At 38.4% G+C, this 503,979-nt stretch overlaps 2 protein-coding genes across 6 annotated transcripts; one reads left to right on the top strand and one right to left on the bottom strand.

The window, feature by feature from the left end:
• Window positions 1-53,119: 53,119 nt before the first annotated feature.
• Window positions 53,120-79,964, bottom strand: USP38 (ubiquitin specific peptidase 38). Of its 2 annotated transcripts, XM_061994374.1 has the most exons (10): window positions 79,204-79,964; window positions 78,236-78,371; window positions 71,230-71,359; window positions 70,908-71,009; window positions 68,636-68,794; window positions 67,381-67,574; window positions 66,743-66,836; window positions 65,411-65,517; window positions 62,994-64,329; window positions 53,120-54,742 (listed from the first exon to the last, which is right to left on the bottom strand). In XM_061994374.1, exons 1-10 carry the CDS (start codon window positions 79,886-79,888, stop codon window positions 54,581-54,583), a joined length of 3,105 nt encoding a protein of 1,034 aa, XP_061850358.1. In that variant the 5' UTR covers window positions 79,889-79,964; the 3' UTR covers window positions 53,120-54,580. The 2 variants fall into 2 exon arrangements, with proteins under 2 accessions (XP_061850358.1, XP_061850359.1); XM_061994375.1 differs by lacking the exons at window positions 78,236-78,371; window positions 79,204-79,964 and adding an exon at window positions 75,328-75,579.
• Window positions 79,965-155,734: 75,770 nt separating this feature from the next.
• Window positions 155,735-500,232, top strand: INPP4B (inositol polyphosphate-4-phosphatase type II B). 4 transcript variants are annotated; one of them, XM_061992341.1, is made up of 26 exons: window positions 155,735-155,821; window positions 204,670-204,728; window positions 270,679-270,763; window positions 281,570-281,794; window positions 283,476-283,520; window positions 307,546-307,664; window positions 309,418-309,534; window positions 355,576-355,626; window positions 358,827-358,906; window positions 369,979-370,090; window positions 372,504-372,576; window positions 379,847-379,994; window positions 390,880-391,010; window positions 397,176-397,280; window positions 408,228-408,336; window positions 418,792-418,969; window positions 426,752-426,964; window positions 432,428-432,572; window positions 444,066-444,238; window positions 445,260-445,383; window positions 446,406-446,523; window positions 451,060-451,200; window positions 453,907-454,004; window positions 458,422-458,534; window positions 466,267-466,421; window positions 491,070-491,126. In XM_061992341.1, exons 2-26 carry the CDS (start codon window positions 204,717-204,719, stop codon window positions 491,071-491,073), a joined length of 2,874 nt encoding a protein of 957 aa, XP_061848325.1. In that variant the 5' UTR covers window positions 155,735-155,821; window positions 204,670-204,716; the 3' UTR covers window positions 491,074-491,126. The 4 variants fall into 4 exon arrangements, with proteins under 4 accessions (XP_061848325.1, XP_061848324.1, XP_061848323.1 ...); XM_061992340.1 differs by lacking the exon at window positions 491,070-491,126 and adding an exon at window positions 472,079-472,157; XM_061992339.1 differs by lacking the exons at window positions 355,576-355,626; window positions 491,070-491,126 and adding an exon at window positions 495,021-500,232.
• Window positions 500,233-503,979: the final 3,747 nt, after the last annotated feature.

The raw sequence follows: 503,979 nt of genomic DNA, 5'->3' as shown, positions 1-503,979 counted from the left end.
AGGATGGGACTGGGAAGCGGGTGGCGATTTGAATAACAAATGTTAAAATAATTTGATGATTCTTTGAAACTCAACGCAAAATCGTTAATTAGAGATTGAGGCGGGCACGACCACCACAAAACAATCAAAGAAAAGTCCTACAATACTGCGTTAAAAGCAGTAACTCGGCAAAAGTAAACGCCTGTTAGCGAGTCTGAAACTGGCTTAGCAAAAAAAACCAAAAAAAAAAGTTAAAAAGTTGAAGTCTGGGGTGACAAAGGCGAAATCCCGTCTGCGGTCCTTCCCAGGGCCGGTCGCCGGGCCAGAGAGTGACAGCGCTTCCGCAGTAAGAGGCTGCAATGAGAGGCCGGCCCGTGACAACCGGGGTGGATTCGTTAGGCTGGAAGTGCCGGAAGGATTTTAAATCTCCCCTGGAACAACTAGCGCCCCGGACCGCGGGTGCACCCCTCGCTACAGATGCCCTCTCTCACAGACCCGAGCCTGTCCGCTTCACAACACCGCTCCCTACCGAAAACCCACAAAAATAGTGATCCAGTTTTGACTGCTTGTGCCTCCTTTGTGACCTGCCGCATAGGTGTATTCGCATTTTTAAGCGACGTGTCTTTAGCTGCGAGGCCGGGCCCAGCTGCGCTTCCCGGGGAAAGAGCGGTACCCTCGGTGCCGGGGCGGGTAGCGGGGCGGGCGCAGCCGGCACTGCCGCCGCTGGCGGCGCCTCCCGGGGCCGAGGCGAGCGCCGCCTCCGCTCGTGCTGCAGGGAGGCGGCGGGAATCGCCCTCAGCCGCCACACCGCCGCTGGCACCCGGTAACGCACGTAGCGGAGGTGCTCTCTCAAACCCACTCCCGGCTGAGGGCTGGGCCGTGAGGGCTTTCTGGTCTGTCTCCGCGCTGATAATACTCCCCAAATAAACAAGTAATTAAAAAAAGGAAGCGTAATAGGCAGGGCAAACCTAAGCACTATTCAATCAAAAGGGAAAGACCAAACTCATTCAACATCTCTGGTGGTGGTGTTGTCTCTTCCACTCTGACAGAAACGATCTCAAAATACATACATGGATATATATATGCACACACACAGATTACTGAAAGCTTGTGGCATGGGACGGCTGTGGTGGTTGTTACACCGGTGCTCTTCCACTGCAGAGAAATAGTCCCCCTAGTGCGCCCTTGTTGAAGGGAGGACGGCTGTGTTGCAATTCATCGAGGTATAGCGCATTAAAAAGTTACAAAATAAAACAGCTACTGTAGCCTTTTAACAGGGAAATTTGCAGAACTGACAGGAAAAAATAAAGGTGAAAGCCTAGAGGCATTAAAATCGGTGCATCAACAGTAAATATTGGCCTTTACCAAAATTTAAATGCACTAGTGTCCGAACTGTCCTCACGTACATTTCTGCACATCACCATTTCAGCTGCCTCAGTGGAGCTATTAAAAGAGTCAAAAAGTGACTTGATGCATGGAGTTGGTAAGTGTTAACTCAAACTGTGCTGTCACCTTTAAATTTCAAGCTGGGTTTCAGTATAGGTCTTTTGTTTAAACCCTTAATGACATTGTTTAAGAATCTCAACATTGGAGATAATCCAAGTGTCAGATAAGAACACAATTTTTTCCAATTTCCTTTAGAAACCTGGATACAATTTAGTGTCATCAGAGCAGGAACATGTAGAATCAATGTGAACCTACTAAAAATGCCGTTGGCATTAGGGTGTTGTAGCAGGATCCAGTGGTTCATAATATCTTGAGGGCTAATCAAAGCAAGACTTTTTTTGAGTCAATGGAGGCACCAACCAACCAAATTATCTGGCCCAAAGATATAAAATTGTCCCTGAGGTCAAATCTCAAAACATTACTTTGTATTTTAAAACATGCTGAGAACACTGTTAGCCTGAAGCCCACCATTTGTTTTCATAGATTTGTCGTATATTCATTTGTCAATCCCTTTTCTTGAGAATAGCTATCCAGAGACAAATCCTATATGCAGGTTTCATCCCTGCTGTATAAATGGTAGGTTAGGGGGAAGGAGTTAATGTCAAGAATACTGATAAATAATAAGTAATAAACCTGCCTTTTACCGCACACCTTGTTGTTGAGCCAAATCGCAAGCCCCAACACTGGACATTAAGATTTATTGGATTGTTGAAATGAAGAAAACATAATACAGCAAAGAAAGATATCCAAATGACTACTGAAGAAGTTGTCTAAAGGAATGCTCCCTTTCTAGTCATGGATTTCCTATTCTGCTCTCAACCATTTGAGTTACCTATTCACGGTTCCACCAGTGCTTTCACAAATCATCTTGAGAGAGGGCTCACGTAGCTGTACCTCTCTTCCCAAGTAAGTGAACAGCTAGTGCTTGTGCTTGGAAGTGCCAATACCGGCCGTGGTAGTCCCTGCTTGTGGGACTGCTGTAATCTTACATCAGGACATGACAATTCTCTCCCCTCATTTTGTCCCCCGCACGTTATTTCTGTGCAAATGTGCTGTTACTCAGGAAGCCCAGAGGATAAAGGTTCTTTGAGTTCTACTAATTGCACTATGGAGGTCTTTTGTGTTTCTGTACAAGGCCAATCCCAGAGAAGAAAGAATTTTCCTTGCCTTGCCCCAGTTGTATCGGCAAAGGCCTAAAAAGCTGCAGAAGTCCCATTGTGCTCACTAGAATCAATCCGACTCTTTTGCTTTGCAAATGGGTCAGTTTTCATGAGGAATTGCCACCTTATTTTTCAAATGAGGTTCCCTTGCTTTAGACCTTCTTTTTGCTATTTTTACTAGCAGCAAGGAAACAGCCATTTGGGGTTTTTTTGGGGCAGCTGGGTTAATAAGGGTTTTTCTCCCCGATTTTTAAACAGTAGCTTGCAATTGGCAGCTGCTCATAGCCAAGAAGAGGATGTGCACAGCAGAGCAGCTAGAGATGGGAGCTCAGGAGGGATCTATCCTCACTGCCTACAATGCCAAAAGCACTTCAGACCCAGCTACTGGACCGTTGCCATTTCTGCGTTCTGCATAACCATTGGCATCCAGAACAGTACCCTTTTGTGATAAGATACCATGACCAACCATGTTGTACACAAAACATTGAATAAAATGCACTTTTAAAATGCTATCAAGGTGGCAGCGTGCTCTGCTATGTGATGTATGCATGCACGGTCACAGTGCATGTGCCACCTTCCAGCTCACTGCACTGGAGTTCAGGCTCCTCTGACAGTGATCTCGTTTCAGTTACCTCCTCCCTTCCATGAGCACATGCATGATGCTGTGATTCCTCCATTGACTTTGGTTTGTGTTCTTTCATGAGTGCATTCTAAAGTGTTTTAAATGGGTTCTCCAAAATTTTGGAGTAGACTATTTATATATCTTGCCAGATAAAGTAGGTCATGTGGAAATCCATTTGCCTCTGGTTTGCCTGCCAAGCCGCCTTGACAAAGAAAACAGGAGCTGATAGAAGAGGAGATTAAAGTCATATGGGTTTGTTTTTAAAAATAGAAATGACACTAATTTCTCATGCAAATAGCTGAGAAATTCTGGACTTGCATAATAAGACAGTGCTCTCTACAGCTCCCGAATTTGTGTTAGGCTTCTAGGATGAAAACCCATACAGTCCTCTGCAGCTTCGCCTTGCAATCACTGTCATCTGTGGCTTATGATAGTGATCCCTAAACTCTCCTCAGCCCTTTACTTTGAAAAGAAAATTTATATGTCATTATGACCCAAGAAACTTAACAATGTAATTTTAAAAAAAGTTAAAAATATTTTAGTAAAAGAAGATAACCCAAAACATCTTTAGGTATTTACTTGGGGGTTTTTTTGCCTTTTGATTTCAAAGTTATTCACAGATCTAGCTGTAAATCTAGAGAATCTACAGAATTGTTTTGTTCACTTTGTGGATGACATTATCTACTGTTTCATTCAGATTGTAGCTATTTAGATGATTTGGCAAATACTCTGTCCTCGTGAGACCATGTCTGGAATATTGTGTCCAGTTCTGGGCCCCTCAGTTCAAGAAGGACAGGGAGCTGCTGGAGAGAGTTTAGCGCAGGGCCACCAAGATGATTAAGAGAGTGGAGCATCTCCCTTCTGATGAAAGGCTGAGGGAGCTGGGGCTCTTCAGCTTGGAAGAGGAAATTGAGGGGTGACCTCATTAATGTTTACAAATACATAAAGGGCAATTTTGTTAAGAGGATCATATAATCATAGAATCAGAGATTGGTAGGGGTTTGCAGGGACCTTTAGAGATCATTTAGTCCAACCTCCCTGCAGAAGCAGGTCCACCTAGATCAGGTCAGACAGGAACGTGTCCAGGCAGGTTTGGAAGACCTCCAGAGAATTAGACTCCCCACTTCCTGGACAGCCTGTGCCACTGCTCCCCCACCTTCACAGCAAAATAGTTTTTTCCTTATATTTAAATGGAACTTTTTGTGTTCCAACTTCATCCCATTACCCCTTGTCTTGTCACTAGATACAATAGAAAAAAAAGGATGCCCCAGCCTCCTGACATCCACCGTTTATATACTTATTAATGAGAGCTCCCTTCAGTCTCCTCTTCTCTAGACTAAACAGCCCCAATCCTGCAGCCTTTCCTCACAAGGAAGGTCTTCCAGTCCTCTTATCATCTTGGTGGGCCTGTGCTGGACTTTCTCCAGAAGTTCCCTGTCCCTCTTGAGCTGAGGAGTCCAGAACTGGACACAGGACTCCAGATGAGGCCTCACCAGGGCAGAGTAGAGGGCGAGGATGGAGCCAGACTGTTCTCAGTGGTGTCCACTGATAGGACAAGGGGCAACGGGTACAAGCTGGAACATAAGAGGTTCCAAAGAAACGTAAGAAAAAACTTCACTGTGAGGGTGAGGGAGCACTGGAATAGGCTGCTCAAGTGGGTTGTTGAGTCTCCTCTGGAGACGTTCAAAACCCATCTGGATGAGTTCCTGTGTGACCTAATCTAGGTGGTCCTGCCCTGGCAGGGGGGTTGGACTAGATGATCTTTCAAGGTCCCTTCCAACCCTTAAGGTTCTGTGATTCTGTTATTCTGTAATACAAACCAGACATAATTAAATGAGATGACCGTATGTCTACACACTTTCAGATTGTTTACCGAGTGAAACCCTTGTGTCTTTTCTATTATTCCTTTTAATATTGATGTAGGCAAATAAAGACAAGGATATACTGGGGAATGCCTATAAAAAAAGAAAAAGGACGTGTTTTCAGTTGTGCATTGGTGTAGTACACCGAGATTTCCTTTGTGATTTATGAAAACTCTCCTTTCCACTTCTGGAGTGGAAAATCACTGGTAAATGTTTGTCCTCTTGTTTTTTTTGCCAGGGGATCAGTTGATTGCTTTTCTTTATGCAAGGGAATTTCCCTTTTTTTTCCTAGACTAGGCAAGGAAGAAGGAGCAGGCTGACTGGCCATTCATGCAGAAACTTCCTCAGCTCTATGCTGTTCAAAAATTAATTAGTAAGGTTTTCCCTGCATAAGGACAACACCTTTGCACCTGTCCTTGTCTACTGAAAATGTATGGACTTTTTCTATCACAGGAGTAATTTTAGAAGTTCAGCACAATAGAAACTTAATAGTTCAGATGTGTTTGGATTGGTCCTGTAATAGAAATAAGAATCACTGTAGAGATGACCATGTTTTCAGGAGAAAAAAAAATGCATGGTTGTGTAAGAGACCAATATTCCAGTGCTATTCATAGTCAAGAAGGCATCATCCAAGCTGTTTGCCTGAGCAGCATTTGCCCTCCAAAAACAGAAGGTGGAAGATGTATTGAACACCTCTAAAAAGACAAATTTACTGCAGTGTAGAACAGTGAGAGGCAAGTGAAGGCTCTGAGGCGGCAAATATGGGGACATTGCAGGCTGTTACAGCATAAAAAAAAAGCAAACTTGTATCAGAGAATATTTTGGTTAGAGAGCCCTTTCATAAAAGACAGCAATTTCAATAACTGATATTGCAATGCAAGTATAGTAATAACTTATGTCAACTAGATATTCTGCTTTTCTTTGCCGTTCTTTCTTCAAATCTCCATGCTTAAGCCATTCCTTGCAATCAATATTTTGGAAATAAAGCAGGGTAATCAAAAGATTACCTAGAAGTGTATGAAGAAAGAAGGAAAAATATCTGAATGCCAGGCAGGGTTAAGTGTGTTTAGCTGAAGCTCTTCTCTTTAACAGATTAATCCAAGAACTAGGCTGTAGTGTTCCCAAATTTATATTATTAAAATAATTTAAACCAAAAATTAGAGTCACCATATGGCTTGGAATATTTTTGATACTCAGCGGGAACATACAGTCAAACCCAGGGAAATTAGGCAGAAAAAAGATGCTTTTGAGATGAGGTTTATCTAACGAATGCACAAATGGTTCTGAACATTGCAAAAAAAAGGAGCTACAATCACAAGACTGAGATGATGGCAAGAATGTGCCTTTTCTAACATGTTCCCAGACCACATTACGACTGAAACTCACATCATTTGGTACCTGGTACTTTGCAGAGAAATTAGCATCGCGACAGATTACCTTCTCTGCATCAGAAATGCTTAGCCTTCCTTCTAAGCAGTTGCTTTTTAGACAGACATATTTACTTATCTTTTATCTTACTGGAAGAATAAGAAATGCAAGCCTTTCACAAAAAAAAATGCTTTCTACTGGGGTGAGGGCGGTTTCAGGGATAGTCTTGGCACTTGCCTGCAGCCTCAGCCAAAGGGAAATCCTACTACATTAAGCCAACTAGCTGTGCAAGTCATCTAAGCTGGGATTCATCTCACCATAGTCACCTACACTGTGCTGATTTGCGTATGCACTATTCATCTACGCCTTCTTTCTAGTCTGTGGCAAGATATAGGCAACTAGGACATATTGCATCTCTTCTAAAGACAGATGTCTAAATTGATTAGGTGAATTGTGTTCTCAAAGTGCATGTTTATTTCCATGGACAATAAAAAGGAGTCTAGACAACTAGCTGAGAGATACACAGCCATGCTCTTGACATGTCAAGTTAGGCAAGATGAAACCTTATCATGTGAGTGAGAAAAGCAGCCATATTCTTGTTTAAGGCTAGTCCTGGATGGGGATTTCGTTTGCTTATTCATTTCAGTTGAGTGTTTTTGCGAATTTTGAAAATCCTCAGTCTATATCAGTAGCAGAGATAGGAGGCATAATGAATTTACAAATTGGATTGAAAGATGTTAGAGCCAAAACACTTTGCCTTGAAGACAGGACAGTCTTGTCCAGGCAGAGTACACAGGGTAGACGTAGTCTTTCTGTAGTTATTTATGCAACCATTAGTGCTTTGGCTTGAGACTTCCAGAGCCTGAAGCTAAGGAGATTTAAATGTGTTTCTACCATCATTATTATTATCTCTATTATAATATCTGAGATCACTATAGCGTTTCAAATCCCCAAAATACAAAGCAGGTGTACTTATGTACAAAGATGTACTTATTCTCTGCCTTTCCAAACAGGGGAACGGGGATATTTTTATTTGCAAGATTTTAATTTTATTTTAAGAGTTTTCCCACTGGTCTCTAGCTCAATCAGATGAATTCTTTTCATAGATTTGAACTCTTTCAGGGTCAATCTGATTTTTTTCTGGCAAGAATTAATATCTCAACAGGAGTGCACCATAGTCTCAGCTACATGACTTCTTCAGCTAAGTGAATGAACCTGAGCTTCAAATCCATCTTTCAAATGTTTCTGTACTCCTCAAACCAGAAAGGAAAAATAAGATTGGAGCTGACAGGTTAGAGAATATCTGGTGCCACTGTCAGGGCAAGAGAAATGCCTGATCTTGAGTGGAGAGAAAAGTTTGAGATAGATATGGGGTCAATCCTGACAATGCCGGAAAATTCAGATAAAATCTGAAGCACTCAGTAGAAGTCACTAAGAGAAAAACTCTCTCCTTTTTCTCCTTGCCACAAAATTATATCGCTTTGACATTTTTTCAGTGGAGCTGGAGTGTTAAGAGGCTTTGTCCCTTCTGCAGCTCCTCAGTTGTGTAGCAGAAATGCCATACTCCCCTTGCTTCTTCCAGGCACAAATGAATATTTTAATTAAAAAGAGAATGAAATCATGGAAAAAAATATTTCTGAATTACAGGGAAAATGGTAAAATCTTTTACTTGTATTTAAAACTATAAAATAAAGTTTCCTTAAAATTGCCATGTATTTCTCCACTTGCCACTGTCTCCTTGAGGGTAACAACATCCCAGTTCACTGCTTGGGCCATCACTTTGTCCACAAGGTCATCCAAGACGCTAACTAAAGAAAACTTGCTTACTTGCTTAGCCAAGTAACTCTAATATTTCTATTGGAATAATCACCATGAACAATAAACTAGCAAGCCACAGGTTGTAAAAAAAATTGAATTAAACTATTCACAGGAAACTTATGGTGAGTTGAAAGGGCTAAAATAAATATTTTCTGGGTGTTGATTAGTCTACTGCTAGTGGGGACTACTATGTCATATTTTAAAAAATCTAATATCATCATTTTTTCTCTAGATTGTAAGTCTTTTGCTTATCTGTAAGCTGGCCATGTTTTCTATCAGCTTTCATGGAGAGAGCTCTTTGTGGCTTTTGAAATGTAAGACTTTAGTAATGGAGTTAGTATTTCACGAATGGAATATTTAGTTTTATAGATTTTTATGACACAGCTATTATAGCATAATCTTGAATCATTTGCTTCATTCGCTGCCTGTTGAAATCTGTTCCTGAACAGTAACTGTTGCAGTCAGGCAAGCCAGCAGGGAGAGGCATTTCTGCCATTCAGTATCTGTTACAGAAACACCAGAGGAAAAAGGCACGCCACTGAGGTTCATCCTAGAACTGTTGGTGTAAACCTCAGATACCATTAAAGTCTTTCATCACATGTACTGAATATTTCGTACAGTGTTCCTCTGGTTGTTTGGGTGGGGTTTTTTTTGCCTGAGGGAAAAAAATAATAACAAATAATAATTAAAAAAATCATTTTAGAGTTTGGATGTTAAAAAAGCAAAAAATCCACCCAATGATAATCATTTTGCTATGTAGAGATTAGCAGGGTTTTTTAAAGCGTAGCATGGACCAGAATTATCTTTAAAAATGGTAATGTTCTTCTTTTTTTTTTTTTTTGAACACTATTTCTTCCCAACATTTCCTCTAAGTATTCCTGTTCCTCTGGAAGTTGGATATGTTGGCAATGTTTCCTTCAGAAGTGGAAGAAATCGGTAATCCCAACAAAATCTTCACGGAAAACAGAGAAAAGGATGCAAATGGAAAAACATGGGGTAAACTTGTGGCTAACTCACCTCCTCAGGGGGAACTGTGGCACTGCTGTGACCTGATCAAAACGGTGCAAACCAACAGCTCAAGACTTGCCCGGAGTTAGCTGGTGTTTTTTTCACCAGACTTGCAGCGAGTCAAGCCTTCCCTGGGCAGTTTCTGCACTGCCAGCAGAGCCTGAAAGCAAATAAAGGTGGACAACATGGCCAGATGTTATTGGATTACTTTTTTGGTTTAATAGCGATGTTTCCTCCAATGCACTGCCACTCAACACTTTAAGCAGGAAAGAAGGAAGAAATAGCTATTTTTGATACATCAGCTCCCCAAAAGGGAGAAGCTTACCCGTGAAGGCAAACATTCCACCCACAGTCCCATAAGCAATATGTTTTACCAAACATAGAGGTTTAAGACCAGCATTGCACTTTACCCAGTGAGTAACCTCACAGACAGTGTGTCTGTCTGGCAAAAGCACTGACTTATTTTTTCTTCAAAAGTGCGTTGCTGAAGAAAGCTCACTGTTACCCCTGACACTTCTTAATATTTCCAATGTTTTAAGTTCCTAATTTGCTTCTTAATATTTCTAATGTGGGGAAAATAAAGGCAGCACAAGGATTTTAAGTAATGTATACAAACTCCTCACAAGTAAGGGCAAAAATTACTTAGACTGTCTTCATCCAGGAGCAACAACCTCCTGTTTTGCAGGAGAGGTAGGCTGCATGCCCAGAACCAGGATGGGTGGCTGAGAAGGCTCAATGTGAAGTTCCAGGAGGCTGGAAAACAATTGCTGTGGATGGGAAGGAACTCTGTCTCTCTCTCCCCGCCCTGGCTAAGACCTTTTCCCATCTCACTGGAGGGACTGAAAGGTAGAGGCTGAGGGAAACAAAACGTCAATTCACTGATCACCTTGTCCACAAACTTGAGGTCATCTGGCACAGTCAGAAGTTACTTACTTGATTACCCACACAATTCCAGCACTGAGTGTTAGAAAAGATGCATGACAGGGTGATCATGACCCCGTCGAGGGACTGTGTCTTGCCAAGTGTGAAATGACTGCAGCACTTCATCTCACTCCCCTCTGGAGAGGAAGAGAGACGTTTCACTCTCTTGCTATGAGAGAGGGGTGTTGTGAACTGTAAGAGGACAGCAGGAGGGTGCAGGGACCAGGAATGTAGAGAGACTGGAACCAGGTATACAAAGGTCGAGTGTGGTGACCCATCTATTGTCATCCTGTTGTCTCAAGCAACTGCACTCTCTGAAAGGTGTCTTGCCCCTCATTTTTTAACCTGTTAAGAGCCCTTCCATGAGAATGACGTATCTGTTATGTCATATCTGACATATACATAATATTGCAGTAATCTAGGATGTAATACCACAGTCACATAGCAGGAACATCTGAGTTTGCAATACTAAATTCTATGCTAATCCTTGGCTTCCTATAGACAGCAAATTAGAAATAATTAACTATTGTGACCAAAAAGGCAGGAGGTCAGAGACTTCTTTCCACGAATGGCTTAGGTAGAAGAGAGAGGACAGGTAACACAAAATAAGCCTGCAATCTTTCAAATTTTTGAACAGCTACAGACTCCAGAACAATGCAATTCTCCTTTTTTTTTTTTTTTTCTTAATTTTTAGCAGTGGGTCCACAGTACCAAGACTGTCCCAGGAAATGAGCAGTATTGGAAAGTCTTTCCCAACACTCACAGTGTCCCTTCCTGGCGTGCTATGGGGATGAAGGTGCCTTGTCAGGTCCAATGGTACCTTCTCTCTTTTCCTTGCCCAGTTGTTGGTGAGTTTACAGTAGTAAAAAATAAGGTGCTCAATTCCATTTGAGAAGTGCTCAACACACCTAACTGAGCAAAGCCAAATAGAGTAGTAGTGATAATGAGCTAAAGTCTAATTTGTTACACGCATGTGCAGGCTTGATAAAGAGCTATCTATGACCTAAGCAAAGGTTAAAAGTGACTTGAAATCATTTCACATGATAAGGGGAGAAGTATCATAACCTCAACTGTATTTTATGACCTTGATCACTTTTATGTCGCTCAGTAATTATACATCTCTGTAGAAGAATCAGCATAATTTGCACCACCACATTTCTTCAATAAAGGTTTCACTTGTAAGGAGAGGTTTTCCTGTTCTGGGTATAAAGTCAATCTCTCTCAGTGTAACACAAAATTTTGGTTCAATAGAGCACAATCTTCCCTTGGAAAATAGTCTAGCTTCTACACTAAAATTTTCTGGCTGAAAACTGAAAAGCATACAAGCAGTGTGTATTTCATACTTTCTCACTAATGTATAATTATAGGCTCCCATAAAACAGGTTTATGAAATGTGAACTGTTCCTGACTATTAATGTCAAAGTTGTTGCAATAGCTTATTTCCATTAGTTGCAACACCCTGTAATCTTAAGAACAGAGCAACTTAAATATCTAATAAAAACAGAGCATGTAAGCATGGAAAAATCTGATTTAAGAGTCTCCTGATATTAATGGGCAACAGTGATTTTGCTTTAATTTTATTCTATAGCAATGTAGATACACTAATTACAATACTGCATTGCATGCAAGTAAGGAAGGTGTACTTATTATAAGGCAAGTGGATGATGTTATTAGTCAAGCAGAGAAAAAGACAGGGTAAAAATGAGAAATTAAAAAGATGGAGCAATGTAAATAGAGCTGTAAGTTGAAGGAGAGTACAATGCCTGTTTTGCCCTTGGGTTTTTTTATCTTAGACTGTAAATTTTTGGAGGCGGGAAATATCCTTCTGCCCTGTGTTGAGGTCTAACTCCAGGGGTTCACAGGCATTAAAGCCAGTTTCATTCCTCCCAGGGAAACAGGAGGGGTGTTAGGATAAAAAGCTATGGGATGGAATCCTGAGGACTCGTACTTGCTACAGCTCCTGGCAGATGCAGGGCTGAGAACTGTGTTGGAGGCATTGCTGCTTCGATCCTTTTCTGGCTCACAGCAGGAATTTAGTGAGGCAGCAGTGCTCATTATGGTGTTACAGAGATGTGGTAGAGAGAAAATATGCTGTAAGACCATGTCTGGTTTGCATCCAGATCAGCCTCTTGCCATAAACAACTGCCAAGTTTTCCCATGCCTGCTCTCACACAGTCTGTGTTTGTCCAGTTCAGTAGAGAGTCGATCCCTGTTGCTACAAGCATACAAACAACAATCAATAACAATGTGGCCTCTGATTATGAAATGCTTAAAATAGCAATGTTTTGGGAAAAACCTCAGCCAACGTGTAAAAATAAGACCTAGTACTACAGGTCAGCTTTGTTGCCTTTGTTGTTGAATCTTGCATTTGACCTTTCTAAACCTAATGAAAGATTTACTCTAGCATACAGATACATGCTGCTCTGTTTCGCTTCTCCAGATGGGCAGACTTTGACTGGTATAAGGCAAGCTATTTTGGGGGAAGAAGGCTGTGCCTTGCAGGACTGGGGCATTGAATATGTGCATAACAAACAGCATGCACCCAGGCCCAGTCCTACCAGTGACAGAGGCCAACTTGTGCCAGCTTCCTATTTGCATAGGCAATCAAAAGAGATGTGCTTGCAAATATGCATATTTATTCTACTTAAAACACTGTGTTAGGCATCTTTCTTATGAGAAAAGGCTGCGGTATCTGGAGAAGAGGAGATTGAGGGGGAACCTCATGAATACTTACAAGTATTTGAAAGGTGTATGCCAAAGGGATAGGGCAACACTTTTTTCTGTGGTGTCCAGTGATAGGACTAGGGGTAATGGGAATGAACTGGAACACAAAAGGTTCCAGTTAGGGAAAAACTTCTTTCCTGTGATGGCGAGGGAGCCCTGGCACGGGCTGCCCAGGGAGGGTGTGGAGTCTCCTTCTCTGGAGGTTTTCAAAACATGCCTGGATGCATTCGTGAGTGTCCTCCTGATCTAGGTTGACCTGCTTCTGCAGGGGGGTTGGACTAGATGATCTCTAGAAGTCACTTCAAACCCCTACCACTCTGTGATTCTATGAAAATCCCAAATGCAAGTGGACGTTATGATTCTGAAGTTAAAATACTGAAAGTTCATGTGCAACTACAAGTCTGCTCTTAGAGGACCATACATCTGTACTGCTGTTTCCACAAAGCTGCTGCCAAAATCTCAGTATAAAAGCCAGAAATGCCCTGCAAGTTGCTGAAGCTAGTTGAAATAAAAGTAGTTTTGTGCTATACTAAACAGAGGGAGGAAAGTGTGTGATGTGTCCTTCAAAGCTGCATAAAAAGAAAGTGTAAATTTAAATGAGACCATATCATGGTGCAAAGTTAACATTTGGTCTAAACAAGCTGTAACTCAAGGCTTAAAAAATGCAGTTTCCTAAGTTTGTCTGAGGGAAAACAGCAAAACGAGAAACATGCTGTGCTTGCTGTTTCCAAGTCAAAGTGCCTAGACAGCACCAGAGATGGGGAAGTGAAATTGATAGATCAGACATTAAAAATATGATACAATGTGATTGAAAGGTCTCAGATCACAGTCTTGCACCTAGATTCCTAGTTGCTGCTTGGTGTACCTGAGTCTATTTTGAGGATTTAAATACCCTGTGTGGTGGCACAGGCCTCATCCTGGTGCTTTTTATGGGGATGCATTTCATCCAAGTTGCATAACTATCAACAGCTGCAGTCCATAATAAATGTCATATATGACAGTTGTTAAGTGGACCTTTCTCACTTGCCACAAGGTAACTGGCATGGAAAGTGGAAAGCACAGTAACCAGGAAGAACTGAGTAACCAAGTAATGCTTCAGTCACTGTAGATATCTTTTCTATGTGAGGTGAAAATGTTTTTCACTTCGAGGCAGTATATGTACGCTGACAGGAATTTGGTTTAAACAGGAGATGCCGTTGGTAAGAGGCCACAGACACAAACACAGGCTCGCACCACGTTGTGATCTAGCTTTTTGGAATTTGTGACCTTCAGCTCCAGAAACATGGGCTTGGTAAGATAAGAAGAGCAGCTCTCCTAGCTCACCCATAGATAGGGAACTGATAAACACTAAGTAGTTTGGCATGCCTTTCTGCAGATTGCAGGGCTATGCACACATACGACATAATTACAGCAAAACTTCTCGCACTGTTTTCATAACCCATCATTGACCAAGGCATACCTCCCACATCAGAAATGCCTGCGTGCCATAGGAATCAGCAACATAACTTTGGCAAAACAGCACACTTTAGAGAATCAGCAGCTCTCTAAAAGATCCAGAAAAGCAAATATCACTTTGATTTGTAAGTCATTGCAACTGCATGAACACCACTGATATGCTTGTGTGAGTGTATCCATAACTATATTCTTGTAATATTCCAGGGCATTACAGAGGGAGCTTTGCCCTGCATAATCTCCTGGGCTTAAAAGCATTTTGAACATTTGCAGATGAGTCTAGAAGACTGAAATAATCAATACTCTTTATTTATGTTTTTCTCATATACGGAAACAATTAATAAAGGTTTGCAAAACCTTTGCAGGCATGTTGTTGCAAACATCAAGACATGCTACTGCTGATGTAGCAGTGCAACTTGTGGAAGAGGAGGTATATACCCCTGTAATGAGGTTTACTCAGTGGTGGGGAATATACCTTAGGGTAATCAAAATTGTGAGCATGCATAATACCAAATGATAGTGAAACAATGAAGTGCTAGTGCTAACAGTACTAGTAACTAGTAACAGTAACTAGTGCAGTGTGTTAATACTAATAGAAGTAGCTTTATGCATTGTTCTGCATTGCTTTATCTCATTTCTAGATCCTTCTGGGCAGAAGTAAGGCAGTGATAACCACATAGCCTCTCTGCTCGTGCAGGCAAAATAGAGGTCATGCTGCTTTTGCATCTGAATTTCAGGACTCCTCCTTCTGTTGTTCTGAATGCCTTGCATGCTGGGATCTACTGCGGCATATAGGACCTAGGAGGCGTGCTGGTGAAAGCAGAGGCTGGCCTGCAACACAGAGCTGTCATCTCCAGGGCAGCTTTATGCCACACCTTTCATTAAAAGGTGAAGTTTCTCAGGATGGATCCATCAAACTGAATGAGAACAGGAAACAAAGGCAGACAGTCTGTAACATAGCCTTTGAATCCCACTGATCCCATGTGATCCTAGGTGTACCATGAGCCTTGATAATAGCTTTTGATCTAGTATCATGACAGACTCAGATACCTGTTATCACTAATCTTCCCAAACTGTAAGTCAAGTCTGAAGTGCTCCAAGATTCTCTCATTAGATATAATGTTTCTCCAAAGCTAGCAGTAAGCTGTATCACATGCCATGTAATAAGTCAGCCTGCCACGTTGTGCTGTAAAGAGCTTATGGACTGAGTATCATACCAACTTCAAGTTGCATCAGCTCTTCTTTTTCTTTCCAAGAAGGAGTATCTTTGCTTTAGGTGAACAAATTATATATTGGCAGAGTGGATGATAAAACTCTCTAGCTCATTCCATGTAAAAAAATCAAAATTATATCAGACTCCGTTTCACCATCAGAAGGCTTAAAAATGGCACAGACTTTGGTGTGCACGTTGGCAATGAATTTACAGACAGTGCAAATCCCTGGTGCAGGCTCAAATTTGAGGAAAATGCCAGACGAGAAACATCTTTTTGAGGAATCAGACATCTCTAGGAAGCTGCAAATCTCTTCTCTGAGCTCTGAAGTGAACAAAACTTGCCACAGATGTTGAAAGATCCAGAGGCCAAAATTTCCAGAGAGAAAGGAGGAGTTGGTTCCACCTTCCCTTAGCTCAAGCTACTCCTCCCACTTGCAATGGGGAAACAGCAGGGCTAGGAATAGCCATCTTCACTAGCTTCCACTAAAGGAGCTCCCTCCATTCGCAGGCAAAATTTTACCTAGCGTTACACCTATGCAGTGGCAGTGAAGTCAAACTGGACTCCCTACATACACTCACTATTTAGACCACTGTGATTCTTTGCCATTTGAACTGCAGGTAGCTCAGTGATGCCCTAGGTAGGGATGTGAAAAAGCTTCTAAGGAACAGGAATAATAAGGACAGCAATAACATCTGCTGAGTTAAAGTACCATTTGGTTCTTGCTGTGCAAATTACAAATATTTCATCTTTTATCACCACCACGTTTAGCAGCACACCATAGATCAAGATCCAAATTGCACTTGCCAGACATGTCCTCTCTTGATATTCACACAAGTTTTAACACTGAGACTGGTGAGGCCTCAGTAACAGAATGACAGTAATAAGAACAACATTGTATAATTGTATTTGCCTTGCTCACAACATGCAGGTTGCCTGCATGCAGTGATTTCCATCATCCAGCTCCTATTGTACAGTTTGTTCACATCCTAAATCTGACTGAGGACAAGACTATGTTGTACACTCAGGGCTGGACAGGAGAAATGTCATGCTCTAACTGATCCCATCAGGGAGAATAGAGCAAGGGGACATACCTGTTAGTGCATCTGCCTTGAACACAGATAAAGCACCAAATGCTAGGCCCACAAGATGGATACATTGCTCCCTGCCAAGACAGATTGGCTCTTTTTTCTCATTCAAGTCATCAGTTCTTTTATGTGAAAGAAATCAGGACTGGGCTTTTTGGAATTGACTTAAAATAGCAAAAATCCAACCTAATATGAATTTTCCAGTGATAATCACTTCACATCACTAATGAATAAGCACTTCTATACCATTTTGGAGAGCTGCCACCATTAGGAAGTCTGCTTTCTTCAGAAGGAAGACTATTCACTAGGAAAGGAAAGGTCAAAGGCAATTATTTTGTCTAAGTGATCATGACCATTTCTTTTGACAAGCACTGTAACAATTTCTGGCATGGTCCTTGAACTGAATGAAAACTAATCTTGAATAACCTTATCATTGAATGTTTGGAGTGTAATTTTCTATCTTCAGTTTTTATTTTAGACCAGTATTGGAAATGAAGAAACAATGCTGTCTTTTTTCTTCCTGAAATGCATTAACCAGTATCTCAGGGCCTCGCAGTTCCTTTATTCTTCTGTTACCATCTGGAGAAAGCTTTGGAAGAGCTCATTTACTAGAAGCAGAGAGTCTTTTTCAGGTCCTTCTAACAAAAGAAATTCCTGCTTAGTACAACAGTAACAGTAGCAAAGTAATTAGTAAGTGTTCCTGATGAAAGAGCATTTGAAACTATCTCAGACCATCTGTACTAGAGACTTTACCAGCAGCAACACATTTAGGAATTTTCTTAATTATATGTGTTTAAAACACACAAATGAAGAAGCAGCAATCCCTTCTGAAGCCCTGCCTGAAGTTTCTCTGTTATTAACATTACCTGCTTCTCACTTTAAAAAATTGCCTAGTGATAACGCTTGTATGAGCTTTTTAGGTATATTCTCCCCATGTAAATTTGCTGTAATGCAATGGACTGTCTCCCCATTTAACCTGGGGAAAGGAGCCAGTCTATCTCCTGCCTCCAAGCTAACTTGAAGTCTGTCTGCATTTATGCAGAGCAGTCCCAGGCTTGCTCCGTGCATTGCTGTGCTCTTGCATGTCCCAGTGAGAAAAAAACCCAACAGTGTAGATCACAGAGAAACAGACTCTGTTGAGCCTTTGACTCTTCTGTGCATGAGTGTAAGTGATGGCAGCAACAAGTAGTATTGTTGCAAAATAAATCTCTGCAGAAAATGCTGTAGTAATAATAATACTAATTATAATAACAAGAACAGCACTAACAATAGTAGCATTTCAAACAACCCAAGATTCTGCGGAGTGAGTGTAAAACTGTCAGCTGCAGTTTTCTTTTCCCAAAGTTTTTCCATTTCTATCGTCAGCTGTTTATCCGTGAACACTTTGCTGTCAGAAGCCATGGGAGGAAGGTAATGTTGTATCACTTCTATATTAGATGAAACCCAGAGCAGCAGCTTGCAACAATATGTCACGCAAGACATCTCCTTTGGGCTTTGATAAACTTTTCGACTCTTGTTTCGTGATAAAAGATGGGAAGAGGCATGCAGATTCTGCTGTAGGAAGAGTTGCAAAGCAACCAACTACTTTGCCATTTGCTTCCCACTCCTATCCTTCTGCTCAGCATCCCTGATCCCCGCAGAGTGTACCTAACAACAATGGTAACAATAAAAACAACAATAAATAGAAACTCCTTTGCAAACAACCCAGTGAAATGATAAAAAGTGAGCCAAAGCTTTATAGGACAGAAAAAAACCACAAGGACAGAATAAAAAGCAGACGGGAATGTGGTTAAAAAGGAGAGGAATATGGTTTTGATATGGGAAGGCAGCCTCGCTAAATTTTTGATCAATCATATCTGCATTTTCAACAGAAACCAGAGTTAGGGTGTGAACCCTGAATCAATATGTTCATATGAAAACCTATTTTGCTTAGGTAGTTCCCAAAGATTAAATATGCTGACCACTGATAATCCTTTACAGTTGCTTCTGCACCTCTAATGTTACTGCCTGAAAAAAAAAAAATGTTTGTAGCAATGTGTTTGATAGTTTTAGTTTCCATTAAGGAAACAATAAATTATGTCACAGGTTTCTGAATTCATGTGCATGGGGAAGGAATGACTTTTTTGGGACAGAATTATTTTCTGTTCCTTTCCCAGCACATACAAATCTGGCCAGTTCCAGTAATGAGCGTGGAGCTGAAAAACAGTGTTTGTTGCCTAATTTCATACTTCTGTGTTCTTACACAGTCCATGCTTCCAGAGACATGTCAACATGGGGACATCTGAGAGCCCCAGCTTCCACTCTTCTCTAAAAAGGCCTAAGATTTCCTGGTTGCAGACAAACATTTGGAAAAATGAATTCTATGTCCCATATGGATCTGCAATTTATCGTTCAATCAATCAGTCTCAGGATTTTGGAGTACTTCAAGTTAGAAAGACTGTTTTCCCACAAGTTCCTTTGCCTCCTTGACATTTTATTCCCTTCTGTGTGAGCCATGCAAGGGGAAAGGCTTGTAACTTGGACTCCTTCCTCCCCATTGCCCTCACACACATAATGACCAGGGTCAAGTTGGCTCCAAATGCAGAACCAATCATGGTAACAATTTACTGAAAAACATGGTGAAATAAGATCCTTAAAGCTGTCAGTCCTTGGTGTTCGGAATTAATTAAAATACATGTTAGTTTATGCAATAGCATTCCTTAAAAATACAAAAATAATAGGAGAAAGCTTCCCATCATCCAAAGATACTTTACGGAATTCAGTTCCAGGCACCAGTACATTCAAGATTATACTGGGTTTTGGCCCAAGGTTACATGGACTCATGGACTCTTGAGTTAATCTACTGGCTGGATTAAAGTCTTGTTTTTTAAATCTGAGATTAAAACAGACAAAGAAAAATCCAAGAAGAAATTGAGCAAAACATGACAGGGAGGTGAAATCTTGTTTTCCACATATAGGGCCAAATGTGAAGTCAGTGGAGTAATTTTGAATGTACAGCAGTGGAGCTGCAGGCAAGATTTGGCCCTTGAAGCTGTGGATTACTGGGTCTGGAAGAGAACACCGGTCACTCCTTTGCAGTTTGGCTCTGACAAAACATGACTTCTGGATGTAGTTCCAACAAGACAGGAATTATTTCAAACAATAATCGTTTTGTTTGTGTAGCATAGGATTTCACTCAGTTCTAAATACATATTTTAAATTAAATTTCCCTTGAAAAACAATAAAGGAACAAAGTGATTCATTAAACTTGGGGTACTCTTGGTGAAATCTAGAACTTAGGGTGGGGTCTATTGGAAGCCCAAACCACTGCTTAGTTTTTGCCATGACCACAAGAATAGGATGTTCAATTTTAAGCAGAGAATAAGTTGCTCTCATGGTTTCCTTTGCCTTTCCTGTAACAAGACAAAAAAGTCACAGGCAGCAATGGCACAGGGCTGGTTTCTTTTTTTTTTTTCTCTCTCTCTCCACTCAGTGAGGACAGGCAAACCATGGCTTTCAAAACACTTCATCTGTGGACCACACACAGCCTGAGGTTAACGCTATTACTGCTCCTTTGTCAGGCTGTTTTTGTCTTCTCTGCCAAACGAATTGCTTGTTTCTTTATTAAATAGGATTCTTTTCCAGTAGCTCTCTCCCTTAACCTCAAAATAAACCCCTTCCCTCAAAGAAAAGTCCAGCTGTGTACTCTTGTCCTCTTGGTGAAATGGCATGAGATAACATTTCACCAAGAGGAGTGTTCCCCAAACCCCTTCCAGAAAAGGCAAAGCAAACAAAAACTAGACATATTTTTCCTTTCATTTTGGGACTTAAAAGTAGATGTATGGTAATCAGGTTGAACTCTGGTTACTTCAACTTCTTTAACTCATTTCAGAGACAACTTCAGAAGTAAAGCACAGAAAGTAAATCTCAATATTTTTTACAAAACAATAGTTTCCTCTTAAATTCATTCCTATCTCTGAGATAGAAGAAACTTTATCTAGAAAGCCTTTCTGCTTTCTGGGATTGTTTTCAAGGAATGAGCAGGATGGTTATCTAAAAGAAAGATTTCTGCCTATGTGTCCACAGCAGCCATCACTTACTGTATCTTTGGTCATTGTCAGTATTTCAAAGACTTCAGAAAGTTCCCTAAAATATCTACAGGACTATAATTATCTTCCATTGTTCAGTTTTCAATTAACTTCTCTTATACTGACTCACCTCCTTTCCTAGAGCTATGAAAAGAAGTTCTGGGTCCAGGGATCCCACTTTCTCTTTCTATTATCTGTACAGTAAATTTCCTTCTGATGTAGTCTTTTTGTTACCCTTTCATTTGTCTTCGTCTTTTCTCTCACCAGTTTTGTTTTCCTAATTGCACATTGATTCCTCACTTGTTTGTCTGCCTCGCTACGTATATGGTTTCTTCTGCTGTTTGCCCCCACGATCAGCCACTGCCCAACTCTATGCTTCCACATCACATAGCATTCCTGGCTGTGCTGTGCCATCTGCTTAAGGGGTCCTGATTGCTTTCACGCTGGGAGCAGAGGACTCTCCAGAATGGTGTGGTATGGCTCGATGTGAACCCCAGGGATATTGGACACCAGGCATCAAACTTTTTTCTGTCCCTCTGCTAGCTGCTCTGCTTAGAAGGACTGGGCTAATAAATGCAAAAGTCATGATCTAATCAGATCAAGATCTGATTTATTCTTTCATTGACTGGCAGGTGACAGTTTAATCTTTCCTTTCAGGCTCACTCAAGGCAGTGGAAAATATTTTTGTTTCTTCCATCTGGGGTTTGTACTATACGAAAAAGATAATTTCCTATTTTTCAGAGGGTTTGCCATCTGGAAGTGTGTTGTATTTCCAAGAAGGGCTATTTTTGCAGGGTTTTTTGCTCTAGGAAGGACAGTCATCAAGCCAAACTAGCTTGCAAACTCTCTGATCAAATCCAAACTAAGTAAATTTCTTTACTTAGTCTGGTTAATTATGCTGTACTTCGAAGCCTGCTCTCTTCTGGGAAGAGAGGAAGTGAGGGCAGCCATGAACTGCTGGCTCAACAGCCAGAGGAAAGGCTACTCCCACTTGTACACCCTCTTCTTATTCCTCTACCACTTCTTGCGCTGTCTGTGTTTCTCAAAGAATGGGAGCATTTCTTGGCTATGCTAATTTGGGGAGCAGAGGGAGAGAGAGCTCCTCACTCCACAGGATGGAGATGGGCAATTTAGCACCTCTGCCCTTGAATCCCAGCACAGAGGGCTTCTGAGGCTGACTCACAAGGGAATGGTAGGGGAAGTTCACATTTCTGCTTCTCCTCTGAAGCAATCAGACGCACACAGGGCCTATAGAGACAGAGAAATGTTTCTTGTCACACCTTAAACTTGGATCACTCAATACTTTCTACTAGAAATCCCATGAAATAAGCCAGAGAGACAGATTTCTGATGACTTCAAATAATAGTCATAATTTCAAACATATTTGATGCTTATTTCAAACATATATATGAAGTACACTTCAGATTAAATCTATGTTTAAATAGCAAACCTCAGTATGGTGCATGTGCAATAAAGCCGTTAGAAACTGGCATCTGTGTTTTGCTCTGCTATGTGGCAGCACACTATGTAAAAAAAATCTCCTTTTTTTTTCAGAGAAAAAGTGAACAGGAAAATGTGGTTTTGTACTGTTAAAGTTTCCCAAGAGAGTGGCCAAGTCAGCTGGCTATCACATTGAGAGGATGAGACTATCTCAAGTAGCATCAAGCAGAAAAGCACCCAAATAATTGTCCCTTCTCTCCATTGACAGGAGTACATGTTGCTGAAAGAAAGGTGGCTTACACAGTGATATCCACATACAGTTTTGGGTTGTTTCCACTGGGAAAAAATAAACAGAAGCAAACTCCCAAGAGCATAATAATCTCTGTGCATCGCTGGGTGACAAGACTGTGGAAGGCACATGGCAAGGCTACTGGCTGTGTTAAGAAAGTGCTGAACCAAACAGGCAGGGAGGGAAGATGTAGTGACAGCTGCACCAAAATATGGACTGTTCTGAGCTTGTGCAAACACTTTTAATGTTAATTAACATGTTAATTAATGTTAACTAATTAACAACAAAAAAGGAAGTTTCTTTATGAAGGAAGCTTGTATTCATAGATGTTAGCTCGATAGATGTAGCAGAGTTATATCAAATAGTGGGAGTTTCTTCTTCTCAGTTAGTACATACACAGAGGACCACCACAAGAACAGGGAAAAAAACCCAAGAGGTTGTTTTTATCACACCCAAGTGGAAATCACAGTATGTTTGTTCCAATAAGAACATGGTTGGTGTTAAAATCCCGTTAAAGATTTGGACATTCCGCAGAGGTATATTATTTTGACCACCTCAGCAGAACTGTTTGTAGTATAGAAAGTCAGAAGAGAAAGTATGGATCTGGAGACCAGACACCTGTTTCTTGCAGTAGGAAGGAAGTCCACGGGTTGGGAGCTTGCCCTTAGCACTGCCTGATGCAGACTACATGCTTCCAGTCTTGTGGATAGCTTGTAACTGCTCAGTCCCAGGCAGGAGTGCAGCTGGACCCAGCCTGGTGAGCCACCAAGCTGATGGGAGGAAGTGGTATCTTCTCTTCTGAATAGGAAGCCTTGGAAAGCACCAGGCAGAGTGGATATACCAGAAAGCTTGCTGTGAGAAGCAATCAACAAACAAAATATTGGTCTCTCCAGGTGCTGTGTAGGTGTCTGGGAATTGGCTAACAGACTGGATGGAAGGAATCACCCTCTCTGAGGAGATACAAGCAGAGGAGCTGTAGTAACTGTATGATTTCCTTGATGCTACATGCAAATAATTTCTGTTCAGCAGAGCGAACTGCACCCAGGATACAGTGAAGTGAGCAACAGAACCCAAGTTATCATCCCTAGGTGTGACCAACTGCCTGCTATGAAATCACAAACGTGTCACCAAAAAGGGCAGGGAGCGCTTTTGAGGGGAAGTTTCCCTAACAGGTCTGAAGTCAGCTGTATTCAGGACTGTCCCTAGAAATGCTGGCAAGCACAATCTCTAAGTGTCTCACTGAGCACATAACAAGCCTCCACTATCAGCAGCTGACAAGGGGGCAAGTGATGCAATTAAAACAGCTTGGTATTCTTTTTGTTGGCCGCTGGCACAATGCAACTAATACTTGAGTCAATAAAATCAGAGAGCAAGGAGCCGTCACCAAATGTGGTTAAAACAAGACTCAAAAGAAGTATTCTAAATAAAAGTAGAAGGCAAGGAAAAAGTCACTATGGACAGCAGATTCAGCTAGCTTGGAATCATGTATGGCCAGCCAAGGAGGACGTTCCAAAGAAATTGAGGAAAAAGAGTACAGCATATGCAGCTTACAAAAATTAAACTAAATTAAAAAATTAAACTAAAAACATGACATCTCAAAATGTCTGACAAAAGGCTTGCTCTTCCCACAGAGCCTTTGGAATGTGAATTACACAAAGTTAATGTTGTTGAAAGGAAGAAAATTGGATCATGTGAAATGTGGAGCTGGCAAATATCCTTGTATGCCTCCTGGTTAGAAAGAAAGAAAAGCGCTAATGTTAGCAACACCACTAGGAAAAGGTTTCCAGACCCCAGCAACCATGACCATGTGCTTCAGTTGTGTCAGGCATAGCAGTGGAAATAACTATAAAAAGCCTATTGTAGCAAGGGGGGAGAGGACAATCAGTAGAGAAGTGAAGGCAATTAATTTGACAAGAAGTCACATAGCAAAGTACCACCAAAAGAGCATAAAGAAAGTCTGGGGGACACAAAAGGAAAAACAATCCCTTATGAAAAATATATTTGCATGCGAACATAGAGAATACAATCAATTTCCAATTATTAGAAAGGAAGGTGGTATATTGCCAAAGTATTTTACACCAGGCTTCTGAGTGATTAGCTTTGTAGCATTTTGTGTAACAGTTTTTCTGCAGCCTCGTAACTGCTGGCAATCTCAAAAAGTACAGAGCTGTGTAAGGGAACTGAATACATGTATGCAAGTATGTCAATTCTTAGTGAATAAAAGTTCTTGGCAACCATCAAGTAAAGGGAAATGTACTGGCTCTAAATATTGATGAGGCTAGCATTTTTTTTTAGTTTCTCACTTCTCAGAGATCTTTTCCAAGCAGCGGAACGCAGCTTAAAATGCAGTGTTGCATTCAAAGTCTATCTAGTCCAGGAAAACAAGTTATGTTATTAGACATATTAGCAAACATTGTATTAACTAATTTTAAAATATTTTTTCTCTTCCTGGATGAATGAGAGAAAAAAACCCCAACCCTAAGAATAGCTGACATGTTTTTGAAAGCCCTGACTGTAAGGGGAGATGAATTTCACCTTAAAATGCATTAAACCAGGTGCTGATGCATTAAAAAATATTTTTCTTTCTGTCTCCAGAAAAAGTTGTCAAAGCTGCCAATGTTTCATTAGCATGGAATTACAATTCTTGTGACAATAGTGTGAGACAAATCCCAAAATGCAGACATTTCTGTATCCCATGGAGATTTTAATCAGAAAGAGAGAACAGATAATCCAGGACACAAGGAAAGATTAATTTGGAAAATTCTACGTTTGTTTGTGTTTCTCTCTCCTCTGTTTCTTTGGCTTGATGGTGGCCTGCAGTTCTCTCAACCCCTATCTCCTAGTGATCCTAATGCATTCGTGATTGATGACTCCTGTACTGGCACGAAATAAACCTCAAAGGACTTTCAGCTTGCACCTTGTAGAACTGGCTTTGTCACTATGAAAAGACAAACTTATTGGCAGGCAAAATCCTAAGTTAAATTAAACCTAATGCTTGTGATTAAGAACTCTTGATACAACTTTTGCAGTGCAGAAGTATAATCAGCCACATCTGGAAGGTGCTTCAGTTTATTCAGGAGGAGACACTGGAATGCGAATCCCGGCTAGGTTGGGCCATCATAAACTTGAAGAATGTAGGTCAGGCACATTGCAAATCTGTTAACATGTCTTTTTTTTTTTTTCTTTTTCAGAAACAAGATGAGAGCATTTGAGTAATAAAATCTAAACAAATCCTTAGAATCAATTATTGATATTAAAACCATGGTTGAATTTGACTGAAAGATCCAAGTCCATCATTTACAGTAAATGGTGTTTTATTTACACAGTTAGGTGTTGATCAGCAGCTTCTTCTTGCCCTTAATCCTTTCCCTTCTGCACTGCATATCATTAGAAATTATCTTCTACAAAAATCTGCTGTTGTCTCTGAGCAGAGAAATGATGGCCAATGGTGATTGCCCATACTGTGACAGTATCGAGAAAAGGAGATTCTTAGCTAGAAACTCATAATGGTGTTTCCATAGCCAACTGCTATTTTTCATGAGTTTGTCTTGGTGCTTTCATGAGCAGGACCCTCCTCTCTGGCCCTTCCCAGAGTCAGGCACACTTTCTGCAGATGTGAAATTCAAGTTCTTACCTGCCTGGAGCACAGTTGATAATTTTCCTCCCAGATCTCATCTCTGGAGTTGTTAGGCAGGTGGAAATGGACCATTTAGATGTCTTTTGATAATCACATCACAATTATATCATTCTAGCCTGTTTTCTGCTTTCGGTTGATATGCCAAGGAGTAAGGAAGCCACAGTTCCCTATAGACCCATGAGACAGACAGATATTTCACTGATCCTTCCATTCACAGTTTGTAACAGTGGTGCTTAGGTCTCTTATTCTAACCTCATCAAGATTGGACATTGTATTGGAGAGTATTACTTCTTTCAGAGTAGAAATCCCAAGAATGACAAGATTGGTTCTTGTCCACCATCTAAGAGTGGTGTAACAACAGCCACTGACACATGTCAGTGCTCCAGAACATTTACTTGAAGATTTGTGGGCAGATTTGGGATACTAATCACCAGAGCATTGTGCAGATTCCAAGAACCAGTTTCTCCTAAAACATCAACCACTAACATCAAGTCTTCTGAACCAAGAGTTTATATACCTGCAAATTTCTACAGGCTCCAGAATCACAGGAATGATAGGTGTGCAAGCCTGATTTCTTGGGTTCCTCATAGAAAGCTTGACTTTCTTTTCTGTACAGATAATGAGGTGTAATTTTAGTTCAGTGATAATTTTGTGTGCTGTTGGCTTTTGTCCTGAATTTTTCCATTTCCCCAGATGGTAAACATTGCAGTAGTAATTATAGTAGTAGAGTGGATATTACTGTTGTCTGCAAAGTGTTTAAGTACTGAAAAATATACCTGAGACATTAGGAAGCAAACGAGGGTGTAGGCTATTTTAAAAGGCAGTTATCCAGTTCCAGGTGGTTGGAGGGAAAGATCAGAGCATTCATTCATGATGTGGGTGGTCTGGACTGAGAGCTGAACTCTGTGCAAGGGAGTGGACTGCACAGCAGGAGAAAAAAAAGGTTGAATTTATTACTTTTTTACTTTATTCTGTTAAGTAAAAGTTATTCATGGAATATCCATAAAGGCAAATTTGTTGATAGAGCTGGCAAAACTTAGGTTTTAATTTACCAAAGATATTTAAGAAGACCTTGAGAGAAAAAAAGAAAAGATGGAAATTAATTCTCAAATTAGAAGTGGTTGTGGGGTAAGTGCTCAGCTCTAAAACAACTCTGAATTTTGGAAAATCTGGATTCAAATCTCTTGAGCCATGGCAAGCTCTATTTCTCTTTAAAAATCTTTTTTTCATATTCCCAGGGGTCTCCCTGTGCTTATTTAATTTAAAGACTGTAAAGGCTTTTTTAGGAGGGGCAGGATAGATGTCTGGTGATGGCATAACAGGACCCCCATCATAAAGGAGGGTTTGGAAGTACTACAGTGGTGTAAATTAACAAAATCAACTTTCTGGCCAGTAGGTATGGATTCCAGTCTATTACTCATAGCCAAAATATTCCATAATCATATTACCAGTTTTACAAGTAAAGCTTTTTCAACCACATTTTAATGTGGGAGGCATTTGTCAAAGAGAAGAGTTGCTTTTTTTTTTTTTTTAATTTGAGTTTAAAAAAATAGTACTTCTGCACTCCATGGAATATTAACAACTGAGTTTGCAATGGGCTGAAGATGAGAACAGGTGCACGACTTCCGTAGCACTGCTGGGAAACACTGGACCAAAGCCTTGATCAAGATGACTGAAAAAAGATCTATTATTAGTGGCACCATGTATGACAGCATGGAGGTTGGCCCATTACACTTTTCAAAGTCACTAAAGACAGAAAATAGAGAAAATGGAGGAAAAATTATTCTAGAGCCACTCTATTGGAGCAAGTGAATAAGGATGCAACTTTACTATTCACTTTGCATGAAATATACCCTGTTGAAGTCAGCTATAATTGGTCTAAAATGTTGAACCTGCTTGAGGCAAGTTTAAGGTTAGAATTTTGGTTAGAAAAATAGAAATTGGTGTCTCCTAAATTCCTGGAAAAACAGTATATTTGATTGCATCCTGTTTAGCTCTTATGAGCTATTCCCAAACAAAATAATTGTAGAGGTACCAGAAAGGAGAGATGTCAAAACCCATGGCCGTGGAGCTGGGCAACCTGCCCTAGTTCAGCCTGCTTTGAACAGAGAGTTGGAGAAAACCATCTCCAGAAGTGACTTCCAGTCTCAACAGTTCTGTGATCCTGAGACTGGATCCTGTCCTGTTTTAAACAGGATCTGGAGAATGCTGCTTCCTGGGACTCTTGAGTGGTTTAGAACTGCACTCAGCTTGGAGTTTAATTCCTTTATCCTTTTGCTGTGGGTTAATCTCAGAAGACAGCTGAGTCTTACACAGCCCCTCACTCACCCTTCCCCAAGTGGGACAGAGGGAAAGAATGGGAAGGGCAAAAGTGAGAAAACTCATGGGTTGAAGTAAAAGACAGCTCAATAGGTAAGGCAATAGCTGTGTGTGCAAGCAAAGCAAAACAAGGAATTCATTCACCCCTTCCCAAGGGCAGGCAGGTGTTCAGCCACCTTCAGAAAAACAGGGCTCCATCATATCTAACAGTTACTTAGGAAGACAAACACCTTATCTCCCAAGTTCCCCATTCCTCCTCCTTTTCCTCAGTTTTATTTTTATTGCTGAGCACAACATCATGTGTCTCAACTATGTCCCCTCCCAGTTCCCAGCACACTCCCAGCCTGCTCTCTGCTGGGGCAATATGGAAAGCAAAAAGCATCAATTCTCTGGCAGCACTGCTCAACAACAGCTAAAACGTGGGCATTTTATCAACACTGTTTTTGTCAGAAAACCTAAACATAGCACCATAAAAGCTACCACAAAGAAAATTAACTCTATCCCAGCCCAAACCAGTACACTAGTTCATTACCATAGTGCTCATTTTCCTCAACTATCTCTTATGGTCACTTCACATTTAGTCAGCAAAACCATTATTTTATAGCTGTTCCAGCATTTTTACTTAATTTAACTAGCTATTCCAACAAGCTTGTTCCATATTTTTTAAAAAAGATAATTTGTTTCAGTACTTTGGATGTATTCAGCAACCCTGTAGTTGTAAAAGCCTTTGCCAAAAGAAACCCCGTAGCTGACTGGCGTCACACGTAACTGCTCCAACAAGAGGAACTCTCGGCTACTGGCTCATTTCCATTCTCCTTTGCATCCCTTATAAATCAGGAGTCAGTTATTTCAGATTCAAAGGGCGTAAGCAGCAAATGAAACTCGAGTTTAGGCTTCCCTACTTTGCACTGGTATCAGACCGTTGTGCTGTGGGCAGCCATGAGCTAACAGATGTCCCAAAGCCACATCACCTGCAAGTTTAAAGCTGTTGCAACTTACAAACTCATAGCAGTCACCTGGAGGGATGAGATCTGTGCCACACATTTTTTTTCCCTCATATGCTAACTAGAAGCAGTCTCTTTTTAAAGAAAGAAAAGACATTCAGTGGAAAACAGAGAAGACATTTAGGATAGACTGAGGAGGAAAACCAAATATTAACACAAGAGATTACTAGCTATCTCATGTAGCAGTGAAAGGTTGTTGAATGGCTGAAGGCAATCAGAACACCCTGAAGGGAAAAATCTAGTGATTACCAGCCTCCTTATGTGTCTTATTGCCTGCTGTATGATGTCCTGAATGCATTAGATATTACAGGATCATTTATCACAAATGTGCTTTAATGGAACCAAAGGTCAGGGGAATATTAATGCTGGGGAAAAAGAAATGGCCTAAGTGTGTATGGAAGAGGGGAGATGGTTATTTCTATTTTAGCTTAACTTAAAAGATTTCTGTGTATTTATGTATGCAAAGCTTTTCCCTAATAGCAACTGAAAGGCCACAAAAGCAAGGAATTCCTGGGTTTATAAGCATACAGATGACAGTGGTTATAAAGCTCTATTAAAAAAATCCTAGAGATATGAATAAAACATTTTAAATGGTTTTAAAACAACAAAACCAAAAGACATTCTAAAGTGCATAATGCATCTCTGATGTGAGAATGCTGTAATAAATAGCCACAAAGAAGGGGACAAACACAAAATAGGAGTTTTATCCCAAGCTCTTTCCTCTTGCTCTGCCAATTTAATTCATATTTTTAATACATCTTTCTGCCAATCTTGAGAAAACTGTACATAGAAGAGTTAGCAAAAGACTTTCTTGCAATTGAGACCTTATGAGGTGTTATAGAAAAGAAATGTGGTAAAGAATTCAGAGATCACTAAGGTCTCCAGCTGAGTCACTGAAGAAACTGTAAGCCAATACTATGGGAACTAGTAAGTCCAATCAGAGTCTGTATGCACATTTCTAACTTGCTCTGCACACAAAAGCAGCTGAAAAAATTTCCATATTTATGAAATCTGAATTCACTTGAGAATATTTTAATAACAATAATAGCTTGATTAAGATCTAAGTGAAAATACAAAGCTCTAAAATGAGTTATTTTAATAGCACGTAATTTTCTCTTTTGAAGCTTTACCTAGAAAGGAGTTAATCCTCATGGACTAAAGAACACAATGATCATAGGAAAGACCTTTTGAATGGTTATTCATTTCTGTAATGTTAATGACACACAAGAAATTGTGTAGACCCCACTCACACAATTAAGATGGCACAATCAAGCTCTCTTAAAACCAGGTATTGCCAAAACTTAGATTGCCTATACAATTGCTGTTCAGTCACCCTTCCACATGAGCTTTGTGATAACATTATTTGTTTTATGGGTAAAAACCACTTTCTTTTTTTGCACTAGGGCCTGCCTTTAAGTTCTGAGTTGATTATTGAAAAAGCTGTAAGACATTTAGTCTTCACAACTCAGACAGTGACCTACTTCTAGCTGAAGCCTACACAGAATCTTTAATTTCTGCACGTGAAGGGAAGCTGCAGGAATGAGAATGCTGAGATCATTTCACTGAAGAAGGTACTGTCGTGAACATAACAGAAGAGAATTAAATTTGGGACACTCACAACAACCTCAGGAGTTGTGTGTTCAAGCATTTCAGTACTTCCTAAATAACATTCACATCATTAGATGAAATATATTTCCTGCTTTGGTATTTTTTTTTTATGTCTTGAAGATCCAGTAATAAGCCACCATCAAGAACAAGTCTGAACTCTGATATGCACCACTGCCATATAATGGAACAAGTATCATTAATAACTAAAGATTCATGGTCAGGGTTATTCTTTAACCAACATACATCGACATGCTGTGTTAATGATGAAATAGAAGAAATGAGGGAGCAAATTATTTTACCTCATTTGGCCTCATGTGCCCGTCTGCTTCAGAAAGTGATGCTTGCAAAAGGCTGTTCATAAGTACCTGTGGTGGGAGTTTACATTTCTATAGATTTACATCATTGTATTTCAGGCAGTGACTTGTGCAGGATATTATCACTGATGTCACATCAGCTCATATTTATATGGGTTTATTTCTTTGCCATCTCAGAAGTAAATTATCTCATTACAGACTAATTTAGTAAGATTACTATTATGTTAGCTGCCCGAGCTTTTCCATTCTAAGACCCTTTTTCTCACTGTCTGTAATTTTGCAGTTTTAACACCTGAACCTGATTTCTTTCATCCCAGAAGACTTCGTCAATCCTTTTTTTTTTTTTTTAATAAAATTTTAAGTAAAAAATCAAACTAATTTTAAAGAATGCAGCTGAAGAGAGAGATGCTGGTTTCCTGATGTTAGGTCTTCCATGTGAAAACTCTAGCCTCCATGTACCTTTGAGCAGGGACTACGAATTCAGGGTCTGGGGGGAATTAAGCGACTGCCCTTTGAAAAATCAAAGGGCATTTAGTAATGTGGCCCATGTCTGGAAAAAATGCAGTTTGTACATGTTCAGTACTAGTTGCTAGTACTTCAGAATATAACTCTTCAGAGATGCTGTCTGCAACAAGCACACTAGACTGCATAAGGCTGTTCTACAGTAGGAAGGTTTATAACCTACTACTACTACTAATTGCTCCTGCGGATCAAGTTGCAGGTCTGTGTAGCAGATTTAAAGTTTTCAACCTGCTGATAAATCCTGTTATTGTCAGTACAATGACACTGTTGAATTTTCCTTGTTTGCATCTTTCATAAGCTTATGAAATTTGACATAAAAATTCTCCTTAAAAAACCCACACATCAAACAAACCAGTATAAAAAACAATGCAAAGTGAGTATTATCCCCATTATATAGATTTGCATCTGAGATATGTGAAATTTCAAACTAAATGTATCCATTGTTTGGTCTCCAGTCAAGCAGTAAAATTTGCTTTTATTTAGTTTTTTCTTTCTGAACACATGGGTTGACACAGATGTAGCTGCATGTTCTGAGACTCCTGCAAATATATTTCAGGTCTCAAGAGTCAGGCACTCAAAAAACAGGGAATGTACAAGATAAAATCTACCTGTAAAAAACATGGAGAACAAGAAAGTGATCGCACACAGACCATATCTGAACTTATGTTACACAAGGGAGTACAGCTGAGAAAGAGATTTCCTGACAGAAGACTGACTCACAATAATGTCCTTTTAACACAGGATTTCTATAAAGTTAATCTCCAAAAATTAATCTTTGTAAGATGTAAATAAACATGTTCATTTCCTCAAAAGTATTTGGTTAGATCTGTTTCAATATCAGCTTAGTCTTTCTGTGGCTTTTTGTTATTGTTTGTTTATATAAAAAGTAGTATGAAATTATTAGCACATCTCATCTTGAAAAAGTATGACTGTTTGCATGATAATTATGGTAAATATTTGTACAGTAAAGATGTTACATAGATACAAAGATAATAAAGACTTCATTATAAGATTAAACCTTCTGTTGATGTACTATATAACAATGAATACCTTCTATTTCAGGAAAATTGAAGTCTAGTAAGAATCCTTACACTGCAAACTTGGACACTGTAAAAAAAGTTGACAACTACAAGATGTAATGTTAGTCACAGTATTAAAAAAATAAATGAAGGAAATAAAATACCAAATATTTTCTTTAAAACAGTTGAGCCATTATAAAAAACACACAGAACCACCTGTAGTTAAACACAACATCCTCTTAGCATTGCTGTGCTTACAGCTCTTTCAAATAGCATATATGATTTATACTTTTATCAGGAGTGCTTGGACCCTTTCTCCTAATGAACAGTTGTGTTGTAGTTGGGAAACAAAGCAAGACTAAGTTAAACATACTCTGGCTGCCTTAACTCAGACTTTCCCTCTATTTATGAATTTATATTAAATCCCTATGGTTAATTTAACACTGTTTTTGGTGCTATTTTGTCATTAATCGTATTATCATCCAAAAAAACTGTCTGCAGATGATTGCTTTGAGGATTGGCAAACACATTTGTACAGCTTGAAACAATTTATTGAAAATATGTTGCTTACATAAAAGAACACGCTGTCTTTAAAAGCTGTAAGAAATGCTCATTTTTTGAATTTCCATTCTATTTATAGACTCAACAGGAGAAATATAATTTGAAGTTCACCTACGGGTTGCATATGTTTCCGTGATCACTTTATTTTAGACTTGAGAGAAGGAGCCTTCACTATCTAGCTGTGACTTTGCAATGGGCTCTTCAGAGGTGGCATATTGCCCCACACAGGCCAAGGTAACATGGCTTTTCAAAGATTTGGTCCTTTCCCCAAAGGAGAAACCTCTAACCAGTCATGTTGTCAGCTAATGAACATGGGTTTAATGAGAAGTATTTTAGTTTCAATTCAATGGAACAATCATTTCCTGACAAACCTATTTTTGTGGGCACAGTAAATACTGATTTACTAAGGCCTTTCCTTACTCGTTTCCCATGTTTGCCATAATACTTCAGTCGTTTATACATTCAGCTAACTCCCTAGGGTAAACAATGATCTTTGCTACTTTTATAGCTAGTCAAACCGAGATACAACTAGAGCTATACAGAGGGTATCTAGAACAGCAAAAGTATGAACCTTCCCCAGTGTTGAGTGCCAGTTCAAACAAGATGAGGTTTCCTCTTCCACATGTACAACATAAGCTCCATGCATCAGATCTAGTCGCTGACAATTATTAGCAGGCAAGCCCCAGGCTTCGCCCCACCAGCAGCATGCTGGATGTCCATCTACCCTCTCTGCAGAGATTTCCTCCCTTTCTGCTTTCCCAGTCTTCTGCTGATCAAGTGCCTTATCATCTGCGTTTCTTAAGAACACAGAAGCTCAGAGCTTTTCATCACAGATAGTTTCTTATACTTTCATTAACTTGGGAAGGCAAGGAGAGGAATAAAGGGAAACTGTGGAGTTCGAAATGTCTGCAAGTACCATAAAATATCAAAGCTTTTAACAAAAGTTCAGCCCTCAGAGCATCTTCCAGAAAGACAAAACAAATATATTGACTTTCAAAGGCAAAATTTTGCTACAACACTTTTAGATCAAGATTTTAAAAAGCCCATAATCTCAGCTTCTGTAACTTTATTTAGCTGTTTAATATCCAGTTCTGACTGTATATCTGTCTGCACTTACATTTCATTTAGGAACAAATGTAAATCTTATCTCTATCCTGAAGAAAAGGAGCTGCCCTGCTCAGAAACTCATCTAGAATCCCACATTTCTAGCTTGTTTCCCCATGTGGTCACGTGTTGCAAGATCACAAAGGCTGGACCCAAAAGCCCGTCTGTCCAACTTGGCTCTCATTTTTATCTTTTTTTACATATCCAATTTTGAGTGAGGAGAGTGACACATGTGCTTAGGCATTCAGAACAGCTTCGTTTTAAAATTTAATATAGCTGCCTTGAAAAAAATTGAACTTCGGAAACACGCTAGATAGAAAGATTCCCTCGACCACAACTATGCATAACTTATAATCACAGCCAGACTTCAAAGATCCTGCCTTCACACCCACACTGAGGTCTTTTTTATTGCAATACTTTTCTAAATAACTAATTGCCTGCTAAGCATTAAATAAGCAATTTACACTTTCCCCTTTATTCTTCATGGGGCAGTTGACATGACACAGACTACAACCACCAGCTTAATCAACCACAACACAATTTTGGTTAAGTCACTCCATCCCAGTTTCCTGGGGATATGAGGTGGGTATAACGACTTCTGTTTCATTGTGTTGCAAAGGTTAGTTGAGTAACTCTTACTGTGTCCTCCTGCCAAGTAGCCATTCCTTGCTTAGATTGATCACAGAGAGTTTAGTAATGGTTTTGTCAGTGTTCTGACTCCAGAAAGCTGAGATTTTGTACAGAAACCATACGACCACTGGCAAAAACTCTGCAGTTTGACTTTCATGTTGGCTTATGTGTTGCTTTTGTCTCTCCAGTAAAAACACTAACACCTGTACTTTTGTTTGGCCATCTGCCTTAAAATAAAAATCAGCCTTTTGGAGGTGTACTTGTACTTTGCTGGAGTTTCCTTACCTCCCATTCTGAGCAGCACATTTCTTCAGAGAGCTGTTGCCAAGGGAGGATGCGGCGCTGTCCCAGCCACCTCCTGTCACCGCAATCGGACACAACACCGAGTTAAATGCTCTGGGCGTGCAGCTCATGACACAGACGGAACCAGGCAAGTAAAAGATTTCAGAAATGACAACACTGAGTTTGTATTTCTGGCATTCCCCTCACCCATCAGTCTCTTGTATTGAACTTCTTACTAAAAAAAGAATCAAAAAGCTATTATAGGAACCTAAGAAAACATTCAGTTCTTCAGTTCTTTGTTAAGTTACTAATCTAAAGATAGTAAGAGAAACATTATAACAACAAGATCATCAATAAGTGAATGTTTACCAGCACTCTCAGCAGATCATGCTTATCTTGAGATAATCCAAGAGTATTTTCTTACATGTTGAAGCTACTTTTAAAGATCAGAGGTCAGGTTTTCACAAACTATAAGATGTTATGTAAAGATCAACGGCCTGATTTTTATTTAGACACTACTGGCTTTGCAATTTATTTTTGTTTGGCAATATGTAAACTAGCCACATAGACACAATGGATCAAAATTACTACCAGATAAGTACAGAGTTTACTTTCTAATCACCTCTTTAAATCATCAATATTCACTGACATATAATTAGATTAATGCAGCCACTAAAAATACTTTAGCTAGGTTATTCTTTAGGGTCAAACCTGGAAACTTACGGTAGCTGTTTGAGTTTCTGTGAGCTTTAGACTTTCCCGGAAAGCTACCATCCTGTCCCTCCTTCCACCAGCTGTAGATTCTGATCTCTTCTGCCAGTGGTCTAAATTAGACGAAATGAGTACTTGTATTCTCTTCACATTCCCAGTTTCTGTTTTCATGGTTACAGTAGCTGAAAACTCCTATGTGAAGCCTGTCTGTTGGTAGAACTGCTCAAAATAAGCAGAGCCAGTTATGTCCTGCTGACCAAAAGTTTATCTGCATTAAGCACTTCCCCCAATTTATTTTATAGTGTTTTAAAATAAGCATACTTTACAAGTTCTATAAATCTATTTTATTTTCTTAAGACATTATGGGTTTATTGTTTATTTTTAATTCTTCCTGACTTCCATATGTATATCTAGGGGTGTGCAATTATCACGGGCAACTTGCCTAGTGTTATGCAAGGTGATTTGTGATTCTGCTCCAGCAGTTTCATCCATTTACCTATCTTCTCTCTCAATAGTTAATTCCTTCCTTGCCCTATCTGATCTGTGTCAAGTTGTCTTTCTCCATTCCCTGGGAGCTCATGTTACCTCAATCCCCATGCTGAGTTTACAATACAAGAATTCATCACTCTTAGTTTTATTCCCCTCGTACTCACAGTTGTCTTGTTTAGACTCCATAGTTTGTATCCATTTTATGCATATAAATGTTATGTATTATACTGGAGATGGTTATTCTCACCTTTCCCCAACAACGTCCAACAGAAGAAAATGACAAGTCCAGAAAGATACACTCAGCACATGACGTCTAAAAATGCTGTTAGACACTCAGATAGGGGTAAGGGGGCACACGTAGAATAAAAACCTCCTACACTGAAGGGCCTACCAGTCCTCTTAGTAGATCCCAGGAAGGAACAAAACCAAAATGTCTAAGTGTTTTCAGGCTGAACGTTGTGAAGCATTTCACTCTAACCATACCAAGCAGTAGAATTATTTCTACTACCAAGCAAGCTGACAGGCAGGCATAATGAAGGAAACACTTCAGGCTGAAATGCTCAAGTATTTTTGCTGAACAACAAGTACTGCCTAGAGGACACTGTCCTCACTAGCAACTCTGGCTTGGTTTTGGTTGCCGCATAAAGAATCCCCTAGGGCTCAGTATGGTTTCAGGAACTTGCATGATATACAAATGTTCAGGCTCCTTCCCTGAAACCACGTCACCAGGCACTAGAGATGAGCAGCCCAAAAATAATATTTTGGAAAAAGCACTGCCAATCCCACCCTTCATATGAACAGTTTTCTCCTTGGCTTGCCTTGAGGTATTAAAAAATTGCAATATGAACTCTTAAGGCAATCTTTCCCTCAACTTAGTATTTCAACTTAGTATTGTTAGATTGTATTTTTACTCATCTTAGTCTTCTGTGACAACCTCTGTCACTTATCAGGCAGAGTTTTGGTTTCAATTAGTCTATTTAGTCTTCTTATTCCCAGGCTCTAGGTTTTTCCAAACCTGCAGTTTCTTCTCACACCCATTCAGAACAGTTTATTTCATCTACTCACTTTTATCTCCCCAAAATGTATGTTTGACAAAAAATATTTCCTTTCCCCATGTGAGTCATTTATTACTGGGTGCTTCCTCTTTGGTCTGATGTTTCCATAAGGCACAGTCCAGAAAAGAAAGGCTGCTTCCTGCTTCCAGCAAAAAAACCCAAAGTGACAAAACAAAACCCAAAGCCACCATTTGTCCTCCCTCTCCTCATGCCCTGCCACCCACCAGACCATCAAGGCCATTTTCCATTTGTCTGATGACAACTATGAAAAACAACTCCTCATGCATTTGGTTGCAGACATCACTTGTACTCCTACTCCAGAGGCAAATCCTGCACTAGGTTGCTACTAGGTTTGTAGCAACTGCTGCACACTCCTAGAGGAAAGAGAGTATGTTCATTCCTAGAGGAAATAACCTCTCCTCAAGAGAGGTTCTTCTCCTCTACTCTGCCCTGGTGAGGCCTCATCTGGAGTACTGTGTCCAGTTCTGGGCTCCTCAGCTCAAGAGGGACAGAGAACTTGATCTAGGTGAACCTGCTTCTGCAGGGGTGTTGGACTAGATGATCTCTAAAGGTCCCTTCCAACCCTTACCATTCTACGATTCCATGAAAGCTGGGAGACTGAGAATACTAGCTGAGGCTGCCTAATGCTTTTTTGCAAAGGAGGAACAATCATTCTCTCTATCCTCTTAACAGAGCATGCTCTGAGAAACACATCAAATGTTAGATTCGACTGGGTAGGTGATAGTACCTCAGATCAAAAATCAAGGCTGCAGCTCTGCAGCTTCAGGTAGACAAATTGGAATAGGTTTGTGCAGGAAGGATTGTGGTGTTACCTGTGAGTAGGTGAGTAAAACTAACCCTTAGCTCCAGTAGTTGTGAGTGGGAAGAGGACAGTCAAACTTACAGCACTGGGAGGACCAAATGCAAAGCAACATAATTGAATAATATGAGAGAGACAAGTTTCCTTCTTTCTATTGCATAATTCCCTTACTCTAAAAAAATATATAGAAGAACCTTAATCCACCATCACTTGGAACTGAGAGACCTAAGCAATCCAGGATGTCAAGCTTCTCTAGAGCATCTCAGCCTGCACACATGCAGTCTTTCAATGCTATATGAGCATCACAGACTCAAGTCCTTTCAAATTAATACCATTGGCAAGTACAAATCTGCTATAGCAATCCTAAAAAAAACCCAAAAAAATCATAACCAAAATACAGCAAGAGAAGGGAGAAAGAGCTTTATTACATGTGAACAGAGATCAAAACAATTTTCTATGCCCACAGGCGTTTGAGAAAAAATACTACAAAACATAACTTTCGATGCGATGTAATTGATGAATGATTTATGGGCTATTTGTGTAGAAGTACTAAGCGTGATAAACTCTCATCTTGATAAATCAGCTCAAATTCCACTAGTGCCATTAATAAATCAAGAACAGGTCAGCTCTATTCTTAATGTTATTATTATGGTGCCTTCTGTCTGCTAATGCAAGTTTTAACATCATCTTCACATGTTAGTGTGAGAAAGATACATATATCTCCTTAGTTAGATATTAGGATTTTGCATCCTTCATTCAACAGGCAGAGCATCTCCCCACTCTCCTCCTTGCACTCCTTTAGCTTTCTGAAGGGGACATTCATAATACGTGGAAAGACAAGTAGGTAACACTATAACAGAACTGAGCCAAGATAACATGCCAGCTCTTCCAGAAATTGAAGGCTTTCCCTCTCCCTGCCATCTGCAATATCTTCTTCTCAAGCCATTTCCTTCACTCCCCAGTAGTGCAGGTCATCCCCTCCCTTGTGCTGACACCAGCACTAGTCCAATTGCAGTCTAGGTTGATGCAATTTACTATCCCAGCAGAACTGAAAAAACCCCAACAAGAAACAACAACAAAACACCCCAACATGCCATCCCACATTGCTTTGAAGGCATGCCAGAATATCTGTGGGAACATTCAGCAGAACAGAAAAGCATTTAAGTGCTTTAAATTGATTTAAATGCAGTCACAAACACCCAAGCCAGCCCAAGGAAAGAGGAAAGGGGAGAATAGGATGGTATCTCTCCCTGCTGATAGCTACCAGTTTCTTATTTGATTCATTTGTCTATGAAACTTCATCTTAAGATTGAAGGATGCATTTGTGGGCTTAAGAATCATTCAAACTATCTATCGGTCTGATTTCTAATTTGAGTTAGTTCCCACACACAAATAATTCTCTGTTTGTCTTTGCTGTGCTGGTCAATGCTTATCTGCAGAAAGAGTTGGGCGTCATACTATGTTTAAGACCCATTACACATCTTAAAAACATTAAAACTTCTACTTGTAATAAGAAGCATAGAATCATATCATAGACTCATAGAATGGTACAGGTTGGAAGGGACCTTTAGAGATCATCTAGTCCAACCCCGTTGCAGAAGCAGGTTCACACGTCCAGGCGGGTCTTGAAGACCTCCAAGGAAAGAGACTCCATAACCCCTCTGGGCAGCCTGTGCCAGGGCTCCCTCACCCTCACGGTGAAATAGTTTTTCTTATGTTTAAGTGGAACTTTTTGTGTTCCAGCATCTTATGATGATACAAGAAGATTTTTTTTTCATAATGTGTTGCTGAGCTTACATGTTCACCTCCCTCCTTACAGTTTTTTTCTAAGGATAAATGACAGAAAGAGACAGTACAGATAAAGATTGGGAAGAAATAGCTTCTATGGACACTTGGAAGAGAAGGACAATTGTGGAATATACCAAAAGATACACTGTGGAATTTAGAAATCTTAATACAAGTACTGGCATGCTAGTCTGAGTGGCTTTTTCTGTTTAAAAACCCCAACACAGTAGTTTCAACAACTAGAAAAAAAATTCAACAAGGTTATGAACTACTATTTAGCACTAATTTTGCTAATGACGTGATTTTACACCCAGGAAACAAAGAGCTGAAATCCATGTACAAAGCTCAGTGCCATACACATGGTCCCTGCTCTGTGGAGTTTACAAAGAGCTTGTGAAGCACTCACCCCAAAATCAAACAAGTTTCTATATAAACTGCATATTTCAGCCCCAAACTTTAAAGTACTTATTAAACTAAACATTCACCAACTTCTTATCTCTGCATTAATCAGATATTAAGTAGACTCAGGAATAAGATGATGTGGTATGAAGCTTTATTCCCATGTCTTTAATCTTCCCAGAGAATTCACAAATGGTTGAGGCATGACCAAGATTTGCAGGTGTTTATAGGCTTAGATTCTTACTTGGCAGTTACCGCCATAGCCTCCTAGCACCTTGCAAGAGCTAAAAACAACACCATCAATCACCTCTCCTTCCTTCCTTCCAGTAGGTAGGCGTTAATTACCTGACTTGGATGATTGGGCTGGAGGGGAGGGAAACAGAAGCAGGGCAACTGAGGAAAGCTCACTAGAGGAGTTGTTGAATGCTTCATGCCAAATATTCAGAGCCTATGGTCATTCTTGTACCTCTTCTGACAAGCTCCAAAGGCAAGGCCCACCTCACACAAATTCTGGAAAAATATATGCTAATCTTTTATATTTAATGCACAGGTCTGTGGCCACAGTGGAACACACCTGCGGCAGAAAGCCATATGTGCCAAAGGACAAACATCTCGGACTGACAGGGCTACTCCTGAAGAGGGCTTGGAGCAGCGAGATGGCCAACATATAAGGAAGATGAGTTCAGCAGCACATAGGACATCCGTGAGATGATCTTAGAGTGACCTGCAGTGTAGTAGGCAATCTGCAGCAGGTTTGGACCAGATGGGGCTTTTCAGGGTGTGATCTTGGATCTTGCTAATGGAAATAATCACGCCTGGCTGTCTCAAGTGCATGGATCACTATGGAGGAGAGGATGAGATGCAAGCTCCTAACCAGAAGCAGATGGAAACATCTATTATTGTGGCTCTTTTGCACTCACACAGCGATGGGGGTCTAGAGGGTCTAAATGCCGGAGGCTGACAACATCTCTCTGCAATGAGGGATGTTACAGAGCAGGCAAGTTCTCTCCTTTTCCAGCCAGAAATTGAACACAGCTTTTGTGCACTGCTGTTATATCAGGAGTTCCCAGATAAACAGCAATAGTATTTACAGTTTTTGTCATATATTAATGCTTCCTTGGGAAGCGACACAAGGGAAAAAAAAAGGCCATTAACTTATTCTATTGTCATTGCTTTACTTCTTCACTATTGTTGCTCATAAAATCTTACTCCATGTTTTGTGTCAAAATCCTCTACAGCTTCATCTTGTAACTTTATATATGAGCTGGATATTTTAGTAATTATCTCTGTCAGCCTTCCTCCCTCATCTACTGTTCCTCCCTAAGAGAGATTCAAAACAGAAAAGATCCTATTTTATATCTGAACATGGGCTAAAACGCTCACCAACTGTTTTTCAGTAAAGAACAAAGATAAAACCATTAGATTACTTTATCAATAGGCTACACATTCTTCAATGACTTCAGAAATCACTTAATACTCCTTTACTCAATTATAAAGAGTGTTAATCTCTTTCATCCTTGCAAAGATTTCTGTTATTATTCAATGGAAGCTATCAGTAAAAACAATGCAATGGGAAAATACCAGGCTCAGTAGGAGCTGGCGAGCACTAGACATAACTGTGGGAGTGACTCCCACAGTGGGTTCTGGCTAAGATATGCCAGTTACATGTTCTTATTTTATCTTTATTGTAAACTGGGTTTTTGACAAACACTCTCTCCACCATACAAAGTTATTGAACTAATGAAGCACTCAAGGTATTTAGCATATGAAAAGAGAAAAAAAAAAGATTAGCAAGGGAGCTTTTTTTACCCTGTACTTTTAAAGCTACCCTGTACTTTTAAAAGTATTTGGGTTCTTTAGACCTATGCCTCTCCTGGGAAATGGGAATTCGAATGCTTTATATGTATAAAAGTGCTTGAGTGGTGACCTCACTTGAGGAAGAGGTGATGATCTAGACAAGAGCACCACGTCAGCAGCTGAACTGGAAGCCCAGCATACCCACATGGCCCCCACTCTCAGCTGTGCCCCTGCTCACCCCCCCTCCCTAGCCACTTGCATAGCAGCAGCGTTGGCTTGGTCAGCTCATTCACAACAGCAGAAGTAATAAATTCTTGTTTAGTTTATAGCTGCATTTTTAAAATCCAGCACAATGTTTCTGACTCATCAGAAACTGTAATTGCTATAAGTATCCCAAGTGAACAGAATCACACCTGAGACCGATCTGGCCTCACTTTTTCACTTGCCATAGTAGAGATGGATTGCAATGAACAAGTTTAGCTCCCTAACATCTGTTCAGCAAATGCTCACATAAATCACAATGCAGTATATAGCGTATTTGCCACACCCTGAATAGCAATAGTCATGCAAGATGAAGAGCAGAGTGAAATCCTGGACTTGCTGAACTCCATGGCAAGACTCCCATTAATTTCAAGCAGGCCAGTATTTTAATGCAGATTGTTACCAGATGGTAGATTTTAGGACTGATTGACAAATGCAACAAAAATCAAGAATCAACTGATGTGATAGCTGCATTAGTTACATTGATATTATCAAAAACAACACACAAAATTCAGGTATCTCCCAACAACTATGATCACCCTCTTCACCCATTTTCTCTTCGAAAAACTTGAAATTCTTCTAACCAATAAACCTTCTCATGCAAACAGGATTTTCCGTACCAACATGACTTTTAAACATAGGAAGACAATGCTCTTTAATGATCTCACATAGTTATTTTGATGCTGAAATATATATATATATATATATATTTATATATATATATTATATATACATATAAACATTTTTGATAAATACTATCTCACCTATGCTGAGATCTTTTTACCCCACAAGGTGAATAGAATATTTTCTACCTGAAGTAGCAAGAATAAAAACTGGGAGTTGTTTCCCAGATGATACAGCAGTCTGCTACACAAAATTTAAATAAAAACATCAGCTAGCACAATATGCCTAGAGGTAATACTACAAGTTCATGCTTACCTTCGTAGTGTGGCTGCTTCTTTTTTTAAGTCCTTACAAATAATGTAATAAAGATATTGCCTCCAGACAGTTATTCTTAAATTCATCAGAGACTGAGATGAATTACTGTAACTCACGCTCCTCTCAGTGTGATTGTTTCAGTTTGCCTGTGTATTTCAGAAGATTAATTTACACCGGTCATATTATTAAAATTCTTCTATAACCCTAAGGGAGAATTAAAACACCTTTTTCTCCTATAGGCAGCATCTTTACACACCAGAAATAAGGTTAACAGTTCACTGAGCTATTAAAAGTAAATGCGGTTGGACTGCTGGTCAGAATGCTGAAAGATGTTTTACCCAGCACACACATTTGAGATACTCTCTCAAGGTTTTGAAACATTTTTATGGGTCTGTTAATATTTTCTCATTGGCTCCATCTAATTTTTTCACAAAGTGAGTAAAGAGACTGTTGTTTTTAAACTGCTGGCCAGAAACACCATTGGACATCTCAAAGACAAGTTAGGCTTTCTCACTCATGTGACATCACCTATGAGGACTCCAGAACTTCAGCTTCACTAAATTTCATGGTGTCCAGCTTAGCTGTCTTGGCTCTGAAGCAAAGTCAGACACTAAAAGATTTTTAATAAAAATGCTTCTTTAGCCATTGCTGATATTTTGCCAACATACAAGAGGCAAGAACCACCTTGACCATTGACTTCCTTGAAGATTTTGAGATAGCTGTAACAGCAGCAGTCAGCCATTTATCCTGATGCTCCTGGGATGCAGATCAACTCCCATATTAAAGGCCTTTGCTCAGCTATTCAATGCAAAGGCAAGACCGAGTATTGCTGTTACTCCAAACTCAGTTTAACATTAGTTTACCATCTCTTGCAGTCTCCTTTGCATTCTTCCCCCCTCAAAACTATTACCAGAACTTCAGGCATGCACAGGTTTAGAGAAAAATGTACAGTCCCAACCCCGGCCAGGTGCTCCATGCTAATTTGATGGGAATGTCAACTAAATGATAGCAGTGTAATCAGTGCTCTCTACTGGATAAACACATAATTACTCCAAAATTAATAGAGCACATATATGAGACCTCAGTAACAAAGTACTTAAGTTATAATCCTTGCCCTATTTTTTTAAAAAGCTTATGATACTCAAAGCAAATTAAAACCTTACATTGAGATGCAACAAAGGACATACAGAAGTCCTTGAAAACAAAACACAGCTCTGCAATTCTGATATCTGAAGTAGCTCAATTACAGAAAAACCAAGCAAAACTGTACAAGAATATTTAAGCCAGGGTAGTTTTAATCAGAAATATTCCTTCCCATTCTTCACATACTATATCCATATACACAGATTAATTTAGAGCTAACAACTGTGAAAACTCAGTTTCAGGAATTCCCCTGCCCTCAAAATATAGTAATGCATTTGGAAGTCACAAAACAGTTTTCTCCATGACTTTTTCATACCCTGCAAATACAGGGCAAGCTTCTACTTGGCAGTCAGGCCTTAGTCATTGAGTTCACTGTGACTTTCAGCTGAAGAAAGCCAAATCAACATGTGTTACCCTCACCATCATCATCAGTGCCTGTGGCTCCAACTAAATTAAGACATCCATTGTTTGCCATTCCCTCCAGTCAATGCCAAATCACGAAACCCCATGATGAGTAGAATGTTTGTACCTACCTTGCAGTTCAGCATAATTCAGAGCCAAACATAAAATACCTAATTTGGCATCGAAGTGTTGATGGTGCAAGCACCTGCAACCACAAGCCTTTGCATAAAAACAAATGGTGATTGGCCTTTGTGAGAACCTCTTAATAACGCAATTCCCTACAAATATCTGAAGCACACCTACCACTACACTACTTCCTTCTGCCAGTAGGCAGATAGTTGTCGTAGCAGGAGTTCTTAAAAGGTTGAAGAAATACATAACTGTTTTTACTACAGCTACTACTTGCCAGAATTTTTACATGCAAAACAGAAGCTTTACAGAAAGTCATGTCAGGTTATGTAGGTGCAATAGTTGCTTTTAAGTTTTTTAATTGCCTTTTTGTTAGCCTCTGCTTGATATATTTAGGAAGTAAGTTTATCACAATAGCATTTAACAGATAACCAAAAAAGAAACGCTATTATGTACAGCCCTGTACAAGCATGCATGCAGTGCAGAAGATACAATCTGTGTCCTGGAGAGATCAGCATCAGAGTCAACAAGGCAGCTGAAAGAGACATGAGGAAGGGGGCATTGGATGTGAAGAGAAAAAACACTGATGAAGCCATAGCAAGAAACATTCCAGAAATACCATGATAGTTTATTCCACTGGATTTGTTCAGGGGAGCTAAAAGAATGCCAGATGGACAGGTCAGAACTGATGGAAACCACTACCAAACAGAGCTGCTGAGAAAGCTATCCAAATGACAATTTTCCCTGCTTAGTGATACTGCAGTTCCTCTTAACCATTAAGCCTCCAGCTGCAACCCTAAGTTTTTGATGAAGGCACTTAAAAGCATAAGTGGAATAAAAGGAATAATCTTGCTGAGCCCCAGTGATCTGAAGCAGAACATCTAACCTAAAAAATTGCTGATATTAAGGAGGTTTCAGGAATGAGCCATCTAAAACCTAAAATAAAATACCTATCACATCAAATTGGACCAATTCTTATTATATAAATACACCTATCCCTTCTCATGTAATAAAGTGTGCATTATCCTTCAACAAAGTGGGAAAAATATTCAGGCAGGAAAGCCATTTGGAAAAAAATTAAATAGTAATTTCCCAAGAAGGTAAAGTAAAAAAACCCAAAACCCCAAATATTAACTTTTGTCAAAAAAAACATGCTTGAATACAATGCAGATGGAGAGAAGGTTGGGCATTATTAGTATAGCTCAAATAACAATGAAAACAAAGATGTCACAATTACCTTGACCAAATGTTTGCTATACTTTTTCCCACATGGTTTTTCTTTATGTATACATGACATGTAAGGTTGGTAAGGTTTTGCTTAAATGTCTTGCCTTTGGTCTCAAATAGAATAGCAAATCCACAGTTTTGAATACCCACACACTCTGAAGCTCTTGCTCACCTTTCCAGCTTCTCCATCCCCTTTTCAAAAATCTTCTGGTTATTTTTCTTTCATCAAATCCTTTCCAAAGCTCAGCATTCATGCCCATTCCCAGAAGGTGAGCTGGGAAATATGAAAGAGCTGCTACTCTACAGTTCGCCCCAACTTCTCCTACTCAGCACATGCTTAGCATCAAAGTAAAAAGATGGAGATGAGCTGACTTTGAATTTAAAAGCAGCCTTGTTAAATCAGTAGTTAACACGCTTACTCAAAGTGTCTCCAGCTTAGGGCTTATGCTACACATTCACAACTGGAGAAGAAATACTGACCATAACGCACTCCATGTTAGGCTTGCTCTCAGGAAAAGAAGATGTTTCAGAATGAAATACTCTTTTCCTCCATACACGCAATGGAAGGAAATATTCTTCATCTATGACTAGACTTAACTCTGTGGTCTATGAACAGAGAGTGCGTTTCAGGCCTAGTGTACTAAAAAACATGCCCTGTGAAAGCATGGGAGCAGCAGTGCTCTTGCAGGATGCCATGCCAGATCACACTGACACTACTTATGACGCCACGTCAGGGACTGATCTGTCTTCCACAGAAAGAACCACTTTTAGGAAATAAACTACTTAAGGCCTGCTTGCTTTCTATTCTACATCCTCAGGTTCATATTGCTCATTATACTCACACATGTCCTCATTTACATCAATCCCTAAATGCAAAATACAGTAGATAAACCCGAGTGATGAAATCCTCCACCTGGTTGCTTGTTTACACTGCAGCCAATTTCCTTCCCCAATAAATTCTGTGTAGCTGCCATTTTAATGGTCTCACCAGTAGGAAACACCTCTCTTGCAGTCCCATGATTCTGAAGCACACCAGAGAACTAGTAGTTCTTACTGGAGTCAAACCAGTTAAAAAAAAAAATAACTTATTAGATCCTTTCTTGTGTTTAAGCTTGATTTGTCCTTTGCCTTGTCAGTTAGCAGGTTCCAGTTAAAGCAAAACTGAAACAGCTCAGGTCAAGAATAATTCTTCAATTAGCCTGAACAGGTATAAGATGAAGGGGAGGTTCCCACGATTTTATCCTCACAGTCAGTACCAAGCTTAATCCCAAGACCACATAAAGGCAGCTGTTTCTAATGCCAGAGGGAGGTGTGGGCAGCCAACTAGAGGAGATTCAACTTCAAACTATGAATTCTAAGGGCAACTCAAACCTTTCCTTTCCCTCTCACACAATTCACCACCCAGGAGTAATTTACAGACTATTAACTGGCCTGTTAATTGCTTCAGTTTCCTAGGTGTTCTTGTAGTCAAGAAAAACAACCAAACCAAAAGACCTCTTTTCAACTTGTAGTCTGGGGAAACTTGAGGAGAAATACACAACTGTTGAAAACAGCCTTTGAGTATCTAGTCTTTATTTACAGGCAGCCTGAACGTTTGTGTGCTCTAACTTCTATGTTCATTGGGAACTGTTGTATTTTAACCAACAATAATACCCTTTACTAATTCAACAAGTTGAAGGTCATTTCATCTTCTCTGAAGATCTACAAGTAACAGTAATTTAGAAGACAACTCAAATGAAACCTGTCATATCACTGCCTGCACTGAGTTCTCCAGACCTGGTTGGCCCATAAGGAGTTCTCTGTTCTGACTTACTTTCCATGTTTTTGTGCGAGATCTTTTAAGCTGAGACTTACAGGTATAATTTACAATTCAAGAAAAACCCTGCAACTGTTACATTTTACTGGAACAAGTTAAACTCAAACACATAAAAGACTTAGGTACTTTCAGACATCTTGTGAGGAATTTAAAGAGATATATATTTTGATTTCTTTATGCAGCCCAACACGTACAGTAAAACGTTCATTTACCCCATCCATTTTTAAAAACTGACACAAAATACTATTAAACATTCATGCCAGTTTACAACAAGGGTTAAGAACAACTCTAATTGAGTAGAACAAACACCATGAAAGAAAGACATATCAAGAAAATGAAATAACTTTCTTTTAAAGAACTGAGCACTAAATATTGTCATTCTTTAGAGAATACTTGAGAAAGGGTGAGTCAGTTGAAAACCAGTACTAACCTTTAAAGTCAAGTACTAACATATTCCTGCATTTGGCAAGGGATATGCCCTCCCCTCAGAACTGGAATGGCTTTGCATCTCTGCAAACCACTTAAGGCTGACACCTCTTCTTTTTTTTTGGTCATTTAATGCACACTGTAAGAAAACAAATCATGAAACAGTTGACAGCCCTTGCATCAAATTTTGTAAGAACTCAGAATAAATACAGGCCCAAAACATGCAGCATAAAGTAACAACAGTCTATATTCACTGAGTAAGAAAAACCATTATTATTAAGAGATCAAATTTGATACCTGTTCCCATCAAATTTTAACTTTTTTCAAGACTAGAGCCCAGAGAAGGGGGTCTCCCAAGCTGAGGTGTGTGCACCTCAGACAGGGTGTAAAACAATCCGTTTGGGTGCAAGAAGAACGGGGTTTTTTGTACCATTAATAAAAATTTTTACAATAATTTTAAAATAGTGTTTTTTTAATCTTTATCTCATACTTTAAAATTTATGCTCTCATGTATGTACATATTGACAACAGTACATATATAATTAATAAATATTAGATGCACACTTAAATGTTGACTGATAAGCGTGTGCAATCAAAAAACCTTGGAGATCGCTGGCCTTGAGGGTGCTGTGTGATACTACAGCTGCTGGCTCAATCACATATGCTGTTGCTGAATTAATTTTTCCATGTCAAACTCAAATACTGCCCTCAGAAGCATATTTTCAATATGACTGCTGAGAGTTCTTCCCCTCTCCCCCCCCCCCCCCCGAAGTGTGCTGATATAATGGAAATTTTAGAATGGTTAGGCTCAGATGGCATCATTGTTGACAGAGGGTCCTTCGGTGGAATTATACTGAAAATACAACTTTATAGCAGATGCATGTGAAATGATAATTAAAATATATGCAAATTCTCCATCAGATTAGAGCCATCCTTTCCATTTTGCAGTTTGGTAGTCTCATTTTAGTCATGCAACAGCACTTCTTTACCATCCCCTTGCTCTCCTCCCCACACATCCACTCCATGTTCAACCACCCAGCCTCTGTGTGCTGCTTGCCAGAACTGCCTGTCTCTGTCAGTGCTGCCAGGGGTCCCCAAGTTACATGCTCTGGGCCTGGAGGTATCACAGAGGAGGCTGGGGACTGCGCCTCACTAAAGCTAGCACCTGAACAGTCAGGCTCACTGTTACACCTCAGACTCCGTTTGCGGCTTTTGCTGCATTCACACATGCTCTGGCCACCCAGAGATGCAGATGAAGGTCCCAAATGGCCATCCAAGCAAGGCACAGTTCACAGGTGGCAGCTGTTCTTCCTAGTTACTGTCTGAGGAAACTAGACAACAAGTAGCCCAGCATTTTGGTGCATGTGGCAGAAACGTGGCACTGGCAGGTTGTGTATTTTGACATGTCTGTGCCAACACTTCTACAACAGCTTCCTAAAAATGTCACCTGCGCTGAAAAAAAAGGAACAAGAAATGTATCCTGGATTCATACACCTGCCTAGAATCCAGCAGACTTAGAAAAAATATTACTTGTGTTTGAAATAAGAAAGCAGCATATTGTATTTACAAATATTCACCTCTGCTTCACAATGGATAGGTTTTTTTGTTTGTTTTCCTTTGGATCTGGATACTTTTCACCCAAACAAAAGCAAGACTCATAGTGAATGGAGGGGAGATGTGTGTGCATTTCAAAAACCAAAAAGCATGTGTGGTAAGCCAATGCTGCACTACACATCCCAGCTGGCATACTGATCACAGTCAGAGCTCAACTCACATGCCAAGTCTCTTGAACCCACTTGCTCTAACAGGGATATCTGCTAGTTCTAAAGTCCAGACAGAACACAACGTTGTACAAAAGCCAGTGTCACACAATTTATAGTTCTCAACTATTACACATTTGACCTGACAACTATGTGATTTAAGAGCGTATTACTCATTACTATCATTTCAGATTAAAGCAGGCCTATGATGACTTGCTATAGTGAACATGAAAGCTTTTAAGATGATCCATTTTGATTTAGATCACAAATCATTTGCATACTCACTGAAAAAGTCCAAGAATTTACATTTGATTACAACACATGGAGGATATCAAGCACTACAACCCATTATACTCCACAGCAGGTTAACCAGGGAATCAAGCTTGTGTTAGAAACTGAGCACATTTCTTTACATCACAAGTCTTCCTAGCTTTTGCTTTTCATCACCTCCCCCAAATCAGAGACCAACACTACCCAACACTGATCAGTCAACTTGTTTTGTTGTTATGTGATTATTTAGTATTATCTTGATTTATACTTCAATCTTCGAGCCTTAAAAACAAAACCAGCAATACATCAAGATGGGGAACTCGACAGAAAAGTAAAACTCTAAGAAGGGACTAAAAGTGACCTTTGGTTCATCAAACCAAGCTGCCAACTATTCAGACAGCACTTTGTATACAGGTCTCTGCTTGGAAGGCTGTTCCAGAATTACTTCTAGTAATTAGTAACTTCTTTTTTAATCTAAATATTATTTAGAGAAAGTTTATACCCACTTTCTTTTGTTCTAACACTTCTTTAGTGCACAGTGCTTCTGCACTTCATCTGCAGAAAAACAAGTAATATTCCAACCTCATAAATAACCTTACTGCCACAGATATATATAAAAAAAAAAAAGCTTATCCATGAAATCAGTTTCCAGAGCATACAGAAGATAATTTACCTTTGCAGAGTAGGGAACGAGGGGGGAAAAAAAAGGGAGGAAAAGAAGCAAGTCAGAAGGTGTGCTTAAAGTTATCCAGATAAGCCTTTTCTCTCCTCATCCTGGATAAACAGACTCGTAATCGCTTGTTACAGGGTGACACTTACTGCAATCCACTGTGATGCTACACATGAAAAAAACTGTACAAAGTTAATTGTATGGAGGAAAGTTAATACAACTCCACTGATCATTAAAACAAAGACCAAAACATAATGTCTGTTAAAAGGAAATAAAAGACATACAATCCTTGAGTTTGATACAATACTGTATCTTTCATGAAAGGAAACAATAAAAAACCCTAAGCTTCAGAAATAGTATTATGTATTTTGTATCTTTCTACTGATTCAGCTTAAGATAGATAACAAATTAAGAATGTAACCGAAAAGGTCAATAAACAAACTATCCAGCATTCATTCACAGGCCACAAACGAAATATCTTATGTACATTATTCTCTCATGTTATATCCAGAAAATAGGAGCATGCAACACCATTACCATAAACAATCATAAAAAGGTGTACATTTTAGAGTGTGAAATACTTCTCCACTTTCACTAGTTTCACTGGAACCTTCCAAGTTAAGTATGAATCAGTCCACAATGGTTGTCAGGTCAGCAAGCAGACTTGCAAACAGCTATTCTCAACTTTAAAACCTATTTCTAACACCCAAAGTAACTGCATCGACAGAAGTCAACAAGGGAAAAGAAAGAAGTTACTTTCAGTTTGAAACATACAATCATTTCATAACTAAGGAGACCCCATCCTATTGGCATTACTCTTGTAAAAAAAATCGCCATATTTAACACTTAATTTAGAACAGCCAAACAAGGATGTAGAAAGTCTTCTAAGAAGTGAAGCAAAAATAGCAACAATAGGTATACAAAGCTCATATTGCACATTATTTTTAGGTAGGCTACATAAGTTGTATTTTTAGTTTGAGAGCATAAAACCAAGACTGATCTTTGCAAAATTATGATTTCATATAGAGTAAAAACCACCTGTCCCTACTTCAACTTATTAGTGTTTTAAAATGAAGAGTAAGAGAGACAGCTTTCTAGTGTGTCCTCGTAATTTTGGAGAGAAAAAACAAATTAACCTGTCATATAAAAAATTTTAAAACCAGAGCTAACTGGCAGAAAAGCTTAAAAGGAAATAAAAAGAAAACCCTCTCAAGGTTATAGAAGTTACAGAATTTAAAAGCAAAATGAGCTTTCACGAAAACTGTTTCCAAGCACAACAAAATGAGAATGTTCCTCACACTTGTCTCATAACATTCCACATTTCCACATCTGAGCCCCTGGTTCAAAGACCTATGAATGCTATAGAAATAAAAACATAGGTTAAAGCTTAGGTACAACAAATGGTCAAAACAAAGCTTCATAACTCTTAAAAAAAAGGGAAGTGAGTTGCTCTAACTTTGTTGAGCAGTAACATAGGAACCAATAACAGAGCAAATAGCATAGTTTTAGTGACAATATAAAAATAGCTTGCAAGCTAAGTTAACTTTCAGACTAAACTCCATATATTTGATATCATATTAACCAGGTTTAATTTTTTTCAACTTAATTTAAAAGGCATTTTTAAAGAAAGTGGTTTATTTTGTACAGTTAAGCTAACAACTGCCAAGTCTGCATGCTTTTTAAGGATGCACTTTGTCACTTAGTAGAATATAAAAACACAGTAAAACAGTGCAGAATTTTGTAAAAATACTTTAAATAAATTTACACTTCACTATAAGATTAATCAAGTTAAAAATTAATCACCAGTTTCAACAGTATAACTCCCTTACTTCCACTATCCTCATTGCACATAAAATCCCAAGTTGCTACTTCCACCTAGACTTTTTAAAAAGAGTGGATCCTCAACTTCTGCTGGTGTTAATGAGCCAGCAGACGCTGCTCCACAGATAGCATCATTTTAGTCTTCTGCAGACAGTTAAAATCCGAACTCATCAGAAATTTTTCACCATAGGCAAAAACCTCAAAGGACTCTTAGAAGCATATATCCTCAGCAAGGATACATACATGGAGCCTCTCTGTTACTTTACAAACATAGCTCAGTATTTATGACCAGATTTTCTTAGCAACGCAGAGATCACTAGGTATGTATCTTTTTAAGACAAAATAAATCATGAGCAACACACTTGTGGCATTTCGCACTACCAGATTTTTACTTCTGGAAGCCTAATAGCTTTCTAGAAACATACTGATTTCTAATAGTGATTGAAACTACCACACTTTCCCCCTTTTCTGCAGCCTCAGAAGGTTTAAGTTACAGCACTGCAAGGCACATACAGAATCTCTTCCTTTCCAACACACAGCAGATATATTCCCTGAAATAATTTTTAAACTCTCAAAACAATAAGAAATGCTACAAAGTTAACAATTCCTATTGAAAAACATTATTCCTACAGAACATGCATTTTTTGTTGAAAACAACTTAGGAAATACTTATAAATTACTTTTTCTTCTTTACATTTACACGGGAAATATATGGAACAATTTTTCGTCTGGAAAGTACTGTATGATGTCACATTTAAGTTATTGCCTTCATTATAAATTGCATCATCTCGAAATCCATAAAGGTACTGGATTTGAAAATAAGGTGAAAGTGAAAGACCATGTACGCAGTTTATCTCATCTGAAAGGATTTCCACATAAAACAATATAGTCAGAATAAAAAATGACCTTTCTTCATTCAGTGGATGAGGACAATAGAAACTGATGGAAGTGCGTCTGTTGGGTTTAATGCAGTGTTATCAGCAACTACTTAAAGATTTCCATTTTCTGTCTCTTGGGCAAGCATATCTTAATATAAAAGCAACTGAACTTTTAAGAGGTAGTTTTTTTTCATTATGCACTTATTTATTTCAAATAAAACATAAGTCTCAAAACTTAGTACAATATTCAACAAAGTTCAATATTTTAGATGTCCTCAGCTGTACTGTGCTGTTTCGGAACCAGTGCATTCCAGGTTGTCTTCATAGTCAAAAGACTAATCTACCAACAGTACTGAACCCACCCCCTCCTCCTCCACCTGTGGGTCCACAGCTTCCTGGGGGGTCATTGTCATCAAATCCATTGGGTCGGAAAGAGCACGAGGCTGAGGCAGCTTGAAGTGCTTGTGTTCGAGCACTAAGCTCTTGCTCCTGAAATGAAAGAAAAAAGACAACTTGAAAAACAGTCACACCACATAACTTCAAATCCTTGAAGCAGCTTATTTCTACTACATTTTGAAACAGTTTTTAAAGTAACATCTCCAACTTCTGGCTCCTAAGTCAGAATGGCTTGTTGAATTTGAATCTCTACAGCCAATCTGAGATGTACAATTTCCTTAACACTGGTGTATGTGAAACATAAGTAAATCCATTTAAGTTTATGCTAAAATAATACTTCATAGCAACATGGGATGTTACTAAACAATTAGACTGCTGATCAAAAGCTAACAAAAACGTTACTTTTTGATCTATGTTCCACATGAATTTTCATCCTAGCAATTTTAAGATGCCCCTTGTTCTTGGTTGCCAAATAGAAATATAAGACCATTAACACAATTTTAAAGATTTAAAAGACACTTTTTTTATTCTATTCAATCAACTTCAGAGTAAAAACGTACTCAGATAAAAGCAAAAAAGATGGACAAGCTATTTAGTTTCCATTCAGCGCAGCTTTTTAACTTTCATGTGCTATTGTTATGCTAACTGTGTTTTAACATTAGTAAGCTTCAGGTACTCTCAAGCACTCCATAAAGTCAGAGTTGCTGCTGGAAAAAGTACCTGCACAAGTAGCAGGAACAACAAAGCATAGCCTCCTGACAGTTGCTTTTTCAGCAGAATGCCCCTGTGGCTTCTTAAACATCTAAGAAGAGGATAAGAACAGGCTTTCCCCTCATTAGAGATATCACACACTGTTTTGTCTCTGGCCAACTTCTAAACCTTGTAGCAATTTCTTGAGTATCCCTTACTCAAATTGGCCAAGAGCTTCAAAATTTGAGACATGAAAAGTAGGTACTGGGCTCTAGAAGACTGTCAGCAAAGAGACAGCTGACCTCTACATGCTTTCTTTTTTCAGGAACCAAAAGTATTCAGGTACTAAGGCTCATGCCATAGCCTCCTTCACATGACACTCTCTCACTACATAATTCCCTAGAGGCAATAGGAGGGAATTTTAACAGGGTTTTAGTAATTACATGGGTCACCTTGAATCATTCCCTTTCTTCTCCAACTCCTGGTGGAAGCAAGTAACAGAGCCAAGAACCTGAAAGACTGTTTCTATTATACTACCAGGAAAGTACTAAACTTAGTTTGTCCATGTACTTTCACAGATGCTAAAAATAGTACCTGTGGGTTTAAATTACTCTGCCCTCTTAGAAAAACACAGTCTAACTCTGAAACTTTTTTATGCTGCTAAGGACTGAAATGCATACTCATTTCCAAAATTATATACAAGATATTTGTGGGACATTGTCCACACACAGTTATCCGGGCCATACTCCTGAAAACCAGAATTATACTATCTCGAGCAATAACTAAATACTTATGTATCTGCTAACTATAAGACAGATAAAAAACTAAGCAAATTTAATTGGAAAAGAATATTAAAAACTTGCTTGCAGTACAAGAAATCAATAGAAAACTTTGGTTAAAACAACAGGCCTTGTATAAATAGACTGTTTAGTTGAAAACCTACACTGAACACTCCTTAGCTTAGAATAGAATTTCTTAACACCAAACAGTGCAAGATTTGCTACACTGTATCTGGGATGTTTTTTCTGGTACTTTTCCTAAAGTATTTCAGAAAAATATTTGGTTTAATCATAGAATGGTAGGGGTTGGAAGGGACCTTCAGAGATAATCTAGTCCAACCCCCCTGCAGAAGCAGGTCCACCTGCACAGGAAAGCGTCCAGGAGGGTCTTGAAGATCTCCAAGGAAGGAGACTCCACATCCTCCTGGGGCAGCCTGTGCCTGTGCTCCCTCAGCCTCACAGTAAAATAGTTTTTTTCTTATGTTTAAATGGAACTTTTTGTGTTCCAGCTTCATCTCATTACCCCTTGTCCTGTCACTGGATACAATTTAGAAAACAAACAAAAAAAAGATGCCCCAACCTCCTGACAGCCACCATTTATATCCTTATAAATGAGATGTCCTCTCAGTCTCCTCTTCTCCAGACTAAACAGCCCCAGTTCCCGCAGCCTTTCCTCATAAGGAAGATGCTCCAGTCCCCTGATCATCTTGGTGGCCCTGTGCTGGACTCTCTCCAGAAATTCTCTGTCCCTCTTGAGCTGGGGAGCTCAGAACTGGACACAGGACTCCAGATGAGGCCTCATCAGGGCAGAGTAGAGGGGGAGAAGGACCTACCTTGACCTGCTGGCCACATTCTTTTTGACGCATCCCAGGATGCCATTGGCCTTCTTGGCCATGAGGGTACATTGCTGGCTCATGGTTAACTTATTATCAACCGCAACTCCCAGGTCTCTCTCTGCAGAGCTGCTCTCCAGCAGGTCAATTCCCAGCCTGTACTGGTGCTTGGGGTTGTTCCACCCCAGGTGCAGGGCTCTGTACTTGCCCTTGTTGAACCTCATGAGGTTCCTCTCTGCCCAACTTTCAAGCCCATCGAGATCCCACTGAATGGCAGCACAGACTTCTGGGGAATCAGCCAGTCCTCCCAGTTTGGTGTCATCAGGGAACTTGCTGAGGGTACACTCTGTCCCCTCATCCAGGTCGTCCATGAAGATGTTGAACAAGACTGGCCCCAGAATCGATCCCTGTGGAACTCCCCTGGCCATAGGCCTCCAACTCGATTCTGTGCCATTGATCACCACCCTCTGGGCTCTGTCATTCAGCCAGCTCTCGATCCACCTCACTGTCCACTCATCCAGCCCACACTGTGTGAGCTTTCTGATGAGGATGTTATGGGAGATGGTGTCAAAAGCCTTGCTGAAGTCAAGGTAGATGACATCCACTGCTCTCCCCTCATCTAGCCAGTCGGTTATGTACTCATAGAAGGCTATCACGTTGGTCCAAGAGGATTTCCCCTTGGTGAAGCCATGTTAGCTCCCCCTAATTAAAAAAAAACTCAAACACTGTAAATGTTCTGAGAAACAGCGTGACAAACCAAAGACCATGTAGACGGGCAGGTAAGGGATCTGCAACAGATAAACTTCTTATGCTGTGACAAGCATTGTGCCATGACAAGTATTTTCATTACTGACAAAGCAGTGAGAGGAGATGACAAATCTGATAATCTGTGGTAGGAAACAGTTTGTTGGCGAGACTGTTAAGGAGTTATTTCTTGGCTATGCAGGGTGGGTGCTATGTAGCAGAACAAGCTGAAGTGAAAAAGTAAGTTTGCAAGTGACCAGAAATGATAAGACTACTAATAGGCACAAGAAGTAAATGAAATGATTCTGGAAAATGGAGAGGTGATCTGGTCACTGGTCCTAGCTTGGAGACAGTGAAATGGGGGCTCAGGTCCTGGCATTGCTGCAGATCAGATCATCTACTCATCCAAGCCACACTGCCTGAGCTTTCCAATGAGGATGTAATGGGAGACAGTGTCAAAAGCCTTGCTGAAGTCAACGCAGCACAGTATCAAACCAAAACCAGGGTTTTCCTTATTCCCCTTTCCCCTTTTGTCCCTCCAGTGACCTGGCAAATTTATACACCTTAAATCCCAATAGTTGAGTTTCACCTAACAAACTGTATTACAAAACAAATTAAGCATCAAGCATAGCTGTGTGGGTTATGCTTAAAGACATAGACAAGAACACTAGCATCTTACAGCTAAGAACATTTTTTTTGGGCAGATTTAGCTAAAAGACAATTTATTTTAGTCTGCCTTACTACAGTTACTAGATAGCATGAGGTTTTGGCATAGCTACGCACCTATAGCTATGCATTCCTTGATGCATGTCTTCTAGTACATACCTATCACAGTACCATTTATAACCTGTGTTGTATGGTTGTTCTACTGTGACTAGGCTTCCTCACTGAGATGGGACACGTTGAAAGGAACAGTGCTACTACCAACAGCAACACCACAGTGCAAGGGCACATGACTTATGTGCAAGGGTTGACTCTCAGCTCTGGAGATGCACACATTATGCAGTACAGAATATGAATGTGCTGCAAGCACAACTTTTGGCAGTCACTTAGAAATACTGTTCAGAAGCAGTCATAAGGCACTGAGAACAGGACAAACCTCACTTATGATCTTGGCTTCATTGCTATCCTATAAAAAACCTCTCTCTATAATGAATGGAAGATGTCTATATATGCACATATACAAGAGCAATACGGAACAGTGATCAAATTATAAATTATTAAAAAGTTTCTTGACAGAGTATTAGCATTAAACACTCATATCATGTCTTCAATACTAAAAGTGAAATCATTTAGCAGTTAGGCTTTATTCCTGTTCAGCAGTTTATGTTAAATGAGTGCATTTCTTTCCTCTCTCAAGGCATATATTGACTTGATTAATATTAATCTACACTAAATTGTTCTAGTATAGCTTACAGCACTGGCACTTTTGCAATAAATATCCTTGTTTCTAAAACAATGTTGAATGTTTTCAGGCTGATTATTTTTATGGCAACACATCCTAACTCAGTTCAATAAAACTTGGTAGTCTATACAGTTCTCTAGTCTGTGAATAATGAACAGCATCCCCCTGATTATGTTTATCCCAACAAATACTACACTGGATAAATAAAACTTGATAGTCAATACAGTTCTCTTCACTAAGAATAAGGCACAGCGTTCCCCTTCTACCTTTCTACTTGTTCATAGACAGGATTTTTAATATGATTTAATTGGAGCAGTAGCTACCCATACTGCAAATTTTGTTATTGTAAGTAAAAAATGTTTAATTTACCATGTGGTAAACTGGTATGCAATAATAAAACCAAAGAGTAAGCTAGAGATATTTTTTTAACATTTCCTCTAAAAAGTAGAGGGTTTCTCAAGACATAAAAGTATATTTTCAACTTAGCAGGAAAACACAAGTTTAGAATGCTGAACAACAAAAGTCAATACCAATGAATTAAAAATTGAAAAGTGAGTAAAGGATAATAAATCACAAAAATAAACTCCAATCAATTAAGACTCAAATAAAAATTATATACTTGGAAAGTACTGTTTTTAATTTTAATGAGACTATGTTACTTTTCTTGTTTCTCCAGTTGTAAAAGAAAGGTTTTCAAGAAACTGCTAACTTGGCTTTCACTTGTAAGCTGTAAGAGAAAGTGATAGCACACTTTATGTAACTTCAGCTATACATTCTGTAGAAAAATCTTAGTCTGAAAGATTATTAAAAAACAATTTTTGTGTATATGTACATACCAAGTGAATTGAACTGTTACAAAACCACATTGATTTTTCACTGGTTCTAGGCATATAGCAGTATTCAAAAAGTTTAAACTAACTAACTTCTTAGCACATTCCATAAATTACATTAAAATGGTCTCAAAACTGCTAATTCAGAGAAATGTCTAAAAGAATAACTGAATTATTTAACAAACTATTTTTTCACCATCTTGATAAAACTGCTTGTTCCTTATGGCTAAAGTATGTCTTCAGATTTGAAACAAGGCTCTGTTACACATTATAAGGTAATCACCTATCCTGGTGATAAATGTTAAAGACGTGACTGCAAGCATTGGATTCAACATGAAAATACACAAATACTAGGTTTTGCTGTTCCTCCTTCAAATGTTGTTTTATATATATATCTATATATATAAAGGTTTCAGTATCACTGTAAGAGTTCTACTACTTCAGGCTGTGTTCTTAAAATACAGTCTGTGCTCACAGGCCCTTGTCCTACCGGGGACTTCAGTCCCTCTGACACCTGCTGGAAAAGTAGCATGGTGAGCTGTAGGCAACCCAAGAGACTCCTGCAATGCATCACGGATAACTTCTGAAGCCATGCCGTAGACAGCTATGCCAGAGGGAACACGATCCTGGGCCTGATGGTCACCAACGCAAGTGAGTCAACGGGTGACACCAAGACTGGAGGCAGCCTGGGCTGCAGTGATCAAGCACTGGTGGAGTTTGCAGGCCTGAGGGATATGGGTCAGGCAAAGAGACAAGTCAGGACCTCAAATTTTAGGAAAGCCAAGTTCCAGCTCTTCAAGGAGTTAGTCAATAGGGCTCCCAAGGGAACTGTCCTCAGGGAAAGGGAGCAGAAGACAGCTAGCAGATCTTAAAGGGCACCTTCCATAGAGCACAAGAGTTCTCAGTCCCCAGGTGTAAGAAATCAGGATCAGAAGACAAGAGACCAGTGAGACTCCCTGGTCACACTAAAGGGCAAGAAGGAAATGCATAGGCAGTGTAAGCAGGGATCATAGAGGGATGCTTGGTCATGAAGGCCAAGGTGAATCTGGAGCTCAATTAGACAAGGGATGTAAAGAATAATAAATAAGCAGGGCTTCTACAGGTATGTCAGCCAGAAAAGGAAAGTCCAAGTAAGTGGACACCCTTAATGAATAAGACTGGCAAACTGGTAAACAACGGACAAGAAAGGTGAGGTGGCTCAACCATTTGCCACAGTCTTTACTGGCAATTTCTCTTCCCACACCTCATGAGTAGACGAACCTCAAGACTGGGACACAGACGCTCAGCAAGTTTGCAGATGACACCAAGCTGAGTGTGGTGTGGTTGAAGAACTGGATGACACCCAGACAGACCCGAAAAATGCTTGAAAACTGAGCCAATGGGAATCTCAGGAGATTTAACAAGGCCAAGTGCCAGGGCAACTCCCAGTACCAATTCTGTCTGGAGAATGAAGAGACTGAGAGCAGTCCCATTGAGAAGGATTTGGAGGTACAGATAGATGAAAAGCTGGAAATGATGCAGCAAAGTATGCTTGCTGCCCAGAAACCCAACTATATCCTAGGCTGTGTCAAAAGAAACATGGCCAGCAGGTCACAGCAGGTGACTCTCCCCCTCTGCAGTACTGGATCCAGCTCTGGAGCCCTCAAGCACAGGAAAGACACAGACATGGAGGAGTGGGTCCAGAAGAGAGCCACAAAAATGATCAGAGCGACAGAACACCTCTCTCCCGTGAGGAAAGGCTGAGACAGTTGAGGTTGTTCAACTTGGAGAAGAGAGGGCTTCAGAGAGATCTCACTGCAGCATTTCAGCACTCAGAAAGGGCTTACAGGAAAGACAGGGGCCAAACTTTTAAGTAGGACCTGTTACAATAGGACAAGAAGTAATTGTTTTATACGAAAAGAGGGTAGATTTAGGCTAGATATAGGGAATATGTTTATGCTGAAGGTGGTGAAACGCTGGAACATATGGCTCACAGAGGCTGTGGTAGTGTTTCCCATCTCTGGAAACATTCAAGGCCAAGCTGGACTGGTGTCTGAGCAGCCTGATCTAGTCGAAGATGTCTGTGCTCATTGTGGAAGTGTTGGACTAGATCTTCAAAGGTCCCTTCCAACCCAAACTACTCTGTGATCTGAGATTGCTGCTGAAGAAACCATATTTTGTGCTACCTTGTGTAGCCAAGAGGAGAGGTGGCATATAACCAAAGATGGTTAGGACACAAATGCTCTAATCACACAGTCTGAAAACAGAATTGCTATTTAAACTTTCAGTTCTCTTGTTCATGTTTGTGAAACATGTGCAGCAATTTTAATAGATTTTCCACAGTGAGATTTAGCTGTTCTAATTTGAATTTACCATTTTTCTAATTTGAGTAGGCTTAGAACTCTTACACGAACAACTTAACCCAAAGAGCACACAGTAAATGAAACACACTTTTACCGTTACACTGTCCAAATACAGCAGCAACGCTCAAACCAAACCATACTGACATGTGGAGGATAGTGTTTCTTTATAACAGCAACCAAAAACAGACATCCTCAGAGCACAGGGAATGTGTGACTGGCAGTGATGGTCTCACAGAGGGAGGCAGAATGAGCAGTGAAGGGAAAGTAGGCTCTAGCCGCCAGTATCTGGTCTTCATTTTAGTGGTTCTAGCATTTGGATTAGTACACTTGTATAAATAAAACATCACTCCAAATGTAAATGCACTAATAAGCACACTGCTAAGAAGATTTTAAGCATACTTTAGCTACTTTTGTAATTTATGACAAGCAATGAAAATTAGAACTGTCTGAAAAGTCTCTCCTGCTTAATTACAAGTGGTTAAAAGATCTTTGTGAGCATCTCCACTAAAAATCTAAACTAATGTGAATTTAATCCATTTCCCCTGGCGCATCCCATCTATTGGTGACAATTGTACTATGACACCTGGCTAGTAACATCAAGGTGGAAGTGAGATTGGTGATTTAATATATCAAAATATTTAAAAGCTAGCTTTTTCTTTCTTTTAGACTGTTCCTTGTGAGTTTTAGGGAGGTCACTCTTCATATACAATCTCTGTCTTACCTGCAAGTACAGCTTGTTATCTTTCGTAATTGCATCCATGAGGTCTTTTTGTAGGGGTGGGTCTCCATTTAACCAGAGTCCATTTGCCGAACTGGTGTTGAAGCCACAGGTACTGTTTTGTTTTTTGTAAAACAGAACATAAGCAGTGTCCTTTGGAAATCTACTGGTAATTTTCTGGACTGACTGAAATGAGGTAAATGTCACTCTACTGTCATTGAACAGAAACCATTCTCGTGGCATCTCTGTGTTCAGCTCATTTTCTATGACAGTACAAGGACTCTCCTCTGTCAACAATTTATCCTGAGGAGAAACTAAAGAAAGAGCTGTAGACTGGTGGCACAGATCTGAAGGTCCTGATCCAGTAACATTTCTAGCATATGAATAATAATGTCCACTTTCAGAGGATACACCAGAATGCACCACCACAGAGCTTAACACATAGGGCATCAGCTGCGGGCAGGTCACTTCATCAGCACTTGAGGGCTTCAGTTTTTTAGCAAGATTTTCTCCAATATCTGAAATCTCAACACCAACAGACCAACCTCCTGAAACCACAGCTAAAGAGGATTTTGCGCTTCTGACTGGCAGTTCCAAAACAAGTGGCAGAGACACATTGTCCAAGATTTTGCGCCTTATATGACACTTTGGATCATACGAAAATCTCAAAAGAGTGAGAATGAGGTATTCAGGTTCCTCAATGATTTGCATAGTTTTCTCAGCATTTTGCAGAGAGGCACACTTCTCACAATAATACTTATTATCTCCACTGAGGATTTCAGGTGCCAGGAAATAATTCAATAAGTCTGTAACTGACAGGGTGTTCTGAGACACATCCCCATTATCTTGAACTTTGTTGAGTTCAGAATTTGTGGTGTTCTCAGAGTTTGGCTCAGTAGAACAATCTTTTATGGTTCCTTCATTCATTATTGTGTCACATCCACCATTTACTTCAAAGTGATTGAGAGGCGTTTCTCCAGCAGGACTAGTTCCTAAAGTATTAGTCTGCAACACGTAGTCACCTTTCACTTCAGAACGTTCCATACATTTTGAGCCGATGTTCTCCAAGGAAGTTGGAGGACAGAAAGCCAGAGAAAGATCTGTGAAAGCTTCTTCCTTTTGAGACATACTTTTGCAGTTCAAACAGCATATAGTTGTCTTCAATTTTCCTCCAAACATTTTCTCTATCAGAGTTCTTTCTTCACTTCCCATACAAGGTGCTTCAGCGAACACTTGTGCTTTATGGACAGCTTCTTGTGTCTGGGACTCTTCATTTAAAATGCCTGCAGAAATTTTTGCTGAAGACAATGTTTTCAAGGTCTTCTCTTCTTCATGCAGTCTGAAGACAAAGAAAAAACAAATCCAAGTAGTTGTGCTATTTTCAAACAATTACTGATGCACCATTTCAGGTTGTTTTTCCAGTTATGCTAAAAAATTTGGATGGTTGAGTGACTAGAAGCATCTCACGTTACAGAAAGTTAATGGTTATTTTTATATAAGCTGAGCCATACAGGCCAGTACTACCCAAAACAGTATATAAAAAAAAGCACAAAGATAATTAATGCAGGTTTCATTACCTATAACAGTACACAGTGGAAATACTAAGTAATAATACTGTATTAAGATAATACACTATCTTAATAAATTAGTTCTCCAGCTGACTGGTTCTGTATGTCAGATTTCGTAAGAGAACAAGCAGCTATTTATCTTGTGCCAGACTATTTCCAAAGAAAAGGTCAGAATTTTGTAGCCAAGAAAGTTAAAAAACTACAATAAGAAAAGCCACACCAAAAAAGAAACGTAAGACAAGGGAAAAGGAAAAAAAAAAGAAAAAAACCCCAGCGGTTTAACTACTGAAATAAACTTCTCTAAAAGTGGAATGTGACATAAAGCAATATTGCTTAAGCCACATCTCAATAAGTCAAAAACTGAAGAGGGCTACTAATAAATTTAGTTATTTATTATCTGTGCCACAGTTCATTTGCGTGTTTATTAAACTGGTTATAAATGCATGTATTTATGACCTTCGTGACTTACCTAACTTGTTCAAAGACATATAGCTGTCTCCACCAACATGCAATCCCAGATTAAACTGCTTTCAGCAACTATGTTTATCTTCCCATGGGACCAGGACCCTCATGTAACACCCAAGTTCAGATTTGTAAAAATCGAACATGGCTACCACTACAATTTGTTTTAAATGATGCAGATACCAAGCAGTATTCAAACTTTACCACAGATTAAACACAGGAAGAAAAGTGTTTCACGGGCCACACAGAAAACCAGAGACAGGCAGGAATGAGGTCTAAAATTCCTGCTCCCCACTAACATAGTGGAACTATTATATGACTGCTCCTAAGAATTCAACGTTATGAGGTAAGACTGCAGACTCATTCCCATTAATGGCACAATAACTGTACCTGTCTAGCAGGAATCTGAGATATTCTGAGCAATCCTGCTGTGAACGAGGGGTGAACCACGGTGGTCTGGAAGCCTCAAAGAAAATTCTAGGAGCATATGCCTCCCTCTGTTCATGTAACAGAAGGACAGACAAGGTTACATAAGAACGACATAGAAAACCAATCACATTATTTTGATACTGACAATTGAACTTTGGACTACATTACTCTAGAAAAACTCTATGAAACATACAATAGAAGCATTTAAACCACTCAGTCATAGGAAGAGGGAACCATTTATCTTGTAGTAATCCTCAAATATGAAGATAATAGTAGTGGATCCTGCACAAAAATATTGAATGTCTAGTGAGTGTAAACCAGATGTTATGTGTAATAGCAGTTACTGCTCTTGCTGGCAAGCTGAAAAGTGTTTTCATTCTTCATAAGAACACCAGTATGTATCAATTTCATTAAGGTAATTCAGCTCCATCTCTTTCACAACAAGTTTTTTTGTTATTAATCAAAAAGTACAAAAGTGTCTTATGACTTTCTAGCACTAGCAGAACATTCTGAACAGTTAATTAAGTTCACTTCAGATTTTGAATTAGAGTAAAATTAGCTATAAAAAAAAACTCTGCAGAAAAATCACAGTTTATCCTAGAAAGTTACATAAAGTCTGCTTGTAAATCAGGTCAAGTACTACTTCGATTTTTTTCAGTTCAGCTTCTCAAAGAAAACATATTACTAACCATTTATAAAAACAACACAAAGTCAAGATATTCTACTTATGAAATACAGATTTCTCTATGTCATAGAATCGCAGAATGTTAGGGTTGGAAGGGACCTTTAGAGATCATCTAGTCCAATCCCCATGCAGCAGCAGGTTCACCTAGATCAGGTTGCATAGGAACACATCCAGGTGGGTCTTGAAGATCTCCAAGGATGGAGACTCCACGACCCCTCTGGGCAGCCTGTGCCACTGCTCTGTCATCCTCACAGTGAAATAGTTTTTTCTTATGTTTAAGTGGAACTTTTTGTGTTCCAGCTTCATCCCATTACCCCTTGCCCTGTTGCTAGCTACTATAGAAAAAAAGGGATGCCCCAGCCTCCTGACACCCACCCTTTAGTTATTTATAAATGTTAATAAGATCTCTCCTCAATGTCCTCTTGTCTATCCCCTCAATCTCCTCAATGTCCATCCACACCATCTGAAAATATGGAGGCAGACTCATTCTCCTACAAATCTATCATACTTTTAATATACTCAAAACAATTCCCATAGCATCATGTTTGCTCCTGAATTCTTTTATACAGATCCAGGCTTAAAAAACAGCAGATGAAAAACTGACATACCTGGGTATGGGCCAAAAATGCAAAAAGATGCTGTAATTTTCTCATTAGTGAATTACATCCATTTAGATTCAAAGATAAAACACGTCTTCTGAAACTGAAAAAGAAAAAAAAAATTAGTTTCCTTGCTAGATACTAACAACACAATTACTTCATTTTGAAAGAAAGCAGAACACATAACAACCCCCTTGAGTACTTGGATTCTCCTCCTCTGGTGCAGGTAACTACGTTAGGAACTAATACTGCAGAAAAACTATTTCTTTGAACGTTTACTTGTGTAAGAAAGGGCTACAGACAGATTAAGAAGAAATATCAGTAGCTTCCAGATTATTATGAAAGCATTACCATGAACTTCTACAACACTGAAAGGAGCAAAGACAGTGAGGAAAAGGGGATTTGGCTTTTGACACCAAACAGGACAGATTAGGATTTTTAACGGCTAGAATACCAGTTTCACAGAGCTGGATTTCAACAAAGCAATCAGTAACTGAGTGCAAAGAAACTCATGCAGCTCTAGCAAGCTGAGAGGGTTTCTCTGCACTCATCTTTGTGAACTGAGAGACTCCAAGACAAGTAAATATTCTGTGAAAAGAAAGAATAACTGCAATTAGCAACCAAAAGAGCTGTTAAAAAGGACTTACTCTGTAGCCATAAAAAGTGCCTGAATAACACTGTTCATGTAGCAAGTATTTCCTAGATTAATTAAACCTGTCTTCCCAGTTTCAGATTTTCCAGAAATTCTAGATAAACAAGATAGCAACGAATTGGACTGAGAAGTCCAGGCACTCTGACTGAGAATCATTTTAATCTTCTCTTCGGTGGGTTTGGGCATATCCTGCAAGAGAAACATTTAACAAACTTAGAAGGTTTTGCTGTGTAGTTTTATAATAGGTCCTCCATTTTGCAGTCATATCTTCACTTGCTCCCTTATTCTCCTTCCGGGCTGTGCTATCCCCGATATAGTCTAGAATATAACCGCCTCAAGCACTCTTCTTTAAAGCTTCTTTTATTTTACTCTCAAACTGCAGGAATAAGGGACTGGTGGTCACCTTTGACCTGCAGATTCACAGAATCCTTTTTGTGAGAATGTGTAGACCCACAACGCATTCTCTCTTCTGCTACAAATACATTCTTATTCTGTCTAATCAAAATATAAGAATGAAAGAATAAAGCCCAGAATAGTTGGAATTAAATTGATAGAGGCTTTTGAAGGTATCAAAGCCTTTAATCACAGTATTACTGCTACATAATCAGGCAGTAATATCTGAGTACGTTTTAACGTTTGGGGTTGGTTTTTTTCTTATTTATTTTGGGGTGTTGGTTATTTTTAAAGGTTTTTATTTTCTCTTTTAGGTGCATCATGCACTTAAATATTTAACTAGAAAAGACAAATTTCGCTTTGAAAGAGCATAAACCAGCATCCTTTGGGAGGCATACAATAGTGACTGCAGTATTAAAATGTAGTGCTTAATTAATCATGTTTTGGAGCTAGCTAAAGATTAAATCACCATGTCAAATACTACTTGGAACATACTTCAACACTATCAGTGCTCTACGTGTCAGTTTGAAGAGTTAGTTTCCGGTTTGGGTTGAAATGAAATGTCTAGAACACACCTCAAGAACACATATTAATAGTTAAATGAGGCTTAAGAAATTAGATTGTACTCTTAATAAAGGATCTCATTTTAGGCTTCTCTGAAGAGCCTTCTATAATCACATGGGCCACTCAGGACACTTTATACCAACATATTTAAAAAAAGAGAACTGACGTGAGATTATGTGGTTAGCTGTTTCTCCTAGCCAATTTGTAAAGAATCTACAACTATGGAATTACAGGTTTCATAGTTGAGAAAACAAAACAAAAACATTCCATGCTCTGAAGAATTCCTAATATACCTTCACAGCTTCCAGAATGGGTTCATACAGCTCTGGAAATCCTGAATAATGATACATCATACAGTGTATCAACTCCGTCAACTGCATCAAAAAGGCTGTACTGGAAGGTAAGCCATCTCTTCTGAAGAAGTGGACCAAACTGACCACATGTGGGACAATCTGAATAGGGAAAAAAAACCCAAATCCCCCCAACAAGAGTGTTAATTAAGTTTTTGGAGTTTTTCTGTTCTACAAACAACTTGACACATGCCAAATGACAGGGGACCTTAGTTTCTCAACCAGTTCTCGCTTGAGAATAGGACTCTATGAACATGCATTATTCTTGACTTGTGACAATCTTCCAACAGTACAACTAATTATTCAGTGCTCTCTTTAGCTCACATATCAAGTTTAGGAGCTTCAGAAACTTATAAAATGTTTTTTAACATTTTAAGGGGCCAAATGTCCAAAAGTACTCACTACGGACATGAATAGCAAACATTTTGCTTTTGAAACACCACTAGCAGTGCAGCATCGTGTTCTAATTTAATGGATATGGTTTTTTAAACAAACCTGTCGATTTCCCTTAAACAGAATCTAATGCTTGGGACCTGAAGTCCATGAATATACTCATGCTATTTCAGTTTACAAGATGGAAACTGTCTCACAGCTCCATCTAGTGAGGGAGTTAGGCTCAATAAACGAAGACAATCATACTCCAAGTGCTAAAACAAGAGCTTCTCAAAGCATAATTAACATTTTTACATCTCTGAGAAATAAACTCTAATCTTTTGGTAAACAAGATACCCACAAAATCACAACAACTAAGTGTTCAATGTACTACAGAGACAATAGTGAAAGTTGCAGTGAAGTTTCCTTCTTTCATTTTACCAATGTTGGTACACAATAATAACAAAGTAACTACTGAGCTCCAAGGATGAGATTTGTATGAAGTGGCTCCGAGGAGTTTGCACAGAAAAAGCACATGAGAAGGACAGAAAAAGTATAGGTTGTCAGTTCTTTTAAATTGAAAGCCAAAACTCTTATTTAGAGTACGACGCACAATACTGAAAGTTACACTTTGAATACATACAGAAGTATGACTCCTGGTTTGTGGTCACATTAAAATTGTATAAATAGGCAGATCTTAAGAATTCTATAGAACACACCACGGTAAGTTCTAGATCATAAGTGCAAGACAGTGTTTTTCTTCTACAAAAAAACCTAAGTCATTTATGCTCACACTTTTCAAGCATAGGGAATGGGAATGTAACTTAAATATAATTTATCTTGCAGTGCATCTATCAAATGTGTATTTAACTATTATACTTTTTTATAATAAGTGATCTGAAAGTAAGTTAGTTATTTAAGTGCAGGGAAATATTATAGGATACTAAATGACAGCAGCAGCTCAAAAAATGGTAGTGAAGAAGGTTGTTTAAAACGGAAAGAAAATGGTTACTCTAAGTCCTGAAGACAAGACATTTATGTAGTACTGCATGTAGCCTACGGTAGAAATTTTCCTTGTTAAAGCACACACCTATTTCTAGAATAAGTTGTCTCACATTTTACATTTTTCTTAGAAATGTTTTATCTCTCTCAGGAACCAAAAGAAAAGCAAGATAACATCTTGAGCATATTCCAAGGCTACTTGGCTCTTATTTGTGACTCAAGTTTCTATCTTAAGCCAAGATTATGGCAGTGGAAGGAGAAGAGAGAAACTTCAGACCTGTATCAGTAAAAAAAAAAAAGTGTGACAGGCATAAGGCAATTACTCTGATGCTAATCAAAGAGTTTGCGATCCCTTCCTGCCTAAGAGACTTGGAGGTGCCTTAGAGAAACAGGGTGTCAAGTCGTTACTAGGGTGAAGTCTGAAAGGCCTATATTTCACTCAAACTTTAAGCTAAACACTGCATATGAGAACGGGGAAAGCACCATACATACTCTTGCTGTACTAACATGAACAGGCATCATCATACCACTTCAACTGGTAAATTGTATTTTGAAGAGGGGCTATTAAAACCAGTGTTCTTCAGTGTGTCCAAATGTATATCAAAACAGAGCAGAAAGACAAACATACCAGCAATAAGAACATTCATTTCTAGTCACAGATTAAGAGGTTAAACCTGGAATTTCAAAGGTCTAGAGCTCTGTGAACCAGAAATCTGATTGTGGAACCTTGAAACAAAGAAGAAATCCGAGCACATCAATTCTGTAACTATTTATACCCACAATAGAAATCACATATTAATGACATTTCAAATATCTGAAAATCATTTATTTTGTCACTTACCAAATGAAAAGCTTCCGGAGAATGCTGAAAACTAAGTAACATGTGGGAAAGGACAGCAAGGGCACCAGGCCTCACTAGAGGAAACCAAAGTCGATTAAAGACCTGAAAAAAACCCACATTTATTTCAGTAGATCTAGAAAGTGAAATTTCAGAAAACATGTCAACAGATGTCCAAACTCATAACCATAGCTACAGATACATTTACATCATCTTTGCAGAATAAGGTAGTATCGGTTGCAATACAAATGATGCTATGAAATTGCAGAGCTGTCACAAATCCCTTTCTCTATCCTTCACTTTTGTATGTACTTTTCCAACATACCAATTCAATCTTAAGCAGAGTGACATCAATGAGGATGGTAAATTTCTGGACTGCAGCCAGTCCTTTCAGCAGTGCAATCACCCATGTCTCCACATGCTGAGCCAAAGGCCAGGACAACCAGTCAATCATTCTGAAAGATTAAAAAACAACCCAAACACAACAATACATCACTAATTTTCATCTCAACAATGAAATTCTATATATTATCCAGGTAGTTACACACTTACACAGTCTCACAGGAAGTAATGAAGGAATGTCAGTCATGTAATAATTTTTAATTCCCTAAGTAATTTAAATAGTTCATTATTAATTATAGACTTCATAAAATCATATAATGGTAGGGTTGGAAGGGATCTCCAGAGATCATCTAGTCTGATTCCCTTGCAGAAGCAGGTCCACCTAGATCAGGTCACATGGGAACATGCCCAGGCGGGTCTTGAAGACCTCCAAGCATGGAGACTCCACAACCTCTCTGGGCAGCCTGTGCCAGGGCTTCCTCACCCACACAGTAAAATTAAATGGAACTTTTTGTGTTCCAGCTTCATCCCATTACCCCTTGTCCTGTTGCTAGACACAATATAAAAAAGGGATGTCCCAACCTCCTGACACCCATCATTTAGATATTTGTAAGTATTAAGATTCCCCCTCAGTCTCCTCTTTTTCTAGCCTAAACAGTCCCAGTTCACACATTAATTATCCCCCCCCAAATACATAAGCATATACAATTACATACTGTGTATATTTTTGTTGCTTGCTATTTAAGAATATGGATCCAGCTTTTATACACCTTAAGCTAACCTTTCTATTTTCTTGCAAAACCTTACTACTAAAGGTGAAGACATGCCTGCACCTGGAAACCTCCCCTCCTAATACCTTTTATTAGTTGGGTTTGGTCTGGTTTGGGCTAAGTTAAAATTTTAATAGGAAGTATTTTAAATTTAGAACTACGTTCCTGGAAGCCAACTCAAATACTCTTCAGTTAAAAAGGTAACATTTAGTAATTCAAAATACACTCCTGTATGTGATGTAAGGATCTTATAATAGCTATCAGCAGCCTGGTGCCTACATGTATCTGAAAAGGAAGAACTTCACTACAGCTAAGGAAAAAGTGAAGGGACTTACCTAGAAAATATAATGAAATATCAACAATGGAAAAGGGTATTCTAAATTAACAGAGAATTTACACTGATACTTAAAGCAGACGGGGAGATTAGTCAATCCAATTCTAAGACACAGACAATATCGAAAGGCAGTACCAGCTAAATCATGACATTTAGGCTTTGATCTTACGAGATTTTACTTGACAATGTTTTGGATTTTCATTAACGGTCCACAAGATCCCCTTCTTCAAACCACATGAGGCACCACTAAGTGTAAGGAAAAAATTTTGACCACGAGGGCAGTCTGACATTGAAACAAATACAGGTGAAGCACCTCCATTCTTCCAGAAAGCTCTTAACTTGACTGGACAAGGTTTTGAGCAACAATGTGTGACTTGGAAGCTGGTCCTGCTTCCACCAGGACTGGATGAGGTACCTTCCAAAAGTGCCACCCAATCTATGTAACTAAGCTATGATTCTATTCTAGAATTTAATGAAAACAGGATGTTAGATGGGTATTTATTTTATTCTTTTCTGAAACAGTTCCTCATAAAGATTAATTATTTTAAGAGGTTAAATTCTAATACAGAACTGAATAGGTACAAGTAACCAGTGTAATACAGTCACTATCACTGAACAGGCATAGTTAATGACTGTCAGTCTGAACAAAGCTATCAGCCCCTGTGTTCTTCCTGGAGACTGTAAGAGCTTCAAACAGTCTGAAATGAGTGTTTCAGTCCTCAGATACTCAACTAAAAAGGAAAATGTAGTCTTTTGCAATACCAGACATGCATTCTGGGAATTTGGTATTACCACAACCAACCACAAATTTACATAAAGTTTATAAATTGGATCTGAAAAAATGTATAGTACACATTCTAATATTTATGTACCTTAGAATTATGCACCATCTGCATATATAATGTTGAGAGGCTTCTCTAAAATAAGGAATAACTTTTAAAATAAGGACTGACTTTTTAACCATCAAGTACAGATCTTAAGGGGTTTCTTTTATATTACTACCAAAAAAACTTGAGGAAAAAAACATGGCAACATCACAATCATTCCTCTGAATTGACACAAAGCTCCAACATGTTTATTCTGAGCATCCTTTCCATATACTTCCTCAAATGGGGAAATCAAAGAAACTAGTCCAAACCTGGTTTTACCTGAAAAAAATCCCACACATAAAAAACCTAAAAAAACCACCTTAAACTACAATGGGCCCCAGACCTCACAGTCCCATTGCCTTCAAACCCATTCCCTATAGCAATATGTAGACCCGCTGTTCTTCAGCAGTGACACAACTACCTGCAACAGATAATTTATGATAATATATTTTGATTTCTTAACTTTTTAGACAAATATTCTGTAGAGCCCTACACTGGCACTACTGTTAAAAAAATATCTGATTACCATCTTCATATTATGTGCACTTTCAAGCACATTGACTCTCAAATTCCAAGTGGAAAACATGGCTTTTGAGTGGGAGCTGGGGCTCCATGTTCATTCCATTGCTCTAGTTATAGGACAGGCCATTCTGTGTCACCCCTGTCAGTATAACTACTAAACCATTCAACATCATTACTAATAGGACAATCGCTATCCTTTCACTACGATTAACCTTCTAAAGGGAAGCTTCATTCTTTGTGTAATGATACAGACAGAATTCCCATCCCTTAAAATCTATTTCTGCTCTTAGAAGTGGAGTCAACGCTCATAAGAGCAGAAACAAGCCAGAAAAGGAAACAAATAAATTTGAAGACATGCATGAGAACACCCTAAAACGCATAAAATCTGAGACTTGGCAGGTGAAAAGTAGGACACTTTGGTCAGTAAATCCTCTCTGCATTGCATTTACTTGGCTTCTGCTTTGTTGCAATCAATGACTGCAATGTTATTACACAGGGAGGTATACTAATATGAGATATGATGATTGTGAATAAAACCACAGAGGACCTTTTCATGTTTGATCAGATTAAGAGAACCTCTAAGGCCTCAAGAAGATCTTCTGCCTCCTACTATGCTAAAATTAGGTCTGCTATCCATATATCTGCCTAACAAGGACAGTATTTCAGATATCTCTGGATAGAAAAAAAAAATAAAAAATTATCTGTGCAACCTCATATAGTAACTTTTTTCACAAAAATATCGTCTTAGCTGCATCAGACTGAATCTGGCAGCTCCAGTAAAAATCCCCTCAGATTAAAACAAAAACAACATCAAAACAAAATGAGCAACAACAGAAGATTTTTAGACTATGAGGCATCTCCTCCCAAAACTTTAACCCATCACAGTATTTTACACTTTTAGCAACAAGCCCAAGGACCTGATCATGTCTGGAGTTTCTTTTTAGCAAAATTTTCAGTTTCTCTCAACAAACTTAATTGTATTAAAGTGCGAACAAACATTACACTTGTCAGGATATTGAGTATAGGTAGTCAAGTTATTTTGAGATCCCTTGACTTGAGATCTTCAAGTGGTCATGTATCTCAAAAGAGACTGAGTAATTTTGTGCTTTTCCTCACGCTTCAAGTAAAGCTTCATGAGACAGGTGAGCCAATTAAAACTGCACTATGACACCAAAAAGCAAGCACTCTTTCTTATATGAACCTGTGCCTAACACCTCCCCTCACTGAAAAAAATAAATTTACTAGTCTTCTAATAACAGTTTATTTACTAATCTGTGCTCCACTTTAGACAGACTCTGTAGTGTCATTAAAGTTACTCTTAGGAAGTGAGTAACAAGGTCTCTAATTTACAGCTAACAAAGCTCTATTGACTCTCGTCAGGAAGTCTTGCTGTGCCTGGAGTTCTGCATCTCCTGGGAACAATGCAAGCCTGATGACAACATGGTCACTTGGCACTCCAGACATTCCATCTGCATCATCTTATTGACAACTATACCTCTAAGCCAGAAGAGAGCAATTACAGCCAAGAGTTACCAGAGGTACAAAAATAAACTAGATGAGAGTATCTACAAACAAAAACAAGGTACCTGTCATGGTTTGACATGACAGCTTTTTCTGGTAAGGCAGAAGGGGCTCCTGTAAGTAGTTGTTTGAAACTCTCCCCAGCTGAGCCAGACCCACTGCTGGGGCTGAGCCAATTAGACACCTCCATGATCACTTTTTAAGAAGAGGCTGGAAGAGGAGGCTTCTTCCTCCTTCTTCTTCCCGTTTCTTCCTTCTTCTGCCTCCTTCTTCTCTGGCTGGTGGTGGTGCAATGAGTAGGAACAGTAAGATACAACCATGCGGACTCCAAGGTCAGTGATGAAAGAGAGGTGTGCTGGAGCAGAGACTCCCCTGCATTCTACAGAGAGGAATGGTGAAGCTGAGATTTATTTTAATTTCTTTAAAGACCTCGCATCAGTGGTAGAGATTCATTTTGATAATGATTCTGTATCAGGGGCAGAGACTCATGTTACTAAAGCTGACCCCGGACCAGGGGCAGTGATTCACTTCATTAGAGGCCCCAAGCCAGGGACAGTGACTATGGCCTGAAGAGGCCATGTCCTGAGGAAGGGACCCAGTTTCCACAGCTGTAACTGTGGGAAGGAACCCATGACAAAGAAGCTCATTAAACTTATGCCCAGAAGAGGCCTCGTCCCGAGAGAGGGACCCTGTAACTGCAGAAACTGCAACCGTGGCGAAGAGTCCATGCCAGAGATTCACCAAGGACTGCATCCCATGTGAGGGACCCTGTATTGGCAGAAGCCACAGCTGTTGGGAGTAACCCACACCAGAGACAGTTGTTAAATACTGTGTCCCGGGGGAGGCACCCCGTATCGCAGCAGGGAACGAATGCCAGGAGCCATCCTCATCTGAGCAGAGAGAAGTGGCAGATCCCATCTATGAGAGACTGACCACATCCTCCAATTCCTGCTCCTCTGAGCCACTGAGAGGGGAGGAGGTAAAGATATCAGGAGCACTGAGCTGGGCCCGGGAAGAAAAGAGGGATGGGGGAGGGAGACTTAAGTGTTGGTTGTAATTTTCTCATCATCCTATTCCCTTTTTGCTTTTATTCCATTCTGTTTCTTGTAGAATAAACTTTTGTACTTTCTTCTCTAAGTCGAGTACTGGAGTCTGTTTTGCCCAGAACCGTAACTGTCAGCAAGCCCTCTGTGCTCTTGCTTTAATACACAACAATCTTGCTTATCTTTTTACTCCCATTTCACTGGGGTCTTAACAAGGGTGGAGGTGAATGGGGGGCACAGAGTAAGACACTGTCGTGGTGCTGCTGTGCTAGCTGGGCCAAAGCATGACAGTACCTAAAAAGTTAGTCTCATGGAACATAACTAGAGGTTCTTAAAATCAAGTATTTCTTCAAAGAACATACAAGACAGGTAAGGTGGCACTGCTCTTTCAAAAATAAGAGGAAAAAATTCACCACATAGCTAGTATTAAAAGCACTTATTTGATAATAATGGAAATGCAGCACTGCATTACTTCCCAAAGCAGAAGCATACATAGAAGCCATTCTAAAGCTACAATGATGCAATCATATTGTGCTGAAGCAGGTAACACAACATAAATGTTAGAAATACATTAACATCAAAAATAACCAGGAGCACATTACTGGCAAATTATCCACATACAGAAATCCTTACGCACTAGTCAGCTTTGAATTTTAGATTGGGCATACTGCTTTGACAAAATCTGTTCAGTCAAGTGGATTCTTTTAAAGTCCCTAAGCAATGTGTCTTACGAAAAATTACAACAGTAATGCTGCTTCTTCTCATCAACTATGTTTTCAAATGAAACACGGCTCCTCAATTGAATGAAAACACAAGGAATGTTTTTGGTGTGAAAAAAACTCAGTATTTCACTAGGATATGCAACTACTACACTACACTCAAATGAAGGCAGTTAAAAAAAATAACACAGCAAATATTAAATTCTTATAGTTGAAAGCCTTCTAAAAAAGTTTTGGGTTTTTTAACAATACAATTTTTTTAACAGTCTCCTGTTTAGCTCCTTCACTCACTTTTTCTACCCTTCAGTAACTCAATAACAGCTTTTTCCATACGCTTTGAAAAACAATTCCAAGAACTTCAAGGTCCTCATCTTTCTCCCACTGTCGTCTTCTGCATCATTACTTGTCACGTATCTGAAAATATTAACTGAAGCCGTCATCTGCATCACAGTGTTAACAGCACTACCCATCTCAGTGTTTACTCATGTTTAAATTAGTGACAAGAAGCACAAAATGAAATTGGTTTTACACCATTTCTTTTCTTCTATGATTCAAAGAGCACCCTACAAGCCTCTGGAGGCTTGAGTGAAGATGGAAATAGAGGCTCCTCCCTGTAAATCCTACTAAAAAGTTATAAAGGTAACTAAGCAAAAAAAAATCCCTCAAAACTAAGCAGTAAAGCTCATTTCTAATCGTCTCCTCCCTCCAGAGGAGACAATGGGTGAGATAGTTACGTGAGAACCACTCTGCTCCTTGAAAAAGTAGAAAGATTGATTTTCACAAAACAAGGCCTTGTTTCTCCACTTGACTGTAAACCTGTGAAGTTTCCTATTTATGCCATCTCTCATAAGGTTAAACATAAAGACTTAAACATAAGATGTTACCTAAAAGGAACACAGCTGACTTCCCCTATTTAACCCTCTTCTTCACCCACACTAGCAAAGCATGAAAAAGAAACTATATTAGCAATGAAAGTAACAATCTCCAACTGAAATCATGCCAGCAACATCCATATTTTATATATGACCTTAACGTGTTAAACAGCATAACTTATAACACCACTTAAAAGAGGGTTGGGTAGTGTATGATACTTCTGGTTGTTGGTTTGTTGTCCGTTTGTTTTTTTTTTTTAATGGCACCTAAGTGACAGGTAACTTCAAAACAAGGCAGTAAGAAGAGACTTTTCACCGCTTTACAATGAAATACAATACCTGCACAGAGCTTGAGTCATACTTGCATCTTTCACATTTGGATCTGTAGTAAGGCTCCTGATGAGTACTGTAATCATCTGCAACGGTATGTGCTGCACAAGGCTTGCCAGTGCAACAGAAGGTTCAAACGAAGTATCTGTAATAGTTGAACACGAAATAAGATAAGAAAGTAAAAAGAAAAAGCCACAGGAAAAAAAATATGCTTTATCTTCTCTTCTACAACTTCACCATAGTTGTAAAGTCCTGAGACAATACATCTACCCTACATCTAACACTATCATCACCAAAACAAAACTCAAAAACTTCAGTGGACTAAGGACAACGAATAGTGCTGAATTACAAACTCCATTTGCTCATCTCCTATTCACCCAGTAAAGCAACAACCTGCCAAATTCCTCCTCCATCCTCAATGGAAAAGAAAAGCGGTTCTTTTTCCAAAAAAAAAGTACCATACATTTTGAAATCATGTTAGTGATACAACACAGCTGCTATTAGTCATTTCCTATTGCAACAAATGTCTGCTAACCACACTAGTTACAGAAAAACACAAAGTTAAAATGTTAAGTTTCCCAGGTGCCTGAACAGCAGAGGCACTTTCCAATGTGAGCATTCTAAGGTAAAAAAAAGGACCTATTTACAATCACATCTACATTATTCAGCCACTAAATCCTTCCTACACCACCTAAGTTTTACACATTACTTGTGTACATCCCCATTGTGTGGGGTACATAGTTCCAAGACCTCAGGTATCCTTTTGGAAGGAGTAATAGCGAGGTGGGGGGAGCAGCAAGAAACTGCATTTTAGCACCCAGGCAAGGAAGTACCGGCTCCTGGGCAATGTCTGCAAAACGACTCAAGCTAGCGGTAGGACTTTGCCTTTCTGTGGCCAATCCAACTGCTCCCCTCCAGTATTCTCGTTAATCTACATTCTTCCTGCCCAACCGCCCCCAGCCCTCAGCCGCGCTCACCGGCGGCGGAGATGATGGCGAAGAGCTCCTGCAGGGAGGGCAGCAGCGTGTCGGGCTCAGCCTTCCAGACGCTGCGCAGGAGCCCGCTGACCTGCGTCACCTGCGAGACGTAGAGGCGCAGCTCGGCCTCCCGGCTGCCCTGGCTCTGGAAGTGGGCGATGCTGCGGACCAGCTGCTGGCAGAAGGCAAGTGAGAGCTTCCTGCCGCGGGGCAAGCACTGCGGGAAGTCGCTCAGCAGCTGGCAGAGGCGGGCGCAGAGCGGCGGCGCGGGCCGCTCGCACACCAGCCGCAGCGCTTCCACCTGCAGCAGCTCGAAGAGCTCCAGCACTGAGGGGCAGCTCATAATAAGGCGCAGCCCGGACTGGATGTAGTCGAGGATGGCGGGGTCGCGGTTGCTCAGCTCGCCGTAGCCGCGCTGCAGAAGGCCGAGGACGAGCCCGCGGTTGAAGAAGGCCTCGAACTCGGCGCGGTGGTAGCGGCCGTAGGCCTCCAGCACCTGCCGCCCCACCTGCCGCTGGAAGGGGTCAGGGCCCTGCAGCACCAGTCGGGTGCTGAGGGCGAACATGGCGCGGCACTGCGCCTGGCTCAGTGGCGTCTCCGCCGACTCCACCACGCGCCGCACGATCACCCGCTTCAGCGGCAGCGGGTGAGACGAGCTCACCAGCCCTTCCAGGATCTTGTCCATGGCGGCCGCTCCGGACGCATCAGCCAAGTGGCGGCGGCGGCGGGCCGGCCCAGGCCTCGGCGGAGGCGGCCGCCGCCGCCGCCTCCCCACGGCCCTCCCCCCACCCCGCCGCGCTATGCCGCCCCGGCGGCGGGGGCCGCCGCTCTTGCGTCCCTCCTTCCCGCCCACCCGCCCCTCACCTCGGCGGCGGCGGCCCCGCTTCCCCACCCCCGGCTAAGGCAGCGCCGCAGGCACAGCAGCAACCGCCGAGCGCTCCCGCGCCGACCCGGAAGAGGAGCGGCGCAAACAGGAAGTCGGGGCGCTGGGGCAGGCGGCGGCCGCGCGTGCGCCTGGCGGCAGAGGCAGAGCCACCCTGTGGCAGCGGCCCGCCCGCTGCGCCGCCGGCCCGTGGGGGCGAAGGAGGGGCGGCCGCGGCGGGGAAGGCGGCCGGTCGCAGCACTTCCCTCAGCGGGGAAGGGTTCAAGGAGCCGCACGGTTTAAAGACAGCGTGCGCTGTTCAGGTTTTAGCCCCTGCACGTGTGGTCGCAGCGGCCTCCTGCTGCTCAGCCTGCAGTCGCGGGCGTACCCCCGCTTGTGGGGGTTCTGGTCTGGTGTGTGTGGTGAGGCCGGACCGGTCCTGCTTTCAGTCTACGTGCATAGCCCGTCTTCTGCAACTAGCGTTTACTGCTTCGTTTGGCACTAATTCTCGCCTGTAAGTGCCCTTGTAACCAGCAGCACTTACGCAGAAAAGGCTTTGCTGATTAACAGCGGTTTAACAAAGTACAGTCAAGAGTGTTCCCATCCTTATTTAAGCCTGCTTGTCCCTCCTTTGGACTCAGTTTGGATCCAGTTTCCGACACTCAAATGTTAACTTTGCATTGTCATACCAGAAGATGTTTCCAGTGTGAGAGAAAAAAAAATATTTCTGCAATTTCCAAGGACTGAGTATCTCTTGAGAACTTAGGTAACACAAAAGGTCCCAGAGTGGAATTAAAACCATCATCGTCAGTAAACAAACTAGAAAGCAAACTCCACTTCCGTAGTCAAAATCCTTTAGGCCAGCTCACTGGTCACGTAAGCTGGATGTGCTGGCAAAGTCCTATCTTTGGTTCTCTGTTTCTCAATACAAACACCTTCATTCTATGTGGTTGACTAATACCTGTAATTCATGTTCAGGAATGTATGGAGAATGGGCCTCATTAATCCCTGGGAATATTTGATGTGTAACAGAAGCGGAATCTGAGCTGGAGTTTGGGATACCAGTGGGTACTGTTAAGGCTAACAAAAAAGACCCACAATCCCTACAAGGACAGCTGTAAGATAATACATCTGTTGAAAAGAAAAAGAGGTTCAGAGTCACCTTGAAAATTGAGGCCACTGTTTATAAAATATTTCAAATGCTCAGATAACTTTGTTCTTCCATGATGCAGTTTTCAGTTTGCTCCTCACAGATGTAAAGTCTAGTTCTAGAAATCTCTGTGCACAAAATAAACTGCAATTGCTGAGTCATTATGTTCCTGTGTAAATTGTATTGACAAAGGGCTTTTCTGAGACCTTTACAAAGGTCATAGACTATTGCCACCAATATCGTAATTACCTGAATTATCTTTGTAAAGTGTACTGTATTGAAATGATACCTAAAAGAACTTTTTTTTTTTTTTTTTAAAAGGACTTTGTCGTTAGTATCCATTAAAAAATTAACCTCGAAGAAGATGCTAGATTATGTAGCTTGTATACCTGTGGAGTTAAACACTGCCTTTTGTGAGCTGTACTGGGAGTGTTTTAGTTTTCTCAAGTTCACTAATACAAACTCTCTGTTTTTTGTTTTTTGTTTTTTTTTCCCTAGCACTGTTCATGGCATATTCTGAAGCGTGGAGGGCAGAGAAGTCCACTCAGCAGCCCAACCAGAGTTCTGAAAGTAAGAGGGAGGACTGAAAACAAGATGCCAGAGGCATGGATATGGAAATGGGTAAAGTGAGACCTTATCTGGAGAAGGGATCATGTAGAGAATGGATAGAGGACGAAAGTTTGGAGGTTTCAGAAGATGCAAAGTTCCTCAGATATGGGAGGGTGTATGAGAAAGAGAAAAAAGAGGAGAAATGGAGAAAAGCAGGTGGTATGGCAGGGTCACGAGGCATATGACAGAGTAGGAAAAACAGGGATGATGAGAGGAGCAGTTACCATGAGTAGCTGAGAAGCAAATGTGAAAGAGCTGGAATGGTCATTTGAAGACCTTCAGACATAGAACTTGCAGGCCTGTGAAGATACAGGTAATTCAGAAAGCCTGATCGGCTGCAGATTAGCAGTATCAGGGGCTCCTGTGAGCTAGGAGTTCAAAGGCCTAAGCAGGTTTTCAGTGCTTTGTCCTTTGTTTACCTAGCATTGTGGATGGGAGGGGAAGCAGTGCCTGTTTAAGTACAGTCTTCCCAACAGTCTGGGATCATTCTGCCTAGCAGCCTGGTCACAGCAGTTGCTGCATAGATGAGCTAATTTCTCAGAAAAAGCCAGAAGTCTCAAAACTTGTAGTCCTGAGAGAAACTAAAAGTGATAGTTGGAGTTTTATAGCTGTAAGGAAGGGTAAGGTACTTCTGTCATAGGAGCTTGGAAAGAGTATTCTTAATTGCATCCAGCATGTCTACTCCTTATTTAATGAACTTAGTTCAAGTAATAGAACCAAGTAATGAAAACCAAGTGGTTAAGAGTTAACGATGATTAGTTTGGTCATTGATTATACTTATGACCTCAGACCTAAGAATAACCTGAGATGTGGGGATGATCTTAATTGCAACCTTACTCTTAGATATGCATTTATCAATATGTATTTATGAGCTAAATTCTGAAACACAGTTCCTCTGTTTTTCAGTGAAATATAACTCCTATCTGCAGGGGGGTTGGACTAGATGATCTCTAAAGGTCCCTTCCAACCTCTACCATTCTATGATTCTATGATTCTATATAAATGTATTACTAAGTTATGACAAAATGAAAAATAAGTGAATTCTTCAGTGAGTAAAATAAATCTTAAAATATTGTCTCTGAAAAAGTAAGAAAAAAACCTAGTCATGTTTCATCAGAAACAAATGTTCTGGGTAAATCTGAACAATAATTACTCTTACTGTGAAACAGCACAAATAGCAGCAGCCGGTTAACCATGGTGACACCTCCTTAACAGCTCAAAAATCTTAAAGATTAAGGCAGAAAGGTAACATTTTACTAAGAACCCTGAATTAGAGGTAAGCTTGTCAGCATATAGACATTTTGTACCATATGCATGAGATGGCTGTTTTCTAGCAGAACATTTTATAGGTAAGAGGGGGCATCGTAAGGGCTGGTGAGGTTCTAGATGCAACATCTACCTATTCCTTGTGCTGCCCACATAAACAAGTCGAACATGCTGGACTTCCTGCTGATATACAGAGATACCGACATTGTGTGTAAAGTGCATTCAGTCTCCCTGAGATGTTGGATATGCATATTATTTGCAGTAGGTCCAGGGCATCTGACTTGGAGTGTCATGTGGCTTGGCTGTGTGGTTGCATGGCTGCTAAATCTAGTGCAAGACAGGCAACAGGAGCTGGGGGGAGATGACGAGCAGGGCTCACTTTTCAGTCACAGCTCACTCCTGGATCAGTTTCACCATAACATGAAACTGCACCATGAGTCAGGAGCTTCTGAGTGCTAATCATGGCTCCAATATCAACTCCACTGTTAGCTGCAAGCACTTATTTAACTGCAGGGTCAGTATCCATCAAGTATAAATAGTAGTAGCTAGATGCTTGAGAGCACTGTAAGGTTCAATTAGATAATGTTTACCAAGTATTAATTAAGTACTTTAATATTTGAAGTGTTGATTAAAAATGCCTGAATGTTGAGTCATCATGTTCTAGTTGTGTACTGTCACATGTCCCAAAGGTTTATTCATCTGATAAACAACAGGGCATAGGTTTATTTATCCGAAAATCAAGACAGCACAGCATGTGGCCCTGGTGTCTTACTGAAACCTGTTATCACAATCCAATTATTTATTTTTGAGAAGAGAAGCTTTGATTTGGAAGAGCTGTTTTGTCTCCTGCGGGTACAATCTGTCATGATTCCGTTTTGCATATATAAGATAGATATATATTTGTTGCGTCAAGGAGCAATTCAATGAATGTGAGTTTATTACTAATTCTGTATTAGTTTTCCTTTGTTTTAAGAGGAAGATGTTGCAGAGATTGCACGTGATATTCAGAAGACATGTAGTAATCACCTTGAAAACAAGGGGTGTCTATAGCTTCAGCCAAGTAACTGACTATTAAAAACTGTCATTAAAGGCTGCAGTCCAGCAATGGTGAGAGATCTAGGTAGCTCCCCAGCATCCATGTGGCAATAATCTGCCTGGATATTAAAAGACATAAAGTGTAGACTGTGGGGCCAGACAGCTGAGGTCTTAAAAGGCAGTGAGATAAACTGATGGATTGTATCTGCCACTGGAAATTTCCAGGAATAAGAAACATCTCTGTAGTTCGACTTGGTTCAGATTTGCTTTGACTGAAATACCATGTTTAGACTCAGTCTTCTTTGCTAGATACATCTGCCTTCTTTACTGTCTCAGTGAGGGGTTCAGCTGGTTCCCTACGAGTGTATTTTGTATAGTGTCCTTTTACTCAAAAGGATAACTGTAAAATCTTTGTACAATATCTTTCTCTCAAATCTCTGTTACATGAATAAATGAAATGGCTTGTTACTAATTATACTATGCACACTGATGTCTGTCTCATTGCACACTAAAAAAAATGAATGTACTCGGTATAGTGAAGCAACGGTGATTAGGTTGATATCTGGGCAATTGGAAACTTAGTTGTGCATTAGACTCTTCTGGGTTGTTCTCAGTTACGTCTTTGTGAAATTTAGAATGACATCAGTGAAGTTCTGAAGGAGGTTAGGAAGATTTAAGGTACCTAGACATTGACAGCAGCTACCCAGAGGCAGTATATATGCAAACAGCTTCTATTTCACCAGTAAGATGTGCATAGGTTTTTAAAGCCTTGAGTCTAAAATATGAACTTTTAGGGCCTTCATTCTCTTCCTTTTCTTTCACTGCACAAAATGTTCACAGTAAATGTCCCAGATTTTAAAGTCAACATAAACTGCATTACGTTTAGGATTTGTAAGGCTAGATATTTAAAAATGGAGAATCAGACTAAGTTATGCCAAACTGCCTTGAATTTGTTTAATCCTTTATCTATTTTGCCTGTGCAAATGCCTATTTTGCATGCATACATTTGCAAAACAAATGCAACTTGAGTGTGTTCATATGAAAATGTGGCATTATGTAGGAATTTATGTGCAATGATACATATTACTTTTGTGAAAAAAAAAATCAATGGTTTTCTGCTCTTAAAACAAGAAAAACTGTGCCTATATGAAGAGCTTCCTTTGATAAATGATACATTTGATAAAATTCAGATACCTGCTGAGGAAATAGACTGTTTATAGAAATAGTGTTATACATCAGCCCAGATATCTGACAGAAAGTAATAAAACTAGATTGCCTGCAAGGTCATCTGTGACTCAGAAGTTAGACAGAATATGGTCTATGGAAGTCAGCTGTAAGGCTATGGCAGAGAACAATGGATACTCCATTGAATCTGCCCCCAAAGATGTGTCAAATATCACACCTTTCTCTAGAAACAAAAGATTCAGTAGGTGAAGAAAATGTGAAGCATTGTACTTCACCTCATATTATGCAGGACTGGCTTAACAGACTTTTCACTGTGATATTTCTGAAATGTTAGTGAAATGTTCAGTAGTTGCACATGCATCCTAACAGACATATATCCTAATTTGTAAAAATATGACACCGTACCTCATGTGGAAAAGCAGCATGTTTAGCTTAAGTTAGACTGCTGTTTCTTTTATTAGTTTTTAATGAGACGAGAGGCAGAACCAATACTGAAATCCTTACAGCCATTGGCTGACACTTAGAATGTCTGCTGCTTAATGAAGGAGTAAATTGTATCATAAATCTCTTATTGCCTCTTCTTCATATAAGGAGTGCAAATCACCTTTCAAACTTATGGTTTCTGCTGTCTCCTTCATATATTATCCATGTGTATTTTAAAGGATACCATAAAAGAATGTAATTTGTCCAAGACCAAATGTCAACGATGTTCATGCTATCAGATCTTCTGGATATATATTTTATGGATGACATTTGAAGGAATAACGGAGGACTAAATGCACATTATCATTAAAAACAAATTGAAAAATATGTGGGGAATCCAGAAAAAAAAAGTAGGAAATTAAGTTTCACAGAACAAAATGTTTATCCCTGAGAGATACAACCATGGCTTGATTGGTATGTACCTTCCAAGAGGTGCTTCACCTTATTAGAGCTTGGTGATTAGCCAGTATCAAAAGATGTATACATCCTGCAATGAATCAGGTTTTTTTTAGTACCTTTTCGAGTTGTTACCTTACATTTATAGTGCTTTTTTCACTAACCCAGCATTTTGTCTTGTATGAAATCCTTTGCCCAGAGCTAGCAAAGCAAAATATTTCCATACATGACTGATAATGTGGCACAGAAGAAGTCTCATTGTTTGCAGTGGGAGTACTGTAATGCTCAACTGGTCATCGTTGCCTGGGACGTTTCTGCTCTACTGACACGTGTAGACTCCTCCCAAAGGAAGTAATTCACTGTGTCTTGCATCTTGGTTTTTGTCTTCTTTTGCTTTTGCATTTTTTGTTACAGCATGTAAGATCTGTGCATCATTTTTAAACTCTGAGGTCTTCTTGCTTCTCTTAATTGTTTGGAAGGGTTTGTTTTTGGGGTTTTGGTTTTGTTGTGGTTTGTGGTTTTTTTTGGTTTTTTTTTTTTTTAATAGCATACATACAGTCTAAATTTTCTTTTACTTCCATAGTGCTGTCATTACTTCTGGTCAGGCTTCATAAATTTTATGGATTTCAAGGACTGTATGACTTCCTTTGTTCTGATTATTTTGCCTAAGATTAAGCATTGGTTTTCACAGGGTCTGATGATTTTGTCCCAGGTCATAACCATGATTTTTCTTTCTCTACTTAAGCCATCCAAAATCCAAGATGAGTTCATCAGTTGTAAATCAGTCAGATTTCTCTTAGAATTTCTGTTTTGGTCTCTGCTTAAAAACATGCTGCTTGCACCTTAGGGCAAACTTCAAATGTCTACAGTTTCACTATTAGCTTCCTTCTGACTCTTGACTCTTTCCCGGCAGCTAGTTGCTTACAGTTATTAAGCAAGTCATTGTTTAATTTATTTATGTTTCATTTTTAAGAGTTTCAGTGCTGCTGAGTCCCAACTCAATATTTCCTTGGTTATGCTCACAATACTCTAAATTATTCAGTAAACATTCTGTGTCAAAAATGGCTGATGGAGGTCCCTTTCATCCTCAGTTGTCATTCTGACTGCACCTAACCTACATTGCATGGTGGAAATACCCAGCATAATCTCAGCCTGAGCAGGTATGTCTGTACTATGCCTCCAATAATAAACACTGAAAGCTTTACCTTCTTAAGGGCACAGCTGGGTTGGTGCTGTTTCTAACAACTGGAGTTCAGTTGCCACCAGTTTAAGTGTGTCTGCACTATGCTTTGTTGTCAGATCGATGAGTTCTTCATTGCCCAAAGAAAGGCTGTTTGATCAGGTCAGATCAGCTTTCAGAGCCCACCTGCAGTGCTGAAGCACTACATCTCTGAAATCTCTACCTCCTGTCAAATACAAGTGAAGTCAGCCCTTTGATGCTAATGATGAGCAAGAGGAGGGCAGGCACAAGGAAGTGACCGCATCTGCCTTGTTTTCTCGCAACAGTAAGCAAAGACTTTCAGCTCAAGGAATCCTGAAACACTACAGAGATCATACACATGGTCTACACTAAGTTCAGCCATCAATGTACGGTGGAAGGAGGAACACAGGAGCTCTGGACAGTAACAATGCATAGAAAATAAAGAGTATTTTATGCAAATATAAAAGCATGCTTAATGAAACAGAAGTCAGATGCAGAACCACTAACACAGATCCTCCAAAATGAAGGGACAAAATTAGAATTGCATTATTTTGGTCTTGTACAGGCATCTTTAAAGATTTCATACTCAAGTGAGCAAATCACAAGGAGTAATTTAGCCCTAAGACACAGTGTAGTCACACTAGTAATCAGAATGTACAATTAGTTTCTATCTTCTGCCAGAAATCTCAGTGCAGTTAGTGATTTTTTTGGGAAGAGTTTGCACAGCTGCTATTTCATTTACCTATTAGGTTGTGGGGATTTTTGTTTTTTTAATTCAGCCCCAATATTCAAATCCCTGGAAGACTTCTTACCAACAAAGTAATATATTTATTCTGATTATTTTGGTTTGGAATCTGTGATAATCTTCCAAAATAAGCCAGCCCATCCATATTTTGACATTTTATGTGGTGTTGCATGAACTAATTCAAATCTGTAACAACAAAAGTAATTGTAAACAGTTTTTGGTTTGAATAGCTGAGTTCTTCAGTAAAAATTTGGAACACTAAGAATATTTTCTGTACCTCAAGCTTACTGAAGATCCATGAAAAAAGGAATTGTGGGGTACAGAAAAACAAGGCAGGATTGGATGTGTACTCTGAAATGTGAAATAGTGTAAACACATTTTTATTTGAATTCCATTTTAAATTTCAGCACAGATGGAGCCTGTGATAATTCAATAGTGGTGGTATTTTATCTTCATCTTAAACCAGGATCTGACATGTTCTTCGCTTACAGTAGCTGTTATTGAGAGCTTAGGTTAATGTGTAAAATAATTGGTTCTCTGAACAGTTGGGCACAGTCTCAATCAGTTCCAGTTTTGGTATCAGATTTCTTTTAATCAGAGGGAAATGTATTCTTTTTCTGATGCTCTCTATGCATTGAAATTGGTTGGAAAGAAAGTGCTTTGAACAGCACAGTGTAGAAGCAAATGTTCAGTGTTATAAATAACGTATGATTAGACAAATATACTAAGCTTGTAGAGCTTATTTATGTTGAATCTTGTGTCAGGGTGTACTATGGACTTTTCTGCCCTGACTTCAATTATCTCATTCATCTGAAAGAGGATCGATTTAAAGTAAAAGTTCATTCTATGCAAAGCATAAATACATCTAGAAAAATAAATATTTTTCTTCAGTGAAAACTAAATTCTCCAGTATCTACAGTATGAAAAAACAAAACTTCAATACTGGTGTCTCAAAACATTTTAAAAGAACGAGGCAGATCCAGCCCCATCTTTTTAAACTTTACATGGTATATACCAACAGCTTGATATAGAACTTAAACAAATGAAAAGAAGATGAATACTTTTTTTTCCTATAGGTATTACCTGTGTTTGAATATCTTCTTTTTTCTAGAGTGATTTAAAGGCAGTGAGAGAATCAGAGAAGGTTTATAGTGTCATTAACTACTGTTGGAAAATTTGGATAACAGAGAGGAAAATTACTTGTTATTTAAGTGACTATAAATTGCTTTTAGTTTCTTAATGCTCATTTAGCTTAATGTAAATCAGATGCCTTAGAAACACATGGAACTTTTTTTTTTCCTTATGAAAAGAGTTGTCATTTCAGTTTTTCACAGAGATCTGGCTTGGTCCCGTGGGTTGGATTTGAAGCTACCTGCTACCCTCGTCATCCCTTCAGGCCGGTCACCTTCGAGTCCAGCCACTCACCACAGAACTTCAATTCTGACAAGGATTTTTATCTCATGTTGTTTCTTACACTACATATTGTCAGAGAAACAGCTCCCTACCTCATGCTTGCTTTCTGATTTTGCTAAGGGTACTTACCTGCTGTGCATGTGTACTACTAGCTCTGGACAAGTATCTCCCTCTTAGAGTAGATGAAGTCAAGTTGGAAGGGATTGCCAAAAAACTTCTGCCTCTGAGGAAAATGTCTGATTGCATAGGACACTCAGATTCTTGTTTCCTATCAATATTAGACAGGTCACCTTCAAAACTGAGCCATGCCAATGGACATCCTCTTGACCTGCAACTCACTGTGATAAAGAGATGGTAAAGGCAGGTGTCACACCTGTGCTCAAGCAGTGCTGCCGAACCAGACATCCTTGCCTGAATGTGTTCTCTTGGGTACTTGTAAGTCTTACTTTAAAGCATTACTCCAAACATACTTTAAAGTAAAAAGCCTTTAATGCTTGGCCATTTAAAGTTTGTCTTTCCTACCGTCTCGTACGACCCTTGCAAAGATTACTTATGGGCCCCAACATGCTTGCAAAATAGACATAGCTGTAGACAGTTTAAATGATTCATCAAAGGCCGCAAAATGACTTTACAGCCCCTGGGACTCTCAGAGAATTACACTTGACATTATCTGGTAAAGCAATTTGATTTTTTTCTATATTGTAATTTATCTGTATTTTAAGAGCGGATCCAGAGGACAAGAAATTACACCCTGCACTTTCAAAGTGCTTTATGAGTATCAGCCTTACTAAGAGCCAATAGGGTGCACATTCTAAAATTCCTTTGGTGCTTTTGAAAATGTAAACACCTCAACACTTCTTCTGATAACGCTCATCTCACATACCCTCCTAAGTGTCTGTAAAACTACCTCATTCTCTTTTCGTGACACTCTGTCAAACTACCTTTTGTTATGATGCCTAAAGAAGAAAACTAGCTTGATAGAGCAAACAACCTTGGCTTTCTTTTTTCCTCCTATCTCTCTGGAGCCTCCTGGGTGGGGGTGGATGGGGAGCACCAAGTGAGAGACTGTCATGGTGCTTCATTGCTTTCTGTGATCTTTCCTTATTTTACTGGCCCTGATTGCCCTGACATTATCTCCATGCTCCATCTATTTGCTATCTCTTCTCTTTAAATATAAGAAAAAACTATTTCACTGTGAGGGTGACGGAGCAGTGGCACAGGCTGCCCAGAAGGGTTGTGGAGTCTTCTTCCTTGGAGGTCTTCAAGGCCCGCCTGGACATGTTTCTATGTGACCTGATCTAGATTGACCTGCTTCTGCAGGGGGTTGGACTAGATGATCTCTGGAGGTCCCTTCCAACCCTACCATTCTATGATTCTGTGGTTCTCTTGGATCATAGTTACACTGACAGTGATCAAGAATGGGGATTGGATTAGATAATCTCTATAGGTCCCTTCCAACCCCTCCCATTCTATGATTCTAAGAATTGGACTATTCTTTTCATTTTGTACTTTTACAGCATGTACTAGGGCATAGTTTGCTTCACAGCTAACATTTCGAGCAATGAAAACCTAATAATGCACCAATTGTATACAGCAGAGAAAAAGTAAGTGAATATTACATGAACATCTGGCAACACATCTGTAGGAAACTGTACCCACACAGGGACTGTTTGCCACTACTGTGCAAGAAGAGCTTCAGAATGTGATGATCACCAAACTCTTGTTCATAGTTTTGCAGGCTTATATCCTGACAGTACAATTCCAGAGGACATGCCATGAAAAGCCGTTTCATTGCAGTGTGTATTGGGTTTGCATGGCAAGGTTTTGGTAGTGGGAGTCCTGCAGAAGCATTCTTCTATGAGAAGCTGCCAGAAGCTTCCCCAATATCTGATAGAGCCAATGCCAGCTGCTCCAACACAGACCTGCTGCAGTGGTGGTAGTGCCTCTGTGTTAACATATTTAAGCAGGAAAAAAACCCCTGCTACAGCAACTTCATCTGGGGAGAGGAGTGGAAATATGTGAGAGCAACAACTCTGCAGACACCAACATCAGTGAAGAAGGTGAGGGAAGGAGGTGCTCCAGGGGCTGGAGCAGAGATTTCCCTGCAGCCTGTGGTGCAGCCCATGGTGAGGCAAAGGCCCTGCCCCTTCAGCTTGTGGAGATTCATGCTGGAGCAGCTGGATGCCCAAAGGAGGCTGTGACCCCCTGTGATACCCGTGCTGGAGCAGACTTCTGGAGGGACCTGTGGACCTGTGGAGAGAGAGGAGCCCAGGCTGGGGCATGCTTGCTGTCAAGACTTGTGACCCTGTGGGGAACGAAGCTGGAGCAGTCTGTTCCTGAAGGACTGCACCTTGTGGAAGGGACCTATACTGGAGCAACTCCTGAAAAACAGCAGCCTGTGGGAAGAACTCGCATTGGAGAAGTTCATAGAGGACTCTCCCATGGGAGGGACCCCATGCTGGAGTAGGGGAAGAATGTGATGATTCCCCTGAGGAGGAAAGAGCAGCACAGACAACGTGTGGTGAACTGACCACAGCCCCCATTCTCCATCCCCCTGCATTGCTGATGGGAGAAGAGAAAGAGAAAATCAGGGGTAAAGTTAAGCCTAAGAACAAGCAAAGGGTGACAGGAAGCTCTTTTTAAGATTTGGTTTCATTTCTCATTATTGTACTCTGATTTGATTGATAATAAGTTAAACTAATTTCTTCAATTCATGCCTGTTTTGCCCATGACAGTAATTGCTGAGTGATCTCCCGGTCCGTGTCTATGAGCTTTTCATTATATTTTTCTCTCCCCTGTCAAGCTGAGGAGGAGGAGTGATAGAGCAGTTTTGCTGGGCATGTGATGTCGAGCCAGGCCAACCCACCACACAGTGGAATAGTGTAGCATTGGAAGTAAATATAAATAGGTATGTAAATAGGATCTGGAAAGAATGAAATGGAACTGATTTTTGCATCATTTGGATAGTTAAAATAGGAAAAAGATAAACATTACAGTGCCAGCACACTGTACCCTTGCTAGCACAATAGAATTAATCAGGATTCCAGTTTAATGGGATATTGTAGAACGTGAGAATATTTTGAAGTGCTAATGAAAAAGAAGTGTTGGGAGCAGTAGAAAATGGTAATTGGTAGATAGTGACACATCTAAGGAATAGTGACAGTCTTATATGAAAAAGCGTCGTAAAAATGTTGATTATCTGAACTGGGACAGAAAAGATTTACAGAAAGAAGGGCTTCAAAAGAAGAGCAGCCTTACTTCTGTCCTTGCAAAGTGTTGGTAAGTATTAATTAAAACTGAGACAGCACAAAGCTTAAGGCATGTGTAATAGCACAACTGCTTTTATGTGCAGCATAATTGCTCTCATGCCCATACATCTCTGAATGGCATTGACCAACACAAGTTGATGGGCATGATATTGCAGAACATTTGGAAGTATTACTAATTGCAGAGCACTTTGCATTGTACCTCAGAGGTCTCACGGGTAAAGTGTTGGCATCCCAGCTGTTGGTTTACATTGTTTTCTCGGCATGCTGGGTGACGTCGGGCAGGAGCTCACTAGAAATATATGATCAATTCTTATCTTGTGTAACCACTAACAGAATATTTAAACCCTCTAAAACTTACTTTTTCACAGGAAACTGAGAATTATGTAGTCTGATGCTTCTAGCATGGCTTTGTATACCACGTTTTTCTAGATAATGAGACAGTCCTACTGGCAGGAGCTTGCAGTAGCTAACACAACTGGATCCCAGTCTGAGGTGATTGGGTACAATAACAGGTCTCAAACTGCCTGTTGCAACCTGCCCACTGCTCTGAGTGGCTGCTGTGCCTTTCCCAGTTTCAACTGTATTAAATTAATGCGTTTCTTAAGTGAGCTCTATAATCCCACTTCTGGATCTGGAGCACAGCGATAAGCTGCTTTCTCACCAGGCCCCAAACAAGTATGCCAATAACTGTGAAACCATCTTTACCTTTTGAGTAAGACAGAAAGAATACATCGTTCCTACCTTTAGATGCAAACTAAGGAAGCAGCAAGTGATAAACCTGAGCTTTTATCTACTTGTATTTAGTAAGGTTTGACTTGTTCACACTAATCACTGGCAAAATTCCTACCATCTCAATGAAGCAGAATTAGATCCACCTTTTCCTTTGATGTCCACAGGCTTCTCCATTAGTGTGAAAAATTTTTAGTTCTGCAGATTGTGTCTGCACCTTTGCTATGAATTCTATGCCCCTAACAACTCTCAGCTAAGTAGGAGTTCCATTTAATCTCAAAATAATCTGCTATCAATTCAGCAAACTCCATGCAGTGAAAACTTTTGCTTTCATTTTTATTTTTAAACTTTTTTATTAGGTTTTTATTTTACCTGACTTATTTATGATACTGAAAATACTTCTTAGAAATACTTTTAATGTAAAATGAAGATTTTTACATTCAGAACTCTCTAGTGCTGTTGTCCAAATACCTTATTTTGCTTGTCATTAACATAATGAATCTCTTAAAACTGAAATAAATTACCAGATTAATCCTAACCATTATTCTCTGATTTGTCATCTAAAGCTAGACCCCATTTAACGGTAATGCTACGTAAAATGTGACGTGCTGGGAATATATAACATATTTCTGAAAGGCACGATAATAATCAGATTTGTCTAGACATGTAAACCACGTTTTTGATGCTGAGAATTCCTCCAGTTAATTTCACAAGTTTTTGAGACTCATAATAATTTAAATCAATGTAGTGTGAGAATTAGAAATTGTAATAGGCATAACGGTTTTAGCAGAAAAGCCACTGCCATTTAAAAATAATGTCATATCGCCATGGGTTGTAAATAAATATTAGTGTGTTATTTACAGCATTTAATGTGTTAATTAAGCTTTTAGGTTAATGCAGGTACTTGTCTGTCTGAGAAGGAATAAAATTAGACATTAGCTAATGAAGTGTATCAACTTGTTACTTAATGACATACTTTTTTTTTCCTGATATCTGTACAGCTGCGAGGTTTTTCAGTTTGTGATGCTTCTCTCATTCTGATGCTACAAGTGCTTACACACAATCCCTCCCCAGTGTGGCTGAGGTCAGGGTATCTATGATATTCTGTCTCAGTTTTTTTCAGGAAGATAACGTTGTCCAAAACGTGCTGTTTTTGACATGGGTGCAGTAAGCTTGGTCACATGTTTTAAAGTTGCAAAATGAGAGGTACCATGATGCTGGTTTTTAAGACAGTCAGCCGCATAGCCAGTCCTACAGTCAGACATATACATGTTGCTGACATTTCAAAGCTATGGAAAACCCACTATTTTAATTTGGTTCCCCTTGCTTTCCCCCAAAGTCTGGTTTACAAGCAGCTGGCAGAAACACACCTCTGCTGATGAATGTGCTCATCTGAAGCACTGATGACATTTCATTTGTCAAACTGAGCCTTTTCTCATCCCAGTTTGTCTGGAGTGAGGATTCACCATACCTCATTTCCCCAAGAGAGGTTTGTCTTTCTCTCCTTCTTCCCCTCTGCAGACTGTCCACAGACAGTATAACAAAATGTGAGCTGGCACAGGAGACCTGGATGTGCCACGACTGTGAGGAGCTGAGGGCAGTCTGTTTCCACTTTTGTCTATCTCAGTCAGCTTGTCTGTCTCCTGTCAGCCTCCACAGGAGCAGTGGCAGACTGAGAAAGATGGGGTGTTTCACAGAAAGGTCAGCCCCATCAACACCTCAACTGTGCTTGTCTTCAGACCCCCACAGCTGCCCTGCTCCCAGCTGGGTTAGTGGGATGGGCCCTGGCTGATAAATCTTGCCCTGATGGAACTCGTGAGTAGCCCACATTGCTCCCAGCTCCCATTCCTAAGGGAGCACACAGCCCTTGCTACACTCACAAGGAGCCACCTGGAAAATAAAGGCTTGGAAATCACAGTGATGTTTAAAAAACAAATATCCATCACTGAAAGATATACTCATGTCTTTTTTTTAATCCCAGGAGAAACTCAAAACAACCTGCTTACTCAGCCTGACTGTTAATATAACTGATGCACCTTGACATGTTTTGGTGCGTGAAATCCAGTTCTAGCTGGGAACTGTCTGACTTCCCTGAGTAAAACAAGCTCATCATGAAAGTGTGGTGAAAAATTGGGAGCAAAAAGTGTGACCTAGAAGCCACAGGAGAGATAATATTGGAATTAATGGGGGGAAGCTCCAAATGGTTTAATCTACTCTGAGTGACCACTGGAGGGGTTTTCCAGGAGACTCATCTACTTGACAGGGTCCAGGAGACCTCTGTAGGGGTCTAAATATCAGCCTGTCAAGCCAAAGTGCATGACCAGGAAAGACAAAACAGGAAGGTGAAGGAGATAAAGAAGTTTCTGTTGTGTTTCCCCAGTTAAAAAATAAACTGTACAAAGGGGATGATTATTTCCTTGTAGAAGGGTAAAATATCGCCGTAAGATAAAGGAGGAGAGAATCTTTTAGGTAAGACTTTGTTTCCTAAAGAACAGACGAAAATCCTAAAAAAAAAAAAGGAAAATATCATCCAAGACTTTAACAGTCTGAACTTGAGCTTCTAGAGTGCATTGTGGGATAAATGAGTCCCTAAGACTCTGTGGATGGTCTCTGAGTATTTGTGAGACAGTTTGTTCTCTGCAAAGATGGAGAAATGAGGGAGTGTCCTCGCAGCATCTGGAGTTTCCCAGCATAGGGTCTAGCTGTACCTCTCTGCTGAGGGAAGTTGGTAAAAGAACCATCATAGTCAAAGCTAAAGCACACAACGTCTTCTCCCTCCACTTCAGTGTCTATGTATAGGTGTTCATGTTTTTGCACCTGGGGAAAACTGTAAACTTTCACTTCTCAGCAGTCTATCTTCAGCAGTACCTTGGTTTGTTCATCTACCTGGCTGCTTGCTTGTAGGGTGCTGCCATCTCCTTGGATTAATGTTTCAGCACAGAAGGTTCGAAGATACAGGCGTTTTTATTGTGAAGTTATCATCTGCCAGCTTGAATGTATGGTGCCAAAATAGCAGTTCCCCATATCAGACACCATATGTGAGCCTTATTCTGAGAGTGGGGGTTAGAGAAGGATGCAGACAGGTTTCCCTCAGTTGACAGGAGAACCCGGGAGTTTGCAGTAGCTCCACAGGGAAGCTGAATATCATTCCCTGGGGAATACTGCTGAACCTTAGCATTGTCATCAAAATCACAGAAAATTGTTCCTCCTCTCTTGAAATTAGTCTGAAATGTGGGATATAGCAGACCACTGAAAAAGTTTTCCTTATTTCTGTATGAGGTACTGAGCTTTGATATTCTCCACATTTGCTGGAAGCAGAACCACCTCTGTAGTGTAAAAAGAAATTAGGTTCCTTTTCCTTCCATTAAATTGTTATAATGCCTTACTCTGGTGTTCATATAGGAATATATTAGTAATGGAAAGTATAATTATAAAATCTCTCGAGTTGGTGCACGAATAAAGCTGTCAAATAAGACAAAGTGCTAATAAAATCTTACATAACTTAGGGAATATTACCGTAATAACACTGAATGAAGACTGAGTAATACATAACAAAAATACAGTAATACAATTAAAATAATATAACTATAATTAAGTGTTATTTAATTAAAACCCTTTCCCTTAAAGTCATTTGATTATGCTGCCATTCCACTAGGAATCAAATTCATCCCTGGTGTGACTTTGAGAGAGTGCTAACAGATGGATTTTTGCCTGTGATTAGGGCTACTCAGAAGTTTAAGTCACGTTGCTTCTGAAGAAGTTCTGAGCACCCTCTTTTATTCAGTTGTGTAAACCCAAGCTGCAGGTTTTCAGGCTTCTTAGTATCATGTCTCCGATTCTTGTGCTCCTGTCGTTGAATGTCTTCTAATGGTACAGAAATCTTTGCTTAAACCCAGGCAGAGTCATCCCGTTATCTGGGGAATACTCATATCAGTAGATGGGGCTGTATGTACATCCACATTTGCACAAGCATTACATTGGTACAGATCAGGGGGAGTGCATTTGTAGAAAATCTCCTGCCAGCTGTCCCTGCAAGCTGTACTTCGGTCTACACCACAGAGTGGAGAGGAGAGCAGTCTTGTGTGATCCTGAAGGGACAGGACCTTTCTCTTGGCAATGCAGAACATTAGATGAAGGAGCCACTTGCAAGAAAGACTGTTTGCTGAGTGGGCTTGAGATGAAACTGAGGAGAGGTGGATCAGAAATAAATAAGCCTTTCTTTGTTTAAATATCACCTTTGTCTCCCACTAATCAGCTTGTCAACTATTTCATAACTATGAAATTTAGCATTTTCAGTGCTGCCCCAGGATGTTATTAGCTACAATCAGAGATCTGCATGTGCAGATTACTTTTTTATTAGGTTTATTTTCTGTCTTCTCACTCAAATAAACAAACCATCACTTGCACTTACTGAATTCATTTTATGTTTGTTTTGGCTACTTGGTAATTTATTCTGTATGACTGCTGGTCTTTGAAGAGAATGACTATCTGAGTTCATTAGTCAATGAGTAGACTACCTGGAGCTATCTCCCCTAGCTTGTAAATGTCTTGCTAGCACGAAAACTTTATTTCTATCAGTTTTACTAGTCCTTTTCACAATTTTCAGTTCTGTTAGGCCACGCTGAGGTTTTTGGTTTTTTTTCATACAAGTGTATCTCCAGCTCCACAGAAACTGCCTTATGGTATTGAGACCTGGTATTATTTTTATTGCTTTAGTGGCTCTCAAAAGGTACGGTGACCCACACAGCAAGCAGTGGACTTACACAGTACATCCTATAACCGCCCTTGTTTTTATTCTGATCTCTCAGCAGAACATGTAGAAGCATAGTATTTCATTTGCCTCCTTCTTTATTGCGTATATGTACTGGACAGATGGATGTTTCAATGATTCTTCCACTGTAGCTGCAAAATCTTCCCCTGTTCACTTTGCTGGATGATTGCTCCATTTAGCACATTCTTGAGCATGATTTTTCACTTCCAGGCTAATTATTTTACAAGATGCAATGGCTAATCTAAACTGTTACATTGAACTTTCAATACCTATTTTTTTTCCCTTACAGAACCAGCAACCCAAACATTCAGTACAAAAAAAAAAATAATGTAGAGGACAACTCTCATTCGTCTATCATTCATACCACTTCATCTGTCATTCATGCTGCTGTGTAAACCAGGTGACAAATGTCAGAGATCAGTGAAGTAACATACCACATGTTCCATGTTTTCTTGAGTTTTTCCCGTCTCCTTCACTTCACTATCTAAGTGCTTCTTTGCCACACTAACATTTGAAATGTACGCTTACTCACTTTTAACTATAATCTCAGTTATACAAAATACTGTTTCAGCAACATGTTCTTTTAAAAACAGCCATTTCTTTTTGTTGCCATTCCATATTCTCCCTTGGGCTATATGAGCTTTATGCAGAAAATAACCTAGCAACTCTCGACTCTTTTCTCCTGGTTTTCTGAGAGAGGCATTAGCTTCTTTCAAGAACTTCTTTCCAGGGACTTCAGACTGATTAAGATAACTGATTAAGATATATTAATCTTCTCTTTGCTAAAACATGCAGAATAAATGATGTAGATCTCACTATTAGGAATGAAAACTTTTTTCCCTGCCAACCTGGCGTGTGTCTTGCAGAAAGCTGATCAAAATCACCAGTATGCAATCATGCAAAGCTTCTGGTGACTTAAAGCCCTTAAGATAATGTACTTGAAAAACATATTTTGGTTCTGTTTTGTACCCAGTGTTTGGCACAATCCTTATTTAAGGGAGCCAAAATAGTGTGTGGACTCAAGGAAGGCACAAGTTACAACAAGGGAAGTTCCAGATAGACTCAAGGAAAAAGATGAGGTTGGGCAATGACTGAATCAGGCTTCCCAGGAAGGCTGTAAAATCTCTAACAACACTGTGGAGAGTAGACGTGGCTCTTGGTCTAATTTTGAAGCTGGATCTGATTTTTAAGTTCATATTGCTTATTGCAGCGGACCAAATGACCTCCAGAGGTCCCTTCTAACCTACATCATTCCGATCCTGTGGTTATAAAACATCTGATCAGTTGGGATGAGAAGGCAGAAATTGGGTGAGTGAAGGCGAAAAGACAGTGCTAGTTTTGCTGTAAACATTTTTCTTATGTTTTTATTTGTTGTGGGCTATTACAGAAGGCCTGGGAAAATGATGCTATGTCCAGGTGACTGAGATACACAGTGTTTGTAGTAGTACAATGACAGCACATTTTTAATAAAAAGGTTTTGTTTAAGTATTTGCTCTTCTTAGCATGTTTTTTTCTTGAATCTCTTTGAATTTAACACCATTAAGAGCTAGATCTGTAGTCTTGAAATGTATCAGGAACATGCATAAAGATAGATAATTTAGAGTCTATCTTCTGAAGAGAGTTATCTGTAAAACAACGTGAACTGTGCTGGTTACAAGATCTGCTTTTGGCATAGTTGATTTTTTTCCTCTGGAAGGAAAACTAGATGGAGTTGTCAGTATCTTTGGTAGCTGGCTTATCCTTGACATTTTATATTAATTTCTATTGATTTTTACATCTGTCTATTGAAACAGTATTTTGTAACTGAATCTGCAAATAGTTTCAGACTTAAAACTCTTAACTTTTGGGATGGAATAATGCTTTAAGTGGAAAGTTGCAACTCAGAGCAGAAGAGAAAGTCAGAAAGTACTGTGGGGATTGTGCTGATTTCTTATGTTTGATCGTCTTATTTGTTTATGAGTCTTTGAAAACAGTACTTAAAATCCTTGGGCAAAGATGGTAGGATGGTGGTCAGTGATCTAAATATAGTGATGAGAACATGCGCAGATTTAGCAGTGACACTGGTGATTCATGATTTATCTGATTCTTCCACTTCAAAAAATATTGTCTTGCATCTCTGCATGGCGTCATCATACATCTCTCCAAGATCTACTGCATTAAAAAATCAGCAGAGCATAAAGTTGTTCCATTTTCAACATAATAGGAATACATTTTTTTCTAGATTTCATATTTTTAGGAACTCTGAGATCTCTGGCTTATATTGTTCATTTTAACATTTCATTTTCCTTTCTCCAACACTCTTATACGGAACTAAGAGGCTATTTGAAAAGACCTGTAGTAGTAAAAATTGAAATTGCTTATGCTCCAATCAGTATTTTTCCTCAGAGATGCTGTGCAAACATAGCAGCGCATTACAGCCTTTCCTATACACATAGAGAATATATTGTCATTCAGCGATCAGCATAAGGGAAACTCACTAAAGTGACATTTCAGTGTAAGTGTATGATTTATTAAAACATTTGAAATGTTCTGCTAAATTACTTTCCTCTTTCCCTTGTGCCTTCACTATGTCATTCATGTATATTTCCTTTCTTTCTTATATGAAAACTTTCTGTGCCATACAAACTATGAAAGCATTGCCATCAATGCAGTTACTCTTTCTCTGATCTTGAATGAGGGATGAAGGCAGCAAAAGCAATGGAAAATAACTACTGAGAAGTAATTTTAATCTACTTAATTGAAGACGGCCAAATAACAGTTACTAAATAGAAACCCTAGTGTAGTATTTCCAGCAGATATTTACATTTATGGTCCTGTGACTGTGTTTATGGTTTAGGGGTTAAACCAATAAATACCACCATCTCTGTAGAGACAGTGAAACTGAGCTGTCCTTTTAATTCCTTGGGGTGATACTGTTACAGGCAGAAGAGTTTCTGAAAGGAAGATGGATGCTCATCGAGACCTCTGTGCCATTGATTTTCCTGTGGGAGGTCAAGGATGCACCAGAGCAATACTCCCCAGCCAGGACTTCCAGCTGGGCTGAGCTGGACTGGACAAACAACAGAGGAAAGGCCCTGAGTGTCATATAGAAACATTTATTTTGATTTTGTGCAGGAACTGAGGCTCCATTTTTATTTGAGTAAGGGTATTGATGACCATCTCATATCAACTCAAAAATGAGTCAAGAGCAGCCCTAATTATTAAGTTTTCGAAGCTGAGTTGTTGGCTTTGATCTTCCTAAGATCAGATACTGACATTTATGGTCAAAACTTAACCCTGGTCCCATCAAAGACATTGAGAGTTCTTTGGAGTATAGGAGGACACAGATTTTACACATAATGACAAATATTTTCTCTCACCTGACAAACTAGCTGATAGGAGAATAAATGGATTGGAGCCTAGAAGCAGGAAGATTGACTGTAGATCTGTAACTTCTTTCTCTCCGAGGCTGTTAATTAAAGGAATTTTGGAGGCTAAGAAGCTGTTAAGTGAAGAGCTGCTACAGCTACTCAACTCCAGAATTTCCTCTTGCTAAAGAGGTCTCTCTCCTCTCTCCCTGATGAAGACCCTGAAGTCCTCTACTGTAATTCTTAGCTTATTCAGTGAAGTTCTTACATAGCTTTTTTAGAAGCTACTAAAATTCTTGTGTATATAGTGCTGGGGCCTTAGTTCCTATCTTTGCATCTACAGGAGCAGCTGTGTTTAAATATCAGCTATGCCTGACACCCAGGAAAATAATACATCAAATCAAAGGTAAATAAGCATGCTTTCATCCTGATTCTTTGTGGAGAAGTAGCAAAGCTACTCATCTCATTAACAAAGTCTCTACTGCATATATCTCTGCTTGATAGCAAATGATAGCCCAAGAGGTAAAGTCCCTAAGGAGTGATGCTCCTGCACTGCTGAGCAGCCTACACGACTGCTGACATGCACTGGGAGCGCCAGGCTCTTGGGCGCTTACAGTCTTTAGTAAGTTTTGCATTTAACAATATGTCAGACTTCTGTCCTTGGATTCCAGAGCATGTGCTCTTACCTGCTACAGCTCCAGAGACTGACATGAAGAAAACTCTTTTTTATCGCTAAAATTCAGCAGATGTAACTCTGATCCCACTTCAGGAATGGATTTGTTGCTGAAATAAGAACTATTTCTGTAGTCACGTTTTCAGAGAACTGAGCAATTGTTTATCACTGGCAAAGTAGACATATTTTTATAGTGGGAAAGAACTCATGTTTCTGTGGTTCTTGGTGATAACAACCCAAAGATACTGGGTTTTGTAAATTTGGTATAAGAAATGAATATCCTTTAGCATATCCCTGCAAGTGAGTGCTGAATGAAATAAAAAGGTAACACGTGCATTTTTATAAATACATGGATTAGTTGGTATGGTATCTTCCTTTAAAAGGAAATCAGATCAGATGCTGCTTATGTCATCATCTGTTTCTAAGATGCAAATGACATATTATTTAAAGCTCAATAGGAAAAAGTGCAGCACACCTGTTTCACCCAATTCAGTTAGCTTTCTATGAAATGTAGCTTGGTCTTAAAACCCCATGTACAGGTCATAGTGCATAAGAGGAAGATAACCTAGCTGCAGTTTCATAATCCTGTCCAAAGGGTCTGTAATTCAGGTGGCAGGAGAGAAGGGGAGATAGAGGAGGAGAAACATATTTCATTTATAAACTAAATATATTTCATAAAAATGTTTTTGAGACAATAAACTGGCTTCCTATTGAAATCAGCTGGAGCTGAACACGTCTTAGAGGCTCTTGTGGATAATTACCAAGTTGAACCTGTCTTGAGGGCCTCCTTTACACCACAGGATAGCTAGATGCTGATGTACTTCACTTTCAGTGTATCATTTCAAAGGGTTCCTACTAACTTGGGCCTTGAGGTGATGCTCTATAACAGCAAGGTTCCCAGATGACAGAACACAAGATAGGGATGGGAAGCTGTACAGAAAGAAAATTATTTTTTTTTTTTTTTTTAAACATAAGATTCTGTTGGTTTTGGTTGGTTTTTTTCCCCGTAAAAAAGCCCTCTTATTTATCAAATCGAGATACAATGTACCTCATTAGAATCATAGAATCATAGAATCATAGAATGGTAGGGGTTGGAAGGGACCTTTAGAGATTATCTAGTCCAACCCCCCTGCAGAAGCAGGTTCACCTAGATCAGGTCGCATAGCAAGGTGTCCAGGTGGGTCTTGAAGACCTCCAAGGAAGGAGACTCCACAACCCCTCTGGGCAGCCTGTGCCACTGCTCCCTCACCCTCACAGTGAAATAGTTTTTCTTATATTTAAGTGGAACTTTTTGTATTCCAGCTTCATTCTATTACCCCTTGTGCTGTTGTAGCTACTATAGAAAAAAGGGATGTCCCAACCGTTACAATTGGAAAGTACCTTACTCACAGTAAACTCTTCTCTGACAGGAAAATTCAGACCTTACATGAGAAGCCTCCAAGCCATTATTACCTGGCCCAGTGGCAAAGTTGTGGTTACTTTTTGTTCTGGTACTATAAATATCTGGCAGAGTTAAGTCAGAATCCTGTAACAGTTTGATATTACCATATGATGTTGATAAATTGCTTAGTGACAAATAACATACAGATGGAACAAATAATCTGCAATGCCTCTTTTTTATCACCACAATCATTTTTGTGTGATGTGGTTAGGTTTTTGTATATGACGGCTCATTTTTATGACCTTCTGGGTTTTTTTAATTTGGTGCCAACTTATTTTTTCCTCATCTTGCACGATCAAACATTGTATTAGTATTATATAAACATTTTAAATGATAGGCATTTGGATGATTTTACTACAAAAGTTATGTGCAGAATCCCTTGTTCTTTCCATTTGCATGTCTGATGAAAATCTATAGTAGAAGAATGATTTACTAAATGCATCTGAGGATTATAAAATGCTTATTAGTCAATGTCTCGTGTTGCTGTTTTACCAGAAAAATGTGAAATACAACAATTTGGTATAAGGAAATGTATTGAAATTTCCTTAAATCATATGGAACATAGCTACACTAATCGTAACAGATTATAGAATAGATGGGTGAAATAAGCAGCGTTTATCTGCCGGCAGGCGCAAGTCAATTAATCAAGAAAGTACATTTGCATGTTTCTATTTCTGCTATCCAGAAGTGAAAACCCCAGAAGGAAAAAAGCATATCTAATAGGAAAATGCTTCTTTTTATAGGCATTTTATTTTCCCTTTCAGAAAACTCTGTAATCCTCTTCAGTGGTGTGTGTAGGTGTTTACAAATACTCTGAAGGAGCACCTCCTGGAAGAGCTTTTGGCAGCTGGCAATTGGCTCCACTGCACACAGCAATGTTATCAGTGCTGTAGGTTTAACTACAGTACTTCATGCTTTCAGAGAGCAATATTCAAACGACTTGTCAGGATAAACTTTGTATTATGCATTAGCTGTTAGGAAAACTGCTACTGGAGCAAGAATGCAGTCTCCTTACAAACATCCCTTTCACCTTTTCTCGGCCTTCTCAGAAGGATGGAAACAGAAATATTTACGCTTTCCCCCATAGATTTCAAGGGGTAAGAGACTGCAGTGAAGACTCACTTTTTCTTTCTGTCCTTATGTTTTTGCGTGTAGTGCAACAGTGATTCTAAAAATAAAAGTTTTAAGAGGTAGTCTGTAAACTTTCAAGTATTATTGGATAAAACTTATTATTAGTTTTTAGACTCTACCAGTAATTCTTAGTTGATGACCCATACAGTCTATCTTCTCTCCAGTTGCCTACAGATATATTTTCCTGCTTCCTATTTAGACAGCTAGAATCTTCCCAAGTACTTCCCTAGCAACCCTCCTTCGCATAACTGGCTGCTGCTACTGTGACCACCTTTGTGTGATGACTGTAGGATTGCAGCACAGGCATTACAGATATGTGCCCACAGCCCCATTTTTTGGAGTTGCAGAGGGAGATGAAGTTGCCAACGTGCGCTTAGGAAATGGATAAACATAATCTTTGTGAATACAAAGAGTATCTCCAATGACACAACTCAAGTGTGACTTGTGAAAACAGTGATCTTCTGAGGAGGTGGAAAGATGACTTCAGGTGGTACAGATTGTCTTTATCATCAAAACTGGCTTCCTCTACCATAGTAAATGGTAGGAACAGGTATGAGTAATGTCCATAATGTGGGAATGTGCAGGGAAAAACACTTTACAGATTCCATCCAGGGCCCAAAAGAACATCGTTTTTGCTCTGGAAACACTTTAAATACAACATGGCTATGTTCTGAGAGAGACTTGCAGACTGCTGAGGCAGAATTGGTGAACTGAGGGCTGGTAATGGAAGAAATGGCTGGAATAATATGAAACCCTGAAGTACAGTAACAGGATGTATTTTCTAATGTAAAAATTTTATGGAGGCTGTTCTTTGGAGTAGGATAAAATCCCAACTGAATTGCAATTGGCAGTTTGTTATAGCTGCTCATCCTGAATTTCTCGTAAACTGAGACAGGGTTGTTTTGGTTGAGGGTAAACAGTCCCCCAAAGGGAAAAATAGTACTAATGCACTCCTAGTTCTAAATCAGAAAGAATTGCCCGTTGTCCTTCTTTAACTGGAATTTTATTCTAATGTAATTCAATTCTTCTGACTTTCACCATTTTTCTCTGGATAATTTTGAAGCAGCACGTGTACTTAAAGCTAATAAAAACTGTTTTATTGAAATGAAACAAATTTCTGTCTGATAGTTCTTCTCTCCTTTCCATTATATCTTTCACTTCGAATAAAATTTATTTTAAAGTGAGAAGAATTCTTTTGGAAAACACTTAAATGTCTTGTTGAACAGCTGCAGAATGAAGTGTCTTGGGTTTTGCTCTTGTTTGAAATATCTTTGCATAAATTAACAGGGCAGAAACAGTTCGGGTTTATCAACCTTTGGGCTGTGACCTTGTGTTACAAAAATTTTGATTAATTGAAAAAAATTGCAATAATGTGCATTTTTCTCTCAGCTTAGGATGAAACCAGTTCATTTTCTGGTCACCATCACATACTCTCACTTAAGGAAGAACAAGTATGGAAATGAGTAGGCACAAGAGCTACTGAGATTCTCTGAGATACTTCTTTGAATTTATTTCCTTTTCTACAGTTTACAGTTCTGGTTGCATTTGGGTTTGTTGTGATTTGGAAAAAAAGGACATTCTTGATCATGGCAACTCGCTATTTTACACCAGCAGCGGCAAAACATCACCTATCCCAAAATTAGACCAAAGCCCACAGATGATATTAATCCTTGTCCTCTTTTGCTTGTCTGCTGCTCTGTGCAGTCCCACCAGCCTGGCCCTTGAGGATTATTGCAATTTTGCCAGTCTTTCCAAATTCAGACTGAATCGGTTGCAGCCTCCCATGACGGGTTTACTACCGGGATTTTTCTGGGGGCTCTGCACGCTCATGCTTGGCATAGCACAAACACACAGCAAGAGTTTGTGCCTGACCTAAAAAAATATCTCAAAGCTATGCAGGCAAATATATGAAGCAGAAGCTGGAGCTGAGACTAATTAATCTAGTGCGGTGACTCCAAACATCAATTAGCTGGGAATAAATCTTAATCCCTGCTTGAGCCAGGCAGGATTTCATTTGGTATCAAGAGGTGACAGGCTGTATCGTTCATTTGCCACACTTTGTGTGCAGGGAAGAAGCTTATTATATTAAGTCCTAATCCCTCTGAATTTTGCACAGACCCAGTCACCTTGTTTCTGGGAATACAAGTGAAGCTGCCTAGGACAAAGGGTGCTCCATGTAATTTCTTCATTTTTGTCAGGTGCCACCCTTGGCAGTAGCACCAGTCTGTATGCCAGTTTGTATACTGGTTTCAGGGGGTCAGCCTTCCACCACTGGAGTGCATGCTGCAGCCTGAAAGGCACAGTACCAGTGAAGCACGGAGGCTACCACAGCTCATCCTTGCAGCGATGGATGCTTTTAGTCAAGTAACAAATGTACAGCAAGAAAAGATATATTCACACAAATTTTGAAATCATATTCAGTATAATAGGAAGCAAATTATTCCAGAAGCATCTGATTTGACTTCTTAGTGTGTTCAAGAACCCTTACTGGCCTGTCAATCCTAGTTTCAGTGCTGTCCAAATCACTTCTAGATTTTCTTTTTCTGCAGAAATGAGAAATAATAGTTACTGTACAGTTGAATATAACGTCTTGGGTTGTGAAGGGCAGAAAAATATTAACCACAGTTGGCAGAACAGCTGGGACTTGAACAATTAGCCTCTAGCCACATAGATAAAGCTCTTTTCCTCAAAGCTGTAAGACATTTTGAGGGGGATTAGTTCCTCATTCTCATTTTGCTTTGCAAAAATTGTGTGAAAGTTGCAAGATTATATATAGTGACAAAACAGCCTATAGCAGTGACCAGAATTATATTACCTGTGATTAATAAAAAATGACAACACTGCCTGTACGTGGCCTATTTCAGCATGAAAAATCCAAAAGTTGCAAACAGAGTCTAATCTCCATCCCACTGACATCTATGCTGAAGGAGTCATTGCTTTAGCTACTGTAAGAAAAGGCTGCTTGCAGAACTAGGTACAAGCTACAGGTGTGGCACAATTAATCTTCTGTCATATTGTAGCCACTACCTGTTTGAAACACTGTAAAATCCAGCAGTTCATGGTCTTACTGCATCATGATGCAAGACAGAGGTGAAGAGTGTCACAGCCACTTCTGCTGTGGCAGAGTAGGCCCACTGGCTACAGTCCCTTCAGTGAACCTGTTTTAGGTTTCTTACACTTAATAGAATCTCTGACAAATAATGAATAGTAGTTGGTTCAAGACCTAGAGACAGATCTTTTCTCTTCCTCTGGTTACTATCTGACCCATCAGGGCCAGAGGATCCTGCTGTGAGTACAATTTGTGGGGCATGGGTCCAAACAAGTGGCTTTGAGGAACTTCCTTATCAGTACCTGTATGCTGAGGCAGTCACAAAGAGGTGGACTAGGGTGAAAGTAAAGCCCTTGTGTGTGGCTCTGCAGGGTTTCTGAGGTGTGCAGCAATCTGCAGGTCATATGGGATGATCTTTTGGAAGATGGAATAGTTGATTTTCCCTCCGTTATTCGAGGTTTAATTTTTGACCTCCAAAATGTCCTAGATTCTATAGGTCAAAAAACTAAAAGCTATAAAAAACCCAGTAATTATCCATACAAATTTCTGCATCTTTTGTTTTGCTGGGTCCTCTCAAGCAAGTATATCATGGCCTCATGTCTCTTAGTTTCTTTTGAAATGAAGCACCTCAACAACTTGATGCCCTTTTCTCACAGCACTGAGGAAGTGATTCATTACTGACAGAGAGAGAACATTGTGCAGTTGGTATCTGTTGTGACTTGATTTCTCTGTGTTGTTTCACTTTTTTTTTTCTAAATAAGAAAAATTCCTGTGAAGTGAGGGTGGTGTCAGTTTTGTGATCAGATGTAGCTTGCAGCAAAATAAACATGGAACTGGTAAGGAAGACCTTATATTTAGTCTCTGAAGCTTTTTTGTTCAGTATAAGATCAAGCTCATTCTGGAGAAACATGTCAAGAATTCTAGTGGGGCTGGCAGACATCTAACATAGCCAGAGAACCAGGAGGTTTAAAAAAAGGATTAAAAATTAAAAAGAGGGGGAAATTACCCTAAAAACACGTTTAGAAATCTATCAGTTTACTGTTTGAATGTGAGGACAATCATCTGGATCATATCTTCTGAGCTGGGCAGTACACACAATGCAGAAAGTTGTAGGTGTAAAATAGTCTTTCCTGTTACTGTTTAGAGCTCCAGCACTATGAACCCACCCCTCTCCCTTCCCTTGTGTTTTCCAGTCCTACTGGTAAAGTGATGTGGTACTTAGCAGACACTTATATGCTAGACTGGAAAACCAAACATATAGCTGAAAGAACAAGCCTGAACAGATACCAGTGATAATACCAAATTCTGAATCACTTCCCGAAACTTCTTTTTCTTTTGAGGTGTCTCATTGCTTCTGAAATTGGAAGTGGAATCTAAGTTATTACAGAGGTTACTGTAATCAGGAAGTGTAAATTTAAAAAGAGCCCTGTAAACACTGACAGGATTATGTAAAATGTGGTTTTCATTCCCCATTCCACCTTTGTCTGATTCAGAATGGGGTTGTTTTTTTTCTTTGGTATTCAAGGTTTTAAGGTTTGTGGACTAACCAGTACAAAAAGTACAAGGGCAGGGGAAACACTGATTTTGAAGCTGTTGGCTTCTTATTCAGTAGGCAGACAGCCAGGATCAAAAATTCTGTGAGTTTGGAGAGCTAAATGGATGAAGATTGGAGATACAGCACCATCTTCACCTGATTGACAGAGATTCTGGTGAAAAGTTGACCTCAGTTATCAGCCTAAATCAAATTAGTAGCTTCAGAACCTCTTTCCTGTTCTAATTATATCACAAAGAGCACCACCATGACTCTTGCCAGTTACTACTCTTCTCACTGTGCAAAGGTGGAGAGTAAAATGACAGAACAGTGTGACCTTTTGGGTGGCAATGGCTCGGCTGGGAGCATTGGCTGAATTGTTGCTGGCATTTACTTCTTTTTTAAATGTAGAAGTATGTGTGATCTGCTTTACCTGCTGATATAAAGGCTTTCCATGAGCAAAGTGGGTAAAGATCATATGAGAGTTTGGCTTGGCACTTTCAGAGGATGCCTCTGACATTTGAAACTGGATGATGCACTTCAGAAGGGTTGTTTATAAGCTGGTCGTAATATAGCTCATATCGTCTCAGGTCAGGCTTTCCTTGCCCAACTTGTAGCATTTTATCCATTTATAATCTGACAACTTTGATAAACCTATAAAGGTATGCTAATATTTGTGAATAAGCATATAATGAGAAACTTAAGTATTATCTTTATCTTATTAATTTTTGAGATGAGCTCATAAAATCAAACTTGCTTCTAGGGTCTGCTGGAAAAACAGTCTCATGTCAGGCATTTCCTGATGCAGCGGGTGCTCTGGGGTACATCCTCCTTTTCACAGCAGCAAACTAAAATATTTCAGGTGTTAGTAATTTCTTATAGAAGAGCCAAAGCAACTGGTCTTCCCCAGCTAACTCCTAGGTCAAATTTGAGCCCTCTCTCCTCCACTGGCTTGTCCCCGTACTCTCTAGCACCAGGGTGCAGAATGTACCTATACCCCTGCCTTCACAGCTCATCAGTTCTGGCTGACCCTGACAATACTGTGAGGGTGGCCCTGACTTTTTAATTAAACAGAGAAGATAAGCAAGAGGGGCAAAAAGGTGATCAGTTTAGGGTTGTTTTATTGAAATAAAGCTGTGAAGTTATTGTATTTGCCTGCTAGATCCCACACAATGGGCATGAGTGGCTCCAAGAGATTTCTCTGTGATGTAGGACAGGTATAGTAGCTTCACTGCCACTTCTAGGTGTCCAGGAATGCAGCTAGGTGTATGATGGCACAGCTAAGTCTACCAGGGTGTGCCTGTTCTTGTTCCTGAAATGCTCTTGGTTGCAATTATGCTAGGACAATTTAAAAACTACTCAAAGAGATGATTCGCAAATGTGTGACGGGTGGCCTAAGAAGAAAGAATGAAACAGTAGGAAATTACACGTTCAGGCACTGAAAATTGGGACCATAGTGCCTGACAACATCAATAGGCAATATTAGTATATATAGTATAATATAGTATATATTTCCATGCTTTTTTTTTTTTCAGATTCATAAACATTGTATTCAGTTCTTCACCAAAGTTAATGAAAGATGCTGGTAGCGGGCATCGAGACTGAAATCCTTTATCTATGGAACGTATTCAGCAGATGCACTGACAATATTCACTTCCTCTGGACAGTCCTTTCAAAGTGCCTTTGTACTCAGTCACCATCTCTGAGACATTAAAGGGCAGTTCAGTCACAATGTTTATTGAATCCTTGCCCTTTCTACTTAAATCGCCTTCAGGGAAACCAACTAATTTGAACTTTTTGGGATATAAACAGTAAGAACTAGTTTTTGAGCATTTTTTTTCCCTCCAAAAATTCTAAGTATGATTTATAATATGTGTTTTTATTTTTCTTAGAACTCTCTCTACTACACTAATTTCCACATTATGATGAAGCATAGATTGTCATGACCAAATACTCTCTGCTAGTTTATAGAGGTGTTTTTATAAGGAATAGCTCCTAAGCAGGCCATGGGTCTGCCTCCCTTGCACATAGGCAAGAAATGAGGAGCTTCTGCCTACTTCCAACCTTGCACCAAGCATCCTCAAGCATGGGATGATGCAGAGTAGAGCTCCATCACTCTAACATGCTGACTCATTTAGCTCTGCTTGGTTGAAACATTAGTCAGTAGCATTTACTTCCTCTATGAAGCATAAAAATCTGGTTTTTATAGCTCACGGGCAACAATATTTCTCCTGCAACTGGTAGTGTACCTAGAACATAATAATATTCTTAGCAGTTAATTTTAGGAAGGAGAATAAATAGTAGGCTACCAAGATTATCTGTGTATTTAGCATCTTGGTCCACTTCAGTTTGGTTCTCAAGTGTCCATTCTGTGGCAATGGCAGATAAATGCTTTTTTTTCCTCTCTGTTAAATGGCAAGACTTTCATTTGAACCTCTTGCTGCTCTTAAGAAAGTGACTGTAGAGAAAAATTGCTCGTAATTCGGGGAGGGCTAACCTATTTCTGGCCAGATTTCACTTTCTGTGGTGAGCTTATATGTTTTACATAGTTAACATGAGGCCGAGCAACCATTAAGCAGAGGGACCTTTTTCATATTAATTACTGAAATCGTCTTGTGCAGAGCACATTGTAGGAGGAGATATGTGCCAAGTAGCAGGTTTCTATCCCCAAAATTTTAGAGAACATGGAAAAATAAATACAAACACAGAATGATGAGGGCTTGTATTATCTGAAATCTTAAGAGAGATCTTATGGAAATGAAATCTGTTTCATTCACTGTAGTCTGTATGAAGAAACTCGTGAAAGATCTAGGTCACCATTGCTCTACTCTTTTTATTGATACTGGAAAGAGAATATTAAAAGACACCATTCAGATTAATAGCTTTTGGTATTTGCTCTGCACCAGTTAACATTAGTACAAAGAGATATATTGCTTGTTTGTTTTCTGGAAGTGGCAGAGACTGTGGCATTTTGTCTGCTTCCTCTTTGCTGTTGCTTTCCTTTTTTTTCACAGCCACAGTTTAATACAGATTTGACTCCCCCTCAGTGTTGAACCCTACGCCAGCCTAACCAAAAGGAAACTAGTTCAGAAAACCATCAAAACAAAGACACCACTGAGACAGCAGCCTTGGGAGGACCAGCAACTACTGCCACAAGGAACTCTGTGTTGTCCCACAGACCAGCCACCTAGCCTGGGCCTGCACAATAACATAGAACTGTGGCTTCCAAGGTGGAGCTGGAATGCATCTCATCAGCTGGAAACAAGTAGGCAGGCTGGGACTGGCCTAAACATATGGGAGAAATTTACCCCAAATCCTCCTTATTCTATTTTTGGAGAGCTCCATTTGGGCTGATGGAGCTCCATTAAGGAAGTGGTTTCCCATCCCACCCTGAACACCACGTAAGTCACCTGAAACTTCAGATTTTCCCATTTCTTGGAAGCCTGCTGCTCAGAGAGTGTCCTTCATGCTTCCTCCTCTAATTGCCAGGAAAGGATTCTGCCCAGCTGCTTTCCCTGAGGTCCCTCCAGCATCCCTGCAAGCTTTGCCTTGAGGTCCGGGCTTACGACCTGCAGGAAGATGGATATAAGGCAGACTGTTCTTCACCCAGAGCTGTCCTTAAACATCCAGTGCTCAGACTGTTATGCCAGATAGATTTTTTTCCTTCTTTTTCTCTACATTGTAGTATTACATGGATTTTTTAAAAGGAGGAAAAAGCTTTCTCTTGCTGCTTTGTGGCAATTTAATCTCCTCTTACATATTCTAACACCAGTAGTTCCTGATCGAGGAGTTCAGACCTTGTGTTTTGTTTTCAGTATTCAGGAATCTGCTTTACAAGATCAAAATAGTCTATCATCAGTATGCTCTCAGCTTTTAGCTCTTATCTTGTTAAGAGCTGGTTTGTTGTTTACAGGTAGAGATGTAACTTTCAGGGTGGCTAAGGGATTCTGGTCCTACATCCAATTTTTACCTATATTTACAAATGCCTGATATTTCTTTCCTCTAATATCTAATTGCTCTCCCTAGTTTGTACTGTCATTAGTTTCCCATGCCTTTTACCTGGTGCTACTGTGAACTCCCTGCAGCAGTGATTTGGGAACTCACCTACCACTTTAAGTTTTGTAGATGAAATTGAAGATACGTCCCTATCTTCAAGGCCTGGGGATTGCCATGCTTTCAGTTGCCTGAGAGAGGAGCAAGTATTGACAACCGTCCAAAACACAAGTGCCCCAGAAACTGCTGGAAGACACAAAATTTAGACTCTCAAATACTATGGGAGTAATATTTTTGGTGCCAGACAGATGAGCTGATAAGAGGAGAGCTGAATGGGTTTTGACCTCTGATTTGTCAGGTTTTGTCCTTCACTTAAGATCTCCACAGAAGGCCATATTTCCAAAACAAAGTCATTGATAGGGAGATAAGACAGATGGAAATAAAAACAAAGAAAAAAAAAGGATTACAAGGAAAATCAATAAATAGATAAAATAATGATCTTTTCCCTTTGAACCTTCCACCAAATCCTTTGATCTCTTTTCGGAGTTGTAGTCTCTCTGCTGAGGAAGGTGAAGCAATGTGGCTTACAAATCTTTGCAGAGGTATCTGTTGTTTGATTTGTTTATACCAGAGAGTCAAATACATTCTCTCTTTTTGCTCCATCAGTATGCTAGACCTGAAAAGGGGACAGACTAGCAGTTGTTATGATAATACACTTGATTACTATGTGAAACCAAAGCTCAGAATCAAGTGCATCCTATCATTTTGACAGTTGGCCCAGCTACTATAATGAAATCCTTTTCCTGCTCCATGGCATGATGCTAAAAATTATTGTCAATTTCTTAGATTTTAGCTCAGGATTATGTTTTCATTCCTATTTGTGTGATAGCTGTTGAACAACGTTATAGGATTTTACAAGGATCAAATCCTCCACATATGTAGCTCCACTGAGCTGGATTTCAGCTCAGTAATAAAGGAGTAAATGCAGATGAAAGGCAATGGAATAAGTCCAGAAATATGATGGTTTAACCAGGTCACTAACAGTGTTATGACTATATCTTACGGAAAAAAAGAAAAAAAAAAATACAAGCAGATATTTGCTTAAACTCTCCTGGGAGGGTCTGGAAGAAATTTTGTTCAGGTTATCAGATGTGATGGTTCAGGAGGAAGAAAAAAATGGAAGCATAGGTTTTGAACCAACAGTTGTTAAGGGAGCAAAATTTCAGACAGGGAGTTTGGTGAGAAGTGAAAGATTTCAGTACTATACATAGATCTGTTGTCAGAATGCTAATCAAGTAATTGCACAGGGAAACAGGGTGACTGCTATGAGCAAATTCACAAATTGTTTAGGAGAAACAGTACACTTAATAGGTAGGAAATGCTGACTTTAAAGCTCTGTTTTTTACTAGGCATTTGAAGTTAGCTTACAACCTGGCCTAGCATTTAGATCACAACACAGTAGCCTGAGAAACTGCTGCCTGGGAAGACAGCCAAGAGCTAAGAAAATTAGTGAAGGGAGAAAACACGTTCTGTAAATGTTGAACTTCAAAGAAGGTGTGCTCTAGCCTGATATTTTTACAATTTCCTTGGGACTGATATTCCTATCCTTAAAGCAGTACACTTTTATGTGAACAACAGTTACTTCTTTTTGATGAGAAGTGAAAGGTTTTGGATCTCACTTTATTTCCTTCTGTGTGCACTCCTCCTCTCCCCATCCCAGTAACAGGTCATACCAACTGTTCTACAGCAGTCTAAGACTACTGAACTCAAGTGACAAGTCCTTCCTTCTATTTTGTCACTGACTGTGACTTTAAAAAGGGAAGTGTAGACTGGATCTTCTGCAGTGCTGTTTATGACTAAGCTATTTTCTAATTGTAGAGAATACTGTACAACTAGCTTGGTAATAAACAGAACCATAGTCCACTAAATACCGTAACATTAAAAAAATCTAGAAGGTTTTAGTTCTGCACCTTATTAGCTTGCCAAGATGAATAGTTATATGCATTTTTCAGATACCAACACATACCATTATGAGAGTAGAGCTTGAATATAAAAAATTATCTTCAACTATATTGCATAAAAATTACTCAGAAGGGTGTAGTGTCCTCTGAAGATGCAACACATGGAGCTTATGTGGATGGCTACAGGAGAATTCCTCTTCAGATTGCAACCATATTTTTAGAACGGAGTTACAAGATGAAACATAGGGCTGTTAAGTAAGAACGTTTGCATTGCTTAGTATCCTGTAATAAAATAGGGGAAATAAACTGGAATAACATGGCTGATCTAATTTGAACTTACTGCCCAGAGATGTTCATGGAACTTTCCCATAATGCAAATAAAATAACGCTACAAATCAAGGGTTATAAAGGGTAAATAAAAGGAGCCTATGTCACACAGTGGTGTTTTGTGAAGTGTATGATCTCCAAGCTCATTCTTAATATTACCTCAGTTGAATTAACTGTAAGTCTCTCTAAAGCAGTGTACCATAAAATTTGGGTTTATTTTCCTAAAATTGTGGTATTTATGCATTAAATTTGACCACATCCCAAAACTGAGGCCAATGAAGTAGTTCTAGGGGATTAGGAAACTAAGATCTTTTAAAGCTAAAGGAAGATGTGTGCAAAATGCCTGAAATTTCAGAATGTAAACCGAAAGTGATAACTCTTGCAAACTTACCAGAACAGGCAAATTGCTCTACCACTGGCACTGAACAGTTCTGCTAGCATGACCAGTGATGAGTAAACCTTTTTGAAATTGAAAATAAAAAAACACTATTCCCATTCCTGCATGGGTCTCAAGAAGTTGAACACATTAAATGCTTAAGCACAGCAGAAAGTTATCTTTTCTTAAATGATAAATTGCTTTGCAGCAGAGAAACCTCACATGAAGTGATTTCATCCTCCTATTTCCTATAAAATATATGATTGGTTTTATGATCATTTTACTTTATGTTACTACTTTCATATGGATTCTTGTAATAAATTTTCAGCATTATTTTTACCAGTAGAGTAATGAAAAATAGTAAAAGAGTTATATGGTTGCTGAAATTATTTATGTTTGCATATGTGAATGTATTATGTATTATCTCATTATATGTTTTAGTTTCTTATTTGTGTTTTTTGCAGATGCTATAAGATGCCTCAGAGGGGTGAAGCCACACACCGAGGAGGAGGCTGAAAAGGTGAGGCAGATGTCATCCCTGATGGTGTTTAAAACTCTCCTGCTGCAAGGCAGTGAAGTGTTTTTCTTGTTTTTCAGGGGCCGTGAGGACAGCCTCTGCAGCATTCGAGGTGAGCCAGGCTGGTAGCGAGGAGGGTGTCGGGGGCAATGCATTTGGAGAAGCTCCACGATTATTTTCTGTCTTTGAATCTCAGGTGCCTAAGGGACGACAGCAGCAGCGTTGAACTCTGGAATGAACAGGTGAGTGGAACCTCTCAGGCTATCGGGGGTGGCTGTCAGAGCAGAGGTTGACATCTGTCACTCCAATGCTCACCACTTGCATCATTTGTAGGATTTCTTTTTATCTCTTTGCAGATGCCCAAGAGAAGCGTGGCGCCTGCAGGTGGACCCCGGTTTTAGTGGAGATGGGCTTCAGACTATACGAGAGTTAAGTTGAGGGACGGGATCAGGGAGGGGGAGGCGAGGGGCAGACAGCGTAGGGCATCGTAAGGTGGGGGTTCTATGGGAGCAGAGGAGAGAGGCTCTTTGAGAACCATCTGCTTTGGGAAAGGGAAGGCTTAGGGTGAGCTTTTAGGAGACAGTTAACATAGGCTGGGCAGGGTGGCTGCAGCTTCTGTGTGTGTGTTGTCCTGTAGTCTGTTTTCTGTGTCTTGGAACTTCCTCAGGTCCTGAAATCCTGTTTGTGCTCAAGGAGCACGGCACGCGACTCAGGCGTCATCCCTACGGTCTCATATTGCAGTCCTCACCACTCTGGTGGCAATCGGCCGCCGCTTTTCTGGCATCGGAAACTGTGGATTGGTTTCACATCTTGAAGTTTTCTATTGGTCCTGTTCCAAGACATCAGCCACTGCGCTCTCGAGTCATCCTTTTCCAGGCAGAGTCTAGTTCCCTTCATCTGTGACTTTCTCAGCCTTGAAGCCAGACTTCTTATGCATCCATTATCTGTCTGGACAGGAACTTCTCATCCCGGACTGTTACCTTTGCCCCTGTGTGGGGCTGCCCCAGAGTCCCCTGGCTTCAGCATCACAGCCCCACGGGCCTTTTTGCTCAATGGCGTTTCCGGTCCGGCGTTCTCTTGCTGGGACTTGCCTCCTATTGTATGTCAGCGTCCACGTTCCCCGTGGTGTCGGTCTCAGCACATGGGTGTCGGGCTCAGAGCTGCTCTGCCTGGGGGATGTGACGCCCAGCATTAGGGATTTGCTGCAACGACAGGCTGGAGTTGAATTCTGAACAACTTTGTAGAGTGTTGAGCTCTGGAACTGTTTGTCTGTGGTTGTGCCTCTGGGTGATTTGTTTTTCTCTCTGTCTTCACAGACACAGAGGAGACAAGCTGTGCCCCAGAAAGCAACCCGGGGATGGACCGGATTGCTGAGAGATTAGCGATGATGTGGAGGGAGAGGGAAGAGTGCGATGAGTAGATGTACCGCTACATGATGCTGTGTTTTGCGTTCTGTTTTGAAGGTTCGAAGGCATGATGGAGCCAGGTCATCGGCACTGGAGAGGATTCAGCCAGGTGAGCAGAGACCAGGGGCTAAAGCAGCTGTTTTCAGGGGTCATGGGTGATGAATTTACCAGATTCCCTTGTTTGTGTCTCACAGGAGGAACTTCAGCCTGATACAGCAGGACCACATCAGCCAGGTGGAGGGCTAGAGGCCAAGGTAAAGGAGCCAGAGATGGGGATCCCTGTGGGTTTGTGGTGCCTAAGGGATGACAACAGCTGGATGACAAGGACTCCAGAAGGAGCAGGGTGAGCGAAACACCTCTGCCTTTGGAGGGGGTGGTTGTCACAGTGGTGGTCAATGTAGGCTGATGCGATGCTCACCATTTGTCCCATTCGTGGGGTTTCTTTTGATCAGGTTGCCGACACCCAAGAGTAACGTGGCACCCAAAGAAAGGCCTCAGTTAGCGATGTAATTGCCACAGAGACAGACTTAAGAGCATCATGCAAGTTAAATTGAGCAAAAGGATCGGGGAGGGGCAAGGAGGAGGAGATGACGTTGAGAATTGCAGGATGGGGTTTTAAGGGTAGCAGTGGAGAGAGGTTGTTTGGAAACTCTCTCCTTTAGGCAAGGAAAGAGTTAGGGTTAGGTTTTAAGAGGCAGCCAGGATGTACCAGGCAGGGCAGTTCCAGCTTCTGTGTGGAGTGTCGTGTTGTCTGTCCTTTCCATCTCAGGATGTCCTTGAATCTCGAAGTCTTCTTTGCACATGAGGACCATGACACGTGACTCGGGCACCTTCCCCGAGGTCTCGAAGAACAAATGTCATGATTCCGTGTCGGTCAGGCACCTCTTTTCTTGCATAAGAAATGTAAGCTGTGGATCGGCTTCACATCTTGAAGTTCTCTGTCAGTCGTTTCCTTCGGTATGGTGTTCCAGGCTGCGTCAGCAGCTCCTCTCAGTAGGTATCCCTGTTCTGAGATTCAGTCTCACTCCCTTCATCACTGCATTCTCTGGGACTCGCAGTCAGGCTTCTTGCGCATCCATCATCCCGGTCTCGACAGTAACTTCTCATCCCGGGCTGTTCCCTTTGCCCCTTTGTGTGCTTGCCGTGGAGCCTCGCTTCTTTGTCACAGCCCTATAGGTTTTTACTTTAGGGAATCTCCAGTCCAGGCATTGTGTCGCCGAGTCTTCTCACTTCTGTGTTGTGTTGTCCATGTTCTGTGCGGTGTCGGTGTTTATATGTGTGTGTTTGCCTTAGAACCGCTCTGCCTGGGGGTGTAGAGTCAAGGACAGATTGAAGAGCACTGAGTGTATGTCAGTTTGCTTTTGGCTCCTGAGGAGCTGGGGCTTTGGCTCCTGAGGAGCTGGGGCTTTGTACAGCAAGTGAGCTTTTTGGGGTTTTGCTTAGTGACTGGGCTTTGCATCTGGGTGACTTGTTTTGTTCTGTTTCCAGAGACAGAGACTGAAGCTGTGCTCCAAATAACGACACAAGGGGCAAGCAGAGCGCCTTGGTGCTGCCGTTGTGTGGACACAGCGTGGGAGCAGCGCATTGCAGCAGCACCCGACACAACTCTTGGAATCGGACCTGTGGCTCTTCAAGTTAAGTACTGGGATAATGCCATGACGGGGCCGGGAGGAGCGGACAAGGTTAGGAGTTACAGGGAGGGGTTTTGTGTAGTGCCTGGGCTTTGGGGTTTTGGCTTTTAGAGATTTTGTGTAGTGACTGGGGCTTTGGCTTTGGGTAGTGCTGTGGGGCTTTGGGTAGTGCTGTGGGGCTGGGGTTAGGGTTAGGGATTCCCGGGGAGAGCGCTTATGTCAAGTTTCTCAGAATCAAAGCAAAGCCAAGGGTTACGGGGGTTGATGTGAAGCAGTGTGTCAGTTATTACTTTGAAGCCTGATGCTTTGGCCTCAGACAGAGCTGTGTAGCATCAAGGCTGTGGGAGAAGGTTATTAGGGTTAGGATTAGGGTCAGGGTTAGGGTCATTAGGATTAGGGTTAGGGTCATAAGGGTTAGGGTTTAGAGTTACGTTTAGGGTTAGTGTTAGGGTTAGGGTTAGTCCATTAGGGTTAGGGTTAGGGTTAGGGTTAGGGTTAGGGTTAGGGTTAGTGGTTAGGATTAGAGTTATATGGTTACTGAAATTATTTATGTTTGCATATGTGAATGTATTTTATATTTTGCCACTCAAAATCTTTATTATTACTTTAGATAGAAAATGGATGAAGCATTAAATAGAAGCCCTGTTTGAATGCCTTTCTCACTTTTTAAACAGTCCTGACCATAAAAATGACCAATAAAGGACATGTAGAGAAACACTTTCTCCAATTAAATAAAGAACAAACCCAACCAACAAACAATTATAATAAAATGTTTTTATTGTTAAGAAATTACTATAATAATTAAATTTCTATATAATTACCCATAGCAAAGTTGTAGAGTCTGCTTCTCTGTAGGTTTTCGAAACCCATCTGGACACGTTCCCGTGTGACCTGATCTAGGTGGACCTGCTTGAGCAGGGGGGTTGGACTAGATGACCTCTAGAGGTCCCTTCTAAACTCTACCATTCTAGGATTCTCTGATTGTAACAATGACATACAAAAGTGAATGTAGAAAACTAGGCAGCACTGTTTTTTTTTCTGACTTAGCATCATTCTTACTGTCCACAGGATGCAGGACTAGTTTTAAATAGAAAACAGAAACAGTTCTGCTCATATCTAGTGCCAGTGAGGTTCTCCTGGTGTGCAGCACAGCCCCGTCCCACTTTTGCTGCCTTCAGTACAGATATTGTGCTGTAGGTAAGTTACAGTACCTTTATGCCTACTGAAGGCTGCCTGTGGTGAGATTCTTCTCTAGAGAAGCTGGTTTGTGTTTTCAGTGTCTGTTCTTTGCGGAAGCCCAAAGCAGATGAAGAAGGCCAGAGTTTTGATTATAGTTTTAAACACTTCAAGAAGAGATGCACGAAGTTCCTGCTATGATATACAGGAGGGATCCCAGATTCAATTCCCCAGATGTTTTGACAGATGTAATAGATTACAATTACAGCCTGGTTCTTTTACATATGTGTGACTTCAGGAGGCAGAGACAAAGAAACAGCTTTCCTCATGTGTGAAACATGCTGCTTGGTGAGGCAGGCACATTCCCCAGGGCTTCTCTGCTGCCTGCGGTGGGCTCTGACCCCTGCCTTGACCACACACATCCAAAGAACCACCTGGTTTTGCAAGTGCTGCTAGAAACAAACCCCAGTACTGACCTCCCACCTAAGATTTTATTCTTATCGGTTGTTGCATGAACCGAACTGCTAGGAAAAAGTGCAAGCCTGGGCTAAGTAGGCTGGCTACATATGCCCAGTGGTGTCATTTTAGTGAAAATAGCTTTGGAAGAGAAACCTCTCTACTCTGTCTCACATTCCCTAGCAATTTCTGTGGCCAGCATCCTTTGATCTACCCTTGAGGCAAACAGTTTTATGTTGTAGCATGATGTCTGCAAGCAAGAAGTGTTACTGCAAAAGGGATATTCCATTACGTAGTAGAAGAGATCATTCTTTTTTTTATTATTATTTCTTATTTCCAACAGTGGAAAATATCTACCACAAATCTTAACATCTTGCTAACCATAATATCCATTTTCACTTTTTTTGTCCAACTTGCCATGCATATTTAACACATTATCAGCCACATTTGACATGACAATCTTCTTCAGATATGTCTTTCTTTCCTACAATGGAAGGGGTTTGGTGCCTTCAGATGTTCAGAGGTTTTGTCCTTCACAAAAGACATCTAAGAATTCACAGCTTCAAGTAATGACATGAGTCTACAGTAAGAGTCTACTAGATATTTAGATGTGTGCCCTTTTCCTTCAATCAGGTTTTTAAACATTAAAATAAATGATGCATTACTACTGTGTGGTCTCGTAATTTAATTATTTTTCAATATGATGTACATTTTCCAGTCTCTGGGATATTCATTTTAGCTTGCAGAGCCCAGAAAATGATCTGTTTCATGCTCAGGTAATCACTTTTGTAGTAGAGGTGAATCTAAATAAAGACATATCTGAATCACACACACTTATGCTCTCTTCTTGCATACTGGTCAAATTTGATTGCATTTAAGTTTAGTTGGTGATGACTATTGTCAGAACAGACAAAACAAACCCTGTGGCTCCTGACTTGCTAGAAAATAGCATTTAGCACTGCTGTGCTGTGCTGGCTGGAAGAACTTGTACTCTCTTACAATAATTGAACTCCAGTAAGTGGAAAGCTACTTGCCATAGAGAAGTGTTGAAACCATCCTTCGAGGTGGTCACCATCATTCCTTGGTCCTTTGCACCTCAAAATCTCAATCCTGAAAGTACACATTTTCTTTTCTTATAAACTGAACCTAGTGCAAGAAAAGCATCTGATTGGCAAGTATGCCAGCTGTGCAGGCATCTGGCACTAACATACATGTCAGAACTTGTTAAAGAGTTTGCCTTCTTAATACAGAAAGAAAATCCCTTAAGGAAAACATCTTAGTTTTACCTGTGTTTTAAATTACCATTGAGGACAGTCCTATTGTCTTTTCCTTCTTTGATGAAGAGAAACTCATATTTAATTCCTGCTTAATTTGATGGGCATTTGATCTATTTAATCAGTGTGAATAAGGAAGGAAAGATTTGGTTCAATGACTTTAAAGGATAAAAGACTCCTAAAATCTGTAACCAATTTTAGAAACCATTTCTGTGTAGATCTCAGAATAGACCAACAAGTATGACATTTTGTTTCAACTGTTGGATACCAGTGGGTTTTCTCTACTTTGTGAAAGTAAGGGTAGAGCAACTGAAGTAAAACGGTGCAAAGAAGCAGTGCTATTCTTTGTAGCCCCAATATGACTATTACATTAGCAAACTTTCCAATTCACCTATGATGCACAGCTTGATGATACAGTAATCACTCAAAGTTGTTGCAGCTGTCTCGGAGGAATCTAAAGTGTCTGAAGTGTGAGATGCATTATCACAGAGTCTACTTTCTACCATGCCAGATACCATTGTAAGTTCATTCTCTGTCTGCATTAATGGCAGGTCTAACTGAAATGCATACTCAGGCTGAATGGTCTCTAGAAAATCTGACAATAAGTGAAGACAGCTTGCATGATGTGGGGTGCAAATGCACATGTTGTAGCTTCTTTAGTTTAGAAATATCTCAGGCAGGAATCAACATACAAGTGAGGAAGAAGGTAGGTTTCAGACAAGATGAATAATCTTGTTGCTCTGGTTCATCTGCCTATACCCCAACCCAAAATCACTCACACTTGGCCGCCAATCTTGCTTCTGTTTTTAAAAGATTTGGATGCATCATTAAACAATCCTCATGTGTGAGCTACCATTTTTGTACTCCAGACACTGCAGCAAACATGGGTAAACCCTCGTATTTGTGTCTTAAATCCTAAGTTGCTCTTAAAGGAAGCATGTCAAGTAACAAATGATGCACAGCAAAAGAAAATGTGATGTTCCTCTTTGGCGTTGCTGCCAGCTGGTGTGATGGCAAGGTATCCGCCTCAGACAGAGCAGAAGCAGTGTACTGTTGCTCTGTGCCCCACCTCCTCCCCCATCCACCAAATGCCAATGTTGTAGGTGCCTGGAAGATCTCGGGCAGTAACAGGAGAGATGGAGAGTACAGAAGAGGTGGGCACAGGGTGGAGTGAAAGGAGATGCTTGTGTTAGCAGATAAAAGAGCATGGTGCAAGCAATAAAGCTGGAATAAAGCATCATCCATACTGAGTATGCAGTGATCTTGTCCCCTCAGTGGTCGATGGGCTGAGTGATCCATACAGGCGGCCTGGTGATGTTGCCAGTATCGGCAACATGACGCCAGGGACATGTTTATTCCCAAAAGAAAATGATCTAGCTTCTTAATTTTAGCTGAGAAGAAGACTCTAGTGCCTTTGAGTGAAACAAACAAAACACTTCTAGACCAGGTAGACTCCGATCTGGAATGTACATCGTAAATAAAGAAATAAGCTGATTTTTTTTCCCCCCCTAAAGTCCTTGTTGGTGTAACAGTATACCAGACCTGTTCTCCTTAAATTTTTGTTTAATACTTACCTTCTCTCTAAACCATTTGAGTAAAGTCAGAAAAATCTGAAATATTTTGGGGTTTTTTTTGGTTTTTTTGGGGGGCTTGGTTTGCTGTGGGGTTTTTTTGGCAGGGAAGCAGGTTATTATCATGTTAAAATTTACTGTTTCTCTGCTATTTGATAATCAGTCCTTGAGTCATCAGATCTGCCCAGGAAAAATCTTCCAATATTTTAAACCTAACATAGCAAATATATCAGAAGTAACAGCCATCCTAAGTGGAAATCACCTTTTGATTAATTATTTTACTAGAAGTCAGATTATGTCATCTTCTTAGTAAGAAATTTGAGGAGTATTATTCTCAGACCAATAAGTTACATATTGAATAATATTTATAAAGAATTTTACTTTATTCCTTTTTTGAAACTAAAATGTACTGTGCAGAAGTACAAGGAACATATTTTTTTATAGATCTAGCCTTATGTAGTGTTTTTGGATTTAAGAACCTAGAAACTGCAGAATACTAAGAGCCCGGTTCTGTCTGATGCAATTCAACTGAAATAACCAGAATTGCATTGGAGATTAATGTGAAGCTGGTTTTGATGAGTTCTTTTTATGGTAAAAGGTAACCTATTTGGATATTTTAAAAAATATTGAAGTTATTACAGAACATCTACTAAAGATTTTTTTTCTCTTTTAAAAAATAAATGATTTTCAGAAATCTTACAAACACTGTTGTTTTCTTACTAACATGTAAAGCATGCAAGGAAGTCGTATACACTGTGAATCTGCATTGGGTGAATTTTGGACCTTAAAGTCAGAACTTTAAAAAACTAATTTAGTTGAGGATTTCTATGATGCTAAAGACATGAGCCTTGAAGACTTAAAGCTAAAATAGCACTGTGGTTGTCTGTTCTTAATTCTCATTAAAAAGACTGGCAAATTTAAATCACTTTTTACCTTCTTGAAATTCACCTTCTTTTTGCCAAAGAAGCTGCCAGGAGAAACTAAGCAAGAAACTTAGGAGAAACTAAGCTGCCCAGAGGGGTTGTGGAGTCTCCTTCCTTGGAGGTCTTCAAGACCCACCTGGACATGTTCCTATGTGACCTGATCTAGGTGACCCTGCTTCTGCAGGGAGGTTGGACCAGATGATCTCTAAAGGTCCCTTCCAACCCTACCATTCTATGATTCTATGAAGTGTCTTGCAATGTACTGAGTAGTTTAATGTCCATCAGGTTTTCTCAAGACGGAATTATTCCTTTAATTCACTGTAGAGTTCTACAAGCAGCTAAGAGGTAAACCTTTTGGAGTTCGAAGTCAAAGATCAATGACAGATACTACAGAGAATGGAGGCACTTCTGTTAAGAATGAAAAAAAATAGTTTGCCTTTTCTGCTTTGAATATGATGACATAGTAGAAAGGGCTATAAACTAAAAGTTATTTTGGTAAATATGGACATCATAGGAACATGGATAAGATATTGAGACCATTGCAGTTCTGATCAGTGTCTGCTCCTTTAATTCTCATGTAATAGTTTGTCATTTATTTGTAAGGAAACACCTAGATCTAACAAAGAGGACAAATCTCATGAGAGAGCTATTTGGTTACATAAATGTAGAGTATATTTGTAGAATAAAACTACCCTCTATTAAACAATTTTACAGTTTTTGACTCTGCTCTGGAAACCCTTATGGGGCACAGAGGGAGAAGATGAAGTAGGAGTCAAGATGAGACAATGTGTAATGGGAAGAAGCTGGTACACAAGAAATTCCATTTAAATATAAGGAAAAACTGTTTTACTGTGAGGGTAACAGAGCCCTGGCACAGGGTGCCCAGGGAGGGTGTGGAGTCTCCTCTGGAGGTCTTCAAAACCTTCCTGGACACATTCCTGTGTGACCTGATCTATGTGGACCTGCTTCTGCAGGGGGATTGGACTAGATGATCTCCAAAGGTCCCTTCCAACCCCTACCATTCTGTGATTCTCTTATGCTATGACTTCTCTAAGAACAGAAACTATTGAAGTCTATGTTTCAGTTATAATCAGTGGATTTTAGCATGGACTTTAGAAGGTGTAAATTTAGTTGGATGTTTTCCCCACTGTAGTGTTATTCAAAAATGTCTCTTTAGCCCCCGTTCCCCGCATAGATTCTTCATTGTCCAATAATGTGTGAGAGCATGTTGCTGCCTTTCCCTCAGTGCAACAGTAGGTTTTCTTGAGTAGGGTTTCCTTTTTACTTGCCTGTTTGTATCGACAAAACTTGTAGAAACTAAATGATTTTGGGGATTCCTTATTCACATTAGATTAAATGTGGCCAGGATGTTAAAACAGTATTGAAGGAATGAAATAAAAGTACATGCATAAGTACATATTGCATAGCTTGAAGGACAGTTTCCACATAAACCAAACTAATATACAAAAAAAATGTAACGAAAAGATAGGTTTCGGCCTGTGGGTTGGGTGCAAGGGAGCTTAAAAGGAAGCAAGAAAAGATAGCGTCCATAGTTAATGCACCATAGCATATCTGCACAGACTACAGCCTAAACCTGGTACATGCGTCAAGATCTTGTGACAGAAGCCTCAGCTTTATGAAGATTGCAAAGAATTATGCACATTGAGAAATCCTGATTGCTCAGGTGCCTAAATTAGGGACATAGCTAAAATTCAGCAGTTACAATAGTTCCTTCTTCTGGCTCAGGTGCCTAAATTCACTTCCCTCAAACTTTGCACACAGCAAGGGATCTAGGGCTTCATAGAGGCAGGATCCAACAAATAAGAATCAGGATGTGGCTGGGGCATGAGCAACTGTGGGAGGCACATCCAAGTCCTTAGGTTAGACTTAGTTTTGCAGCATATTTTCTCTGTAAAACTGGAGCAATCACAAAAGGAACAACATACATCACAGTGGGATACAAAACCTGTTGCAGGTTTTTCTTATTATGTAAAATGAAAGTTGCCTGTCTATTGTTAAGTTGAGCTTTAACTGCTGTTGACTTATTGAAAAGTTTCTTAGTCTGACTTTGAAAGAGACCTTCAACTTCCTTTTTTATTTTAAAGCAATACACTTTTTGGAGACAGATATTTTACACTCTGAGTTAACGATGATTCATTCAGTTTGCATTTCTAGAGCATTTTGTGCAAAATTATCACCAAGGTAATTAAATGTTTCTTATCGGGCAATAACAAAACACAATAACCTCTGGCAATTATGAAGGCCTTAGAATCTGAGATTGAATATAAAGAGTAACACTTTTTCTTGAAATACGCTTTTACTTTGGTGTCCTGTTTTAGTAATTACCTTTTGGCTAAATCTCCTTAAATTGTACCAGCAATTTTGTCAATATTTTTAGGTTGAGTTCCTTTACCATAAATTTAATATTTAATATTACAACTTCACCAATTTTGGATTGTTTTCTTTTATATTTTATTGCATACCTTAGAGAGATTTCTGTGACTGGTTTGATAGATCTGCTTTGAAAGATCAATGATTCTTTTACGATTCTGCAGAAAGCACAATGCTGCATGTTTGTGTTTTGCAAAGTAACTTTATTGACTTAAATAATGAATCATCTTAACAAGCACTACATACAAATAATTTCAAAGCATTATATTTTCAGAAAATGTAATTCTAAATAATTTTATGTATAGATACAATATTTTACATATATTATATACCACATAGACTGTATTTATATATTATAGAGTGTATATGCTGTACTATACTACAACATACTAAAAGATCTGTTATAGATAATATGCTCTGTTATATATAATATGTACTATATATGATGTGTGTGTATATATACTATAGAACTAGTTAACTGAAGCATCTGCAATTAAAAGTTATTATATATTTTAGTATCTATATTAATTTGAATTAGAATAGATTTTTTTCTTGTTGAAGGGAGCATAAGCAGACAAACATGCTTTGTTAAGGTGCTTCCTAATTTTTTAGCAAAAATTTAGTAAATGTAGTAAAATGGAAAAAATTGAGAGTGCATTGAATACTCAGGTAATCTATTTCCTTGAGAGCAACCAGAATTTCTGTGAAAGATTGGGTACAATAAGGGATTATGCAATATTTTGCTGGTTCCACCTGACAGACTTGCTTCTGAACTACAGTGAAAGCGAGTACCTACTGGTGTGCTCAATCTGATTTAGTCCACTACTGACTCATTTAGACTCTGCCAAGATCTAAAAAGTCTGTCTTTTTAATTGAATGTCTACTGATGGCAATTTGTTCAATCTTTTTTTATATGACAGAATCATATTTGACAAGAATGAGGTCACGGAACATCTTCCCTAAACAACAGGATGGTTCTGTTGCTCCCGGCAATAGGAGGTGGTGGCGTATCTCAGCACCACAGATACCTGCAGTGCCTCTCAGGAAAGACCCTGAGATTTTTCTCTCTTTAGACAGTCCCAGTGCCCTCCTCACATATGCTGCGGAGCAATTAGCTATTTGCTGTCTATAGCAATTAGCTATTTGTAGCTATCAATCTCCTTCTGCACTGGTCTTTCTGCCACAGGTGGAATTTGAACCATTTAATGTTGCAGGTCCTCCTGGTAAAGGTGCAACTGTAAGTGAAGTTGTTGGGGTTCGGATCTGATTGCACTCTGAATCAGAAACTGGTTCAGACTCATTCTCATTTTGAGACAAAAAAAAGATGGCCCAGAGCATTCATTCAGCACCCTTATCAGAGACTCTCTAACAGTTTCTGCCATCTCCAAATAGGGAATAAATCTAATCCTATTGCTCTAGCACTGCTGTATCAACATCTGATCCTCTACTGGAAAAAACTGAAGCCTGTGGAGCTATGACACTTTACATTAGCAGGGAATCTTCACTTTTTTTCCCTTCAGCTACAAGAAAAGATGTGGAAAGCCCCATAGGGACAAAGGGAGCAAAGCAATTCATTTGCACGGCTTAGCATATGGTTGAGAGAAGGGCTGCTGGGGAGGCTGGAGAGGTACTGATTTCACAGACCTTGCTCAACTCGCTCTGGATGCCAACAGTTAATGAAGGGATACATTGGACTAATCCAGATTACTGTTTTGGTTTGGGTATGTTTTCCCTTGAAATGGGTATTTTCCTCCAGTCAAGGGTCCTGCCTCCCAAGAGGGTCATAGATGTAGGAGACTACCTCTCATGTGGGCTGCTCCCTCCCAGCAGACCCTGCTCCTGGGCCTTGTCATGTTTTGGCCCAGCTAGCACATAAGCGCCACGACAGTCTTTCACTCTATGCCCCCCATTCACCCCCACCCTCATTAGGATGGCAGAGACCCCAGTGAAATAGGAGGAAAAAGATAACCAAGGTTGTTTTGGATTAAGACAAGAGCAGGGAGGGCTCTCTGCCAATTACAGTTCCGGGCAAAACAGACTCCAGCACTAGACTCAAGAGAGGAAAGTAGGGAAGTTTATTCTACTACCTACAAGAAACAGAACAGAACAAAAGCAAAAAGAGAGGAAGATGATTGAGAAACAGCCAGCACTTAAAGATCGCCCTCCCCCATCCCTCCTTTTTTCCTGGGCCCAGCTTACTGCTCTCAATATCTCTACCTCCTCCCACCTCAAATGGCTTAGGGGAGTAGGGAATGGGGGATGTGGTCAGTCTCTCACAGATGGGCTCTGCCGCTTCTCCCTTCTCAGAGGAGGACGACTCCTGGCATTCTTCCCCTGTTCCGATACAGGGTCCTTCCCACAGGACACAGTTCTTAACGAACTTCTCTGGTGTGGGTTCTTCCCAGCAACTGCGGCTTCTGCTGATACAGTGTCTCTCACACGGGACACAGTCCTTAGTGAATATCTCTGGTGTGAGCTCTTCGCCATGGTTACAGCTTCTGCAGATACAGGGTCCCTCCCTCAGGACATGGCCTCTTCTGGGCATAATTTTAATGAGTTTCTTTGGTATGGGTTCTTCCCCACAGCTACAGCTCCTGTGAATAGGGGGTCCCTCACACGGGACACGGCCTCTGGCCAAAGTCACTGCCCCTAGCATGGGGTCTTTATTGAAGACAATCACTGCCCCTGATGCAGGGTCTTTAACAAAGTCAGTCACTGCCCCTGATTTGCAGTCTTTAGCAAAATCAGTTACCACTCCTGATGTGGGGCCTTTAATGAAATGCAAACAAATCTGTGCTTCACCAGTCCTCTCCACAGCATTCAAGGGAGTCTCTGCTCCAGCACATCTCCTCTTCCATCACTGACCTTGGAGTCCACATGGTCTCTTCTCTCTCTCTTTCCACTCCTTGCACCACCACCAGCTGGAAAAGAAGAGGGGGCAGCAGAAGGAAAAAAAACAGGAAGAAGCCTCCTCTTCCGGCTTCTTCTTAAAAAGTGATCATGGAGACGTCTAATAGGCTCAGCCCCAGAAGTGGGTCTGGCTCAGAGCTGGGGAGAATTTCAAGCAACTTCTTACAGGAGCTATCTTTACACTCCCTTCCTCCTTACCACAAACGGCTGTCATGTCAAACCAGCCTGCAGCACCACAGTGCAAATACTGGTGGATCCAGGAGAAATCCCCCATTACAGTCCCTCTCAAGCATGAACTACCACTCTTACTCTTAAAAGTCAGCATGACTCCCATGATTTATTCATTCCAAGATGTATTCATCCATCCATTATTTATTTGTGTTTGTTTTACTACTATCATTACAATTTCATAAACAGTGGCACAGCGAGAGAGATGGGAAGTTAAAGACAGAGGCAGCTGCTGGACAAAGGCCCTGGACTGGCTTCTCCTGAGTTACTGACTGCTTCCAGGTACAGCATAGAACAAACAAAACTTCTATTCTCTCTGTTCCCTTCACTAGATTGGTGAAGATCCTTCATTCCACCCAAAATCCTCTCCATAGTTGTGTATATTCTGTTAATGTGATAAGGCCACTGTGGAATGGTGCTCTGTGTGGAAGCCAAGAAGAAGGCAGTGGTGGATAGGAATAGGGTATTGATGCCTTAAGTCTACCATTTTACCTCCTTAGTGTGTTCTGCCAGTGCAGGTTTCTATGAGCAGGAGGACTGGACTGGTTTAAGGTCTATTTGTACAATGAATAGATTTAGATCTCCTATTTCCAGTTGTAATCTGGTGTGGAGTTTAAAAGGGAAATGGGAAATTGAGTTTAAAGCAGTTGGAGGCAAATCCTGTGCAGAACATCAACTTCCGAGTGTCCTTCCTTGCTGGCTTGACTAGCTGAACTGTGAGGAGATGCTTTGGAATGATTGTCTTCCCATGGCTTGGCCATGGCAGCTGACTGTTCCCATGTACTCCTTGCTAATCAACTACAAAGTAATAAGTGTTGGCTTAAACCACTTTCATGATTATGGTGTGGAGAGAGAAGTTCAAATATCAGGTACATTAAGGTACAAGATAGAAGGCACTGGGTTTCCCATTAGGGAAGCAGAGCTGTTCTGTAGCACAGGGCTTTTTGCAACATGTTATTGACTTTATAAAAGCCACAGTAGCTTTGTTCTGAGTACTGCCCTCCAGACCTCCTCCTTTCAAACAATATACAGCTCTATTGTAAATCAATGTCCAAAACCACTGCAGCAATGCTACTTTAATCTGGAGGACCATTTTGTAAAAAGGCGACATTTCTTAAAAAAAAAACAAGAGCAGGTACAGAATTTCCTAAGGAGTCATTTTGAGCCATTTCAATCAGCTAGATTATTCACTTCATAGTACAGAAATACAGATTTGTTATTCAATTTTTAAAAAGAAAAGAAAAAGATTGCTACTTTACTCCTGTATAGAAGGAAAAGGAAATTCCCTTGGAATTAGATGGGGGCATGTAAAACTTTTATGTAAATCATGAGAAGAGGTTAAGTAGTTGTAAAAAAGCCTTTAGCCCTGGAAAACGTGAAAAGTGGACTGCTTCAGATTATGTGTGTTCTAGATTTTTGAAAGGACAGCTTATCTGTAGCTTTATTTAAAACAACTATGGGTTTTGAAAGACAAGAATGCAAAAAAATGAAATCAGGGTCTCAGAGATGAAAATTTAATCAGGATATAAAAGCCTTAAACAATACACGGAAATGTCATGGATATTTGAACATTTTTATGTGCAATACATGGTACATAAGGTTGTTTCTTACAACACAAAAATATTATATTCTGTTTTGAGGGTTTTTTCTGAGCATAAGAATGACCATAAGTTAGCACCCTCTGTTCTCTCCTCGATGTAGGAAGTGTGTTTTGCTGATTGTCTTTACAAGGCATGAATAAATACATAGGCTCTAGATCCAGCAGATGTGGGGCATGGCCTGTGTCTTTATATGTATAAACAACCAAGAAAATAAGGTTTTAGACACTGTTCTTTTACTTGGGCATCCTTACCAGTAGCTTTGGCAGCACTGGTCATCTTATTTCCCTATTATTTTAAAACAAAAATACTAGCAGTATCTCTTAGGTTGAGATAAAAGCTATGCCCAAGGATATACCATGAGATAGCAGGACTAGTAAGTTAAAGTAGTTTCTTTTTTTTTTTCTGTACTCAGAGGATGCAGAGGAAATGTACACATTTGCCATTTGGTTTAGAAATGCTGTCCCTAAATAACGTTCTCTCTCTAGGTTATTATGCATATATTGGAAGTCTATGGTATTTGTTAAGCACCTGCACTACATAATTCTTCGTTAAAACAGTGTAAATTTGAGTCAGTTTCACTCATACATACATCATAACACAGAATGTAGAGTGACTTAAAATATTTATAGTATTGTGCTTTATGACATCTTCATGCAATCACTGCATTACCTTTCATTTAGCTCTTATCTTGCCCTTAGGGAAATCTCTTTTGCCCAAGAATGCACCCTCTCTGTAACAAATAGGATCACAAAACCTCAGGAAAACTTGAACAGTAGTAATATTTATAGAAGGACAAAGTATCTGTCAGCTCACTATTATCAAGAACATTGACCTGGAGAAGCATTTTTGCACATGACTAAAACAGTTCTTAAGCATTTGGACTCTGCGTTTTGTAGCAAAACTTTCAAGCAAAAAATGAACAGAACATTTGTTATGTAGTGCAGTCCATTGTTGAAACTGTTTGTCAATCAAAGGTGTATGATGTGTCCTTAACAATATCTCAAGGCACCTGAACTCCTGTGGTTTCAATCCCCAATAGGAGATCTCTGATAATCTCCCATGTGGAAAGACTCAAGCAGTTAAGGGAATTCAGACTGTTTGTAATTCTTCACTAACCTCAGAAGGTGAATGGTAGTTTCCAATGGTCTAGGAAAAATAAAGCAAAATCAGCTCTCAGGAATAAGTCTTTCTGATAGACTCACAGTTAAAAATGAGGGGGGCTTTGTCCAAAATTGAAGTTCAACAGAAACTCCAAGCCATATGATTTGAAAGCAAAGCAAAGGTGAAAGAATAGTCTTTTGATCAAGACACTGACCTGACAGCAAGCACAGCTTCATGTCTTTGCTCTGCTACAGACTTCCTGCCTTTACACTTGCTGTCTCTGTGCTGTGTTTTGTTGTCTGCGTACTGAAACTGACAGCAACTAAACTGCATGTTGCTTGGGATGGGGCTATCTTTATCTTCCGCAAAGAAGTGCCTAGTTCAGTGAAAACTTGACCTTGTGGTATCATGCCACAGTGATAATGCTGCACAGGTTGGCAGAAGCACATCTCAAGCAGAATGTTTCTGTATTCAGCATATCTTTGCAACGGTGAACCATAGGTTCACTGGACAATACAACTGTTCAGAACTTTTTCAGACAAAGATTTTTCCATTGGAAAAAGACGACTGAAGTGAATTAAGACATTTCAGGAGACGGTATCAACCTCATCACATTCTTTAAGGTACTTTACGAAAACATTTGCTGTGGAAGGGACAAAAGTGTTTCCTTCGAATTGACTATTTATTCTTTTGCACCCTTGAAAGGCATGAGCCTTATCAGCTCTAAGTATTTCATAATATATTGGTTCATGAAAAATGGGGAGCTTTTTGACATTTTGTCTTGACTTGTGATTAAAACAAATGTAAAAAATCTTTGAATTTCCTCTCCAACATATGCCCTATTTTTCAACCAGCGCTACTGCACAGTGTCCACCGAGATCACCATTTTAATAAAAATGCCTTCAAAGCATTAATTCCACTGTTATTAATTCAAAAAAACCTCTCAGAAGTTCAGTATTCATAAAAGAAAAATCTTCTTTGGCTCACCAATATATAAATGTAATCCTTCTAATACGGCAGCACTGAATAATAAGGAGCCAAAAGCTACAGATCTAATTACTGGGCATCACTGGCTCAGGAGTCATAAAAACCTTGACTCTAAATAAACAACCCAGACTTCTATTATTAAAGTATAACAATTACTTCTTGTAGCAAACAAACCCTGTATCTTCTTATGATAAAGAAATACATCTTTATGAAAAGATTAAACCATGTGATTATGTAACAGTCTGTTTGTGGCCTAAATATGTCCAACCAGAACCAGCCCCGCTATCACTAATCTTTACACTGAATTCTAATCAGGGTATGATAATGAGAAAAGAAGAGAGCTGTCTCTCAATGCAATTTGAGAGACAGGGCTTGCTGACTTTGCTCCAGGGAAAGCAAATTTCAGAAGTTTTATGCCCAGCTTCACCACTGTCTGTGTAAGAAAAATATGTGTAGGGTGGCATTTTCAAAAGTTCTCGTCAGCTGACAGACTTCAGTAGACTCAGCAGACAGCTCCTTTAGTAGGAACTGAGTTAGGTCACTGAATATAACTTTATGAAGTCCGTCACTCCTCTGCTCTCTGTGGGCCAAATCACTCCTTCCCATTGCAAAATGAAAAAGAAACTATTACATGAAGGAATTCTCTAAATCATAACCTTGATTTTTTTTTGGTCATGTTCCAAGTTGTAACATGCAAGATAAGAGTTTGTGTCATTACCCTAAGAAGCAAATGGCTTAAGTTGTGTTTTCATGCAAGACTAGTGGTGAAGACTGGGAGTACAGTGGGAGAACAGACAAAAAGGGGAGCATATTGGAGGCTTTGCATCACCTGGGTGATCCTTCTTCAAGTGTCTGGCACCACAGCTGGCCTTGGAGCCCTCATAAGAAAGGGAATTTCTAGTCTCCAAGGAGTATCACAGGAAAGGGAAAGGGTGTTTGATCTTCCTAGTTTTTCTGGTCCTTCCTGTTTCTGGGCAGCTTCCTTTTTCTAAATGCATTCCTGGAGTTTCACAAAGCTTATCATTGATACATAAGAAGTCAGCAAGATAACCGTGGGAAGAGTTTACCTTGAGGTGGTGCCTACGAGCAATAGCTTTCAGTGTCTGCACAGTTACTCATATTTTTTTGAGGGCCAGATGGAATCCACCCAAGGGTGTTGAGGGAGCTGGCAGAAGTGCTCGCCAAGCCACTCTCCATCAGCTACCAGCAATCTTGGCTCACCAAGGAGGTCCCAGAGGACCAAACGATGGCAAATGTGACACCCATGTGCAAGAAGGGCCATAAGGAAGATCCTGAGAACTACAGGGCTGTCAGCTTGACCTTGATGCCAGGAAAGGTTATGGAACAGATTATCCTGAGCACCATCCTGAGGCACGTACAGGATAATCAAGGGTTCGGGCCCAGCCAACATGACTTCATGAAGGACAAGTGCTATTTTACCATTCCGATTTCCTTCTATGACAAGATGACCTGCTTAGTGGATGAGGGAAAGGCTGTGGATGTGATCTTCCTAGACTTTAGCAAGGCATTTGACGCAGACTCCCAGAGCTTCCTTGTGGAGAAACTGGCTGCCTGTGGCTGGATGGACCTACTCTGAGATGGTTGGAAAACTGCCTGCATGGCCAGGCACAGAATCGTAGTGAACGGAGTTCAATCCAGTTGGCAGTCAGTCACCAGTGGTATTTCCCAGGGCTTGGTGCTGGGGCCTTTTTTGTTTAACATCTTTATCAATGACCTTGATGTGGAGATTGCGTGCACTCTCAGTAAATTTGCTGAGGACACCAAGCTGGGCAGGTGTGCAGACCTACTTGAGGGCAGGAAGGCTCTTCAGAGAGACCTGGACAGGCTGGATAGATGGGCTAAGGCCAGTTGCATCAGGTTCAACGAAGCCAAGTGCAGAGTCCTGCACTTGGGCCACAACAGCCCTAGGCAAAGGTACAGGCTTGGGGTAGAGTGGTTTGAGAGCTGTCCTGCAGAAAACGACCTGAGGCTATTAATCGACAGGTGGCTGAACATGAGCCAGCAGCGTGTCCAGGTGGCCAAGAAGGCCAATGGCATCCTGGCTTCTATCAGAAATAGTGTGACCAGCAGGCCCAAGGAAGTGATTATCTACTTATTTGTGGCACTGGTGAGGCCACACCTCGAATACTGTGTCCAGTTCTGGGCCCCTCACTGCAACAAGGACATTAAAGTGCTGGAGTGTGTCCAGAGACAGGCAACAAAGCCGGTGAAGGGCCTGGAGATCAAGTCTTTTGAGGAGTGGCTGAGTGAACTGGGGTTATTTAGCCTGGAGGAGGCTGAGAGGAGATATGATCACTCTGTACAACTACCTGAAAGGGAGATGTAGTGAGGTGGGAGTCAGTGTCTTCACTCCAGTAGCGAATGATAGAACATAAGGAAATGGGCTCAAGTTGCACAAGGGGATGTTTAGACTGGATATCAGGAAGAACTTTTTCACTGAGAGGATTCTTAAGCACTGGAACAGGCTGCCCAGGGAGGTGGTGGACTCCTCATCTCTAGAGATATTCAAAAAATGCATAGATCAGGTGCTGAGGGATGTGGTTAGTTTAGTGATGGGCCTGGCAGTGTGAGGTTAGTGGTTGGTCTTGATGATCTTTTCCAGCCGTAATGATTCTGCAATTCTGTGATGGGCATGAGTAGTTTTGATGTAAATCCTTAGATTTCTGTCATGTGAATTCAAATGAATACTCTTTATCCATTTTTTAAAGAGGAAACTGGTTTCCTGATCGTGGAGGTATCTGTCACTGAGAGATTAAAAAGACTGGAAATAAACCTTCTAAAAATGAGTAGTCATTTCCAGGCTCTGTTTGGTTTGGGAATTTACAAACATTAGGTCCTTTCAGGCACAGAAGAAATATCTGTTGTAATACAACCCGAGGCACATTAGAATCAGAATACTGCAGACATGAGAAGAACAGAGAGTCAGGCTTGCAGCACATGCTGATTTAAGCTGTATAGCAGAAAACAGTGGAATAGTTATAGATGTGGTGAGACTGGCTATGTTTTATCTACGGGAGATAAAACATCAAGAGTGAATAAGTTAAGTAGTTGTTAAATTAAGGCTGCTTTCCATTCAGATTGAATGTATCCACTAGTAGTTGCACAAAGTGAAAAAAATTATAATCTGGGAAAAAAACATATAAAGAGTACTCACTCTTTGTGTTAATATGAGGCAAGAAATAATTTGGCCCTTGTTGGATGAAATAAAGTGGCTAAAATCACCTTTACTTCAAAGTTGCTGATTTTAGCCCAATGTGAAGAGTAGACAACTGCTAGGACAGAATTTTCAAAATGCCTTAATCCTGTAGGTGCATCTGAATAACCTACCATTACAGGAGAAGTGGCTTACAAAAGAAATAGGCAATAAAAGACTAGTCATCCAAATATAGCCATTCCATTGTACTTGTAATGGGAAAAATTAAAACCTTCCAGATTAGATTTGAGAAACTAGTGGAGAAACAGTGAGAGAATAAGTGAGAAATAAGAGAAATGGTGGAGAAATATAGTACCCTGGTGAGAAGGTGAATCCCTCTTATGAGGAGAAGCCATGTCTCATAACCCTCTTCAAGTTGTCTGAATATTCAATTTAGGGTGATTGAGTTGATGTAGTCCACCTGGATTTACTGAAGATTTTGGGTTAGGTATAAAGTCTCTTAATGAAACCTTGTAACAGTGGCATATGGGAAAAGATCTTTGTGTGGATTAAAAAAAATGTTAAACAATCATTATTAGAGGATAGGAGTAAATGAATAATTGGCAGTAAAAAGAGACAGTGGAGAGTTCTAAAGGATCAATGCCAGGATCTATGCCGTGCAATATATTAATCTGGGAAAGGTGATGCTCAGTAAGACGAAAATCTTTGCTGATAATAGAAACTTGTGAGGGAGAGTAAAAAAGTCCAGTTAAGAAATACTGTCAAAAGATTCTATGATCTTTAAAATAACAAAATGGTGAACAAAATGCAGCATAACTTGAGTGCAAAAGGGAGACACATGCCCTGCACCCCCCCTACCCCCCATTTACACAAACTCTGCATTTATCATGACACTAAAGAATGAGATCTAGCGTTTGTAATAGTTCATGAAAATATTTGGGCCGTACCCAACTACAATCAAAAGAAATTGTGAGGCAAAGAACAGAGGACACAACAGAGAACTGGTTCCCATCTTTAAGTACCACACACTGTTCTGGTTCCTGTATTTCAAAAGATGTAGGAGAACTGGAAAGGTTCTGAAAAGGGCAACAGACTCATCAAAGTTATTGGAACTACTGCAGTTGAAGGCAGGATTAAATAGATGGGAATCCTTCAGACTGAAGAAAGAGATGCCTGAGGGATGTAAACCAATGACTGACGTGACAGAGTGGATAGTAATTGATTGTTCACAGTTTCTTCCGCTACAAGAACAAAAAGACATCAAATTGAGCTAACAGAAGCTAAATTCAAAACAAAGGAGATGATTTTCATGCAAGCGGTAACAGACTTGAGGAACTTTGCACCATGAGATGTTGTAAATACTTATGGTTTACAGGCATGTGGGTGAAGATGGAATGAATTTTGGTAAGGGAAATAGGTAATAAACTAAAGCATAACCCTAGATCAGATTTTAAAAGTCAATCTGCAGAGGGATGCTCAGTGCCCAGAAATCAGCTCTGATTGAGGAGTTCCCTGAGCTGCAATACATTGAAGGGTGGGAGAGACTCAGTGGGAGACTGCATACGTTCATCCTGTTCCTCAGGCATCTGCATTTGACCATTGGTGGAAAAAGAATACTAGGTTAACTGAATTTTTTCTCCAATCCTACATGGTTTGCTTATTTTCTGCTGTAACATTATATCAGTAACAGGGCAAAGCAATTTCTAGTTGCAGGCCATGCTACGTTTGAAGTTTCAAGACAAACCTATAGTGAACACAATATCAATCTCAAAGTCTTTGTGAAGCTCCTCTGGCTAAAATACATCCAGAGCAGTTCACAGGGAAATCTTTGTCTTGCAAACAAAGCAAATAAACCCTGGTATCTCATTTTGTGCCCTGGAGAGTTGTCTGACAGACTAATATTGAAGTAAAATGCTTAGCTGCAGTTTGCTAAACATACAAAGTTTCTGCATACTTTGATCCCAGATGAGTATAATAGATAGAGATAATACAGTAAAGACTGTGCTATAATCTAAATCTGTTGCCTATGTCTTGGTAACAGGTCTGAATATCCCAAGTTATAGATTTGTAGCAATGCTGCGCATGCAATAAAATTGTAACAGCTAACATTTAGGTCTGGATTGTTGTTTACTTTGAAGCTGCTTTATACATCACTTGTAGTACAACAGGGGAAATAAAGTGAGTGTAAGTTACCCTTTTACATCTGTGTAAGTCTTTTTTATGCCACCAGAGTGATGTAAAATGGTCTTAGAATAGTGAGCAGCAGGCTGTTCCAGTTTAAATCTGATGTTTGAGAGAAGTAGACCCTGCTCATTTTATTTCAGATTGGAAAAAAGTGTGAGGGAAGTGGTAGGAGAATAAACTTGCCACTGATGCAGCCCATAAATGTTTGCTGCAGAGCTACTTCCTTGATTTTAGGTGACAAAGAAGAACAAGTTGAAACAAATGACACAGAAAAATGTTCTTTAGATTTGAGCTGTTTCTACAATAATTTGTTGTCCATCAGACTCATGAGGCTTAACTAATACTTTGTGAACGATATCAACTAGGATATCCTTTTTCTTCAAATATATTTTCCAGTTGATTAGCCTGTAACTAAAATGTCTCTTGGGTACACTACACATTCAAGAAGCCCTAATAAACTTACTAACCAGCTATCCATTGCCACTGCCACACTGCTTTCACTTTTGTAATTTAAGCGGGGTTATTCTTGTCACTATAATTCTTATATAAAAAGGGCTGATTATTCACCACCAGCTCTATATTTGACTTCACTCTTCCTGAAGTAAACTTTAAAATTAGTGTGGTACTACATGTATCAGCTGAATTCTGCAGTTAAAGCCAGGACTCCCCTTTTACTGACTGCACCAAACCAGCATCACAGAGGTAACCAGTAGAGTTGCTTTTTACAGATTTTTGTCTGATTTTAATTTTTAGATACATGTTGTTAAAAGATACCTATTAGCTGAGGAACAGCTAATAAAATCATCATTCAGCTATAAAACATCTTTTTTATTATGTCATAGATGTCCAATACTGCTTCTTGTGGGTTTGTGGGAAAGCAAATAACAAGAACTCACCTCTAACTGCAGTAGACTATCGACATAAAAATCAAGCCCTTTGTTAGCAGTTCTTCATCCTAGCATGATGTGCAACAATAGGCAAAGCTTTTAGCCTGCAGAGACTAAAGGGAAAGTAATTCTAATATATTAGACATAGGCATTTTTGTTATCATTTGCAAGCATGCTGGATTATTCATGAAAGCCCCACTTACAGATATAAACAGGCATTTGCCATTTATTCCTTAGTGTAATTTAACTCAACACATCTCTCTTTATGTTAACCTTGAGGAAGGTACTTTGATCTTAATTGAGTTTTTATTAACATGTTACTAAAACTGTATCCATTTGCACCTACCCATCTAGCAGTGGGTTGCAGAGCCATCCATCAGGGACAATATTTATGCCTATGTTATGGGAAATGAGGAGTCTGGATTTAGCTGGAAGAGTGTTGGGAGGACAGGGAATAGTGAGACTGTGACACTCAGCTTGCAAACATTGCTCCAAACTAAAGACCTTGAACTAGCTAAAAAAAGAGTGTTTTATAGGAAAGGAAATGTTACTATCAGACACTGTTCCTTCCCAGGCTTCTCCTTCCACAGCGCTCCTCTCCCTTCTTCTTTGGAACTCCTCGGGAAGTCACAGCACAGAGCTGTCCTGCCACTGTTGCTTCTGGCCATTGCTCCTTTGTACAGTGCCACTGATCCTCTGCACATCCAGGGGAGGATGTGCAAGATGAGACACGGCAAAGGATGGCAAAATTTTCCCTTCCATGCTATGATCTCATCGCCAGACAAAAAGTTGAACAGACTGGTCTTTATGTAGTCATTTATGTGGTCAAGTTAAAACATACTGTTATGTCTTTATATGAAGAACAAATAAATGGAATACTTCATAATGTAACCTATTTTATTTGAACAGGAGCAGGAGGGAACAGATATGTCAAAGGAAAATTACTTGACTAGCTTTTATGCTAAAGAGGCAAAAATACATTTAGGTATGGCTACCTCTTCAAATCATGATCAGTGAGGTAGGTGTAAAATGTTGTCTACACTTAAAATCTGGTGTGTGGTTGTAAGACAGGCAGAAGTGAGTAATTTCTATTTTGCCAAATGAGATGAAGGCTCTCATTTGGTAAGTCAATGGACTTACATTTTTCCTTCACTACACAACTGTGTGTAGTGTCCATATGTCTTTTTCATATTCATAATATGTAAAAACAGTTCAAATCAAATAAAACACACTGAAAAGTTTACACTGTTAAAGTGATAGTAATAAACTAAAAGGGATCTGCTTAGCTCTGGTCTGCAGTACAAGTATATACTTCAAGATGGCTGGATGCATATTTTTTTCTTAGTTTTATTTTTCCTTTACTGAAAACTTCATTGCCGAAGAAATGAAACAGAATGCCCTAGATATGGTGCCAGCAAAACATTTATTCCTATTAAAAAGTCACATTATTTCTTTATTTTTTTACTTTTATGATACACTACAATTCTGTTAAACTACATGGTATGTATAAAAATAATATTCCAGGAAGTTTTAAATAGTTTATTATTCCAGGGACCTTTTGCATAAAATGTATTACTTTTTACATACTTCCTCTTACCTCTCCTCTTCTTGATTATTCTACCTAGTCCCGTATCTTTTCACTATTCTAATAAACAGGTCATATAAAAAAGCCAGATAAATCAATGAAATCGTTGATTTAGAGCAGAATGAAAATTGGTGCAGTAGAAATACCCCTCAACAAAAGACAGTGAAGGTTTGACTAGGTTGTCGCGAAGGGAAAAGCAGTCCCTTGGAGGTGGATCTTCATCTGTTAACTAGAATGATCTCTATGTAACAGCCTTATTTTCTTCTGTTCCCGTTCTTCCTTGTCTTGGCTCCTACGCTGCAACTGTTATTGTGGCAGTAACAGACATTTATGCTGTTTACGCTATCATCCAAATGTGTAGCATGATTAGCGTGCTTGCAACATGACAATATTACAACGTTGTTTATGGCAACTACTGGCTGGGAAAGAATATAGAAGGGAGAGACACCCCACACTACATTAAAGCTCACACTGTTCCTTTGTGGGGAAAAGATCAGTTGCTTTCTCCCTTAGTACTCTGAGCTTCTTTTTGGATTTTGTTTAAAAATTGACTAAGGAGAAAACAAGAACAGTTGAAGGAGCATATAGAATCATTGCTTTTCATCTTAAAATGGTAAATTCTGCATGCTTGCAATAAAAATTCCCAGGCTGAACATTTTGACTCATATTACATAGTGATGCAGGGAAACCAAGACAGGTTCCATTTTGGATTTTGAAAGGAATTATAGATATTTCCTACAGCCATTATATTTTCATTTTATGTGGGCCACAATCAGGCTATCATGAAAGGTAGCATTTCTGCTCAGTTATAGGTATTTTAAATCCCTGCCAATATTTCTGAATTAAAATATGTAGTTCAGTCCAGCCAATAGGGTTTTTTTCCTAAATGTATCATCCTTATTTTTTTTTTTTTAATAAAAAAGTAAAAATCATCTTTCTTAACAAGCCAGTCTTGCTTTAACACTGCATATCAGAGATTTCAGACTACTGAAGGTTTGTTTTTATTTAATTTTTAGGAGTTTTACTTCATCAGTAAATAAAGGAACTTCAGGAATGTATTCTTTATTTTATTGAAATGTACACACAGAGATTCAACCGTGTGTATGCAGTGCAGCACACAATGCAATAGATGTTTTTCATATGCATAGTACCTGATCTCACAAACTGGAAGACAGCATAAACAAAATGTCAAGTGAGAAAATTGCTAGATTCAGTGTACCCGATCAGCAGCTACAGGTTTAATTTAAAAGAAACATTTTTGACATATTTCCAGATATTTTAACCTTTTTATTATGAAACTGTTACCTTTGTTAACAGCACTGTAGTGGCACGTGGATTTATCCAAGTACCACTTCCAAACAGCAGACTTGTTTACTACTCTTCTATACACCATTTCTTCTAGAAATCCTACAGTAAGGGGAATAAATGCATCAGTGCTGATCAGAGTAGATTACATCTGTGCTGAACTGCATAAATTGGTGTCTAAATCCACACTACCCCATTTGATAGTGTTTCACATTATGATAGCTTTTTGTGTTCTCTTTTCCAACAAATGTATTTATAGAAATTCTACTTAGAGATTTAAAGCATCCTATTACATTTTATACAAAGTACAACGGCTCTGTAACTATCGGTCTACAGTATGAGGGAGGAATTCCTTGATAAGACTATGGTCATTGTTTTAATCTTCCATTTCCTTTGTTTATAATGATTTTTGTCACAAGGAAAATATCATGCACTGGAATGCATCTGGCAAGAAAGTGAAAATGCTATTGGCAATAGCTTTTGAGGTAATAAACGTCAATGCAAAATGAAGGACTCCAGAACCTTGAAGAGCATCAGATCTTATTGTGCTTCCCAGTCCTTGTTCAGATTTTGGATGGATTATTCCTGCAATCAGATCACTTTTCCAGATTTGATATGATTATCTTAATGTCAGTTATACAAAGAAAAGTTTCAATGTACAAGAAAAAGAGACATCTGAACAGGAAATGGCAAGAAACCCTAACATACCTCTACCTTTCATCATGAAATCTGGTGTCTTATACTTCAGCTCTTCTTGCTTTCTAAGGTTAGTATCAAAATAAGTATGGAAAGAAATCAGTTTCTGCAGGTGTAATCAAGAGAGACTGGGATTCATCAGTTTCTTCAGAAAGTGCAGCATTAGTGAAAGCACTTAGTAGAGTCAAGCTCTTGGAGACCCGTTACTATTAGCAATTTTACAGGCTTTTCCTTGTACACTGCTATCCGACTCTCACCTCTCATTCTGAAATGCTCATTCATTCTCCATGTTTTAACTCCTGCCCTCATTAAGGTGAGGAAAATGAATGGCCAATGTAGAAGTAGTGTTGTGATAAACATTACCCACCATATGTTTCCGCTCTAGCCACCTTCACACTCAGGTTAATTTTGTTCGTGAAGCCATAAGCGACATATGTTCACCCTGTCTTTTGCAGACAAGTCAGAGCTCATTCTGCATATCCTCTGAGTATGGCAGAGGTGAACTAGCTCTGATTCAAGGACTCTGTTTAATCTATACCTATTATTTCTTACGTCCAATGAATGTTTGGAAAAAACCTTCCCCTCTGGGGGCTTTATTTCTGCCTAAAGCAGAATTTTTCTCCAACAATGTAATACACAAACCCAGAATTACATAGTTTGACATAGGGGTTTTTTTTTTTGCCATTGTTTCTTCTCTGTGTTCTTTCTTTCTTCATTTAAAGTAAATTGCAAGCACCTTTCTCAGGGAGACCACCAAAAGGCAGGAAAGGTAAAACTTATGTATATTCTCAAATGAGATTTTTGGGAAATCCTAAAGAAAATCAGTATTTGTCTCAATATGCATTGCAGCAGGACTATAACATTTCTAAGAAAACCTGAATTTCTCTTCACAGCAGAAGGAAATGTCCCCCAAGTACCGTTGGGAAAGGTTGCTGGACAATAACCCCGTGGAAACCAGCATTTTCTTCACCTTTAGTTTCTCACAAAATGTTTTGAGGTTATTTGAAAGATTATTTTCTCTCCACAAACCAGACGCCCTGCCATGTACAGCGCATGCTTTTCTCATCCCATGTCCCCAACATCCTAGCAACATCAAACCTTCTAAGGGTGGCTGCTTGTATGAGCTCTGAGTAATGCTAGAGAAAAGATGAGAGCCACAATGCATGTTGTAACACAGGCCTGAGGGTGGAGAAGCGATGCAGTGTCTGCAGCATTCGTCTCTAGTTTGCTGTCCACCCCCATTCTCCCCTTTCAGCTCATCTGTCACTCCCTCCCCAGCCCACACCACACATTCAGGCTACTTGGTTTGCATTTCCTGAGGTTCTGCTGTGTAATTTTAAGAAGAAATGTTAAAGGTGCAAGGTAAATCCTACCTGTGACTGGTAGCAAGCAGTCACATACTCATCTCTCACAGAGTGGGTGAATCCTATTCTTAGTCAGATGCTGTAGTTTCAGAACAGTTCAGCTGGATCCATCAGACTATCACTGAATTTGCCACAGGAAAAAAAAGTAAACAGGCTCTGACCCAACGTATGAAATGTAGGCAACTTAATACTTCTACAAGAAGCTGTATTTTGTATTTATTTTCTTGCTTGACTTAAAAGCAATATATGTGTACACCCCTTGATCTCACTTTGTCCCTAAAAATAACAGGGAGGAATTGGTTATAGAGTTATTTTACATATTAGCACCATCTACGCTTGCTAAAATTTTTTTCCAGGAATGTATTTTTTTACAACTCTAAAGTTAACATCTACTTAGCAACTAATGCTAGTTAACTAGTAACAGAGCGGGGGCAGGAGGGGAAACATTATATAGTAAAGGATGTACACCTCCAACATGGAAATAAGTTCACATCTACTTAGAAACTAATGTTAGTTAACTAGTAAAAGAGTCAGAGGGGGGAAGAGCATGAATGCAAACATCATAATAATGGATTTATACTTTGAATGTGGAAGTGGGTTACCATTTCTTAAATAATCTTTACAAAACTAGTGTCAGTTACATAGGTTATTTAACCCTGAAATAGTATTTACTCTGAAGATACTTATCTATAGGCAGCCAACTGAGCAAAGTTACAAACTCTGGAATTACTGTTACATACCTACCAAATATATACTTTTTTGATAACGAAAAAGAAAAAAAGTTTCTAACTAGATATGCTATATCTGTATAGCTATCTGCTTTATGTGATTCTGCTCCAGGACATAGAATCCTTTATTTTCATGATAGCAGCAAGATATCAGAATGTTTGCAGACAAATACATAAAACATAGAGCTAAATATTCTTACTGTTGAGCTGTAGAAAGTGGTCCTAAAGCTTCATGAGAGTAGCTCTGTTAAATTCAGTGGAATATTTACATGTATCAAGATGACCTAGATAAAACTCAGGAAGAAGCAGGGGATGGTTCATGAAACCAATCTACTGCTAACCAGAGAAACTGAGAGATTCCTGATAAAAATGGGCTTGACTTCTCATATGACCTGACACATGACTTAAATTATTTTAAGTATGTTCTCATTAAAGTAAATAACAATACTTTTCTCTTGTGTAGACTCTTTGACCAAAAGACTAAACAAATTTCAACTTGTGCTAAACGCCTCAATTAATTAACGGCCAGTCTGTCCTAGACATGGAGAGCGAAGCAGGCAATAGTCTAAGGCTTAAAAAAAAGACATTCCTTCATAAGCTTTGTGACCATTTTTAGGCCAACAATTTCATATGATTCCTCTTTCTCCCAAGCTCTTTGAGCCAATCTACTGCCCTATGGCACATGAAGAAAATAGTTTCCCCCGACTCTTCTCCAAAATGAATTAATTTTTCATAGTCAAATAAGGGTCACAGAGCAAAATTCTTTTTTTATACCCTAAATGGCACACAAGTACTGAAAGGCCAGTTATAGCCAGGGCCCAAATGTAACAGGATCTTGTGAGGTTAGATTATAGCTACTTTACAAGTGTGTCAGACCTGTACAAATTATGTGAAAGTCTCGAAATTATACAACAGGTCAGTGACAAAGCTGGAACTAAACCCCATTGTCCTTTACCATCAGTTATCACATGCTAATTATTTCCATTTATTTCATTTACTTTACAATGTAAGGCAGACACTCTTTCCAAAAACAGCAGAAGAAACAGACCTTGGCCAGCAGAACTTACAGCCCACTTTAAGCAGTGAACATCATTAGCGCTTAGTTAGTCAATTCATGTTACATACAAGTTTCTACAGGAGAGACAGGGTCAAAATCCAAAATACATCAAAGATCAGGAGATGAGAAGTGAGGGATGTAATCAGCTAGGTATACACCAAGCTCTCCAAAATATTCTTTGTGTTACTGTTTTAAATTGCAGTACAGGGAAAAGAATATACCATTAAGCGATGATGATTTTAGATTAAGCATTTACACTCAGACAGACTGCAATATCATACACACGACAAGAGACTGCTATTTTTGAATGGCATCAAATTGTGAATGGAAGCACAGCAGGTAGGAAAATGCTGCAAAAGGTTTTGAAAGCGATTGCTCATCTGTGTGGTAAAATATATCCTTTTTAAACTCCTGCTGTGACCAGTATAAAAAGATCAGGGCGAGAGTCTGCATGTGGTCTGCTGGCGTGTGGGAAATAGAAGGAAAACCATTGTCCAACATAGGCCTGAGTACATTACAAGCCAATACAAAATAGTGACCGAAAGTTATCCTACAGGTAAAGCTTCTCTGAAATCAAGGCGGCTGTGACAAAGTATTAGCCGATTAGAACATAGGCTAGCAAATTTTCAAACAAGGCATGTCAGAACTGTATTTTTATTTCTTAAATTAGAGGAAAAGTGTGACAGCAGGAGCTCATCAGAAGCTCTGCAAGAGCAAGAAGAGGCTTCCCTTTCAAGAGATGAGATGTTGCCAATTAGCTGACTGGTGGCATCTCACCACTGTGGCAGACACACAGGAGCTCCCTGCTTCTCCCGCTTTTGGTATTCATACTGAGCTGTGAGCCAGCTCTCCCTTTAGATGCCTCCCTTGAGATGCTATACCTGCAACAGCCCACTATGTGCTATTCAAACCACTTGCTTGCTGGCTTGAACACTGGCTGTATCTTATGAGTCCTTGATTTTTCCAGTCAGTGTTTCATGTGCTTAATCTACTTTCATTGTCAATGATGTTCCCTTTGATGCATTGATGAAATATAGTGAGAAAAATGTGTGCTGGAAGCTTTATGTTAGTTTATCTGAGTTATCTGGTGTTGCTCTGCTGGGGAGTGACAGCGTTGGAGTGTCATGGCACAGGGCACCGAGTCTGCTCCCAGCTCTAAGGTTTTGCTAGCATGCATATCAGAAATCCACTAGGAGCTGTGAAATGTACCATACCAGTCTTTATTTATATGCATCATGCCCTGGGAAAATTGTCTAGGTCTAACTTAAAGGCAAAAATTGCTTCAGAAATCCACTGCTCAGTAGTGGGCTTGCACAAAGCACTCCCTCAATACCAGCTCCACTTGTCGCACAGGCCTGGACTCCCTTCCAGTGCAAGAGCAAACGCACAATACATGGAAGAAAATTCAACTTCTACAGATTATTTTTCTATTTGCATTCACATCTTATTTCTGAACATTCTTTCCAAGCTCTAAAAATCAACTTTTATATGGAAGAGAGTATCTGTTAAAGCTTCATCTTCAGCTAATTGCTTTAGATTTCAAGTGTTTAGTTTTCTCCAGACAAGTGTCATATCTTCTTGGGCTCCTCTTGCTATGAATTTGCAGGGTATGCATTAGAGGATATATGTATGCAGCTGTAAAAGGAAATACATATTAAATGAGAATAGAGTTCACAGAATCATTTTCTCAAGCTACCAATGATAAGGTATTCTATCATCTTGCTACTTCACTCTGGCAAGCATTTGTGAATTTTCAATTTTTTAGATGTTGCTCGTCTTCAACCAGCTGCCACAAACTGAGCCAAAGTCTGTTTCAAAGGAGGGTGTGAACTACTGTGTGAACTACTCCACCAAAAGCACTGGAAAGCTCTAAGAGTTTGGTTTCTATTACATCAAACATTTTAATTTTCACCATGTGAAGTAAAAAAAAAAAAAAAGAAAGCTATCATGGTTTGAGAGAAACTTCAATATAATGTGCTATAAATAATAACAGCAGTGGAGGGCAAAGCAAATGTGAACTCAGCTGCTTTCTGCCAATCCATCCCTTTGGAAAATGTGAGAATTAGGAACAGCTGACCATTGGCAGAGACACTCTTTTGGTAGACATTGCTATCCCAGAGGACAGTTTTGTCTCTGAATGGTGAGGCAAAGGGAACATGGGATTAAATTTAGGACAAATCCAGATTCTCTGGTGTTTTTGGCAGCATTTGGGAAGAAGATGGATAACATTCTTTTTGTAAGTAGGGAATGGTTACAGTTTGAACTTCTAAGAATGAAACTGGAAGTCTGAACCCTAATCTGAGGTGGTGACACAACTACCACAAGAGGAGTAAAAAGTGCCATGAATGGCACCTAAAGCCATAGGAATGGGATTGTGTTTAAATTTGGGCTTTTTTTTGGTAGAAAATTTCTTAACAGATTTTTTTTTCTGGTGGACATAACACAATGCTATAAACCAGATCTGCTCTGGCACTGTAAAAAAACGTCTGTGAAATTCAGCCTATACAGGGGAAAAAAACCAATGAAAAAAGCAATGGCAAAATCTTGGCAGCAAGTTAGGAATCATGTATTGCTTCCATTTCAGCTTGTCTGATAACTTTATTGTTTTAGACAGTAAACTAACTGCTGGCTTGGCCTCTCACCTTCTGTCCCAAACAAGTACTGCTGAAAGAGATTGAAGTATTTCTGCCTTTCGAGATAAAATAGAGCAGTATGATTTTTTGGCAGAGGTTAAGCGTCTAACATCCAGTAGCAGAGCGCTTGGCCTGAAAGGTGGCATACAATATTAGCAGACCTAACAAAAACTATGACTTCCGCCCCATGCTTAGGTCAGTAATAAGATCCCTAATGTCTACAGAATTTATGTGAATGGAGTTAGACCAATAACTGAATCACTGATCTGGACTCTTGCATGCTGTATAGTCTTTTACGTTGATGCAAAGTGAGTAGGAAATGAAATTAAAATGGTCTTCTCCTAGTCTTAAATACAAGATCTGTATATGTCTGTTTTGCCTGGCAAATCTGATCCAGACAAGGCCTAGGCAACAACTTCACTGTTGTCAGTGGCCAGAGCACATAAGACAGTGGTTATGCAAGCTTGAAGAAAGGCTACCTGACACAGAGGCTATTACAGTAGAGTCACTCCACTATCATGTTTTGAACAGTAGAGTAGGCTTATGCTGTTCAGCATTTTGTGTTGTATGAATGTGATGTTACCAAGGTCATATTAATGACAAAATCACATTTGCTGTCCTTTGGAACTCTACTTGCTGTTCCTTGGTTTTATGCAAAATTTTGCATAGCAATCAATTATGGAACTCAGAGGAACTGCTGCTGAAAAAGAGAGCACTCACAGTGCAGTAGTGCTTTCTCTGGGATTTCTTTTCCTGACAGTGAGGGAGGAAGTGAAATTACTTTTCAGACAGCATTGACAATAAATATTTGCACAATCTATCCAATGCATGAAAGCCATTTGTGTTGGGTCACTTTGTTGCAATCATTCCCCACTCATACAACAAACACAATAAATACTGCCCAAGTGTAAAGGAAGGAAGTATATCTGTCTTTCAGGAGAAGGTGCAACCTATCCAGCACAAGACTTCATTTTGGTTTGGGGTTTTTATTATTTGCACTGTCACCCATCCCTTGTCTGGTACACAGTGTGATACCATCTCTGGAGTAATTTTCTCCAGCGGTTCTATATTGGTTTTCCTCATTGTCTTTTGATGAAAAGCCTGTGATCATTTCAGATAACTGAGGAAGAGTTTTCCTTTGACATTGCGTTCTTTGGTATTTTGTAGGATGATATTTGTCTCAATTTCAGTTTCACCTCCGTTACATTAGTTATACAGCTCTTCTGGTGGGTGTTGATCCTGCAAGTTGTTTCATGCTGGCACTGGCCTGCAGATGCCTCTCTGGAGCTGCTGGCATAATCAATTGCCCCTGCAGAATAATCTGTAAAGTTAAGACTTTGATTTGGCCAGTAATGCACGTGTTTCAGTTCCCTTGCAGCACCTAGTTCACTGTTTCCTTGCTTTGTTTGCAATCATTCTGTAGCTGTATCGTAATATGTGTATTGGGTATAAATCATGATTAGCAGAGTAACTTCTTGCAGGCATTCATCACCAGTGTAAGTAATAAGGTGCGAGGCACCAAAAGCTGAACTGTAGTTCACGGTCACTGGTTCTGTTTAAGGGCCTGACATAGTTCACAGATGTCAATTCTGTGCAGTAATTTACAGTGACACTGTTATGTAGGAAGCTGCACCAGTCAAGTTCAGTCCCGTTTAGGATGTGGTTTTGCTGACTTTCATTTGGTGCTTTAGGTTTTGGTTCAGTGCCAGAAGCATGCTTTGGTTTCAGGCAGGGTTGTTGGTTCCACCACGAGGACAGTGGCTTTAAGGAGTGGGAGCGATCAGCCACTGATATGAGAAGAGTTTGTACTTTTCTTAGGATTTAATTTTTGATACCCTAGTTCTTTACATTCAAAAACCAGGTATAAACTCCATATTCTTTGTTTTATTGTGGTTAGCATAAGAAGCAGTGCAATTCTGCTATGCAGTTGTTCATACTAACTGTTCGGAGAACAAGCAGCCACGGATTTTTACCCTAGATGTGCCTTCAAAGATGTTTCAGTGTGCAGGAATACAGAATGCTTTAGATTGTCTTCAGTCCCCCTTTGATACTGAGCCTAAATTTAACTACTCTGTCTGACACAGCCTTGCTTCCTAACAAGGTCAGCATGACAGACCCAATTGCATTTGGTGTACATTAACTCCTTTCCCTTGGTAAACTGTTATACAGAAGGCTAATCGAAGATAACACAAAAAGATCTCAGAAACAATTTCTATCCCTTGAAATGTACTCGAGCAAAGGCCTATAACAATAAAGATTTGCCTTTCCTCTTGCTTAGACCTTCGCCTTTCCTTGAAAGTTTAGTAAATTCCTATGAAGCCTGTTATTTCTCACTGTGCACTGGGAGACTCAGATTGCTTGCTAGAGCTTTTCCAGCAGAGAAGCTCTACTCTAGCTGCTGACAGGCCATTAAATCCTACTTCTTTTTCTCATCCTGAAGTTCTTTAAGGATTTAATGTTCGCTTTGATGTCAGGCCTTGGCCTGGAAATAGCAAACCTTGCTAGCCAGATTGGATTTGGCTAGCAGAGCAGGAATATTCTCTAATAGCTCCACGTGTTGTTCCCTTGGGAAGTCTTAAGTCTGTCACAGTTTAATTTCTTGCTTGCTCCTTCTCTCACCTCCTTATCCTTCCCTTTTTCAGTAAGAGACCCTTGATTTGACTCGACAGCCAAACAGAATAGTACCAGACTAGGAAGCTTAGATGTACTTAATATTCATAAGGTGGAATATAGGAGGTCATACATAGGAGTTGGGAAGACAGCGGAAATGGAGATTTTAAAGGAAGAAGGATGTTGTCTTGGAAAACGTTGGGAAATACCAGTAAAGTAAAAGGAAAAAATTGCCCCAGTAGGTATTTCATTTTAATTTTTCCTCCTGCTGCTACAGTTGTCCGTTGAAGTCTGTGATTCTACTTTCCATACACCAGAATGACTTGAATTGTACAGCCAAGAACTTTGTCAGGTTGGCATCCCATCTTCTAATGGCCCAGGTCTGCATTGCTTTTTTCAGAGTGCTTTTATAGCTTGTGTGAAGACTTCTGATACATTTATTATGAAGGAAAGGTATATGTAGGCTAAAATTTTCAAGCCTGAGTGGATGCAGTTAGACACCCTAAATCCATATCTAGGCACTTACAGAAAAGTGATTTTCAGAGGTAGAGAGCATTGAAATGTATTTGAAATCATTTTGAACTTGCTACTTTTGAACATCAGACGACATTTCTTATGCTTAAGTGTAATTTCAAGCTCTGAAAAATTTTGACTGTATGATGAAAGAGAGCTTTAGTCTACATATTAATTTAAAAACATTACAGAGGGGCATAAAGCTGTGATGATCTTACCTTTTTTTTGCCACTGATACATGGTAGGTTTCTGAACAAGCACCTTCCAGTAACATGCTGCATCCTAATCTAAGAGTAATCTAAAAATCAGCCTTCTTCCTTCCTGTTGTTTGCAGTATGACCAGCTGTACAACAAAGCCTTGTTTAAGAAAAAAGTGTACTCCAAGGCCATACTTTTCATAACTGCTCCTTGTATGTTCAGTGCTGTAGGTATTAAAGGTTTCGTTACTGAAGTAAGCAAGCAGATGCTATCACTGCAATTCCTTCCAAGTCAAACAGGATATCAATTTCATAGACAACATCCTCAATTCTAAAGACATCTAAGAGCTCAGGATTGCTTTCATTTGACAAGTGATTGCAGACTAAACCTGAGCAGTGGTCCTAAGGGAATACAGAGACACAAAACACTACTGAATTACATCTCGCTAAGTTTTGCGAGTTCCCTCTTTGCAAGCTGGACTTGCATTGGTGGCATTCAGCCTGCTGGTATTGATTCTTATGTCTGCAGCATCTTTTCTGTTATGTGTTATGTTGTGGAACATTAAAAATTGAACAAGTGAGAAGATTATGAAGAAATTCCTGTTGTGAGAAGCATAATATTGTTCATGAGAGGTACTCAAGAGACTCATTTCTGAATTTAAAAGGCAGTTTCCTTTTGTTACGATGGTTTGTTCAATACGAGCCTGATTCTGCAAACATTTATGCATGAGTAGCTTTACATAAATAGGTAGTTCCATCAAGCTACGTTTTTGTGTATTACTGTCTATATTTAAGTGTTTGGACACGGCCAAATCTCTCTCTCTTGCACCTTCCCAGGGTTTTGCTTTCAATGTTTACATAATTTATAATGCAAGAATTTGGTTAGCTCCCCTTTGCTCCCAACTTTGTCTCTCTGTAAAGTTTTAACTACAAGCTCTTGAAACAAAATCAATCTTGTTTTGCACAGGTCACTGTCAGGCTTTGTCCTCATACCTTGTAGACAGCCACAGCTATTATAATGTAGGAAACTGTAAAATCCAACACTGTAACAACTGTTATTGAGCGGTCTAAAGTATTTATTTAACCTAAATTAACTTTCAGTTGTTTTGGATATGATGGTGTATGAGTTGCTTCTGCAGCTCAAATTCCTGGCAATGTCCTGCTATAATGCACAAGTAGTCTCAAAAGGATTAAGTGAGCTTTGAAACAGTGGAATTTATCTAACTACAAGAGAAATTAAAACAAAACAAAACAAAACAAAACAAAACAAAGGATTACATGAAGATCATTATCAAGATGCAGTAGAAATTACTTAATTCCTCTGCTGCCTTCCACACAAAAGCAATTTTCAGACGATGTCCCAGGGATGTACCACTTACGAGCTGAGCTTCATGTGGGCTTAAGGGCTCAGCTCCACCGTGAGGTGACTTGCATGAGAAAGGGGGATAGACTATGCCAAGCCCAGCATAGGATCCATGTAGAGTCATTTATTTACAAGAAGCAAAATGCAGAAAGTGTTCCTGCATCTTGCCTCGACGCAGCCTGCCCTAGCAGCACAGAGCTGGAAGAATGGGTCTGCGGCTCCCTATAGATCACAGGTCGGGTTTGCGGTGGCCATGAGCAGCGTCTGGAGCGGTGGTGCCGGCCGGGGCCTGGGTGTCAGGAAGGGCCTGCCCTCATCGCCCACAACTTTGGAAGCTCCAAGGAAGCCATCCCGGCGGCTCCGAGCTGTTCTCTTCCCTCCTCGGGAGCTCGCGTTTCCCGCTCTGAGAAGGGGAAGGGATTAACGTTTCACTCCGTCACGCTTCGTTCCCCGGAGTGACCGTACCCAGGGCTATCCAGACCGGGGGAGGAGATGCCCACCCAGGAGCTTGATACACCGGGCTCAGTACCGGCACCGGGCTCAGTACTGGCGCCGGCCTCACCGCAGGGACCGTCGCCTCGTCCGCCCGACCCCTCGGGCCGGCCGGGCTCCTGCCACCGCCTCCCAGCCTCTGGCACTTCGGCGGAGGCGGCCGCGGAGGCCGGGCTCCCTCTGGGCGGCAGGAGGTGAATGGCAAGCGGCGGCTTCTCCCTCCCACACCCCAGTGTCGGTCTCGCCTCCTCCAGCAGCAGCAGTAGCGGGTCACCTCTGCGCGGCTGAGCTGAGCTGAGCCGCGCTGCCCATCGGCCGCAGGGCTGTGAGTGAGGCAGAGGCAGTTGGCGGTTTCCCTCGTCGCCGCGGGCTCAGGAGCGCTACCTGCGGGCACGCCGCCGGGCCGGGGAGCTGCCGCCGGGCTGCGGTGACATTGGGAGGAGACTCGGCTGAGGGCGGCGCCGGGGGGCAGGAGAGCCTGTGCCCGCGGCCAGCGCCAGCCGCAACTCGCCCTCCCTGGGGCGGGCAGGCTGGGTTCGGGCTGCCCGGCGCGGCTGCCGGGGCGCTCAGCCCTTCATTTCGTCTCGCCGTCGCGCTGCTGGAAGCTCCGGACTATAAATAGAAGGCTCGCCAGCCACCGAGCGACACACGCACGCAGCGGAGCAAAGTGCCGCGCCGGTCGCCCCGCCGGGCGGGAGCCCAGCTGCCAGCCAGGTAACCGCCGCTCGGGGCACGCAGGGCCGGGCGGGGCGCGGGGCTTCCATCCGACTGACGAAGGTTTTATTTCCTCGTTTCCTCGCTGTCTCCAGCGCGCCAGGAGAGACTAAAAACCGGGAATCGGTTCCGCCAAAGTCCCTCCCTTTTATTCCCTTATCAAGTTTTTTAAGGTTACAGCCCGCGAGGCGTGCGCAGCCCTGACAGAAGGCGAGGGAGCTCTCGTCGGGGGCCGCCGCAGCCCGGCGGGCGGCGATCCGGCAGGATCTGCCCTGAGGAGGGCTGCCGCCCTCTCGCCTCCGGGCCGCGCGCCGCGCCCCCTCAGGGCCGGGGTTGAGAGAAGGGAGGCGGCACGGCCGCCCCAGGGACTCTCGCCCGGTCCGCCGCCTCTCTCCGGGGACCACTGGCGGCGCGGAGGGACTCGAGCTGCCAGCGCAACTTCCAGCCAAGACCCCCTGGGGAATTTCTACTTTATCCTGTCGGTGTTGCCTGCCAGGGTGCTCGGTGCCGCCTTGGCCGTGGTGCCTGGCCACCCCTCCCCGCGCAGTTGCAGCCGTGGCACCTCTGAAAGGGTGTTGGGGAAGGGGGAGGGGAGGCGGGGCCGGAGGGGCTTTAGGACCTTAATTGCAACGTTCTTCTGTCATTTTGTTCAAACTTGGGGGTACTTGGCTGATGAGGCGGGTAGCGGGCTGCTCCGTAGGTGCCGCTAAGGGGTTAATTTGGTAGAGTAATTGAGCTATGGGATACTCATACCCATTTCACAAATAACAGCGTCTGCTGAAATGTGGTGGAAACCGAAAGAAAGGTATGACATGTAGGTAAGTTGAGCAGAGTTGTAACTGAAAATAGTATCGGCCAGAAAAAGAGGGGGGAGATGATATTAGATTTCTGAACTGTGATCAAGTGGAGCTCTGTTTTCTTTTCCCCAAAATGACATACAGATTTTGTAGCACGGATGCAGAGCTCATACTATCAGCTTGCCTAGTCTCCAAAGCTAACACGGTGCCTTATCTGAAAGAAAAATAATAGAATGAAGTCTTTCTGAAGCTGTGTTTTCATTTGATGGATAATTATGTTTCCATTTCTCTTCCTCCCTGGAAGAAATTGACTTGTTTATTTATGCATTAATGATATCTGAAAATACATACACTAGAATGTTTCCATTTAAATGCCATTTAAATCTGGCTTTGACTCTCAAAAAACAAGACTAATTTTCAGTCTTTACCGGTCTACAGGCACCCTTTATCTGTCTTTAAAGGATGTCTATGTTGCGAGAATGATGGGGAAAATATCTTTCAGTCTGTATCAAAGCAAGAGTTTATGTAAATAATTGGTTACTAACAAAACTTCTTATATTTGGGTAAGTATTTACAAGTGTCATGGCAGTCCTAAAATAAGCAATGTTCCAGTTATTTTTTTTTTTTTACAGAACGTTATTTTTGTTTTACTTGATTAAATTTGAGATAGCTGTAAAGCCCTGCAATATCTTAAGGGTTTTTTTTCCTGTGAACCTGTATATTGGATGAGGTTTGTGTATGTGGATCCTCATTACTGTAACTATACATGCAGGACTGAATGCTGTTTACTTCACGTATTCTGGTAATTCCTCTAAAATTAAGATAGAAGTCACAAGATTAGTATGAGTAGAAATTAGTCCCGTGAGATTTTTACATCCCTGATGGCATTAGTAGGAGCATGTGGCAGAGTTACTGCTGCAGATCCTTATTTCTCCTTTTTTTTTCTTGTTTTCTGACAGAGTTTCTGCAATGCTTGAGATAAGATTAAATCTTTCTTTAAAATAAAGCTTTTGTTTTACTGGCTGTCTTGGAATACCTAAAAGCTTCAAGTTCCTCAGGTATTGCCAATCTCTCTCTTTTTTTTTTTTTTCTTTTTTAATCTGCTTTCTCTGGAGAGACTTATCCCTGAGGCTCCTTTAGGTATTTTTGATCAAAGAATTCCGTTTTTCTCAGCCTAAGGTATACCAGTTTGAGTAGGTGTATCCAGGTGTCTCCTACAGATCCACCTTTATGACCATCTCTGATCTGACCTAAGATTTTACAGCATTAGTTGATGGTTTTGTGAATCAAAATGATTAGTTAATACTGTGCTTAGTACCTGGAAATTAACCGTAGTGCAAGAGGTCGCCCCCCCACCCTTCCCCACCAAAACACAAACCAAAACCTCAACCAGAAAACAACAGCAGAACAGCAGTAGAAGATCTTCCTGGAGCATCAAAGTCAGTCTGTGGACAGTGGTGCTAGTTGACAGTAAAGAGTGGAGGCCATGAGGTAGTCTCTGGATGAAGTAATTGTTCAAATAGGCCCAGGCCTGAATTTATTATTAATTTTGAGGAAAAGTAGTGGGATTGAGATGTCTGCTGAATTATGCAGCTTGTTATGGATATATATTTTTAACATGATTTCTGCAGAGAAATATGACATTCATAATTTTTTATATATATAGCAAATTGACAGGAGAAAGTAAGTTAGTTTGCTAAGAGAGACAAACTGAATGGTGGACAATTACTCCCAACACTAATGTTTCTTCAAAATTTATGATAACTTGAACTAGCATTCTTAAACACTTGTGCAGTTAGCTGCGTTTCTCTCCCTAATTTATAGTTTCATAACCTTTCCTGTATGCCAAATGCTCTGACTGATGGAAATTTTTAGGAAGGGCTAGTTTTGTTTGGCTTATTAAATCCTTCATATTACATTAATATTTTATTGTTATCATTGATGAATGGTGAATGTTACTTACCATGCTTTTGAGGAAAGGTTCCTTCTTCCAAAGTCACGTGGACTGGTATAAATCAAATTCTATGATATACTTTTCCTTGGGTTTTAAGAATAACTTGGAAATCTATCTTCACTTGTCAAAATACAGTGTGGACGGAAGGCTGAAATGTTATTTGGATACAGTTGTTGGTCCTGGACTCGTTAAGCCTTCAGTCCTGCATACTACTTACCCTGGGTTTAGAAGCCCTCCCCACACTTAATGATTTCAACTACAGACCTATTGGTCTTGGTATGTTTTTGTCCAGATTCTCCATTGGTTTCTTCAGGAACAGTCATGGTTGGTTTTGCTCTTGCAGCCCTTAGCAAATCTTTTTTAAAGGAATGCCTAATTCTTCCTTAACTCTTCCACATAAGGATCTGGTTAGTTAGCTTATCAGGCTCTCCTGTCTTGTTCTGTTAGAAAAAACCTGAGACAGACCTTGAAAGGCTGTCTGGATTGTGCAAGGTTTGAGTGCAGTGCTGGACTTTTAACTCGTCAATGTCTTCACAGTGATAGAGTATTTTAATTTAAAAGACTTGCTTGTCTTGTTATGAAATCAACACTGGCAATTGTAAAAAGGAGTTGAGATTTGTGAATTTCAGTTTTCTGCTGTTTGAAAGACTGTGTTAACTGCTTCACAGCTGAATATGAAGAAGAGAAAAAACCTATAAATTAATGATGGAGAATGTTGAGTTTATTTTCCCCATAATCTGCAAAGGTAAATTTAATTAAATTGTCCAGTTGGTAGCAGATTTTTTGAAGGAAGAGTTTGTTTCCCGTTTATTTTGTCATCTTAAGTTAACTAAAGATGGACAGGATCTCAGGCAGCAATTCAGGTTCATACAATGCATTCTACTATGAAAATTACTATTAGGAGACAGGATACATTGTCTTTCTTCCAAGTCTTGTGTACCTTTTTGGCAAGGTATACTGAGATAATGTACTGATAAGTGAAGTGGGCATTCAGCACTGTAGATGGTGCATTTATTAATTTTTCTTTTAAGAGGACGTGAATAGAACAAATTGCATTCACATATTATGTAGATCTCTCAAGTTTGCAATGAAAAAGTTTGCTTATATGTTTCAGCAGTTTTCAGGGTTTCAGGGTTTTAAATTGTTTGATGTTAGTATCTTTAGTGGGACTATATAAAAATGTTGAACTGTTTCTGCTTTGAAGGTGTTTTAGATCCAATGATAGTTCCATAGAACTTACTACCCTTCTGAGTCCAGAAGAGATTCAGAAGGGCATTGGTCAGGACAATTCTTTTGCTTACAGTAGTTTCAGCTCTGTAGCTGCACAGGAGGTTTAATTAATCCTGATTTCTGTAGCTTAGGGTGCTAATAGGTCTTTTGCCTCAGCCTGGTGAACTAAGTGTCTTCTACCTGTTGGTCAGTGAATCTGCCTATAGTTCCTTTTGATTGTCTTCAATATTGAAGAAGGTTCTATTTAATGAAAATATAGAAGACAACATAAGCTCAAAGTGCTTGCTTGACATAGTGTGGTGTCAAAGTTGTTGAATGTGATGCTGCTTATCGAGTTAATTTCTTTGGTAGGCTGAGTTTGTGCTCTGTTACTCTGTGCTATGGCATTATAAATCAAATCCATCTGTAGTTTTTTTGGTGGACGTCTTTTGTTTTGCTATCTATGCTGTTTCTATGAAATTTCACCCTATGCTGTGACCTCAGTGAAAATTTAACCCGAGATCAACAGTAAAGTCAGCCTGGACTATGTCTGTCTGTGGTGCATTTTCTCTTAAACTTTCTATGTCTACATAACTAAACCACTTTGATTTGTATCAATTTAATTCTGTTAGCTGTACACTTGTCAATAGGAGTTTCCTGCTGCAAACCCACCAATTTGGCAAATAGAGTGAAATCTCTTAATATGAGACACTAAAAATACTCAGTTGTTCATTGTCATTGTAAGAGGTGGGCAAATAAGAGGAAGAAGGTCTTGTGGGAAATAAGCTTTTATTGTATTTTGACAGTTTTTTATGTGCTGTCAGGTTTTTGTATTGTTTGTTTACTTACAAACTGTGATCTTAGCATATTATAGCAATGCTAGTAAGATGCACAGATCCTTGGGCATGTATTTCTGTCATGAAAATGACTCAAACTGTGAAAATTAATGTAAAAGTCTAGGTGCTAATGTGACGATATCTTGTGTATGTACTGCTGTGCAAATGGAGCATTAAACAGAAGGCATCAGCCTTTTGGTGTTGTACAGTGTTTCTTTTACAGCAGTGACATTGCTGCTCTGCTTGGATTTGCTTTGCTTTGTGTATGTGTAAATGGCTAAAGAAAACAGGTATCGGCAGGACTGAGTTTTATAGGATGGATTGACTTTCTCTGCTATAGCAATGTAATTTGGAATAAATCCCTTTAATGGATTATTCCAGTTTATACTGTAAATGAGATCACAGTTTGATACACAGAGTAAGAGACACTGCATTTGGCATTCACAATGTCATCAGTCTACTATTTTTATACTTTTAAAATATACTTTCACTTTATAAATAGACTGTTAATTTTTCAAATTAGTAATCTCTAAGTTGCAGCGTGTATGAAAAATGACTTTTTGCTGTAACCAAGTAGGTGTAGTGGTTGGGTATTTTTTTAGTTTCTCCCTTTTGAAGGCAGGTCTAGAGCTACACTATATCTGGAATTCCTGTGTTACTGTCTGTCATGACAAACAATTTGGGTGGCTTTTGTAGGACTGCCATGCAAAGTAGACTCTGTGTTGGCTGGAAATGACAAAGATGGCAGTGGTGCCTTGGAGGGGAAGTTGATGGTAAAGCAAACTTTCCCGCAGTCCTGAAGAGCAGCTGTTTCCACAACAGCAGTGTGAACAGGTCCATCAGGCGATGATCGAGTGATTAAACCTTGGGATAAATGTAGAGGATATAAATGGTGAAAAAAATGCTGGTTTAAAGGGGAAAATCACCCAATACATTGAAATAAGCATTCTCAGTTTAGACCTGATATTTAGAAATACTGTTTAATTGGATCTGTAGTTTCTCTACAAGTACAGATGCCTAACCTGTATTAATTAATTTTTCTCTCAAAAAATCTATATTAAACATTTTTTCCAGATGAATCATACCTGACAATTTTTTTAGCCACTGAGTTAAAAATTTGTGTATACTGTTCATAATTGTTATATCTAGGAATTTTTTTTAGGCTTTCCTACTGTCTCTGTCAGAGAGCTTTAAGTTTCGGTATATTGTTTCAGCTGGCTAATATAGTCTTTTCCTTCTGGGATTCGGTAGTTTCCAAGTAATAGAAACAGAAGTGGGGGCTGACATTTTTATGGCTGTTGTTTTTTGTTTTGGTTACCTCAGGTGCTGATAGCTGGAATCTTGCAATATAGAAATAGAGCTTACACTAGATGGCACTGTAAAAATATGAAGAAGCCTTCAGACATAAGAATTCTTAACAAACCCAGTAGAAGCTGCCACACCTCTGGCTCAGTTTGTAGATAAGCATATCTTTACTGAATGTGGTCTTGTTAACTGTTGAAATCACTTATGGTCTAAATTTCTCTTGAGTTTAGTTAAGAGAATGTGTTTGGGTAGTTACTATAAGGCAACTGGCATAGTGTAAATTCAGTCTACAGTTTAATCTTGGTTAGCTGGCTTGAGTTTGTAGTTACTGTTTTGGAAAACCGCAGGCACCTTTGAAAAATGAGATGTGTATTTTGAAACTGTAACACAGAAACTATCAACTGATAAAACAGTGATGGACAAGACTTCATTCTAATATTTTATAGCTGTATTATCATAGAATCATAGAATTATAGGGTTGGAAGGGACCTTTAGCGATCATCTAGTACAACCCCGTTTACACAGAACGATCTGGTATGTGTAAGTTGAGTTTTAAAAATAAGTTAAATAGTGTATAATCTCCTGGGCAAATTGCTGATGTCTAATTGCATATGCTTTTGCAGTTTTTTGTCTTTCCCTTACAGAAAGTGGCAATGCTACAGGCTTGGGGCGAGGTGCTGGAAAGCTATCTGGCAGAAAAGGACCTGGAGGTGTTAGTCAACAGCTGGCTGAACATGAGCCAGCAGCATGCCTGGGTAGCCAGGAAAACCAATGGCATCCTGGCCTGTATCAGAAATAGTATGACTAGCAGCATTAAGGAATTGATTGTTCTCCTGTACTTGATGTTGGTGAGGCCACACTTCAAATACTGTGTCCAGTTCTGGGCATGTCACTAGAAGAATGACTTTGAGGTGCTGGAGCGTGTCCAGAGATGGACAATGAAGCTGGTGAAGGGTCTGGAGAACAGGTCTTCTGACGAGCAACTAAGGGAAACTATTTAACCTGGAAAAGAGGAGGCTGAGGTGGACACATGATCACTCTCTATAACTACCTGAAAGAAGGTTCTCTCCAGTAATGAGTAACAGAACAAGAGGCAATGGGCTCAAGTTGCATCGAGGGAGGTTTACGTTAGAGATCAGGAGTAACTTTTTTGCTCAAAGGATTCTTAAGCATTGGAATAGGCTACTCAGGGAGGTGGTGCAGTCCCTATCCTTGGAGATATTTAAAAGCTGTCTAGATGAAGTGCGGAGGGACATGGTTTAGTGGAGGACTTGGCAGTGTGAGGTTAGTGGTTGGACATGATTTAAAGATCTTTTCCAACCAAAATGATTCTATGATTCTATGAGACTGAAAAAGCTCAAGTACATTTTAATGTTATTCAAGTGTTGCAAGAGGGCTTCAGTAAGAACGGGAGTTAGGACAGTTGTTTGTGAACCAAGTCTGTCCTTTGTTAGTATACCTTGGAGTACATTCAAAGTTTTCCTTTAGCAGTGTCTGATTATACAAAAATTCTGATCAAGGTGAAGAAAATCTACAAAAAACTTCTAAATCAATCTCTGTACCATCAAGGTGTGATAGTCTAGAGACAGATTTCCCGATTAACGCATGAAAAGCAAGAGGGATTAGAGGATCCAGCCTATAAAGGTTGTGTGCAGAGTTGTTGAACTGCTTTGTTACACATTTGCAAGTGAAATTAGAAAGCAGTTTGATGTAACACTGTGAAAGCTTTACGTTTTTATAAATTGGATTTTCTTTCTCTGACAAAAAAGAAAAGCCTGGTCACAATGTCTCCTTTGGAACTGCGTAATGGAAAAAGCAAAGCTATCCACATGCTGGGATTATTTAATGTACTCAGGCTGTCAAAATAGAAATGTAAATATATGTAGTACTTTACACTAAAATTGATCAGTAATCAATCTGATGGTAAATTAACAAGCCTATCCATGCTTAAATTGTAAGTCATGACACGCTGAATAGGTTTGAGGAAAGAATATTGTACAAAATCCCAACTTTGGATAATGATTTCTTTTAAGAAGATAGAAGAGTACTATAAAACAGTAGGAGTGTTTAGTGAGGAAATGACACTTTGATTTCCTTGCTTTTCTGCTACTACTGTAAGGACTTTCACAGAAGAACACCTTAGGTATTGGTACGTGTAATTTGAAGACAGTGGGAAATATTCACCATCAGAAAGTGTAGATGTTCTAGTAAATCTAGGCTTATAGACATGCAACATATGTGTATGTGAGTCTTGGAAGGGCACAGTAAGAAGTGTCCCTGTGCTTTTATGTAATCTTTCAAAAATTTAGCCTTAATTTTCATCATTCGTACATTGCAGGAAAGGAAGCTCTGTGTAAATTCTCCTTGCAGCTCAGCATCTTAGTTATTCTTTGAAATCCAGGTGTGAGTTGAGATACTTCATCTCAGTTTGGATCTTTTTGGATTGACATTCACACATAATTTTGTTTGTTTTGATTAGTGTTCTTAATTGAATGGCAAACTGTGATAACCTTGCACAAAAGAGTAAGTATGTTAAAACACTAATTTATTTAAAAAAAAACCAAAAGGTTGTGGATGCCCATATTAGTGTGAATAGCAGTTGCCCTACTGCAGCTGAAGACTGAACTAAAGATGTGTGGAAACCTGACAGAGCAGATCCCTGATAACAGCATACTGTGAGAAGTCACCGACTGACTCACAGGGTGATGGGAATACAGATATTGAAGCAAGATTAAATGGCAGTTTATTTTAGACCCATATAAGAAGTATTCCAGAAATAAACTATCTGATCTGATGTCCAGCGCTCACACCTCCAACCATTAACACTGAGAAACTGAAATCCTTTTGTCCAATTTGGGACTGTGTTTCATAAAGGCTGTGGAAGCTTGATCTGTGCAGGTGAGATGGTATCAGTTCTATTTTCTTTTTGTTTCCCCTCAACCCAGTTTCCTGATATTTCTGTTCTGGGCTAGCAGTTAGCTATCATTTGAGATCCACCAGCTTGTTCTCTAAAACTTTACTCCTGAGAATGAGTTTCATAGATCTTTAAGTGTTGGGGATGCTCCATGGCATGCTATGTGATCAAAGATGTATTAGACTACCAAAGTAACTCTCAAGGCTTATTGTTCTTGGTAGCGTGGTGTTACGAGGAAGGTTAAAACCTTTTTGCTTATTGTAGGTTTTTAGCATGTGTAGGAGACAATTGCTCTACTTCTGTTACATCAGTGGTTCAGTTGCTAGTTGTAGACACAGCTTTGGTGTTAGTTAGAACTTTAGGATTTTTAGAATTTTAGAATGGTAAGGATTGGAAGGGACCTTTGGAGATCATCTAGTCCAACTCTCCTGAAGAAGCAGGTTTACCTAGATCAGGTCACATAGGAATGTGTCCAGGTGGGTACTGAAGTCCTCCAAGGAAGGAGACTCCACACCCTCCCTGGGCAGCCTGTGCCAGGGCTCCCTCACCCTCACAGTGAAATAGTTTTTTCTTATGTTTAAATGGAACTTTTTGTGTTCCAGCTTCATCCCATTACCCCTTGTCCTGTTGATAGCTGCAGTAGAAAAAAGGGATGTCCCAATCTCCTGACACCATTTAGATATTTGTAAATATTAATAAGATTCCCCCCTCAGTCTTCTCTTATCTAGACTAAACAGCCCCAGTTCCCACAGCCTTTCCTCATAATAAAGATGCTCCAGTCCCCTGATCATCTTGGTGGCCCTGCACTGGACTCTCTCCAGAAGGTCTCCGTCCCTCTTGAGCTGAGGAGCCCAGAATTGGACACGGGACTCCAGATGAGGCCTCACCAGGGCAGAGTAGAGGGGGAGCACCTCTGTCGACCTACTGGCCACACTCTTCTTGATGCATCCCAGGATGCCATTGGCATTCTTTGGCATGAGGGCACATTGCTGGCTCATCAACCGCAACTCCCAGGTCTCTCTCTGCAGAGCTGCTCTCCAGCAGGTCAATCCCCAGCCTGTACTGGTGCATGGGCTTGTTCCTTCCCAGATGCAGGACTCCGCACTTGCCCTGGTTGAGCTTCATGAGGTTCCTCTCTGCCCAGCTCTCAAGCCATGTGATTGTGGATGATTGTGATTACATGTGATTGTGAGTGCAAGCTGAAAGAATTACTGATACTGATCTTGGAAACAAGGTGATGAGTCTCAGATTAAGGAAACCAAGCAGAGCCTGTGGAGTTTACCTGAGGAGGGGCTACAAAGGAAAGGTAACCCTTCTGGAATCAGCTGCTTATTTTTCTAGTACAGCCAAACCTTACAGTCTTCTTCCCAGGTGTCAGGATTTGTTATCTGTCATATTAAAGAAATCTGATATTCCAGTAAGAAACATGCTGCCATTGTTTCCCCATGACTATGAGAAGATAAAGTTACAATAAAGATTATTTAAAACATCTAATTCAGCACTTGCTCAACTTGTTGAACAGCATGCTAGTGAGGTGTCCTGGACTTATCTATGAATATTAAGATTTGTATAAACAAGAGAACACAGAAAAACTGTACTTTTATTTAAAAAAAATTACTCATTTTCTGAAATTATCTTAATAATAAATTTTGGTATGTGATAATAGAATGAAATGTTTGGCCATTTTGCCTGAAGTAGTGATTTATTTTCTTCTCCTCTGTCTCATCTAGTTCATAAAAAAAACATAGTGCAGGTAAAGTCTTAAGTGGAATTCTTCCTGAGGTTTGTGACTACCTCTTTCTTTAAATACAAAAATAATGATTAGCTTTGTCTTCGTAAACTGTTCAAGTTGGGGGAAAAAATAAACCAAAACCTCCAAAACATATGCACCTTTTGCCTACTGTAAATAAAATACTGAGGAAGATATGATCTCTGTCTGTATGAATTTGTGTGTTTGTCAAGTATTTCCTAAGTTCTGAAAAACATTGGCTTTGAGCATCTATTTTTGTGTTCTGAGAGAGCGATGTCTCCTGTTGTAGTTTGAAGGCTAAGGTAGAAATATTTTTACAAAAATTGAACTATGAAGTGCAAGAATACTGAAAACATGGCAGAAGATATATTTTAAGGAATTTTAAAAGCCAATACCAGCCCATCATTTATGACCCTGGGTTTTTGTTTCTGTATTGGAGTAGTGTTGCAGCTTTACATCCAGATGATTTGTTATTTTTGCTGCAGTAAATAATTCAAAAGAGCCTTTGTTGTACAGTCAACAATGGCACATATCTCTCACCTCCACTAAGTGACAGGAGTAGATTCTGACCCCATTTGAAGTACTGTGAGTTTACTGAAGCTCAAGGAAGCACTCTGTAAGATCTGGGCTTTTGGATTTTGTTTTCTAAAACAAAAATTATCTTAGTTTAGATTTTCAAGACTAAGTTTTAAAAATTATTAGTAACGTAGCCTCTGTTTTGTTGATTGTGGAAATACACAGGAGAAACAGGACAGTCAGAGACAGATGGAGATTCTAGTATCTTGGAATTAAGTATAGGTCCTGTCTTGAAAACAGTCAGTGGGCTAAGGCTCAGGCTTGCATTTTGGTCAAATGTGCTGATACCTTGAACAGGCAAGGTAAGATGTGCCTCTGTTAGAATGGCAGTGAGAAACTAGGGGAGAGGTAGTGTCTGCAGAGCAGGGAACCTTTGAGGAGTAATAAAAACATCAGGGCTAGTAGAGTTTTTCCTTTCAGATGGGAAGTGAAGGGATATGCCATGAACAGTTCTGGTGTTACAGCTTTCCTGAGATTTTAACAGTGAAGATTTTTGGGCTTGGCCACTTTCCATCTTACCTCAAAGGTTGTTTTGTCCCTGTTTATGTTTAGAGAGCATCTGTGTATATGAGGAGATGATGAGCTGGCTACATCCTTATGTTCACATGTGAGACCAGCTCCCTTTATGAGGCAGGAATGCGACAGGGTGCATTTGGGTGATGGAAAACATCATAATCTTCAGTGTCTTTAATTTGGATTTGCAACTATCGTGGTGAAACATTTCTGGTTCTCTTTTAGTGTTAGTATTAGCTATGATAGTGTGCCCTATTTTTTATCTTTTGGCTTGTTCATGCAAGGTGAAACACAGAAATTAGACTCTCCTATTTCCTGATTTCCTTTTTCTTTTGCCTGCCTGGCATGATGTCCTGGCCTTCTAAGGTCTCTGATATCTCCTTTCTAGACACCCTATATTAAACTTTTACCATCCACAGGGACGTTGTCTGGCTTGAGAAAAGTGGGCCAATGTGATCCTCATAGACCAAGTGCCAGGTCCTGCACTGTACTCAGGGCAGTCACCACTACCAGTAGAGACTTGATAACTGATTGGGAGCATCCCTGTGAAGAAGGAATTGGGAATGCTGATGGGTGAAAAATCAGAAATAAACTGGGAATGGACACTTGCAATGCAGAAAGCAGACTTTATTCTGTTCCACATAAAAAGAAGCATTGTCAACAGGTGAAGGGAGGTGATTGTCTCCTTCCACTCTGCTCTGGAGAGACCCAGCCGGGACTACTACATCCAGCTCTAGAGTCCACAGGAAAGACACAGACCCTCTCAGAGGAGGGCCACAAAAGTTATCACAAGACTGGAACACCTCTGTTCAGCCTGGAGAAGGCTCCAGGGAGACGTTACTGTGGCCTTTTGGTGCTTGGAAGAAAGGGGCTTGTTATCAAGATGGAGAAAGACTTTTTACCAGGACCTGTAGTGACAGGACAAGGGGTTCAGACTGGATGAAGGTGAGACACTGGAGCAGGTTGCCTGGAGAAGTTATATGGGTGCCCCATTACTGGACGCATTGAAAGTCAAGCCAGATAGGATGCTGAACAACTTGATGTTATGAAACCCAAACCAAACTGTTTGGTAATTCAGTGATTCGGATTTGCCTCTCTAACTGTCCTATAATATTAGTCTATAATATTAGGTTATTTAAGAGATAAAAAGATTTGACTTTGTTCTGATTTGTTCATAATAACAATTCTTAATGAGTTTCAATTCTTAATGAGGATGTGATTTAAGTTTTGTATGTAGAACTACTGTTGTTCAAGCAGACCTGGAATGGAAGTAAATTCGGTTCTCCCATACTATTAAGCAATCGGGTTTTTTTGGTTTTTTGTTTTTTTTTTTTTTAATGAAAGGCATATATAGTTATTTTTTTGGAACTTAATGAGAGGTGTTCAAGATGCTTGTACTCATTAGTGAAGAAAACTTTTAAAGTCTGACATACTACAGATGACTTGTCCTCTTACTACAATCAGCAATCCTGGTTTTTGCTCTTTCTACAGACACGGTTGTCTTTCAGGTTGTTCTATTTCTGTCTGAAGAGTTTTGTTCCCATTCTAGCCCGGTGAGGGATATTCATGGCTTTCTGACTTAGTTCTTATCATACCAAGACCACTAACAGAATCAGACAGTGTAAGCCCAAGACCTAGTGTTGAGGTGAGAGATGCGTGTAACTTGCCATCCTCTTTGCAGTAGAATTTTCTGTCTGACAGATGATGGAATCAAACAAGTAAACAAAATTTAGTGCTAGTAATATCTGTATGTATCAGGTGTCTGTAGAGGTTGTGGACAGCAGTAGTGCAGGTGACTAAAATTAAATAAAATAATTTATACTATATTTAGAGTAAACACTGCCTTAGTCCATCAACGCAAAAGTTGTCATATGTGAGGAAGGGGACATAAAGTATAAGTAAGTTCATAACACTGAACAGAGAAAGACAGATAATTATTTTTGTTTACACACACACACACACACACACACACACACACACACAACACACACAGACACACACAGACACACACACACACACACACACACCACACACACACACACAACACACACACACACACACACACACACCACACATACACACACACAACACACACACACAACACACCCACAACACACACCCACACCCACACCCACACCACACACACACCCCCACACACCCACCCACCCACCCACCCACCCACCCACACACACCCACCCACACACACACACACACACACACACACACACACACACACACCCCCCACCCCCCCACCCCCCCACAAAAGAAACGCCTTAAAAGAATTACCAGTCAAGGAGGAGATAATTAAACCATCAAACACAGGGATTTTCATGGCCATTGTGGGTAAACAACTCTGGCTGCTCCAGGCAAGGGAACAACTTAATTAAAAAAAAAAAAAACAAACAAAAAAATCAAATCTAATTTAGTTAACTCATTTATCAAAGAAGTGTGTTGCAAAACCGTTAGTTTTTCTGCAGACACTAACAGTTTGCATTTAAGTGCAACATTTAGAAACGGAGCTTTCTAAACTTTCTTTGGGATTACTTTAAAAACGTATGTTCAGCGTGTTGTGCAAAAGCTGTTGTGTTTGTTTTTGATCCTAACTACCTGATACTTCTTTCCTTTTTAAAATAATAAAATAGTTAAATTTCTTCTCCTAAATAAGAGGAAAGCTGAGATTTGTAGCAGATATTGCATTTTTCTTTTGCTTATTGGAAGATAGGTATCTTATGATCTTTCTATTAGTGTTCACTGTGTACAGTTATAAAACTACCTCACAATTGGTCTTGGTGATATACAGCTAATTAAAGTTTGTTTTTTCTCACTTCTGCCAATGAGTCTTATGTATTAATTTCTTTATCTGGTTACAGCAGCTAGTGTAGATTTTTAAAATCTTTTTCTAGTGGGGCTAGGAAAGAATGAGTAGGAAGCAAGGCAACATACATTTTGGGGAGGTATTAAGAAAAAAAAAAGAAGCTGTTTCAATAAGGCCAAGTGTTGGTTGCCAGTTGGCTAAACATGAGCTAGCAGTGTGCCCAGGTGGCCAAGAAGGCCAATGATATCCTGGCCTGTATCAGGAACAGTGTTGTCAGCAGGAGGAGGGAGGTGATCCTTCCCCTGTACTCAGCTTTGGTGAGGCTGCACCTCAAATACTGTATCCACTTTTGGGCCCCATCTACAAGAAGGACATGGAGGTGCTGGAGAGGATCCAGAGGTGGGCTACCAAGCTAGTAAAGGATTTGGAGCACCTCTCATATGAGGAACAGCTGAGGAATGTGGGGCTGTTTAACCTGGAGAAAAGAAGGCTCAGAGGAGACCTTAGCACTCTCTACAACTATCTCAAGGGAAGTTTTAGCAAGGCAGGGACTGGTCTGTTCTCCCTAGGAACAAGCAATAGAACAAGAGGAAACTGCTTCAAGTTGCATCAGCGGAGCTTCAGGCTGGATATTAGGAGGAATTTCTTCACTGAAAGGGTTGTCAGGCATTGGAACAGGCTTCCTAGGGAGGTGGTGGAGTCAGCATCCCCAGAGGTGTTTAAGAGATGGTTGGATGTTGCACTTGGGGAAATGGTCTTGTGATTGATAGGGCCAGGACAAAGTCTGGATTCAATCATCTTAAAGGTCTCTTCCAGCTGAAACGATTCTATGATTTTATAAGTAACTTTACAATTGACAGAGTAAAGGCAGATAAACATTGAGAATCACAGAGAAAATTTATATTAGCATATGAGAGAACGAATCCCAAATCACACAGAAAATGCTTTGGACATGTTACTATGATTGGACAGTGTTACTATGATTTTTATTCCACAGTTTGTGCAGGGATTTAGCTAGGGGATTAAGAATGGCCCATTAAGTATCTATCATTCCTATCTTTACCAGTCTGCATATCATAACCAGATCAAATAATACTATGTATGGTTGGGGTAATAGTATCAAGCTAGATACTCTCCTCCTGTATTTTACCACTGAAAATAAGTAAGTTTGAGGAAGAAACAGTGAATGGATGAGCGTGTCAGTTGGAAAATGTGCTGCCTGTGGTTTTTAATGTCAGGAAAGAAGATCAGGGAGAAGTCACAGGTGAGATCTTGAGGCTTTGTATACAGAGTGTAGAATCATAGAGTGGTAGGGGTTGGAAGGGACCTTTAGAAATCATCTAGTCCAACCTCCCTGCCAAAGCAGGTCCACCTAGATCAGGTTACACAGGAACACATCCAGATATAGTATGAGTAGGTATTATTCCAGGTCTAGGACTTGAACATTTTCAAAATCTTCAAAGCAATTAATAGATAAATTATTAAAAATAGTGGTTTATTCTGGCCAATAATAGTTCATGTCTGAGTGAGCTTGAGCAGTACTTATCTGTGTGGTCCAGCAAACAGTATTTGCACTAGATTATACAGCTTGTAGTGGTGCGGATGTTGTGTTGGCCTGCAGGCCTTGTCTGCTCTGTTAGTGCACCATTGTGGCTATATCATTACCAGTAGAACATGCTCATTAGTACAGGTGGAGCATATGGAAATAGTACTGGTTTGATTGCCCAGGGAAGCACTCAGTTGCTCAAGTGAAGATGAATGTGTGGCCTTGAGACTGGTCTGTAACTAGAGCTGCCAAATCTAGAACTTAAAAATTACATTAAGCTAAAAATTAAAAATGAATCCATGTAATGCTTTCAGCCTTCAGTTTGAAATAACTTGTACTTTTTACTTGTACTTCGCTTCCTAAATTGTTTCAGAATATGTGATGTGGTATTTGCAAATAGCAGCATTACTTCATAAATTGCTGGCATTGTTGCTGGTCTATGTAGATGCATTAGTCACTTCACTGTTTTACTGTTAGAGAGTGTCATGGTTTTGCCCAGCCAGCAAAGAAGCACCACGACAGTCTCTCGCTCTGTGTCCCCCATTCACCCCCACCCTCATTAGGATGGCAGAGGCCCCAGCAAAATGGGAGGAAAAAGATAACCAAGGATGTTGTGGATTGATACAAGGGCAGGGAGGGCTCACTGCCAATTATGGTTCTGGGCAAAACAGACTCCAGTACTCGACTTAGAGAGGAAAGTAAGGAAAGTTTATTTTACTAGCTACAAGAAACAGACAGAACAAGAGCAAAAAGAGAGTAGGATGATAAGGAAATTACAATCGGCACTTAAAGATCTCCCTCCCCCATCTCTCCTTTCTTCCTGGGCTCAGCTCACTGCTCCTATTATCTCTACCTCCTCTCCCCTCAAAGGCTTGTGAACGGGGGCAGGGAATGGGGGATGTGGTCAGTCTCTCACAGATAGGCTCTGCTGCTTCTCTCTTCTCAGACGAGGATGGCTCCTGGCATTCTTCCCCTGCTCAGATACGGGGTCCCTCCCACGGGACACAGTTCTTAACGAATTTCTATGGTGTGGGTTCTTCACAGCAGCTGTGGCTTGAGTGGATATGGGGTTCCTCACATGGGACATGGCCTCCTCTGGCCATAGTCACTGCCCCTGGCATTGGGTCTTTAATTGAGTCACTGCCCCTGATGTAGGGTCTTTAACAAAGTGCAAACAAATCTCTGCTTTACCAGTCCTCTCCACAGGATGCAGGGGAGTCTTCTCCAGCACACCTCCTCTCTCTTCCCTCACTAACTTTGAGGTCTGGGTGGTCGCTTCTCTCTCTCTCCCAAGTCCTTGCACCACCACCAGCTGGAAAAGAAGGAAGGACAGAACAAGAAGGAACAGGAAGAAACCTCTTCTGGCTTCTTAAAAAGTGATTGTGGAGGTGCCTAATTGGCTCAGCCCCAGAAGTGGGTCTGGCTCAGAGCTGGGGAGAGTTTCGAGCAACTTCTTACAGGAGCCATCTTTACAGCCTCTTCGCCATTACCAGAAACAGCTCCATGTCAAACCATGACAGGGAGAAAGTTAAAACTGCATGCTCATGTAATAATAAACATACATAAAGCTCAGAGCTGGAAGGGCTCCAAGGGAAAAAACATAGATGTGCCAAGGTACCCATGAAACCCAAAGGAATAAATCAGCATTTTCTGAAGTTTCTGCTGCTATGCTTACACCAAATTAGCAGTACATAACAAGTTTTCCTGTTATGTGTTGTTATACTACTACCTTATGTCTCTGACATCATTTCACAAATGTTTTAAGTCAGAGTTTGTGCATATGTATCCCCTCTAGCTCAGTGGGATAGCATTTCTTGGTAGTAGTAACTAGATTCAACTTGAAATTAATATTATTACAGGGCATAGTTATCTGATACTTTCTTTTTGCAAGTAATTTTCCAGTCTTGGTTGTGGATTTAATATTTAAAATGTGAGAATTCTTAATGTTAAGGGTAATATTAAGGATCATTAATATTTCATTTGGTGTCATAAGAAAGAGCTTATAGTCATTTTTGCAGATGAGATAGGTAAGATATCTCTTATAGTTCCTTTGGAATGTTGATGCTTATTAATTGCTCCTTGCTTAAGGGATAAGACATAATATCTGCCTTTGTATGTCTCTGCCAGAAGTTAGATTATGTTGGAACTAAATAAACACCAAATTGAGAGGAATTTAGATTAAGATCCATATTTGTAGATTTTTAAATTACCTTAATCCTAAAAACCAAAGCTGAGAATTCTCATCTATGTCAGCACTGCAATAAACTCTGAGTTGGCACAGTTCATATTTCTTTGCTGGCCTGTCCCTGGCACTTGCTATTTTATAGCTCTGTTCATCATTCATGGAAGTGCATAAGTAGAAGTAGGACATAGTGGAAAAGCTGTCTCCTTAGATGTATGCTCATAAGAATTTCACTCTGCAGGGCAGTTTGCTGGTCATAGTTGATGACTTAATGGGAACAGAAGGTTCAGATCAGACCAAGAAATTAACCTTGATTAAGGTCTTCAGTTTTAAGTGTGTGTCCTTATTAAAATCAGAACACATTGGTGGTTTTATTAAAAGTTATGCTGTGAGTTACGATTTGAGGGTTTTTTTGAAGGCTTTTTTTCAAGATTTCTTCAGGTTCCGCAGTTCCTCTGCTCTTGAGGTGCACTTTTGTTGTGCTCTTAACTGCTTACCAACCCATTTTCCTATTCTTTGTCTTAGTTGCAAAACAATATCATTAAGATTTGTTTAATGATCTGATTAGAACTGAAATAATATATTCAACATTTCTTCTCTTTGTTCTTTGTGTCTATAGAAGTGGTAGTTTTCTGTCTTAATCTAGAATGTAATGTTATTCTTCACACTGAATGCAGGAGGTTTCATGCTTTTCAGCACAAAAATATAATTTCTGACTACAAAATGTTTGGTTTATTTTTAAGTGGAATGCATAAAACTGTTTAAGAGCATTTTAGAGCCCTGTATAGAATTTCTGCCTCAATGTAGAAAAAAGTACCATGTCTATCTGAGAAAGTTTTGGGAATAGAATGCTTTTTTTAGGGAGAGCTTATGTTGGAAATGGTGAAAATCTAGCTTGCAGGAAAGAAGAGTAGGCAGTTCCTTTAATGAGAGCCAGGGATAATTGAAATAGAAGGTAGGTATGAAGGATCAGGGTGAGAATATTTTGGTAGGGATGGAAAGGATGGGCACTGATAGCCTGGGAAACTGGAATTGAAATGACAGTCCCTTTGTTCATTTTGCTGTCTTTTTTCCTCAGTTTTTGAGGCTGTTTTTCTGACAAAATCTATTAATTCAATTGTGAGAAAAAGAAGATGAAAGTTTGAAGTGTAGTTGTATGTGTTGTTTTAGACTAAGGAAATAAAATGAAAAGTAACAAGATTTATATAAACTGTCTCATTATATATCTTGTCTCCTGGTTTTGGTGGTAATAGCAGGGCAGCTGCAAGTAAGTTGATTGCACAGACCTTTGGGCAGTTTAAGAAACTCTTAGACCAGAAAAATAAGAAATGACAGAAATACTGGGAGAATATAGGAAAAGTTGATATTTCTATATTCCTCCTAGTTTTTGCCTTTGTTTTTCTTTATAAAACTTAAATACAACTCACTTCAGGGCATGACAGCTGTTGTTATGGTTTTTTTTTTTAAAAGAAAAGCCGAAATAAAACACCTTCTCAATTGCTTGTCAACAGTAGTCCTTTGTTTTCAAATTGGATTCCTATGTCTGTGTGGATATGACATTCAAATATAAATTAAAACATTTAAAAATATTAATATGGTTTATCAATGAATTGCAATTTATTTTGGACAGCCTACAAATAAATTGCCTTGTGACTGTTGAAAGTTTTGTGCAAGCTGTAATCAAAATGCTAATTAAACAAAAATAAAATTCAGTCACTCTTTTCCATTTGAAGAGAATGTGAAATTATTGTAATTTTTTGATCCAATACAGGAATAAGTAGTCTTAATTAATCAACCTTAATTTCTAAAACTAAGAGAGATTTCTTATCCTACTGGGACAGATGAGTGATTAAAAGGCATTTGGATACTAGTCGCATTGAGAGATATGTAATTTGTTAGATGGAGAGAAAGCTTTATTCTATGAACAGATGAAAATTTGGTCATCAGAGAATATCAGAAGAGTTGAAAATGTGGTTTATAGATAGGCATAAAATAAAAGATAATCTAATGGTAGTTACTAACTTGCACTTTTTTTGCTAAAGTCAGTATCATTTTAAATTAAGCTTAGTTGCCCTGTTTTCCCTCACTCTAGGTGGACTGTACTGGAAAGTGGACCGTGTTGAATCCACCTAGTTTTGTAGCCCAGTGCTTTGAGAAAGTGATAACAAGTTCTTATTTGTAATAGTTTCTCTTCTTTTATGACTTCTTACCACTGATAGTGAAAAAAAGACAGAGGAGAATGCAAAGCCTATCCAGGTAGTATTGAAATTCCACTATATGAAATGAGTGATAGGAGTATTCTGTGATGAGTTAATGCAGGACGGCGGTGTATTTATTGTACTGTCATCCAGTAAAGTTTTCTGAATACTGTAACTAAAATGCATGATTTTGGTTTAAAAAAAAAAGTTTATATATCAAATATCGTGCTGAGTTGGAATCTTGTACATATCTGTCATCAGCTGCTAGTAAACTCGTTCTTTTCACTCCTTTAAGCATAATTTAGTGGAAGCAACAAAGGAAGGGAGCAGAATTGGTCCCATGGGGTTATGTGAACGGATGACATAAAAAGAGGCAATTTATACTTTTCTGGGCCAATGATGTAGGAGTCAAAACTAACTGATGTATTTTTTAACTGCTTTTTCATGTGGTTTTCTTTCTTTAGTTTTAATATGCAAATGACCAGTCAAATTTATTATTGTTTTATCAGCATCCATGGAAATGAAATAAAATGGCAGAGGATACAGCTGTCAGTGTACTGTGCTCATTTAATGACTGTAAAATTTGACCTCAAGCTAGACCTCCTTTTATTTCCTTTCCTATGGATAAGGGATTTGATGGAAGCATTTTGGTATGATAGCATTTCAAAATTTTGACATATATTTAAATAGATAGAGACTGCATGCTTGAATCTGTACTTAGCCTTTCACTTAACCTGAAGACTTAGAAATGCAAACAAAATAAATGAACAAAGCATTCAGCAAAATCATCTTGAGTGATGCCTGCAATCACTCAAGAAAAATGGCAAACTGACTACCAGATGGTATTAGACCTAAAGGAGACAACCTTAGTGCTGGCCAGTTATGGCTAAGAATTGTAGTAAAACATGGTTAGTGCAAAGTAGATATTGGAAGGTAAGCTACTCTTCTATACATTCATGTATTAAATGCTCTGATTTAGAGTAAATAGCATAAATGCTGCTTATTTCTTAAGAGGTATGAAATGTCTTAGAACAGTGGCTTGGACTGATACATGGCAGCTGAAGACACAGCTGTCTTCTGTGACAAGTGAGTTTGACACTGCTGTATATGGAGTGGGTTTATTAAGAAACCTGAGATACGTTTTGTTTTCAGGGCTGTTTCTAAATAGATGTCCAAGCACTGATTGTCTTCTCCTGAGTGCAAGATCTGAAGTACAGTACTGAATTTTCTCTCTTTTCTCTCTTCAGGCTCAATTGAGACTGCTCTAATTTATGTCAGTTTTGAGCTGATGGCTCGCAGTTTCTGTGCTGTTCAGGTTAGTTCAAGCATAAGGTGCTTTGGGTAAATTGCTTGTCTCCTGCTCAGACTGGCTTTCAGCACCTTTCTCCCTGGGGTGAAGTGGGAGGTAGGACCATTTTGCTGCTGGGGAGATGAGGATTTAGTTTACTACCAGCCACATCATGGCTACCTTTAAGGATTAGCTCAGAATAGAAAAGTGAAATACTTAGTTTAGATACTACTCGCATCCTTTCCCTTTCTCTTTGAAATTGTTCCAAACACTGTGCAACCAGATACTTGAACTTTACATTGGTCAGGTTTTCTATTGCTGAATTTCTATTTATTTATCTTTACTATGTTGGAACAGTCATATAACAGAACTAAGTTACCACTATTAAGGATAGAGGGAAGAAGATTCTCTGAGACTGCATATAAAATTCTAGTTATGTATCTTGAGGTTACTCAGATTTTGCCATTACTGTCTTGGTAGAGTGATGAGTCCATGAAAGCTCTTAGACTGCTTACATTGTATGCGTGTATTTTTGATCTTCTTACTGCTGAGAATACATAATACACTGTCATGGTTCAGTAAGAAGCTGTTTTTGCTTGGTAATGGGGAGAAGGTTGCAGTGAAGACCTGGTAAAAGAGTTTTTGGACTCTCAGACCCACCTCCAGCCCAGCTGGGCCAATGTGGTGCCTCTGTATCACTCTTTAGGGACTGGAATTTGAAGTGCTTGAGAGGAGGTATAAGAGTGGTACAAGATGGATGCAACCATGCGGACCCCACCGTCAGAGAAGGAGGAAGGAAGGAGGAGCACCAGACCAGAGACCCCTCTGCAATCTGTGGTGAGAAAGCAGGCTGTTCCCCCCCCAACCCATGCAGGGCAATGGCAGGACTGAGAGCCACCAGCAGCTCCAGGTGGGTGTGCCCGAAAGGGTGAGAGACTGTTTGAGGAGGTGGCCATGGAGCAGGCCGTGCTGGAGAGCCTGTGTGCCGCAGAGCAGACCCACACGAGAGGCGGAAAGAAGCTGCAGCTTTTGGGATGAATGCACGTCGGAGCAGCCTGTGCAGAGCTTCCATGTGTGTGAGGTACCCCATGGAGGTGCAGGAAGGGCTGGTGTAGAGCCTGCCTGTCCTGAGAAGAGACAGAAGCTATCAGGAATAGACTGACTGAAACCCCCATTCCCTGCCCCTCTGGGCCGTTTGGGGAGGGGGCAGTGGGAGGTAAAAACGCCGGGATCAGGACCCTGAGCCGAGGAAGAGGGGAGAAGATGGTCTTAAAGGGCTGGTTGGACTATTCATCGTTGTACCACTCTGTGTTGTTTTATTTTGGTTATGTTTTGGGGTTTCATGGTTATACTTTAGTTGATGTTGCATTAAATTATTTTCTGTTTTCTTCCCCAAGTCGAGTAGCCTGGTCTGTCTTGTCCTAGACCTTAAGTGGCAATTAAACTCTCTGGTACTTGAGACTAATCGTGGTCTTTTGTTCCCTGATGGGCCTAAACCAGGACACACACTCCTCAGACTTTACTGCAGCACTGGAAGAATGTATAACTCACATTTCTCGTTTTAATTACATTTTCACATGTAAGTGAAATTGCAGCTCATCTCAGCATGCACCTTATATCAAGGACATGAATTTAACTAGGAAATGTTCTCAAAATTAAACTTCCACTTTTTCTTTAGATGGAATCTTCTAATAAAATTTGACTGATTCTCAAAAGCGGTTTTTATGTTCTCTATCAATAGTACTTAGTAGCTTTTATTCTGAAGAAAATTTCAGCAAGTTGATCACTTGTTGCTTTCTGCTCCATTTTCGTTCAGCTCAGCTTGATTTGTGTTGGTAGCAGCAGTAGAAATAAGGAGTAGAAAAATAAATTGCTGGTTCTGCATGTCTCCTGACCAGAAGTGTTTGTTGGTTAGCTATTACATTCTTCTTATCCTTCCAGTCAGGGCAGTCTGTGCAGAAATTAATTTCTTCACCCAAGTGAGAGAACATACCACTTACAGTACCATTTTAATCCTGGATAATGGAAAATTACTTTTTCTCTGGAAAGCATGAGCATTCAGACACATCTAATGTCTTTGCAACTCTTTAAGAAAATGCATAAATCAAGCTGTCAGGCCTATAATCTCAGTCCAAGAACTCTGATTCTTCCAAGGCACAATGTCTAGAACCTGGGAAATGAAGTCCCGTGAGCATGCAGAGATCCCTGTTTCACAATTCATTAAGTCTACCTTTGACCCTTCTAATATAACCAAAACATTTGCTCCACAAATATACCATGAATTGACTGACTGCGAAGACTCACATAGGATCTGTTTGGTTTTTTTTTTAAATGGAAAGGCATAAGCTTCAGGGATTATAGTTCAGCCATGTTTAAAATAAATGTTCAGGCATTAAACCCAAGTTTTATTAGTGAACATCCTGAAATCCCTGCCCTCTGGCTTAGTACAGAGGAAAATATGAGCAGAAAGCATATATGAGCTCTGCTGTGTCTTGGTGAAGTGGCTGGGGAAGTTACTGTCTGTACTGGTTTGTTGTGTTAGTGCTGGGCAGCAGAAGCAAATTATAATTCTGGCTTTTCAGCTGTCGCTCCTCTGAGCCAGATATTCTAGTTTGTGTTTGTATCAGTGCTCATTTGTGTTGAATAGCAGATGCTGAGGATCAACTTATCTTTATTTTTGTTCTCTTTGCTGTCGGGGTGATGCTGTGTGCAAGTAGGGAGGTGTGGCAACTAAGAGTCCTGGACATGTTCCTGTGTGACCTGATCTAGGTGGACCTGCTTCTGCAGGGGGGTTGGACTAGATGATCTCTAAAGCTCCCTTCCAACCCCTACCATTCTATGATTCCATGAATTTAACATGATTGCTGCTGAATTCAACAAAGTCTCTTTGAGATGGAGGGTGTAAGCTTTGTAGAAAATAAAATTCTTAGGGAAGAAGGGGAAAAAGCCGAAGCAATCAACACTAGTTGCTTGAAGTCAACATATTGACACAGTAAGTTCAGGTAAATTGGGTGTGTAAAAGTAATTCTTTGCTATTGTGTATTGAGTCATGCTACTGTTTCTGTACTCATGCTAGCCATGGCTTATAAAGGACATAAAAGGTGTTTGGTCTTACTGAGCAATTATTATTGGAATATGGACTTGGAATATTATATTGGAATATTGTGTAGCAGTCTGAAGAGAACTATGGCAAATATGCGCTGTCCGTACCAGTGTGGTCTTCTATTGCATGAAAAATCTGGTTTAGTTGAAGCTGTACCATAATAGTGAGAATGTTAACTCTTCATCAGTACAAATCCTGTAGACATCCATTGCAAAATTCTGTTAAATTTATTTATTAGATGTTTCTTATTACACAAAGCCTGATAGCTTTGTCATTCCTATATGTGTTTTTTCTCCTTATTCCAGATAAAACAAAAATCTCAACAATGATAAACCCAGGTCCTATCTGCATCTACAGATCTGCTCTGAAGAGAACTTTATGCTATCTATGCCTACTTATTGATGAGTCTCATAAGTTAGAAAGTATAGATTTGTACTTTGTTTATTTGTAAATAATCACTCCATTATCTCTGTTCTTTTACTTTTCCTAGCAGCTCTTTGGTTTTGTGTCTCTATGAAAACACCAAAGTAACATATTTACTTATCTAATCTTTTGTTTTGGGACTAGCTTGTCTTTTTCTTGTGCTCTTCAATAGCAGAACTCGATGCCCTAGTACATCCCATCCTCTGAGGATATACTATTCTCTTACCTTCCATAGGTTTTGGTAGAAATTGCTGTAACACATACAAAACTAGCTAAAGTGATTAGGAAGTCTAAAGGTTTTACCAGTAATCCTCATTAGTTTCCATTTAAGGATACAGAGGTAAACTCCAGACTTTCTCCCTTTGGCACAAGAACCATTTGCAGTTGAATCGGTTGTTAGATATCTTTAAAAATTTACAAAATTCATAATAAGCAATTTGGGTGTTGGTATAAGTTGGTTCCTATTGTGGCTCACAAAAGAGAACTGCAATCAGGCGTACTGAGAGTTACCTGCTGTCTAATACCAGGCTAAATCCAGAATGATTTTTCAGTTATTCATCTAATACTACCCAGAAGTCCTATCAGTGAGTTGGTCTCGTAATCCCAGATGGATTAATTCAGGTATCACACGTGTTTCTGTATCCCACTAATCCTTTATGTGATCAATCCTGCTTTAGGTTTTTAGTAAATATTTTTTCTTTTAACTCCATCAATTCATGCATGCTGCTTCTATACTGGCTATCATTTAGCTGTCTTGTACCTGCATCAATGAACTAGATCTGAGTATGTAACAGTTCTCAATCCATCTTTCCATTGTCTTTGTGAAATACAGGTTGCCGAATTTGTCTTCAAGTAGTCCCAAAGTTGCAACTAGATTTAAAAAAAAAAGAATATAAAAGACCAGGAAGAAATAATAAAGACAAGATAGTCAAAGGCAAACCAAAGGTTTGCTGACCTGTGATAATAGTAGCCAGTGTGTGGAATGTCAAGCTGCATTTAAAATACTAAGACACTTAAAAATGACAAGAAACAAGATTGCTGGTAAGAGGTGTCATGATTTAGCAAGGAGCAGCTTTTGCTTGGTAACAAGGGGGAGTGGGTTGCAGTGAAGACCTGGTAAAGAGTTTTTGGACTCTCCCCTGGCTCCTGGGTTCACACCCATCTCCGGCCCGGCTGGGCCAATCTGGCGCCTCTGCGATCACTATTTATGGATGGGAATTTGAAGTGCTGGGAGGAGGTGTAAGAGTGATACAGGATGGAGGCGACCACGCGGACCTAACGGTCAGAGAAGGAGGAAGGAAGGAGGAGCACCAGACCAGAGACCCCTCTGCAAGCCATGGCGAGAATGCAGGCTGTACCCCTGCAACCCATGCAGGGCAATGGCAGGACTGAGAGCCACCAGCAGCTCTGTGTGAGTGCACCCAGACAGGCGAGGGACTGTGTGGGGAGACGGCCGTGGCCCAGGCCGTGCTGGAGAGCCTGTGCGCTGCAGAGCAGCCCCACACGAGAGGCAGAGAGGAGCTGCAGCCTTTGGGATAAATGCACATCGGAGCAGCCTATGCAGGGCTGCTGCGTGTGTGAGGTACCCCACGGAGGTGCAGGAAGGGCTGGTGTAGAGCCTGCCTGCCCTGAGGAGAGACAAATGGCAGAAGCTATCAGGAATAGACTGACTGAAACCCCCATTCCCTGCCCCCCTGGGCTGTTCAGGGAGGGGCAGGGGGAGGTAAAAACACCAGGATCAAGGCTCTGAGACTGGAAAGAGGGGAGGAGTGGAGAGAAGGTGGTCTTAAAAGGCTGGTCGGACTCTTCATTGTTGTACCACTCTGTGTTGTTTTATGTTTGTTACGTTTTGGGGTTTTAAGGTTATGTTTTAGTTGATGTTGCATTAAATTATTTTCTGTTTTCTTTCCCAAGCCGAGTAGCCTGATCTGTTTTGTCCTGAACCTTAAGCGGTAGTTAAGCTCTCTCTGTCCTTTGGCAATCCTCAGCCTCTTCAGTACTTGAGGCTAATCGTGGTCTTTTGTTCCCTGATGGGCCTAAACCAGGATAAGAGGTTAGAAAAATATATATATATATATGTATACTTACATATATAGTAGGCTTTGAAGTATTAGAGGAGCAGAGGTAGAGAGTGACAGCTGGTTCCAAAAACAGGCACCAGCCACTACTGAAAGTGAAACGCCTTGGACTCTGGTGACACCAAAAAGCAGGACTTCTCTTATCAACCCTCCCACTAGTGTTCCAGTCAAGAAAAAATTTGAAGCATTAACAATGGATGACATGGATAAGCAAGATCCAGATGGGGAAACCTCAAAGATCAATCTACCACCAACTGCTGCACTGGCAACAGGCAGCAGGCACTGTAAAAAGAAGCGACAGGTGCTCGTTGTGGGTGACTCATTGCTAAAAGGCACCGAGAGACCCATCTGTCAATTGGACAAGGAGTGACTGGAGGTGCTGCCTGTTGGGAGCCAAGATCCGAGACATGGCTGAGAGGGTGCTGTTCCTTGTTGGACACAGGCTACTGTCCCCTACTCCTCTTTCACGTGGGTATGAAGTAATGAGTTGTGACATTACTGCAATCATGGACGATTATAAAACCTTGGGACAGCAAGTGATGAGTAGGGGAGCCCAAGTTATCCTCTCATCCATCCAGCCTACCAGAGGAGAGCAGTCAATAATAGAAAAATCATGTGAGTTAACACCATTCTTAAAAGTTGGTGCTGATGAGAAAGTTTTGGTTTTTATGACAATGGGACCTTCAATGACTGCAATCTGTTAGGGCAGGATGGAATACATCTAATAAGGGCTCTGGTGTCTTTGGGAATAGGCTGGCCAACCTGATAAAGAGGGCTTTAAATTGAAAGGGGACAGGGAGTGGAATGGCAGAGTATGCCATCCTATCCTATATGGAAATGGGTCAGGCCAGGAAATGCAATGATGAGTGCTTCTTAGCCCTACACCAAGGTAAGAAGCAGAAGACTGCCCTGAGGGAGTGTCAAACAAGGGAGGATCCTCTTGCACCCATCCTGGGAAACCTATGTGCTCAAGTAAACCCCTGCATTGCCGCTACACCAATACACACAACCTGGGGAATAAGCAGGATTAACTGGAGATGTGGATGTAGATGCAGGGCAATGACCTCATGGCAATTACAGACACATGGTGGAACAGCTCAAATGACTGGACCACAGCCAAGGTAGTGTGGGTGATACTGTTGTAGGAGTTTACTGCAGGCAGTATGATCAGGAAGAGGAAGTGGATGCGGCCTTCTACAAACAGCTGAGAGCTGCCTCACAATCATAATCCCTGGTCCTCATGGGGGATATTTATTAGCAAAGCCACTCAGCCAAGTGTACACAGTCCAGGAGGTTCCTACAGAATGTTGATTACAACTTCATGCCACAAGTGGTCGAGGAACCAACAGGGAGAGGTGTGCTGTTCGACCTTATGCTAACAAATAAGGAGAGTCTGGTTGTCCTCCCCCATTTTATTAACAAATCGTATAGTATCAAAAAGAAGTAAAGTATAACAGCAGAAGTCTGTTCTTAGGAGGATTAGGAGTTCAAGGGAAAAGATTTTAAGAAGAGATTCTGATTTGTCTTCAGTAATCAGGTATTGTTATTACAAATTAGTCAGCTGAGATTGAGAGATGTGTAAAATGGGAAAAAATATGTTTACTTCAAGAATGTGTGAATAATATTTTTCTTCCCAGTGAGAACCAAAGACCGAGTATCTTCAGAAAACATGCTAAAAAGATTTGCTCTTCTTTTCATAGAAGAAAGGATTAGCATTTCATAAAGAGATCCAGTAAAATTAATGTTCGATTGCAATTTTCTGAACTTTAAGCAAAGTATCTTGTAAATAGCATAATCACAAAGAATTTTAAGTGTTACATGGACTGCTTAGAAATCTGTCTTAAGGATCCAGAACAGAATTGTTATATTATTTTTTTCTATTCCATGAGAAACTGCAACTTTTTTTTTTTTTTTAATTTCATATTCTCTTTTAGAAAGTAGACCTTGTTTTTCTATCAATATTTCCTGGGGACAAAGATAGTGGTACTTATTGTTTCTTGTTCTAAATTGCTTCTGACTTCATTTTACAGGTGAGGAGGATGGAAGTTCAGGTTCCCGGCTACTGCTTTCACATGTTGTTGTGATTTTCTTTATTGCTGTTTAAGAAAAGTGATGAGCCATCATTCGAGATTCCAAGCTTTCTTACTCTGGTAGAACTGTTGCAGCTCTATGGGTTAAAAACACAATGTTTTCCTAGGACTATAGAATTTAAGTGTCATATTTTTAGTGACTAAAGCTCATTTCCACTTGGAATTTTTTCTAACTTCAGTTTCTACTAGGATGCTTGCATTTTTTGATATCTAGAAGAGTGTGTTTAGTAACTCTTTAGAATATTTAGAAATAAACCTGCCCTTGGCTTTCCTGTGAGATTTTTGGTTTTTTCTCTGTATTTATGGTTAGAAAATTAATCACTAGAAGCTCCAGCTAACTCGTGGTGAAGGTAATAACCTATTTTAGTCTGGGAGTAGAGGGAGGAGGTAAAAGAACTAGTGAGTTGCAATGAGCCCCTTCCCCACACCTAGTAACCTGTTTTGTTTAATGTGTTACCTTGTCATGGGTAGACCAAAAGCATACAGGCTGGAGGTCACAGAAGACTTTGACATATTGGAGGAGTGGAGAGGTGGAGATATGTACATACATAAATTTACACATTAGCTGGACAAAATGGTAAATCCACTCAATATAACGTGTCTATTCAGTATACCTGTGGAAGTTTGCAGCTCTAAAAAACAAGACTGAAGAGAAATCTGGCTGATGGAAGGTAATTAGATATCTATGTTTGTGACTCTGCAGACAGTAGAAATATTGAAGGTTTCTTTTGGAAAAGTCTGGTGGGCTGGAGAAGCCAAATGGCTGTGTGGATGGAGGCTTACTTGTCACTGAACAGAATTCTCCCAGGCCTTTGGAAGAAAGGTGTAGATAGATAATGAAGTGATGGATTACTGGAGAAAGGATTATTGGTCGCAGAATCACAGAATCTTAAAAATTGGAAAGGACCTCAAAAGGTCATATAGTCCAACCCCACTGCCAAAGCAGGACGACCCTAGAGTAGGTCCTGTAGAAAGGATTTGCAAGTTTTGACCATTAAAAACATGTTTACTGGAAGAGGAGTCTTTTAAAAGATGAGCTCAAACTATAATCCTTGGAGAAAAAGCTTTCTAGCACTGAGTTTGTGCCATTGCTGAAGAACTTCAAACTGAGAAATATGGTAGGTTTGCATAATGCCCGTGTTTGTTTGTTATTTTTTCTTTAAAATAGATGTGAAAATCCAGGATAGAGCAGAAGTTAAAGTGGTGTACCTCTACAGAGAAGTGGACAATTACTAGAATAACAGTTACATGCAATAAATATTTCTGAGAGTAATTATCAGGTAACATAACTAGTGGGTATGACTGTGCCAGCTTTGAATGCAGTTAAAGTTGTACAAGCTAGAGTGCAAACAAAGCTGGACTTCTACGCAAGTACCAGGGGCTTGGGGTATAAAATGAAATAATGTGAATTGTAGAATATTGAATAGAATATCCCAGCCGTAAGATAGTGGCATAGCAGTCACGACAGAACATGAATATTGAAGGATCCAGCCTCTTCAGGAAAGGTGGAAGTAGAGAGTATTCACTAGTATTATAGTACATGATGCATTGCTTTAATAATTTAGATGCTATAAGTGAAACAGAAGCCACTAAGGTTGATGTCAGTTTGGTTCAAAGGTGTTAAGAGGCTATACTGGTGTGATGGTAGATAGTAGATGCAGTGCTGGATCTGGAAACTGGTTACTGTGCTGGTATACATAACAACAGTTTGTGAGAAACTACCTTCATGGATATGTGTTTTTGATAGTGGTAGGTAGAGACAAGATATTGTGATTGAGAGATCTGACAGATTTTAAAATTTGAAGCTAAATCATGGGGCAAAGAACAGTTGAGGCTCGTTTTGAGTTCTGCAGTTTTGATTAAGACTTTGTGTGTCTTGAGTATTTATATGATTTTGGTTCTGTGTGTTTTGCTGAGAGACAGGGTCAGGGAGGGATTGTGAGGACTGGAAAGCATTCCCTACAGGGGAAATATTGAGACAAATCCAAAACTTGACTTGCTTTGGCACTTCTAGTAAGGACAAGAAGAGAATATAACTGTAAAGGTCAGTGTTGGCATAGTAGTGGGGTTAATTTGGACATTAAGATATTTAGTCTGGAAATTGCAAAAGGTTCTTGCTATTAAGCAAGTCAGGTGCTGGAACAACATTCCTTTGGGTGTATTAAGACAAAGTTGTCTAACTGCTTTTAGGTTTGAGCTCAATAATCTATATTGTGAAAAGGATTAGATTCTGATGTTGCATGTAACAGTAGGTTTGGTAACTCAAAGATCTCTTTCTGTTTTTAATGTGGTTAAACTAATCCAATGTGCCCAACCTGTGTGCTCTCTGGTTTCCATTGACTGGTCTTCTGGTTGAAACAGTAGGTAACTGGTTGTAGTCAGTTTGTCTCTTTGGATTATCCCTACAAGCTTTACAAAGGGGAGCTTTTGTCACAGGTTCTTTAAATCCAATTAAGTTGAAATGCCAGTGCAACACTTGCAAAAAAGAGTTGCCCTAAACCTTTCATTTCAACGTCAAGAGAAGTGTTTTATAGGACTTCAGACCTCTAAAACAGACAGTGTTGTAACTGACAGGTTTCTGACCCTTGGTAATTTTTTGTGCTTGAAAGGTAATAATAGGAACAATCTTTCTCACATTTCAAAAGCAGCAGCACAAAAAGGGAAAAAACTGCAATAATAATAATACCATCCCTCCTTCACCTGCTTCGCCTCCAGACTTCACATCTCTCCTGTCCTCCTGCAGAAAGAGTCTGATGTGACTGGTCTTGACACTTATGCTAATGAGAAGCGAGTTGCCCATGCATCTCACTGCAGAGTGATATTAAGTTAATGTTATACACTAGAGTAAAATAAAAGTGAAATCTTCCTATTTTGGTAGAGCAGGAGAAATCAGTTGATGTATCCATGGATTAATTAAATTTAGTAAAGTGTTTTTTGAGTGGCCTAATAAAGAAGTTTTGTGGGACTGTGTTAGTCCAAGTGAGGGGAAATGGGGATGTGGAGGGATAACATTTAAAGCCAGAGAAAAGTTTTGGGCAAAAGTTAAAGCTTTTGGTCGTATGTACAAAGAAAGTGCCAACTTAGTGGCATTCCAAACAAAATTAAAAGTGTGAGGGATTGTCCTGGTTTAGGCCCATCAGGGAACAAAAGACCACGATTAGCCTCAAATACCAAAGACCTGAGGATTGCCAAAGGACAGGGAGAGCTTAATTGCCACTTAACGTCCAGGACAAGACAGACCAGGCCACTCGGCTTGGGAAAGAAAACAGAAAATAATTTAATGCAACATCAACTAAAACATAACCTTAAAACCCCAAAACGTAACAAACATAAAACAACACAGAGTGGTACAACAATGAAGAGTCCAACAAGCCCTTTAAGACCATCTTCTCCCCTCTTCCTGGGCTCAGGGTCCTGATCCTGGTGTTTTTACCTCCCCCTGCCCCTGAACAGCCCAGAGGGGCAGGGAATGGGGGTTTCAGTCAGTCTATTCCTGATAGCTTCTGGGGTTTGTTCCTCTTCAGGACAGGCAGGCTCCACACCAGCCCTTCCTGCACCTCCATGGGGTACCTCACACACATGGCAGCCCTGCATGGGCTGCTCCAACATGCATTCATCCCAAAAGCTGCAGCTTCTTTCTGCCTTTCGTGTGGGTCTGCTCTGCGGCACACAGGCTCTCCAGCACGGCCTGCTCCATGGCCACCTCCTCAAACAGTCTCTCACCCTTTCGGGCACACCCGCCTGGAGCTGCTGGTGGCTCTCAGTCCTGCCATTGCCCTGCATGGGTTGGCGGGGAACAGCCTGCTTTCTCACCACAGATTGCAGAGGGGTCTCTGGTCTGGTGCTCCTCCTTCCTTCCTCCTTCTCTGACTGTGAGGTCCACATGGTCACCTCCATCTTGTACCGCTCTTATACCTCCTCTGAAGCACTTCAAATTCCCATCCCTAAATAGTGATTGCAGAGGCGCCAGATTGGCCCAGCTGGGCTGCAGGTGGGTGTGAACCCAGAAGCCAGGGGAGAGTCCAAAAACTCTAAACCATGACATTGTTTTTTTAATAATTTATTTTAAAAACTATTTTAAATAATTTGATTTAAATAAAAAAAAATAAATTTAAAGTGTAATTTAATTTAAAAATAATTTTAAAATAATATGGGAAGGGAAGGAGACAGTTAAGTATGAGAAACAGCCAGAGAAACTTGTCACTGTAAATATCTTTCATCTAACACAGTCCTAATTGCCTGACTGCCTTGAGGAAATTAAAGAAGAAATCAGCTTTTGAGTCATTTATAGATATGTTTGTTGTTTTGCTTATACGGTACTGATACATCATAGTGAAGTAGTGGTGGTAGTGAGAACCACAGCAACCCATGCTGGACCATAGTGAATCAGTGGTGTGGGTGAGAACCACAGTAACCTATGCTGGGAACGTGAAATGGAACACTCCTGTGAAATACCGCTCATGTGTGTGCAAATGTGTGCTTGTAATCTGCAAATTTTGGGATCTTCTCATGTAAAGGGAACAGCCATTTACCATCAGAATTTAAATTTAAAATCTTCTTTGTCTAAATTTCTGCATAAGTTGCTTTTTTGCCTTGAAGCAAAGCGGACACAATAGCCTAGTGTCTGAAAACTGAAGAATGGGGAGGAAAAAAATCATGAAGCCATTGATGGATGAGTTCCTGTGTGACCTACTCTAGGTGGTCCTACTCTGGAGGGGGTGTTGGACTAGATGATCTTTTGAGGTCCATTACAACTCTTAAAATTCTGTGATTCTGTGATGTGCTACTTGAAATAAGTATCAATTGCAAAAAGTACCCCCCTCTTCTAGCTGCAGCAGAGTTATTGGTCCATAGAGCAACTTCCTTACCTGGTTTTGTTCAGAGAGTTGGAAGAAGCTGCGGGTGGATTACAAAACTGACTCTCTTCTGGCCTGGATTGTGAGGTTTGAGTCCAGGTTTGCTGCCTTCTTACCTCTCTATTACCATTCTAGATCTGCCAGCAGCTCCTACATAGGGCTTTCTCCATGTACTCTCCTTCCCGTATCTACCAATTCTACTCTTTGCAGGTCGGACCTGGTCATTGTTTCACCTCTAAACATTGACTCTGGTGCTTCTCCTGCTTGTCACCTTTATAAAAACTGCATTTGCATATTTGGTCTGTTCTTTCTCTTTTCCCAGAAATTCCTTCTCTTTGTGGTATTCTAACTTAATTATTACTCTCTGGTGGCTCTTTCCACAAAGTCTGCCGTCTTGAAGCAGATTTTGAGAAGTACATCCTTAAATTGCATTTCTTCAGAAATCAAGGCAAAAAAGCATTTACTAAGAAACATTTTTGCTTCATAAGTTACCTAATATTCCTGCTTACTTAATACAAAAAAAATCGTTCATTATGAAAAGTTTTAATTTTAAGTTTCACATCTATTAATGAATACAGATAAGATGTAGTTAAGATCAAAAATAACAGCAAGTCTGCAGTGATGCTATGCACTTCTATTGGAATGATGCAGCAAGGAGAAGGAATCTAGTTCATTATGATATTATCCAAATTTATTTTTGTGCTGAATTAATTGTACTGTTATGTAGTCACTCTGTAGATATCTTCTCCACTATCTGGCTGTATGTCACTAGTAAGCATTGATGATTGCTCCAGTGGGACTTAGTTTAGTCCAGCCACTGGTTTTACTTGGAAAGTATCTTCCTCAGACTGTGCTTACTGTGTGAAGTCCCTCTTGGTAGGCTGTGAGAACTTAGTGCTACATCACCACCTGCTGCAAACATACATCAAAATCTTACTCAGATTGCTGAGAGGAGTTTCCTCAATGTTCTGGCCAAGCTGTAGGTATTCTGATTTGCCTCTTTGATAGGATGACAGCAAAGCAAAGAATGCAAATGTGACCAAGGAACAGCCTGTTTGTAACCGCCATGGCAAAGCTTTGCAAGCTGAAGCTCTTTTTTAGCCTTTTTAGAGTCTGATATTTTTGTGCTCTGGGCCTATTCGTCCACTTCTAAGTTCTCTTTCTCCTCCTTAGGGCGGTTTTCCCATGTATGTTAAGCAGCTTTTCCAGGCTGGGAAATCAGGTGCAGTTTTACTAGTGATGGAAAAGAGACTGCTACCAACCTTTCCCACCCTGAGATGAGCTCAGTTTCTTTGTTAAGGGATATGGCTTGTACTACTGTGCATCTTTGGTTTTCATCACAGAAACATTTAGCCCTGGGCTCCCTCTAGTAAAAATCATAGTTATGTTTCATGTTTAATACAGATTTAATTCAGACATACCTGGTTTGTAATGACTGTATCATACCACTGAAGTCATGGACACTTTATGCGAATAATTCTGTATCTGAAAGGCTTGGATATCTTACAAACCCTACTCTTAGATTTTGTACTTTGTGTGTAACTGTGACAACCTTATTTTTTTTTTAAGTTACTGATGTGAATTTCATCTGAAAATCATGTAATTTTGGCAGGTTTTATGTAGTTGGGCTATTTGTCAGTTTCATCTTCGTAGACTAAGATTGTAAAAACAATATTGCAAAACGTTTGCCCATGATGTCTTGTAGCTAAAGAGAGTAGGGTGTTATATGTTGTGGATAATTGTATCCAGAAATCCCATTAAATGTCTAGCTGTATTGCCCAATTAATAACTTAGGAAATAAGGTTTATTTTCTAGAGTTGTTTTCTTAATTTCCTTAGCTAATGAGAGGTTGCATATTAGCGAAAACAGGTAGTGTAATGGTGGATATTCAAGAATAGGAAATTTAAGTTTGAGTGTTAAGCTTTCTGAATTGCCTGTCTGCATGGGAAGCCATTTGTAGATTTTGACTTTACATACACTGTGTTGCTTACAGATTGTAGTCATGTGGAATTCTGCAGCCACAAAATCATAAGACACATAGGTCACTGAGGAATTAGCCAAGGAAGAGAGCTTTTGAACTTTCAAATATGCAGGTTGAGCAGTCCTAATCTTAATTGAAATAGGCATGTAGAGAGAGCTTGATTGTCTTGTGTATCATTCTCTGGCCTTGGAGTCAAGATGTGGTTCTAAAGTATCACCTCTTTGCTAATCTTTTTTCACATTGGATGATTTTCGGGAGGTGTCACCATGAGCTTGGTTTAAAAAAAATTCTGAAGCTTAGAAGTCTTCTTGAGATATCTTATTCGTTCTTTAAAGTACATAAAATTTATTCCTGTCTTCAAATTGAGAATATGTTGTTGATCTTAAGGCAAAAGGTCAATCAGTGACTTGTCATTGCTGTAGCTGCCAGATCAGGACAAAGCAGTAACGTGCTTGGTGATTTTCATGTTCCATGAGTTTCTTCACCTCTGTCCCGTAACTTCTTTTGCGTCTGTTCTTGAATATTTCTTTCCTCAGATGGTATAACAGTTTCTACTGAACTGAGACTTCCATTGCATATAGGGATTAAATTATCATTGAGACACAGTTAAAGTGATTCATTGCTTGCTCTAAATACAACAGCACTAAATCACCATTTCCTAGATTTATTTGTTCAACAATTATGTTCTCAGCAGCAATACTAGCATTTTAATTAGAAATATAGGTAACCAGATAATTTGTGGACTTTCAGGAACTAGTATACTTAAGCAGGCAAGGTACTTCATATAAAAAGGTTTTTTTTCCCTGGTGTTTTGGTTGACTTGCAATTACTCAAATTAAAAATTATCATCAAATATTTACTCTCTTTTTCCATGCTTTATTTCTGTCAATGTAGACGTGATTGAGGGAAACCCAGTAATCTCTTTCACTTGGCAAGTGCAGGAGCAGGAGAGCTCATGATCTCTGGCTAATTGTGGGACAATCGAATCTTCTGGGTCTTCACAGGTGTTTTAAGGAGTTTCTGTAAGGAAAAAAACACTTTTACTTTTTGAAGACTGTGGGGAAAGACAGCCAAAGCAGAATTCATACTATTAAGACAAGTATGAAGAGTTTCTTATGGTTAATATCAAAAGAAAAATATTGATGAACTGTGGAGCTCTCTGAAACTTAGTGAAGGGATTTTATTCCAAGTACTTTCTATCTGTAAAGTTAAAATATGATATTATATTGTGTTTTACATTATGTGGGTGTCTTGACTCAGTTGTCTTCTAGCTAAAAGTCAACTGAACCTCAAATCTCTCAAATTTGCTGTGACAACATTATTAATGTTTACAGTTTGGGTAAATCCCAGATACCTCAAACTTGGGGGATGAGGAGAAGTAGAGAGGAACTCTACTGCATTGCTGGGAAAGCATAATGATAAATCTTTTTTTTTTTTTTACTTTCTTTTCAATATAGATGTCAAGACTCTCCAGTTTGTTTGGCTCTAGGATATGAAGCAAAGCATAAAGGGATAAGAAATTCTACGTTGTTTTGGGACAGCAAACTTCACAAGATGAAAAAAATATATTACAAAAGTCCTGTATCTTATGGAGTGCAAGCTGCTGTTTTAGTACAGTAATTTGTCTGTTACAGTAAAAGTGACTTATAAAGTTGATGTTATAGCTATGTTTTTATTTCAAATTTGCCTCTACCTTTTGCATCTTTATTGATAGAAGAGAGAGGAAACAAGTGTTTTAGAGCCAAAAGTTCCAGTTATTGGCACTCAAATACTGTATCTTGCAGAATGGAACATGCTGCTGTCTTTAATACAGCACAGTGTATTTTTTTGATACTGGTTCCTGTGTTCCTTTCCTTGTCCCTTTCTTTATGGGATCAGCACAATACCTTCTCCAGATGGATTTGTCTACTGTCATTGTATGGGAGCTCCTAGTGAATTGAGCTACATTATACTCAGTTGTGCTTTGGGGTTTTGTTTTCTTTGAAATGTCAAGTTACAAAAGGTTTATGTGTTTACATTTTGGCAGACTAGAGAAAGGAATATGCTGTGTAAATAAATTTGTAACTAAGTACCGACTGATATGCTAATATTTAGCTAGAGATCACTTGCTCTGAAACCACAGTGTCATAACAGTGGCTGAACTCATACCAATGGTATTATTTGTGTGTAGCTGATGTCTTTGAAACATTAATTGGTGCAGTCACCTTTCAATAGGGTTTTGGAAGACCGACTTAGTCTTATGCTATTTGTTTTCAAGCACTGGTTTTAAAGGGGGTAACTTTGATAATCCAGCTTTCTTGCTGGGCCAAGAGAAAGTTACAGCCCATGTAATTGTGCTCCTTAGCAGTGGAAGGCAGGTGTGGCTGGGCAGGCAGTCACCTGAGCAGATGTGGGAAAGAAGCGTGGAAGACAGTGTTGCGTAAAACTATAGTTGGAGATTTGAGAAAAGCTCATGGATTAATTTGGATTTGCCAATAATCTTGTTGAGTAAATACTGTGTTTGAAGTCCTTTTTTACATGAATTTTGTCTTAAGGCTGCAGTTATACCATCATACTAAGCTGACACATCTGTGTTGGGGCACATTTTTGTCCTCTGTGTTGAGCCAGCACTGGACTTTTGATAGTCTGAACAGAGAGAAGCTTGATTACATTGATTTTGATCAAAATGAATTCCTTAAGTTAACTGTGTGGCTATATCAGCACTAGTGTTGCCATGGGTAAGAAATACTCGCTTTCTCTAGGAGCCTGCACTTGTGTCAGATCAGTGGCTGCTCAAGCAGAGCATGGCTGCTTCTCATAAGACTTGTGCTCTGAATGGACTGGGGTTGTTTAGTCTGGAGAAGAGAAGGCTCTCCTGAAACAAGGTTGTAGGGAGGTGGGAGGTCAGTCTCTTTTACCAAGTAACAAGTGATGAGTAGAGCAAATGGTCTGCAGTTGTGCCAGGAGAAGTTTAGTTGGGGGATTAGGGAAAATTTCTGCACTGAAAAAGTTGTGATGCACTGGGACAGGCTGCCCAGGGAAATGGTGGAGTCACTTTCCATGGAGGTATTTAAAAGATATATAGACATGATGTGTAGAGGCATGGTGTAATGGGTGGACTTGGCAGTGTTAGGTTAACAGTTGGACTCCTCACTCTTTAAAGTCTTTTCCAACCTAAACAATTCTATGATTCTGAAGGAAGTTGAACTTGGAACACTTTGAGTCATGGTGAGGTGACTGTGCTGGGGAAAGCAGCAGTCCTATTCTTGTTCAATCCTCTGCCTAGCATGGTGCAGTTTGTTAGGCTGTGAACCACATGGGACAATTCCACAACTGATAAATGACTTTTTTTTTTTTTTCCACAGAGATGGTTTTCAGCTGGATCAGTAGCTAGAAGTACATTGTTCAGTGGGTGTGCCAGGTTATACCTGTTTGGTATACTTGACCCATTTTTGATATACAAGTCCCATGTTTGCTTGACTGGGGAGTCTGTCAGCTGATGAGAAGACAAAGCTGCTCTGTGTGGTTGCTTTTTTTTTCATCTGAAGAGAATATCTTCCAACCAAGCCAGCATTTTATTTTTCATTAGCTTTTCAAAATAGACAAGCTTATCTCTTGCAGCTTTTTTTCCCAAAAGATACTTTGCTTTTAAAATCTGCTTAATTTTAACACTTCAAAAGGCACTGGTAAATAACAGTGATATTTACAGAAGGATGCTAATTGGTTAATTTGGTGCATGTCATGCCTTTATAAGGTCATGCCTCCTTTGGAAGAAGGCTGACTATGGTTAGGGACAGTCTTGTTGACTGGAGCTTCTACTTTATTTTTTAGGGTGCTGTGAGGTAGGTGACAGCACTTAGAGTTTGTAGCATGATGTTTGTGTTTTGGCATAAAATGCAACTGAAATGACCACTAGTATTATTGTGAAAAACAGGTAACTATTTAATGTGTCCATTGCCTTCCTTCTATACATACACAAAAAAAATTCAAATCTGTTTTTCTAGGTTATTGTTATTTTATGCAGATTAGGAAACTCAGTATAGTGTCTCACTAACTTATTGAATATCCCATGTTTGTCATGTTTGATTCTAATTTCTTTTTTTGGTTTTTTTTTTTGGAAAGCCACATGGGACTGATAAAGGGTAGGAAGAACATTGGGACTGATAAAGGGTAGGAAGAACATTTGAACTGATAATCTGTTCAAACAGATTACAACAGTACTGGCAGCCTACCAAAGTATAAGTGAAAATTACAAACAATATATAATTAGCCTAGTTTAGATCTTGCTAGTAGGAATTAAGATAGCCAAGAGTCAGAAGTGAAGAGATGGAAAAGTTAGGAATAAACTGAATGTTCCCATGGGTACAATCAGCTAGCTCGACTGCATGCAGCCAGCAGATATGCATCTTTAACTTCATATAGAAAGAAATAACTTTGTATTGCCAATAGATACTTTCTGTAGATAACCTTACATTTAGTGGTACTTGATATAGGGATCTTACCTGTCTTACCTCAAGGGGGGAAAAATATACTAAAATGAAGATTTTTCTTGTGAGACAAGTGTTCCTTTAGTGTTTCATCTCTTTATATTGAGGTTGCCATCTTCAGATCCCCTGAAGCCTTCTTTCATACAGTATCTGAATTTATGTAAGCCAGGACAATTTTCTTCCCAAATCAGCTGATCATCTGTTAATGATTTTCAAGGTAAAACTTAAATACAATTTACATTTGCAGTGTTTCCATGTACATGTATTAATATATCTCAAATAGATTTGAAACTTCTGGCATATATTAATTTTTTTGCTAACTCCGCATTGTACTCTTATTTCCTCAGCACAAGACAGAAAACCTAGTGTTGTGTTTGTGCAGGAATCAGTGATAGAATGGAGAACTTTAATGGGGGGTATAACATGTCTTATTTTATTTTATAGTCTAATGATAATTTTATAGGTGAAAGAGACATTATGTAGCATTAGCAATAACTTTGCTTAAAAAGAATATAATTCCTGAAGACAAAATGGTGAACTAATTTTGCAGTTTTCCTTTTGTAAGCTGTTTCTTGTGCTGATTGTGTTCCAGAGATTAAAGAAGTTTTTAATACACTGTGATGTGAACTAAAAATATTGTGCCTTTTCAAAGAAAGGGAAAGGAAATTTAGAATGTATTGGACAGAGTCTCTGGGGACTTGCAGACATGAGTTCTAGTGTTTTTCTTTTTGAAATTGCTAAACTGATGAAATCAGGTAACCAATTTGACTTTGTTTTTGAGGTTTAGGAGATTGCGTCATTAGTGAGCTTGTGTTGTAACACTTTACCAAAATATCTAGAATGAAACTAATGAAAGCTGTGAGGTACTATGTGCCAGTTTCTCTAATTTTGAAGTGCACTTTAGATAAATAAGAGAACTTGGAATCTATAAGTTAGTGCAGAAAGTGTTTCAGGAGAGTGTATGCAGATATAAAGGTGATTACTTTTTCTGTATTGGCACTAGTGACTTCCTGTGCTTAATGCTTTGAACAACTGCAGTTTGGTGGTTATCTGAAACTAATAAAACACATCTTAGTAGCAATCCTTCAGGATGCAAGAGTTGGAGATCAGTTGTAGATTGGTTCGATGTGTAGTATTTTTCACGGTAGTCTTACGTGCAGGGTCAATTTTAAGCAGATCTGGCATGATGGAACATCCTTGTAATTGAAAATTACTGGAACACACTACTAGTTTTCATTTGACTTCTAACATTCATGTATAGGATAAGAGGTGGGTTTACATCTCTTCAAATGATAAAAAATGCACATTTCTCTCAGTGTGATAATTAAATGTGCAACTATATGGCTGGTGCTTAACAGTTTCAATATGTCTTTTTTTCTGCATCAGGTGAATCAAATAAGTTTGATTCCATGTCCATAGAAAGCAATTATTAAAACTGTAATTGCAAATTTGAGGGGACGGGGGACATCCAACAGACTCCATAAATTATGTGGTCCATGAGTTGTCAAAACTGTCATCTGTTCTAAAATCATTGCTTCCAAGGATGTAGACTCCTCCACCTCTTTCTCTCCTGGACATTTGCAAAGTAATTGACTGGTCTGGTTTCCTTATAAATCACAGTTGTAGTGATTGTATGGGCAAAAATGTTGAGGGACTTGAGATTCAACATGCCTCTCTCTCTAACCATAAGTATTAAATAACGCCGTCTCTTGAACCACCAACATTAAATAACTGAAGATAATACCTTTCCTATCTTTGTTCATGCTAGGAAAGATACATTGTGTTATATTTGAAGGCACTATATGACTAAGTAGTTTCCCTCACTGACAGCTGTATTCCAAAATGGAGACACAAGGGAAGTGGATTATTGAGCTAAAAAGTCTTTCTGCTTCTTCAATGAGACCCAGTGCTGCAGCTGAAGATAGACACTTCTTATTGGGGTTTTTACTTTTTAATTTTATTACTGCATAAACACCAGCTGTGATCACCTTCAGATGGTCATCGTGTTTAAATTAAACTCAAGTTTGAATACCATAATCTTTTATGCCTTTTAGGTCTGAAAAATATTCAGACATTGTCAGATTAAGTTTAGGTTCACTGGCACACTTCCAGGGAAACAGGCACTGTGGTTATTATTGCTATGGAACTGTGCTGGCCCAGCTGCCTTGCATTTTAAGACTGTTACTAGCTTATATTTGCTGAAGCATGCTGTCTCAAGGGTTTTCCCTGCTGTATACCACTCTCACTGTCCCCTGTGATTTACATGCTATGGCTCATATGCAGAGCAAGTGATGCACAGATGTGATAAAAGAATTTCTAGACCATTACCACTTTGCTGATAGATGAGTGCAAGAGATAGCACCTCCTTTGGGGGTAAAAAAAATAACAAAGTCAATATGTACATCTCCTCATGGAGTTTCTTTATTCCTTTAATAGCCTTTCCAGAAACCCGACATGTTCTGTTTCTCTGGCTTTGTTTTTCCCTTTGCTGGAAGGTAAAATCTTTCTAAAATAGCAGTTTACAACTTGTCTCATCCTTATGTCTTCTGTGTTTGTAGTTGTATGTAGAGTGTCCATACATTACAGCAATTACTACATTTAAGCATAATTAGGGTTTAGCCAGTAACCTTCCTTACTTTAATAGCAAAGATTTTAATCAATTATTAATGGTTTTCAATTATTCAGTCTTATAAAGTCTGACTTTCTCCATGCTACTCAAAAAGACTGAAACTTTCTAAACCATGTAGCTGAAGATACTGTTTAAAATAGGTTTATAAAATGGACTGGAACTGGTTCACAGACTCCTAACTAAGTTGATTGCAGATGAATTTCTAGAACTTTGGTCTCTAAAACTCATCACCAATGAGTGATGTGAAAGATATGCAAGGTATTTTCCTGAGAGCAGACCAGTAGATGACAAAATAGTGCACAGTTGGAAATCACTTCTTTGCTTTGCCAAGCTTATCTTTATTGTTTTTAAAACCCAGTAGATCTATTGCAAATGTTGTGTACTTAATTGTTAAAAATACAGTCTGTGGCCATAAAACAGAACAGAATCACAGAATAGTAGGGATTGGAAGGGACCTCTAGAGATCATCTAGTCCAAACTCCTTCCTAAAAAAAGGTCCACCTAGATCAGGTCACACAGGAACGTGTCCAGGTGGGTTTTGAAGATCTCCGGAGAAGGAGACTCCACACCCTCCCTGGGCAGCCTTTGCCAGAGCTTCATCACCCTTGCAGTGAAATAGTTTTTCCTTATGTTTAAATGGAACTTTTTGTGTTCCAGCTTTTTCCCTTACCCCTTGCCTTGTCACTGGAGACAAATAGAATAAACATCCACCACTTCGATATTTGTAAATATTAATGTGATCCCCCACATTCCATTCAGCATACAGAGGCTAGTAGAAATGTATACATTGCCAGTCCCAAAGTCCCTATATGCCTTAGTAAGACTTCAGCAAGGGTCATTATGTTTGGGTTTAGTATATCAGATGGCCAAGCCATCATCTTCTCCTGCCTACCCTAATAGACTTGATCTTTGGTGCTGAATATGGTTGTAGTATCAGATTACAATGTATGATAAATAGCCTTTTTTCAAATGCTGTGTGACTCATCTTTCCAAAGTTGTAGTCTATCATCTGCATGGAGCCTCTGTTGGAGTCAGTAGCTCATTTTGGGCACAGCAGCATCCTTGTATGTTGTAAATTTTAGGTTAGGTTCTGTGATGACCACAAGGTTATAATTTCGACAAGATTATGAAATGGAGTCAAAAGTGTGAAGGTGGACGTAAAAAATAGTAGTATAGCTGCTGATGCTAAACGGAAAGAAGTATGTGTGGGAATGAATGGAAAAGTTGAAGCTGCAGCCTTCTACTATTTGGATGTATATTGGGGCTGCTTCTGTGTGTATTCTTTTTCTTGCTTGCAAGGGTATTTGATAATGAAACGGAAATGTAAAAGAGCTTTTAACCTTATAACATCTTCCTAGGAGGAAAAAAATTACTTGAAGATTGGTCTTCTGGAGGCCATATCTATGGCTCAGATGCATTTCATATGTACAAAGTAATAGTGAAGCTTGATCCGCTTTCACTGTTGTAGTGCTGTTGGAATTGGCTATGGTTTGGTGATGGGAAGCTAAAGAACACAGCAGCAGTCATTGACTGAGGAATAAACTTGAGCAAAGAAAGTGAATGTAAAGGGCAAAATAGGAATGAAAGGGCTCACAGAAAGACAGGGTGCAGAAGACATAACTTGTCCTTCAGCACCACACTTGAGAGGAACTTGATCAGGAGTTGTTAAGAGTTGTAATTCTCCATCAGATAAAACTGTCAGTGCTCTGAAGAACAACGTTTTTGATTTAGAGGTAGAAACTACCTTTTGAAGCCCATGTGCTGAGGATTAGACACTTTTAAAATTACTTTTAAAGAGTTTATCTGACAACCTTTTGTTACTTGAATAAGAGTGATACCAAGAATTCTTTTTAGAGGAAGGCCTTTACAGAAGGGTTGTGTATTAAGAACATAAAATACTTTGAGGATTAAAAGGAAGATGTGTTTAGAACTACTTTTCTGGTTTTGTTTTCTCACCATTGCACCTGTGCAATGTGGTGCTGTGTTAACTTCAATTCAAGTATAGTTAAGGGTTTCCAAACTTTCACTGGTCAAAACTGCAGCTAGTGAGCCTAATACTAAAATAATTTCTGATAAACAAAGGAGAGGCTCTGAGAGAGACTAAGATTTCATTTATATGTGTCAATTATAATTTTTTAATTCAGTTCAGTAGATGTAATTCTGAAAATGAAAGCTCTTTTTTTTTTTTGAGAGGGGAGGAGAAGTGACAACTTGTTTGCCGAAAACATGGCAGAAAATGTTAAAAAATAATTTAAAACTGGTAAAATATATCATGAACAAAAGGGAAGCTCTCAGTGTTGTATTCAGTGTCAGTAAAGCAAAACATGAATACCTGAACATGTCATGAACTTCTACCGTTACCACTTGATATTTTCTTAAGAGTTATTGTTCCTGTGGAGATGAAAACACAAGGCAGTATTTTCCCCTTCCCCTACCCCATGATGCATATTACAGCTTTCTAGTTATTTATTTGCCTATAGAAAAAATGGTTTTAGCAGTATTGATAAACTCTGCATGAAATGACAGCTTCTGAACGACATGTTATTGAGACATTGGAAAGCAAAACTATATTTTTCTTTAAAAAGTACTTGGGATGTCACCTATGTAACCTTTCCCCCCTCCCATTATTTACACTGCTTCCATATAATGAAAGAAAGAACAATAGGATGGAGATGTCAATAAACAGCAGCATCTTGTTTTCTTCTTTTTATTTTTAATATTTCAGTTGACCTTCCTATCCGCTGCCTAGATTTTGCACATCTTCAACAAACTAACTAGCACCATCATTGTCGTCCTCCATCTCTTACTCATCTTCATCCTCTTCTCTGGCAACCCCATGAGATTCAATGCTAAAGATCTGGCTTCACTGGCCAGACAACCATCGGGTTGTTTTGACAAGGAAGGAAAACTGAAGATTTGCAGAGTGATCGGGGATGAAAAATTAATAGGTAAAAATGACTTGCACTGAGAACTACCTGTGGTTGACGCATGCTTTCTGCAGTTGTCAGCTTGCAGTTTCACTAACCACATACACCTCAGTTTTCAATTTTCTTCATTATTGATGCTTGAATGCTGCTAAATACCTTTCTAAATAAAGAAGTTTAAAGCCTGCGCTTTAGTTTGCTCACTTCCTTTTCGACTACCTGAGAAATGGTACTCAGCCTTTAAAGTTGTTATTTTTTCCTGTAAAAAAAGATTGGTTTTTATTTTCTACTAGTGATTGCTAGTCACTAGTCATTAGCTGCAATGTTTTAAAATTTAGATATCTAGTTCCTCAGGCCCTACCTATCCCACCCCCAAAAACTGTATCTTGTATCATTATAGATTTTTCCATGGCTCACTTCCCACCACTGTTTCAGATTTCTTCAGGCTTTTATGATCATATTTTAAATGTCTTTCAATTTCCAGTAAACTTGAATAAATGTCTGTTCCCTTGGTAGCTGTTAGGAAATAGCTCCTGTTTAGCTGTAAAATCGGTCCTAATACAATAATTTCAGCAACAGCAAATGTTTTATTTTTCCCTTGTACTGGATGATCTTCATTGTGATCATATTTACTTTTATTTTATTAGAAAAAAAACCCAAACACAAAACCAGCACAGATGCAATTATGATAAGAGGCTGAGAAAATGTTGTGCCATGTTTTCAGACTATTTCTTATGTTGTCTAATGACAACTAGGCAAAGTTCACTGTGGAGGATGCATCAGACTTCCTGGAAAGAGCACAAGTGACCATCCACTCCTGGCTGCTTTGGGGTTTCTCAGCAGGATTTGCTTCCCGTATTCTCATTAAAGACAGCATACCAAGGCTTGTCCAGTGACTAGGTGATGTTTCTGAGGATGTTTTGAGCTTTCCTTCACTTTCAAATACATTCAATTCTAGTATTACTGCTAAAAAGCCTTAGGCTGACCAGAGACAGACCAAACATGCATCTAGTGGAGTATCATGGGCTATACCTGTGTCATGGTCAATGGTGGTAGATTCTAGGCAAGTGTTTAAGAAACTATGTGTAGGATGTTCCTATTGCCTGGGAAATCGTTCTGTCCCCTAGCAATTGAGCTGAGAGAACCCTTGAGAGAAGGGTCGTTTTTCTCAAGGCATTTTGGTCACTGTGCATACTCTCCACTGATAGACTTATCATTAGTCTCATTAATCTTTGGAGTCACTTAAACAGTTATTTTAAGTCAGAGTGCGTGTGAGTGTAAACCTTCCACTTTCTTGGGGTGGGAAGAGCTATTTTGATTTTTCTAATGTAGCCTATTGAAGCATATAAACTGAAATTATCAAGAGGAAAAGAGAATTTTATTTATTTACTGTAACAAGATGTCCCTCTGGTCAATATTATGTCTTGAGTTGTGGCCTGCTTTGTGGGAAATACAAGTTTCATTCAGGCAGCTGTGGAATAACATGACCTTAGGGTAGAGCTGTTATTCCAGCTCCCTAGCAATTTGAGGTTGGCTGCTGTCTGGAGACCTAAGGTTTCATGTGCCCTTTCAACAAAAAAAGCTCCAAACAACTTCTGTAAAAAATGTTCCTTCCTCTGTTAAGAAGTGATGTAGAGTTTGTCGAATGAGGTCACCTTTGTGGGATCTGTATATATCTAAAATAGGTATGTGTATCTGTCTGTACCTACAGATACATATACAAGTGTGTTTTTTTTTTTTTTAATGAAAAGAGATGCAGTTTTAAAAAAAATTACTAGCTTAGGAAGAAGAGCTTTTTTTCAAGTTTTTTTGACCCATTCACCAACCCTGAAGTTCTGAAACATTCCCTGTTAAAAGTTTGATTACAGGTCTGTATGTGTGTGTAAACATAGAAATGATGTTAATCCCATTAGTTAAGGGCTTTTTAAAAAGTGTAGTAAAACAGTAATAGTAAAGTCACTGTAAATATTTAGGTCTTACTTGCTTATTTTGTATTTTCTGAAAATTGTAAATTCAGATTTGCATGTTCTAATCTAAGTGGAATAGTAAATATTTTTGTGCTTTAACTAGGCTTATATTTCATTTCCTGAAATGATGGAAGCAAAAGCCATTCTGTGCTAAAGTGGCTGTTTCTGCTCCCGTCTGAGGAAAAGGGAGAAAAGCGGAGAAAACACTGTTGAGCGTATGCTGCAGTCACCAATTCTCTCGACTGCAGAGTAGAAGAAACCTTCTGGGAAGTTATTTGGCATTTAACAGCATGTTGTACATAGGCAGCTGCTGAGTGAATCTGGGTTTTTTTTGGTTGTTAATGATTTCCTTTTCTGACCTTTATAACTAATGCATCTTCTTTAAGAAGCATTTAATGTGTGAAGACAAAAGGTTGTTTTTATTAATCTTTTACTTCTTTGCATACAGAACCGAGAGAGAGATGGTGCCGACTGAAAGGAAATCTGCTTTTTCTCATGAAAAATAAGGTAATTCATTTTCCTACTGCATTTCTTGATGTGTTAGTCTAATTTGTGAGAACTTGAGTAATGGTTTTTCATGATAGCTATTGGCATTGTGCTTTTAGGGATAAAAAATAAATCTCTATTATTAGAGTAGTGGAGATGAAAAAGATCCATTGCTTGCCTTCTATAACACTAGGTATTATTTGAAATATCAACAACCTTTAGCTGAATCATAAGTAGTCTATGGCCAGGTTCTCCTCATAACATGCATGGACCTAAATCTAGAATTACTCCACCAAATCCACTGGAGTAATGAAAGCAAAATTCCATAGCTAGATAAGATATTGTGGTAATGTTCAAGAGACAATTTCAGATTCCTAGTGCAGTTTTTCAATGTGGTTTTGTAACTAAATTTGTTATGAAGAGTGGTGTTATTTTTCACTTCCTTTGTTGTAAAGAGTGATTATATGCCTAAAATGAAGGGCCTGTTAAAATAGGGTCCAACCCTGACGTGAAATGGAAGTTTTGCAGGAGCTGCTGAGTGTCTTCATTTGCCATTGGCTTTACTAGGAGTTGAGGCCATTCATCCTCTGAAAGGAACAAGCACTAAGAATTGCTCTTTTTCTTGCCCTCTCTGTCTGACATTCTGAACACTGCTTCTGTAGTTGCCAGAAAATAGCGCTGGAAGCTTGAGATGCAAACCTATTAGCAATAAGTATTTTATAATTGTTTTTTAGGATATTTTTATATGGCCTGGACCAGCAGTGGTGCAGAAATGATAGTACTGCTTGACAGATTGTGTATTCCATTTGAAAGATTTCTTTCAATGTGATTATAATGGTTTATTTTAATAAAGTGATGAATGTGCACATATGGTATACTTAAATCAGTATTTGCTTTCGAAGTGCTATTCAGGAGCATGTGATGGATTTCTGTATGTATGCAAACAAAATGAGACAGTCTGACGTTAAAGTTTCTCTGGCTTGTGTTTCATATGGCTACATTTCCCTGAGTGATAAAAGGACCGACAAGTTTTATGTAGATGAGAACAAGCTCATGGCCACTCCTTTCTCACGTCCTCATACATTATTGTTCTGCTGTATGTCTTACCAAAATTGCTTTTAATAAAGGACTTGAGGTTTCCAACTACTCTCTTCTATTCCATGTTCCTCCAAGCATCCTGTTTTCATCAGAGCCTCTGATACTTTGTAAAACAGTTTCAGGAAATATTTTCATCAGCTTCGCAGCTATGAAGAGCAGAGTAGGAGAGTTTTGCTGAATTCGAATGTAACTATCACTTTGGCTAGACAAATTTGAATAATTAATGTTACTGTGCTAGAGGGTTTAGTGCAGGTTGGTACTTGGGTTCATATAATGTGTGGTGGTATTTTGTGGTTTGTTTGGTTGATTTCTTTATGTGTAGTTGAGGTGCAGATGAATGGAATGAGGCCATCTCAGTTGAAACAGCAAATTGACCAACCCACTAGGTCGATTCAGACTGTTCAAATGCCAAGCTCTGTTTTGAGAAGCTTGGAGGATGAGACACAGTAATGGCTTGTTACTGTGAAAGTTTTCAGGCTTGCGGTAAATAAATTGGAATTCCCCTTGAAATGCTGTGGTTTGACTAAAACTACGTCTAGATCAGTGCTAGAAAACTTAATCTCATTCTGTTTTCCTTGTTTGAAGAAGTTGTAAAAATTTGTAGAAGTTATGGAAGAAACCAGGAGATACGACAAACTTCAGCTTATAAAAAAGACTAGTGACTTGATTAGGGTCAAAATGTTTACAAAAAGGGATTTTATTAGGTACTTTAATTTGGGAGATCATAATAAGAGAAGAACTTGGAAACTGAAGTTAGACCAATTGAAATGGTTGCGGGATGATTGGCCACTGAAGCCCAAATGTGATGAGGTATTGTGGGTGCTCAGTTTTAAAATGTCACAATTTACTAGGCTCACTACAGACACTGCCTAGTTAGTAAAGGCCAGTGGCTTACAATAGATCAAACTAAATGATGTAACACTTCCTAGTCACCTTTTATCCTAGGAATTTGTAGGATGGTCATTTTCAGAGACTTCTTCTGTTGAGTACCGTAAAGCATAGCTTCTTTGACAAAGACAGATATCTCTTGGATCCCAAATCCTTGTTTTGAAGGAGGTGATTAATAGGCATGCTAAATTAAAGCAACGTGTATACTGTGAGACAGAAGGGAGTATACTGCATTTTTGTTGGGTTTTTTTTTTCCCTTGTTTCATTCTAGAAATGAAAAGGCATCCCATGTGAAGCGGATTCTTGACATAGAAAAGAAGTTGGCATTTTGAAAGTGTTTGCCAGTATAATAACCAAAATAAGTCTTATCATATAAGTTATTAAGCATCTTAATAGACATAGTTGCCAGTTTTCTACTTCTTAATATCTTACTGAAACTTTTGCTAATTCAACTAATGTAGTGTGTGAAAGATGTGCCCAGAACAGTGTTGATGAAGCCACGTTCCTGCTTTTGTTACTGGAACCTGACTTGGCTTATGGCTTGACATGGAAGATAAGTAACTCTGATATTTTAGAAGCTCATCTGAATGCTAAACAGTTAACTCCATAAGTCACTGTCATGAAATGAAAAGTGATGTGCTGCTATTCATTAGTTGCTGTAAGAGGAATGTGCATGTCTGTATATACAAATGCTTATAGTTTAATGACAGACTCTCCTTCTGGTTCAAATGTACATACATTACACTATTTGTATAAGAAGAATCTTTTATGTGAAATTGCAAAAGATGATTCCTGACTTATATATACTGTAAATCTTAAGTAGTGTGGCAATGCATTTTCAGTGTAGGGGAAAAAATATGGTTTATTCCCTCACTTTATCATATTTGCATGCAGTGGAATAACCTATTGGGTATTTTAAGGACATTTATTTTCCTTGATTTAGCAATGGATCTGGTTATTTTGGACTTGAAGGGGGTGAAGAAGTACAACTATTTGTAGGCCTGAGGCACATCCAGCACATGCTAGTGTTAGTGAAACTTTTTACTTTTATAGGTTTTGATGTGGGAGGTCGATGTGGATAGGTAGGGGTTTGGGGTTATATTCTCCAGGCAGATATTCTCCTGGAAGGAGCTGTAGCCAATGGAGAGGACCCACATTGAAACAGGTCTTCAGTGTCTCCAGCCCATGGAAGGGACCTCATTATGGAGCAGGGGAAAAGCATTGAGTGTGAAAGTGGCAGAAATGACCTGTCATAGACTGACTGCAACCTCATTCCCCCATCCCGCTGTGCCAATTTGGCTGTGGGAAAGAGGAGGTAGAGGAGTTGAGAATGGAGGAAGCTGAGGATGAAATGAAATAAGGTGGGTGGGAGGGAGCTACTTTAGTTCTTATTTTTGTTTCTCACCATCCAGTTCAATGTCTGTCTATGGTTTGGATGGACCTATTCTGTGATGGGTGAAAAACTGGCTAGATAGATGGGCCCAGAGAGTCATACTGAGTAGAATTAAATCCAGTTGGCGGCTGGTCACCAGTGATGTTCCCCAGGACTCAGTGCTGGGGCCTGTTTTGTTTAACATCTTTACCAATGATCTGGATGAAGGGATTAAGTGCACCCTCAGTAAATTTGCTGAGGACACCAAGTTGTGCAGGTGTGTAGACTTGCTTGAGGGCAGGAAGGCTCTTCAGATGGACCCAGACAGGCTGGATAGATGGGCTAAGGCCAGTTGCATGAGGTTTAACAAGGCTAAGTGCTGGGTCCTGCACTTCGGCCACAACAACCCCACTTAACACTTGAGGCAGAAAAAGACCTGGGAATGTTAATCAACAGCTGTTTGAACATGAGCCAGCGGTGTGCCTGGTTGACCAAGAAGGCCAATGGCATCCTGACCTGTATCAGAAATAACGTGACCAACAGGGCCATGGAGTGATTGACCCCTTGTACTCGGCACTGGTGAGGCTGCACCTTGAATACTGTGTCCAATTCTGAGTCCCTTACTACAAGAAGAACATGGAGGTGCTGGAGCATGTACACAGGCAGACAGCAAAACTGGTAAAGGATCTAGAGAAGTCTTCTGATAAGCAGCTGAGGGAGCTGGGGATGTTTAGCCTGGAGAAGAGGAGGCTGAGAGGAGATATGATTACTTACTCTCTGCAGGTGCCTGAAGGGAAGTTGTAGTGAGGTGGAGGTCAATCTTTTCTTTCCAGTAATGAATGATGAACAGAAAGAAATGGGTTCATGTTGTGCCAGGGGAGGTTTAGATTTGACATTAGGAAAAACTTTTTCACTGGGAGGGTTATTAAGCATTGGAACAGGCAGCCCAGGGAGGTGGTGGAATTCCCATCCCCGGAGATATTAAAAAGGCGCATAGATGAAGTGCTGAGGGATGTGGTTTATTTTAGTGGTGGGCCTGGCAGTGTGAAATAAGTGGTTGGGCTTGATCTTAAAGGTCTTTTCCAACCGTTAATGATTCTGTGATTCTAAGGAAGTGGCAGATGTGTGAATTTGCATGAAACGCAGTCAGTATATGGTGATTTTGAAGGCAGTAGTTTTAAAACTATGCTCCCTAAAGCTGTAGTTAGCAGCATCACTGAGCTCAGAAACCCTAGTGTGTGATGGGGCTTCCAGAGAAAAGTTTGATGTCATGTTAATCTTAGAGCAGTGGATCCTTGTCTAAAGTGATTAAAAACATTATTATTATTATTATTATTAGACAGTGTTGCTAAAGCAGTTAAGATTTAGAACTAGAAAATGGCATGTGCCTCATCTAAAGTATGTGCTATGTGGATTATTTACTTAGATCCTACCCAATTATAGCCTGGAAAGTACTTTATTCGAGAACTCATGTGAGTGGGAAATGAGCAGAAAGATTACTGAGCAGAAGGTACTAATGTGCATAGTAAGTACTATATTTTATGTGCCTTTTCTCATTGGTGTAGGAGGGGACTTCTGATCAGAAGTTTCACATCTCTTTGGGGATTTCAGTATTGTTTACTGGTTTTGCTCTAAATTCTGGTCTCTAATTAATAGTTTTCTCTTGTGTTTTTCTGTGTAAAGAACAATACATATTTTTAATATCGAACTGTATAATTTCTTATTGTTTTCTCTTTACAGGTCTTTCAGAATACGTTTTTCATTTTTCCCCAAGAAAGGAGTAAATAGATTAACTTTTCTCAATCTCTTTTAATCCTTGTGACAATTCAGGTCTGGAATTCTCTTGCTCTGCCTCACCCTCTCCTGCTTCACACCTGTGGTTAAAACCCCTAAACTATTGTTTGCTGTGTATGTGTGAATTTGGGGTAATTGGTACTGAAGTAAAGAAAGAAACTACTAAACTTATCTATGGTTCATTATACTGATATTTCCAAATGATAATGCTGATACTTAGCCAGCTTTGTAAATTACTTTGCAATCTACACATAAAAAGGCACACTAAAAAGTACAATTATGTTTTTGCATCTCAATAATAACTCCAGAGGGCCCATTATGTTTTACTGAGTAAACATTTTGACATCCCTATTTATTTTTGAATATGTATTTAGGAACTTATTTAAAAATGAATTTTTGATCAATAGTCTGTAGTGGATTTTCTAGGAGAGTCATCAGTGTCTATTGTGCAAATCTTTCTCAATTTGTGGTTTAACGATCCTGTGGAGGTAACAATTCCAATCTATTAGGTCAATTTGTCCATATATTGGCTCAATATAAGCTCATGCTGCTTTTGTGTGTGGAAGGTGGACTTTTGAGGCTTTTATGGTGTATTGATTTGTAAAAATTACCATGTAGCATGAAAGAAGTTTAGTTATATGGATGGCTGTATTTAAAACAAAAGCTATTGTGAGTGCTAAAGTTACCTTAAGTTAGCAGTCATTTCACACATAAAATTATGAACCTGTTTTTTTTTTTTCTAAACAATGATGTGGTAGCAAACTCGTAGGGCATGTCTGTGCTATAGTGAATCTGTATGCATGTCCTCTAATCTCTTAAAAACAAGGGATTTATAGTGAAGAAACAACAGACTTAACTACACAGGAGTAAACTGCAGTGATGTAATACAGCTAACGCCCGAGAGAATTAAATAAAAGGTGGTGAGTATTTTGACACTTCTCTTGTAATGCTTTTCTTTTTTCCTTAAACCAAATCCATTGTTGGTCTTAAGACTTTATAGCGAGGATTAATGAGCAAATCTAAATGGTTATGCTGTCAATAATCACAAGCTTGCTTGCAATGTTTGTGAAAGCTTAACATAAATTATGTTGTAACGGCATTTATCACAAGTGTAATGTATTATTAACAGTGGCAGAAAAGCCTCAAAGTAAGATTTCCGATTGACTCATAAATCAATATCCAGAGAACCATGTGCAAGGTAGAAATAATAGAATAATGAGAGAGTTCTGAGGTTCCAACGTGAATTAGATTGTAATGCAGCTGTGAAAATGTTATTCAGGTTTTCATGGCGTGATTCTATGTAAGTTCTGCCATAAAAATGTGAAAATATATCAATGCAGTCAGGCAGGCACACACAACATAATTTCAGCATTTCAGCATAGCTGTATAGCTTTAGTATTTTCCTTTCCAGTTTGTTATCTTTTAAATATTCTTACAGAGCGAGATTGCTTTATTTATGCTAAAACTGTGGAGCCTTTTCTGGTCTGTTAGACTATAGGGTTTTCTCCGTGTGTGCGGTTTAGCATTCTGTAAGTCAGTGATCTCTCCAGGGCATCTTGAGATAAAAGTGTCTCTTCTGGCTAAGGATGTACTTCCTATAAACCATTTTTCAGCAGTGGTTTCAATTTTCTAGAGCATGCTCTGTATCAATTTAAGTGTTAAGGCCTAAGAAGCCAGAATAAGTGTTGCTGCACTGTGTATCATTGCTTTGGGATTGAATATCATTGCTGATGTGTTTTTTGTCTAAATACTATGTGTATGATACTGGTTATGACCATGTTTTGCAATATCTGTGAGCTGAGAAGCAGGTAAGTGAATCTGTGTAATATAATATCCCTTCAGTTAGTTAAAGTGAAGTACGTTGTTGGTAAGATTTTGGTTTACAGTGGGAAATGTGCTAAATAGAGAAGGAAGCAGAAAATGAAAAAATTGTGGCACAGGCAAATTTGGGAGTCCTGTCAACCCTTTTATGGCTGCAAAGTGTACTATGTTTCTCAGCCTCTCCCTTGCATATACTTTTGTCTGTAATTAGCTGAGATGTAGCTTGCTCTTTCGCTGTTTGAGTTAGTTTTTTTAATATATATAACACCACACATATTTGCAGATACATAAATATCAAGCAGTGTTCAGTGAAGAACTCAGATGACTTCAGTGTGTTGAGAGAAGGGATGTTGCCATGTGGCCTTTTCAACCTTTGTTAGTAAGGTATTGTCAAGTCAATGAGATATCTTGTACATATTTCAAGTACCTTACTTAGACTAGGTCTATTTTTATATAACCTGTTGTGTTGCCCATTATGTTATAAAGGCATTTTAGAGGACTGCTTTTTTTTTTTTTTGTATGCCTTAATTTGAGTAGTACGGTTTTGTTTCCTCCAAGTTTTCGTAATGTTTTTAGGTATATTGGACTGGAAGAATGCTAAGCAGAGAACTCTGTGCTTATGCAACTGTATTTTGTAAACTAGCCTTAAAACCCCATGAAGTATAATGTATGTAAAGGCAATGTAGTGTTAACAGGGAGGAAGCTGCTGTCTTGACACTGCTCATGAAGAGATAAAGAGAGGAGAGCATGAAGTTGTCTGGAATATTTTGGGCAAAACAATAAGCAGACAAGCATAACCCTTTATTTCCTTAGTAGCTGTTCTTCTGAAGCAGTTTTAGGGTGACCCAGACACATCTATTTTAGGAGTCTTGCAGACCACTGTCCTAGTGTCCTCCCATTGCTATTGCTTGCACTCTATGGAACAGTCTCTTACTTATCTTTGACTAACCTCTTCCAAGTGACAGCTTCCAATGGTAGCTCGCTTGCCACCTCTGATGCTAGCTCACCCTCTGACTGTGCCTCTGTTTTCTCCTGATCATTCTCAACTTCTTCCCTTGACTTTATTCTTTCAGGGGATTTGTGATGTGCTGTGTATAGAGTTGAAGGATATACGAGAAAAATGTGACTTGAAACTGCATATTTTTCAGTACTAAATTACATCTAGATCTGTCTCAATACCTGTTTGTCCAAACTACACTTTGATCTTGCCTTTCAGAGACCTCTTCTTGGGCATTTAACCATGAATTAAATTTCAATGGGAATCAAGCAGCTGCTTAATCTTTCCTGTCAAGTCCTTCCTCCCATTGCTTTTGATGGCTGAAGCAAACATCAGTTCTCTTCCTGCTACTCACACCATTTTTAGCTTTGCTTTCAACAGGAATGTGTTTCTAAGTGTTCATGTTCTCTCTATGTCTGTGTCTCTCTGTTGCCTAAAATTGTGGACTGAGATAATATTATTTTGCATTTTCATTTGCTTGAAATATCCTTCTCCTGATCTTTGAAAAGATGAAATTTGGTTATATCTATTAGAGCTCTTGCAAAAAATAATTTTCCTAGGCTTTATTTTTTTTTTGGCTGTTGCTCTTTCCTTTACATCTGGCTCTGTGTCCTTCCTTTTGTAAGCTCTTTATTTTCACTGTCAAGATTTTTCATAGTCTCCAGTTCCCTCCTTCTGTGTTTAAAGTTCTTCTGATTTTGAGCTGTGTGAAGCACACAGTGCATGTTTTCATAGATCTGAAAAACCAACAATGAAGTACTGAAACAAAGACAATAAAAAGCATACTTTAATTATCTTTTAGTTTTGCCTTTACGAATCTTCTTTGCTCTGATGCTTACAAGAAGGTCTCAATGATAATGCCTTTTTTTTTCATGTTTGTTGGTTCTCATGTAGGCTGACAGACTTTGCATGTCTGTGGCATATAAACTCTTCAGCGTTCTTGTAGCTTAATAACTACATTCTATCTCTATACAGTGGATAATAACAGAGTCTTGTGGTCCTTGATCTGTGTGTGTAAACACTTTGGTGATGTATGTAAGCATTTAATCTGAGCAAAACACTAAATTTGTAAGTGTTATCTAATGAAATTAGCTAGGTTTTAGTTTTTTGGTTTTTTTTAAGGTGTTTTTTTTTACTATTCCTACAGGGAGGTTTATATTAATTGTGTAGTATATGTAATGGTATATGTTGTAATTGGCAATTATCAAGTAACAGTCTTATTTAGAACAGGTAATTCTGCAGATAACTGTATTTAATAAAAGGTTCTAGATTATCTTTGTGCGATTCTGTTCATTGATTTTTAGTTCGCTGGTTCCTGCTGTATTTGGTGCTGCAGTGAACCCTGTGTTGGTTCTCAAAGAGCATGGTGGGGTCTGGCAGATGTTTTTGTTGAACAACTTCTGACACATGGCTGCAGAGAGTCACAGAGCTGAGTAGACATTCACTATTTTAGATAAGTTTGCAAGATCAGAACTCTTGTAGCTTCCGTAGTTATTTTGGGAGACTTGGGTGACTATTTTTTGTAAGCTACCGTTTTATAGAGATGTTTCTTACAGCTGTCTAATTGCGGTGAGAGAAGACCTGATAACTGTGTGGGAAACGAGAAACTTTGAAACTGTGTGCAAGTGCAGAGAGGACAATGTGTGGCAGTCTCTAGCTGAGCGGACTGCAACGAAAAATACTTGGCAATTACTGACTATTAGCTCCTAACACATGAAAGACGCCTCGGGATTGATACAGACTTGATACTGTCTTGATAGACAGTGACCACCAGAGGATCTTGAAGAACCTCAACATAGAGTATGCATGATAGGAGGAACTATGCCCTGTGCATCCAGCACCGTGGTAAAGAATGCCTGCTTTCTAAAACTCCCAAACTGAGTCTCAAGAGAGTTTTCCTAGACCAGCTTTTGTGGTCTCAGGATGGAGGAAACTAGTTTCATGTCCTGCACTAGGAGATGACTCGTGCTGCAATCTGTGTATAAACACTAAAGGGAATCATGGAAATGTTTTGATTTGTGTTTTGAAGTTGGTATCCACTGTAGCAGGAAGAGCTGTTTGGCCTGTGAAACTGTTTTTCTTCACAACACATTCCAATGAAAAGACCCTTAGGAAGATACAACTGTTGAACTGAGCACAGAACTGGCTCTTCTGATTCTGTTAATCTGAACTGGCAGATTCCTCAAAAGAGAAAATGTTGTGAAAGTAAGGTAAAGATTGTTCTTTGAAAGAGATCTTTAGTGCTGAGTGACTGGTAGTAAATAGAAGAACTCCTCACCTCTTATTTGAAAAAAAACCCAAAAAGCCCACCCAAAAAAGCAGTGGGTTGCATCCTTTCTGTATAAGGCAGAAAACCAGATTGTCAGGATACTGTTGCTAAACACTTCCTTCACTTAAAGGGGTCTGTGCATGATAGGAAGTATTATTCATGCTTCATTAATGTGTTGGATAGATAATGTAGCCTGGCTGCCAGTTTGTGCATGCTAGGCATTTCTGTTGAAACGGTTTGTCTCATTTTAGAATACAACCTCTGTTTAAATTGCTTTATATTTTGTTTGTAATGGAAGTTGTCAGTAGATGGCAGCAGCAATCTCTTTGTTACGTTAATGTTAACTAATCCTAAGAAAAAACACTCTGCTGAAGTAATTCACTGAGGGCAAAACTTGTTTTTATTTCTTGCCAAAAGTGAGATTTTGAAGCCAGGAGCTTCTGATTAACCTTGGTTTAGAGTTTTTGTGAGTGGGATGTTGAGAAAAGGGAAGCCAGAGGAGTATATGTACAGCTAGAGTCATCTTGCAGCTGCCAAGTGATGCCAGCCAGCCCAATGAATTCTTGAGTAGAGCCTCTTGTACCATCAAAGAAGAGCTGATTAGTCTGTGCTTGCTCTGCCATACTCATTACCTTTCTGCGTGTGGGTTTAACTTGATATGCCATGTCTGCTGAAAACTGTTTCAGGAATGGACTATTTTTCCCCCCTTGAGGGCCTAACTGTACCTTAGCTCTTATGACAAGGTTACAGTAGTGATGAGAGATGACTTCTACATGTCATCTTAGTATTAGCATGGGAATGAGTGTGGTGAGGACAAGGTCCTGGTCACACTAAGACCAAAATGTGTTTTTTGGACTGTGGTGGGAAGGGAAAGGGAAGAGGAGGTCAACTAGATGGCAGTGAAGGGTAGACATGCTTCCCTAGGCTTCTGGCTTTGCCAAGAAAAATGCTGGATTTTGTAGCCATCTCTTAGTCTGAGGTTCTTCCTTTTATCTGAATAAGTTTATTGCCTCTAATTTATAATAAGAAAGGCTGTATTTCTATTATAGCATCACATCTGTTTTGTCAGAAACTACTAATGACTGTAAAGCATAAGATGATATCTTCACCAAGCATTATTATTTACTATTTTCTTTCTCTGACCAGCCCTGAGAAATAAGCCGAATTCTCCACAATGCCACCAGAACTTATTTGCAGAGTAGTGATAGATAATTTTAAGTCCAACGTTATAAAACTGTGCTTTGCAAAATGTTTACAGTTTGCACTTACAAGCACAATTTTTATTTAATATTTTATCAACTGATTAGTGAGGATACTGAGAGCCTGTAGCTTTACATTCAGCTTTAGGTTTGAGTTTCCTTTGTGGAAACAGGCAAATGTTACCACCTCATTGTACACATCCTTGTTCCTGGGCATTTCATAATGCAAGACATCTGCCCTTTATGACTTTGCACTGTAATTGTTGCAAGCAATTGGTGAAGTACCTTGTAAATTGCATACACCAATACTTCTTACAACTCTAACAGGTTTGTAACATGTGATTTCTTCTATAAAACCTGTTAACTGTTTACCTTCCTGTTATTATTTTATTTTTATGACTTTCTCTATTTGATTCTGTACTCTTAATTTTGACCCATTTGTCCAGTATGGAGGAGTTCTTCAGTAGAAAGATTTGAAGTAATTAATGTATTATGTGACTACTTTTAGAAGACTGGTAATACCACAGGCAAAAATTGCTCAAGGTATTAACCTGACTTTTTTATGTTAAGTCAAACACTTTTTTTAAACTCAAAATGTTACCTCAATTAATCAACCTTGCACTTGATGCTACTTAAGAGCTTTATTTAGCTACCTAATAGAAGTGCAGAAGTAGTGAAAAGTGGGGAAAACAATATCTACTAAAGTCATGCATACTCCATTTTCTTTTGTAGAAAGAAGGAAACAATATTAGAATTGATAAATTAAAAAGAATTCCTAGGTTTGGGAGAGTTTGATTGTATGGTTTAATGGATGTGGGGTTTATTATTTGTTTCCTAGCTGGAATTTTTGAGAGTTAATACCTTGGTGGGTTTTTTTTGATGTGTTTTGTACGGTTTATGGTTTACTTTTATTTTTTTTTAATCCCAGGCATCTGGCCTTTAGTTTGTTCTAGGCTTACTCAGGTTGTTAGACTTTGTCTCGAATATTTGAAAAGTCTGCCTAATATTGACTGTATCTGTGGACTTTTGCCGTTGACCTTTCTTTTAGAGCAATATTTATAAAGAATAGAGCTCACGTAGAACACAAAAGCTCATGAAACAAAAATGAATATCTATGTACTGTTTCAGAAGGGTACAAAAGCTTTCCTAATATAAGAACATTCTGAAGTATTCCCATGAGAAAAGATAAGTTTCAGCATTACCAATAATGTCTTCTTTTTCTCACAGCCTAACACACCAGTGCTAATGGATCATCTCTTTAGAGGATAACAATTAATTCTATTTTTGTTAAGTGCATTGCAGATACTACTGCAGCATGATACCAGAGTGACAAGCTCCTACGTCCTACCAGCTTCAGGTCCATTGATTTCATTGGAGTAGGAGTTAGAGGATACAGCACTGCTGCTTGGTTGAACAGATTTATCAGTGGTTACAAAGAATCTGCAGCTGTTCACTCAGTCTCCTTTTTTGCAGGAGTTATTTTGATGATAATGGCTTGTTGATGTACTACAAAGTTGAGGTGAAAGGGAAAAAAAAAATGTTTGTTGTTTTTAAAAAAACCCAAAGCCCAACAACACAAAAATTGCCCCCTTCTACAATAGCCAGGAACACACCACCATTTCAAAATTAGTAGGTAGAACTGCTTTTAGCTGTCACAGTCTTTGATTTTATGGATATTTCCTAGATACATAGCAAGGTTAAATAAACAATCTTAAGCTCTAGTGGGACATTTTAAGAATTAATGTCAATGTAATCCAAAGACATAATGAGATTCACTGACAGGCCAACATGTTTAGCTTTTTAAAATGAATTTTAGAGAAATAAATACAGTGTATGATCAGTTTTTACTAATGACTTTTTCTGTGTTTGAGGAGAAAGACTTCTTTAATCAATGATCTGGTAAGAAATCAATGTTACTTGATCTGGATACATAGATTCCACTCTGTACAGCATGATCTCAATAGCCATCTCAAGCAACCCCAAAGTTTATTAACAAGCTGATTAATTCTTTGAGATGTATGAGGCAGTAAAGAAGTGTAAGCTTTTATTTTTTTGAAGTGCAAATAACTGAAGAGAGAATAACAAGGAACAAGCATTAGGGTGATGAAGCCTTTCCTGGATGTGTCCTTGCTATTTTTATGTGTATTAACTCTGTTTTCTGCTTTTGAGAAATTTTATATGGACTTCAAGAAGTGAGGAGTTATGTCTGGAATGCTGGACACATGACAGTACTGGGAGCCAAGTTATTGTTCAGAATATTTCTGACTTCCTATGCCTTTCTCTTTAATGAACATGGCAACTTTTGTCAGTCTCATGGGAAGTACTTCTATGTTCACTGGGCAATTTGGATTTGTTGTTGTTTTTTTTTCTTTTTTCCTACCAATCCTTCTTATCTGTGTTGTGGATGTATATGGAGGCAAAGTCTTCTAATTGATCCTGCAAATCTCACTGAGCACTTTAGAGACCCAGCTTATATTTTACAAATGGTTTTCAGACTTTGGTGCTTGCTGAGTTTTGTCTTGGAATATTAGATCATGGTATGATTACGTTTAAAAGGGCAGGATCTGAGACTTGATAGCCTGTGTTAGTTGGAACAAGCTGTGCTACACTTCTTTCTCATAGTTTCAGTTATCTTGCCTGGGGGGAAAAAATAAACCAATTCTATAAGTTATAATATTAATGTTTGGAAGTAATTTTAGGATTGAGAACTATGCTGAGAAACTAGGACAGAAATGGAATTCTTGTGGTGAGAAATAAATTAACATTTGAAGGATCACCATTAAAACTTAGATGTTTATTGTGCCTATTCAAAAAGGTGTGAATTGAGGGAAATATTGCATTTTTATATGTGTTAACACTCAAAACTTTAAAGAATTGTTTGAAATGCTAAATAATCTAGAATGGTGAGAATTGGGGATGGAAGTTGTAGAATGAGAAGAAACAGCCTCAAATTGTGCCAGGGAAGGTTTAGATTTGGTATTAGGAAGAACTTTTTCACCAAAAAGTTTGTCAAGCCTTGGAATCCTGCCCAGGGCAGTAGTTGAGTCCCCATCTCTGGAGATATTTAAAAGACACGTGGATGTTGCATTTAGGATTGTGCCATAGTGGTGGACTTTGGCAGTGTTAAGTTTATGGTAGGACTTGATGATCTTAAAGGCATTTTCTAAACTATGAGATTCTATGTGTCAACAAACCCTGAAAATCTGTGATGCTCCGTTCATGCTGCAGTCCAAAGGTACATGTTCAGCTTTTGTGCAAGTGTAGCTGACTGGCTTGACATGGTGGCAGCATAGCTGTAGCAGTCTGGTCTTCAGCTACCAGATGTTCACCCAAGTTCCTGGGCAAGCTTGTGGGCTCTTAGTGGGAAGACAGCTGAACCCTCTACCTGGAATGCTGCATTGATGTGTTCTGTGTGATACTGCGTTAATGCTGTGAAAGGCTGTTATGTTCTAGAAAAGGCACTGTGGACTATTAATAATCAGAAGCCTTAAATAACACTGAGGTTTGGCCTTTGTAAGGAAGCTTGATAGCCTGTGCTAGAAAGCTTATGCAGTCTGGGGCCTGGAGAAAAGCAATTTTTTTTTTCATTTATTTTATTTTTATTTGACATGTTGCTTGGTTCTGACATAAAAATTGTTTCTGTCAATCATGGAATGGTTTGGGTTGGAAGGAACCTTAAAGATCATCTTGTTCCATTCCCCCTGCTGAGGGCAGGGACACCTTCCACTAGACCAGGTGGATCAAAGGCCCATCCAACTTGGCCTTGAACAGTTCCAGGGATGGGGATGCCATAGTCTCTTTGGGCAAGCTGTTCCAGTGCCTTACCACCCTCACAGTGAAGAACTTCTTCCTAATATCTAATCTAAATCTACCCTCTTTCAGTTTGAAGCCAGTATCACTTGTCCTGTCATAACATACCCTTGTAAAAAGTCCCTCTTTGGCTTTATTGTAGGCTCTCTTTAGCTTCTGGAAGGCTACTACAAGGTCTTCTCAGAGCATTCTTTTCTCTTGGCTGAAGAACCCCAACTCTCTCAGCCTGTCCTTATGTGCAGAGAAAGAAGGATTATTCTTAGGAAAAGCAATACAAATAAATATACTAAATTTTATCTGGTAAATTTTAAACCATGAATAGTTACAAATAGTTTTAGTCTGACTACTTTTCCATTACCTTGGGTCACATACTGGTCTTTTGAATAAGTTAACTCCTGAAATGTTCTGAATTTCTCTGTTGAGAAGAACTAGGTCTCTCTATCTTGTAGAAGACTTGATTGTGTTTCCCTGTGCCTGCTCACCTTGGGCCCCTGATAAAATTAGTAGCAAAAGGTAGGATAACTTTTCGTACCTTATTCACCAATGTGTTCTTGTTACGTAAGTCTGAATGTGGTACATTATTTTGATGTTGAGCCAGATTGAATGAATATGAAAACCTCTTACACTTAAAGCAGCATGAGACAAAGAAAAAGTGTCGTGGACAGGAATGCAATATTTGCCTTTTTAAAATTTTATTTTACTCATGGAGACTCTAATTTTCCAGTGTCTATTCTCCTCTCATTCCGTGATCCATAGTAGATGCAAATGTCTTTTGTTTATATCTACTTTTAACCTCTGCATTACTATTTTTGCATTTGAAGCCTTAGTTCAGACTGCTATTTAGAGAGAAATGTCTTCATTTTCTTTCTGCTTGGTGCTGGAAATTGGTTTAGTATGTCTGACCTCCTAATGCTAACAATTTTGTGATCTTCCAAAACTCAAAAGAATCTAGTAGTATTCTTTAGAGTGGTTTCTTTAGCTGGCACTTAAGTAACAACTGGGAATCTTTTTGTACATACAAGCTATTTCTAATGTTTTCAGCCTCTATCTACAGTATTCTACAGATGCTTTTCTGTTGAATAGAGGAATAGTCTTGTAATTGTTTTTCAAAAGAAATTTTGATTACATGTTTTAAGTTTTATAAAACAGATGAAGATGAGGTGAAACTGTAATTAACTTGTTCCATGATTTCTTAATTGCTTACTCTGTTTTTTGATTATATGCCTCAGTACCTATGCTTTTAAAAAGTGTTTCTTTTTGACTGTAAACCTCAAAGTTGAGAGAGTATTTCTAGTGATCATTTCACTGCTCAGCTCTATTCCTAAACCAGACATTTGTAATCGGTTTCATGTTCACTATGTAGAAAAACATAACCTGAAAGCAAGGTCTTACCTTTTATGAAGAAAGCAGCATGATTTGTATGTAAACATTACAGAGTAAGCTGTCAACAGAAGTGAGCTTTTGTATTCTAGAAATTTTGATTAAGGAAACATGAACTGTGCTTTCGTGATCATCTAGTAGATACTTTTTGGTCATTACTTCATTTATCTCTGCCTGTCATCAGTCAGGATTGTCTAGGTGACCCTGCTCATTATGGATTTATTGCAACACGTACCTCCATGGTCTCTGGTCCTCGTGGAGTAGGCCACTGAAGACAAGGTAGTTTTGCACTGAATTCTGCTTTTCACCTCTTTAAGATTATTATTCCTACTGGTGCCTTTCTTACATCCTGTCAGCAAGTTCTCATCCATCAAAGAAGATTGTAGGTGTTTTCCTGATGCTAGGTGCTACGTAAATGGTGATCGCTGTCCTCCAGGACAGTCCTGAATATATACACTGAAACTTGCCAACATCAAAATATCCTTTTGGAAGGATAATGGAAACTTGCTGATGACAGTTTAAGATCTCAAAATTTGAATTTCTACACCTCATTAATATGAGAAGGCTAAAATATCACCATCCACTTTTAACATATGTTAAAAATATTGCCATTCACTTTTAAAATATATTAAAACTTTGCTAATTTAAAGATAAGAGCATGTTCTGTCAATGTCAGAAGAGATTTTTAGAGCTGTGCAGCTAAAAAAATAAGCTGGTATCGAGTCTTGAATGTGATCTTTGTTTATTGCTATGTTTGGTTTTTTTTTTTTTTTTTTAAAGTGAAACTTTTTTTCTCATCAGAACAACCAGTGGAATATGGAATAGTGTGAAATATATTCTCAATGAATTATCATTCTAAAACATAGCTTGCTGCTTCTTTATTTCCAGACATGCAGGAGTTCCAAAACAGTAAATCTTCAAATGGTTCTACTTGTACAGGAACATATACATTCCTATCCAAAGAGAACAGAACGCTGTTGAAGGAAGCCTTCAACTCTTGCCTATTAAGCAGCATTGTTGTGACCTGTAAAATAGGGAAATGGAATATCTAAAACTGCAGCTTGTGTTTTGATATATTTTTGACTGTTATGCTTTCCAAAAATATAAAAGACATACTTAAGTATGAGAGGGAGAACAATGTCAAGGGAAAAAAAAGTTACTTTTTGGCAGTAGTTTAAAATAAATTAAACTTTAGAAATGTTCAGAATCAGATGTTCCTGTTTTGATTAATTCTCTTGCATTAATATATCTCCATTTTGTGTTTCAAATGGCCTTTTCGATTTCAAATTTAAAAAAAAGAGTGAAATTAAAGGGGCAAGGCTTTTACTTTTTTCTTTCCCCACATTGAAATGGGAACATTTTTTAGTCCCACAAGTAAACAAATATTTACAAATAAGGAAGCAGTGAAACTTGAGTGAGATGTTCTGTACAGTAAAAGAACAAAGCCTAAATTCTGATTAGCTCTGCTGAAGTGTAGCCTAATGCACTTGTAACTCTAGAAGATGATTAAGGTAAACTGCTTTCTAACAATTTTCAACCTCCTCAACATACCAGTGTAAAAAGTGAGCAGCATGGTCACCATTGTACTGTGTATTTGTGTGCATTTATGCAAACACACGTTAGAAATTGGAAAGAAGTTCAGGACTGTTCTCTCATTGTCTTTTACGGCAGTTCTGTGTGATTTGCCGTTGAGATGAGATCTTCTGAATCTGGATTTCTCCATTTAATTAAACCTTTCCCCCAAAAAAAGAGGAAAAATAAAGTCTTAATGAGAAGTCAGTCAGGGCAAAGGGTGATGTGATACTGTACATGGCAGACAGTGGTAATTACTGAGTTTTTGGGAAGAACTTTATGCATCAGGTAAATCGTTGCAGACTTGGTCATCTATAATGCAGAAATGCTGTGTGAATGCTGCTGTCTTTAGATAATGAGCTGATCATAAGGTGCTGCAGCTTTTCATTTCATCTGAATGAGAGTAGTGTTCACTCTGTAATATTTTACTACTTTAAATCTGCATTGCTCCTGAATATGAGTTTACAAAGATGCGTAGATAAACTTAACAAATATGATGCATTAATTATTTTTAAATATCACCAATATTACTTATTTTACTCTATTGTCATAAAAATAGAATAGACTGTTTCAGTTGGAAAGTACCTAGAATCATCAACTTTTCTAACTGCCTGATGAATTCAGGGCTGACCAAAAGTTTAAGCATGTTAAGGGCACTGACCACCTCTCTAGTAAGCCTGCTACAGTGTTTGACCACCTTGTTAAAGAAATGCTACCTGTGTTCATTCTAAACCTTCTCTGTGCCAGCTTTGAACCATTTTCATATCCTAACACTGGATACTGGGGAGAAGAGTTGAGCACCTCCCCTTCCACTTCCCCTCCTCAGGATGCTGCAGAGAGCAATTAGTTAAAGAAGACTTTTCCATTGTAAACCCACATTGACTATGCCCAATGACTACATTATTCTTTAAATGCCTTTCAACAGTCGCTAGTATAATTTTCTCAGGAATTGAGGTTGGACTAACAGGTCTAATGGAAGAGTAGGAGTGAAAATGCATATTGTCTGCTTTTGAAGTAAGAATCAAGTATGATAATTCCAGAAGTAAATGTTGATTTTCTTCTGTGGATTTTTTGTGAGTTTAAGTCTGTTACACCTTATGCAGGTGACAGGGGTAAGAGAAATGACAAGAGTGTGAAAAAAGGGAACAACATTTACCCCTTCTTTATGCCGTTTCTTCCCAAACTTTGTTCAGACTAGATATTGCTTGACCTACAGCACTCTAATTGGAATGTGGTTTGTCAAGTACTAGATAACCCTGAAATTAACTTTATCTTCTTAAATTTAACAATTATTTTGAGTCCTCTACAACAGCGTGTCTCAGAAAAGGAAGACACTGAGAAGTCCCTCCAATTCAGTAACCAATTTGAGGTTTTATTACTCTGTTGGTCAGGATATCTCTAAGAGCTGGATGAGGACAGTATTTGGAGACTTCTCCATAACTGATAAAATCCTTATCTGAAGCAAAATTCAACAGTCCGTAGGTGTAAAGAAGAGACATTTTTCTGTAGTAACTGAACATTCTTTGAAATAGGGATCTTCACATGAGCCTTTTTTTTTTTTAAAAAAAAATATCCATTTTTTATTTCTTATTTCAAGAATGAGTATATTTTTGATATTCCATAACACTCACTGTTTTGCTAGGTTGTATTACGCAGAGGCATAGATTATGTTCTAATTTAAAAGTTAGTATCAACTAAAGAAACTTCTGAATTTTTCAAGTTTAATTCTATTTAATTTTCCAGTAATCAGATGTTTGTGTTTAAACAAAGCTCTTCAAAGGCATAATTTTGTTGTCTTTATCGTGCACTAAATGTCAATATACCTTTTCCCTTTAAAGGTTTAAAATGGCTAGTTAGAGAGTTATAGAGTCGAATGGTAACTAAATTGAGCAAATGTAACCCATGAACTTTATCTGGGATAGTGCATGGTGCCAAAAAGAGCGTTCCTTCATGTTTTTACAGATGACTTTATCAGATGCTTCAGACTAGCTTGTCTTTTTAGTCCTTTTCTGTAACATTAGGTTTTGTAGTTGAGGTGTCTATTAGTGTTCATTATGCTTGATTGTAGTCTTAGAATGAAAGTTTTGTAGTACAATCCACCTTGCTTTTTTTCATTGAGTTGTATACTAGAAAAAACCTACTGATTTTTATTTAATAACTTGATGTCAACAATATATCAGCTTACACTTTGTATATAATTTCATATTTGTCTACTAGTAATAGAGGTTACAGTAACTGAGAGTCAGAGAAGGTGTAAGGCTCTCCAAACTAAACTGTTTTCTTATGTCATTCATTTTGACTTCACTGAGAGTACTTTGGGCCTACAGTTTTTAGGGTTATGGCCTTAGTATCTGAAACATTTGAGATGAGGTAACTAAAATTGAAACTCAGTGTTGCTGTAAAAGTGTTACATTGATTTCCTAGATGAGCGAGATGTGGACATACTATATGGAAACTAATTATGTTAAATATTCTCCTGAGTGGGAAAAATGTCCAGACCATGTTAAAACTAGAGAACAAACTAACTGGATGAATGACAGTTTTCCACATCACTTAAATGTTTGTTTTCAGATGTTATAAAACTAATAAAATCCAGCAATTGTGGTTATTTCTTTACGGATGGGACTAAATTGTAAAGCAGTGGAAAATTTAAAGTATGTGCAGAATGTATTTATAAAGATTTAGTTTAATCTTGCTGTTTGATACATATTTTAATGTACTTTATGACATTGATAAGTGAGAAAGATGACTAATCAAAGTAAGACAAGAACATGAATATTGAAATTATTAAAATGGTACTTTGTCTTAAGATAGGGATCTGGTATCTTTGACTCAACAGATTAGGAACATCTCAGACAACTGTTTATAAATTCTCAGGACAATTTGTCAGGCTTATTAATGACGTTAGCAGTACATTCTGTTGGGTTTTTTTTTGAGAGGAAAACTATGAAAAGATTACTTTATGATCTCACTAGCTTAAAAAAAAAGATGTTTCATTGCAGTCTACCAATGGCAAGGTAGAGTATCACCTTTCAAGAGCAAGAAGAATCGTAAAATAGAACAGAACTACCTTAAAATTGCATTAAAATGATGGTTAGAACAAAACTAATGTATGTAATGTTTCAGATACTTGTTTTTGCACAGATATTGATTGCAGATTAATGAAGGATTGCCACAGTACAGAAAGGGAACACTATTCTGTAGTAGGTCTTGTTTTGTGTTTTGCAGATCTCAGCAAAGATCGTAACTTGACTGAGCCTTTTCAGGTCTTCAAATCACCTTGTTCTTTTTGTTCTTCATTGCTAATAATACACTCTGCTGTGCTATATGTACTACCACTCAGCTGCTGCAAATGACTGAAAGCCAAATTACACAATAGGTTTGTTTTCCAGGAATGGAATGCTGATATTCATCCCTCTTCCGTAATTTTGTAGGATGATACAGAGGCAATATCTGTCACAGGAGAAGTTGATGAGAAAGTACTCCTTCAGTGACTGAGATTCCCAAATAAAAAATAAATACACTGTTAAATTATGCTCCAACAATCACAACTGTTGGATGTCTTAAAAAAAAATTGTTTTCTTAGTAGGAACCTGAACAGAATAGCACTGGATAATGTAAAAACGTAGAATAAGAGGATCAGTAAGGTTCAGTAAGGCACCTAGATAAACAGCAGTTTTAAAGGTGATGAATATTAAAAAAATATTTTATTATGGATTATTTTCTTGCTGAATCAAGAGTTGAATATCTATGGAATCATGACATAAAGGATTCTTTTTCAAAATATACAGAACGTGTTATACTTTCCATGGTTCTTTTCCTTAGCGGGTCATGGGCAGGCTGCTGTCTTGTAACAACATTGCCCTCTGTATACTGACTTTTTCAGTAGAGGCCAGTGATTTTCATTAAATGGATTGGGAGGAAGAATGCTTATGAAGTATCAGCATTCCAGACTCTGTGTCCAAGACATGAAGTTTGCAGAACTCCTAAGGGAAAGTGTTTTCTATGTGGTAAGCACCTGAAGCACATGGCCCTGTATGCAATGTTGGACTGATGGTCTTTTTTTTCAGAAGCCAGGGTCATTTTCTTCCTGAACACCTCAAACTGGATTTTCTTGCCTTGGTACTTAAGTTTAATCCTTTCTCTTCATTATTGGTAAATTGTTGCAGAGATATTATCTGTTTCATCTGTTCTTTTGTCTGAAATGCCCGTTTCTCCATATACTTCTTAGTTTTATTTTCTTCTAGAGCTCTTTTTGTCCTCCTGTTTTGTCTGGTTTCTCCTTTTTCGTCCCAAAATTCACTTCTGAGATAATGATCTCCTTTTCTCATGTTGTATGCCTTTTTCATGTGATCCATGTTTCAGATGCTGCATAATTTCAGGGTAACTAGACATACTGATATTATGTTGCAATTTATAAGAAGTCATTAAATTTGACATATTTTGTGACTTTTACTATTGTATGTTATAGTAATTATCCCTAGCTATTAATCAAGAGTAGCTATTAATCAAGACTAGTAACTAATATAATGAACTAATTATTTGCCACTTTATTGAAGTAAGTTATTATTTACTTTGTGGGGAATAATTTAAGTATGTCAGAATGTTGTAAGGATGGAAAACATTAGAATGGTTCAGTTCACAAACTGTGATTGCTTCTTCCTTCTACTGAAGAGTAGTTGTTCAAGAGGCTAAATTACTTCAACACCCACTCATTGTTCACTATGCAATAAGAAATACTGTGCCTCCTAAATAAAATTTTAACAATTTGCTCCCAATTTAACACCCACTTAACCTTTTGAGCCTAATAATTTTTCAGTAGACAGGCTAAATCCATAGCCTACCTTATAATGCCAGCCATTTTTTACCTCTAAGTAGAACTTTTCTTAGTATTTGGAATTGATGATATATTGGGCTATACCTGCAAGACTAATGGAGTTTTTCTTGCAGCTAAAATAATGCATATGTCTTGCATGTAGTTCTGTGTATGCTGACAGTAACCTTACTACTGGAACTTGCTGTGACTTGTGTTGACTTTCTGACAGCAAGTTCTTGAGTTTTCCTGAGTTTAAATAAAGGGTATGGAATTAAGTCTGCAGTTCTTAATAATAACGGAAAATCTAATGAACTCCTAAATTTAATTTTCAGTCAAGGTCACTTATTGTTCAAAAATTTAAAGCTATTGGTATTTCAAAGCATATTACCACATTGTGGTCAAATTCTGCTCACAAAATTCAAGGTTCGGAATATTTCTGCAGTATAAATGCATTTGCATGATGTTGGTCTTCTTTTGTGCTCATTTGTGTTGCTTCCATAGATGCTGGGTGACAGTCATCGAAGAGTACAATCATTATGCTTTGTTTATGACCAGGAGGTAAGGACTACAGAAAACAAGTGTAGGGTTTTAAAATTTTATTATCACCATGGCTCTCCAAATGAAAAATCTGAAGTACATGTGGTGTCAGGCTTGCCTATTTTATTCAATTAGTCCCATAATTTGAGAAGTGTTATGCAAAAGGTCTTTTTGGAACATGACTAAGCCAAGCAGGCAGTGCAGAAGATGTATTCTTTGTCTTTTTCTGTCTGGGAGAAAGGCAAGTGTTTGCTTTGAGGTCATGTCTGGAGTTGGATCACGCTCCTGTTTGCCTGCAGTTTGCCTCAGGCAAAGGAGTGAGGAAGGGCTGAATGTGTGCAGGGCAGGTGGGGTTTCTGCCGCACCAGCCCTCCTCTATGTCTTTGGAAGACTGGCCGTTGCCCTTGCTCTGGAGCCTGGTGTTTTTCCCATGAAATGAGAAGGCTATAGAGAAAGAGGCTTTTTAAAAACAAAGAAACACAATTTAAAACCACCCAGAAACAGAAGGTGAAGTTGTATAACAGACATGCAGCAGCATTTCTTCATAGATGGAATAGCCATCTCCACAGTGAACGCTCCATATTGACCTGTTTTTTCAAAGATTACACAGAAACAAACTTGTGATCCTCTCCAGGGTTTATGCCTCTGCTGAATCGTGAGTTCTCTAGTTTTGATGAGTTTTCTTTCAGTACCCTTTGAAAGAAATGCAGTAAATAAGTTTTTTTTTTCAGCTCAACATTAGAAATGTCACGATGCAAATCATCTGTCATGTGCATACCTGTCAAAATAATAAATTGGTTACAAAAAGCCTCCAACTGCTCTTGAAACAGTGAATCAGACTCATAAATTGATTAGTTTTTAATTTTAGATTTGGTCATAGCATCTTTAACAAATTTATATATTTATTTATTTTCCTGTGAATTATTAAAAAAAAATTGAAAGTCTAATATCTTGACCTTTATTAGTTTTAGTTTTGCTATTTTGTAGACTTAGCAGTAATAGAATAGTGCCTTCCTCCTTGTTATTTTAAACACTATCATCCAAAAGGTTTAAATGATCAGAGCATCAGGAAACAAAATGGTAGTTGGTCCTTGAATGGTTTTATATTAATTCAGCCTGACTTCACCCAGCAGATCTGCATCTCTTAATACCAAATGAGGCTCTGCCATAACAGGTGAAGGCCACCAATATTGTAACTGTAATATGTGAAGTCTTCATAGACTAACAGGAAAGCACATCAGCTTTCTCTCTTGCTCACTTCAGTTCCTGTTCCATGGACAATTTATCCAGCTTTTCTGTTTGAAATTTGGCGTTTACTCCTTTTTCTAACTTGGACAATTGTGCCAGAGAGAAAAAAGAATTTGAATTAATCTGATGATGATGGAGCTAGTTCAGGCTGTTATGTTGTTTTCTTTGTGCATTTTTTTGAGCTGGTAAGACTCAAGATTTGGTTTACAGGTGTTTTGTGCTGAGCAGAGGATGGAATAGTATTAGTAAGGATACTAGTATTTCTAGTATCCTTAGTATCATCAGCAAGTCTAACTAATCTTACAGTTCTGCACAGTCTCTGATCTGCTCTGTTGTACCTTCTAATGTTGTTCCTCTCTGCTCCATTGCATAGATCTCTGCATCTGCAAAGAAGCGGGACGTAAAGATTGAAAATATCAAAAATCACTAGACTTGTATATCATGTCTTATGTCTTCATCTCACTACTTAATATAAACAAAGAAATGTAAGTTTAATCTGCACCATAACTGGGTTTTTAAAAGTGGGAAAACCTGCGTTAAATGTCCCAACAAAATAAGTCATTTGGAAAATTTTTCTCAAAACTCAGTAATTTTGTTTTGAGAACTCTTTGGTTTACACTGAAACATTGATTTGGGTATATACTGCTCTGGATGAGGTTTGTCTATTCTACTGCAGGTACCACAGTAAATTTGTTCTCTAAGCAGCATGCTGATTACATTAGAGCGAGAATCATTATCTTTGCTCAAAGTGATTTGAGATTATTTTCTCCAGATCAGCTAGTCCATTAGATTTTGTAAGCATGAAGACTTCCCTTTTTAGTGCTAAATGAGTATCTGAAAAAATAAATATGGCATCAAAATGTATTGCTTTTTCAAGTCATATCTTTGCATTTATGTGTGTATGCTTGCCAGTGCATGTGTGTATATACCAATAAGGTATACCAGACCCATCCCACAGGGAGGTCTGCTGCCTCTGAGGGGCCCGTGTTAGGGATGTAGCCAGGAACGTGCCTCGTCTGGTGCGGCCAACTGGCTACTACCTGCTGTTGGCAACGCAGGTTGGTACAGACAAGGTTATGGAAAGGAGTACTAAAGCTATTAAAAAGGACTTCAGGGCACTGAGAAGAATGCTAGATGGCTCAGGAGCACAAGTATTGTTCTCCATCCCTCTCATGGCAAGGAGGGGTACTGAATGAATAAGGAAAGTGCAACTGATTAACAGATGGCTCAGAAACTGATGCCACAGAAACTGATACCACCAACACAACTCTGGATTTTTCACAATGGTGAAATTTTCATGATGCCAGGTGTGGTGACAGGTGGAGTTCATCTGTCTCAAAGGGGCAGAAGGATCCTTGCAAATGAGTTAGTAGGGCTCATAGAAAGGGCTTTAAACTAATTTTGAAGGGGGAAGGGGATAAAACCAGGCCTGCTAGAGTTGAGCCTAAGGGTGGGAAGCCAGTGCCAGGGGTGAATCCTACACGATTGGCTTTCTTCTTGAAATGCCTGTACACCAGTGCAAGCACCATGGGGAATAAACAGGAAGTGCTGGAAGTCTGTATACAGGCAAGGGGCTATGATGTGGTGGCTATTGCAGAGACATGGTGGGACAGCTCACATGACTGAAATGTAGTCAAGGATGGCTATGTCCTTTTTAGGAAAGAAGGCCAACTCGGTGAGCCAGTGGAGTTGCTCTTTAAGTGAGAGAGCATCTGGAATGCACTGAATTCTGTCCAGGTGAGGATGAGGGGCAAGATGGGAGTTTGTGAGTTAGAATTAAGGGGCAGGCTAGCATGTGTGACACTGTTGTGGGTGTCTATTACAGGCCACCTGATCAGTATGGGGTAGTTGATGAAATATTGTGTCCAGTTCTGGGCTCCTCAGTTCAAGAAGGACAAGGAGCTGTTGGAGAGAGTTTGGCACAGGGCTACCAAGATGATGGAGTGGAGCATCTCCCTTGTGATGAAAGGCTGAGGGAGCTGGGGCTTTTTAGATTGGAGAAGAGGAAACTGAGGTGTGACCTCATTAATGTTTACAAATATATAAAGGATGGATGTCATGAGGATGGAGACAGGCTCTTCTCAGTGTTGTCTAGTGGTAGGACAAGGGACAGTGGGTACAAGCTGGAACATAAGAGATTCCAAAGAAACACAAGGAAGAATTTCTTCACTGTGAGAATGATGGGACACTAGAACAGGCTGCCCAGGTGGGTTGTTGAGTCTCCTTTTTGGAGACATTCAAAACCCACCTGGATGAGTTCCTGTGTGACCTACTCTAGGAGGTTCTGCTCTGGCAGAGGGGTTGGACTAGATGGTCTTTTGAGGTACCTTCCGACCCTTTTCTGTGATTCTGTGTCATGATAGAAAGGGAACAGTGGTAAGCACTTGAAGGCAAGATAAACCACAGTTTATTATGAATAAGCCCTCTTACTACAGGGAAGAATATATGGTACACAATGCATCAGCACAAAATTGTTTCTATTGTTCTCTTAAGGTATATGAGAAATGCCACGGAGTTCCCCATTTACTGTTTTCTATCTGGCAGAACTGGGATCCAACATGTAGTCTCAAGCGCTGGCTGAAAAGCACACTAACTCAGCATGTAACTTATCCTATGCCAGCCAGTATCTTTGTTTTTCAAAATGTATTCTAAAAAGCAATTTACTGTGGTTTGCTTTTTTTTTTTCTTTACTCTGTGTTTGTAAATGGCTTAATATAATCTGATTATGGTCAAGGATATTAGCAAGTGCTACAAGCTGAGAGCAGTTTTACTCTACAGTATGAATTTTTAAAACTTTATTTTGTTTACACATTACTGAAGGTTCTGTGCAGTTAAATTACAGTCATTGGCATTTTCAGAGTATTGTGAAATAGAGGATTTTGTTTTCTGCTGAGGCTTCTAAAATGGCAAGTGCTACTTAGAGATAGTTTTTAAAAAAATCTATTATTTGTAATTGAGGACATAGTAAAGATTTTTTTTTTTAAAGCATTTTTAGTGTGCCCTGTTTCTTGGTGCACCCTGATAATTTACTGGCAAAGTTAATTGCTTTAACCCTAATATTTGTCATGCCTCGTTCTACTTCTTAGTACTGATAGTTAACTGACATTCTTAAATTTAAGATGCTAAGTGTACATGAATATTCCCCCTTGTAAACTATCTAAACAACAAAATATCTAAATGCTTTGGGTCATCCTGAATACTGGAAGTATATGCTATTTAAGTAATGGTTTAGTTCTTGAAATAATTCCTAGTTCTTTTTGTGCTTTGCCTTCTTACAGAGAACATCTGGGTTCTAGCTATGCCACAGCACCAATGTTTCCCTTTTGATAATTCTTCATTGTCTGTACATCATTATATCCAGAAACATAATTTGTGTCAAGGGTAGGGCTTTTCTTGGGACTATCTCCCACCAGACTTCTGTCCCATTTTATGTAATATTCACATTCTGTGGAGCTGTCTGTCTCAGATCAGGAAGATTCCACCAAATCTCTGCTATACAGATCTGATTAATGGGAAGTATAGTTTGCATAGTGTTCCACTACATCTTTATGCCCAAACACTTCGTGTGTTTTACTGATGTGATATTCAAGTAACTTCTGTGACTTCAATGAAGCTAATGAGTTTCACTTCAAAATGCACATACATGATTATGTGCATTTTGCTTTTCTAGTCATGCCGTCTCTCTTATAGTGGTGTAGGTGAACAGAAGAATATGTGTTGAGCAAAGAATCAGCCTGTTTGAGAGGGCTGTGGGAACGGGTGAGAGGTGGCTAAGGATTCTGCAAATGCATGTGAAAAATGAATGGATACATTTAAAAAAAGAAATAGAGAGCAGTCCCAGTAGTTACAGATTTAGCAAGGATGCAATAAGATTTTTTTTCTTCCTTTGTAAAGAGATAATAGAAATAATATAGCTAGTGTTAGGAATTAGCTCTCAACGTGATCTACCTGTCTGAATTCATAAGAATATTGCTATGCTAATAGACCTACACTGTAGTGAAGAAAGATGGTTTCTAATCACCTTGACAATAGCTGGGAAGTCACCCCCGGAAATCTACATATACAAGTCAAATAACACACTGGCACATAGAAATTAATTGATGATCCCAAGGCCATTTCTTTCAGATTTAATAATAAAGCATCAAAACCTGGTGCAGCAAAAAGGCTTCTGCCCTAGCATGTGCCCCAATACAAAAGCAGTCCTTCCTACTCCTCGTGTTCTCTCCCTGCAGCACTCGACTGAGCTGTGCCCCTTGTCTTCCTTTCCTTCATAAATAAAACTAATAATTCTAAATGTAATGAAAATGTGCAATAGCCCTAACTTCTGTGATAAGTTCCAGCTAAGTCACCAATATATGCAGTAATTATGATTGCTTTTTCTATTTATGTACTTGACATTTTTAATTAAGTCCCAAAATCCTCCCAAATATCCCTTTCTTCTGTTTCTCTAATCCTATGTTAAAGTGAGAGAATAAATAATTTCAATAGAGTGAAAGCTATATTACAGTAGAAGAAGTGCAGTGCTTCAAAATTACTTGTCCAATGGTGCAATGAATTGCATTTTGTTCCAAGTTCAGGCCAGAGAAGAATACGGGGTTTTCTCCTATGTTTCAAGATAGTGTGAACTACTGTTTTATCTTACATTGAATCAGAAGTTTTGCTTTCCAGGGCAAACTGCTGATCTGCCATGTGTTTGACAATCCTGCATTCATTGATTGAGAACGTTCTAAAATCCAAAAGTGGGGCTTTGAAAAGTTTTTTTTTCTCAGTTTTCCATGCGAGTGTGATATTTGGAGCTGTGGACTTTGAGAAAGACTTTTGATCCAAGTTGAAAGAAAGGAAAAAGTTACTTGGGTAGATTTGGAGCTAGATTGAGCAGAGCAGTTGAGAGAAATCACTTGCATTATCTGACTGCTGTCATAGACTAGCTGTCTAGGAGTCCTTCACTTTTGTTCAAAGATTTTACATGCAGGCTGTTCAGTAAGATTCTTCCCTACCAGTGTCATCAACATGGATGTTTTTGTTTTTACAACTGCAATTGTTGCTTGTTAAGTGAGGAACTTGGAGGTTTTGTGTGAGTAGTTTGTCCGAGTGCAGACTCTGCAGGCTGTCTCTAGATAGTGTATATTTATAAGGTTTTCTTGTAGAATAATTATCAAAATGATTCAGTATGGCCAAGGTGGCCAATGACATTCTGGCCTGTATCAGATATAGTATGGCCAGCAGGGCCAAGGAAGTGATTTTCCCCCTGTACTTGGTGTTGGTGAGGCTGCACCTCGAAAGCTGTGTTCAGTGTTGGGACACTGCGGGGCTGGTGTGTCCAGACACGGGCAATGAAGCTGGTGAAAGATCTGGAGAACAGGCCTTATGAGGAGTGACTGGGGGAGCTGAGGATGTTTAGCTTAGAGAAGGTTGAGAGGAGACCTGATCACTCTCTACAACTAGGTTGGGATCTATCTATTCTGAGTAATGAATGATAGGACACAAAGAAATGGGCTCAAGTTACACCAGGAAGGGTTTAGATTGGACATCAGGAGGAACTTTTTCACAAGAGGGTTATTAAGTATTGGAACAGGCTGCCTAGAGAGGTGGTGGAGTCACTATCTCTAGAGATAATCAAAGATGCATAGATGAGGTGCTGAGGGACATGGTTCAGTTTAGTGATGGGCCTGGCAATGTGAAGTTAGAGGTTGGACTTGGTGTTCTTAAAGGTCTTTTCCAATGTTAATGATTCTATGATTCTCATAGAAGAATCATACAGTGCTTACTTTATTGAGCCTTGTCATATAGGGTGGGATTGATCTTGGAACTAGCAAATGAAACCTTTAATCAATCTACTTGAGCGAACCAATTAATTAAAAAGTCAGGCTTTATATAAGAGCAACAACTTGAAAAAAAGGTTCATATTCTTCTTTCAGCATATGCTTAGTTGGTACCTCCTAAGCAAAGACTCTTTCCAGAAGAAGGCGGAGTGAGCATGACTGGAAGACAATCTGTTGCAGGCAAGGAGATAAAAAATAAAAACAGAAAATTACTTTTGTTTTCCCCTCTTCATGGAAGGAAAATTTAAAAGGTAGCATTATTTCACTCAGCAGCATTAAACCTTAAGGGGAGTCTAAGTGAAATAGATGAGTTTTTGATCATTTTGTATAACTTCTGTGAATATGAAAATACTTTTTCACTGTATGTAGTCCCAAAGTAGTATTTTCCCTTTTGTCTTTGATAGCCTTCCAAAATGAGAAACATTACAGTAAATCTGTTTAATTTTTCTGAACACTTACCTGACCCAGGTGCAATTGTGAATTGCATATAATTATTTGTCTGTCAGAGATTATTAATTTCTCACACTTGGTTTGGGTGTGTACTTCTATTTTGAAGAAATTATTGCCTTGTGTGTAAAATACTGTGTCTGTTTCTACCTTTGTTAATCAGGAGCTCAAAATTCCAGAATAAAGAAGCTTTGATGGCTTCCTTACCATCTTAAAAAAAATCTGATATATTTCTCTGTCAGAGTGGTATGTGGTGAGACTGTCCTTTTACATTTGGTTAGATGTCGCTTAATATACATAACCCACTGCTACTCTTGGGGCTGAAAAGAGCAGACTAGATGCTTCCTTTAGTGTTCTTCACAAAACCCTTTTTAATGTCAAGGGAAACAGAAGTAGAGGATTTCTAACTCATATTATAGATGAGTCCTGAAAAAATAGTTTGGAACACTGAGGGTTCTCACAAGATTTGGCTGGAAGAAACTATATTAAATTTAGGTTTTAACTTTCCATTGTGCATTTATTATACACCTGAGTTAGACTTGAAACAGTTTTGAGTTTTGAACGGTATGTATGTGGCTTACTGATGAGACCAAAAACCATCAAAACTCTGGTGGTCATACTTGGGGGTATCTCATATGAAATAAACACTAGTAGCATGTTACATCAATGTCATAGTCTGTGAGTTTTTTTTAATTGTAGTTATTATTTAAGTTATTATTTGTAGCAGAGTAAGCACATTGTAATTTAAAGTGAGGTAGTATATGGAGTTGTTTACTGGAAGTTAGTCTCTGTTTTCAACCTCTATTGGCTAAATAAATACGTCGTTGCCTAATCTATCTTAAGTGTTGCTTTTGAGAATCTAGATGTGACTGCCTCTCATCAAACAGTATATCCCTAATGCCAGACACTGATATTTGCTATTTCAGCATTTTAATAACAGTTTTCTGCAACACTTGAAAATTATGGTGAAAATGAAAAAACAGAAATGAAAATTAGAATTGCTATACAGAAGAGAGCAAAAACATAAAGTACTAATAATGTTAACTTTCCTGTTATTAAGAAACCATTAAAACCCCCCGAAAGCTCTTCAAAACCACATGCCAGATGACTGAAACTGTTATTAAAGAATGTTTTTGTAGTCTATAGAGCTACATCTATGTTATCATTGTGTTATTCCCCAGATCAAAGTTATGAAATAGATGATTAGAAAGAAGAGCTTCAACTGTCTTAGAACTTTAAAAGACAAACAGATAGTCACTGCTTTTCAGAAATTTCATTCATTAAACACAGTAGGAATATAATGGCCCAAATGAGATAAGAATTTTAAATTATTTAATAGTGGAATAATGCCAAATTGCTAACAGCTTTTTATATCATGAGTAGTTTTAAGGATATTACTGGCTGAATATATTTCATAGTTTTACGTACAGTGGAAATGATATTTCAAGCCCTTTTTTTTCTCCTGGGAGACTCTAGTTTTGAAGACCAACACCTTCAGTCAGGGGAATCTTAAGAACTCTGTGCAAGGTTTCTGTTGGCAGAGGGAACTGTTGATTTAGCCCCTGTGTGTCTGCTCAATTTTGAGCAAATCACCTGGCTTCAATTTGTTGGCATTCACAAACATTCTGAAGTGCAGATTTTGAGAAACCTCCAGAACAGAAGATGATGGGGGAGAAAAAGCTCAACTGTGCTGCCACATGAATATACAGACTGGAATTATGGGACAACAATATGCTGCCAACAGTATAGACATAACTAGTACAGAAATCTTTGACTCTTCAGAGATGGTAAGCTAATGAGAAATTGTGTCCATTGATTTAGATAAGATCATCTTCCACTATCCTCTCTCACCAGGCAATTCTTAAGGTCAGGCTTCACATGAGATAATCAAGTGCAAGATTAAGCCATTAGTAGCAGTGTCAGAGGGTGTGAGAGAAATGAATCTTTTTCTATGTAACCTCAAGTTCACTGTGAAATGGTATGCAAGAACTTTGCTGATTCAAAACTGGTGTGATGTGAGGCAATATCTCATTCAATGGGCAGTAAGTCTAGTGTTCTACTTATCTGCCCTCAGCTTCCACAGAGGCAGAAGCTAAATGATGAGTGCAAATGAATACCATGGTGGCTTGAGAAATGCAGTATGTATGGTGTCAATGCATGCTTTGGAAACTGTTTCTCTGAAGCTGTTGATTCTATTTTGATTGCAGAATGCTCTGCACTGTTGGCAGCATCTTTCAAGTAGTATGTACTTTGGAGCATTGCATTTTGCTTGTAACTCTTCATTGATGAATTATGGTGGTTTTTGTTGGGGATTTTTTTACCTTGAAATGAATAATTAACATCAAATGGCTGTGGACTTTGCAATTATGTGAATTAAGAATTCCTATAATGAGGTGATTAAAGTGGTGGTTGCTTGCATGTGGCAAGGCTGGCCAGCTGCTTAGTAGCTAATTTAAGCCATTCTTGTTGAAAGGTTTTAAAATACTGTTGTATATGTGAACAAATGAGAGAGATCCTTTAAAATCAAGAGAAATTTTTCGGACAAAACCAGTAGATCAGAACTGTATTAATTGAGTTTTTTTAATTAAAAAGCCCAAGAAGATATTTGAACTGTGGTGAAATTCAGGGTATTCTCATGAAAAAAAAGTGTGAACCAAGTCACAACTTCAAAATGAAAATATTGCCTATAGAAAGCAGAAATTCTTTTGCTTTCCTTGCGATTTTGGAAGGTGTGGCAATAACTTGTGTCAAAACATATGAGATCTTGTAAACTTAAATTTTCCAACGTACTTGCCTATATTTTTGTAATTATAAAACTAGTCTCAGTCTAATATTACAATTTTTTTGGTGAAGAGTATGCAAAACCCACAAATCTGCACACAGCTTGGTGAAACATGTCATGTTTGCTTTTAAAATGGCAAGTTTGCACTAAGTGCAATGCAGAGACACTTCTTGGTCACTTTTCTCTGTTCTGGGGAAGATTTTAAAGCCAAAATGGATCCTTGGTATTTACACATCTTGAATCAGCTAAGGCCAGCAATTACCCTCCATGATTAATCAAAAGTACTGTAATTTTCATCTGTAATATGTGACCTGCTCTGACTGATGAAGTATTGCTGGTTTGTGAAGGTTTTGGTGATATTGCTTTTAGTGATACAGAAGAAGGGTGAAAGTCTGGAGTCCTTCATATAGGGATTTCTTTATTACCTTTGATTTGACCTCATTGATGTTGATGTCTCACTGATGTCTTTATTGCTGCTGTTTTCTCGGATGATATTGAACTAATGCAAGAAAAGGGTGTCTGTATTTCATACGTGCTTGCTGCTCTGTGTTATGATATCTTTTATTGTTGTCTGTGGGCATTAAAAGTGGACCCCTGTGTGCCATTCAGAACTGGACACAGAAAGTGACAGTATGGAGACTGAAAACTGCATGATGAGACAGGATTGCTCAAGTTCATAGAATCATAGAATGGTAGGGGTTGGAAGTGTCACTTAGAGATCATCTAGTCCAACCTCCAACCCCTAATAAATTCCTTTATTAATATTTAAGCTTGGATTTTGGAACTGGAAACTTTCTTTTAAGATGAGTCAGTAAGACAGTCTTTTAGATTTGGCCACAGATTTTAGTGAGGTTTGAGGATTTCAGATATGTTTTGAGGCTCCTGATAAGCTTCGTCCACTGGAAAATTGTGTTTAGTGGAAATTCAGTCTTGAAACCTTGTGATAGTGACTTGGTTACAATTTCTTTAAAAAAACCAGTCAACCAACACTCCCCATTCCTGTCAACAAAAAGCTTTCCCTGAAGCTTGTTGATTACCTAAGATTCTTCTGTTCAACCAGTGGAAATAGTTACCTTTATTATGGTGCTGGCTACTGAACTATGTTGTCACATTTCTAAAATGTCATGTTTAGATTTAGCCAAAAGGAACCGAAATGATGTAAATCTTAACAGAACTACTCTTCAGACCTCTAGAGGAATGATTGCTTGGTTTCTGTCCATAAATATAAATTAAAATGCAGAACTTTCTAAAGAACAGAGAGATTGCCTGAATAAGAGCCATTTCTTTCTTTTTTTTCTTCAATTTTTCTTCTTGATAGACTTAGCTGATATGGACACAGAAATCTTACTATGCCAGGTCTCAATTTTACCTTTTTCAACTGTCTATTTACTTTTTTAACCTATTTTTGATGTTTCTAAGAAAACTCATTTTACTGTTTTAATGTTAGAAACTATTATTATTTTATTTGACTACATGAGGAAAGTGAAAGTGTTCTGTATTTAATGGCTTCATGCATAAATTTAATTGAGTAATGTTTTTGTCGTGATGGATAAAGCTAGACATCACAACCTTCTCCAGCAAAATGCAATAGAGAGCATGTGGGCTTGTTTTACAGAGACTGTTCCAAACTAGAGAGCAATGGAAATCAGACACAATACCTGGAAAATACAAAGAAACAAGATGAGCTTAATTTGATTTTTGAGATGATCAAGTTTTGTAGTTTCAAACTACTTTAACCAGCATTGCACATCTGGAAAGATGCAAACTTTGTTCTGATGTCTCTTGCTGGATGGGGTGACAGTAACCTGAAATAAAGGATATCTATTAGACCACTTACTGAGGTGTAGTAGTTTATTTTGATAGATGGTGTACATAGCCTTAAAAAGGTTTATTGGCTTAGTTTTCAGCACTTAGTGACTTTCACGTAAGTCTAGCAGAAATCTTTGTTGGCAAGAAGGGGCTCATTTAATAGCTATGCTTTTATATTAACTGAAGTTATAAAAGGAAGAAAATTGGTTTATGTATTTTAAAGTGTAGAATAGCTAACAGTTTGATAAGATTATCTTTCTGTCTCTGTTGAACAAGAATTTTAATAACAAAATAGCAGTCTGTATTGTAACAGTGACTGAACTGAATGTACAGATTAACTTGATCCAAAATTTGAACTCTGAAATTGAATTAATTCTTACTGTAATTCCTGAGTCACTGAAAAATTGCAAGGGATATATCTGACCCACAGATGTTTGTGTACTACATACTGATCTCTTGTGACAAAAGTGAGTATGGAGTCGCCAGCTGGTTGAAGAGCAAACCATCATATTTCTCAATATATCTGAAGGTTCTGTGCTTCTAATGCATCCTCTTTGCAGGTTTTTTTTTTTAACGTGTTCGAAGTTCGGTATCAGTGTAAAATTAGGCTGTGTAGGCACTGTTTATAATTTCATCATATGGTTTATAAGCAGCATAATTGTATAAATACAGGTTTTAATGCATGACAGAAATTATTCATATTCTCAATTAAATGTAGTTTAAAGCCGTGTTTAGGAACAAGTCATTACAGAAGTGTTGAAAATGATTTTCTTCTTCTTGTCTCTCTGAATGCAGCCTTCATGAAAGAGATGAAAAATGAACATTTGATTTCCTCTTTTTTGTTAACTGCAGCAGAGTTGTATGGGAGTCCAGCCAATGTATTTAAGTAGAGAAGCAGGCATGCAGAATTCCCAGAGTTAAAGGCAATTGGGAAGAAGACTTGAAGTAACCATTTTGAACTTTCTCTTTTTAGGCCTGTTTCTCAAAGTAGCTTTGAAGCTTTTTAATGGATGTCATTTCAATCTAGTAAAATTCAAAACCTGAAGCCAAAGGAACGATAATGCCATCCTAAGAAAAGTGAAGACAATTTCAAGATGGCTCATTTATCTGCAGTCACAGTTCTTCAGCATTCATAATTTTCAAAGGTTTTCTGCTCTTTCAAATGTTTTTTGTTGCAAAGCTGGCTCTTGTATTACAATATTACAGCAGTGGCATGGCACCAGGAATTGGAAGCTTTTTGGAACTGTACAGTGAACTGTATGTGCTGCTGGAACAATTCTCTTCATCAGTTAGTACTTTGCATTCAGAAACTTTTAAGTGAGAATGACAAAACTTGAGTCCTCTAGTCAGATAAGTTCTTTGCCTCTTAGTCTCTTGTTCTTAAACTTTGGAATCTTTTGTGTGTGCCAAGCATGTGTTAGCACAAGTACTTTACCTTTCATTTGATTTTCTTTAAGTTTTGTGCTATATATTTCTATGGGTCTCATTATTTCCTGCTTTTATTTTCCTGCTTACCCAGAACATAGGACTGATTTGCCAATTAAGTCTTCAAAAAAGACAAGAAAATTTGCTTTGTGTGGCAATAAATATTTAATGACACTGTGATGAAAAACGAGGCTCATATAGTCTAATGTCATTATATTTTGAGTGGGTTTTACATTTACCTTTAAAGAGGATCTTTAAAGAGTAGTTTAAAATCCATTATGAAAAATAGTGAATGTATTCTTAATGTAACTGAAAAAGATTATATGGAAAAGGATGGAAAAAATAGTTAAAAATAGCTTAAGGATCTTTTGGATGTAATTTTCAGATAATTTCTGTACCGTTTTTATAATAATTCAATGTAAAATACTTGAACATAATTACCTTCCCCCTCCCCCAAGGTAAATATCTAGTCATAAAGTTCAAACGCTTCAGCAAGATTGTACAGTCTCTTACAAATTTGAATTTGGCTTTTTTGACTGATTACATTCCTGTGAGTCACTGGATAATCTTCTGCAGTTCATTCATGGAAGTTCTATTTACTTCTCCATTAATGTTGTGTGATTGAATATTGTGATGATTTTCTAAGTAATTTTCATATCAGCTCTGATGGGCTGATAATCTTTTAAGAGAAATCATGTATTCCTTGAAGGAAAGAACAGTATATCTTGCACCATGAGAAGAGGCAAATAAAGTGAAAAGATCCTGTTTAATATTAGGAGAACAGTAAAACAGAACATTTTATGAGTGGTTGAAAATTATTTCTTCAGGGTAGAGAACTGTTTTAAGGGACCGAAAGGGAACTTGTACTGTTGTTACAGCCCTGAAGAGTAATAAATGTGCCATTTCCCTATCAGACCAATAATTCAGCTTCTGTCATAGTACAATGTATTTAATGCTTGTATTTTAATTTCTGTCATTATTCATAATCTTTAAGCAATAGTTCTTACCAAGTACATTTATATTTTGGACTCTTTTCCCATAAGTGTCTTTTTCTACATATATTCAAGCTGGATTTCTATTTATTTCTGGTCTGTGCATCTTATCCATTTAATTTCCACTGAACTTTGATTCTCAGCTTCTTTCTTACATTGACAATGGTGCTCCCACCTGTATTCTGTATTATCTCTGTTATGGATATGAGAAGAATAAATATTTGTGCAATGTAGGACAAACTTGTTTCACTTCAAGGCTGAAAGCCTTACAAGTTTCATTATTATCTTTGTAACCCAAGGTAAGCACATATGTAAAGGTGAGACTGTAAACTGAAGAAATTTACAAATTGTGTGTGGACAGTGGGGGAAAGTAAGGGAAGGAGAAGGTGAGACAGAGTAAAGAAGCTGAAATGTCTTGTCAATGTTAGTACTGTCAACACTTAAGTCATATAGAGGTATTTTGAGGGACCAGGATGGCAGAAAAAGCCATTCGTGTGTGAGCGTATGATGAGTCATTCTTTGAGTATTTTGTGCTTTATTTTTTCTAGCTCTTTTCACAAAATGGTATCAACAGAGTATTAACAGTTCCTAAGCCTGTACTGTCGTATACAAACAGCAGCCCTCTGTTTAGTAGGTCCAAGCACTTCATGTTTAATCTCGAACTTAAGAAAACATTAGCTTTAGCACTAACATAACAGCTTGGGTAGAACTGGATTGCCTGAATTTCTTCCTGCCTCATCCCTAGGGGAGCAATAGCAGGCAGGTTTCCACTGAGGAGCAAGACTCAGTAGAGCCTCTCCTGTAACCTAAATTTCAGGTTGAAGTTGCGTCTCTTAGCAGTTAGGTTCATTGTGTCAAATCCTCAAATGTAATAAGGATGGGAATGCAGTTATGAATGAAATTACTGTTTGGTTGCAGAGGTAGAGAAGATGTCATCTCCCTGCGGTATGTTCACAATAGCAGATAAACATGAATTACTTTACTAGAAGGCTATGGTAACATCCATCTTGTCAAATTATATAGAAAGCTTTGTAGCCACAGTGTCACAGCAGGCTACTGGCAGAATTAGGTCAAGTTTTACTATTTGACTCTACAGTGACTTCATATACATGGTATGCAGAAGTTCTGTGGCTGGTGGTGTAGAAAATGACAATTTTTAATAACAAAACATCACCACAACAGTTCAGGATTTTTTTTTTGTTTGTTATTGAGTTATTAAGCTGGGACACTGGGAGACATTAGGTATTTATTTACAAAAGCAAGTCATAGTTCCTTGATTTTTCAGGCCCATTTTCAGTAGTGGTTTGTAAGTAGCGTTACCAATCAGCTTCCATATGCTTGATGTTGACTGAAGTCACACTGAAGTTGGGAGAGGATTTTCCCCTCTTTGTGTTAGACATTTAGGCTGTTGTTTTGCTATAATTCACCCAAGTATCACTTCCAGTCATTTGAAAGATGAAGATCAAGTTTAGGAAAGAAAAGCAGCAGTGTTTTTCGTTCTTTTCCCCCCTGTGTTGGCTATTCACAAGTAAGGTGAACTGCCATGTGCATGCTTCTCATTCAGAACTACAAGTGCCCTTAGTTTTGCTCAGTTTCCTGCCTGAGCAGGATGAGAATATCCGTAGTGGAGCTGAACTAAATTTGTGAACTGATGAGGCACCTGCAGTTCATTCAATTTTGCTTTCCTATGCGTTCATTGTGGACTACTATTGGCTGATATTGTTCAAATATTCTCTATTTTGGAGTGCTCTCTTTATAGCTGTGCTCCATGAATTTTTTGAAGTATGCAATATTAGCAAAAATTAATTCTCAGCCTAAACCTCAATAGGTTAAGTGGAACCCACAGTGGCTTGTAGAAATATAAGAGACTTCTTCCTCTAATGTGAAAAGGACAGCCCAGTTTGTAGGAACATTAGGTCTTGTTGCTTTAGTTTGGAGAGCAGTTATATCAGGAAACTGAAAACAGTTCGGTTTTGTTTTAAAAGCACCAGATGGATTTTGAAAACAAATCCTGCTTTTTGAAATTTTCAAGAGAGATACCCTTTTTCTAAATAACTGCTTTCTACTGTGAACTTGAGTTATAAATGTAACTTTTCCCCCACTTGTGAACTTATCAAAGTAATAATTCAAAATAAAAAAGAACCAGATAAATGTTTCTGTAGAGTAGGTTTGGTTTCGGTGTACCGTGTAGGCCTCTCTCAGCCTCAGACCAAGTGACTTCACTGTAAATTGCTGATTTTTGTTTTATTAAGCATATTTAAAAAGTAAGTTACCACCTGTAGTTCTTTTTGGCCCTTGGCCTTATGACTGAAGAAGTGCTGTGCAATTCATTATCTTTACATTACATATCATGAAGTGAAGTAAGTATTATCTTTAACAAGTTCAGAGTAGTTGTGTAGCAAAGTAATAGTACCTCTTTAAAAAACCCAAAATATATGGCCAAATAGGGGTGGAATAGAGTAGTCCTCAATACACACCAGATGGTAGGACATACAGAGAAATTGCTAGGAAAGCAAAATGCTTTAGTGATTCAGGGCTGATGAGAATGTCACAAGAGACAAAGAAGGCTTGACTATCGTACTTATTTAGAATAGTTATTTTGTGTTACTCCTATGACTCATTTTTTCAAAGGACTAATCTGACTGAATGTAGTAAATAGGATTGAAGGATACAGTGTTTTAACATCAGTTCATGAATTAATTGAAAATGCTCATCAAACTCTGGGGCTGGTGGTTGAGGTTTTTGGGGGTTGTTTTGGTTGGTTTTGTTTGGGTTTTTTAAATAGGTTATAGTTTATTCAATAAAGCTGTCTGCATAAATTTTTGGAGGTTGTACTTGAGTCCTCTTTTTATCACAGAAAACACAGGACAGTCTTAAAGGATTATAATAAAAAAAACTAAAGAAACAACCCAACAGATCTGAACATCACTGGGTTTAAAATGACAGCTCTAAAAGTTGAGTGATTATAGAGAGGAGATTTTGCTGGTGGAAGTCTGCCAGTTCCAGCAAGAATGAGGCTTAACAGTCATCAATTGTTCTAGAAAAGTTCTTCCCTGCCTGCTAGATTGGGTTTGAATTTGTGAGTTATGAACCTTGCTCAAGGGAGGATGTTCCCAGATGGAGTACTTGATCTCAGCTTTTCAAGTAACAGATATTTCCCCTATGGTTTTCAAGTTCTTAATGATTTTGAAGGCATCCTCCAGTTTTTGGTTATCTTTTGTTGGTTTAAGTCTCTGTAGAAGGAATGTTGCTCACTTTCTCTTCAGGCCCATTGTGAGATATCACTTGGATCTCTCCATAGCAAAGGCAAGGGACTCTTCCCTGAGATTTTGAACGAAGTGGAGGACTTTCTTTGACTCTTCCAGTCCTTAGGTAACAGTTGAAGTACTTAATGTTGTAGATAAGTCTTTCTTCTGCAGAGGAGGAGACAGATGTTAGTCCAGATGGAAAAATTCGTGAGGTTTTAGGGATATTAAAGGAATGTAGATCTGTAATGTCTCTGAGCTAACTAGGGTAAAGACTGGTAGTACAGCAAGTCTGCATGACTGAAACCTTAATAGTCTACAATTTGATGACTTTATGGAAGCTGATTTGTGAAAGATAAGAGGTGCTTGATAAGCTTGCAGCTGGTCAGTGATTGCAGCATTATACAGTGTGCTAGTTACGTGAGAGACAACGATGACAGAGAACTTTGTTGAAAATATGTGGAGACCTCTCTGTATTTTCAGAGATGGATTCTGCTGTTCTCACAACCTAACATGCCTGTGATTTCATATCTAGTGAAAAGTTGTTTGAATTTGATCTGAAATGTCATTATAGCAGTTGCTGTCCTAAAAACACTGATGTCACTACTACTTATCTAATCTGAATCATGTTGAATATATTGATTGAAGTGATTGCTGCCTCCAGGGCTCAAGTCAACTATTTAAGAAGACCTTTAGGTACTGTGAAAATTAGCCAGCCTTGTTGCTTAAAGTAGTTCACTCAGAGCAGCTACTTAACACCTTCTTAGGCTCTAGAAAATGTTGAAAATGTCTCAATAGTCAGTCTTGTGAAACAATACGATAAACTGAATTATTTTTATATTGGTTTGGGTCAGGATTCTTGTTTCTGTTTGCTACACTTCTACAATGCTAATGTAGAATGCCTCTTTGTTTTTGGGTGTTGTTAATTGTGCGGGCACAGTTTCAGAAGACAGTCTCTAAACTGAAATTAAGCTATATTTACCAGTGCATTCTTTAAGACTGAGCTTGGATTGGAGTGCTCTCTATTGATTACGCCATTGAAAACATTGTGGATTTTTTAATTTGAAGATACTGGTTTTATTCTGCTGCCTGTAGATGACATGAAATAAAAGGTGGCTTTTTTTTTTTTTCCATAAAATTTCAAGAACTGTTGGTTCTATATTGCAGGGAATTTCTAAACAGGATTAAAGCAGAGTTAGCCTTGGAGGATCTGGAGAATTGTCCCTCCAAATATTACCTGGAGAATTAAAAAGGTTATTATAAAAAACAATGAAATGTTTTACCGCTGTATGTAGCATTTGAATGTACTACTTGTAATTTAGTACTACTACTACTAAGAATGCCCTATTTAATAGTATGTGTTTCTTTATGTATCTCAGAGCCTTACCACAGCAACATAGTGGAACCATATAAATGTCAAGTTTAGCACTAGCATGTGTGTTTTCTTAAAGTTTATTGGCTTTTTATGCAAATGTTGTGACAATTTGTAATGTTAATATGGTGATTATTTCCTGAAGAAAAACAGGTGATGCCAAAAGCAGATTGCAAGCTCCTGTTACCTTGCACCAAAACGAAATTGTGTATCTGCTCAGCTAGTAGTGAGGCAGGTGTTCTATGGATTTACAACAGCCATTGGGATTAAGAAACACTTTTTTTTTTTTTTTTGTAGAGCCTCAAATGTCACTGAAGCAGCTGACTGATTGTGTATTCAGAAACTTCTAGCAGCTGTGGTGGAATAGAGGTAGTGGTTATTCCAGCCAAGAGTACAAGATAGTAGTTCAAGATTTGTGTCTGTTACAGGGCTTCTGGTTTGTTTGTAGTCCCTTGATTATTTATTACTTTTTAAATTTTGTTTGCCTGTAAAAGTTTGTTAAAACTACTTCAGAGACGTTAGTTAATTGAAGCTCATCTAACAGGATATTTTTATCTTAACTGAACTTGAAGTACATAGCTTTAAAGCCTACCATATGTAAGTTGACAAGGTACATTTCACTGGAATGCTAAAGTGAAATGTTCATGGCAAAGAAGTTAGGAAATTAAGAATTAAGGTTCTGGTATGGATTAGATTGAGAATCTTGTACGCTTTGTATCTGTGTATTAAGGAGTACACTCTTCCTTATTCTTTGCTGAAAAAAATATATTCCTGAACTTGTTTTTAATTTTAAAATAGATATCTCTAAGAGATGTGAGAAGACCATTAACGTATGAATACAGGGCATAAATACCTTTTTTCCTAACTCTGTTGTAAGCTTGAAATAATACTAATTTGAGTTATGATCAGTTTGTTTTTAACTAGTGGTTTAAACCTGTAGGTGAAGCTGTGCAACATAGGTGAGAGGTTCGATGATGTATTACTACTGAAGACAAGTCATCACACTCCTTGGGTTCTCCCTTGGTCCCAGCAGTGTGGTTCTATGCCCATCATTGTGTTTCTTCTGATGGTTCTTGCATTGATCCAGTTCACTAAGCTAGCAGAAAAAGATACATTTATATATGGCTTGGTTAGTCATCTTCAGGGTAGTACTTAGTACTGATTATGAACAATCTCATAGAGCAAGTGCCAGAACAATCCCAAGGAGTGTGTTGCAGTGAAGGTGGCAGTACAGAGGGAGGAGAGTACTATTTGGGAGGATGGAAAAACTAGATACTGAAATACACCTGTATATGGATGGTAATTAGATTGGACTACTCATGTTGCTTTTTGTCATACATTTCATGGATTTTGTGTCTTATCCCCTATGCCAAAAAAAATCTCTGTCTTTCCTAGTTTAAGAACCTGTAGGTCATGCTGTAGCTTCTTTTAGATGTGTAATAGAGCCTTGAAAAAATGATATATGAAAACGGATCACATAAGGGGGAGTGGATTGCATAACAGAGTAATCAAATTTGTTTTCATTGGTGTTACAGTGTAATTGTTATTCTACATTTGGCAGTAGAGGGGTGCAGGGTGGTGTTTGGGGTCTTTTGAGTGTGTGTGGTTTTGTTGTGGCCTTTTTTTGATTTTTTTTTTTTTTTTTAATTATGTCTGGACTACACTGGATGCTGTCAGATGAAGCTTTTACAGGTATAAGCTGGAGTTTTAGCCCTGGAAGAGTTATGTGATGGTTTTGGGACTGTGGTAAAATAAGTAATAAAAAAAAGCATAAAATATCTTGGTAGGAAAATTAATAGATTTGAAAATTAAAGTTTCAAAGGTTGTTACCACTTCTTTCAAAAATTTGTCCAATATTCAAAGAAATGAATCTGTAGCTAATATTGCATTGTTCTGAAGTGTGTTTGTAAATACTCCTGCTTCAGTACTTGATGTACTGTAGTTTGAGTCGTCTTTTCTCATCTTCTCTGATACATTTGAATAATTTTTCTCCTAGCATAATACACTAGACATCAGCCTTCTTGCTCTCTGTACCAAATTTTTTGTAGTTCAGAGGATTCTTCTGAACACCAAAGCAATTGACTCATTCGATGATGCATGTTCCATGTTTGTGATGTCCTTTAATAAAAAAATCAAGTTCCCTGTGCAATAGTTATCATGGAGAATAATGCAGTAGTAGTTAAACCCACATAATGAGCTGCTTAGCTGGAGCAAAACTGTTTGTAATGTTTTTGTAGTCCCAGAAAAGCTCTCACCCTTCGTTGTCTTTCAATATTCTGAATACGGGAAGACTGAGTGCATGGACTGGAGGGCTGTTTCTGTATGGTCACACTACATTCCTGATCTGCACAATTCAAGGATCAGGATCTGAGACTGTGTGCTTGTTTTGAAGCTTGAAGATGGCCTGACAGAGTGAGCAGTCTGGCAAGCAGGAGCTTCTGTGGAGGCATTGTGAAATTGACAGTAGGCTGGACGGATCTGGAAGGTGCCAAAGTTTAACCTCCAAATCCTTGAGGATTGTTGCTCCTGGTAAGTATTCAACTGTTTCTGCATGAAGGGAACATCTCATACAGGTTGGATGTTGGCCTTGACAGCCTTTTCTTTCTACTGCATCTCATTTGCCCAAAATGAAGGAGCAGGAGTTAGGAACAGAAGACTTGTCTGAAAAACATTTGCCTGCCACTGTACTGTATTCAAATGTAGTGTGACTGATACCTTACTCATCTGAAAACCAGAGCAAACTTATTTGTGGGTTTTACACATTAATTTTTTTTTCCTTCCACAAAAAAGGATGTTTGTGGATTTTAATGAGGCCAGAACTAGGTCAAAATTAACACCTAGAATGGGGAAAGACTAAAAGCTTAACAGGAATTTGTACTCACTGATGCAGAAGCAGACTGATCTCAGTCTGACAGAACTGTATTATACTTCACATGTCATATCAAGTTGTTTTACCCAGATTGGAAATACCAAATGGAATCTTCTACTTATCCTTTCATGCTTTTGGCATAGTTGGTCTTTGGTAATTGCTTAACAGCAGTAAATTCTATCATGCTTCAAATGTTTTTATACCTATCAACTTTTTATTGGTATATAAAACTTAAAGAAGGTGATAATGCACAATTGTGAATCTGTTTTCTTACCACTTTCTTGTACTGTAGTGTTACTTACAATACACCATTTTCCAGAACAACATGGTCTTTTTATGGCCTTTGCAAACTAGCAAAGTCATCATTATAGCCGTGACAGTGAATAATTGTAGTAAATGAAGGTTAAGTCTTTATGTTTTGGGCACAGTTTCAGTTTATGTACTGAAGCAAACAGATTTCACAATGCAATTGCTCTGTAAAATGCACAATTTTTTCCTGGCAAAATCAAAACATCATAACATATCTATGTATCAAGTAACTTACAACCATTACATTAAAGTGTGGGCTTGTGTAGGTCAGCATAACTTCAGTTTAGGCTGAAATTCTGATATACCTGAAGAGTTAGTAATGAATGATCTTTTATAGTTTAAATAGTGCTTGGCACTGCTCTCAGGAGGGTCTTATCAGCGATGTCTGTGGTGCAGAGTTGAGGGAGCAGTTGGAAGGAGCCCAGCACAGCTGCTGCAGTTGCTTGGGCACAACAGCCTGTCTTCAGTCATGGTGCAGATTTCTGTCTCCATACTGAAAATCTGGGAAATGTAAAATATGTAGGCTATTTAAATTGGGGAGAATTGCAGGCACTTTAGCCTGCATGTCAGCATTCTAATTGTAATAGAAAACAGTAGCATGTTACACTGTGTTACATCAGCTGTCTGTAATGCTACTGTGTTGCTCCAGAGCTGTACGTGAAAGAAGACCCTAACTCGGGAAAGTATTACAGTGATTTGTCTAATGCTGTGTTTTCTGCCCTCATGTACCATGAAGGGTGAAGCTCCATGTACTTTTTCCTCACAAGTGGTGCTGCTAGTAAAAATTCTTGCCCTTTCCTAATGTTCACTACGTTGTTAGTTATACTGACGGTGCTGGTTGTAGGGTATGCTTACTGTAAATCTGATAAGCCACAAAGGTACTGTGAGGTGTTGGAGGGAGTTTGTTCCTTCTCACATAGAATGACTTCAGCTGAGGATCTGGAGTATGTGCGCTTTCATTTGTTTTAAAACATATCCATAAGGTGCATGCTCTATGTGGCTGTTTGTACTTGGGCTTCTCCACGCCCTATACTCAACTCACTTCTGACTGCTTTAACATCACTGCTCAGACAGGCTGCTTGATCGTATGCTTTCTGCTGATTGTGGCCATTGACATTTAGCAGAATGGCTCTGCTGTTACTTCTGCTGTATTCATTGAGGTGAAGGCAAGGTTTTCCCCTTGGTGGTGTTATGTGGTTAAGATGCTTTAGCACTGTACTGTGATGTTGCTGTGGTTTTTGCACTTACTCTGGCAATTTATATTGTGATTGCCTGTCACAGGAGATTCGTCAGATATGTCCAATGAGTCTGTTGCCTGCATTATTCATAAATTTCAAACAAAAGTCTCCTAAAGTAGCTCAGAGGTAAAACATCTGTCGCCAGCATTCTCTCTTACACTTGCATTGAAATGTTTTCTTTTTACATGTGAAATGTGGGTGGGTGTATGTTTTCATGAAGAGCTTGTTATAAAAATTGTATTTCACAAAATCTACTGTACTTTGAATTATTAAGCTAACTTTTCAAGTAGTTTTGATGCCTTAACAAATGGCAGGATGGTAAGATTTATGTTCTGCATTAAACACTTTACATAAAAGCCAAATGAGACAAGTAGTTACATAACTGTTATCTGTGGTTAATATGGGGAGCCCAAATTAAGTACTGCATAAATTGAATGTGTGGGGTTTGAGGATGTCTTGCCAGCCTGATGCACTGGAAGGTTGTCAGGCTCAAATGAAAGTAGCATTGATGAAAAGGTAGACTGTTAGAGGAGCAGCAGTTGCTGGGGAATATGTGAACCATCAGGCTTTTTGCTGCTTTCTTGTACTGCAAGTGAGCCTGCATTTGGCAGCAGGCTGGGGAGAGGAGGATGCCACGACTTCTGTGCTTTTGCAAAGTGTTGGGAAGCACTGTCATGCCTATTCTCTTGTATTTCCTTCTCTTGTACCTTTCACATGCATCTCCTTAACAGAGTGTAGGAACGGAAATTGTGATAGGAGTTGTAAATGTCTGGAAGACTACTGGGTCCCTCTGCTGTGCGTTGTGTACCCCTGTATCCTTACACCTTTTGTCACCATATAGTTTCTAGCATGAAGGTGGGAGGCAGGGCCGTGGGATCTTTCAGTATTTCTGTCTAATAGAGTGTGCTTGCTGGGAAAACTAATTTAGTGATAATTACAGTATAATTTCAATATATTCCCCCACTAATGTAGTATGCTTTTCAGAAGATGAAAACGCAAACAGGAAATTCAATAGAGCAAATCAGCCAAACCTTGAATCCAGCTTTTAAATCTTCATAACCTAGTATGGCATCACATTAACATTACTCGATTAGTATAATCTTAGTGATTCATATTTGTAGAAATACTTATTTGTAAAATTTGTTAGGCTTTTCTGGCAACCTTGAGATAAATGAGTCCATGTGAGAAAGTATAACTGGAGTATCCCATTATGCAAAGAGACTGTTAACATCATTGGCATTCTGGAATCAAGTTAGCCTTTACCACTCCATCCAACAGATTTCAGGTCTAAAGACATGATGGATGATAGTATCTGGAAATAAATAAACTATGTGAAACTCTTCTGCAGGATGCTATATTGTGATAGGAGTCACAAAATTTTTTAAAAATTGAATATGTTGTTTTAGGCACTCCCTTTTTTTAAAAAATAAAGAATAATAAGATAGAATCAAATTATAGAATTTAACTCTAGATAATATATACTCAAAAATTGATGCAAAGAGCTTCAAATGGGCAGAAGAAACATATTAATTTGATATTAATTTATTTGAGGTAATTATTGTCATGGCTGTGGTGGTTTAGCCAGGTGTCTACCAAATCATAATATCACTCCTCCTCCTAAACTGGACAGGAGAGAGACAGAAATATAACGAATGGTTTGTGAGTTGAGATAAGGATGGAGAGATGACTCAGCAATTAGCGTCATGCGCAAAACAGACTCAACTTGGGGAGAAAAAGGTTTGATTTATTAAAGGAACAATAAGAACAGGGAGCTAAGAAATAAAACTGAATTTTAAAACACCTCCCCCCACCCCTCCCTCTTCTCAGGACTCCCCTTCCTTCCTCCGCAGTGGTATAGGGAAGGGGATGGGGGTTGCAGTCAATTCATTACAGATGGACTTTACCACTGCTTCTTATCATGGGGAGGCCTCCTCACACTTGCCACTGCTACAGTGTGGGGTCCCTCCCATGGGAGACAGTCCTCCATGAATTTCTCCAGTGTGGGTCCTTCCCATGGGCTACAGTTCCTTATGAACTGCTCCAGAATGGGGTCTCCCACAAGGGCAGCTCCTCACACCCTGCCCCAACGTGAGTCACCCACTAGGAGAACAGTCGTTCAGGTACTGACTGCTCCAGCCTGGGTCCCTCACAGGATCACAAGTTCTGACAGCACACTGCTCTGTGGGCTCCCAGGTCCTTCCAGGAACAGAGTGAGCTTCCCACAGAGTCACAGCCTCCTTCAGGCATCCACCAGCTCTGATGTGGGGTCCTCCATGGGCTGTGAGTGGATCTCTGCTCCTCAGTGGCCTCCATGGACTGCAGGGACACAGCTGTCTCACCATGGTCCTCACCACAGATCACAGGGGAGTCTTTCTTCCAGGGCCTGAGCACACTCCTCCCCCTGCTTCTCCACTGACCTTGGTGTCTGCGGAGATGTTTTCACATTCTCACTCCCTGTTGCTGCTGCAGTTCAGCAACTGCCCAGCAACTTCTTCCCCTTCTAAAATATGTTATTCACAGAGTCCTTACCTCCATCACTAATTGGCCAGGCCTGGGTCAGCTGTGGGGTCCAGCTTAGAATTGACTGTCAATGGCCCGGTCAGCTACAGGGGAAGCTCCTGGCAGCTCTTTGTTTAAAGAAGCCACCCCTGTAGCTCCCCTTGCTACCAAAAAACCTGACCCAGACATAGCCAAGAAGTACTAGCAAAAGACATTTAAAATACTGTTCATGCAAGAAAATTACTGGTTTTGAGAGCCCAATTAAAAAAGGCAGTTTGTTGCATTAATATGACTGTCAAAAAGTTTTATTTGCATATGCACTTTTTAGTTGTGGAAAATGAGAAATGTCTTAATGGGACAAATTCTCTTTAGCAACACTTCATCTCTTCTGCTGTGTTGCTTGTAGCATGGGTATGCTCCGAGAGAAGTGCTCAACAGCTGCGATGAAGACTTTGACTTTGAGCACAAAAACATACCATTTTCTCCTAAAAGCAAATTTTCGAGGTTTAAGCACTGTTATTTAAATGAACAAACCAAACAACCAACACATTCCACCATCCCACACCTCCAAAATAATTTAAGATTTTTTAATTGTTTTTTTAATAAATCACATCCATTTCTGACAGTTTTCCTGGTTATTCTTTTGTGTTGACATTGACAAAAGAGCCACAAATTGTGAGCCTTGAAAGTTTAGATTTACTCTTGTGTATGTTAACTTACGGATCTGTTACTGCTGCTTAATATTCCTAGCCACTTTCCTGGATTAAACTCTAGCTGCATTTAAGAAAGTGCTCAATGTATGCCAATTCAGAAGCAGCAAAATAGGTTAAGTGTTAGCTGTAGTTCTCATCTTTAACATACTGCATTTTGTAAGACATTCCTGAAAGCTGATTTGCTTTACTTGAAGACTTCTTACTTTTCTGAGAAACTTACCTCAAGAGAGATTCTGTGGTAAAGAATAAAGACCGATCGTGCATATCTCTGTCAATAGTGAGAAAGATTAGGTGGAATGAGCCTAATTTTATTCTTCTTTGGTATTTTTTTTTCTCAGGAATTACTGCAGTTATATTGGATCCTTAGAACAGAGACATTACAGCTAGAAGCTTAAAAATGTTTCAAGTTCTAAATTTGGTTTATTTTCCTTAGTTTATTCACAAGTGCTTCTTTGTCTCTGGAAATGACACTTAGAGCCAGATCTTTTAAGTAATCTTCTGTATAATTTAGTTCTGCACATGGGGATTCTTTTATATCTCTTAATATTTAGTAGTGATCAATTCAGATTGTAATGAGCAAAAAACAAGCAGGTAAAATATTCTTTCATCCCATGCTGCTTGATCTTTTTCCGTTTTGATACATTGTTTTATGTTTAGCAGCTTGGAGGTTGTTTTCTGAAGTACACAGGCTGATGTGGAATTAGTGTTGTAGTAGTTGGGTAGTAGTGTGATGTAGTGTGGAACAGGCATGTGCAGGTAACCCCTCATTCTCTCCAGCCCTGACTACAAATACTGCTATTGACAGTGCTCAATTTTGAAATATTTTACTGAGCTTTCTCCTTGTTGGTTTTACATGCATTCCTTTCACTTCTCCTGGTCTCTTCATGACTATCTATGCTCAGAATCATTTTCCATGGGTCCTATGTGTTGAGGTAGTCAAAATTTAGTTCATTTGCATGGTCATATCACCTCACTTCTGCAACACCAGTTCATTGACTTATACTTGCTGTGCATATGTCCAGAGTGATGCTAAGCTTATTTTATGCAAGGAGATGGAGTCGTGTGACTATCAAATCTTCTGCTTGTTACAAGTGATAAGTAGTATTAACAAGACTCATGCGGGAGAAAGACTATTAGAGATGAGAGCATCTGAACAGAATTACAGATATCTCCGTTTTTATTTTTAGAAGTTTTTACCAAATGTCAAATTATCTAATTCTTCCATCACTTGTTTCTGTCCTGGTTTAGCCAGGAGCAGCTTTTGGCTTGGTAACAGGGGGAGCGGGTTGCAGTGAAGACCCTCCCCCGGCTCCTAGGTTCAGACCCACCTCCGGCCCGGCTGGGCCAATCTGGCGCCTCTGCGATCACTATTTAGGGGACGGGAATTTGAAATGCGAGTCGGGAGGTGGAGAGTGATACAAGATGGAGGTCACCACGCGGACCCTTCAGCCAGAGAAGGAGGAAGGAACGAGAAGCAGTAGACCGGAGACCCCTCTGCAAGCCGTGGCGAGAATACACGCTGTGCCCCTGAAACCTATGGAGATTCGTGGCAAGACTGAGAGCCACCAACAGCTCCGTGTGGGTGAGCCCGGACGGGCGGGGGACTGTGTGGGGAGATGGCCATGGCCCAGGCCGTGCTGGAGAGCCTGCGTGCCGCAGAGCAGCCCCACACGAGAGGCAGAGAGGAGCTGCAGCCTTTGGAATAAGTGGGCATCGGAGCAGCCCGTGCAAGTCTGCCATGCTTGTGAGTTACCCCACGGTTGCTTTGCACATGAACTGCTCATGAGAGTCTATCTTTAAGGATTTGTCAGCATGGCAAAGGAGTGATCTTACTAAAACCACAAAGGGTCAAACGTGTAATGATAAGTGTTAGCATTGAATAAACATATGTTTGCATTGTGGATTCTTTACACGTGTAGTTGCAGTGTTCTGTGGACATATTTCTGTGCATTTGCAAACAAGTGGAAGCTATACATAGATTGGAAAAAGCTTTCTGAAATCGAATTACTGCTTATTTCAGTGCCTGAAAGGAAAACAAGTGCTGCAAGTGGGTTTGAGACTTTTTTGAGGGTGGTGTTATGGCTGAAATTCCACTTAGACATTTACAAATTTGTATTTTACGTTGGAAATGTTTCTGATTTGCTTTTTGAGATCAGAGATAAAACTGTAACATCTAGGGATTTTTTTTTGTCCCCTGTTTGAGACTGGTAATTACAGCTTTATGTCAGAATATGAAACCTAGATGAAGGTTAAACTTGCATCTGAAAAGTGTTTCTAGGCTGTTATGTTGCAATAAACATTGACATTTCCAGAACACTATACAGTTTCATCATCTTTAATCCAGTGCTTTCTTTTAATAACAGCCATGAATGTATTTTAATTTTGTTCTGAAAATACTTTGGGGAAAGTTAATTACTGTTATCTGTAATTGAGTATTTGAAATAATTGTTTTGGAAGCTTGAAGCTGTCTTTTTATGACTAAACAGAAGGACAATGTAGAAGGGCAAGATAAAGGCTATTATATCCTATACTTGCTCAGTGAGCATGTGGAAGAATAATTTTTGGGTGCTGGTGAGCTTTCAAAATATTTTATGTAAAGATCTGTAAATGTAATATGAATGAACTTAAAAGTAAAACTTTTACTACCAATTAGGATAGGAGTTTTGCAATAGCTCAATTTGTGTTTTGTAGCCAAGCTCAAATTTTCAAAGGTGAAAATGAAAGGAATTTCTACAGTTTCTGTGTAGGGGCTCTTTAGTCATCTGTATTGTCCGTTTGTATGCATTGGACCTATGTGCTTTCTGCATACTTGCCAGTGTTTTCAAAAATAGTTTTATTTTCTTTGGTGGTTGTCAGGGGGGTACAGAGAACTAGAAGAATGGATTTTGTAGAAGGTTGTTTAAAATAAAATCTAAGATAACGCTGGAAAAAAAAGGAAGAAATTGTAACAAAGTGTAGAAGTAGACATATTGGCAAATTCATTAAACAGAACTACCCATTTGTTCAGAAAAGTCCAGGAACAGGGCTAATAGAAGGTTGGAGGTGTTTCAGAGAAGCATGATGATGTGATTGCCCTGTTCTTAAGGAATTCAATATTTATATGCCTTTGTCCTAGATGCATGCTGTGCTATGTGGGCTTTTGCACAGATGTGACAGTATTGTGTAATATATTCATTAAGCATTCAAAAAAATTAATTTTCTAAGTTCAGTTTTGATACAATGTTGTTCTTTTTCTGTCAAAATAAGCTAGTTAGGAAATAAACAGTATTTTTGTAAGATACTGAGGTAATTGGGGTGATAAGCAATTAATATTTCTCTGGAAGGCAGCTAAGGTTCCAATATCTTTCTATTCTTGCCTGTTTACTAGGCAATGTTTTCAGTTTAATATGTATACAATTTGAACAAATTCAAAAGCAAATTGAGACAATTATCTCAGCATGGTGGCAAAATCTGACATTCATTTCATAACTAATAGCCAAATATATGAACACCATACAAAAAGAAAACAGGTGTTAAGGGTTTTTAAATATGACTTTCTATAAAAACCTGTTTACTTCCAAAGGGCAAGCAGGTCTTTGTCTTTTGGGTCTATGTTTTAACTTTTACCTCAGCGATTCCTGTTTGTGTTTCTTCTTTCATACACTTTTCTGGGGAAGATTTTCTGCATCTGTCAACTGCGTTTATGTAAGAAGTCTCAGTAAAAGTGATAGATAAGAATGGACTAAAGGGAATACCAATCCTTTGTTTTCAACTAAATGCAGGACAGACTAATCTAAAGTCTTATTACTGTTTGAAGTAAAAATAACCAGGTCTGACATCTGCTTATTGTGTACAAGTATCGTGTATGTTTCTCTTTTTTTCTGTAAAACATTTTTTAAATTTTCATTAATAACTTTAAGGGGACCTTCTTAACAGCTGACATAATGCTTTTCAGAATACTAGCCTGGAAATAAGTTGGTATGTTTCTAGCTGATGGTATGGAGAACTCTGAGTTGAACTAGTTCATCTACTGGATTTAATGGAAGATACATCCTTTTACTACTTATCTATCTATCTATCTGTTTATTTATTTATTTAGTGTACATTCACTAAGGTGTTGTGTGAGATTTTTTTAGTTTTCCTTGGAGGTGGCAGGAGGAGGGCAAAGTTTGGTGTTGTTTTTTTGTTTTAAATCCGGATTTTCTTTTGCAGGAGTCATATTGTTTACTGTTAAAACCATAACTCTACATGTAATGTTAGCTTAGGAAATGCAGTAATTCTTTGTGACTTGAAACTTCAACTTGTTGGTATCACTATAAATGTTCCACTAAATAACTTTACATGGAAACTGTTTCACAGCTTTGAATGAAGGAATTTATAACACCACAAAGTTAAATAAGCCTGATGGAAGTGAAACCACAAATTGTTTAGTTATCTTTTCCCAATGAGTATCAAAGCCTGAATTACTTTAATTAGTAGATAGTTTTGAACAAATCCTCCATGTTTAAAGTGGAATGCTTTATAAAAACATGGAAGTTGTAATGCAGTCTTCTGTTAAGGTTATTAATACCTCTATGTTGAATCAATGATTTGAATATTATTACGATTTCACAAAGGAAATTTGTTAGAAGGCATGTTAGAGCTTGTTACCACTAATTTTAACAATTTTACGCTTGCTGTTAATAGCCACCATGTGTTACTATAGACTGTAGTTTCAACAATATATTGAGGCATATGAAATATGTTGAAATAATATTTAGGTGTAAATTAGGTGTTGATGCTGTAATCAATGGACAGTTTCTGAATATAATTGCATTTGTATAAACTAATCTTCTAATTCTTCTATTTGTTTTTGTTTCTGCTTTAAGTGTGTAACATGACAAATATTTGAGAATCTGGAAGACTACTTTTTTGATAATACTTTATTGTATTTCATGCTCTTGGCTTCAAACAGTGATTGCATAGCTGAAGTCTGCAGTCATGGTCTGGAGCTGAATTTTGTAGTTTTATTTTTAAATATACTTTGATTTTCTGTAAAGGGTAGAAATAAAACTTATTTGCAGAGAGAAGAAGGCTATGTCTAAGTACAGATGAAAGTTTGCTTTAATGTATTATTTAAAAAAGAATTTATGGTAAATAGGTTAGAAACCCCAATGATACTCCTTTATAGGTACCTTTGAAAACTATTTACACTGCACATTAATGCCCTACATTTATTTTCAATTTAAATATATTATGGTGTGCCTACTCAAACAAGTGGATACCCTTCTTGCTCACAGATACTTAACCGTTAATCTTTCTTTCCTGACTGTTAAAAATACCTTTCCTAAAATTTTTTTCTGCTCATAACTCATGTTTTCTTTTTATGCATGCTCCTCTAAACACTGACAGTGGTGGTTTATCTGTGACGAAATGAGAACATAATCAAGATTACTAGTTAGAAGCTATGGACTTTTTAAGACATAGCTGAGAAGTGCCAAAGTCTTAATTGCAAATGCCTTTGTTAAGATCTCAAATCAAAACATCAGTGTTCAAAGCTGAACACGAGATAAAGACCATTACTCAGAGTTCAGTTAAATACAGATGAATTTTACGTCTTGAAAAGGAAGGGAGCTGGGAGAAGAGTAGACAGGATGCTCTGCGTGGAGGGATGAGGAAGCAGTTGCCTCTTTAGGGGAAGAGGCAAGCAGTTTATAGCTGGTGGGATATGAGGAGCTGGCTGTGGAGGGAGAGATCATTCTGAACTTTGATTTTATGACCCACTGAATGTATTTGATATCTATCAGTAAAGAATTTTAGCTGCTATTGCATGTAAAACTGCATCCTTCATTCCAAGCTCCTATTTGAGAAGTGATGTGTACATTTCCCTTGAGGATGACCTGAGAGATTAGAGATGAAGCAACTGTTTTCAGAAGTGTCCTTCTGCTGATTATTTTGTCCAGAATCAATTGTCTGCATAAACATACTTCTTTAAAAAAACATTTGTTCGTGCTTACTTATCATTCTTAGAAATACCTTAAAATAGGAATGTGATGTTCCAATAAAGGAAGATACTTTTTTTTTGAGCCAAAATATTTCTTCCTTTCAAAATCTATATACAGAATTTGTGTATTATGAATAAAGTGGGATGGCCTTAATGTTTGTGAGATGCCACCATTTTCTTTGGTATTTAACTGACTAAAAAGTATTTTTGCTGCTTACAGCGTTGGTGGTCTAATTCCCAAGCATCTACTCCTACAGTTTGTCACATGAATACTTTACTAGGTCCTGAATACTATACTAGATCTGGAAAGAGTTACAGTTTCATGGCAAGATGGATAGTCAATTGGGGTCAAAAAGCAAATAGAATGTTAGGAGTCATTGGGAAAGGAAAGAGCAGAGCATGTAGTAGTAGCAGAGAATGAACCGTGCAGTTCAGTTTCCGTCATCTTGAAAGATAGGAGGGAGCTGGGAAAGTTTCAGAAAAGGGACAAGGAATGAGGAAGGTAAAACTCTTCACGCTGGAAAAGAGCAGATGATTCAGGTGCTCTTTGATCAGTAATCTGCAAAACCATGATTGGCTTGAGGAAGGAAATAGAGGTTAATGGTTCATTGTCTCTTCCAGTGCAAGAACTCAGGATATTAAATGAAGCCAGTAGGAATTAGATTATAAGCAAAAAAAAAAAGTTTTTTTTCATGGAATAGGTAGTGGAAATACCATAGTTGCTTGCCAGAAGATGCTGTAGATGCTAAAAGTAGACATGTATTTGAAAAAAATACTGGGCACTCTCAAGAAAGAGTACCAACATTTTAAGTCAATGAAAGGAAGAAGCATCTGAAAGAACCCCACAATGTGAAAATAGCTGCAGGCTGAGACAGTATCACATGTGGCTGCCCTGCGTTTCCTCTTCTTGGGACAATTATTTATGGCACTTGTAGGCAAAATAACAGGTTGAAGTCAAATAGCCACAACTGTTGTAGAATTAAAGATGATGTTCCTTGTCTGAAATTGCTACTCAATAGAAGTGACTAAATACAGCTTGCTAACCATTCAGGTAGAATTTCAGTTCTTGTGTAGAAAGTGCAATGAGTACATCCATGGATTGATTTATTATTTAGTTTACTCACAGCTGGAAATTGTTACTTAAAAGGAAATAATAATATGATGGCCACTAATAAGCTTATTTTATACATCCTTAGTATCAAGAGAAACTCTTTGTCTGTTGCTAGTCAAAACCAGTTAAACATTTATTTTCTTGAAGACTTCAGTCAAATATTTTCCTTTCTCTAACAGAAGAAAAAACTACATTCTCCTGAAATTTTTCTGCAGCGTAGATCCTACCCTGCAGAGGTACATATACCTTCCTTCATCAATGTGGCACAGTCAGCTTGGCAGAAAATTTGTATTCAAGGAGCATCTGGTAGTCTGGGGGCTTCTTAAGAAAGAGGGGGAATTTGTATAATCAGTTGTTTAATCAGAACTTTCTGGGTTTTTTTGTAATAGGAGACTAAAATGAACATCAGCAAGGAAATTTTTGCTATATCCCTTTCACAGACAGAGATGATCTTGCCATGTCAGAATCAAGAAGTTATGACCTTGAAAAATTAGAAGTTGGGCTTAAAAATCATGGAAATATTTCAAAAAGCAGTAAAAAGATATTTGTGATATTTTGGCTCCAGGAACTGAAAACTATGTCAGATGTTGTGAGACTTGCAATAAAATGGCAAAAGCTGGCAGAATTCTTACCAGTGGAAGCAAACATCCTTCATTGTCCATTTTTAAATACCCAAAGATAATGTGTTTTACACACAATTCTTATAGCCATGATATTTTTGTACTCGCAGAGGCCTCACCAGGTCAGAGTAAAGGGGGAGGAGAACCTCCTTTGAGCTCCTGGCCACACTCTTCTTGATGCATCCCAGGATGCCATTGGCCTTCTTGGCCACAAGGGCACATTGCTGGCTCATGTTTAGTTTATTATCAATCAGGACTCCCGGGTCTCTCTCTGCAGAGCTGCTCCTCAACAGGTCAGTCTCCAGCCTGTACTGGTGCAGGGGGTTGTTCCTTCCCAAATGCAGGACTCTGCACTTGCCCTTGTTGAACATCATGAGGTTCCTCTCTGCCCAACTCTAAAGCCAGTTGAGATCACGCTGAATGGCAGCACAGCCTTCTGGGGAATTGGCCAGTCCTCGCAGTTTGGTGTCATCAGTGAACTTGCTGAGGTTACACTCAGTCTCCTCATCCAGGTCGTTGATGAGATGTTGAACAAGACTGGTCCCAGAACCAATCTCAGTGGAACCCCACTGGCCACAGGCCTCCAACTCGACTCAGTGCCGTTGAATAATGTATTTGAATAAAGCCTTTCTTGTTTTCCTTTACTTTCTTTGCCAGGTTTAATTCCAAAAGGTCTTTGGCCTTCCTGGTTTTGTCCTTGCATACTCTGGCAATGTTCCTACACTCTTCCAAAGCAACAAGGCCCCTTTTCCATCTTACATATATTTATTTCTCCTTGAGCAGTTCCATTAGTTCTTTTTTCATCCATATAGGCTTCTTGCCTCCTTTTCCTGATTTTCTACTTGTGGAGGCACACTAATCTTAGACTTGGAGGAAATGACACTTGAAGATTGACCAGCTCTCTTGGGCAATCCTACTCCAGAATCCTCTCCCATGAGATTCTTCCAAGCAGGTCTTTGAAGAAGCTCACCTGAAGTCCAGGGTTGCAACCCAGCCCAGTGTCTTGCTTCTTCCACACAGGATCTTGAACTCTACCTTTTTGTGGTCACTGCAGCCGAGGTTGCCTCTGACCTTCAGATCCCCAACCAGATTTTCTTTATTTGTTAACACAAGGACCAGCAGCACACTTCTCCTCGTTGGTTCCTCAGTCATCTGTGACAGGAAGCTGTCATCAGCATTCCGTAGGAACCTCCTGGACTGTGTGTGCTTGGCCGAGTGGCTTTGCCAGCAATTATCAGGGTAGCTGACGTCTCCCATGAAGGCCAGGGATAGTTGATTGTGAGGCAGCTAGAGCTGTCTGTAGAAGGCCTCATCCACTTCCATTTCCTGATCAGGTGGCCTGTAGTAAACTCCCACAATGGTATCACCCACACTTTCTTGGCCCCTTAATTCTCACCCATAAGCACTCAACCCACCCCTCATTCTCACCCAGGCAGAGCTCAATGCACTCTAATTTCTCACTCACTCACCTAGAGAGCAACTCCACCCCCTTGCCTTGTTGGCCTGTCTTTCCTGCCATGTTTCAGTAATGGCAATGAGGTTGTTGCCCTCTATCTGCACCCACATCTCATAGAATCATAGATGGCAGGGTTTGGTAGGGACCTTTAGAGATCATTTAGTCCAACCCCTCTGCTAAAGCACGTCCACCTAGGTTACATAGGAACCTCCAGAGAGACTCCACAGCCCCCCTGGGCAGTCTGTCCCAGTTCTCCCTCACCCTCCCAGGGAAATAGTGTTTCCTTATGTTTAAATGGAACTTTTTGTGTTCCAACTTCATCCCATTACCCCTTTTCCTATCACTAGATACAACAGAAAAATGGGATGCCCCAACCTCCTGACATTCACTATTTAGATATATGTAAATACTAATGAGATCCCTCCTCAATCTCCTCTAGACTAATCTCCAGTTGCTCCTGCTTATTCCCCAGGCTGCATGCGTTGGTGGCAATGCAGGGGCTTACTCGAGTTTATTGCCTTCCTTACTTCCCTGGTTCTGCTCAAACTGGTAAAAGCTGTAATTAAGCTGTCATACCTAATTTTAAAATACAATTAGTATTTAATTCTTATTTTAAGTTATTTTTAAAGTAAGAAGGTAATAGATTAAGCACTAAGCCAGAGACTAATAAATTGCTGGTTTTTAAATGACAGACAAAAAGTGTATAACCAAGGTGGAGAATTCTTTTTAAAAAGCATATTATCCAAGATATGTGTTGTGATACAGCACCAAAATATAACTTTGAAAAAGTTAACCAATTTGCATCTGAACGGTATATAATAAACTTTTTAGATAGGAAGGGTAATTTGTGATTGTTTCAAGCTGTGTGTAGAATGTAGAAACTGTTCAGTATTTGTTTTTTCATTATACTTGTGCATAATAAACCAAGTGAATATGAGGTGTGAATTAAGAGAATGTGTATTTGTACATTATTATATTACTACTAATGTATTTTGAAACAGAAAAGAAAATTACTGCTGGTTAGAAATATTTGTCAAAGCTAATAGACTATTACACGTATTTATCTTTTCTGTGGGACTTGTTCAGTGACGTAAGGCAACATTTTCCAGAGTGAATGCAAATTAGTATTATATTGCCAGCTTGAAGTTAGTATCTGGTAGCATTGCATGATGGATTAATCACAGCAGGTAGGGCATTTTTTGAGAAAGATGCTTTGAGCATCATTCAGTGAGCTTGCAGTTTGCAAAGGTGGTTGCAATGAACTACCAGGTTACATCCTACCTGGTATAATTGAAGCAGCTCATCAGATATCTGTGAAGCACATTTTTACCTTGTTACGTAGCTTGGGTAATAGGCTTTGCATTACTTGATAAACACAGAGTGGATATAGTAATATGGGAGAAGAATATATAACATTAAAGATTTCAGGTTGTTGAATACCACTTGCCAACATTTAAAGAGACATTTTTAATTCTGCAGATTATATGCTTGAGTATATCATGCAATCATTTGTTAATGTCTCAAAATTAGAACAGCATATTGTGCTCTGTTTGGTAGCGGGCATACCATTGTGGAAATAGGTTGAAATAAATTTGAATTCAAAAGATTATTATCTATTCTATTTCTGAATAAAATTACCTTGACCGATTGTGTTGCTTTTTTTTTTTGTTTATGTATATAAAAAAATCTGCACTTCATCTGTGAAGTGATGAACCCTTTCCGTGCTAACACTGAAGTAGCAAACGTAGGTGGTAATGTTTTTAATGTAGTCAAAAGCATGACCTGAGCACATGCATATATTTTTAAGCAAATGTCAGTCTGACTAGTTAATTTGCCAGTACTGGAGAGGTTGTAAAGACTGAGAATTGTGAGCAAGTTATGCAGCTTGTACTCTTTTTAATGCCATTAGCACTTTAATGCTACTGGAATTGATGTCAGAGCTAGTTAGGTTAATATTAGACTAGCGTTAATACCATTGCATGTTGTGTAAGTTTTTCAGGCCTTTGGTCACACTGTAGGCATGCCAAGACATAGTGGCCCTATGATTGTACCTACTGTGGTCTTCTAGTTCTTCTGCTGGAAAGCCAGCCTTTGGTAGGGCTGTGAGAGCATGCAAATGATCTGAGCCAGTTATATACAGTTGGAATGTAGGTACATGGTTATACTAGGAGGTAGGTGCTTTACTTTGCTTTCCATTCTTGCAAGTTAGGCACTTAGATTGTGTATCACTGAAAGCAGCCTTAGATGTGCCTCAATACCCAGTCTTTCAGGTTTCTTCAGTCACCAACTTTTCCTCTAAGACTTCCAGTGAAGGCATTAGATGTATCTTCTAATAAGTGGGAGACAGTTGATGACATTATAGTTTGGGAGAGAGATGACATGGGTTTGAAATGATTTGATAAACTTCACTTGTTGCTACCAGTCCATTCAGGCAAACTCCTCTATTGCAAATATGTTCTTTAATAGCAAGCAAGGACTGAAACCAATTCTCATCATTTGCATTTTTGAAAGTATTTTCCTTTTTTTTGTTCCCTAGCATAGTCTCTTGTGCTCCTTCTGTGTGACTAGAATTTTGTCCATTTTAGTTACTTTTGTTGCCTTTCTGTAAAATTTCTGGTTTTAACTTGTTCCTGTCATAGAAATGCTTGTAAATTCAAGCAGAAAATAACATGAAGTCAAATCTACAGGAATGAAAAAGTAGCTCAAACATACCACTCTGTCTGACATTTTAAGAAGTTTCTCAGTGCTTTGATGTTTTTGAAAGCTTTGGGGATTTTTTTTCTCCTCAGTCCATAGAAAAATGGCATGCTGGAGACTGCAGTAAGAGTTATGCATTCTGGTTACAATACAAATTACAAATTTGGTCCAGATAATTAGAAAAAAATGAGAAAATATACCAACATCAATTAAAATACTATGTGCTTCTCTCACTGCTGTAGAATCCATTTTTGATCTTTGTGCTTTCTAACTGAAAAAATACTGTGATTTACTTCATCAGAAAGCTTCTCTATGCAATTTGTTCTTCGGATTGCTCGTGAATTGAGAGATGGACTTGAATAATGGTTGCCAGTTTAATAGAATATTGGTAGCAAAGCTTGGCCAATCATTTGGCAAAGCGAATTGAAAAGATTTCTTGTAATACTAGGTTTTCAACACTCTTCTACTTTATCAATTTTTCTATGATATTTAAGTTAGATTCATGAATCCCTTGATTTTGTCCTCAAGTTAGTGTTTTAAGACAATTTCTTGATTTAGGGGGTGACAGGGTGCCTGTGGACTTTGTCAGGTTTTTAAGCAAGATGTAATAGTTCAAGGCGTGGTTACTGTTTTGCATTTGGAGTGATGCAGTAAGTTTTGGTAACAATTATTGAAAATTTCTAATGGTAGCAAGAGAACCCCCAATGTATTGAATTATAATACATTACTATGTATCTGATTTTGATCCTATTTGCCATGTATAAAGACCAGATCATTAGAAGTTACCCTTTTATGAAAATCAAACCTAGAAAAATAAAATAATAGCTAGTCCTAATAAGCTCATACTATGCACTTAAAGAGGGATATTTTTGCTTCTCTTCCGATACTGAACAATAAAGTTGATCTCTATCAGACGTGCATAGTGGTTCCCTTGATTGCATTTATTGCAGTGTAAATAAATTTCTTGTTAGTTTTTTGTCACAGACCATACCTTATCTATGATGAAAACGATGAAAAGTCTGCAATAATAGTAACTCTCAAGGTCTTTTTCTTCAGTTTTGTTGCAGGATATGTCAGTTGTTCTGCAGCAATGAGTACTTTCTTTTCTGGCAGCCTTATGCTCTTTCATCTTTTTTTTTTTATTGTTTCCCTTCTTGTTCCCTCTCACATACAGAAGCAGTAAATGCATATCCTCTGATCTCATGGTGCTTGATTGTGTATCTTGGAAAAATACTCAAATTCATTTCAAGTTGCAGAATTGTTTCATACCAGCTTCCACTGGTGTAGGCAGTGGAGTAACTTGTCTTCAAAGAGGCCCTTGTGCTGCAGCATCTGCTGTCTTAAAATACAGAAAGCTTGAAATACTCTGAACTCTCTTCTATTGGGTTTGTTATTTCTCTTCTATATCAACTGCATTGTGAGACACCTTAGTAATACAAATTCTTGTTAATTATTTGATAGTTATTTGTTGCTAACCACTTGCTAATTTGCATTATGCTATTGTGGTTTAACCCCATCCAGCAGCCAAGCACCACACAGCTGCTCACTCACTCCCCCCTGGTAGGATGAGGGAGAGAATCAGAAGAGGAAGAATGAAAAAACTTGTTGTTTGAGATAGTATAGTAGGTAGAGCAAAAGCTGCGTTTACAGACAAAGTGAAAAAAGGAATTCATTCACCTCTTCCCATGGGCAGGCAGGTGTTTGGCCATCCCCAGGACAGTAGGGCCCCCATCATGTCTATCAGTTACTTGGGAAACCAACTAATGTCACTCCAAGTGTCCCCTCTTTCCCTCCTCTATCCCCAGCTGTATACACTGAGAATGAGGGCATATGGTCTGGAATATCTCTTGGGTCATTTGGGGTCAGCTGTCCAAGCTGTGTCTCCTCCCAGCTTCTGTGCACCCCCAGCCCACTCACTGGCAGGGTGGGAGGAGGTGAGAAGCAGAAAAGGGCTTGACTCTGTGTAAGCCCTGCTCAGCAGTTATGAAAATATCCCTGGTTTATCAACACTGTTTTCAGCAGAAATCCAAACCATAGTCCTGTGCTAGCTCCTATGAAGAAAATGAACTCTGTTCCTGCCACTACCAGCACATATGCCTTTCATATACAAATCCAAACATCAAACCTTTAAGTTTTGGCAACTATATCAAACTACATGAAAGCTGTGATTTTGCATTCCTGGGCTTTCCAAATACCTGACTGGTCTGAAAGCTATGCCATAGGGAGCTGCTTTTGCTGACACACTTCCACTTAATGCAGATGTAAGTTTTGGAGAAAATGTTAAGTCTAGGGAGTTGTCATTTTTGCATGTTTCACCTCTGGGGCATGAATATCAGCAGAGGAACCATTATCTATTGGGATGAACAGGGGAAAAGGTGTTAGTTGGTTGACTTTTTTGGGCAAAGGCTGGATAGGAGTCTTTCATGTACTCACAGCTGTGAGTTAAATTGCGTCAAAGGTTTAATAACTTCTGAAATAAACCCCTTATTTTGGTCATATCTTTTCTGATAATTTGATATCTCTTGAAAGAACCAGGCTGTGCTTATCCACTATTGAAGTGAGAGTTACCTGAGAGGTTATATCAGTGTTAATATTTTGCTTCAAAATCTAAAGAATTAAAACAGGTATCAGCATCACTGCAGTGGAGAACCCTTCCTAATTAATCTATTGTTTTTGAAGTATATTCCTAAAATGACTAATTGTTTTTCATAAAGACTTCTTTTACTTTGCTTTCCCTGGTAGAACTTCTAAGAATGTCTCACTTGATAGCACCTGAGAATTGCCTCTGAATTACCATGTGCGCTTAACTTTCTGGATTCTATACTTAAAACTTCCCAGTCTACCATTTGTGTTTCAATTAGCTGTTTTTCATTCCATTTAGACCAGAGCATTCTGAATAGTATTTGAAGAAGTCAGTGTACAAGTGGTTTCTAGAAAAGTCTGACTGCTTTTTCTTGGTCTATTGAACCTTCTCTCTTGACTTCTGGAATATTTCCAGTTAACATATGCTTTTATATGCCTTTTCCTAGCTCTTCTGTTTTAATGTAACTTTTCTCACCTTTGGATATTGACTTGTGCTTTTATAACTCGATTTGGAGTATTCATTTAATAAATGGTAAAAGGTGGGAAGGAGAGAATAAATGAATAATTTTTCAGAGAATCCTTGTTAGACTTTCTGAAATGTTGCCTGTCACTCTTCTGCACCTTCTCTGCAGAGTACTGACAAAAAATGGTAGTAATTTGTATCATACTGCAGTCTGCAATAGGTCCATATCACTTAATGTCTTTTGAATTGCACAGCTAGACAACATTCAAAGTTTAAAGTGATGATAAAGAAATACCTTTGAAATAAAAATTGAGGAGATGACTTCTGTAAGATAGCATATTATTTTGTTCACTTGAAAGTCTCCTACTCTTTGAATAGAATATGAAGTTTGGTTCAGGCTTATTACTAAATACAAAATTTGGAATGAGCTGGGCTTTTCTGATTGTCTGATTTGCTTAGGAACAGAGTGGCACCTAAACTTTTGAATACCTGTAATATAAAAAACCCTTTATTGAATTCCTTTTTTGTTAGTTTCCTCTGTGGTCTTTTCTAACAATTTATTCCCATTATAGCTCACTGAACTGAAACAGAATGGCACAGATCAGTAATTAAAGAATGCCTGTATCTGTCTGCCTGGTGAATATTGTGCTTTGTCGTCTTCATATCTACGTGTTGTTTTGGCTATGATCAGCCAAACAGAAGGACTTCTCAGTTAGGTTCCAAATCCTAATGCTTTGTCATCTTTATGTCTCACAGAGTTCTAAAGCTTCTGAAGTGGTAATCCTGGAGCGCTGCTGGGTTGTGGAGTTCAGGATTAAAACAGATGTTTCAATAGTTCTCAGTAAGTAAGACATAGCTAAGTATGTTCTGTATGACTTTTTAATTTCTATCAACAAAAAAGACCTAACCACCCAGGCATTAAAACTGTGCTCAAAATGTATCTAAAATATATCATCTGTCAGATGCGTACATCTTAAATAGTGCTTGTCTCTGATTTTAGAACACATAAAAAAATAGCTTTTAGGATTTTCTTTTTCAGCATGAATTCAAAGTGAAGTCAATGTTGCCTTCTTCATCTGACAATAAATAAAAGTTTGAGGTTCTGTTAGATGTTATATACAATATGAAATTTATATTGATGTATAGTCAGTTCATCTTATTAGTGAAAGATTAATCATTGCCAACCTCCTTATTAAATGAGAGGTTTCCTGTTTTTCCCATTGCCCATCAACTCTTCAGTAATACAATTGTTAAAAACAAAAGGAGAAAAAAGTTATTACATAGAAATCAGAATCATAATTTTGGTGGAAAGATTTATTTGGAGAAAGGGTTCACATAGAATTTTCTCTGTGGGAACAACTTAAATAGCTATTGTGTTAGAAATTTTTTATGATGTGAATTTTTCTGATACCACCACAGAGTCCTAAGATCAATTTCCCATTTTCTGTTAGTTGTAATGGTCCAAGTGCACTTTAATTAGGCTAGAAACTGGCAGAAAAGTTATGTTACATATGTGGGCTTGATGGTCAAATTTCTGTGTAGTAGGAGCTACTAGCTTATTTTTTCATACTCATCAAAATCTCCAGTCCATTTCAAGGAAAGTGATGCATTAATTAAGCTAACTTCTATCATCACCTACTGAAGCGATTAGTGTTTAGTCACATTTCAGAAGGCAGTGACTTAAAATTATTCATTGTTTTATTGTCTTGGTTTGAACTGGGATATTTTTCTTTATAGTATCTGCTACTGGGCTATATTTTGGATTTTTGATGAAGAGAATGTTGATAACAGAGGGATGTTTTGGTTAATGCTGAGCAATGCTTGCAAGCATTAAGGCTGTTTCTACTTCTCTGCCCTGCCACAGTGTACTTTGTTGAGGGGTAAGAAGTTGGAGGGAGGCTGGTGTGTGCAGAAGAAGCTGGGAGGGCACATGGCCAGGACAGCTGACCCACACTAGCCAAAGGGCTATTCCATACCATAGGATGCTATGTCCAGTATATAAACTGGTGGGAGTTGGCTGGGAGGGGCGGGTCACTACTTGGACATCAGTCAGTGAGTCGGGAGCATTTGCACTGGACATCACTTGGGTTTTTTCTTCTTGTTTTTTTTTTCCCTATTAATTACTATTATTATATTTTATTCTTTTTACTGTTTCTATATTTTAATGTAGTTATTATACTTGTTCTTATCTTAATCCGTGAGTCTTGGTTTTCTTTTGCAATTGCCCTCCCCATCCTATGGGAGGCATGGGGAGGGGAAGTGCATAAGTGACCACATGGGCCTTTGTTGATGAATGACTCGACTTGAACCATGACATTTATCCTCTTCTGAATAGTATTCAGGGGAATAGCTGAAATACTGCGTCTTTACTAGTGGTATTAAATCTTATGTCTTGTGCCTGATGTTGAGGTGCTACTTCAAAACCAACTTTTTGGGGGAGATTTGGAAGCATTGCTTTGCCACTATAACAGCTGAATGATTACCACTGACTCTCAAATTGAGACTATTGTAATTATGCCCTTATTGAGTCCAATTCAGTGATTGGAATCATCAGCTTTATGAGGTGGTGATGTTAGAGTTGGATTATAAATATAGTCATGTCAGTTCCTTTCTGGCATTTTTACAATACTTGAGCATAATGCTTCTGAACTCAACTGAATGAGGAAGACAGTTGTAATTGCTGACAGTACTCTTTCAATTAGCTTTGAAGATTGCAAACGGGACTATTTCTGTGGCAGTGAGACTGGCAGGTTTTAAGTAAAAAAAGGCTGGGGAGGCAGACAACAGTGAATACAGAGTAAGCACTTCAAGCTGCCCATGGACAAAAAGAGGCTGTGAATATGTGGGGAGAAAGATACATGTTTTTGCATGATTAGGGACAGGACATGCTAGCTGAGAGACAGACTTTCCAAAGCAAAGTTTTGGAAGGTCAGTTGTGTGGTTAGAGGTAGAGAGTGGCATTCTGAGCAGCCTCTAAAAAACATATTTAAGGAGAAAAGAGGAAATGGTACAGAAAACTTGACGTATGCAGAACCAAAAAATGATGATGAATGCCTGGGACATGACCGAAGAAATACAGCAGAAGATAAAGGAAGAGACAGATAGGTAGAGGAGAAATGGATTTCAAACTTGGCATTTTTCCTGTGCTGGAGAACAAGGACAACAGCATGGCTTGTGATTTGTTGGATGGGAAAAGACAAGGAAAGCCAGACTATTATGAGGTATTAGAACAAAACCAAAGACAAATGAAGATGATTTAAAGTGCACTGAGTCAGGGTAAAACACCAATACAAGTGAAATAATAATCCACATACTGTATGAGAGGAGATGTCAGAAGATAAACCGAGGCAGAAAAGCAAAACTAAACAACTAAGAGGAGATTTTTGTCAGTGGGTGCTTCAATCATGAAAAACTAGCTGCATCATCACAAGAAATATATCCACTGGCTATTAGTAACAAAAAAATCCCCTCTAGAACATGCATTTGGATTTTTAAAGGATTCATGTGGAAGCAGGATAGGAGGACATATCTGCTAAAAATGTCAAATTCCTTGTGGAAGAGAGAGAGGAGAGCTGTTCCAGAACACCATAGAAGCTCCAAGGAAGGAGGTGGACTAGATTTAACTTGTGATGTGGCTATGAAGGGATGTTTTCTTCATCTTGCAGGTTGCAAGATGAAGAAAATCAGCTGGGGGTTGAACTTGGAACCCTGAAGGGGAGGTTTTGAAGTAAGCTTGTGTCTGATTGTCTCCATCTTTTTCTGAGCATGGGCTGAATCCTAGGAGATGTGAGCATGTGAAAATTGGAGACTACCTGGGATACCTAAGAAAAGAACAAAATAAAGGGGAATGGAGTAAACATGGAGGGGAATACATGGGCAGTTTCATGCAACATCTAGTGATACTGTGGAACTGATCATTGCCTCAGGGTGGTGTGGGTGCTGAAACTTAAGGGGAGTAGAGAAAAGGTCAGGCAGTCACAACAGATAATCGTCAATGCTTCAAATATAGTGCTCCCAAAGCAGCCTAGCTCAGAAGGTTTCTAAATGGACCATGAAAGGAAATAGAAGGATTTGTTAGGTGAACTATCATTATATATATGGCTGGCTGCTTGCATGTGGTTGTAACATGAAATAGTTGCTATTACAAGAACAGATCAGACACTTTAGGGTGTGTGACAGATCTAATTGAATATGACAGTTCACATGACTGTGATTCATTCCTGAAATCTCAGAAGGTATGATAGGGGGAGAGCATTTCAACCCTTTAATCCAAAAAGAACTTAAACCTGCTATGTACTGAAATGTTTGAGCAATTCAACGTTAACTGTCTTGCCTTGGATTCTACTCAAGAATAAACATTGTGCTTGCACCATCAAAGCTCGCACCTTGTACAATACACTTAGTCACAGTAACCTCACCAGATACAGAAATATATAATTGTAGCTGTTTAGAGAATAGCTGTGTCTCTGCTGGACCTTGGAAACACTGTCAAAGGTGGCTGGTTACTCTATGTTCCTGTTCCCAGGTGCTGTTAGGGGGCTGCAGGGCAACCTCTGTGAGGCATGGCAGGGCTGGCCAGTGCCGGACTCATCCAGCTCCAACCAACCTGCCTCAAGTCACAGCTCAGGCCTGCTGGTGGAAAGCCTAGTTCAGAAATGGTAAAACACTGCTCAGGAGTGAGGACTGAAGAAAAAGAGTGTGCACAGCAGCCTTGCAACTACCAGAGTGAAGCAGATGGAGGGGAGGAGGGGCTCCAGGTGCCTGAGCAGAGATTCTTCTGCACCTCTTGGAGAGATCCCAGTGGTGTCAGTATTTCCCTGCAGCCTGTGGAGAGACTATGCTGCAGCCAGAGATGAAGCATGAGGAGAAGGAACAGTAGAGAGGAGCTGTTGTGGACTGAATGTAACTACCCCAGTTCTCAAACCTCCATGCTGCTCAGGATGTGGGGAAGGCAGAGGAGTTGGGAGTGAAGCTGAGCCTGTGAAAAAGAGAGACGAGGAGAAAGGTCTTTATTTCTCCCTACTCAGCATTCTTTTAATTTGGAGTAAATCAAATTATTTTTCCTGTGAGTTTGTTTTGCCGGTGATGGTAATTGGTAAATGGTCTCATGTCTATCTCAGTTCATGAGCTGCTGCTGCTTTTCTCTCTCAACCCTATTGAGGAGGGTGAGCGAGTGATTGGCTGGGCGGGTGGGTGGCAGCTGGAGAAGATCAGGATGACTCAATTTACTTTAGATGTTTTCCTCTAAGTGCCTTGTCTACTTCCAGATGTGTTAGTGTTTGAGTAGAAGATGCAAAAAGATGGGCAACTGGGAGAAAAATGTGTTAATGTTGGCAGCTATTGGTCACCATTATGTTTCCATGGAACAGGGCAATTAGAGCTGCATGGTCCCAAGAGGAAGATCAAGTTGACCACTGTGGTGTAGACAGCCTCGTGTGGATAAGAGCCAAGAACTCTCCCCCTTTCTTTGATGTGATGTTGTTCAACATTAAATTGGGAAAGAACCTGAGGCACAGGTGCAATGTAGTGAAATCAGCGTGTGAGACAGCATGCAAGGACTCTGTTCTCTTGATTTATAAATCTCTTCTGTTTTTTCAGGATAAGAGATTCCTTTAAGACTGTAATAATTGCATTACTGTGTATGGTCTCTTAGTGAGAACTAGTGGGAGGTAAGAGGTCTAACATCCAGGTAGGGCTGGTGAGTCGTGAGGAGCAAGAGGTGGAACAAAGGAATAAGACAGAGCTTTTCATACAAGGTCACAGTCATCTAAAACATATTGCTGGGGCATGAGACAAAGAAAAGACCTGCATATAAGAATATCCTTAAGACAGCAAGAATTCCCTTTTGCCTTTTGTAGTATGTGAGCCAATGAACATGGAGCTTTTCATTTTTTTCCACAGTAAGGACTTGGAAATGTAGATCAGTATCACTCTATGTTTTAGAGATAGAATAACTGAGGCATATCGTCCAGCCAGTGAGGTGATACACTTGCAGCCTACTGCTTTGCAAGGGCTGCACTTAGTTTTGGTGAGTGCTGCAGTATTTCTGTTGAGTGATCTTGAGATGCCATTGTGTTATTTAAATATTTGTGTGGTCTGTCTTGCTTCCAGAATAGGTATGGTATTTATTTAGTGAAAGGAGAGAAGGAATGTGGCATGTGTGAAAGCCTGCAGTATTAAAAGAAATCAAGTATTATACTGCAGTAGTCAACCTGGGGTATCACGCTATATTAATTTCAACTACCTCAGCCTCTTTGTGAGCTTCTGTGGGGACTTAAACAGAGTTTGTAATGGTAACTTATATAAGTTTATTCCAGCACTGCAAAATAAAAATCCCCAGCACTGGAGATAAAGTTTTTAATTAAATTCTTTATCTTTGATTGAAAAATTGACTTACAAAGGAAGATTAACATAACGTCATGAGTAACCATGGGATGATTTCATCACTACTAATTTGAACATGAAATGCATCAGCATATAGAATTCAGTCAGCTTTGTGAATTAAAAGCCTCTGATGCCTGTATTAGAAATATCCTGCGGATATAATTAACGTATCAAAGCTTCCATTCTACTTTTGTTACAGCATATGGTGGTTAGATGTGATGGTGCTTTATATTTTAGACTGGCAGTGGCTCATTGATATTCTCAACCATTTTCCACTGCTGAGATAGCAACTGGGAATAACTTTTTGCTAGGTTGTGTGTGGAGAGAGAGAGAGAGACAACCTTTTAACCTTTTTAACTGTTTTACTTGGCATATTGGCATAGGGGAAAAAATAGTGATCCTCTACAAAACAAGAGGCTGTCATCCTGGATATGGATCACGTGCTTTTTACATGTTATGTATATAAACCCTGGCAATAATTTCTTTTTTGCCCTGTTCAACAAAATTTTATTCTTATAACGCTTTTTATGAAAATAAAGCAGCCATGCAATATCAATCTTTCTGTCACTTTTAAATGTGTAGTAAAATAAAATTTAAAATATCCTTCTTAAGAAATAAGTGAAAATTAATAATAAATGAAAAAGTTTTATAAACAAAGTGTTTTCCCCCTACCCTTAGAAATGTTTATTTTGTTATTATTGTTTGACATTTACAAGACTTTTCATTAAACTGCAGTCTTTTGCAAGACCGGGGTCAATTCCAGAAACTGTCAGCACTGTTTTGATGACTTGGTTATTTCTGATTTCACAGAAAGCTAGGTTTCTGTATAAGAGTTTATGATTAAAGTTACCATCAAGTACAGTTCAAACATTAAGAGGGATATCATTAAGACAGTTTTTAACAAGAATTTGTTTTAATTTTAAGAACAATGGAAATACCGAAGTACTTGCAGAGAAAAGAGGCAACTGCTATTGTTAAAGCTTGGAGATTTAAGTATTATTACAAACTACTGGGAACAAAAAAGTTATATGAAAATGATGGAACTAACACCAAAATACATGGCTGACTTTAGACAGTTGGAGTACAGTAGAAAAAGCTTTCCAGTGACACCAGGGATATCTAAGCTTCTCTTTGTTCTGTTTCCTTATTTGAGAGTCCTGTCTTAGCAGAGGGGTTGAATTCTTTATTTGAGTTGTAAAAGTCCTGTGGGATGACTTTCTATGCTGGCTTCTATGGGAGAAAGTCATGTTGAGATCTCACTTCAGTAAAAGAGTTGCTGGTGAGCAATCCTGATCAGAGAAGCCTCTGTGAACAGATGGGTTTGCTTTCCACTATCTGCTTTGTCAACTCTTGTCTTCAATTGAATGTCTGATATTGAAATAGGGAAAAGCAGCAAGATGGGCAAGCTGCTGGAAGGGTCGCTGGCCACCTACTAGTGAGGTATCTCACTTAAGAAGGCGCATGAAGCAGTATAGACAATGGACCACATCAGCTTTCCATAATATCAATGTTAAGTGTTGTCTCTATTTCTACCCACACTGTGTCAAGGCATTAATCTCCACAGAATTAATCTCCACAGTTCGCACAAATAATATCTTCACGTTATCTTGCTTTTGCAGCATTATTCGGGTGAAATTTGAATTGTCCATGTGTTGGCCCTGATGTTTAGAGACCACTTCATGCATTAGAATTAGTAATATTTGGCCTTTTTTTTTTTTTCATTTCTTTGTTTCTTCTTTCCCCTCCTCAGACTATTAGCTGTGGCCATTAATTTACTTTCCACTGGACAGTTCAAAACTGACCTGATAGTGTAGAGTGACAAGAAGAAACATTTTGATAGCGGGTTATTTACTGCAATTGAAAACTAATGTTTAATAACAAACATGAAGAGTATGTCTGACTTCATACACTTTTAGATTTGCTCTTGGAGTAAGTAGTTTAATAGCAGTACTCTTGCTTTTAATCAGTCTACCATTGTGTTTAAGTAGTTGAATGTCTTTCCTGGGTTTATACCACTCCACTTGAAACCCCACTGGGAATGCCTAGCACTAAGATGAAAATTGCTGTTCTTGTACGGCAGATTCCCAAGTAGATAGAAAGTTTTCTTAGTTTTATATGTTCTCATACCTTACCTATCCTCTAATGAAAAAATTATGTCATAACAGTAAAACCTGGAATGCAGACCAGATAAAGAACTGGTGTTGTTGAAGTCAATAGAAATCTTCTCAAAAGATTTTTGTTCAACACTGACTTGGTAACTTGTGCCAGTAATAACAACGTAATGAAGGGTACTTATGTACTTGTATTTTCTACAATAATGCCTTAATTGTGAAGTATAAAGTGCTTTTGTCCATTTGCTTAGGATGTTTCAACAGAAATAGAATTCTGTTGATAAGTCCACTACTCATTTGAGGTGTTCGACACGTTTGTGGGTCTGTTAGTTTTATTTTTAGAAAGACTCATTTCAGATTAAGTTTTTTCTTCCTACTGCAATGTAGAATTACGTGTCTGAGCTTGCTAGGGTTTATTGTATGTAGCTGATATAAAACAATTGGGAGACAAGCAGAGAGATGATGATCTTTATTATATAAATCTGTGTATTCCTTTATTGCAACAGACAAATTTGCCAAAGTGCATTTTGGACATTGTTTGTATTTGTTCTAGTATGTGAACTTACTGTAAATAAACATTACATACATTGAAGCAGTATGGGAAATACAGAACTTACCAACTGCTGGATCTGCAGAATAAAACTTTCTACATTTGCAACGATAAATATTTTTCAGGTATTTTCATATGCTTTTCGGAATTTAACTTAGCTGTCGGAGCACTCCACAGAGCTAAATATAGCAGAATTGAATATTTTGAAGTGATAGTTTAGAATGAATTTCCAGATCTCACAACTGGCACCTGTTAGATCAAAATACAGTGAATTATGCTCAATTCTACTGCATTTCACTATCCATTTCTGGTTCCATGCATATTAAGGGTGATTCAGCATGCCTTTTGTGCTTGGCAGTCTGATTTCCACAGCTAAGAGGTAAATAAAAATAGCATGTTTTTAATTGCAAAACATTGATTTCCTCCCAAAGCAGATGTGTTTGGGTTTTGTGGGTTTTTTAATCTTAACTAGTGGTAGGATATTTCAAGACAAGATCACTGTTCCTATTTACATTTAAAAATAAGAAGGAAGAAGAAAATAACACCTTGATATATTTGCATTTGTTAAGTGTTGGTTTGTTTGTCTGACAGCCTTTCCTTAGCCTGAGATATCTTGGATATCCAAACTGCTTCTATTAAAATTGTATGTACTTTTCAAGGCTGAATGGTATAAACACATGTTTTAGATGCCCATAAATACATATATATATATATACACACACACATATAAATATATATCTATTTAATTACAATGACTATTCGTTAATTTGGGTCTTGATGCTGGTTGTTTCTTTTCATTTTTCCACTGGTAGCTACAAAAGACTATGAAATCAAACCAAGCTTCTGAATCACTGAAGTCAGTGACATGAGGGAGTAGACCACTGTGCTGTTGCTCTGCCAGAACAGCAGTTAAGGTTATGAGCTTTTCTAGTTACCAGTCTGTTTGAAGGTCACTCACTGCCCTCATGGCTCAGATGCAGTGGCAGATCACACAAGATCTTGCAACTGAAACTTCTGTGTATCCAAAATCAATCTCTGAAAACAGTAAAGCTCAGCTTGTTCAGCGTTGGTCGCTTAAGTACGTATTTTGTGTGTAAACAAGGGTCTGATGAATATCTGCAACTCCCTGAAATTTTCATAATTCTTCTCTAAAGAACTGAATACCTTGTTATATGACTGAGCAAGAGCTAAGGGCAGGAGTTTGAATCCTTATTAGCACTTTTTTAATTGCCTGTGAAGCTGGAAAGATAGTCCCCCAGTTTCTACTGTTCTTTCCGATCTTTCCTCATAAATTCTGTACTCCAACTGGCATGTGAAATCTTATCCAGCATTCTTAGCAGCAGCTGCAGCTACACATTTAGATTGCCTTAGATCTACCCTCAGACAAAAACAAATTGACCCACCTCTACTTTTAAGAGGTTTCCAGATTTGAGGTTTCATCTTTTGTTCCCCCATAACAATAAATGCAGAGTTAATTGTAAGTGGCAGATGCTCAGTTTATGAAGTGAAAACAGGTTTAGAATAACATATGAGTAAGTGCCCAAGGTTACTCAAGGTGGTAAAAGGGAATTTAGGTTCATTTTGTGTTGAAAACACTCTTCTATGTTACTTTTATTTTTGAATAAAGTATGAAAACTTTTGTTTTGTGCAATAATGTGATCTATGGCTTATTTAGGTCAAAATGATTTTGATGTCCAACCAAATATTTCAGTCCTTATTAATACAATAGCACAGGTGCTTTGTAGAGTTCTATGTTTCTAAATCAGTTGGTAACTTATTTTAAAGAAACGATTTTTGTTTCTTACCCAATTTGTTCTTCTCTGTGTGTCTTGTACTAAATATAACACTGAATTTGTGACTGCAGAATTTTAAATGCTTAAGAGGTGGGGTTTTTTTCCTATCTGATCTTAAGCAAGTGACTGACCCTTGCTACTTACCTGGATTCCTTGGAAACCTCAGCTTTTTCCCTCCACACCTCCCCCCTTTTTTTTTCTTGTTTTGCTCTTTGTAAAATTGATCATTAAGTAACTGAACTTCAAGCAGAACAGCAAATGACACATGGATAGTGATGAAGTCTGAAGCTCCCACATACAACCTGTTGAGTTTTAACAAAGTAGCTATGTCATGTGACATCTGTGTGTGTTGGTAAGCGGTGTTCTGGCAAGAATGAATGAGAAGCTGAGCATAAAGGAGAACTCCGACAGAAGAAATGATGGACACATTCATTCTGGTGAATCCCACCATCTATCAGAACCATGCCTGCTGCCCCTGCTAAATCAAATTCTCTCTCAAGTTAGCAGCCCTGATAGCTACCTGCTAGGCTCAAGAATCCGTGCTTAAAAAGGATTTCCCCTTTTGATTTGATTCTGTCACCTAATTTAGCAATCTGTTCATTGCTTTTGGACCTGTTCTATGGATAGACTTAGTACTGCACTGCGTATGAAAAAACTGGCATGTCATTCAACAAGTGGATGAGCTACATGGTTCTGTGACCGTGAGAAGAAGCGTGTGCGCGGTGATTTTGTGTGAGACATAAATGTTTTCATGATCCCTCTTTTGAATGAGAGCTCCTAAAAACTATGTTTATGTTTTCTGAGTGTAGAGTTTCAGAGCGGAGAACCGGATCTTTACCTTGAAGCTGCATCAAAGCCAGATTGCGAATCTTGGGCTGTAGCACTGGGAGAGGCAAACTCGGAAGGTTTGCGGAATAAAATTCAGCAACTCCGGAGGTTGATCATGGAAATCAAAGAGGAGAGGTCGTCAGATGAAGCACAGCAGTTTCTCCCTTCATCCCACATCGACAGTCTAGGAGAGCCACAGTTTACAAGTAAGTGCGTATGCTCATTTTATTGAGTGAAACAATAAAAATGGCCTACTCTGTGTGACAGTTCAGATAGTGTCACAAACAGGGTACATAATGCTGTTGCTTGACAAATTTCAGCTGTAGAGAAAGTCAACTGATGAAGATTATCTTCAAATATTATTATCTGTTAAATTTTGATTTATGCAAATAACTTTGAAGGGACAAATGTGCCCTTATTGTGTTTCTGACTTTTTATCTCTAATTTGTTTTCTTCATAAGACTTAAAAATGGTTTCATTTGAAATATTATTTTTCTCTTTTGTGTCCTATATGAACATATGGACTACTGTTTAAAATACAGTCTGATAACTTTGATAAATGTATAAAGCTTTAGTGATACCTAAATTAGTATCACAGATTTTTTTTTTGTGATATAAAAGCACTCTGGGGATTTAAAAGCACAGAAACATATGTTGAATCATGTTTAGTGCACTGAAGTCTGGGCACTGTATTTCAGTTCCCCAGTTATTTAATCAAGTCTGTATCCTGCATATTCATAAAGGTGTTCCCAGCCAACATGCTGACTCTGCTAATGACAGAATTCAACTCAGAAATTTGTTATAACTCTCTTGGCTTTTTTTAAAAGTAAAAAGTAACAGATCATCTTTGTTATTTCATACTGACCCAGGCCTTTCTAAGCTTTGCAGCTGTAATTTTTTTTGCACAGGCTTCAATGATTGACTACAGTTATGAGAACAGTGTTAAACTAGATCTATTCAGCAACATCAAGTTTTCATGGAACAAGAAGAACTATAAGTTTTGGGGGGTGTTTCCTTGAGTTTTTAAAAATTATTTTTAATTTTTAACAAAAAAATATTGTGTGTTCCAGTTAACATAGCAACTTGGTCACGACCAATTTCTTCAATACTGATAAATAAGCTCAGTAAAGCACTTCTTGAGTGAGCTTAATAATGCTCACTGGAGATAATACATAAATGTGCTCACCAGACAGCTTAATTTCTACAAAGTTCATTCCTGCACAGGATGAACAGCCAATGTTATTTAACTGTTATTCCTACGTTTCTCTTGTTGCAGCTCTATGGTTCACTATATCCTAGCATGGTAAGAAAATATTGTACTTTGCAGTGAAACATGCAATAGAACAATATTCCACAATGGAGGGAATGATAGTGTTCTTATTGCCCTTGGTATATGAGAGAAGGAATTTATGTGCTATTTCCCAACAAGAAGTTGGTTTTGTTGCCTTAAAATTTATATATAGGTCAATAACATGGTGATGAAACTGGATTCCATACCATGACAGAACATGGGTTTTGTATTCATTTTTAATGTAAAAACATACCTACTTAAAAATTTTTTAGATGTAATATTTTCCCCATAGATACATAGGTGTTGTGATTAAAAAATCTTACATCCATGAAAGGTTGGGATTAATTTTCTTAGTTTCATTTCCCAGCAACAAAAAGTTTCTAATAAAAAGTTTTTTCAAAAGTAGCCTTATTTTTCAGGCAAGTATTTAATGCAAAAGTCTCTCTTCCTGTGAGTTTTTAACATGAAATGTTACTCTGGTGCCAATGGCAGGTAGCTAGAGGTATGAATTAGACACGTGAAAGTGTTACTATATATTAAAAAGCTAGACATGGAAATAAAATTATTTCTAATTTTTTTTTTCTTAACTTTAAAAGGTATTCAGAGAATTGCAAATGAGCCAAAGCTGGAGTTCAGTCTTGGTAAGATGTAATTTTGACTTTTTGGAATTGCAATGGCCTGAGTGCATGAAGAGTTTGTATTTATAAGTGTTAACCAATGTAACATGTTACCAGTTTAAAAACAAGTAAGAGACCCCTGCTTTATTTAGACAGATGCGCCTGTGCGTGTCTTTGAAATGCTGATATGAGATTCTTAATTGATTGAAATGGCTATTGAGTTTCTGATGCTGTACCAAGCTGAAAATCTGCCCAATAGATTTGTGGAAATACAAAATATTACTTATTTGGGAGAAGATAGTTAAGATGGAATTTTTAAAAACATATTTTATTCAGATAGATGTACTGTCCCTTTGGAACAATGTTTAAATTAAAAGCATTGATTATTGTATTGTAGAGGAATCATGTAAGCATTTACCTTATTTTCTCTTTTTGTATTTAGTATAAGTAATTAGTATATGAGAACTATATTTTAGTATAGTTTATAATGTAAGAGAACTTTGTTTCAAGGTGTTCTATCAGCTCAAGCCTCCCTTTATTCAGAGGTATACTGCATGATTAAGATGGCTCAGTAAGTCAAGTATGCTAACTGAATCATCAGGTACTTGTAATAGAAGATAAAGATGCTCAAAATTTGCAGCCCAAACTGTGCCATTTAGAAAGGAAAATTGTCAACTTTGTCATAACTCTTACAGTGCAAAAACTTTGAAGTAGTAAGGGAAATAATTACTTGCTATAGAAGCACTAAATACAGTGTTTCCCTATCCGAATGTTAGAATAATAGTTGGGTTCAGTTGATCAACTGTTGGACTCAATGATCTTAAGGATCTTTTCCAATCTAAATGATTCAAAGATCATTCCCAGTTCCTGTATACAGTAAAATAACATAGTTGCAAATAATATGTCATTTAAGTTTCTGATGCTACGTGCAGCATACTTTCTGAAATGACTGAAACTTGTATTTTTTATGATTTTTGCATTCATATAAGCTACTAATATGCAGCTCATATATATGATATGTATAGCTGTACACTGCTGGGAAACTTTTACTCGGTGCTGTTCATTATCTGTTATATTTACTTTGTTATAAACACTTTAAAGCACCTATTGAAAAAGATATGTGCAAGACAAAAGGGGAGGGAGGGAGTTTTGTAAGCACTGTATTATGTAAAAGTCAATCAAACTTCACAATTTGGGAAATTTAAATTACCTATAAACAACTCTTCCTCAGAAACCCCAAACATGGCAAACAAGATGACACCAGAGACATGCTTGAAGGTTCTCACTCTGCTCATTCCAGTATGGTAGACTATTTGCTAGTCCTGTCTTTTGAAATGGGTTACACTAGGCTGTGTGCTGCTCTAACTATGCTGATTTGAAAGCTAATAACCTAAAGCTGTGTCTATTGAGGCAAATTCTGTATGATAACATCTTTTTTAATTTCCCTTAACTGTATCTGGATGTCTTTGCCTATACACCTTTTAAGAAAATAGACATTTATGAAAGATTCATTTGGGTTTTTTTTCCTTTATATAGGGACTATTTCTGCTGAAATTGGTAAAAGTTGGCATGGAAGAAAGGCCTAGCTCTCTATTGGGGAATTACTCCTACTCTAGTAGTTGTTAAAAGTGATTTTAACTTTTCTGTGTCTTTCTATATGCATTTTTTTAGGTGATGTGACTGTAGTATTTGGGCATAGCTACTAATTGCCATCTCCAGCAATAACAAACTCCCAGAATTACACTGGTGCAGCAAAGGAGAGAGAGAAAGGTGCTACAGGTGGTGACTGCAAATTAGAGGAGCTGTACTTCAGGAGAAATTACTTTCAGTGATAAATGTGCCCCAGCAGGCAGAAGTGTAGGGAAAAAAAAAAAACCAAAAAGCCATTTTCAGACTTGTTTGGGCTTGTGCTGGATGGAACTCTGTTTACTCATGGTGTCAGTAGTTGTGTTTTGCATTTGGTTGTTTCTAGTAGAAATTTATGTTGTGTTGTTTGTTCTTGCAGCATTATTGATTGAGTCATTGCAGCTCCATGAGTGATCTTAACACATTGGCTTCTGCTGCTGCTGGTCAGGTTACAAATAAGAGTAGCAGTGTAAACCTCCTTGTTTTTGACTGGTATTCCCGACCCATGTCATAAGTCAGGGATATTTGGCAGCGCAGACAACTGTGTAAAGCTTTGTGTCTTGATCCTAAAATAATTTTAAATAGTTACTCATAGAATCATAGAATGGTAGGGTTGGAAGGGACCTTTAGAGATCATCTAGTCCAACCCCCCTAGCAGGTCCGCCTAGATCAGGTCACATACGAACATGTCCAGGTGGGTCTTGAAGACCTCCAAGGAAGGAGACTGCACACCCCCTCTGGGCAGCCTGTGCCAGGGCTCCATCACCCTCACAGTGAAATAGGGTTTTTTTATGTTTAAGTGGAACTTTTTATGTTCCAGCTTCATCCCATTACCCCTTGTCCTGTTGCTAGATACAACAGAAGATGGGATGTCCCAACCTCCTGACACCCACCATTTAGCTATTTGTAAATGTTAATAAGATCTCCCCTCAGTCTCCTCTTTTCTAGAGTAAACAGCCCCAGTTCCCGCAGTCTTTCCTCCTATGAAAGATGTTCCAGTCCCTCGATCATAACACATAAGACATTTGCATTTGAGGAATCCACCTTCAGTGACTGAGTAGTTCATAGAAGCCTTCAATTTTATCATAAGAGTGATCCTTTTTACTGGAATGTCAACATACTCATGCCAACAATTCCTAGCTCCAGCCACCCTGTTCACTACCACTGTGCTACTTGTATGTGTACAAATGACCATCCATGCAGCATGTACTTCTTGATGATGAGACAGGAACAGTTTAGTTGGAAAGACTACATGTGCTCTTTAGCCCAACCAGCCAGTTAAAATACCTCTTTCAAGGGCAGCCAGTCAAGATTCCCTCTGTAGAGTTCACCTGATTATTGGCAGGACTGGAAGGAACTCTGACAGGCTGGTCTGTACATCTAGGAAATATGCTCTGCCTTGTCATGCCAACTGAGCCAGATAGCTGCTCCTTGGCTGCTGGCAGGGCAAGGGCACTAGTTGGCTGATCTCATCTTATGAAGGCTTGATTTATGTAGAATTAAAGATTTGACATTAGTTTCAGCTAATTAGAGGCCTCCAAGACCTCTCCATGAGACAAACCAAAGCACGGTAAGCAGGGATGAGAGAGAGGTTTGCTGCAAGCATTCACTCTGCTTTAATGTCTGCCTAACTTAAGTAGCCAAATCTTAGGGCCCTGTAGAGATGTTTCAGCTTGCTTAGACTACTCTTTGGTATTTAGAATTTGGAAGGCAAATCAAACAATAACCTATAAAACTGGTCTCTGCCTTGCAAGAGTGGCTTATATCTATAATTTTATTCATATGCATTAGGTAATATTATGTTAGTTAAGTAGCATATATATGTACGCAAATAAACGTTTGATTACAGCAGTTAATATATACATATGTAAACCACATTAAAAAATAATTGTCGCTTCTCACGTAATTGTACTTTGTAACTCTTCTATCACTGGTTGGTCAATACATAAAATGCAGAAATGGAACTCTCCTATAACTAAAAGATAAGATAGCTTTTTAATAATATTTACGTGCTGTCTGATATGACTTGTACTTAGGGACAGTGTGTCTAAATACTCCTCTTCAGTGTTTCAAGTTCTGCTAACTAATTTTTGAGATAATGTTGTGGTATCCAACTTGCTGCATTCTTTATTTTTATAAAATGTCCAAAATATTGCCTTTTAAAAAATTTATTTTATAGTTGAGTCAAGTTTTTTATTTTGATTTATTCATTTTCTGAGGTTAAAGCAAACAATAAACCCCCTCTGAATTATTATTTTCCACTGCAGTACACTCAATACTTCTGAGACTGTTCCTGATCTTGTAACATTCCATATTTTGCAGTCGGAGCTTCCTTTAGACCAAAATTTTTTATTTCTATGTAGCTGAGGACTGATTGGAAATATGACTGGTTTTTTGAACCTTGTAACCATTGGGAAGTTTGACTCTTCAAACTATATCTTCTTTTTTGGCTTTTCAAGTTCTGCATGCTGTTTTATGAAGCACTAGGAGGTAGCATGTGTCAGTCTGCACAGAGTGCTGAGTAGAGAGGAGAGGCAGAGCAAAAGGAATAAAACCAAACCTATCTAACAAGCAGTGATGCTAGGAATCTTTCCCATGCCTTTGAAGTGCACAGCATTAGTTGTTTTATAGATATTTATTTTGATGTTACCGATCTTGGTTTCTTCTTTAAAATATCCCAGCCCATGAGTTCCATGTCTAACTAAATATGGTGTAGGTTCCTTGATTTCAGTGTAGCTACTTTGTGATATGTGAATTTAGTTAAGTATTATGTAATAGTGATGGGGGAAAAAAATATGTTACACATATTGGTAAACACTACTATAAAGTTTTCAAGAGCTTGCACCTTTAAAGATACTTGCATTTTCTTGGTGGTGAACTGGAAAAGCAGCAAAAAACCCCTTCAATAATCAGAAAAATGAGGGAGCAGGGCACGAGACGTAGTTTGTAGTACAAGTGCTCAAACATGAACACAGTAATGAAGATGATGATAATATGCAGAAATACATTTGAAAATATAATGAAAGAAAAATTGCTACTCCCTCAGTGACCAGCAGAATTCATTTTGGCACCTTTCAGTGTTTTTTTAATTTCTCTAACTGTGTACAGCTGTGAAGAGAGAGCAAAGGGTGTTGCAGCTGTAGATGTAGGATGATAATCCAGTTAACTCGGTCTCTACACATATTGTAGGCATATTCAGGTACTAATTTTAATGAGAACATCTGTGCAGCATCTCTAAAAGGTTTCGGTTTCTTCAGAAGTATGTTAGAGGGTGAATTTTCATGGACTGTCCTACTGATGCATAAACTCGAGGTAGTTTTCAAGGTATAGAATAACGTAAATCTCGTGGTTATGTCCTTTTAAAAAATCCCGTTAAATAGTGAAAAATCCACAGAAAACTTCAGTAAGTAGTTGAAAGAAATAAAATTTCAATTTTTGGGGTATTTCTTTTTTAATTTCACCAGAGAGTGGATCGATATGAGACCTGCCTACTTGTTATTGCAGAACTTTTTATTCTTCACTGTCTTTATTTTTCTCAGAGTAATATTGTGAAAGCATCCCGTGGAAAAGGATGCAGATTTGACATGACTGCTTTGTCTTGAAGCAGATTTGACTGCATATTGAACCTAAGTAGTACGTTGATGCTGTTCAAAGACCACAACTAAATGATTTTTCCAACTCTGAAATATAATCTGGAGCTTTTTCAGCAGCAGATGTTCCTAGAGGAGTGATAAGCAGAGATACTATTTTTGTCCATACCACAAACTCGGAGTCAAAGTCCTGATCCTAGCAGAATTTTCCCATCTAACTCTGTTATCCTTCTGTTTCATCGTGTTACTAGCTGAGTGAATAACTGATGCTTTGTTGTGTTATCCAAGTTGAAAGTAAAAAGTTATCATCGTGTTTTTGAGTGAAGTTTTAAAAAAAAGGTGATAATTTCTCTGAGAATGAAACTGAAACTGTTGCTTTATACTGAGGGGTGTTTATCCTTCAAAAACAATGTTGTCCGTGTTAGGAATAATGTTATTGAAAATATAAAAATGAGGAGTGGTTTTGTGCTTTTTGAAATTGTCATGGTTTAGCAAGGAGCCACTTTTGCTCGGTAACAGGAGGAGGGAGCTGCAGTGCACACCCAGTAAATAGTTCTAGGTCTTTCCCTTGGGCTCTTGGAGGACCTACCTCCAGCCCAGCTGAGCCAATCTGGCACCTCTGCAATCACTACTTAAGGACAGGAATTTGAAGTGCTTGGGAGGAGGTGTAAGAGTGGTACAATATGGAGGCGATCATGCAGACTCCACAGTCAGAGAAGGAGGAAGGAAGGAGGAGCACCAGACCAGAGACCCCTCTGCAACCCATGGCAAGAACGTAGGCTGCGCCCCTGCACCCATGGAAGGCAATGGCAGGACTGAGAGCCACCAGCCACTCCAGATGGGTGCACCTGGATGGGCGAGAAACTGTGGGCGAGAGAGCCAGTGCGCTGCAGAGCAGACCCACATGAGAGGCAGAGACGAGCTGCAGCCTTTGGGATGAACACACGTCAGAGCAGCCCGTGCAGGGCTGCCAGGTGTGTGAAGTACCCTGTGGAGGAGCTGGAAGGATCTGCGAGGAGGCCACCTGCTCTGAGAAGAGACAAACGGTAGAAGTCATCAGGAATAGAATCACAGAAACACCAGTCTGTGGCCATAAAACAAAACAGAATCACAGAATAGTAGGGGTTGGAAGGGACCTTTAGAGATCATCCAGTCCAACCCTCCTGCAGGAGGTCCACCTAGATCAGGTTGCATAGGAACGTGTCCAGGTGGGTCTTGAAGACCTCCAAGGAAGGAGACTCCACAACCTTCCTGGGCAGCTTGTTTAGGCTGACTGAAACTTGCCCTCCCTGACTGACTGAAACCCCCATTCCCTGTCCCCCTGAGCCATTCAGCGGGGGAGGAGATAAAGACACCAGGATCAGGGCTCTAAGCCCAGGAAGGGGTGGGGAAAAGGTGGTCTTAAAGAGCTGTTTGTGCTCTTCATCATTGTACCACTCTATATTGTTTTCTGTTTGTTATGTTTTGGAGTTTTATGGTTATGTTCTAGTTGGTGGTGGATTCAACTATTTGCTGTTTTCTTCCCCAAGCTGAGTAGCCTGGTTTGTTTTTTCCTGGACCTTAAAAGGCAATTAAGCTCTCCCTGCCCTTTAGGAATTCTCAAGTCTGTGGTCCTTGAGTCAAATTGTAGTCTTTTGTCCCTTCATGGGCCTAAACCAAGACAGAAATTTTTATTATATTTTTACATTTCTCCTATTTTTTTATTGGAACAGATTGATGAATTTTCCATGAAATTGTTCTGGTCCCACACAAATTTAATCTTCCAGGAAACTAACTAATCAGAACTTTTTTCTAGTTTAACTAATATACATTAGATGCTGTTTCTTCCCAAGAACAACGTGAAAAAGGTACAAGACAAGTTAAATTAGGCAGAATAAATTAAGGAAGTAGAAGAGGTATCAAATGGTGGGGAAGAATGCTTCTTTTTCCTCTGGGAACTACTCTTCTTCTGTCTGAGACTGCAGTGCAGCATAAGAGACTGTAAAAGGGTTTCATTCTTAGCAACTCAGTGTTGCTAGGATTATTTTTTTTGACAGAAAGGACCCTCCTAAAGAGGTAGTAATTTCAAGCTCAGTCTAATGGACAGTTGACATGTTTTATATGGTTTTGACTTAGGACATGTTGTGGTTTGTAAGTCCTAGAGGAGTTCCTTTTTTCCTCCCACCTTATATAGGTGAACTTGATCTAACTTTTAGTCAGTTTTACTGCAATTAAAAGTGAAACTATCTGCCAGAAATGTTCTAAGGTAGTGAATGCCTGCCACCTTTCATGTCTTACTGTCATCGCTCTTTGGCAGAATTTGATGAACGGGGTAGCATATATCGAGCAAATTGATAAGTGGGATCACCTAGAGTTGAGTGATACTAAAGTAGTGACCCTTGAGGAGAATAATCCCTGTACTTCTGCAGTCACAGTAAGCTTGCTTTATTCTATGCAGACATTCCGTGAACATCGCTGATGAGTGATTTGAGGATGGATTTGCCAAGACTCCACATCCATATTTTTCCATCTCTCCTCCCCCAGTACTTTGTTAGTTTTTGAGAAGGCTTTTGAGAATTTGTCCAGTATGATGGAGTAGAGAGATTCACTGACATACCAATACGAGTAGTTAAGTAGGATGTTTTGGGGTATCTGCGCCAAGGGAGATTTAGATAAGACATTTGGAAAGGGTTGGGTGTCAGGAGGTTGGAACATTCCTTTTTTTCTATAGTAGCTAGCAACAGGACAAGGGGTAATGGGATGAAGCTGGAACATAAAAAGTTCCACTTAAACATAAGAAAAAACTATTTCACAGTGAGGGTGATGGAGCCCTGGCACAGGCTGCCCAGAGGGGTTGTGGAGTCTCCTTCCTTGGAGGTCTTCAAGACCTGCCTGGACATGTTCCTGTGTGACCTGGTCTAGGTAAACCTGCTTCTGCAAGGGGGTTGGACTAGATGATCTCTAAAGGTCCCTTCCAACTCCTACCATTCTATGATTCTATGAGAGGGCTATTAAGCATTGTAATGGGCTGCCCAGGAAGGTAGTGGAGTCCCCATCCCTAGAGATATTCGAAAGGCTCATAGATGAGGTGCTGAGGGATGTGGTTTAGTTTAGTGATGAGCTTGGCAGTGTGAGGTTAGTGGTTGGACTTGATCTTAAAGGTCTTTTCCAACTGTAGGGATTCTGTGATTCAGTATTAGTAAACTGAAGTACAAACTGGATTTTAAGCAGTTTTCTCCTATTCAAGTTCACTGAAATTTAAGTATATTCTGTTTCTGGAAGTTTTTGCTTTTAAGAAAAAATTTCTATTTGAGCTATGAGGGGAAAGTGGATGACAGCCTTGTAAATACAAATGTGTATAAATCAGGGCTCGAACTAAGGGAAGCTTTTAAATCTAATAGAATAAAGGTTCTCACAGGAACTTTCACCTGTTTCAGCATAAATGCTTATCTAGAGATAAATTTTGAATAGCTATGGCTGCTCTGTTTAGAGAGGAGTTTATAGATATCTGAATTTGAAAAGCTTTATAACAGTTGAAAGGGGTTGGTTTTTGGTTTTTTTTTTTTATTTAACCATTCTGAGAGACAAGGATTTTATCATCTTAGTTCTCAAATGATACAGCAGATAATAGGATTAGCTTCTGTCAGAAATACACAAATCCAGAAATCTTGTCAGATTTAGCAAACTGCTGCGTTTACAAGGCCAACTAAAAAAGAGGACAAAGCTAGGAAGGACCTTTCTTTTTAAAATCTTAAATAAATAAAATTGGTAGGCTTAGTAAAATAAATTTATTCTTGATACTGAAAATGAGACAATGTCTACTTCACATTTATCTCATAGGCTTTGTCAACATTGTCTCATGTTTGCAAAATTCCTTCTATATGTCTGTACTGACAACTGGAATGTTTTCTGAGTTTGTGTGCTAGAAACAGATTAGTCACAACAGTTGGGTCTTAGCAGAGGCTTGTCTACCTCATTCCTTACCAATAAGAGTACTCAAGCTGCTTTGCCTGAACTAATTCTAGTTTCTGAGGTAAAATACTCAAAGCAGTCAGAAACCTTGTATGGCTTATAGAAAGTTACATAGGAAAAGGGTTCCAGAATTTCTTAAGAATTTATAGATGTAGGTAGGTATTTAACGCAATTCTGTCAGAACTGGACTATCTTAATAGTTTTTATCCCATGTATATTAAAACCAAACTTACAAAGAATTTGGTGCCTCAATTTGTCCTTTAGTATTTTCACAAGAGTAATGCTTGGCTTCTGAAGTATTGGGTGCTCTAATGAATATGATAGAAACTTTTAAATTATTCTGATGAAACTGAAAACTGATGTTTCCAGGGTAATTTTAAGCTACTTCGTAGGAATGTAGGATTAAAGATCACTAAGCTAGAGAGAAGTTATTTTTGGCACATGCTGCTGCTCTTTTTTCCTCATTATTTTTCTCTTCCTCCGTTTTCCCAAAAATACACGTCCTACTGTGCATACTTTCTTCTCTTTGTCTTGCCAACTTATTTACTCTTTCCAATTCCATTTTTTATTCTCATTTTCTCAAGTGAGTCTTTTCAGATTCCCTAGCATGCCTCTTGTGTAGACCTCTTGGATCTCGTACTATGAGACTTGATTTGTGGGGGCTGTGTGTCAGTGTCTGTACATGTGTATAGCTTATTGCACCTTTAGTCTTTAGTGTGCCAGAGTGGTAGACTAAAGTAAGTGACAGAGGTAAATGTGAGTTCAGTGGCTGAGGAACTCTTAGGAAGGGGAGAACAATGGCTTACCTAGCTACTCCCTGCTTACAGAAGGAGCTTTTATGGGCAGTATTTTCCTAGATGAGATCGCACTCTCCCATTGTGTGCTCAGCATCTCCAAATGATCTGATGGCTTGTGCTTTCCTGATACCTAATCAGTTCATGACTGATTCCTCTGTTTTTCCAGAAAACTTGTCGAAATGAATAGGACTATTTAGATCCTTATTGAGAGTCATTCCTGTTGCAGATGTTTATTCACAGAGAACAACAAGCCAAATAAAAAGAGTTATTCCTTTGTTCTTATAGAAAGCTCTGTAAGGCTTCCTTACCTACAACAGAGATTTGGATGGCAGTTCTGGCACATTAGCCTTCTTCCAACCTTTCCCTACCTCCCAGGAAGCTGACATTTCAACTATTCAGGATATAATATTTTTTTTTTTTTTTTAATTCCTTAACCGTGCTGTTGTCAGGGAAGCTTAGAAGTCATACAGTGTCTGCAAAATTGTTTTCAGCAGTAGATGTTAGTCTATTCCACAGCTTTGTTACTGAGAATAAACTATAGATTTATAAATCCTTTAAAATTATCCTGCGTCTCCTGCAGGAAGAGCTTTTTTTCCTTAAACTGCAATGTCTAGTAGCCTTAAAATTTTAAAATGTACTTCTACTTAAAAGAGAAATGGTGTATACCACTAAATATACTTAGGAGCTATCTTCAGTATTGCTGGGTTTGTGCTTCAGTGGCTGAAATCTTAGCTTTCTCTGCTACTGTCCAATGCCCCTTACTGTTCTAGGATTTCTTCTAGACAGGTATGAAAAATAGCTTCTATTTTGGAATTATTGTAGAGTCAGTTGCGATGCCAAAAGTAACATTTATGATTAGAGGACTGGAGAATATTAAGGAACTGAAGCATCCTTCTTATGAAAAGAGGCTGAGAGAGCTTAGACTCCTCAGTGTGAAGAAGACTCACGGGGGATCTAATGCATGTGTCTAAATACTTGGTGGAAGAGATGGATGGTAGGAGATCCAGGTCCTTCTCAGTTATGCCCAGTGAATGAACAAGAGACTCTGGACTGAACTTAAACACACATGAAATTCAATTAAACACATACAGAGACACCGCCAATGTTTTTTTTATTGTGAAGGTGGTCAACCACTGACACAGATGACTTAGAGAGGTTGTGTAGTCTCCATCTTTGGAGACAGTCAAAACCCAGCTGGATGTGGGGGCAACATGCTGTAGCTGACCCTAATTGGGCAGAGGGGTTGGAGTGGATAAGCTCAAGACTGATTCTATGATCTATGTGGCTGGAATTTATCCTGTAACTTTCGAATACAATTTTTGAAGCTTCCAAAAGCTTGCTGTTAGTGATTGATTTGCAATGGACCCTTGTCATGTTCTGTACTGTATGTTCAGAGTAAGATATCCATTGCCTTGATCTAGAAATTCTTCAGGACCACTAAATAATCTCTCATAATTATGTTGAAATTAAACTATAAAAATGTTTGTCATCTATGAGGACTCAAGCAGTTATAAGGAACTTCCACTATTGTGTTGTTACGAAATCCTTTATATTGTGTTTAGTGTGCCTCACGTAAGGATATAACAACAGCCTGAACTGCCATGCTTTTTTGGCATGAGTTAGAATGAGTTAGGACTGGAGAGACTTGAGCAAATGTGGAATTAAAGTTTTGTGAGTGCTTTTTGTGTAGTATAATATCTTCTTAGTGCTTTATGGATTTTTCTTTGTGTATGTTTCCATGTAAAGTTTTCTTTTTTTTTTTCCCCCCCCTCTTTATTCCCACAGGGAAGACTCACTAGTGAGAATGCTGGCAAAATGCAAGCTTGAAGTAGAATGTTTACTGAGTGTGTATTTGCAACAGTGGAGTTATCCAGGAATAAAACTGAAATGAATGCTTTTACCCTGAGTTAAAACTCTTCCCCCTTCCTCCATGAATAAAAGTCAAAGACAAAATAAACTGACAAAATAAATGACGGTTTAGTGATTAGTGTCCTTTTTCCAGGGGAGTGGACCATGGACAGGCTATGGACAGTAACCCAAATTCAGTGACAATTGGATGTAAAATAATGTATGTAAAATATAGATGGTTCCTTTCAAATTACCTTTTTTTTCCCCTGTATACCTGCTGCCAGTTAGTTTTTCTTTTTTTAAATCAAGATTGGACAATTTTAAGAGGAAGACTTGAGTGTCTGCTTGTATGCGCTTTCTTGTCTGTTGTCAACTTTTTCTGTTTCGTAGCTGCTATGTTAGAGGGGAGCAGAATGATAAACCTGTGGGTCTGCCCTGTATGTGACCCCTTTCTGGTCCAGTGCTCTATTCAATTAAAAGAGGCACTGGCACCATTTCTCCTTCAGCCGTCCTGCTGGGTCTGTTGTGAAGGAAATCAGCAGTGATGTTTTTGCAGAGTGTGGACTAGCATCTGTGCCCTGCCATGGCCTGCCAGCCCAAAACTGTCAAGATAGGTGTGTGATTTGCAAATCCTGATGGGGCCAGAGATAGACTCAGAGCTGCTTTGTGGTGTCAAGGCTGAGGCAATCAGGACGTGCCCAGAAGCCAACCTGCAGGCATGTAGGGACCTCTTAAAGTTGAAAGCTTAAATACCTGGAGACTTAAAATACCTCTAAAGCTGGGTAGTGAATGCTTAGAGAGTTCTGTTTAAAACCCACTTGTGGTCATCTCTGTCATATGTGAGTTTATGCTCAACTTTTTACTGTCACTTTTTGTAGTTAGTCTTTTCTATACATCACCTTTTAATTCCAAAAAAGTATAGATTATTTGGCAGAAAAAAGCAAGCAAATTGTTTACAGATTACCATAGTCAGGTAGTTCATGCCTCTTACTGTGCAGAATAGCAATGTCTAAACAGATATGAAACAATTCTGGTTTGCTGGGCCAATAAGATACTAACTGAAACATGAAGTAATTCAGAACATGACAGCTCTTGACTTCTTTGACTCTAATGGTACCACACTGCGTTAACTGAACATTTGTCTTTCAAATGGTGGTTGTTAAATACATCTTTAAATATGCGTTCAGAAATAATTGCAGTAATACTTCTATGTTATACAACATTTCCTGATGGGAAATTCCATCATAAATTCCATGAAAAGCAAAACATCTAATTAATAGAAAACAGAAGTCATCCCACCCTTTTGAACACGTAAGTTATAAATGTGCTTATTTTTGGAAGTTTTGAAATGGATGTCCTGCGGTGAGATTTCACTTTAAAAGTAGGTTCCCCTGCAGGCCCTGAAGAAACTGCAGTTCTCTTAAATGCAGCACCATAAAAGACTGCAAAAGTCTTTCCATAAAAGACTGCAAAAAATCCCACACAAGACTCGCAGCACAACAAGCAGGCCAACCTGAGGTGCTCGGAAGGGCTTTGCTGAAGATGAAATGCCTAAGTGCTTTTCTCCATTCTTTTACTCCTACCTTCAGTGACTAATAAAGTTTTTACAGTTATGGATGCTTTAATTATTGTGATTAACCACAGTGTGTGTGGTTTTTGTGTGTAATGTGGTACATGAAACTCAAATAAAAAGAACTGGACTAAACTTTAAAAATGCCTGACCATCTTGTGAAGTATACTTGAAATATTCAAAACAAGTTAAAGCTGACACTCTCATCTGAAATCCTGTTGTGCTTAAGATTGATTTCTGAGGGGCTGAATGAATACACAATTTCATTGTGATAAGTTAAGAAGAATTTGATCTTAGCATCCTTTGAAGACTAGAATTCTTCACACCTAAGAAGCTGAGGGTTGTTGGCAGTGGGATTTTAAATGAACTGCTTAAAAACCCTAAAATGGGCTAACACAGTTTTCAAGTTTGAGACCTGAACTTACCCGTGTGAAGATGATGAGCAGCAATACCTAGGTCATTCTTTGTTTAAATTTCAAGTCTGCCAGGGAGTGTCTCTACCCTTCCCTCCCCCACTCCCCGCTTTATTCCTTAACTAGTTTTTTTTTTTTGTACAAAAGAGATGAAATAGTTTAAAATTATTTCTCTGGGAAGAACTCACCTATGTCTTTATATATGTAGACAAATCAAAACCTGGAGAGTCTCAAATATAGGAATGTAACATTTTAACATTGTATTGTAAACAGCAGGTTTTCATCTTTGAAGAAACTCCTGCTGGAAATTACAGTCTATTTATAGTATAAGGATCCAACTTTCTGCTTTAGGATGTAGTATACTGGGCTCTACTGCTCTGTAGAAAACATTAATGTCTTCCCTCTTTTAAATCGTCTTTCAAAATGCAAGCTGTAAACCTTTTGTAAATCTGTAAGTTAACAATTTAAATGATAATTATGGGTCAATGTCTTTGAGGACGTGAATCATAAAATCATGGAATGGTAGTGGTTGATAGGTGAACTTAGTGTTGGTTTTGAAGTAACTGGAAATACAAATATATATACTGCTTTAAAAATGTTACTTTTAAGTCACAACAGCTACAATTAATATGGTACTTGTTACCCTGTACTTTTTTAAAGGCTGTTAGTACCAACAGAGTTCTTGTGAATGAGATGTACCTTTAGGAGTAGAAGTTATTTTTTCAGGATATATGAGTAGATGAATCCAAAATGCTCATGGGGGTGGATTCCTTGAAGCTTGTCCTCTGATACAACCCTTGATCAGTAACCTTTTATTTTCTGGACTTTATGTGGAAAGATACAAATATAAATATTAATTCCTTATGAAGGGATTACGCTTTGCCTTCTCATCCAGGTCCCATGCTATTAAAGTAATCTTAATTTATTTGTCAGAACAGCTGCTTTGAAATCCCCTGAGGAGTGAAGCATTGTCTCTTAACTTGGACCTCTAATTTAGTTGTTAATCTTGAACTGTCACCTTTCCAGATAAGATTTACTTATATTAGAATGTCTTTTCCTTTTAACTGCAGCTTGAATGCAGATTACTTAGCATCTATCGTGTTTCCTGACTAGGAAGTTTAATGGTTACACGTCTAAAAGTGTTTGTTCTGGGTTGCAGAAATCTATTTTCTCCTTTGGTTAAAGTTGTGTCTTACTGTTACTTGCCTTGACTTGGAAGTACATTTTAGTTTGACTTCATTTTAAACATGTCAAAGAGCATGGGTTTTGTTTTGCTAAAAGATGGCATCTGGCATATTGTTTGAGGAACCAGCTGTTTTGCTTTCTGTTTTCTGTAGAACACCCTCTTTTTAGACAGAGCTTCATCAGTCATTTTCAACATTTGACAGGCACCTATGCAACAAGAACCAGTTGTGAATCAGGTGGCATTTAGCATCCCAACAGTTGGGGAATAAAAAAACCCACTTTTATAAGGCCATGTTTTGATTTACTTGAGCACTACACTTGGAGAGTATTACAATGGTCCAACCTTTCTGCCATGCTCCCTTTGATGCTGGCTTTTTTAGGAATCTTTGTGAAATTGACAAACACTACATTACTTCCTTGCCCTTCACTGGAGGCTTCATCCTTGGCATGTGAAAAGAAGAAACACAAATCTTTTCTGATAAATCAATGTTACAGGATGTTCAGTTAGACAGTTGAGCAATAACTTGGCTTGCAAGTCTAACTATTGTCAATGTTTTCTTTTGTGAGTTACTATATTTAATACAGCTCCCTACTGCATCTTGCCCAGGCACCTTCATCTAGATTACCTTTGCCAGGTAACAGCTGAAGAAATTAATAGTTTTATTCACCTACAGTGTCTCATGTGCAACAGGGCTATAAATAAATAGTTAATTATAATTAATCAGAGACCTGGCTCCAGATAAGTGTATGTGAAAAGGTCATCCTTACTGCAGCCTCTAAAACTGCATTCTTGTTTAGATGCAGTCAGGACAGTGTTAACGTCAGTTAATCTTGGGTGGTAATAGCAAAATAGCTGTGGGGCCCTGAAGTCTTGTCCAGGGTGTATGATGTGCTGAAAAAGCAGAGTGGATCGCTCCCTACTGTAATCTGGATTCCTGTCACTGGACTTACACCCAGAAGCCAGAGTACCTCACTCACAGCTGCTCAAAGTAGCTGTAGTGCAGTGAAGAAGCACCCTAAAAGATTTCAGGTTGTTTAGAGTTCTTTCTGAAACTTGTCTGCTGGAGTTGCTGGAATCTGTGTTGCTTCACTACCTTCCTTTGTTTTGCAAGGGAAGCGTTTTTCCTCACCAAGCCTGAAAGTATGATGTAAGGATGTATGAGATGACATGGATTTGGAGTAGGGCTAAGCAACAGCTGAGTTTTCCTTAAATATTAGAGAAAAAGACTGCCTCTACAGTGTTTTAAAGTGATACTGCACACTAAGGATCAAAACCATGTAATGCTTCACTTAGCAACTGGTAGAGCAGTTTATAAATGCTTATGTGAAAGCAAGCAATGTATGCTGTTGCAATAAAAACAGATGTGGCAGACTGAAAACTTCAAGAGAGACTTGGCACTTGATGATACATTTCAATACTTTTATTTCTGAAGAGATGGACAAAGTTAGGAATCAGATGAATGTATTGTGTTTAGAAAATCTGAAAGAAATGGTTGAGGTTCTAGATGTTTGTTATGAGCTTGAAGTATAAAGAAACTCTTAGTTAAAAGAAAAAGTCTCTATACCATTTGCTATTTTTCTAATTCTTCCACTCTATTTTTGGGATAGTGAGAAATCTCTGAAAGAAATTAGAAGTTTACTTCTTTATTAGATACTTGATATGATAATACTGGGAAAAGGTGAAGAGGGAATTGTTATTTAGCTCTGTTTCCAGAAGATTTTAAACCCTTTGGTGATATTTTAAAATACCAACAGTACTAAAATAAATTACAGCCTTGAAACAGCAATATCAAAATCCATTTTGATTTTAATATATTTTGAAATGTAGTAATATATAGCAAATTTATGTAAGACTTGAAGCATTTATTTTATTTTATTTCTAATTCTTTCCTCATTTATCTCACCAGAGAACTGAAGTCACCTGCAGGTCAAAGCATAAATATCATTAGCAGGCAGTGCCATGAGCTAAATAGTTTTGGACAGAAGGTAACGAGAATAATTGAGAATCTAAAGCAGCAGCTCTGCTTTACTGTCACTAGACTACTGCAGCGTCTCAGAAAAACAGAGTTCTCTGTGCTTTTAGAGGCACAGTGTGCTCATAAGGAAATGCAGTCTTTTTTAGAAGAATTAAATTCTCAAAACTAAATATAGCACTACATGAAAAAGATAAGAGATACATTCTCAGATATTGTTTTAGAAATATTGATCGAGAGCAGTTTTCTTCATAACTTAAGAAGCCAGCTCTTCTGAGCAAAGCTAGAAATTAACTTATGAACCCTCGTTACCATTGTATAATTTTAAGTCTAGAACACAGAGGTGGCAGATGTCAGTTATATGCAATTGAAAATAAAGCTGATGGGACACGATCATTAGCATGAGTATCCTGGAACAGATCATCTAATGTTAGCAGTGCATTAATGCACTACCAAAAAGTAGATTTCACTGAATGGATGGTTAACTCTTGCAGTTATGCCCTCGCTTCTACAGTTGGAAATATGATGTCTGTGAGTTGCACATTGATCTAGTCAGTCATTTTCCCAAATATCTTGCATCCATTTTACTTAAATTCTATATTAAATTCTATATTCTTAAATTCTCCTTGTCTAGGCTGAATAGCGAAGCTGCAATATGAAATAGGCCTGTTCTAACACGATAGAAGAATTGAAAAACACATAGGAAACAGTTATTATTGCTGCTGGTAATAGTAATGCAAAATTAGAGTCTAAGCCTTTGCATTTATTTTACCTTCCTGGGGAAACCATAAGGATGCAGTTGGAAAGTGCTCTACGTAACACTCTAGTCCAACGTAAGGCTCTCAGTAAAACACACAAGCCACACAACCTAAAATTTTTATTAATACTACAAATCTCAGAGTTGGCAAAACTTATTCTGAAATAGATCACTTCTGATTTTCAGAGTCGTGATTCTAACCAGATTTATCACTTCATGTGCAAATAAGATTATGAGTGCAGCTGACATCTGAACTCTTGGGCATGATCACCTGCATTTGCTCCCAGCTACTCTCATGTGTGTCTTATTTCAATGACTGCTAAATAATTGTGTTCTTTTAGTTGCAAATTAAGTGGTTACTGATTGATGTTCTTCTCAACAACATATCGATATATTGCTTACAGTGAGTACTACTAATGTTGATGGTGTTTATGGGGGCTTTTTCACCCAACTTGTATTTGTAGAGATGCCATAGAAATACCTTTCCTTGTGCTTCATCTGATAAGACATCCCTATCATCTCTTTCTCCTTGGACTGTTGGTAGGAACTTTAGTCCTGCTGTTAATTACAGGTGTCCCTTGAAGGGTGAAAGTTGTATTACATGTTTACATTTCCTTGAGCTATAACTAGGTTACTTTAGCAACCAGCTATTTGTCCCAGAGAACAAATATTTTTATAGAACCTTCTCATCCCCAGTGAAAGGAAGGGTGATCTTGGATGTTTTCTTAGGTAAAAATCAGTGAATCTTTACTTACTTGTTTATGTAGTCCAACTGTCTTCTATTCCATGGAGATTGTTTTCATTGCAGTTTACCTGAGTTAAGTATTGTTTTTAGCTGCTACTGTTGATGAGTGTCCCTCCTAAATACATACCTGTTTCATGACTGTGTAACTGAGCCCTCATGGCTGCATCCTGTGATTAGTGTTGTACCATGAATTTTATTAGGAGTCTGCATTGCAAATTTTGTAACTACTCTGTTCTTTTGGTCCCTAGGTAGTGTTGTTTCTTACACACCAGCAAACTAAGCATTCCTGCTGACATGTGAATGGGACGACTAATTAGTAGTATTTATGATAAACCAATTAATAATATTTACTATGGAGCACTAACTGGAGGGGTGCTTATTAACACCATGCTGTGCTAACACCAGTCCTCAAACGTTTGTCTCCTTTGCTTTTCAGGCATATTTTGCCATGCAGAGAACACATTGCTGTCCTATTCTCATCCCTCTCCCAGTTGCCTTTATGCTCATCATTCAAAAGTATGACCAAAGCTTTCCTGGATGTGCTGCAAGCTGGATTCTTGCTAAGCTTTTATGTGTACCTGACTGAAGGTATTCTTTTCAGCAAGCTTGCTTAGTGCTGTGTGTTCAGCAGAGACAGGAGAGCGGTGATGTGCACTTTCTTCCCTCATGCCTCTCTTATCCTCCTCAACATGCCCCTGGGATGGAGGAAAGAAAGCTGTGTCCTGTTTAGTGTTCTGCATGCAGCACAGGTCTGAAAGCAGTGTTATTTTACCTAATGTGTCCTGTTGCCCATTAAGGAATAGCTGCACCTCAGTTTATTAGTCCGTCAAGACAGGCTGTACATTATTATTTATCAACTAAGTTGCTTTGGGATGATGTTGCTGCAATGCCAATGAACTCAAAAAAACCCACTTTTGAACATGATGTTTACATATATATCTATGTGAGATACACAAGCTTCTCTGATGCCCCTTGTCTTCAGATACTAATTTTCTGTACTGTTTTGACAGCATAAAAAACAGTGTGCCCTGGAGACAAAAAGGCTGTAGTGATTAATTCCTGTCCTTTTCCAGCCCCTTGGTATCTATTTTGGTTTGGAAAATGGGAAGGAATGAAGCAGTGGGAAATGGTGTTTCTGTCACTGGTTGTGTAAACAGCTACCTCACAAACTGCCATGTAGGCTAATACATGTATTGTATGAATCTGTACTCTGGGAAGCCATTCACCAATGTGCTGTCATCTCTCAGACTAACCAAAATAAACATTGCTATTTCAATGCCATTTCCCAACTTTTGGGCTATTTCTTGGCTTCTTTCCCAAACAACTTTTTGAACTCTGAGCTGAGGATATCTTTCAGTCCCTCTGCCCATGTCCTTTGTTCCAACTGCTGGATTGTTTTCAATTCTGAGAGTAGCTGCATCTCTCTGTTTGTCTGCCAGATTAATTTCTTTGGTTTAAGTGGGCTTAGTACTTGGATCAGTAATGAATACCTGGCCAGAATTTTTGTAGTTTCAGTGAAGGTAGATAATGAATTTCCAAACTATTTCTATGTTGTTGTTTCATTATGTTTCCCCTTTTTATTGTATCTAGACATAGGGATTTTTTTAGACTTTCTCTCTCTTCTCTGTTCCTCTGTACAGGTAACGTTTTCAGAAAATTCTCCCTGATCCCATGAATCGGTCACTGAAACTAAAGCAAGATTGTTCTGTGTTTACAGCATAGCTCAGTTTTGAGGAAACGGTAACCGGTTGTGCTCTTCTGTTGTCTTTACATGCACACATAAAGAGGAATGATGAGCACAGCCAGCATGTTAGCACAGCCCAGAGAACAGTGAAATACTGAAAGTGGAAGAACTTCAGAATCCAACTTGTATGTTTTTTTGCAGAACATGTAATCTGTGTGCATTGTAGTGGTACTGGAATGTACAGGCATGACTGATCAAGAAGGAGCACTTGTTTACTTGGATTCATGTCAGAATAATGCTATAGTTTTAATAGTAGAACAGTAGTAGTAATGGAAATTAGATAACAATTAGTATTCTCTTGGATTTTATTCCTTAGAAAATAAGTGTTGAAGGATAAAATTGATTAAATGCTAACTGTATTAAGGCATATTTAATGGAAAGACAACTTTATATGTAGACCACAGCATTTCGCAAAATGCGTACGTATTTGTAAATAGATTCTCCAGCAAATCTTTTTCTTTGCAGCCTTTCATCTTGTTCTACACATACTGATTATTTTGCTGTCTTTCTTTTTATTTGCTTAGTATGTAGAGCAGCTGTTTCTTCCTGCTATCTTAACTTTTTCCTTTGTTGCTTTAAAAGCATAAATTATTCCTACTGCAGTTCTTCCTTAAACATTTCTTGTACACTGATAGGCTTAGCAGAGATAGGATCACCAGGGAAATGGATGACTCAGGCTTTTACACGCTGAGTCAACAGTCACAATGAATAGATTCATATACTTTTGGCATATAAGTACAAGCTGTCATGTCATTTCACTGAGTTTTGTTGATGAGTTTTTTCCAGAATTAATTCAAGCATAATGAAGTATTGAAATGTAATGTGACTGATGTATAGGGTCTGCTTGGGCATGGGTTCTTATGGAAAGGGTATAGGTGTTGTTACTTTCTTTTGCTGTGTTACATTTGCAGTTAAAAAAACAGCCTTAGCTTGCCTTTCATGTTTAGGCTCTTAAAAGTTTATTTTTGAGTAGTGTGTCACTAATACCCAGCACATGTGTTTAAATATATTACATATAGCTGATGTGTCACTTTTGCAAGCATGTAACATTTAACCTTTCGGACCATGTGTGTTCACTGTTTCTTTGAGGAGACCTAAGATTTTCAGACATCCTGCTAGGTGAGAGTTCAAAGGGCAATAATGCAGTGTGAGGCTGTGGAACTTGCCAAGCTATGAACAGGATATAACAAACTTCTCATCTTTGGCATCAGCTTAAAAGTAATCCTTGTGTTTTGTTAAAACATTCAGCTGGGCTGTTTTAAGGGAAGTGGTACACTGTGGCTCAAACTGACAAATCCTGCACCATGCTAAAACTTTGTTCTCTGCTAGCAAAAACCTTACTGTGTATCCTCTAACTGAAAGAGTAGTTGTGAAGAGCAGTAGCCCAACGTCACAACAGAGACAATAACTCTGCCATCAAAGTAGATGCAGGTTTCATTTTATTTAGTTCGTCCTTCTGCATTGGGATCTGTCAGTGAATTCTGATACTTAGTACTGATCCTCCCCATTGGAGATATGTGTATGAATTGTCTTCATGTTAAGTCTACTCAATGCATTTCAAGATCATGTTGCTAATGATCCAATGTCTGGATTACTCTGCTATCACAGAAATTAACTGCCTTCTATGCTCACATATCACCAAGGTGGTGAGCACTTAGTGCAAATCTTCCTATTATTAAAGGTTTATCAATAGGATAAAAGTCTGCACTCTTGCCTGCTAAAAGAATTAATCACATCTAGTTAAAGTATGAGACATCTCACAAGTAAATTGTTATTTATGAGGGATTTACTTCCATCCTTCATGCACTAATACTTTTTCTGAGAGTTTAGCTGTAGGCTTCCTGACAGAGTCACTGGTGATTTTTTTGGTAGATTTATTTTGGGGTTTTTTTTCTTAAGTTTTTGTCTCTTTCTGTTTTTCCCTTCTGATGTATTCCTGCCATCTTTGGAGGTCCATTGAATTGTGAGCTGGCCAGCCTTCCTTTGTAGTGGATCTGAAACTTCTGACTATCTGTCAGTGTTCTGGCTTCTGTCAGTGATAATGAGCTCTCTTGCCATTCCTCAGAAACTGTCTTTTACTGGGCTATATTATGAAAACATGATTATAGAGTTGAAATATTTTAAGCATTGTGTGGTGCTGTAAGATCAGGCTTTCAGGGGAAAATGGCTGTATCTGGAACTATCATTTATCTGATATTTTACTGGTGGTCAGCTTTAGAGAGAATATAGTTCTGATAGGTGAGTGTCTGCTCAGCCTTTTGTACTTTAATAACTGCTTTTCAGTAAATCTCCTCATATAATTCTTCAGGTTGTATCAAGTACTGCTAATATTTAGAAACATTTCAATAATATGGTGAGCCTTAGTAGCAAGGAATTGCAGGCAACTTGATGTTTGGGTCTGGTGCTGTTGTGTCTGCTGTTTCATTAAGACTTCATTGGTATCCCACTTTTACCACCAAATTATGATAAGGTCAGTTTGAGACTGTCTACCAAGAGATTTCATTGGCAATTTGGGCTAAAGCAAAAGCTTCAAAATATTCTGTGAAGATTGGGTATAATTGCTTCCTTTTAACTGTTATGGAAGAGTGGTAAAAAAGCTTCAGCTGGTTTTCCTTTTATTTCTTCAAGCAGCAGGACCACAGGAAAAGAAAAAAAAAAGTATAAACCAAGCTGAGCTGCCCTTTATATATACCAGAGCTTTCTTTGCCTTGGCTTCTCATCAGACCAGGTTTGCTTGCTGTGAGGATAATCTGACTCACCTTTTAGAATGTTAAAGGTCAGCTGCACCTGAGGAAGTCCCTGATTGGCAGTGACTTCTAGAAAATGGCCCCAGCTCTTCCATGAAAATTAGCCTCTCTGAAACCATAGGCTTTTCTTTTCCTTCCTCAGGCTTCTAAGAACCCAGTGTGGTTTGATGCACTGCAGAAAGCACTGGATAGATCCTATCACATCGTTTACTGTTGCATATATTTATCACAGGGTGTAAGGTTGACAGGTTTTGCTTTTGTGCCATTGCACAGCCCATTAGTCCACATCCTTTCTGCAGAGCGGCTAATGGTGCATTTGTTTCTTTCCTTCTTTTCTTTGGTGCTTTCATACTTTTGGTTAGAAGGCGTGACGTGTGTTAATCTAAAGAGTGAATTCAGTGACTTGTGTGACCGTGTGCCAAGGATAAAAATGAATTATTAAACAGCAACTGGATTTCTTTACATTTATTAGGTAGAATGAGTTTTAATAATAATGTTAGATAGCCAGAATACAATTATTCCTTTCTTTTATGTGGCAGTCACTGACAAAAGAATTGGTTGTTTTGCTGTCTGCTTTTAAGAATGTAGGTTTTAACTCAATGATTAATTCTACTAAAAAGTTTATAATGTAGTATCAGATTATTTGAACTAATCTAATCCCTGATAGTGTTTAACTGATTTAGAATGTGTTTAAAATGATCATGTGCTATGAAAACTGTCAGAAAAGAGATGATCAGATTAGGCTGCTAAGAGATTTCGTGGCCAATTAAATGAGTGCTTATGTAAAATTACCTACTATTGCAGCGTGTGTAAGCATGTGCGTTTGCGCACACACATTCATATACCAGAGCTGATGAGCCTCTGGCAGGGAGCTTTGCAGAAGCTGCAAGTATTTTTAGTGGAAACAAAATCTCAGTTCAGTTCTGCAGCATGTGACTTCCTATTTCTGTAAGTTACTTCCAAGGGACTTCCTCTGTTAAATCGGCTTGTCTCTAGAGATTTCATCTGGAGCCGAAGCATAGTCTGCTTTGTCCTGTGCCTGTGACAGCGTTTTCTCAGTCTTTTCTTTTGAGTATTTTATTTTTGTTTTGTACTGTTTCCAGCATGCAAGGATCTAGTGGCTGCTACACGTGATCGGAAGCTGAATACATTTATACAAGTCTCAGTGGTCCATCCAGCAGAGCACATTTTGACGAGATATTCAAGCACTGAAATCGTGGAGGTGAGAGTCTTTCTTATTCGACTAACATGTCGATAAATGAATTGTTCATTTCTTCTTTAGAACGTGAATGAGAAATAAAACAAGTTAGTGCATAGTCTTAGGTAAGGCATGCACACTCTGGCAGTTAGTAGAGCATACCTAAGAGTGTTCTGTATTTCTTGGCATTCAATCAGGATAAACAGTTAGAAGTGAACTTGGCTTTTCATGAAAGCTCTGTTGTTCCAAGTAGGAGACATAGAGAATGCGCCGGTTCTCCAGACATAGGTCTAGAATGAAACAGTTGCTCTTATGAAAGGTTAAGACAGTGCAAAGCAAAACTAGATTAAGAGTACAGTGAGTTTGTAAAGTATTTCTAAATTATAGAACATAGGTGTATTCCGTGCTCTGTTTCTTGATCTACTTTTCCATTGCAAAATTGACACTTCTGCAATTTGAAAAATACTAGCCTGCTTCTATAATTAGGGAAAAGAGTCAGTCTATGTAATGTCTATGACTTTATATAAAATAATTAGTAAGTTGCATCACATATAACAGCAAATGCTGTCTGAGGCTGTTTTGCTAGTCTTCACTTTGTCCTGGTAGCATCAGCATCAGAAACAGCAAAAATGGCTCATAGAGAAAATTAAGTGTGAGCAGGCAATGTAGGTGTAACTTACTTAACTTATTGGAGAGACTCATTAAGAACAGACAAGTCTCATTGTAAACACACATACATGATTATGCCTAAGGCTTGTTTTAACTCTTAAATACAATGAGAATATTTCATGAGCTCTTTGTGTGATCAGTTTCAACTAACTACTAATTAAATTATGGTTTCATCCGTCAGCCACCCTGCAATGGCTTAATTCAAGTATCTTGTATCTTATCAGGATGGTTCATTGCAGACTGTCTGGAATGATGTTGTGCAGAAGATGGAATAGATAATTTTTAATGTTTTAATGGAAGTTGATTCATTTCCTGTCACTATGTCCTAGATCTGAATAAGTCTCTGAATTTGTTGTGTTGAGGCTCTCAGCTTCATAGTCAAGGTTTGAGGCAGGGGAAGGCAGGAGCACAGGGCAGGTTTTTTTTCCTTCAAGGGAAATTGCATTTATCACATCAAATCCTTTATTTTATTTAATAAAAGTTTAAGCATACTAGCCTGGTAATCTTTGCATATTAAGTGTAATTAAACATTAAGAAATTGCAAACAACTTTTTATATGTTTCATTTAATTGTTTGTGTAAGTTATGATGTTGTTACTTCTGGTACAGCTTCTAGATGCAATCATAATGTTAAAAAGCATGGGAATGTCATCTTACTCCGCAACTACAGCCATTTTATTGTGACTTAATGAAGATATCTATTTTGTTTTTAAGTTACATCTTTAGTTCATTTAAATTGAGATGAAATTGCAGTACTTTCAGAAAGTATTGTGGGAGAAAGAAAGGGATTGTTTATTACAGACCGTGTTCCATGTACTGACACCTTCTGGCTAAGCTGTTTAAAGGCATCTTGCTGGGCTCTATTTCAGAAGCACTCAATAGATTTTGGAGTTAGAAAACTTGGAAGAAAGTTTTTCAAACTTTCCTGACAAAAGTTTGATTTGAAATTGTCAGGTTTTCTTATTGATTGAATAATACTTAGCTGTTCAAATCTCTCTGCTGTAGAGAGCTGTCCTCTTTTAAAGAGCCCACAGTTTCTGTACATCCATAATGGTGTTCTATGCATTGCACAGCTGTTACCTTACCGAGTGTTTACTTATGTTACACAGGGCACAAGAGATCCACTGTTTTTGACTGGTGTGACTTTCCCACCGGAATACCCCATCTATGAGGAGACTAAAATAAAACTAACAGTTTATGATGTCAAAGATAAATCTCAAGACACAGTAAGTGCTTTGCTTTGTTTTTTGCGTAAATCTTACTGAGGATTAAGTTTCTCACCATCTTGTTCTCTATCTCTTTTTATCAAGTTTTCAACTTTGGGAAATAGATTATGTAGAATTGGTTTTGCTCTTCTATTATAGCAAAAATGTCTTCACTTTTTGTTGCTATATTAAAGAACAGAGATCCATGCACTTAGGATGGCCCCTTTGCTATTGTTAAATTGGTTGCATGAATTACCGCAGCTATTCTTGGCAGTTAAAAGCTTATTCTTATGTTCTTTTTGATGGCAGAGAACATATGGAATAGGCCGAGAACACTGCTGTGAATCATTTTTCAGAAATATTTTTCTGATAAATATTTTACTGACATGCCCAAACCTGAATAATATGGAGGTTTGACAATGATAATAATCCTTTTTTTGAATTTATGTTATGGTGATACCTGCAGATTTCCTGTGGCTGTTGTTGTTGCTGATTTGTAGGGGTCCAAGATTTTCTGTGTCACTGGTAAATGCAAATCATTTTGGGTTCCAGTGTTGGACATTTTTGGTTTCGCTATCAACTTGTAACACCGAGAAACAGTTACTTGAAATTATATATGGAGGTCAATGGGACTATATGAGTGATTTAACTGCCAAATCTAGACCTTGAGAGCCATTTTATGTGCTCCAGGTGATCTAAGACAGCCTGACGTAGTAGAAGATACCATAGAAGATCTCTTGGGAGATCCGTGACTTTATTCTGTTGCAGCTGGAGTTCAGCTGATAGTTTTCTCTTGGGCATCAAAAATGGCCCTTGACACCTATATTTAATTGGCTCAGTTGCTTTTTATGTATTTGTAATTGTCCCACAGTATGAATAAAGACCTTGCAAGCTCATGTCATGACTTCATATGCATTCATTACCCATAAAATGGAAATTAAGGGCATAATTTACAACTTAAGAGTGTCTTTGAACTGCTTACAGAAATAAAGTTAAATGTTTAGAGAACTTCTATTTTATTCAAGTAGAAAATAGTTGATGTGTTTAAATTTTGCACCTTTATGAGTAAACAGGTTGCATTTATCTTCCTACTGTGCTCTTAATGGGAATATGTGGAATATTTTAGACACGGTATCTGGATTTGTTTCAGTTTATAGATGAAGGTATTTTTTTCTGTGGAAGATTAACCAGGGAAAGGATATGTATGCACATTCTCACAATATGTATGTATAATTGTCGGTTATGGTTTAGACTGCAGGGGCTTAAGATGGAATCTGCTGTTTACTCCATAGATCTGTCACCCGTGGACAGATAAAGGCATTGAGTAAAAGGAGTTTATACTTCATCCCTTCCCTTCCAGTTTCTGTTGTGACTGGCAGAGAATGGAAAATAATATCTTATTTGTAAGTGAAAATAAGTGGTCTTGATTCATGGAGCCATCCCTGTGCTAATACTCTTCTAGTTGCAGACCTCTGTACTATGTCATTTATAGGAAGAGATTTAGCCTAGAGAATGAATATAATTTGATATGTTTTTATGAAATTTATATAAATTAGAATAAATTTATATTCTTAAAACTCTTTATGACTGCTCCTTACAATTATAGTACAGGACTAGAGATCTCATTAACGCAGCTTGTAAGTCACGAGAGAGTAACTTTCTCTTTTGTCATGTAGTTATGTGGTTTGTAGTTACATAACAACAGTTAGGTAGTTAGGATGTAAAACATTCTAGATCTGTAGTTTATGGTACCTTTCTCTAGGGGAATCTCCCATCTCAGGTTTACATACATTTAGCTGTTTTTAATAATCATTGGTTGTAATACTGGATATAGGCAAGAAGAAATGAAAGAAGCAGTAAGATTTCAAGGTAGGCTGCAGCCTTGTGTGAATGACTCTGGGCCATCCAGGTTGTGATTTCATTTGTGGCAATATTTGGATTTCTGTTTACATCCTGGAATATCAGTAACAATAAAACTAAAAGTTTGACTTTCTTTCCTATAATTGGAATATCAATTGACTTTTTTGAGTCTATAGGTGTATATGGATTCATGAAAATCAGATTTAAACGAGCTATAGCTTGATACCATTACCAGCATAGCTGCAGTTTCACAGACTTGAATACTCTTGCTTTATGACACAAGAAGTGGGATGTATCCTTGTGGCAGTCTGTCCCAAGTGCTGTGGCTTCACAGTTCCCACTATCGATGATACAATAAAGCTGGCTTTCTTGTTCTTCAAAAACTGCTGCCACAAGTTATGGCCCCACCATTCCTCCAAACTGCCAGGTAATCCACTTGGGAGTAGAGGGGAATCCAAGGCTGTTAGGTATACTCTACTCCTCTTGGCTGTGCTTCCAGACCTGTCACCATCTCAAACAAATGAGCATTTGTGTCAGAATAAACCTTGGAACTGTCTGCAAAATAATTTGCAGAAATCGGGCAAAAAGCTACAGTAATAAGAATTCCCACAGAATTAGAGGTATAGTAGTCCTGGTTACTTCAATTAATCAGTTCAAAGTAGCTAATATCCTTCATCACAAATGTGTACTTTTTTTTTTTTCTTATTTCTCTTGTAATTGAAATAAAACTAAAGGAAATTAATTCCATGCATTAAACAAACTCAGCAGGATTTTATTGTCACAAATAGCAGATTGTAGAGAAAGTGGGGAAAGGGCAGTGAGTATCTAGCAGGGTAAAGCATTCTCTTGTTCTTTGTCTAAACTTGCTTTTGTTTATATGAGGGAATTAGGTCTCATTTTCACACTTACAGGAGTTTTACTATGATACAAAAAAAAAAAAAAGAGTATTACTTGGTTTGTGCACATAGGTCAACACTGAAGTGAAAGGGGGTGCTCCCCAATGAGACACTCAAGAGAATTTTTTTTCACACTACTGACATACTACTTGTGCTGCTCTTCTGAAAAAAAGATTTTAAAATAACCTTGCAATGCTATCCTTCATGTACCAGAAAGCAGATAGTTAACTTCACTCTTGCCTGTCATTTAACTTGCATTATATAAGAAGTGCAGTTTAATTATATTGAAGTACTGTTCAGCTGGTATCACATTCACTGCACTTTCCACTTTTTATGCATCTCTGTCATTGATCGTAATTGTATCTTGGCTGTGTCAGGCTTTCTGTAATTGAGGCTTTTTAATATAATGAAACACTTTTTTTTTTTTGTTTTGGCTAGTCTTCCTAAGTCAGGGTGAGTGGTTACTGTAAGTTGTCATGTAAATATAAACTTTTAATAAAGACTACATTATTCCTATTTGACTTTGATATGGTTGCAATAAAGAAATTAGAGTGTGATTATGAAATACAATTTAAATATATCTAGTGAAGGCATGCATACAAAGCAGTGGGTAATACCATATTCTGAAAAATGTACAGTGACATCTGTTTCTACGTCACAAAGATTTTCTCCCCATATTGCCTTAAGCAAACGTGTTTCACTGTCTTGAGCTGCACTGTCTTCAAAATTTGAGATAGTTGCTTTTTGTCATAGTGCTGGGGCTGCACCTGTTCTACAAGTCATTGTTCAAGAAAATGGGAATTAGAGCCTCATATGCCATCAGAATATTACTTCTGTACCACTTTTGCACTGGCAAGCTGTTTTCATCCTTCCTATAGGGATGCAGGTTTGCCCAGATTGATCTGGTAAGTTTTGAAGCTGAAGCCAGATTTGTTCTCTTGGAAAAGACTTAGCAGAAATCAGGTACTGCTACCACGTGACAGACCCTCAGAAAATACAGAATAGATAAATTTGTGTTTTTTTAATGCAGCCGCACCTACAGCTTAAATTCTTCCTGCATTGACTCTTCTATCTGTAAAGTGGATTTGAAAATGTTTGCATCTTGCATGATGGGATTGTGTTTGTTTTAATGTAACAGGATCTTGAGGCAAACACTGTTGTAATGTTATGGTGTGATGTGCAATGAGTCAGGCTGCATTCTTTTGATCTGTGCATGGAAAAGTGCTGGAAGCTGAGGACAGGAGCAACATTCTGTATCTGCTGACAGTTTTCTGTATCTGGACTCTACATCATCCCTTCACAGATTCACCTTATTTTTAGGAGGAGATATAAACCAGGAAGCTTGAGAAGAAGCTTCAAAAGTAGAGACTTCATATACAAACTAGAGTTAGAGATTTAACAGGTATTTTTACCCTTTATCCTAAAGCTGATCAGGTAGATGTAATCTCCTTTAAATGAATATAATTACTGGAATTTGCGTGTGATATTGAGATAGAAATAATCAACATATGTATACAAGGCAGTTCAAATATTACATGTTCTACAGTCCAGTTTTGTATTTGTTACTTCCCAAATTTTCTCTTGCTCACTGAAAATAAAATTAGATCAGTTTGATAATTTTAAGAGTAGTAGGGATGGAAGTGCAGTTTGGGGGATAGGAATGTATGTTGCAAAGTAATGATTTTGTATTATCACATGTCTTTTAATGTTGAGATTTGCGTCCTCTGTTAAGCTAGCTGTGAGTGAGAATTTGCAAAGGGTTTTTCTTTGTGTGTTTCTTGATTCTGCAAGTATCTCTGTTAAAATTCAATCACATTGGGGCAAGTGGGAAATGAAAACTGTCTATCACAAAAGAGGTGTTTTGAGTTCAGTTGTGAAGCCCAATCTGAAGTGACAGCATTGTGTGTTCCCTCATGGGTATCGATCTGTACCACCAGCACAGCTGAGTGTGGCTTGGCATCTCTGCTGAAGAGGGCCACGACTTGAGCATTAGGATGACTGCAGAGCAGTACGTGAAATGCATTAGCAGAGGTAAATGTGAAAGCTTGCACGTCACCTATCTGTACTCTCCCTGCACCTGAGTGCTCTTAGTCCCTAGCTCTTGTGAACACTAAAACTACTAAAGCTTTTTCTTTTCCTTAAAACTTGAAGAGATATTGCAAGCACTCTACTTTGTTTAAAGAAAAAGCACTTCAAATTCTTCCTTTTTTCAGTTCTGTTCACTGTCATCTCTGCAGGATTTGCTGAGAAATATTGCCTTAAATTAGAAACTCTTATTATCTCATTCCTCTTAATAGAGTGGTACTGTACAGTGCTGCAGTCATACCTACAGAAATTCATGTAATAAAGCTTTAGATAGTCAGATTCCTTTCCAAAATCATGGAATTGTTTTCACAAATATGTGCTTGATAATAGATTTCATTCTCCTTTTGCATCAAACTATATATCCTTACTAAACGCCATTATTGAAGGTACTGGAGGGAGGAGGAATATTTTTAATTCTTATGGGCTCATGCATATGGAATCTACCTAAAGCACTATTGTCAACGTTTCTCAGTATTTTTTAAAAGCCAGAATATGTAAAGGGAGACTCAAACTGCTGACTTTCGTTTGAGTTTATATTGAAATAAAATCTTTCTTTGAAGTGTCTGAAGGTATAATAAGGTTTCATATATCTTAGTGTGTCTGTAAAAGAGTTGAGGATAAGTGTCAAGACCAGGAAAGTTACAGGTAGAGACTTAAAGTCCATTTGTAGCCTTACTGCTCTTTGTACCTAGCCCTTGAAAATTCAATGGAAGGATTTGCTGTGTAGAAACCTCTGTCTCTTTGAAAGCATCCTACTTTTCTTCCTACTTTTTCTCCTACCATTTTAGTATTTTTTTTTCCCTGAGTCAAACTCCTCCCTATTGCTATATCTTGAGGGAAAGTTGTAATCTACTGCTCATTAATTTTCCATTTTTCTTTCCTTTTCTGCCTGTTTTGTCAATTAAATGCTACCGCTGCCTCACATCAGGCAAATGTTGGCTCCATGAGCTGACTTTTTGGAAAACTGCTGTAAAACTTCGTAGTGATGAGACCATATGTAATCTGTCAAAATGTAAAGCATTGTCTTGGAAATTGCTTAGAAATAAGGGAAACAAATAGAAAGTGATAATATTTTCATGTAGATTTTATTTTAACTAGATAAGAATTTCAGTAACATAGGCATGATCATTCCAATCTCTGTAGCACTCTCCAAAAAGCTTCCTTGAGTACTTCCATGACTATATTTGTATGCGTATATTCATAGATATCTTTCATTGCTCCATCCCTCACTAGACCAGCACAGAGCACATCAGAACAGCCAAACAAATCCAAAGTGGTTATTGTGTTGCCATGTTTCTAACTACAACTTTTAGGCTTCAAGGGGCATGTGCCTAGCTAGTATAGGAAGTCAGGATGTTTTCCTCTGAAACGTGTACACTGCAGTGAATAAGGGAAGGAGAGCATGGCACAATGTTTCTTCAGTCAGTATGGAGCAACCTAGCTGTAAAAACATGTCCTCAGATCAAAGAAAATGCTTCTGTCCTTTCAGAGTGTTGATCTGCTTTCCCTCCTGGTGCCTTTGACTCAGGCATCCACCGGACAAGATTCTGGAGAAGCAGCTCCTCAGGAGAAGTGGCTGGTGCCCCTGGCAGGCTGGGTACTGCAGTACTCACGGGCAGCCCAGGCACTGCAAGCATGAAGGATTTCCTTGTGCTAACTGCAGCAACATGGAAAAGTTTGACTGACTCTAAAGGATGAGATATATCTGTTCTCATTGGTGATTATCTTCTTTTTTTTCAGGTGAATAATCAGTTACTCCCATCACACTAGCAAAAATTGTAAAATGTACAAAAGGATAACTGACATTCAAGAAAATAGTGATGTGTTTGCATTTAGCTATAGCTACTTAAAGTGATTAGACACATAACAGTTGACATGTTTACCTATAGTCAATTTGAAGTTTCACCTGCACTTCCTGCAGGTGAAAAAAAGTGAGAGACTTAAGATGATGCCTTTTTTCCAGTATCGAAAGTTCCATTTTTATCTATTGAAATGATATTTGGTAGTTCTTTACCTGGAAAATAATTCCCCAAATTAATGCCTCTCCTGTTGTTGTAGAAGCACTTATAAATTTAAAGGAATACATTAAACTGAAAAATCACAGCTGTAAACTATTTCTATTTATCACGTTTTCTGTGCTTCTATCAAAAAAGGCTTTAGAATACTCTTTCTGTTACAAGTAATTGTCATCACACTGCAGGAAAAATTGTTTATGCCTCCTTCTTTACTTGCAGCCAAATTATGCATTAATGAGGATGAAGTAACAGTTTATAGAGTAGCTTTTGCCTTTTAACCTTCACTAAGGCATCTCCATTTTTCCTCAAAGCATATTTCAGTACCAACGGAAAATAATTCAGTGACTTTCTAGAATTATTTTTTCTTTCAAAAGTTTATTATCTTAATTTTTAACATCTTGAAAATCAAACATATCTGTTCTTATATTCCCAAACATCTCCTTTCATATAAAGGCACTTACAAATACTGGTATAAAATAGAAGTACAGTATATTTACACTCTAGTCCTTCGGTGGCAAAAAATATTTCTGTGTAATAATCAATATATTTAGATGCACTAAGGATTGAAAGGATGAAAATAAACATATGTGGAGCAGTGGTAAGTCTGCTCTTGATTTGTTTTATGTAAGCAGGCACTTAAAACCTGTTTGTAAGCAGATTTTTCTTTCAAAGTTTTGGGATGTATATTCTGGAAAATTGAAAACAGAACAAATTGAATTTATTAGAATGTATTTTTCTCCCTCTACCATGCGTGTCTAAGAAGTGTTCTTTAAAGTTTCAGATATGCTTGTATCAGTAAATGTTCAGATTTGAAATTTTGTACTTATGAAGTAAAACTGAGCAAGTAATTCTATTTAAACATCAAATTAGAATCACATGTATTGAATATAATGGGAGACTTTGAGCAAGTTTTTGTTATAAGAGCATAGTAAATTGTTCTCAGAGTAAACTAGTTAAATGTTTTGTATTACTTTAAATATTTGATGAATAAACATGAAGGGCTTGTGTAATCACTTAGGAATTCCACTACCATTGGAAATGCATGTATCATTGAATTTTACAGTAATCAAAACCTCTTTATGTAATCCTTATGCAGTATATTACAGAAACAAATTTCCACGTGGCTGAAATTCTTCATGCATGGCTTTCTTCATGCCAGAAATGAGGATTTTGTTTTGATCTCTTCATTGTTTTGTCCTGTTGACCATGATTCTGGAGTGCTGAGATTTTGATGAAATTTTCCCCTCCCCCTGGATCTCTTTTTATTACAGTCGTGTTTTTTGTTTAAAGCAAGAATAGTTGAAGACTTTTTATAGTACCGTGCAGCTGTCATCTTTATTCTTGCAGTTTTCTTACCCTTAAATTCTTTGTCATATATGCACTCTCACTAATGTGAAGTGGAAAAGCTCAAGTTACAATTATCATAACCACATTACAAGATTTCTTTTTTTTTTCCCCCTCTTTTCTCCGATTCAGAGTAGGGAGAACTATGGCTTTCTATTTTATTTGTAATTCTTTCCTCCAGTTTTGTTTTTCTTCAACAACTTTCTTTACAGGCTTCAGCATATTTCAGTAAAGCACACCATGTTACCAACATAACTGTTGTAATAGTTCGTAGAGTTACCAAGATAGCTTTGTTTAGAGCAAAACCAAAGATACCAATTACCAAAAACTACTTGATCAGATTTGGACTGCAAAGCTTACACCTGAGCCATCTTTTAAGTGAAATTCAGAAGGCTGTCACTGGAGAGAAATTGGTGAAATGCTTTCTGTCAACAAGTCAGCAAGCACATGTGTTGTTATAAGCATCAAGGAGTAGTACGTTTGCATCTATTCTAGTGTATGTATTCTTGTGAGATAAAAGGAAAATGTTTTGAGTATATGTATTGCATCGATCTGACTTGATATGACAGTAATTTCTGACAGACTGAAGTCATGCCACTCTGTGGGTTTCACTGTTACATGTAATTGTCTACATTGCTCAAATATTTGGTTGTACAGTAAGACTATGTTAATTCCTTTGATTGTAACAGCATCTGCACTGTGAACCATCTTGTCTTAAAATTCAGATTCTTAAGTTTGGGTTAGAAGAAAATAATTTCTCTGCTGTGATTGCTTCAGACAGGATGGTCTGCTTCCCGACAGAAAATCTGTGCTGTGGGACAAGTGAGATTTACTTGTAGAAGTCAGCAGTCAGTATGTCTTGAGATGCTTGGAAGGCTTGGATTTTGACACGCAGCTGCCTTAGTGAAATTGAGCATGGAGGTCCTTGATTTGTTATAGCTATAGATTCTCACTGCCACTGTTCCTGGGGAATAGCTTGGCAGCTTTTCAAAAAGAAGTAATTGCAGGGCTCTTGCTCTAGAAATTATCTCTGAATGTGGAAGCTCTGGACAGTTACTGCCCAATTATTGCCACCCTATTCTGAAATAGCATCAACCCTATGACAAGGAAGTTTCTGGGTAATTAACTGTGCCCAAATGGATTTCAGGCTTGAATATGACAGAAGAAAGACTATCCTTGAGTATGGATTAAAATATAGGTATATACATGGTGTTCCATTAAGAGATTTCCCAACTTTTTCTGTGCATGTACAATACCCTCTGAGATTAGTGTCCAGTTTCATTGTCATTAAGACATCCTGTTAGCAATCTTCTCCTGGTGCATAAAATGGTCTTGATTTAGAACTATCCCTGAGATGGAGTATTTTGTAGTGGTGGATTGCTTTCCTCTGTTCCTTTCTTAGAATGTTCCTCAGGTTGGAGCTTACTGACCCCAAGAGCAAGTTCCTGTAGAGAGGACCAAAGGGCTTAAAGTTTCCAAGTCTACTTTTAGGCATGTGAAACATCATAATCAGCAGTATGTGTGATAGGAAGATGACAAAAAGCCTCTTGACTATTTGCATTAAAACTCCATAATGTTTCAAAAACTCTTGGATGAAGCTGTTCCTAGAATTACTGGAAACTGAGGTTATTTACATGAAGTAACTGAACAATTAAAGTAGCATAAAATATTCTGGATTTTCAGTCTCCTTTTTAAAAGACATTGTCATGAAATTAGTGTTTACTACATTTGCGTCTGTGATGCAATCATAGTGAATCTTTTGATATCGTTATAGCTTAGACACTCCTTTTGATTAGATTATAATTGCTGATGTGTTTGATTTATTACACATAGAAGAAGTAATAAATTCTTTGCTTCTTTACTGAGTGGCTGCCATGTATAGCAGTTTATTGAGATGCTGTAAGTTAATCTGCATAGCATGATACTTCATATCTAGCGAAAATGGAATTGATAGGTTCTGATGTGGATATTTCAGCATTGTAGGTCATGGCTGTTTAAGACCAGTTGCTTTGTATTTTGCCTGCTTGACTCTTTCCACAACTGAGATTGTACCATCAGAAATCAGATGTAATAGATACTTTATATAGCATTTGCAACTAGTTTAATATGGGTTTAGGGATTGGAGAAAAATACTAGGTTTGAAACAAATTGCATAGCCTTAATTATTAGAGATAAAAGCAAAGCTTTATTTTATAAAGAAAACCAAATGTATTCTCAGATGGCTTTATGTATTATGAATTGTAATTGAGAGACGATAAAGATAAGCATATAGAATCACAGAAAGGGACCTCTAGCGATCATCTAGTCCAGCCTCCTGCTAAAGCAGGTTCACCTTGATCGAGTCACACAAAAAATGCATCCAGGTAGGTTTTGAAAGCCTCCAGAGAAGGAAACTCCACAACCTCCCTAGTCAGATTGTTCCAGTGCACCGTCAACCTTACTATGTGGTCTGTGTGTGTGTAAATGTGTGGGATTTTTTTTTACCGTTTTCCCCACTAAGTGACCAGAGTGCAAGAATTTTACCTAGAAATAAAAAAAAACATTGAGAATGAGCTTCTGAGGCAGCCTCTTCGACTGTGGAGCAGATATGCTTTGCAGTAACATCCTCTCGTCCTCTACTGATATCTGGCCCTGGAAACCTGTGAGAATAGATGAGGTGAATGTCAGACCAACATTCCAACACAAAGTGTGTATTGAGAGGTAGATACTGGGAGCAATCTTGGGGTCTCATTTTTAGATGCATTCTAGAGTACCAGTCTAATAATGATGAATAGCAAGAGAGTCCTATCATTGATATTATGGATGACACACTCAACACACTCAAGTCATTTGTTTGACTGTTCTGTTTCAGGTCTGCTGAAATTTAATTTGAGCAGGTGATAGGTGGAAGATGGGAAGCAGCTGGCCAGGCAAAAAGATTATTAGGGACATGACAGGAAGAAGATATCAGAGGGAGGGGAGGGACTCATATGCAGAGGCAGGAGAGATTGAAATAGAAAATGTGGCCAAACTTCTTAAGCTTTTCATTGGGAACTTAAGTAGCTCACTGCTTTCTGTCTCAAGTGTTCTTACCATTAGGGCTGGATTCGTTTGTATGCATTCAAACAGGGTGGGATCTCTGAAGTGAGCTTCAAGTGCTAATTCCTTTGATATTAGCTGTTGTAAAGAGTAGTGACACATGTAAGGCCATGGAAGGAGTTACTGGAGAAATAACCATCAATTCTGTGGAATTTGTAGTGCAAAATTCAGAATTGGCTAAAATATGAATAATACAAAGACTAAAAGGTTGTGTGATAGAAGTACAAAGCCCGGGTAAAATGGAGACCATATATTTCCCTACAGTTGCTTTGCTAATCCAGAGTTCATGTAATTACACTGCACCTTCACACTCTTGTTTTCTATGCCAAAGATCAAGCAGTGGTGTTACTGTCATTTGCTTCCATGGTTGCTAATATAACATTGAATATAGTAAATTGTAGTGGTTTATTTTGTGCGTGATACTGAATATGAAAGTTGTGGAGGGGGAACAATTTCAGTTTTAGCCTCTATAAACATTCAACTAACAAGCTATGTTAGTAGCTGGCACTCTAAGTGTATGTTTTATTTTCCTTGAAAAATGCAGCCAGTCTATACTGGTATTACTAGCAAGTGCAATATGGTGAGATATGCAAGTGTATTTCTTACTATGTTTTTAAAAAAGGTCACATTCAGAGAATACTGAATGGTATGTAGTTTGCTTGTCTACACCAAAATAGTACTTTCAAGTAACTTTACTGAATTTTATTAGTGGTATCTCATTTGTTTGATTTATTTATGGCTTGTTCAGATTTAGTACTTCAAACTATGAGAATGGGCCTATAATGCTTTATTATAGGCTCTTAATTTTTCAGTGAAATATTTAACTTGCTTTTTTCAAAGAGATAAAAATTTAAGTTACTAATAAATTAAGGTAATAGTATTATGATATTAGTAGTACTTCTTTTAAGCAGATAAACACTTTCTCCCAAATTAGCCTATGCTGATACTGTAAAAACATTTGTATTTAGTAAAACCTCACCTTCCTGAAGAATACAGTGGTTTTGGGGAAACATTTGGTTTTGACTCAAATTTCTGAACTTAATTTATTTTCTTGTCTTCCATGAAATGAAACCTGTTTTAAAAGATGATATTAGACAAAGCAGCCTTTAAGTGTTTGAAATAAAGGTCTAAGAAGGTTCACCTTATAGATACGATTTTTTTTAGTTTTGTTTTGTTTTGTTTTGGTTGAGAGAGATGCTTTTAGGAGGAAAGATACTGCTTCTATTAAGATCCTTGGGCTGATGGGACTATAAACTTGCCAAGTCTAGCTGACTGGGTGAGTCAAAACTTTCACGTGGCATAATTTTCCAGAGCTTGGGCTGGCAGAGAGTCTGAAGGTGAAGTGCTGCTTGCAGCCTGGAATATAGGTTACTAGCTAAGCAATAACAGAACTTACAAGAGAGAAGGCTGAACTTCTGGAAGGTGCATGTATTTACATTAAGATTTTTAAATGCATTTTTAGAAGAGGACTTAGGTTTTTCTGTTTTGATCTATTCTCCCTCGTCCCAATTTCCAGATCACTGAGAGATTTAAGTGGTTCATTTTATAATCTGGGTGAAGAGATTGGAGTTTGTCCTACATGGTCTAAAGGATCAGTGTGTGCTGTTAAGTGCTCTGACTTTTTTCTATGTGTTCTTTGTAGAGTCAATAGTAATAAAATCCTAAGGGAAATGAAAATGGTCTGTACTGAAATTCTAAATAGCAGTGAAAGTCTACTATATATTAGTCAGTCCCTAGATGTACAGGAGGAACTTGTATGCATGTGTTTACAATCATGCAGTCTTTTGGAGAAGATGCTACTTTTTGAGGTATGGTTTCTTCAGAAAGCTTAAATAAAAAAGGTAAAATATAGGTCACTATATCAAGTGTCTTTCTTCACTTATTTACTTGTTAGTGTGTTTTTTCTATCTCTAAATCTAAATGGTCCTTGTAACCACTGATTAGGTTATCCGTCTGTGCTTAACTTTTCCTATTTTAGAAAGGAAAAATGAGTAAGTAGGGCTTTTATTTTTCCATTTGATTAGCTTCCGATCCAGAGTTGGACTTCTACTGATTCCATTAATCAGTCCTTTTCTCTAATGTTATATCTGAAAGTGGAGGTGATGTGTGATTGCAATATTTCTCTGGTGGTATTAATTCAAACACGGAGTTATTTGTAGCACGTATTGAGTGCTCCCACTTCTCTCTTCTGAGGTTCTGTGAAGGTGTTCAGAATATATTGATACTCTGTATGAACTTGAAGCAATTTATTGGCTGGAAAATATTTGTGCAAGGAAGGACAGTCACTGCCCTTTTAGTCTGAGAAAATCCACACGTGTATCCTCCCATTTTTAAAATAAAGCCTCATGGTAGCACATAATATTTTAATGCTGAAGATATAAATGTATGTTGGTTATCTGTAATTGTGGTTTTCTTGTGTATCCTGTGTGTAGCACCATTGCAAAATCTGCCGAGTGTGCGGTCTCTGTGTGTGGCTCCCGGTGACAAGTTTTCTGTGTTTACTTTTGCATAAGTCTTTATATATAATGTGTTGACTGGAAAAGAACGAAATGGTTTTGGAGTAAGCTGGAAGACAGCGAATCAGTGATCTGCTTGGCCCTTCAGCTTCTACATACATTTCTTCTTATAGTTAAGCTCTAACTGGAGCTCAAAGTGTCAGTGCTACACAGAAACTACTCAGTGTGTGGTGTATCTGGAAAAAAGGCCATTGTACTTTTCCATTCATGCTCCATCTGTTTGAAAAGCTTCAGAGCTTGGACAAGCCTGTCAGTAGCATGGGTTAACGTGCTTACACTATAGAAAGCAGGTGACACCATTAGAATGTCTGTTGAAGAGATGTAGTCACATCTGTCCACTTAGCAGTAAATTAGATTTATGCACTATGCTTGTTATTTTTAGAAATGCTCTTAGAAGACACATTGTCTTTGGCATGCTGTCACACCTCTAGCAGAAGGTGAACCTGCATGACAACATTGCTTGAGGGAAATAACTCTCTTGACCAGTGTGAGTGTAGTTTCTATATGGAAATAAAGAAATATAAACTTCAAATTTTCACATTCTCATATCTGTAGTAACAACCATTTATCTAAGAAATTACGATACTACACATTTCTTGAAGATAAGAGCTGAAGTCATAGCTTACTGAGAGGCTTCGACAGGCAGGTATAGCAATTTGAATCAAGAACGTAGATGGAACACAGGGAACTGACTTCTGTTTTGGGAGTAAGTCCTCATAGTGAGCAAGGATGCATTAAAGTAAAATGCTTCCAGAATGAGCAATGACTTTCTGTTTAACTGAATTCTCTTGGCCGTCTTAAAGATAATATTAATCACGGAAGCTTTTATGATGGAAAATGACATTTGCAGTATGTTAGTACAAGCAGCATTTTCCGCCCCTGCAGAGCTGTTGGTATTTTTATAGGGTTTAAATTGAACTCTGGATATAATTTAACTCTGAAAATGTCTTCTTAATAAGAATTTTTTGTGTAGCAAATGCATATTAAAGTTTTCCTAATTATATCTCCAGAAATAATGTTTGAATCCAGTATTTTCTGAAATAACAGGATACTTAATCAGCAGTGTGTCACTTATTTCGAGCTGAAAGGTAATTAATTGAAAAAAGCTAAGAGAAAAAACAAAAAAGATGGATATCTTGCTGATCTAAATGAAAATGGTTACGTTCTCTGTCAACTTTTGATAGGCTTATATTGATTGCTCTTGGAATTCTTATCTTTCATTTCCAGAAACTTGGAGAGCTAGTTCAATAGAGAATCAAACCTGATTATCTATGGTTTCCCAGCACCCTTCTGGTGGTGTAGAGGCCCTGCTAGCCTAGTGCACTGGGCAACCAACATGACAAGAAGCTGGCAGTGCAGGAGCAGCAGCTCTACAGACTTGACAGAAGAGCTAAAAAAACTTCACAAATGGATTTTATTAAGCTTTATTTGATCTGCTGGCAAATGTCTAGATTTCTGACAAGTGCATTAAAGTAAGTTTAGTGACTTTATATTTCATGATAGCCTCTGTTTCATGGTCCTACCTTGTTAGGTCATCTTATTAAGCACAAGACATGTAACCCTTGAAGAAAACTGAACTTTTGGCATGGTTTTCATTGAATATTTTTTGTTCAGTTGGCAGCTCCGAAGACTGGGGGAGTTGATTTTTATGTGTTTCTTCACCTTTAGAGTTAGATAAATGTAATCTGTGACAAGCTCTGTGTCATGTCACTTGATCTGTTCTTGTGTTTTAGTGTAGATGTACCACTTCAGTGAGGGGGGGGGAAAAAGGCAATTTTCCTGATGTGAAAAAGTTATTCCCTTAACAGACAGAGAATGCAACTAACCTACCTGGACTGTTGCTCATATGCTGTAGTAGTCATTGATGAAATCATGGATTATATCCTGAACTGGAAAGGAAAAAGAAAGGTCTTGGAATGGTACTGAATTGTCTAAGGTGCTTTTTAGGAAACAAACAACTATTTCTATTTTTAAAATTTTCCTCCATGTTAGAACTTTTATTGTAGCTGAAGATTATGGTAAGGTTTAAGGTTTGAAAGTTATTCAGACTGGAGGTATTAATATACACCTAAAGATACCAGTGCATTACTGTATGGATTCTAAACAAGTTAGGTTTCCTGTTTTCCATTTTTTAGAGACTTGAGGTACTTCAAGTCTCCTTGTACCAACTTAGGCACTTCTAAAGAAAGTACCTGAAGAAATGTCAACACCTTTTTCAGGTTCTACATACATTTGAAAACTGTGACCCTAACTTCTCCAGATCAATGTCCACTGTAGCATCTCTGTTAGAGCACAGATGTCTGTGTGCCACCAGAAAAGTGATATGCTTCATAAACTTTCACGAGGGAGATCAATTAGCTATTCAAGAGTTAATTGACCAGTGGTCTGGATGGAACAGCTTCCTGGCCATTAGATCCATTTCTAACAGTTGTCTTCACTGGGAAAATGAATTACAGCTCTTATACAACCGATGTGGGGTGGAGCATATATTGACCTACACAATGATGCATATTTTTTGGGAATCTTTGGGAAGACTGGGGAGAAATGTCGCAGCATCTAGTTCTTGTCTTGGTGGTTATTTTTCCAAATGAACTTGAAGAAATTCAGTTATATGATTGATGGGCTCTGGGGAAAAAAAAAAAAAGTGAGAGAGGAAGGAATCCAGGTTTTAATGATTTGATTTTGTACCAGCTTTGGGTACAGTGAGACAAATGCTGTGAGGACTGAAGATAAGGAAGGAGCACTTTTAGAATATAGAACCTGGAAAACCTGTGTCTGGCAGGATAATAGACAATCAACAATATGGCATCAAGATTATTTAATTTCAGGGAAATAAAAAGCTGCTGTAACTGCAGTGAAGTAGTAATTTGGCAAAACAGACTGTTTTCATTGAAACATTTTGGACTAAACTCTAAAATACTGCTAATGTGATATGCAGCTTCCCTCACATTCCTGTTGGGAAACTGAGTAGGTTTCCCTGTGCTTAATCTCAGTCATTCTAAAATTCTGTTTAACTTTCTTTCTACTTGAACACACAGATGGTTACTACAACTTAATTTTGTCTTAAATGCCTGGAGAGAAATATGTTGCTGTATTAGGTTCTAATTTCACAATTAGAAATGACGTGATGTCTTCTGTATTTTCTAAATGGATTCTACAGTTCAAAAGATTGGGAGCTTTTTTACTATACTGTGTAAAAATTGTGTATTTGCGCTGCATTTAGTTTTCTTTTCTAGAGGGGATAAAGATTTATGTTGCTTAGTTCAGTGGGTTAAAACCATATTAAAATTGAAGTTGAACTCACCTTTGAGAACAGTGAGAGCTGATGCACTGAATCTAAATGACTTTTCAGTCAAAAAAGAATGAAGATTTTTATTTTGAAAAAGGTAAAGTAGTAGTCAATATGTGACAAAGGAGGATTTTAATAAATGAAAGGATTAAAGACAGTTAGTAAATTTGGATTCAACCTGTTCCCTTGTATTTTAGTAAAGAATTTAGAAATTTAGAATTTTGAACTGAGATATAAAAAGGTCTTAATTACTCGTGTTCTTGCAGTCACAAGAAAGTCTGTGAAGGCTGTGATCTTGGCTTCTAAATCTTTGTTATACAGGTCCACTGGAAAGGATATAAAGTATAGCAGTGAGACTATATAGAAGAAAATTCCACTCTGTCAGTATGTCCTTTCTAAATTCCTGTTCTCAGAGGTTTTTTTGGGCATAAAAGCTGCCTTCAAGCTAAATATATGAAGATTTAAAGCTAAACAGAATTATACAGGGACTCTGATGCAGCAACCTCGTATGATGACAGTGTGAATATGTCTTTTTTTTTAATGAATTTTTAAATATGTAGTCATTTCTGGGTGCTCGAGTGATGGTTTGGTTTTGTGTGGAGATTCTTGAGGGGTTTGTTTTTGGCTTTTTGTTAGAGGTTTTTTGTTTGTTGATTTTGGTTGTATATTTTTTAACTGACCATTTAAAGCAATTAGAAAGGAAGAACAGTGTAATAAGAAGAAATGAGGAAAATTGTGTGGAGGCTAAAATACTGATCCTGTGCTTATACAGATGTATCTAATTAGCATAAAAGTACTTCAACTGTTACTAGAAAGGCAGTACTTGTACTCTTTCAGGCATGTCAGACTAATCTGTCCCACTGAATATCGGATGGACACAGGTTAGGTGGTTAAAAATGATCCAGCCTTTGTAGCCAGGGTATCTCTGATCCAGAATAGCAGTCTGGGTAATTGCTCTCAGGGCAGCGTAAGCATAAAGGCAGTCAAGCAGTGTCCAAAAGAATTCAAGAGGAGTATAGCTCGAATTCAAGAGGAGTATAGCTCAAAGGGGATTTACAAACTTTTCAATTACATTCAAACCCAGAAGAGTGTTCAGTCAAGTTCAAAACCCATCTTTTTCTGAAAGAGGGGGAATTATGCTAAAATCACGTGATTTTGGTATTATCCAGTGTCCAGAAGTGACTTTTATCTATTTCATCAGTGTATGCTAAGAATGCCTTTTGTGTCAAATGTAAGTGAGAACATGAAATACGGACATCCATTGCCCTTATCTCTATCTAATTTCTGACAGCCCTGGGTTTAAAGTCTGTGGAATACTGCCTTATTTTCAATAGCTCTTCTCCTTCCTTTGATGTTAATGCACAGTTGTGTTCATTTTAAAAGAATCACACTTCCTTTTGGCTCCTGTTTTCTTATGCTAATTAAATGTGAACTATTTGAATCTTCTTACCTAAAATTGATTCTCCATTCTAATCAGCATCCTTAATCCTGTTTCTTGAACATGAATAGCAAGTGTACACAGTACCGCTGATACATCTGAAAAGCCTCATATTCAGCCTGATCATTAAAGATACGATTAAGTCTTCCTTTTGCTATGTGTTGTGGGCTAGCATGCTTCTAGCTTGTAGAGGAAGTGCTAGGTGTTACTGATCAAATCTATCGCCTTAAGATGGTATGTTTCTCTTACTCAGATCTTTCATGTGTGAACTCTTTCTATATCCCATTGTGGTTTTACTTGTTATGCATTCTGCCTTTTAAATTTTGTTTTAAGATGTTCACAGGTTTTGCCATAGTGTTCAGTGAATATCTGAACAAAATTAACCCTGCCACTGAGTCTCAAGGAACTCCCATTATTGTTTCAACCCTACTGTTTCCTGATTAGCCGGTCTGTTAATCTAATTTCTTTCCAATTGACTACTGGTTTTTGAAAAGGCACTGTATCAAGGGCTTTATTGAAGTCCAGAAAATAAGCACTACCCAATTTCCTTCATCTAGACAATTAGTTATCCTATTGAAGGAAAACAAGAAATCAGTTTCCTTGATCTCCATTTAATGAAACGTGTTTTTCTAATAGAAGCATACATACACACGTATGTACAAATATTGTGGCAACCATCAGTAATATGAGAGAGTGTTGCTTAAGAAGTGTATACTGTGATCAAATGAAGCATAATCAATAGTTATAGAAAAAATAAAATAACAATAGTTATTATTACAATGACTTGTAGCCTTTTGTATTAACCATCTGTTTTATAGCTTGCCAAACATCACGTGCATTGCTGAAGGTCCTCTTGCAGCGAAAAGAGGAACATCAGACACTAAGCCAATACAAATTAGAATTTGTGGTTAAGGATCAAAAACTAAAGAACCAGACTATGAAAGGTCACTTGGTGAACACCCTGAGGAAGATGAAGAAAGACAACAGATGTCAATAGACACTGTAAAGTAGTGACCTGAAGAAACTAAAATTGCTGAAATTATGGTATCTTGTGACTGTTCAGGAGAGAATATGATAATCACTTTTGAAATGGTGCAAATTTTGGGGAATAAATATAGGATTATTATTTGCCTTACTTATGCACATTTTGGGGGAGCTATTCCCCTGTGCATCCAGTGCTGCAATAACGAATAGCTGCTTGAAAACAACTCTGTTGTTACTGAGTGGGAGGTTAGGTGCAGCTGGATAAGGACTTAGTAACAACAGAGTTGTTATCAAGCAGCTATTCTTTATTGCAGTGCTGGATGCATGGGGGATAGCTCCACCCTATATTTATTCCCCAGATGTTGCACCATTTCAAAAGTGATTATCATATTTTCTCAACAGCCGCAAGACATATCATAATTTCAGCTATTTTAGTTTCTTCAGGTCACTACTTTTACAGTGTCTATTGACATCTGTTGTCTTTCTTCATCTTCCTCAGGGTGTTCACCAAGTGACCTTTCATGGGCTGATTTTTTAGTTTTTGATCCTTAACCACAAATTCTAATTTGTATTGGCTTAGTGTCTGGATGTTCCTCTTTTCGCTGCAAGAGGACCTTCAGCAATGCATGTGATGTTTGGCAAGCTGTAAAACAGATGGTTAATACAAAAGGCTACAAGTCATTGTAAAAATAATTATTATTATTTTTGTTTTTCTATAACTATTAATTTATGTTTCATATGATCACGGTATACACTTACTTAGCAATACTTTTTAAAGCAAATTCAGTCGGTGGGAATGCAAAATCGGGATTATATCTTACATTTTTGGAAAAGTCTAGAAAAACTTCAGTTTTCAGTAAGATGCCAACTAGGTTGTCCACCATCCTTGTCAGCCTGCTGATGTTGGAGAAGTATAGCTATTTGAGAATCTTCACATCTGTGAGATCTTTGAAATCTAACGTTATGTTTTTTAAGAGCTTAAAATGCAGAGTTAGCTTCTGGTTTCATTATTTTATATTATTTAGTGGTTTGTATTCCTAAACACAGAGTGAACTTGTCACTCAAAGTTTATTTACAAAGTGTTTCTGACAACAACTTTAGAGTTTGGATCTCAGCCTACTGGTGTGTTCCAAATGGCAGCAGATGGTTCTAGGTGGCTCGCAGTTATCAAAACCATCAGGTAGTCTTACATGCTGCTAAATATCAGTGTTATTCAGTCTTTAGCTTTTTCCTTTTAGTTTTATGATTCTTTAGGCAACTTTAGTGTTAACGCTGAGTAGAGTAACATGTCAGAAAGTAATATAGATTTCTTTAAAACACAGAAATACATTCATTTTGCTGGACATCTAGTCAAGTGATAGAAGGATCTCCTTTGGACAGACCTAGTTTTAACTTGTCTTCACAAAATAACAAACGCGTATTATGATCAAGTTGGGTTTGTTGGGCAGCAATACATTTTGTTAATAAGCTCATAAAGTACCTCTGTCTACAAAAATAATGCATTTTCTGGGGTCTCAGTTCATTCTCGCATTTTCTCTTATTTCACAAGTGATTTTTTTCAAGCAAGAAAATAGGCATTTTGAGCTTTAGGTAGATTTCTGGAGTGAAGTATTTTTCCTTTGAAGTTTTGGAGTTCTCAAAGGCTAAGATTCTACTTTTGTATTTCAAAGAAAACTGGATTGGTTTTGGTAAAAGGTAAAAACCATTTATTAAGAAAATGGACTAACGAGTTTTCAGGTCCTCAGAATATATCTTCCTCTTTGCCTTCTTAGTGAGAGAATCTTTTTCATGTAAGAGACAGCATTGAAGTTACAAAACTATGAAGATGAGGTTGTCAACAAAGGCAAATGATTCATTGGATTAATTTCTGTCATCATTTGGCATTGTACACTTTATCTGCAGTAGATCTAGTGGATGCTTTAATAAAATTCAGTTCCATTCCCCCCCCCCCCCCCCCCCCCCAATTTTGTTAAGACATTTTAAGCCATGTAAATACCAAAAGTTAAAATTAAAAAAATACTATTTGGTTTAATTTCAGTGAAGTTCATTTTTTTACATGAGATTCTCTTGTATAGCCCCTGGTTTTGTAATAATTTTACTTCAATGACCTGAGTTTGCTTCTAATTCAAGTTGACACAGCTATGTGCTTGCCTTAATGATTTTAAACAGTATTTTACAAAAAGCGTGAGGTATTTATGTTCATATTTGGAAAATACCCGTTAAATAGTACATTTTTCATTGTACTTATTGACTCTCTCCCTGTTAAGAGTAATTTTTTTTTCAGATTGTACTTTGCTTACTAAATTTCTGCCATCCAGCATTTAGCTGAATCTGCTTTCCCATGAGGTATGTTGGTGAAAGAGTTTTTCCAATTAAGTGTATCATAGTTAATTAAAATGATGTTGTTGTAATTTTATTCTTTTCATTACATTCTAGAAATGCTGAAATTTCAACATCAATTTCTTATCTCCTTTTATACTCTTTTCTTTCTTTTGCTAGCTTTGAAGAAAATAGCTATTAGCAGCTTAGACATTGTTAAGGCAGAAATTATGCCACAGTATATTGGCATTACTAGAATGGAAACCATTGCAGAAACCATGTGTGTTGGCTCAACAGTAAAGTAACTGCAGTTTTGCGGTTTACTTCAATGGCAGTGGTATTGCTGCATCGTTTCTTAGAGAGTTTAGGGAAGTGGAAGTGAAATTAGGTGTTGATGCAATGTTTAGCGTGAATATGCCAAAAAGGCATTATTCTGAAAGGAATATCAAAAAGAGCTGTGTTAAATACAAGGAATTAAGACTTTTTTTTACTTTTTAAATTCTTGACACTGTTATTTTCTGCTTCTTTGACTGGAGAACAGAAATGAAATATGGAGCTGGCATGGAACCCATCTTTCAAATCCCAAAGTTTTGAACTGAGTGAAAAATACTATTTTTATCTTCCTTGAAAACATTTCTATTGAACAACCTGAAGGAAAAAGACAAACTAACAATTTCTTTCACTGAATCTAACTTCAATAATTTTGTTTTCCATAATAATTCAAATTTGTCATTAAAAAAAATTAGACTACTGGTTTATGAGTAAAACCAGTTAAGTAACTGGTTTTAGTGTATTAACAAGATCTGAGATTATAAAAGAAAGGTGGTTAAGTAACCATAGCTCTTTAAATAATTTCATGTGTAGTCTGTCTTCTGTACTAAATCAGCAACCAAATTCTTCTTCAGAGCAAGAAGATAGATGCTCATAGCTCCCAGAGACTCATTGTGTTTTGATAACTGTGTTTCTAAATCTTCTGAGAAGATAAATCCCTTGAATAATATGCTAGATGGGAGACAGTGTAGGAGTGACACATCAGAAGTCTCTTAATAAGACTGACTTTTAATGTTGCTCTGCCTAGCTGGATTGTATGGCTGAAACACATAGGGGTTTTGGGATGGTTTCAATTAGATCTTAGTCTGTGAAAAGGTATTAAAATACAGTACAGTGATTGGAATATATAAATATTTTTGTTGGGGGATACCCCCAACTGTGAACAGAAGAAGGAAGCTAAATAATCCTGTGGTATGTAGAATGTGAGACAAGAACCTATGTTCTTAATTTTACCCCAGGCTTACTGTGTTATCACATGCAAGTCACAAATGTTTTATTTCCATTCTGCAGACTTTGATTTTAATGGAATTACCCCAATGCATGAGATGAAATATGTTTGTGTACATTGCTGGGTTCAATGTGTCAGGCAACCAAGCTTAATGTCTGAAGATGCCAAGCAACAATTTGGTGGCTTGGTAAAGAGGAGCTTCTGCCTCAGTAAAATGGGAGGTGATTCGAAGAGAAATGCATGTGATATTACTTACTTAACTTGCCCTTTTAACAGAAGGTACTGTAAAAAATGACAAGCTTCTTTCATCCGTGTACCTTTTTTCATTTTCTAACTATACTTGGCTGCAAGGAAGCTCTCTTATCTAAAAAGATTTTGTCATTTTTATTGTCATTAGTAATTTTAAACAGAGTAATGCTAGGAAGCTTAAGACAGTTTGCAGTCTTGAATATACTACTCTGTTTGGTTGTTCACACATGCAGTTGCTGCATGATATCACAAAATCACAGAATCTTAAGGGCTGGAAGGAACCTCAGAAGATCATCTAGTCCTATGCCCTTGCCAGAGCAGGACCTCCTACAGTAGGTCACACAGGAACTCATCCTGTTTTGAATGTCTCTAGAGACCAGACTCAACAACCCATCTGGGCAGACCACTCCAGCTTCACCCTCACAGTGAAGAAGTTTTTCCTTATGTCTGGTATGGTGTTTTGGCCCTGGCTGGATGCCAGATTCCTGCCAAGTCATTATATTACTCCCCTTCCTAAATTGGACAAGGGAGAGAAAGGTATAACGAGAGGTTTGTGAATCAAGGTAGGGACAGGGAGATCATCAGCAATTAATGTCATGGACAAAACAGACGCAACTTGGGAAGGAAAAGGTTTAATTTCTTAATAAACCACTGGAACAGGGAACTAAGAAATAAAACCAAATCTTGACCTCCCCCAACCCCTCCTTCTTCCCAGGACTCTTCTTCCTTCGCCCCCAAAGAAGCCGAGGGGATGGGGGTTGTGGTCAGTTCATTACAGATGGACTTTGCCGCTGTTTCTTCTCAGGGGGAGACCTCCTCACACTTCCCACTGCTACAGGGTGGGGTCCTTTCCGTGGGAGACAGTCTGTCATGAACTTCTCCAGCGTGGTTCCTTCCCATGGGCTACAGTTCCTCACAAACTGCTCCAGCATGGGGCCTCTCATGGGGGCAGCTCCTCACACCCTGCCCCAACGTGGGTCCACGTTGAGAACAGTCCTTCAGGTACAGGCTCCTCTCTCCTCATGAGCTCCCAAGTCCTGGCAGGAACTTGCTCCAAGGTGCTATCCATGGTGTCACAGCCTTCTTCAAGCATCCACCCGCTCTGGCGTGGGGTCCTCCATGGGCTGCAAGCGGGTCTCTGTTCCCTGTTGGCCTCCAGGGACTACAGGGGCACAGCTGCCTCACCATGATCTTCACCACAGGTCACAGGGATATCTCTCTTCCAAGGCCTAAGCACCCTCCTCCCCCTCTTTCTCCGCTGACCTTGGTGTCTGCGGAGATGTTTTCACATTCTCACTCCCTGTTGCTGCTGCAGTTCAGCAACTGCCCAGCAACTTCTTCCCCTTCTCAAATATGTTATTCACAGAGGCCTTACCTCCATCACTAATTGGCCAGGCCTGGGTCAGCTGTGAGGTCCATCTTAGAATTGACTGGCATTAGTCCTATCAGCTACAGGGGAAGCTTCTGGAAGGTCTTTGTTTAAAGAAGCCACCCCTGTAGAGCCCCCACTACCATAAAACCTGGCCCAGGCAAAACTGCTATGGTCTGGGATGTTTCAAAAGTTTCAGCTTGAGTCCTTTGTTCTTGGTTAAAGGGTAACCCTGCTTTTAGATAATGCTGATAGCTATTGTGGTATTAAAGATCTGCATTCTAAATGAGTGGAAAAATTAAGCGTTTCTTCCTTTGGATGATGGTGGGCTACCAGTGGCATTAGAACTGAGTTCTCATCCTTGTGCAACAACTTATCTACACTTGGCTGGATGTACTTTTTTTCAGCTCTTCCTAAGGGAAGTATGCGTAAGGCTGCTAAAGGACGTCTTTCTGACTGCACTGAGTAGCGAGGAGTTTTGAATGGGCTCAGGTTCCTTGTAAAAGTGTCAGTCATAGAGAGGAATATTTTTAGTTTTCTGTAGCTAAATTCCCCATAAGTAATTTGTCATATCTCTGGTAGTCTTGAGGTGTGTGGAGAAGAGAAAGTTACTCATATTTCCCCACTCCTTTTATGTGCAGAGTACTGACTAGGATAGAGCAAGAGTGCTATAATTTAAAAGCAGATTCTCCACTCTAAGCCAAATAACAGGCCTGTAAAGCATCCCTTTTTCTTCTTCAAGGGTTTAAAATCACATAGTAATAAAGGTAGATGAAGAATTCTTCTTTTAATGGTTTTGTGGCTAGAGTTCATCCATCTACCTGAAATGAACCGAGGTCTGTCACAGACAATTGGTACACAAAGCATTGCTATAGCCTCTGGGTTTAACCCTTTGTTGCAGGAAGTGACATATATATTATTGCTACAGATGATGAAGAGGAACATGATCTGAGCTGGCATTGAATTTAGCTGCCTAATTGAGCTGCCTTTAATTAAATTTTCCATGTGTATAACCTTCCTTGAAATATTTTGTGTTATCCTACCTTGTTGCCAGTTACCTCCTGGGGACTTCACCTTGATTATTTACTGCAGCTTGTTTCCACTTTTTTTTGAATGTGGTGTTGTTGCTCATTTGAACATGCAAACATGCAGAGATGTAGTTTTGATTTTTTTAGTTTGGGGATTTTTTCTTTTAACTTGAAATGCGGGTGTCAGACTCTCCTGATCTGTTGTACAGGAATTCCTGTAATTTGCAGAAGCACAGAGACATTTGTGAGAATTTTAATTTTTTTTATATGTGGAGAGAACAGATCTTATTCTGGGAAAGTTGGGACTAGATTACAGAACAACCCCTTAGCTCAGACTGATGTCTACGTGTTTTCATGAAAAATGACGTAGGGTAAGTAGAGCAATAAAATATTTGTACAGCAAAGAATTTCTATGGAGCCCTGTTGTTAATGCTGGTATATAACACCCAGGAATATGTTTGGCCACATGCTGTAGTGACTAATAAGGCTGAAATGCATATTTGTGAACTTTCATCGCATTGAATTGAAACTTTGCAGATCTAGTTTGCAAAAGCTTTAATAGAAAAAAGGCTGCAAATATGGAAATTTAGAAAAGCAGAAGCAACTTAACTTTGTGACCTGATCTTGATGACCACCAGCTGGCTGCTGTAAGTCAAGCACCGAATCTGGTTCAATTTCTGGTTACTAAAAAGGAAAAAAAATAACCGAAACCACAGAAAAGAGTGGAGCTCTTTTCTGAGCCAGGAGTTCAATGTAACCGTGCTGACTACTAGTGTTTCAAGAGCAAGTATATGTGCTGTATTGGCCCTGTGCCACAGGGCAACCTTTAACAGTGGCCTGCACGCAAGAAGAATTATTTTGCCAGATGATTCATGGGTTGCCAGCAGAGTAGGATTTAGAAAGAATGTGCTGGAACTGTTTGCTATCAGTGGAGGATGTGGGAAATCTAGGGGAGAAAAAAGTGAGAGGAAAAAATATTGCTGTTAATACAATTGAACTGCGTAACTGGAAGCGGCTTTTGTTGTTACCCCTTCTATATGGAGACATTGCTGGAAACAAACCGAGCCTCTGCTCAGGAAGTGCAGTTTTCTTAAGTGGTATTCATTAGGTACTGGTGCTTATCTTTGAGAAATGTTTTCAAGACAAAGCAGATTTTCTTTTTTGGAAAGAGTAGCTTACAGAGATGACATTGTCTCAGCTGAAAGAATAGTAGCTCTGCTCTTGAGAGATCTTTAGCACCTGTAACACTAGATTAACAAAAGGTTAAAAACATTAATAATTCTCTGTCATTTTAAAGGGCAGTTTTTAGGAGAAAAAAAATCATCTGCAACACGTGGCTTTTTTAACTGGTTTTTTTTCTGATGATTACTTTATTTAGTTGTCGATGGTAGCTGTAGTACTGTCAAGAGATCTCTTGAGTGTAGGCACTTGTCAAATGAAGTACATGATTATAAAATGATCTTCAATCCACATAGGAACACAGAAGGATTAATAGGAGATCTTTGACCACAGAATTAATGATGCTAATTGTGATGCTGACACTTCCAACTACAGCTTCTTAACACTGTCTTTGGAATATAAATTATGCAGTACTAGTGTTTTTAAGTAGAAACTGAATTTAGAAGTACAATAGGCTCAGTCACTCGTATAATTCATGGAAGTAACAAATTGATGCACCAAAAAGTAGTCCTGCTGCATGTCCTTCATTAGAAGTGTGTCTTTTCGAAAATCCTCCACCAGCTGTGTTTACAAATAAAATTACAAAAGGGGAAAGGTTAATATTTTTTAGAGAGGAATTTCTTTACATACGTTTCCTTTTTATGCCTATAATATAAAATAGAGTAGTACATTTTACTTTTGCATATCAGTTGTAAAGCTTCATAATAAATTAAATGAAAAGAAAACTTATGCAGCAAACTTCAGAATGAAATTCTTGGTAGTGAAGAATGGATAAGATTGGAAGTTTGGGATACTGGCTCAGGAAACTTTATTTTCAGGACAGTGTATAAATCCTGCAAAATCGCTTCTGGTATGGGATGCTTAGTAGTACTGCAAGGGCTGAGATGTAGACATCTGGAGGGGCTTGCAGACCTCTGCATTCATCACATTGTTGGGGGAAGGAAAATCCTTCTGTTTTCTACAGGAAAAAGACCCGAGGAAGCAGAGACACTGCAGCTGGCGTTATGAGCTTTGAAGAAAAGCAGAGTCTGGATGTTTTCTGGATATCATGGAATTTGAATTGATTCTCTTTGTCAGAGGCTGAAATTGCTATTCTTTTGACAACTTTTGGCAACAGTGAGGTATTAAATGAGGTGTGGTTTCGGGAAATGCGTGTTTCACTGTGGCAGCATTTCCTCTGTATAGTTGTCATGTGAAGAAATTCACATGTGCCAAGAACAAAGCGGTTATCATAGAATCATAGAATGTAGGAAAAGAAATTAACAGCTGAATTAAATTGTAATAATAGAAACAAAAATTATCATGACAGAAATGGAAGCAGAAATAGGGAGCAGAGTATTGGGATCCAGGATTTATAGTATGAACTCCAGTAGCCTAGGTCCTCAGTTCTGGAGGGCCAAAGTATTTCATTTTAAATAGATGTTAGAGGGCTTTCCAGAGATGAAGTAGATCAGAAAACAATTTTCAAGAGATCACAGGTAAAAGGCTTCTAGATTTTAAGTACTCGCTACTTCACACAACGACTGGGCTTCCCCTCTCCTCACAGAGGTTTGGAATGTTGTCACTCTTGTGAAACATTTTTCATGAATGTCATTCAAGCAGTCTTGTTTTTTCTCTCATGTACATGGAGGCAATCAAGTATCATTAACCAAGAGCAATCTTGTGATTTCTTGAGATTTTAAGTGACCTTGATATGCTCTAAGACAGTCCCTGTCAAGGTACACACAGTTGTGGATTTTTCACAGATTTGTGGAGTGATGACAATATAGAAAGTGGTGCGTAATTCACTGCCTTTCTGTGCCATAGGGCGATGAAAATTTTAAGCTGCAGTGTTTAAGTCAGAACTGTCATTCACATTTTGTTAATCCAAATATTATCTTGAGCTGAAGCCTCACGTCCATTTTGACTCAATGCTGGGCTTCCCTTTTAAAAGAATACGCAACTGCTATTTTTAACTGCGGACTTTGAAATAAGTCCAAGTACATTTTAGTTTTTGCAGGGACTGATGTATTGAAGATCATTAATGTTAATTTTATTCCACTCCAATCTTTTAAAACCCAAAAGTTATGGAATTTAATAAAGTGCTTTTTATTAATGATACTTATATTGACAAGTTTGGAGTTAAGATTCTTTCAACACTATTAAATTAGCTATTATTTCAAGATTTTTAGTGCTTAAAACCAGCAGAGTGACTTTGTGAAATTACAGAATGCAATAGGAAGAAATTAACCTCTTTCAGACTGTGTACACTGAAGGCATGTAAATAAAAAAAAATCTCTACTTTGGTTTAGCCTCTCATTTTCATTCCTGTACCTCTGAGCAAAGTCAATTTCTTATGATGCTTATGTTTGTGTGCAAACAGAATAAATTGTAAATTTTAGCAAATATGTATTTTACCTTTTTTTTAAATTCTTAACCCATTGGATTTTGAAAGAGCTTTTCCATTAATAAAAGTTTGATAGTCAAACTACTGAAGAACATTTTTACCCCTTTTATTCTTTCTTTTGAGAAAGTAGCTTTGTGTAATTCATAGAATCATAGAATGGGAGGGGTTGGAAGGGACCTTTAGAGATCATCGAGTCCAACCTCCCTGCAGAAGGTCGCATAGGAACAGGATACAATAAATCTAGCCATGCTTTATAGAAGGTTTAAAGACAGGGTGGAAGTTTCATAATTCATTTCAAAACAAATTCTGATGATATTAGTGCAGTACAAAGTAATCACCATAGTGGGCAATAGTGGGAGATGTGATTTCTCAGTTTTCAGAAAGATGTTAACAGCCCGTTCTATAGGCCATTTCAAATAATGTTTATAAAATATGTTTCCCGCATTAAGTTGTATTCTTTCCACTATATTATATATATCCTTATAAAGTATTGTTTATCATTAAGTTTTTTCTTTCAGATTAATCGATTGCCTGTAAAAATGAAAAAAATCCTTTTTCAGTATTTTTGAATGAAGTTCTCCTTTGTTTTAATTTAGGACAACAGTAGTTAGAGAGCTGCTGAAATAATACCTTAAAAAGAGTGCTTTCCTGAATCAGGACCTTTCTCTCCTCTCCTGATTTCTCATATTCTTCAACTTTAGTTTGGAATACAAATAGCTTTTTGTAGGCTATGTCTCTGGTAATTTTCCCTATCCTATATCCAGATTTTGTTGGGGCCTTCAATTAAAAAATTACTTTGGGAATTGTTGGAGAAAAGCCATTAATATAATATTTAACACAAGTGGTAATACAATGCAATTAACTATTCATTCTTGCATTTTATTAGTAATTTTAAATGATGTGACACAAGAGCAATAAATTAGAGTATTATTCAAAAATATCATACCAGTTGATGAGACTGACTAAACTGATAATATCAAAATAAGCTAGTCCCATGCATACTAGCATGATGCTAGAAGAGCGAATATGACAAACAAGGCTTACAGCTACTCTAACATGACTGATTCTGAATTTAATTTTCCAATGTATCTACTTTCTTGTCAGCTGTTTTATCCTCTTCCCATTTGTTCTGCTCGTAGGTAGAATAAACTACAGATGTTAAGCAGAGTTCACCCCAATACCTTCCGTACTTATTGTCCTTGTTACAGTCTCATATTATCTTTTGTCATTTGTAAATGTGACTGTTATTGTTTTAGACATGCATCCTGACTGTTTCCCTGTAGCATAAGAAATGAGAGTCATAAATGTATGAGGAGAGTGTGTTCATGGGGATGTTGGATTTGGGGGGTTTTATTTTTGGGTTTTGCTTCTGAATGAAACTACTTGATTCAGCTGCTGGATGTGGCTTTTTTAACATTGGAAATTGCGTGGGTTTTATTATAAAACTAGGCACATGAGCCTTGACATTCATGCTAAATTAGTTCATGTCTTGAAGTTCTTACTAGAATTAGTTAGATAAAGATTCATGCATTCTATTCACTAGGGTTTTGTACTGCTTCTGATTTTTGTTTGAAGGGCCCATGTGCAAGATGGCTGAGTCTAGGCAACTGCTATAATAATCATGGTGGCTGCAGAGCGTCTGTAATCATTTATACAGAATTTATTACATGAGTCAAAATATGCTCTATGAGTACACCATGATTTCACATATAAGGCATTTTTTGTTGCATATATCTTTTTCACTTTTAGATACAAGTTGTGGAAGGGGAAATCTCTAAACATTAATTTTCTATAACTACCACCATCCTGTCAGCATATGGGATTCTGTGCAATTCAGGGCACTGTATCACAGCCTGTCCTCAAGCTGAAGAGATTACCATATTTTTACATGTATAACTACCATTCGTATAATTTACCTTGTATTAAAATACTTTTATTTTATAAATAATTATTGCCTGTGTCAGAGGAAGAGATTCTACTGGGTATTGAGGGAAGGAATGAGGAGAAATTGTAGACTGCTCTGTACTTAGATAAAGTGAAAATGAACACCACTTCACTGTGATAAAGCCTGTATTTGCTAAGCTTTGCTGTATAACTTGTACTTGAATGTAACTAGTGCTATTCCTGTGAAGCTGATGGATTAACATAATTTTGATACATAAAGCTGCTAACACATCTTTGGAACTATGTCCTGTCTGCTATTTATTAAGTGTATAGAATCTCCTACTTGTTTGGAAAAGTCCATCTTAAGACATTGCAGTATGTGTATTCAGCCATTAAAAGTTATGCCAATTTACATAATCTGTGGCAAATATATTTGTTCCTTTGATTTATTTAGGGAGAAGTCAAATCTGTGTCATTTAATCCATGTGACATAAAATCAACCCTGATAAACTGTGCATGTGCTTTTTTAATACTTTATTCTTGTTGTACACTCACTTTCTAGTGAATTTCTAATACTAATTTTGATCCCTCTGAGAACCATTAAGGACTTAAAATGCAGTTACCTTCCGTAAACTAGTTTACCTTTTCCTGAACCAAAATTAAGTAGAATCTCATATACCTCCCCAAACCAACTTGACTTTTAAGGAGTTAACTAGATGAGGGTGCATACTGATGGTATGTTTTAAAACTGTTCCGTGGCATTGCAATACGTGCCTTTTTGGAAATTTGGTGTGAGTTATGTATCTTGAGATATGTATCCAGACTTAAAATCTCTGCATTGTACAGTATTTCACGGCATTTGCTGAGGGAGTAAATGGCGAGGCAGCAAGTGCTGTCATCTTAGCAGAGCACTGTTGGAAACAGCAAAGAGTACGATACTGACAAATTATGCTGTGCACCAGAAGTGAAAGAGCAGTGTGTAAAGTATGAAAGGAGGGAAAGCTGTCACTGGAGTTTGTGCTATATGTTTCCTGTCTCCTGGTTGTGACAACTTCATTTAATAAGCTGTAGTGCTGTGGCTGACATTTGGATATCTCACAGAAAATATGTCTGGTGGGATAGAATGGAGATGGCATAGCTGTGAAACACTGGAAAATATCACAAAATGTCTGTTTGCGTACATAACTTATGACAATTTGGGGGTGGTCTCAGGGTCTATAGGAGTAGGCAGACTTTTGTTAGGCAGATATGATGTGGGAAACAAGTTCAGGAACACAAATTTTTCTTGAGTTCCTGAAGGAGACTTCATGTGCCAAAAAAGTTTTGTGTTGCTTTCCATCTCATATCAGCTCATTTATTAATGGATACTATCTTTCCCAGAAAAAATTATCTTGCTCAATTTCCAAATAAGAAGTTGCAAGATAAGAGCAAGAAAGAAACTATAACTGACCTCTGGAAATAGAAGCATGGTCAAATTTCAGACCTAAACAACTTTGCTAAGAGTACTGTTCATACTTTTTTCTGTTTCTTTGCTGATGAAGCATGACTGAAACAATTTTGGAAAATTACCGCTTTTCAGTTTCAGAAAAGCTAATCTATTTTATTTTTTCAAGTAGTAAAAATCTCTAAATATATTTTGTATTTACTCTGAGCCTTAAGATCTTTTTGCATCAGCAGTATGTAAATTCTGACAGAAACAAATAATTACTTCAAAATATTTACCTAATGTCTTTACTTGTAGTTTGTGGTTCATAATACTCAGAATTTAATTACTTACCACAGGCAGCCATGACTATAAAATTTCCTGACCCTACTTACCAATCTGAAAGTAGGATACTCATAGCTTATTTGATTTTAACTAAGAGCTCTGCAAGAGCTTGATCATGCTTATAGAGAAGGATTACTGTGGTAGTTTGCAGTTATGCTTTAAGAAAGAAAAAATAATTTGACAATAGGTTTTATCTTAATATGTCAATTAAACATGATGACACATACCCAGGTGAGGAAAACCAGTTTTTCTGTAAAACGGTTTTGGGATAAAAATCATATGCATTTTATATGGAAGTGACTACGAATACAATTTCACGGATAAAGCAATAGAATACTCTTAATATGCACTTGTCTCTGTTACAGAATTGTATTGAGGAGAAAACGTGCAACAGCTTTTTGCTGTGTCTTGTAGTTATAAAGCTATGTTTAGGCTGCAGCAGAGTAAAATAGGCCCATGGTGATACCCAATTCTTCTCTTAAAAGCAGAAAGTAATTTAGATTGTAAGAGATGGGATGTCTATCTTGAAATCACTCCTGAAAACAGCGGTGAATTTAAATAATAAATAATTAAGAACTCTTTCAATTTCTCATCTCAGAAGGGATAGAGGTTGTGCAAATGTCAGAGCACTATCCAAGATTGTTTTAAGTTGGCTGATGAGTAGGTTATTTGTTTGAGTATTTATATGCTTAAGAACTTAATTCCACTTATGCAGGTTTAACTGTTTTAGTCCAAGAACAAAATACTTTCTCAAAGGAAAAAAATATTTTGTACATCGTTTCTTTGTAGATAATTTTGGAAATGTTTGTATTTGGAAAGTAGAGAATGTTTATTTTCCCAGGAACTTCCAGAGGTTCCTGTGAGAAAATTCTTTGCTCCTCCTCAAGCATGTATTGTCAGGGATGTGGATGAAGCATGTGGGAGCCCTGGATGCAGTAGTCATTCTCGTGACAGTATTGCAGTTCTGCAGGTTGGAAGGGCCGTTATCATGGGAAGTACAGCTTTAAGCTTGCTAAAATGGCCTTTTATTAATAGATAGTTCCTGTCTACTGAGGCAAAGAAAACAGAGCTCACAGCAAGCCCCCCCCAAAATTTATGTACTCCCTCTTTCCCGTCTAACCTATATTTATGCCTTCTACCACAGTAAATCTGATGCGCAATTTTACCCAGAGTTCACCAAACCAGAAGCAAATTACCATCCGTTAGGTAATACCTCCAGCCAGCCTTAGCCTCTGCTTTTCTTTAAACATTATTGCAAACTGCCGTAAGAACAAAAGAAAAGTCCATATCATTAAATCTTTTTTTCTCTATTTTTCTGGAAATATATGTGAGAGTCTTTCAAGCTTCCACTCACTAGAGAAGAGTTTGGTATGTGCATAAAACTCCCAATCTCCTGAGGGAACAAGGGCTGCTGCTGAGAGAATTCTCTACCCACAGAACTGCTTCAAGGTACTCAGTCTGGAATAATAGAAATGGGATGTAGTAGTCTCCAAGTACATGACCTTAATGTAAACTTTTTGGATGAGCTTAGAATAATAGAATTATAGAACATGTCCAGATGGGTTTTGAAAACCTCCAGAGGAGACTCCACACCCTCCCTGGGCAGCCTGTGCCTGGGCTCCCTCACCCTCACAGTAAAGTTTTTCCTTAAGTTTAAGTGGAATTTTTGTGTTCCAGCTTTTGTCCATTTTTGTTCCATTTTGTCCTATATCTAGACACTACAGAAAAAAAAGTGTTTCCTCAATCCTCTTGACATGCAACTTTTAAATACATGTGAGTATTCATGAGATCCTCCCCTAATCTCCTCTTATCCAGACTAAACAGCACAGATCCCACAGCCTTTCCTCATAAGCAAGATGCTCTAATCCCCCGATCATCTTGGTGGCCCTGCACTGGACACACTCCAGAAGTTCTCTGTCCCTCTTGAGCTGGGGAGCCCAGAACTGGACACAGGACTCCAGATGAGACTTCAGCAGGGCAGAGTGGGGGGGGGGAGGAGAACCTGCTTTCCTGCCTGTTGCGGGATAGCCCCATTGTGAGAGTGAGGGAGCCTTGGTACAGGCTGCCAAGAGAAGAGCTTAGGCTTTGTGCATCAGAAAGGAATTACATAGGACAAGACAGGTAAATTAGCTGATCAAAGTGTGACTGGACAGCTGATGTAACGTGATGAAGAGAGGGAACAGGATTCCCAGATCAATAGAGGAAACTACATTAAATATACACAAGTTAAGCCCTTTCTAGAAAGCTGTCAGAAATGTTATTGTTTCCTTCTCAAGAAAGAAGAGCTAGGACATAGATCGCACAGGGTGATCTGGGGAATGAAGAGGGTATTGAATGACAGTATATTGGAAAAGTTTGGATTATTATCCTAACAAAATGAAGTACAAGAGGGCTTATGATTCCTTTCTTATGAATACATCAGGATACCAGTATGAGGAGCAGAAAGTAATTACTTAGCTAAAAAAACTTGTTGGCAGAGGAGCAAATGAGTGTAAACTCTCCATGAATAATGCTGGGCTGCAAATTAGAAAATTACTCTGAACTATTATAGCAATCTTTTTTTGTAATGACCTTCCAGTCAGAAGGGTGGAGAAGAAATTAAAATAATTTCAAGGTGTAGTTCAAATATGTGTGAAGAGGGTTCTATTACATGGTATCTGTGACAGCAAAGTATTGAAACAAATGATCTGGAGGTTCTTACAGCCCTGTGTTGCTAATACTTGTTTTTATTAAAATATCAGGCTCTTGATTGCTTTTCAGACTTTTATGGCTGCTTTTGAAGTGAGTGGGGTTAGTCAGAAAAATGTGTATTCTGTGCATGTTCTTTCATGTGGTAGAGCAGAAGCAGGTTTTTTTGCTTCTCTCAACGTCTACTCTGGATGTCCAGAATACTGACAGATGGACATTGCTTGTAAACAAGACTCAGACTTTAGGGAAATTATGTTGTTCATTCTAAGGCTTCACAAAAGTCTTTTCTGGTGGTGCTACTGTGGCAGCTGCAACAACTGCAGGGAAAGCTCACTGCTGGAGTTTCCTGAGAAAGACAGCCAGTGAGAAATAGCAAGAGTTGAGCAGATTTGCTCTAAAATGTTCAGTTTAAAATTTAAAAACTCATGTTAAAAATTTACCTTAAAACAAATGGGTTTGTATGTGTAAAATCATTAACTTAAATTTTGTGTAATCTTATGATAGTTTTCTGCTTCTATGGGAGCTGATAGGTGCTTAGTTTTATACCTCACAGAAGGAAAAATCATTCAAAGTAGAGGACTCGTGGCCTTCATCAGGCAAGACACTCAGGTTTTTTCTGTTTGATGTGTCAATAACCATCTGCCATTTGAGTAAATGTTGAGGAACTTGGAGTGTTGGAGATACCTATACTACATAGAAATAAAAACTTTGTTTCTTGTAAGTCACTGGCTCATCAGTGTAGTCTCATGTTTTATTTACAGTAAGATTTCTCAAGAATTTAATGTGACTTTTATGGCAATAGTTACAAATGATGAAAAGAAGATTTTAGCATACTCAAAAATAGATTGTTTTTCTGTAAAAGAAAACATAGGCATTTCAATTTTTTTTTAACTTATACTCAATCAAATTGCCTTTTTTATGCAAGTTTTGATGTAGAAGATTGTGTTCTGCTAATTTTATATTGAGCTCATAATCTGATTGGTTCAGCATTATTTGCCTTAGTTTATGTTGAGTGTCATATACTGAGGGGACATTGTGTTGACTGGCTGTTTATTAGATAACTCTATATACTTTTCACCATGCTTGACTTGTATCATCTCATGTGGCTAGAGTACAAGTTCTTTCCTTGGTTTCTCTAGCATGGTTTTCTGGCATAGGTTCACTAATACACATATGGAAATGAGATTTTAAAATTTTTTTTAGGTTTTTAGTTTTTTGTATCCAGCTGCCTCAGGCCATGTGAGCAGTGCTGAGTACTTCCATTTTTTAGGAAGGTATTTTACCCTGAAATTTGAACTTGAATGCTTGGATTGTAGTCTGCTGCTTCAGGGGTGCAAGATGCTCAGACAGACTGAGAGACTACTAGATCAGTCATGTTTTGCTCCAGCAATATGTACAGCTAGATGAGGGTAAGGTAGTGGGGAGAAAAACCGAAAGAAAAGCCTATATTTGTATTTCCACATCCTATTTTCTTAATAATTTTGGAATGAGTATTTGGGATGTAATTTGTCATAACATTTGGGTTTCCCTGACTGCAATTAACTGCTGCCTTTTTGGATTGTTGAGTTGCTCGCTCTCAATGGTGTTTAGGTAGTAGAACAGTAATAACCAGCCGGAGGTATTTGGATTTGAGCAAGTAATAACTTCCCATCAACTGGCCCATATAGATGTATAGGAAAAAAAAAAGCTTAGGAATGTTCCATCAGTAGCTTGCTGACAGAAGCTAGAATTTGCCTTCTGTGACTTCTATTTCACAGTGGAAGCAAACAGGAAAGAGCATCATAAGCACTTTGGAGCGGATTTTTGCTCCTTAGATTTTGTGAATTGTTCCCATTATGCAACAGACCTTAAAGGAGTGATTCATAGAAATTATGATGGGGGTGGAAGACAAGAATAACCACCCCAGTGACTGATTGTAATTAACTAAGGACTTCAAACATGATATGATATTATATTTTTCTATTTATCACAGAATTATAGAATCTTAGGGTTTGGAAGGTACCTTGAAAGATCATCTAGTCTAACCCCCCTGCCAGAGCAGGACCACCTAGAGTAGGTCACACAGGAACTTGTCCAGGTGGGTTTTGAATGTCTCCAGAGATGGAGACTCAACAACCCATTGGGTCAGCCCTTTCCAGTGCTCCATTACTCTCACAGTAAAGAAGTTTTTTCTTACATTTCTTTGGAACCTATTATGTTCCAGCTTATACCCATTGCCCCTTGTCCTATCATCAGACAACACTGAGAAGAGACTGCCTCTGTCCTCCTGACACCTGCCCTTTACATATTTGTAACCATTTATGAGATCGCCCCTCAGTCTCCTCCAAGCTAAAAAGTCCCAGCTCCCTCAGCCTTTCATAATAAGGGAGATGCTCCGCTCCACTCCCCTCATCATCTTGGTGGCCCTGTGCTGAACTCTCTCCAGCAGCTCCTTGTCCTTCTTGAACTGAGGGGCACAGAACTGGACACAATATTCCAGATGTGGTCTCATGAGGGCAGAGTAGAGGGGGAGGAGAACCTCTCTGGACCTGCTCACCAACATCCCAGGATGCCGTTGGCCTTCTTGGCCACAAGGGCACATTGCTGACTCATGCTTATCCTGCTTTCCACCAAGACCCCGAGGTCCCTTTCCCCTACACTACTCTCTAACAGTTCACTCCCTAACCTGTACTAGTAGGTGCATCCCATTGGGACCCATGGATTTATGTACATCCAGATTGTTCAACTGATCCTTAACCCAGTCCTCATCAACCAAACAAAAATCCTCCTTTAACCTGACTTCCTCTACAGTGTGAGGCTCCTGAGGACACTCTCCAGAAGTATAGGCAGAGGCAAAGAAGGCATTCAGTAACTTTACCTTCTCTGTATCCTCTGTCACCAGGGCACCCACCTCATCCAACAGTGGGCCTACATTGCCTCTAGTGTTAATTTTGTCTGCAATGTATTTGAAGAAGCCTTTTGCGTTGCCCTTGACCTCCCTTACAAGGCACAATTCCAACGTGGCTTTAGCTTTCCTAGTTGCCTCCCTACATCCTATGACAACAGTCTTATATTCATTCCAAGTGGCCATCCCTTCCTTTCATGATCTATAGTCTCTCTTCTTCTACTTGATTTTACGCAACAGTTCCCTGTTTAACCATGCGGGACTCTTGGCTCCCTCTCTTGATTTCCTACCCACAGGGATGCTTGAAAAAGTGATCCTTGAATATAGACCAACTATCTTGAACCCCTTTACCTTCTAGTACCCTGTCCCATGGAGTGTCCCCTAGAAATTGCTTGAAAAGGCCATAGTTGGCCCTGCTAAAGTCCGGAGTTGTGATCCTGCTTGGTATTCTGTTCCTACTGCACAAGATCCTGAACTCCACCAAAATATATTTTATAATATATTAATAACTAAGGAAATGCCTGGAATATTCAGTACCTATATACGACTACAGAAGATTTCTTCACATGATTGGGCTTTGCTCAAAAGAACTGAGAGATGGAGAAAAAAGCCTGTATTTCATTAGCTACCACTGGTCATTGTACTGATTGCAGATATTCAATCTTGTAACAAAAATATTGACTAATAAGTAACTAAACAACCAGCAGCGCTGCCTCTGTGAATCAGCACTTATCACTGTGGGGCACTCTGAGCAGGTGACTACTGTGTTGCTTCTCTGTCAGGGCTAGATGCATTGCAGCTGAGAACAGATGGTGTTTCAGACCCTTGCAATGCTTGAACCATCATTTGTAGGTAATTCTTCATGGTTACAGATTGTATGCACTGAAACCACAGTGCAAAGGTCATCTTTTGCTAGCAGCTATTCACAAGGGGAGTGACAATGCTTTCATCATGCAAAACAAGAATGCTTTGCAGCATAGGTGTGAGTTAGCTGAGAGCTAATTGAATGCAGCAATACACGGCTTTTTCTTCTCCCTAAAAAAACAGTGTACTACAGGAGCTGATATTGGCAGAGTATCTGTACCCCAATTTTAAGTAAAAAGCTAATTACTAGTAGCAAAGAGCATCTATTTTGAATTATTCCAAGTCGCAAATGTTAATAGTTTCTAATTTATAACAACCATTTTTCTTTGTAATTTTTAATCTCTCACATAACCTTACAGTTGGCAAGTCTTAGTGGTGAAAAAAAAGCCTGTTTCAAATTGGTTAAAAAACATCAAATCTATTGCTCATGCAGTGTACTATGTTAATAAGATAAATAAACAGTTTCTTGGTTCCATTTTTTCATTGCATACACTGAAAACATAGTCAAGATTATTTAGATCTATATGGATAGATTTGACAGCTTTTTCATATTTATATTGACTCTGAGAGATAAATCTAACTTTAGACTTTGACTTCAAGGATTAGTGATTTATCATATAAATAGCTATGGAAGAGAATAGGCATAGCTATAGGGAGGTTGTTATAACTGTTTCAGATGTGTAATTTTGAGTTTTGTGTATTTCAATTTTGGAGCAAACTGAGGAAACAGCTGTATATATGATCTTAGTGCCTTGTGGAGAAAAAAACATTAACAGGAGCTGCCTCTTTTTCCTCCTAGCAAATCTTCAATATAGTCAGTTCTTAGCTGTCTTGTGTAACTTGCAGACTGAGTGTCAGTAGCTGAAGCTGTTAGCTGTGCTGAGTCAGACCTTGTACCCAAACTGTAACCTCCTCCTAGAATCTGAGCTACAGTTGGCCATTGTACAATACAGTCAAAATTGTTTTGCATAGAGGCACTATGCAAGGTAGTACAGCTCTGATATGGCTGACAATTCTGCTGTTAATAAGCCTTCCTGGATCTGAGCTAACTCGTCGTGCAGCATGTCCCAAAGCACACTTAATGTGTAGATTTTTCTGTCACTTTGTCTATTCCAGCTTCCATTTGGATGTTGCAGAGGTGGCATGTTTTCTGTGATGCACTCAATACAATGAGAGCTCTTAAATAATCCATTATTTCTGAACTGTAGGTTTCAGTATTTAAAAGTCAATTGTTATGTTCCCAAAGTTTAAAAATAAACAAACAAATCTGCATTTGTAATCAAATACTCAAGGCTTTTGTGTTTTTCCGCTCATTACTTATACACCTAGTTCTGCACTCACACGAGCTATTAAATTCTGTAAACCTCAGTCTTTGCTCAGGGAGATCTCATAATGCTTATCATATACCATGTGTTGGTTCTCTTGTCTAGAAAGCATACAAAGATGCAGCCTGCACAGAGAAGGGAAAGATAATCAGCGTTGGTGAAGTTAGAAAAGTAGTTTATGATGATTCTTAGAGACTGAGAAGCTCATATTTACTATTATCCTCGTATTATTTATTGAAAAGTGTGCCTGGAGGTAGTGCCTAGTCTCAGTGCTGCACAAATGAATGATTCTGGCTCCACACTGTGCAAAAGAGTCACAATCAAATGCCTCCTATGAAAAGTATCCAACCATGTGCATGTATGCCTGCTCTTCTATGCAACTCTTCCAGATAAATAAAAACCTGAAACTGTCACGTAGTGTACAGCAAATAATAGTAGCATTCATACAGTCCCACTTTCCCTACTATAAGTAGTAAGGAAATATACAGATAATATTTGATATTGTATAACAAACATAATACATATTATACCACTGCAAAATCGTTCAAGTAAAGTACATGTAGCCTATGTTCCTTTTACTTGTTTTCATCTTCAAGTTAAGCATTTGTTAGCATCCCTGCATGGCAGCTTTTCTATTGGAACTGTAAACCCTGCAATACCACATGCAAGCCTATTGATAAAAGGTGGATTTTTTGCTTTGTATGGACACCTAGAAATAATTATGCACTAAAAGTCAGAAAATGTCTGTATTGGCATTGTCCTCCATCCAACAGCGGGTATCCATCAAAGTATTGGTGAAAGTGTTACACTTTGCTGACTACACTGTTGATTGGACTATTTAGCAAATTGTTAATCTATATGATGACAAGAAATAGCTGGTAACTGTACAATGTCTCGTTGGTATCTTCTTTTAAAAATGAATTTGCTGCATGTAGTGGAATGGAATCTATCCTATAAAAACTGAATGGTATTGTTGCAGAAGTTAGTAACAATTTCAGCAATTTCAGCCCATCCAGTGCATACACATGCAGCTACAACTTCTTTGACTGTTTCAAGAAATACAGTTACTCTCCAACTGTGATGAGTGGTGCTGCATGGCTGGCAGGCATGCAGGCAGGTGGTGGTGGCAAGGATGGGGAGTGCTTGTCTGTAGCAGCTGTCTACAGGGTTTAGATGGTTGTGTTAGCAGATTTTAGTGTAGCTTTCTGTGCAAAAGGACATGTGGGGGGAAAAAAGGTGCAGACGGTCACTGTTCCAGAGCACAGGTAACATAAAGGTGAAATTCAGAGAATCACAGAAGCTTATGGGTTGGAAGGCATCTCTAAAGATCATCTAGTCCAACCCCCTGCAGAAGCAGGTCCTCCTAGATCAGGTCACACAGGAGTCCAGGGGAGTTTTGAAAACCTCCAGAGGAGATTCCACAACCTCCTTGGGCAACTTGTGCCAGGGCTCCATTACTCTATCAACTGTATGTATTGTGTTCTTACATCACTGCCAGAGTTATACTGAGAGTGAAATTGTGAATGCTTTCCTTGAACGTGCTATATTGGAGGAATCGAAGTCAATTTTTCAGTGATTGCTTCCAGTAGTGTCTTTTATCCTTTGCTTTGCCTGATGCAATGAGTGCATAGTTACTTTGAGGTGCTAGGAGCACATAACAGCAGTAACAGAATAGTGCATTTGAGCAGCCGATGACAGGAAATACTGGGAGGTGTTGAAGGCCACTGGTGATTTGAAGAGGTAAATCTAGAGTAACTGAGAAAAGTATCTAGTGTTATTTCTTTGCAGAACTTAAGTGCCTTTCAAACATGGCCTTTAATCATGAACTGAAATACAAAGACTTTAATTAAGGGCACCCACAAAAGTTTCAGTAATGATAATGATCCAGTCTTCTGAACTTTGACTGTGTGTGGATGTGGCATAGACTGCCATGAATGACTGAAAGAAATGTTCTTTTTAATTATATAGAGCTGCTTTATACTAAAGGACAGTTAATTAAAGCTGATTTAGCATTTACACCTTGAGAAATTTGACAGTTAGATAAGTCTGTGATAAATGCACTAGGAAGTATAAAGATAGTTACGTATTGCATATTGTTTTAGGTGAGATTTAGAGAAAATTAAATGCATCAGGAGTATCCACTCTAGTGCACTAATGTTATTCCTGGTACAACAAGCTGTTATTTTACAGACTACATTAGTGCAATGAAGTTATTGTAAATATGTTGCATTTTACCTAGGTTACAGGATGTCTTCCTTGCTTTTTTTTTATCTACTCTCTGGGAAAGTAAGTCTGTAATCTCTGTTATTCCATGGGAGTTTGGTCTTACCCCAATTCTGAATAAACTCAGAGATTTGCATTCTGCTCAGGAGAACTTAGAACAAATAATGAGAAAACTGAAAATCTAAAACAATAATGGATACTTGAGATAAAAATCTGCCTCTTTTTCCTTTTTTGCATTTATATTTTGTAATTGTTTTAGAATACTATTGGAATCATTAGGGAGAAGGTTTATGACAAGGTTTTGAAAAGTGCAGCAATTTCTTTAATCGGGTATTATACTGGGAGAATAATTGTTCTTTCAAGTCATTTGTATTGCTATCTTTTTCTTCTCTTACATTTTATGCATCAAGACTAGAGCTGAGTTGTTTATTATGTTTTATATTTGGTTGCAAAATGTTTCATTTTGTGTTTGGAATGATGCTTCTCTGGGCCTGTGTGAACATCTCATAATGAGACTCTGATAAGTGCAGTATTCTGGGAATTTAAGTATGTTTGAACATTCAAGTAATAGAAAACATGAAAGGGACTAGACTATAGTATATTCCCACACACATGTTTACATACACATATTCAGTTTCACTTTTTAATGAATATGTTAAGATTGTTTTTTGTAGAAAAAAATATTTGGACACAGATCAAGCAGTTTCCTTTCAAAAGATATGTTTTTTAGAGAGATGAAAGCCACAGTCTAATGCCAGTCCCAACAAACACAGTATTTTTGTACATTTGACATCATGACTACTGGTTATAAAGTGGTTGAAACCAGATGAAGACAAACAAACAAAAAGCTGTATCTGAATCAGGAAGTATTTCAGAAAAAGAACTGAAGTTTGTGGATACTTTTTCTACTCCTTTTGTTGTGACACTAAAGAAATTGAGCTTGGAACCACAAACAAGCAACATAAGTTTTTTTCCTTCTTAACTCCATTTGGAATTACAGAATGTGATTTTGCTATACAAAAGTCTTATGCTCTGGATTTGCCAGGGTTTGACATCCTTTTCCACTTCTCTTCTGGCTCAGAAAAACAGAAGTGAGTTTCCTGAACTGAGACTTTACCCAGCAAAATAAAGAATGGATATTCATTGTTTTTAAGTGTATATTTGATTCTGTTGACTTCAATAAGCATAAAAGACACTTGGGCACCTCTTGCTTTAAAGCACACCTTAGTATCATTCAAAAAATATTACACACATTTAAAAAATACTTGCTGAACTGCTTCTAGGCTAAAAAAGTATCTTATAAATCAGTGATTAAATAAAAGGTTAATTCTTAAATTATCTGTTCATGTTTCTTGAAAGAATATTTTTAATAATTAGAAAATGGAAATACCTGACTTCCATGTTGGGCCAGATGTTACCTGTTTGAGGCTAAGCATATAGAGGAGCTTTTCAGCATCATAAAATGACGTAGGATTTTTTCGTCTGGCATTGAATATCCTTTCCTTCTTTTAAGAAACAGATCTGCTGTAAGTTATTCCTCCAATATCTCCAACCCCTAAAAAGGTAAGACAGGTGTCACCAACAAGGAAATATCAGTAATTTTATTTTCATTTGTGACTTGAAGTTTTTACAGGTAAATTTTAGAATGTCAAATGCCTCAAATTTGCCTATGTTCTGTAAGTGGAAGAAATCCAACTGTATAATTGCATCCAAATGAAGACTGCCACATATTTCTAAAGTATGTGTGCCGTCACTGAATTAATGATGGCATGTTTTTGCTGTCTTAAGGCTTTGGTGGAAAAAAAATTATTCTCACTTTAAAGGATCAAGGGGTAAGAGCTCACCGAGAAAAACCGTGGTTCTACCTTGTCATGTCTCTGTGATAAATTTTTGATTGACTTTTTCTAACAACTTGTTTTATTTAGGATAACAGACAAGTAAAATTATCTTTGCTTTAAAGGAGAGGGGTTTTTTTTGTAAAATAAGTTGCATCTAGATTAAAAGAAATGAGGGAAACAATTGAGGATGTGGGACAAAATGAGTCTTTTGCTGACAGATTTTAAAACTGAATTTGAGTTTTACTTTGGAATCAGGCCAAAAATTTGTCCTTAGGGGACCATGTTAGAAATGGATATCTGTAATTTAGGCTAGGTGATTGAACAGATGTGAATGTTTAGTACGTGCCTCCCTTGTGTGTTGCTGAAGCTGGCATGCTCTTACCAGCAAGCTAATCCAATGCACTGTTCGGCTCAGGCAGAGCATGTTAGAGGAGCGTTACAGAGGTTTATTTGTATTTTTTCTATGTCATTTTTACTGTTTAATCAGTTCTGTTCTCAAGCAATACTCAGCAATAGAATTATATAGACACTAAATCCACTCCCACAAGGCCAATACTGTATTTTGGGAAATAGAGAAGTATGTGTTATCCCATACTTTTTCTTGTGAAATGAAAGTAGTCGTGAACAATGGTAGCTCCACCCTGCAGAAAATGCAGGGGAAACTGGAAGGCCCCATTTAGAGGAGAATACAGGGGCTTTTCTTCTGTGAACACCTATATTTTTCACCTCAAAATGCTCAGGAAGTGTTAGGAGGACGCAGGACCATACATTATGTGAAACTGGGGATGAGGATGTGTGTTGTAGATCAGCTTGCAAAGGCAAGTGTTTATTTGGAGAAAATACTTTTTAATGTATTCTTTCATATAATTTTTAATGTATTCTTTCATATTATTTTTAATATATTCTTTCATTTGTGGTTGAAAATTTTGGTTTCAGGTAACAACGCTAGATGAAGAATTCTGGCAATCGAGTTAGAGTCTGATTTTGGGAAAGAAACAACTGAGCATGGCCTTTTTCCTTTTAGAGAATCAGAAAAGTTCAGAATCATAGATAGGTATTGGTGAGATGCTTTCTCCACAGGAACCAGAACATCTTGAACTTAAATTATTAATTAATTGTTACTAAATTTTATCTATACACCTCTCTTTACATTTATCTCAAAAATGTAGAAAGTATGAGTAAAAAAAAATGAGTACTTCTCTCATTCTTATTGGAAAGTAATAGCCAAAAGTAATGTTTCATTTGCCTTTTTTTTCTTCTTCTTCCTATGTCAGGTCCGCACCACTGTCCTACCTGATCACAAGGAGCAAAGAGCTGATGTTGGAGTAAGGAATATTTTTCATTATGTTTTCCTGTGATTTTTTTTCACTCCCTTATTAGCAGACACAGACACCCAACGAAGAGGTGTTCTGCCAAACTGATAAACACAAGCTGGCAAGCTTTTTTGATAGGTGAAATTTGGTTAAATAAATAAATAAATCAAGGAGTAATAGTCTCAGTGATTGATCTCAGTCACATATTTCTTGAAAACTGTTTCCAACTGAAGTCATCCTGAGGCAAGCACAACTATCTAGACCTCCTGCTACAGCCATCCAAGCAACCTGGATGAGATTCAGAGCTTGGAATTGTATTGCCTTAACAAGCCTGGAGTGTCACCTTCTGATTTTCATGTGCAGAGTAATAAAAGTTCCGCTGTAGGACTTCCCTTTGGGTTCATTTTAAGAAATTACACCGGTGACATATGGACGACTTTTTTTCTGTAGACCTGTAGAACTTTTTTGTATTAGGATGTCATGTTTAGGTCTGACTAGACTAGAACCTTTCAGATAATATGGACACCTCAAGGGGAAGGGAAATGTCGGTCCTGCTAGACATGAATAAAAGACCTGTAGCTATCAGGTCTGGGTTTTTAATTTTTCAACCTAATGTGCTGAGTTTCCTGCATTACCAGGGCTTCATTGGTATAGTTTCCAGGACCTTAGCTAGTGTTTGAAAAACCTTTAGCTTGGAAGCAAGTTTGATCTTAGTGAAATCATCAATATATTTCAACTTTTCATATATTATAGAGACTTTTTTTTTTGACTAACTGATATTCATCAAATTACTCAAGACACATATCTTAAGATTTATAATCTTAAGTGCCCTACTAGCAAAATTACAGGGGAACATTACTCTGTAATTAGCATTACAGTAGCAGTTTTGTTTAAAGCCTACTTTTCAAGCCTCTGCAAGTCACACGTGCAAAGTTAAGTTTGTTTCTACCAGTTCAAGCCCCAGGTTAGATTGTGTCTAAATCGGTATGGAAAAAAATATTGTCCAACATTGCTTCAAATTAGACCCCTTGAATATTAGCATAACTCTTTTCATTTGAATCATCGTATTGTTCACAACTTTATTTAATGTTGCAAATAATCCTAATTGCATTGTCAGGCCAAGAAAATTTTATTCTGAATAAGCGTAAAAATATGAAACAAATAAGAATTTTTTAAGCCCATTATCACCTTTAATTTCATGATCCTGGATATCTATATATGACTCTCCAAAGGCAGTTAGTGGGTACGTTGACCAAAGCTATTAGACTGTATAAGAAAGAAGGATATTTGCTTCTTAGTGTTGATCATATGAGGACTTTGACTTAGGGTGCTTAGATGAATTTATATTTCTTTTGTGCTGCAGAAGTTAACCCCAAGTGACCAGATGGTAAGGCTGAATATGCAAGCACTCAAATGCCATGAAGTGCCAGAATAAAGGCTGCTATACAGATACTGTGCTGTGCAATGTGTTTTTCTTCTACTAAGAAAGATACGCTCTCATAAGAAGATAACTCATCTGAGCTAACCATACCACCATAGAATTTTAGTGAAAAAACACTGTCACGTTGACTGATCTAAAGGAAGACAGATGTTACACCTGGACGTATTTCTTGTAAAAGTACATGTTTCATTTTGGCAGTGATAACTAACCATCATCTTCACTGAAATGACTCGTATTTTTCTCTATATATATTTCCTACAGACCTTTTTTCTTCCTTACTTCCTGTTCAGCACTTCCCAAATCCACTGTTTTCCCAGCCTTTCTGAGACTCATACCTTGAGTTGTCTTTCCATTGCTACTTAAGTGCTAACCAAAGCACAGGAAATCTGTGTCTTTGATAAGAGTGACCCATAACTGATGTTTACCAAATTGAAGACCAGTGTCGTTTCTTACCTATAGCGAGAACTGTGATTTGAATTGTATATTTTATATGCAGGAAAACCTTAACTTAATGTAGAGCTTTATTGCTAGCATTCAAACACTCAATATCCAACTGGCATTCCTGAGAGAAAGCAGGCTGCAGGATTAGAGGCAATGAAGAAGAGGAAATTCCTCTTCTCAGTAGCATCAAATTCTTTTATTTTTTCTCCCTGAAGGGGCAAGTCACTATCTGCATGCAGCTTGTGTTGACTTAAAGAAGAATCAACCTGCTCTAATTTTTATATCTAAGAACATATGTAGCCTGCAATTTAACTTGGCCATTCCAACACAAGAGTAAAATTAGTATGATGTAAAAAACCCAAATTTTGTGTACTTCTTATTGTTTTCTTGAAAAAAAAAATTATCTTATGATATTATTATAATTTATTCAGAACAAGTGATGTTGAGTTGTATATTTGAAACGTAGATGAGTATAAGAAGGCTGTAGGCTGTTATTCTCTTTCCCAGCATTCTCAGTGCGAAAATATAACTGTTGGCCAAGTTGACCAAAAGAGATTTTAGCAACATGCAGCAGGATATGAGCAGAGGTTAAAAAATAATCAAAATGCAAAAGAAGATGCATTTGTTTTCCTCTTTGCAGTAGTTTCTTGATGATGTGTAAAAGTGATTTTGATCGAAGGAAAAGATACAGCAATGTAATGTAACTAGACATTCTAGCTTTGTTAGCACATTTCTCTGCACTTGAACTGCAATGAGTAGGACCACTTTATAAAAAAAATAAAGGAAACCAGTACTTACAAACACAGCCATGAACAGAAGAAATAGAACATTTTTGTACTTGTGCTGAAAATGTAAAAATACCTTCTTAGCAAATACATTAATATTTGGAATACGTAGATGGTTGTGCCTAAGTCCTGAGGAAACAATGTGGCAAGAACAACTGAGTAAAACACTGAAAACTTAGCATTTCTTGTGATCTATAAATTAGAAATATAGAGAGAAGATGAAAAATGCAAGTGCTTGTAGTGAATGGAAATTTTCCTGTGGCTGTATATTTTACAACCTGTTATTTTGTCAGATTGTCAGACTGTTCTTAATGTAAAAGAAAGAGGTTCCTGCTTGTAAAACCGGAGTGCAACAATTTACTGACGATCATGCTACAAGTCCATAAAAAATTTCTACCATGTATTGTGTCAAGCCAGTATACTGGAATGTAATATTTTTCTAAGTACTAAAAAAAAAAGATTTCCAAATGTGAGACCAAAAAAAATAAATTAAAACTTCAAAAGTCAATGGAGATATTATTTTTTTTTTCTGCTTTGTTTTTTAGCGAAGCTTCCTGGGCTGCACAACTTTTAGAGTAGGAGACTTGGTAAAGTCAAAGGAGCAACAGCTGACCCTTACCCTCAGGTAAGTGTTTTCCTATATTGTAGATCATGTTGAATTATGAACCCATATATTTCATGTCCAAAGATAAGCAATAAGACTGACGAAGGATCTAAAGAACAAGTCTTGTGAGGAGTGACTGAGGAAACTGGAGTCATTTAGACTGGAGAAGAGAAGACTGAAGGGAGAGATGATGACTCACTACAGCTTTCTGAAACGAGGTTGTAATAAGGTAGGGAATCTGTCTCTTTTTCCAAGTAATGAGTGATAGGACAAGAGAAAATGGCCTCAAGTTGCACCAGGGAACATTTAGATTGGACGTCAGGAAAAATTTATTCACCAAAAAGGTTACCAAGCATTGGAACAGGCCCAGGGAAGTGATGGCATCACCTGCAAGTATTTGAAAGTCGTGTGAATGTGGCACTTAGGAACGTGGTTTAGTGGTGGATGTGACAGTGCTGGATTAACGATTGGACTGGATGAACTTAGAGGTCTTTTCTAACATAAGTGATTGTAAGACTGCTACTTGATTGTGTGTGAAGCTCTATAGTGCTTCAGGTATATTAGGTGTCAACTTGAAGTGATTCTATTTCTGCCATGCACAAAGTGAAATGCCAATTCTTTAAGCTGGAGCTTGACGTGTCTCAGATTAGAAAAGGTCAGCAATTTTTTTGTATGATAACCTATGGAAGAATTGCAGGGAACTTGAAGTAGGAGATGTTCTTTCAAAGTTTAGTTTAGAAAGAAGAGTAAGGTTCTCAGTTTGATTTGATGTGTGTGATTTAAAGAATTAGCGCTGTGCAGTTTGCAGGTTTGGTTGGTGGACCTAAGACTCAAAGCTCTTCTCATGTGAAATTGGTTGCAATGTCCTAAATATATTGATACATGCAGTGGGGCTGAGGGGCAATGTACGACTCTAATTAGTGACACACAGTACACAGCTGCAGGAGAGTCAGAGACAGTGTTAAAAAATGAGGACTTGGCTTAACAGATATTTCTTAAAGCTGTGCACGTAAGAAAAAGATTTTCACCCCTGATGCTGAGTTGCATGGCTTAAGATAAAACAAGATACAAATAAAAGCTTTTTGAAGGTTATGGGAAACTTTTTAAGCAGTGATTTTCAGAATGAATTTGTTGGACTTTCTGTAGTGCAGGAATTTTGTTGAACTGTTTTTTGCAAGCATAATGAAGGGTTATTTGGGATAACTGAGTAGGTGCAGGTAAGCCTCACGGAGCAACTGCTCAGACTGCCATATTTCTAAATGGGGAAAATTTTGGGAGGTAAGAAGCTATGATCATGAGACATTGGTATATATTCTGCCTTGGATATTGTACATAGATGCAGTAGGAAAGCTGTATTATGTCCTTTATCCTGTACATATGAAGCCAGCCTTGGTTTGGCTGAAGGCCCAAGTGGTGACCCATTCAGCCAAGGTGTGGTACTGTCACTATGTCAAGGACTCTGCATTTTTTTGAAACAGAAACTTCTTGAAGTATTTTGGTTTTATTACTGCAACTGCCTTTGAATTCAAACTATGATAGTTGCATAGGTGTGTATGGTTTTATGACCACGGTTATCAAAATGTTTTGATTTTCATTTGTCCCAAACACAAAGTACGCCATGCCTAACAAGCAGATAGGTTTCTTTTGTTACCAAAACAACCCTGTTAGATAAAATGTGAACTGAATATTCTCTATGGAAATATATGGCTAGATATACAAGTACCAACTTAGTGTTAAGAGTCTGTTCTTACAAATTTCAAGGTGTCTCAAGTTCTTTGGGACAAACTGCCTCTCTGACATACTGAAAACTTCATCTGAAAGAATGCTTCTGACAGGTGCCATAATAATTGACAGAATGTAAAGTTTCAAGAAACTTTGAAAAGAGTAAGTATTTGGTATCTAACACATCTAATTTGTAAACAGAAAGTTCAGATGGATAACTAATAAACTATCGATGACAGATTGCCAGGTTAGTTTCAGTTGAACCTGTAAGCATTTCAGATTTACTTTTAATTAATATTTTTAGCCTTATATGTCCTTTTTGTGCAGTTAACGGTAAAAGACAAATATACCCGTTCAAATTAATTTGCAGGTACATTAAACGGTAAGTCTTGGTGGGATTGTTTCCTGATTATGGCTGTTCAGCAGAACAAAACCAGCAGAAATAACCTACATTTCTTCAATGGCAGTTTAATCAGAGCAGTCCAGTCTAAACATGCTTTCCTCTAATTGCCCTACTGTATTTGTACCCCTCAGGAGAATAGGGGTTATACCAAGGGCCTTGTCAGAGCATGCAATTCTATTTAATTCTTGTTGATATACTTCAGATGGGAGTTTAATGGGGAGTGCCTGAGACTGAGATACTCCTTTATTAGGCCTGAAGTACAGATTTAAGGATCCGGAAGTAGCTCTGTGGCATGCCTTCTAAATATTGGTGTCATTATAGAATTTTATGACTTTTTTACTGTGTTGCTCAGTTACTATCTCTTGCCATTGTCTTTCTGAGGTACAATGTAATAATATAAAAGTTATTTAAAGGAATACTGTTGTATTTTTCTAAGTTATTTTGTGGAGGGCTGGCATATATCTACAGTTCCGTACTGCTGACAAACTGTTCTCTACTTTTTCCCTTTCCCCACCTTGTACCTTAATAGTGATTAGGGCCACTTGTATCTTAATAGTGATTAGATGTAACAAAACCTCTGCAGAAAAAGTTTTTATTGTCCTTTCTTCTCTAAAAAAAATGCTCTAAACTGAAGACTGAATGGCTTTTGTAGATGTGTGCATCCATATCTAATCATCAAAACCTGAACAAGTCAATTTGTAGAATTGCTTAGATGCTCAACATTGTACATGACTGATGTTGGCAGAGGAATTTAGTTACTAGAGTCTTGGGATTGCAGTTTCCAATATGAAATTTATAAAAGCAGAAATGCCTTCTATAGACTTGAGTGTTTTATTTTGCAATGGTAATGCAATGCCACTTGCTTCTAGTTTTCTTTTAGCGCTATGATGATGAACAGAGTAAAACAGACATTGAATAAAACAGAAGCCTTATTCAGTACCAGAATATTTCTTAATATTGACTATATGTTACAATTTGTCTTCTTTTTTTTTTTTTGTTAAAGGAAGTACACATCTTTTTTTCTTTATAAAAGAGAGTTATGTATACTGATTGCTACTTTAGTAATTAATACTGATGATTTTTGTTTAGCGAGTTTACACTTAAGTTGAGTTTAGAGGATTTTTTGCCATATTTTTTTTTTTAAGAACAATATAATGTGGGCTTTTTTTCTTGGTTCCAGTCTATGGCCTTTTGTAAGGGGCTAGCAATTAGTACTTCCATTAGCTGTTTCCCCTGTGGTGGTAGTTTGCCCTGATTCCAGGAAAGTTCTCTTTAGCTTGGGTAATATTGGTATGATTTCCAGTAAGTTACATGTAAGAAGCAGCAAAGGAAAAGGACAGTAATGCTATTTTCTGCACTCTGTAGAAATAAAGTCCTCTTAGTAGGTGCCTCTCTTAGTAGACAGTGCACAAGTGTAAGTAGACTACTTCAATATGAAATTAGGGTAATATCAGTACTGCTTGGATCCTTTGGCCTCTGTAAGCAAGAACTTGCTAGCAATGGAGCTAACCATACAAAAACCAGAACTAGGATAGAGTGCATGAGTTATACAGAACATCAGAGACAACATGCCTGTGAATGTCTGTCAGTTGTGGAGTATACAGACTGACTTTAAACATATGTCAGTACTTGGTGTCATGGACAACATAGATTTGTCTGTCAATCTGCTGGTTTTTTATCTGTCTTCTTTTCATTAATCTTGGGCAGGACTGAACCCTCTTTCCTTTAAACAGAGATAAACCATAGTTATTTTTTGAAAGTCAAGAAAAAAAGACAACTCTAAGACTCCATTAAAGAAAGTCCCCCCCAGCCTCCCTCCCTCCTAACTGTTCTCTAAGAATCTTGTAATTCAGTGAGCCAGAAGGATAGATAACTGCACTTCAGTAGTAGCTACATTCATCAAGTTTAACTAAGTAGAGAGAATTTGAAAGGAGCACACTATTTTTTTTCTGTTATTTATGTGTCTATATAATTTCTTTAGCGAACGATGACTGTAAGATATTATACATTTAGCTGCTTTTTCCTATTAAAATCAGTACAAATCTGCCTAAAATTAGTTTTCTTGATCTCCATCCTGAAGTTGTTTCTTGGCTGCTTCATGTCATGTCACCCACTCCAAGAAGCCGACTTAACGTTGTAAGCCAAACAAAACTGCAATGCAGTTGAGATGAAACTTGTTTTGACATGAAGCTTAATGAACAGTCCATTGAAATTATGAAAGCTGAGAAGGACTTGAAAAGTGCAAATCTTTACTTATTTGCCTTGGAATGCAACAGAAAGTTATTTACCAGTGGACTTGTTTAAAAGCAATATTAATTGCCATAAGCTTCACTGAATTCACAGATTAAACATTTTTTTGCAAGTACAATAGTTTGGTGTTGCATATTTCAAGATATATTGCATCAGTAGAGGAAGTAATTTTATGTCAGTCTGTATGTTAATCTGTACTAATGGCATTTGTTGTGTATTATGCATTGGAAAAAGGGGCGGCTAGACTGAAAGTCATGCATTTTGCTTTTCAGGCAGTGACTCACTTTGTCATTTATAATTAACACAGCTATGCAAGTACACAGTCTGTTTCTCTTTTTCTTTGTGTTCTTGAGCTTTTTTTTTTTTAGAAGAAAGGTATGGCCAGGGGAACCAATTAACAGGCCTAAATTTGCATGTTGAACGTGAAGCAATGAGACTGCATGAGAACATTGGAGGCAAATGGCTGCTATTCTCAGTCTATCTAGCTCACTTGGTTTTCCACTACTAGCTTGTCACCTTCATTCTCTCTGGATGTCGGTGTCAACCTTTTATCACCAAAAGTATTAAGGTGGACACATATTCCTGCTCCTCATGATGATGCTGTCTAGCTCTTACCCTTTCATTTGAGGGAATTGATACTGACCTGGTGATCCTTAAGGACTTGGAATGGTAAGGAAATCCATATGTATTAGAAACTTTTAAATACTATTACAAGCATTAGCGAGTAACTGTGGTTTAAACTTTAGCAGATTTCATAATGGCTTCAAAAGACTCTGGGTTTCTCTCAGTGAGTAGGACATTAATGTTGCTTTTAAGACTAATAGAAGTTTTCAAGTTGAAAACATGCTGTTTCATCCAGAATCACCTCCACCACGTTCATCAGAAGACGGGTCCTTGATGACCTCAGCTGTCATGGTTTGACATGACAGCCATATGTGGTAAGGGGCAAGGGGCTGTAAAGATAGCTCCTGTAACTAGTTGCTCAAAACTCTCCTCAGCTCTGAGCCAGACTCACTGCTGGGGCTGAGCCAATTAGACGCCTCCCTGACCACTTTTCAAGAAGCTGGAAGAGGAGAGTTCTTCCCATTCCTTCTCCTTCTGCCCTTCTTCTTTTCTGGCTGGTGGTGATGCAAGAAGTGGGAAGAGAGGGAGAAGCAACCATGCAGACTCCAAGGTCAGTGAGGGAAGAAAGGAGGAGGTGTGCTGAAGCAGAGACTCCCCTGCATCCTATGGAGAGGACTGGTGAAGAAAAGATTTGTTTGCATTTGGTTAAAGACCGTACATCAGGGGCAATGACTCACCTCGTTAAAGACCTTGTGCCAGGGGCAGTGACTATGGCCAGAGACCATGTCCCGTGTGAGGGACCCCATATTCATAGGAGCTATAACTGTGGGGAAGAACCCACGCCAAAGAAATTCATTAAAATTATGTCCAGAAGAGGCCATGTCCCGAGGGAGGGACCCTGTATCTGCAGAAGCTGCAACTGCAGGGAAGAACCCACACCAGAGATATTCATTAAGGACTGTGTCCCGTGTGAGAGACCCAGTATCAGCAGAAGCCGTAGCTGCTGTGAAGAACCCACACCAGAGAAGTTCATTAAGAACTGTGTCCCGTGGGAGGGACCTCGTGTTATAGCAGGGGAAGAATGAAGACAGAAGTGGCAGAGCCCATCTGTGAGAGACTCACCACATCCCCCATTCCCTGCCCCCCTGAGCCGTTGAGGGGGGAGGAGGTAGAGATATTGGGAGCAGTGAGCTGAGCCTGGGAAGAAAGGAGAGATGGGGGAGGGAGATCTTAAAGTGCTGGTTGTAATTTTCTCATCATCCTGCTCTCTTTTTGCTTTTGTTCTGTTCTGTTTCTTGTAGAGCGAGAGACTGTTGTGGAGTGAGCACTGCAGTATGCAGTCACATTGTACTGAGTAGTCAGGGATAGAGTGAAACTTTGCCAGCTGTGTTGCTGAAGTCTGCATCCTATAAACTTGGATTCTAAGCTGCTTTAGAAATAATTTTCCAACACTTTGCCTCCTTTACATTGGTCATATTCCAAATGCAGATGTTCCGTGGATAGATATCAGGCAATTGATTCTCCTCATCCCAGGCTGCTAAAAAAAATCAGCAATTTTCCAACTTCATAGGCTGCCTTTATAGAGTCACCTATGGCCTCTTCACAGTGGCTTTTTAAAAATTCTTATTACTGTATTTGACATCCCTATACTGTCCCTATGCAAGTTTGTCAAGATACATCCTTTTTCCTGTGGATTTGTGTTATCTCCTGTCTAGTGCCTGTAAGCAATTTCATGTAGAGGCAATCTTCACTGCACCATGTGAGTGCAGAGTGTGCTCTTCAGCTTTATTAAACTACATCAAATAAACTGATTCTATCCTAACACATTATGAAGTACCCTAAAACCATTTAATTATTCTCCTGATGCTCTGTTGAACAGTGTTTGTATGAGATTGTTCCTGTCTTCCCACGCAGATGACGTGAAGTGTGTACGTATGTGTGTGTGTGTGTGTGTGTGTGCGTGCACACAGTACTGTTTCTGTTAGTAAAATAACATATGTTTTTATCTTTCTCAGATGTGAGGGCTAAGCTTTTGTTATTTTTCCCACTTAATTGCATCTGTTTCTCACTTTCAATTTTCTTGCGAGGAAAATTTTAATCTCATAATGTTGCTGGAAAGTTTTAAATGCATGACATGTCTGTTGTTTGAAGACTCTCATGCACCAGTGATATTTTAAATTCACAGTGTCTGACACAGCTAATGATGATTTTTCCCAGGACATTTATAGAGCTCTTTGTTTATTTGTGTGCTTGTAGCATTCGAAAGAAACTTTGAGGTTTTTTTGTCCTTTAAATAGTGTTTTCATATTTCCATGTGAAAAGATAAGATGAATGAAGGAAGGAGCAAGGCTACAATGCATCAATCACACTGTGTACTGTTTAGTTTTATTCTACTGCATCACCTTCTCTTGCAGATACTGCATGTTTCAGATTGTAATATTACATAAATACCAGACCATAACAGGACTTAATTTTGAGAAAGAAATAGCTCAAGAAAGTGATATACAGTGAATCAGTGAATATTTTTTTAAATGTATCAAGAAAGCATCCAAATACATGTTGCTACTTGTGCAGGCAAGCAGCAAGTCATGCAGTGCTCACTGCTGGACTGTGGTCAAGCCTCTAAGAAGAGCAATGAAGGGGAATATTTAGTGTTCTAAGGAAAAGGAGACAAGGACTGAGAAAGTATAACTGTCATTTGACTTGATACTTCATTTCACTCGAGCAACATACCTTTTTGGCTTGTATCAGTTCATTTGTAAAATGAGCTCCATTTTGCTCAACATTTGTTTATACTCTTAATTTATCCTGGTTTAATTTTAAATCAAATCTGTTTTATGTGGGTCAGTCTCAGACTTGCAGATCATTTTGGCCTTGAAAAATGTGTTCTCTGAAAAAAGGATGGACGGGACTTTACTTCCAGAAGTCAAATGAATGCAACATGTTCTTTTCAGACCAGGATAACAGCAAAGTGCTGTTGCATATTTAAGTCAGCCTGGTAATGAGGTCATTGGCTTGGCACTTTACTGAGACACATTAAGCTGCTGAGAAATTTTCAACCTTATAGCCACATGCTTACTCTTATAAGGTACATGGGATTTGCTAACATCTGTTGTATTCTTCTTTTGCTTGGAAATACTGTAATGGATTTGTTGAGACAGCCTAATTTGCATACTGGTGTAATGCAGGAAGGAGAAAACAAATCAAGTCAAACCACTAAGTTGTAGCAACACTGAATGTTCTTCAAAAGACACTTAAGTTGTTCTCCTGCACTTCAAAATTAGTATGTATTTTTACTCATAAACACCTTTTAGACATTGAACCCTGCTTTTCTTTTGTATACTTTCTTAATTAACATAGTATTCTTTGGTTGCAAGGCTACCTGGAATTGGATCATTTTCAATTGTTCCTTTATTGTCAGTAATGAATTTGGCTTAGAGCAAATGAAGTAGTCACATGTAAAATATGAAAAACTATGTGTCTTTTGCAAGGCTTTCTGTTAGAACATATTCAATTTGTGAGATGAATGTATTTTATTGAGTTGCATATTAAAGCAGAACGGTTTGCAACCAAAATAATTATTTAAATTTGAAACTTGAGGTTATCTTTCGAGACTACATTGTAAAAAATGAAAGCTTTGATTTAGCAGGATAAATAAGTATCCATGCCTGAAAAGCCTGACCTATGTGCTTAAGATTAGTCAGTATAAAAACTGGCATGTTTTTTGTAGTTCAATGCAGAGACGAGGACCTCCTGCCTGGAGCATGAGCAAGCAAACTGACAAAGCCTGGCAGAAGGCAGCACAACAGAGCTGAGCTGGGCCTGCCATGCCCTGCCCAAGTGCAGGAGATGATGTGTGCAGGTGCGGTGCTGCTTGAGGGCCGTCGGCACGGGAGAGGCGGTTGGAATGGGCCGGCACAGCTGCACCCCACCAACTGGCCCTGGGCCGGTACCGGCACGTGGCACCACCTGACACGCTGGGGAACCAGCGGCACAGTGCTCAGACAGCAGCCTTCCTCCTGCTTGGAGAAATGAGGAGAAAAGCATTTGGGGGATTTTTTTCTTTCCTTCACTAGTGTAATGTGAGGTCTATTGCTTCTGAAGTTCTGCAAGGGTATCTGTGTTGAGGGAGGATTTGATGTATTCCTGCAGTGAGGATGGCCCTAGGAATGTGGCAGTTTTTAATGTAAACACTTTTGTCTAATATTGCTATTTCTGAAAGGAAATTTTCTCTTATTGCCAGCCCTCTAGTCCCTTCTCTATGTATTTCTTAGTCCTGCTTCATCAGTTTTCATCATTGTCTAAAATTATGCCCCATATAATATAATACATATATTGCCCCAAACTCGTTTATTTTCATTCTTCCTCTCTGTTCAGCTAAACATATTCGTGTCATTTCCTTTTGTTGACTTTTGCTATATGACTGTTGTTATATTTTGGTCATTATTATTAAATGATCTGTAACTCTTCTTCCCTTCCTTTCAAAAAGTCCAGCTGTTCAGGGTTAGCCGGGGAAGTGTAACATTAACCTTGGTGTTTTGCTACCAGTGAAAGCTGAAAAAGCATTATCTTTCTGGAGAGTATACTCATGTTTGTTCCAAAAGTTAGTGAGCAGTAATCTGTGTTTGGAGATGTAAATCTGAATTAATGTTTATTTTTGTTTATTAATGTTTATTAATGTTTATTTTTGCTTAGTTGGAAGTAAGATATTTTGCAGACATGATAATAAAGGAATTCACTGGGAAGTATATTATCTTCTTTCATATAGTTAAAGAAATGAGCCTGGTTCTGAACAATTACTCTGGGTAGGAAAGAAAAGTGATATGCAAATTATTTTCATTATTTTGGTTTAACGGAAGGTTTATTAATTGTGATTTAGTCCTGGCTGGATGCTAGATGCCCACTGAGTTGTTCTATCACTCCCCTTCCTAAACTGGACAGGGGAGAGAGAAATATAATGAGAGGTTTGTGAGTTGAGATAAGGACAGGGAGTTTGCTCAGCAGTTAGCATCAAGGGCAAAACAGACCCAACTTGGGGAGAAATGGTTTAATTTATTTATGAATAAAAAGAACAGAGCAGAGAAATGAGCTCCTCACACTCTACCCCAATGGGGGTAATCCATGGGGAGAACAGTCCTTCAGATACTGATTGCTCTAGCATGAGTCTCTTATAGGATCACAAGTCCTGACAACAAACCTCTCTGCAGTGGGCTTGTCTCTCCCTACAGACTCCCAGATTCCGCCAAGAACTTGCTCCAGTGTGAGCTTCCCACAGAGTCACAGCCTCCTGCAGGCATCCACCCACTCTGGCATGGGGTCCTCCATGGGATGCAAGTGGATCTCTGCTCCCCCATGGTCCTCCAAGGACTGCAGAGGCACAGTTGCCTCACCATGGTCTGCATCACAGGTTCCAAGGAAGTCTTTCTTTCAGGGCCTAAGCACCCTCCTCCCCCTCCTTCTCCAGTGACTGCAGACATGTTTTCACATTCTCACTCCCTGTTGCCGCTGCAGTTTAGCATCTGCACAGAACTTCTCAAATATGTTATTCACAGAGGTGTTACCTCAGTCACTAATTGGCCAGGCCTGGGTCAGCTGTGGGGTCCATCTTAGAATTGACTGGCATTAGCCCTGTCAGCTACAGGGGAAGCTTCTGGCAGATCTGTGTTTAAAGAAGCCACTCCTGTAGCCCCTCCACTATAAAAACCTGGCCCAGACAAAACCACAACATTAACACAATATACGAAGCATGCCTTCTCTTTGCAGATTGTGTTAGGAGACAAAGCAGTGTGCTGTGCAATGAGACAGCATATCATAAGTAAGGCATTGGTGCAAATTTACAGTGCTTTCTCTGACAGTCCGCAACAGAAAAATATCTAGAATGAACACTTGGCAATGACCTTGGATTCTTCCTTCATTTGAATGAGGATGTAACTGTCCTCAGTTTTGTGGTGAAAATTTTCATTACTATAAAAATGTGGAGAAAATACAGTATGCCTTATTGTTAATGTTTGCCTTATAATTTTAAATAACAAGTTCAGTACAGATGACTTCAGCTATACAGAGTGGAGAGGGGACTAATACTGTCATTGTTTTTACTGAAGGATTGCAATGCTGCAGATGACCCAAAGCCATGTTTTGTTTTATTTTTTTCCAGGACTTCTGATGGTGGAAAGACAGTTGGAAGCATTGAAGTCAATCTTGTGAAGATGGGAGAGCTAGATGATGGGGAAATGGACCACAACACATCAGAAGCCCAGGATCAAAAGGTAGAAAAACAATTCATTGAACAAAGTTGATTAGAATGACCTAAAAAAAGGTCTAAAATACTAATCCAAGTTGGGTTAAGGACTTAATTGAAATTTTTTTGAATAATCTCCATAAATTATAAATAATTTTTCGGGCAAATATGCAGAGTAACAATCTATCCTCCATTCCCTTGTCCCTCCCTTTTGGGGGGAAAAAAAAAAAAAGCTGATTTTGAGCCCAGTTGACAATATTTAATTACTCCTGATCAAAACACTGTCTACAGAGATGCCATAAATCTGACTTTTTTTTTCCCCTTGGACAGTTCTTCTGTTTTCTGCCTTTGAAGTCCTGTTCACATCAGTTTTTTTGTGCAACCTGTACCCACAGTACTGAAAACCTGGAAAGAATGAAAGACAGGCAAGCCAAAGAAGAGGTGAATCACCTTGCCAAGGGGCAGGTTCAGCTGCATTTCATGGGAACACACGGTGGTGGGGAAAATCAACGGGAGGGACGGCACAGCTATGATACCTCATAGTGTTAGCATAGGATGATGCTGACCACAGGTTGTATGCAGGCATTCTGAATTGAGGTGCTCAGCATGTGGGTCAAGAGGGAGGACCAAAGGGATCAGAAAGAGCAAAAATGCAGGTTGTTGCAGGCAAAGGTGGTGGAGACTGAAGCTGGAGATAATATAGGAGGAGTGGATTTCAGATGAATGGAGAAGCAAAGGAGGAAGGATGGAATGAATGGGCTGTCTCTATGATGGCAAGAGATTTGGGCTTGGGAGAGATTCAGAAATGACTGCTGAAAATAAGAAGATCAGGATTTGAATGACTTGCAATTAGTAAGTATCTCTAACTGGGTTCCTAACTGATGGCAACTGATGTGACTGTACAGAGTTGCCTCCTCTTGGTGTCTCTGCCTCCGCAGGCCCATTCTCAACTGACATAAATTTTGCAGCCCTTAATACTATGGTACTAGAACAATACAGTGCTATACACGTTAGTGTTCTGTTAGTGAAAAGAAAAACCTAATTATAGATAATGTCAGAGCAAATGTAAAATTAAGAACTGCATTTTATTTCATTGTTGTTTGGAAATAACATGTAAGATTGTCTTTTTAGAGAAAAGGATATTGTTTTGAATATCTTTTCTGCTCAGCCAAAACAATCTGCTTGTGGGCCAAATTCTGAGGATAGCTTTTACACTTGGTTTGATACCATTCTTCTCAAAGGACTTCAGTGACCTTTTAATATAATGGACCAGTTGGACCAGTTCCAAAGAAGCCAACTAACACTGTGAAATATTTCTGATTTTGTACTATAAAACTTCCTCAAGATATGAAACATGAATTTGTATTTCAGTCTCCTCTTCCATCTTCCTTTTCCTCCATTCAAAATGTGGAATAAGAGTCTCACAATTTGAGATGTAATTAATGAGCTGTGTCTAGCTTGGAGGAGCCAGAAAGCTTTAATAGCATCCTTCTAAGGAGTTCTAATACTTGTCAAGAAAGACTAGCCTTGTGACAATTGTATTTTCTGTGGTTCATAAAGGAGTCTTTACTTTTTATGGATTAGTTGTGTCATGGAGTCTTTGTTTATGTGTTCATAGTGAGGGTGCAATTGTGAGAATGTAGAGTAATTGAATTACTGCAAAGAAACAAGTTCTGAATTAGCTTTGCTAACTCATTAAATAAACCATATATAGTGAATTCCTCATGGAAGTGTAAGGTGATAGTTAAATTGAATCTGAAATATCAACTGGTAGAGAGTACATAATGCCTTGCTCTTTGCTTCAAAGCTTTGAAGCAGAACATCTAGAAACTGGAGAAGCCCTGGAATCAGGACCTCTTGTCACCATTAAAAGTGATCTGTTGTGGTTTTTTCTGACTGGGAGGAGGAGATGCATTAAAAATATACTTTCTACTACATTTAACGTAGGTTAACACCATTGATTTTTCCATAAACATTTTATATTTTTGTTTTAGACACTAATCTTATGAAAGAAATCTTCCAGTTCATTTGTATGACAAATGACTTGAATCACAAACTGTGAGCACATTTTAAAGACATTTTCTGATTCCTGTTTTTCCCTTGTTTAAAAATTCATGGAGTGCTTTCTGACATTGTGCATCTGAAAACTGCTTGTCAGAAACAAAAACCTCTCTGAAAGCACAAAACTCATCAACCTCTGCTATTGTATTGGTAGGAAATCTTTCTGTTTTGTTATGGAATAGCTGGTCATATTTTGATATTTTCTCTGCTATAATTCCGATTGTGTTACAGTACACTCAAACAGAAGTGTAAAGAGAATAATCTGATTTATAGTTAAGAATTGAGAAGTTATATTATCAGTGATGTTTTTCAGTCTGCTGTTTATAAACTGACATGTAATACCTGAATGCATTACATTTGTGGGTACATTTCTTTTGTAGCGTGCATTGGTTCGTGAATGTACAGCCACTGAAGGTATAAGTGGTAAAGACAACTTGCCTTCATTAAATGCAGGTAAGCATTCTAACATCTCTAAAAGATGAATGTTGCAGCACTTTGTCAGACTCTCAGAAAATCACAAAGATTTGGGGCAGAGCTCCAAATCTCCAAAGGCTCTTCACGTTGCACATTTTTTAATTGAATATTTTAATGTTTCATACGTATGTGAAAGTATCATTTTACTGAGAAACATGAGGAAAACTTTCACATATGTTAATTGTGCTTTTTGAAACAGTGTTAAAGTCTGCCTCTCCTACTTCCTTACTGTTCAATGATTTTCAAGACTCTGACCTCAGTGGGCATGGAATTAACGTTAAAAGTTTTTGTCATGTCATTCTATGACACTCTGTTAAAGTAATTACACTTTACCCTGGAGAATTAATCTTTCTCATAGCTGGTGAAGTGGCAATTTCAGTTTGATCTGGAAGCTGTATGTCCTAAAATGAAGGAAGCTATTGGCAAGGCATTCTAAATTGTAGGTGAGCTCTGGGTTTGAGTGTACTGTGTTGGACAAGATCTATTTCTCTTTCATTATACTGAGAAATATTACATGCTGATATTCTGCACTATAAAAGTTTTATTAGCCCAAGTTTATGAATCTCCATTACTCTGCAGTAACAATGTCACAAATAAGTTATATGGGTCACCTGAAACCACAGAGCTGTCAAGAATTCTATGTATTTGCTGCATGCATTTGAGAAGAAATGTTACTGAAGTTTTAAAACCTTATAAAACCTTTACTGAAAGTTTTCCATGTGACTTCACTGATAGGAAAGACTTATTAGACTAACTTTGCAGTCTGAAGGAAGCACTAGAAACCTCAAAAAACACATTTTTTCCATGAATGTATGAATACTATAATTTCTTCCTGCGATTTGTTGAGACTGCATCAGAAGTGGGGGGGGGGGGGGGAAAGTCTTATTCAGAACTACCATTTCTTTTTCGGTACCTAAATGTGAGACTGGATATGTTTGGGTAAAAGAGATTCATGGAGAATTGCTAAATGTACAGTATCTACATCTGGCTCCGGAAATTCCTGAACTGAAAATAACTGGAGGCAGGGAGAGTGTCTTGCATGTCTAGGTGTCTATTTATGGCTCTTCTTGGAGACAAGATACAGAGCCAGTTGAACAATTTGATCTAACTCGGTGCAGCCGTTCTTTGATTCTGATTCTGTATGTCTTCCAGATAAATGGGTCTTAAAGAAATGACATTTCTGTTCAGAGGAAATAGTACTGCTTCACAACTGATTTGGGTTTTCAATTTGCTGTCTCTGTTGGGTGGGTTTGATTGGGCATTTTTGTTGGTTTTTAGGATGGGAAAATGCTGTAGATTGGGGAATGTATTTGGTTGGAACTGTTGGAATTTCCAAGGTAGGTGTGAGTTTTATGAATAATATGAAGTCTAGATCACTTTGTCAAGAGTATTTGCACATGACTTTACAGTGTATCTAGACAGCACTTAACATTTCTATATTTATTGCTCTCATATACAAACACCCAATGTAAAACCAAAATCTTCACCCCACCCAACATTGCTAGAGTTTGCAAAGTCAAAAATACCATGGAGGGGTTTTTTTGTCATTTTTTTATTTTTTCAAAAGAGTTGAGGGGAAAGAACAGAACTGGAGCTGCAGATGCAAGAAATGACAGCACACAGGATATTGGAAAGAGTTTCCAGTCACAGGAAGTTTGTTCTAATAAATACTTACTCTTCAATCTGTTTCCTGTATTTGTGACTTCCTCTTCTCACCCCAGCGTCGCCTCCACTTCCTTGCTGACCTGGCACTTGTTCCAGGTTTTGTCAGTCCCATTCTTACAGAATTCCCGGTTTACTTTCCTGGAAAATTTTAAGCTCTCCTTTAATACTCTCATCCTCTTTGGCCAACCAGTCAGGCTTCTTCCCCAGCATGCCTTTTTGTGGATGCAAGCCGTTTGTTGCCTGGAGTCTGGGTTTCCCCTATGAGTACCAGTGCTGTCCTTAAGCATATTATGTGACACAGTAGCTTTGCCCAAAAATATGTTCATCCACTCTGTACAAATGACACATGCACAGTTTTGTTGGTATTAGAAGCTGAGAAGGATGCAGGAATTATCAGTAAAGGTAGACCTTTGGTACATGTTTGAGGTGTTAAGTTCGAGTTTTTACATACTGAAATTTCTTTCCCAAGGTTATGTCATTGTCAGGCCTGGGTGCATTGCCATGGATGTAGTAAAATGCGGTAAAAGATTTACTGTCACAATTCAGGTTTATAAAGCACAAAACTTTTTGTTGCGGATTTCTGTCCTCTTTCTGTGCAGCTAGGTGGATGTTTCAAACAATAATCAGTTTAAGCCAGACAAATTTCAGTGTGGCAAAATTAGATGCAATCAAAAACAAGGACTGAAGGGAAAGCAACAGCATCAGTCATGTGGTAGAAGTGTATTGCAGACAACCTGATAACATCAACATTGCCTTCACTACTTTCCCCTGCTGTGTACATACAGAACTATCTACACCACAGGTTATATTCCATACACATACGTACTTAGTGCTTGTGAATATTCTTGTAAAGATTTTGGTTCTTTCTGTCTCCTGTTGTTTATCAGGCCTTCAAAACTATGAATCCAGAAGAATACCCCTATGGAATCTTTCAGCCTGTAGGCATAGATGCACATTGGCATTCTTCTGAAATTTAAATCTTAACATAAGGAACTCACAGCCCTCAAGTGAGTTATGAAGCACTTATTGAGTGAGTGGGAATGAGTATCATATTTCACAGAGACTTATCACTATTCTATTTATACCCCAAGAGACTGAATTTATATGTCTCAAATTCAGTTATTTATTTATAACACTAGAGAGTTTGTCAATTGTTTACATGTAAACATATTGTGCTTTACGATAAAAAGAAAATAAAATTAATTGAAATTAAGGAAAAATTAAGAAAGTTGAAATTATTCTTACTGAGATGATGTGCATAATACACAAATAGAAACACTGTTAGTAAATTAGTATATAGAAGCAGTATGCTTTGATCTATGTTCAGTAGGGAACAAAAATGAAAACAGTATTCAATCTTTTATTAATTTTTTATTTTACTTGCAGGGGAAGCAGTGTGAAGGTTATTGCATGAAATAACAAGCATAGAGGTCTTCAAATTTAAAAATGGAATGTCTGAAAATTTGGATGGTTAAATATATGTTACTGGCTTTTAGGCTTCGTGTTATAGAGAAAGGTTTTTAAAATAGTTTTTTGTCTTTTTAACCACTGCATTTCATTTGGGTTTTTTTTAGTTTTCAATGCATTCCATGATCACTGTCTAAATAAAAGAAAGGATTACTTTTAAGGAGCTTGGACTCATTTTTAATAACTAATTTTTATAAAAGCCAAAGCTAATCTTGCTGCTCTTAATGTTTGTCTGATTTTACCTGCATTATGGTTTTCTTTTATAGGCAGCTTGTTCTAATTAGAAAACAATTGTTGTAATCCAAAAGGAAGATACATCTGAGATTTTTATGAAATCACATTATTTCACTAGTTCTCTTTATTAAAAAAAAAATCAAGTATTGTATAGCTCTTACTAGCAATATCAAGCTTTAGCAGTACTGCAAATGGAAATTAATTGGATACTTCGTGAAAATAAAATTGTTTTGGCCGCTCTTTAAAACTTGCAACACACTTAATATTATCCTGATCTGAAAGGTTACCCGGAGGTAGTATAATTCTAACAAGGTCACAACTTTGCATTTACAATTTTGAAGTCTCCTTTGCTATCATTCTGCAATTCTGTTGAGTTTTTTGTTTGGTTTTTTTTTTTTTCCCCATGATGGTGGTGCTGATGGGGGGAAGAGGAGTGGAAAGAAATTGGTGAGCTACACGTGTGCATTAGGTTCTCACAGACAAATTTTTTAATGTAATAGATGGAGTGCAAATTATAATCTGTTTTGATGGGTTTCTGTTTGTAAGAGCAGTCCTGAATTAGCCTTTAGTTTCTTAAGCTCTCCCTGACATCTGAAGGCTGTCATTCCCTGCCTTGTTCATGGAAGATGATTGCTGCTTTATATATTTACTTTGGGGATTTACAGACTGTCAATATTATTGACAAAACTGCCTTTGTGAACTAGAAGTATCTCTACAAAACAGGAGGAAAATAGGAAAACATTACAGCATATTTTCATCAAGTAATATCACAGAATCAAAGAATGGTGGGTGTTGGAAAGGACCTCTAGAGATCATCTAGTCCAATCTCACTGCTAAAGCAGGTTCACCTTGATGAGTTGGCACAGAAACGTGTCCAGACAGGTTTTGAAAACCTCCAGAGAAGGAGACTCCATGACCCCTCTGGGCAGCCTGTGCCAGGGCTCCATCACCCTCACAGTGAAATAGTTTTTCTTATAATTAAGTGGAACTTTTTGTGTTCCAGCTTCATCCCATTACCCCTTGTCCTGTTGCTAGCTACTATAGATAAAAAGGGATGTCCCAGCCTCCTGACAACCACCATTTAGATATTTGTAAATGTTAATGAGATCTCCCCTCAATCTCCTCTTTTCTAGACTAAACAGCCCCAGTTCCCACAGCCTTTCCTCATATGAAAGATGTTCCAGTCCCCTGGTCATCTTGGTGGCCCTATGCTGGACTCTCTCCAGCACTTCCCTGTCCCTCTTGAGCTGGGGAGACCAGGACTAGACACAGGACTCCAGATGAGGCCTCACCAGGGCAGAGTAGAGGGGGAGAAGAACCTCCCTTGACCTACTGACCACACTCTTCTTGATGCATCCCAGGATGCCATTGGCCTTCTTGGCCAAGAGGGCACATTGCTGGCTCATGTTCAGTTTATTATCAATCAGGACTCCCAGGTCTCTCTCTGCAGAGCTGCTCTCCAGCAGTTAATATTGCCTGCCTTCTGGGGAATCAGCCAGTCCTCCCAGTTTGATGTCATCAGTGAACTTGCTGAGGCTACACTCTGTCCCCTCATCCAGGTCGTTGAACACGACTGGCCCCAGAATCAATCCCTGTGGAACTCCAGTGGCCGCAGCCCTCCAACTTGATTCTGTGCCATTGATCACCACCCCCTGGGCTCTGTCATTCAGGCAATTCTTGATCCATCTCACTGTCCATTCATCCAAGCCACACTGCCTGAGCTTTCTGATGAGGACGTAATGAGAGACAATGTCAAAAGCCTTGCTGAAGTCAAGGTAGATGCCATCCACTGCTCTCCCATCATCCACACAGCTAGTCAGGCCATCATAGAAGGCTATCAGGTTGGTCATGCAGAATGTGTCCTTAGTGAATCCATGTTGATTACTGATAACCTTCACATCCTTCATGTAGTTAGAGATAACATCCAGGATGAGCTATTCTATCACCTTTCCATGGATGGAGGTGAGACTGACTGGCCTGTACTTTCCCAGGTCCTACTTTTTGTCCTCTTTGAAGTCTCAAGTAGCATTGGCCTTCCTCATCCTCAGGCACCTCACCTGTGCTGCTTGATCATTCAAAAATGGAGAGCTGCTTAGCAATAACACCAGCCAGCTCCCTCAGCACTCATAGGTGCATCACATCAGGACACATGGATTTGTGGATGTCCAGCTTTACTAACAGATCCCCAACCCAGTCCTCCTCAACCAAGAGCAATAGCCCAGACAGTGAGTGTAAGCAGATCATAGGCACAGGATTGGAGATGCTTTTTTTTTGGTAGTGAATAATATTAAAGTCTGTGCGGTGAGGATTCTCAAGCTGTATAATGTGCATAAAATGCTTGGACACTGAGGTATTTCGGGTGTTAGTAAAGAAAAATTACTGTTATTCATATGCCATAGCTATTGAGCATCTATTAGTCTTCTTTCCTAACAGTAAGTCAAATTTTAGATTTTATAAGTAAAACCACTAATAATAAAGGCAATATTACTCTGAAAAAGCTTCCAGTTTCTTATTGATGACTAAAGCTATCTCAGTAGAATGATGGGAATAGAAAACAATAAATCTACAAATACTTAAATATGGTTATTTATACATTTCCTTCTTTGTGAGTTTCCTACAACCATTTTATTACAGATATCTTTGAATCTGTGATCTTGATTTAGAACTTTCCTAAAAGATTTCTGTTGAAAAGAGGTTTGATTAGCTAGACTGTTTGTGTATCTTCAATGACTTTTTCTGTGTTTTTCATTCTCTATAAATCAGCCTACTTAGGCAATAATGGTGGTAGTGAGTTCTGAAGCTGGAATTTCTATTAGTAGATGTCATTTTGACAGTAACAATCTCCTTGCAGTGCACATGGGAAATGCATTCCTTTGAGTTATAGACCATTCAGTGGCAGATCAGTGGGAGCCTAATTTAAAGCAACTTTTTCCAGAAGGCTGACAGAAAACGTACTGTTGGAGGGTTTGGATGACTGTCCAAAGTCATTCTGAGTTAGGAGGCAGAGGATGTCTATGTTAAATGCAACCATTTGTCTCCAAGTAACCTTATCAAAGTAGTTATACAAAACTTTTCTTTCCTAGCTTTTTCCTCTTTTACTCTTTCTGTAAAATTAGTCAAGGGTAAGGGGCAGGGGGCTGTGTAGAAACTTCCTACCTTTATTACAGAGAATCATTGTAAGATCTGCATGGAAGTGTAGCCAAAAGGTGAGAGTTTTAAGATAAAAACAGTGGTGGGTTGTAAGAATAACCTTCAAAGACATCCAATTACCATGAATTTCCTTTCTGAAGTTATAACAGTGGTTGGAGAACAATGTGTGTGTAACATTCACAAGATTGTTACATTTATTTCTCTGCAGTGGCAGTCTCTTGACCATAAAAATGGGCAAGTTTCCTTTAATGTAGGTGCACGCCATCTCCTGGAGGAGATGCATTAGGTATAACTAAAGTGAGGCATGTTTTGCGTGTCCCATGCAATCTATTAACAATGTGGGTAATTCTAGCAGATGATAAATTGTGGCCTTGACTGTATGTGAGTGCATTGTTTATCTGTACATTCCATTTTTTTCTAACTCTATCTAAGTGTAAGAATGGAGAGCATAATTTACATTCTCACTACAGTGAAATGCTAAAGTCACAGGATATCTACTGTGCAGGTAAAATGTGATTTATCTACTGTACTAGTAATACTTTGTCCTCCACATGTTGATACAATAAATTAAATTTTAAAATAATGTTTTAAATAAAATTTTAATGATTCTGAAATCAATTCTGAAAACAAGGGGGTTACAACATACTATTTTTTTTTAATTAAATTTGTCATAAATTTTCAAAACGTCATATAACCACAGTAGGGTAATGATATCTTTTTTCCCTCTCTGCAGTGTTAAAAAACCCAATCTGTAAGTTATATAGATTCCCAACTTCTGACAACAAGTGGATGCGGATCCGGGAACAGATGGCTGAGACCACCCTCTCTTTCCATGTTCCTAAAGAACTAATCAATCTGCACATAAAGGAGGATATGAGAAGGTAAGGAAGAAAAAGTAGCAATAGTAGACACTAAATTTTGTTTTTCTGAGTTGAAATAATGTGAGAGATGAGCTAAAAATATTAATTTGTAGTGTGAAATAAGCAAAATTTAGCATTCTTTTTAACTGCAAAGAATTTACAGCTGTGACTGAACAAGAGAATTGATTGCTCCGAATTTTTAGGACTCTGGTGACCTCATAAGTTCTGAGCAATGAACTGTGCTAGAGTGTGGTCATGACTTCAAATGTGTAAGCATCAACATTTGATTAACAATATAAATATTCTGAAAAGTTCAAATCTTATAAAGAAACAAGACATTACAAGGGTGTGAACTACATTGTTGTATATTTGGTTTTGTGTCCGGGCATTGCTTAATATGACAGAAACACATTATGAAAAATGGAAAATGATTGGTTTATAGTTAATAAGGGAGCAATGAAGACATAAATCACATTGCTCTAATTTAAATTAGTTGTCATAAGAAAAAAGTACTGACATAAGTTTTAAACCTTTGGTCATGTTTTGCCTTAGAAACAGGAGGGACGTCTGAGGATCATTACAATATCTGTGGCCTGGGAAAAAAGGAGAATAGGGAGCTCAAGTATCCCAAAATCCTTTGCACGTCCAAATTCCTGCTGCAGTGACTAAAGGGGCAGCCTGTCCTTGAATGTTTGTAAGCTATGATCTGACAATTGTGGAAAAAAACCAATTATTTTAAGCAGTCCAGGGCTTCTATGAAAGCATACCTTTGTTTACTAGTGCTAATGGATGGTGTAGAAGAAGATACTACCTCTTTTGCCATGAAAGCTACCACACATGTAGGTGAGCATCTGGTCTCATGTTAGAGTAGCACTGTGAGCTACTGCTGTCGCCTAAAGCTATCCTGTGCATTTCCAGGCAGCAAGAGTTGCATATGATTGTTGACAGTGGTTCTTTGTCCTACAGTAGGAGCTCCCTTTCTATTTTTTATTCACTTCATATGCTGCTTCTGTATGATATTTTTATGGCAACAGAACAGCATGTGGAAGACCAGAATCCTGCTTTTAATAAAGTCAATGGACTGATACATACTTATGCATGGTGATGATGGGTTATAAAAATAATATGAATTGTTATAATACTTTATTTTATTCATTTAATACTATTTTAGGCATTTATGACCTGTTCTTGTTTGAGAATAATAATGTGTAAGAGTTTTTTAGTAAGCAATAAAAATAGATTATGCTGACTTGCACAGTTCATCCACTTCCCAGATTTTCATTTGCCCCATGGGTAAATGCCTTTTAAATGTTAGAGGATTACTTTAACCACTTTTACTACTACTGTGTTACTCTCTCCAAAGGCATAATGCAAGTAATAGTGCTTGCTGTTATTTTATATTATAGAATTCAACTCCTTGAATAAAGTCGTTGCTGAGAATTATCATGGTTTGGGGTTTTTTTTAATGATTATTCAGTGATCACCAAAATAAGTGTAAACAAGCTTTGAGGAAGAAACAGAAGTAGAAGGTACTCAAAGATTAAGGCAAGTGATTCTGATTTTCCTGTCAGGTAATATAGTTAACTGTTCAAGCCTAGTAGAAAGTGTGGATGTGAGAGAGAAACAAAGTGATTGTATCAGTCTGAGAGACTGGATGAGATGAACCGAGAAGAGCAAGAGCTTGTGGTAGAATACTAGTAGATGGTGGGAATAAGGGCATTTGTATCACCTCTCATTGTATAAGCATGCAAGTTGGAGCTTCGTCTTTGTGTGAGCTTTACTTTTTGAAACAATTGCAAAGATGTTTGCTGTTGAGGGCTCCCTAGCTTTGTAAACTAATAAAACAATGTTAGGAAGATATTGTTATGTTAGTTTTCAAACTCACACAAAACTTACGCTGTACTATCTTGAGGCTATTCTCTTCTAAGAATTTATTCTTCTCTGCATTTTTATCTGCAATTAGTCTAAAAGAATAAGTATTTTGTCTTATCAGTCTCAGCATGTTTCATTTTATTCTTGGTATGGCTTCAATATAGTCAGTTGTGAAGCAATTACCTATAAAAAAATATCCGTGTGAAGTGTTAATCCCATTCAGTATTGTATTTTAAATTGTGATTTAAATTCCCATTTCTCATAGCTCTTAAGATTGTTTTTGTCTTAATAAAACTACAGTGTTCATTTTTAACTAAACCTCTTCATTTACTAATGTGATACTCAGTTACATACTAAAATATGTAACCTCTAAGGATGTTTGAATTTGCTTTTCGGCATTAAAAAAATGTTTTTAAAGATATGTAGGCATTAAAGCTTTTGTCTTTCAAACTTCCCTGGAACAAGTTTTAATGGTAACAATTTGGTCATTTTTATTCTATTAAGGATCATACATCTGCTTTTTTCTTTCTCATTAAGAAGGTTTTACAGTGAGTCCTTTCCCTTGTTTTTAATGTTTATTACATAAATCTTGTTCAGATCCTTAACATGTATCATGAAAGATTAGCCAAGTAGCTCTTCAAACCTAATGATCATCAAGAAGTCTTTAGTAGTTTACAGTAACGGTTCAGAAAGTTGGTTGACCCGTACAATCTGATCTTTTAGTTGTAGTTTTCAGTTGTGTTGCAATGAGATCAGCACAGCAGGAGAACTGAGAGACTCTAGTAGAAGCTGCAGTACATATGCCTTTCAGATTTACCACTAAAGCTCTCTTGAGTCCCTTGAAAACAAATTTGGCTTTGGCTGAAAGGAAGCTCCACCAACTTACTGCTGAATTTAGCCCATAGCATTTGTGGTCTCAACCCATAAACAAATTTTGAGGATAAATTGCTGGACTTTCTTTGAACCCTCTTGAGTGTAGAAAGGACACTGAAGCCTCCCTCCTGCATCAGGAATAGCTGCTCGTTCCTAACTCCAGTAGCCTTCTCTTGTGCAAACCTATGCTATTTGTCTGCTTTCTCATTTCTTTCCTGTAACATTACAGAATAAGGACAACGTTCAGATTGACTGAAAGATCTGTGTGTATCTACTACCTTTTAATACACAACTTCTATAGAGAAATGGAAATTGAGGCAGAAATGCCATGTTTTGGGAGTAGGCATTGATTTTTCTGGACCTTTGTATATTATTGTTTACACGAATTACTTTTAAGCAATTGCACTGCAAAAACAGTGTATTAATACGAGATAATAGCTTTTAAAAAAAGTTATTCTGAGTAAACTTATCATGGCTTTTACAGCTGTTTGAACCAACCAGTTTTAGACAGACATTGTTAATATGCTATGAGTTTTCATATCAGACTTGAGTAAAATTTTCTGGGTTTTACTTCATGATTGGCTCCTTAAAGTTGTAGTGCATTTGAATGGAGTAATATTACCTGGTTTCTTTTGTGTTTTCTCTAAACAATGTTGCCTGTTATTTATCTGAAAGCTCTAAAATGTTAACTTACATTCTGTCCTATCAAAGAAGGGGTTTCTTTGTTGTTTTCTGCCATAGATTTAAAGATTCCAGAAAATTGTTCTGTACCAATCAGCAATGCTTCTCTGAGACCGGCTGCTAAAATTCCTAGGTGTTATATTTGTGCACAGCATGACCTGGTCTTAGAGAAGTCCTTATTGAGCAAATGATATGAATTTCAGGTCTTAGTTTTGACAATTAGAGCCTCTTGTGTTACAGTGAAAAAAATACAAACTCAAAGCAAAAAATATCTTGTTCTCAAAATTGTCATTATTGTAACACACTCAACTTCTGTTATTGGAAAAAGAATTTGAATTTGTGTGTTGTTGACTAGAAGTTTTGCACTAGTCAGTACATATCTGTGGTTCTAATAACCCTAGGTTGGTATAATTGTCAGTTCATGTCAATACGGGTGCAGAGAATGGAAATCAGATGAGTTAAGGTATTAAGGTGGTTAAAAAAGCTTTGTACAGTTTTATTACGTTTCTCTTGTCTTAAAGATCCTCACTATTTATTTTGAATTAGACACTGATTTATAAATTAGGGAAAAAATAATGAAACCCACAAAACTGTTAAAATGTTTCAGTAATAGTGCAGTTAATAATGTGTTTAATCTCAATGTGAATTAGGATAAATTCATTAATATTAATTATTATACAGTTCCCAGCTGAAAGACAGAAGCGAAGTTATAAACTACAAGAGTAAAATGATTTTTCTTATATCAGAGCTGAAGCAGCATTATACTAAGCTGATTACAGTGTTTCCTGATGAAACAGAAAAAAATTAAAATGTAACCAAACAAAAAGCCCCACCTAAAACAATTCTATACACAATCACTAGTAGTGAACTATAGTTTAAGATTAAAGTGTAAATTCCAAAGCTGCCATTTTGAGTATTAATGAATTTGAGGCTCTTTGCATTCATGTGATGCAGGACAACTATCCTCTGCCTATTAAATGTGAATCATGGAATTAACCTCAAATGATCATTCAGTCTGAAGATCTTTAGTCTTTCAGAGGTAAACCCAGGTAATTAAAATATCCAAGGAAGGAAAGAATTTTAAGGCAGGAAAGAAGAAATGCTTTTGGATAATGAAAATAAAATGATGGTAGATAGAAATGCAAAAGGAACTTAGAAGTTCAGTCTCTCAGGAACAGTATAAAATATTCTGAAGCCTCTGAAAATCCCAATCTATTCTACACATATACACAGAAGAAACAGGTTTTTTATTACATATTTAATGTGTTTGGATAGATTTTGGTTTAATGTTTTTGAGGAGACAGCTGTTGGTTTTGTTTTGTTTGTTCAGGGATTTTTTTTACTTTTTCAAATACATGTTTAAGGTACGCAAAAGGTAGAGACAAACTATGTTTTAGTTTATTGTTACCTGTCAGGTCAGGGTTCCCAGAACCTGAAGCTGTTTGGGGAAATTCTGTAAGAGGAGAAAAACAGAAAGCATTTTTAAGAGGCTCTGACTAAAAACTATTAGGAGAGAAAGAGAAATGTCCTTTTATTCATTTTTGTGGTAGCTTCCCAAACAGGAAGTAGAGTAGAAGGGATTAAATCCTCATTAGTAATTATTTATCTGTTTTAAAAGCAATATAGTAAAAGGTTATGATTCTTTTATTGCTACAGACAATGTTACATTGTTTTGATGGATTATTGCCTGCATATCACAGGACTATAAATTGTGGTAAAGGAAAAATGCAAGTAATTTTATCTGCTTCTATTGTACAAATAAAAAGATGAAATGGTTTTCCATGAATATGTACGCTTTAAAAGGAAAATTTGTTAGGAAAAATTGCTTCTTTCCTTATAAGGTATCTTCTGTGCTTCCTGTCTTTATGAGTCATTAAGTCATGCCCCAAAGCTTTTGGTGTATATTTACTCCAAAGATCCTGTTTGATGAATATTCAGAACTTTGCTGCCTTTATAGCATTCTAAAACTTTTGCAAATATAATCTGAAGAAATATCTCGTTTTGAATCCTGCAAAGCACTTTTCTTCAGTGTTTTGCGAAAGTGGATTTCAGAATCTATCTGTTATTGATTGAGAGAAAATTCTTATCCTCTTTTTAGTGTTCAATTCATCATGTTTGTTTCACTGGGAATCACATCACTGGATTTTTGAACATGAATGAATCAAAAACTACTACTTTATCTAGCATTTGTGGTTTACGTGCTTTTATCATATGTCCTTTTAATTATCTCTTTTTCATGTAATTTACACTGATCTTTTCCACTTCATCTTTCAATTTGGGAAGACTTGTGCTGTGTCCTTTATGATGCAGATGGCTATTCCCACTGTTCCCTTTTCTGAGGAATAATCATATGCAAAGAAGTTCTTTGAAGGAACGCCTTCTTCTGTCTCCTGTTATTCATCTTATTATCTTGTTGCTGGTTTTTGCTTAACGTTGATTTTACTATCACTGACCACAAGTTTTCACTGTGCTTTCCACAGTGGTGTCTGGACCGTTGAGGCTGGTCCAGTCAGTGTGAACATGACATTTCAGTATTAGCACTTTCTTCAAGTAATAGTTGAACATGATGCATACAACTTGTTCAAAATACTCCCTACAGAATTAATTATTTTGCATTTGCAGCATTAAATATGTTTCCTTTAGACTTCTAAGCTATTCCTATATTCTCATATCCAAATGATGAGTGATGTTTTCTGTTACTATGGCCATTAGAGTGCAAGGCACAAGGCAGAAACTGTCTCAGTAGAAACTGCCAACATGAACGATACGGGAAATTCTTTTTTCCTCTTTCAGGTACTTTTAGTACTTTAATCATGCACCTAAGATGTTCTTAAAAATAAAATAAAATAAAAAACTCACCACATGATTTGATAAACCAAAAGGCAGGATATCAATCTGAGCCTCAGGTGCACAGTTATCATTTGATAATGGACTTCATTGAACATTTTCTTGGAACAAAAAAATTGCATGCAGTTTTACTTTGAGTCTAATGGCAACAGTATTTAACTGCTAGTAATGTCAGAAATGTATCCAGCCATGTAGTGTTTGTGAATCTCTGGTTGCCCTGATGTAGTTTTTCATCAAGATAAACAAAGATATTTGAGTAGAGGTACAGATCTTCATAAACCATCCTGCGTATCAGTGTAACAGCTTGCACAATGACTGCACTTTCCAGCAGCAGAGGAAGGCTGGGTAAAGTCTCCTTTAAAGCACCAGTGGATTGTTGCTGTGTTAATCAGTAAGTCATTCCAAGTGAAAGAAGTTGTTGATTTTTAATCAGGAGCCTGAAGTGAAGGCTCGTGGCATTTCTAATAGTGCTGTGAGATCCTGAGAAATCTCATAACTTATTCTTAGAACTTTTCATCTCTTTACTATTGAGTTATGTTGGCACCAATGACCATTATTCTTTATACTAACAGTGTCTGTGTTATGTTTTGAAGGAAAGAGTAATGGATAGATATTAGGGATTTTAATGGGCAACAGCTTCCAGCCATAATGAGGAGTGCTCAGTGAAAGCTGGCATAATTAGTCTACTAAAGGGACGAATGGAGTTCAAAAACTGAAAGTACCTGACAGAGGCTTAAAAATAAACTTTTTAGCTAATGCTTGAAGTGCAGGAGGAGCCATGGGATAGGCCGCTTACATCCACATTCTGTTTAGATACAAGTAGAGCAAGGTTATGTCAAGGCCACCAAGAAATACATTGAAGTTATCAGGGCAGGAAACAAGGAAAGTTGAGACATGCTCCTGGGTGAGAGTTTCCATTGTGCGTTGATGGAAAATATTATCAAGCAGACAGTCTGAGTAGCTCAACAGCAAGATGCATCCAAAGCTTGAGTCTGATTCTGTAAGAGGAGTTGAAGTTGATGCTGAGCGCAGGATTTGTCATGGTGATGAGTGCAATTACCTGGAAGAGAATTTGAGAGAGAATTTTGAAGTGGGGGAAGATGATGATAAATAGCTCTATTTTAACAATATTGAGTTTGCTCTGAGCTTGGTGCTATGTTGACAAGCTATTCAAAATCTCATAGCTGCATTGAAAAGGTGATTGAGAAACAAATTTGCCCTTTGTAGAACAGAGACATATTATAAATTTTAGTTCTTCTTTTTAGCACAATTACTGTTTGACATAGTTACTGGATGAAGCATGTTTTTAAAGTTACTCAATGAATTAAGTGCTGGTGTAAGTATTATAGTATTGTTAAAACAAATAAAGGATTTTTTTTAAGAGTGTTGTTGTAGGTATTAGTATGAAATATAAACTTCCAAATTGAAAAATATTATGTTTTTTCAATCTATTTGTTTACTTTTGGGAGGGGTCCTTCACGATAATGATAATTATTGTGTAACTGTGGTAATTGCTATCTTGGAAGTATTTCTGGTGGAGCTTAGATACAGGAAAGACAGTTTTATTTTTCAGCCATAACTCGGAGTTTTACTGAGTGAACATTAGCAGTGACAAATAGTAAGAAATCTCAAGTCATGAATAGTATCTAAATAATATATCATATATTCGCATTTGAAGAAAAAGAAATGTGCAAAAAGGCTATTTTTGGAGGAATAGTGTCTATGCCACACAATCCTGTTATCTCATGGTTTAGATTTTACTGGGGTTTTTTAATGAAAATAAATTTAGAAAAACTAGTATTTCAATTTTCTGTTATGTTATATATGTTGTATATCATAGAATCATAGAATGGTAGGGGTTCGAAGGGACCTTTAGAGATCATCCAGTCCAACCCCTCTGCAGAAGCAGGTCAACCTAGATCGGTTCACACAGGAACACATTCAGGTGGGTCTTGAGGACCTCTAAGGAAGGAGACACAACACCCTCCCTGGGCAGCCTGTTCCTGTGCTTCGTTTCCGTCACAGTGAAAGTTTTTTCCTATGTTTAAATGGAACTTTTTGTGTTCCAGCTTCATCCCATTATGCCTTGCCTTGTTGCTAGTCACAACAGAAAAAAGGGATGCCCCAACCTCCTGACACCCACCGTTTAGACATTTGTAAATATTAATAAGATCCTCCCTCAGTCTCCTCCAGACTAAACAGCCCCAGTTCCCACAGCCTTTCCTCATAAGGCAGATGCTCCAGTCCCCTGATCATCTTGGTGGCCTTGTGCTGGGCTCTCTCCAGAAGTTCTTAACTCCCTCTTGAGCTGGGGAGCCCAGAACTGGACACATATACACTCTAGATTGCTATAAAACTGCATGCTTACTTTATTAAAATGTTTCAGATAAGGTGTGTCTTTTTATGTCATACTAATGGCTGTATTTTGACTTCAGTGACGTGTATGTGTCTCTCAGATGAAACAAGTGCCTTTTGGACAACACTAAAACAGGATTTGTTGTTCCTTGAAAACATGTTGCAGTTCATATGGTGGGATTTGAGCTTTCTCTTCATGTTGCTGTTGGTGTCAATGGAGTTACCTCATAGTCAGCTAAACCAGTTTGAGGTTTTGGTTGGGTATTTTAGTTTGAGGTAAGGGGATTGTGATCCTGCTGTTGCTTGACTTGAGCGTTAGAGTAACTGCCAGGAATGGGCTGAGATGGAGACAGGAGAGCATAGCCCTGGCAGTGGGATTTGTGTTGGATAGAGGGTTCCGAGTGTAGTGTACTGATGTGCACAGCTCTTGCTGTGTGGTATTTCTCCAGTCTTTGCAAAATACGATATTCCTGTATAGTTTGGGAGCACAGAAGGTCTAAACGTTTTTTCCTGAAACTATTAAATAAAACAAGATAAATATTAAGGACCAAAAGATCTTCCCTGGTAATAAATAAACTTGTATACCCTGCCAAATCATACAAGCTTTTCTTAGGAGGAAACCTGTTTCCATGTAATGGGATGTCTCATTTTAAGCTGCTAAAAACTTGCAAGGAAAGGGGTAGTTGAAAGTGGTGAGTTTGTCCTCTTACTGCTGATGATTCTTATCCTACAGCATTGTTAGTTTATTTCCATGGAGGAAAGTTGAAATATTTTGTGTTCTTCTCGGGTTGAATGAAATGGAAAAAAGTAATCGTATGCCATTAATAAACTGCCAATGAGTTCATGTATTGCAATCTTTGTTTCCTTTATGGTACTTTCAAGGACAGGTATAAACAAAATGCCTCTATTCTACTTCCACTGCAGTCTGTTTGACTTTGGCATGTTAATCAGGAGCATTATTATGCCTATGTAGATTCTAATACTGTTCACTCTAATCCAAAGCTAGTAAGAATGAGGAAATCATTCATGCGTCAGTGTGGAGCTTTTCTGTTTAAGAAATAATTTTAAGACTTTATGGCTAGTGGTCAGAACTGTTGCAGTAAGTGTAGATCTATGTTACAGTCTCATTGGTCTTTTTCTTCCCTTTTCTGCCTCCTCTACTCCCATTTTTTCCTTCAATAATTTTCTTATATGCAAGAGCTGTCCTCTGGAAGTTTTTTTGAGACTTCAAGAATTGCAGGGAATCAGGCTGCTTGATACTTAGAGGAAAATGAAGAAAACTAGTTGATTGTGTTGCACAAATACTTCCTTGAACAATTCCAAATGTTTGAAGACTTGAGATGTTTCATTTTTCAGTTTCTTTAAAACCAGGTTTCTCCAAATGATGCTGGGATGGGGAAAACAAACAGAAAGCCCAGTGCACTGTCACCATGCTTGTTCGTGTAGGAAATTAAAGTGATCTCTATTACGCTCAGGTCAGCTCTCAAGAGTGTACAGGAAAACTGATAATTTGCTAAAGGATTTCCTTTTGGATTTTCAGTGACATGTTTGGTTACCCTAACACTGCTGTTTTGACCTGATGAACACAGCTGTAAGGCTGAAGATTAAGTTTTAGGGGATTGATGGGGGTTTTTTTTGTGTGTTTTGTTTTGAATGCTAAAGAAATGTGTTTTAGGGCTGATGTGTTGGTTACACTGACTTATGTAGAAATGAAGCTAAAAACATGTTTATGAAGTATATGAAAGATCCGCAGAGTAGAGTGTATCAAAACAGCTAAGCTGCAAACATTGGAAAATCAGTAAACTTTGTATTCTCTAAAATGATAATTAATATTTGTTCACAAAAAGTTACTTGCTCTGAACATGGCGCTCTGGATTTTCAGTGACATATCTGGTCACGCTAACACTGATGTTTTCACCTGATGAACACAGCAGTAAGGCTGAAGATGAAGTTTTAGGGGACAACTCTCTGGAGCCTGGAAGCCTTCTTATCTCTAGGGAAGAAACAATATTTCAGTTTGCAGGCTATTACATTTATGCCAGATGAGTTTTGAACACAAATTACTGTACTAGTCACGGATTTGACCTTCTTTCTTGTGTAGCAGAAGAGCAGAGCTTAAATCAGCAGATTTTACAATTGTCATGAATACTGATTTTATTTCAGATAGGAAGTGCTTTGGAGTATTTTTAACAAATTGGTTTTAATTGCAGTTACTTCAATGATTGTTAATAGATTAAAGAGATAATTAATGCCTCCCTTTTTTACTTTTTTGATACAGGAATCAGGAACTTAAAGACTTGGGAGAACTTAATCCTCACTGGGACAATATGCGCAAAAGTGTTATTGCTCATTGTGATCAGATGTTGAGCATATACCAGGATACTCTTGCAGAGCTTGGAAAGCATACAGGTATGATCTATGTTTCTATGAAAGTAGCTTCTCCTTTTCTGGAGCAGTTAAGAATTGATTAGACTGATTGTTATTAAATATCGGCTTTGGCAGAAATAAAACACATAAAAATGAAATGTTTCTAATCATATTTCTGAGATATGGGTACCTTATTTCCTCATCTAAAGTTTTTTTCATGCATTGCAGCAGTTTTTCACAATTAGCGTGGTACGTTGGTTTCACAGCAGCTAAAAAAATTTGGAGAAGCGAATGGGTGTGTTTTAATTGCACATTCCCTTGAATATACTGCTTTGCTGATATTGAATACCAGTTGCCAATTGAAACCAGCCTCAGAGGTAGTTTTCTGAGTTTTTTCTTGAAACCTATCTTAAGTTACATTTAACAGTCTACAGGATAGCAGTAACATCTAACTGTGCTTTGCATATCATTAGTGTAGTATTTCTTGTTACCCACCGTACATCAGAAAGGCACAGAGTTAATGTGGAGTGGGTATTCTGTCTGCAGTTCAGAAATAGCAGTGTGTGCTGCCCTGATTGTTTTTCATGTGGAGACAGTGGTCTCCTGTTCTAATGTGCACTGGATGCTTGTTCAATTAATATCTGCTCGAACTTTGTGGTCCTGTGGGGCTGTAACATACCGTGGTGTCTCCATGCCGGTGGAATAAGACAGCTTCTCTGATAAGCGTGCAGAAAAGGCAACTGGTCTTCTCCTCCCATAGTAATTCTTACCCATAAAAAGAACAAGAAAAGGCTGCGGCACAAATTATTTCTTATTTTGTATCTGTTTTGATTGTTCACCAATCATTCAAGGAACTATAATAATCCTTTTTTATTTGTGAGACTGCCAGATTATTTCCTGCGTAACACTATTTTAAGAAAAAAAAAAAGACATCTGTGTATAGCATGCCTTTCTGCCTCTTTCTGCTGGTCCTCCCAGTTTTTGAGATGTTCTGGAAAGAAATGGACATATTTGTCCTGAATTACTACCACAGCCATGCTGTTGGCACTGCTTTCTGCCTGATGTCAGATTTCTAATGCCAGTCCTCACAATCACCATCTCAACTACATGTTTTCGATGCCTGTTCTGCCATTATTGCTTGCATCTGCAGTTTCACTCTATATTCTTTCCATTTTATGTTTCCACTGTGGCCTTACTCACTCAATTGTGTGTGTGCAGACATAGCAGTGTACGTCAGAGGTAAACACTGCATTGTGTTATGTATACAGAAGATTACATCCTGGAGTATTTCTGGAAAAGAGATATATTATGATTATTAGTGTTTTTTAAAATAAAAATATAAACGATGAAAACATATTTTGAAATATCTCATGTATATTTATGGAGAATTTGTAGTATTTTCCTAATTATTTCTAACTTTCTGCATAGTCAAAAGAAATCTATTTGCATGTATCTAGTGTGTGTAATGAGAAATGGAACAATCAACTTTTTGCAGCAGAAAGTGAAAGCAAGCTTTTATAGTAAAGATGAGAAGTAATGAAGAGGTATCAATTTGCAGGCTAACACTCAGGTACCTGTCTAAATCTCATTTCTTCAGCAACACTTTTTTCCCCCTTCTACTAATACAGTGCAAGCAAAATACTTGCTTATATTCAGAAAATGCCTGATTTTGCATCTTGTGTGAAAATTTAATTTTAACACTGGAAAACTTATTTTATTGTGATCAGTGGAATATGTGCACATTCTAAAGCCAAGTAATAGCCTAGCCCTTCTAACAAAGGCAAAATTTACTTTTAACCCTGCATGATATATTTTTTATTCTTATTAAATCAGAAATTAAATTAGATGATAAATCCTTTGAGTGTCTCTAAAGTTGTTCCGTAGGGGACTAACACCTTAAAGTTAGAAAGTGGGATGGGTTAAAATCTCAAATCTGCATTTTGATCTTGTAGACAATGCAGGATTTAACTGCCCAGAAGTAAACCAATGTAGAACAGAGTCTTGTATGCTTCTGCTGTCCAGTATTTGCCTTTATCCAGATTTTTTTTGTTCCTAGATCATTTGTAAGAAGTAATTGCAATTCTCTGTGAAACAGAGGCACACAGTTTTCGGAAGTTTGTCCCTCCCATCTTTTTTTTTTTTTCAAAGGAGTAGAGTAGATGGGGATAATATTCATTGAATGTTTTAAGGTTATCTCAGTTCCTCTTCCATTCCCATTTAGGATCGTCTTTCTCCATAAACAGTACATGTTGTGACTTTAAACCCCAAGATTATAGTGTTTGATTAGAATGCACTATAGGCATATATTTGACTTTATAATGTAGCTACACAACAAAATAGTGTTGAACATTGCAGAGACTAGAATAGAAGTTTAAGTACTCACAAAGTAGAAAATGCTAAGATTAGAAATGTGAGCACAACTTTCTCAGGCTTTTCAGGTCAACATATTTCAACACAGTATTTGCTTTTCCATTGTCAGAGACTTATGCCAAAAAACATTTTGCTTTGCAATTGGCCTGTGTAGGCTTCTTAGTTTATCTTAGTCATCACATTACATGAGTTTGAGTTGAAGCAGTTCCTTCCATTCTGAAATGGCTTGAAAATTGCAGTGTTCTGGAGTACCAACACGTCTGCACTGGAGATCCAGATCTGCTTGGAAACAGGCATCCATCCTAGTAGGGAAACTTGGCATTCAGCAGTACCTCTGCTTAAGAATTCAACAAGGTTTGTTTCCTAAACTAGACCAGACTTCTGTTATCTAGCCCCAGATGCAAAATTGTTTTATTTTAGGAAGCCTGATTTTAAGACAAGGTCAACTGTCCACTTTCTTCTAGGAAAGCCATCAAGTGCTTTTGCCTTTACTTCACTACCATGTTGGCAGACAGAGATATTTGAAACAGCAATTCATTTACACTCTTCTCCTGGCTTGGTACAGCACAAGCAAGGTTAATTTAGCATCTTTGCTTTGACTCACTGAACAATTGCTTTCCTTTAATAAGGAGCTTTTTACGTTTATCTCATCACAAACAATTCTAAAGGGCCAACTCCATTTAAGTTATGCAGATGTGCATATTTTCTACCTCCTTTTATATCAGCACCAGGGGAGACTGTTCACTCTGAAGCAGTGTACAGAAGGGAAGAGAACAACTGCAAATATTTTTTTTTCCAAAATACTCCCACATTCCTCCCATACAATCACGTGTTGGGTTTTGAGAGGTACCTACTTCACATTCAACTCAGCTATTTGGGAATTTAATGGAGAAGGCTGTTGTTAGTAGACTATTTAATTTCATTTTAAAATTGAGAGAAAGTATCAGGAGACTGACACTGTTAGACACCAACTTTGGCTTAGCAGCATTTTTAGTGAAAGTGAAGATTTAAGGAAGTTAAGACTTTCAAATATGAGCTATTTTGGCAAATACTTTTATCCTCAAAAATGGGAGAGAATTTTAGAGAATGCCAAGTATTTTTATTTCAAGGAAAGACAGTAACAGGAACCTAAATGGGTTAGGTAACATCAAATTAAGTAATTTCAAGTTAATTGAAACACAGATTTAGTAATTTTGGGAAAAAGAGATCTTTGAAACTTTTTTGTTTATTTCAGTTTGACCTGAAAAGATTTCTCTTTTTTTCACCTCTGGTTTTGGGGTTTTTTTTCCCATTTCAGGCATCGAACTGAAAATTCTATTATTCCTCTGGCCATAGAAGGAAAAGAAAAGGCAATCAAGGTTAAGACAGTTCAGTTTTGCTCTGGAGAACTGGACATTGTCCCTGCTTCTTTCACAAAGTTCCTATATAATACTAGGCAAATCAGACTTCCAAAGTGGTTAGTGTGTGTTCTTTTTTGGAAGCCTAGCAATAGATGCAAGCTGTTTTGCAGAAATACTCAATACTTACAGATGTCAATTCAGCTCAGTGAGAGCTGTGCTTTCAAAATGGAATATGATGTTGCATTATAATACATGCTCTGCAGAATGAGACCTCTGTGTCTTGTACTGATGCTTTGTCTCTTAAATGCTTTGACCCTAAGTTATTCTTTGCCATTAGAATGGATAAAATTGTAACTCTTTAACTCAGACAGTTACAATTATTCTATAAATATTTGTAAAGCCCTTAGAAACTGTTGTGATGCACACAATGGATAGATTTGAGGGAATTACTAGTTCTGTCTTTGTGGGAGATGTATGCAATATATTTGAATCCAGATACCAAAGTAAAACTTGGAAACAAAATATTGAATCACTACTTCTAAAGTGGGTAGCAAAGACCCTAAACATTTAATGAGCTGGAAAAACCTACTATGTGATACATCATTGAAGTCTATTTCACAGTTCCTCTTCAGGTGGATGTCAGACGAAGGTTGCATTTATATTCTGCTATTTCCTAACTTTGGAAAGTTTAATCTTTCAACGGTAATAACTGTTTTAATAGAGGGAATTTAATTTTCTTTGTGTTTAAATACCATTTACCAAGTTGTTTAAAAACAAACAAACTATACTGAAAAACAGTTTTATCATATGGACAATACTGGTAAACACAGATTGAGCTATTAATTCCACTGCATAGATCTCTCATACAGGAGCAGACAGAATAACTGATAGCAATAGGTGGTGGTTATCCCTTATGTTTCTGGCACTGGACAGGAAAGGATTCTTGCTTCACACGTTTTCCCTGAAAACAGAAAAGACTCAGCAATGATGCATGTGTTCTACTGTAGCTCAAGACAGAAGTGTATTCCAGGGAGAGCAGGTTCTTCTCCCTCCTACTTTTCTTTTGCCTGTCCATTTTAATCTGCTGTCATCATATTATTCTTGTAGTCCCTCAGAGCTTCCTTGTCTCAGTTATCCTTCCTTAAGATTTGATCTTCATCTCAGATGAATTCTCACAAATAATCTGCCCCCTTTCTGATTTCTTTCCTAATGAATTACTATCCTCACCTGCACTATTCATAGTTCTTTTCTAATGCTGTACAAGTCACCTTTGGCACTCCCATAATTTTGTCTTTCTGCACTTTACAGATTCAGGTTTCCACTGCTATTCCTTGTCATCAATGACTCCTGGTCTTAGCTTGCATCCCTGGGTTTTCTGCCAAATATAAATCTTTGACTCTTATCAATTGCTTTCTTGCTACCTTTACTCCTAATATTTGTTCAATTATTATTTTAAGTTACTAAGCTTAGGTACCAGCCAAAGCAGGCTTGACTGATCTGGAACATTGTTGGTGACCATGTGCTTTGCATTGGCACACTCAGTGTTTAGTCCAGTTGGAGTCTGTGGCAGTTTTGAGTGATAATCTGTAGCAAATCCTGATTGAGTAAGTCAAAATGGGGAATTTTAATTTTTTATTATTATTATTTTTCAAAAAAAATGTTCAACTTTTCCAAAGTTACTTTTAAAAAAATTTCTATCTAAATCAGAGGACATTTAGTCCAAATGATTAATAATTGTCAAAATGATAGGGTGCTGAAAAAATGGTCTAAGTGAACACTGGACTGCCAGAAGATAGGACCACCTTTCTTTAATAATCTACACCGGGTTTTTTTTACATATATATATATATATATGCGCCATATCAAATATCTCCAGGTAAATTACATTTTCAGACTGTCAAGCTGTAATTATATTCCTTCTTGTGACCACAGAGTTACACATAATCTCATACTTTTGAAGTATGCAACCAGATTTGTTTTATTTTTTTCCAGAGCTTCCTATGATTCTGGCATTTTAGAAAGAAAACTGATTTATAGCTTTTCTTAAGCTAGTTTATGTTGCTTTATTTGAATTTCCAATGAAGATTGCATAACCTAGTCAATGTGATACTTTCATTTGAAGAAAAAAAAAAGTTACTTGGTGAGCAGGAGTTTATATCTCTGTACCCCGGTGTTTTTAGCACAGAATAAACATGATGCACATTGACTCTGACATTGTTTCCAGCAGACTGCAGACTGATTTCAGACAGTAGGAAAAAAATATCTGTCACCTAGAGTAAGAAATTAGATTGTTCTGTGGATTAAAAGCTGTTCTGTTGCTTCCAATATGGATACATGCTGAGACTCAGTTAGTGAACCATTCTTCTAATATACAATTACACATTAAAAGTAAATTAAAGAAGATTCCTGACATACAAGTACTGTCCTCGCATTAAAAAGAAGACAAAACATCTGCTGGGTGCTTAAGATAATGATTCTTTAAACTTTTGCTTTCCAGGTTCGTCTTTCAAATCAAGCTGTAGCAAAGGAGAAAAAACATTAGAATTCATTCCAATAAATCTTCATCTGCAAAGAATGCACGTGCATAGTCCTCGATTGAAAGGTAAAGTATATTCTGTGGAGAAATCACCTGAGTAAGACAAAGTATGCTTTAAAATATAATGAAACTTGACACTGAGAGGTATAATTTTCATTTTAGCCCTTTTTAAGATGTAAATATCTTAATTTATATATCCAGTTTCAAAGATGAACGTTAGATGGATGTGCTTTCAGATGAAACCTTAAAACTAAAATAGAACCCAATGGTGTGCTCTTTAGAGAGAGCAATCTTGGTCATTTTGAATTTTTAACTTAATGGTAAGATACTGGCAACAGTCCTGTTAAACTTTGCAGGTGGCACATAAAGATGCTACAGGTGAAAAGCATGGAAAGTAATAGTATTGGGTTTAATTCTTTTTTTATTCCATGGATTTGGAAAAATTCAGAAAAGGAAATAAAATCACAAGAAATACATGACTTTAAAAGAAAATTCTGAGGTTCATTTAATGTGGTGTGTGTTTTGCCAGTTGGTGAAGTTTGTACAGCATTAGCTTGTTCATAACATTCATGCACTATGGCTTGATACAGAGGGTTTCTTGTATGACTAGAATTTTGCTTAGGGGTTTTTTGTTCGTTTGGTGGGGATTTTTTTAATAAAAAACAAGCTTCCATATGCATTCCTTAAAAGTCTGAACTGCTGTACAGGCTTCAAGTGTTTAATTTTTCATTTTGTTTATGGGCCCTAGAAACTTTCTGTGTAGTTATTTTCTGCATTTGTTTTGTGTCCTTATCTGGAACCTGCCTGTCTTTCTTAAGGATTTTTTATTCTCTCAGAGAGCCTGTGCATCTCCTTTTAAATACCAAGGTTTTGGATGCTGTTTGGAATATTTCTAGAGCAACTATGTACTGTCCGTGGAGGACCTCAATTAAATTGTGAGATTAAAGAAGTTACCGGCTTGCCTGTCCTCCGGTTCTCTATAAATTCTGAAACCTGCACCTAGACAGACACTGAGATTGGTCAGAATTCCTGAGACTGTCCTGAAACTTAGGAATCGGGTTCAGAGTTAAAGCTATGGGAGAAATTTGTTTGCCTCGTTTTCTAAAGCCATGAGTTTTAGATACTGACTGCAGATCTTGGAAAGCTAAGGAATGGTTAACTAAATTTCTTTTAAGTTTTTTTTTTTCTTTAAATAAATACTCATTTTGTTTTTATGACACTTCAAAAAAATAAATGGCAGAATGTGTGTTCACTGACATGTATTGGTAACCTAGGTGTGATTATAGATATTCTTTTGTAGCAGTGCAGAACTAATACTGTCATGATTCATACTGACACAATGCACAATGTTCAGTAAGATTCACATCCTTCTAGGGCACCAGCTTAATTTTTCATTGTGATCCATAGTGTCAGTGGAGTGGAAAAGCTAGTCTTACCTGTCTAAAGGTGGTTTCATTTTCTTTTTCCCATTGTGCCACCAGAGATAATGGTAGAGCATAATATATTTCCTCCCAGAGATTGCTGGGATGAGCTCACCAGCCTTGGTGATGCAAGTTGCATGTTTCCATTAAGGACAGTATTACTTAAATAAATACTATTTCTTAGGAAGCCTTAATGAGCCCAGCACTGCTAGTGACTAAATCAGCTTGTTCAGTGCTACCCTATGCCACATAAGCATTTGCTTAGTGTTAAGTGAAAATAGCTTACTGATTGTAGACAAAGAAAGACAAAGGCTCATCTTCAAAGCCCTCCTTCCAGAGTGCCCACTGCAAATAAGTATGAGGCACTGGCAACAAGGGACTTTGACGAGCAAGTTCCAAAAGGAGAAAAAACCCACTAAACAACCCATCAGCTGCTCCACTTGCAATAGGTAATGGACATCATAGGAAGAGGCGACGGGTACTTGTTGTGGGTGACTCACTCCTAAGAGGCACTGAGAGACCCATCTGTGGAGCAGGTAGGGAGTCAAGAGAGGTGTGCTGCCTGCCTGGAGCCAAGATCAGGGATGTGGCCGAGAGAGTGCCATGGCTCATCAGGGATGCAGGCTACTACCCCTTACTTGTGCTCCATGTAGGTATGAATGATGTCATGAGGCATGACATCTCCAGGATCCAGATGGATTTTAAATCCTTGGGGGAGTAGGTAAAAGGTAGAGGGGCTCAGGTTATTTTCTCCTCTATCCTGTTCACTAGAGATAAAGGAGGAATTTGCAATAGAAAAATAAGCCAAGTGAACTCCTGGCTGAGAGGCCAGTGGGAAGGCTTTGGGTACTTAGACAATGGATCCTTCCTTGGGGACTACAGCTTCATAGGACGGGATGGGATTCATCTCTTAGATAAAGACACTGGATTATTTGGGAGTAGACTAGCAAATTTAATAAAGAGGTCTTTAAACTAAGGAACTTGGGGGGGTGGGGAGAGAAGCAAAACAGAACAAGCTTCCCCTCTAGCTGGGAAACAGGGCAGGACAGGGAATGCAATGATAAGTGCCCTTCATCTGCACGCTGGGCTGAGATCCAGAAGGCTGACCACCCTGAGAAAGAGCCAAACTGGGGAGGAACCTCCTGCACCCGCCCAGGGGAACCTGTGTGTTTGAGTAAGCCCCTGCGCTGCCTCTACACCAATACACGCAGCCTGGGGAATAAGCAGGAGGAACTGGAGATGTGGGTGCAGATGTGGGGCTACGACCTCATTGTGGTCACAGAGACATGGTGGGACAGCTGCCATGACTGCAGCACAGCCATGGAGGGTTATGCATTGTTCAGGAAAGACAGACTGACAAGGCGTGGAGGTGGAGTTGCTCTCTATGTGAGAGAGCAATTAATGTGTAATGAACTGTGCCCGGGTGGGGATGAGGAGAGAGTTGAGTGCTTATGGGTAAAAGTTAATGGGCAGGGCAAGGCAGGTGATATTGTTGTAGGAGTCTGCTACAGGCCACCTGATCAGGAGGAGGATGTGGATGAGGCCTTCTACAGACAGCTCAGAGCTGCCTCATGATCACAGTCCCTGGTCCTCATGGGGGACTTCAACCACCCTGATATTTGCTGGGATAGCCACACAGCCAAGCACACGCAGTCCAGGAGGTTCCTACGGACTGTTGGCAACAACTTCTTGTCGCAGATGATCGAGGAACCAACAAGGAGGGGTGTGCTGCTGAACTTGGTACTGACAAATAAGGAGGGCCTGGTTGGGGATGTGAAGGTTGGAGGCAACCTCGGCTGCGACGACCATGAGATGGTAGAGTTCAAGATCCTGTGTGGAAGAGGCAGAACACAAAGCAGGACCATGACCCTGGATTTCAGGCGAGCCGACTTTGACCTCTTCAAAGATCTACTTGGACAGATCTCATATGATTCTAGAAGACAGAAATGCCCATGATAGCTGGTCACTCTTCAAGCACCACTTCCTCCAAGCCCAGGATCAGTGTGTCCCAATGCGCAAGAAAGGAGGAAAAGGAGGTAGGAGGCCTCCATGGATGAGCAAGGATCTGCTGGGACAACTCAGGCAGAAAGTAGCCAGCTATGAGAGGTGGAAACAGGGGCTGGCTTCTTGGGAAGAGTGTAGGAACATTGCCAGGGCATACAGGGGTGCAACTAGGAAGGCTAGAGCCCTTCTAGAAGTAAATTTAGCCAGGGATGTTAAGGACAGTAATAAGGCATTTTTCAAGTACATCAGCAGCAGAAGGACGACGAGGGGTAATGTGGGCCCACTGCTAAACACTGAGGGTGCCCTGGTGTCTGAGGATGCAGAGAAGGCCAAAGTTCTGAATGCCTTCTTTGCTTCAATCTTTATAGCCAAGGCTGGCCCTTGGGAAGCCCAGTCCAGCAAGGATAATAGGATGGCCAGGACAGCAGAGGACTTTCCCTGGGTGGAAGAGGTTAAAGACTTTTTGGCCAAGCTTAAGGCTCATAAGTCAATGGGTCCTGATGGGATGCATCCTAGAGTGTTGAGGGAGCTGGCTTATGTGATTGCTAAGCCTCTCTCCATCATTTCTGAACAATCATGGAGGACAGGCAAAGTGCCTGAGGACTGGAGAAAGGCCAATGTCACGCCAGACTTCAAAAAGGGCAGGAAGGATGACCCAGAAAAATACAGGCCTGTCAGCCTCACCTCCATCCCTGGAAAAGTGATGGAACAAGTCATCCTGAATGTTATCACTGAACATATGAAGGATAAGATGGTTATCAGGGGGAGACAACATGGCTTCACCAAGGGGAAATCCAGTTTCACCAACATGATAGCCTTCTATGAGTGCATAACTGGCTGGCTAGATGTGGGTCATCTACCTTAATGAGAGTCATCTACCTTGACTTCAGCAAGGCTTTTGACACTGTCTCCCATTACATCCTCATCAGAAAGCTCAGGCACTGTGGCTTGGATGAGTGGACAGTGAGGTGGATTGAGAGCTGGCTGAATGACAGAGCCCAGAGGGTGGTGATCGAGTTGGAGGCCTGTGGCCACTGGAGTTCCACAGGGTTTGGTTCTGGGGCCACTCTTGTTCAACATCTTCATCAATGACCTGGATGAGGGGACAGAGTGTACCATCAGCAAGTTCACTGATGACACCAAACTGGGAGGACTGACTGATTCCCCAGAAGGTTGTGCTGCCATTCAGCAGGATCTCAGCTGGCTTGAGCATTGGGCAGAGAAGAACCTCATGAGGTTCAACAAGGACAAATGCAGAGTCCTGCATCTGGGAAGGAACAATGCCATGCACCAGTACAGGCTGGGGGTCGAACTGCTGGAGAGCAGCTCTGCAGAGAGAGACCTGGAAATCCTGATTGATAATAAGCTAAATATGAGCCAGCAATGTGACATCTTGGCCAAAAAGGCCAATGGCATCCTGGGATGCACCAAGAACAGTGTGGTCAGAAGGTCAAGGGAGGTTCTTCTCCCTCTCTACTCTTCCCTGGTGAGGCCTCATCGGGAGTCCTATGTCTCAGTCCTGGTCTCCCCAGCTCAAGAGGGACAGGGAAGTGCTGGAGAGAGTCCAGTACAGGGCCACCAAGATGATCAGGGGAATGGAACATCTTTCATATGAGGAAAGGCTGCAGGAACTGGGGCTGTTTAGTCTGGAGAAGAGGAGATTGAGGGGTGATCTTATTAACATTTATAAATATCTAAATGGTGGGTGTCAGGAGGTTGGGACATCCCATTTTTCTATAGTAGCTAGCAACAGGACAAGGGGTAATGGGATGAAGCTGGAACACAGAAAGTTCCACTTCAATATACAAAAAAACTATTTCACTGTGAGAGTGACGGAGCCCTGGCACAGGCTGCCCAGAGGGGTTGCGGAGTCTCCTTCCTTGGAGGTCTTCAAGACCCGCTTGGACATGTTCCTACGTGACCTGATCTAGGTGGACCTGCTTCTGCAGGGGGGTTGGACTAGATGATCTGTGGAGGTCCCTTCCAACCCCTAACATTCTATGATTCCATGATTCTATGATTGTACTGAAAATACTGTGAATGTCTAATACCTTCTGGAAACCTTGATAATTTAATGTAAAGCCATCAGTGATTCTGTTTAATACAGTATTCCGTTGCTACTGCTTGCATATAGTTTTAGAAGCATCCTTTAGAGATAAAAGATTATACCGGTACATACATATGACCATAGTACATTGAATAATTTGTTGATAATTGAGATCTATTAAGTTTGCCGTCACTGTAGAAACACGGAAATAACACTGTGTAAGGTTTTTGTGTTCAAAATACACTCAGCATCTAAGCAGATTGTAAAACAGTAAGTACAAATAATTACAGGAGTATTATGCTGTGTACTGCTGATGTTCATTCACTTCCAAGTTGCAACACAGGTTGTTGTGCTGATTTTCTGTTAGATACTGTATTGGTTCAATATTTTGTCATTTCTTTTACTAAACAACAGTGTCTCTGAACATTTAAACATGATGGGGATTTACAGTGACAGAACATGACATCACAAATTTTAATTCAGCTAATGTTTTCAAGTTAATTAATTATCTCAAAAGCATCTTTAAATTAGCAATGACTATAGGTGGCCAGAAACATAATTTCATGTAATTTCAAGAAAACCTCTCTAGGAACAGGTCATTTTATGTTTATTTGCTAAATAAAAACGTGGAATTAAGTATGGCACTTATTTAATCACCCACAACTTTTACACTGCTTGAGTGTTGTTATAATGAATTTTCTCCTTCCTCCTCCAAAACCACTTTGCTTGTGGTTAATGCATAATTGAAGAGAGTACAGAAAGTGATAAATGTTAGAATCGTTCTCTAAATTTAGAACTTTGTTTAAATTATAAAAATTCTCTTCTTTCTCCTTAGCTAATGTTCACTCTACTGACATGTGAATTAAATAACACTATTCCTGCTGTATTCAAGTTTGGAGACTGTAAGATGTTAACAAAGAATCTGTTAAATTCATGGAATTTGTGCTTATGCATATTTTTGGAAGACTTTCATCGTACATATGGGGAGCTCTTTCTATACAAAACAGGTTCCTCAATATGTTTAAGATATTTTGGTAGCACAATAGTATGAATTTAACAAGAAGTCATTGAAGATTATAATTATTATCTTCATTTTTGTTTCCATAAGTGATTTCTGTACCTATTACATAGTCACTGTCCCATCTGTTTCTAGTTCATTGAAATCAGTTTCATTTTATGAGCACTAAAGAGCTGTGTCTTGTATTACATATATACAGTTTGATCAGTTTGTAGCAATTGCTAGTCATTCTGGAGTAAGCAGCACTTTGACATCAAGTTGCTCTTTCTCATCTCCTGCTTTCCTTGGCATATATCAAAGGCTGCCTAGAATATGATCAGGAAACTGGCAGGAAAAAATAAACAAAAGAAAGCATGTAAACATTCACAGAGGTGGTGATTAAACAAGCCAATAAGCCCTAAAGCTGTCACTAACCCTTACACTGTCAGAGGTCTTAATTTTGGGAATGCAAGTTAGGTTTTAATCCCATCTAGCATGTGTATGCACACGAATATGTGCTTTTCTGTTCAACACCTCAAGTAACAGGTTTACTTTTACTGAACTTTGATTTGTGTTGTTATTAGGTACTGACATGGAATAGAAAAATACCTATGTGTTCACACTTTCAGTTGGAACAGTTTTGAGAAGACACGATTTCATTTTGAGATAACTGTATCCCTATCTGTTTGACAGACACCCCTTTTTTCTTTGCTCATGATACAACAGAAGTTAAACTTATATGTTGCGTAGCTTTACTTTTGTCTGCACTTATACATTGAGTGCTGGTTTTAAATAAATTTATTGGACTGAAGAGATTTTTATTTTGCTTCTGGGCAGAGACACTGACTGACTCCTTTGAAGGTGTGGTGGTTTAGCCCTGGCTGGGTGCCAGATGCCCACTAAGTTGTTCTGTCACTCCCCTTCCTAAACTGGATAGGGGAGAGAGGCTTGTGAGCTAAGAACAGGGAGATCAGTCGCAAATTACATCACGGGCAAAATAGACTCAACTTGGGGAGAAAAGGGATCACAAGTCCTGACAGCAGACCTGCTCTCTGGAGTGAGCTCCTCTCTCCACACAGGCTTCCAGGTCTGCCAGTAACTTGCTCCAGGGTGAGCTTCCCATGGAGTCACAGCCTCCTTGAGGCATCTACCTGCTCCTGCGTGGAGTCCTCCATGGGCTGCGAGTGGATCTCTGCTCCCCAGTGGCCTCCATGGACTGCAGGGGCACAGCTGCCTCACCATGGGCTGCACCACAGGTCACAGGGGAATCTTTCTTCCAGGGCCTAAGACCGTCCTCTCCCTCCTTCTCCACTGACCTTGGTGTCTGCGGGAATGTTCTAACATTCCCACTCCCTTCTGCTGCTGCTGAAATTTAGCGACTGTGCAGCACCTTCTTCCCCTTCTCAAATACATTATTCACAGAGACATTACCTCCATCACTAACTGACCAGGCCTTGGTCAGCCCTGGGTCCATCTTAGAACTGACTGGCATTAGCCCTATCAACTACAGGGAAAGCTTCTGGCAACTCTTTGTTTAGATAAGGCACCCATGTAGCCTCCCCCACTAACAAAACCTGGCCCAGGCAAAACTACAACAGAAGGCAAGTAGGTTGCTTCAGATTCAAGGTTGAGCTGTACTTGATATAAAAATCCCTTGACTGTTTAAATTGGTCTGATAAAGCTTAGGTTTATGGAACTTCTGCTGTTTCACTGTGGTTATCTCCATGTTGCAAGATCGGTGTGTTTTATTTGGGAAGGAATGATGAGCAGGTGAAGGAGTTGTTTTTTTGGTGAGTGTGTAACTGGTGTTATTATTTCACTTCCATGAGTAGGAGGTAAGTGTATCTTTGAATCAGAATAATTAGTATAAAATGATAATTGATTAAAATCAATTTAATTGGTTAAATTCATTTAAAAAAATCCTTACTCTCTAATCTTTCTCATTTTGTTCCTTCACATTCTAAAGTGAGTAATATAGGAAGATTAGGGTTTTTCTAACACAATTTGGGGGGAAGCACACTGACATATGGTAGAGCTCCTATCACAGAATCATGGAATCATAGAATGATAGTGTTGGAAGGGACCTTTAGAGATCATCTAGTCCAACCCCCCTGCAGAAGCAGGTTCACCTAGATCAGGTCGCATAGGAACATGTCCAGGTGGGTCTTGAAGACCTCCAAGGAAGGAGACTCCACAACCCCTCTGGGCAGCCTGTGCCAGGGCTCCATCACCTGAACAGTGAAATAGTTTTTTCTTATATTGAAGTGGAACTTTCTGTGTTCCAGCTTCATCCCATTACCCCTTCTCCTGTTGCTAGCTACTATGGAAAAAGGGATGTCCCAAACTCCTGACACCCACCATTTAGTAAATATTAATAAGATTCCCCCTCAGTCTCCTCTTGATTCTCTGCTGCTTTTTAAGCTTTGTCTCCAGTCTAGGGTGTTGTCAGCAGTAGTCTGTTTTGAAGTGGGTGATGGTTGTGAGTTACTGGAGCATTCCTGTACCAGTGCACTCATGCTGACACTCATTACATGTCACTCATTAGAAGCTGCATTGATACGTAAGTGGAGTACATCACAAGGTGCTCTTCGGAGTCTTGCAATATTTTCCAGCATGCTGTATGCTGGAAGGGGGGAATGAGACTGCTGTATGCCTATCAACAGGGTCATAGATATTTTCTTCTTTACCATCCTCATTCTTCCATGTTTGTTTGCATGAAGCAGGTGCTCAGCTGTTCTGGGTGTGTTTGTGTCTCAAACAGCTGCTCCTTGACCATGCTGAGAAGAGGCCACAGGCTGAATGAAAGCTTCCTTCTGGGTAAATCCCCCCCAAGTACCTAGAAGTAGCTAGAGGACAGACTGCTATTTATTTTTTAAAATGAAGTCAGAAGAAGCACCAGGGTTTAGTCTTTAAAATGTTTTCCTATAGTTCAATGAGTTATCTGTAAAAATATTCAGAAGCTATTTTTCAGTTAACCTGATAGTTTAATCTTGTATTTTGGTTTCAATCTGCTGTTGTTTTGAGCAATAGAACTAGTTATTGTCAAGTGCTGATGGAGCTCTAATAGCCTGAGGGTATGTATTATGGATAAATTTCTGTGAAGACCTGAAAGAATGGGCTATTTAAGAACCCTGAAGCTCACCTTAGGCTAATGAAATTATGTCACTTCTTTTAAGTGGAAATTGAAGAGTCACTAATTCATTAGAGTTCAGTTCAACTTGAGCGAATAAGCTTTGAGATTCAGCTCCAGAGGTAAAACACAGTTCATTTTCTGTGAATTGTTTGTACAGTACTCATGCTTCTAGGGATATTTATCATCAGAATGCAAGAAAAGTTCTATTTTAAGTGAGGATTACATTTTCATTTACATGGAAAGCTTTCTTGATGGATACAATGCTTAAAAAAAAATCCTCTAATGTTTCCTTTATAAATACATTTTAAGAAGGGGGCATTCTGATCCATGTTTTTATACCTCCAGTAAGTTTGAGCACAAAACAGGTAACGGTTCAGTGCAAACATGAATTCTGCAAATGTAAATTCAAACTTGGAAGGAATAATTACTGTGGTTTGGGATGTAATAAAATCTTCATCTCTGCACTAACAATCAATCACAGGCACAAAATGAAAGGCTTTTATAAAAAAAAAATATTCCATCTCCAGTTTGGTAAGCATACATCCATATAAAGAGTTCATCCTGTATGTCACAAGACATCAGATACATACAGGGAGTAATAAGTTTATTTTCTCAGCAAGATAAATAGTATAGTCTGTTTCCTGTTCTGGTATATTTTCAACTGGAAACAACTGACTTGCTCTGTGTTTATAAGCATCTATAAAGAGTAAATATATGTCACAGAACAGAGCTCTTCAATGTAGAATTAAACAGGTAATTACATCTGAAAGTGGAAGCTAAACAACTTCAAGTTAGAAAACAAATGGAGATTTTTACTAGTCGGATTAATCATTTGAGCAACTTCTCTGAGAGTGCAGTGAATTCATTGTCACTTGAAGTCTTTAAATCAAGATAAGGTGCCTTTTTTTTTTTAAAAAAAAAAAAAAAGAGATGCTTTTACTCAACCAGAAGACATAGGCTTGATGCAGAAATTATTAGCTGTAATTCTGTAGCCAGATATTATTCAGGCAGTCAGTCTATTCCATCAAAATGGTGTCTTTTGACTTTAAAATGCATGAATCTGCATCTCAACAGGACTACAAGTTAAATAATGGAAGGGGTAATAAAGTGAAATATCCAAAGGGCCAATTTACTTGACAGCTTTGTAAACTGCAGAGATAGAATGTTGTTCTACAGTTTGGCATATAATTTAGATGTAGCAATAAATCAGATAAACTTCCTAAGGTGTGCAGGTGGCTGTATGGAAAGATTGATTAGTTCTTGGGCTATGTGTCTTGAGACACAGATTCTCAATTATTCCTTGGAAATAATGTAGACTTGTTTTCATGTCCTGTAAAGTAGATATCATAGTGTTGCCATATCTTGATCATAGACACATGTAAATCTCTGTGCTTTTCTGTTCCCACTCCAGATGCTCTGTATGATGTCATCACTGTGGGAGCCCCAGCAGCACATTTCCAAGGATTTAAGAATGGTGGTCTCCGAAAACTACTGAGTAAATTTGAGGCAGAAAGACGAAAGTAAGTACATCTGTTAATACCTAGCAAAATATCACTGAAGTTACATTAAAATGTTATGAGCACAATGAATAACAGAACAGTTTTCCATGCATCCAGCAGTATAGATAAAAGTCTAGTAGAACTGGACAAGATGCAATAGTTAAATAGTTCCTTTATCTTCCCTGTTTTTCTGGACTGTTAGGTTAAAGGACAGCTTGCCTTTATTGTCAGACTTACCTTGAACACAGTCTCAAAATTGTAGATTTTTCTTCCAATATTTCAGGAAGCTTGAGGGAAAGTCAGTGCTTGAGAACATACTGTTCAGAAGGAGAGATCTCATTGGTAATTCTCTTGGTAAGTGTGAAGTAGCTATAATCAATTTTTCAATGAAAAACCCAGTAGCTTAAGGTAGCATCTTTGTTTCTGACAGCCCTGGCCATTTGTGAACAAAAAAATACTTTCAGAGTGCCTATAAGGTAAATAAGAAACTACTCTTATTCTTTAGAAAGACAAAATGAGACTAAGCAAAGCAAAAATGAAGGCCTTAACTAGGGCTCCAGTTTATTGCTATGCTCAAATGCTTTGTTAACCACTGAACATATAAAGAAATGTTGCGTATTTTGCTAAGAATTTGGAGGTATTTATGTTTGTTGCTGTGGCTGTTAGGAAGTTTTGAGCAGCTACAGCTGTCACTGACATAGTTGTGACTGCTCAACACTTGAACTAAGTGTGCCAACCTCATGTAATCAGTGGGATAATATTCAAAAGGGAATGTACTATATGTACGTTAATGTAAGTCATCCCAATGCTCCCTAGGAAATCAACTCCGCTGTATTCAACATTCAAAAAAAGTTCCATAGGTACAGTATCATAAAAAACAGAAGGAGAAATTATAAAAATCTACTGTTGACTTCTGGGTTGACTAGAAGTTTGTATCAATGCCAGAACCAAACATAAAACAGCAGATATATTTGCTTTGGGAACAGTACTATTATTTTTTTCCTTTGCACTGTATAACATAAAAACCTTATTACATCTTCTAAAATCTTTCATTTCCTGGTCATTTTTCATGGCAAGACTTGCCGATGAAACACAAATGGCATTGATCACATGAGACCTGTGAATGGACTTTATGTTAATAGTAGGAACCTATTCTGCTGTCAGCAGACTGGTGTAGGCAGTCTTATCTCTTTGCTATGGAGGCCTATGAAGTACATGTTTCTTAATTAAGAATATTTCTAAAGAAATTTCTTAAAGTATCTGCTACTTAACTATGTGCTTAATATAGCTGCAATAATGTTTAGTGGGGTTTTATTGTATTTCGTAAGAAGAAAATGAAGTCGTAAGTAATATAAAGAAATTTGCAGTTCCAGTTCTCACAGTGTCCTACTTTCAGAACATGAACCGTTTCTCACTTGCACACACCTGCAGCACATCCACATTGTTAGAAAGCGATTTGCCCAAATGGAGGATAGCTGTTAGCCAGATTTGAAAATATTATCTGTGATTGCTGTTCATTGGAGAAAAAGGGGAAAATGCCCTATAGGGAACAGTCTTTCTTGAGTTCTTCCTGAGAGGACACATATTACATTATCTCATAGGAATGAGTAGACAATGCCTTTGTTTCTTAGTTGTCTGTAACAGGGGAGAGCAGAAGATGACAGACGACTTCTTTTGATGGATCCTGTGAAATGTGTCAAAAGTCTAATGGCAAATGGCACTCCTTGAAGCACATCTCTTTCATTTATATTTTTCTCATTGACTCAACCATGTGGACCTCTAAGTTGACAGCGGATTGTGTTCAGGAGCACTGGGTAATGCTTTGTTTAGATTTTGTCAAGGCTTTTCATACTTATTTCAAAATGCCTATACATCAACTTAGATTGCCCCCGTTTCTTAGACTTTTCTGCATCCCTCAGGTATATTTTAGTCACTTTCAATGAGAGTGTCGTGGTTTTGCCCAGCCAGCAATGAAGCACCACAACGGTCTCTTGCTTGGTGCCCTCCATCCACCCCCACCCTTGTTAGGATGGCAGAGGCCCCAGCAAAGTGGGAGGAAAAAAAGATAACCAAAGATGTTGGATTGAGTCAAGGGTAGGGAGGGCTCGCTGCCAAATATGATTCCAGGCAAAACAGACTCCAGTTCTCAACTTAGAGAGGAAAGTAGAGAAAGTTTATTCGGCTACCTGCAAGAAACAGAACAGAACAAAAAGCAAAATGAGAGCAGGATGACTGAAAAAATTACAACCAGCACTTTAAGATCTCCCTCCCCTATCCCTCCTTTTTCCTGGGCTTAGCTCACTGCTTCTGATACCTCTACCTCCTCCCCACTCAATGGCTCAGGAGAGTAGGGAATGGGGGATGTGGTCAGTCTCTCACAGATGGGCTCTGCTGCTTCTCTCTTCTCAGAGGATGACGACTCCTCACATTCTTCCCCTGCTCCAATATGAGGTCCCTTCCCTGGGACACAGTCCTTATGAACTTCTCTGGTGGGGGTTCTTCCCAGCAGCTGTGGCCTCTGTAAATATGGGGACCCTCCCACGGGACATGACCTCCTCTTTGGCATAGTCTTAATGAACTTCTCTGGTGTGGATTCTTGCCAACAGCTATAGCTTCATTTAATATGGGGTCCCTCACATGGGACACAGCCTCCTCTGGCCATAGTTACTACCATTGGCACAGGGTCTTTTTGTGCAAACAAATCCTCTCCACAGGATGCATGGGAAGTCTCTGCTCCAGCACACCTCCTCTTCTCTTCCCTCACTGACCTTGGGGTCCACATGGTTGCTTATCTCTCTCCCCTAACTCCTTGCACCGCCACCAGCCAGAAAAGAAAGAAGGGCAGAAACAAGAAGGAACAGGAACACCCTCCTCTTCTGGCTTCTTAAAAAGTGATTGTGGAGGTACCTAATTGGCTCAGCCCCAGAAGTGGGTCTGGCTCAGAGCTGGGGAGAGTTTCGAGCAACTTCTTACTGGAGCCGTCTTTAAAGTCCCTTCCCCATTGCCAGAAATGACTTCATGTCAAAACATGACTGAACCTCTATTCTGACAATGCAGTTTTCTTTGTCTTTCTTTGTTTCCCTGGAACAGCAAAGGTTTACCTTTGGGATGATATAACTAAGGTAACTATGTTAGTATCCCAAGAGACTCTTCCTAGAAAAAGAGTTAGAGCTCTTACATTTGCAGTTCCTTGTTTTCAGTGCTCAATTTTTAGCAAGTTACTTACCAGACATGAAGACATAGTCACTTAGCTTATGAATTACCACACAGTAGAAAGGAGAAAACCTCCAAAATTTATCTTCCCTTCCATCTTTGTGGGCAACTCAGAGAAAGCTCCACGTGTTTTTTTCTTCAACTGGAAGATCATGTGTGAGTGGAAAGAAAGGAGCAAGCACAAGCTCTGAATATGACTCACTTATTTGAATATGCATGAGCGAATCTACTTTAAATAAAGGAGCATTCTCATTCTTACCACAGAGAAATTTCTTTTACTGTGGCAATGACAACTTTATTTTGTATGCACCTATTTGTTGAACTGCATGAGGGTACTCTGAGGACATATAGCATTTCCAGGGGCAACTTTTACAATTTAAATTTTAAGGTTTACAATTGGAGTAGCTTTTCTGAAGATTTAGTTGAAGGAAGAAATGACACCTTGAGATATCAGTCAGAATATAAAATCAACAGAAAAATATGCAGATCTAGCAGCTATTTCCTTTAGGCCAACTGAACTGAAGACCTAGAGGAAGATGTTGGAAATAAATTATTTCTCAAGCCAATCCTGGAATCTTTCTAGACACTGTTAGTGCAAGTGACAGAATGCTTTGTACACATTTGACCTTCAGACTGATTATTAGAACAGTTTATTGAAATATTCAACAGTGTCAGCATATCACAAAATAGTCCTTGTTCAACCTGTACTTGTGGAATTAACAGACAAGAGGAACTGTAAACCACTAGCAAAATTATATTCGCTTTGCAATTGCCAAACCAAAACAAAAATGAAAACACATGTTCAATGAAAGTTTATGAAACAGAAGAATGTAGAAAATGTGCATCTAGATAGATCTGGCATATTTTATGTTACATATATTATACATTTTGTAAAGACAAAAGAAGGGAAGGTATTGTGTAATAATATTTATTTTATAAAAATGTGGTATTTTTGCAAGTCTTCTCTCATTTTGTCATGGTTTTATGTGGAGCCATTTCTGATAATGGGGAAGGGACTGTAAAGATGGCTCCTGTAAGAAGTTGCTCGAAACTCTCCCCAGCTCTGAGCCAGACCCACTTCTGGGGCTGAGCCAATTAGGCACTTCCACAATCACTTTTTAAGAAGCCAGAAGAGGAGGCTTCTTCCTGTTTCTTCTTGTTCTATTTTTCCTTATTTTCCGGCTGATGGTGGTGGAAGGAGTTGGGAGAGAGAGAGAAGCGACCATGTGGACCTCCAGATCACTGAGGGAAGAGACGAGGAAGTGTGCTGGAGCAGAGTCCCCCATGCATTCTGTGGAGAGGACTGGCGAAGCAGTGATTTGTTTGCACTTCATTAAAGACCCTGTACCAAGGGTAGTGACTATGGCTAGAGGAGGCTGTGTCCCATGTGAGGGATCCCATATTCACAGAAGCTATAGCTGTTGGCAAGAACCCACACCAGGGTAGTTTGTTAAGGACTATGTCCCGTGGGAGGGACCCCGTATCGGAGCAGGGGTCATCCTCCTCTGAGAAGAGAGAAGCAGCAAGGAACTGTCATGGTGCTACGTTGCTGGCAGGGCAAGACCACTACACATTTCTTACCAAAAAGAAAGTCATATTAAAAAGAAAAAAGAAAAAATATCTATAAATATGATCTCAAGCAGGGGGGAGAATTTTTTTTTTCAGGTGAAAACCAAGACTTAATGAAATATGGTCCAAAGCCAGGTCTATTGCTTTATAACCTGTTCACAAGCTATACTGTTCTTTATCCCCTAAAAAGAGACAGATTAAAGACTACCACTGCAAAAATCAGACATATCTATAAGGCAAGACTGTAATATGTCTGTCCTTGTAGTAGCTAGTAGTGAACCCCATAAGAGCAGTGAGAGCAATAGATGCTTATTTTAAGTCTTGTTTAGGTATGATAGCATTTAAATTCAAATAATTGAAGTGTGATGATTAAGGTATGCTAAATCATGCAGAATATTAACTATCTGTGTATTATATATGTTTATTGTAGGGTTTTTTTCCCAATTCTGTATTGGGTTTTTTCTTTTTTTTCCTTCCATATTTCCAACTAGAAGAGAAAATAAGTCAGTTTTTCAGATTCAGCCTTCTGTTGGCCTGCTAGTACAGTTTACTGCTCCTTCCTGCAAATGGAAGGATTTCTCTTCTCATCAGTCTAGATGGCACAGTAAATTATTATTTTTAGAGCTCAGTTTTTCAGGATCAGTTAAGGCAATCTGTAAGTTAAATCCATATAATGCCTCACTGCTTGAAATGTTCATAAATCACTTTCAAGGTGCACTGAGGATTTTTTTCTTATAGAAATCTGATTTGATGATTTCTTATTTAGCCAAAACACATAGACTTATGATTACAAGGTTTTTAATGCTCCAGTACCTGCTATCACGCTGCATTGAGTGCTGTGATTCAGTACAGTTTTGTACACCATTTCTAGCAAGTTCTTCAGAAATGATACTGCTTTAAATTAAGACGTGCTTAAAGCTGCAATAGTACTGAAAAGTATGTTTTGTTGCTTTTTTTTTAAAGCCATAGTAATTTAATCTGTGTTTGAGCTGTCTAAAAGGACCCTTTTTTGTTTTTTGAGGACTAGAGTTTTGGTCAAGGTGTGAAGCACGCTCCTGCACTAACATATCTGTTACCAGGGATTTTGTTAATGCTGAGATCTTCCAGGTTCCTTTTACCCGAGTTTCAAAACCTCCAACCCATTTCCACTTTCTGAGGAACCTGGAATGATACTGTCCCACAGAAAATCCCAGAGGTGTTGAAATAATAATGATTTATCTTTGATCTAACTGTAATCCTTATTCTCAAAGGGAAACCACAGGCTTTCATGCATAGCACTTTCACAGAGATGTTATTTTTTGATCACTTTCTTCTTTTTTTGCGTATGTGTTGGGGGGTATATCTATGTGTGTGTGTGAGAGACAGATTAGACTTCATGGAGATGAACAGTTTTTCAGGGACCATAAAATCAATGTATTAAGGTTGTTGGAAGTTTTGTTGAGAAACTGCCAAAGTTTGTGTTATTCCTTGAGATATAAAAATCTCATCATGGTATTTTATAGCTGCTAGACTGTCTGGACAGAATTGCCTGAAGCATTCCCTTAAGCAGGCATAAAAGAAAGGGGTCTGAGGCTGGAGGAACAAGGAAAGAGAAGCTGGGGAAGTTTTGTGTGCAAAGGCTAGAAAAGAATCATATGGTTTGGAGAGCAAGAAACTGTTCCATCTACATGGACTCCAGGACTGGCAGGAGGAGAGTGGATCTCTGACTTTGCCATCCTTTCTTATAATGGGCACTTCAGCAGGCTGCCAGGAAAAGGCTCCACTGAACGGCACTGTTTGGCAAGGCACAATAACTTTTTTCTTCTGATAAGAACCATGCTCACTTACCCTGCATAAGATTCTCCCCTGTGTTAAAGGCTACTTACATCTTTCCGCCAATGTAAAGGTACTCTAAAATTAATTTGAAGAATTGTGGAAGGCTTTCCCTAGTCATTCAGCCCTCCTGGAGTGGGTCTTGCTAGGAAGATGCACCATGAGATTCACCTATGCCACTGTGGCATCTGTCCTACTTAGGTCTCTAGAGGGATGAACAGGGACATCTTGACCTTTCTTTTCACTGAAACTCTTGCCCTGTTACCAACTGAAGGTATTGTTGTAGAGTTATTCCAAATGCCAGTTAGGAATGAAGAGGAAATAAAAGAGCATGAAGAGCTCTGTGCATACAGCTCTGGCCATTGCTTCAAGATAAGGATTCATGGAGATTTGGACTTCCTAAGTAAAGATAGATTAGACAGAACTAATAAGATAATCTAATTTTCCTGACTATTCAGAGTTAGAATTTCCAAGTTTGCAAAAGAATCTTAAGAAAATTGTAAGAAAAAAATAACTCAAATTTCTGATATCTCTTAGGCCTCTTTTTAAAACCTCAGCACTGATCATATGGTTGTTTTATTTCCTGAGGCAGTGAATTGTCCTGATTTTTTTTTAATGCAACAATTTAGTTTTGATCATAACTTCCCACTCTAGACAGAATATATGATGCATAAATATGCGACTGAATTGCTATCTTCACTAATGTACATAAGCTCGAGGTTATCTGGGGGTAGATGTTCTTGCTATGTATGCTCTTAGTATATTTTTGATGTTAATGTCTGCAGTTTTGACCGTGAAAAGTGCCAGGTCAAATGTTCATTGTTGAATTTTCACCCAGTCCCAGATGGTGACAATTTAGCTTAGTCACACAAATTACTCAATTAACAGCAGGAGTGGAGTTATTCAGAGTGTCATTAAAAATTAGACATTTAGCATATTGCAGTATTTATTCTCAGGCAAAAACTTTGTTAATTTAAAGTTAAAATTGCAGATGTAGTCAATGTAATCTTTATTCAAATTAAATGCCAATGTCATTAAAGCAATTTTAAAACTGAAATGACCACTGACAGTCATGTACATGGTTAATGGTGGTGCTGATATATGGAAATGATGAAGTGTGATTTTATATGCTTAGTGAAAGCGTTGAAACTTAACCCAGAAGACATTATTATAGAGTATCTTAAAAGGTACAGACTAATAATGTGTTTTTCATATCAAAGGTTGGTTTTCATAGTGCTGCTGATTTCCTGCACTGGATCTACCCACGTGGCCTTTGCCTTAATGCAAAAGTTTCTTCTTTCTTGTAATTCTCTTCATCTAGTTTCTGCATTAGGACACTTGTAAAACGTTTCTCTATGTGTTTTATTGGCAGCTGCTTCTTTTAAGTAATGACACTTAGCTACCATAGCTATACATGACAGCAAGCTCTGAACTTTGTTATATTTGAGGAAACTAATTTCGGTGAATTGGAAGTAGTAATGTCTTTTCATGAATGGTAAGGTCACAGAAAATCTCAGGCTAGTCTTGCAGGCAACAGTGTTGAGATACAATTACAAACTCAACATACTTCCAAACATGTGGTTTCTGAAAAGTAATTACACACTTTCTTAGGGGGCTGGGGAGGTTGCCCTCAAATTCTGAAAGAAATTGAATATCTCTGTTGTCTCATGCTTTCTGGGGTAAAGGAAATATTAAAATTAGCCAAGTAATGAGACCTGATAGAACACTTCATTCTGAAGAAAGAGACATTCACTCTTCCCTATTTCTCCTATTTAAAAGCTATTATTGACTTTATTAGAATGAGAACTACCCATAGGTTTGTTATCTCTATTCTTATGACATTGTCTTTGCTTTTTTGCTGCAATATTCAGTGGAGCTTAGAGCTATGGGAGATGAGTGAACATCATCTGGGAATTAAAGGCTGAGGGGAATCCCAGAAAGCAGTATGTGCATGGTGAGCTTGATAAGAGTGTTAGCCAGATTCAGCCTCCAAATAGGCTGTTTAAAGGGAGAGAGACACCTGAAGGGGAATTAGCGAAGAGTATTCAGTGCTGTGAACTATCAACACTTTTAAGACTCTTTCTTCACTACAGTTAACATAGACTATTACTCTTTGTCTCTGAACTGTATATTGAATCTGACAATTTGAGAATTGCAACAAATGCGGAGATAGATCTAACATTGCAAGTTCATTTCAGTAACGGTGTTGCCACCTTGAAGGCAGCCTGTGGCCATTTCTCAGAGGGACAGGAATTTCTTTGCCCTGTTCATTAGGATAGACAGTTTATACAATTTTGTGGAAGTATTTAGAATTTTGTTCTCTGCACTCAGCAGTGTAGCAACTCATGTAGGGGACTGTGAGTTGGGGATATGTAGTAATGTTGATGTGACTGGTAACATGACTGATCATGGCAAAGCTTCGCTGACTCAGAGACTGTTCATCCTGACTGCCATTACAAAGAATTGTATCTAAAAATTGAGATATTGATGAAAGACAGAAAAATAAGCTGGGGTATTGTGGCATTTGGGTTTGTAACTCAGCAAAGTATGGAAGCCAGAGGCTTAATTTTAAGACTTCTTGAATCTATTTTTACTTGCTAAAAGACTGAAGCTTTTTAAGTTTTATGGAAGTGACTTCATTTGGACTTCTAAACATGTATTGTGGATGTCTTTTATTGAATTAAATTTAATTTCTACTTCATACAAAACTAATGAGGAGGAACTAGAAGGGACACTAGAAGACATAAAGGGGAAATGAGGGAGTGAAGAGATCTGAAAAAAGACTGAAAGGAAAAGCAACGTGTGAAGTGCAAAGAATTGCATGAGTGCAAAATTCAGGTCTTGTGAAATTAAGAAGGAAATTAAATCAGTGGGGAAGAGGTGGAAGAGAGTGAAGGATATATGGTGGAAAGACACAAGAGGAAAGAAGGGAGATACATACAGAACCAAGTGAGGAGTAGTATGTACATTGCTCTGCCATTGGTAATGTTCAAGGAGTTGCTTGGGGTTTTTTTCCCATCTTAACACTATAGGTTAATCCAAAACTGCAAAATATTTTTATTAGTTTCTCTGACAGGCTGAAGAAGAGCTTTAAAGAGGAAAGGATTGTGTACAAGAGTTTTAGGTGGGGAGATATATACTACAGTGAAGAACACGGTGTGTATATGCTGTCTGAAATGATATTTTGGAGTAATTGTGTAAAAGAATATTGTGTAATTAGTAGGTGTCGGGGGAAAAAATGAGGGTAGGAAGTCATGCAAAAGAGTGTGTGAACAGTTAAAAGGAAAGTATGTGTTTATGTGATTTTGTAGTAATTAACTTATACACCTCACTTCTGTGTCTTTTTTTCAAATGAGACACGTGGTTTTTACTGGAGATAACTCTGGTTAACAACACTTCCTGAACACCACTGATGCTAATCAAAATGTAGTGTGGGATACTCGTGCGATAAACATCAATAACTTCAATTTTCAAAGGCTCAGGGATGTAGTTAATAATATGATGGGGAGTTGAGTTGGAAAAATAAGGAGCATGATGCTCTTTGTGTTTGTTTCCTGACTCAGTCAAAGCTTTCCTTTCTCTAGATTTATTTTTTTAAAATAAATTAAAAACTGTTTTTCTTATGTTAAGATCAATCACTCAAAGGGATTATTAGGTTGAGCAGCACTACTTTTTTGTATTTGAGCAGTGTGCTGTCCTCTACTGTTAAACCAAGGATTTTTTTTTACCCTTAAAAGAAGGGGCATTTCAATGATATCAGTGAAGTTCAGATTTCTGTCACCTCTTTCGCAAAACCACTGGTAAGATTTTTAGCACATTAAGCATTGTTATTAATAGCAGAAGTTGTTTTGACATTATATGACTTTTTCTTTCTTATTACAGTACTGGATACCAGTGTATTTATTATTCACCTGAAAACACAGCCAAGGCAAAAGAAGTTCTTAGCAACATCAATCATCTACAACCTCTCATATCAAGCCATGCAGACCTGCTGCTTAATTCTGCAAGCCAGCACTCTCCAGACAGCTTGAAGAATTCTTTAAAGATGCTTTCAGAAAAAGTAAGATTCAAATCTTCACTGCAATGGAAAACGAAATAGCCAAACTTCTAACTGCTGGGGTTTTCTTCTACATAAATTGACTTTCTTAGCATCAGGAAATGTAAAATAAGCTCTGCTAAAATAAGCTTTAAAATGTTGCTATTAGAAAAAGAATATTATTTAGCATTTCTGTAGGCTTTCCATGTACAGAATTAATGAAATCTATAAAGATTGACTTTATTTGAAAGTATAATTACTTTAATTTCATGTGTCTTCATTATCCTCTAGTGGCTACAATCTGGGATTTATCAGAAATAGATTATTGTAAATAATTTTGTGGTATGATAAAGCGTTATTTTATTTCCCTTTCAGTGCTACTTCACACTGCTGTTTGTGGGAGGTACTTCAAGCCAGATTTGTGCAAAAGTTTTAGAAGAAATAGTATGATCAGAAATGGTGATGCAATATGGAAGGAGAAGCTAGGAAGTTGGTGCCAGGAGGTCTCAAATTTTAATCCTGTTTCACAGAATAAAAAATTACAGAATCTTAAGGGCTGGAAGGGACCTCAAAAGATCATCTAGTCCCACCCTCCTGCCAGAGCAGACCACCTAGAGTAGGTCACACAGGAACTCATCCAGGTGGGTTTTGAATGTCCATAGAGAATGAGACTCCCCAACCCATCCAGTGTCCCATCATCCTCACAGTGAAGAAATTCTTCCTTATGTTTCTTTGGAACCTCTTATGTTCCAGCTTGTACCCATTGCCCCTTGTCCTATCATTGAACATCACTGAGAAGAGCCTGGCTCTATCCTCCTGACACCCACCCTTTACATATTTGTAAACATTAATGAGGTCACCCCTCTGTCTCCTCCAAGCTGAAGAGCCCCAGCTCCCTCAGCCTTTCATCAGAAGGGAGATGCTCCACTCTGTCACTGTGGCCCTGCGCCGAACCCTCTCCAGCAGCTCCCTGTCCTTCTTGAACTGAGGGGCCCAGAACTGGACATAATATTCCAGATGTGGTCTCATGAGAGCAGAGTAGAGGGGGAGGAGAACCTCTCTCGACCTGTTCATTACAGCCCTTCTAATACACTCCAGGATGCCATTGGCCTTCTTGGCTACAAGGGCACATTGCTGGCTCATGCTCATCCTACTGTCCACCAGCACCCCCACGTCTCTTTCCCCTACGCTACTCTCTAAGAGTTCATTCCCCAGCCTGTACTGATAGACGGGGTTATTCTTTCCCAGATGTGAGACTCTACACGTGGTCTTGTTGAATTTCATTACATTTCTCCCTACCCAACTCTCCAGCCTGTCCAGGTCTCATTGAATGGCAGCACAGCCTTCTGGTGTGTCAGCAACTCCCCTAAGTTTAGTGTCATCAGCAAACTTGCTGACAGTGCCCTCTGTTCCCTCATCAAGATCACTAATGAATATATTGAACAGTACTGGTCCCAGCACTGACCCCTGAGGGACTCCACTGGATACAGGCCTCCAACTAGACCCTGCCCCATTGATCACAACTCTCTGCCTTCTTCCCTTCAACCAGTTAACAATTCACCTCACTGCCTGATCATCCAGCCCACACTTTCTCAGTTTTTCTCCTGTAATATTTCTCTGTAGCTGTAGGAGCTTCTTCATCTTAGTTTCTTTATCTCTAAATTTAGGAAGATAACATTTTCCACCTGTCTCATGGAGTGAGATTGGAGGTTCATTGAAAACTGAAGTACTTTTAGGCATATGTTATCTTCTTAAAATATTAATCACTATAGCTATGACCGGAGGGGTTGAATAAAGTTCCCCATTGATTATGGGGCAATACCTTCTGTAATGTGATCTCAATATGGTTTAGTAACGCTATCAATAACCATTTCCATATATCTTCAGCTATTGGGAAGCAGCAACCCCTGTGGCCTGTTGAGCACTATTATCCCATCAGTGCATCGTTCAATGGGAGAATTTCAAATTTGAATATTGAGTTCAGCCACATGCTGTGAAGGTATTGCATTGGAGCCATGGGGGAGATAAACGTTGCTTCTCTGTTACAGATGTGTAAATCCACAGTAACTTTGAGAACACTGCAGTTGCTGTGAATGTCAGGGATAATATAGGAAAGTAGAATTCAGCCTGGAAATGAGAGAGGAATTTAGCCTTTTTTTGTGGCAATTATAGTGTACCTTTCCTTGTAGTACTGAGGGAGGCCGTTTTTCAGCTGTGCATAGAAGTAGAGCTGCGCTGTTAGTCGTTAGTTCAAAGAAATATGCATGCACAAGTAAAACAAATCAAACACAGGAGCTTTTGTTCTGAAGCTTCAAGACCTGGTTGCTAAGGAATATGTGTGTTAGTTTCAGCTATTGCTTTGCCCTTCCCACCTCTGCCTGTTTGGGCAGGAGCAGTGGATGATTTCAGAGACTAACCTGCTTTTTGAATCATGACCAGTTGGAGTGTCTGACTACAAAAGGGCCAGAAAAGACAATGCATTCAGTTTGGAAAAGTCATAAGTATTTTAAATTAATAGCTGGTGATTTAGTTGTATGTATCCTTATGAGCTCTTCAAGGCCAAGATTAAATTGCTGGTCAATATATGAACACAGTGTCCCAGAAGTGGAAGCAGGAGTCTCATGGACGTACTCCACGTTGAAAGCCTGCAGTTTCTATTTAGCTTCCACCTTTTTCTTGGAAGAGCTGAATCCAGTTTTATGAATAGCTGTTGCATGGATGGTTGAATACCTGCTTCCCCGTCTGTTCCAAAATTTTCCCTTAGGAGAAGATGATAATTGAGAAAGAGGATGGGGAACATTGCTGAGAAAGCTAGTGTGAAGCTATTTGTAGAGAAGGGGGGAGAGTTGGGGAGGAAAAAAAAAGACCAAGAAACAACTTCAAGGAAGTTTCAAAAACCCAAACTGAATTAAGTCATGCAGTGCAGCAAATCCCTCATGATTAATACAAAGCATCTTGATATCCTAAAATAACCTATCTATATAATATGACACAGTATGGGAGAACCAAGACTAACGGTGTGTCCCTGGTTATATTTAAGATAGGTTGGCATGCTCTTCTGAATAAAATTATGTGATGACTACCTGTATTCCTGAGGTAAATGAGGTACTTCTACTCTCCCGCTCTTTATATACTTTTTGTGTATAATAAAATAAATGTTCTCTAAAGTTTAAACTGTATAGAAATTTAATCATAAAAATTATTTGCCTGGTGATGAAATTCCTCAAATTTATTAAAAAGCATATCACACTTTCTTTTAAGATAATGTTAAGGTTGATATATAGAATAATTCTATAAACTTTAAGTAGCAGTGAGTGTATCCAAGTTATCAATAATGTGAATTACTCTTAAGTATTAGAAATGGAAGGACTGACTGTATGCATTGAAAAGGGAAAACTACATGATTCTACTGCTGCTTCTTAAATTGAACCTGCTTTCTCATTTTAAGCATGGTTTTACTTGTCCTTATATGATTTGCAATTTACTGCATGTTTTCCTTAGACTAACCTTTATCAACACGTTCTGCTAATTGATTAAGGAAGCCTTTAGCTGTTGACAAATGTATCAGCATTTGCAGCTTGCAGAGGGTTTGATAAATTCATTTTCCAGCTATGCCTATCTTTGTTTGCAGAAATATTCTTCAGTCAAGTATCCAAAAAAATTTGCAAAGTTTTCATTTTTTTGTATGGACTTGTTTTGTGATTTCAATACAGTTTTATAAATAGTGCTGTTCTGCAAATTTAACCGTACTGAGCTATAAGAAAATGCAGTTAAAATATAAATTATTTTAAACAAATGGAATTACTGAGTGGAATTTAATTACAGAAGAATTTTAGTCTCTATATGAAGAAAATGGAGGTTGGCTTCCAAGCCAGTTTACATTTCCAAATGAATTTTCCCCATGAAATATGTATATTAAATTAAATTACTGTCATGATTTAAGCCCAGGCAGTGGCTAAGCACCACAAAACTGCTCACTCACTCCTCGCTCCTGGTGGGAATGGGAGGAGAACCAAAACCAAGTAAACTCATGGGCTGATATGTGAACAGTTTAATAATGGAAATAAAAGATATAGTAATGGAAAGGAAGATAAAAAAAGAGTTAAATAAAGCCCCAGAAGGACAAATGATGCACAGTGCAGTTGCTCCCCACGCACTAATGAATGCTCGGCCAGTCCAACTTCCCTCAATTTATATACTGGACGTGAAGTCCGATGGAATATCTCTTTAGTCACTTTGAGTCATCTGTCTTGTCTTTGTCCCCCCCTAGCCTCTTGTGCCCCACCAGCATTCTTGCTGGCAGCCCATGAGAAGCTGAAAAATCCTTGACTTAGTGAAAACACTACTTAACACACTGATGTTTTTAGTTGTTGCTGTCAACGTTGTTCTCTCACTAAATCCAAAACACAGCATTGTACCAGCTACTAGGAAGAAAAGTAACTGGCCCAGATGAAACCAGGACAATTACTTAAACTTTTCAGATAATTACTTCATATACATCCCAGTCATAGTAGGGATTCTGTGTTTCATGTTGTTTAGTACTTAGAATTTTCTGAAATGAGAAGCTTTTTCGAGTGTACCATGTCTGATGCAGACACCTGAAATGATCTCAACCAGACTTTAAGGAGGAAGAGAGGTACAAAACATCAACAAAACTATGATGATGTCATTTCTGAGGACAGATAAGTAAAGTAGTTTGTATTGCCTTCATATGGAACTATAAAACAGTCTTGAAAAGGAGCTCTGCTGTTACCATGCAACAAAAGACAACTCCAAACTTTGCCTCTTCTTTATAGGAGATTGGTAGGGTTTGCTAGCAGAGTTCCTCAAAGAATACATATTGTCTGAGTGTACACTATGAGGAGGCTAAAAATGTAGAAAACTTAAAATGGCCTGTAGTACAGTTCAGGACTACCATGAGGTGGGAGCTACCTGATGGGCTACATATAAGAAACTGTCTCTATTTAGGTACCCTTTCCTACAGACACCAAGTTAGTAAGGTAGAGACAGTATGCATCTGGTAAAATTGATAGGGAGATGAGTAGTGTTGCCAAGCATAAATTAAAGTATTCTAAATCAGATCTGAAAGAAGTCAAAGCTTAGGTAAGCTTAAGGTTCTTATTTTTAAGATTATGTACAAGGATCAAAAATGCCTTTTTTTAAATATTGTGAAAACAGGGAAAATGAATAAATATCTCAGGCAGCTGCCTAACTCAGCAGCTGGAGCTTTAAGAGAACTATCCATTATTTAGAGCATTATGGTCTAAATATCAGTATTGAGGGAGTATTGAGGCAGGAAAGAAAGAAAAATAAGTTGACGAAAAGTAGAGGCATACAAAAGGGGAGCAAGAACTAGCAAAAAGAGACAGGGTAAGAGTTGAATTAGTGTAAAAACTGGGAGAAAGATTTCTAGGAAGATATGTTCTGACACTTTAAACTTGTTTGGTTTGGGGTTTTTTGATACTTCTTCTCCAGGTTTTACATAAGAAGCATGAAATAGACGAATGAAGCTTGGCTGGGCAACTTTTATTTCTAGCATTCCTTGGTTTTTTTGTGACTGCTTGTTTAGGCTGGTTGCTCTGACTCTTATCTACATACTTTTCTACCTGCCTGTTTAATTGAGACTGTGCACAAAGTCACTCCAGCATTTGAACCTGCACATGAAGATCCAGTATGTTCCAATTAAATAGGGAGGCAACTAAATCAAAGTGACCTGGGCTATAAATAATTTCAGGTAATTGTTCTGTGAAAGAAATGCAAAACAGTATTTCATTACCACCTGTGAACCAGGGCCTCTGACTGGGCAGAGATGCTCTGGCGGTCTGGGTGGAATGTGGTAGATATGGACTAGTGGCGTATTGCATGCACTCCCTGCTCTGACAGGTGAACCCTGTTGAATGTTGTTAAAGTAACCAAAATGTCACTCTCCCCAGCTGTCTGTCACTGTGGTTGGCTAGTGGTTACCTCCTGTAGTGAAAGGCAATATGTCCTTGCACCTCACCCTCTCCTGTTTAGTGAGTTGAGCTAGCTAACCGACTTCTTGTGCTCTGGAAGCCTTCTTGCAAGCACGACACGAGAAGCTGAAAAACTCTTGTTGTAGGATAAGCCTTAGCAAGAACTAAATTATCAGCCTGTTAGTGTCATCTCATACTAAATCGAACACACAACACTGTACCAGCTACTAGGAAGAAAATTAACTCTATTCCAACTAAAACCAGGACAATATCCATTCCTTACTCTATAGCATTTATGTCATGCTCAGATGACTTAGCCCAGCCTCCTAAGTAGGAAGAGTAGTGGAGATAGGGCCACTATTACATGTGACTGAAGGAGATGGGCAGTTACGTGCTGACAGTCTAGAGGTGCTAAAGAACGTATCATAGAATCATAGAATGGTAGGGTTGGAAGAAACCTTTAGAGATCATCCAGTCCAACCCCCCTGCAGAAGCAGGTCAACTTAGATCAGGTTGCATAGGAACATGTCCAGGTGGGTCTTGAAGACCTCCAAGGAAGGAGACTCCACAACCCCTCTGGGCAGCCTGTGCCAGGGCTCCCTCAGCCTCATAGTAAAATAGTTTTTTCTTATATTGAAGTGGAACTTTCTGTGTTCCAGCTTCATCCCATTACCCCTTGTCCTGTTGCTAGCTACTATAGAAAAATGGGATGTCCCAACCTCCTGACACCCACCCTTTAGATATTTGTAAATGTTAATAAGATCTCCCCTCAGTCTCCTCCAGACTAAACAGTCCCAGTTCCCGCAGTCTTTCCTTGTATGAAAGGTGCTCCATACCCCTGATCATCTTGGTGGCCCTATGCTGGACTCTCTCTAGAAGTTCTCTGTCCCTCTTGAGCTGAGAAGCCCAGAACTGGACACAGAACTCCACATGAGGCCTCACCAGGGCAGAGTAGAGGGGGAGAAGAACCTCCCTTGACCTGCTGGCCATACTTTTCTTGATGCATCCCAGGATGCCATTGGCCTTCTTGGCCACGAGGGCACATTGCTGGCTCATATTTAGCTTATTATCAATCAGGACTCCCAGCTCTCTCTGTGCAGAGCTGCTCTTCAGCAGTTTGACCCTCAGCCTCTACTGGTGCATGCAAAAAGCATTTTCTTTTTTCTTGTTGTGTTTGAAGGGGAATAAATAATCCAGGGGGTTTGGAGGTTTTTAAAAATACAATAAACTTCTTGATGTCACAGTCTACAAGAAGGATTTAGAAAAATGGTGCAGTGATTTAATGACATCTTCATAAAGCCTGGAAACACTACTTCAGGTTTTCCATTCTTTAAAGATAAAGTTAGGAATTGGATGTCCTCCTCTAATGTCTGGATTAATACCTACAGGTACCAAAATTTACCCGTGGAAAGATTACTTTTGTATCTACTGCAGCCTAAGCAGTGCAGAGTGGTGTATTTTTATTTAAGAAGATCCTTAAATTTGTTAATCATTATATCTGACATTTAGAAATTACTGAGCAGCGATTGATTACTCTTGGAACTGGATCTTGTAGAGACTTGTCTCTGCAGGCAAAATTTGGAAATAAGATTGTGTGAAAAGGTAACAATCTCAGAGAGACGCTGTGCTTTTGTGTTAATCCTTAGAACACTGGGATTGTAGAATGTGATGACTTCCATTAAATCCTTGAATTGTTCTTCATTGTTTGCTGGTCTACTGTTGTTTTTTTCCTCTGAGGCTGGCCTGAAACAAATATCCACTCTGGGTAATTTGGTGTTATAATAGGTGTGTGGCCCTGTGTTGCAGTATTGCATTCTTTGGTCTAACTTTTTTTTTTTTTTTTTAAATCTAGACAGAGTTATTTGTTCATGCATTTAAGGATCAGCTGGTCAGAAGTGCCCTTTTAGCACTATACACAGCCCGACCTGGCTGTGTCCTCAAGACACCAGCTGTGCCTAGAAACAATGCAGAAGAAGGAGGGGATGTACAACATCAGGATCATCCTTCTCAGATTAAACGACAGGACTCTATACCCCATCATTCTGAGTATGATGAGGAAGAGTGGGTAAGTAGTCAGAAACTCTTGGTTAATATTCATTCCTAAACCCTAGAAATGAGCATAAACAAATACAACGCCCTACATGTCCTTTTCACGTGCTATTGGGGGTGGGGGGAAAGGAGTGCAAAACTCAAATAATATTTCTCAGATGTGTTGTCTGTTTTAAAAATAACTTGAAAGAATTTTCCTAAGAACAATGTGCTGCTTTGTGACTGCTTGGTTGCGCGTGTAACAGCTAAGATGATGAATATCTTCTTGCCCAGAGAGGAAAATAGTCTTTCTTTGCTCTTGAGTTATTTTTACTAGTTAGGCAGATTTAAGGAGACTGGAACAGCATATGCTATTATCAGGGAAAGTTCCACCCCACTCCCCCAAAGGCTCAAATATAGATGGTTTAAATACACAGGAATTAACCTTCAGAAAACAGAACTGTTTTCCCTGAAACGCTGTTCTTAGAGAGTGTCTGAGATTGCATAAAAGAATTAATGGGTTTTAGATTTTAACATTCTTAACATATCTTTCAAAGATTTGTATTATTTATACATCTGAGATTTTCGAAATTAATTATTTTATTTCAATGGATGTGTTGATAATAGAGCTGCTTTGTTACATACACCCTGCACTCAAGCTATTTTTATTCAGTTCAGGTTCGTACTTTCAGTTCATCACTATATTCTTATAAATGTAAAGGGGACCAGCATATTAATCTCTATTGTTAATAATTAATTAACTTGTGTGAGCTACAATACTTACACCTGAACTGTAATTTTTATCCATATCAAAAATAAGGGAAGAATATATTTCTTCTGGAGAGAACACAATTATCTCCAACTCCATGCATTAACTACTCATGAGATTTAAACAATAAATAACTACGTCATTCTTTTATTTATCTTCTGGTTTTAGAGACTTGAATTCACTTTTTCATGTTTTCTCAGTAACCTGAGGGGCTAGAACAGTTCTTCTTTCCTTGAAATGAAGCCAAAATGTTTGTTTCCAGCTGTTGAAACATTCAGAAAATTAAATACCACAACAGATATGATAAAATGGGAAAATTTTCCTTTGGAAAAATGACATTTTTATGCAAATTGTATTTTAATTTAGTACTTCTGTCTCTACAGAGAAGCCAGCTTTGCTATATTATGTTATTGATTTTTAAATTTTATTTCTGCCAAGTGCTTGGTCCACATCTGTTTAAACATACAAGCACATTTGTGTAGAGTGTATATTTTTTTCTGCTGAATTAGTAAAATTACCATCTTGGTGGTACCAAGTGTAGAATTAAGTGTACCTTTAAATATTTTCTCAGTTAAACTGAGTCAGAGTCACTGTCAAGCTTGAGACGGAATACATCTTAGAGGAATTTTTATTTTCTCTAAATTTGAAATACTAGTCTTTTGTTATATTTTAGTTCTTTCTGTCAATGGAGGTAGTGAATAATGCAAGTTTTAATGATCATATTGTCATTGTGATGAAAAGAGAATAAATACATATAAAATTTTAAACAAATGCTTAATCTTCTCTGAAAGTCAACTACAAAGGAAAAAAATCTTTGAAATTCATTGCTTTGTATGCACAGTCCTATATCCTCCTTTGTTGGTTTGGGGTTTTTTTACATGATTATTATCAAGCACCAGAGTTGCATTTTACATTTGGAATTTCAATTTTAGTTTTGCCTGAAATCTCAGTGACATGCAATAACTCTTCAAGTTTTTGCCATCAACTTCTGATGACAGAATTACTTTTTACCCATCATGAAAGTGAATTCAAGGCAGTGTTTAAAAACTAGGTGAGATCCACTCCCTTCCCTGGCATCCAAATTAATCTTCAAGGAGTAACTCATGATTTCTTAACTGTGTAGGGTGCCCTATCACTGAGTGACCAGTGTTTTCCAAAAAGCCACCTTCTCAGTAGCAATACTGTGTTGCATCTATCTTCTTTGATAAAAAGCATAAATGCTCATCTCAGAGTAACTGACAGCAGTATGGATTGAGCTATTTATATTGGTGCACTACGTGTAGGCAGTAGAAAAGCATTACTGTTGAAGGAAAAATATTTAACTTGAGATTCTTAGATTGCCTCTGGGTAGGTACTGTCTTCTGTTGCCAGCTGCTTCTGCTATCCTAGAACCTTCCTGCAGGAGGAAGTAAAACATGTTGTCGTGTACAACACAAGAAGAGGTGGGCACGTTGCCACTTGGAGCTGTTTCTGCTCTACATTTATGATTAACTGCTTAACATGGTTGGAGCTACAAAGAACAGAGAAAATGGCATTTCCAATAAGTTATGTACAAATACTGACATGATATTCAAGACATGGGTCTGAAATACTGACCTGTGTGCAATATATTCTGTTCCAAAGCAGCGTCACATCACAACAGAGTGTTATTCATGCAGATTAGTTAAGATATTTGCTTATCTGTGAGCATACCTCAAAAGGACCTTAAAGTAGTATATGGCTATCAACTCACATGAAGACACAGCATCTCTGAGAGGACTGAGGAATGCAATTGCGGTGTCATACTTGGAACAGGTAAGGCACACAAGTGTAGTGTAGTATGGAAGGACAAGAGATGACTGAAAAGCTCTGTGGTGAATTTTGAAAGCCTGATAATCCTTTAAAAACAGAAAAGACAGCCTCTGAGACTCCACTGTGTGGCAGTGCTTAGAAAGAAGATATCCAGTCTGGTGCAATGAGAGGGAAAGTTTCCACTGCCACTCTCTGAAATGTGGAAGTTGAATTACCTTTTAATAATACTTTCAGGATGGAAATGAATTACACTTTTTTAATTGAGTGGATGAAAGAGAATAATTTTACAGGTTCATTTTTAAATGTCCTAAGAAAAGTACCTGGCTTTCTGTCATGCCAAGATTTAACTTTTCATAGAGATTGCAGTGAGTAGACATGCATAGGCTTCACAGTGCCACAGCAGAGGCAGCAAGAGAAATGCAACTATGGCCATTTCTAACTAGCAACACCTAGCCACATGTGCCAAGATTCCTTAACATCTCAAATTTCTTCTGAAATTGGGAAGAAGTAGAAGGCATCAGTGTGCTATTGCATTGTCCCAGTCTGTCTTGTCCCAATGGTATCAAGCACTGTTACAGATTTCCCCCCCTACCCCCCACCTCTGTTGTTGGCTTGACTTTTGAGCTTAAAGAAGCAGTAATGGGTAGAGCCAGAGACCTTATTTCTCTTATTCTTTCACACCACAGTAATAAACTTAACATCCAATTAGCTCCACAGCAACTGGTGAGAAAACTGGTATCAGGAGGAAAGCATCCTACTTAGGAATCTAAGGTCTCAGTACTCGAGTGTATCAAAAAATGAGTTCTTCTGATGCTTCACCTGCACTTCATACAGAGGGCTTATAAGAATGCTTACATGAGAAGCTGTGGGTATATTTTGTCCCTTAATTTGGTACATGCTGCAAAATGATCACTTGTGAGGTAGTTTTTAGGTAAATTGAAAATAGATCACTGTAGAAGCTGAAAGGTGGGTGGAAAGTGTTCTAGGCTACAGGAGAATGTTATAGAAATAGTAACGGGTGACAAAGAATGTGAAATAGATGGATTTCTTCTCACAGAGAATAGTGGTGAGTCACTCGATTTTCATTGATTTGAAAATATGTTGTTACTGGAGAACTGTTCTTACTGAACTGTGGAATTTTAGCATCCCTCTTGGAAAAGTGTGTGTGGTGCAGACAGAATAACATTGTAATGAATGATAGACACATCCATTTTTTCTGTTGGCCTATAATGATAGTCTCTAATTTCCTATGTGGAGAAAAAGAGTTGTGAGACTGGCCCTTTCTCCCTTTCATTTGTCCATATGTAAAAAAACCCAGATATATAGTAGTAAGAGTGAACTTTCTGTCAACAGATGTTTATGAATTTTATATCTCAACCTCTGGAGAATGTTTGTGTGAATATTATATCGACATCACTTCGATGCTGGGTTAATATTTGGTTTGAAATGAGAAAAGTGTTAGTTCCAAACTGAAACAAAGACTCATATTTGTGTTGCTTGTGCAATAACTCCAGATGCTCATTAAGAGTTTAGCATTCTTTATGTTAAGATTCAACTCCCACAGCAGAAGGAGGAAAGGGAAATTTCATTGCTGCAGCCACACTGAGCAACTTAGGTTCTTATATCTCAGCCAATTCAGTGACTATTCAGCAAGTATTTACTTTTGCCCATATCATGTCCCTCAGGGCGGGATAACCTCTTGCTATAGCGTGTGTGGAGGTAACAGGGAAAGATTAGATCCCTCTAGTCAGGATATTGACCTAAGAAGTCTGGCATGTAATTAAAAATAAAACTTACATTAATTGCTTGCCTTAATAGTAGTTCTAACTTTGCCTTCACCCAACTTTCAAGTGTTACCATTTATATGGAACTATGGTATTCTTCTGAGTTTTCAGTTTTCTTTAGTCTTCTCTCCTGTCTTTTGCAACTCCATTTTGGTGCCTCAAGGTCTGACATACACATAATGCCTTTGGCTATTATAAAGTAGAAAGAAGAGCAGTGAACTTATCTTCCTATTTTTAACCCTTGAGGAAACGCCAGTTGCTCTGCATTAGTTTCAGAATGCCTCATTTTTAAAACACGTGCATGGGACTTTTTTGTGAGCATGTTATGTTTTGGTTTTAGTCTGATGACTAGCCTTATGTATAGCCTCATTTCTTGTACAGCTTATTTTTTTCCTTTTTCTTAATCAGCTTCACAAAAGTAGTTACTGAAGGTTCTTTCCTGTATCTGTTCCATAACAGCTCCTTCTGTCATTCCATTTTATCTTTTGTTATCTACCTGTACAGAATTTGTTCTGTCACTATTTATTCTGTAATTCTCATATTTATTATAAACCCAGTTAAGCATGATGGTTGCAATTTGTGAGAGAGATGAAAAATGAATTTGAAATTGTTACCTAATAAACCTGTCATGACAGCAAGTTTCTGCTACTAGTCCTGTAATTTTGTGTTTGCTTTAACAATAACTGATAACAGTAACTGATGTGATAAAATAGGAGATATGTTAAATTATTGAGAATAGGTTGTCAAGTACTATGGCAAAACTAGCAGTTGCACGTGAGATTTGATTTGGCAAAGCTTTGAATGTCTGCACTCTTCCTGTATTATTTCAAATAGACAAACTGCTCAGTTCCTTGTGATCAGACCTGAAACTTTGCATGTATTTTCATGTAGAGTTTGGAGCACATGTGTTTTTCAGTCTCTGAAAAACACAAACTGTTTCAGTTCAGTTCTTTACACTGCAAGAAATAACTCCATGAAAAAAGCTTAAGTTCATAGTGGACTGCAGAATGAGAAAAACTGGGGTTTACTGGCATCTATTGGTTTTAGTAGTTTGCACATCTCTGTCTTCACCTTAAGGTGTTAGTAAAAAGTATTGTCTTTTTTTTTTTTTTTCCCCTTCTTCAGTAATGTGTAGTGATAATTATACTCTTTTCAGGACAGAGTGTGGGCCAAGGTGGGAAAGAGTTTAAACTGCCTTATTGCCATGGTGGACAAACTGCTTGAAAAAGACAACATCAGCAACACTGAAGAGGGTGAAAGTGACCCTTCAGCAGCAGACTGCAAGGTGTTGCATACGGGAGGTAAGCAACCATGTTTTTTCAATCATTGGCTAGAGTAAATAAAAATGGAAAAAGTCACAGAAAAATGATATAGAGAAGAGTCAATAGTATCTTTGATGGAAGTGCTGATAGCAAGGTTTTGCACAAGGTTTTACGATGCAAAATGAATGAATGATGAAAGACTGTTTATCAAATCACAACTCCATTGTGTGCTCAAACTGATTGCCATGCTCAGCTTCTTGTGCTACAATGAAAACCTTTTGAAACTAAAATGTTTTCCTCTGAAGGCTCCTATACTTTACTTTAGATTTTACTTGAATATACCATTTTGAGAAAAAGATATGGTAATGTATCTTTACCCTACAGGAAACTTGTAAGGAAAGGTGAGCATTCTGTTTCAGTGTGATTCCACAGTTAAACTCTTCCACTTTTCCGAAGCGATACAGTAATTTTTGTTTTCTAAGTTGCTAAAATTATTTCTTCTCTGCATAGCATTGACAAACTGTACCAATACTGAATGCTAAATGGATTGATTCTATGAGATGATACAGAAAAACTTCATCCACAGCAGGTCCTTGTCACCAAATCTTCTGATTTTCTCCTGTAGTTACATTCCTTCTTGCTCTCTGTAAGCACAGATTAACTCTGCTTCATAAGTCTGATGAGACTTGCTCATGGGCAAGTGTGTTGCAACAAATGAAATGGCTCCGTAGTGGTAATGGTGGTACTCCAAATATAAGGAAATCAGAACCAATCTTTGTGCCAATCTTCAGTTAAACCAAAGCAACAGACAAAAAAACCCCTCACAAAATAACAAGATTCTCACAACTACTTTGTCTTGTGGAGCTTTGAATAATTTTGACACACTTTTTTTTCTGTTAAATTGTGTATTTTGTCCTATATTTTCATTTACATGTTCTCCCCTCCCCAGATTTTCATGACAGCATTTTATACCAAGGGCTTAAAATCTATTCGAACTCATTTGTAATTTTTTTTTATTTCTTACAAGAATTGAAGACATTTATTCAACTATATATCATTTATGTAGTACTATTGAGTTTCATGCAAGAGATCTTTGTGGTAGTATTGGTTTGTAATGCAACTGCAGCATCAGCATTTTTACCAGTATGAGAGACTTATGTTGGCATCCTGGAATTCTCGTTTTCAGTGCCAGATGCATTAGACTTGGTTTTGTATGAATATTCCAGAGACTAGAGCATTTTTTCTCTGTTTTCTTCTCTGAATTTGTGTCTACCGAGCAAGTATTCCTATAGTGTTAGAGAGAGAGAAAGATAATATTATCTTTATTCTTTAGTGTAGGTTTGCAGGTACAAAATATCAATGCAGTTAGCTTTCTACATTTTTCAGATCTTTTACAGGTAAGAAGGTACAAATGTTCAACAGTCAGATAGATGTAGCTGTCAACTTGAAAGAATCTTTAGAAAGTGGACTCAAGCATAGTGATTTTTATTAAAAGAACAAAACTGAATATTTGTTCTTGTGCCTATCTCCATTCTCCTCCCACTGGTGCTCACAAGCTTTTCTGCTACTGTTAGCAGAAGTCTAGTGTGTTAGTTAGAATTGTTTTTCAGGTAAAATAGTAGTGCATTTTTACTCAAATTTCTCCCAAGTTACTGCAGTGCATTTGTGTGTGTATACATAGACATGCATGCTCTTTTGTGTGTTTCATAGTTCTGGTACAAAACTCCAGATTTCCCCATCCCTCTTCATTCTGAAAGAAGTCATGATTTTGGATAATTCTTCTTGGATACTTTCAGACATGCTTGGTAACATGACGGTTTACAGATTTTCTTTCACTCCTGTGAACTCCATGAAAATGTTCCCTGTGTAAGCCATAAAATGTATTTAACCACTCCATTTGAATCTTTCATTGTTGTTAAAAAGTATACTTTTATTCAGGCTCACACTCTGCACAGGTAAATGAAATATTGATAAGAGCTTTGAGCATACAAAGACAAAAAAACCATTAAATTTTTTAAGTACTGTAATAAGCAGTCATCAAATACAATGAAAGGTACATCTTGCAAAGAAATAATGATAATTGCAATGGTTAGAAAATGATAGATGTGTTTCCTTCAGCTAAGGAGTTGTCTTCTGGAGCTGACAGACCAAGGATACAAAAAATATCAAGATATTATGGCACTGGAATAGATTCTTCTCTTTTTGCCTCATTTCAGGGCTTTTCCTGTTTCTCTCTGAATCAGTAGAAATGCCCTTCTGCAAGAGCAGAGTCAGTGCTTCTGTTGAGTTTTGAGTGGTCTGTAACAACCCATCACATGGAAACTGTAGGAGATTTTTGTGGGTCAGATTGCTTTGTTTTTTGTATTCTACTTTTTGAAGAAGACGTAATTTCCAAGTGATGTTTTCATGACAGCATTGTGCAGTGCCTTTGGCAGCTTATAGGACTTTCAAGGTCATGTAGAAATGGAGACGTTTTAAAGTTGCTTTCTTTTATAGGACTAACTTAAAAGATGGAGCTTTCTGAAGAACCATCCAGGTGTGTGCCAAAGTTGGTTGCCTAATGGTTTTCAAAACCATTGCCTTTGGGGCAAGAAGTTTTCATGCTTGACTTCTCAATGAGAGTGTGGATTTATATCTGTTTTTATCAGCATCTCGCTCTCCAAAGTATGACTAGAAGTCTTTGAGGCTATACAGTGGAGCACCTATGTAGAGGTTGAGATTCTAAGTTTAGGATTATAAATTTACCTTAATTGTACTCCATTTAATACTTGAAGAATCAATTTTTAACTTTTTCCTAGATATAAAATCATACTACGTTTATACTCAATTACAGAATGTTATGCTACATACAATTCAAACACATTACATACATTGAAAAGTTTGATATTGTAATATATTATACCATAATTAGAGCATCATGTATTTCATTAACACTGTAAATGTATGGGCATAGATAAATCTTTGAGTCTGAAACTCATTGAGTGCTGGAGTTGATTGTAAGGGCAGTTGTGCTACTGTTTGCAAGAAAAATGAAGAATACCCAGATTTTCACAAAAACTTTGACAAATATGCCTTAAAGTATGGGATGTAACTTTTTTTCTATCATATAACAACGAAAAAGATGTCAAAGCACGCATGCATGTTCGTTTTAGATGGTATAAAGCATTATGAAAATAATTTGATGTAATGGCATATTCCTGTCACTGTAGGTGCTGTCCTAATATGTATTCAGAGCTTCCTAAAGTAGTTTTATGTTTGCAGTCTCCGTGTTGACATTGCGCAATCTTGTTCTTTTTCTCCAAACGTGGTTATAGTTATTGTATGGAATCTTTGTAATCAGAAATATGGTGCCACTTTTTTCCTTATACTTACCTTTCAAGATGAGTTATACCTTCCTTAGCCTAACTTTTCATGCAGTCTGAGCTTCGAGTGTATTCTTAAGACTGAATTTGAGTTATCAGTTACCAAGGTAACATGCTATGGTTTCATCAGTTGCAGGATTATGATTTCTCTGCAGGATAAATCAGAAGTAGATGGATTTTTTTTTTTTTTAGTAGAGGTCTTTTATTTTCTTCTTTTAACTCTAGGCTACTTTGTACTGGAGAACTACTTGACAACATTTGATTATTTTTATTTTCACCTTTTTATTTTCCCTGGGAGTCAGAACGTGAAAGCCTGCTGCATGTCCTGCAGCATTAGAGGTACCAGTGAAACACGGTAGTTTGCTTTTATGCTTATGCAGCCCCTGACACAGCTCTGTGTTTAGCTGTGCCGTTAAAAGAGGCTGTTGTTTCCATCTGCTCCTTGTACCTCACCATCAGAATTATCCACCAGCCATTCCTACACTGGCTCTGTGTGATTACTTCCTAATTCGCTACATACAAAATCCAACACATTATCTCAAACAATTTAAGGTGACGGTGTGATTATGCCTGAATTTTGCCTAAAGTGAATTACAGAATCGTCAACTATGTTGCTGGGCAGATAAATTGGCCAATGGTAGTTTTTAGCATAGGTAGCAAAGAGCACCTGGGGAATGATGCTACATTTCCTAGCCAAAATGAAAGGAGACATCTGTTCATAGTCACATTGCTACAGGCATTATGTGCGTTACTTTTTCTTCAATAATCTGATACCTGATGGAGATTATATAAATCTAGATGAAACTTTTCCATCTTTCAGTGCTCTAGAGATGGACATTACATCCTTTCAGTGCATCTCTCTCAATGCAGTGCTGGTAGAAGTGTGAAATAAAACTGTGTTCTGGTTTTGTGTGTATCTTCAGAAGAGCTTTAATTGCAAGTTATTACTTAGTCAGGAAGGTGAAAAATTCTCCCTTGGTCTGTGTTCATTTGAGTAGCAGACATTACTTATTTTAAGAAAACAAAAACACTTCTGGAAAGCTTTCCATTTCCTACCTTTCCCTTACATTTTCCTTTCTTGTTCTCTCAAGCTAGTCTTTGCATCAACTCTGTTTCTGCACTTTTTTTTTCTTTTCCCTCTGACTTTCGCATCATCCTTGTCTTTTTTGTCCAGCAAATAAGATGAGCTCTTCAGCAGTACTTTCTGTAAGTAATTTTGCTATGTGTAAGACCAAAATTATTTCAACTGAATCCACCAACTATTTTGTAAACAAGTCATCAGAATATTTAGTTGCACAACACTTCTAGAGCAATGTTTATCCATTACTCGTATGTGTTAAATATATTGGATTTACTTAGCTTTAAATATGTTATTACCATTGCCTTCTTTTTCTGTTTTCATTGTGATGAAAACTACTGACAATTGTATATGTATGATTTTATGGTTTCCATTTTCACTTTTGATCTGTGTGGCAGTATAGAAAATCTCAGATTATTATAATGGGATAATAAATCCCCAAGAATTCAAAACTGTTCTCTGGATAACCAAACTGTGCAATATAGACTGTGGTTATATTAACTGCAGAATTATTAGGTAGACTTACGCAGGTTTTTGGTGTTGCTGTGAGAAATGCTGAAGAATTATGAGCATAAAACCTCATCCTTTCTCAAAGAGTTTAGCTCTCATATTAAAATTAATCTGAGCTCCAAGAGCTGAATGTAAGATGAAGAAGTAGGAAGCTGACCTTTTTATGGTGTTTGAACTCTACGAAGGCATTTTTTAAAGCTCCCTTAAAAAAACAAGAGAATATTTCTATCCTAGGTGAATAAATTCAGAGGCTTTGGGTTAACTATTTCACTGTTTGCACGAGCTGCTTTGAGGGGTTTACTGCTGTATTGTGTTGGTTTGTTTGCCTTTTTCCTTAAGATAGGGTTTGTCTAATGTTCTGTTTCTGATATCAAGACAACTCGTGGTTTGACCTCTATTAATTCAGTCCTATTAAGGATTACTTGAATGTTCAGGTAGTAAGGGAATAAATTATTAGCTACAGTGAAAAGTTATGTCATGGGTAGCTGCTGTTACGTTCATTACCACACATCTGTAACGGCCTCTTTTTTTTTTTTCCTGTGAATATGACATTATACTTTCTTCTGCTTTTAATTCCATGGGTTTTTTTAACTTCATACCATCGAAATTTTTAGGTGACTTGGAGCCATCAAAAATTCCCACTGATATTTTTAGATAGTGCAAGCAGCAGTGACAGAATTGGCTTTTTTCCCTGTTGGTAGGACAAAAGGAGATAGGAGGACTATTCCAAAGCCTTAGGGCTTTTCCTGTTTGATTACTTGCACATATTAATAAGCACTTCAATGGGCCTGACTTTTAAAAGAGTGAGAGCTTGCTTTTCTGCCAAACTTGATCAAATCTAACATGCAGGTTGACATATTGCATCTTGAATATTAACATGTAGAAATGTCTAGTTTGGCGCTTAGCAGGTCATTTGCCTGCGCACGCATGTTGATTAAGAGAACATGGGAATAAGGAGGTTTTTCCAGCAACTCAAGGCCAAATCCTGCCATAAACTGAACTTCCCCAACTCTTATTAGCAATGGAAGCGGAGTATTTACTCAGTGCTTTGCTGCTCATACTGTTTTGCTGAAACCTTGTGGTAGCTGCATAGTGGTAATACTACTACCTTTAATTTTACCCATTTCCTATTTTGATGTGTTTAACCTTTACACCTCTCTTAATTTGCTTTTACAACAGCTGATAGCACAATTTTTCAATTGCATTTCCTTGCCTCATCAATAGACTTTTACTCTTTTGTTTAGATGAGAAATATTACGAATTGGACAGGCTGCCTTTGTCATTTTAGCAGCATGACAATCATCTTGTAGTCTCCATATTGCTTCTGTTCTTGCTTCTAATTTGTTTTTGAGGTTTTTTTGAGATGTTTTACTCATTCAGTTGTTTCAGTTATTATTCAGTACTTTTCAAAGCATTTTCCACCAAGGATGTAAATCTTGCACTTTTAACTTCAAAAAAATTTGACACATGAAGTGTCATCATATGTGTAAGTCCTTGAACATGTTAAACACAAAAGCCATAATTTGTACTATTCTTCCCCCTAAATGATTCTATAAAGCTATTGTTGGTCTCTGGTATCAGACATTATGAGCCGTGGTTGCATCTTCTTTACAGCAAAAATTGATTCTGAGCTGACTGCTCGTTTTCTCATGAAGGAGTTGTTGAAGGCATCTTGCATCTCTCTCCAAACTCTTTTAGGTGTGTAAACATCAGTTCCTAATCAAGCCATATCCTCACATATCAACAATGTTATGACAAGTTAGATCAGGATAATCTAAGCCTGAATTTATACAGGATTTTAAAGTTCTCTTTATGAATAATATATCTTTATGAATTGTGTTATTATTATCTATTTATCCCTTACATACAAGAAAAATTTATTTTCAAATTCTACTAAATTTACTTACTTCAAAATGCATTACACTTTTTTTGTTGTTTCATAAACTTCAGTTTCATTGTGGTTCTCTTTTTCAAGGAGCAACTTAAAAGTTGCAGCTTTTGCTGTAACTTTTGATGGTCATTTGGGCTTTTATGCATTGTTAATTAACGATGGTTTATCTTCTTGCTGGAATATTCGCAACAAGATATCCTGCATAACAAGTGACATGGCGATTTTTAAAGACCAAAGATCGAGCAGCTCTACATATGTTTTTTCTAGACTTGTGTTTTCTGAGACCTCAGTCTGTGATGCACCTCATATTTTGATCTGAAATAATAGATTTAAGATCTTCTAGGTAATTACTACATGAAACTTAATTTAAAATACACTGACAAACATGATAATATAGTAATCTATCGTAAGTACTCTATTTATTTTCAAGAACCGATGCAATCTCTCTCTTTAGATTTGCTAACCAGCTCCACCTTCTGGAGACTGGACATCTTTACTAATTGTGGAGAAGAATTTTCTGTGTGAGCAAGGAGTAGATGATTGTAACGGATAACTTAATCACACGAGGGTGTAATTTTATCTTCTTTCCTTTAGGCAAGTGCAATTCTGTTTATATTCTATAATAAAATATTTTCTCTTTCTTCTCTCATTAGGGTACGGTTTCCTACAAATGTGCAATTTTTATTGTCTTCTACAAAGTAAAATACATATGTAAATAAAGCTCTGCATTCATTGAGACATGAAATACTTAGTAGTAGCATCATTTTTAATGTATTGCTCTTGAATGAAAAAATGTCCTTGAGAATTTCAAATCTTTGAATTCCTTCTTAATGTAGCTATTACTGACAAAATTGCATACGTTGGTAAGATAAATTCTAAACATGTAGTCTCCCCAAAAAAATTCCTGTGAGAAAATGATCTTGAAGCTACTACAAAGTATGTGCAAAATAATTTGGAATATCATAATAGAAGGTCGTTAGCAGTTGTTTACCACCAACCTGGAAGGCTGCATGAAGTAGAATCCACTCAGATTTGTTCTGGGTCCAATATTATTCAGTATTTTCATTACTGACTTGGCTTATGAAATATGAATGATGCTTATAAAATTTGCAGATGCTTAAAGCTAGGAGAGAATTTAAGCACCACGGGAGCTGGATTAGAATGGATCTTGACAAAATGGAGCACTGAAGTATTAGGATGCAGTTCAGTAAGGACAAGTACAAAGTTATGTTCCTAAAGCAGCAGAAATACACAGTGCAGGTTGACTGGTCAGTAGAAACAGATCCAAGTGTTATGTGACTTGCAGCCAGTATGCAACCCCCAGTTTATGAAAAAGAATGTCAGTAAAGCTCTTTATCCCTATCCACATTACATAAGCTGAAATTGTAATACCTTTTCCACAAAGTGTAGCTAGTTCTGGAAATTCAGCTCTCTCATGCCTTGTCTGCCAGTGTACTTGCAAGATCTTTGTCTGTGTCTGTATCCAGCTCGGCTTTTGTATGAAAGTAGAATGGATGTCTATTAGCCATACCTTCAGGTCTACTTTAAAATGGCCAAGTATGATCTTTCTCATTATTTGCTCAAGTCAGATACAGGCCATGAACTCTATTATTGTCACATACAGCCCTGTTCACTGGTTCAGTATGCACTATATCTTGTGTTCTTCTACTGCTGCCATTGCTTTCCTTTGCATTTATGTATTGATTAGTTTAATAAATTACTATAATTTAAGACTCAAAAGGAGAGTTTAGATCATCTGGTCTGTTGTCATTGGGTTTGTGTGGATTCATTTTTGGTAAGAAGGAAGGGGCTGTAAAGATGGCTCCTGTAAGAAGTTGCTCAAAACTTTAACCAGCTCTGAGTCAGACCCACCTCTGAGGCTGAGCCAATTAGGTGCTTCTACAATCACTTCTCAAGAAGAAGCCAGAAGAGGAGAGTTCTTCCTGTTCTTCCTTCTTTTCTGACTGGTAGTGGAAGGAGTTGGAGGAGAGAGAAGTGACAATGAGGACCCCAAGGTCAGTGAGGCAAGAGAGGAGGAGCTGTGCTGCACCCTGTGGAGGGGAGTGGTGAAGAAGAGAGTTGTTGGCAGTCCACAGAGAACTCCATGCTAAGGGTAGTGACTGTGTCCAGAGGAGCCCGTGAATTTGTGGGAGGGTGGCATTGCAGCAGAAGGTGCCCAGAATGTTGCTGCTATGGAGTCCCATGCTGGAAGAGTTTGCAAGATGTAGCTGTTGGGAAGAACTCATAGCTGTTGGGAAGAATTCACACCAGAGAGGTTCGTTAAGGGCTATGTCCTGTGGGAGGGATCCCACATTGGAGTACGGGAAGAATGGCAGGAGTCGTCTTCCTCTGAGAAGAAAGAAGTGGCCAAGTCTCCTATCTATGAGGGACTGATCACAAACCCTCATTCCCCGCCCCCCTGAACTGTTGGTGGCAGGGGGAGATAGAGACATCAGGGGCAGGGAGTTGAGCCCAGGAAGAAGGGAGGAGTGGGGGAAGGAGATCTTAAAGGCTGGTTGTATTTTTCTCACCATCCTGGGGTTTTTTTGTGTAGTAGAATAAACTTTTCTTACTTTCCTCTCTAAGTTGAGTAGTCAAGTCTGTTTTGCCCAGAACCATAACTGGCAGTGAGCCCTCCCTGCCCTTGTCTGGATTCTAAAGGTCCTTGGTGATCTTTTCTCCTCCTGTCTCGCTGAGGCCTCTGCCATCCCAAGGAAGGAGAGCGGGGTGGATGGGGGGACTGTGAGCAAGAGGCTGCGTGGTACTTCGTTGTCAGCTGGGCCTAAGCATGACATCTATCTAGTCTGACTTCAAGTATGTCGCACCTTGTTGTCTACTGTGTTTCTAAATTTGATTATGTCTCACAGGAGCCTCCAGTCTTTGGTTGTCTTTTTGCTTTTATTCCCTAGAATGAACATGCCTGTAAGTACTTGTTATTTTCTCCTTGTGAAGAGGGGAAATCAAATTGCTGCTCAGCCTTTTTCATAGGCTTAAGGAAATTGAACTCTAAATCTTGGTAGCTCTTTTCCACAAGCTCTCAATTTTTTTAACCGATTTCTTTGTGTACCCTAGACCTTGGCATATGCTGTATCAGTATTGTCTTAGTTGATGGCATATATAAAATCACCTCTGTTTGCTGGAGCATAAAACTTGGGATGGCTTATATTCCATTTTGTTTATGATGGTTCTAACTTCATCACCATTGTTTTCCAGGGAACAGTTCTTCAGCATGTATTACTAACACTTAAAATGTATGACTGTGTTATACGTTGCCTGAGCATAAACACATTATTTGCAAAAGAACCCAAATAATTCTCTATTCTCGTTCCTTTTTCCTCTTTCATGCACCTTACGTTTTTGCAGCTTCTCCTGGCTTTCAAAGTTCTCTCCAGTCTTCTTGGCTACAGTTTTATTCATTTACATATTTTTCTGGAGCTTAGTCAAGTTGACATTGCAAGAGGCAGCTAGGTCTTCCTGTCTCCTTCAGTACTAATGAGTCTTTCATTGGCCTGGCTCAGAATGTTACCTGAAAAAACATGCTGTTATCTTCCACCTAAGTACAATTTTAAAAGAACAGATTTTAATTATCATTGATTCCTAATTACACTAATCTATAGAAAATGAGTCAGTGATAGACTGTATTAAGTCAGTTACACTCCCTATTTTTAGATAGATTCTTCTGGAGTGTTGATTTCTCTTTCATTTTAAGCTATAACAATGAGGCTGAGATTCTTAAGGAAGGTGATTTTTTTGTTTGTTTGGTTGGTTTTTAATTATTATTTGCTCAACTTAGAGAGGTGAGTGAAACTATCTGCAACTACAATGCAGGTCTGCTTTTTTAACTCCTGAAACAAGTTCAGTACTTGAGCATGTTTGAGTAAGCTGTTCTGATTTTCTTCCATTCCTAGTTATCAATTTGTTTCATTTGTAACATATTAAGGAGTCCTATTTTTTCAAGCATTTCGCTAGCTTGTTTTTTCTGGTATTCCTAGCATATATTTTAACAGAGCAAAACATATTACAAAATAGTTCTAAACCTCTCTGCTTGAAGTAGCTAAAAAAATGAGTTCAATATCTCTAAATATTTAAAGAGAACAATGTAGAGAGAAGCTGAAAAGAAAAAGGAATGTGACCTGAAGGTTAGTATTTTTTCAGCCTGTACATTAGACAGATAATAATACCCTTCCAGGTATCTATTTGTTCTTCTGTTCTGCCTTCCAGGACCCACATTTTCTTGAGATATAGACTCTTTCCCCTTTTCTATCTTTTGGGATTTTTTTTATGGTACTTCCTTTGTTTAGATAGCAAGTTGTCAGTACTGGAAAGCAGATCGTTTGCACTGTATTCTTCTTGTGCTAAATGAGTTTTCACATGTATCTCTCTGTGCTCTGTTTGTAACACATTAATGCAAGTTTTACAGTGAAGTCAGATCTGTTAAAAAAATCATTGTTTCAGGACACAGTTGGATGCAGGCCAAGGATTTGACCCCAGTCTCAGTGGTAAAATGGAGTCCTATCTCTAAGCACGTTCTCCAGTGGCATTTCCTGTTCTGCAATGGTTAGGATAGAGCTGCAGGGTCATTTTAAAGTGTAGATCAATTTATGCAGCCACTGCAGCCCTCCTTTCCTTCTGAAAAGGATTTTTTCACTGCAAATTTTCTGTTTTGGAATGGACAATCTGTCTTGTTCCAGGTGATTGGTATGAACAGCTTTATCCCCTGGTGATTACGCTGAAGGACTGCATGGGAGAGGTGGTGACCAGGGCAAAGCAATCAATGGCATTTGTTCTGCTCCAGGAACTTGCTTGTGGCTTGCCACAGTGTTTGATGCTGACCTTAAGAAGAGACATCGTCTTTAGTCAAGCAGTAGGTTGTCTTTTTTCACTTTTCTCTTACTGATGCTATAATTAAGCATACAATTCATGCCACTGCTTGAGTTTTTGAGTTTTGTAGTTTGGTTTTTTTCTTTTTCCAATGTAACACAACTTTTTCATGTATTTTTCCATTACATCCGCTTAAATGTTTTATAATGTAATAGAGAAATTAATAGTAAATGGAAATTCATAGCAACTATATCACCAAGTCAAAGAAGTAAGTCTGCAATGGACTGGAAAACATTATCTAATCTCCCTTTTACACACAGAAGGATCCATAAAGCTATTTTTAGTCTTCATAGATTATATGCCAGTATCCTCATCCAAAGGTGAAGCTCTTAAGTCTAGCCTTGAATATTCCTTGCTGCTATTCAGGCTATATATTTTTTCTCCTGCTCACCTTGGAAATGAAGGATGTTATTTGTTTTCAGTTTGTAGCAGTATTTTATATGTTTGAAGACTATTGGCATGTCTCTTCTCAGACTTGTCTTCTCTTGGTAAATAACTGAAGGTTGTTGGATATTCCCTTGTAGTTCATGTTTTCCACATAGATTTTTCTCTAAATTATTTGCTTAATTTCTCCCTTAACTTATATGTTTTTCATAACATAAATAAGGAGTTAGACTGCAACTGCCGAGGAGATTCAGTTGCATTAGGTTCCTAACTGCTTTCAAATCCATCGTAATTCACAGCCTTATGTGTTTGTAGCCTGCCAACAAAGGTTCTGGTCTTGCTTAAGTTAGTGTAAATAGCACACAACCGCACAAGAACAAAATTAAGCTTATCTAATGTAAAATGAGGGAATATTTCATAGAATTGCTACTTTTTACACCAATAAAAAAGCCTCCGTAATATGCTTTATGAAATTACATATGTAGTCACTAAACAGAAATATCTATGCTCTTTTCTCAAATATCTATTACCTCTGTTGTGTATATTGATAGTAAGCCTCATTTTAATGAGGTTATATCAGTACACTTGTTAATTTCACACTTTTTCTATTGTCTTTGTAGCTCGCTGGATTAGTCTGTGGGTTTATAATCAAATTGCACACAGGTTTATATGATCAAGGATTTTTGCAACAGCTTCATACTGTTGGATTGCTTGTGCAATATGAAGGACTCCTTAGTACATATAGTAAGTATTGTTTTTGGATAAAGTTCCATCATTTTAACCTCTGTACTGCTTCCAGTAGTTTGACTTACTGCATCAACAAATATTATCCTTAAGAGACAGCCAACTTCCATATAACAGTAGAATTGAATATATTGATACTTTGAATTGTCAATTCTGCGTCAAAAATTACTCAATTATTTTCCTTTCAGTTCCTCTGAGAACATTAGTTGCTTATTATACCATATGGAGTACTGAAATGCATTGTCTTAAATACAGGAGACTACTTCAGAACAGCTAGTGGAACTTTCAGTGTTAGTAAAAACAGTCTCCCTTGGTATAGGCATTTGGCCCGACTCAACAGGTTTATAAAGGTAACCCAAACAGCAGTTTTAAACAGTTACTGACTCTTGTCAGTCTCTGTGCTCACCATGCCAGTGTTGGTGTTGTGAAGATAGCTTGAAAACTGCTTAATTCTTGACTTGTTACAGATGCCATCTTTTGATAGATGTTAAAAAGGACATTTGGAGGGGGAAACTGCCATATGTTTCTAAAGGCTTTAAACTAAATGTATTGGATTCCGTCCCCAAATCAGAGATTTTTACCAAAGTAGAGGAATTTAGCATTTGTGCAGCTCTTTAATGGACAGGCAATTACAGATCCTCAGTTGGATATTGCTGTCAGGCTACCTTTTGCATAATACTCATTGTTATTCTCAAAACCTTTGTCCTTCATCAGCAGGAAAGTCTTTTAGAACACTTTCAGAATAGACAAAAATGGCTTTTCCGAGGTTATTCTATGCACATATAGAGTAGGCTGATTTTCAGAGGTGCTTAATATACTCATAGTTATCATTTAGGCCACAGAGAAGTGTCAGCAGTTCTAAAAATCAGACTGCTTTTATGTAGGTTACTTTATTGTGGATTTAGGACTGTGATTTTTAGATGCACAGACTGGAAAATATAATCCCTGTATTACTTTACTATAACCTATTCAATGACTGATCTGTCTACCCTGCTAATAACCTCTGTAATCCTTCCATATAGGTGAAGAAGCAGGAATGCTAGAAGACATGGCTGTAGGAATTTCAGATTTGCAGAAAGTAATGTTTAAAGTCATTGAAGCCAAATCAGAAGATTTTTTGCCAATTATAACTGGAAGGCGGTAAGAACTTTGTTTCCTGGAGCCCATGGCATGTAGTCTTAATCTGCAGCACATGAAAACCCAGATTATGGTTTTCTTGTTGCTGATTTCTGTTATATGGAAAGTGCAGTAGTTTTACTTTTCACGAGGTGAACTGAGATGTAATAAAGTAGTAGGGACTTGTAAAGCCAGTAGCAATATGGGTTCTGTGTTGCTTCCCTGATGAAATGCCAGAAGTTCCAATTCTTTTATAGAAAGTTATCCAAACAGTGTCTAGGTTGTGCAGTGTTTCTGTTGCATTTTTCATGTATAGATACTGAAAGAAAGAGAAGCCACAAGGTCAATATTTACAGAAGTGGCCTTTAACTGAAGAAACCTTGTTTTTAAGTTTTCAAGAACTTGTATTTCAGTGTGACAAATCAAATTGCATTTCTGCAAGTTAGGCCTTCGTTGTCTTAAGATGGAGACTCCAAATCATAGTGGTCGCTTCTGAAAAATGAAGTCTGTCTTAATTGCTGGAGCTCACACAGGGCATATACAACCACAGAAATCCTTAGGTAATGCTGCTAATACATTATGCATCTTGCATAAGCACTGCTGAATATTGGGACATGAACTGAAATACTTAAGTACTTGTGGCTATAGGAGGGTTAATAAGATTGGTACACAAGAGGAACGTGTTTTTCATTTAATTATTATTATAGTCTGAAGCTTCAAATATTTTTACTTTTGCAGAAATCACTTCCTTGATAGTATCATTATTCTTAAGACAACTGTAAATTAAATTCAACTAAAAACAGCAACTTTTAGAAAAGATGTTTTTCCTCCTAAGGGGGCTTTCACCACTGATTTACTTAATTATTCTCGATGTATCACTCTCATCCTACGGGCCTCCTGACAAAGAATTTAAGTAAGTAGCAGGAAGACCAGAGTATGATAGGCAACACATCAGGAATAGTTAAGAATAATTATGGTGTGTAGACAAAGCAGAAGAAATACATCCTTTGTAAATCACAGCAGTCAAAAATGTTGAAAAATCCAGCAGCTACGTTTAGTGCCTCGATGCCATTACTGCAGTACACTGAACCGTCACACTAGGAGGTCTTGGATTTGAAAGAGACTCAAGCTTTAAGCTGCCTCAGGCATTCTGGATTGATGGAGTAGTCAGTCTTTAGGAAGAAGAGTTACTGCCTGTGATTGCTGTACTGTACTTACTGGCAGATACTCACTGGACAGAATAGGTATCAGGCCAAAAAAAAGTCTTTGAGGCTTATGTGGAGAAGCACTATTGTTTGAGCTGTGATGACACATCTCCTGTCAGATAGCATTGGAAGTCAACCATGAAAAGAGTGGAAAACTGAATTACTTTCTAATTAATGTTTAAAAACCCCACAATTTTTAGTTCATTTTGGTTCTTCTATGATGTGTCTCGATAAAATGAGACTAAAAGTCTGTAGAAATGCAAGCCAGAAAATGAAGCTACAAATTCTTATTTTGCAGAGTCAGAGTATTCCCCTGTAATTGTTTTTCTAGGCAAGTGCTTAAGACTGAGATTCTGTGTAAACAAACAAATCACTGTAAAGAGCTTGCGTTGACTAGCAGTGCTCCAGCCTACTGATGTGAGTGACTGACCCTGACTGTCCAGGTCAGCTGAAGTTCTGTTCAAGCACTCAAGTTTTTTATTATAGGCAAAAGTAGCTAACACTTAAAAACATTTTTCTTTCATAACATGTATTTGACTCTGCACATGAACTTTGAAGCATCCCGGATTTGATGTGATGATTTCATCCTGCCTATGATGGGCCTAGCATTTACAGCCACATTGAAGTGATCTAAAAAGTGGACCTTAGTCAAAAGAAGAGCTGGGTAAAGCACCTCCCAGCTGAGGTGCAGTGACTGAACATGTGTGCGGGTTTTTTTCCTGTTACAAATCAAAGCAAAAGTGCATGTAATTGGCTTGGTTTGTGTTTATTGCAATGAACTAAAGATGTGCAATTTCAGCACAGATAGCTGCAGGGTCCATGGCCCACAGCAGTATGGGGATAATTTTTAGAAGGCTTCTAAAAGAACCACAAGTGTTTGTATATCTTCATATACAATGATAACAAATAGTAGAGAATATGGCAAATAAAGTCAAAGAAGTGATGTTCTTCAGCAGTCCTGTTTTAATGAAGTCATATATGTTTAAATATTTAATATCTAACTTGATGCCATTTGTTCTGAAAGAGATAATGATTTATTAGTCTCTTAAATATGCTGGATTTCTCCACCATTTTCCTGAGATATTATAAAATTTTAAAAATTATGCACTGATTTTTCCTCCTTATTGGAAAATGTAGCAGCCACCTTATCCATCTCATTCCAAGATCACCTGGCATCTCTGCACTGAGTCTAGCCATATGGTGATAAAATATATTGCTATATTGCTGTTTCTTATTTAAGTAGAACCATAAGACCCATGGGATTTTTGGTAAATTAATGTGAAACAAGTCTTCAAGATTTCAATACTTGGTATTCTCCACTCCCACCCCCCACCACCCCAAACCCATCTGACTTCAGTAGCATTCCTGGACTTTTTAAACAGCTCTCTGTCATAGCTTGATAGCTTTTTCCTTATGTGATCAGAAGTAGGTTGTTTTCATTATGGAATTGGTTGCAGATTTTTAAAATGTACCAAATACTATCTCTGAGACTTCAAAAACTGTTTTGAAAAATATTTTTTTTAAAATGGAGAAAGGAAAACTTTCAAATGGTACTGATATATTTTTGTCATGTCTGAAGGTCATCATTTCTCAGTGTTCTTCCACCCACTGAAAGATTTTTAGTGATTTTTGGGGTGTGAAGTGTAACAATGCAGTGGTTTGATGGCATTTTGGTTGTTGCATATGCTCTTCATATTAGACTAAACCAACATTTCTTCTCAACCTCATGAAAGAACTCTCATCACAGAAGAATGTTCTAGTAGTACAGACAGCAGCAAAGAATGCTTACTTGCAGGCTGAGAGTGAGTGCAGCTATGCAAAGGTCATTTGTTCTTTACTGTCATCCTTGCTATCTCTCTATTTCCTTCACATGAGAGGAATTAAACAAAATACAAAGCAAATAGACTTATTTGAGAACTATTTCTCTCTGCCCCCTGCCCTGTGAGACATATCCTCCATTCAAAACTGATAACCCCCTCAGCAGGGAGCATCTGCCATTTGCTCAAAGATTACACAGTAGTTGTAGCACATAGCAAAGCATGTGCAGTTGCCCTAGCTGAATGTATTTATATTTCAATCACAAGTCTATGCTCGATCCATTTTATTTTGTCCTCAGCTATATGAGCAGGGCAGAGGTTCAAACACAACCATTAGTTCTTCTAAGCTGAAAATGCTTATCCAAGTTGTAATGCCAAGGTTCTCAGAGCTCCTGCAGAAACTGTCCTTTTTCTTATCAATTTTCTGCCTTTTCTCCCCCAAATTCTACACTTGTAATCCAGATTGTATTTTAATTCTTCAGCAAACACATAATTGATGAAAATAATGATAGGAAGAACCTCATGATAGGTTTATTTTAGTAGTTGCAAACTGTTTTCCATCTTTTTGCATGCCAAAGTTGAGTGACTTCGTATGCTTGGTTTCCACAGGTAGGATATAGATCCTATTCCCCTCCTGTTGCTGTAATACTCTTCCATCTTGGTAGTATACCAGACGTGCTCTGCAGCACAGAAAATTTCAGTCTTTGTTACCAATTGGCCCTCCTGTTTAAATTACTAAAATGCCAAATCCTGGAGAAAAGTAGATTTTTTGTATGTGGGGTTGTTTTTATAATTATTAGACTGCTTTAATAATGGAAAGAGAGCTAAGAAAAGCCAAGTTAACAGCGTGACATTGTTTCTGTTATGGGGTCAGGCATTAATCCTGAAAGACAGGGTTCCATATGTGCAGAGTTTGAATTAGTAGCCAAAAGTAACATGTTTTGCAAAAATTCAGACCAAAACCAAGCTGCTATGTATGATATTGCTTCTCCTAAAAATAGGATTCATGTTTGTGTAATGAGCCTTCAATTATTATCTTCACAGAGTTGATTTTGTTATTGGTGATGCTTTCTATCCCCAGGGAGAAAATCCAGCCACTGAAGAAAACGCAAATTTTGCCTTGGGTTTTTGTGAAAGATTTTTGTTCATATTACATTTAGAGAGGATGCAGGATGCAGTTGTGACTTCTGAAAGGAAGTTGTTTTTTGTAACTCAGCAAGATGCGTTTTAAAAGTTGAGGTATTCTCATTCATTTTTTGGTAGCAGAAGACTCTTTTACTGCTTTCATCTTTAGTCCCATTTTCACTTCAGTAAAGAAATCAGTATCAAGAGTGTATAATAATATATATCTGACTTTTCCCACATAGCTTGTTTATGCTTTTAAAATACTCAAGCTGAGTCTTCACATTTTATAGTTTGATACAATTAAGGACAGAACTGATACATAAGTCTACATGTTCTCTATAATTTAGAAAGGTTATAATTTTAAGCAAACCAATCAATATTCCCATCCTTAGTCTTCTTTCTCTTTTTCCTAGTGAACATTACATTATAGAGGTCCAGCTTCCAGCAAAGATGTTTGAGTTGCTGCCACAAGAGATTAAAGAAGGAAAGCTTCTTCGCATGTATCCAGTACTCTTTAATATTGGAATCAATGAACAGCAAACACTTGCAGAGAGGTAAGAAAAAATCATGTTTCATGTTCTGTCTAAGTATACCATGCTAATACAGGACATCTCTCAAGAGGAAAAATAAATCTTGATCTGTCTCGTGTTATTGGTGTGTATTTTAATAAGTATTAAAGGAAATAACCACAAGCTGTGAAGTAATGCAGGACAATGAAATAGTCCAAGTGCAGGTATGATGCTACGCAGAGTTTCGTTTCATATGGTCAACACCAAATTTCCTTTGGATACAGATATAAAATGGATTTCTATTTCACAGATGTAGACGTTTGTTCAGATACAGTACTCTGGCCTTCCTAAACATGCTTTTGAAAGTTTGAAATTCTAATTTATCTATAAGATGAAGTTAAATCACAGAATCATTTCAGTTTAAAAAGATCTTTAAGATCATCAAGTCCAACCACTGAACTCAGACTACCAGGCTGGTCACTAAACCATGTCCCTCAGAACCTCATCTATGCATCTTTTGAATATCTCCAGGGATAGGGAGTCCACCACCTCCCTGCGCAGCCCATTACAATGCTTAATAACTCTCTTGGTAAAAAAGTTCTTCCTAAGTAAAAAAGTTCTTTTTAACAACTTTTGAAGAAGCTGGAAAAGTCATAAGCTAGAAAGAACCTTTCATTTTTCTGAGCTTTTTAGGGCATTTTCCAAGGTTGAGGATTGGTAATTAATAATAAGGAATGCATTAGTAATATGTTTGTAGAAGCATGAAGGCTGATGTTAAAAGTTCTGATGTGTTAATATTAGTCCTCTGAAAAGATTGCTGGAAACTAATTAAGTAATACAGTAACAGTCAACATTTAACCAACATGTTAATGTTCTCTTACAAGAGAAGGGCATCTATCAGTCATGTCAAATTACCAAGTTTGATCAATGCTGAAACTGTAAAATAGACATCAACAATGAGACAACTACATTTAAAAATAAAAAAATAATTTTTACTGATTTTATTAACAGAGCATCCAAGAAACATAATACGTATCTTTAGGTTGCATTTGCTATAAACTCAAAACCAAAAGTGGAAGTGTGGCTGAGGAAATAGAGGGAGACAGTGGAAAAAATATTGACCTGGGCAATAGGCAAGAAGTTAGGCACAAGAGCGGTTTTGTGTCCTGTACTTTGTAGACAGCAGAGTAGAATCGGTCTGTTGAGGAAGACTTCTAAGGAATGCCATTGGGCAGCTTAGTAGATGTTTGTAGGAAATTTCACTGAGTTGTGAATGGTGATGTCTGAGAAAATCGAAGTAGAAAACTGAAATGGGACACATAATCTGAATCAGAAGACAGTAAAAACTAGCATTTTAATGGTGAAAGGGATGAGTAGTTGGTTAGAGAACTTGAAACGTTCTTGAAAATGACAATTATTAACACAGTCGAAAATATATCTGATATAAAAGAAATAATCTCATGTGACAGTGTAGCAGTGACTACTGAGAAAGTAGCTGAATCCTTTCTCTCTTTGACCCATTTAAATATTTCATTCCCTTCTGCATGTTGTATCAGTACATTGGGTATCTTCTGATTTGTGTCCTGTTTTCTCTGCCTGAGTTTTTCACTTACCTGTTCATGCCTCTCTTTCTGTACTTCTCCATTTCCTTGACTGTTTTCATCTTCTGTCTGTCTTTCTCTTCTTAATTTCAAGACTATTCTAAAGATGAGTTGCAAAAACTTGACTTTAACTGCCTAAGGGACATTCCTGTGTTTATATGATATTCATATCTTTCATAGCAGAGATACCAGGAGATATTTTTTTTCTTTTAGCCTACGTGAAACTCGACTTTCTAGAAATTTGGTCTCGGGAGAAAGATATTTTCCTATTTAGCTAGTCTATGCGTGGATAAACTTAATAACATCCTGATGTTTTCTGGGTTTTCTGCAAGGTGCATGATAATGAGGATTTGGATGTGTTCCCAGCAGATTTGACTGCTGCAGGAAACCCCAGAAGATGCTCCTGAGCTATCTGTAGCAGTGTAGAGCAACTGCTGAGATCTGTGTGCTGCAGCAAGCTTAAATGCAGATGACTGAAGCCAACTAGCCTGCGGGTCATAACTCTGTGAAACGTAATGGTGAAATTGCTCTTCAACAGCAGAGAAATCTTCCTCTCATTGGTTTCAGATACAAAAAACCAAGATAACTAACAGCTCTGGAGCAGTGTAGGGTAGAGAGGGCACAGAGCAGTAATCAATTTGACTATAGTGAATATTCTCAGACAACAGCAGAAATTAGTTCTTCAGAAGGTTTTCTACCTGACACTTGCATCTTTTCCATCTTGTGCAGCTTCAATAGTGTCTAGCTCTGGTAGGAATTAATATACCTAAGCAACAGTAGCAGTAAGAGATGTAGGAGTTGGTGTTCTCTGCCTATGATGCTCTTTGAAGTTCCCAAATAGAGCCCTTGAGTTCATACGCAGTTTGTGAAGGGAAAAAGAATATGCACTTTTTTGAACATTTGTCTGTAAATTGGTTACTTTGTCTCAAATTTGTTGGAAGATTTATCCATGAGTGATGACCTTGTTTCCAAATATTAGTTCCAAAGTACATGAGAGATGAACAATTACATATTTGACAAAACACCGGAATGTAACAAAAAAAAAATTCCTTATGTAAAAAAAATCTGAAGGACAATTTAGCTTTGCTTTGGTTTTGGGGTTTCGTTTGGGGTTGGGTTTTTTTCATCATTTTATTGTGCTTCTTTATAGATTTGGAGATACCACTTTGCAGGAAAATATTAACCAGGAAAACTTAGAACTTCTAAAAGAATATTACAAGCTGTTTACGGAAAAAATGCCTCCTGATTGTGAGTACAAAATAATGCAATATCCAAATGGCTTTGAAAAGGTTTGCTAAGCAGAAGATTATAATCAAGTAATATTAGTACAGTATTAGTGGGCAGCTATTAGATAACTTGTTCCATAAAGTTAAACACTTTGTGCTTGTACACAGTCCTGCTGAAGTCAATAGTGATTGCAGGTCCAGCACCACAGCAGAAACCACAGGGAGAGTGAAACAAAGCAATGATGAACTAAACAGCTCTTTTAAAATATTAATATAACATGCTTTTTAATATTTCAGGTAGTCTGTACCTACTATATTTGTACAGAAATACTCCTTGGGAATTTTCACCAGTTTCAGCCATTCCCTTCGTTCTTATTTTGAAAATGTTTTAAGGTATGGCAAACCACAGAGCAGCCTGCGGATGCAAATACAAGCAATGAGCCACATCATAATGTCACTAATATAAATAGCATGGTTCCATTAGAATAGGCCCTATATTTCAATTTTATAGAAACTTGGTGTCGTAAATATTAGTATTCTGTTGCTCTGATTGTTGAAAGCAAACACTGAAAAGATCATTTGTATCAATTTCATCCTGTTAAAGTAGTCTTAACGCCTAAACTGCATTCCCAAATGTCACAGAATTTACAGCCTGATTTTAAATAGCTTGGATTTAGATTTTTTTGAACCGAAGGATCTATCATCCTACAGGGCATGTGTGCAACTCCTCATGCTAAATACTGCTGGTCAAAATCCCATGCAAAGCTTCTATTTTCTTAAAAAACACCTTGCATTGCTTACTTTTGCAAATTGTCCATGACATGTTTGTACTTGTAGTTACATCTAACGTGTCACTGTATATGTCTACATGTTTATTTTTTGTAACAGGATAATTTTAATTTGCTAATGATTTTAACAGAAGGGAAAACTCCATTTAAACGTTAGACGATATGCTCATCCGTTCATCCACATCTCTAGTATTTCTAGGATTTCTGCAGAGAAACACATTCAAGAAGTCAGCAATTAATTTAGGGGAGTCCTGCCAAGAAATCATCCTGAAAAACTAGCCTCATCTGGTGTTAAGTCAAAGGAAGATCTGCTACATTGTAAATAGATCTGATTATATAAAAGCAAAAATTTGCATGCAGGTAGTATTGGCTGCTTTTCATTAATAGAAGCTAATCTTGTACCATCTTCTGGCTGAAGGATTATTAGTGAGCCACACCAGTCTTCCTGGACCCCTTCCAGACTGTGCAGGCTTCTGAGAACTATGCTTGTCTAGTTCATCGTGTCTGTTCTGATTATTATTACCTCTTGCTTTCTCTCTGCCTCTGAGGTCTAAGTCTCTTCTTTGTCCAAATTTTTACAAAACTCAAAGCACCTTCTGGTTCCGCTGCCCTTCTCCATAGCTCCCTGCCGTTGTGCAGAGTCACTCTTTTGACGTGGAGGAATGTGATTTTTAAACTAGCTCCTTAGACCAAAAAAAAAAAAAAAAAGTGAAGTTCTCTAAGCTGGGAGGAGGTTTTAAAGTCCTCCCCTGTTCCCACACTTCTGAGTTCAAGTTCTTAGGAAGATAAACCTCCAAAATGGCAGCAGCCCTGATGGTGCAGCCAAGTGAGAGCTGTTCAGTATTATAGCTCCTTAATGGTTTTGTCACACATTTCTAGATAGTTTCCTGTCATGCCAGATCTGTTCTACAAAATAAATGCAGGACCTGATTCACAAGGTGTTGGTTACAAAGAGTGCTCATAAAGGCAGGCAGAATTTCAGGACTCAACAGCCCTTTTGTCCAGGCTATTGCATCTTACACCTTTAGGCAGCCTCAATTGCCTCCTGCTTCATTCATGTGTTCCATTTCAAATAATTCCATTTTCTGCTTCCATAAAGGTTTTGCTACTGTTGTGATTAGTTGTTCTCTCATTTCTTTAGTTCTCATTGTGAATAATATTCTAGCTTTCTATTCCAAATTATTAGAAGTCTTCAGCTGCATATAACTACATGTGCCAAATACTGACTTTCTCCTTTTAGATGAAGATGCATCCTGTCACTCACCTGTTTCTTAATCTCTTTAATTATCTAATAGGAATCTGAAAACAGTAAATAAAAAATTCTTTCCAGAAAGGTTCCTACCAAAAATTCCAATCAAATGTAGTTCTGATTTAGGTCCAAATAGTACTGCTTTTATAGAATAGCTACTGATATTTAGGGTACAAAAATGTATATTTGTTGTTGAACAGTTTAGAACTCAGTAGAAAATATAAAATCAGAGAAACGTATGTTGCAAAGTGTTGTGCCATGTGAGAAGAGGGATGCATGCAAGATTTAGAAATCCTGCAAATATTTTCTTTGATAACATCGTAGTGCATGTAGCAGTACATGCATTTTCAATATATAAAGTCTGTAAGTCTGTTTTGTACTTCCAGACTTCTCCTCCTTATCATCTATGAGAATGATTTGGTGGTTTAATACTGCTTTGTGACACAAGGAATTTCCGCAATCAATCACCTCCAGTCAAGACGCAGCTCATTTGGCAATATTATAAATTAGGTGAATCTTGCATTACGTATGGTGACGTTATCTCTCTGAGATGATGCATTTTCTGCTATTGTGAACCAATGGAAGATTGCTTTGAAGCAATAATCACCTAGTGATACATTCTTATAATCTGGAGGCATCTTTTTAAAGTACTCATTGTATGCTACATGTTTTAAAGAAACAGGGGTGGGATAAGTATAATAGTCTAACTGGTTGTGATGTATTTTTAGATATATTCTCCACATTATCTAATTATACGATCAGGAATTTTAATAAACAGATAAGATTCTTACCAAACTAGTTTGATTGTACATTTTCTGGATTTTTTTGCTTTTCTTTCACAGTGTAAGGCAACTTAGATGTTTTTAGAATAGGGGTTTTTTTGAGTATATTTAAATTACTTCTTACTAGGAGTCATGGATAAGGGAATTTATTACACACAAAAAGTTAATGCCTATGGATAAGAGGCATCATTCCAGCTGTGATCAGTTTAGGAGAATGAATTTTGATCTGCCTTAGTATTTACCTCATTTTTTGTCCTTTGAATGGAATATAAATCTTAGTGTTTAGGTTTGGGACTTGAGTTATTTGGGGGTTTTTCCCACTGGATAGAACATCCTATTCATTGAAAAAAATGTATCCATTTGGTTTACTTTTTTTTTTTTAACTGTTTCTGAACTTTTCTTTGATAATAACTATTGATTTGTTTTTCTACTTCACTACCATAAGAAGACTATTTGAAAAAAAAATTGTTTTCAAAACCAATGAAAATATAGGTGACATTAGAACAAAGCCTTCCTATATATACACACGAAACGGGATACAATTAAATTGCCCTAATGAATTCCAGCTTGATATCTATGATTAATAAAACTTCAGTTCAGCTGCCATGCAGAGGGCAAGCAGGTAAAAATTTGGATTTTAAGTAAACCTGAAATTATTTTGTATTTTGAAATTCAAGTCTCATTTAATTTCAGATTGTAAAATATTCTTTGTTAAATTTTTGAGGGGATGTTTAGTGCTGTTTAGCCCTCTTGTTATTTGTCATGGTTTTGTCCTGCAAGGAAAAGGGAAAAAAAAAGCATGACTCCTTCCCCTCCTGGTGGAACTGGAGAAAATGGAAAAGTAACCACATAGGTTGAAAGGAGCACACAAAACTATTTTATATGAGTAACTAAAGCATAATTTTAAAACACAAATAAGATGTTCCATTAAATAAAACCAAAGTACTTTGACTTAAAAATAGGGGGAAAAATCATTTAATCAAAGCAGGCTTTAATGCACTTGATTTTTTTCTGTACTCTTTTCTATTGAAAGTCTATAATAGATGGTAAACAGAACTACAGCAGAGATTTGAATCCATTTATAAGATAAAAGTTGAAGATGCTTTAATTTTCCATCGTGAAGATCTTAGGGAAGACAATGCAATATTTAGAAAGAAATAAGGTTTGCTTATTGTCTAAATATTTATCATAGAATCACAGAATCATTTTAGCAGGAAGAGACCTTTGAGATCATCAAGTCCAGCCTTTGTCCCAGCCCTGTCAACCACTAGACCATTTCCAAAGTGCAACATCCAACCATCTCTAACATTTCCAAGGACAGTGACAACACTGCCTCCCTGGGCAGGCCATTCCAATGCCTGACAACCCTTTCAGTGAAGAAATTCCTCCTAACATCCAGCCTGAACCTCTGGTGCAACTTGAGGCCGTTTCCTCTTGTTCTATTGCTTGTTGCTAGGGAGAACAGACTGACCCCCACCTTGCTACTCATGCTTTCCATCCTGCTTTCCCAAATAAGACTGTAAATAATAGATCTGTTCTTAACTATGGACATTCTTTAGTCAGCACAATCATATCATCAACCTTTTCATAATGAGCAACCTTATAATAATTTTTTTCCAGGTCTACCACATTTTCAAGAACAAAATGATTTAAAAGGATTGCTAGAAAATCTCCATCAAAACATCCAGGCCAAAAAGAGAAAGAATGTAGAAATCATGTGGCTGGCTGCAACGGTAAGGTGTCTTGTTTCAAATGCATTCATACAGTGAACTAATTTTCACATACCTGCTAGTATTGTAAGTGGAATGGATTTTAAGGATATGACTGGAAAACTCAATTATTAAAGTAGATAGGCTGAAATGGCTGTCTGACGTTTCCATTCTGATCATCTCTTCATCCCACTCATGAATATATCTCCTCTTCCTACACTTACAGATTTTTTTTTTTTCTCACTTGTAGAACTGACTAGAATTCAAAGTGAGAGTTGGTGACTTTTTTGTCCCCTATATCTTCCAGACCTTTTTCTGCAGAGCTTTCCTAGCCAGACAGTCAGATGCCCTCTGCTGCTGCCTGTGGTTGTTCTGGGCCAGATGTAGGATTTTTTCGCTTATCTCAGTGTGCTGTTTAACAGGGTAAAAGAGGTTTGGTTTTAGTTTGAGATGTATTTTTTCTTCAACTAAGTCTGGTTTTAGGCAGAGGAATTCCTTCATCCCCATCATGGGCAGAATCAATTCCTTGAATGATGATGCATAGCTATAAATACATTACCTCATATAACAGACACAATACAGTATTCAGCTGTGGTATCAAACTTTCTTTTGTTTAAAAATGTGTTACAAAAAATTTGATTATTCAAAATACCTTCACTTTATTGCTTAACATCCATAAGCCTTCAGGTATGATGCAGGACACGATTGCTTACTCTACTTTTAGTTTAATATCACTGCACTCATCTTTTGATTGTCAGTAGTTAAGGCACTTCTGTTTTATAAATAAGTGTCTAATTGTATCAATTCAACTCTAGTTAATCATGTTTTATGGGCTTTTTAGCCAGTGTCACCATGACAGACACTCTTAAGGACATCGACAGCAGCACAAAAGAAGCTATATATGCAAGGAGCAGATCTTCAGACACAGGGAGAACACAAAGAAAAATGTTTATCAAACAGTGAATACTTACTTTACTTTATTCACATAATTCCTTTTTGTTTCCCAATTCTCTGGGTTAAAAACAAAAAAACAAAACACCAAGAAAATTTCTCACAGACAACAAAACCACCCTTAGCTGTTTGTCTAAAGATCAAACTTTATCAGGAATGTGAAATTTAAGCAGGTAATAGTCACAGATTTGGAAAAGTACCCTTGTTGTCTCTGGCCATTTAGGCAAGCAGAGACTGAAGTCTTTGATATCTACTGAAACTGAAGTGTGACCTTTTGTCCTGGGGAACTTTCAAGTCAGCATACCCATCAAGGCTAATAAGTACTTGATGCAAAATATTAATAGAGTTTTCCATGACTTCACATTAAGACCAGGAACAAGACAATATTAATTATATCTATATATTAATGTCACTGCTGTAAGTTTTCCTGTTGCTAATAACATTTTGCCTTGGATTTAATAAATATTGTCACATACTAATGCAGTATAAATCTGTTGTGAGTAAATATATAAGCTTTTCTTGTAGCTTTTATTGTAGTTCTGCAATTACTATGAAACATTTCTGTTTAAAGAAGTACATGTTAAATCAGTACAGGATAGTGTAGAATGAGCTACAAAGACTATGACAGAACTTATTTAATCTTTGTATCTAGAAAGTTGGGTTTTATCATCTATTTGGGATTCTCTGAAAATAATTTCGTGGGTAAAAATCATTCTTTAGATACACACACGGTTTCAGATTTTTCCTCTGCTATATTCTATTTGTCTTTGCATTACTTTACTGTTACCTTCTGAAATTAATATTTCCGAACCCATTGATCTACACACCATTGTACTGTGTTGTATTTATTAATTGGAAAGGATGTAAGGCTATCCTTTGTTATTGCAATAGTTTAATGAGATTCTACATGCATACCTGGACCTGCATGTAATCCTCGTTGTAATGGGACTGCAAGAATGCTCCTGCATTTCAAAAGTCAACTTTTGCAAATTGATATTGCAAGCATTTCTTATTCTAAATATAATGGATCAGAGATTTAAATGTTACACATTTTTATTTCCTAAGTTACGCCCTTCATCTTCTGCTTTGTATCAGAAGTAATCAGAATATTGATTTATCCTGGGTTTAGACTTCATAGTTTTATTTGCTAGATCCCATCTTTAAAGTTAATCACAATCATTCATTTAAATCTGTGTTGGTAAAGGAAGCTCTCTAAGGCTCTAATAAATGTTAAGTCTATTTCTCCTCCTCCTGTATATTCAATAGACTTGGGGAAGAAGTGACCAAAATTGAGGATGAAATTCAGGTTGGACACTAACTGTGAGCCATGTGTTCTGATATGATTATATGAATATATATTTGGTAAGAGGTCAGATCATTGTGTTTGGCCATTTTAATTATTGACTCTGTTTAACTGCTGCTGCTTAGTGAACTGAGTCATTTTGAAGATTTACCTGCACCATGGTTACACATTTCCTTAAATCAGAATTTAAGGATTTTTTTGGGTTTTTTATTTAAGTTAAAAAATTGTTTTCTATTTAATCCACTTCAAAATGATTGAGCCATTTGCACTGAACTTAGTGCAAAGTAAGTTTGCGGTTATGGTCATTTGCTTGTTCTGCCTTGAATGCTTCTTGGTTCAAAACCGACACTCACTAGCAGGCACTTCATATGTATGCTGTCAACTCAGATTTTGGATTTAGTAACCCTTCCATGCATCAGAGGCCATCACTCGTATAGAGCAATCATTTGGGTTTTTTCCTCATGACTCATTCACTTTCTATAGTCAAAATGACTCATGGACTTGAAAAGAGACTACTGTGAAGAGAACTAATCTCTTCAACTAATCATTTAACTTCTTCCACAGTGATATTTTTAAAAATTGTCTCATAGCACTTTGTTTAAACCTCAGTGCAACTTCCCAAATCTTTAAACGGATTTAAGTTTTAAAAAATTGAATTATGGGAGGGAAGAAACACTCAGGTTCTTCTGTTCTTACTAGGCTGTATTTCTTTGGGTTCAAATATAGATTCAGTTAATTAATTCACTGGATCCAACTTCTGAGATCACGCTTACCACAATATCACAAAGACCTTAAACACTGTAAGTATTTTCTGGGCCACTGATTTTAGTAGAATTTCAGAGAGTAAGTGCACTCTCTGAATAAATAGTGCTTATTTGCTGAAGTGAAATGATGAAGATATCTTCCACTTTCATCCCACATGATCCCAAGTAAGTGATAGCCAAGCTGGGAAGTTCCTCAGAAGGAAGCCTAACTGCTGTAATTCATTGCCTTCCCTATTCTCCTAACTATTTCTTTTTGTGATACTATGATCGTCCAGAAACAGGAGCAAGCAAAGCAAAATATTACCTTTTCTTAGGACAAATTCTATCAGTGTTTCATTTTTCTAGTAAAATAATGTTTGAACCCGAAGTATAAACTAATGGGCTGATACAACCACAAATGAATTGTTAAAGTGATAAATTATCCTTTAAAATATGTAATGTTTCCCTTATCCCTCTTAATTTTCTCAAAATATACAGTGAAAGTAGAAAGTCGAAGGCAGTCATTTGTGTTACATTTTAATTGTTCTGGGTCACTCATTGAACGATTTACCTTTTAAAAACTAAGGACTATGTTTAAAGTCAAATATGTCTGAATACGTACCCTCATGAGGAGTTAGTCCTCTACATTCATGAGTCCAAGTTAAGACTTGTCAAAGCTTTTCACTTTTTTCAACATTTGTTATATGTTTGGACAATTAAGCTGTAATGGAATAGGGTGATTGTCACAGAAAGTGAGGAAAAAAAAATTTTTTCTTTTTGTAGTCTCTGATAGCAGAAGTACTTCTTTTGAAGATCAGGAAATTGGATGTAATGGTTTGGCAAGCTGGAGTATGTGTAGACATTTTAATGACTTACTTAAAATGCTTAGGACTAAATATAGAGTTTGGAGTTGGGTTTTTCTGTTAGGTTCAGTGTCAGTTTCTTGCTTGACTTTGAGATTTTATGTTGGAATGGCCATCAGAGAGAATTGATTGCAACTACAGTACAAGATGGTGTGCAGCTCTCTTAAAATCAATAAGGGCTCCTTTTTCCTCAGCAGGCAGGTTATTTGTAGGCTTGTCCTACTAAAGAAAGCCCTGAAGCTCTGTTTTTAAAATAAGTCATTTGGACAAATTGGAAATGGGCTACAGATCAGTAGCTATAGTCTTTTGGTGCTATTTTTTTTAGAATGTTAACAGTGCAAATTTCTAAACACGAGATAAATTTACAGTTGTCTTCAGACAAAATTTTCACTTTTGAGGGGATTGTGTCATGTCAGCATGAATACGAAAATTCCTAAGGCAGTGTTTAATAACCTTTAAATGTAAAGATGCACATTAGCAGCCATGTCACAGAATCACAGAATCTTAAGGCTTGGAAGGGACCTTGAAAGATCATCTAGTCCAATCCCCCTGCCAAAGCAGGACTACCTTCAGTAGGTCACTCAGGAGCTCATCCGGGTGGGTTTTGAATTTCTGCAGAGAAGGAGACTGCACAACCCACCTGGGCAGCCTGTTCCAGTGCTCCATCACCCTCACAGTGAAGAAATTCTTCCTTATGTTTCTTTGGAACCTTTTATGTTCCAGCTTGTACCCATTGCCCCTTGTCCTATCATTGGACATCACTGAGAAAAGCCTAGCTCCATCCTCCTGACACCCCCCCCCCCACATATTTGTAAACATTAATGAGGTCACCCCTCAGTCTCCTCTTCTCCAAGCTGAAGAGCCCCAGCTCCCTCAGCCTTTCATCAGAAGGGAAATACTCCATTCCCTTCATCATCTTGGTGGCCCTGTGCTGAACTGTCTCCGGCAGCTCCCAGTCCTTCTTGAACTGAGGGGCCCATAACTGGACACAATATTCCAGATGTCACCTCATGAGGGCAGAGTAGAAGGGGAGGAGAACCTCTCTTGACCTATTCACCACTCCTAATACACCCCAGGATGCCATTGGCATTCTTGGTCATGAGGGCATATTGTTGGCTCATACTCATCCTGCTGTCCACCAGCACCCCTAGGACCCTTTCCCCTACACCACTGTCTAACAGTTCATTCCCCAACCTGTGCTGGTACGTGGGATTATTCTTTCCCATGTGCAAGACTCTACACTTGCCCTTGTTGAATTTCATTACATTTCTCCCTACCCAACTCTCCAGCCTGTCCAGGTCTCATTGGATGGCAGCACAGCCTTCTGGTGTGTCAGCCACTTACCACAGTCACTAGCTGATCATCTAGCTCACACTTTCTTAGTTTTGCTATGAGGATGCTGTGGGAGATGGTGTCAAATGCTTTACTGAAATCAAGATAATCCACATCCACTGCACTACCACCATCTATCCACCTGGTTACATCTTCATAAAAGGCTATCAGGTTGCTCAAATGTGACTTTCCCTTCGTAAAGCCATATTGACTGCTCATAATGACTTTCTCGTTGTTTAAATGCCTGGAGACAGCATAATTTTTTCCATCACCCTTCCAGGGATGGAGGTGAGGCTGACCAATCTGTAGGTGCTCGGCTCCTCCTTCTTGCCCTTTTTGAAGACCTGATTGACCTTTGCTTTCCTCCAGTCCTCAGACACCTCTCCTGTTCTCCACGACTTACTGAAGATGATGGAGAGTGGTTTAGCAATGATTTCCGCCAGCTCCCTCAACACCTGCAGATGCATCCCATCAGGGCTTATGGACTTATGTACATCAAGATTGCTCAGCTGATCCTTAACCCAGTCCTCATCAACCAAACAGAACTCCTTCTCTAACCTGATTGTCCCAGGAGTCTGGGACTCCTGAGGACAATCTCCAGCAGTACAGACAGAGACAAAAAAGACATTCAGTAACTCTGCCTTCTCTGTATCCTCTGTCACCAGGGCACCTACCTCATTCTTGGTCCCCTTTGTCCTCCAATACCCTGTCCCACGAGATGTCCCCTAGCAATTGCTTGAAAAGGCCAAAGTTGGCTCTGCTAAAGCCCAAGATTGTGATCCTGCTTGGTATTCTGTTCCACACAAGATCCTGAACTCCACCATTTCATGGTGGCTGCAGCCAAGGCTGCCCTCAACCTTCACCACTTCAACCAGACCCTGCTTGCTTGTGAGTACAAGATCCAGTAGTGCTCCTCTTCTAAATGGCACATCCACCATTTGCATCAAGAAGTTATCATCGATGCACTGAAGGAACCTCCTGGACTGTAAGTGGCTAGCTGTCTAGGTCCTACAGCACATGTCTGGGTAGTTGAAATCCCTCATGAGAACCAGGGCCTGTGATTTTGAGGCTGCTCCCAGCTGCCTGTAGAAGGCCTCATCAACTCCCCCATACTGATCAGGTGGCCTGTAAATAGACACCCACAACAGTGTCACACATACTAGTTTGCCCTTTAATTCCAACCCACAAACTCTCAACTTGCCCCTCATCCTCACCTGGACAGAATTCAGTGCATTCCAGTTGCTCTCTCACATAAAGAGCAACTCCACTGGCTCACCGAGTTGGCCTTCTTTCCTAAAAAGGACATAGCCATCCTTGACCACATTTCAGTCATGTGAGTTGTCCCACCATGTCTCTGCAATAGCCACCACATCATAGCCCCTTGCCTGTACACAGACTTCCAGCTTCTCCTGTTTATTCCCCATGGTGCTTGCATTAGTGTACAGGCATCTCAAGAAGGAAGCCAATCGTGTAGGATTCACCCCCGGCACTGACTTACCACCCTTAGGTTCAACTCTAGTGGGCCTTGTTTTGTCCCCTTCCCCCTTCAAAATTAGTTTTAAACCCTTTCTATGAGCCCTACTAACTCATTTGCAAGGATCCTTCTGCCCCTTTGAGACAGATGAACTCCACCTGTCACCACACCTGGCATCATGAAAATTTCACCATTGTGAAAAACCCAGAGTTGTGTTGGTGGCACCAGTCTCTGAACCACCTGTTAATCAGGTAGGTTTTCCTTATTTGTTCAGTATTCCTCCCTGTCATGAGAGGGTTGGAGGACAATACTGCTTGTGCTCCTGAGCCGTCTAGCATTCTCCCCAATGCCCTGAAGTCCTCTTTAACAGCTTTTGAACGTCTCTCTGTAACCTCGTCAGTACCAACCTGCATTACCAACAGTGGGTAGTAGTCAGTTGGCTGCACCAGACCAGGGAGGATCCCAACAACATCTCTTGGGCCCCAGGGAGGCAGCAGACCTCTGTGGGATGAGTCTGGTTGACATATCCAGAAGGGAATCACCTACTACTATAACCCTTCTTTTTTTTGTTGTTTAATTGAGGCATTCTTAAGGCATGATGGTGACTGGCTCACTCTGGGTAACTCCTCAAGTGGACTCACATCTTCATATTCCATTGCCTGGCCCATACCTGTTACACAACAGCAACTGGGGAAGCGTAGGAGGCTGGAAAGGGATTCGCCTGCCTCCCTGAGAAGGGACCTCTATCCATTTCCCTCCATCTCTTGGGTCCCCTCTGTTAACCTGATTAGAAGATGGTAGGGGATCCTGTACTTCTTGTGAAGCCTCAACTTGTTGCTTAGACCTCAGAGGTAACAGATGCTCAGTCCAACAATCTATCTTTCTCTCACACTCCCTGACAGTCATGAGCCTTTCCACCTCCTCCTGTATGATTCAGGTTGGAGTATTACATCTTAATAGCTGTTTTTTTTTCTTGAGAAATACTCATTGTCTGTGATTTGCAAAACTGTGTGATTTTCACACTCTTCCTAGCATGTAGAGAACACAAGGTGTGAAAAGGCCAATCCTTTGACGCCTGCCTGTGTTTCAGATTTGCCGGAAGTTGAATGGAGTCCGTTTCACCTGTTGCAAAAGTGCCAAAGATCGGACATCCATGTCGGTGACACTGGAGCAGTGCTCCATCTTGAGGGATGAGCATCAGCTTCACAAAGATTTCTTTATTCGGGCACTGGATTGTATGAGAAGGTATGTGGAGATTTTTGCATGTCTCTTGCATTTTGAGCTAAGCCAGGAGCTACAGTGTAGAACACGCTAAAGACGGTTGAGAAGGGGTGATAGGCCCCAGTCCTGACGTATCAGAGAACTGACCAGCAGCATGCTAGCTGGTAAGTCACTTATGCACACAAGGTCTTTTCAACTGCATGTGTTCTCACTAATTAACAGTTTCTGAGATAGATATGTGAAAACTTGTGTCACTTCACTGATCATAGACTTTAATCAAGGCAAACAGCAGTTATTTTAACAAGTTCTTAGGGTGCTGTAAGGCTTGAAATTCTAACAACATTCTATGACCATATTAAAAAAAAAAACAAAAAAAGGTTATTTCCTGTTTTAAATGTTTACATGCTCATTAAATCATTTGTATAAAACTTAGAAAAATATTGTGAAAGCAGAATAAGGATTTGTTGCAGATGGCAATTCTTATTCGGTCATGTTACTAAAAATAAAAGAAATATCCAGCAGTTTTGGACTGATGGTGGTTGCCACTGTTGCTCTAAATTTACTCTAAATTTCAGCTATGCAGAAATAGACACTGATGTTATCAGAAATGTATAATTAAAAGATGTAAAGATTTCTGGTTATCTGAATCTTTGATGACTAAAAAAATAATGAGCAAACGAGTTTTGATCATAAAGTGAATCCAGATGCTATGTTCGCTAAAGAAACTTTCATCGTGGGCTTTAATGAGTACTGCATTGTCTTTTCTGTAAGAGTTTAAAGAAATGTATCTATCCACAACATTCAAATAATATATAACAAAGGTCAATGCAAAACTAATAGAAAATATTCTGGTCAGCCTGCAAAGAATTAACTGAATCATATCTTGCACTTGTCTGAAATACAAACTGTTGATACGTTGGTTAGCAAAGATCATTCTTAGTAACCAATCATGCTTAAAGTCTGTAGTTGGTATTTCTTGACTTTAATATTTAATTTTGTCAGATTAGGTGTTTAATGTCTAGATCAATGTTGTAGGTTAACACATGTAGGGTCTTTTGGCAAAGATAGATATTCTGAAGAAGAAAAGTGATGTTTACAAAAAGTAATTGAGGACAGGACTGAGATGGCCTACATGTAGATTGGTTTGCAAGGTGCTAGTGTGGTGTGATGTATTATACTGAGGTGTATCATTTTGTATGTATCATTAGCTTGCATAAATCCCTTAATTTCTGCAGTATTTCAGTGAGTGAATGACTTGTGTGCAGTCTCTCATAACTACATGTTTTATCATTAATGAAAAATCTCTGAGTTTTCTGTGTTAAACTTCATTTCTGTTGGCATTTCAAATACATTTCTTTTTTTGTTTCTTTCATGTCTCCAGTAAATTCAAAAGTATATAAGATAGAAAAAATTACCAGAAAGGAAAACTAATTGTACAAAATCATTATTATATTAGAATTGCAGGAGTTTGGAAATCTTTCACAAATATAAACCTGACTTTTTTTTTTTAAAAGCTCTGATAATTTGTACAAACTTGTTAGTACAAAAGTGTAGTAGGTTTTTGTAGACTAAAATGTAAGTGACTTTAAGTGTTTTTAAATCACATAATTTATCTCAAAGCTGAGATTATCCTGTTAGTTGTATTTGCAGATAACAATAAATTGGAGTCACAAAAGAATGATGAAAAGCCCAGAAAATCTGGAGAAAACTTAAAAAATAGATGAGCAGATGGACTTATCAGGGTGAAGCATCATCACAATAATGTTAATTTTATGTTTTTGCTGTAGTTTTAGACAGTGAAGAGCTTTATCCCACTAATATCCTGTAAATGAAACTGAAACAGCCTTGATGCTGTGTGTGATCATAGAATGCGTTCAATTGGAAAAGAACTTCAAGATTATCAAATCCAAAAGATGGAAGGTGATAAACCTGACCTGGGTGACAGAATTGTCTGGCATTTAAAGCAAGGGGCTTGCAAATAGTGGCATTAGCATAAGGAATAACCTGCACCATCGAGGCAATAAATAGACCTTTTACCTATGCTAGCTTCTATGTGTATAACACTGTTCATGTAACTCCAGGTTAAACAGCAAAAGGACAGACAACTTTTTTTTCTTTTTTCTTGTGAGCTGGTGATTGAAAGCCCAACAATTCATAATAAAAAAATTAAAATGTCAAATGGGGACATAGTACTTAACTCTGTGGTACTCTCTTTGAGGGTTAGTCAGTTTTAAGAGCTGTCTTTGGGTGGGTTTTTTGGTATCTTTGGTGCTACAGACATTTGTCAATGACTGTTTCTCCCTCCTCACTGCCCATGCGCTTATGGAGCAGTGCTGGGAGTGGCACAGGCTTTCCTCCCTCTCACTAGTGACTAGATAGTGTGGTAAGGACCCTCCAGCTAGGCTTTCTTGTTTTAGGCAGATGGAGAAAGGTGAATTGAAGAGAAAAGCAATTTGAGAACAAATTGGGAAGGAAAGAACAGCCAGGAAAAAGAGAAGGGGGGAAAAAGTGCCATAATTTCCACAGGAAGAGACATAATGGCATTTCAACTAAAGCTGCTGTATTTTACTTGAGGGAGGTTTGGCAGCTGCATTTTTTAGGTTTGTGCGAAGGTCAACAGATTTGGTTGTTGTTCTGATGTTTGCCCTTTCATCCTTTCTTTTGTTTGGTTATTATCAGTGTTATTTGAAAGATTATTCTGTACATTGCTAAGCTTTTCCTTTACTGCTTGTAGAAACTTTTAGAATGATTTTCAGATCTAAAAGATCCTATTTTGTTTTAAGAGCAGTCAGAGAAAAACTGTGCCATTTAATTTATAATTTTAGCAATTTTCTACTGATGTATCTTTTCTAGATCACTTAGTTAAATTCTGTCAATCAAATCTCTTTATGCTGATTGCCTCAAATCACTTCTACGCCTTTCAAATGAACAAGACAAGAAAAAGTCAATTTTAACATCTAGAATCTTAACAGGCTGGATTGATTTTTTGAAAGGCTTCTTTCAAGAGTTAACAGTAGGAGATGGAGGGTACTGTGAAACAAAGTGAGTTGTAAAAGTAAATGGCGATTCAAAGGCAGCCTTTATTGGAAATGCCATAATTTTGAGATAGGAAAATTATAAAGGTGTCTGTGTAACTGTAAAGCTTTTTTTTTGTTCCTGCCAGTGCTGACACAGCTTTGCTAGCTATTAACAGGAAGCATGCACTCTTGAGTTGGTGCTTTCTTGCCACCAGTAGTTTGGAGATGCTGGTCTTCTATGTGCTGCTATTTTTCAGCCTCACCAATGTCCCTAAAATTTTGATCAAAGCAGAGGCAATTTCAGATGTTTTGGTGTCTTTGCTTCAATATACATGGCATGATGCATTTTGGAAAACACTATCAGTAGCTGTTATTTAATGGCATAGTTTGTAAGTGGAATCAGTGCCTTCTAGTGATACACAATATGATGTTTATAGTTTCTTACAAAAAAAAAAAGCTGTACAAAAATCTTTCCATTGGTTTTCCCCTGCAGCTTATAAAAAATGTGGGGAAACAATGATAGGAAATAAAGCCTTTTCACTTACAATGTGTAATCCATGGGTTTGTCTTCTGGGTGTAACACTATCCACTATGATGTTGCAATTGATGTGTATGTAAAGCAGCTATTCCATAAATAATTCTACATATCATAGTTTCTGTGGTATATGTGTGTGACTTCTATTGATTTTAGTGACATGCATAGTGCAGAATGAGGAATATCGATATATTATACCCTCTGTATCAAATGCTTGCAATTCACATCATATTAAAATTGTATTTATAACACTACTGTCACTTTCATTTTTTTTCTATCATCAATATTCTTTTCTTATTTTTCCCTTCATCATTATAGTAGTATTTGCTATCATTTAATGTTAATGATGTTCAAAGAGACAGTAGAGAGGCAAAACTGATTTACCCGAGTTCATTGCAGTGTGTGTTGCGATCCACTTTTCATCTTTGGAGGTGGCCACTGCTTAATGGACATCAAACCCTGGAAGACAGCATTCTACAAAGCAGTTTTGTAAAGTCTGTTTGATTTTCTTTTTTTTTTAAAAGTTTTTTTCTTTATTTTCTGAACTTATTTAATTATACTATTTCAGTGACAGAGCTCATTTTGAAGGCAATGGGAAGTGAGTAACCTTGGAATTTCCTGGGTTTTGAGCATGTTTTCAGTAAAGGCTCAAAAGTAAAAACAAGCAAATTAAATGACAAATCTATTCTCTATGGTGAAGCCTTCAGGCTTTCAGCCTTATCATCATTTTTACCAGGGTGCAATACTTGTCAGGTATTTCAGACATTGAATATAAAATTTGATTCGTTGTGGGACACACTATTTTCACCTGAAATAGCAGTCAAGGATATTTCAGATTATTTTAGATAAATTACCTGTCAAACATCTGATTGAAGCACAAAGAATGAATGTCGGGGCAACTAGTTATGGACTTTTGATGGCCCAGCTATGAAACAAATAACTCCTTTTTAAAGAGCTGTTTGAATGCATCTTTTCTTAAAGATGGTCTTAAAGACACATGAGTTGAGAAGGAGGAATAGCTGTAATAGCTTTAATCTCGGGGACTTTCAGATGTTTTGAATGGAATCCATAGGTCCAGGCTCAGATGGACTTTGGCCCTGGCAGGGCCTATACCCAACAGCACAGTGTTGTGATTGCTACAAGGACTAAAAAGCAGAAGGAAAGGGACAAGATGAGAGACTGGGATCCATGAGCAGATCTTCCTCTGCCTTTCTCCCATCTCCCGGCATTCTCCTTATGAGCTCGTGGGAATAGACTCAGTGTGTGATAGGTCACACAGAAGTGGAAGCACATGTTCTTCTGTAACCTTTTCTGTTTTTCCATCAATTTGGGGTTTTAAAATTAAATTACAGCTTTTTTAAAGCAACAGTGTGCAGAGGAAAACAAAATGTAGAGGAGTGGTCATGAGATGTAATAAGTATTAATGCAATTTGTGCCTTGTTGGAGTCTTTTAGAATAAAGGTCTATTCATGACCATCCTTCTGAAAAGAGGGGATTTGTAGACGATGATTGCAGACAAAGATTCAAATGGTAGCTTGAAAAGACAGTGTTAAATCTAAGATTTTCCAAGGTAAATACTCAGCTTCACAGAACTGATCTTTATAATGCATCTTTGAAGCAATTCTCTGTTTTTTGAGAATTCAGTGGGAAAAAAAAAAGGAAGAAAAAAAAGAGAAGGAAATACATTTCATTTGCACCATGTCAGGTTCAGGAAGGTCATCAGTGAGGCTCAGGCAAAGTAAGTAAAACTGGCAGTTGTTTTGTAATACACATTTGCTCTGTTTCACTGGGATCAGATGTTATGCAGGGGAATGTCCTCTAGCTGACTAAAGAAGTTTCATTTCTTCTATACCTGATTTGTCCAACTTCTTCCCAAATACTGTTTTCAGACATCTTCCCGATTAACACCCCAGTCAGAGTCCTGAGAACATTCTCATGAAAACTTTATCATCTTCTTCTTTCTCACCAGACTATCACTTGAATGTTTCCCTCTGGTTGTTCCTTTCTCCCCTGCTACATATGGGGCTGCTTTTGTCTTTCTTCATAGCCTGGGCACTGGACTCAATAACAACATAGAGAGCACAGCAGAAACAGTCCCCTTGTCTCATTGCTTTCACTTTGTATTGCAGCGGTCATCATCTGCCAGGGAGAAGAACGGCAAGGAAAAATCTTGTCTAACCCCTTGACCTGACAGACATTCAGCATAGATTGAATCCTCAAAGCATGTAACTGCTGAATTTTAACAAGCGCTTGTTACAAAAAGGTGATTCAAGATCTTGCAGGAGCACACTCTTACAGTAGTTACATCTCTCATACCTTTATTACCTTGGTGCAGAGTATGAAATCCTGATCTTCGGCATAGAGTTACTAGTAATCATCTCAAGAAAAGAAAAGCTGTGTTTTTTCTTCTTTAAATGGTATTGTAGGTTTGAACTTACAATGAACTAACAACTGAAAGTAAAATCTTAATGGAAGGCATTGTGTAACCTTAATTATAGTTGCTCTTCCCCTGGAACCTACAATAATGTTCAAGGGTAAACAGTAAAAACCTTTGCCACTCTGTCAGGAATTTTTTAAGATGTGACCCAGACTATGTTGCCAAAACACTGAGCTTTTTGGTAGGCATTAGACTTGAACTTCTGAAGCAAATGCTTAGTTTTCCCATCAGTCCATGGGGGGAAGTTAGTGCCCCAGGCAATCTATATTATCTCTAAATTTTGACACCAGCATTTGATGAGTCCTTAAAATGCACCTGTTTCTCCTTCATTGATTATGTAGGAATGGTAGGTGCTCCAAGAGGACTCAGAACCTGACAGAAGGTTTTAATGACTTTAACCACTGTGTAGTAGAACATACTAAGATATCTTTTAATATAGTAGAACATACTGATATATCAATTGTAGTGTATTACAGAAAAAAAAAAAGTTCCTTTTTCATTGAAAAATAAAGTGTTTGATCGTGTTTGAGTTTCAGCTTTGTGACATGAAAGAAACCTTGTTTTTCTGTGATCTTTTTCCTGGAGTCCTTGCCCTCTCATTTAAGGATGTACATGATAGCTGCTTTAGTAGGGGGTTTGGACTAGATGATCTTCAGAGCTCCCTTCCAACCTGTACTGTTCTGTGAATCTGTTATTTTGTGAACTAGAATTACTAGAATTCCAATCAAAAATTCCCCCTACTCTTCAATTGCTCTGCTCTGATCTGTTCATTTCTCGATGAGACGAGAGGGTAAATGGTCTATTAACTAGCCCATATTAGTATTTACCATATCTTGACCAAAATGAGAGTATGTGGAATTGAGCTGTGCCTTCCCTCTTGGCGGATGTTTTAAATATCATGTATGGGTGGTGAGAAAGATGTATAAGTGATTATCAGATGCATATTATGATCACTTCGTTTTCAAAACTAGCCAAACAAAAGAAAAACCATATCCAATAAATTTACTTTCCCATTTAGTACCATAGCCTGGGTCTGGATCCTTAATAATGCAGCAGTGAATTTAAACACTGAATCTTGATTAACTAAAGAAGAACAAGGAAAGTGCTTACATTATTTGAACTCCTAAAGCTCTTCTAATGTAAAGTGTTTGTGTCACTTGTGTCATACATAGATTACAGGGCCATCATTTTCCTGGACTTCACCTGCCATGGTTCAGCAAACCTAGCATGCAAGCAGTTAGGTTATCTTGAAATATTCTTTGGTGTTCACTTTTGAGATTCTTCTAGCTGTCCATGGAAGACTTCATTCATTGCCTCATTCATTTGTTGCAGTAGTCCTTATCACACAGAATCACAGGATCTTATGCTGTTGCTTCTGCAGAACTTGCATGAAAACTATTACCTGAAATCAGATATAACTAGATGCATTACACTCAGAGTGGGTAATACCAGGTTTCTTCCAATTAATATTTTCTCTGAGAGCATGTGGGGAAAGTTCTGGATGCATATTTATTACCTGTTAAAACCCATGTGCCACAGCTGAATTACTGTGGCTCTGACCACATACAGCTAAATCTCTCAGGAAAAGCAACACGGCTAGGTCTAAAATTTAGATAAGAAAGGAGCAGGAAATGAGAATAAGTGGGTAGTAATAGCATGCAATAGCTGGTTAAAATTATCATGGATCCAATCTCTTCCAGCAGTTATGTGCCTCTAAAACAATATTCTTCTCAGAATAATATAACGTGGGCAGGGAGAGCTCATAACTTCCTTCTGCAGTCCCAAGTATGTACAGACTGAAGCTGGAGAGGACATAGAAAAGAGTAGCAACTAGCTTCTGTTCCAGAAAGGTTGTTTTGGAATAACAGATCCGGCATATCTTCGTATTCGGCTACAGCTCCAGCTGGCTCATGTAGAAAGCAGGTAACAGTCACTTCTAGGCCAATTTTTGCCCCATTTTAGGCTCCCTTAATCACTTCAGACAACTTAGTTTCTTTTGTAGGAATACTCTCTGTATATAATCATTATCTCTTCTCATCCAGCATCCCTGTTCCAGTTTTCTACCATAAGCCCCTGCGTTTTGGTTTTTTTTACCCCCTTTCAGTCTACTGCTCTGTTTCAAAACTCTCTCCAATGAGCATTTCTCTGTTTCTTTCTCTGTTGCAGCATCACCTTAGTGTATGATTTTTTGAAGAACCATAGCCTTGCTGAGTTGAGGAGTGAGTCTTAGGAGTGGTTTTTAGTTGTTACTTTCTGCAGCAGCTCTGATTTTGGTGTGTGACATTTAGTAAATGTATCCTCATCATTACAGCAACCACTGGCAGACTTTCACTGGCGTAGCTAGCAGCAGCAAGTTGTTTTTAAGTGTTTTCTTCCAGTAGAAGTCCTGGTAGTTGTTTACAGTGGAGTGACCAAAGGAGTTTCCTTTTGGACTATAATGTATTTGTTATGGATTTCCTATTTCCATGATGTTATCTGTAGTTGGCTAGAACTACACCCAGTAACAGAGTCAGCAGCATTATATCGCTGTCTTGTTCTCTGGATCGTTTAGAGATAAATTTGGGAGATAATTTTGTGAACTTGTGTTTTAATAGCCTAAGCCTCTATTATAATCTTTCTAGATAGGAAGTACGTGTTTATAAGGAAATTAATGCAAAGGAAATGTTGGACTCCTCCCAAAGCGCACAGCCAAATCTCTCCACAGTTGACTCCTACTGTTAGAACAGTTAATGTGGTTTCTGCAGCACTGGGACTTAGTGGGGCTATAGTTGTATTGTAATTCTCAACATACCATATGCCAAAATCACTGACTTGGCTGTGCAGCTGCAGGACTGGTTTTGTGCTTTGCTGTGGACCTACTTCTCTGCCAGCTTATCTTCTCTTCCCACCTGGCTGTTACCACATGCATATTATCTGCCAGCAGTGAGAAAAGCACCAGGCTTTTTTCCTATGTTGGAGATGTTCCTAATGCACCAGGAGGGTACCAGAGGAGTTTCTACCTGTGCAGGGTTCTGGGATCCCAGGCAAGGCTTGGGCAGGTCACATAGACCAGGGAGATCAGAAGGTGGAAAGGGAATCACTGTTCTCTGTAATTTCTGACATGGGATTGAAATATTTTGACTATATGACCCAGCCTCCTAGTTAGATTACCTGTTGGTGAGCCAGGAGACATAGATATCTCTGCCTGTGGTACTTGGAAGCTTCATTTACAACTGTTTAAAAGATTTCATAGTATTGTCGTGTTAGGGACAAAGGTTGCAAGATGCATCTCCTTTCCCCTCACACCAAGCCCTAAAATGTAACCTTTGCTTCTGCAGGAAGACAAGCTGAAAAGGCAGCAGCTAATTAATTATTATCAGCAGTAGATTAATAAGCTGCACCTTGATTGGAAAAAAAAGGAATATTTCCTCCTCAGCCACAGACCCAGTCCAGTCAACAGTCAACATTCTCAGAAATTAGGAGCTTGTTTAGATTACTGAAAAATGAAAGGATTAAGAAGCAATATGATCACATAGTCACACATTTGTAAAAAAGATATGGCTCTATGATGATCTGATTAACAGTTTATGTCTTGGGTAAACTGGCAAGTGTGATAAAAATGTATGCTTCATGTCAAAGTAATATGGTTTTCATATGCATTTTGCAAAAATCAGTCCTTCAAAGTTTCTGAGTTTTTAATTTCAATCAGTTTATAACTCATTCATAACTGCTGAAAAGGGAGCTTCTACAGAATACAAAGTAATCAGCAACAGGAAGGTTTGCTGCACAACCCCCAGCAAACTGCCTTGTGGTGGTGTGATAAGCAGAAGATGGGATTGTCTGCAGTAGATTGTTGCAGAATGGTTTTCATAACAGCTTTCAGACAGGAAATAAAAATCCAATACCTTTAGTCTGGTTTGTTCTGTGTTTTTGGTTTTGGGTATTTTTGTCAGGTAGGTTTTTTAGCTCATTTAGGTTAACCAAAACTGGCATGAGCTCTGTTCTAAGTTTATTTCAGCTAATAAAATGGCTATTACATTGAACGCCCCAGGAAAACTAATAAAAATGGCTAAACTGGTGCTTTGTCAAAGGCAATACTAGCTGGTTTTGAAATTATCAAAGTAGCATTAGGACAAGGCAAGCAGTTAGAATAATACCTCTATTCTCGAAAGTCCATGGATTGATTCTGGAATTACAGAACAGTCTCATTTTATAATATTGGTTATACCTGGTTAGACTATTTATTCATGAGGTTTTTTAAAAATGGCATGTTCAGTGTTTGTTGCTCCACCTTCTGTTCTCTTCAATCTACACTTAAAATATGCTCTATCCTACTTTAATATTACTACTAGCTGATGTTGCTAGGTATTCTTTCTCATTTAAGTCTTATAAAAAAGATGTAACATAAATGTGTTTCCTGAAGAAAATGTGAAACTTTCTAATACCTAATATGTATATACTTAATACCTTTCATTTAATAATCACTAGTCAAATGTAGTAAAAGTAAGTCAAGAGCTGAGATTTGAGCAGATGTGCAAACACTACTTAATGTCAAACGTTCTTGACTCAAAAAGTATGTAACTGCCAAGCAAAGGCTAAGATAAAGAAATGCACTTGTATCTTTTTCACTTTTTAATAGGAGAAAGAAGGTATAGAGATGTCAAGTCACTTAGTCAAGACTAACACAGTCCTCTCCTTTGTGGGAAATTGAATTTGGATCTACTTTTTCTTAAACAGAATGCAATAGCAAGGCTTATAAATAAGGTTCATTGCCTTACTAGCATTCACTGTTCTGCACATTAATAATTATCTCTTCCCACTCCTTGTTGCTACTTGGATTCATGCTGACATACCGCAGGCAGCGCATGTTTAAAGGCTCTTTCCCTCCAGGACACTGATGAACTGGTGTGTAAACTGCCTGATTGTTGTTGGATAGTCCTCCCCCAACATCATGCTGAATAAAGTCTTGTCTTCCTTTCTTACTGCATTGCTGCCTCAGGGAGAAGGTTGCTCCCTATGCCTTCTTTCTCTGCAAAAATTTGCTACTGCCATGGAATTATCAGCAAATTTATAGACGATTGCTTTAAATATAGTTTGACATTTCCGTTACACAGATTAACAGATTAATTTGCTATGTGAAGATGCTACTTGAATTAATTCTTAAAGTGAGTTAATACATGTCAGACTACTATGCTGTTTATTTTCCCTTATGGGCAAGAGGTGCTGCCAAGTAGAGAGATACTAATTTTACTTCTGTAGGGTTTTCCCCTATTAACCTGCCTTGCTGCCTTCTGTAGGATATTGTCTTGTCTTCTTATTGCAACTTACTTCCCCTTGTTGTTTTTTGAAGGGAAAATTAAGTTGTTTCCTAAGGCCCTTAAGGTGGATATAACCTTACACATCATGCTTACTTTGCTCCACAGAAGTGTTGTTTTTTTGTGACCAAGGTTATTGTCTGTCTGGCTGTAATTTGTATTATTTTAATTTGGAGGATTAAAAGTCTGCAAAATATTTCTTCTGGCTAAGGAGAATTGAAATCGCCTTTTGGTGGTGCTTTGACAAGCTTGACAGCAAAGTTTTGCCTCCTAAGTACATTGGTCTTTGTGGTATAGGATGTAACCTGCACAAACACACTTATAGTCAAAGAAAATGAAAACTAGGAATTGCTGCATTTCATTTTGTCATATGTTGCTGTTTTAGTCTATAACATAGTGAAATACATTTTTAAAAATGGCTTCCAACTTTACAATTTTTTTTCCAAGACAAGAAACAGTTTTTTGAGTCATTTATTTCTACATCACTGTGGTTTCTAGTTGTTTTACGTGCAAGTAAAATTTAGTTAAAACACTTGAAAACTTTATGCCCTCTGTTGCCCTCTAGGTTTACTGTCTTCAGGTGAAGGTACTTGTTTGTAGGTGAAGATTTTACTGAGGTAGAGGTGCTGGGAAAATGTAGTCACTTCATTTAGTAGTGACTAGGGCATTTAGTAGTAAGAGGATGCTGAGCAAACAAAGAGCGGAATGATCCAGAAAGGTATTTGTAATCTTAGCTGATTTTTTAAAAGTTATTTTTGTGACAGAAATCTCTCAAATTGTTTTCAGTTTGAAAGGCAATCATTCTTCCTGTCATACAAATCTTCCTCTGCGTAGCACAATAAGGATAACAAAACTCATTTCAGTCTCAATTCAAGTTTAATTCCAAGGTAAACTTGAAATGAGGTGGTAATGAATTTGAACTCATGGTTTTGATTATCTCCTGTGAGCTCTGACACACTACAGATATTTTTCAGACATGGTTCCATTCTGAGTGTTTGTCTGTTGAGCAGATTAAAAATTGAAATTTTCTACTTTTCTTGCTGTTACAGTTAATATAGCAAGAACATTTGGAATTCAACACTTAAGTTTGAATCAGACCTACCTAAATACATACCCAAAAGAAGAGAAGTTAATAATTGTGGCGATCATGATGTGATCATTCTAGGAAATAATAAACATTTGGAAAGCAAAACTCACCATAGCGTTTCACAATCCCAGCTGTGCAGTCCAGAGGACACTATGGTGATAACAGTGGAGGGAGCCACCATCTCCGTCAAATTCTTTTAATTTGGATATGTAGACCTTTTCTAAAATACTGGTTTGTGCTCTGTATGTTTAATATACTCATTGACATGAGTATAAAATAAAACTGAAATAAAACTGGAGTAGCTCTAGCAAAGTTGAAGAAACTACACCAGCAAACACTGTCTAGAAATTTGCAATCAGATTTCTGGCAAGCTCGGTCCCATCCCCTGCTCCAAGCAGCCACAACAGCTGTATTGCAAGCTTGGAAGGGAATGCAGACCATTACAATGCTGTGAGTAGTTCTTTCTGGCCAGTCTGTTCTCCACTAACAGTCCACACAATTAGTTAAATGAAAAGCATCCTCTCCCTGTCCATTTGGCTTTTCTAGGCACAGATGAGGTAGCAGACCTTCCCAAATGTGGCTTTCAGTAGTGTGGACTTCACTGATCTCTATAATAATTATAACCAGGTGAAATAATGAGTCCAAACTGGGCTAGCAGAGTAGAAAGACCTTTACCCAGACAGGACTAACACCTGTGATTACGGTGGACTGCTTTATGCAAATGCCAACACTGTGTTATTACTGCATTACAAAATGCATTAAGCATTCCATTTCCTTTGTAAATGAAGCAATGTATTACCTCAATTGCTACTTTTGAAACTATCTGCAACTTCAAACACAGATGTTAAAACTAATGGAACTAAATGAACCTCCTCTGAATTGCATTCCTAGAATAGAGAAATATTTTTAGTAGGAGTTGTTTAATTATAAAGTTTATTAAATGAAATACATATTACAATGTAGAGGAAAAAAGTCAAATGATCTTTCACGGCAAAAGTAAAAACTGTGAACTTGCTATCCATACTCCATTGGGTATGGAATGCCAAAAGAGAAATAAAAAGACATTTAGTCTTGTTGCAAAGCTTAATGTTCTGTACTACTTTGTAACAAAGCCCAAAACAGACAATTGCTTGCTTATAAATCTTTTTTATTCACACTACAGAAGAAAATCAAGACTGTCTTTTAAAAATAATCTCTAGTCTAGTGGACTTGATGTTGTTAGCCACTGCATTTGGCTGGATTTATGGTGCTCAAAAGAAAATCTGAGACTTGTGTGGTTCATTTTGTAAGGGATATGGTGGTAGCACAAGTATGGGCTCTGTAAAGGTGGGGGGAAAAAACTTTGGACATTGGAGGATTTTCTTCCAAAGCCTGCTGAATTCAGTGCCACACTCAAAATCAAGCTGTATATACCATAGCATTCTAGATACCGACTGTATGAATGTCTAGGTTAAGAATTCATGTTCACAGTATACCCTTTGGAAGGATGGTTAACTACTTGATTCAAGACCTCTGGAATTCTCCTGTGGATGTTTTGTAGACATGTGCAGCCTGGACTGGTAAATTTGGCACCTAAAGACTTCCTGCTCTGAATTAGGGTGTATACTTGTTTTGACTTTTGAAAGACTTGGATCAGATCTTGGAAGTGTATTTGGTATTGTAGGCTAGTAAACCACTGGAGGTAAAAGAAAGGTAGGGGTCAAAATGTAGCATGGGGGAGATTTTACTGACAAACTACTTATTTTTAAATTTGTCTCTAGACAATGGTTTCTTTACTATCATGGGGTCAGGGAAGCCAGAGGTTATTTATTTTAAATATTTTTTTTTAAAAAATGTAAAAGAAGCTAAAAGTGCAGTGTTAGATTGCTGTTTAGACTTCAGCCAGTACAATGTTTGGACTACTTCCTTTGTTTATCTGCTTAGTTTGTATGATAAAATAAGTACTCATATTTTGGGTTTAAAAATCCACTTTTGTCAGTTTCCTTGTTTATATAGAGAGCAGAAGCCATTAAACAATGTACGTGAAGTGCCATTATCCTAAATTCTTGTTTGTATAGATTTTTTTTATATAAGCTTTATAATTTAATAGCTCTTCTGGACACAAAGTTACTTTATCTTACCAGGCTTTGGGAACATGGTGAATTCTGCAAACATTTAGCTGTTTTATCTAGATAGATGTGGTGAAGTTATTTTTCAAAACACTTTTCAATGTTTCAGTAAATGTTCTAAGTTTTCTACCGTTGTGATTTGATGTATTTATTTATGAATAAGAGCTTATTTATAGCTAATATTCCGTGGTAAAAATATGCAGCTAATAATTTGAATGAATGAGAGGGAGAAAAAGCTTTCTAAATAAAGTATTTCCTTTTTGAGGAAGCAAATTTTTGGTAGATAACCCCTCGCCCTCATTCTGTCTACTTCTTCTATTGTTAATTATTCTGAACTTCAGAGAACATTATTGGGCCAATGTAAAACTGTTGTTTTTCCACTGAAATGTCCATTAACTGTGAGTACTTCCAGATTAGGATGGATTATGGTCTTTTAAATTTTCTACATTGTTCTGCATGTATTTCATAACTATGTACCATACCTGGGAAAATGTCATTTATTATTTCATGCACCAAAATATTCTGTCTGCGTTAATGTACATACTCATCTGACAAGTGCAATTGCCGGCCTGCACTCACATGCCTTTAGCTTTGTTAGAGTCTCATATTCGTGCAAAGTATTCATGCAAAGAACAAAGCTGGACAAAAATACTTCAGAGCATTTCTGCTACTTATTTACTCTAATTGTGTTGTAAGAGAGTAGGAAAGATTTTATTAACCTGGTGGACAAGCCAATTCTGCCCCTGTGTATACTGGTGAGATAGCAAAAGATGCCTGTAGTTTGACAGTGTTTTTTTTTTAATTACTTTTGCTGTTCAATTGCAGCTTTTGTGTTTTATTGGTTTTATTTAAGCTGTCAGTAGCAGTGCATTAATAGCACATTACAGGATTTATTTTTAACTAATACAGAATTAAATACCAATAAAATGAGACAAGCATGATCCCAGCATGTGTAGACTGGGTTCTTGGTGAGATGATGTGAAGCTGATTTAGTTTTTACTAAAGATTAATTGAGAATAAAACTATGAGAATGGCTGAGAACTTTTTAAAAGACAACATTGCATACCTGTCCATATGTATTTGTGTTCATGGCAGAGGATTATTTAAGCAGTTTAAAAGTCTCGGTCTCTGCTGTGTTCTTGCCAGTGCAGTAAATGTATGCTAAAATGGGAAATTGTTTAGTTACTGGAAGCCTCCAAGCGCTGTCCAACAGCCACAGAAATGCAGTGTTAACCAAAAGACTGACTACAGTTGGTGACTGCACTTTTTCATAGTTCATTGGTCATGAGCAAGTGCTAGAGAGGACTGCGAATGCTGACACATCTCACTGGGTCTGGAAAAGCAACGTCATTCCCAGTGAGGTTACGAGTTAATGTGGAATGAAGTTAATTTCTAGTTAACAACCTATGTGCTTTTTGGCTGCACTGTAGAGTTCTCTATTTGACCACCTGGCCTGTGGCTCACAGTTACTCAAGCCAAACATTTAAGCATGTGAATAAGTAGTACTGGTTTTATTAGTGATTAAAGAAAAACATCATCAGAAACATGAGCAATACTAGGATTAATGTCTCTCAGATCTGACTGGCTTGACAACTGCATTCTTATAAAAGGAGTGGAAAACAGGATATGATGTCTTACTGAAACGTTCCTTGAACTGTTTTCCTTCCAGCATGCAAAATAACCAGTGTATGTCACAGAATAGAAAAGTGCATCATAGACAGAGATAACTTGCCACCATCTCAGGGAAGATTTATACCTACTACTGTTTCATATCCCTTCCTGGGTAAGAAAGAAGGAAATGCTTAAACAGTGTTACAGGCATGCTGCTTCTTCAGAAGAAAATAACAATAGATTATAGGTGGATGACTTTTCTGCAAAGTATCGATGTTTTCAATTTTATGTTATATGCTTTGGAATTTTCTTAGTAAAATGCCCTCTTTTCCTCAATTATAATAATTTTAAGAATCATATACATTCTGTTTATTTGTAAGTGATGGCAATTACCACCATTAATACAAGGTCCCACTATTATACTGCTTTTCACATCCACGTGCAGCTAGGTAAAACCAGGATGTGCTTGGGGACATTCATTCTTAAAATATCTCTGTCCCAATGACTCCAAAGTTGCAGGAATTGGCAGATTCCTGTAGCTTTTTGCAAACTGCAGTTCCCAAGATGTTATAGTAATAATTGTGCTGAGAATGTTTCCTCGCTACTGATCATGTGGTTTTGAGAGAATAAAATCTGCAATACAGAAAAATACATATATTTGTTTTAAATAATGTATCTGATATTTCAATTGAGGTCAAGAGGTAACTCTGCATTTTTTTTCATCTGTCATTGATTTACTTCATCATTAACTGATACTGACAGTATAATGAACTTTTTCTCTTTAGAGAGTCCTGAACATAGTTCATAAAGCATATCCTGAGAACTGCGTCTTTGATCTTTGGCAAACTGTGAACTACCATGACCACACTGAGCCAAACTATGTCCTTCCTTTCTTTGTGAGAGTAAGGAAAATGTAGCATTATTATAGAGGAGATGTTATAATGTGTTTGCTAGCAAAAACTCTGGGATGCAGAAGGTAAATGCACTGCTTGTAGAATCTTTAGTTTATAGTGATCTCAAATCTTCAAAAGAAATTGTAGAAGCAAAACTCTATGGGATGTCATGTCCTCACTCTCCCTGTCTCTGTACTGCTATTTATGCTTTAAAAGTGATGCTAATATTCAGTCTCTGAGATATGATGAAGAAGAGTATGTTTGAAACTTACTGAGAAACCCACAGCAGCATTCTTATTGTCAGAAAGGCCGAGGAATGCTTTCAAGGCACTTGATCCAAATTCAGCCCAGCCTTGTCATTGGCTCTGAAGGAAGCGAATGGAAAAGGTAGTACATTTCAGATTCAAAGATATTACCTGCATTTTTTAACGCTCTTAACAGGTTGACTTTAGTCATAATTAAAGAAAAGATAAGGTGGTTTATTGATAGGACTATAGAGGTGCAATTACTAGATTGCTACAGTCCATATCTCAGCCTGTGTGGTTTTGGGATGAGTCGTTTTTCTTAGCCGCTCACCTAGCCTAAGTAAAGGAGCATTCTTTGCTTCATTTAATGCTCCTGGTACCAGCACTTGTGCACCAGCTAAGATTAGGTTTGGGTGCATTTTACGTGATCAGGGAATCTATGTGTATACAAACCCCCCTTACATAAGTACACCCACATAACGTGTGTGCTACTAGTGCTCAAAGAATGATTGGGATAAGAACAGAGCAGATCTCAAACCATTGATGCAGTTGAAAATAAACAGTATCTGCGTGCTGCTTGAAAGTAATTAATGAAGTGACATTATTTACTTGAAATGGAAGAGTAGGTTTCAGATCTTTCCTGTTATTTATTTTATGATTCACACATTGGTTAATCCATGATGAGATTATGTGAATTGGTGTCATTAATCAGAAGCAGTCACATTCCTCCTTTTGTTTATCTCAAACTGAAGTTGCAGATATAAAACACTGAGTTAAAATACACAAATTTATGTTGCTCTTCAACACGCTCCTCACTTAAAATGACCTGAATTACAAATGCAACATAGACTGAGTGATAGACTGAGAAGATAGAAGTACCCATGAGAGCTGGTCAATCTTCAAGCACCACTTCCTCCAAGCCCAGGATCAGTGTGTCCCAGTGCGCAAGAAAGGAGGAAAAGGAGGTAGGAGGCCTCCATGGATGAGCAAGGATCTACTGGGACAACTCAGGCAGAAAGCAGCCATCTATGAGAGGTGGAAACAGGGGCTGGCTTCTTGGGAAGAGTATAGGAACATTGCCAGGGCATGCAGGGGTGCAACTAGGAAGGCTAGAGCCCTTCTAGAAGTAAATTTAGCCAGGGAAGTTAAGGACAGTAATAAGGCATTTTTCAAGTACATCAGCAGCAGAAGGACGACGAGGGGGAATGTGGGCCTGCTGCTAAACACTGAGGGTGCCCTGGTGACTGAGGATGCAGAGAAGGCCAAAGTACTGAATGCCTTCTTTGCTTCAATCTTTACAGCCAAGGCTGCCCCTTGGGAAGCCCAGTCCAGCAAGGATAACAGAATGGCCAGGACAGCAGAGGACTTGCCCGGGGTGGAAGAGGAAGAGGTTAAAGACTTGTTGGCCAAGCTTAAGGCTCATAAGTCAATGAGTCCTGATAGGATGCATCCTAGAGTGCTGAGGGAGCTGGCTGATGTGATTGCTAAGCCTCTCTCCATCATTTTTGAACAATCATGGAGGACAGGTGAAGTGCCTGAGGACTGAAGAAAGGCCAATGTCACGCCAGTCTTCAAAAAGGGCAGGAAGGACGACCCAGGAAACTACAGGCCGGTCAGCCTCACCTCCATCCCTGGAAAGGTGATGGAACAACTCATCCTGAATGTTATCACTGAACATATGAAGGATAAGATGGTTATCAGGGGGAGTCAACATGGCTTCACCAAGGGGAAATCCTGTTTGACCAATCCGATAGCCTTCTATGAGTGCATAACTGGCTGACTAGATGAGGGTCATCTGCCTTGACTTCAGCAAGGCTTTTGACACTGTCTCCCATAACATCCTCATCAGAAAGCTCAGGCAGTGTGGCTTGGATGAGCGGACAGTGAGGTGGATTGAGAGCTGGCTGAATGACAGAGCCCAGAGGCTGGTGATCAATGGCACGGAATTGAGTTGGAGGCCTGTGGCCAGGGGAGTTCCACAGGGTTTGGTTCTGGGGCCAGTCTTGTTCAACATCTTCATCAACAACCTGGATGAGGGGACAGAGTGTACCCTCAGCAAGTTCACTGATGACACCAAACTGGGAGGACTGGCTGATTCCCCAGAAGGCTGTGCTGCCATTCAGCAGGATCTCAACTGGCTTGAGAGTTGGGCAGAGTGGAACTTCATGAGGTTCAACAAGGGCAAGTGCAGAGTCCTGCATCCAGGAAGGAATGACCCCATGCACCAGTACAGGCTGGGGGTCAAACTGCTGAAAAGCAGCTCTGCAGAGAGAGACCTGGGAGTCCTGATTGATAATAAACTAAATATGAGCCAGGAATGTGCCCTCATGGCCAAGAAGGCCAATGGCAGCCTGAGATGCATCAAGAAGAGTGTGGCCAGCAGGTCAAGGGAGGTTCTGCTCCCCTTCTATTCTGCCCTGGTGAGGCCTCATCTGGAGTCCTGTGTCCAGTTCTGTGCTCCCCAGCTCAAGATGGACAGAGAACTTCTGGAGAGAGTCCAGCATAGGGCCACCAAGATGATCAGGGGACTGGAGCACCTTTCATACGAGGAAAGGCTGTGGGAACTGGGGCTGTTTAGTCTAGAGAAGAGGAGACTGAGAAGGAGATCTTATTAACATTTACAAATATCTAAATGGTGGGTGTCAGGAGGTTGGGACATTGCTCTTTTCTATCGTAGCTAGCAACAGGACAAGGGGTAATGGGATGAAGCTGGAACACAAAAAGTTCCATTTAAACATAAGAAAAAACTATTTCATTGTGAAGTTGACGGAGCCCTGGCACAGGCTGCCCAGAGGGGTTTTGGAGTCTCCTTCCTTGGAGGTCTTCAAGACTCGCCTGGACATGTTCCTATGAGACCTGATCTAGGTGGACCTGCTTCTGCAGGGGGGTTGGACTAGATGATCTCTAAAGGTCCCTTCCAGCCCCTACCATTCTATCATTCTATGATCCTGTGTTTACACCAACAGTTCTTTCTGGTCTTAATGTTGTCAACTTACTCATAGATTTGAACATCTAGTAACTACTGTCAGATTTTAAGAATCCTTCTTCATGCATGACTCTTTAGTTGTGCAGTTAAGCCTTTTCTGCCTCTTGAATCAGCTTTGCAGTTGTCCTTACCGTGGGCAAAACAGGCTAAAAAAAAAAAAATCTTCTCCAAAAGGCATGATTCATGAAGATTTTCCACGGTCAACAGAAAGTATTCAAAACCTGATTAGAAATATGAAAGAAAGAATTTGTCATGGGTTTATGTTTCACTGTGCTATATGAGCTAAATGTATAATCACATCCTTGGTAAAAATCTCATTGTGACAGAAGCAGACTGGAAATAAGTGTGACTCACTAGCCAACTATACTAGTGCTGTAACTTTGTGGAAGGGAAATGTCTTGTATGTTCAGAACTCACTTGAAGCATGTAGTCATCATCATTTCACATGTGCTAAGATCGTTAAGAAGCATAATGTTTGGCCTATGGGTTGATTGTGTTCCTGCACAAAGACATAGATAGCATTTGCTTTTATATTGGTTGGATATTGAATTGAATTTCAAACTTTGCAGGAGAGGTTTGTCAGGAAAGATTTTGCAATTTTGTCCTGAGAATTTCCCATATATGTAATCCTTTCTAGAAGTGTTTCTGAGGAGATTATTAGAACTATATTTTTTGCTAAAAAGAGGAACCTTTGTAGCATTGATGTGTAATACAGCACAGCAGTATTGGTAAATAGTAGAATGAAACAGCAAATCCTTTGCTTGGAGTATAATAGAGGTGAAAATCATGTTTCAAAAACTACTTAGCTGTCTTGACAGGTAAAGAAGAATCTCTGCTGCAAACCCATCATTTTTCAGTTCTGAAGCTAATCTCTCACACAGTTACCAGAATGACTTTGCAAGACTTGAAGTTTCTGCCCATACTTGTAAATTAAAAACCGCTGGGGAATGTTTCTCAGGGATTTTATATAGTGAAATTATGAAATGTTTCCTGGCATGATTTTGGTGGATTTTAGCACTCTTCTGGGTGATTCCAGGGCAGCCTGGGAGTTGGCATGACCAAGGGACTGATTCCACATGGCGGGCCTCTGGCCTGCAATCTCTTTTAGCAGATAAGGGATATAATATGAACTTGGTTTTGCTGCTCAGCTGCAGCAGTGGGGAACTGACAAGGGTGGATTTAAAGTGCTACTGTCAATGGCTCAAAAGCAACAGTGAGGAAAATGGGTTGTGATTCTAACTGGAGTGTTTTGCTTATTTTTATTATATTTTCATTATATGACTTCTGTCAATGTTACTATTTTACCACATAGTTACTCTTTAATGTCAGGGAAGAAGAACAGTCTGGCAGATAGTCTTTACCAGTCACAAAGGAAAATACTAGATTTTATCTCATGAGTAACTTAGTGTCTTCCTCTGAATCTAGAGAGGACATGAGATCATGTAATAAATTGTGAATACCTAGTTCACTCTGTAAGACTCCACATCTTCCAGGAAGGGTGCTGCAGAGCAGGATTGCAGGGAGATGTTCCAGAGCCTAAAGCAGGACCCATGCTGCTTTACTGCCAGCAGGTGTGAGGTATGCCTGTCTGTCACTTGCCCCAGGATATTGAAAAACAGCTAAGCTTGGAAAAGCTTGTATATTTATAATTATTTTTACTTCGATGAGGACACATACACAGCAGAGGGAAAGAGAGCAACAGTGTAAATTGAATTTTGACTTGACCATTCCTTCCAAAAAACCTATGTCTGTCAACATGATCACATAAGACAACAGGGTTTTCTTGAATGTGGTTGTGTGAGTGTAAGACCACTTGTCTTTTTGCCTCCTATTAAGTGCTACTGCAAGACAATCTGTGGATTAATCTGTTGCTCTTTACTGAACCATTATGGCCCGTCCATAATGGTGCTTAAGCTCATTACCATGACTATACTTGAGTCTCCAGAACTGTGGTGTTTCTGGCCAGCTCCTCCAAATGGAATCTTTTTCTCTGGACAGACTGAGAACCCATAGTAACTGTTTTTCAAGATCTAGATATCATGTCATCATGACTACATCATCAACCTGCTGCTTGGTCAAACTCAGTGGACAAGCCTCATGTTATAAGATATGCTCTCCTTTTTTATTTCCTAAATACTGCATTAGAAAAGTAATGTTTCATAACCAAGGAAGGGAGAGAAGGAAGAAGAAGGGATGCTAGAAGAGATGCTGTCAAAAGCAAAAAGAATAGAGAAAAAAGTTGCAGTACAAGAAGTAAAGCAAAAAGAGGGGTATTATTGTGACAATTTGATAAACGTATTAGACTGTATTGGTATCGTGTTTAAGTAGCAGCTATCTCCAAATCACTGACTGTATTCATCAGTATTCTTAGATCTGAGGCTGCACAGCAGTGCCGGTACTGCCAGTCATTTGTTTTGAACCAGATTAGAGATTATAGGATCACATAAGCAGCAGAAAAGGTGTTTTCTAGCATCTTTTACTATATTTAATACCATCTAGATTTAAGGAAAATATTGCAACTTTTTGACAATGATATGCATCAGATACAGAAAATCTCTCTGGTGGTTCCCTTCCTGTATCTTCCATTTTGAAACGGTGTAGAAAGATTTTTTTATTTTTTACAAAGTGTTGGAGGTTTTATTGTATCAGCTTTATCTTTCAACATAAAACGTTGTTGCCCAGTATTCTTTTATTTGTTTTATCTGAGTTCTGCTCTGATTCAGCAATCCTCTAAGACTAGACTGAGATCAATTTGTTTCTTTCTGAATCACGTTTTATTTTTCTTGATGTACAGCATTTTCGTAACAGCCAGGAGATGTGCTAAAGGAGCCCGTCTTTCTCCTTTGAAAAAGTTAAAGTTACCTTCTAGATCTGTAGGAATGCGTGTTGAAACAGTTTACTTTTATCTGAAGCATTTCAGTGACTCACAGTAACATGTATAATATAGAAATTAAGCTGCTTTCACACCAATTTTTTTTTTTTTTAAAAAAAAGGCAACCAGACAGTATCCTGTTTAAAATCTTTGAGAGGACTGAAAGCACTCTTTAAAGAAGCTGCTTTCTAAAAGTTATGGCTTCTGATAGCCTTAAATAAAAAAGAAAAGGTAAGTAAGCAAAATTGTGTAAGATGGACAACTGTTAGCCATCCCTTCTATTTGAAGAAACATCTGTGCTGTTGTTGTTAGATGGGATTAAAAAGAGGCATCTCGCTTTTGAAGTTTTTCTGTGTCAGCACTGGAGTTTGACAAGAAAAACCCAGCAGGCCCAGAAACTGCTTGCCTGAGTCCATCTGTAAAAAAGGAAAATTCTCCTAAAGTATGTGTGCTATTAGACATGAATTCAGGCTGAAGTAAGTCACTGCTTACACACGGGACACTTGTGCTGATGGAAGGATGCCTGTCTAGTCTACCTGAAGTAGTGCTTTAGGACAATTTCCAGTGTCATTAATAGCTGGAGCTGGAACAGTTCTGACAGGAGAAGCATATCCCCCAAAAGTGTTAAAATGTATCTCCTAAAGTCTAACACAGGGGATGTCCATGTGACTGATAATCAAAAACCAGAATGTGTCCTCCTACTTGTGCTTGACTTTATAAGGACTCTTAAGAGGCTTCTTTTTTCCTCACACCATTTTCATTCTCTCTGCTCCACTGCTTAGAGCTTCAAACAATTTATCATCAGAACTTAAAAACAACAGAAAATACCTGCTGTTTTGCCTTTGTCTCATTTGATAGGCATACAGCATTATCCCAATAGGAGTTTAAGATGATAAAACACCAAGTGAGATAGAAGGCAGACTGCAATGGTTATATCGTCATTAAACTTACAGCACCCTTGGCTGTTATGATGTATTTGTGCTGTGCCGTAGGCCTCAGAAGAGCAATTTGAAAGTAAATGAATAGAAATAGTACTACAGGTTAGAGAGGTGTTTGTTACCCCAGATGTTACAGATTTAGAAGCTTTCACTGTTCCTCTTTAAACTGCAGCTGTGTGAAATAAAAACTCACTGGATATTTTGGGAGTCTTCTTCCTTCCCTTGGTGTGAGTTCAGAGCTGTTAGAGTATTGTTTGTGTTGGAGAGAACATCCAGTACTATGACTATACCTTCACACCACAACAGGGTCAGGCAGCACTCTGTTCTAGTAGTACTGAGAGTCAGAAGCCAAATCAGTCCAGCTGACATGGCACCAGCTGGATTCATGCTGTTTGCACTAAAACTTCTGCAAATTATGATGAGCCAGGGGAAGCAGAGTTGTCACGCTGCTGACAGCTGGGTGTCAGGCCTCGCTTTGTTTAACTAGATACATTAGTCACTGTGGAGAACACTTCAAGATGTGTTAGAAGACACTGTCACTACAGTGCATTGAAAAGTATTAGCACAGCTTAGAAAGGCATTTGACCGTGATCAAATATTCCTATTAAATTAAAAGCATGTTTAAGTATTCTGCTCAACCTGTTCTTAGGTAACTAATAATGGAGTTGGATCTTCTTGCTGTATTTTGAGGATGTCTTATGGAATCATGCATAGAATGATGTGACTAATTTGTGGAACAGAAGTCCCTCTGCATCAGCTGTTCACTGTGGTTTCCCTGGGAGGAAGACAGAACTTTTTATGTTCAAAGGCACTGATCATTCTTTTCAGCATATCAAAGAACAAATGTACTGTAGGCTTTTCAATTGAAAAAAAAAAAAAATGAGCAAATGGCTTTTAGCTGTATTTCCATCGTTATATCTGCATAAATCTCACCGATGCTAATGGGACTTGTAACAACATAGATAAAAGACAGTCGTGTTGTCAATGAGATAAGGAGCAAAACTGAACAAGGCACACCACAGAAGTAAGAGGGTTCATCCCTGTAGGGGCAACCTGCAAGCGTGTAACTCAACCTACTTAGAATAAACTATTAACATGCAAAGCTAAGGCTATCCCAAATGGTATGTAACACTGGCTAATGTAGTGATTGTGCTGACAATGCTGAACTTTGTTCCTGCCTAGACGGATCTTTTGAGAGTTCAGTATCTGCATCTGCTCTGACCACAGGCACACAGGTGAAGTCTGTGGTGGGAAACACCCAGAAGGACAGTCCAAAAACACATGGGCTCAGTGACTCGGGCTGAATAGATGGGACTCTGAGGGCTGAGCTAGAGCTGTTAGTTGTGGGCATAATGGGGGTAAGCGGAAACCAGCAGACTCACCTTCAAGAGTAGAAAATGAATGTGAGGACAGCAAAAAAGGGTCAAAGAAGCAGACTTGTGGGATCCTGTAGAAGGTAAGAAAGGAGAAACAGTAAACAGCATGTTTTCAAAAAATGATTAAGGAGAAAATTAACAGAGACCAATACAGTTAGTCCTCATAACTGATTCAGAAATGGCAACGTTATCACTGTGAGCAGAAAAGGAAGGAAGTTGTGGAGTGGTCTGATACAGAACACAGCATTATTTATTTCAGTGTCAGCCAAAGCATAATATACAGCTAGTTTCTGAGAGGATTTTGTCTAAAATAGTATTTGAGTTCTGTCCTAGTTTGACCCACGGACACTTGAAAACTGTAGACCAGAGTGGCAGACACGCTGACATCACTAATTGCTTTGACTTAAATCCAAATATTAGGGATTTTATTTTTTTATCATTTATTTTGCTATTTAAAATAGTATTGGTGATGCTATTTATTAGTGTAACATATAGACTGGATAGTTAAAGCAAAGAAAAAAATTAAGAACTTAACCTGGAAGGATCCCTTTCCTAAGATCCCACCTGTAAATGTAGTTCTTGTATCTCTCTTGCTATCCAAGCTCAAGAAACACAACACTACTTTGCAACATGTGAATCAGAAAGGCAGGCTTTCTGTAAGATGAAGTGACTTCTGCTGTCTTTTATGCACTCTTCTCATTTTACCTGGGATAACATGATATTACCTTTACTGTCCTATGGCCTCTTGTGATCTGACAGCATTTTCTTCTTGGAATAAAACAGCATTCTTGGAACATGGGCTTCTGAAAAATCATTGTCTTGTAATCTGATATATTTGGATGTTCTTAAGACCACAGAGAAAAATTGAGAGTTATCTTTTCATCCTGGAATATTAGCAGGCAATAGAAAAAGATCATATCAGTCCTCACTGCCCAAAGGAAGTCCACAGAGTTCCTGAGTGAATGCAAATAAAGTTAAATTCAGAAAGACTGAAAAGATATTGTTGAAGTATGCATCATTCTACTTGTAGAGAAGCTACCAGAGCTACAATAGGAACAGACTGGCAGTGATTTGAAAGTTCCCTTGTTGCTGGAGTAGGAAAGTGACAGCACAACTCACGGTCATTCTGTAGAACTTTGCTTTAAGCAGATCAGTTCCTACCTACATTGACTGAACAGGGTAGAAGGCAATTTTCCTACAGGAATGTAGGTGTGAGCATTTTAAATAAAAAGAACTGCTGTTGAGTCATCAGCACTGATGAATTTTTGAAGAAGTCAATTTACCATCATTTAATACTATTTTAGAATAGCTATTAATTCTCTCAAAGAGGAGCATGTGCCCTTTATTTCTGCCTGTATAATTCCTAAATAAGTAGTGAAGAAGGACTAAAAAGCCTTTGAACACCATGGAGACGCTATTTTGTCAGTGTTGCATTGTGATGTATTTGTGATCTTTTTTTCCTTTGCTTCCTTGACATTGTTTTTAACTTCCTGGTTTCATTTCTGTTCAGTGTGTGTGTTCATTTTAGCGATAGTATAGTTCATCTCATAAGTTATTTCATATTAACTTTTGAATACTAATCTAAGGCACCTAGCAGGCTGAATAACATATTAGCCACCTAGTCATCGTGCTTCCCATGTCAGCTGTAGGACGCGGTAAATACAGTGGAAGTATTTAGCATAACTCTGTTTCATCAAAATGGCTATATATAGTTTCACTTTGTCAAAATACCTACATGTTGGCTTTCTTTGCTGTTTAAATGCTGTTCTATTTGTTCCTAACTTCCCCTGTTTAACAGCAGACAAACCCAGGGAGCACTGAATGAATCGGATGATCCCGAAACAGGCTGTCTAACTGATAACAAGCCAACTTCTCGACACTTCTATCCTGTCGCCTTGCTGCTTGTCAGCTCACACTTGCTGGTTGTGTGGCTTATTTTAAGTCTTGCTCTGCTATTAGCCAAATATCAATAAACTTCACTTGTGTTCCTTTCTTTTCTACAAACAGCAACAAACTAACTTTAGAAAAAGGAGTTACGCTGTAATATTTCTACAGTCTCAGACTCCAAGGATTGGTCTCTAAGATACAAATGTCTGCAATGTACTGTGGTTTTGTTACTTTTTTTCTGAACTCTAAGAAGTATACTATGCATTGAGTGAATTGATTTGCTCTTTCTGTTCATGGTAAAGCTTTCCCACTGTAATTAACTCAAAGAATGCCCACTTAGAATGCTGTCACTGTATAGAAGAAGATGTGGAATCCTGAATGCTTGAATCCCTCTTTCCAGAGTAACTAGTCTGATTTTTTTTAAAAAAAAGAAGAATTAATTTGCACAACACAAGCTAACACCTAGACAAATATTACAGGGCAGTGGTTTGTTAGATGGAACTTTCATTGTGTTCTTTTCATTGTTACTAGCTGATGAGAGCTTTTTTGTTTAACAAATGATTATTACTTTGCTACTACTAACCCTTTTCTGTCAAGTAACTAAATGGAATAGAGTAAGTTCTGTTTTGTAATGAAATTAACCTGTTTGAAATTGTTGCTTTAGTTGCTTTTGCTTTCAAGACACTTTCATATTCTTTTTAACCAAGTCCTGTTTCTGTCTTGATGCACCCCTTTGGCACTTGTGACTTTTGTACTGTATGTGAACGAACATCCTTCCTTCATAAAGCAGAGAGTTGGATCAGGCTGTTTGAAAAGCCATTCTCTTTTTTTTTTCATTGCAAAGCTAAACATACAGGAAATGAAGCAGAGATTAAACTTTCCTTCACAAATTTCTAGGGCCAGACTTAATAAAATGCCTTATTCCTAGAAAATGTATTTATAGAGCAATGTGTATTCTCACATATATAGCAAAGAATTTGAGAAAAAAAAACATATGAGAAGGTTTAAAAGGCAAATATATTTATGGAATTAAAACAATGTATCATTAAAGTATTAATTTTTTTTTTTTTTTTTTTTTACTAAACTTTAAACCTCAAGGGCAAATATACTAGGGGGGAAAGGGAATCTTACCACGTGTTTCTGAGGGCAATAACTGTACTGGGCCTGGCCTTGGATTTAATTTTGTAAGATGTATCATCACTTGTGGAGAACAAAAATGTAGAGTTGAATCTTTGTTATTTTTACTTCAACTGTTGCTGAAACTCTGCAATGAACAAATAAAGCATATTTATTTATTCTGTGTTTCATGAAGTTGTACTTTTTCCCCCTTTCACTAGAGAAGGATGCCGCATAGAGAATGTACTGAAGAATATCAAATGCAGAAAGTATGCATTCAACATGATACAGCTGATGGCTTTCCCAAAGTACTACAGACCTCCAGAAGGGACATATGGAAAAGCTGACACCTAAGTTTAACAAAAGCGTAATCAGGAACATACATCACGCTAATTAGTGAATATAAAAATCGCTGTTTATGACTTATTAATTGGGAATGTGTAACCAGTTGAGGTGTTATTTTTTTCAGGTTTGATCATTTTACATTAAAAAAACTCCAGTTAGTCGTTCTGAAATAAAATATCAAGAAAAAGCAATGGACTGAATATTTTTAAAACCAAATACATTCAACTTTTCTTTGTAAAGCTGAAGCTTAGTATGACTCATCAGCCAGCTGGAATTAGTTTCTTGGGTTATTTGAGCGAAGATTAAAAAGGAAAATATTATTTGCTGTAGAAACTGAGGTTAGCAATCTGGAAGGTGACATGCTGACTCCAAACCAAAACCTGAGATTTAAGAGGTTTCTTGCAGCTGGAAATAGTGTTTTCTGTAGCCAGTGTAGCACTGAGGTCTTAAACACTAATGATTAAATACTTCACAAAATTGTTTATGAACCATGCTAATGTTAATATCTGGGCTAAATATACGTTTTGTAATTACATTTATCTTCTTACGCATGGTAACTTCATAATATGTTTTTAGTAATTACAGCCTGTAATTTCAGTAATTCCGTTCTGATTCCTTGCAGTTCATTTGGATGTATCACTCTTGGTTTTCTGTGCCACAGCCAAATACTTATTTCACTTTCACATAAATCACATTTAAATCAGGTGAATTAATTCTTTGAATAAGGTGGCCTGAATGTGACCTGTCATGTTCCCATTTACTGTAAACCCTTCAAAGTAAATTTTCTTTTGTGATAAGGAAGATGAGTTGTACATACAGGAGTTAATGTATATTTAGGCTATAAAAACATGTATGTTTTTACAGAGCCTGCAATAAATGTTACAGTTATGAGGAGCCTGCTGTATTAAGACTAGGTAGCCACTGCAGCAGATTTATATTAAATTTGCAATGGTGCATATAGACCCTGTAGGATGAAGAAGTATCAGGTTTTGAAATGAATGTTAATGTTTCTGCCAACTTGTGTTAGTCCTGAAATTTGTCTTGGAAACATTTGTGTTTTCTAATTGTACCTATTTATTGCTGCCTTCTGCCTCCTAGAGAGAACTACAATTCACTGGTTACAGACCTTTATGTAATGCATTCAATTTGAGAAAAAAATATCTAGAGCAGAAGTGTGAGAATTTTATCCTAGTAAAACTGTACTGGGAATTTGAGCATCTGTAGGAAATTGTAATTGCCATGGATAAAGAAGTTCATGTTTGCTTGGTCCTATGGAAGTCAAAGAAATCTTTCTACACAGTGAGTGATACAAAAATTGTTCTTTTAATCCATTAATGCCCATTACTGCGTATAAATCTGTAACTCTGCTAGTAAAAATACATATGTAAGAGCCTGATTCTGCAAATACTAATTGAGGGGTTATACGGAAATGATCTGTCATGTGAATAAAATTAAACCTGTCTTGTATATTTGCAAGATTAGGCTTTGAGGCTTTGAGGAAGGGATCATTGTTTGCTTCAGTAAAGCAAGGAATTTACCTATATAGTGAATTTACCTAACTAGTGGGAACTTTTTTTTTTTCAAAGTAAAGGAGGTCATTTACATAGTGTTTTGGTGCATTTGTTGTTTAGTTCTAATATGTAATATACAATCATGAATGACTTCTTTCTTCATCTGTAATGTATTACTTGAAGAATAGATGTCAGAGAAGTTAGGATTGCATCATAGATAAGCTCAGGCATATGAGAATGTAATGCCTTATTTTTTTCCTGTCCTGTACCAGTAGATGTGGGCACTACTCACTGGGTAGGTAGAAGTGCATAAATTTGTGTTTGGGTATTTAACATAAATTTATGTAACATAAATCTTCCTAGAAAAGTAATGTTTTATTCTGTCAGCCCTCGCTATCTGCCATGTTTATTATTAGCTCGGAATAACCTACATGTACTGTTTAGAAATAGCAATAAATTCCTCCTGCATCTCTGGAGTAATCCCACAGATGTACAACAGACAATGCTGACCTTCCTGCAGCCATTCTGAAACAATTTTAAAAGTCTGTATGGGAATGTTATTCACTGGTGGGGACTACAGGTTGCAACAGTTCTTTATTTTAGTCCCATGGGCATTCTGTCAAGTTGAAAATATGAAATTCTGTAGATTTTCTTTTCAGGAAAATAGTCTTTCAAGAACTCACCTCAGCATTTTAATCCCACTTGGGTTCTAAATTGACATCCTCACTATCACGTTACTTTTATATAGGAGATGTTTACCACATTGAAGCCACATTTTTGGAGGAAAAAAAAAATGGCAGGGGATTACTGCCCTTTTTAACAGCAACGCCCATTATGTTCTTGTGAAATTAAATAATCTGGTTTTCATTAAAGATAAATAAAAAACAAAACAAAACAAAACAACCCCCATCAATGTACTGCAGAGAAACTTCATTCGCTTTGGGCCATTGCAGAAAAGCAGGCTTAGGTTTTTGTGCTAAATAAGGCTGAACTTTTTCAAGGCAGTATTTTTATTGGAATATGTAGGTCACCAGTCTCTTGTAATGCCTATTGACATGTTTCCAAGTCTCCTAGAAGAGCCTTGTTGCTTCTGTACTGAAACAAGTTCAAATGTTTCCTGATTTGGTCATTGCCTGTGGTGGTTTACTGCAGTAGTAGTCTACACAGACAAGGGACGGGCCATCAAATCTGAGGTGTCAACTGAGCGTGGATCCAAAACTAGTGGGTTTTATGGTTCACCTCTTATGAAAAAACAAAGAGGTTTTTGCTGCAGGTAGATAGTTACATTGCTTGGAAGCAATGCAGAAGCTGCTTCAAGCCCTGAGCATTGTTTGATGCCTAGCAGAGCTAAATCGTCTCTGAGGTCTTACACATATCCTTGTAATTCACTGTCAGTAGCAGAGGAACAAAATCAAGCAAATTAATTTGGATAAAGCTACACCATTTGTTCTGCAAAATGTTAAGGGAAGCATACTGATTTTGGTGGTGGATTCACAGAAAATGTTCCATATCTGCTCTATCAAAACTTTTGTAAGGTATAAAATAATCTGTTTTGAGGAGAAGGCAGTTCTCAAGGGCTAGAAGAGGAACATTCAAAATGACACCTGGCACCTCAAGCCAAATCATGTCGTACACACAGAAGGTATTATTTGTAGAAATGAGGTCATTAGGATCTGCCTTGAGGAATCCTGAAGTAAGGGTTTCTAGCTTTAAATATTTCTGTAACGCATTACATGCTTATCTGAGGGTTTTATACCACAGACTAGTGTTTAAATAGAGAGGTAGTATAAAATGCCTAAAAAAGTAAGCAAATGGAAGTTAAAGTAATTTTTTCTTGGAGATAATTGCAATACTGTTAAAATGCATAACATGCATAGACCTCACACTATTAAGCAGGTAGGGTTTTTTTTTTTTTCCTGAAAACTACTTTTGGGGAATTTAAACCATATTCTTGTTAGTGTTTATACTTTGGCTTTTATGGATGAATTAGGAAGCAGAAATTATGTTATCTGGGTTTTGTCTGTGAAGTAGTGTATTTTGATGGAATACAAACAGTGTGTGTGCTATAAAGAAGACATCATTTAGGAGGACAGCTGAAAGAAAATATTAACTGACAAAGAGCCATAATGAAGTCTTTTGCACTGTTAATTTTTGTACAGTCTGAATTTTGGCATTACATAATTGAAATAAGGAAATTAACAAACACTTTCTGCATTTAAATTGATCAGTCCTGGTGAAAATTCACTTATTTGCAGTGAAATAAATTGTAATGGTATTCTAAATCATCACTAGTAATATAGGTGTAAAGAAGTGCAACATATCATTTTGAAGCCCACTGCATAATATGCCTATTAAGAGCTTCAGCAAAATAAGCTGATTTTTATTTCTAGTTTAAACACAAGTTCCAGGAAATCCTATGGTCTGCTTATAAAAAGCATAAAATGCACTGAACATTAACTCGTCTAATAAAGAAAGAAATAGCATTAAAAACCATGCAGCAAAATTACTTATGTCAATTAATGTATATAATCAGTTAACAGTCTTAGACATATATTCTAAACTTGGCTATATTGTAAACCTGAAACCATTGGTATCTATATTTATGTTGAGGTTTTTTATTGTAAAGAAGCATGCTGTATAGGCAATGCCATGAGACATGAATTTGCGTCTTTTCAGTTATTTGTAGCTTAGAAGCAGATTTTTACAGTTGAAGTGCTTTAAAATAATTTACTGTTTTTCAAAACACAAACTTACCATGTAAATTTCATGTTTAAAAAACAATAACACACAAATGCTTTTTTCCAAAGCAAAAATTCTGAGTTTAATACATTGCTTTTTTCCTTAGTCATGCAGCACATCGACTGTTGTCTTGCCAGAGCATTCAGCTTACACTCTGCAGCACTCAGACATTTATTTGCTTCCTCTCATAACATCTGCTGAATAAGTAATATAACAACAGTGAATTTCAGCATGATACTCATGATCCAAGATTAAAAACTTGTATTTGCTCAACTAAATGTGGAACTTAATACTTCAGAATAAAAATGGAGGACACATGTTAACCAATGTATCTGTATTCCAAAGAGCTGAAACATAAAGCATGGGGTGTGCATGCTGGTGGGCAAAAAGAGTTCTGGTAGCAATGAGATCTGGGAATCTATGGGGTTTGCAGTGGTGGGATTTGGACCATAATGCTCTTTTGTATATCTCAGTTGGAAGTAGTGTTTTGTATTCTTGCCATGCATACAAAGTGTTATAAAAGTTTTCAGCACTTCAGTTTTGTATTTGAATGGTTTACCTTGGAAATTTCTAAAATCCCCAATTACTCTGGTACTTGTGTTAATTTTGTGTAGCTGTTCCTTGTAACGCTTCTGTCTCACATTCTGGAGCACATGGTGTATAAGTAGCATTAGCAGTCCATAGTGTGTGTTCATTCAGAGAAATTAAGCACAACTATAGCAATTCAACTTTTTAGGTTTCGGGATTTAGCATTTTTGTTTCATTGCTGTCTGTAAGCCACGTCCATTGTACACTGTGTGTATATTTTTATTTAAATAAATGTGATGTTTATTTTTTATGTTTCTGACTTTTTTGTTTGTTACTCATTTTTCATTTTCATTGTGGTGATGTTGCCCTCAAGGCGAATTGTGCATGATGCTGAGAGTGGCTTCCCTCCTAAAGAAGTCGGTGGAAGCAGGGGGGTTGGACTAGATGATCTCTAAAGGTCCCTTCCAACCCCTACCATGATTTAAGAAGAGCTCCAATACAACAGTAAAAAGCCTACGACGACTATAAATTAATTGTTGCTGTTGTTCCTAGTCTTATGACAACTTTAATCTCAGAATCAGGTGGGTCCTACATTTTCTAATTAAAAACAAACAAAATGTTTACGTGTCCTTAAGGAAACCGCTTTCACATAACTGTTCATCTGTAGAGAGTTTTTCAGTGGAACATAGGTGGAATCAACATCTTTCATAATGAAGACTATTGAAAAGGGGATGTGGCATGCTTTGGCTGGTATTTTGTCTTCACCATCTTAATGCTGGATGCTAGACCTTGGGAAATGACGAAGGATTGCTTCTGTGGTTTTATTTTTAAGCTACTGTTGATAACGTGATTTATTTTATGATCTGTCATCACAATGAAAGGTAAGTTTTTTCCATGTTTGGCTGAAATTTTGGAAATTGACCTTCTTTTCAGGTATATGATAAAATTTTGCTCACCTCTATTATTAGTACTGTGTTTAGATGCTTGTTGCATAATTTATTTCTCTGTTTATATCTTAGTATGTTTAGTCATTTTACTGTGATATATTCAGTGAGATGTTAATTAACTGCAAGGTTTTTGATAACCTTTAGAAAGCACCAGGAGCCAGTGGTTACTATGGAAATAAGTTAAAAGGCTGTTAGCATTCAGCCTAAGAATATTGTCTCTAACTAATAAAAGTGACAGTCTTTAAAAAAAACTTTGTCTCACTTTGCATGCTTATATGCTGTGTCTTCCGTGTCAACTGGGAAACACTTTTTTTCTCATGAAAATGTAAGAGAGAAAAGGAGAAAGAACCTACAACTGTAACGAGACGATGGAGTAATGGGATAGTAAAAGTATCTTTTCACTAATTCCCTTTCCAAATTTCCTTTGGGGCATGCTTGAGTAGAAGTATGACTTGATGTTTCTGAACTGTAGTCTGCAGTGTTCTGCACTGGGTTGTCCATTGTTGGCATTGAAAATATGTGCACACAGATGTTGCTTCTGCTAGGTGAGTCCGTGAGAGCTCTCCTGTGCACTTAGTGTTGAATCGTGTATCTTGAATCTTGATCGCAGCCTTTAGTAGTTCCGTGACAGGTGTTGATAATGAAATTAAGGACAATAAAGTTCTAGATGCAAAAACCGGACTGTGGGGTGCTTGCTTTGCCTAAATAAACTGGCCCTATGCGTTGCTGTATGAGCAATATACAGTCCTAACTCATTATGTAAATGAGATGTACACTTGCTGTACTGCAGAAAGGATTTTTGGCATTGTTGATGGAGATGATGTAAACTGTTTGTAAATAAACTGGGATAAGAAGTACAATTTAAAGATATTTTTCATATCTACATGTGTATATGTAGATATTATATGTACAGTTGCATATTTTTTATATACTGTAGGATTGGAAAAAGCAGCTAAATTAAGTAAATTTAAAACCTGAGCTTGTATTCCTAGCAGTTGAGTACAGTTTTGTTCTTGGAAGTGTTGCACAACAGATAGGGACAAAGCTTTAGCAGGGCTTGCAGTTGGTGGTTGGCTCAAATGGTAAAAGTTACTTCTGGGATAAAAAACAAAAGGAGAAAAAAGGCAAAGAGGAAGATGTTCTCTCAGCAGTTCTCTCCCAGATGGAGTCTGCCATTCCTGTTAGGAGCCCTAAGAGCCCGATTCTTGGCTGGTTATTCCTGGTCATAATGCTGTCTGCACTGACCTAGGTGGGCCTCCAACAAAGGCAGTATGGTCTGATGTCAGGTTGTGAGGCTTTGTGCATGTCTTTGAGTCTCTTATGAAAACCAAAGGCCACAGTTTGGTTCCCCTAAGCACCTGCCCCAACTTTAGTGGGCTGCAGGTGCAAAGCTGTGAGGATAATAGCCTAAGAAGAAGGGAAAATTACGGCTGTGTATGTTTTATCATTCCCCAGCAAAGTCCACTTAGATACTCCTTTTTCGTGCAAAAATAGTTTGTGATTGCTGTAATTTACAAGACAAAGCAGTTTTAAGTGATGACTTAACAGAATTAGAACAACTGTCATATATAAGCACTGATTGCCACAGCAGAATTCACCCCTTGGGTGATACCAGTCCTTAGAGATTTTCTTTGTGTGTAAAGCTTAATGTATTTTGAAACAGAGAAAAGTTTAAATCTGATTCTGAAATCACTATTCACAAGGGAAGAGTCATAAGTGGGCCACTCTAAAGAGTAGATTTGGAGGGAGGATTCAGAAGTGTTCACGTTCCAGGACTTTGGTTCAGAACTGTGAATAGCAAAAACATTTTGTTTGTTGTACAAGACCCCACACAAGAAGAGTTCTTTCTCCATGATCTGTGAACACTCTTCTATCATGCGTAAAAAAAGTGAATGGTCGTTCCATGTAAATGATTGTAATAAATAACTAACTCTAATGAGCTTGCACACAGAAGCAAATATATGCCTTTAACATGTTTTCTTTAGGAGGGATATGTGCAGTAAAATATTCAAAAGCATCTGAATGAGGTCTGGTTTTGTTCGTAAGACGTGAGTTTCCAACTTATTTGGGCACTTATCGAAGGAAAAAAACCCATCAGATACATAACAACTTCTGTTTTTCCCGATGCTACTTAAATGAAAGTAGATTCTCAACACTTTCTGTTTTAATTTAGTTTCTCTGTGGCATGACAGGTAGTAAGAGCTAAGCTGGAGAAGCCCAAGTTAATGAAATATTGTAGTCTGCCTCTTAGTATTTTTCAAACAACTGAAATGTCAGGAAACAATGACATGGATAAGTCAGAAAGATGTTAATCAGTTGTGTCATCTGACTTGATCCTTTTTCCAGATGGACACTTAAAGTCTTTCTGACAAAGATGAGACTGATGTTCATGTGTGGTTCACCCAGGGCTGGTTTCCAGCTGCCAAATTCTGTTTCCTGCATGGCAGTTCTCAACCAGGCACAACTGGGGCTCAGTAATCCTGAAAGAATCTTCTCAATAAATCCCATCCCTCTTACCACTCAGTTCCACGCACAGTGTTTCAGTGCTAGGGAGCAACAGGCAAAGCACAACCACGCCCCCCACACACACCCGATATTGTTTCGTGGCACTCAGATTCTCATTAAGTGTGGCAGCTCTGTGGCTAGATGATCATGTGATGGAACTCAAGAGTGAAGTTTACGGGATGTATATCAGAGATCCAGCAAATAAACAGATGTAATAAAATCAGGGAGCAAAGAGATCGCCTGCTAGTCAAGGACAGATAAGGAAGGTCATGTCTGAACCTCAGCTCTGTGTATTAGACTGCATTCCACTTTTTTCTTTACCTCACATATTCTTGGAGCTGGAATACTTTGTTGCTTTTTGACTATGGGAGCAGCTATGCTGGAAATAGACTGCCAGTTTATCAACATATATATGAAAAATGTCCTTGACCAACTGACAGGATTGTTTAAAGCTGTGGCTGCTCAGCCAAGCAGGTAACATGCACAAAGACTCTCATACAGGCAAAAAGATTTTGCGGAACAATAGTCATACCACTTTGTACTCTTGCAAATGCAGGGGTCCAAGGCTCTGCTTAACTGAAAAGGAAAGCAATGAGTGCAAGAAT

The sequence above is a fragment of the Colius striatus genome, chromosome 3 (assembly GCF_028858725.1).
Source record: "Colius striatus isolate bColStr4 chromosome 3, bColStr4.1.hap1, whole genome shotgun sequence".
NCBI lineage: Eukaryota > Metazoa > Chordata > Aves > Coliiformes > Coliidae > Colius > Colius striatus.
This window is presented reverse-complemented; position numbering and strand designations above follow the sequence as displayed.

What these genes read in the sequence shown, in the direction of transcription:
- INPP4B (XM_061992338.1), top strand. An exon ending in AGATGTTTCAATAGTTCTCA is followed by an intron (nt 270,764 to 281,569) that starts GTAAGTAAGACA and finishes TTCTGAGTGTAG; the next exon opens with AGTTTCAGAGCGGAGAACCG. An exon ending in AGAGCTTGGAAAGCATACAG is followed by an intron (nt 391,011 to 397,175) that starts GTATGATCTATG and finishes TTTGCTTTCCAG; the next exon opens with GTTCGTCTTTCAAATCAAGC.
- USP38 (XM_061994374.1), bottom strand. Translation starts at nt 79,888, where the DNA reads ATGGACAAGATCCTGGAAGGGCTGGTGAGCTCGTCTCACCCGCTGCCG. An exon ending in CGCCATCATCTCCGCCGCCG is followed by an intron (nt 78,372 to 79,203) that starts GTGAGCGCGGCT and finishes CAACTATTACAG; the next exon opens with ATACTTCGTTTGAACCTTCT. An exon ending in CCATTCTGGAAGCTGTGAAG is followed by an intron (nt 67,575 to 68,635) that starts GTATATTAGGAA and finishes TTTCTCTTGCAG; the next exon opens with GATATGCCCAAACCCACCGA.